This window comes from Bactrocera tryoni, chromosome 2 (genome assembly GCF_016617805.1).
Source record: "Bactrocera tryoni isolate S06 chromosome 2, CSIRO_BtryS06_freeze2, whole genome shotgun sequence".
NCBI classification, from domain to species: Eukaryota; Metazoa; Arthropoda; class Insecta; order Diptera; family Tephritidae; genus Bactrocera; species Bactrocera tryoni.
This window is the reverse complement of record NC_052500.1, coordinates 2547332-3121074: the sequence shown is the minus strand read 5'-3', so window position 1 is coordinate 3121074 and position 573743 is coordinate 2547332. Positions and strand designations below refer to the sequence as shown.

General features: G+C 40.1%; 21 protein-coding genes and 1 pseudogene across 27 annotated transcripts; 11 read left to right on the top strand and 11 right to left on the bottom strand.

Moving 5' to 3' along the window:
- Positions 1-23524: 23524 nt before the first annotated feature.
- LOC120768916 (protein drumstick) lies at positions 23525-43548 on the bottom strand. Of its 4 annotated transcripts, XM_040095691.1 has the most exons (4): positions 40619-40882; positions 28338-29639; positions 24325-24906; positions 23525-23928 (listed from the first exon to the last, which is right to left on the bottom strand). In XM_040095691.1, the coding sequence occupies exons 2-3, from the start codon at positions 28556-28558 to the stop codon at positions 24882-24884; spliced, it is 246 nt and encodes an 81-aa protein (XP_039951625.1). In that variant the 5' UTR covers positions 28559-29639; positions 40619-40882; the 3' UTR covers positions 23525-23928; positions 24325-24881. The 4 variants fall into 4 exon arrangements, with proteins under 4 accessions (XP_039951625.1, XP_039951623.1, XP_039951622.1 ...); XM_040095689.1 differs by lacking the exons at positions 24325-24906; positions 40619-40882 and adding an exon at positions 43112-43548; XM_040095688.1 differs by lacking the exon at positions 24325-24906 and having other exon boundaries at positions 40619-40889.
- An 18020-nt stretch (positions 43549-61568) lies between these two features.
- LOC120768521 (intraflagellar transport protein 57 homolog) lies at positions 61569-63197 on the bottom strand. The gene is made up of 5 exons (XM_040095251.1): positions 62855-63197; positions 62680-62784; positions 62214-62591; positions 61878-62157; positions 61569-61815 (listed from the first exon to the last, which is right to left on the bottom strand). Exons 1-5 carry the CDS (start codon positions 63158-63160, stop codon positions 61643-61645), a joined length of 1242 nt encoding a protein of 413 aa, XP_039951185.1. The 5' UTR covers positions 63161-63197; the 3' UTR covers positions 61569-61642.
- A 511-nt stretch (positions 63198-63708) lies between these two features.
- LOC120769633 lies at positions 63709-66137 on the bottom strand. Its single transcript, XM_040096738.1, has 2 exons — positions 63992-66137; positions 63709-63905 (listed from the first exon to the last, which is right to left on the bottom strand). The coding sequence occupies exon 1, from the start codon at positions 65967-65969 to the stop codon at positions 63996-63998; it is 1974 nt and encodes a 657-aa protein (XP_039952672.1). The 5' UTR covers positions 65970-66137; the 3' UTR covers positions 63709-63905; positions 63992-63995.
- Positions 66138-68639: 2502 nt separating this feature from the next.
- Positions 68640-71227, bottom strand: LOC120768027 (golgin subfamily A member 5). The gene is made up of 2 exons (XM_040094501.1): positions 70821-71227; positions 68640-70736 (listed from the first exon to the last, which is right to left on the bottom strand). The coding sequence occupies exon 2, from the start codon at positions 70705-70707 to the stop codon at positions 68956-68958; it is 1752 nt and encodes a 583-aa protein (XP_039950435.1). The 5' UTR covers positions 70708-70736; positions 70821-71227; the 3' UTR covers positions 68640-68955.
- Positions 71228-71530: 303 nt separating this feature from the next.
- LOC120768026 (involucrin) lies at positions 71531-73726 on the top strand. Its single transcript, XM_040094500.1, has 2 exons — positions 71531-72742; positions 72810-73726. Exons 1-2 carry the CDS (start codon positions 71640-71642, stop codon positions 73684-73686), a joined length of 1980 nt encoding a protein of 659 aa, XP_039950434.1. The 5' UTR covers positions 71531-71639; the 3' UTR covers positions 73687-73726.
- Positions 73727-73728: 2 nt separating this feature from the next.
- On the bottom strand, positions 73729-75644 carry LOC120768028 (coiled-coil domain-containing protein 47). The gene is made up of 5 exons (XM_040094502.1): positions 75226-75644; positions 74999-75156; positions 74647-74930; positions 74206-74553; positions 73729-74136 (listed from the first exon to the last, which is right to left on the bottom strand). Exons 1-5 carry the CDS (start codon positions 75642-75644, stop codon positions 73897-73899), a joined length of 1449 nt encoding a protein of 482 aa, XP_039950436.1. The 3' UTR covers positions 73729-73896.
- A 591-nt stretch (positions 75645-76235) lies between these two features.
- LOC120768087 (rRNA-processing protein FCF1 homolog) lies at positions 76236-77365 on the top strand. The gene is made up of 2 exons (XM_040094624.1): positions 76236-76319; positions 76379-77365. The coding sequence occupies exons 1-2, from the start codon at positions 76317-76319 to the stop codon at positions 76976-76978; spliced, it is 603 nt and encodes a 200-aa protein (XP_039950558.1). The 5' UTR covers positions 76236-76316; the 3' UTR covers positions 76979-77365.
- Positions 77366-87920: 10555 nt separating this feature from the next.
- LOC120767835 (histone acetyltransferase KAT7) lies at positions 87921-101723 on the bottom strand. Its single transcript, XM_040094125.1, has 7 exons — positions 101703-101723; positions 99974-101649; positions 99535-99907; positions 95285-95372; positions 89093-89250; positions 88699-88794; positions 87921-88541 (listed from the first exon to the last, which is right to left on the bottom strand). The coding sequence occupies exons 1-7, from the start codon at positions 101721-101723 to the stop codon at positions 88425-88427; spliced, it is 2529 nt and encodes an 842-aa protein (XP_039950059.1). The 3' UTR covers positions 87921-88424.
- Positions 101724-102168: 445 nt separating this feature from the next.
- On the top strand, positions 102169-104900 carry LOC120767836 (probable ATP-dependent RNA helicase DDX23). The gene is made up of 2 exons (XM_040094126.1): positions 102169-104040; positions 104113-104900. The coding sequence occupies exons 1-2, from the start codon at positions 102269-102271 to the stop codon at positions 104774-104776; spliced, it is 2436 nt and encodes an 811-aa protein (XP_039950060.1). The 5' UTR covers positions 102169-102268; the 3' UTR covers positions 104777-104900.
- On the bottom strand, positions 104886-108076 carry LOC120767837 (cysteine-rich protein 2-binding protein). The gene is made up of 10 exons (XM_040094127.1): positions 107570-108076; positions 107352-107503; positions 107133-107289; positions 106664-107062; positions 106171-106605; positions 105862-106108; positions 105631-105783; positions 105438-105573; positions 105194-105375; positions 104886-105127 (listed from the first exon to the last, which is right to left on the bottom strand). The coding sequence occupies exons 1-10, from the start codon at positions 107950-107952 to the stop codon at positions 104951-104953; spliced, it is 2421 nt and encodes an 806-aa protein (XP_039950061.1). The 5' UTR covers positions 107953-108076; the 3' UTR covers positions 104886-104950.
- A 158-nt stretch (positions 108077-108234) lies between these two features.
- On the top strand, positions 108235-108999 carry LOC120767842 (cytidine deaminase-like). The gene is made up of 2 exons (XM_040094135.1): positions 108235-108445; positions 108512-108999. The coding sequence occupies exons 1-2, from the start codon at positions 108382-108384 to the stop codon at positions 108922-108924; spliced, it is 477 nt and encodes a 158-aa protein (XP_039950069.1). The 5' UTR covers positions 108235-108381; the 3' UTR covers positions 108925-108999.
- A 653-nt stretch (positions 109000-109652) lies between these two features.
- On the top strand, positions 109653-110665 carry LOC120767841 (cytidine deaminase-like). Its single transcript, XM_040094134.1, has 2 exons — positions 109653-109876; positions 110020-110665. The coding sequence occupies exons 1-2, from the start codon at positions 109804-109806 to the stop codon at positions 110442-110444; spliced, it is 498 nt and encodes a 165-aa protein (XP_039950068.1). The 5' UTR covers positions 109653-109803; the 3' UTR covers positions 110445-110665.
- An 867-nt stretch (positions 110666-111532) lies between these two features.
- On the bottom strand, positions 111533-112912 carry LOC120767840. Its single transcript, XM_040094133.1, has 2 exons — positions 112337-112912; positions 111533-112275 (listed from the first exon to the last, which is right to left on the bottom strand). Exons 1-2 carry the CDS (start codon positions 112547-112549, stop codon positions 111622-111624), a joined length of 867 nt encoding a protein of 288 aa, XP_039950067.1. The 5' UTR covers positions 112550-112912; the 3' UTR covers positions 111533-111621.
- An 86-nt stretch (positions 112913-112998) lies between these two features.
- LOC120767839 (sorting nexin-6) lies at positions 112999-116387 on the bottom strand. Of its 3 annotated transcripts, none has more exons than XM_040094130.1 (8): positions 116212-116358; positions 115032-115442; positions 114855-114976; positions 114355-114799; positions 114094-114276; positions 113786-113803; positions 113401-113510; positions 112999-113339 (listed from the first exon to the last, which is right to left on the bottom strand). In XM_040094130.1, the coding sequence occupies exons 1-8, from the start codon at positions 116356-116358 to the stop codon at positions 113246-113248; spliced, it is 1530 nt and encodes a 509-aa protein (XP_039950064.1). In that variant the 3' UTR covers positions 112999-113245. The 3 variants fall into 3 exon arrangements, with proteins under 3 accessions (XP_039950064.1, XP_039950066.1, XP_039950065.1); XM_040094132.1 differs by lacking the exon at positions 116212-116358 and adding an exon at positions 115701-115845 and having other exon boundaries at positions 113246-113339; XM_040094131.1 differs by lacking the exon at positions 113786-113803 and having other exon boundaries at positions 113246-113339; positions 116212-116387.
- A 651-nt stretch (positions 116388-117038) lies between these two features.
- LOC120767838 (V-type proton ATPase catalytic subunit A) lies at positions 117039-120419 on the top strand. Its single transcript, XM_040094129.1, has 5 exons — positions 117039-117141; positions 117771-117858; positions 118040-118737; positions 118798-119775; positions 119850-120419. The coding sequence occupies exons 2-5, from the start codon at positions 117783-117785 to the stop codon at positions 119940-119942; spliced, it is 1845 nt and encodes a 614-aa protein (XP_039950063.1). The 5' UTR covers positions 117039-117141; positions 117771-117782; the 3' UTR covers positions 119943-120419.
- Positions 120420-121257: 838 nt separating this feature from the next.
- Positions 121258-128163, top strand: LOC120769440 (protein YIPF5). Its single transcript, XM_040096423.1, has 7 exons — positions 121258-121408; positions 121529-121632; positions 121698-121891; positions 121948-121982; positions 124977-125087; positions 125596-125780; positions 127783-128163. Exons 2-7 carry the CDS (start codon positions 121535-121537, stop codon positions 127943-127945), a joined length of 786 nt encoding a protein of 261 aa, XP_039952357.1. The 5' UTR covers positions 121258-121408; positions 121529-121534; the 3' UTR covers positions 127946-128163.
- A 1-nt stretch (position 128164) lies between these two features.
- LOC120769437 (V-type proton ATPase catalytic subunit A-like) lies at positions 128165-388683 on the top strand. 2 transcript variants are annotated; one of them, XM_040096419.1, is made up of 6 exons: positions 128165-128233; positions 151450-151808; positions 151872-152569; positions 152665-153642; positions 308881-309011; positions 388628-388683. In XM_040096419.1, exons 2-5 carry the CDS (start codon positions 151616-151618, stop codon positions 308890-308892), a joined length of 1881 nt encoding a protein of 626 aa, XP_039952353.1. In that variant the 5' UTR covers positions 128165-128233; positions 151450-151615; the 3' UTR covers positions 308893-309011; positions 388628-388683. The 2 variants fall into 2 exon arrangements, with proteins under 2 accessions (XP_039952353.1, XP_039952352.1); XM_040096418.1 differs by lacking the exons at positions 308881-309011; positions 388628-388683 and adding an exon at positions 153710-154078.
- Positions 131640-134290, top strand: LOC120769436 (probable peroxisomal acyl-coenzyme A oxidase 1). The gene is made up of 2 exons (XM_040096417.1): positions 131640-132934; positions 133003-134290. The coding sequence occupies exons 1-2, from the start codon at positions 131967-131969 to the stop codon at positions 134060-134062; spliced, it is 2028 nt and encodes a 675-aa protein (XP_039952351.1). The 5' UTR covers positions 131640-131966; the 3' UTR covers positions 134063-134290.
- On the bottom strand, positions 143893-150993 carry LOC120767597 (annotated as a pseudogene).
- LOC120769438 (V-type proton ATPase catalytic subunit A) lies at positions 155760-159792 on the bottom strand. Its single transcript, XM_040096421.1, has 5 exons — positions 159652-159792; positions 158495-158591; positions 157728-158425; positions 156676-157653; positions 155760-156606 (listed from the first exon to the last, which is right to left on the bottom strand). Exons 2-5 carry the CDS (start codon positions 158568-158570, stop codon positions 156514-156516), a joined length of 1845 nt encoding a protein of 614 aa, XP_039952355.1. The 5' UTR covers positions 158571-158591; positions 159652-159792; the 3' UTR covers positions 155760-156513.
- LOC120769439 (cylicin-2) lies at positions 162121-163041 on the top strand. Its single transcript, XM_040096422.1, has one exon. The coding sequence runs from the start codon at positions 162121-162123 to the stop codon at positions 163039-163041; it is 921 nt and encodes a 306-aa protein (XP_039952356.1).
- A 106474-nt stretch (positions 388684-495157) lies between the features above and the next one.
- Positions 495158-505169, top strand: LOC120767805. Its single transcript, XM_040094075.1, has 2 exons — positions 495158-495243; positions 496974-505169. The coding sequence occupies exon 2, from the start codon at positions 497306-497308 to the stop codon at positions 500342-500344; it is 3039 nt and encodes a 1012-aa protein (XP_039950009.1). The 5' UTR covers positions 495158-495243; positions 496974-497305; the 3' UTR covers positions 500345-505169.
- The last annotated feature ends 68574 nt before the right edge of the window (positions 505170-573743 follow it).

Sequence of the window (573743 nt, the reverse complement as noted above, 5' to 3'; positions counted from 1 at the left end):
TCGATGGCTGATCCAGTTGACGGTAGGGGACTGCTAGCTATTTGCACTCCTTTGTAAATTCATATAAAATGGAACTACTGTACTCAATCTTATAAGTCTGCAAAGCGCCAATACAAATTTGTTTAAGCATTTAATCTCTATTTTCACCAGCTGGATGGGATATCAGAAAGATGAGCTCCAAAGTGTTTAAGCAGTCTGCTCTCTTCCATATAACTTCCAGAGCATTCATCTGCTGCCTCCATATGACGTCCACATCGGGAATGGGGTAAGATTCACAAGCTTACAACGTGGATGCTGATAATACAGTGGGCTGTTAGAGTCTCTACAACTAGAGTCAGGCTAGCTTTACTGAGGACAAAGATATCACTGGATCTCCTACGATCGATGTTAGGTCAAAATGGTCCTGCAACAGCGCATGTACCAGATGATAGTAAAGCGCCGAGTAAGCTCCCGCGAAGCCTAACTATCCAGTAGTACACACGAGGAGAAGAGAGTGGAGCACCGGCCGGTTCCCATTCCATTGACATCTCGTCAGCTTCACAGTTACCTGTAATTCCACTATGGCCCAGCACCCATACCAGTCTTGTTACAAAGCTATTCGGTGAAATTGATAACGAGGTTAGGCATTCCTTAACCAGCTTTGAATGCACGATTAGTGAGCTCAAGACTTGTATTATCGGTGACTGCTTTTATTGCTCTCCAATTTACTGAAGGTCCTGTCGAACCAATTACTTTTGTTTGAAAGACAACACATATTTTCGACTAACATCTAAGTCTTACCGAAATCCTTCGCAGCAAAAGCTTCACTCTAAACACGAATAGGTAGTTGTGGGAGTAAAAGCAACTTGAAATACTCATAATTTTTAAACTAGAGAAATTTACAGTTATACCAAAAAAATTGGCCAGTGACCACCCACTACCGAACGCTGTGGCAGTGACTGAGAACACATGTTCCACAAATCGTCAACAACGTGCAACAAACGACAACTTTAATCGATAATAAATGTGAGCGCTCGGCCGCTGCGTTGCTGGCCATTTTGCGGCGCCGACGAGTGTGAACAAAACAAATTGCCAGCAACAGCAATGATGGCCTAATAGCGCTAGGCGCGATGCAGTTAAGGCAACAACACAAATACACACCACAGTGGTTGCTGCACATTCGCCGGTGTTGCAGTTGCAGTCGTTTGGCGGCGCTCATATATTAGTGGCAATTTGAGTGTGGCGGAAATTCAATAATTAATTCGCGACCGAGGAACGGGCAGCCGCGAGAACTGCTTATGCAAGTGTGTGTGTGTGTGCGTAACAAGTTGTTGCATGTGCCACAAACTGTCGCAACTAGGCAATATGTAACGAGTAATATGTGCCAGGCGACTTGTGGCAAGAAGTGTGATTCAGCGCGCTGTGTAGCGCAACATATTGTGGCAAGCAGCGAGCAGGCACGGCATTGAATATGTGGCAAAAGCTGCCACAGCAACAACATACAATATTTGTAAAAACTCGCCACTCAAGAAAATCTCTTCAATGCTTGGTGTTAAGTTGCTATTGAAGACCTCCGCGCGAGCGACTGTCTCAACTGCGGCAACTGTCAGGGAGAGAACAAAATTCGGCTTAATTTGCAACACTGTGTGGAGAGAGTGAGAAAAGGCTTGTGTGGCTCGGCTCGGTGGAGTGGATGGAGTGTGAATTTCATGGATGTGTGTGTGGCGTATGTGTCCAGAGGTGTCAGCCAACAAGTTGTCGGAATGCATCTAACAAGGAATTCGTATTTCACGCGGCTGCAATGCTAATGGCATGGGGCATGTTGGCATGTCGGCATGTTTTACCACGCTCGATGACATGAATGGGCGCGGGCAGTTTGCCTGACAATATACGCGTCTCTGGGCCGCTCAAATAGACGGACGAATGTGCATTTACTTACATATACATACGTATATGTTGTTGTAATGGCAATTTCTTGTGGAACTTTTGTTTTCTACACGCTTCTTTGTGTCTTGGCAGTTGGCTTTTTCTTAATCATTAGCCACATCGTCACCACTGCCCAATCGAACACACCACTGAGCGCATACACTATCATAACTCTTCCGTATGAGCGCTGCGCTCACTTCCCTCCAACTCATGGGAGGCGTTCAAGTGAATATATGGCCTTGTCGATGCTATCGCGGAGTGATTGAATCAAAATATTCAGAACAAGCTGAATTTTTCGCATTTTTCTGTAATTTTGCCGATGCGACAAATGTTCTTTCGCGCAGCAACAAGAAGGCACAACGCACATGCAACATAAAAAACTGCTTGGCAAATATGTGGAAGAAGCTCGTTCGAAATCCATTTAGATTAAAACCAACAACATGCCAAACAGGCAAGCACGAACAAGCTACACGCGCATACATACATACACTTGCATTTATTTGTGTATGTGTGTGGCAGTCGATGTGCGTGTGTGCTGACTTGCGTGCTGCCCAATTTGTTGTTGACGTTAACGCATTCGATCGCATTGGCAATTGATTTTTTGTTGAAATATTTGCTTTGGCTCAGTTCCCCAAAAACCCATCCCAAATGGTCAGCGCTGTCCATACCGGCGATTGTCCATCCGTCCGTCCGACCATCCATCTGTGTCTACATTGTTTCAAGTGTTTGTCTCTCCTGTCCGTCCACTCAGCTGAGCTGATCTTGTCCCCAATCGCACACAGACACACGTAATTGTATAGTGTAGTACGTGTGTTTGTGTATGTGCATTGTATACGCTTGCGAAACATCCGCTTACACACTATTCCCATTAGCAGAATGATGTTTTATTTTCCCATGTCTCCGACACGCGACCATCTCCTTCACTTTGGCCGCCTTTCGTGCGTCGCCTGTCACACTCAAGTGCGTGTTGCCATTGACTCTGTCGCCATAGTCGCTTAGCACTCTCAACACACGTGTGTGTGTGTGCCTGCAAAATTCACAAACACCCGCTCGCTCTCTCATTGTATATATTTTCATAAAAAGTGAATACTTTTTATTGTGTCCGAGCAAAATTAAAATGTTCAGCGCGCGCCGAAACAGAGAAGCCAAATAAATAATTGCGAAGGAGGAAATACATAGTACATATTTGCAGCGTCAAATAAAAAGGATTAACATAAACTTTGTGATTTGACTGTTACTTGTATGCGTAAGCAATGGCAACAACAACTCGTGAAATATGCCGAGTTTGGCAAGTGGAAGCCGATGTGCGTTGGAATTTCAAAAATTTCTGAAACAAAATTTTTTTGCGAGCTTTTATCGGTAGATAGTATAAATAGACCGAGAAATTTGTCTCATACCCATTAAAATTTCTCCCATTAGAGCTGCTTTTGCTGATAACCTCGGCTAGACTTTAGAGGACTCCAAAGAATGGTAGACCCACAGACGGATACCAGATATCATTCCGTCGATAGCTGACAACGTGAAACCTGGATTTCCATCTGATCCAAATACTTTGTTGACATGGGTGCTCTAGAAGCTTCTTCTTCTTTACTGGCGTAGAAAGCGCTTATGCGGTTATAGCCGAGTTAACAACAGCGCGCCAGTCGTTCTCCCTTTTCGCTGCTTGGGGCCAATTGGAGATTCCAAGAGAATCCAGGAACCAGGAATCCTTCTCTAACTCGTCTTTCCACCGGAATGGAGGTCTGCCCCTTCCTCTACTTTCCCCGGCGGGTACTCCGTCGCATACTTTCAGAGCTGGGGTGTTCTCGTCCATTCGTACGACATGACCTAGCCAGCCTAGCCGCTGTCTTTTAATTCGCTGAACTATGCCAATTTCGCCGTATATCTCATAGAGCTCATCGTTCCATCGAATGCGATATTCCCCGTGGCCAATGCACAAACGACCATAAATCTTCCGCAGAAGCCGACTCATCAAACGTTGTCATTGTCCATGCCTCTGCACTATATAGTGACTTGTAGAGTTTGGTCTTTGTTCGTCTAAAGAAGACTTTACTTCTCAATTGCCTACTCAGTCCGAAGTAGCACCTCTTGGTAAGAGTTATTCAGCGTTTGATTTCGAGGCTGACATTGTTGTTAATACTTCGAAGTTATGACTGCCTATAGTGACGCGGGAGCCTAGTCGCGAGTGCGACGGCTGTTTGTTTGATGGCAGGAGATTTTTCGTCTTGCACTCGTTCACTGCCAGACCCATCTCCTTCGCATCCTTATCCAGTCTGGAGAAAGCAGAACAAACAGCGCGGTTGTTGAGGCTAATGATATCAATATCATCTATTTAATTCTGCGCCTCTAATTATTTTCTCCAGCTGCAGATTGAAGGAGTCGCACGAAAGGAAGCTGTCTTTTCTGAAACCTAGTTTGATATCGAACGGCTCAGAGAAGTCCCTCCTGATCCTCACGGAGCTTTTGGTATTCCTCACCGTCAGTTTACACAGCCGTTTTAATATTGCGGGGATACCAAATTCTGACATAGTGGCATAAAGGAAACACCTTTTCGTGCAACTTTGAAATCGACGAAGAGATGGTGTGTGTCGATTTTCTTTTCACGGGTCTTTTCTAAAATTTGGCACACGGTGAATAACAACATCATTAGAGGCTTTTTTACAAGGTGGCTCCCAAAACCAGCGCACAACCCTGGGGAGAGATAGTTCGTCTTCGCACTTTAGCTCACCCTCAAACGGATGTTCCTTGGCTACCCAGAGGATACTTGGCCTAAGATGGAAAGACGTGAACTGCTTGAGCCATATGTAAAAAAATCGTTTCTGGCCACTCCCAAGTGAATGGCGCTCAGAAAAAATATCTTCAAAAAATTCGCGCTGGTTTTCGGTTGATCCCATTTATGCCAAATTTGGAAAAAGAGTGGGGATCTGAAAACAAAAACGTAAGCAATTGCTACTTCAACAAAATTTGTTTTGAGACATGTCATATTTTCTACCAGATTTCTCTCCTTAGAAGAGCCGCACCTACTGACGGTCGTTTTGGAAGAAGTAACACACTAACGGTCTACCTGTCTAAACTTAGATTTCCAAAAATGTTTTTATTCGCCACAAAATTAATTTATATCGATGTTATCCTACTTGTTTAGCAAATAACTAATAACGCAATAATTTTCGCTCGCAAACTGCCCGCCAACGTTCAGCGCGAGATTCGCTTCCACTCGTGCATATTTATGAATATTGCATTGCATTTCTCCAAATAATTTGTGCGAATTTCACAGCCATAAATTCACGCGCCCGAGAATAACAATTGCTATACCGAAAATAGATCGAGACCAAGTTTGGCGAATTCCGCGATTGACGTGCCAAAACCCACACACATTCATGCGAAAGCAGAAACACGTACACAGACACAAGTTGGTACACTTTTATATAGTGTTTAGTATAAATATATCTTTATATAAATGGGTATATATACGCAGCGTTATGTGCACAGACATTAGTGCAAGTTAAGCAAATACATAAGTGAAACACGAAGAAATGTTTGGCGAATTTTATTGCTGTTGCTTTTATTTTGCGAATCCCATAAAGATAAATTCGTACAACATGCCTCGTACATCATTAACACATTTTTGGCAATTTACACGCGAATGTCGCGATAGGCGATGGTGATTTATACGTATATATTTAGAGACCGCAAAAAACCCGCAGACATACTATATACATATATGTATATGTATGTATATATAACAGAATTGGAAGCGCGAAAATAGCAGCAAATAAGGCCGATATGCATACATGTGTACATACATATAAGAGTATGTATGCTTTTAAGCATAATTTCATAATTAAAATTTCCCTGCAGAAAACACCTGATTTTTTTTAAATAAACTATTCTGATTCTGCAAATTCAAACAAAATATTTCCCAGCTATTTTGTACTTAACTTTTTTTTAATTATAATGTTGGAAAGAGTGAAACATGCCGTTAATCTGTACTGCAATGGCACTATCCACTCTAAAAGTACAATACCTTGGCGCAGAAGATATTGATATTATTGACCTAACTACAGAGCCGTCAGCGCAGCCTTTTCCAACCTTGAAAAAGAAACGAAAGAGGTTCGCCTTGTGGCGAACGAGAGCAAGGCAAAGTACCTGGAAGCCACACTCCAAGATTGCTGTCGTCTTGAGAACTACATAATTTTTGTCACCTCTACATTTGAACAAGTTAAGGCCTTTGTTCAAGTATATCTCGGACCCCGCTTAAGTTCCCCCATTATCTAAGCGTGAAAATCAAGCGCAAAATAATGCTTGCCAAAATGTACTACTTTGGGATCGGTAGGCAATTGAGCAGCAGATCCCTCCCTCGACGAACAAAAATTACGTTCTGTAATTTCCTCATTATTCCCGTCCTATTATGCACGATAACGAACCAAGTTGAAAACGGACCTGAATCATTCGAGGGAACTGTTCTTCACAAGATCTTTGGAACGATGAATCTTGAAGAAAATGAAACCACGAACTGTGTAAACTCTATGGCTACATGGATATGGATAAGCTGATAAAAATCCAACAAAACGTTGATTAGGTCATATCGTTCGTATGGAATATGATGCTCCAGCGAAATCTCGACTCGAGATCTATGGTTGCAGGAAGCAGGACGCCCACGCATCCAAAGCTAGGAGCAAGTGCAATGCGACCTGTCTGCACTTGGCATGTTAACTGGCGTGATCTCGCAAAGGTTAGAGGTAAGTTTAGTATTCGATCAAACTAGACCGGCCGCGGTTTTAGTGTCAAGGAAGAATAATAATTTTAACCTAAATGTCTAATTAGTCCTTACTTGAAAAAAAGGGTTAGCATAGGTACTAAGTTTCGAAAGGTTTCATGGGCAAAAGGAGATGATATTTTTTTCAAAATATTAATAAATTTAGTTTCATGACTTTGTGAGTTATTTAAAGATTAGGCATACAGATTATCGAATTTTATCAAAATCCGATAGTCATACTTCTATCCAAGAAATGGTATACCTTCTCCTTGTAGTCATATGTTCTCGCACTGTCTAAAAGCTGCAAATAGCACAACATAATTGTATTAAATTATAATTATTGCAGAAAATGGAATACAGATGATAGTGCCAATAGTTCGCAGGCAGTCCCCATGCTGGCCATTGCAGTGTCTCATTGCTGTGCCGCTGATGCACACATTCATCATGTCCAATAAATAATAATCAGCGCTTTAAGTGCTACCCATGCATACAATATCGGTGTGCAGCGTAACCCTGACCTGGCTGCACCGCAACATTAACAACCGCCACAGCACACACACCACCACATATGTTTATGAGAATCCATGTATGTGTGCGAGTGTGCGCATCAATGCGATGCATGCCAGGACATATTGGTGACTGCATGCAGCGGCTGCCTATAAAAGCTTAATACAGAAAAGCCACAACTCTCTGCTTTAGTTAAGTTTTCGGTCATATTGGATTGACTGCAGCTGGTGGCAACTGGCAACTGGCAACTAGCAGCTAGCAACCACAACTGCCAACTAAATAGATATTGACGATTGCTGCCGCTGCTGACGTCTTTGCACGAGTGTGTATGGACGTTTGTGGGTCGCTAGTTATTGCGCGCCAGGCTGCCGTCATGCAGATTAGTCACATGTCACATTCAATTATCATCGCGGCATTGATGCGTGGCTTCGAAAGCCGCATGCGAGGACGGCGGCGGAAGAAAAATAATAACGAGAGAGATAATGCAAAATAATCGATAAGTTTGACAAACACAGGGTGTTCGCAATCGAACATTTGCATTGATTTGACTTTAAAACTGAGTTTGTGTTTCCAAATCTTCTATAATATCACCAGAAGACACAAGCGGATGCGAACAGAAACTCATCTTCCTACTAACATCACAAAGTTTTTCGTGATTTGGCAGGGTATGGTGAACCTTTGAGCTTATATCTGCCAAAAAACATCCTTTTTTGGAATATAATTCTGAATCAGGGTCATAATAGCCTGGCCTCCCAGGCCTGAAGCAATTTGAGCACCTATTGTATTCATCTACTTGAGTTGAACACAGTGTTTTCTTAATCTTGAATTTTGAAATTTTATTCTTTCTCGGTCTCTAGTGTACAGGGTTTGTCCGGAAAGTAATAGGACTGATTTTCTTCCGCCGCGACTATACTTCGGAGCGTGCGACTGGATTCGGTAGAGGCAGTCCGTAGCTAACGAACGAGCGGTTGATCAGTTGTATTCGAGCACACGAAGAGTCAGGACAGATATTCGCGCGACGTGTTTCTGTGAGTGGTGCAAGCCGAAAATTCAGCGTTCGTTAGAGCAGAGGTACGCGATTAATTCTGGGTGAAACTCGATAAATCTGCGACAGAGACGTAGAATATGCTCAAGCAGGCTTACCCAGACGTTGCTTTAGCAAGAAGTGGTATGTTTCGATGGCACCAGGCTTTTTGGAGGGTCGGAAAGAGGTCGCTGTTGAATGAGGAAATCCAAAGTGAAAACGATGCTCATTGTCTTTTTTGACATCAAAGGCATCGTCCACCATGAATTTGTTCCTTCTGGACAAACCGCCAACGCCAAGTTTTACGTGAAGTCCTCAAGGGACTCAAACGAAAGGTCAATCGGGTCCAACGAGACATCGCAGCCGATTGGAAGTTGCACTATGACAACGCCCCCGGCTCGCATTTCTTGTGAACAGCAACCTAACCAAGGCCGGCATCCCAACGCTTCCGCAACCGCCTTACAGTCCACATGTGGCACCCCGGAAGTTTTTTTGGTTCCTTACTTGAAAAAGCCAATGAGAGGCAAGCATTTTAAGACGACAGAGGTGATACAAGCAGCATGCACCTCGGCTCCCAAGGCTTTTCTGTAGAATATCTTCCGTGACGCCTTCAATGCTTGGAAATCGAGCTGACAGCGCTTCATCGTCGCCTATTTTGAAAGTTTTTAAAGAATTGTAATGATTTTTTTCAAGAATTTTTTTTAAACAGACTCAGTCCTATTGGTTTTTTGTTATTTAGTTCAATATATTAACTTTTTAATTCGAGCAACATAACCAAGATTTCCACAACTTTCGAATTTCCATATCTCCAAATTGTGCAAAAACGAAAAGGATATCAAAACATATCAAATAAAATCGGAATTACTTATTTACCTCCATTTGCGGTCGAATTGTAGGCGCATTTGGACATGTGCAACATTATTGATGTGGCATGCAACACGTATAAGCGGTATTTAAGCGGTCAAAATATGTACATGCGGAAGTGCGTTTTGTGGCAGACACTATTGTCACCTATGTCCGTGGCGTTGAAACGGCAAATTAATTGTGGCAGCTAATATGGACGTGTCGAGATCACGCAGACCTCCAGCCCTAGTGTGAATGTAACATATGGTCACAAGAGTCTGTGCGTCGTAGCAAGCGAGCAATAGCCGACCACAGCCAGCGGGCACATAAAAGCTCCATAAATCATGCGTGGGATCCGTGTGGGAAACACAGCGTCCGCGTCGCTCTCACCCAACACCACCACTTCGGCGCGTAGTTGACGCAATTGGACAGCCGATGTGACAGTGAGCAGCGACTTTGCGCAACCGCAATAGTATGCGACATGGCAGCGCTGACAGTGGCAACTGAAATTCAAAAAAAGTGTGACAATTCACGACACCACCAACACCGGCAACACCGCCATAAGTTGGAGGAGGCCTGGACTGCAGCGCGGCTTGTCGCACACAATGCCCGTGAGTAATTGCCCACAAAGCGTTGCATTTAAGATAAATGGAAAATTGTCATACGCCTGTGCTCGCCGCCTTAGATACACACACACATGCCTACAAATATAGCTCATATGTGCTTATATCTGTATGTATGTGTGTATAGTATGTGGTCTACTTATGCACAATGAACTAAATCACGGGCGGCTGTGTGAAAAATGAGTGTACATGCGTTGTCCTAAGCGTTGACAACAACAGCTATTTGTTTTTGTTGTGTTTTTTTGTTTTGTTTTGTTCGCACGTATGATTCTGTGGAATTGTCAGCAGCACTTCAACATCAACACACTGCACCACATTAAGCGCCTACGAGTTCTCGATATTTCAAAAGTGTTTTACGGGACTCGGAAAGAAACTCGCACAGTTTCCAATTCGGCTCATTTTAAATAATGAGTTGCGTGCCACCATGTGCCGGATATATTCACAAGTATTTAGGTGAATTTTCATTCATCAGTTTTTAAGGAAATCATATTTTTTACGATTTCTCGGCATTTATCACCCGAAATGCTCATTTATAAATTGCGGTTTGCTGGCATTGTTTGGCGGTCTGAAAGGTGTTAAGCCTCAATTTGGATTGATCTATATGTGGAGTATTTGCTTATTGAAATCGTACAAAGAAAACCACACGTTTCCGCTGCCACTGAAGGGCTAAAGTATGTCTTCTTCCTTTTAAGATTTTCATGACGATGATGTGGTTCCCTCAGTCTTTTGTCTACCATATACTATTTCAATCAATTTAGGACAACAGTGGTGGAGCTCCTATAAAAATTATAGGAAAAGGGGTTTAGTTCTTCATTTAAAGTCATAGGATAATGAGTCTTCTTGTCTAAGATCACAATTATTTAACAGCTTGGAGCGAAACGGACTGAGCTGAAGGATCTATTTAAATGGAACCGTATCTTCTTTACTGGCGTAAACATCGCTTAGGCGATTATAGCCGAGTTAACAACAGCGCACCACTTATTTCTTCTTCCCGCTACGTGGCGGCAATTGAATATTCCAAGCGTAGGCAGGTCCTTCTCCACCTGCTCTTTCCAACGGAATGGAGGTTTTCCTCTTCCTCTGCTTCCCCCGGCGGGAACTGCGTCGAATACTTTCAGAGCTGGAGTGTTTTCGTCCATTCGGACAACATGACCTAGCCAGCATAGCCGCTGTCTTTTAATTCGCTGAACTATGTCAATGTCGTCGTATATCTCATATAGGAATTCGGAACCGCATAGAAATAGAATTTTTCGAGCTGTAGAAAACGTTCCTAAAGTCACGAAATGGAATACGAAAACTCTCCTTTTCCTGAATACTGAGATCTGATCCATGGTCAATAGCGATAGATCAAGAGCCACATTTGGCCATCTTTTAGAGTGAAATTCAATATTTTGCACAATACTTTCGTTAAAACTAGCAGGGATAGAATGATCTATAGTAATTTTTAATCCTCTTAATGTAGACTTAAATTCCAACCGGTAATCGAACTTTCAAGAAATCATATTATTTGTAAATCTAGAGACTCTGTGTTATTGTTGTAACGGTTATCTAGTCCTCGTTAGGATAGTAAGGATTGGATAAGTTGTCATCGAGATCATCCAAAGGTAAGCCCAGGAAACGTACTGGACGGACCATAGGGAGGGGGTTTCAAATGTGTAGGGTTAGCAGGACATGCAAAGAGGTGCTGGATCTAACCTAGTTTGAATCGGTAAGTTTTAGATCTAGAGGCACTCTTTACCCCCTTATTTGATTAATCCAGCCGGTAGTCCTCGGTCATCGGAGGCTCTATTATTATTCAGTCCTTCTGTTAATACTCAAGCTTCCTATACTCGGCTAATGATGAAACAAACTTTTAGGTGTTTCAGTACTCATTTCCATCTCGCTGAGTTCTTGAATGATTCTTCCATAACCTGAGTAAGCTACAGACAGTAGAACAGTTAGTTCTGCTGAGATATTAAATAAAGAAAAATTAGATAAAATATTTTTAAAACTTGTTTTATTTCTACGTACCGCCTTACAGCTTTATATGCATATCAAATACAAAATCTTGGACAAATCATATAAACTCTGTCGATTTATATGCAAACAAGATTCCCACCACAGCTCACAGCGCCGAAAAAACGTCGGTGGTCGGTGCGTGTTGACAAGTGTCAGGCTTAAATGTACTTAAATTTCTGCACATAATCTTTTTGTCATTGTTCTGGTGTCAGTAGCGCGACAACCGACAGAAATCTCAGCGATGCCAACACAATTCTTTATGCCCACCACTCCTTGCACCATCGCAACAACGCAACGTTTACTCACATACGCACATCTTGCATTGTTGTTGTTCTTCGGCTAAATCCGCACAATAACTTTATTTATTTGTGGTGAGAAAATGCACATTGTATTACGGTATTATAATCCTTTAAAAAATGTCTTGCTTTGATCTGCTATGCGCGATAAGTCGGTCAACACTGTCGACTGCCGGGACGCGATGTGCGCGCCTTTCGTCCGCTAAAGGTACGTAACGCCGATGGCAGAGTCGCGATGTGGCCAACTTCCCTGCGCACTTCGTCCACTACACCTTTTGTGGTGCGAAACGTGCTGACCATTCAGCGATGCAATCGTTTTACACTCGTTGGCGACATTAAGTGCGAAATGACCTCTTTATCCCACTTGTCATCGTCACTTCATAAATTAATGCGGCTCAGGCCGTCTCGCAAAGCTGGCTAAAGTGTTCGCTTTGCTGCAAAAGACAAGTTGACAAAACCTTAAATCGCTACACCAAAAGAAAAGAGAGCGACTTGTCTGATATTTTCACAATGGCAAAATGAGTTTAAAATGCAAATTTTCGACAGAATGTCCTCCTGTTTTAAGTCGTCAGTTCCAACGCTTTGAATTTAGGTATTTTTTCAATATTAAAAATGGAGATAATTTATGGTTTTTGAAAGTGCTTATGGGCTCTACAATCTCGAAGATGAAAATCAAGGCTCACTCGGTTTCCTATACAGATTATAATGCTTTCTAAAAGGTTGACTTTGGAGGCTGGAGTTTAGAGATTCTCGACTCATCTTAAGGTAGTTCAATCCTATATAGATAATAATGCTTTCTAAAAGCTTGAGAACGAACACGAAAATCAAAGTTCACTCGGTTTCCTATACTGATTATAATGTTTTCTCATGACTTTAGTTGCAAAAAACGGCCGAAGACTGAAACGAGGACTGCCGTGAGCTACCTTAAGATGACGTCAAGATGAAGTTCAGCAGTGAGAGTCTTCAAACGCCAAACTCCAAAGTAAAACATTATATAGAAAAGATATTTCACGTCGAACCTTCGAATGCAGTTCCTAACCTTAAAACTTTTATTCAAAGCCTTTACAAGAATTTGCTAAAGAGTTAGCATCAGTATCGCTAATATAACCGAACTAACCGACATTTAAGTTAGGTTCATCTGGTAGGCCAATAAACCACGCATAGACCTCTTTGGTCCTTTGCTATGCCAGATGGAGTTCACTTGCTAAGTACAAGAGGAGTAGTCATCGTTTAGGATGCCTTGGTTTGACGAGAATTTTTACAGATTCTGCGGCCCAACTGTCGATACCTCCTCCAGTGTATCTTACTGTGGAAACCCCAGATGCTTACAGCGTAGTCTTGCCAATGCGGGACAAGTTCACAAGAGATGCTGCATTGTTTCTCTGGTGCCCTGATCTATGCAGTCTTCTCGATCTGTCAGCCCCATCTTGCAGGCGTGCGTCGCCACCGGACAGGGACCAGTTAGTATTCCCATCATGCGCCTACAGTCTCCAACATTTAAAAGTATTATCAGTTTACATTTACTCTTTTATAAGATGAGTCAAGTTATCATATTCTGATCCACCATCATTTCTTTTTAAAGGAGCTCTTAAGACTAGAGAAAATTACACATATTGTACTATGTTTTATGAAATACTTACTTCGAAACTAAAGGCTCTTGTTTCAACTTACCCAAACCGAAAACCTCTCAATGCCTGCATAAACCTCTCAATGAAACAATATTCAAGAGCCCATAATTTATTATTCCCAGTCAAGGCAGTAGGTACCCCGTTTTTTGTCAAGCAAAGTAGGCGATGAAATTCCTTACGGCTTCATCTAGCTCCGCAGAAGATGAATGGAATCATTGGCAGACGTTATCACCGCCAGAGATCGCTTTCAAATCATTTGCAGCAACAACAAATCGAACAACAAACAAAAACAAAATACAACTGTTATACAAACAATAAATAAACTACAACAACAACACGAGAAGTCACTGGGAATGGAGCGATAAGTCGCGGCAATTGAATTGGTTGCAAATGTTGGCGAAATTGCAATTGCCACAGCGATGCCTGCAACGCACACACACACAGGCGGCTTGGTATTGCTGTAGATGTTGATTTCGATTGTTGTTGCCTTACGTTTTTGTTGCTTTGCGCATATTTGTTTTCCTCTTTGTCTGCCTCCGTGGCATACACCGACAGCGACAATATCAATCGCGGCTAGTGCGCCTCGAAGTCTGTTGCTATTGCCATTTGCGTTGCAGCGACCGTTGCTTTGCCCTGAATAAAATGGCACTTACATACATTCGAGCGCAGATATCTCATCTTTATCAGCATTCCAGTCGCGCAGTCGAGAGCAGCGAGCATGTAGAAATTTGTGATAGCAGTGGCGCGGACAAATTGGTCCCTTAACCGCTGACCGAGGGACGGCTGAAGTGCGCGCCACCAGCTCACAGCTCACAGCCAACTGATCCTCTTGGTCCAAGTTAAGCTGCGCAGGATGGATATGCGCCGTCCACTTTTGCCTGCAACGCAACCAGAGTAACTACTGCGATCACCATCACCACCACTAGTACCACCAACCAACAACCACACCAGCATCCGCAACACCGCAACGCCACTTGTCGTTCATCATTCGTCGTCGTAGTCGCAGTCGTCGTGCGCCCGCGATTTCAGTGAATGTGGGGTTTGGTGTTTCGTGTATCTTTACCGTTCTATGTACAATTGGAGCCATTGCCGTGTGTATTCGGTTGACGAACGGGAACGCGAACCCGGCGTGCATTCTTATGTGTGTGCAGTCGAGCTGAGTGCTCCTTCTCGCGATTACGATCGCGTTTAGATCCAATATATCAGCGCTGCGTTGACGTCCGACATTGGGCAATTGATATAAGTTGTGGTGAAAAGTTTAGGCATTTTCAGATTGCCAGTCGCGATAAGCGCGGCACCAGCGCTCAGTTGTGCTTTGCATAGGTAGCGGGCAGTAGCGGCGGTGGTGGCAGTCTTGGCGAGCGTTTGGACAAATTTGCTCTTGTGCTAAAGGCTACAGTACCAAATGCACTCGCATATGCAAATTTAATCACCGATGCACACACATCTGCATAACACAAACACACACACAGCTAAAAAAAAGCGACGAAGTCGGCTTGTGGCATTCGGCATGCCGCCAGGAAGCCGCATTAACTTTAGCTGATTTAATTGTGGCTGCTGCCCGGCCAATACCGTCATAAATGCGATAAATATTAAAATTCCTAAATTCCACACCTTGTAAAGCTGTAAAAAATAAAAGTAAACAATAATAATGGCATCCGACTCCCAGTCATCTGCTCTACGTGACGAACTGGCATTGCAAGTAGTAGGGCCGGCGATTGAGTTGACATTGTCAGCGCCCACTCAAGGTGTGCGCGCAGGCGCACGTTGAAAGGCCGCTGGATCGTAAAACGCGTGATATACCGCGCCGTGGCGTAGATAAGCGGCCGGTATTGCTAAGAATTACCACTAAATTAAACAAAATTATCTCGACACAGCATCTAATGAGGAAGATGGAAACTGAAAACGTACGAAATGGGCGCAGGCACATTATCGCAGAAGCTGATGACGCTACGTGCGCTGATAGCACCATATTGTCAAATTCCGCAATCCGTTATTAGTGTTGTATTCATTGTTGTTTTTTCTTTTATTTCTTTCTTTTTTGCCTCTTTCCTTGTGGGCCACCGTCGAATGGCCGAAATTCCAACGCGCTGCGTAACGCGACGTTTTATTGTTTAGTGGCGGAGGCATTACGAGACGGGTTGAAAATGTAGAAACATCAGGCTTTCGGAGACACAGTGTTTTACTATTACAAGAATGCTTTTACACTTTTTATTGAAGCCACATAGTGTTGATAGTCAATTTTAATGGATACAATAGAGGCGTTTGTAGTTAAAAATTGTATATATTGGGTAGTCGAAAAAGTCTTTTCGTATTTCTAATCAAACTTTAACTTTTTTTATATTTATAATAATAAACGAATATGTGGCACTGGAGATATGTGACTGCAACGACATCTATTGCCAAAATACGAAAAGACTTTTTCGACTACACAATATATTTCCATTTTCCACTAACATCACCGTGGTTCCATCCAAATAATATGACAAAGTATATACTTTGCAAGAGTACTTCTGGATTTTGATCGAAGTATGCGTTCTATTTCGAGGTTCAAGTTATAAGAGATCAATTGAAAAGTCAAAAAATGATTTTTTTCGGCAAAATTCGTCTTTTTTATTTGACATAGTTCCCTTCAAGGCTGATACACTGATTATAGCGACCCTCCAACTTTTCAGTACCATTTTCGTAGTACGATTTGTCCTTTGCCCCCAAATACGTAAGCATCAGTTTTGGCGATCACCTCTTGATCGGACGAAAATTTTTCCCAATTCGCATTCTTTTGGGATCTGAGTACAGGAAATAGTCACTGGGGGCCAGATCTGAAGAATACGGCGAATAAGCAAGCAGTTCGAAGCCCAATTTATGGATTCTTACCATCGTTTTCACTGACTTCTGACACGTTGCATTGTCTTGATGAAACAGCACTTTCGTTTTCTCTAAATGCGGTCGTTCTTCAACGATTTCGTTCTTCCAGTGATTCAATATTGTAATAGTCGCTATTGATTTTCCTTCCATTTTCAAGAGAGCCTGTAAAAATTATTTCATACACATTCCAAAATACACAAGCTATAACCTTGCCAGCCGACTGTTGCGTTTTTCCACGCTTTGGAGCGGGTTCATCGTGAGCAGTCCAAGCGAGAGACTTTTGACGGGACTTAGGAGTGAAATTATGGAACCATGTTTCATTCCCAGCCACATATCGACGCAAAAAATCAGTTTACTACGCTTGAACATCTCAAAACACTGCTCCGAATCATCCACTTGCTGTTGTTTTTGGTCAAAATAGAGCTCGCGTGGCACCCACATTGCACAGAGCTTTCTCATACCCAACTATTCGTGAAGGAATTAATATACACGTTCAGTTGATATCCTTAGAGTGTCTGCTATCTCGAACAACTTTACTTCACGACATCCAAAACTATTTTGTGGACTTTTTAAGGTTTTCGTAGATAACAACCTTTTTTGAGCGTCCATTGCTTTTATCGCCCTCGGTACTAATTTCGCCTCGTTCAAGCTTAACAAACCAAACGGTTGATTTCTCTGGCGCAGAGTCTAGGTAACGTTGATCTATACAAATCTTGGCTTCAACGGTACTTTTTCCGCCAAAAGCAATGCTTTATTAGCACACGAAACTGATTTTGTTCCAACTTTTGTAAACTAACACAAGTTGCTTCTCCCAAAATACTATATCTGATGAACTAATAGTTCGACAGCTGTCAAATTTTTATACATATCTTTAATAGGTAGGGGCTGAGTAAAGACTAAAAACCTTCATCTTTTAATATCAAAATGCACTAAAAATTGGAATTCTTTAGTCAAAACTGTGGCAAAATACGCTCAGGACCTATGTCGGATTGCAGTTCCAATCAGCATCTGAAAAAGCTGGTTAGCTGTCGCCTCTCAAAAAAGTTTTATAACCTACCAACAGTATTTATTTCTTGAAAATATTATAAAAAATCCGAAAGCTTTCCGTCAATTCGAAAAGAATTTCTACCAAACACAGCTCACGCCAAAAGCTCGACATGGTTGAAGTTGCCAAATGACGCCTTATTAGACTTTAATTCTGAAAATCGTTTTCAGCTTAAGTTTTCCGGCGTCTGACACCACTGTGCACCTTCAGTTATTGAAAACAATATCATTTCTTGGTTTGTTGTAATATTTTTGCTTACGGTTTACGGCAGCATTGTGGCGATGGTGTAAAATTATTGCAGTTATTCGAAGCTTATCGCAACTGCCATCTGCCAATCCACTTAGGCAGCGCCGATGCTGATATTTTAAGCCGGCCATGATGAGGTTGATGATGATGTTATTAATGATGATTGCCGCTTTGATGGCGTTGAGGTGAATGTTTTACCTGCCAATATACATATGTACTACAGTTTGTTGCTGTTGGTGTCACACTTAAATGACAAGGTACTGGGCGCGTCTGGCTGCCGTAAAAAAGTAGCCTCCACCAGCGACCGGTCAGCTGATTCACACCGCTTTCCATGCAGATTGCGCAAAATTATGCAAAGCCGCAGCCACTTAACACTTTGCGCATGAATGTATATATATGTATTTATGAGTGTGTGTGTGTGTGTGTGGTTGAGTGCGCCAGAGTGTGAGCAAACATACGGACAAGTGTGTGAAGTACTTAATTGCAACTCGTTAAAATCACTTGCTTACCAACAAGCTGACGTTTATTTCGCCGACCAAATGAAGTTACAACGCTGCGCTTAATACCGTTAATCGTAAATTGAACTCGTAGTGCTAATGGTCGTTCGGCGTTGATGAGTGCGTAAATTAACCCAATTGGCTTTGAAATTCAAATGAATTGGCTGTGACAAATCGCCGCACAGCATCGCGAGTGATAACCACAAGATCCGATGCGCGGCATTCCAACGGTTGTTTGTCACTGATTGCGGCTACCGCGCGTTGAATCACACGCCCGCGTTAGTAGGGCACATTAATTTCAGCGAGTGCGCGCTGGCAATGAGACTGAAGAAGCAGCAGTTATGGTTAATGTATGAGCCACAAGGCGGCCACAAGTTTGGCTGCGAAGTCAATTGCACAACAACAGCATCCGCAACGGCATTGGCGCTGAAGACTTAGTCGCTGCTGTTACTGAGTCACAACACCACAGCGGGCGCAGCGGGAAGGCGAATTTGAATGCGAGCGACTGATTTGCAGCGACTAATGTGCACGCACAGCCGGCCAGGGCAGGTCAGGAGTCCGGCTTACTTACTCAACGTGCGTCGTAGTGGGCGCCACTGGATGCCGCTGGCTCAGCGGATGTGCGGCTGCCCACTGCAGGCCACGCTTGCGCATATATTTTGGACTGTCGATTGTGTGTTTGCAAACAATTGCTCAAAATGTGTGTGTGTGTACAGCTACAGGACTCACACTGTGCACCCACAGCCACCATATCCTTTTGACCACAGCAGTGGTGAGGCAGCGGCCACGGACACGGCGACGGCCAACACCAACTGCGCGCGAAAAGAGCATTTAGTTTAATTCCTTCGGACGGTTGCGTAGCGAGCTGTGTTGCCACTGACTCGCCACATGCCACAGTGGCAGCGTGCAGCACAAAGGCAACTGACACAAATCTCTGCCAGCCCCTTGCCAATACTCGGTCGAGCAATGTGCGCGACGCAATTCGTCTTCTCAGGGGGCGGCCCTACTGCCAGCATTACGTCCATGCTTCGGTTTCTATCTGCTTCAGCTCGGACTCTACGCCTTCACTTCACTGGAAAACCACACGTGCCAATTTAGCCCACATGCGGCAAGCGACCGAAAATAACAACAACAAATATTACAACAACACACGCATTTGTTTGTATGTAGTTAGGCACTGAGTTACACGCTAACAGTGATCGCCTTCCTACCTGACTCTGTGCATCTTGAAATTGTTTGGCGTATTAACCGCAGGAGGGAGGAAATCTGCCGCCGAGGCGTTGGCATGTGGAGCATGCGCGCACGTCGACAAAATACTGCGAACGCACGGGTGGCGCAGCAAGCACTTTCAACCAGGTATACACACCGGCTAGCACAGATAAATTGTCCAAGTGTGCGCTGGGTATTTGTGCGCATGCGCATCGCTTGTGGCGCAGCAATACGCAAACGGTAGCCAAATTCATTCGTTTCGCATTTGGAAACTGCTTCATTACGTAGCCGCTGGCCTGGCCCACGATCACGTTCATTTACACACTTACACATACTTACATACAGACATATTTTTTATATGCCTGTATACAGAAGTAAACTTTTCTGTTTAGGAAGATGTTTTCAAGTGCAAGTGACCATTGATACCAGCGATAGCCAACTCCTGAAAATTCGCTCAGAAAAAAGAAAAAACTCATACAATATGTGGGCAGTAAAATGTATCAAAGTCAAGACTTCGAGAATAGAAATGTGGAAATAAATTGTGAATAGATTTTCCCTAAGAGTTTTCAAGTCTCTAAATGCTCTGGAATGCCAATTGTAAAAAATATCGAAAAAATAAAGGTTGGATGCCACAGCTCGTTATATGAATGACTCCCGAGTTGACGCACAAACACCCCATATACTGTATTTCCATCTGAGAATCTGCTGGGTTAGGTTATGTTAGATTAGATTAGGTAAATAGGCTGTTTACTGGTAAGGTCGTGATAATCCCACTTGGACAGCTGTGTGACACCTGTCCATTGTCTGGTTCAGTACTCCGAAATATGTATCCAACAGACCGTCCATATCGCCAAAAAGACCTACACCCTGACAGAAACTGAGCTCGCGCGAAGTCCTTAGATCGCAATATATTAAAACAGGGAACCCTCTGCTCGTTCCCAACCCGATGAAATTTAGGTATAGGTAACTTTATAATTTACGACAACTTCGTTTTGGCTAAGCACCCAGACAAGTTCATTATACATCGAAGTAGCTTGATGCAATTGCTAAGCTAGCGAGCTCAAGGACCGTGTAACAGCTCTGTTATGAGAGCGGATGCATACCTCCCAAAAAGAAGCCACATTTCGGTGAAGTACATCTGCTGCTACCTTGTTGGCTGCCACTTCTGCTTGAAATGCATTACAGTGGTCTGACAGTCTGCAACAAGAGTTGATTGAGATCTCCTGCCAGAAGACTTCTCCTTCAACCTTCCCCTCGAGCTATAATGCAGCCATGAAAAATTTCAGTGCTCTTCTTCTTCAGAGCGACTTCGCTCCACCCACGTATCTCACGGAGGTATGTGGGCGGAGAAGATGCCGCTAGAGGTATATTCGGCGGCGCAGGGATCTAAGTTATCAGGGTTGCAGCCTAAGTGAGAAAGATCTTCGGAATGTTTCTCTCTGGGGCCCTTAATGTGTTTACTTGAATCGGTACTGATCCAAGTATTTACTAGAGCGTTCAGAGCTCCAATTCGTCACAGGTAGTGTGCAAAAAACTATGAACTATGGGATATAGATCAGTTCTTTAACACTTCCAATGCAGTAGTCGGTGACTTGTTGTCTTTTGACTTTCGCTTCTTCCCCCAATAGTACCTCCAGTGATCAAGTTCACCTTTGAGCTTCAAACGTCATACGACGTTGTCATTATCCAAAAGTATCAGTCAATAAGATTTTCAACTTGTTTCGTTTTCAAAGCGCATACTTTTTCTGGAGTAAATTCAATTGAAATCCATCCAATACTTCTCTAAAAAAGCGCATCTTTAAATCTTCGCCGATTGTATCCAACAGAGGAATATACATTGAGACCCTGTAGTATTCTTCGCAAGTTCTCACGCAGAAATTTTCGCGTTTTGCTCTTGGTTTTTCTTCGTCAACTTTCATTACTGCCGCCAGTTTTTTCGTGTCTGAATAAATGGGTCGAAAATGTTCCTCATCTTTTTATCTTCGATTTCGGAACGATACAAGCAGTGCATCTATCATATAGGATGCCTTTGCCAGATCGATTGATTCTTTCTGAAGAATCACGCTGAGTGATGAGCCATAGATAGAATATCACATAGGCGAAAAATCCCAATTATAAATTCAAATTATCACACGACTACGATGAGTATCGTTGCTTTTCTTGCTACTTTATAATTTTTCAAAGTAGTAAAATTATTAATAAGCCACTTAGCCCCCAATTCTCCCCTCTGAATCCCGCACTGAATATACCCATATCGAAACACTAAGTTTAATTTTCCAGACATGTTAGCGGACGTGTGGCCAAATATTGATTCAAATCAGGATTGCATCGATGATAATAGCTGTCTTCGATTCGCCAGGCGTTACTCTCCAGCGCATCGAACAAATTATACCAGATGCTCAAACAAATGGGCAGCACTTGTGATGCAACCCTGCGGTTACATGTCTTCAGGCACAATATGGTAAAAATTATTCCTTATTGGCGAAGAGGATGGAGCCATGTGTGGAGGTTCATGCAAGTGAGTAAAGTTCTCTAAGCGCCATTCACTTACAAGTGGCCTGAAGCGCTAAAGTAAGAAGGCGAAACATCCCCTCCACAAGGTTGTGCGCTGGGTTTGGGACCCGCCACTTAAAAAACACCCAAAATGAAAAGATACATACAAACAGATTTATTGTTGAGCATACATATAATTGCCCACCTGAAAGCACTATGAACAACTTCAATAAAAAAATCGATTATTTTTTTATATTTTATTTATTATTTATTATAAGTAATTTATTAATTAATTATATTTAATTAAGGAATTCATTCAACTGATAGTTTGCAATTTATTATCAATTAATTAAAAAATATATATATATATAATTAATTTTGTTTTTGTTTTTGTTTTTTATCATATGGAATTGGTAAGCCATCGTATTACGTAATACATTGTATAATAATATAGTATAAATAATGAAAATCAAATAAACATTTTAAAATTAAATGTACGCAAGACATGTACATACAATCTTATTGCAACATACCGAAAGCATTTGCGTTCACAATTCGTTCGTCTACAATTCTCACTGCGTTTAACACTTTTCCTTTCGCTTTTTTTCGCTTTTTTCGTTTTTCAAATAACTTAATTCTTGTATGTATGTGTTTATTGTGTGTGTGTGTGTGTATGTATTAGTAAATAATTATTTCATGTCTATAATACTCGTAATTGCCACGAGATAAGTCTTAAATGTGGAGACAATTCAAGAGAATCGCGGGGCACGGGGCGCAGGGTCAGCGGCAAGTAGGAGACTGCAGGCAAACGCTACAAAATGCTTACATATTTAATAGGCATCGCATTACCACTACATACATACATAAACGTTTCTTGAATAGTGCACATTTCCTTCTCATTTATATTAAAAGCTTAAGGCGATCGAAACCGACAAAATTCAATACTTTTTTAAATTAGTTTCATTAAACATTTTTTGTTTTTATGTTTTTTTTTTTTTTGAAAACTAGAAAAATAATAAACACGCGCTTAAATAATTAGAGGAAAGCTTAGGAGAGTACGCAGGGAAGAGAATTTGTTTAACAAGAAAATTAGAATTTTTATAACAAACAAAGGATACGCAATAAAGTAATAAAAAATATAAAAATACAATATAATAATAATAATTACTGTTGCCGAAATTGCATAAGCGCAGCGCAGGCACAGTGTACAACCTTAGCTGAAGGAGCGCGCCAGTGGATGTTGTGGCAACGCGTTGCGTTGCTGCGGACGCGTGGGCATGCGCGCCAAGCCGAAAGCACTGGATGGGTGTTTACGCGTGTGCGCGCTTGCATTGGTTGCGCCTTCGGGCGCTGAGCTGACTCCGCTGCGCGCGCGCTGCAGCTTGAAGACACAGCAGGCACTCCTGTTGAGGCGCTGGACAACGCTGATTTGCTGACATTGCACGTTCGAAACTATTTGCTGGTGTGTGTGAATAGATGTGTGTGTGTATGTGCTTGTATGTGAAGATGAAGTTGAAAAGTTGACTGCAAAGTTTGTTGCGCGCTTATGACTCATGCTTGGTGGCTTGTGACAAGCAAAGATTTCTACGCTTTGCTGCTGCTTCTTCGTTCGACGCTGGCTTTTGGACGCGCTGCGTGGCGCTGAAGTTAAAAAACGCAAAAAGTCGTCGCTTGATTGCGCTTTCGGGACAGCGTCGCAGTTGAAGTCGATGTCGAGGGTGATATTGTGGTTGTTGTTGTTATTAAGCGAAGTTAATTGCATCGAAAGCAGTTGTGGTACTATTGGCTTACGTCGAAGGCTCTTGGGTGGATCTATGTGGATCTTGATTGCTGTTGTTGTACATATGTACTTATTTATCTACTGTTATTCCAGTTGGGTAATTAGTTGAAGCATTGCTTTGTTACATACATATATATGTTGTTTGCTTGGATTTTTCGCGAGCTTTGTTGGCTTGTTTAGTACATGCGTCCGCAAGTATCCATGTGCATACTTCTATAGCAAAACAAAAACAGCTTTACACATATGTAAGTATATATATATATTTCTGTAATGCGGTGCACTTCATATATTGCGTGACTATTGTGGATGCTTGTATGTATGTGCGTATATTTTAGTGGAAACATTCGAAGCGTCCTTGCGTCTTGTGTGCCACACAGCGTGTACGCAATGAAGGAGCTCGAATGCTGATGAACTTAGTGCTTTTCATAGACATTACTATGTATATACACACGTTTATATGTAGATATGAAAGTGCTTTTTACATAATGTACATAATGTATGTGTATGTATGTGTGCAATATTTGCGTTTTTCCAAGTGCAGAATGCAGTGAGTGCTATGAGTTAGTGCTTATGATAGATATGTGTGAAAAAAGTTGTTCCCCCACTCACCAAACTGCCAGAAACTGTGGGAAATTGACTGACGCGCAGGCGGCCGCTTATATGTATGCATGTATGTATTTACAGGTTTACTTTCTTTGATGATCCGTAAAGGGAAGCTTCACTTAATCTGCCGCCGTCAATAACACCAAACACCACAAGTTCAATTCAAACATTTCCAAGCCACCAAAAACCCCATACACCACCGCGGAGGCCGAGGCCATGCGCCACCACATGGAGATCGGTTGCAGCGCCGCGCCAAGAGCGTTTGCCAGGTTTGCAGTCCGCTTTACTTTATTATTACTTATTTAAATATTTTGCCAAATTATTGTTGCTGTTGTTTCTGTTTGTTTGCGTGCAAAGTGCAAGTGGTGGTAAGAGCATATGTGCATGCGTGCGTGTGTGCAACATTTGTGCTTGCTTTATATAGCTGGGTTTTAGGTGATTTATATATGTATGTAGGTATGTCATATTTATATTTTGTTTGATGTTTTTGCTTTTTCGCTTTAGCGTTTTTAATTTAAGTGCATGAGAGAAGAAGTGCTTAAGTTTGCGCTGGCGTTTGCTGTTTATCGCCATACACATTGACTACATCTACAAATAGAGTAAATAGAAAACAGAAACAAATATTGAAAATCCATTACTTGGCAAATATTATTTTAGAATAAGTTTACATAGTATTCGCAACTAAAATAAGTATTGGCGAATAACAGACAATCGAAACCAAATAACCTTTAGCCGTAGAAAGTTTATATGTTCATATATATATATATATATATGTATGTATGTATGTATGTGTGTATGTATGTGTATGTGCAAGCAAATTAATTTATATTCATAAGCAAAGAATCTTTATCTGCTCAAGCCATAGATATAAGTTATATGGTCTCGATTGTAAAAAATACAAATAAACTTATATACAGACTAATTTTAATAAATATACATACATATGTTCGTGTACCTCATTAAATGAGTAAATAAAAATATATGTATATATACAATATATAGTGCCCGTAAGAAATTAGAAGCACTAATTGGTAAGCAGAATTAAATAACTAAACTAAATAACAAAACAAGAAAAAATCCAATAAGCAAACTTCTTCTATTTTCGTACCCTGAGCAGGATATATGTACATAATAATGGGTTGTCAAAAAAGTCTTGCGGTATTTTTATTGATTTTTTTTAATTGAAATTGAAATGAATTTTTGATGACTCATGCCCAGGTCTAGACTGATGCTACGGCTGCTACTATGCCGGTCTCTTTCGAGCAATTCAGCGATTTTATCGCAATTTTCGACGACAGGCCTTCCGGAGCGTGGCGCATCTTCGACCACTTCTACACCAGAACCAACGTTGAAACCAATGTTGTGCTGTGGAAATGGAAACTGTATCGGGTCCATAAACTGCACAAATGTTATTAGCGGCTGCAGATGAATTTTTGCCTTTATCGTGGTAGTACTGTAAAATATGCCGTATTTTCTCTTTATTTTGCTCCATGTTTGCGACGCTATAACTCACGAACGACTTAAAAGAAACGACAATCAATCAAACACGTGTTAGCGCGTGAAATGAGCTTTCCAAAAAGGTATAGCATGACCCGATGCGACGAATAAAACTAGAACTACGCGCTTTCAGCGCCAACTAGCGAAAATACCGCAAGACTTTTTTGACAACCTATTAAGTTGGCAAAGTAGTTTGTAACAGTTTGAAGGAAATGTCGGAGACCAAGGTATATATAATTGATCATAGTGACGAGTTCTGTTGCTCAGTTTTTGAGATATTGATCTGAAATCTTGCACACGTCCTTTTCTCCCCAAGGCACTGCTCTTTGTTGTAACAGCCGATATCAGCTCACTATAGCCTATAGCTGCTATACAAACTGAACGATCGCTGTCGAGAGCTTATAAGGAAAGCTTTTTCATTTGACGAGATATCTTCACGAAATTCTACATGAATTATTGGCCAAGACAATGGTGCATTCTGCGTAGAAATTATTTGGATCGAGTCACCATGGCATATAGCGGCCTTACAAAACCTCATTAAGGTACACAACTAGTGCAAAATTTTAATAAACTCAAGTTTTATCGAATAATAAATTTTAAAGCTATATCTAAAATAGTTTTTGTGTGCCAGTCTTTTAAAGTTTTAAGCGACTACACGCTTAATCAGTTTCTATTTAATCGTTTTTTTTTCAGAACTACTTTGGTCGAATTTGCTCCAAACAAATTATCCTAAAACTATCAGATATTCACATTCTTATCCATACAATGACCTACCACTTTTTTGATGCGGTTTTTAAAAAACGTTCAACATGGGGGAAGCGTGCTTTAGAAGCTTCAAAAAAAATATTTTTTTGGTTACAAAAATTATCTGAGAATATGTTCCCAAAGTTATAGATGGGAATTCGAAATATTGTGGCAGCTAGAGAGGAAATAGTGGCCGAGCGCTTGGGCAGAAAGCGAAAATTTTGACGCGCTTTCTCGATTTTTCATTTTTACGATTTTTCTTAATTGCCGGGCAGGATAGAAAAAAACTAAACGTTGTATGGAATTGGGACAAGTCTTATTATCTTCTATTAAAGCTAAAAAAACTAAGAAAATACAAGTTCGAACACACATATGTATTTTTAAACAATATAAAGTAAAAATTTTTGGTCAAAAACCACTTTCTTCAATTTAAAAAAAAATTAGAATTTCACATTATTTTTGAAATTTTTTTAGCTTAAGAAGAAGATAAGTTATTAAAAAGTAATAAAAACAATCTTAGAATTCTTTGTTTCAGATAGAAATTGCGACCTGCATACTGTCCGCCGTCCGGCAAATGCAAATGCGCGATGCATCGTTAATGCTTCCAAAGCTGAATATCAAAGATTTCGTAACCAAAAATTTTGCGGATAATGTTTTAATATATCTGTAACTATAAACTCTAGAAATTTCGCTTTCATCAATTATTTATTTTCCTCTCAAAAAAATCCTGAAAAAATCGATTTTTTGAAGCCTTTAAAGCAGGCTCCTCCCTGCGGACAATATCTTGTAGTAGAGAATTATTTTTTAGTGCCGTCGGAGTTCGGGTATAACTCGAAATTCATGTCGTCATGTATTTTAAGAAAAATTCATTCTTGTTAAAATAAATAAATTATTTTATGTTCCATACATTTATCATAGACTTTATATCATTCTTAAATTATTTTGTAGCAAAAAGTAGATGAAGTTAGTAAGAATAATAAAATAATTAGATTTTGCAACAGTAATGCTGTACAGATCAATTCATATAACCGTTATGCAACCTGTATTTTCAACATTTTTCTGCTAAATTTCTACTGAAGAAAATCTTTCTTTGTTACACTATGTATCCACGATATTATACTTAATTTTGTGTGTATTTGTGAATTCATGAAATTCACGCTTTCGTAAACCATTTAAGAATAGAGAATCGATTTTTTTCACTACACGCCATGCGTCACTTCTTGAGTTTAATAAGTTTCATGATAAGCAGAAAAGTTTGCACTGCACATTTTTAAGCGAAAATTTCACAATAATTTGCGACAATAATTTAGATATTCCCTGCGTAACTTTATTTCAACTTCCCCGAATTTCATTTTTTTTTTGTTTAAATGAAGCTTAAACTCTCAACTTTGTAATATTATATGGTATGACACAATGTGATTGGTGGCACTGGAGATATACGACTGCAACGACATCTACTAACAAAATACGAAAATACTTTTTCGACCATCCAATATTATACATACACTGAGGTCAAAAGAAAATGCTATTGGCAGCTAGACCTTACTGAACTTCCGCGCATTGCTGCTAAGCGTCGGCAAACTGAACTTATTTACACACACTTTTTCAATTCAGGACTGCAAGACATGAGCGCTTGCAACAGTTTTTTAACTAGAAAAACCACAATAATTGCGAAAATTGTTGTTTTTCTACACAGAACTTTTGCTTATTGACTTTTTTCTTTACAATTAAATTACTTTTCGACTATTTCTAAATTGAATATGTATGTTGTCACTCACCTGTGTTGACGCAGGTTGTCGCGTTGCTTGAAGTATTTGCCGCAGACCTCGCAGGAGTACGTTATCTCGGGTGATTTGTGGGTGCGCTCGTGAATCATCAGATTGTAGGGTTTGGTGAAACGCCGCTGGCAGTACTTGCAAATGAACTCACACTTTGGACGCATCTTGCGGCGGAAATCCGACCGGCAGTCATCGTTGTCGATTCTCATTACAGCGAACATTTTGTCGTTGCTTTTGGCTTTGCTGTTGCTATTGCTATTGCTGCTGCTGCTGCACTTGTGTGTGTGTGCCTATGTGTCGTTTTATTTCAGCTAAGCGCGTGCGCGTGTGTATGTGTGCACTCGACTTTCTAATTACGCTCGCGCTCCCCAATGGAACCGTTATGGCTACTTGAACGCTTAGACAAAGCGCAAGCTCACTCTGCGCTGGCAATAATTAAAACAAGTAGTGAATAACACCGTTATTAACCCCAAGGCGGGGGAGTCAATGTTGCACTCGCTATTTGCTGGAGAGACTACAAGACGAGTAGTCGACGTTGCGCGGCGTGCGACGTATGACGCGCGGTGCTTAAACGAACAAATCAACTGATAGCACGACGTGCGGCGCGCTGACTGCTGGCTGAGTGCGCGTTAATTACGAGCGTATTAGTTATCTAGGCGGGCAGCGGTGCAGTGTGTTGGTGTCACTCGCTGTAAAGGTGTCGGCTGCTTTTGGTGCACTCGTATTGGTGCTGCGCGCTGTCGCTGTGTGCGTGCAATTGCGGCCGATAACAGTACTAACGCTGGGCGTTTTCCTAGCGCGGAGGGTGGACTGTGTGCGAAACGCTTTTCAACGAAGGCGATGTCGCGCTGTTCGTTTGTGTGTTCGCTGTGGATATGTTGTTTGTGTGTGTTGGTGCGTTGGTGGCGGCGAAGTGATTTAAATCGCTTCGCTTTGACACTTTATTTCTCAGCGGCCAGACGTGTGTGTGTGCTGTGTGCGCACTTAATTTGTAGTTGTTTCGTTGGCTGTTTAAGTAGTTGTTTACACACTTTTGTTGCTACTTTTTATGATGAACGCTGTCGTTAATATTTGTTGGCGCGCTGTTATTAGTGTTTTTCAGCTGTTTGTCCAACACCTTCGCTTACGTTGTATAATAATGTTTAAACTTTGTTGTTGCTGTTGCTTTTCACGCACACTACTAAGCGTTTTAACCACTACTCGTGCATGCGACTGTTGCTGTTGCTGTTGGTGTAGTGTGTGTGTGGTTGTGTGTAGGCGTTTTCGTTGGCGTTGGTGGGCTGATTCTTTTATGACGGAAATCTACAAAGAAAACATACAACAACACAATAAAGTAAATATGAAAAAATAGTACATAATAAAATGGTAGATATTAAACGGTGCTATCAATAAAAATGGAACACAAAAGACATTAGCAACGCCTTCTCGTTGGCGGTGAAAGAGCAATAACAAAAACAACGCACGTGATAACCGTGTGCAAATCAAAATTAACAGCGAAATGGAGCTACAGCCGTGTTAGCCAACACATCAAGGCAAGTATGTACATATATGTATATGTATGTGTGTATTGTAAATTACGTATGCAAGCACAAATCCAGCGAAAGTTCAGAATAGCGAAATGCTCTTTGCTGTCGGATCGAAATATAATTATTAAAATTTAATTTAAATTAATGAAAACAATACAAAAATATTTTAATCTTGTTACGAAATATAATTATTTTTTCCACATATTTACACTTCAAACAAATGCCCAGCGAAGCAGCTTTTGTCACCATTTCTCAAGTCGCAAGCACTAAATTTTGACATATACATACATACATACACATATTTAGTATGCATGTGTGTAACTTTGTTAAAACTCGAAATAAATCCCCAAAAATACTGACAATCGAATCTTAAATTATGACACCTTCAAGTCAATAAAACCGCAATATTAGATTTGTGTCTCTGATATGAAAACTAGCATTGAGCAACTTCTGTTGCGCATTTCTCACCACACACATACATACATAATTAGATTTTATATACATATATGTATCTATTTATGAACATATGTAAATCATAAAACCTCAAATGATCAGCTATTTGGTGAGCTATAAGTCACTGCTGGTGGCTGGTTGCAATGAGTCAGCGTTGTATTTGCGTAAATATGTATGTATGTACATATATATCGTCACATATATGCATGAAAATACGCACATAAAATTTATTTTAGTGCTAATGCTATTTCGGCAGTTTGTTCGCCTAGTCACCGTGTCAAGTCTGCAGACCTTTGAAAAACCAACCACATGATGCGTCATTTCTGCACACTAATTATCTCTGAGTAACTACTCTTACTTTCAAATATGTATGTTGAATTGGATTTATGTCGCTACAATCCTTAATGGATATATGTACATACATACATATGTACATATGTACATACAATAATTTTCACGCGAAAAATAATAATTTTAACTACAATAACCTCCACAGGTGCATTTCTTATAATAAAAGTATAAAGAGATGTTTACATACATATATTGATGTTGATCGGTGGGTTTGTATGCCAGTTATATGCTATAATAGTCGGATCTGAACAATTTTTTGAAGATTGTAGTGTTGGTCCGGGGAAATGTCAGTGCCAAATATTATGAAGATATATCGTCAATTAAAAAAAAATTCCATACAAGGACTTAACTTGAATCGCTAGGTTTATATGGCAGCTATATGCTATAGTGATCCAATCTGAACAATTTCTTCAGAGATTAGACCGTTGTCTTAGGCAATAACATATTCAAAATTTTGTGAAGATATCTTGACTAATGAAAATATTTTCTAAACAAGCGCTTGATTGCAGTCGTTCAGTTTGTATGGCAGCTTTATGCTATAGTAAACCGATTTGAACAAAGTCTTCAGATATTTAGTAATTGTTTTTGGCAATAACATATAAGAAATTTCATGACGATATCTCGTTTAATGAAAAAATTTTCCATACAAGCACTTGATACCAATCGTTCAGTTTCTCTGGCAGCTATATGCTATAGTAGTCCGATCTACATAACTTTTTCGAAGATTACATTGTTGAATTGGAAAAATATCTCTGGCAGTTTTCGTGAATATATGTATGTATCTGTTCTAATAAAAACGTTTTCCATACAAACACTTGATTCCAATCGTTCAGTTTGTATGGCAGCTATATGCTGTAGTGGTCCGATTTTAGCGATTCCGCTAAATAAATAGCTGCTTAGGGAGAAAGTTATGTGTGCAAAACTTTAGATCGATATCTTAAAAAGTAAGGGACTAGTTAACGTATATAGAAACAAACAGATGAATAAACGGATTTGACTAAAGCACCTAAGCTGGTGGCACTGATCAGTTATATACCATATATGTGACCTGGTCTACGAAAAGGGAAAAGGGAGCTAACGTGCTAAAACTAGTTTTCTGGGAAACAGAAAAAGCATCTCATCTTCCATCCGAATCAACTAAAAAGTGAAAATTGATTTTTTGACACCTAAGCCCACTTTTCGTAGACCAGGTCACATATACTTAATAGACTCTCCGACGTTTCTCTCAAACTGTTATAGACTACGTTGCATACTTGATATGGTCTACACAGAGTACAAAAAAGCCATAAAAAATTAAGCAAATGTCGGTACTCCACGAATGCATATGCTTAACTGCAACAACAGCATTGTTCATAAGGCTCATAAAAACTTACTTCACAACAGTAAATGGTCGCGTTATTTTAGACAAAAGATAAATCAAAACACCCGCAAAAGTCTCAACATTGTCAAGCAGCCGAGCGCGAATTTGCATAAATATTTCATGTTAATGCTAAGTGTAGAGCTCCCATGCTGACCTCCCTCCTCAAAGTTAGGTCTTAAGTTCGCTGAGTTCACACCTGCTGCGCATGGAAAAAACGCTCAAAAGCGCGCAGATTCGCCAAGTTAATAACATTTTCTCAACGGTTTAATGGAACTGTAATTATTAATTGCTGGCATTGTGCATAAAAAGTTGCCAAGCATAAAATTCCAATGTAATTGTGAGCATGTGTGTGTGCATGCATGTTGCTGGCAACGTGAGGGCGTTAAATTTCAATTTAAATGTCCTTTAGCATATTACAAGTGTTGCTGTTGTTGCGGCCCCTTGGCCGCGCCAGCCACCAGTTCAGCATATGCATTATTGCATTTGTGAAATTGCTGCCCCGCGCTCCGCAAAGCATGCACATATGCGCAGTGGCAGCGTTAATGTAAATATTAACGGTAAGCATTGCGAACAGCAGCCATCAGCGGTCACCGCTATCGCCACCGCAACTACCACAAACACCACCGGCACCGCAGCGTTTCGCTCGTAAATTGCAATCGAGCCAGCAGTAGTCAGACATTCTTTGTCTTTACTTGATTTTATTTAGTCGCCACGCTGCTGGATATCGCCGAATCGCCGAATGCGGCATTCAATGCCATTGTTTTAAATGATATGATATGAAATGTAATACTACTCATATAGAAATATCCACTTATAAAGGTATAAGGCATGTCATATAATAAAATGATGCAAATAAAAGCGGCGCATGCGCATATACCATAGCGAAATGTGTGTGGATTAAGCTGATTTTGGCGCTTGAGCGCCACTCAGAAGCCTCCGAAGCAAATAAAATGATAAAGTGTAGAGGCAAAAACAACAAAAAACGCAGACCTTCGTGTATGTAGAATGCGCATGTGTGTGCGTGATTTGCAGGCGCACGTAAAACAATTCACACACCAAAGCTGCAAAGGTGCAACAACACAGTGACACTTGGTGCTGAGGGAGCGCGTCCAATGTGACTTCAACGAATTTATAAGCTGCGCACAGCTGGGTGTAAAGCGCGTTGACTGCCTTTAGCTGTTGGAGCCGCTAACTTTGCGCTAAATTGCCGCTGCTGTTTTGTTGCCTTCAATTTAACTTTTGTATTTTTGTTTTTGTTGTTGTTGTTGCTTTTGTCGCACTGAATGGTAAAAGTGACGTTGTTTTTAGACCACAGCGGGGAGTGCTTCCCGAAAATCAGCAGCAACAAAGCAACCAGTAAATGAAAAATGGCGCATGCAGACCCTTACGCAAGCAAGCAACAACAAAAAAGTAATAATAAAATATGGAAAAAACATTAAGAACAAAATTATGAATAAATAAAAGTATCTGAAGCACGAAAATCACAGCGCTCCCACATTGTACACAAAGGCACGTCACTAACGCCACTGCCGCCAACACCGCCACCGCCACAGCCGCGCATAGCGCCAGCACAGACGCCAGTGTCACCACAATAGCCATAGCAAAGCGTTGGCATTGGAGTTGGGCAACATGCGGCACATGCATGTGTTTGCGACAGCTTAAGCAGTTAACCGCGCTCTCTTCGCCGCACCACCAAGCCGCCGCGCGCATAATGGCCAACCTTTTCTCAAACGAAATTGACCTCTGGCGCTGTGTCGCTTATTGTTATTACAATATTAATGTCCACAAAATAAAAGCGACACTGACTTGGCTGCTGACCAAGGTCTCAACTGGAGCGTGTGCACACACACATGCACCCTTTGGCTGACACGCACCCGCGCTGGCGTAGAAAAGCTGCGCTATTTGATGTGTGTATAGGAAATAAGTGTGTGTTAGTGCAGTGGCCCCAAGTGGTAAGTGGTCCCAACTATGCCATTCATAATTTTGTGTACACAATGTGGCGTCACATTGGCATTTTGTCGCCGTTAATCATACAACTTATTACCAAGCGGGCGCCCCACTATTAAAGGCCACTTCACATTCATAGTCATAACCATACTTAAATGCAACCTTAAATACATATGTATGTATGTATGTAGTATGAGTGTGAGTGCTCGCATAACTTTATGCTGCTTTTCATTTCACATTTCCATTTTATTTGTTTGAGACCTTTATTGTTTATGGCTACTCCCTCTACTTTGGTTATTTGACTACTCTTTTATTATTATATACATATGTACATATGTATATGTATATATATTTTTTATTTTATGACGGTAATGCGGCACTTTAGTACAAAGTTTTCCTATTCTTGAGTAGCGCAGTGGTTCTTTTGTTGTTTCCAATTAATGTGTAGGTCGCAAGTGAAACGCTCATATTACAGGTGTAGGTAGGCTCATATGTAAATCTCAAAATTGGTCCGCACAAACCGGGTTAAAGAGCGAAATGAGAAAAAACGGGAGTGAACTCGTAAAGTAGTTATGAAAAACTATTAAAAAATTAGTTTAGATTATGTAAATTTGAGTATTCTCTTAATAGGGGTGGAGCCACGATCGTTAAACTAACTGCCACCGCAAGTAAATACCTTCGATTAGTGAGCTATTTGGAGATTCCTGTTGTCTTCCAAACCTACTACTTCATTAGTAAGCACTCAATCCTTTTAGTTTGGTGGTTTTCATCGCATATTTTAACCGTTTTAGTGCTACTATACCCTCTTTTCGCTTTTCATAAAAATTGAGGTTATGTTAAATACTTTTATCATCTAATCCAATGCCACAAAAACAAAAGAAATCGTTAAGTTCGGCTACATCGGAGCTAGAATACCCTTCACAGGTGCATTTCTTATAACATATTGGGTGGTCGAAAAAGTATTTTCGTATTTCTAATCAAACTTTAACATATTTTTTTCTATATTTATAAAGAACAATAGTGAACAAAAAATTTTGGTCCACCACTTTTTTCGGTTTTTTCTGCTAGAGACATTGTTTCATCAGTATAAAAATACGAAAAAACTTTTTCGACTATCCAATATAATAAAATATAAGGTATAAATCAGTTAGTTTTTATGGTAGCCACAGGCTGTAGTAGTTTGATCTGAACAATTTCTTCGTAGATTGTAGTGTTGCCCTGGAAAATTATGTATGCCAAATTTTGTGGAGATATTTGGTCCAATAAAAAATGTTCCATACAAGAACTAGATTTCGATATTTCAAAAACTGAGGGACTAGCTCGCGTATATAGTACACAGACGGACATGACTCAATTGACTCAGCTCGTCACTCTAATCATTTATATATGTATGTACATACTTTTTGGATCTACGACGTTTCCTTCTAGCTGTTACAAACTTGTTTTGAAAATCCTGAGCAAGGTAAAAAATATAATAAAAAAAGTAGGAAATTTTCGAAAAATACTAGTTTAAGTTAAAAGCAGGGTTTCTCTTCCGAGGCTTTTTGTTTCTTATTCATTGGAGGCGTTTTTTACGTGGAGGGGGCCCAAACCCAGCGCACAACCCTGTGGAGGGATTATTTCACCTTCTCACTTTAGCTCGCCTTCAAACGGATGTTCTTTAGCTACCTAGAGGATACTTGGTCTAGGACCGGAAGTCGAGAGCTGCTTGAGCCATATGTAAAAGAATCGAACATTCCTCACTTGGGTAAGCTTCTGCACATGACTCCATCCTGGCTAGGTCATGTCGTCCGAGTGGACGAAAGTACTCCGGCTCTGAAAGCATTCGACGCGGTACCCGCTGGGGGAAACAGAAGAAGAGGAAGACCTCCACTCCGTTGGAAGGACCAGGTGGAGAAGGACCTTGCTTCGCTTGGAATCTCCAATTGGCGCCACCTTGCGAAAAGATGAAACGACTGGCGCGCTGTTGTTAACACGGCTATAACCGCGTAAGCGGTTTCTACGTCAGTAAAGAAGAAGAAGATTAACATCAAGGTTTGGTATTTTCAAGCGGCCTTAACTATTCTTGTCATAAGCTGCTTCCTACTAAGACACAGCTAAAGCATTTAATCCTATCATGTATAAACAAGTCCTTTGAATTCCCATCATGACCATCTAGAACAAAGTTTAGCCCATAAATATTTACAAAACATGAAATGGATTTGCACTTTTGCGAAAATGGATTTTCCAAAGACCAAATTTAAATCCGCAAATAATACGATGTGAGCAATTCCAATCAAAAGACCAAAGTGTCTTAAGTCCACACTTGATTTTTAAAGCCTTCAACTGCAACGGCTTTTGTGGCAAAGAGTCAAAACCAAGACCGTGTGAATGTTCGAAACTGCACGTTGCTTGTCTTGCAGGCGCAGTGCCAATGCAAATGGGTTCAGTCTTTATGCACACTTTGCCCAAAATCCGATTAGTGATTGCGGTGAAGGCTGCTGCCGCCACCGCTGTCACTGCTGCATTTTATAATTACAGCAAACCGCACGTTGCATGCCACACACGCTGCCTACACAGCATTCGAACACATGTGGTAGCCCACTACTTGACATAAGGAGTACGACTGCCGGTCCAACAACACAACACAGCACAGCCAGTGTCCTTAAGCATGCAAACACACATATGCTAATATGGTGCGTTCGTATGTATGTGTGTGTTGTATAATAATGCAACGCTCAATGCTGTGTTAATCTCATTAATCCCAGTGCAAATAATTAGTGTTTTGTACACATTGCGCTGTTGGTGATTGCCAGCCCCGGAGAAATGGCCCTTCGCCGCACGGCGAGCGTGAGTGATGGACAGGCGTGTGTGTCTTCTTATGTTAGACACCGCTTCGTAGCGAAATGCATTATCTGCTGATATTTGTGCGCAAAAAATATTTTCATGTTTAGTTGTCATTGATTTTATTGCCTTTGGCCCTGCGTCCTACCTGGCTTACTGTGATAGCCATACGCGCGCGCTGGCCGCTCTACACCTTCTTGCCTTGCCTTCGCTCGCTGCTGGAAAATCCATTAAATATTGCACACACGCTGTGTCACACTTTACAGGATGAGCGAGTTAGTGATCGAGCAGCGTAACGTTGGACCAAAAATGCTGAATGCAAACATGCAAACATGCAACGGGCGAAATGCATAAAAAGTGATCTGCAACAAAAAGATGCAAGATCGGGCAGCGTTAATGCCGCGTGAAATTAGATTTACACTGAATTCACCGCAGATCGCGCGGAATCTTGGTCATCCTTTCAACGAACTTGGCGGCCGCTGCAGCGCTGCCATTCTTATCGCCATCCCGAGGTGTTGCAACAAGCGATAAAATGCGGTCAACGTCGCCGCGCCCCGCATAACCACGCTGCACTGCCAACGGGTCCACTGCTCCTACGGCTGACTCTTCAACACCTTCAGGATTTGTATTTGTCTTTTTCAGGATTTCTTTTTTCACTCCCTTGTACATTAACTATACTAATACGTTGAGGTTATGTTTACGTTTTCCAGGAATCAAAAAAAGTTACACTTTAACACCCTTCAGCCGATAAAAATTGAGGCGGTGCAAAGAGGATTGTGGAGTACAAAATGCTGACGGCTTGTTGTAGCTTGTTTGTGTCACTTTCGCTTGCAACACCAACCATAACCGCATAAACCTGGCTTAAGGCGGCCTGACGGTGGACGGACAATTGTGGCATTGAATGAAATGAGGGCGGACAGCGGTGGCGAGGTGGCATTAAACGTAAAAAATGCCAATAAGCGAGGCGAGAAAAAACAAAGAGCCGACACACGCACCTCGTCCAGTCTCGGCTGCTTCGTTACGATTTCCAACTGAATCGAATCTAATTGTACTAATGGCCCGAAATTCCAAGTAAACACCCATTTATGTACGTGTGTGTGTAGGTATTTATGCGACCAACAATTAGAATTGCGGGATTAAACAGAAAACAATGGCGTAGAAGAAATGATGTGTTACAAACAGAAATCTTCAGCGCACAAAGCGGCGTTTATAATTGGAAGAAAGTGCTCAACAAAGAGATTGAGCCGAAGTCGAGGAGATAATACGTTATTAGGGATGCACACACGTGTTTGTATGCATGTAAGTGTCAATGTGTACATTCCGAGTCATTACTAGATCATTATCAACGGTGATTTTCATGTGCCGCTTAAGTCTTGTGTGTGTGCCATCAATGCCATCAGTGTGATGTGACACATGTGAACAGCCGAAAACACTGCAAAGATCTGAATTTTGTTAAGAAAGCGGAGGATCAGCACCTGCAAAACGGTGCAGCGCAATTATTAAAGTGATGGATTAATATTTTTTGAATGAAGCAGCTCGACAAATCCCACAAATCGGAATTTGAATCAATCATTTGTTTAAAAGACGATTCAAAGTATATATGTATGTAAAATCGAAAAAAGTGAACTGAAGACGGTAATTTAGAATCTAAATTTTAGATAAACATTTCAGAATGCAAAATAACAAAAGAAATTTGAAATAACTTTTAATATTTTGTTACGATTTAAAGTGTTGCTCACTGGATATTGCATGAACTATTGATTTGTGACATATTTATATACCATATACACATACTTTATTATATTTGTGTTTCATGTGAGCCCAAAATGCTTTGGAATTGTCTTTCAAACTTTTAAATTTGAAATGACCGCTGTTTCTAAACTATGTTTATATATTGAATATTGTTATGTTAAATTTGCCACGATGTTTGTAACCCCCAGAGGGAAACATCAGAAGCCCTATGAAGTCAATACGTACATATACATATGCATAACTGATTAACGTGGCGAGCTCAGTTGATTTAGCCCTGACCGTCTACACATGCTCAAAATAATTCCCTGGTTTTTGAGATATAGATCCTACTTTCTTATTGTCTTTCCCTGGCCACCATTCCAGAGCTGTATGGAAGCGCAACTGGTAGTAACTTCGGCTGCTACGAGGTCTGACCGGAGACTTAATTCTGATACCAAGGGGAACAGCAGCTCCCATCTGCTCATGCGGACTGGCCCGCTGGAAAAATCGTGGTGGGTGCCGTTAAAGCCCAAATGCGGGAAGAACAGACACTTTGTCAGTTGGATGTGGAGATGCATTGCAACCGGGTGCCGGATTTTAGATAGGCCTCGAACCCTACCAACGTGGTTAGTGCGTCCAATCCACACTGCCAATTGATACTGAAAATGGCTTCAGGGTGCGGATCAACGCATTGATTTTATCCGCTGTGCTTTTAAACGTCGTGGGGTAAGTCTGTCGTCGGCAAGTACCCCTGTTAAACACACCGGACGTTGTCCTTTTATTTTCACCCCACGGGCAGGGGATTGAAATTGCCCGCGGTAAGGTAAGCCTGTCGTAAAATCCATATGCACTGTGTCTGCATTTTGGGCTTGACTAGAAATTTCAGCATAGTTTTTGTCAGAAATATTGCTATAATACTCAGCTTGATATGATAAAATGCTATTGAATGATATTATATGTATTTGTATACACATAAGGATTATTTTGCAGAACTAAAAAAAAATTCTAAAGCCTTTCTTATCTAAAATATTGTCTGTTCTAAAAATTTCCAGAAACGAAGTACTGTATTACCTTTGAATATTAATTAATCTACTTTATGTATGTATGTACTTTCAAATTTTTAATATTACTGTTTCTCTAACTTATAACTTTAAATTTCGAATATTAATTTTTTCCTTCAAATTTTATCCGTCTGATTTCATTAGGTCAGTGTTTGTTAAGTGTATACATACAAGCTCTATACACACGGATATGTCTAAATAATGTACGTTCTCCATACCATCCTTCATTACAAAACGCAGAATATGCACAACTTTCATCGACCAATTGTAGATTTCACAAACAAACCAACAACCACATATCCCTTTTTTCCACATTTGTAAACTCGTACATATCAACGCAGTTATATGAACATACAATGTGTATATAGAGAACCCCACCAAATATACACGCAAGAACGAGCCAGCGCTAGAAAACACTTTAGCCCCACAATGACCAAGAATTACACACACACGCAGTCTCACAAACAGCGAAAACAACACAAACTTGAGGGGATTCACCAATAAGAGTGCGTAAAACTGGTAGCGGCAACATAAGCGGCGAACGGCAAAACACATACCACACTTGTATGCGCAAGTGTATATGCAAGGGCTGTCGGAAGAGCGCTGGTGACGCACAGTTAGAACAACACGGACGACAACAACATGGCCACATGGCCAGCTACTGTTTACACAGAACGGAGCAGCACGAACAGAACGAAATCTAACCGCAACCAGCATAAATGGAGAATATGGAGAATGTTGAGGCGGCAACAAAAAAGCGCTACAACAAAAAACGCACGTACGTATGTATGCCTGTCGTATGTAAGCGATGGTGGCGTAACACAGAAGTCGTGCCATCGCGGTTGGGCGCACATACATTTGCCGAACCACCCGATTAAGCCGAATGTTGCGCTGACTCGGTGGCGTTTTATTGCCGCGCATGTGCAAAGAGAGGCGCTGTAATGGCTGCGGTGGCGCTTTGGTACAATAGAAAGCCGAGTGTGCCGCTACTGCTGCTGACTAGGTTGAAGCTTATTTCGTATCACTTACCCAGTGAAAAGTGTTGCTCAATCAAACGTGCAGTTCTCCAAAATCACAAGCACAATAACGATAAACGCGTTCAAATGTACAAAAATATACTTTGTAAAATAAGTACAAGGCGATTCAACTTAAAGTTGCAAACTAGTTAACACTTTGGTGGAGTATGCACAGATGAATTTATGAATTTATGTTGTATATGTATCTACGCGTATGCGTTTATTGTATGTACGCGTACGACGATGCAATTTGACTAACTGCGAGACGAAAATAAACGGTTGCTTACTGCTCTGCTACAGATTACGGTCTGTGGAGCCAGCACGTCGGTAAGGCACGAAGATGACTTCTTCAATGAGATACGCTACTACCTACTTACAATTTGGTGCGAAAGTGCCGACGTTGCAGGCCAACTGCTTCATTTGCTGCTGCTGCTGCTGCTGCCGCTGTGGCTGCTCGCTCGCTGCCAAGCGCTGCGCTGCGCTGTCATGCAATGCGGTACGAAGCCAAATTCAATGGGATGCGCTGCGCTGCGCCGTGCCAGTGCCAGTGCGTCGACAACTACCGAATTGAGTGAGAGTTCTTTGTGAGTGTGCATGTATATATGTATATATACGCACATGTACATATGTGCATGGCGGTGCGTTGTGAGCGTAACAAATTGAGCGATCTATTTGAGCGTAACGGCGAGTGCAGTCTAACATACCGAACAAGCCAATCAGCTCACCTTCCCATCCACAGAAGCTGCCCAAACGCAGAGTGTTCTGAAGAAATATTTTACATATACTAGACACTCCTTTCTTTTCTTTGCTACTGGTAGTATATATAATTTAGAGCCAAGTCGACTACTACAGAGCAACGCCGATGACTAACACTGTGCGCCAGAAAAATCCGAACAACCAACAGCCAACAGCCAATCAAGTAGCTAGTACACCAAGTCATCGATGACTAACTAAGCCCGAACTGCCAAGTCCAGTTGAAGTGCGTTTAAGGGGCCCACTTCGTGCGTGTACGATCGCTTGGGAAGGAGGTGCTTAAGACCGGTAGCCGAAGGTACGGCAGCTACTGGTTTACATGTGGCAGCAGCAATAGCGACAACTACAACTACATTAGCGTGCGCATAGGAACAGTGTTTAGATGACGATAAAAGTCGTTTGAAAAGTCAAAATCAGTGAACACATAAACGGTGGCAGACATTTTGTGATTTTGTGAATGAAGATATAATTTAGAATTAGAAATGCATTATGAGTGCTCTCAACACTGAACCCAGAAATCCCAATTTGTATGTAATTTATGGCCAATATTTTTTTTTACTGCTTCCTTCAACATAGTATTTTTTGAGAATTTGAATAACTTTAGAGAAAAATTCTAGCAAAACTGATTGAAATTTAGTAAATTTTTCTATAAAGGAAAGTTTGAAGGTCTCATATCAACCATTACTATAATGGTTTTGGATAACACTACGCAACAAATTTGAAAGAAAAATGTGCGATTTATGTGCCAAAATATCTGTGGGATATTTCAAGTATTATTTTTACGAATTTTAATTCAAAATTTTTGACTACAGCACAAAAAGTCCTACGTTTTAAGCATTTTTTATTATTATCTTCAGTTTTAGCAATCCAAAGGTAACAAGAAACAGCCTCTAATATCACAGTTCGAAAATGACTATAGACTAGTGCAATTCTGATAACTAATATTAGAAAGTGAAACCAAATTCACTCTAAATTCAATTGAAAATTAAATTTCTACTGGATATTGTATAGCTTTAATCAGTATACTAGTATACTATAGCAATTAATATCCTTTAAAAATATTTCTCATATCATAAAAGACAAAAAAAAAAATTATGTGAAATTTCGACTAAAGTCAAAGCGCCATTTCAGCAAATACATATACGAGTATACTAACTAAAACACTGCCTTAAAATATTGTTTTTAAAAGAATTTCTGCCGATACAAAAGTTTTTAAGCAAAATTGTCACACCGTGCGTCGCTATAATTTGATTTTTAGCAGTGCCGCTTTGACGTCGATTTGACCGTCGCTAACACAAACACAGCATCCGAAGCAACAGTTGTAAGCACTGTTATTGATTTTATTACGTCGCCACTGTCGAATGTGGTCACTAGCGTGGTGATTTGCTTTATGTGGTTTACGTGACGTATGCATAATTGTGGGCATGGACAGCCGCATTCGGCTGCCACACGATCGCATACAATATCAACTGCATGAAACAGCCGTACAACGAACGCAAACAGTAGCTGTGATCGGTATTGGTAGCGGCTACCATTGGCCAGCCATTACGCACACCGATGGGTGTGCCAATGGGAAGTGGGCGCACGTAAGCGCAGTGACTAATGCAGACAGCCAATAATAGCTACTGTAGTTGGCTTAGTTGAACGCACCAATGAGCAATTGTAAATTATAATTATTATAGTAAAATTATATATTATATATTTTGGTAATTACATTTATATCAACTTAAAGGTGCAAATTGTTAAAACTTACCGAAATTAGGCAGGAAAAGAAACGTAAGGTTGTAGTTGCAATTTTTCCGTCGGCTTAAAGTCCTTTACACGTCGCTTTGAACAACTTTGCGATATTGCAATATTTTCTAAAAAGTCTTAAGCGACCCACACACGATTCGATTTTTCGTTACGGCCAATTTTGAAATTTGTAATCATAAAAATACTTGCTGTCTTAGCTGCTAGTTAATCGCAGCCACGCAATGTAAAAACTTGCCCGATTTTATAACCGCAATCGGACAGAAGATGTACGGTCGCCTTGAGAAAAAACTGCGGTATGCTTTTGTCAGGTTATATTATTTTATGATGATGATATTGCGTGCGTGCTAAGCGGCGCGATCTCGGCTAGGCGTATTCTGGTATACAACTGCTTTAATATTATTTAATAAAATATATTTCACTTCCGAACGCTTCCGTGCGCGACAGTGAACTGCAAAGTTACGATCGAAACTTCAGCTTGATAGTTAACAGCTGCCTGTGTTGAACGCGGAGCGGCTTCTGCTTCTGCTTTCTGCTTCTGCCGTGATATCACCTTGCTTTTCTTATTACTCATTCCTCTTGCTTCTCCTCGCCTTGTGCCTCTTGCGGCCGCACACCCATGAGTCGGGCGATCGTGTTGCCCAGCCGTTCAAGCCGCTGTTCGTGCTGATGGTGCTGTTGCTGCTATTGCTGTTGCTGGTAGTGGTGCTGATGGTGGCAGTTGCTATTGCGGTTGTGGAGCTGCTGGCGATGCCTACTGGCTGTTGCTCCGACTGGTACGCCCGCCTTCCACTTCTTCGCCGCCGCAAGCGCATTACCATTATGTTTGTTGTTATTGTAATTGGTTCATTGGTTCATTGCTGGACTACTACAGTTCCAATAATTGTTGTTGCTTTTGCCTTTGCACGCTTTCAGTTTGTGACTCCGCTTTCGATGGAATTCTCGAAAAATGAAGACAGCACAGCCATACACATGTGTGTGTGTATACAAGATAAAAGCACAAAAACAAAAACACCAACATAAGGTAAAATGAAGTAGATACCTCCACATATACACACATATATATGTATGTTGGTAGATACACTTGTATAACAACAGCAGGGGCATAGAAAACATCATCACTTGCGCTCAAAAACGGAGCTCCAACAAGAAAAGACCAGCAGCAGAATCTTGCTCAGGCGGGCAAAAATAATTACAAAAATGTACTCTTGGCATTTGGCCAACTTGGTCTGTGCATGTGCGAATGAGATGCAGATGTTGTTGCTGGTTTCAAGAAGAGTGATATTCGGCCAGTGTACGGCAAACAGACATCAACACCAACACCAACAAGACAGGCATCAACCATCCACCACCAACCAACTTGTCGGCACTCCAGTGCAAACATATTAAATTTCAGGCTCGCTTCGCGTACTCAACCGCTCGGCATACTCAAACTGCGCTCACTCAAAGCGGACATCGAGCAGTGGAGTGCTTTCGACTATGCGCACGCGCGGCAGTTTATAAAGGTTTACACTCCATTGACTTCAGTTAAATACGTGTACATACATATTTCTGTTGGAGTGAGTCTGGGGCAGAGTAAAAAAGGCACTGCAACTTTAATTCGAATTGAGTACTTTTCAACGCACACAACTCAATACCAATGCAAGGCAACTTCTTCAAGTGCGTCTGTCTAGGTGTTGGGGGATTTTTGGTGCTTTGTCGATATGTGCGAGGGGCGTATCCCTTTTGCCTTATAGCCGTATTACGGTGGCTAAGCGCCGTCCGAGTTGTGGTAATTACGGCCAAATAACGTGCTACCGTGGCCGCAACGCCAAGCAGCGCTCAAAGCCAGTCAGAAGCCGAGCCAACGCTGCGGTCAGCAACAGCGCAGCCAGCAGCAAACGAGTGGCTTGAATTTGGGGATTATGGACTTATGTCCATATTAAAATGCAAAGCTTCAGATACATACATATATGCTTATGTCTATCCATATGCATACATATGTACATATGTGTATGTATGTAAGTAAATAAGGATGGACATTTTAATTATGCAGCAGTAAGTGGTAACAGCAGTGAAAGTTCAGCAAATTGTGTTGCCGTTGCCGCAAAGTTGGCAGCAGCAGTGAATGAATGGGCTGACGCTGATGAATGGTTTGAGGGCAAATCGAATTGCAGTTACAGTAGTATTGGTGAAGTAGGTGCATAGTTGGAGGAAACGGTTGTGTCGGAGTGCTTGACTGTTCCGACGCTGGTGGTGACCAGTAGCATTACTTTGCCGCAGCACTTTCGCCATCTCTTTCGTTTGTTGGTTGGTTAAACTGTGTTATCTACACTCACGAGGTTGGCAGTGCGTCGCTACTGCTTTTACACACTCGAAATATTTTTTCCTTCTTCGAAGGCAACGTTTTTATATATAATATACTTATATTTATACATACATATGTTTGCATGGTATAAGCAACTGGCTTTGTACGAATCTTTTTGTTCCCTTAACTATTTTTCGCACATTCATGCACATATGTACATACGTACATACATATCGACGCTTTTAAACCACCACCCTCTTTGAAGCTACTCACAATGCTGGCGCTTCCACACTTACACATTCAAAGCTATTTGTGCCGTCACCACTGCTGCGCTCCATTTTCGAGGGGGCGGTACTGTTCGCATCAACCAATCAGCGTTCGCCGTTGCTGTGCTTGTCCTAAATTTGGAGCGTACAGTAAATTTACTCGAAAATAAAAAACAGAAAATAAAACGATCGACTTAAAGCACATAGCACACACGGCTGCGACCTCCATACACAACAATAAGAACAATAAAAAAATGTGCTCCATTTATGTACATTCATGCACCGTTCGAGGAGTGTGAACGAATACGAGGGAGTTTTCGAGTTTCTGGTTGCTTCGGTTAGAGCGAGTTGACAAGTTAACTGGGCAAGTTTTGACATTACCAACAGCGGCATCGTGTCCGGAAGGCATTATGGTAAGCATTTTGTGCTTCTGCTGTACATTACGCCGTGGTCGTAATCACATAGCAATGTATAGATTTATATAGAGTGTAGTACGTTGGTCCAATACTTCTCTACCACGTCGAATAAAATTGCGTATCTGTACTCACTCGCACTTGAACATACAAATGTATTGTATGTATATAGTATATATAAATGCAAGTATTTGGACCTTCTACGTCAATATATATAAATAACTGCGTTAAAAATAACTATGGACGATTACATTTATAACGAAATGTATATAATATGTAAACATATACATATATATCTACATATATTATTATGTTTAAGGAAGTATATGTGTTGGTGCAGCAGTAAATATGGATAAAATTTACTATGGTTGGTTTTATGGCTTTTTGTCTGCGTAATTTTCTCACCCACACTCAGTTATACTTGTATATACTTACATACATATGTATGTATATGTATAGAAATGTAAATATGCCTACATTTGCACGTATAGACTTACATAGAAGCATGCTTACATGCACTCATACATACATATGTACATATTTATGTATATGTATGTACATATGTATATAAAATCATAGTTAGCTCTGTTGTCGGCAAACTTCAAGAACCAAAGCTTTATCTTTGTTAGTAGACATATATATTGCTTTGACAATTGCCGCGGAAAACAGCAAAGTCTTTACTGTAGTCCCTCAGTACTACCACAGTCACCTCCTTCTGCTTTTACTTAAAACTTTTAACGTCATCGAAATTAAAGAAGGATGATGCCACATTTTTATTTTCTTACTAACTTACATATGTACATACAACATTTAATAGTCATGAATTCAATATGATCAATTTCGATATTCCAAGTTAAGTATGTATATCTACTGTGGAGGCTAACTTCAAAATACAGAAAAATTAGTTTTTGCTTACAACTCAATTTCCTCAAAAAAATTATTCATACAGATCCAAAATAGTCTAGCAGACGGTTGCACTGTGGCCACAATACCCTTCACAAATACAAAAGATTCTTTGCAAGAGTTTAATTGGTATGTATTGTATCATTCGATCTGCTAATTTTTTTGGAGATTACACCGTTGCCTTGAGCAATAAACCATGCCAAAATTTTGTAAAGACATCTCGTAAAAAGAAAAATTTTCCATACAACTACTTGAACTGATCGTTCAGTTTGTATGGCAGCTATATGCAATAGTGATTCGATATCGGCGGTTTCAATAAACTAGCACCTCTTAGGGAAAGAAGGACGTTTGCAAACTTTCAGACCGACATCTCAAGAACTGTGGAGCTAGACAGACAGACATTGCTAAATCGAATAAGCTCATCATGCTGATCGTTTGTATTTACATATATGCATATATTTTATAGGATCTCCAACGTTTTCTTTTGGATTTCACAAACTTCCGACAAACTATTTAAATTTATAAAAGATGTAAGAATGTTTGAATATGGCTTATAGCTATATATTTTTGACCCTTCTTACATGGAAGCATCAATGTGCAAATCAGCTCTTTCAAAACATAACTAGTTTTGGGATTGGACTCGCAAAATAACCAAAAATATCTCAGGCCTCATAGAGAAATTGTATGAACCAGCTAGCCCGTTATTATTAGATCACAATATTATATGCATAGATAAGTGAAGGGCCATTTCTCCGCCATGTGACGTCTATAGTCCAATTTAGAACTACTGATTAATGAAAGAAGCCAAAAGCACCAACTTTATTTACGAATAGCAATTTCCGTAAATATTTTCGAATCATTTCGATCTTTCTTGAATGAACTTCATGGTGTTCCATTCAGCAACATTCGTTTCATTAATGAAAATGTGTCATCGGCAAATTAAATACAACGAATTAATTTAGAGCTTCATTTAATGGCCTCACACCTCACCCCCACACTCCCTCCAGCTGTACAACAAGAACAGCAACCGACAAAATGAATAAATATACACGATAACCACAAAGTACACCTTTCGCACCATAGCAAACCACACACGAACATTCGAAGCGTCGGAACGTCGGCAGAGCGACTAGCCGACCACAAAGTGCCGCCGCGGCCGCACACCGCTCCACAATACAGTTGGCGACGTAATTGACCGCCACTTTCAATGGCTTAAATGGCAGCAGCTAAAGCAACAACAACATCTAAATTATTCGTGACAACGGCAATGACAGGAGCTGCGACGTCAACAGCGACTGCGGCGCCAGCGACAGCGACGACTCTGAAAAAGCGCTCAAAATCAAGAGATTATTTTCTTTGTTTTTGCGTCGTGTCATAAATTACGTCCATTCATGGCAACGCAATGCAGACATTTATTTTCTACCAAATTGGATGAATCGGCGACAATTTATGAGCGCTGCGATCGACGGATCGCAACTTTATTATTTTTATGTTTTGTTGTTAACGCTTTAGTTGTTTGGCATTTTATGGACACAAATAAATATTTAAATAAACATCGTTTCGGAATGATATATGTACATATGTATGTAAGTGTGTGTGTGCGCGCGTGTACATGTGTCAAGCTAACTGGTCGGTTATATTTTATTTAAATTTTTTTAAGTATCGACAAAAAAAGACCATAAATAAATAGATGTATTCGTGAGATGACAACAATGAACTACTGAATACTAATTCCCCAACAGATCTTCAATAACAACGGTAACAACAGCAGCCATATCGGCAGCAGTCGCAACACTAAAAGCATTAGCAGTAACAGCAACCGCAAATAGCAGTAAAATCAAGCATTTATTTACTATTGAATACAATAAAACTGACGCTTTGAGGAAGCCAACTGGAGTGCGAACTCGAGGGAGGTGCTGCTCAACTGGGTTGGGTCGACGCAGTGATTTGCATACGCCGATCGATTCAAGCAGTTCAATTCAAAGGTTTCATTAATATTTATGAATGCTGGCAAGAAAAATTATACATACATAAGTGTGTACATATGTACAAGTTCAATCAAAACTTTTGTCTAAATGTGTGCTGTTAAAAATCGAGATTCACCACACCAACAACAAGGATTTCACACTTTAGCCAAATTTTATTCCATTCGCTTTGAAGTCATTTGTTAATCTAACAACAAACTAGCAACAAAAGCTTAAAGTTCATTAAGTCACAGTAGTATTTCATCACACATTTTATCTTTACACGTTTTTCTTTTGTAAAAAAGTATATTAATGGAAAAAAATATAGGTAAAAGTATAAGTCATTTTGGCGCTTTCATTTTTCAGTATTAACACTTGTTCGTAATTATGTATTTGTTAATATTTAAGTTGAATTAATATTATATGGAAGGGATCCTTCCCCACCAATATGACTTATCGTGGACAAAAAATTAAAGGTCACACCTAATGGGTCTACGCTGATATATGAGGGGTTATGCTTTTAAAACAAGCTTACTTTTATGCGTGTCTTACAAAAAAATCGAGCAATGACCGTTCCCACGCCCCATGCATAAGGAACATACAGATTATCTCACCGCTTCTGAGCGAAAGATGAATTTTGTTTGAAGCTAGAATAAAGCCCTGTACTTCTTGTAATGCTCCCAAAAAGAACAATATATTTAATAGAAAGTCTTTTATATTGGCGTAGACTCGCGGTTATAGCCGAGTTTACAACAGCGCGCCAATCATCCTTCCTTTAGTTTTGTTGTATGGCGTTTGGATATTTCAAGTGTAGCCAGGTCCTTCTCCACCTGGTTTTTCCAACGAAGTGGAAGTCTTCCTCTTCTTCCCCGGACGGGTACTGTATCGAATACTTTCAGAGCTGGAGTTCAGCTCATCGTTCCATCGACTGCGTTATTCTCTGTGACCAATGCGCTGAGGAGCATAAATCTACCGCAAAACCTTTCTCTCGACTTTTCAGACGTTGTCATCGCCCATGCCTCTGTACCATATAGCATGACTGGGGTGATGAGTGAATTGTAGCATTTGGTCTTTGTTCGCCGAGAGAAGACTTTACTTCTCAATTGTGTACTCAGTCCGAAGTAGCACCCGTTGGCAATAGTTATTCTGCGTTGAATTTCAATGTCCATTTGCTTCAATTCTTTGTCCAACCTGGAGAAAGCAAAACTAACGTCCTTACCGTACGATAGTTCTGCTTTCTCCAGGTTGGACAAAGAAGCGGTTTTTTAGCCAGTGATATCGATGTCATCGGCGTACGCCGGCAGTTGTAAACTCTTGTAGAAGATAGTGCCTTCGCTATTTAGCTCTGCAGCTCGAATTATTTCTCCAACACATTAAAGAAGTCGCACTATAGAGAGTCGCCTTTTCTGAAACCTCGTTTTGTATCGAACGGTTCGGAGAGGTCTTTCCCGATCCTGACGATTTCTCAACGTCAGTTTACACAGCCGTATTACTTTTGCGAGGATACCAAGTTAAGACATCGCGGCATAGAGGCAGCTCCTTTTCGTGCTGTCAAAAGCAGCTTTGAAATCGACGAAGAGGTGGTGTGAGTTGATCTTCTTTTCATAGGTCTTTTCCAAGATTTGGCGCATGGTGAATATCTGGTCGTTTGTTGATTTTCCGGGTCTAAAGCCACACTGATAAGGTCCAATCAGTTTGTTGATGGTCGTTTTAAACTTTCACACAATATGCTAGTTAGAACTTTATATGCGATGGCGAGCAGGCTTATCCTGCTGTCTTTTTGTGGATTTGGCAGAACAGACTTAAAATCCAATAGTCGGGCATGGTTTAAATCGACCATATTCTACAAAGAAGCAGATGCATTCTCCTCATCAGTTCTTCGTCGCGGTATTTGAATGCCTTGGCCGGCAATCCAACGGCTGTTAAACTTACTAACATCCCTGTCTTTTCATTTTTGGTATGCCAAATGTGAATAATAGTGAAAAGCAGTTCAAAATTAAATAAAAAAAATAAAATTAAAAATTAAAATAAATGGAACTTAATTTTCAATAAAAACATTTCATCAAACCGTGTATTACATAGCATAAAGCAACAACATCAATACGCTGCACCAGAAAAATTAAAACAAAATCTTCGCAATTCTCCCTGCCTGCCGCGACCCTCGCTGTCACACAGTTATGCCATATGTAAGTTTATAATTTAATCAGCCGTTAAGATGCTGGAAATCGATGAATGAACGAAACGAGTTGATCAAGTCGAAACGCGCAACGCTCTCAATTCGGGCACTAAGAAATATTGGCTTTTGATTGACATCAGCGCAAAGCATACATACGCATACAAATACGCAAATGCCATCAGCGACTGCTTCAGTTCGCCAAGTACGATCTCACACGTTTCAACAAGATATATAAGTATGTGAGTGGGAAAATCGCTTTGATTTCAGCTTCCAATTCATGTTTCAACGCCGCGCGGTGAACGCTTGAATGGCTGATGATGTTATGATGTATTTATTGTTATTTTAATTTTATTTTTTATTTTTATTTTTTTAGCGTTTTTATAGCTTGTATATATTTCATATGATGCTGATGCGGTGTGCGTTGTTGTTGTGCGCGTTTTTGGTAGGACATTAAAACACAACCCACACATGTGCATTTTAAGTTTTATATGGCAATTAATGAAATTTAATACTTTATATATGTAAACAAGGTGAATATATGGACACAACGCTGACGGGTAGCGCGTTTAATGAGCGCTTGCACTGTTGTTGTCATTGTTAGTTTCAATTTTTTATTACGAATATTTGCATTTGGCATCGCGATGTGGCTGCTGTGCGTGTGTACATGTGTGTGTGTGTGTGTGTTGATGTTGTCTGAAACAAATGTGGTTTATTGCTGCTACATTTATTTGCATTTAAATGGCTTTGATCCGTTGAGTTGCTTATACAGTTTGCTACCCTGCTGGTGGCACTTCTTATTAACATATACATATCTACATATACATACATATATACGAACAAATGTAGGTGTATATGACGTTCTCGTGGTTATTGTTTCGACGAAAGCGATGGTGGTGGCGCTGGCGCTGTTTCCCGCACATTGGGGGTCCCGAAAATCTTGTCTCTTTTACAGCTTCTGCTGCCGTTTTCAGCCAACCACATGCATAAATACATATGCATGCACCAGTATATATACAGCAGGTATCAGGCACGTCAATGCATGTGTCGGAGATGCTTAAAATCTACATTCCACCCACCAAACGGCGCGCATGCGCACACCAGCCAACCGAAATTCAACCAAAAACTTAACTCACCGTACAAATTAAACCATAAATTATATGAAGCCATTAGTTTTCGAGAATTTTATATGACAAAACAAATAATTTCTTTCACAATAACTTTTTTCTTGCCTGCTTTGGTTTCTTTTGTTTTGCGCAACTGTTTTTAAAAATCGGTTCTCACTTTTTGTTTCGACCGTTGCATGAATAGCGTGAATAGCAGCAGAACAAATGTATTGCAACTTATTTCGTTTTTAAATTGTGGTCATTCAATATATTTATTTGAGCGGGTAACCAAGCAGGGGCCCAAGCAACAAGCAACCAGCTAGTGGGTATAACGTATCAAACTGTGTGCTGAGTGAAACCGAGCCGCATGGAACGGAACTGAGAAGCTTGCGCGCTGCTTAGCAAAAGTCATCAGCGAGGCAGTAAACCACTAACACTGCGTCTTTACCACACGGAATTGACGCCCGGACGCCCGAACGTCGGAATGCCTGAGCACCCGCTGTGCACGCTACGCTAACCATTGTGAATCATTTAAATTTTGTATAAATTCAACTTCATTTATTATGATTTTTATGATTACTGACCACATAAATACATACCAACAAGCTTACATATACACACATGCGTGCGTGTGTGTGTGTGTGGAAAGGGTATAGTGGCAGATATGGACCCACCTATGAGCGCATTACTTTGTAGCTGTCATAAGGATATTGAATTATGACTATGCACGAGATTGGACGATCGTATGATAGCCCACATGCGAGCCGAGAATGATCCAGTAATTATCGCTGATACGTTGAAATGTGCTTTGCAATCATTTTGCTACTGTTGTCCTACATAAATTCGCTATTAATTATGTGAGCGCTTACCTCTGTGCCCAATAAGCTTGTGTGTACCTTGATATTTGCATATTAGTAGAAAAAAAGGTTAGGGTATTCATTAACATATTGATAGATGTTGTGACACATTTTCATTAAATTGCTGGGTGGTCTTTTAGGACCTCGGCGACAAGCTTTAGTGGTGCACTCTCGTTTGCTCAAAGATTATTTCTATTTTATGTGCAATTCTCAAACTCGCTCACATGATTTTTTTAATAGAAAATGCTGGCTTTGAGGCAAAATTTTGGAACTGTCTCTTGGATTTTTCTGATTGCAACTCAAAAAAATTAGGCCTGAGATTTTGTGAAACAATATTTTTATTAGGAGAAGGAAGTTGTGGACAAAGCTCTATCGAAAATAATGATTTTAAAGGTGTCATACCCTCGCTCTGATCAACCTATCGTTGAAAAAGTCGTTGGGTACCACATGAATTGTCTGTAAAAAATTTAATGGACCGAATTAACATCTGCGATTCTTTGCTGAAACGAAATGAAATCGCACCATTTCTGGAGCGAATGTTAACGGGAGACGACAAGTGGATCAAATACGACACAAATGTGCGAAAAATATCATGGTCCAAGCGTGGTGAAGCTCAACAAATGGTCGCAAAGCCAGACCCAATATATGGATTTTTAAGGGCGAAATGAGCTTACAGATTCCAAAACTAACATCTGCGAGACCTTTTGGAAACACACATAGAAAAAACAGAAACTAAGTTCGCACCAGTTTTTATCACCATGAATATAGTGGAACACTCTAACCTTATTTTACCAATACAGAGAAATGTATTTCTAGCCACATAATAAAATAATAGTTCTATAAATAAATACAGAAAGCGCACACACAAGCGTACGCACATAAAACGGCATGGCATGTCTGCATGTGAGCACTGTATTTACAAGCAGACCAATTAAAGGTGCGCACTACGCTGTTAGCTCAGCGCTACCAAGAAGAGCATTTGATAGAGTAGTGATGAGATGCGTTTAAATGTTGCAGCCTTGTATTACAGACTCCCATAGTGATAATGCAATTTGGCCAGCGGCGCAATATGGAGCATTCCAGCACCATTCACTTGTTCAACGTGTTCTCTTGCCGAGTGACACACACACACACACGCAGGCGAGCCACGATAGTAGGTTTGCAAATACTCTTACAAACATACATACTTACATACAAACATACTCTCCAAGCACACAAATGATTGGCGAATGCAGTGCATAGGCATGCAAGGCAGTTCACGCATGCGCGCAATAACAGCCGCCTATTGCAAATGTACTTGCGTATGTAGGTATGTGTGTATGTTTTACAGAACGATCATGAAAAGCTTTCGAGGGCCTGCAGGAAAACGCAAACTGCGGAGTGGAAAAATAGTCGCACGTTATCAATTCCATGAGAGTCATGGAAACATTTCGATATCGAATTTTCATTTCGAAATTAACTCCAATCTCCGCAAGCAATTTCATGCTGATATGTTTATGTCTCTCGCGATATAAAGCTAAATTTCATCAACATCTAAATTTCAACATTTGGCTTTTCTGCAGGGCTAACGCCAGTTGAACAATACATTCACTACACCAACAACAAAAAGTTGCAAGCTGAGGCCTCACAACACGGAGAATTGAACGCGCCGCATTCGTGTTGCGCATGAGCACTCCGCGATTCTTTTGCTCCTGTCCGCACAGACTGTGTACGCGAGGCGCACAAAACGTTTACAACAACAACATCAACAATAACAATAACAACTAAGGCATCAGCAGTACCATCAGAGCATTCCGGCACCGTGGGAAATGCACAGTAGTGGCAAATGAGTGGAGCAACGCATACACCGCTCCCAAACCTATGTATCTAAGTGTATGTGTGTGTATGTAAACACATTCATGTATCCAAAAATGCAACACATAGAGATATAACTATACAACTATACTTATACTTAAGCATATACATATGTGTATGTGCGTATGTATGTACACAAACAATAGCTGACTGGCTGGCCAAGTTGCTGAGTGGTTGAATAGCTGAGTGGCTGCCTTACCCACAGCTGTATGGCTGGATGGATGGATGAATGGGCGCTATGGTTAGCCTGTCGATGGCACCGCTGCTGCACAGCGACTTCAAGATTACTCTTTGACAATGCCTTCACTGCTTTATCATTTCCGAAAGTATTGAAAGGCGCTTTTAGTTACTATTTTATTTAGGCTTGCCACTCAGGACAAGTATTTGTCCATACGGGACTCCTCTCAACTAACCGCATGCGTTTTATGCACTTTGTGTCGCATTTTGGACTTGGTGAATGCAATCAGGTGTATTTCTAAAATGTATAAATGTTTTTACGACTAACAGATATCAACATAAAAATATTTTTACTTGATAATTGGATAATTTTTTCTGATATTTATTTTTTATCCTTCTGCCATTTTTACTATAAAAACCGTGCAAGGTGATTTTAGTACAAAATATATAAGTATAGTATATCCTCTTTGAAAAAATCTATAAAATATTGTATAATTTGGAATTATAGTATGAAAAGAATATTTCATCATCACATGTAATTATGCTACGCTACAAATAAAATACAAATAAAGACGTGAGAATTACTTAAAGCGGTACTTCGCTGTCCTCCTCCTCCTTAGCGTTAGATCTATGGATCTCTCGCGAGTTTGGCAAACGTTGGTCAACAACAGGACCTGCAGCAGCGAGATGCTGCTGACCTAGAGGGAAACGTAAGATGTCCTATAAGAACTTGTTTTTAGCAAGACTCTTCCGGCGCTATGGTAGATGTCGGGGAACACATTTTCCCACATTTTCGGGAATCTGGCGGTAGATTAAAAAAGCTTCGTCGATCTACAAATTTGTGTCTGGTGATTCACATTTTAAGGCTTTGGAACCACTAAGGATCTGCGCTCACAGCAATCTAAGTGTGATGCTGCGTTACCATTGCTGGGAGAATCAACACTATGACCTAGGGTAACCTAAGCTAAGTACTTGTTCGAATAATTATAACTGAACACGAGTTTTGGAAATAAATATTTACGCCTTTTAAAGATGGTTTCGGCTTGACATCGTATATTGAACATATATTTCAAGCATCCTTTTAATTAATTATCAGCCTCTAAAAACTATGACCGATACACACATAACGTGAGTCGAATATGTAATAATGTATGTTTTATATACTCTTGCAGCATGTTGCTACTTAGTGGCAAGGGGTATTATGGACAAATAGGGCAAATATTATAAGAATTCCCACCGACAGTGTGAAAATGGATGAAATCGGAAGGTGATCCTGTTAGGAGTTATCCTGCCAACGCGGACGCATCATTTTTCCGAGAAATGGCCTCGCAATGGCCTAGTTTAAAATATTTTTTTCCAAAAACTTCAGAATTTCTTTGTTAATAAGAAAGATAAATAAGAAGGGTTATAGAATGTAAACAAATATTCGCACCTTTTTCGCTCTTCGAACACTTATGGGCTTGCTAAAATATAAAGGGGAGTCTTAGAAAGTCAAAAACAAAATATTTATGTGAAAAAATAATCTCGAATTCTATATGAACTAAATCAGGTGGACAATTGAACCGCTTTAAATATGTTTTCTCAGTAAATGCTGAAATTTACCACATCCTACTTAGAAAATTCAGTCATATATAACTTACTATGTACATGTACATATCATATATGCATTCCAGTGTAATGAAAGCTCAGTAGAATCACGAGCATGACTGCCAATTACTGATAATAACACAATTGAATACAAACTCACCTGGCGATTTTTTGTATTGCACTTTGGACCAATCACAAATCAATTTTGCAACTGCAAGCTCGGGTCAGAGACAATGTAACGGATTTAAAATAAAGAAAATGGTGATTGCCGAAGTATGGATGGCATGTATGAACATGCGTGTGTAAGACCAAAATGTGAGTAATTTTTGAAATTTTAGATAAATATATAGGATGTACATATGTATATATGAACATACATATGTGCCATATACAAAAATAATTAAAATAAATGAGAGAAGAAATGGTATAATTAAATATAGACATAAAATAATTATAAAAATCGGTGATAGTAATAATTATAAGGATTATAAATTGTAATAATAGCATTAATAAGAAGAAATATAAATAATTTAAGATTTCAACTTAATCCTTTCCGACTATTTTCTGAAATTTACTGAAAAATACCATAGTAATGTATATACCATAGTTTGCTTTATATGTACTTACATCAGAAAGTAGTGATTTCAAGAAATATAAGGCCTTTAGACTTAAAAATAGATATTTCCTCCTATTGGAATAATATTATTAATATCCTTAATTTTTTAAATTAATTAAGGAACAGCTTTTTTGAGACATAGTAAGGTTAGGTTACACCAAATCTCGTGAAAGCAGCTTGTGTTTTGTACAAAATAAAAAGAAAAAACTAAACTTGGTTATTCAAAATTTTTGGATAAATTTTGATATTATGTGAATAAATTCAATGTTCAGAAATTATAGAGCCTTTCGTTATCTACAACTTTGTCATATAACTTGTTTCTGAAGTACTCGTAGTTTTGCCAGAGATCGCGTAAACAAACCTCAGACCGCACGTAAATTATTTTTCCTTTAATTTCGGGAATTTTATCTTACGTTTCATATAGATTTCAACCTTTTATGACTTTTTTCACTTTTTGCCATTTCCAAATTGTTCTGCACTGTTGTATACTTGTAGTGGGTTCCAATATTCGACCAGGATTATTTTCCAATCTTCGATGTTTTAAAATAAAAGGGTGGATCCCCGTCTAACTAACTAACTAAGGGTCTACTGAACCCCCAAAAAAATTCTTTTTTTAATTTTTTGTCGGAAATAGCACATTGTAGTATTCGAAGTATCAGTGAACACAGCGCTTGATCCACTCTATACCGAGTTTTATCGCATCAATATTACAAATTGCAAATACAACCTTCATAAAATGCGGTCATCATGAGCTGCATTCAAGATGAAAGGATGCGGCTCGATAATTTTCCAATATCCAGCTGTACTTGCAGCATACACCGCACAATGTTGTTCAATTTCAAGTAATATTTGTATGTGTTTGCTCGTTAATTCCGGTGTATTCTTGTACCTGTTGCCCAAATGCAGTCCTTTTAGCACATTTCACTTGTGTTTGGTTTTTCCCAAAACGCTTAAAGGATACCACATAAAGAACAACATCACTGGTTTACCAAAACAAACGCGCTGAAACGTGCTTACCTACCACCGCCGTAAGGCAAATAAACTAAATAAATTTACTTGGTATTTGCTTGCAAAATTCATTGGCTCGCGTGTCACGTAGCGGCGCGTGGCGGCAATGCAAGTTAAACACGAAAGGACGTCCGAGATCCTTTCGGCCGGGCTCCTAATTACACATGAACATGTGAAACCAGTAAACGCTGCTCCCCACCATCATTTAGCCAAATATGCATTAGGTGCGGTGTGCTTATGTGTGTGTGTATGAACAATTGCCGTGAACAATTCGTGGTGATAAGCATCAACGCCTCTGCGCTTATCGCACATCGAATCTCTGCGTAGGCACGCAGGCGCAAACGCCGTTTTCGCCGGCGAAGGCAGTTGCGATGGCCGCGTTGCGTTGCGGTTGCCGACAGTGGATTGCGTTAATTTGTTTACCCAGAGCAATGGCAAATAACAGCAACAAACAATCAACAAGCTAACATTAACATGATCACCAACAATCAACTACAATAACTGCAACTACAACAACAACAACAACAGCAGCAGCAGGAATAACAATATGTAATGTGTATGACAACGCCAACACACAGGCGGTCGACCGCATTGGCGACCACAGAAATCGGCGAGCGCTGCGAATAAACAAACGAACAGTGCATACAGACGGACGGACGGACGAATGGACGGACGGACGTTGAAACAAATAAACACCTTGTATCTGACGTCGGTGTGCCCGATGAGCACGAAGCGCACGCGGAGGACGTTGAGGACAGCGTTTGCGTTTGTGTGGAGGCCGAGGAGCGACCGCCGATGTGTGGGAGATAGATAACAAAGAGGTGATAATTGCACTTAAATGCAACATATTAATGTACATATATGCACATATTCACATACATATGTATATGCGGACATATTGGCACTCGGGCCAATGAACACATACACGCACATGCATGTGGTTGTGTCTGCTCGTACATAGGCGACCAGGCAGTTGCGTATTTGCGCAGGCGGACCAATTGCGACTTAATAGCCTCTGTCTTATCGCAATTACGCTGGTGGTCGCCAACGGTATCGCTATTTACTTAATTTGCTCGCCAGGGGCCATTGTGTGAAACATGGGAAAATCAAACCTCAATAATGCGAAATGCATACATGAGCTCATACATACATACGTACATATGTATGTATATGAGCGCAATGGCAAACAGTTTTATTGGCATCTTGCTCTGCAGGACATCATCATTGCTTATCAATGAATGCCACTAACAACAGTAAACAAGCAAATATCTGTTGGCCGTGTCTGCTGTGGCTTAGAACACCAGCGTTGGCAATGTATGGCAAGCGGTTAGAAGTAATTAAGGCGCAATGAGGCATAAAAGGAAAGCAGCAAAGACATATCTAAGAACTCAAGATTTCCGTTGCTACACATTTCCATTGAAAAACATATTAAGGTGGGCATCAATGCAGAGATAAATAATTTTCACTTTTCCCAGAAGCGAGAAATTTTTCTACTATCAATTAACTGTTTCACAGTGTGCACCGACCTAACTGTGGTTTTATGTTTATGGAGTAAATTTTTGAGGGTTTGATTTTGTCTTGACTCACTCATTTTAGTACCAAGTCTGGATTTTACTTTCTGATAAAGTCAGATCTGTGAGTGAAAAGTTAATAATGTTATGGCACATACTCTATTACGGCAACTACCTTCCTATCCTTCCTTAAAGCACTTCTAAGCTTGCGCAATGCTCAATTACACACTTAAAGTAGCCAATAGAGAACATCAATGATTCTCAAGAGCTCTTCCAGGTTCCCAAATAGCATAAGGCTAGTGACCAGCAATGTCCGAAGGTCCTATTAAATCACATATATATAAAGAATCAACACTGCAGAAACCGTATGAATCAGAACCGTCTGCCAGAAGCATTTAGAAATACCAGGGTAACCCTCGTAAAATCACGCTTTGAATATGCACTCCTAATTAGGCACGTTTCTTGGATATTGTGTTATGTGATATTGAAGAAAACTTCTGATTTCCAACCAATACAGGGTTTGTTCGGACAGTAATAGGACTGATTTTCTTCCGCCGCGACTGTACTTCGGAGCATGCGCGCACCGACTGGATTCGGTAGAGGGCGTTCTTAGCTAACGAACGAATGGATGGCCAGTAGTCTCCGAGCACCTGGAGAGTCAGGACAAACATTTTCGCCCGACGGGTTCCTGTGAGTGGTGTAAGCCGAAAATGCAGCGTTCGTTAGAGTGATGTACGCGATTAAATTCTGTATGAATCTGCGACAGAGACGTTAGATGTGATCAAGCAGACTTACCCAGATGTTGATTTAGCAAGAAGTAGTCGCTAATGAAAAGCGTAAAGAATGAGCAAATCCAAAGTGAAAACGATGGTCATTGTGTTTTTTGACATCAAAGGCATCGGCCACCATGAATTTTTTCCACCTGGACAAACCGTCAACGCCAAGTTTTACCTGGAAGTCCTCAAGAGACTCAAACGAAGGGTCAATCGGGTCCGAGAAGACTTCGCAGCCGTTTGGAATTTGCGCCACGACAACGCCCCGGCTCACACCGACTTTCTTGTGAACAGCTACCTAGCCAAGGCCGACGTCCCAATGCTTCCGCAGCCGCCCTACAGCCCAGATGTGGCCCCCCAGACTTTTTTGTTTCCTTGCGTGAAAACGTCGATGAAAAGCAAGCAGTTTGGGACGACAGAGGGGATCTCAGAAGTATGCACCTCGACTGTCAAGTTTATTCCGGAGGATGCCTTCCGTGACGCCTTCAATGCTTGGAAATCGCACTGGCAGCGCTGCATCGACGCAAAAGGAGAATATTTTGAAAGTTTTTAAAGAATTGTTACGATTCGTTCAATAAATTTTTTTAAATCGACACAGTCCTATTACTTTCCGGACAAACCCTGTAGACTGGGTTGTTGTTGTTGTTGTAGCGGCCGAAAACATTTCTGAATTAATTCCGAGGCATGGTACCAAGTTAACAGTTCTTGGCCGATTAAAAATTCGGGTCCGTTCCGGTTACTTAGACCCGACCGTCGTGGAAACGGGTGTACGTACATACGTACGTACATACGTACATACAACAACAACATACATATGTATGTATTCTAATGCCAATTTTGCTTGCAATGTAGCCCTAAAACAGGCTTTCTCCACGTAAAAATTTCATAATAATTAAAATAAATTCAAATATACATATATTAGATAAATAAAAATCGTATTTAAATAGTACTTACATATGTTTGTATGTACATATATAAAAAATGTTTTCCAATATATCCAAAATCCAAAATAATAAATAAGTAATATTAAAATTCTCGCTCTAAAAGGTCTTCACTGTTGTTGTCTCATAGCCGGAATCTGTTTCAGTGAAACTCCCTGCCTGACGCATAATGTCCTGATCGATGCCATGCACCAACAGCGCCACCTCCAAATGTAAGTGTGCCGTATCCTCTTTGAGCTTATTTATCGCCTTCTTGATATTAACCACAGAACCTGTGAGAAAGATTTTTTGTTCAATATAAACCTAAAAACAACAATCAAGAGTATATACTCACTGCCATCGGACATGGATTGACCGCGTCGCTCCATTTCACTCTTCTTAATGTCATTCTCTTGTATAACGGAATTCAATTGCGTCATAAGCGCCTCGGTGTCAGTCTGCACTTGCGTTTGTGCATGCTGAACATTGGACAGCTCAATGGAGATTTCCTTGAATTGCCGTATGAATGACTGCAGCTCATTATTCAAATGCTTCTCCCGACTTTCGATCTTCTCCAGACTGAAGGTGAATTCACTGTGCAGCTTTTTCAATTGCGATTGTGTGTCCTCAGAGCACTTGAAGGAAATGCTGACTTTAGCGCACTCACACCTTATGTGAATAAATATGTTACCTCATCTATGCTGGCCTTCAGTGTCTCAATTTGGCTGAAGTGTGTGCGCCAATCGCGTGCATCGGCTTTCACGTAAACCTTCAGTTGCGGCAGCACACGCTCGAACTCCTGCCGCCATTGCTGCTGATCAGTAAAGCGCTCCGTGGCCGCGTTATCGTCAGGCAAATCGATGTTGTGATTGCGATCCGCGCGCCTTGTACGATTTACCCAGTTGAGATTTTTGAAAGCGCCACCACCATTCACTTCCATATCGCTATCATCACTCAGGGCGGCATTTTGTTCATCTTCCAACTTTTCCAATATGATTTCCGCATTATCCTCCAAGTAATCTGTCGCAACCTCATCCTCCTGCGCTATGTGCGGTCGATTGTAGGCTATCTGTTTGTATTAATTAGCAATTGCTTTTAACACTTGCACATATATACAGACATATGTATGTACATATATGGACCCACTTAAAACTAACCTGTGCCACTTTGGTGGCTTGCGTGGCGAGTATATCCAAAACGTTCAAGCAAATGGGACCGGCGCCGCGTATGAGCTTGTTGGTAGCGAAATCCACTGGCACATCCTACACGCGTTCAGTGAGAGTTGAGAATGAAGTTAGAGTCAACACGCTCTTATTACAGCGTCAGCCTTACCATTTCCTCCAGCATTTGCACTATTTTGGCAATCACTGTGTTGGGGTCATCGAATTCCTGCGGCCGATCCATCTCTTTGCCCAGCTTTCGACACAGCCACCAGCAAATCAGCGTAAACATGAAAAACTGTTCGCCTGGATTAAAAGATTTGACAAAGTAGAAACGCGAGAGCGGCTTCATTTTGTATTCATTCAATAGTTGCTTCTCGTAATTCAGCATTTTTAGCTTTTCCAGCAGATCATCCGACTGAAATGTCGTCACTGGCAAGTTATTTGACTCCTGTGAATTAACTTTTTCGCCTTGCATTTTTTTATTTTATTTTACTTTCTTTGGCAATTGCAATATTTTTAATAACCGAAAGGAAACTGAGTTAATGGTAAAAGAAGAGGAAGAATGGTGTGCGTTGTCAAGGTAACGGCTATGCCATAACAAAAGCTTTAGGAACGCGACTCTTGAGTGGATTTAATCTTACATTGTTGTTTTTTTATGTAAAGTATTATAAACATTCAAAAAAAATATAAATTTGTAAGCCATTAGCTTAACAAATATTTTGCCACATTAAATATTACAAATATATTGTTTGTTTAAAAAGAGAAAACCAACACTAGATGGCGCACGTCATAGTTGTTTTGCTCTTAACATAGCAACCTGTTTGTCGTTATAAATAGTATGCCTAGTATGAATCATAGATGTCGCCGCTAACACTTGTAGTGAAAGTGCAAAATAATTATTCGACTTTATTTATTTTCCTATGTGACATATGTACATACATATGTATGTATTTCCACAAATTATTTTATTGGCATCATATATTTACACTTTTATTAAATAATTTTAGTTATACAAACTTATTTGAGTAAAAACTAAGTGTTAAAAAATTAAATAATACATCGACCATTAAGAACTATTATATACGAGTGTTAAATATACAATATACATATACATACATATGCATGTGTAGGTACAAATATTAGCTTCATACATACAAAAAGGGATCCATTTATGAATATTATGGGTGATCAGCTGTTGCACTGTATGTAATCTGAGTAATCTGAAACAAAAGTAAATAAATTCCATAAGCTTAGGTACAATATTCTCCAAATATACATATCTAAATATGTGCATTTACACATTTACCGTTTTATGTGGAATCAGTGACATCGCTTTTGGCCGGTTGCGTGTACGAAAGGTGATCGTAAAAAGGTTGCGCATACGTCTCGGTGTCTGTGCCGTCATCGCCAATTATCTCCTCGTAGATTTTATACGGTCGCTCCGTTGGTAATTCTTCGTAGGTGATGTGATGCGGTTTGTTGCATTTCTCATTGGCATATGTGGCCGCGCCAATATTGTTGCAGTTGCACACGGAGCCGATGCCATTCAAAGGCGTCTCGTAGTCTTCGTTATTGTTTGTGTTGTCATTCAAGGCATTCGCGGTGGGCGGCAGCTGGCGCACCACATCGAAACGCTCCGCGCTCGTAAAACGCCTGCCGATATTACGTTGTGGCCAACCGAAGGAACGATAGTACGACAAGTGGAACACCCTCTGACAATTGATCCACATATAGAGTAAGAGAAATAGTAGCGCCACGCCCACCGGCAGCATAAACACAATTATCAGTGCCTCGGCGCGTTGACTGCGCTTAGTATCCCACGGACCGCCGTAGATTAACTTGTAGGTGGAGGCGTTCACCACACCCGTATTTCGTCCATGAATTTGAATACCCCGCACCATCGTCGGGCCTTGTGTGGTGGTTGCTTCATTCACAGTTGGCGCACTTTCCGTGACATTGTCCGCTGTAGTAGGCACTTCCACCGGCACGCATTGCAAACCGTTCACATTAATTTGGGAAATATATTTGGCGTACTGGAAGACGCGGAACTTGTCGGGGTGTGTGTGCGCAAAGTCGAGCAACCACAGGCAATGCCATGGATTTCGATCGATCTGTATACGCACTTGCTCCCAACTCAAGGCGGCCACGGCCGCTGCATCGTGCAGTGACGTCAGCTCATTGTCGCGCAAATCCAATGACGTCAGCGCCGGTATGGCGGATATCAACGCCGGCATTGAGAGCATCTTCAGTCGATTTCCGCGTAACAGTAAATGGCGCAGCTTTCTCAGTTCACTCAGCCATAACAACGGCAATTGCGTCAACTGATTTTCGCTCAAATCCAGCGTTTCCACGGCCACAATCGACGTGTTGCTGCCGTCGCTGAGAAAATCCACACGAAATGCGTTCAACGCGTTGCCACTCAAGTTGATGTAACGCACGCTGCTTGTTTGTGCGGACTCGAGCAGCGTGAACGATTTCAAGGTGCAGTCGTTGATTGATATATTGCGCAGCAGCTGAGGGTTACTCACCACCACGGTGTCGTCATCGAAGGCGGTGCGTGTGACGACTATTTGACGAAGCGTCTCGGGCAGATGGCCAAATAGGTCGGACGTGATGTATTTCAAATGCATCAGCTGTAGATCTGCGACGCCGGTGCGTTCGAACAGATCGCCGTCCTTGAGCGCCAACAAGGGCTCGTGCGCGATGTAAATGCGCTCCACGACGCGCAACGTATCAAACGCCGAACGCGCTATGTGGCGCAACGTGTTGCGTACGAAGTACAGTTCCCGCAAACGCGGTAGATTCGCGAATGCGTCTGTGCCTATGGTGGCCAATTCATTATTGTGATAGCGCAGAATCTCCACCTCCAACACGCTGTTGTTCGCAGCTGGGCAGCTAAAAGGCTGTAGCGTGTCTGCATGGAAACGTTCCATATAGACTTGCGGCACGGTGCCGCAGTAAGGCAGGTACTCCATGCCGTAAGTGTCGACGTCCAGCGGCGTGTGACAGCCATCGAGCAGCAAACTTTCCAGTGGCCGCAATAGATAAGCGGGCGCGCGGCTGTTTTCACCAGCTGTTTTTGTTTGGCAATCGATTTGCACCACCAAACCAGTGGACTGAGGCGGCTCATCCACCCGGTGCAGCGTGGCTTGTATGAGACACGCGTCACTGTCATTCCAACAGCTCTCAGCATCCACTATGGCGTCGGCAGGTGAAATTCGCACCACACACACAAGCAGCAGTGCCACACTCCATCGGCTCACAGGTGCAACGACACGGCGCATTCGAAGTTTTAGTTTCTATACTGAATTCCGCAAACCCGTTCATCCGCTCCACGGCACGTCAAAAGCAAATTCCAATACCGCACTGACTAAGCAACATGCCGAGCAAACTCACAAAAAACGCTCGCACTAAATTGTGCTCCTTCAGCCGCCCGCTGCTGTGGCTCGCCACTTGCGACGGTGGCTGCTGATTTTAATTTGAATTTTGAAACAAAACATGCAGCCAAAATACAGCACCGCAGCACCCCGACGTCCCCGACGCCGTCAATGCCACAACCCACTACACACTTAATGAGCAATCGCTCCGTGCCGCCGCCGCCAGAGACCGCCTGACCAATACCGTGTACACTCAATCACACTCGTCCGTATATACCAGCGTCTAAGTGATTTTGTATACATTTATGCGACACACACACACACACACACACAGCTGCAGTGGCTGCGTGGAGCGGCGCTACATTTGCGGATTGTCTAATTTTAGCCGTTCCTCTGGCATATTCGTACTATTCGTACTATATTCAAGCAAGCGTGAGCATTTGCTCTACTCTGCGCGTTGACTTTGAGCATTCGCCTCGTTCGGAGCACTGAAATTGCGTCGATGGAAATCCGCAAGTCGAAACGCCGAGCGTCAAAGTCTATAAACACTCGGGCAGCATGGACACGTGCCGATTAATGGCCAATATTTAGTCGCATTTGCATTCTCAAATCAGTGTGGACGATTCCACAAGGCATGGGTACATATGTACGTACCTATGTATGTAGTGTGTACTTAATAATTATGTAGTAAAATTCCAAATGTAATTCGTGAATACCTTTTGAGTGCTCGATTGTTTCGCTTTTACGTTTTTCGAATATAAATTTCGTGCGGTACTTTTTTTAACATTTGCGCTCGCCTATGTGATGTGTAGAAATATTACGAAAAATTCTGAAAACATTACATATGTACATATGCATATGTGTGTGTATGTCAATAAAGAATTGTGTTGACAAACAATTTACGATTTTGTTTTGATTTCGCTCGTCAGTGTTTGCATCGCTCGGTACTGAAATGGAATAAGGTATGCGTTAGGCGATCGCGTTGATTTTGGATCTCATTTTGTGTCGATCAGGGCGCAATATTTTTTAGATGACTTAAATGTAACGCTGATGAATGGATGATACTTAGCGCAAAGAAAAGTAAAACTAAAGTAAAGTACGAGTCTAAACTGCCTTGGTTAGGGGACAGGGGTATTAAATGTAACTTCAGACAAGATAAATGCTTTCATATAACTTTTAGAGAATTTGACGCTTGTGCCACGTTAGTTGCTGCGAATATTTCTCAAAGATTGTAAAGCGAAGCCTCTTTTCTACTAGAAATATAACCGAAGTTTGTTCTTAGCAAATGGTTATCGAATCCCAGATTGCTTACGTTAGTCACTCTACTCTAAGTAACAGGGTTTTTAATAAGGGCGCTACAAAGTAGACACGATGCCATATTTTTTCCCGCTCTTTTGATATTTTTCTTCAGTAAGGTTTGCCGTTTCATCATGGAAACATATACGATCCAGCGCTTTAAGAGCGCTACGTCTAATTTATAGTCGTTGTTTAAAACTCAATGAAGATTTTATCAAACCTTACCGCTGGTGGGGGGAAATGAAAAGACCTTCATTGAGTGAGAAATATTTCATTTATATCAGTCGTCATAATCGTCCTGTCAGCGATTTGAGCGACAATTAAGCGTCTAGTGGAAAAATTTGAATCAACAGGCACAGTACAAAATGTTCCCATGCCAGTGAGACAAAGAAGTGCTCATAGTGTCGAGGAAACTCGTATAACTGCCGCTAGCACATCAATTGAGGAAGACCCAAACCAGTCTCTCACACGTCACGTCGTTCCCAAGCTTTGGGCAATCTGTGACGCCGTTGTGGTGAATCTTGCGAAAAGATCTTGGCCTACATCGTTACAAGATCAAATTGATGCAAGAACTGAAGGAGCTTGATCACCAGAATTGTCGTATGTTCATGAATTGGGCTGAGCAACAATTTGAAAATGTTTCGGATTTTCATCGAAAAATCATCTTCAGTGATGAGACTCATTTCTGGCTGAATGGCTTCGTCAATAAGCAAAATATGCGTTACTGGTCAGGCAGAAGACCCCACGTACTCCATGAGTCACCATTTCATTTATGGGCCGACGGCATCCTCGAGTCGTACTGGGACAGGAAATCGCTGCCGCTCAATTATAACCGAATATTTTTGGCCCGATTTGGATGATATGGACTTGGACAATGTGTGGTTCCAACAGGATGGCGCCAAAAGTCACACAGCGAATATATTGAAAACCAAGTTTAGTGAATGTGTTATCTCACGAAATGGCCTAGTCAATTGTTCGCCTCGGTCATGCGATTTGACGCTTTTAGGCTATTTCCTGTGGGCCTACGTCAAGTCTATGCCAACAAGCCATTGAAGATTGATGAACTTCGTATTCTCCAAACATCCTGAAATTAACATTCTCATAGGAAGGATCGAGTACTTTTTGGGCGAAAAACTCTTAACAATACATCACAGATGGTGCTAACCCCATTTACCTAGCCACCTTATAAATATCTAGCAAATTATAGCCGAGTATATAACAATTTTGCAAATTTTGAACATTTATTAATAATTTACATACAAAAAAGAAAATTTCCTTTGCTTTGTTCTGACTTTACTATAAATTTAAAACAGTATACCTAGGCTAACAAACGAAGCAATTGTTCGCGTTACCAAAACGGTCTCCGGTTCTCCGACGATCGCCAACAACAGGGTGAAGCACATAGTGAAAGACATCAGCGTAGCGCTGTCGATCACTAAATGTTCCAAAAAGCTTTGAACGATCGCCATCAAAAGCTGGACTGCGCTTGCACAAGGAACCCGTTGTAAGCCAAAGCAGCAAGATCGTTTAGAGTTTGGTTAACGGATTGACGCGAAATATTGGAAATGTTGCACTGCTCACCCAACCAGTTGACAACTCACATATTCTCATTCAACAAATTCGGACAACGCACATTGCCGCCGGACATGGAGTAGATGTGCCGCCGCAGCACGCGAATGTGTTTCTGCGACACTTCGAAGTTGTGCACCAGCGTGTTCAGCTGCGTTTGTAACTCGGCAATTAAACTGTCTCGCTCCTGAATTAAGCTGGTCGTTGAGTTTTGACTACGACTCAGCTTCAATTCAAGCTCGAAGACACGTTTCTGCAAGTCACGACGTTGCTTCTCCGTTTGCTCACGCTGGCGCGCCATGGTGCGCTTGCTGGCATTCTGCACACTATCCAATTGCTCCTTGAGCTTCTGCATCTCCTCAGCCAATTTGCGTTTCTCATGTTTCAGCGATGTGTTGTAATTTTTGAAGATTTTCAAGTCACGCTCGGCCGCTTTGAGCCGATTAATAGTCATCACCTTGCGACGTGCCAGCTCATCCATTTTCAATTTCAACTGATTCGCCTCGCCCTGCAGGTTGCGCACGCGCTCTGTGAGCATGTTGTTCTCTTTGTGCACCTTCTCGTACTTGGACTGCTCCTCGCGCACTATTTGCGGCAAGTGCGATACGTCGCGCAACTTGGAGTCGATCTTCTGGCGCAGCTGATCGATGCCAGTGCTGATTTCGGTCTCGAGTTGGTGGTTGTTCGAGTTGAGCTTCTCGATTTCGATTTGCTGGGTTTGCATTATATGCTGCGCCTTGATGCAACGTGTATGGTAGTCCTGTAAGCAGTTTTGCTGCTGTTGAATAATGTTACGAAATTGCGACTGCTCGCACTGAAGGTTCGATATAATCGACTGTAGCTCCTTTAGGTCTGCAGTTTTACTCAGACCGTGTGTCTTCTGATTGTTATCTAATACGTTCTTGAGCACTTTATAGATGTCTTTCAAACCGGCCGCATGTCCGCGTGTGTTGAATTTGTCCACATCGTGTGGCACCTCGTTCTCTTTGTTCTCGGACTTGCGTTTTATGTGGCGTTTCTGTGACATTTGGGCATTTTGTTGTCGCAAGTTTGAGTATTCGGATGTCGACGAGAGTTTGCGTTTCCTACGACCGACCGACACATCCTGTTCCGGCATATTATATTCCGTTTCCAAATTCTCATTTGAGCTGGTGCAACCGGGTGGCAGCATGGTCATGAAACTGCTACCGCGATGGAATATTTGTGTGTACTTGCGCTTCAAGGAAAACTCGGATCCGGTGCTGCTGCTGCTGTCCGAATAAGCGTCCGTGCCTTTGGAGCACTTGCGGTTGGCCACAAAACGGTCGTGCTTCTGCTGCATTTCATTCAATTCAAAATTTATCTTCATGTACTTCTCTTCCAAATCTTTGGTGGTATTGTTGTACTCCTTTAGTTCTTTCTTGTACTTGGATAGTTCAGCTTTCAATTTCGAACCGACCTCACAATGTTTGGATTTTCGCTTAACGGTGGCATGGTATGAGGGCCTCATATCTGTGGAATTGCTCAAATCGCTAGGTGTTGCCTTAATAGCTTGCGCATCGACATTTTGTATGGCATCTTCGAATTGTTCCTCCGACTGATCACTTTTGAAACTTAAATTTTGGTAACTTGAGTTCTTCGAATTGCAATGTAAGCCATCGGATGCGGTTACCATGTCGCCGCCGGAGGCGCACGTTTGCCGTGACAATGTGAAATATGGATGGGAACGTCGCTCCAGACATTCTTCTGATTTCGCACTCAACTTTTGTGTAAACTCCAAATTTTGACTTTTTCGGTCCATTTGCGTCCTTTCTGAAAGGGGTTGGCTTTCTACAAAGAGGCGCAGAAGATGGTTACTGTTACGCTTGTCTGTGCAAATTTCAATTTTTATTTTAAAATTGGGACTCTATTTACCAACAGAAAATTTTTCAAAACTCTTTTCATTCAAAATCCAAAAAATAATTTGATACGACAACAAAGTTTGAAGGATGCGATCAAAATAAAGCGATTGCTTATATTTTGCGTTCAAGTATTTTTACTCCAGGAGCAAATCTACAAATCTATGTACGAATGTGAGCTCATATTCAGCGTTTATCGCAGAGCCGCTTGAAGTACAAAGACCCACCCTAATATGCTGATTAAAATGGTCTGATAACCCGTTAGTTGTTCACTCGTTTTGAAAGTATTCCTCGAAGTGCAAAATAAAGCAAACTATAGAAATGGTATTCAGAGAGGTAGAACCTTTAAGGACCTGGAACTGTCTAAAATCGGTCCCGTTCAGCTCATCTTAAGATTTTAAAAAATATTATCTAGGGATAGTTATAATTGGATCCTGGCATTGTTTCCTGTATGTATTAGATAGCTTATTCACTGGTCCTTACTGAGTTAACAGTTACTGGTTCCAGCCCTATTGTTGTTGCTGTGACGGCAGAGTTCTACCGAGTTGACAGTCCTTGGCCGAATAAAAATCCGGGTCCGTTCCGGTTACGTAGACCCGACTGTCTTGGGAACGTGTGTCCAGCCCTGCTCGGCACCTGTCGAAGCACTTAGATGAGCAGCATTTTCGAAAAATGATATTTAGGTAAGCAAAGAGTGAAACTTCATTATTCGACATAAAGAAAAAAATTAGGAAAAATTAACTCAAAGAAAACACATATAATACAAATTAACATAATTCTTTCTAAATTCTAAGTATTTTCTATTGAAAAGCAGTTGTCAAATTCTAAATAAAAAATGACCAGTGAACAAGATCCCGAGAAAAATTTAGCTTCGGAAAATTTAGATGAAGGAGAGTACGAGTTTATTTATGGCACAGAAGATGGCATCTACTCGCAGAGCGAAACCACGCATATGGGTGAAGAGGCCGAGGAGGCGACCGAAGATATATTCTCTCATCTCGGTGAGTCATCGGATGATCCAGAGCAAAAACGTCGTTACATGGAATACTTGAGCCTAATCAAGGAAATCGAGTGCCAAAATCAAATGGTCGATGATATTAAAGCGCAAATTGTGGAACTTTGCGCCAAGCCTTGTAAGACCAAATGCGAAATGAAGGATATCAAAAGACTACGCGTATGCATGGAGCAGGAGATGATAAAGTTGCGTTGCTTGATGACCAAAGCCATGGAATTGCAAAACTACGGGTCTAGACGACGTTACCATGAGATACCAGTGGCCACAACCATCGATGAAGATAATATGACGCCATATGCGGCGTGTACACAACAGCCGCAAACGACTTGGAAGGGTGGCGAGAGCAGTGAAACGGATAGATGCGCCTCTGCTGAACCCAAGGAATGCAAAGACGAAAAGGCTTTGCGTTGTTTATGCAAAGCGTTGGGCAAGATGAAGATTTGCTGTCCAGAAGACAAGAAACTTATACAAGAAATCGCCGGTGTGTTGATGGGACACAAGAAGAAGAAAAGCGCACCACCCTGTCCTCAACCATGTCCACCTTCGTTACCACCTTGTCGAGGACCATGTCCACCGTTCGCGAAGCCTTCGAGGAAAAGCAAAAAATCCACGCTACCCTGTTCGTCTGATTCTATGCCTGGAGCGGATTCTTTGGAGAGACTCAAGCAGAAAATCACATGTATGCAATCATCGGTTTGCCAATTGAAACAGGAAATATATCGACGGGAGCGCGAGAAGCAGCAAGTGTGTGAGCCGGAGGAAGAAAAAGAAGACGTCTGTTCGGAGGAACCCGATCCCATTCAGTTTTGCTTAAGCAAACGAACTACAAAAGCCGATGAAATGGCCAAACTGAGAGAAAACTATTTGCACTTGTTGGCAGAATTTTCGAAAAAAGATTGCCAACTTAAAGAAATGGAGAAGCGGTAAGTTTCTTAAAAAAATAGTTGCTAATTATGTAATAGTGTCATCATTTAATAATGCCTGTTGCAGCCTCAAAGGATTTTGCGGCAGCTGCAACCACAATAATGGTCAAGGCGAAGGTCAAAACACCGACCAGTCCGAATTAATAGTGCTCAGGCAACGTGTTGCTGACTTGAAGGAAGAGCAAACAGAATTCAAGTGTCTAATGAAGGAACAATCACAGCAACTGGAGGATTATCGCAATAAATACTTAGTGGCGCAACAGAAAGTTGAAGAGCAAAGTGTGACTCTGGACAAATTAAATATGAACAATAAAAGAATAGAGAAGCAAATCAACACGGAAGTAAAAGAAATACGTGCCAAATTCCAGGAGAAACTCAACGAGCTATTACACTTCCCCAAACTGTTGGAAAACGAGCAATTGAAGTTGGCGCAGGCCTGCAAGGAAAAAGAAGATCTCCAGGGAAAGTTGATGCTTATTTGCAAAGAACTAAAGGCACTAAAAGCGCAGACAGAGTCTCCGAAGGACGAAACGGATTGTCGACCACAATTGATGAAATGTCAACTAGAACTGGAGCAATGCAAGGCGCGTCTGGAGGAAATGGAAAGACAACGCGACCTCTTCTGTGAAAAACTCAAGGCCACACAAGATGACCTCGACACATTACGTTCGGAATCGGCCAAAATCATCGCCCGCACTAAGGAACGTGCCGAGGCAATGAAGTGTCAAATGCAGGAGCAAATAGATCGGCTGGAAAAGGAACTGGCGCAGTGTCGTGCCACCGCCTGTCTATCTGTCAGTGATCGTGAAGCCGTTATACGCGAGATGCAAGGGCAACTTAATACACTTTCGTATAGCTTCGATGCGGCGCAGAAGCAAATCAAGACACTACGCAATCACATCGCTTATGTCTCCAATGAAAATTGTTTTCCTGTTAAATGCTGATCACTTAATTTAACATAATTATGCGTAAATGAAATCACGTTCTTGGTATAGCTATGGCTTTATAGACATGCTCAATTACATGTTTATTGCTATATCTTATAGATTTTGGGAGAACATCTCCAGGATACAACGAAAGCCGTAATCAAATTAACAACAAATACTGTTAGATGAAGCGGCCAACATCATTGGACTATTAGTAGCATATTAATCTTATAAAGATTTTACTGCCAAACGCTTCATTTTGGGAGCCTTTTTCTTTGCTTGACGCTTCTGCTCCTTGAGTTCCCAGCGGCGCTGCTTCTCGGGGTCGTCCTCGGCAAGCACGCGTTCTTTCTCTTGTTTGCGCTTGTCTTCACGACGCTGAGCAGCAGCCTCTGCGCGTGCTGCGTGTGTACTCTTCAAGAACTCTTCCTCCACACGCAAGCGATTCTTTTCCGCTTTGTTTTTGCCCTGCAATAGCATAAAGATATGCATTTCTCAATAGAGTATCTCATGATCAATGGTTGTAGTTCATGTTACCTCTTTAGACATGCGGTACACTTTTAAACGTTCCATTAAATAGAAAATAAGTATGAGCAACGGTTTGATCGACTCCATATCTACACCTTTGGGCATGTTAAATCCTGCCATAAGCATACACTTCGTTTCTGGTTGTTTCAAATTATTGGCATCTTCTTGTTGAATGGGACCACTAAATTGATCAGAAATGTGGATATAATCGATGTAGCGCTGATATTTGTTGAGTGCAGTAATGACGCGGGCCTCCAATATTGCTGACGTGGCTTCAGGTATTTCGGAGAGCACACTAAATCCTGCAGGTACTTTGTAGCGATCCTCTGGCTTACTGACTAGACTGCAATATTTGTTCTACATAGAAACGTGGAAAGTGCAATTATTACATATACTTTGTAAAATATATAAATATGCTTGTATATATTTATATTTAATAAAAATACTCACCAAATCAGCGAACTCTTTGAAAACTTTGGTTATGGTTTTCCTTAGACCCACGCAAAATACAAAAGAATCCATTACGCCTCGTGTCATTTCTACTTTTATGTGTACTTGGTCTTGTTGTGGGCGTATCAATCCGGATATTAATGCTACCAAATCTTGACGCTTAATCATTTTAAGCTCAACAAGCATGCCTTCGCAGCAAGTGCGACCGGAGCACCACAAAGTATATAAACTTTCACTTTCCTTCATTAACCCAGGATTTTCGTTTTCTTGCTTTCCATCATCACCTTAAATTAGAGAATATCGCAGTGTTATAAAAAAACATAAAAATTGGATTCTCGACTTGTAAACTTACCGACTAGCACAAAATTGTCATCCAATAGGCCCTTATGTGTGCTGTACCATAACTGTGCCAATCTCGCATTCTTCGTTTTACCAGCAAAGAAATTAGCGAAATAGGCTAACAAACCCGCCAACATAAGCATTTCCATCCAATATGAGTCCCAGTGAGTGCTACAAAACATTCGGAACATACATATAGATATATTTTTAAGTAAGGATACTCAATTAAAAAACTCTTACCGGAAGTGCATCGGAATCTTAGCTACCGTCAATTTGGGTTCAGCGGTTTTTGGATCTACTGGTATGTCTTTGCTTTCACCTGCATCAAAACCTTCAAACTCTTCTTCGTCTTGGAAATGTTCAAATTCGTTGTCATCATCTTCAACAATTCCGTCGTCGTCGTCTGTTTTAAAGTCATCTGACTTGCCAGATACTGTCTCTACAACTTTCGGTTTCTCGGGTATTTGTGCTTGCTGTGCAGATTTCTCATCTCCAATTGGTGGTACCGATGTAGACACGGTCTCCACAAACTCATCGTCCGTGTCGAAGTCATCGAAATCAGCAAAGTCACTATCATCGGCATGAGCAAATACCGAGGTCATACCAGTTAGCACCAGGCAGCCCAGTGCCAAAAGTGTCACCACCTGTCTTACCTGCATATCTCTTCTTTCACTACACTAATAAATAAATTTTACTAATTATTAAGCAACATAACCACTGGTTTTAATAAAAATATTGAGGTTAAATGCAAGTTAAATGGGTAAAGAAAACGACGATACACTCACTCAATTTAATACTCATTTCAGTGAAAAGGGATAGGGTTAAACTACCATTCACAATAGTGTGTGTAGTGATGATATTTTTATTGAGTCTGTTTTATTTTTTATTTTCATTTATTAAACAAGTTCTGTAAATGCGATTGAAATATTTATAATAGCAAATTTACATTAAAATAGAAATTTACTGATTAAATGTCAAATTTCTATGTTACTTTAACGTAATACACAGTACACAATTCATAACAATTCACCTAAAGAGATACTCAACACATAACCTTAGATTTATCTGTAAGATTTGAAAGCATTTAATACCGCAAAAGTTTGAAAAATATAAAAATATGTCTAAAAAGTGCTTATAATGTCGAATTAAGTATCAATAAAATATTTAATAACTACGGGAAAAGAGCGTCTACATTTTATGATAAATTAAAATCTTCTTCAAAAATACGGCAACTATAAAAATGTAAACAATAACAATTTTTACTGTCAGCGAAGTGTCAAGTATACATGTGGGATCCTTTTAACTAAGTTTAATCAATTTATTGAAATAAAATGGTAAATAAATACAATAAATTAAAAAAATGTACAATTACAATAGCTTATATTATTTTCAGGGCAAGCAAAAGAAAACACGTAAAATACAAAAACAACGTACATCAAAACTGAAACGTTTATTAAAGCCTACTGATCAACGGATTAAAGAAGGGATACGGAAGACACGTAAAAAGCCAATAGATCCACACGCTTTGAAAGTGCACAATGTTCAACAACAAAGTTCCGCACTGTTCTTCCAATATAATACACAACTGGGTCCACCATATCACATTATACTCGACACAAATTTCATCAACTTCAGCATTAAAAACAAACTGGATATCATTCAGGGCATGATGGACTGCTTATACGCCAAATGCATCCCCTATATCTCAGATTGTGTTCGTGCCGAGTTAGAAAAGCTAGGAAGTCGTTATAAATTAGCGCTGCGCATAATTTCTGATCCACGCTTTGAACGTTTACCCTGCCTACATAAGGGCACATATGCGGATGACTGTTTAGTAGAGCGAGTTCGCCAACATAAATGCTATATAGTAGCAACCAACGACAAAGATTTGAAAAATCGTATACGCAAAATTCCAGGTGTACCTATTATGTACGTAGCTGCGCACAAATATGCCATAGAACGTATGCCGGAAGCGTACGGTGTAAAAGCGTAATATTTATTAGTTTTTGAGTAGTAGTTAGTTAGGTTAAATTGCAGTGTTATAATTTATAAACTATATGCTGTATGTAATTATCACAATCTGAACATAACTGAATAAGAAAGAAACACACAAAAAACACACTCATGTGCATTTATATTTATGTTTATATGCAGGTATAGACATTTATAAACCATTGTTGAAACTATTTACATACATATATTCCAATATTAACCGGCAATTTTGTCTATTGTTTGAATTAAAGTTTATAAAGGTTTCGATTCACAAAATATTTTTCAGTAAAATCAGCTGTACAAAATCCAATATGGTATGTAGGAAATCCTTTGATAGAATCTATTGAATAAATAAACAAGATGCTTTGTTTTATATTTATATTTTTCATCAAGAATTATGGTTCTAAAATGCTACAAAAATTGATTTTTTTGCTTTTTGAAATATGTTTTTTCATGTCGAGTCTTTATAAAAAGTCGCAAAAAGATCTATTTCCGTAATTTTCGTCTCAATTAGTTTTCCTTAAACACATGAAAAGAAAAGTCTTGTGATACATTTTAATTTTTAATTATTGACAATCAGTAAAATCAAAATGAAATACAATCAATTCTTTTATTATCCATTTATTACAATATACACAAAACATATGTATGTATGCAAACTTATATAATAAATATATAAAATATAAAACATCCATTCAATAAGCTTTCAGGTGCACACATATGATTTTGCGCCTTTGTGTAAGCTACAAATAAAATTTTTCAACTGTCCCACTTCCGGAATATTAAGATTTGATGTTGATTGAAAGAACACCTCGTTTTTCAAACGATCTTCTTTGGTGACTTTTTACTGTTAAATAAAGTCCTTGTGTTCTTGGTCATCTGCCAATTAACCGCAAAAGATGCATACATTTCCTATGCATGTGGGTAAGATTTTTTCCGGGTGCTCACTTGTATCTGAAGATCAGGACTTCTCTCTTACGTAATTGATGAAAATCTGCTATAAATGATAACAGTTATAATTATGTAAGCAGTTGTGCAGTTTTTTATTTAGCATTTTTCAAAAACATTTTTTAGAGTTGTTTGTCCACATTATCCTTTTAAACCTACGATGTGTGAACGGAAGTCTTATCTTCAACGCTGGTGTACCACTTACCTTAATAGTTCTTTATTCAAATTAATATCGATAAGTATTACATATACAAACACAAATACAAATATTCAGTCACCATCAATTAGAAAAATGTATGTTTTATTAAAAGTTTATAAATTAAAGTATTGATTATCTCTCAACTTTCCAGATAAACGAAATTGCTATTATTGTATTTGACTAATACTATAAATAAGTGTTAACACCTTCTATTTTGAGGTGAAAGCTTCATCTATTGATGTAATACTTTGCTTTTTTGTTTATTTTTAAAAGTGATTAATAACCCACGCTTACCTCATATCATTTATGCTTTTCTAATGAAGTCATTACCTTACAAAGATTAAGTAAAATACGCCTATATATGTACATATGTATGTAAGTTGTCCAAATTTACCGCGTCCACGCTGCGCTTTTACATTTTCAGCTACAGAAGTTTCAGTTAATTACACCGTCGAACTTAGTCTCATATTGAATGTACTTCAACATGTGCCGGGTAACCCGAACACCAGAGCACCTGATGAAGTACAATAGACATGGGACATTCGTTGAATTATGAGGAATTAAATCACTTAGTCACTAAGATGTCGGCTGTGAATATGTGCAAATGATCGCCGCAACTTCACTGTTTAATATGTGACGAGACTCTGTTGACTTTGACAGGCACTTCGCGCGCTACTTCAGGTACCTGACTGCCTTAGATTGCAACCCAGCCCCGGTCACTGATTAGCGCGCAAAGTACTTGACTTCACAGTTGAAAGCGTTGATTGCCAAAATGTTAATTACCAAAAAAAAAAAAAATCGTAAATGGAATATGCATCAAAAATGCACCGAAGTCTGCATAGCATTAAACATGCGATCTCACTCACTTGAACTGCAGCTGCAATTGCAGTTGGCAACAGCAGTTGCACTTGGCTGCACGATTACTCAGCGTGACTCCGAATGACTGCATGCACATACATATATATTGGTCATATGTACGTGCTTCAGCTCGTTTATTCGTACCTACCCACTCATCTGCCCATCGCGTAACCGTGGCACAACCTGGTGTCGACCGCAGTTGATCATCCAAAGGAAACGACCTTGTGGTCTCTCCATGAGAAGCTTTAAGGTTAACGATCTGCTGTTCAACTTCGTTAGCGCCCTATGAATGGTCTCTGGATGACTTCATACACATATACACACCAATATGCCCAATTGTATGCATATATTCTCTTTTCACAGCACATTTAATGTATTTCGCCGAGACTTGCTCTCTTTGCTGTCTCACACCAGTTCGCGATTTGTGTGCGAAAACTCAGCAAACAACTACTCACCAGTCGACCAACCAATGCTCGTCACATCCGGCAAAACTACCAGCTGACAGACTGGCAAGCTAATTGGGTATCATTAACTCACATCCACCAGTCGCTCTTTAATAATTATCTTGCTCCCAGCTCTCACATTCAAAGAGCTTACCACAAAATATTTAACTTTTTCATTTGTGTGCGGGTCTCTTTGAGCACCAGTTGTCATCTTCTCACGCTTTGCCATTTTTATAAATGTGTGTGAGAGTTTTTGCAAATTTCGTTCACTAATTTCTGCACGTAATCTACGAAGCTTGGAGTTGGAATTTGCTTCGTTATCAAGATGACTTGCTTCGTGTTCAACCTGATCGACGGATTGAAAAGAATAACAAGAAAAAAATGTAGGTACCGAACTTCGTCTGGAATTTTAAATTAGTCATGCCATTATTTTCACCTATGAGCGCTCTGCACTCACACATAAACAAATGTTTGCGGTATCGGTGTGCGAAAGTACACAGTCACATTAGCACCTCCCCGGCAGCTGTTAGCTGTGGTAAGTTATACTGCTTGCCTCTCTTCAGCGATTCGTATTTGTAAAAGTCATATATGTGTATATGTTTTGCTTCCCTCAACACCTGACTGCCAAGTATTGGCTTGCGTTTGCTGCCCACTATTCCTCTGGCTCCGAGTGCAGAGCACGAAATTATGCAAATGGTCTTTCTTGACTAGCTGGCACCATAAATTACTTGTTGAACGGTCTAGTACACACACACACATATTTTACCATATATGTACATACATATATGTATATATCAAAAACGATGATGTTTGCACGCAGACTTCCCATTTTCAAACATACACACACTATATGTACATACATACCAAAGTACGAAGCTACTGGCAAACCGTTCACACGGGCACTGTCTCATGACATCATCTGGTCGGCATTTCCGTGAACCCGCTACTCGTTCGCTCACTTAACACAGAATTTAACTTCCGCCAATTAACTAACGAAGTTTATCCTGCAGAGTTACCGTGTGTATTTCCCATGCAGGCCGCTCGTCTCTAATACACTTGCAATGCCAGAAGACGTAGCGGCCCTGATATTCTAAATTTGTATTGCTCTCCTCTGTCGCAGATGCCGATCTCGCAGTTGCTGGCCACATAGTTTCCCATTTCTTCACCGACCAGCTGTTCGACCGTACGACCAACCGAAGGAGGAGGTATTGGCCGTCCGGGCTCAAAGCTGTTACTAAGCAATCGATGTCGTTGGTCGTGCTAGCGAACAAATTCGCATATTGCCGCTACGAATCGGTGTGAGTGACAAAAGAAAAAAAAAACCTGAAAAAGAACAAAATTAAAACAGTTTTGAATTTTACTCACAAACACATCGGCATAAAGGCGATCGCTGTCCGCTACGACGTTGCTTGCCGACTGTCGTTGGTGCTGCCTGTTCCGATGAGAGTAGCTTTTTGATTTCAAGCACTGTGTGCTGCAATTATTCATTTATAACCGAGCGCACACACATACATACATATGTCTATATACACGAGGTTGTGCTCTTTCTCCAGAGCGCACAAAGGCAGGAACAAATAAAAAATAAAATAACACGATTTAATGAGTATCTACGAACGACACGTGCCCCACTACACACGCATCTTCGGGATTCACACATATGTATGTGTATGTTTGTTGGTTAAATTTTTTCGTTGGTAATGATTCGGATATAGATACATACATAGGTAGTTGCCGACGCATACATTATAGTAGCGCTTGAGCTTCAATTTCAGCTTTCCGCTCACGTATCTATTTATGTTTGTATTACTTTGTTTAGTTTTTGACTTCTCCTTCTTCGTTCAGCAGAACTTTTTCGTCTTTGTCTTCGTCGTCGTATTCTTTTTCCTTCGGTAAATCGTGTATGTATGTGTTCGTGTTCAGCTGTTTCCGCCGCTACGAAGACGGCACACACCTCATCAACTGCTGGCAGACATTTTTGCACTGTGCCGACTTCAGCGGCTGCCATATTGCTTTTACTTGAAAATTTCGCAAAGTTTCAGATCACGCTTCGCGAGTTGTGTACTCACTACGATCCGCGTGCTTTGCGAATTCCGATTTGCAAATTTTCATTACCCCCCCTCTCGCTACATACGACTACAAGCACATATACTTGTACACTGGCATGCAAATATGTATGTATGTATATACATACATATGTACATATATTAAGTTTTTGTGTATTGTAAAAATTTCGCATTTTTCATTTTGCCAAAAAATTTGTTTTACGCTTGAAAGCGCTCGGCCGATCGGCGACAGCTGTTGGTTGGCTACACACTACCAACCGATCAGCAGTGCCACGATCCTCTAGTTGGAGCCCGAACGACACCAGTCGAAGCCTGGCCACCTCTCCATTTGGCAATCGTCTGTTGAGCAGCTGAAAGCAAGACGGAGAGGAGAGTACTGCGAGCGACCACTAATATGTGAACACGTTCGAAGCTTCAAGACATAAAGGCAAATATGTAAGAAGCAAATTTGTATGAATATGTTTGCTGTTTGAAGCCTTGAATTTCGGCAAATTCTTGGCGGAACGTGTGAGTATCTCAAAGTTTCAATGGCATTGTAAAGAAGTCGTGGTTGCAAATTGAATCGTTGCTTGGTTGTGGTGGCCGCGACACTTCGTGTTACCTCCACGACCAACCGTGAATACGTAAGCAACATTTAGTTAGACACAAAGCCAGGCGCGCAGTGCCGAAAATTGTTGGCTGGTAGGAAGCGAGATGGAACACATTGAATGGTGCTCGTATTTCATTTTCGATTTGATTTGCACTTTTTTCACAAAGTAGTTATTTTGCTGAAATTTGGCTTACGTATTTAGATATGCTTATATATGTGTGTGTGTATATGCATATGTATTGGCGCAGTCGGTGACCTAAGTGAAAACCGAGCCACTTGGTTTGCACATCGGCTGTATGGTTGGAATGACGACAGTTCGCAATTGCGCTGAGTACTATAATGAGTAATTGCCAATATTTTGAATGTCGCGCAAACGTATACCCACAAGTAGATACATACAGGCATATGTACATACATATATGTAGTTTACCCCACAATGCTGACTTCAATACATCCAAGGTTCTTTGGCTTAAGCCGAACGTGCATTGACAAAAAGTGAGGTTCGGAAATGTTTGGCAAACAACAGACGTTAGGTTATTTTATGCAAATGTGAATAGTAGATGTATGTATACATATGATCTCTAAAATATACGTACATAATTAAATTTATGTTCGTACTATCGAAAGGATGAATATGTATGTATGTGCGTTTCGTTTACTTGGGTGGGGCACAAGCGCAATAATCTTTTTAGCTGGAGTTTGCACGACTACCGGCAGGGCGTAGCAAGCACACATACACTTGTACATATGTCTTCAGCAACGAGTATGTGCAATTGTAAAAAGTCGTTGCATGCCGGCAACAATAACGAAGTCATTTATAATGGCGATGATGATGATGATGTTGCAGACGATGATGCATCGGGATGTTCATGGTCTGCATGCAATGGACCCACCGTATTTTACAACAAAAACATTACAAACTGCACACATACACACGCAATCAATGTGACACTCTCTGTCTCTCTTCTTTTCACCCTTTCTCTCTCATGCCAACAGTTTGTCGCTCGCATGAGCTTTTTAAACACGCTGGCTCTTACTCGTGTCCACTGTATATTGTATGCGAAATATATTTTAATGTACAAATAAATGTAAATATGTAAATCATACCAGTCCATATACACATTACAACAAATGAATGGAGTTAGTGTACAAAAAAATATTATAAGTCAAATTAAACGAACTTACCGGTAAAGTGACGAATCAGCAGTGAATGCCACGCATAAGCGCACAAGCTCAAACACATACATATGTACATAAACATATATACATATGTAAATATATCCAAATATATACATATATATGGTATATAAGTGAATTTTTTTGTATGTACATATGTGTGCGTGTGCTCCATGCACACTCCGACACAGCTACAGCTGTTTGCACTCAACTTCGCAAAACTTTCAGACCGGTCACTGTGCCGTTGTCTGCCTCCATTGTCTTCCATCTGGTTCGGTCTTCGGTCTTTGGGCTTGTATTTGCGTTTGCGTTCATATTATATTATGTGCGTGCAAGTATAGGTGGCACTTTGTGCCGCATGGTGAAAAATCAGAGGTAACAGCAAAAGAACAAAAGACTGTTTCTAACGTCAATTTTAAGTACACGGACAGACATGCGGATATACGAATATGCATACAAATAAACAATATATAGTTAAACATTTCAACCTACACTTGAGCGGATAAACTGTGTAATCTTTCTATGCGCTCGAATTTCTCTTCAATAAGTTAAATTTATAATGAGGAGATTTCTCAGTCCAATATGCGTTTTTTAAAACGAAAGCCGACATTCACTCCTTTACCACTTACTCATATACATAGTAAACGTTTATGTGGCACTAACCATTCTAACATTAAGCAAAATATTAAAGTTCTACTCCTTCGGCAGTATTTCGTACTTTAACTCACATATTCGCATGCTCCATTACTCAAGAATTTCGCATTTCGTTCTGTATTGTCGTCACTTATGCCATTCTCTATGGTTCGGTTTCTGCTTTTTTTTTTTTTTTTTTGATTTTGGTGCTGTCTTTCCCTCGAACGACCGCATTCCTAATTCGCATATGCCACCACTTTTCGTATGAAATCACGATCTGTGCACGACTTTTCAAACTTTTTACTGTCTCTTTTAGCAATCTACAATCTAAAATTAATTTTTCAGATACATGTCGTTCAAACATGTGAGTTGCGCTGTCCTCCTCCTGGCCATTTTCTACATAATACTCGCATGATGTCGTTCAGCCGGCACCTCGTCCATCCCTCTGCAATATTCTTCTTCTGGCAAAATATGAGCAATAATATGTCGCTGCACATATGTTCTACATTCCTCTGCATATCTCTATGTGGTCGCACACACGCACATACGTATGCATATAAATAAATGATTTATTGCTCGTATCACACGTACATGTATGTTTATTTACCGACTATTTAGCTGCTTAATCGGATGCGTGTTTATCACCAAAACTTTGCTATTTTACTTTTAAATATGCCGTGCTGCGGCGCTTGTCATTGTGGCACCAGTGTCCACATATTCACTGGTATTTTTTGTGTCAGCTGGGCGGGTGTGTGGATTTTTTAACGCCGGCAACTTATAAACTTGCGTCAGCGCCCATGTAGTCACCACTGAAACCAATACGTAGTACCGGAGCAAGGCTGATATCATATAGATCGACTAGTTATAATCAGTTATCAGGATTTTCTTGACCCATACGTTGTGGAGTGCTCGAAATTTGTATCACTGCTTGCTTACTGATCGGGAAATTTCCACCGTCTTAAGTAATAAAATTCGAAGTTTTCCACCGCTTTTGTTCCACAGCGTGCACTGTAAAGTGCATTACCACGGCCGAAGCTGGGGGCCATCCTCGTTGAATTTCACAATTCCTTTGCTTTTTCCGGTCGAAGTGCACTTCCGATTGAATTGTCTTCACTTTTATATCTTGTTGGCCGTTCCTTCATTGGCTCACGTATACGCGCACCAACACAAGTGTATTTAGCGAGAACACGGACACATTCAGACTGACGTCGCCGCCTATATACACATTAGTCCATACAAAATACATACTTCGCACTACAAACGTACATACATGCAGACAAATATATAATACATGTGCACAAGCACTGAACCGCAGTGCACAATGCCCATTTGTCGTTTGCCGCAATGCCGCCCGTCATATGACGATGACGATGACGATAATAACAGTGCAAACAAGTACACACGGCAACAATGGAAATATTTTCAATATTTAAATAATGCCAAAAAATATCCGATAAGTCTGCGTTTTTTTTTGTTCTTTTTTTAACTCATTTTCGAAACGTATAAACAACGCCCACAGCACTTCCAACTGATCCTTAGCAAATTGTGTGTAGTTTTTGCTATAATGTCACTCCCCTCCATGTCTACCATTTGGAAAATCAGCTGTCTGCCATCGGCGTTTGCACTCGTCGACGACCTTAAATAACTGCTTGGCCATCTGGTGTACTGTTGTGACTGACGACTAACTGAGTAACTGACTAACTCTTGATGTCTCTCCAGTTTGAATGCTTTGGTAAGTGAATTTCTTTCTATGTTTGTGAATACCACTGTGTGCTAATTGACGTCGAGCGACTATTTTTAAGACGAACCGTTCAGACCGGCTGTGTCTGATCAAATGAGTGTTATTCGGTGCCGCTGTTCAATCAAAAGCAACCAGAGCCAGCTATTTGCCATAAAATTTCTTTCGGTTCGCGTTTACAAGTAAGCTTCGTGGTGTCTCTACTTGCACACTGAATGTTAATATGTATAGTAAATATATATGTGTTCATATGTATGTTTCTGTCATTGCTTCGTCTGTGTTTGCGTCCAGAGAGCTAGCTACCCAGTTCTAAATCAAGTGTGTAGATACTGTCAGTGCCAGAGTGTCGGAGACCAAGCGAGTATTTCTCCCACCGTCGTTTGTCAATGCCGGTAATCGCGTACGAATGCGCCGTTTTTTCATATTATTTGCTATATACCTTTTGTATGTACCATTCACATACATACCTACATGGGCACACACATTTTTTCACTCATTTGGTTGCCGCTTGTAACGAGAATGTTGGCGAAACCCGTCGCACGTCTCCTGTCTGGCAGATACTTCTTGTTGGACAACAAATGCCATCGGCATTGCCACTGCCACTGTTAACGCCGCTGCTTCTGTCTACTTCTGCGACTGCGACTCCATTGCAGCCACTAAGTCATCGTCGTCGTCATCGTCATCGCCACCATAACCATAACCACCACGACCGTTGTTATGACCATATTCTTGGGGTATTTAAGTTTGCTCTTTCTGATTCTGTTGCTCTTGCTCCTGCTCTTGCGGCCGCTTTGTTTGTAAATGGTAGTGAGCAAGCGCCGAAACCCGATTATGCACGAATGTTTACATGCGTATGGCGAATGCGAGGTTTTCTCACTTGCAACGGTTGCACATGCACGTCTGTGTTTTAAGTGCAATTCTAGTGAGGGGGAGTCACAAAGTTTCGATAACTCAAGGAAGTTGACGTTGGTGCCGGCTCTATGGCATGAGAGGATCCCAACCAAAATCATCAGCTGATCTAAATAAGCAGAGCTTAAAGGTCTGTGTGGTGTAAAAAGATATTACAATTAATTATAATTACTAAATAATTAATTGTTAATTACGTATACATAGAAGCACAGCAAGTACTTAAAGAACCGAGCATAAGAACGTGAAAAGTACGTAAAATATTGGTATAGACAAAACGTAAAATTATTATTAATTCGACAGGCGAATTGGCGAACTGTTATCATTCCCCAACTGGCTAATCATTGCTTTCTCCATTCTCAATATTTCAAAAACCACTACCAAAATTTTGTATCTTACCTGTATAACTATACGTACATACATACATACACATATGTATATTTCGATATTGTATGTAAGTTTGAGATATGAAATATTATTTCAACTGCTTCTATAGAGTACTTTTAGGTCTACCATATACATTTGGTCAGTTTTAGAGATCATTAAGGTAATCTTAAGACAACTTGAGTCACAGAGTAATGAGATTATATAGACGTTGACAAATTCAAATATCACTTTATGAACTTCGCTATTTCATGAGATAGAAATTTGTATCTTAAAAAATATTCATGATACAGGGTTTATCCGGAGAGGACATAGGACTGAGTCGATTTAAAAAATATCAAATTTCGTTGATGCAGCGCTGCCAGCGCGATTTCCAAGCATTGGAGGCGTCACAGAAGGCATTCTCCGGAAAAGCCTTTAGTTTCGTCTTGCCTTTCATCGGTCATTTGGAAACAAAAAAGGCCGGGGGGTAACATCTGGGCTGTAAAGCGTTGCGGAAGCATTGGGATGCCGGCCTTAGTTAGGTAGCTGTTCACAAGAAAGGCGGTATGAGCCGAGGCGTTGTCGTGGTTCAACTTCCAATCGACTGCGATGTCTTGTCGAACCCGAGTGACCCCTCATTTGAGTCTCTTGAGGACTTCCACATAAAACTTGGCGTTGGCGGTTTGTCCAGGAAGAACAAATTTATGGTGGACGATGCCTTTGATGTCACTTCTGACTTTAATGTCTCACTTTTACTCGGAGACAACTAACCTGCCGTTCGTTCGTCAGCTAGGAACGCCCTCTACCGAATCCAGTTGGTGCGCGCAAGCTCCGAAGTACAGTTGCGGCGGAAGAAAATCGGTCCTATTACTTTTCAGATAAACCCTGTACATTCCTACCAATATGTATAAATATGTATATATTTAATATCTGATAAAATTATTTTATCAGGAAATCGCAATTTGAGTAAAATTAAAAATGCAATTAGTTTATTTACTTTGTAAAAATATTTATCATCATACTTTAAATTAACTATCAATTATATCTACAGATTTCAATATTTACACATTACATATTTTACAATTAATATTTTAAATTTAACAATATCAATTTTGTTTGTTAAAAGTTGTGAATGAATTGTTGAGTTGATACTCTCCCACTAAGAATTATCTAAATATTTGGTTTACTAATATACTATATACAATGTCTGTGCAACTGTTTTGAACGCCATACATATTCGATATAAGGATTTTTTTTAAATTTAAAGAGAGTTCAGAGCTTTTGAAAAAAGCAAAGACCAGTGATAGTGGAGATCACCATTTTCACTCGAGTGGCTTGCACTATGACTCTCTATGAGAGTGAGTTGACACGCTAAATATTGGTACAGTATTTAATGAGTTAAGCCGCAGCTTTATATATTCACTGTTGCCAAAGCACGCTTTAATCATAAAATTATATTTATTAACTGTATTAATCAGTGCACGTAGATGATGACTATCGCCTCCGTACGAGAAGTTAGGACCTACTATTATGGGGAGTTATTAGTTTGGGTTGGCACAAACGGGCTCCAGCGTAGACAACTGTCGTCAATTTTTGGAAAATTGCCCCTTTGCTTAACACGTTTTTCGTATTCGTCGAGTACATCCTTAAATTACAAGAAAAATTATATAAGAAAATTAGTTTCAATTATTTTAAAGCCTCAACAAACTAAATTAGACAATTATTTTTAAATATTTTAAAGCCTCAACAGACAAGTAGAGGAAGACAATTTTGAACTATACACTACTGAACTATATACTCACTTGCTTCTTAAGTACGATATGCTTGCCTTTCCAGTACTTCATCATGCCTAAGGCTTGCAAAGTGCTCACGATATCGTATGAATATATTGCCGTTTCCTGCACAGTATAAAAGAAAGAAAGAACGAAAAATAATTCGTGAGCAGAAGATAATTCTTGTGGACCGATTTTTCGAAAGGATGCACGATTTATAACAATATACATATGTGACCTGGTCTACGAAAAGGGGGCTTAGGTGTCAAAAAAAGGAGAACAATTAATGAGATAACGAGAAACTGATGATTACTTTTAACAGCTTTTCCCAGAAAACTAGTTTTCGCACGTTAGATCCCTTTTCGTAGACCAGGTCACATATATTAAATAAAAAATATTTTATTTTTCACGCTGCGCATATTACCTGCGACACATCTTTTATGCTCAAGGTATTTCCGGTTCGCGTGCACAGATAATCCAGCAACACATCTTTCCAATAAGACCGATAGGATATCAAACCCAAGTCCGACAGTGGCTTTTCCGGCGAGCCAATCTTGCCCTCCACTCTAGTCAGAAGGTAACCTATGTAAGTGTGAATAAATAAGAAATGATAAAAATTGTTAAAATAGAATTCCATACAACGCTTGTCATTTGTATTATAACTAGTGAGAGTACAGGGTCATCGTGTGAACGCCTTCAAGTTCTTTGGCATCACGTGTCTACCCTCAAACTCAATGAATAATGTTTTTTGCCTGTCTGCTGCACTCCTCAACCCCGCGTTTTGACCAACTTTGTCATTCCCCGTTAATAAAACGCCATCCACATGCGTCTAGACAGACCAAACTTAAGGATGAGTACTTCAAATGTCGATATACAAATACTTTTATTTATATACTACAACGCTTTAACGGGCAAAACCCTGGACGAGCGAACGAATGTTGCAGGAACAGCACAATTCTATTCCGTCATTCAACTTTTGCAAAAAGCTTTGCGACAGCGCCAGCAAGCGTCCATTCAACCCACGCACCTTGTATGGCCGTGCGTGTGTTTGTATATATGTTTGCGGCTCAGCTTATAATATTCCTTACTTTGTGCCATACACATACATACATACATACAAAGAGTTGTACATTGTCAGCGAATTACATTTGCCACCGCAGCGTATGAGGGAGTGCTTTGTAGGGTTTGTGTTGTAGCAATTTATGCTTTTGGCGGTTGGCGTCTGAAGTTCTGCGAAACCCCAACTCACCTTAACACGAAACTCGCTGTGCAAGTCTCAAACGGTAAAAGGGGTTGAATTCTTTCTGTGCGTTGCACCGCACAACAACACCAGTGAGCCATGTCTACTGCAGCACCACTGCTGCAGCGCTAGCTCTGCTCTGCCACACCCTGTCCTGCATTTCGCGGCAGACGAACGCTCACCCACATACCCCCAAAGGCCGGTTGCACGCCCGCATGGTACACCCCGTGTGCGAGTAATACTACTACGTAAGGCAACGAAAGCAAGGCTGCTTTGATTTTTCTTTCCAGCACAAGCACTGAAGTCTGCACACACACACACGAACATACGCGCATGCATACATACAAACAAAACAGCACTTGCACGCGTACCAGCGCGGCATGGGCATGGGCAATGACGAGACGACTTTATCGATCCGCGTGCAGGCGTAGCCAAAAGTGTTATTAAGCCGAAGTGCAGAACCGACTACTCAGTTCAAGCGACTGAGCGGTGACTGCAGAAGAAACAGCTAACATGTCCACAGGCTATTAAACGCCTAGCAGTATGCTTTAAAAACTCGTATTGGCAAATTGACGCCAAGAAATATGCCTAAAATGCCTTCCGAGGCAGAAGAGTGCCTGTAATCGTATTCGCTGCCGATTGTGCCGTCACAATTCCTGTGCTATTTTGCCAAATTATGCCAATTTAACGTTTGGCAAAAAGTCTGTTATGCAATTTGTGAGTATGAAATGCCCTTACGCAACTAAATTCACAAGTAACCGGTACTCGGCGAATCATTTGCTGCCTGTACCATAACAAGGACGACGCCCTTTCATTGTGACCTGTCCTGACCTTTGTTGTCTGCTCAACACTATGTACTTCGCCGTCATCAGCCAGCAACGTCGCCACCGCTGCCGCTTCCGCCGCCGTCGCCGCCACTGTCAACACAAACAAAATGACAATTACGCAAATCAATAAAATAAGAACGCAATAACGCATTGTAGATTTATTAATAAACGCGAGTTTTGCCAAATTTGCATTGCTCCGGCACAACAAAGAACTAACTTTTCGTCAATGAGGATAAACACTGAAACACAAACAATTTTGTACGCACTTAGTCACAAAGTCGAGCCGGTTGGTTCGCATGAATGTAAAATAAAACTGTATTTAAGTCGGAAGAAAAACATTCCTACGGGGGGTGGAGGATTCAAATCCTGGACATGATGACAATGTTTGCTTTGATTAACATTTAAGCTTTTTTAGAGTATTTCGTCTTTCACGGAATGATATCGAGCTCGATGGAGTATTTCCGACGGGCAAAGCAAGTAGCGCCCTCTGAACAACAAGAATAGCAGATGTCTAGACTCCAATATGAGCACATATAATATATTTACGTCCATCGAACCTTTGCTGTTCAAATGTAAATCTCAGCTAATACTGGAACTGCTTCTTTTTAAATTTTCACCTTCCACGAACAAAGATCTATATATATAAGTCACCCATGATTCCAGTCCTGCTGTATGGCCCAGAGGCTTGGTCGATGACAACATCTGATGAGTCGACGCTACGTGTTTTCGAGAGATTTATGGTTCTTTGCGCATTGGCAACGACGAATACCGCATTTGATGGAGCGATGAGCTGTGCAAGATATACAACGACATTGATATAGTTCAGCGAATTAAGAGACAGCGGCTGCGCTGGCTAGGTCATGTTGTCCGAATGGATGAAAACGCTTAAGCTTTCAAAGTATTCGACGCAATATCCGCCGGGGGAAGCAGAGGAAGAGGAAGACTCACTCCGTTCAGGATATCAGGTGGAGAAGAACCTGGAGGTGAAATCCTAGATCCTAGGGAAGAGGTGAAATCTTAGATCTAGGGTCCTAGGAGCTACTCGATTCATTTCAATCATATTTGGTGTGTGAGGTTACCCATCTTATTAGACACTAAAATTAGCGGATGACAATCCTACTTATATGCCATATGATTCTTTCACTTTACAGTATACAAATCAAACATCAATGAAGCTATGAGAATAAAACTTTCCACAAGTAGGCAAGTTATTTAATCTGATGTCTAAACATTATCGATAACGAATTACAACTTGTGCCAAAAATGGGTAAAATCGGGACAAGACTTTCCATAGCATCCATAGACTTAACATAAATATTTTCGAATTTCCGGTTCACTTTTTACCGCATCTATCGGTCGGTATGTAAGAAACCTTAATGAAATTCAGAAAGCATCTCTTTCTTACAACAGTGTTATCTTTTGCCTTAAATGGATGAAATCATGACGACAACTTATTTAGTTTAATATAAAGTTTGGTCTACAACTGAAGGTGTTTCCCAGGCTTGCTAGTTACGAGAGTATAAAATGTCACACCCTACATCACTTTTTATATTTTTTATGTATTATTAAGCCTAGTGTACCGGGAAACAAGCCTTCCAACATGAAAAAAAAAACAATTCTTCGGACCAACTCAAAAGTTCGATGAAATGTGTAGCGAAAATTTTAAATAATCGTAAGGCATGTGTTAAAAAATTCCTAAAAAGACTAAATAAAAGCATTTCGACACTTTCTCAATTGAAACATTTTTAATGTCATTTCAACAGCTAACCAACTGAATTGACTGGAAACGAAATTAGGCGACTCAGCGCTTCATCAAAACATCAGGGTCCGTCGATCCATACCTAGGAGCAGTTGGCATCGGAAATTCCGGAGTTTCAAGTGTTCAAGTGGTATTCACATGATCTTGGAAACAGTTCCGAAGCCTAGTACACTAACTGGGCTAAAGTAAATGGACATACCAATACTTATATCAATACGTAGCTAGCTACATTGGCTTTTTTCTATTTTTTTAGCGAATTTAAGATCAAATTTTCATGAAACTCGAGCATACAGCTTTTTACCGTTATGCAAATAAATATTTTAATAAAAACCAGCTAAAATTTTTAGTAAAATAAACGGCGCTTGGCAGACTAGTGGCAGATCACTTTGTAGCTAAGTGCGTATACGCACATAACAATCAGTGTATGTATGTGTGACTGTGTGTTTGTATGTATCAAATACTTTTGTGCAATTTATGAAGACTTTTTTTAAGGATTCTCCTTCCGCATTTGAGCATTGAAAAAGACCCTGCCTGGGCCCGGGCAACGATTGAATTTGTATGTATCGGCTGTCTGAGCTGGCGCATAACAACAATAACAAAAGGCCAGTAAGTGCAGACCACACGCCAGAGTGAATCTGAACGCCACACGAACGGCCAGAACTGATATATGACTTTTTCTGCATACACATTGTATGTGCCCGTGTGTGTGTGTGTAAATATATATTACTTTTGCATGGATATGTATATTCGTGCAGTGCATACATTAAATTAGTATCTCGCAGTGGCACATAAGCCCAAACATGAGTTTGGGTATAAACACGAGAATATCAGCAATGTGAAGTGGTGTAAGGTCAATGTCGCTTGAAACGAAACGAAACTCTGTACGTCTCTGCCGCAGACGTATGCCCAGTCTGTGTGTGGCGAAGCAACAACAAGCCCCAACAAACGACCGCCACCATACACATACATACATACATACATACATAAGTATGTACACGCAAGGCAAGCACGTTACACCCAGTCGACGGCTCACGGTAACAAGGAAAAGCGACGAGGCGACAAGTCCGCAAATTGGCAAGCCGGCAAGGTATGCCGATGCTTTCGCCTTTGTTCTTGTTGTTATGGCTGGTGATTGTCAGGCGTTGCATCGTCGCTGCACTGTGATTCACAAGCATTCAATGAGATGAGGGGATGGCCATCGGTTAAAGAACGACTATATATGCGGCGATACAGCAATATGTAAGATTATACACGTACGCGGGCATTGCTAAGCCCTGCTGGAAAAACAAGAACTCAGGCGTGGAGGATAGTATTATATTCTTTAAGAAATATTCGTGCCAGCCTAGAGCTCATAAACAGTTTCGGCAGCGTAGAGTCGATTGCCAAAGGATATGGGTATCGGTTTATGTAAGAATCAGTTAAAATATATGCGAAACTATTAATCGAACTGTAGTTTTCTAACATATAAATCCAATATTATTTCAATAAATTCCTTTTCGCTTTGATTATATTGCAGGAATTTGTCCAAAAGCTCTCCCCAATTTCCTTTTGGGTCGAAGGAGTTTATACGTACAGAGACTAGAATTTTACTCATAATATAATACATAATCACGTATGCATGGGTGTTTCGCATTATACTGCAATTCTGTCTTTGATGGTGTTCTTGCAGACACTTTGTATGAATAGTCGAACAACACATCTCCATCAAAGAGCCAAAAACCGAAGCAGTTGCAATGACAGCAGTAGGTGTGGCTTAGCAATGAATTTTCCAAGTAGAAAACAAAAATTGTATTAATAATTTTTATTAATGAATATGTATAAATAACAAGTTGCCTTTGGAAAAATATATATGTACTTATGTATGTTGGCGGCAATAATTTGCGAAAATGTTTGGAAACGAATAACTGAGCAGCTCGCGGTTTATTGAATTGCATTTCTGACTCATCAGCTCATTTATTGTTTTTTTCATATTTTAATGAATGAAGTGACTAATCACAGTACATAATACCGCATATTTAGCGGTATTTAGGGGAATGCGATTATTGGACTTTGTAAGGTCATATTCCTGCGACACAAAATTTGTATAGGATGCTTGAACCAACACCAGCAAGTGGTTGAAATTACAATGCTTCGGTTTCTACAAAAGTCGTGTTTACGAAACCGAACGGACCTGATTTTATATACAATAAAGTATTGTCAATAAGCCGGTATTACTCAATATTAATTACAACAAACAAGGGAATATAGTATGGGTCTTTAGAGAAGAAATTGTGACTGTTGCTTGAGCTTTAATGAAAAGTCGTCAACGCAAACTGTTAATCCTATATAAGAAGAGTTATCTCTTAATCCAAGTAGAAATACTTTTTTCAATGGCACTATTCGCAACCCCATCACCCATCTTGAGACCCAGCATTCATTATTGGATAATATTCCTCATACACGAAGACCGTGGAGACTATAACGAAATATAAGGGAACTGATAAAAATGCAAAACTAAAATAGGTTTCGAGAAAAAAATAATAAATAATGAAATATATAAAAAATTGGTGGTTTTAAATCCAAGAATATATGTATACCCTGAATTTATATTGAATCGAGAAGCGTGGACACATAAGTACTTCTTGAAATAAAGTGGAATTAAGCATTGTCTACGGCAAAACCATAGCAAAAACTATACATTATGCCACACATACACTTATGGCCTCTAGTTTTAATATATTTAAATTAAAAATGATACTCATAATTCATAATCAACATTTATGCAGATGTCTGTATGTATATTATACTCACTGAAGTCAATCAGTAGGCGCCCATAGCCCTTCCGCTGATATGGTGGGAGAGTTAAAATGCACGAAACGTTGTAAAACGAGTTCTTTTCCTGAAAAAACAAGCAATTTTTAAATAGAAAATTTGGAGCCATAAATTGCAAATTCAAATGAGTTTAAAAAAGTTTTAATTTTCTGCATTAAACGGCTTTTTAGTTAACAGATAAAGGAGTAGGTAGCTTCTGGTGTAAAAATTAAAAAAAAAAAATCGATTTTTTTTGTTCATAACTATATAGATATGTAGATATTCAAAAATATCTCCCTAAAAGCAATTTTCAAAATTCAAATTATTTATTTCCTGAGTTTTAGATGTTTTTTATGTCGTGGCAACTGGATCGGTTTAACGGACGACGAAGCTTTAAAGGCGTTTTTCACTAGACTGGTTTTTTGCTGTGATTGACATGATATCTCAAGTTCTACTTAACCGATTCCTGTGGAAGTTGATGCTAATCTTTGTTAATCTATATTGACTGCCTCGGATTTCGGGAAATTTTAATTTAAAAAAATTGGAAAATTTTATTTTTAAAAAAATTGGAAAATTTTAATTTAAAAAAATTTAAAAATTTTTATTAAAAAAAATCCAAAAACAGGAAGCAAATTTGTTTTCAAGCCGACGCGATTTTATGAGATTTTGTCTTTGTTAAGGTCAATCCGATAACGACATCTTTCCCAATGAATATACATATGTACATATGTATATTCATACATACATACATATGTATGTACATATGTATATTTTTCAATTTGTTCGATTTAGATCACTTCAAGGGAATCATATCAACCGGGAATAACGGTTTTTTCACAGTCACCACAACACGACGATTTTTTTACTTTTTTGTTTATTCTTTAAATGTCAATAAAAATCATATAAAAAAAAATTTTTAAGGAAAAAGTTTTTAAAACTTTTTTATCTTTGTGTGAAAAATTAATTTAAAAGACCAGAATAACCCCATAAAGGAACAAGTACATATTTACAGAAAGGAATTGAAAAATAACCATACTTTGGGAATATGTTCGTTTTGGACATGGAGTAAGAGCTCAAGTTGCCTATACTTCCGCTTGGTGTATAATTTCTTTTATTTAATAACTTTTACTTCATTACTGAAATTTAATTTAAAACTTTTGTAAGCTTTACTGTCTATAAGGGTTATTATTTAATAAAATTCTATATGAAGATACATACTTACATATGTGAAACAGCGAAAAATAGAATAGATTTTTTCACAACAAATTTAAACAAGAAACAGAATTTTGAACAGTCACACAAAAGTTTGCATTTTCGGGGTTCATTGACCACAACATATCGATAGTAGACACTTAAGTGGTGTGTAAAGTGAAGGGCGCCGCCGTTGCGGATAGAGCTCGCCATCTATGTGAGTATGTGCCGTGAACGTACCATGTACATAAATTTAGGTTGTGTCTGGGCGTATACGTACCCTGGCCCATACCAGCACTCGATCGCGGTTGCGAAAAAAAGCAACCACCACGTTGTTCAGACTGCCGGCGGAGACAATGTCAGCATCCTTTAAGTGGGGCGAATGTAGTCTCACACCAGTGGCTTGCCGGTATCCATGCCATTGCACTCGAAAACTCGAAAGCCAGACAGAAATATCCATACAACAACAAAACCAGCAAAAAATAGAAAAATACAAACGCTCCAAAAACAACCGAAAATTTGACGCCTGTGTAGTATGAACAGCACCAAAATGGAGTAAGTTGCAGCTGCTATATGCTGCTGCATCCTTTGTGATGCTGCCCAAACGTCCAGGGCAGCGCAACCGTTTTTCCCGGCCTCTAAACTCCAGCTTGCCAATAGATATGGCGATTTTCCATTGTTAGGTACGTATATGTATATGTACATACATATGTACATAGGTGCTCCCTGAAATGCACGAAAAGGTTCACGACCTCATTACGTTGCACCCAGTCGCAGAGAGCAACTGTGCGCGCACAACCCCTGCTCCCCACTCAGGTTGCATGCCGCTCGTCGTTCATTGGCTGCAATCCGAAGCTTCCGATTTCGCGTCTGCGCTGGCGATGACGACGTAAATTACTTACTTACAAATATACATACATATATATGTATGTGCATAGACATAGACTTGCATGCCGAACGGGCCATGGGAGAGGCAGTGGCTGAGACCGAATCCGAGACTGTTATTGTCGATACTGACTACGGCGCGCGTTCACTTGTCTGCTCTCTTCCCAATCGTCTGCGATTTGTCTGTCGTTTGTTGTTATTTCCATTGTTATTATTGTTGTCGTTGTCGTTACTGTTGGCATAGCAAACGAGTGCCGTCTGCCTTTAATGTCTGCCAGCCATGGCTTGATGGCGTGGAGCGGGTGCTTCTGGTTTGAGTGGGTCACTGGCTGAATGAGAATTTTGTTGTTTGTAACAGTGGAGTCTCATTCCTAGGGGAATACCCATTGAAAAACGTCCATATGTATGTGTGGGAATGTTGTCACTTATATATACATACATACATATTTATATAAATGCTAACAACTCCCACTTATATACGCGCATGTGGATGCTTCTCAACCTCTGGTTTCAAACGAATTTCGTCAACGATTCGGCAACCAATAGAATGCAAAGCTTTGAACCTACCACAAAAGCATAGGCGAAGCAGTAACACTCCGAAACCCTCTTTTTCATAGTGCACACGCAGCCACACAACAACTCCAAATCACACATTCATCACAGCTCACATCCCGACCTACTCTACTCGTCAACCTGCTCTTAGATCGTAGACCAATACAAACACAAAAAAAAACAAATCTAATGGATGTGAGTATCCATAAACGTTTGACAATATTGCATAGTAGAAAACTACGCTGTTTTCTTTTATTCGAAAGGAGGTAACCAGACATGCGTGTAGACTTGAACGTACTATGAGGCCTGATAGGCCCATATATCAAAAAAGGTTTTACGTTTTTAATTAGTAACTCGAAAGGAAGTGTATAGCTTTTAAATTGGATGGACTATACCAAGCATCGACCACCTGGTACCATATTCCCACGACAGTTCGGGTCCTGTGACCGACACGGACACGGTTATTTAACATTTCGAGTATTATCAACTCCACAGTGTTCCTCAAAATTATTTGGGAAACATTTTCGCTACAACAACAACACAGTGGTACCTCACCAGTCACTGGCAACCACAGTAAGACCGCGGCATGCGCAATTTGTAACACAAACCCAGTCTGCTGTTGTTCTCTCGAGTCGTTATATGCATTCCCGGCTACTACTGCACCACTGCAATATAAAAAAATCAATGATATTTTGTCGTGCCGGTCATCACCTCCTCCCGCCACATGCCGGTCGCTGTTCATGCAATTTGTTCTCACTCCAACGGCATGATCCAGACATGCGCGTACAGCAGAAGCTCCGGCAAACAGCCACGAATTGTAGTCGGGGCAGGTCGAGGAACTGAGGCGCAAATTGTGTGCATATTTTACGATTACAGTTACAACATTTTTGGGTATGGTCAAGAACAAAGTGCATACTACTATGGTTGTATAGTATTATGGGTGTGCAAAAATCCCTAACATACAGATACAGTTACTATTTTTGAAACCAAAATGAAAATTGATTGTATGTGTATATGTATATGTATGAATGTATGTATGTATGTAAGCATGCTAAGGATTTGAAACTTAAAAACCACTTTTTGAAGAAACAAAACCTGCTGTACTCAAAATAATTTTATCCAATTGGACTTCTTATTGGAATTTTGATTAACGGTAACAAGTATGAAGAAATCTCTATTGGACAGCACAAAAACTACAGTATTCCTTCACTTAAATAGAATTTATATCAAATATACATATGTTATACATGTATTTCAGGTACAATTATAAGAATAATAAATTATTTCCAATAAAAATATATTTTCCTATGAGAAAATCAATCTATAAGCAAGAAAAGATGCAGATCTGATCTGCATTCCTATTTGGTTTTAACAGAATAAAAGTTCGGTTTTTTCAGTTTTCAGTTTTTAATATTTATGTATATATGTACATATGTATGTATGTACATACATATATACAAATGCATATGTGAAACTTCGTTATATCAAGTAATATAAGAAAACAAAATTTAAAACGTTTAGTATTAACAAATTCGAAATCGGAAAGTAGACAGATCTTACATATGATGTACCTATGTATACCTAATTTCATGAAAATTCTATTTAGCTTGAATTTGACTTACCTTACTGAAGTATCCCACCGTGTGACAACCGTCGACATCAGCCAAGGTCATTATGTAAAAAAGGAATGGTTCCACATCATAGTACAGGGTTTTATGATCCAAAAAGAATTTCGCCAAGAGGCACAAATGTTGACAGTATTGTTTGTGTCGTTTACCGTCGACTTGCCACACTTGCAATTTGCCTTTTCGATATATTTCGTCACCTGGCGGATGTCGCCATACACATTTCTCGGCATGCCGCTTAATACCAGTTTCAGATTTTTGATATCTTAAACAGAACTCACAAATATACATTTGAGGTAGACGCGCAGCGTCGTCGGGATAGGGAGATTGATACCAAACTTTCATCTTGTATTTGCCCATTGTTATATATCTGAAAATGAATTTGCATAAATTTACCTTTTATATCATTATTTTTTTATTATATTTATTGACTTACTTAATGCCTTTTCCCACAGGTAGGTCTTTCAATTCATCTTCAACTTTTTCGGATGCGATTGCTTGGGCATCGCGAAACAGTTGTAGATCGTAATCGGGTACTAGCCCTATTAGACTAGGTTCTCGATCTTCATCAGTGCAGTCCTTTTCCAGTTTGACCTTCTCTGTATTTATCGCTGCAGCTATTGGACGAAATCTCGTTCGTGACTCGCGAATCTTCGTCAAAAACTCGGTTTGTTCAGAAGTGCGCTGTTTTTGATTACTTCCATCAGCATTAGTTGAATTGCAATCGTTAGTAAGCATGCGCCGTTCATTTCGTAATTGTCTCTCATTTGCACGTTCCTTACACTCGGAAGCCGACATATTATGGTAAATTGGACAGGCTTCTGGTAAAAAATGCCGGTCTAAATTACCACTCAAATGTCCCGAAGAATCACATCCTTCTATGGGACACTTCTTTTCTAGATGTTGGGGGGGTGACAGTGAGCGTGGTTTGGCCGGTGTTGTACCAAACACTCCAGTCTCTTTCTTTACCTTGCATTTACTACCGCCACTGGAGGAAACGCAACGTTTAGCGGGGCTCTTGGATAGAGAATGTTTCTCCATATCTAAGTCGGCATCAGATTCACTCTCTGTTCCGCCACCAACGCCAGCAGACGATTTCTGTTGTTGTCTGGAACGCCGAGTGCTAAGTGAACGGGTAAGTTTACGAGGAGCCTCATCATCTGAATCAGAATTCGTAATTTTGGCAGCAGTAGGTGCTCGCTTCCCTTTAACCGATTTCACGGGTTGAGTATCATAGGAGTTACTGCTCTCTGTTGCTTCCGACTCACTTGAAGTAGTGGATTTTCCACTTTCTGACTCAGAATCTTCTTCATCTTCGTCTTCATCTGAACTTTTATTCTTACTTTTCGCAACCACATTACGCTTAGGCTGTACTTTAGATTTCGATTGCTTTGATCTATTGTCTGAGTTATTATTAACTGCTGTAGTACCAGCCTGCGCTGAGAGTTTAACTTGGCCTTTACGTTCAGACTTATTCCGACTAGTTGGAAATACATTTTGATCTGAGTCATCTGATCTTTGCGGTGATTTAGCAGCCGAATTTTTCTTCCCATCTAAACCCGTATCGGCATTAGCAGTAACGTTTTGTGACTTCGAATTAGTACCGGAATTTTTGGTTGCCTGCGCATTTAATCTCCCAGAATTGTTTTGTGGTGCTTTACCACCCGTCGCACGTTGATTACCTTGACTTTGAGTTGCAGATACACTTGATGCCGAAAGTTTACGCTTTTGTGTGGTATTGGTTGTTGTTGATGGTCTTGTCGACTTTTTACTGAGTGGAAGTTCTTCATCACTTGATGGGTTGCTTACACGAGTTTGTCGCAAAGATGTTGTATTACTGTTATTTGGTCGTGTTTTAGAAGAAACTGGTTGATTAGAGGATGCTTTATCTGCATTATCTGTTTTTGCAGTAGTTTTGAATTCCGAACTTTTACGACGAGTATTTGCTTGACTTTTAGTTGTTGAAGGGACTTCTTCAACCCCACTTTTCTCATCAGCCGAACTACTTGATTCAGTATCGGAAGAACTACTGCCGGAATTAGTGCAGCTAGTACTGCCACTGGAAGAACTGCCGGATGAGGAACTCGAACTGCTTTCTGTTGTGCTGGTGCTCTAAATGAAATTCATTACTAATTCAGTTGTATTGAAGGAAATATTTTTAATACCTTTTTCCGGAAAGACGACATTTTGTTATGTTCTTTACGGTGCACAATTTTAAAAGGGCAAATTAAATAAGTTCCACTTTTAGTAAAAATTCACTTTGTTTATATGAACCATTGAATTGTGAAAATTGTAAACTAATGCCACTTCTTAAATAAATAACATTCACAATACAATTTGTACAGATGAAGCTAAATAAAAATTCGTACATAGACTTAGTAAAAGTACGCATTTCTAAAATTTTTTAATTTCTGTATGAATGCCTCCCTTTATAGAAAGATATTGTATACTATTGTATAAACTGAGAAGAGTAAAAGTTTTGTAAAAATTTTAACGCAATGTGGGAAAGTTTTGGACTTGTCAATGATTTTTGAAATATACATTTGGAAACCACCACGGGTGACAAAATATTTCGCTTTTGTGCTATTGTGATTTGCAGTGTGAAAAGAAGATGAATTGAAATGTCATAGATTTGTCAACGGAACAGCAGTGTAGTTTATAAACGTTTTTCATTCATTTTCTTATTATCAATTCCGTGTTTTCATAGAAAGTTAAATTTGGGCAGGAAAGTATGGTCAATGATAAAAGACGCCGCTCACATTCAAGGGAACGCCGGGATAGAGACCGAGAGAGAGAACGGGAGCGTGACCGTGATAGGGATTATGAACGGGAGCGTGACCGAGATCGTGGCCGCGACCGGGAACGGGAACGAGAAAAGGAACGCAGACCCCGCTCTAGGTCTCGAGGAAGAGATCGAGATAAGGTCCCAGACAAACGTCGTTTAGAAGAAAAAGTGAAAGATGAAAAAGAAGAGAAAAAACCGAACATCAAAGAAGATTTGGAACTGGAAGATGTCAAATTGCAAGACGACAAGAACAAATCGACTAAGAAGGAACCGCTGTCACTAGAAGAGCTACTTGAAAAGAAGAAAAAGGAAGAGGAAACAAGGAGCAAGCCTGTGTTCCTGACTAAAGAACAAAGAGCTGCCGAAGCCTTGAAACGACGTCAGGAGGAAGTAGCTGCTATGCGAATTGCTCAAAGTGCTGCAACTGCTGCTGCAATTGCTGGAACCGATACAGCCAATAATGGGATTTCACACACACAACTTAAAAATGAAAGAATGGATCGGAAGGACCGTGAACGAGATTATGATCGTCGTGACCGAGAAAAAGGAAGAGATCGGGACAGGGATCGAGATAGGGAACGAGAGAGAGACAGAGACAAGGATAGGGATAGAGATAGTAAACGCGCCGAAGACCTTTCACACAAGGATAAAGAAAAGGAGTTGGAAGCGATACGTGAACGCTATTTAGGTATTATAAAGAAAAAGCGACGTGTACGAAGACTTAATGATCGCAAATTTGTATTCGATTGGGATGCTGGGGAAGACACTTCTATTGATTATAACAACTTATATAAAGAACGACATCACGTACAATTTTTCGGTCGTGGTAATGTTGCTGGAATCGATATCAAAGAACAAAAGCGTACACAGAGTAAGTTTTATGGAGATCTATTAGAAAAACGACGTACAGAAGCCGAGAAGGAGCAAGAGAAGGTGCGTCTAAAGAAGGTAAAACGTAAAGAAGACAAGCAAAAATGGGATGATCGGCATTGGTCTGAAAAAGCTCATGAAGAGATGACCGAACGCGATTGGCGTATATTCAGAGAAGATTACAATATTACTATTAAAGGTGGTAAGATTCCGAATCCAATACGCAGTTGGGCGGAATCAGGTTTTCCAAAAGAAATAATAGAAATTATTGATAAAGTGGGATATAAAGAACCTACACCTATTCAACGCCAAGCAATACCAATTGGTTTGCAAAATCGCGACATCATTGGTGTTGCAGAAACTGGTTCTGGTAAAACTCTAGCATTTCTTATACCTCTGCTATCATGGATTCAATCACTACCAAAAATAGAACGACTTGAAGATGCAGACCAAGGACCATACGCTATCATAATGGCACCAACACGCGAATTGGCACAACAAATAGAAGAAGAAACAATCAAATTTGGTCAACCACTGGGTATTCGAACGGTGGTTGTGGTAGGTGGTTTATCACGTGAAGAGCAGGGCTTTCGCCTCCGTTTGGGTTGTGAAATTGTTATTGCAACACCTGGTCGACTAATCGATGTTTTGGAGAACCGATACCTAGTTTTGAGCCAATGTACATATATAGTATTGGATGAAGCAGATCGTATGATTGATATGGGTTTCGAACCCGATGTACAAAAGATTCTTGAATACATGCCGGTCACAAACTTAAAACCCGACAGTGAGGAAGCTGAAGATGCGAGTAAATTGATGGAAAACTTCTACTCTAAAAAGAAATATAGGTTAGTGTTTGTCATTATTTAATGTTATACTTAAATGTTATTGAAGTCACTTTTTTGTTTAATTCTTTTTAGACAAACTGTTATGTTTACAGCTACTATGCCCCCAGCTGTGGAACGTTTGGCAAGATCATATTTGCGGCGACCAGCGACTGTGTACATTGGTTCAGTAGGCAAGCCAACCGAACGTACCGAACAAATCGTGTTCATGATGGGAGAACACGATAAGCGTAAGAAATTGATGGAAATACTTTCCAAGGGAATCGAACCGCCAGTCATCATTTTCGTCAATCAAAAGAAGGGCGCCGATGTTTTGGCCAAAGGTTTGGAGAAATTGGGCTACAATTCCTGTACGCTTCACGGTGGAAAAGGACAAGAGCAACGTGAATATGCACTTGCAGCACTTAAGTCTGGTGCCAAAGATATGCTCGTCGCAACAGATGTCGCTGGTCGTGGTATTGATATCAAAGATGTTTCTCTAGTCATCAATTATGATATGGCGAAAACAATTGAAGATTACACACATCGTATTGGTCGTACAGGACGAGCGGGCAAGAATGGTGTAGCGATATCATTTGTTACCAAAGATGACAGCGCTCTATTCTATGACCTTAAACAATGTGTAATGGCTAGCCCGGTGTCGATTTGTCCACCAGAGCTCATGAATCATCCAGATGCACAGCATAAGCCGGGCACAGTGGTCACTAAGAAGAGACGAGAGGAGAAAATATTTGCTTAAGTTAATACAACACCTGTAAGCTGTAGTAAATTCTAAACATTTTGTCATCCGGTTTTAAATAACTTAAGGTTCATTTAACTATGTTTAATACAAGACATTTAACTCACCGTTTACAAAAATATAATATTTTTTTATTTTATTTGTATAAGTTATGATTCAAATACAGTAGCAATGCTATGACCTCAAAAGTCTTAAAAAGAAAGCAGTTCGACTCTGCTTAGAATTGATGGGTAAATATTTCTCATAAAAATCGAGTATTACTTCCTCTATTTTAAAGCCGAATTTTTGGTATAGCACAACGGCGGGATTAGAGGCGGATACATGCAGCGTTATGTCCTTTGACATACAAGTCTAAAGAAAATAAAAAAATATAGTGTTTGTTTCAAGACCCAGATGAAATTTCAAGAAATTGGTTACCTGTATAAGATGATACAGCATAAAAGTACCTATGCCGCAACGTTGCCAATTGGGTCGAACGGCCATAAAGGAAATGTATGCCTCGTTGAAACCGACATCAGGTACAAGAAAACCACAACCGACCACCAACTTTTTGTAGAGCGCTACCACACTGTAATCCGGATAGCTTAGGCATTCAGACACTATAAAATCATAAAACAATTACGTGTTAGATGTGTGAGAATTAAATTCACTTTTGTCTTACTGTCGATCCCAGGCCAAAAGGTTGTTTGCAGTAAAGCGTTGACTGCAGCAATGTGATTAGGACGCACATAACAAAAATCAATTGTTGAGCGAAACGGATACTGTTTATTAACAGTAAATTGGAGCTCGCACATTAGCTGAAAAGTAGAAATTTCATCTAAGAATATCCCAAACTTAATATGATAAAAGTATACCTTCAACCAAGGCGGAGCTATTTCCTTATCTCTGTAGATGAACGGATGTAAAATTCGGTGGGAATATGGCGATTCAAACATTTCGTAGTCAAAAGATCCCGCGATTCGTGCGTAGAACGATTTGCGTATGTTGTCCGAAGAAAGCGATATAAGCTGCAAGAGTTTTGAGGAAGCGAGCCTTAATCTTTTCTAACATCTCTTATATCCATTACTTATCAATCTTCAATATACCTGATATCTATCAATGATTTGTGCTTTGGCTTCGTTTGCTAGTAAATCACTGTTCTTGCCATTTATTTGATCGTCTAAGTTGAAAAGTGACTTGCCATGTTCACGTTTCCATTCACGCACACAAAGTTTTCTGTAGAAACGTCGTACATAGGCGGGAATATCAATTTTGCATTTTTCTTCCATATCGAATATTTTACGAAGCTTCAATAAAAGTTCGGTCTCTTCGTATTCACTCATCATTATTAAACTGTAATGGTCATTATAACATTTTAATAAAATGAAATTTTTATTTTTTGTTAAACTATGTACCTTTCATTTTCCTGAAATGGCTTCTTTTCAATGGTTTGGCTGTCTATATGATCCTCAGATACCTCATCTTCTTCTATCAACCATGGCCAGTTTCGCCGTGGTATTTTTGTGAAAAGACTAGGTTTGCAAACACTCATTACGGTCGTAGTTTCCTCCGTCTCATTATCCGACTCAGGATTCTCAACTGTTCGCTTAGCTTTGCCTGTGGCATCTTCGCTTTCTGATTGTTCTGCCTCAGATTTTATCTCTTTTTTGATTGTGTGATCTAACTGAGATAGCAAAGGTTGTTCACCTACTGAGCTGCTAAGCTCTTTTCTTGGAGACTGGTTGAGCTGTTGAAAATTGGTTACTTGTACTATGCGCGGTTGGTATTCATCATCGTCATCTGGATCATTACTGTACTCAGATGGCGTTTGCATAGAATCTTCTTGACACCTGCAAAGATATTAATATACTGTAGATAATGCAATTTTATAATAATTTACAAAATTACAATTGTTCGGAGGTTTCTAATGTGGACAATTTTTGTTCATGGTGATCGTCTGAATTGTAGAAGCTTTTGAATTTATCAGCTATAGGCTCCTTCGTATTTGCATTAGTCACATCAGGACTAATTTTGCTTTTCGCTTCCAATGGATTGAAAATATTTGTGTTATCATTGTGAGTTTCAAGTAGTGGAAGAAAATCAGTTTTTTCATCTCCACCACCGAGAGTGTCTGTGGAAATATTCGGCAATGAATTGAATAAATCGTAGTTCGCTAAATTTTCTGCCAAAAAGTCCATTAAGCTTGACTGAACGGTGTTAAGTGGTTGTTGTTGTTGTAAGTTTTTAATATCATCATCAACTATATTAAGCTGCTTAGCTATTTTAGGTGTGCGACCCATATATGGTCTGCAGAAGAAAATAAATAAATATTTTTAAGAAAAACTTTATAATATACATATAAATTTTAAAATAATACATAGTACGGCTGCATCCATCAGCTATGGGTATCAAGTCATCATCGGAATCATTACGGCGTCTGCGCTTGCTTTCCTGTTGGTCATCAGCGCTATCAATATCCTCATGGATTTTTTTGTCATTGCGCATTTGTGAACGCTTCTGACTAAATTCTTCATCTGCAACATCGTATAAACATGATTAGTTCTGTAGGTAATCTTGTTTTCTTCTGTGTACTTACATTTTTTGTGAATAGCTTTTGGAGTTAAATTAGACTGAGCAAGACGCCACCAACCTGATTTCTGGATAGTTTCTTGGCCGGATAAAAAAAACTCGGGGCTGTAATGTGATAAGTTACCGGAGATGGAACCGAACCAATTCTTGCGTCGTCGTCTACATGCGAGCCATTTAATCATATATTTAATATTAATTATAATAGAGGATGAAATGGTTACTTACGTTCCTGGCTCCATTAAAAAGTCCCAATTCTTATTGATAAAACTCACGATATGCGAGCGCCAATGGAAGAAGCCATGATGGCTAAGGCCTTTCGATTTCACAGATAAATTGTATAGTGTCAAAACCACAATCATGAACCAGGACAAACGCTGACGCACGAAATTTTCGCGTGGAGCTGCGGTTTTAGCCGACATTGAGGTAGAAGGCGCATCATTTTGCAAATTCATGCACGCCGCACAGGTGAAATCGAAGAAAACATCACCTAATAAATCACCAGGCCGACACGTGCGTAAGCACTTTGCATGTACCACAGAATCACATTCTACGCACTCAAGACAATCTTCGTCCTCAGCAAGAGTTCGATTACAATAAGCACAATTCATTAACGATAACAAAAATTGCAAAAAGAATTTGTAACTTTATTTAAACGAATATTCACTATTTTGTTTAGAAGATCAGAAAGGGAATAAACGAATAAAACATCGCGGAGCACGTTGAAAGCAAAGAAAACAAAAACACTTGCAGGGTTGCCGAGTGTATAATGTTTAGGAATAAAAACATGGAAACAATGAAATTATTAACAATATTTAGTACTTTGCATCTTAAGTAAACTTATCACACATTTTTGTAAACAATCGTTGAAAAACAGATCAATATTTTTTAAATTTTTTTAAACAGTCTATCAAAGTTCGACACTATTGTTTCAATATATTTTTTGTGAATGTTTGTAGCAATCTAAAATATACGTGAATTCAACAAAGAGGTTTCGGATATATTATTTACATATATACATATGTGTTATTGTTTAAATAATGCCACGCGTCATAGTATATAATACCAATGCAGATAAGCAAGTACGTGACTTCAAGGAATTAGGTACATATGTACATACGTTCAACTACAAATTCCAAGTGACTAATTTTTTTGTACTTGGTTTTCCAGCTCCGGACGCTCAAGAACTAATAAGAGCAGCTATAGAGGCGCGGCGAATGGCTTATTGCCCGTACAGCAAATTTCAAGTGGGCGCAGCTATACAAACGGGAGATGGATCAATTTATACAGGTTGCAACATAGAAAACGGTGCATATCCGGCGGGAATATGCGCCGAACGTACTGCTGCTTGCAAGGCGGTTAGCGATGGGAAGCGCGATTTCGTTGCCTGCGCAGTGGTGGCACAGCAAGAGAGCGGATTTACCACTCCATGTGGAGTTTGTCGGCAATTCCTAGCTGAATTTGCTATGCAAAGAGATTTCCCTCTATATTGTGCCAAACCAGCATGTCCACCGCTACATGTTCTAGTCACAAGTATTCGGGATCTGTTGCCTCGCAGCTTTTCTTTTCTGGGAAATAAATAAATTGATATAGTAATAATTGTAAACAACAATCAACAACATTGTTAAAAATCTACCTTTGGATGAACTATTATAATGCATTTACCATATTTTTTAATATATCAATGAATTTATTAAATTTAAAAAACTTTTTTTATATGTATTTTAATGGCATCAGCTTTCATTTCTTATTTAAATAATTTATTTGCTCTTATGATTGAATTCGAATTGGGATACTATGGAACGGAAACGTAGTAGATCTGCCTTTAAACCGGAAATTCCAACTGCGAATTCAATTTCCATGCATTGAATTAAATGTAAACAAAGCTAAATTATGGACAGGACATACTTACATACATACATATATAGTATGTACGAATAGTGCGGTTTTATGAATCGAAATGCTAAGATATAAGCGTATTTAGATTTTTAAAAGCTAAACAAAACTACAATGAAATTACTCATCATTCTTGCCACACAGCATATACTAACTTTTTGTATAAGAACACACACGTACATCTACCAATGCATAGTTGGCTGTTATCTTGATTTTCCACCGCTTTTGGTGGTGGCTCAATTGCACTCTCCGAACTTTCTCAGCAAATACACGGCACTATTGTATTTAATGTCTACCGTTTATTTGTATTTGTTTATAGAGAAAGCATTGATAAGGAGAGAAGAACGCTTGAAGAAGAAAGAAACTACAAATAGCTTTTTATACTAATTAGTTTTTTGGCCAGAAAGGTGACTGCGAAACAAAATACAAATCATTCAGTTGGTGATCATACTTTGAGGAGAATATACGCAACGCACACCAGCCTCGTTGATTTTCAAAGTTTGTGCGAAATTGTGCTCTTGAAATTTTAAAATAGATATTGAATAATATATCAACTTTTCCATAAAATGGACATATACCAGGTGACGGGTTTGAAGAAACCAGAATTTGTTGAGCACATCGAAAAATACGGTGATTTGGGTGAGTGAATGCCTTTCAACCGCCTAACTGTTGTTAATTGAATGCTTGCAGTTAAACATTTGGCTTTAGAACATTTTGTTATTTATGTACGTATATTTATATATGTATGTATGTAAAGTAAGTCCATATGTGTTAATTTGCAGATGAACCTACTAAAGAACTGATACAAGCAGCGATTGCAGTCCAGAAGCACGCCTATGTACAATACAGTAACTTCTACGTTGGTGCTGCTTTCCGCACGAAAGACAATCGCATCTTTGCAGGTTGTAATATTGAAAACGCCAGTTTCACGCCCACATCGTGTGCTGAACGCACCGCCATCAGCAAAGCCGTTTCTGAGGGATACCTCGAGTTTGTTGCAGGTGCAGTGGTCGCTTATCAAGAGGACGCCTTCACAACGCCGTGCGGCGTGTGTCGACAATTTATAATGGAGTTTGCGCCTAACGATATACCACTATTCATTACAAAATCGCAAGTCAATGTTACGAAGTCTGACGAAGATCTGGTGCTGTCGACATCCATCTATAATCTGCTGCCTCATGGATTTCGCACGTATAAAAAGAATTGATTAATTACATAATCGGAAGACAAATATTTTAATCAATAGTTACTCTTTAATCATATCAAACTATGGACCTCACTTATACCGTTATTGCAGGCAATAGTAATGGTTTAATGTATACATACATATGTATGTATGTATATTTAATTAGAAACTGGCAATAGCAAATAGTTTAGATGAAGTGTAATTTTGTACTAATCATAAATACACATAAATGTTTAATTTTATTTAAAATTGTGTGCATATTATATGTATATACAGATGTATATTGTGCCCTATATTAATTTTGACTCGTTTGTATTTTTTTTTATAGAAATAGTAGCAATATTTTCAGCTATCAAGAAAGCGGGTTAAAGAGCAAAATTCTGAAAAACCATGACTTTCACTCACTTGAATGCAATTCGTTTTATCTCTGATAAAAGGCGATAAGCCTTGCAAATTTAATAACTTGAAAACCTTGAACCCCAATGGGTTTTAGTGGTTTTTAATTTCGTAATCTTTATCTAAACTTCGAAAATAAGATTGGTGCCAAATTAAAAAACTTTTTGTACAATTAAAATTTTTTGCACAGTAGTGCATTATGCTTGCCTTCATGTATATTATATTGAGCAGGCTCTAAAATTTTCTTCAAACGATTTGGAGCATAAAATTATGCTAAAAACTATTATACGAAAAGACTTTTTCGCCTACCCAATATTTGTTCATAACAGAAAAATATCGAAATTATTATTTTACAATACTATTAAAAGAAATGATACTAAAAAACTATTTTCAGTTCAATTGAACATTCATAGGTTCATGTTATCGCCGGTTACCTGTAAATTATAAACAATGTTATCATTCAGAGTCATTAATTTACATACTTCAATGTGAAATAACTTGGATATCACAGCTATTGTGGTTTTTATGATTAACATACAAACAAGCCGCACGGATCTTAATAACATATTTTTACTAGCTTAAATTTGCAAACATAAAACTTCAACTTAGCATATTCAGATTATTATATAATTGCATGGACGTACGGCAAACATGCGAGTGCAAAAGCTCTTTTATAAGCAGCAATAAAATACTAAAAGTAACAACAAATAAACAATAAATTTGTATATAAGTGTATAACCATACGATTTATTCTGAAAATAACGGTACTTTAATATAAGCATTTGAATGAGAGTTAGATTTTTTAGACATATTTCAGTGTTCGCTCGCCGGAACCGTACACCTTGTATTCGGTTTCCTTCGATAACGGTGTTACTGGCTCGTATACCAAACGATTGTGTATGTGTGCAGTTTCAAAGTCGATTGTGCGTTTAATTGGCTCAATGTAATTGGCACGCACCTCCGTTGTCATGCCAGAGTTGGGCACATGTTGTACCAAGCTGGGGAACTCACAATGGCGTTTTGGGCATTCCCTTGCAGCTTTGTCATCGCATTGAGTGTCATCGCGTCCGGGGAAAACACGCTTGATTTGCGTATTATATTTAGGCCAATTCCAAAATGTTATATTGTCATGTCGCGCCACGCTACCCATCAACTCAGCGGGCGTGTAATGGACAAATGAGAGGCGTGACGTGGTTGCTGCGGGATCGAGTAATTTTGAGAAACTCGGTTTAGCACGATTAATGACGACTTTAGAAGCCGCCACAGGGGAGGGTAAAGCTATAGGCGTAGGTGGTACAGGTGCTGCTTGAGGATTCCAAAGAAAATCTTGGTGCATGGTGCTGCAGGCTGGTCGCATTGGACGACTGATGAAACGTAGACGTCGATCTTCGTAATTTTTCATTAGTTGCACTTTTGGACCAAGCGAGGGATTAATCACTTTATTTGGGTCATCATACTGTAAACCAAAACATAGTAAAATACACACTATTTGTAGAATTACAATACTATTTACTTACTTTCCATGTATAATTGGCTTTGTAGTCGCTGGTGCGCAGTTTCTCCAAGGTTGGGTCTATGCTATACGGTTTTGGTTCTTTGAACTTGGCATGCATATGGTTCCCCATCATCGTGTCTGTCATATAGACATGACTCCGATATGTGGAGGTACGCATATCGTCCTTACACTCATCACTTGGCTTTTTGTAATCGATGAATCCAAAGTCATTCATTTTCAAAAGTCAACTATGCTTACAATAAAAATGCAATACAGAATATTTTTACAATAAAATTAGAAAAAATAAACGAATTTTGCTTGTTTCTGACGTATAACGGGAATCAAATAATTCAATAGATATGAAATGTTGTTGTTATGGTTGCCAGGGTTCATTGTGCCTAATATTTAAGTGTGTATGTATGTACACATTGCCAATTAAATATGTGTGTATGAAAAGAGGTCAACCAACCTTTTTTTTGTGATTTGATGTTTCCAGGAACATTGATTAGATATCTACGACGTGATTTAATATTCTTACTACTAATAACCACTTGCCGACTTTTTTTGCTTTTGGAGGACTAATTTAAAAGCGTTTTAATTCACAATATACTGTAAATACTTTTATTTGAAATCAAGAAAAATCAAGCACTTTGGAATGACATTCGAATGCAGAACAGTATCAAATAATTTTAGAAAATCGTAATTTATCGTTATTTCGTCATACAAAAATCAATACGTAAATTTGGTTTAGAACAATAATACAATTTGAGAAATACTTCAGCTGTATACATAATATATTACATATCGTATATAAGCTAATATTCGTAATTATTATGTGGCTTTAATATATTTTGCGTGGCGTATATATGTTAATATGATGTATAAATGTATAAGGATGTTGCTAAGAATATAACAAGTACAAGTCAACAGTTCAGGCAATTTCTTTCAGCGCCAAAAGAGATTGGCGTAAATATTCATATTGAGTGCGTGCGTGCTTGATCTCCAGTTCAGCTAGTTCAACCAACCTGTAATTTAAAATAATTGCAATAACTGTATATACTTATATTACAATTCAAAATATTGTACCCTTTCTTGAAGGCAGCTACGCGGCGATTGCGAAATCCAACTAATTCTTCCTTTCCACAAGCGGACATCGATTCGAATTTCTCACAGGCCTCTGCTTGGGCTGCTTCAGCCTATTTTCACAAGCAATGAAAGAAATATAAATATTTGTATAATTTTATGAAGCAGATAAAATCGGTTGTTTTGAACTCTTTCAAGCATGCGTAGTGTTAATTAGTTGTATCTGAGTACTGGATAATTTTGTGTGGTCTTTGGTGCGTTTTAGTTTTTCAATAATGGGTGTTATAATTAATAGGGATTGGCAATGCAAAACAAAAATACATTAGAATATAGTATAATGTGTTTACAGTTACATATAATATGAGTAAAAAAATAATACACCAAGTACCTCTTGAACATCCAAAGGCTGCATATGAATTCGTTGAAAGCAGTTTGTTTGGTTTTTGTATAGTTTGCATTTAAAAAGTGTGAATAGAAAGTTTTCATTTAAATATTGAACTAGTACAAAAAGTTATAAATAATTAAAACCGTGAATAAATTAAATAAATTGCGCGAATAATACAATGACAAAATACACAATAGTAAACAGTGGAGGAGACTATAAAAATGCAGACTATGTAAAATCAATTAACGTTATAATAGCAAATAGGCGAGTGGAAAGAATTTTATGGAATTAATATTGGCGAGATTTCTTACAGCATGAACGTCCTTATTTTTGGCACGCGCTTTCTCTAAATTACGATTGGCCGCCTCATATGCGGCTAAACAACGTAAACGACGAATTAAGAGTGCTTTTGCTGCATCGCTGTCCCGCTGGTAGTAACGCAATGTATCCCCCAGCTTCAAGTCCTGATCGCTAGAGACTCGTGCTTCCAAGTTCTAAAAATGAGTTTGAAATTATATTTGGAATTTTACATTTGCTAATATTATTCCATTCAATTCAAACATAATTCCTACCTTAATTTTTTCAAAGATTTCGGCTGATTTAGCACAAAAGGTTTCCATGCTTCCTTTTTCTGCGGTTGATAGTTGCATTAACGCGTTTGAGATTTTTTGGTGGCATTCACTGACTTCTTTATGACGTTGCGTCATTTTCTCAGTTCGTACGGCAGCATCACGCAGATGCCCATGATATTCAATGAGAAATTGTAGCTCATTTTCAAAGAAATCATTTACGTCTCGAACTGTTGCACTCATTAATATTTCGTCTGTCGTCTTTCCTAATGACTTAACAAAGCCACCGAAAATAGCCATTTTCTTACGCGGCTTTGCACAGAGGTCCTGGTCATACTCTAGGAACACTTTTAAATGCTGATCTACACGAAATACCGGATGATTTGCGAGTCGGCGCAAGAAAACTTCATGCATGGCTACTGTTTTCTTGAAGGTGGCCAAGTATTCGCTTAAAAGTAAAAATGTAATCATTAAATAATATTATTCTTGATTTCAGTACTTACGCTTCGAGTTCGGACTTCATTTTCTTAAATTCTTCCTTTGTCATATTGCCTTCACCCTCTCCAAGCCGCTGTAATTTTTCTCGCGAGGCATCGAAGTCGGGGCGTGGCGGGCATGGTGGTATCTATTTAATTGAAATTATTTATATCGTTTCTGCTCGATAATTATTACAAACTTACAATATAACCGGCATATTCTTCATTTTCTTCGAAACGGTCGTGCAACCAAACAAATTCCTCGTGCTGACGTACCACATTATTGTCTTGCTTCACAAAACCGGGCAAGGTTGTTCGCGTGTGCACGGTAAACTTAACTTTATCCTTTTCACTCAAAGCATCGGAAATTTCCACATGCAAAGTATTTTCCGCGAGCGCAGCAGGTGTGATTGCTGATGAAGACGACTCGGAGGTGACAGTACCACTGCCGTTATTTGTATTAGTTGCTAAAGGATTTCCGCCTTCGGTTTCCCGTTGTGTATTAGGAGAAGAAACTTCCATTATTGTTGGATTGTTGGTTGAAATGCTATTTTCTACGCCGAGTGGCGTACTTTTAGCCAGATTTTCAACTGTTGCTAAGTCATCCGTTCCGTCCTGAAAAATCAGATTTTGAGGACAATTTTGTAAAAATACTTATACCAGTTGTAATTTCAGTCTTATCTGGTCTTGTGCTTAACAAAAAAAAAATTAACAAAAGATATTGATAAACGGCTGTATAGGCGTATGAAATTAAAAAAGGGAGGATGTCTTTGACTCATGCAAGTGGTCACTGATATGAGAAAATGTTTTATTTTTAATGAAAATACTGGAATCAGATTTACGACATATAAAATAAATGCACACTTAGCTTACCATCATTGTTCTGAATTTATTTCAATGTTTTTTCTATACTAAATTTCTCTAAAACACAACAAATAAATATATTTTATCTGAAAACTTTGAACGTTGCAACTTTCTGTATTCCACTTTCTTCTACCTTCGCCTATAATTATTTGATTACTTCTTAGTTTTTTTAATAAATAAAGCAGAGAACGTATAATGTACGTTCTCTGATATTTATTTGTTTGTGTCAGTTTTCCATCAGCTGTGCAATGGCTCAGAGATGTCATTAATATTTTCAACTTTAAATCCGGTTATTTGAAAAGAAGGTATCCAGCAAGTCATAAACCGAAATTTTAGTGCACTGAAAGAATTAGCTGAGAAACTAACCGATACACACCGTAAAAGACGGATGCCCTCTTGGTTAATGCCTTTTAAGTGCGACTTCACATATTAATGATTAATTTTATAAAATGTGATTAGATTAATTAATTTTTTATAACAAATATTTTACGCTTTCTAAAAATAATATGCACAAGCCTACCTGCATATGCACTAACACACTTTTTATATTTACACTTTCAAAAGAACCACTGTTTCTATACACTGAATATCTCTTGAATCGCGTATTTGATATTTTTGATTTGGGTTCTTGGGACTTTTGAAGGATATTGCTATAAAAATTCAACATAATTTCGATGTATTAACAAAAAACCAAAACGAAGATATAACAATGATTACAAAACAATAATGCAAAACAACGTGTTACGACTGAAACCAGCAAAAAAATGCATTAATCCGAAAGTCTTTGAAGCATTTCCAACAAATAACTGTAAATTGAGTAAGCAGCATAAGTTGAATATATACATACATATGTATAAGTATTTAAATGTACAAACAATAAAAAAAAATATGTTGGGTATTCACAAAGAACTGCCAGCGGATAGCTACTAGCTATGTCCAATTTTATAATTTTTATTTTTTTTTTTTATAATCAAATATAATAAAATTGTATTATTTTTATTGTTAATTCTGTACATCGACTCTATCATCTTCAGATTGACAATAAGTTATATGATTCCTTATGCAAGAATATTTCTAATATCAATGATATTGGCATATCTCCAGTTCAGCATTTGATTTTGTAGTTTAAAAATATAAATTATGAAGAATTTATTTGTTGTTTTTTAAAATAACATATTCTACTTAATAAAGTTATTTATTCATTAGGTCTTGAAAATTGACATAAAGTTTATTAAATATTCATATAAAAATAAATAAGGTCTAATTTCGACCCCGATTATTTGTACTAAAAATGCTGTTTTGGCACACTTCGGCATCGATTTTTCATCCTTCTTTTAGCTAAATTTTCACTATACTCGAAAATATCGCTGCCATTCATATTCAGTTTAGTTCAGTCCAGTCCATCGTGTATTTTAGTCAGCGGAAAACTTTACGTACACACCATACGAAAGTAAGTGGTTTTTGTGATCCACATTTTCCTTATTTCCCATTAGTTTTGTAACGAATAAAAGCCAAAAGAAGTTAATTTAATACTTCTTCTACAATTTTGTAATATTTTCGATGGAAATAGTGTACTTTTTGCTGGTGAAAAGTAGAATTTAAGTTTGGTAATTTCCAACAAGTGCAATGGGTGAAAAATTGCAAGTGCCAAATGGTGAAAAATCGAATTTTCTTTTATCCAATTGCGAAATTTAAGAGAGCAAAAGAGCGAACTGTAGCAGAGAAATAATTGAGGAAGAGAGTGCGTGAACGATGTAGAGTACGCTGCGTATATTATTGCTGAATACATTTGTATACATGTGAGGGGAGAGGAGATAATTAAAATGCTTTGGCCTAATAATAATGACATTTGAAAAATGTGAATATACAATTAAGTACAAGTACCTTTACTAATTTATGAATATGAATCTTCATTAGTACTTCAAGTGCTCTCCTAATAAAGTTCTCTAATTTCGGTACAAAACAAAAAAAGCAAGTGATGTAGTTGTGCAAGCGGAAAAATCGATAATCAAATATTACTCAATCCCTTAATTTTATCTAAAGTTTTTCATGCTAATATTTTGGAATACTGTTTTCCAGGAAATATAAAATATGTCGACTTTGAAGTGTTATCAAGACGAGGAGCGAGAGTCTCAATATGGTCGCGTCTTCGCCGTTTCCGGTCCCGGTGAGTAATAGATTATAAAATTATAACAGTACATGTGAATGCGAGTGGGATTGAAGTTGGATGACTTGTGTAGTGTTTAATAAATTTACAGTGCAAACATAAAATATAAAAGAGAAATAATGAAACTATGTGCCTTTGATCAAAAATCTTTATTCAAAATGTTTAATTTTATTTTGTTTAGTTGTTACTGCGGAGCGTATGTCAGGATCGGCTATGTACGAGTTGGTACGTGTGGGTTATTACGAACTGGTCGGTGAAATTATTCGACTGGAAGGCGATATGGCCACCATCCAAGTGTACGAAGAAACTTCGGGCGTAACTGTTGGCGACCCGGTTTTGAGGACCGGTAAACCCCTATCGGTTGAATTGGGGCCTGGCATTTTGGGTAGCATTTTTGATGGTATACAACGTCCACTTAAGGATATTGGCGAGAGCAGCGGTTCGATTTATATACCAAAAGGTGTGAATATTCCTTCGCTTTCGCGTACTGAAGCTTGGGATTTCAATCCGACAAATGTGCGTGTCGGTTCTCATATTACTGGCGGTGATCTTTACGGTATCGTTCATGAGAATACGCTTGTAAAGCATCGTTTGATTGTTGGACCTCGTTGCAAGGGTACTGTACGATATATTGCGCCAGCCGGTAATTACACAGTGGAAGATGTGATTCTGGAAACGGAATTCGATGGTGAAATCACCAAACATACCATGTTGCAAGTATGGCCAGTACGTCAGCCTCGTCCAGTTACCGAAAAGCTACCTGCAAACCACCCACTATTTACAGGACAACGTGTTTTGGATTCACTGTTTCCTTGCGTACAAGGTGGTACTACGGCTATACCAGGAGCTTTTGGTTGCGGTAAAACTGTAATTTCCCAGGTAAGATTTTCATTTGGGGATTTCTAGAATTGTATGATTTACACACTCGTTTATCTGCAGGCGCTCTCTAAATATTCGAATTCCGATGTCATTATTTACGTTGGTTGCGGTGAGCGTGGCAATGAAATGTCTGAAGTACTTCGTGATTTTCCCGAACTTACTTGTGAAATTGATGGAGTCGTTGAATCGATTATGAAGCGTACTGCGTTGGTTGCGAACACCTCCAACATGCCTGTCGCAGCTCGTGAGGCCTCCATTTACACCGGTATCACACTTTCCGAATATTTCCGAGATATGGGCTACAATGTTGCTATGATGGCTGACTCTACTTCACGTTGGGCCGAAGCGCTTCGTGAAATTTCAGGTCGTTTGGCTGAAATGCCTGCCGATTCTGGTTACCCCGCCTACTTGGGTGCTCGCCTCGCTTCCTTCTACGAGCGTGCTGGACGTGTCAAATGTTTAGGTAATCCAGAACGCGAAGGCTCCGTCTCCATTGTCGGTGCTGTATCGCCTCCTGGTGGTGATTTCTCAGATCCTGTCACATCCGCCACTTTGGGTATCGTACAAGTGTTCTGGGGTTTGGATAAGAAATTGGCTCAGCGTAAGCATTTCCCTTCGATCAATTGGTTGATTTCCTACTCGAAGTACATGCGCGCCCTGGATGAATATTACGATAAGAATTTCCCCGAATTTGTCCCCCTTCGTACAAAAGTTAAAGAAATTTTACAAGAGGAAGAGGATCTCTCTGAGATTGTACAACTGGTGGGCAAAGCATCTCTAGCTGAAACTGATAAAATTACATTGGAAGTGGCAAAATTAGTGAAAGATGACTTCCTACAACAAAACTCATACTCGCCATATGATCGTGTGTGTCCATTTTACAAGACAGTGGGTATGTTAAGAAATATGTTGGCCTTCTATGAGCTCGCTCGCCATGCTGTAGAATCCACTGCCCAATCAGACAACAAAATCACATGGAATGTAATACGTGATGCGATGGGAAATATCCTCTACCAGCTGTCTTCAATGAAATTTAAGGTAATTTTGGGATGATATTTATATTTAAGTCGGATATATAGACGATTGATTTTCTTACAATGAATTGATCACAGGATCCAGTCAAGGATGGCGAGGCGAAAATCAAAGCGGACTATGAACAACTTCACGAAGACTTGCAGCAAGCTTTTAGAAATCTAGAAGACTAAGTCTCTGAAAAGGAGGAGGGAAAGCTAAATACAAAAACTACATCCAAAGCCAAGTAATATAAAGTAAAGAATTTCGGTTTAAGCAAACCATCGAAATATTTCAGTTAATCCATTTAGCGTATAACTGACATATTTACATATTTACAGCTAGTCATTTCAACTAGTCATTACGTGTTATCGTAATATTTGTGGAAATAAACTTAGGATCAGTTTAAACATAAATATACAAAATAGTATTCACCCTTAATTTACCTCTTAATGTCCTTTAAGCAAGTGTTAATATATCTTAAACAGTATAATGGGAAGTATGGTGAGAACGGAAACGAATCACCTGTGAAAGACGAACAATAACTAGTGGCTAATAAATAACAAATGTATAAGCAAACGAACCAAAGAAACTTCAACTACAAAAAAAACAAAACTATTTACATATACATATATATGAACATTATGAGCAACTGTTACCGCAAATAATAACTAAATTAAACAAACGAATATTTAAAAGTAATTGTTACATTTCAAAGAATTTGGCAAATAATTTAATTTTCGTATAACTCTTATACATATGTATATGCGTCTAATGGATTTATGTATTTTTAAAATGTTAAGACCAGTTAAATACTATTGAAAATTTTATTTTCTTGTGTTGTTTGTTATATGTAAATATTAAGACCTAAAGGGCTTGAAAATCGTCTTTAGCGTTTCTAAAAGCAAACAATTTTATTTGCTTTCTGTTTGACTGTTCTAGGTTATTTATTTATTGTAAAATAAAACAGTTTACATAGAGATTAAAGCGAATGTTTATGCGTATGTATTATCCATGTTAATAAATAAAAAACAATAACGCTTACCGGGGTTTTTATTATTTTTAGGTGGCGGGTAAGGGAAAAATAAAGTACACCTCTTTTATTCCGACGTCCAATCAATGACGTTGAATAAAAGAAAGGTTTCCAGATATATGAATACTCGTACATATAAATATATATACATAGCTGACTTATAGTAAACAATACAAAAGCAATAGTATTTCTAGGTTATCGCTGAACATTTTTTGTTTTGAAACTTTTTCGTTTTGAATTCAATTCATAATACTCAGAGTATCCAAGAAAATTTATGATTTTTAAAAGTTTAGTTTTAACTTAGACTTTTACTTTTTTTGATTAATTAAATATTTCATCAATTTATAAATATCAATATCTCAGACATAGCTTTGAATAAAAATACACTAATGTGCTTATTGTATTACTGTGACTCTGTCTTATTTCTGATAATACACGACGCCCTGTGACTCAGCTGTTCGCTGGTCTATTGACGTGTCTGAACTGACAACTACAAATTGAAGTCCGGTTTTATATTTTAAAGATAATATTTATTGAATTATAAATATAGTTATTTGAATATATTAGAAAATATTGTTCAAATACACCTTCAACTAACTTTAATTTTATCCACTTGCAACTCATAAGGTAAGTAAGCAAATATTACAATAGATTCCGAATCACTGTTAAAGACATAAATGGGCACAGATTGTGGCTTTTATTCTTTCTTGCGATACAACTAATATTTACAAGTTTTTCCTAATTAAGCGAAAAATGTCATATAGCAGTGGCACGGGTGCTCCAAATGATTACTATGCCAGCGGCGGAGATCAGTCATATAACTTCGAAGTTCCAGAATTTGGCCAAGAATTGTATGTATATATGGAATATAATTTTCAAATAAACAATTTGTTTATAAATTCTCAATTGCTTTTAGAAATTTTCAAACTTTTGACAATACCGAAGCCTCCGTACCACCCAATTACGATGCTAGCTATGGAGGCGCTAGTCAAGGTCTTGGCGGTTTCTATGATCCTAATGCCTACGTAAATCAATCTTACGATCAAGATTCTGGTTTCAAGCCTGGTGGCACGGGAAATGATTTTGATGATGAGCCGCCTTTGTTGGAAGGTTGTATGAGAAATATTAAAAAAAATTAAATTATTGATTAAAATTTGTATTTCCAGAATTAGGAATAAATCCGCATCATATCTTTCTCAAGGTAAGTAATTTCATCACTAATACTGTTTACGAGTCTTTATTATTCAATCTCGTATGAGCTGATATTAAATTCGTTTTTATAAAAGTATTCTTATTTACAATAAATAGAAATATATTAAGTTACTTCCAATAAAAAAAAAGTTAAAATTATATCAGAATAAGTAAAATGGACCATTTACTAGTATAAAATTTTCCGCAACTCGAAATCGAGTTTTGAACCGAATCGAAAACCGAACTACATTTTACGTTCTCTTGGTACGGAAACTGTCAACTGGGCAACATTCCAGAAAATCTTTTGGATAATGTTTTCTGACAGTACAACCATAAAGAAATACTTGTGTTTTGAGCTTTTGTAGTAACTAATCGAATATTATTAATTTTTATGAATTTTCTACCTTAAAAACTATTATCTCGAACTATGCTAAGAAATATTGCATTCAATTGAAATTAAACATGTTAAAATTGAAGTTAAATATAGTTATATAGTAAGTGAAGTATTCGGACATGCCTTTTATTTGAAACATTGATCATACCTTACTCAGTATATTTAAATTTCCTTTCGCTGCATTCAACTACAATGGGCGTCAAACTAACAGTACTCTAATTTGTTTTTACAACTTTATGAACAATATTTTTTTAACCTCAAAAAGTATAACCATAATATTGGCAATTCTCAATTTTTAAACTTAATTTTAATACTATAGTAAAAATATTGTATGTATGTGTGGCTAATGAAAATTTTAAGGAACCTTAGTCAATAGTTTTCCATACATTCATATATTGGGCGCATGGTGTAAAATATTAAATTCGAATCAAAATTATATTGCATCTAAACATGCAAAGCAAACTGCCCCGAGGCTTAAAATCTACCCCGAGCATAGATTAAATGCATAAAAGTCCCAGGATTTCAAGCCAAATATTAATAACTTTTGTAAATAAAAAGCGCTGCAGCAAATAAAAACACTGGTGCGAACAAATGTGTATGTAAATGTGCTGCATAATTGAAAATTTACTTCGTTAGTTGTACATTCATATTTGCTTTTGTCTGATCACTGATAAACTACCAACTGAAGCTACAATAGGAAAAAGCTGGTAAAACAAACCGGCATGAATAAAAAATAAGTAATTTTATTGCTGTTGTGCCTTTAAGTTCTTTTTTCAACTGTACTTGTACATACATATGTATACATATGTATGTGCTATTGTTGCGGTGACTGTTTACAGCCCCGCGCTCTTTCACTTGCCGCCCGGCAAACTACAATTTCCAATACACGTTGTTGACAGCTGTTACCCGCACATAGCCGCCCGGCCAACATAGCCAGTGTCACAACTAATAATCCCAGTGTCATGTGTGAGCTGATTTCGGTGCATACTCTACTCACATACACACACAGCGTTGGCTTGTGGCCGTCAGCAACACCATTTATCATCAATTTCCATTTTTCAAAGTTTGACTAAAAATTTTACAAATAAATTCTCGCCACACATAGCACTGTAACAATGGCAACAGCAAAAAGAAGAGTGGACCACCAACTCCATCAGCATGGACGCGCGCTCTTTGTACTGCACGTTGTGTTGCGCTGGCCAGCCCTTTGTGGCTACGCTTGTACTGTGCGTAATACTTTTCCGACATCAAGCATCGCGTTCTGTTGCTAAAGTTTTCGTGCTGTTGCACATTGCTACCATTTTATTTCGTTTACAACTTTTGTAACTCTCATTTTTGGTCCACGAATGTAAAGTGTGGGCGACGCTGCACTGTATTGTAGCATAACGCCGGTGGGCCAGCGAGTTGGGCACCCATAGATGGACGTATGCAGCGACGCGTGTAAATTCTTTTCTAAAGCATGCAAGTGGAAAAATTCAAGCTATGGTAAATCGAATTGTCATTGTATTCCTATTAAATTTTTTTTACAAATTGAGGAGCTTTCGCGTGACGCGTGAATACATGTTAGAATTGTTTCACATTCAACTGTGAAATTTACTTTGTTATTGTTGTTGTAGTGGCAGTATTCTGCCGATTTAGTAGTTTTTGACCGGTTAAAAAAACTCCGAGTCCGTTCTGATAACGTAGTTCCGACTGTCGTGGGAACGGGTTTACGAATGTATATTTTGTAAAAATTACGTCGAATTCGGTACTGAAATGCAATGCAAGTTTAGGGGTTTCAAAAAATCTAAACTTGTAGTTGTCATGCAAGACACGATAAGCGGTTCCACTGATCACTCTGATGCTGACATAAGTTTCTAACATCAAGAGGTCATTCCTCACTTATGTACGTCGACGAAATCGGACAATACGCAGACTAGACTTCGGACGCAACAAACTTTCGACAAGCACTGACCGCCATTCACAGTAAAGCCATTAACACCTTCACCGACTCTCAGTCAAACCACCAGTGAATGGCTTACTCGGACTCAAACCACCAGCCATTGCGGGCGAAGAGCTCGAGTCGCCGCGAGAAACGAGAGTGACTCTTGCGCAACTTCGTTCTAGATATTGCAGCAGGTTAAACTCTTACCTACCCAGAATAGACTCCGACATATCCAATATACATATGTGCTGCGTGCAATGAGTCTCCGCATGACACTGGCCACCTCTTTGCACTCTTTGCATGTCCCACCAACCCACTCATCTGACACCCTTCTCCCTTTGGTCCGACCCCGTCGAAACAGCACGTTTCCTGTGCCTATTGTTGGATGACGTCGATGACAACTTAACTAAGCCTTACCATCCTAACGGGGACCAGACCAGTTTTGGTCCTTTGCGATACCAGATGGAGTTCAGTTACGAGGTCCATGAGGAGTATTCATTCATTAGGAAGCCTGCGCTTGACTCTGTACCCTCACTATCGTTTACAACAAACTTATACAATACCATATTTTCTATTAAGTCTACCACTCCATTCATGAAAATTTTAAATTGAAATGAAAATAATTGAAGTTTTACGGCCAGAAAATTGTTTCAAAATAACTGTAAATTGTTGCTTACTGCTTTTAGACACTTGCAGTCCTAAATCCATTGCGTGCCACCGATCAAACTATTCTGCAGGATACAGATATGGCTGGCCCACTGGTGTTCTGTTTGGCTTTGGGTGGTTTTCTCCTCTTGGTAAGTACTTTTTTCACATTTTCATAAATAGCATAATTACAAAAATATGCAATTTATTTATGGAATTGAAAATCATTTAAATAAAATATAAGACAACATACATATATACACATGTGTATACATAAATTCGAAAGTAATACAAACTTAACCATATTACAGTTGTAAACATTTAAATATTTGCATGAAATTTTTAATTGAAAAACTTTTCAATATTCTTATTTCCGGTGATAACGTTGTGCTCCTCTCTTCAACTATGCATGGACCACAACAACAAAACCTCAACAATAATGGTGATACTATCTCCACCATACCTGCAACAAACAACCGCATAACGAACTGTTCTCCATCACCGCGCTACCGCACCTCTGGCCACTCACCAATCGGTCACCATAACGCGAAATCGACCAACAACACCAATCTCCCTCCTACAAATCGAATGGACGCTGTCCATCATGGCATTGTGTACGCGATTCTGGCGCTGCTTATGTTGGTGATTCGACGCTTTCAGAGCGGCAAAGTAACATTCTCATACATTTATGGCATCGGTGTGATGGGCTGCATCGCCTTTTATTGTCTACTGTCGCTGATGGCAACACAGGCGCAAGTAACCTTCGGCGCTGTGGTCTCTGTGCTCGGCTATTGTTTGCTACCCATGGTGGTGTTGTCCGGCATTAACGTTTTAATCACCATACAGTGAGTATACACACATCCACACATATACTATGTAAATAAACGCACACATACATGCATAAAATGTGCTTCTGTGACCGTAGGAGTCATACTTCGCGTTTCTTCTGCACGCTTCTTTGCTTTAATACAATGCAATAGTTTTTATAGCTTTCATCGGTCCACCATCCCATTGTGCTGTAATTGTTATTATTGGCAGTTTTTGTATACATTTTCATTTGTTTTCCATTGATTGCTGATGGTCAGTGAAACAATGCAAAAAATATTATACAGTATACATAACAAATATTGTATAAAATGCGCGCGCAACGGAGCAAACAGAAAACGCAATACTTCTTCATCAACTTCCGTGGTTAATTGAAAAATTTCGGCGCATAAAATGCATACAAATGTATATATGTATATATGTACATATGTATGTAGTACATGTGGGTGTTGGCGGGCACCTCTGGCTACTGCTCAAAGGCCAACTGCCAATTTGTGTGTGTGTGCTGTGCTGTGCTGTTAATGTAATATAAACAGTTAAAGCGCTGGTCCGTGACTCATTTTTAACTTTTAGAGTTTCTGAGGATTTACTCAAAAGTGGAAAGTCTAAATCAGTCTAAAATAGTAAAATTTTCAACATACGCTTGCCTATAAAAAACGCTAGAAATTCTCTACTGTGAACGCCGCCAACAGTGAGTAAATAAAAACAGTTAGCTGCATATCTCTTTGTGTGCGTAAGCATGAATGTACTAGCTTATTGACTGCACTCAGTTAAAAATGCATTTTTGCATTTTTCCTTTAGCAATTTCTCCAATCAATTTCCATGTATGTAAATGTACGTTTGGGCGCCAGATGGTCTCTGTGCTTTTAAATTTCAACAGACGCGTTTAATTGATACAACACATGCGGCCAACTATGAGCAGTTCGCTCTATCCCCCTTTTCTATTTTTTGTCTCTTTTTTTTAATTTTTTTCTATTTGAACATTTTTCGTGGGCTTTTTGCCGCTTTTGGCTTCAAACGTACTTTTAGACATGCTGGCCAACTGCAAATATACTTACTTTGGTAGTAGTAGTTGTTGTTGTTGTTGCCGGCCAGAATGCGCCTCTGGTGTAAAGTCAATAAAATATTGTACACCCAGGAGATTGGCGGGCTATGCGCTGCGTAATTTAGCTGTACATGCGCCGGCTCACCCGCCGATCAGCACCCCCTCGTCCTTGTATAAACATTCAGTTCGTATCTATTGCCCTGCACACTAGTGCTCTTTTAGATTTCTGCACACATTGGCTTTATAGTTTTTATTGGCGCAGTTTTGTGTTGTTTTTTTGTTGCAATTTTTGCGCTTTTGCAATTTTATTAACTTCAGAAGCTGTTCAACGCAAAGCCAATCTCCAACACTGATTCGTGCAACCAATGGCAACATCAACACCATATCCATCGCTCCCACTGGCTTTGCAATGTGCTTTTCAACGTTTTTGACTGCTGCACTGGTGTGTGGTCTATACTAGCTAGGGTCAATACATTTGGCTATTTGTAGTTGTTGTTGTTAATCGTTGTTCTTCGCTTTAGCCGCTGTATTCAGCACTGAACGCTCATAATTTTGTTGTTCATGCGAATTAAAAAGTCTGCACACTTTTTTGCACTCGCACAATTTCACGGAGGGTCACTTGTTTCCTTTTCAATTACAGTTCACTCCGACTTTGTGCGTTAATTTAGTGTGAAACGCTTTCATTATTCACGAGCGTTCGACGTTTAGTCGGAGCATTGTTGAAAATATTAAAGCAGTCGGCAAAAAGTCCCAATATTAAGCGCGTGCAAATTAGTTTCTCGCCGGCCGATTAAAGTAAATAAATGCGGCATAACCTCTTATTATCAAATATTTCGACTATATAGTTCTCATATTGTTTTTTCAAAGGCGAACTATATTTTTTTAAATTTAAGTAAAGTTAAAAATGTTATTTAATTTAAATTTTATTCCTCTTCACAGATATTTTTTAAATGAAAATTTTTTTTGTCTTTTCTTAGGGGCACATTGGGACTGATTGTCGCTGGTGTGGCGATACTCTGGTGCGCTATGTCCGCTTCGAAACTATTCGTGACGGCCTACTCCATGGACCATCAACAAGTGCTGATCGCGTATCCGTGCGCCCTCCTGTATGGCGTCTTTGCTTTGATTACGATTTTTTAAAATACACAAAACTATCAAATCTAACATAATATAATAGTGGCCTCATAACCTCAATATAAGAACCTATATTAATAATATTAGTGGCTTTAGCGAAAATTGGCGAGATAATAAGTAGGATATGCCGAACGAAACAAGAATTTGGAATTTTAAGCGAGAAAAACTACATATATTATTACTAAATTCATATTTTCTAATAAAAGGAAACTGAAAAAATTCAATTACAGCAAATTAAATACATAGACACGTATGTACATATATCCAACAATGAAGTTGTCTAAAAATTAACAGGTATGTTTAATATTTGTTATTGTATTTTATTCAAGTTTATTAAATTATTATTATTCTTTTAATTTCCGGAGGGGGTGGGTATTCTAGTCTAGAAATAAAATCGATTATATTTTCAAAGTTTAACTATTCAAAAATATGTCCACAAGAGAATTTTTCAAATTATTTTCGGAAATATTGGGCAGTCGAAAAAGTATTTTCGTATTTCCAATCAAACTTCAACATATTTTTTTTTATATTTATACTAATAAACAAATATCTACCATTTTGGTCGACCACTTTTTGCCATTTTTCCGCTAGAGACATTATTCTAGCAGTGTAAATCCAAATTCAACAACGACATCTATTGACTAAATACGAAAATACTTTTTCGACTACCAATATATTGCTGACCCGACATCCAAACTGGTTCGGCCGGAACCGAAATTTTTTTTCAAAGCGACACCCACAATTTTCTAGGTTCTTCTGCACCGCTTTATTGAAATTTTTAAATAGTCTTCTTTATGAACTTGTCTATGTCTGAAACTAGCCATAACCTCAAATTTAAATTTTTACTATTCAAAAAAAATTCGAAACAGAAAAATTGGTAAAAAAATTGTTTTTTATTTGTTTTCAGACTGTTGCGATTTCGTGAACATTTTTTTCAAACTTTTCCGTAGTTCTAGACATTGCGACATTATTCTTCATTAATATTTTTTTGATTTTAGTTGCTAGGAGTTGAAAAAGTGGGTACGGCCTAGACATTTTTGATAAAATTTGTTTTTTTGGTTTCAGCTTGCTTGAAGTCCTGAAACCGTGGGTACGTCACGTGCTATTATTGTGAGACTCGCACTTGACCAACTGCTAATTTTGGAAATTTTTAACCTTTTTGTTATTTTTTGAAATTTTTTTTAAATTTTTTTCCTGTATGCTTGTAATGTTTTAAAATAACTAACATAAAAAGCTAGTAAAAAAATTGATTCCTTTATTAAGATACTTCAAAAATCACTAAAAATGTATGTCTCTAGACTAGAACACCCCATCGAAACGTGTTTTTAAGAACTTCCAGTTGGTTTACCGATCAATTCTGAACTCAACTGTGATTCGAGTTCTCATTAAGCAATTTGTTTTGCTAATATGCTCAGTATTACAAGCCAGTCGAATGATGAATGCTGTTTCTGATAACGAAATGCATTCATATTCTGTCATAATTCTCAGTACGCTCAATTATTTAGAAAACTTTTTGCTGCTCAAGTATAAATTCCCCCCCGATATCATTCAAATTCGATGTTTTGTCGTTTATTGAGGTGCAAAAAGTGTAACCAGTGAGCACGAAATCGTGAAAAGAAAGGATTTTATTTGAAGAAAAACAAAAAAAAAAGATCGCCCAACCAAACACAATAATTATTAGCACACACATTGTTATTATTGTTTTTTTATTTATTTTATTATTTATTATAACGAAATATAAGCAAAAAAGGAGCAAAGTGCGCTGGCTTAAAATTTTTTGTATGTTGACAGTTAGAACCCACATTATTTTAACCATTTCTGATTTTTAACCATTTTTGATATCACATGCAGCTTTCGATTTTATGACTAAACTAAAGTTTTATGTTTGTAAATGCTCAGATTTTGGCATCTTACACGGGAACGGTGATAATTTGTTGTCATTAATTCGTTTGCGTATTGGCTCAATATTAGGTCAATCCTACGAGTACCTTCTAGGCAGTAATTAACTTTTTGTGTGGTGTATTTGTGTGCGATCGTCTATGTATGTACATATATGCCGTTATGCTAACTTGGTTTGCTCACTTCAATTATTCGAAACGTTTATTTTTGTTTTCGTCCGTTGCTTTCGCTTTTTGCGACTCGTTCAATTGGAAATGTTGGTTAATTGAGTTTTTTGCTATCGAACTTTTTGTTTTACTTTTGCATTATACATTTTTTTTGGTAGAGCATAAAGGTAGCTAACTTTTTCTTTGTTTGCTTTTGACTGTCATTTGTTTGAATTTTTTACTTTTGTTGATTTTTATCGCTTCTCACTGCTCCTGCCGTTTTTGCTTTCTATATGGCCGTTAAGGTTTTTAAATTGTATTTTCTGTAATTTTTTTAGTGAAAATTCAGGACATATCCATACGCATTCGCAGTTGAAATTGAATTTATTAAATTTGATAGGCATTTCGAAAATGTTAGAGCTTTAAGAGCGTTGTTCTGAATTTACGCAGACAATTTTTATTATGTCGATGTGGTCATTAAATAATGCCTATAATTGATGCCTGAACTCTGTTGTGTGTTTGGTGACATTTCTCCTGCTGTCCGGTTGTTTTAAAGCTCACTTAAGGGTTGCATGGGTTTCGTCGAGCTAACAACGACCTATACATATGTATATAATAAGTGTTTTTTCAGACTTTTTTGTTGTTACAAGGAGGAAGATTTTAGAAAGATTTTGTAAAATTTCCAAAGTAAAATATTCAAAACTCGGTCATTATGACGTCATTTCCGGCAACACACCTGTTAGAATACCGCACTTCTGACTACGACAGGATGCCCCTTGATGCTCGCAGTTAAGTAGCCTAATGAAGACCTCTCCAAGCAGTTTCTGCTGCGGTGCTTTTGCAGAAATCATCCTTGCAGTCACCTGCTTGGAGTGGAACCGCCTCCTAGGAACATCAAGAGGCCATTCCTCAACTACCTTGACGCCATCAGACAATACGCAGACCAGACTTCCGACAAGCACTGACCGCTATTCGCAGTAAAGCCATCAAAACCTTCATCGACTCCCTTGCAGTAAATGCCGTACTTGGAGTCAAACCACCACCCAATGTAGACGAAGAGCTCGAGTTGGCACGAGGAACTAGAGTGACCCTTGCACAGCTTCGTTCTGGATACTGTAGCAGGTCGAACTCCTACCTATCGAGAATAGATCCCGACATATACAATATACATATGTCCTGTGTCTGATCGCTTGAGTAGTTCGCGGGAAATAACTCTGAAAGCACTGTTTCGAGAAAAATGCGCTTAAAGTTTTAAGTTTCGATATACTATATACTGACCTCGAACGCGTTACTTTTGAAGACTGTATTACAGATATTGTTACTTGGATCAAGTTGAGAATTTAAGACATTATTCTATATATGTTATACAATTAAAAAAGATAGTAAAAAATAATTTTTTTGAAGCCGTGAAAACCATGAAACTCCTTAAAGAATTCCGAAAAAGGTTCAGGAATCTAAAAAGTTTAATTTAACTCCGAACCACCTTGTTTTCAGTAAAACTGAAGCTTTCTTGCTGTACAGCTTTAATGCACACTTATTCGCTTGTATTTTCACTCCGCGAGTGTTCACTCAAACAAAAGGTGAATGAATGCGTACCTTTCCAACCGACGCTTTCCAAAGCGCTCCATCTCAGTCTTATGTCTCTCACTGGACAGAAAGCAAAAGTGATTAGCCATCTGGCTTTATATACATATGTTTAAGATAATGCTTTATTTATACTCGTGACGCAAATAAACAACACTCTTGCAGAAAGCATTTTTTAGTGGTAGAATGCAATACAAAGAACTCTTATCAACTTGCTTAAGCAAGCAGGCTGATAACAGTCTGCCAGTTTGCCTGCAACTGTAAGTGTAAACACATCGGTCGCAGTGCATTTCCATACAGTTTTGTAAAATATTATAAAAAAGTGCTACAAACCCATTTAAAAGTAGAACCAAACAGTTTTTAGCAAAGAAAGTGAAATTTTTTGCGTTGCAAATACAATGACGAATGCAGATCTCCAACGCGAACGTGCGGGTGCAGCCATTTCGAGTGAAGACTTTGCGGAGTGGTGGGCAGGCGGTCGCGCTGCACTGCACGAGCGCAGAGCTTTAGATAAGCTTTTCATAGAAGATGCCGATTTGACGGACCCCCAACACACGTCGCTGATGTCGCACAAAGAGCTTTATGAGTACACAATTGCGAAAGCTTGCAAATTTCTTGGCAAACTGCGCCGCTGGCACGCAGCCAATGCGCACAGCAAAGTCGATGCACAGCAGAGCGCGATAGCAACGCTGTACGATTTTCGAATTCTGCTGGCCGGCCCATTGGGTACGGCGTTGTTTCAGCAAAACTTTCCGTTGCGCTTGCATTTTTCGATGTTCTTGCCAACATTGTTGGGCCAGAGTACGGAGGAGCAGCAACGCGAATGGTTCGATCGCGCTTGGCGCATGGATGGCATTATCGGCACATATGCGCAAACGGAGCTGGGCCATGGCACTTTTATACGCGGCCTGGAGACACGCGCCGATTACGATGCACAAAGTGAAGAGTTCATTTTGAATACACCAACGCTAACGGCGTACAAATGGTGGCCCGGTGGAATGGGTCACAGCGCCAACATGGTGATTGTCATGGCGCAATTGTATATAAAAGGGAAACACCACGGGTTGCATCCATTTTTGGTGCGCATACGCAATGCTGAGACGCATCTGCCGGAACCGGGTGTAGATGTGGGCGAGATCGGACCGAAGTTGGGTGTGAATGGTGTGAATAATGGTTTTCTGGGGTTGAAGAACGTTCGCATACCACGTACCCAAATGTTAATGAAAAACGCACAGGTGCACCCTAATGGACGCTTTGTGAAAGGACCCGAACCATTGCTTACCTATGGTACCATGGTGTTTGTGCGTGTAATGATTGTACGCGATGTTTCCTTCTGTTTACTGCAAGCGGCTACGATAGCAACCAGGTAACAGAGTGGAATTGAGGCAAATTGGATATATTTTTAAGTCATTCTATCATTTATTTTACGTGCAGGTATTCGGCAGTACGACGTCAGAGTCCAATTGCACCCGACCAACCCGAACCACAAATTTTGGATCACACCACTCAACAGGCGAAGTTGTTTCCACAAATCGCAAAGGGTATATTCTTTCGTATTGCGGCCGACGTTGTCTGGGTCATGTATCAGAATGTTGTGAAGGAGTTGGATGCTGGTCAGCGTCGCAACCTGCCAGAGCTGCATGCCTTGTCCTGTTGCCTCAAAGCATACTGCTCATCGGAGTCCGAAGAAGGTGTTGAAGTATTACGTAAAGCCTGCGGCGGTCACGGTTATTTGAGTTCGTCAAATTTCCAACAAATCTATGGAACCGTCACGGCCGCATGTACTTACGAAGGCGAAAATACGGTTTTATTGCTGCAAACTGCGCGCTTCCTCCTCAAACAATATGTGGAGGGCCTGAAACGGAAAGTACTGCCACACAGCGTCAGATATCTGCGTAATGCAACGCGTCCCAAATGGGGTAAAAATATTGAGCTCACAATGCTGACGACACTCTTAGAGTTTGCGGCTGCAGAAAGCATTCGTGCGCTTTACGAGTACCAGAGACAGCAGCGTAAACTTTTGAAATCGGAACAGCTGGCAGCCAATAAAGCTGGCATACGTTTGACACAGGTGGCAACCTTGCATGCACGTGCATTCCTAGCACGCACCGCCTTGGAAGAGAGCGAAAAGTTTTGTAAACAGCTGAAACCCGTTTTGGCGGACGTTCTCACGCAGCTGGCTGAGTTGTTCGTTCTGGAATTGTGTTTGAGTAGTTTGGGTCACATTTTAATGTCTTTTCCGTTAAATGCGCGACAAGTCGATCAGCTGCAGGCTCGCTACGAACATTTGCTGGCGGACTTGCGTGTCAATGCCGTCGCTGTGGTTGATGGTTTCGATTTCAATGATCGTGTGTTGGGCTCCACTTTAGGTTGCTATGATGGGCGTGTCTACGAGCGTCTGATGGCGGAGGCGCGCAAAAGTCCCTTGAATCAGGAGTCGGTAAACAGCACATTTCGTACACACCTTAAACCGTTAATGCAGGGAAAGTTGTGAGCACTTTTCGTCAAAAAATATTTTTAAAGCTGAAGAAGTTAACGCGAAGTTTAGTTTAATTGTGAAAGTATGGATTTTGAGGACGTGGTATCCGGCTTTGGATACGACTTCCTTTTCCTATGCATATTGGCTTCAGTAAAGCCTTTTATATAGACATATTTTAATTATCTCAAGCTGTCAACAACACAATAAAAATTTTTTTCTAGGTTTCAATTAATTTTTTCTTAATTTCTGAGTCCTTTTTTAATTAATTGCAGACTCCTTGCTGTGTAAGTCTCTCAGTGTTCCATTTAAAACAATGCCACTCCTCCTGCGAAAATTCCTTTGACGGATTATTTTGAATTTTTGAAACTTCTAAAAATAGCAAAAATTAAATTTTTTGTTGTTGGTGTGAATGTTTGTGTGTATGTATACGCATTGCTTTGTGAATGCATGTAAAAGTATTAAATTTGTGAAATGTTTCGCTTCCTACGACGTATTTTTTTCGTGACTGTATTCGTTTGTGCGGAAAGTTTTTTGCTCCGTTATGCAAATAACCGTAATAATGAAATATAAATTTTCGCCTGCTAATTGCAGCGTGTAAAAAGCAACTTCAGTCAGCGCACATTGCCTCCCTCACTCCTCGCCATGAAGCCCCGCCCCCCTGCCAATTCGCCCGCTACCTTTACATCCCTTCCGCACGCTGCGACTACGTACATGGAGTTCCTGCGTCGCCTTGTCGTCGTTAACCGAAACAGTCGGACGGTCGGTCAGACGCCTTGTTTGCGTATTTGCGTAATTAATAAAGGACTCGTTAGTGCGTTGCCATATTTTGTATTTTTTCGGTTGTTCACACAGTTTAACTTTTGTTTTGTTTCCCCTTTCGTAATTTTTATGCAAAAACTGGTTATTGCTGCTGAGTAAATAATGAAAATTAACGCATGTTCGCTCGCCACTCGCGAAGCCGTCACTTCCGCTTAGCAAGGCGCACAAACACACACCCACTCACACACACACATACCTACCTGTGCATATACAACCCTACATTCCGTTATATGGAAAATAATAAATGTAACGAAAGCAATTTAAGCCGCAATCCTTTAATTGCCATCAGCGTTGTTGCTTTGTTGTTGGCCAAAGGACTCTTTCGTTAAAGCGAAATGAATTTTATGGCGTTCCTCTTTTCCTCTTGCTAATTAGCTGATTTTCGCATTTTTAATATGAAAACGCACTAATTATGTGGGTTGAGCTGCTGTTTAGGTGAGTTTAGGTGTGTGGGTTGTTGTTGCATGTTGCAATTTGTTCTCTGTTGGCGAGTTGTTGCAACACTTTGGATTATACATGGCGCGAATTAAAATACTCGCGGTTCGAAAAATGCTCAGCTCAATGGTTATTCGTTCATTTCTTTTCCCGTTTTTTGCAATTTCCGCCACAAAGCTCTTCATTAGTGGAAGAAAAGCTTACAAGCCACATCTTATATTTTGTATTTCCTTGAAGTTGCACTAAATTAAAAATAGAACATTGCTTCTTTACTGTTGCTTTGCAATTTACATTCTGTTTTTTCTTCATTATTTAAATGTGAACTTATATACACTTAATGTTTTAATTAATAGAAAGTAATAAAAAAAACTCAAGCTCGTTTAATGGAGCAACAATGCTCATTTCCAATAAAAAATGCTGACCTTAATTATAAAAATGTTCAAATGCTGGCATTTGCTAATGACATAATCCATTTTAGTTTTTATAAGAAAGCGAATGGGTCCAAAGAAGAACAGAGTCCAACGGAATATTTCTTATAGTTATAAAGAAGATATTAATAAGAACACCTCAAGTCTTGAAACACAAACACAAGTTACTTGGTAGTGGTGATGATGGTGGACTGAGCAAAACTTCCTACTTTTCGGCCAAAGGGGCCTTAGTAACATTGTAGTGGTCAGCATAGGGCACCCATCCTTAATATTTCAACTTGAGAAAGTGGGAAAGTGGAGCCTGCGGAATGCAGAGCATGCACGGATGATAAAAAGACGCTGGAACATTATCTATGCGTATACCCGGCCTTCAGCCGGATGAGGCGGCTTCCCATGCTCCAAATTAAGAAACATTGAACGGTTGAGGTGGATAAGAATCCGGTGCTTGCCGGATAAGGCTCAAATTAATTACCGCCTAGAGCACAATAGAGCTAATTTCGGCCTAACAGCAGTCGGCTGCGGTCTGATGCTCACGCGCCTTCCTTTTCAACTAACGGACCAGGTAACTCTTAAAGTCGAAAAGCGGCTTTTCCAGCAGCTAGACGGCAGTTTATTATTATTTGACACAGTGTAAAGCATATTTTGAGGGGAAGAGGCAGACAAAAAAAGAGAGAAGCCGAAATGAGTATGAAAAGCTTGACAAGCTGGCCGACAGGGGTAGTGGTCGAAAATTCTACGAAAAGATGCGACGACTAACAGAAGGTTTCAAGACCGGAGCATTTTCTTGTAGAACCCCCAGAGGTGATCTAGTGACTGATGCCCAGAGCATACTAAAATTATGGAGGGAATACTACTCCAGTCTGCTGAATGACAGTGAAAGCATAACGCCAGGAGATGGTGAACACGATTCCACAATCGATGATGATAGACAGACGTTCCATTACCCGAACATGAATAGTTCGTATAGCAATTACCCGCCTGAAGAACAACAAAGCGGCGGCCGCCGATGGATTGCATCAGCTAAATCTTCATAACTTCGAAGTCCTAGATAATTTCGTCTATCTTGCAACCAGTATTAACAGCAACAACAATGTCAGTCTCAAAATCCAACGGAAAATACTATAACTCTTGCCAGCAGGTGCTACTTCAGACTGAGTACGCAATTGAGAAGTAAAGTCTTCTCTCCACCATATGGTGCAGAGGCACGGACGATGACAACATATGATGAGGCTTCGTTACGATTTTTTGAGAGAAATGTTCTGACCTTCACTCCGTTGAAAAGACCAGGTAGAGAAGGACCTGGTTTCGCTTGGAATCTCTAATTGGCACCACCGTGCAAAAAGAAGAAACGACTGGCGCGCTGCGGTGTCTACGCCAGTAAAGAAGAATAAAGCATGTTTTGAGTTATGGCTGTCTTCAAGTGAAACTTTGATATTTACATTTTTATATATATTTATATGCGCATTGTAAATGTATCCACTTAGGGCAAATTGTTTGTGGTTCCGCCAAAGAAGACTTGAGAGAATTACAAAAATAGCTGCAATTACGACTTTGAAGTGCGGTTGATGAAAGTCGGCGACAGCCAAATTGAGAAGCTAATAAAAAAGGAATCAAATCTTTAACAAAACGATAAACTCACGTCGTTGAGACGCTCCGATTGCTGTTGTCTAATTGTTTAAGATTGTTACAGTTGTAATTGAATTGATAGCGCGACCCACAAGGCGAGCAAGACAAGGAGTGTAGCAAAAAAACACCAACGAATAGTAGCGAAAATAATCCAAATATACCACACACCCACACACACGAGAGCGCCGGAAAGCGTGTGTGTGCGCGCTTGAGTGCATTCCATGAAAGGCGAAGAGCAGAGCAGTGGCCACATGAAGCAAAAGTGGTTAACAGAGATTTCGTCGAGTTCACTCATCCAATAAAGCAATGAAAGCAGTGAATTATAAGGGAGTGGGGAGCGTACAGGAGAAGCAACAGAATTGTGCGTAAAAAAGAAACAAGTGATAATGATGTCCATAGCAGGGCGTACGAAACTTTTAAGTGAATTACGGAAACTCTGCCAACGCGTGAGTGGAGGAGCGGTACAAGCGGGGCGGGTAAATGGCAGTTTATGGACAAGAGTGATTTTGCCAATCGCCAATAACTGCATGACCGAGCATGTGCGGATGCGTGTGTGTGTATACACTAATTGGAAAACAAAAGCAACAACAATATGAACGCGGCATAAAGCATTGAAGGACCACGGCGTTGAGCGCGTCGCAAACGTGGGTGGCAACGCCTGTAAGTATGCCCAGCCTTGCGATCAAATGAATTTTGTATGTAACGTGGCAATTGTTGTATTTGTTGACTACTTGATCCTTTAATTCCGCAACTAATTGCCAATCGCATTCGACACTTAACATGACTTCTTCGCCTTTGATGGTCAACGGTCCAACGTGGTCATCTAGATATACATATGTACGAGTATAAGTGGCTGTGTGTGTGTATTTGCGTGCTGTGCGCTTGCACAATAGCCAGCGCGTTTCAAGAGCGCGGTGACGTCGGCGGGCTGGCCATTGAGTTCACGACGGCAGAAAATCTTCAAATTTCGTTTAAATAAGTTGCTGATGTTTAGGGCGTGTGAGTGGGCGGCCATCCGTTAAACCCGGTCGTATGGCCAAACTGCCGGTTGTGCAGTAAGTTGCCTAAGAGCTTTCCTGCAGCAGCTCGGCCTCCCAGCCATTGGGCTGTCAGCATTTGTTTTATTTATTTTAATTCTTTTTCCCTTTTCTTCATCCGCAGAAATTCAATTAAAAACCACCATAACTTTTCTGCGCCTGTGTGCGTGTGTATGTGCACACATTCTTGTGTTCGCAAGTATGTGCGCTGGTGTTGGTGTTGGCGTGTGCGCTTGGATTTAATCAGCATCAGGAATAAGGATTGTGCTAAACTACATTTAATACCCAGTAAAGTGCAAATATATGAATGTTTTCAACTGCACACGCACACACACTCACACCTATACATGCATACATACGTGCTTTGGCGCTGTTGTATGTACGTAAGGGCTGGCTGCCTGTAAGTGTGAGTGAGCTTGAATTAAATGGCTGTAAGTTCTTTGTCGACTACGATTGGGCGATAAGACAGCAGCTCTGCTATGCCGGAGGTCATTTTGCAATCATGTAACGGTAGCGGTAAGCCAAAAAGGGCAACGGCAGCGGGCGAAGTAAAGTTGCAACATGTGGCGCCGAAGGCCTGGAGTGTAAGTTGAATGCAGTAATTTGGTTGGCAGTACTTTACGGATTAAATTAAATTGAAAATAAAAATTGATTTCCAAAAGAATCTGTTGCCAACTTATCGGCGTCAAGTGGTTTTATAGCAACGATATCGACATGTGTGTTCATGTGTGTGTGTTTGTATGTATGGAAATTTAAAAGGATTTGCACATTGGCTCAAGCAGTAAGCTTATTATGTTATATAATCAAAATTGTATATAAGAAATCCTTTTTGGCAGCTCAATGCTTTGCTATTCAACCAATAAAATGGCGACACCACACGATCCCTCTCGAAGATTACGAATATTACGCGATTGTCCGACTGTTGTTGTTATTTTTCGTCATCATATGTAGCCATAGGGACACAGATAATGCTACGGAGCAGTCAAAGTATGAACACAGACAAATCGGTTCACATCGATTGGAAAGGGTGAAACGCTATCTCGTTCTCTGTGCGAAAAAATATTGAAGAAAATGCTTTTTCCTGAGATGCTTGAAGCAAGTGAATGTATAGAACAATTTAAAATGCATTTTCAACTTTTTTTCTAACAATTTTATTTATTTTACCGTTATATTCCTGATTCAATTGAACTCGTTGAATTTTTGCTAGGTGTAGGTGTTAGAATTGCATATATTGGGTAGTCGAAAAAGTCTTTTCGTATTTCTTATCGAACTTCAGGTTTTTTTTTTATATTTGCAATAATAAATAATAAACAAATGTGTATCATATTGGTCGACCACTTTTTGCCATTTTTCCACTAGCGACATTATTCCATCAGTGTAAAACTTTCATCAGTGTAAATCGAATTTTCGTAATTTCCAGAACGGAAACGAGCGAACTATTGTTTTGCTACACGAACTGATACAACATCGTCTCTGAAAGCTTCTCAATTTTCATTGGTGGCTTGCATGGCATTCTTCCCTTTTTTATACAAATATTTCAAAATCTAGCGAATTTTCACTCCTTTTTGAACTGCTGTAACTTTTTTCAACATCCCCGAATTAAATTTAATTTTTGGTTTAATGAAGCTCAAAGTCCCACCTTTCCAACACTAATTAGTATGACACAATGTGATTGGTTGCACCGGAGATATACGACTGCAGCGATATCTATTGACAAAATACGAAAAAACTTTTTCGACAATCCTTATTTTAACGTTATATTCCCCATTCAATTCAACTCGTTCAATTCTTGCTAAGTTTAGTTCGTGTTAGAACTGTATGTATTTTCAAATTTTTATTTTTGAAATGTTCAAAGCGCTCGCATGCTATTTTTGGGTTAATTAAATATTCGCATGACATTAATATGCGCATAAAATTTTCATTTGTATAATGCATTCAAAAATTATGCTTGCCGGTGACTACATATATACCTATGTACATATATGTATGTGCGTAACTGTCCCAGTGTAAAAGCACTGGCTTCCGTATGTGCTTTCATGTGAAAAATAGAAAAGAACCAAAAAATGCGGAGAAACTTTAATGTATTTTAACGCCAAACTTTGACACTTGAGACAAATATTAACAATGACGGTGCAAGTTGGAGCGCAAAAAAGATGTGTGTTGCCTCGTGCGTGGCGAGCTGAGAAACAGTAGAACAGCAGCCATAATGACTCTGGGGCTGGAACCACACCAGCGCAACGAAGGCAAGCATAATGCGAGCTGTAGCCTCGACCACACACACACACATACATGCATATGTGAGCACGCTATCTGCTAGCCCGGTCTAGTATATACTTGTATATGTAAATTAGTTGGGCAAAAAATTTGCATGCAAGAAAAATATTCGCTCCAAGTTCGGCGTAAAATAACAAGAAAGTGTAAATATAAACTTTAAAGATAACTTTCAGTCAGAATTTGAGTAAGCATATCAAAATAACACATAAAAATAATGTAAATAAAATGGAATTTATTTCGATTACACTTCCAACTAATTCGGCCATTTGGGCATCACTCATACGCAGCGTACTACGCACAGCGCACTGTCGCCCTGCAGCACCACAAAGCAGATTATCGGTGGCATGTGGCGCACTGTGTTTGATATTCGGCAATTTGTATGCATAATTATAGTTAAAATCAAATTATTGCAATTACGCTCATGCGTTCGGTCCGAAATTCGCTCGGCAATAAATGCATGGCAAGCTGTGCATAATCCCATGTTTGTATTATGGCATGGATTTGCAAATTAATTTATTTATGTTTTTCGTTGGTCACGGCACGGAATTCTTTGGAAAACAAATCGAACGGAAATAAAGCGGAAACAAAATAATTTGATATACAGTTATGCTGCTGGAAAATTTATTAGCATGTGGCTGACTAAAATACAATACAATCAATGATGGACTTGCACCATTTGTACAGAAAAAAATTTACGAATTCTCATTTAAATGGCTGTTTGGCGCATAAACACGTATGTATTTATTATACGTAATTGTAAATGTGAAAAAAAAAATTATTCTAAAACTGACAATCACGGAAAATAGGAAAATAATGATGATTTTATTCCTATGTAGAAGCAAGCAAGCAAATAATTGAAACCTTCCATATCGTCAATTCTATTTTTTTTGTTAAATTTTATAAATTGCGAAATTATTTGTATGGAAAAAGTAGGTAAAATTATAGATTTGCATCTAAATATAGCAGAATTTTGGCATTTCAAAAGCAACCAAAAACAAACAGCCAATTAGAAACGATTAAATATTTTTTTATGTAATTTCATATACTAATTAACTCACTACTTAATCATTCAATAATCTGTAGATTTTGTATGGCTAAATATGTGCTAAGCAAAAGTATCTTCTAAACCATCCGTTTTTGTTCAGTTTTATTATTTTCTATAGTTGGCACTTGGAGGTTCCCAAGTGAAGAATGTTCAAAAATATTTCTCTCTTATTGGAAAGAACTAAATTTAACAAAAAAAATTAAATTTAATAACATTGTCGACTAAAATGCCACACAGACTGACGAACAAGCATATACCACAATATAATAGAAATATAATTTATATAATGGTAGTCGAAAAAGTCTTTTCGTATTTTGTCAATAGATGTTGTTGCAGTCCTTTATCTCCAGTGCTGCCAATCACATTGTGTCATACCATATAGTGTTGGAAAGGTGAGACTTTAAGCTTCATTTAACCAAAAAAAATATTAAACAATTCTTAGTTCTTGCACCACGATAATGTGCCGTCGCATACCACATTGATCGTTCGTGAGTTTTTCGCCAAATTTTAAGCCAATATCGTGCCGCAAGCACCGTGTTCGCCTGATTAAGCTCCATGTGACTTCTGGCTATTCAGCAAACTCAAACGACCGCTCCGGGGTAGCCGCTTTGAGTCAATTGAAAAAATTAAACGTGAATTGAAGGCTATTCCGGAAATTTACTTTAACATCTGTTTCGAAGATTGGAAACAAATTTGGCACAAGTTCATTAGGGCCAAGGAGGATTTCTTTGAGGGGACGACATAGATTTTGAAGAATATATTAAGAATTTTAAAATTATAAACAAAGTATTATTATTTTGTGCTCATCGTTTTCCGTTATGTGCGCCAAATTTTCCACGATTTCGCTTAAGTAACTTGAAGAGCTTCAGAAGCTCATTAGTTAGTAACTTTGCTTAAGTTCTTCAGTTGTAAGGATTTTAAATCGATTAGATGTTATCGGAAACGTTGACATGACAGTGCTTCACAACAATAACAAGTCAATAATACACCTACGCAGTTATAATGACTTTATAAACATTCGCTACATACAAGCATTTGCTTAGTTACCTAGCTACATACCTACTTCACTTTGTCTTTGTCTTTTTTCAGTGCTGTTGAGTGGTTTTCCCTTTCTTTGTTGTTTTTTTTTAACCCAAAAGTTTTCAACAATTTCATTATCTGCCAACAAGCATGAAATGATACGCCCAAACAATTTTTATAGAAAAACTTTTTCGCATTTCATACTCACATGTTTTGCACTTGATTCATGAGTAACAATTTAAAATGATTGTGGCAGAAGTAGCAGCAACACAGCAACAACAACACAAGAGGAAGTGACGAATGTGACACAAGTGAACTCGATTGACTGCGAACTTTATACACAGGAACATACAATCAAGAGTATATGGCTGAGCACACATGGACTCAGACATAGCGGTCCGTTTGGACGCGCCGAGTGACATACATATGTCTCGATGTTGAGCGGGTGGATTGTCGAGCAGATAAGAATGACTGCGGGTGGCTGAGTATGAAGTAAGTGGTAGCATTTCAAGAAGCACTTGTATGTGTATGTACATATGTATATAAATATATTATTATGGTGGTTATATATTATGGTGTATATAAATATGCAGGCAGGTGAGTACTTATCGCTTGTTCCAACAAGTTGACAGGTGCCTTCGTGTCGGCTGCTGGAGTGGTGCACATTCACACACTCACACATACGCACTTGCACCCATACATATGTACGAAATTGCTAGGATTCTTTCTACTGTATGTGACGGACTCTTTGCGGGGCGAGTTTGTTGCTAATCACTTTTAATTGCTGGCTAAGATGGCAAACCTTTTATTGAACTTGTATTAATCATTAATATGCAATTATGTGCTTAAATGCTTTGCTAAGTTAACTACAATACCTGCATGTACATATTTACTAGCGGATTAGACAGCTGTTAAGTGGCTTATAGGCTTCGCTCTCTGCAAAAGTTATAACCGCTTTACTTTCATTAAGATTATAAGTGCTCTTGTTTGTGTATCAGAGTTCCGTTATTTCTCAAGTTAATTTAAAAATCAGAAAAAACGTTGACTTCGGCTGTACCGGATCTATAGTACCCACAGGTGCATTTTTATAGCATTTAAAAGATCTATCTTGATCCCTACTATATATGAGTCATAGTAGGCAGAAGACACAGTTTATGTTTTCTATGTTGGACTATTTCCCAAACAAAATCTCATGCTGATAAATTTCATGAATACACCATCCAATCCATACCCCCCGATTACCGCATAGATCAGCACAAATTGGAAGACATAGAAGAGATACTTAAAACCCGGATGAACCAGTTGCCTCTGTCGATAACTCACAGCCGCAGATTTGGGATTTTCCAATTGATCATCGTAAATAAAATACTAAATGCCCTGCATGTATTAAAACCATTTCCCATAGTCAAATAAACGCGTGTAACAGAGGAAAATCTTGTGGTCGATTGGATCCAAGCGGTCCCAAATGGATATAGGAAGCAACGGCGTTGAGAAACACATGTGTTTTGCGAACCCAAGGTAATATGCTGAAAATATAAAGCTGTACTGAACGTCCGGACTTACCGCTCTTTTTGTCTGAACATCTTTAGACCCAAGCCAAGACAGAAAGTCGTCACGATCTCAACTGGTACGAATGTAGAAGATACCATAGCGGACACCTTGAGACTCGGTGCGTTTGATGGGACCCCAATTACGGCTGATTCTATGACTTTTCTTCAAGTGCAATCGACGTATTGTTTAAAATTTTCTGTGCACCACATACTCTTGCAAGGGCCAAGGTTTAATATGGCGTTTGTCGTGAAATCAGCATAAATTATATCGATATGTTTATGTGTATAGACGGGTAGTAAATGCGACAGTCCTGCTGCTAAAGCGAATATCCAGCCAGTGATACTGTTGACATTATTCATCCAACTCGAGATTGGCTCAAAATTGGTGAGCTGGGCCGTGAAACGCAAGTGGGAAATTTTGCGCCGCTACGTCGTACTCCTTAGAGGATAATATAAAGTGAAAAATACGTGTTTTACCTAGGTAGTTAAAACCTTATCTTAGAACTTGGACGAAGGAAAAAAACTGAAAATTGGATTTTTGGCAGACATTTTTACAAACAAATGAAAATTTCTGCGAAAATTTCCAGACTTTTTTTTCAAATGGTTGTAATCGAGAAAAAGCTTCGTCAAAGTCTTTAAGAAGTGTATCTCAAAGGCCTGTGTAAAATATCATGAAGATCGAGAAATCTTGTCAACCGAATTCAAAAAGACATTATCGAGAAAAACGTGTTAAAAGGCGGCGCGCCTAGCTGGCCTCGAGCGCACAAGTTTTCAAGGTAATATCTCAGAAACTATTACTCGGAAACTCTGAATTGAGGACAATTTTCTAGAGGTGTTGTAAACTTTAATACGACAATAAAAATTGATTTTCTGAAATCCGTAAACCAATGTAAGCCCTAAAGTAGACCGCTTATAAACAAGCAAACTGGATATAGGAAAGGGATATATATGCATGAAGCATTTGATACTGAATCAATTCAAAAATTTACGAAACTGCAATTTGTTGTTGCTTTAGTGCTTTATTGCGTAAAGTAAATCCACACACATAATGCCAGATTTGGTATTCTAGGTGATGCATAACAATACCTGCGTGACAAAGACTTGAATAACAAAAATAACTCAATGCAAACCGATTAGATGCATTAAAAATATGATCAGAATATTCACAAAGCAATGTATATACTATATATCTAAATATATACTCAACCTTATAAAAAGATGTACACATATTTTAAATTATATTTTGTTATCGTCCATCAAAATTAAGGAATACAAGGACTCATATGAAATTTAAAGAAGACAAAAGTGACTTGGCAGTGTTTGACAGTAAAAATACTACTTTATGCCCTCGTAGCCGTCAAAGTGGAGCTTTCGCAATATCTACTAAACTACTAAGCTACTTCGTTATTATATGTATATGTATGTATGTGCATTGTTAATATTGCCTGCCTGAACGCTCGGTCGATATTCTCGCAACACTCGCACAATAACAGTTTTGCATAAATAGTTTGCTTTTAGTAAGAATAATATTAACAGCTCGAACCCAAAATATGCTAAATATAAGATTAAACGTTGATTAGGAGTTGAAAGCCAAAGCAAGGAGCAGATTTGCTCATACAGTGTGGGGGATAATAACAACAAGTATGTATGTAATGTAAATACATTATACGTGGAGCTACTTCATACACTCGTGCGGATGTGTGAATGTGAAAAATGGACTCAGCAGCGAACTAATGTGAATCACCACGCCAACCAGTCCATCGACCCTTTTTTCCAAGTGGTGTATTTCTCAAGCTGATGTACTAGGAGATGACTGCTGGCAGATTTCGTTCAGTAATACATCAGTCTCAGTCGAGATCAAAGCTGATAAAAAACTACCTTCTTCAATTTATATAATCCGAAACATTTTTAAACTCGAGAAGGTTTAGAAACGACTACATTGAACTTTTCATTGAATTTATATAATTTTTTTGGACTAGTTCGATTTTGTCGGTAGCGTCTTTATCTTCACTGGGTTGTTGTGTGGGACAACCGTCCGGTTTCGGGCAGAAAATAACGCAAAACTACACCCATACTCGTACACATTATGGATGTAGCTTTTATTTTCACTTTCTTATTTTTAAAAGAAAATATTTTTATATATATGTATGAATTGGTGTGCGATTACACACATAGCAGCCGACGGTATTTTGGGCGATGCCTGCATTTGAATTTTGAAAAATAAAGCATTTCGCATACACACGCACACAAATGGAAATGTGTGCGTGTATGGGTATGGACGTATAACTGTAAATGCTTTATTTTATGTGCTTATGTGTGTAAATATGCGATTTACGTTATTGTATAAACAAAGAAAAATACATAATACTTTCCGGATCCATGTTAACTTTTCCCCCGAAATCAACAAAACAAAGGCCGTACATTGAAAAGGATTTGCCGACCCTTCAGTAGCTTAAGGCTTACAAGCGAGTTTGTAACAAATAGTGCAAATATACTTCTGAAATCCAAAAAACAACAAAACAAAACTGATGCACATTCTCCGAACTTTGTTGGCCGTTAAATGTTTAAATCCGTAATTTTGGCTTAAATAAACTTCTCTATGGTTAACGGTAAAGTAGTGCGAAATTTAGTAAGCTTTTTGTAGTTAACTACAGGGTGTTCACTAAAACACTATTTCGGCTTTTATATTTTTGAAATATAGGACCTCTCCGAGCCAAATGGGTCTGGTAGCGAACGAGGACAAGACGACTTGGCTCGCACGACACTGTTGACAGTCATAACTTCGAAGTCGTAGATAATTTCGTCTATCTTGGGAACAGCATTAATACCAGCAACAACGTCAGACACGAAATCCAAAGCAGAATAACTCTTGCCAATAGGTGATACTTCGAATGGATGAAAACACTCCAGCTCTGAGAGTATTCGACGCATTCCCCGCCGGGGGAAGCAGATAAAGAGGAAGACCTCCACTCCGTTGGAAAGATCAGGTGGAGAAGGACCTGGCTACATCAGGAATCTCGAAAAGGAAGAACGACTATCGCGCTGTTGTAAACTCGAAACAAAACAGAAGAATAGGAGAAGCTGTTACCAGTAGATTTGAAATTATCGCCAAACTGGTGCTGCTTTCATTGAAGACTTTTCTACCGTCATTTTTGCATAATTATGTATTTCTACAAAGTTTGAATGCTTTTTTGGTTTTGTTGCAAGTTCAAGAGTTCAACGTCATGAGAAGTGTCACTACATTCTTATCGATAACTTGAAGGACTTCTTACTTACTTACTGAAGTGTATTTGTAGTTTAACTAACGAACTCTTCCGCCGGTTACCCGTCAGCCAACTTACAGCGCCGGCAGTAGTAGAACCTGGACGTTTGCGAAGCAATTGCCCACTTGGGAGTGGAATTGAGTATTTTGCTTGTAATTGAAATTCGCCACTCAGCAAGATGCAAGTAGTTCAAACGCATTTTAAGAGGTTCACATGGACCAAACAGTGAATACGAGTGTAAGCAGAATTTATTTTTTTTTTGGCAATTAAAAAACCAAAAAAACAAATATCAAAAACTATGAAGAAGGTACCTTCAAGCCAACTGATTTCTGTGAAAATGATTGGCACTCCCGCAGAAACTTACCAAAACCCAAAGTAGGGTACACATTGCTAACTTTGCTTTAGCAGACAAGAAAGGGTCGTTCCTTTCACTACGAAACTAATTGTTTTCTCGAAGCATTTCTTAAAAGAATGCGTTATTATGACTGCAGTCTTACTGCGTGAGGGTGGCACCAAAACTTTGCAAATTGACGACAACAGAAAGCAGGAAAATGCACAAATAATTCGAATAAAAATGAAAATAGCGTGATTATGCATTGCACAGACGCTGGGCCGGGCTTCTCCACCGCCAAATGTTATTCACGAGGGCGCTATAGAAACTTTCAACAATTGGAAAGCACCTTCGGAGATTCGCACGTCACGAATCAAATCTTTCCCAAGCAGTAGTCGCGCACTCAAGGCAATGGGGTTCTTTGGGCGCCAGAACTTCTGCGTATTTGAGGATACAACATTTATTTTGGAACAAAAAGAATTTGAGTCGAAAACGACTGGCAGTCAGCGATAGTGTGTGCAAACAAACGTAGCACACACCGGAAGTCAGGCAGTCAAAGAGGCGAGGCGTTGGGCCAGCTTGCTTAGAAATGAAAAGGGTGCGAATGTGGAGAAAAGGAAGTAAAATCAATTGAACTAACCAATTATCAAATGCTGTTGGCAGAAGTGGCATTAGAAGTGGAATAAGTTCGAAAATGTGTAAACGCATTTGGAACAGCGTTTTGACGAGGCGCGTGTGGTGCGGCGGGGCGTTAGCGACGGAAATGGTAGTTCGATGAGTGGCGGCGCTGCATTGGGAAAATATATGGTTTGGCAACTTTTTTATTGATGGTTTTCAGTTTGCAAAGTAATTTTGAAAGGCGAATGTTTACATAATATTAGATAAGTGCGTTTGGGTGCTGGAGTGCGGTGCTGCAGTGGCGAAACTTTATCTTAGCAGTTATGCAAACTCACTCAAATATCTCTAAAGCCAAGCACACAAACACATGTGCACACACACGCACATGCTCGTACATGTCTCGAAGAGTACGCAGGAAGTTATTCAATTTTCTAATTGCATCTATGCATGCAAGTGTATGTGTGTATGTGTGTAAGTGTGGGCGAGCATTCGAGTATTTGTCTACTTTATCTGTGGCGGCTTCAGTGGGTTTTTATTTAAACTTACTCCGCTTAAGCGTCTACCTAACTTTCGGACAAAGTTTTCATCAATGCATGAGAAGTCAAATTGGAGTGCTTTATTTTAAATAAATTCACTGCAAATTGCTGATAACGCAGCAGTAAACTTTTTCCCGCAGCAATATGTGTAATAGTAGCTGCTGTATGTATGTATATGTGTACATAATGCGAGAATTGATTAAATGAGCGGTCAATTTATATTCTTTTTTCATTTGTATGCAGGATACATTCATACATATGTATCTACATGCAGTACCGTTACGTAATTAAAAAATAACTGTTTAACTGTTTTTTCAGCTCAATGTGTTTTTTTTTTACTTGACGTTTCTCTCTGAATATCACGAGACAGCTAGGTGGCTTGATAATTTTTCTTATGCTGGAATCTAGTGCTACAGATAACCATCTTTCGGCCCATCTTTCGACTAGCCTCAACTGGCGTTAAAGTCTCCTAGCACGGTTTTGATATCGTGGCGGGGTCAGCTGTCCAAGCGCTCCAAGCGCTCATAGAAGGAATCTTTGGTTACATCGTCCTTCTCTTCCGTCGGGACGTGGGCCCAAATCAGCGATATGTTGAAGAACCTCGCATTAATGCGGTTTGTGGCTAGACATTCATCCACCGGGGTGAATGGCAGTACTCGGCAACGAAGTCCCTCCCCCACCACGAGTCTCACGCCAAATTTGCGCTGCTTTATATGGCCACTGTAGTAAATGCCACAAGGACCTTTCTTGGACAGGGGTGATGTCAGCCTTTACTCAAACAAGGACATCAACCAGCGGCACCTTCCCAATTAAAGGAATGTATATTCCAGGTTCATGTCCTTAAATCGTAATCCTTAACACATTTGCAGGGGTCGTCATCAAAAGGGCGGTCTCACATCCGAGGCTGTTTTCTTCTTTTCCTTTGGTAGTGTTTTTTTACGTGGCGGGTCATAAACCCAGCGCAGAACCCTGGGGACGGATGTTCTTTGGCTACCCAGAGGATACTTGGTGTAAGACCGGAAGCCGTGAGCTGCTTGAGCCATATTCAAAAGAATCGTTTCTGGCCATTCCCAAGTGAATGGCACTAAGAGAACTTTCCTCACTTCCGTGAAATTCTACACATGGCTCAATCTAAATACGACTCCAAGGATGTAAAAACCGCTCCTCGACAGAAAATGCCAAACCTCAGAAATTCCAATGGAGTGATTTTGAGAATTGACATCCCTCTTACTTGCCACATGCAGTCATAAAATTATATCAGATGCTGGTTAATGATTGTTAAGTTGAACCTGGTTTACATATATAAAAGCATCAGCGCCCTCTCTAAAGTCAAAATATTTCCGATCAATCAACAGTATGAGGCATCTTCCTGAAATTATCCACTTACCTTTAATAATATACATATTTGTTTATAAATAGCCTAAAGTTAAGGTAACAAAATTAAGTTAACAATCTTTCCACACTTCATTCACTTATCCATCAACAAGCCTGTGGCAATGCCACGTCCACGTCTCTCAGTCTTTCTCCCAGTCGTCAGCAACGTTTTCTTGCTCCGCATCCGCTGAACAGATGCAGAAGAGAAATTAAGTAATTCTCTTGCATGCTTGCTGATCGCGGGTCAGTAACAGTAATTTTCATTTCACTGTATACCATGCTGCCACAGTGCAAACAGTACATTGACGGCGCCATGGATGTCCTTCAAAAGTGCAGTGAGGCAGTCAACAGCATTGACCCTTCTTATGCTGGTCAGCCGACCAAGCAGAAAAGCAAACAAGCTGTGCGCACCACGTGAAAGCGAGGGCAGGGACTGATTTGCGACTCGTTGCTGGCTGGTTGTGGCAACTGTTGGCTCTGCCACTTTGTGGTTGTAATAAAGAGATGTTTATGCTTTTACCAGCTGGTTATATCCTTTCTCATTAAACTTCAGCGTTTCCTTAACCCACCCATTGCAGTTCCGAGTCCATATTAAGTGAGGGAAGGATTATATTAAAAAGAAATCATTAAGTTTAATACTCCACAGCGAAACCGTGTGGATAAAGAGAAATAAAGCCGGAAAATAATTCCCCCACGAACATTATATATGGCTGGCATCCTGGGTATATCCGATATGCCTGCACCATGCTTGCATACTGTAAATTTACGGCTGCCAAAGTAATAATTAAAAATCCGTAAATGTAAATTAAATGCCTTTTTAATCAACTCTGTTGTCAATACAAGTTTACTAGATGTTCCGGCGATGGATACGATTACATTAAGTTTGAGTGTAAAGTAAAACCTACAAAAGCTGTCCCGCCCGGGTTTGAGTAAAACTTTAAGTGGGTCCCGAAGAACGTTAGATTTATAGTGTCCGTAAGATATATTTTTAGTTATATCCACCTCTAGTCTGATGTCTGTAAACACTATATAATTTTCTCCCACAGCTTAATGGAATCAGGTATTCTTTGTAGTTGGCAAAGCTGGCACACAATTCAAATTGGAAAAGTGACAGATTGAAATTGAAATGTTATTTAAAATATAAAAGACGTTTGTGCGTAAAAATTTTCTTCAACAATTTATTGAAAACTACGTTACCGGAAATATTTGAAAATGTCGTCTGAATGGTGTACCTGCTATAACACGAAACCAGAAGAGAAATCATGTGGCTGTATAGATATCGACGAAAAGGAATGTGTTTGTCTTCCGCCCTCGAAAGAGAAACTCGCTTCCTTTGTGGAAGTTACGAAGCGCAAAGGAGTTGACGAAAGCAAGTACGGACGTGTTTTTGGTGTTTCTGGTCCAGGTGAACTATAATATATATTCTTCGAATATATCTGTTAATTTGAATTTGCTTTAAATGCCGTAGTGGTGACTGCTGAGAATATGTCGGGCTCCGCTATGTATGAGTTGGTGCGGGTGGGATATTTTGAGCTCGTTGGCGAAATTATACGTCTGGAAGGTGAAATGGCGACGGTTCAAGTTTATGAGGAAACTTCCGGTGTCACAGTCGGCGATCCTGTTTTAAAGACCGGTAAACCGCTCTCTGTAGAATTGGGTCCAGGTATAATGGGTGGTATTTTCGATGGAATTCAGCGCCCTCTACGCATTATAAACGAACTCACAAGTTCTATTTACATACCGAAGGGTGTGAATGTTACAAGTTTGTCACGCGATATAAGTTGGGAATTTCGCCCAGGCAAGGTATCAATCGGTTCACATTTGACTGGCGGTGACGTTTTCGGATACGTACAAGAAAACACATTGGTAAATCATAAGATTTTAATGAATCCACGTGCAAAAGGTACTGTAAAATATATAGCGCCACCGGGTCAATATGCTGTCGACGAAGTAGTACTTGAAACCGAGTTTGATAATGTTGTTACCAAACATACAATGTTGCAAGTATGGCCAGTGCGCCAGCCGCGCCCAGTTAATGAAAAATTGCCGGGCAATCATCCATTGTTAACGGGACAACGGATATTAGATTCACTTTTTCCATGTGTTTTGGGTGGCACAACTGCAATACCAGGTGCATTCGGTTGTGGCAAGACAGTAATATCTCAGGTAATACTTCATTATTTTATTAACAGAATTATAGTAATATTAGTAATAAAAAGCGAGTCCTATAAGTAAAGTTTCACAAATTTGTAAATTTCTAGTCTTTGTCGAAATATTCCAACTCTGATGTCATAATATATGTTGGCTGTGGGGAACGTGGTAATGAAATGTCCGAAGTATTGCGTGATTTTCCCGAACTATCTGTTGAAATAGAGGGAGTCACAGAATCTATAATGAAGCGTACCGCTCTGGTGGCTAACACCTCCAACATGCCTGTCGCGGCACGCGAAGCCTCTATTTACACTGGTATCACACTTTCCGAATACTTCCGTGATATGGGTTACAACGTATCAATGATGGCTGATTCCACCTCCCGTTGGGCTGAAGCTCTTCGTGAAATTTCTGGTCGTTTGGCTGAGATGCCGGCCGATTCCGGTTACCCCGCCTACTTGGGTGCACGTCTAGCCTCCTTCTACGAGCGTGCAGGACGCGTCAAATGTTTAGGTAATCCTGAACGTGAAGGTTCTGTCTCCATTGTCGGTGCTGTATCGCCACCTGGAGGTGATTTCTCAGACCCTGTTACCTCCGCCACACTCAGTATTGTGCAAGTATTTTGGGGATTAGATAAAAAGTTAGCGCAACGAAAGCATTTCCCATCAGTAAACTGGTTAATATCGTACTCAAAATATATGCGTGCGTTGGACGAATATTACGAAGAGCATTTTCCGGAATTTGTCCCTTTACGTTTAAAAGTTAAAGAAATTCTGCAAGAAGAAGAGGACTTATCCGAAATCGTACAGCTTGTGGGAAAAGCTTCATTGGCCGAGACCGATAAAGTAACTTTGGAGGTAGCCAAGTTGATTAAAGATGACTTTCTGCAGCAGAACTCATATTCGACATATGACCGCTATTGCCCATTCTACAAGACTGTTGGCATGCTGAATAACATAATTACGTTCTACGATCTATCACGTAATGCTATAGAAAGTACAATTTCGGATGAAAATCGAGTTACATGGAATGAGATACGTCAAGAAATGGGAAATATACTGTACGAATTATCATCCATGAAATTTAAGGTGAGTACGCTTGTTTGATATACATTTTGTAGATAAATTAAGACAATGCATTTAAATGGTATGTTAGGATGCACATAAAGATGGAGAACGAAGAATCATGCGTGACTACAAAAAACTTAATGACGATATGCAAGCGGCTTTTAGTCGAATGTTGGAATGAAGTAACTTGGTAAAACTGTTTCGCTTGATCTCAAATTCAACTTATTGCATAACACTAATGATACCGTTATTAATATTTTTATACTAATGCATAACACTAATTATACCGTTATTAATATTTTTATACTTGCATAACTCATACACTGAAATAGAAAACTTAAGAATCTCCATTTGTAACTGAAAACCGGAATTTTTTAAGTTTTTACTCACAGTTCTTGTTTGTACCACTCGCCTGAGATTTCATTTTTTATATCAGTAATAAACGGTTTAAATTATAGTTTTTAGTTTCAAATATTTTCAATTAATTTTCGTTTCCGAAATAGCATTCGCTAAGGATGAGGGTGAGAATGAAGCTATATATAAAAGAAGCAAGACTGGCATATGTCGAGTGTTTCAAAACCCTGACCTTTTCAAATTTCTATACATACATACATTACACATAATTGTGTATGCTAAACACATTTCACAGAACCGTTAAACTAAGTATAAAATTTGAATTCGAAATTTTGTTTTGCTCACCGAAAAGGTGTTTCTTATGCCACTGAAGAATTAAACTCTATTTTACGGTATTTTCTAACAAAGCAGTAAAATGAAGTACAAATTATTTCGCCTGGTGAAATGTGTTTACAAATTTTGCATGCGAGCAAAAATTGAAAAACAAAAAAAAATTGAAAAAAGAACGATTACCCGTAATAAACTGCTAGCAAGTTTTTAATAGCCACCTGTATACGTACATATATAAATGTCGTGTATGTACGTGAGCACACAACCCTTTGCTGAATTCTAGTATTGCTACAATGTTCCATTTAACTGCCCAGTGCAAACTATCTTGTCAAAAAATAAGCTTAGACTTTTCACTGTTATCCACTTATTATCCCATTAAGCGCCATGGTTACAATATGTCCTGCAGTTATTGCTTTAGTCCGCATTTCTGGCGCTGGTACTGGCGCTCAGCACCTCGTCAAGTCACTTTACGGTTTTATTTCACCCAACCGTGGCCAGAAGTGGAGCCTTCGCAAGTTTATTACGCTATCAAAATCAAGCACACAACTGGCCACATACTGTGCTTTTCGTCACACATGTGTGTGTGTAGATTTTCATGTTGAAATGAAATTTTCTTTGTTGACGCGCACATTTTATTTTTATTGTGGACATTTTATGCGGACGGTCGGTCGGTCGGCCGCCCTGCCGTCATGTTGAAATTTGAATGTGTGTGTCAAGCCATGTACACGTGTATATGTGTATGTATATGTCCTTCGTATACGAATAGCGTTGGCGACGTGTCATGTTTAGCAAAGTGGAACGCCACGAGCACTCACTTCACCTGCTGCGCTGCGTTTATGGCGGTGGCAGTTGAGGGTACTGAAATTTATTGGTGGCCCACAAAGTGGTGAGTTTAAATGTTTTTAATATTTTAGCACTTTCAAGTCATAAATTTTGAAGTTTCCGCACTCACGTTTCGAAAGTACATGTATTTTCGCTGGCTATTAACTTTAACCTTTCGCATGGTCTAATGAACGTTATGGAAGTATAGAAAGTATGTATGTATGGAGGAGTTTGGGAAAATGCAACAAATTTCAGCCAAATTAAGTGTTCTCTAACCTGCCAGCGGAAAAATAAAAAATAAGATTAAAGCACGCAAAATAACATTTCTTACACAATATGGCTTCATCTGTGATAAAGTTGAGTTTTCAATTTCTCTAGCTAATCTTCTGCTATCGCATTGTATATAGTTAATAGTATAGTTAATTATTTATAATTGTGTTTTGAACTCTTCTCACAAACAATGAGAAAATTATTGGAATATTGTGTGTAAGCAATTTGTTTAAAATGTTCACCAAATGCGCTACTTTCTGAGCTTCCCATTTATCGAGTGCCTTAAAGCAAGGCATCCGTTCGTTCTGCTGAATTTTCGATTAATATTTACTAAGAGACAATGAAACTAACGGCAGCAGGAGTTTGTATGTTTACAGTAAAATGTAGCTTGAGGCTGCACATTTTATTTCAGAATGCACTTTTCACAATACATTTTCAATAAGGTAATTATTTACATTACATTCAACAAATGAAGGTTAGCTGTAGCAGCGAAAACAATACATTTAGATTTTGACAAACAAGAATTTCAATTATACAATAATACTACTGGTATGCATTTTTAAATAAGTATATATGTATATGTAAGCTGACGTATAAACCGCACTTTTGACTTGTATTTTGTAGATTGAATGCGCACTTTGCGGATAGCAAATACCCGCTCTACAGTATGTATATATGTATATAGTGTGTGTGTGTGTAAACAGTAAATGCGCACGGTTTACATTCCAAAAGATACAAATGTTAACAATAATATTGGAAGTACATTTTGGGACGTTTGTGTTTTTTCACGTTGTTGCCTGCAATAAACATTTTATTTTCAATAGAAACACCGAAAGGCCGGAATGTTTTCGTTTTAACATTTTCACAGAAAAACAATGTAATTAATTATAGTAAATGATTTAAATACGTTTGTGTTGGAAACATTTAAGTGGAATGCATAATTTTGTCTTTTATAAAGGAATAGTTGTGTCCCTTTTGGTTCTGTTTCGTTACTGATTGGGATGACGCGTTTACACGATTCTCGTTTAATTAATCTACATAACAATATTATAGGCTCCTTGTCTTTTAGAACAATTTAAAATTAAAGCAAACTTGTGTAGAAATCGCTTATGAAGCTTAATCTTCCAAGTTTCTGAAAGCCTGTTGTAGATCCTCGTGCAGTTGCTCGAAATCACCCTTGATCTTGGCTTCACCATCCTTCACGGGATCCTATGGCGCAAAAAAATTAAAAATCAATTAAAATCAACTACTGTTATATTGGCAGTTCTTTTAGCTTACCTTGAATTTCATGGACGACAGCTGGTACATGATGTTGCCCATAGCTTCGCGGATAACGTTCCATGTGATCTTGTTCTCAGATTGCGCTGTCGACTCCACGGAGTGGCGGGCCAAGTCGTAGAAGGTAATTATGTTCCTCAACATACCCACGGTCTTGTAGAAGGGGCAGAAGCGATCGTACGATGAATAGGAGTTCTGTTGCAAGAAATCGTCCTTCAACAATTTCGCCACCTCAAGTGTGATCTTGTCTGTTTCGGCCAATGAAGCTTTACCGACCAACTGTACAATTTCAGACAGATCTTCTTCTTCTTGCAGAATTTCCTTAACCTTAGTACGCAATGGCACGAATTCAGCAAAGTTCTTTTCATAGAAATCATCCAGAGCGCGCATGTATTTCGAGTAGGAAATCAACCAATTGATCGAAGGGAAATGCTTACGTTGAGCCAATTTCTTATCCAAACCCCAGAACACTTGTACGATACCCAAAGTGGCGGATGTGACGGGATCTGAGAAATCACCACCAGGTGGCGATACAGCACCGACAATGGAGACAGAGCCTTCACGTTCAGGATTACCTAAACATTTGACGCGTCCAGCACGCTCGTAGAAGGAGGCTAGACGAGCACCCAAGTAGGCTGGGTAACCGGAATCGGCAGGCATTTCAGCCAAACGACCTGAAATTTCACGAAGAGCTTCGGCCCAACGGGAGGTGGAATCAGCCATCATAGATACGTTGTAACCCATATCACGGAAGTATTCGGAAAGGGTGATACCAGTGTAAATGGAAGCTTCACGAGCAGCGACAGGCATGTTAGAGGTGTTAGCTACCAGTGCGGTACGTTTCATGATAGACTCGGTGACACCGTCAATTTCAACGGACAATTCGGGGAAATCACGCAATACTTCAGACATCTCGTTACCACGTTCACCACAACCGACGTAGATAATGACATCAGAGTTGGAGTACTTGGACAAGGCCTGCGAAGCAAGAAACAGAAAACATTTTCTTAATTTTTTTGTTGTGATTAGATTTGTGGTTTTCTTGTAATTACCTGTGAGATGACAGTTTTGCCACAACCGAAAGCTCCGGGAATGGCGGTGGTACCACCTTGTACACAGGGGAACAGAGAGTCCAATACACGCTGACCAGTCAACAATGGGTGGTTGGCGGGCAATTTCTCAGTTACTGGACGAGGTTGACGTACAGGCCACACTTGCAACATAGTGTGTTTGGTGATTTCACCGTCGAACTCGGTTTCCAAAACGACATCATCGACTTTGTAGTTACCAGTAGGAGCAATGTAGCGAACGGTACCCTTGGTACGTGGATTTACAATCATCTTGTGTTTAACCAATGTGTTTTCGTGCACCAAACCGTAAAGATCACCTCCGGTGATGTGTGAACCAACTTTTACGTTGAGAGGATTGAATTCCCAAGCTTGGGTACGGGACAAACTGGGTACGTTCACACCCTTGGGAATGTAGATGGATTCGGTCAGTTCGTTAATGTCCTTCAGTGGACGCTGGATACCGTCAAAAATGCTACCCATAATACCGGGACCCAATTCGACGGACAGAGGTTTGCCTGTACGCAACACGGGATCACCAACAGTTACACCAGAGGTTTCCTCGTATACCTGAATGGTGGCCATGTCACCTTCCAGACGAATGATCTCACCCACCAATTCGTAGTAACCTACACGCACCAACTCGTACATAGCAGAGCCAGACATACGCTCGGCTGTGACGACTGTGAGATTTAAAGAATATATTCGTTAGTTCATAAGTCAAATAAATTGATATTGACCCTACTACTTACCAGGACCAGATACGGCGAAAACGCGGCCATATTTGCTCTCGTTATCCTCATCATCGAAGCGCTTCAAATTCGACATTTTGGCTTTTTAGATGTTCAACTGAAAAATTAACAAACAAAAAAAGGTGAATAATACTAAACTTACGACGAAGAAATATTTTAACGAGGTTTAGCAATGCAAATAGTGGTTAGTCAGCTGACGGCTTTTATTCAAATTAGACATTAGCAACTTTCTCTTATCAGTTCTGATTAGAATTCACATGGTCTGCCAATAATCCATCTAATTGGAATACCCTCTGACATTTCTAATATTTCAGATAAATCTTAATTTAAAAATAATTTCAAGGCGATTTCTGTACCACTTAAAAGACAGGATTTTTGTCGTGATGACTTAAAATATTCGCACTATTAAACAGATAAAAGCTTCGTGTTCACGTGACCTGCTGATCACCAGCGCTGTATTTAGGCAAGCTTGGCGATCGTGTTAAAGTGAAGATTTTATTTATTATTGCTCCTCAAGAAAATATTAAATATTCTATATTAAGTGGTTAACTTATTTATTGTAATACCTTCAGCGAACGAAATAACTTTTTAACCGAGAATAATTAATAAGTGAGTAGAATGAAGATACAAATTCACTTTCGAAGTTCGAAACTTTGACAGTTGCATTTGACGTTGATCACAAGACTATTGTCATCTGAATGTGTCAGCTGACGACTGATTAACCACGATCTGAAAAAACTACGCAGGCAACCATTTTGAATTCTTAACTTTTCAACACCTATAATTTTGGGTCTACTTGCAGTTTTAATACAGTTTCCATATTTATTAACTTCAGTAGCTAACTCAGTTAAAAGCCATGATACACCTATTCAAAATAGTTTATTAGTGCCGATCACAAGACAATCGAGGTCAGCTGACAACCTCAATTAATTGGGTCTTATGTTTTCGCCGTCTTTTAACCCAACAATTTTTGTTTTTGTTTGTTTCAATAAATCCAATGCACTTTTATAACACTATATATTCATATAATATATTGTTTCGAGTTCAATTTAGTAATGACAATTTTACTATTTAGCGCTAGAACTACCCTACGCCCAGTTATTTATTATCTAATCAGACAACTGTATTGACTTCTCTGCCATTATCGCAATAATTACCGTTCTGGTTAGAGTGTTCCACAAACAATTGCGCTAATTGGATTTTAATTCAAATAAAATTTTGTCACAGCACGGCGGTGCGGTTAACTCACTTTGTTATTTTTTTATAGAAATGAATACACGAACGTTGCGCTTCTCCAACAGAACAAGACCAACTGTGAAAATTAACGACGTCGCTAGTAAATCTGTTTCGAAGTTCGAATTTCGATATCGAAATGATCTTCACATTGAGCAATCGAAAAGCTTTCGCTGAGCGCACTTCGATATTGCGCTCGCTCTTTCGCACTCGTTTATATTGTAGTGTTACCAGCAGTGTGTGATTTTTGATAAACTAGTCACAGGGTTGCTTTTATGTGTTTAATGGGCTCCAAATATATAAGAATTTGGTTTCTTATGAAAGGAAATGTTTGTCTACTCCAAATTATTTTGCTTTAGTACTTTGATTTTTGTAAAAAATATATATTTTTTTCAAATATATGCAAATAGCTTAAGCTTAAAGCTAATTTTATACATTGTCATTCTACAGAGCAGAAGCTTAAGAACTTATTTTACTATATAATAAGATGTTTTTATTTACTTTACTTACAGCCAATGTCTTATTTATTATTCGAAAAACGAAGATTCTATAATTTAAAAATTGCTTAGAAATGTTAAAAAAGTCAGTATCAAAAGTATAATTATTATTTAGGGAAAGAATTATTACACCTACAAATTCATTATATTTCATTCTACATTTAAATATATTTATGTTTTTTTGTAAAACTCCCCATTACGTAATCCATAACCATGCAGCAATATCCAAATCTTCATTTCATTCGAAAGTAACTTTTTCTTAATATTCATAAAAGCTCGCAATGTTCGACATGCGTATGCTTTGATGTGAGAGCCGGTTATCTCGAAAATTAAAGCTCTCGCTTAACTCGCTAAACTCTCTTGCGAATTAAGTATTATAAAATAGCGTTACCATGTTATTGAATTAAGAGATTCTTCTCTATATTAATTTTAAAATAAAGTTTAAACTTGTTTAAGTTTTATTCAAGACATTTAGTATTCAGTTCGTTGATAAGATAGCAATTCTATCATAATAAGTACAGGGTGTTCCGAATTTGCTGCCATTTCATTTAATCTCTTCCCAGTTGACGAAGTTAAAACACTGCTCCGACCATATTTTGTATTAAGTTTCGGGCTGCGGCCGCCAAGCTTTCATTATTTTTGAAAGATTCTTCAATAACGAAGACAACGTGTCTCTATCGTGTAACGATCCAATTTTACTAAGCCTAAACTGTTAGCTGTCGACTTGTTTTTTAGGGTTGTCAAAACTTTACCACATAAATGGCGGCAAATTTAAATCTTCCGTTAATTTTGAGACTCCTTTCATGCATATACATACATACATATGACTTGTGGTCAAACCAAAGTTTGTTTGAAATGTTTAGAGCAGGGCATCAGGAAAACAGTGGAGCATCTCTTGTGCACTTGTCCCGCATCAGCAAGACTACGCTATAAGCAACTGGGGTCCTCACGGTATGATACACTGGAGGAGGTATCGATAGTGAGGCCGCAGGGTCTGTTAAAATTTACTACTTCTCTTGGACCTAGGCACTGAACTCCATCTGGTTTCGCAAAGGACCAAAACTGGTCTATGCATGGCTTATTGCCTACCAGTTTAACCTAACCTAACCTAAGTTTGTATGGAAGTTTTACGATTCTTTTACTTTTATTACATTTATTTACTAGTTCTCACATAGTATAGATATAGTATGTATGCACCGGAATCCGGCATCCGGAAGGAATGGAATTTCTCCATACCTTTAAATAGAACCCTACAACAATATTCATGGCTGGATATAAATCCGCGTCTCTTATTTTTACTTATTAGTCTGGATATGAGAATGTCCGAATGTTTTGGGGCCATTTCTTTTACACTGGTATAAGATTTCATAACTCTGTCGCTTAGTTCCAAATAAACTTTGAACCACACCAACAAATTTGATTGCAAGTAAAATTCAACATGTGTTCAATTGCCCCTCATCTCTGGTCGCTCATTCATTTATGTCGTAATTTCCTTGTGAAATTCAAAGAAAATAATCGCAAGAAATCATTGAAGTGCGTCACAATTTCGGTGTCTCAAAAGCAGTGCGACCACAGCCACCGCAGCCAGTAACTTCACGGCCAATTGGGCTTTTCAATTAGCAAAGTGGCAAGTAGTCGGTGCTTGGACTTCGTAATGGCACCAGCAGTTACGATTTTCGGTCACGCATTAGAGACAAGAGTGGTCGCTGCCAAATTACTGGGCGACAGAGATAAAAAGGCCCAACACTGTGCACCAGTGCGCACATTACAGTTTCAAAGCGTTACTGCAGTCGTTGGCGGAGACGGATTCACTTAAGATACTTATACGAAAAGGACCAACACAAGGCTAACAAACTGCAGGCAGCGGCCTGGTGTGAATGGAGAGTAGCAGCAATTATGGCCTTGCGAAGCAAAATGCATTCGCCATGGGTGTGGACTACTGTGAGAATCGGAAGCATATTTGTGGTATTCGGCTGCCTTTTGGTGCTTGTTGAGAGTGCTTACGCGCCGACCGCATTGGGGATACAGTCGGATGATGCCGTTGCAATTACTGCTAGTTTACAGCCGATCTATGATGATCTGTTGGTAGCTGGCTCTGAGAAGCATGAGCACGAAGATGAGAAAAAGGAAGAGGAAGAAGAAGCCGAAGAGGAAGAGGAGAAGGAGGAGTCGTGGGAGGAAAAATCCGAAGAGGAGAAGCACAGTGAAAACAAAAAGAAAAAAGGTGAAAAGGGTAAGAAGGGACATAAGGAGGAGGAACATCATGAGAAGGGTGAAAAGGGACATCACGACAAGGAAGGCAAAAAGGGTGAAAAAGAAGAAGAGCATGGGCATGAGAAGAAACACAAAAAGGATGAAGGCCATCACAAGAAACACAAGAAAGGCAAGAAAAGCGAGAAAGGGCACGAATTCGAAGATCATGGCTCGTATAAGAAGGGACACTCAATTAAGGGCAAGCATCATGTGCACAAGTTAAACGAAGACAAAAAGGAAAAGAAATACTATGACGAACACCACGATGAAGGTGAGGAGGAGAAGCACGGTGGTTTTGAGGAGGTGAAGAAGCATGAGAAGGGTGGCCATCATAAAAAAGGAGGTCACAAGAAGAGCGCACATGAAGATGAATACGGAAAGAAGGGTCACAGTAAGAAGGGTCACAAGAAAAAGGGCCACAAGGGACACAAGAAAAAGAAAGAAGAGAAAAAGAAGTGGGGCGAAGAGCAAGAGGGCGGCAAAAAGAAAGGCAACGAGGAGAAAAAGAAGTGGAAAAATTCGAAGAAGAAGGAGAGCAGCAGCAGTGACCACGGACACGATTAGTAAACCACGAGAAATGCTATTAGTACCAGCAAAGGTGGTATTGTCTCAGTTTCTACTGTGGTGTTGTGGTTGGTAATGGCGGCGGTACTGCATTAGTTTTCTATTTTATTTATAGTCTTTCGGTGTTGGTAAGTGAGAATATTGTATTTGGATAGCTTTCCCTATAAAAACCTAATATTGTAATAAATAATTGTACATATTATGTAAAATAATGAAAGATGATACAAGAAAATTTCGTTTCTAATGGGAACTTGTTTGGTGTGAATAACGGTCTTTGGCGAAGGGATTGACCGGATGTAAAAACCGAACTGCTGTTACATAGTTATTGTTTTTAACTGTCATCTATCGGAAAACAATGGTAAATCTCCGAGTGTCTTGATTATAACTCAATCTTTTCAACTGCAAAAGATCAAATTTGAGTCAACGCATTCCTCTTAATATCCTCTATATTAACCATTGTCTTATTGGAAGCAAAGTATTTTTATATCAAAAACTTATTCAGGAAATAAGCTGAACGTTATCTACCATAACGGTGTTTTTTTTGGCATCCGACCCGACCCGACCCGACCCATAACTCTGCTCTTCTCACAATTATTTTGAATGACTCACTAGAATCGCCGGCTCTTTGCTATTCAAACTGTAGAGGGCACTACACAAATCACTGTTGTTTGCAGAATTTACGCCTTCATGACACAAGGCAATTTGCAGCATGCCAGCATGCACATACATATGGAGACAATAGAGGCGCATGGTGAAGGCCACCACAAGGACAAGGTATAAGCCCCACCTTGCGGGCCCACACACATCAGCAGTCACCGCCAGTGGCTCAGCCAGTTGGCTCTTGTGTTAATTTGTTAAAAGTTCTCCTAAGTCATGGCAGTTGCGTCCTTTTGCTGGCCAGGTGTTGTTATTGTTGTTGTAATTATTGTTTGCTAAGCTGTTAAAACAAATGAAGAATTTCCGGTGCTATGTGATTTAGCCGCTTCTGCCGCTGCTGCGGTTGCCGGTCCGGTCCGGTCCGGTCAGTGCAGCAGTGCAGCATTGCGGCCCTTACATATTGGCTAAGCCATGGCCATGGTCACTACTGCTACGGCGTTCGACTTTGTAAAGGTGTAGAAATACCTAAATGAAATTTCCGTGTTCATTGTTCGCCCAACGGAAGTGCATAACTTATGCTTTATATACATGCCACAAGCAGTGCTGCACGTAAGCGTTTGTTATTGTTGTTATTATTTAAGTAGTAGTGGTAGCACTGACGTTGTCGTTGCTATTCTTGCAGAGCTCGGGCCGGCAACATCAACTCACTGCCACACACACAACACACACATTGTTCAACGAAATCTATTGTTGCTACATGCCACAGCTTCCAAAGTTGGTTCGTGCATCGGCTGCATGCATACCTGGCGCATTTGGGGGCTGTTATTATGGCTTCCCAGCAGGCGAAACAAGAGCCCACTAATTTGTGCGCACCCCCCTACCACAGCAGCCGCACCACACATCGGCTGCACGTACATTTAAATGCTTATGAGGAGGCACAATGGCGCTGGAGGAAAGGCACGAGATTGGGGTACGCGGCTTAATATGCTCTACAAGGGTATTTGTTTTCGCATATTTGGTATGCCAGTTAAGCTGCTGCTGCTTCTTCGGCATCGTTCACCGCAGGAACTATGCGATGATGTATCGCTGCTGTCCATTTCGGTCCATTGGGGGCATGTGTATGTGTGAGTGTGCATGTGCCCGGCTCGGCTGCTTTAATGGTGGTCATAATTCTGTTACTGTTGCATCATAAGCCATGATGCTTGCAAGTGCACGACTAGTTATCTGTGCTTATGTGTACTTCATCTCGTCGGAAGCGGCCAGTTGTTGTGGCATGTAATGCAATGTGAAGGCGTAATATCCACCTACCCGCTCACATGGCCAACAGTTGGCCAGTTTAAAGGATTTTCACTGCTTCTGCAAATGGACTTAATTCTTTTGTGTATTAGAGGCAGTTATGGCCGTTGTGTTTAGTGCAAACTGCAAGTGCTTTTACTTAGTTTCAATGTTGGCCAATTCGAGTGAATCTCTCTCCGCTGGTGTAGATTTACGAGGGCGGATTTGTGAGTTTGTGTTTAGGATTATCGTAGAAGAACTTCATAGGCCATAGTGGCGTTGTCAACTCTTGTCGTAAAACGTGAGAGCAAAGGGCGCTCAAGCGAAAGTATCAAAGTAGGACCTCTCGAGCATTAAGGCAAGACAAAAGCGTTTTTTGGGAGAACAAATTGTGAAATATTGTTCTGAGCTCTTAAAGACGACGCTAGAAGTATTTTGTTGGACTATCTATAACTTCTTAAGTCATAGTCACCGTAACACCATCTAAAAATCTGTACAAATTTTTTCCTGATTGACAGGTAATGTTGGACCGTCATGGCTAAGTTTTTGGAACTTGTAGGACCTTACTTTTAACAAAAAAAATCGAGACGAGACTTAACAGGTCAGTTAAAAAGTTCACGGCCTTCCATAGATAGTTAATAATGAGGTGTTGCACTGCGACCTAGAGTCTATTTGCCCTCTCCCATATGGTCACCAAGGTCCAGCAGCCTAAATAGTTTCACGGGCCTGCTGGGCGCTACTGAGCTGATGTGGCCCTGTCCTAGGGCCCTAAGCTTGCTTCTGCAAATTGCTGGACAATCTAGATTCAAGTGTACTGGGGTTTCCTGTTCCATGTCGCAGAACCGGCACTTCGTGCAAGAGCATATGCCCATGTTGGACAAGTGCTTCCTGAGCCTTCAGTGATCTGTGTAGAGCGCAACTCGGAGGTGGAATTTGTCACGAGGGAGGTGGATTATATCCTTAACTCTTTAGAGGTTGTACCCTCCGAGAAGCAGCTGGGCATGGCGCATTCCTACTGCCTGCTGCCAGTTCCCCATCGCTCTCTCCTCCGTGCGTAGCAGCGTTGCATGGTTTTGGTCCCGTCATCTTGGACGCTGCCGAAGAGCGGGCTAGTTCGGCCTATCATAGTAAATACATTTTATTCAACGGTAATACACTGGTTATAGTGATCCGCCAACTTTTCGATACCAATAGTGTAGTAGGATTTGTCTTTTGCTTCAAGGTAAGTCCCAGTTTCGGCGATCGCCTCTTCACTCGACTAAAATTTGTTCCCATCCTTTAAAAATATGGGTATCCCTTGAAATATGGGAACAGGACAAAGTCGCTTGGTGCCAGATCTAGAGAATACGGTGAATGTGGAAGCAATTCGATGCACAAGTCTAGTAGCGCCGTCTATATAAGAGGCCGAGGACTTTTCAATTGACCACAATTTTTTGACTAAAATCAATATCGCTCTGATAAAGAAGGTCACGCCAAGAAAATATATACCAGAAAGGAAATTTCAGCTGCATTTGAACCAAGCTTTCATTCGAAAAGTCACGGACTTTGCACGCCGTCCTCGTACACAAGTTCTGACGTACAATACTTATCTAATGATTATTGGATTGCTCCAGCAAAGGCAAACTTTAGCTGGGCTAGTGGGCGTATTGCACATAAATAATTTTCTTTTGAATTATATTCTCATTGAAAATACAGAAATGCCAGAAAATTTCTCTTTACAGCTTTTTGCGCTTTAAATTATTTATTAGTTGGAATATTATGTTTTATGTACGTGTAAGTTGGATTTGTTGTAGAATTCTCACTAACGACCATAGTTCGCCTTGGATTTTCCTGTTTATTGCCTTGGCTTCCTGGTAAAAATAAGCTTAACTTAAATATACTATTTGTTTGTGGAATCAATACTGAGTTGCAATGCGCAAATACTGGAGATAAAATTTGAAATCTCATTGAATTACACCGGCTTAGTTCTGTGTGTCAATTAAAATTGTGCAACTCACGCAGTCCATACTAAACTTAAGTAATCAGCAGTGGTATTGGGTTTCTGTAGACTTCCTGTAACTGCCGTTAATGCTTGGAGTAATGGTTTATTACTTTTCTAAGCTCTTAAAATCAAATATTCGCCCTTAATGCGGATAAACAATGAGATCTTCTCTGTTTTGCTAGTACTGCAATGTCGGTCCGAATTCAGGAAATTAAAGTGCTTATTGCGAAAAGAAAATAAATTTATTATTAATCATTTTTGTACCTGAAACTTCACCATACTTTCCGGGGAAGGAACTATGGAATTTTTGTAGTTTTTTACACATGGCTTTACTTGTATCATATATAGCGGAAATTTACTTTAATTATTAGTATTCTATATGCTGGGGTGGGCGCGTTGGGAACATGATACGTCTTAGCCAATTTTCATACTCATTAGTAATCAGCTACTTTACATATCTGTATATATCTGTGCCTAATAACAGTTTGGCATTGATTGCTTATGACCGAAATGTTCCGATATGTTTGTCAGTCACATAACCACAATCACGCATGCAAATTGGCCGGTTTACATGTATTCGTTGCCGAAGGCAGTGGGAGATCAACAGCCCCAGCGCATATCCTGATAAAAGCAAGCGCATAAATTTATTAAAGCTGCGTGTGGGTGTGTGTGTGTGACCTACTTGTATCCAACAATTAATCATGCAGGAAATGCCCACTAACTACAAGCAAATAGGCACACACACATACAGGCGCACACAAGGCTAAGACCGAGCCTAAGCAAGTGGCTGATCTGATCGTTTGCTTTTTGGCCGCATGTAACCAAAATTCGATTATTACACCCACAATTGAACGCCTGACCACACAATCAAGGCATATTATATTAGTTGGCTTAGTCACCTTAAGGACACTGCAAATGCTTATTAGTGTTTATTGCAGGCGAGTTATGGCAGGCGGGGAGTGCATGGGCAGTTTGTGTTTGCTTGCAGGCAATACCTCAAGACACGGCCGTCTAAGGCCAAAGCTGTTTGCATGAACAAATAAACAGATGCGTTTATGCTAAGCAGGTGAGTGGCTCAGCGGTGTTTAGTGGCACGCAATCAAGCACGAGGGCGGGTTACGAAGTATGCGAGCTGCTGCTAACAGTAAACTTCCGACTAGTAGAGTAACTGTGCTGGGAAATATGGATAGATAGTAACGCCATATGAGCTAAACTAACGGGGTTTTCAATGGGGACGCTACAAAAGTAGACCAATAGGGTCCCGCTCTTTTGAGTTTTCTCTTTAGTCACTTCATCATAAAAAGATATACGATCCAACAACGGAAACTCGGAGTCAGTGTCTTAGGTAGTATTAATTTTAAGAGCGCTACATCCAATTTAAGGTCGTCATGTCAGATCAACAATTGAGCGTCTAGTGGAAAAATTTGAATTCACAGGCTCAGTAGAAAATGCTCTCGTGTGACAGTGAGACAAAGAAGTGCCCGTCGTGTCGAGAATATTGCTGTCGCTAGCGCATCAATTGAGAAAAACCCTCAGTCTCTCACACGTCGTTCTCAAGTGTTGGGCATCTCTGTGACGTCGTTGTGGCGAATTTTGCGAAAAAATCTTTGTCTACATCCGTACAGGATTTAATTGACGCATGTTCGTGTATCGTGTGTTCGTGTATCGGGCTGAGCAGCAACTTGCAAGTTATCCGGATTTCCATCTAAGAATCATCTTCAGCGATGAGACTCATTTCTGACTGAATAGCTTCGTCAATAAGCAAAATATGCGTTATTGCTCAGGCAGCAATACACACGTACTGCATCCAGAAAAAATTACTGTTTAGTGTGGTTTATGGGCCGGCGGCGTCATTGGGCCGTACTTCTTCCGTGATGATAAAGACCGGCACGTTACTGTGAATGGGAATCGCTACCGCTCAATCATAACCGAATAGTTTGGTCCGAATTGGATGATATGGACTTAGGCAATATGTAATTCCAACAGGACGGCGTCACAAGCCACACAGCAAATGTCACAATCGATTTATTGAAAACCAAGTTTCGTGAACGTGTTATCTCACGAAATGGCTCAGCCAATTGGTCACCTCGGTCATGCGATTTGACGCCGTTAGACATTTTCCTCTAGGGCTTCGTTAAGTCTATTGTCTATGGCAACAAACCAGAGTATCTAAGTTCCTTATAGGCCACAGCGATATTACCACATTTATTCAAGGGCAATAATAGCTTGCAACATCGTCAAGGAGTTCCACAAACTTTTTTTAATCTTTATTATATGTTCTCTCCCTTAGTGCCTCCTATAATCATTATATTTGAATAATATTCATTTAATCCGCTTACGTTTTGATACACCTTCGAATACTCGTACCTAATATATGTATATCCAAGAAGCTTAGGTAAATGAGGGCACTAATAATACAAAATTTAGGAATATTTTACTCCATACTGTTGAACTTCAGCAATGCATAGCCGGTTAAACTTGTATAAAAGAGTACAGCGCTATTGCAAGGGAGAAATATAGAGTAACCTCCCTGTTTTTGGGGGGTCATTAAGACAACCATATAAAAAGAAACGAAAAATGTCTTTAACACTGACTGAGTAGATAACTTTTACACAACTTTTGTAATACAAAAATAAAAACTATTATTTATTATAAATTTTTCATTATTCTTGATATATGTTACCCCTAAATGTAGACAACTCATCACAATCGATTAGCTTAAAAAAATGTAAGTCGTTGCCTACATTTTGGCGAAATTGCACAGACTTAGCAAAGTCTCACACCTGTTGTAAAAAAATTAACGCATTCCAGACCTCTTTAAGATCTATCTAAGTCCAATCCAAATAGAATAGAGTTTAAGAACAGCAAGAATGCCCAATAATTAAGAATTTGTTCAAGAAGCGCTCGTTTTAAATGCGCGTGTATCGATCTAACGCTGTTGCATGCACGAACGTTGATAGTTGATTCGAAAATGCTGCTTTATGCTCGCTTGTCGCACCGAAAATGTAATATCGACAGAAGAAGTGCTCTCCATTTAAGTGGAAAATTGTGCAAATTTAGCAAATTAGCCTTAGGCGGCGCCACCGGGGTCGCATCCCATGTGAGAGCTCGCAATTTTTGCTCTATATGATTGAGTGCGAACCTCAACAAATTGTATGCAATTAGCCGAACGCCATGCTATGCCTACATGCAAGGATCATCACGCGAACGCCACTTGCACTCACGCACAATCCTATGTACATATATGCGTCTATATACACACATACCATATTTGTATGTAGGGAAATGTGCACCAATATGCATTGTCATTGCCACCAGCAGTCGGCTGCACTCACATCTATAAGTACTTCCAGCTCATTAGCGGACTACAGCCATAAGTGCGTCAGCAATTTAAGCTTTAGCATCCATGTTGCTGTTGTGATCGCATGCAGCTGCTGATGCCACAGCTAATTTGAATTATTCATACGCACTGACCGCCGTCCCCACCGCTGTTCTCTCCTATATATGGGTCGGTGGAGTTCGGTGCGTAAAACATTCAATATAACCTGTCGCAGGCTAATCTTATGCACAACAATAATTTTCAATTTATCCTTATGGCACATAAATTCGGTAGAATATCTGAAACTCTCTGCCTGGCCCCATTCAGCTATTGCGGCTGCTCGTATATGGAGCCCGGTGCACGGTGCCTCGTGCCTGGCTAATTGAATAAGCCCATGAATATGCCGGTGGGGGCGGTAGATGTGCGCAACGCGGGCTGGGGGATGTGAAACGTCGCACTACACAATAAGATAATACAATGCACTAATACCCAACAATGCCAACCACAACAACAGCAACACAACACCAATAAAAACAACCACAATAGTTCATTGTACAATGCAAAGCTGGCCTGTTAGTCAGGCACCAGGCCCCAATACAATGGCAATAATAATAACAAAGAGCGTGTGCAATAAAAGAAACAACAACAAAAGCTGCAGACAATGCGACGCCAATACCGCTTATGGTCGTTGCGTGTATAAGCCTGTGTGCAATCTTGCAACAGGCTCAACAGCGAGCAGCGGACAACGGACGGACAACGGACAGCGGTCAGGGGCAGCAATGGTCCAAATTGTTGCAATTAATTAGCAAAATGACTGCCGATGCTGCCGTTGCTAATAGTGGTGCCATAAATCTATGGCATTCAGCTCGTGCATATATACCTTCATACATACATATGTATGTATGTATGCGCTCATATGCGTGGACTACTTGGCTATGGTGCGTCGATTTGACGGTCCATCAAATTGATATGCATTATTGCGCTAGTTGTTGTTATTATTATCTAAATGTCATACGTATGACTGAAATAGCAAAATTCGCAGCACACGCACACGCACACGCACTCACGTGATCCAGCGCTTAAGTGTGCATTTCACTAGTAATCAGTTTTTGTGTGTAATTCTTTGTAATCGCTTCGCCAACTACATGGACAACATAATTTACCGATTCGACTAAAGCACGGCATATGAGCTCTCTCACTTAACCATGGTTTATTCATACCATGCACTCTCATCTAGACGCTTGCTCTTTCAGACGCACTCGCATGTTTCGCAATCAGTGGGGTCCACGCACCCACTTGTCGGTAAGTGCCCGTCCGCTTGTCGAATTTCATCATTTTAATTTGCAGCATTTTGTTGCTGTGTTGGGCAGCATAGTCTGAGCACTCATTTTGCGGTCGCTCGTGCTGAATTATGTCGGAAATCTCAAATAAATTTCAATGTGCGTCCGCTTACGTGCTGGTGTGTGTGTGTGATCTTTGTTGGACGATAAGCGACCGTAATTATGGTGGTATCTGAGATATTGCTAAATTTATGGTTGAATAACACTTGAGTAGTTGAGGAATTAGTATAAGTCATTTTAAAAGCATTGTTTTTCTAGAATTAAAGAAAATAAAAAAAAAGTGCAGAGACTCGAGGCAACCCAATTTTAAAATGCGTCAGGCATTAGGGAAAACTGATCATTATCATATTTCTAGAAAAGCTGCTCTTTTATTTGATATAAATCCTTACACAAGAGGACACAATGGTGAACAAAGCTTTGAAAGGTCGACAAATAGTTAGAAAAGAAAGGTTAAAGCAATTAAATTTTTAGCATAAATTTATTTATATATTCAAAATCTCATTAATCAAGTAATTACACATGCTTACATGTCGCAAAACTGTCTACTACATTAAAGCTTTAATGCTTTGAAGCTTTCATAGCACTGAGCCAAAGGCTGACGGTTGGCAATAACTCCGAGATTGCTAGAGCTACTTAAAAAGTAGATCCGCATCAAAGCAGTTGAAAACTATATTATGAAAGCTTCCAAATGTTATGTTGCCATAAAGCTTTCGCACTTAAAAAATTGTTTAAGCGATTTGAACTTAAAATCCTTTTAATGATACTAGCGTAGGAGTAGTTGAAAACTATAATATGGAAGCTTCCATATGTAATGTCCCTATAGAGCTTTCGCACTTAAAAAATTGCTTAAGCGCTTTGAACTTAAAATCCTTTTAATGACACCAGCGTAAGAGTAGTAGCACATATGTCAATAGGGTCGAGCTTTCACCGATAACTCAGCACTTTCACCCAACCTGGGGAGCTTTTATTGAGATAATAGCCGAAATGATGGAACACTTTAGTTGCTTTGCTGGCATATCAACGAATGCGCTTTGCTGGCAAACAATCTTATCCGAACTACATAAATATTTGCATAGTCAAAGGGGAAATCGTTGCTTACACCTGATGCAAAGGTTACCTTATTTACCAGCTGCTGCATATTATTACTCATTCGCTGCGCTGCAATAATTCAACGTCGCTCCCCCTGAAATGGCTTTTACGCCAGCGCTGGGCTCTCTATCTCGCCGCGCTAAGCCAATAAATCTTCAACAAAGTTTTTGTGAATGAGAAAAATAAATAGAAAAAAGTCAAAAAGAGAAATGAGTGTCGCAATTGAAATTAATTTCTCAAGGAGCGAAGGGCAGGCGAAGAAGCTGCTACCAAAAACTAACTAAGCTGCACAAACAAACACACTGCGCAGCGCACTTTACATAAGCACACGACGCCTTACCTGTGAAAAAGCTGCAGTCGAAGCGTTGGAGCGATGCCTAAAAGTTTTTACTGCTTATTCGCACTTTCGGCGCAAGATGCAGGGTGTCGCTTCCCCTTACTAACCAGCGCTAGCGCTGCCAAGTGTTCTCGGAACTTTTCGCTCACACGATGCAAGCATTTATGCATTTTACGAACTTTTACAGATTTCCCAACGATTTTTCTTCATTTTGTTTACATCTCACAAAAAGTGACGATTTATTTTACTTTTACCTGCATTGAGCGGCTGCGCTGGGTCCTCATTGCCCCCCTCACCACACGCCATTCGATTTTCATCTGGCTCAACTAGAATCGCATTTCGAATGCAAAATGACATTTTCACTATCAAAACGTACAAATCCAATCGATTTCACTAACACGTTGCAATGCGCCAGCATTATTGTTGTTGCTGGTTGTGTAAGCACAACTATGCCACAAAATTGAAAAGAAATTGATTTTGATTTCAGCTGCGAAGCTGCAACTGAAGACCAAGGCGTGGGAGGGCGGTGTGAGGTGGCGCAGCTTCGAGAAACGCTCATAAATTATCGCAATGCGTTGAGGTTAAGTATACGCGTGTCTTGCGCGGCAGCAGGCGGCAATTGTTGGTGGACGTTTGCAGTGCGGCAGTCAGCGAATGCAAGAGAGAGTGCTGAGATTTGCCTTTTTCCATTGTTTGTGGTGCTGAAATGACTTTTGATGGCGAAAATTGATATTTTCGTAGGCAATGGATATGCCGAAGGCGTTTACACACAAGCAACTGTAAAGTAAAGTTGCATTTGTTTTCATTCCATTTCCATTTTAATTTGCAGAACAGAATTCTCAACTCACAATAAAAGAAAATTTCTCACAACTTTTCCAATGGAAATTGCATTGAAATGTAGAGGTTTTAGTTGAATTATTTCACCTTTGTAGATTCTTGTAAGTTCTTTTGTGCAGAAATCTGGTCGTCTTCACCAACCAACCCTAAACTGGACCGATAAGGCTTGCTTGCTCAGGACCAGTCTGAGGGAACGTTTTCCGCCGGACTCTTTGTCTATGTGAAGCTTATAGTTAAGTAGATCATGTCGCTAACTATATTTTGCAATGCATATTACCGGACCACAGCTGTCATCTTGTGATCAATCAATAAAGAGCTGGGCTTCTTATAGCTCGCTCAGCACCACAGTAGAATGCAACAGGTCCATAACTATGTTTGCAGAGGTTCATATTGCCCAAATTGTAGGCGAGGCTTTCATGGGGAGATACGTTTTAAAGCGGAGATAAAAGAAATTTTGACTTACGGATATTCTTAAAGTCTGCGACTGTCCAGCTTTAATTAGACCGAGGTTGAAGTCTCTTTAATATTTTTCGGTAAACTGGCTGCAATCGATTTGAGAGTACAAGAAGCTAAGTCCCTTAAGAAAACGGTCTTTCAATGTTCCTTGTGGGACGTGTTGGAGTTACGTTTCTGACGCAAAAGCCTCAATAGCCGACATGACTGTGAATGTGGAGATCGGAGGGGTTCGTCGCTGCCCGCAGTGAACTATCTGCGGTCCATATATGTGTTTGGAAACTCATGATAGACTCTCTTCTTGGGCAGCTCGAGTCCCTCTGCAAATGTTGTGCGTATGTGGACGAACTTCTATTTGTGGTTGAAGGTCGATCGGATTGAAAGCTGCTTAAGGGCAGATTGTTGCCGGATAGTCGCCTCTTGACCTGACTATCATACAGCTTGCTGTTGCATTTAGGTTAAGAAAAGGTTTGAGTGTATCATTGCGGCGGAATGGTTGGATTTCCGATCGAGATGTGGAGAAGGAGGTATATTTATGGAGCAAGAGGCTTCCAGGTGGTAGAGTAAGCAGTAAGTGGCAACACCGTTGGAACAATAGCCCTAACAGTCGGATGACTTACGAGTACATCCGAGACGTTACCCTTATTGAGGGTAACCCAGACTTCTGTTTCTGTTTGAGTTTGGGTTTTCTGCATATCGTTCATGGGCCTCTGAATGCATTTTTGAATCACAAGTACCTTTCTGATAGGTCGTGGTGTTTGTGGGGCGTGGTTTGATAATTGGGTTCATGTTATCGATGTTTTCGGACATTAGGGATCTCGGGAGTATGGGGAGTAGATGGACTGAGGAAAGATTAGATGTTAGCGGCGGGATCTCCACTAGTCGGAATGCCGAATAAGTTGTTCAGGCGGCGAAGGTGCTTAACTGGGAATTAGGGTTGGCTTCTTGTGTGAATGGTCTGTAATTGTTATGTGAGCCTAAGGTTCTACTTATAATCACCTGTCCAGAGCAGTATAGAACCTCATCTGGCTGTAATTTCGGCTACGAGGTCAGACCGTAGTCTAAATTTTGGTACGACAGGGAGCAGGAACCCTTGGAGTTCGTTCCAACTTGCTCAAGCGGCATGGCCCTTCGGGGAGTATCGTGGTGGTTCGTAGTCTTTTAATCAGTTCAATGGTGAGTTGCATTGCAACCAGGTGCCGGACCCAAAGTGCGGCTGAAGTTTTAGATGGGCCTGACGTTTTTAGATCGCTCATAAACGCATTGATTTAATCCGCTGTGTTTTTGAGCGCCGTGGAGGAAGGTATGTCAGCAGCAGGAACCCACATTAAATCCACAGGACGTTGTCCATGTCCTCATAAATTCGGTGTTAGAGATTACTTAGTTTCGAGGTTCTAAAATTTTTTTTTGAATTAAGAAATTTTGATGATTTTTCAGATTACTGCTGGAAGCTTAAACATTTTAGTTGACAAAAATTTAAATAAAAGGAAATAAAATCAACTGTATGTATGTGGGTGTTTTCATTGCTTGGGAAATGCAGTGAACCGGTTAGCAATGGAACTAAGGGAAGTGGAGCGGTGTGGAGTAAGGTTATGGTCGTAAGCTGCCAAAGTAAAGCGACTTCTATGTTTTTGTCAGCAATTATAATTGAAAATACTTTATTAAATGCCACAAAATCCAGTTGTTCATGCGTGTTCACGGCCTTATTGTATGTATGTATGTATGTATACGTGTGTGTCTGGGTACACAGCAAGCACACAGGTCCTTTGTGTCTCAATCACACGCATTCGGCAAATGTTGCTGTTCAGTATTATGCCTTCATTCTCCAAAGTGTTGGTCTCTGCCGCAAAATCCATATTATGTTGCATGGCGTAGCTATGTGGACACAGTGTATAAGTATTAAAGGAGCATTTTGTGGCATATTCGATTGCCTGAGCAAATGTGTAATCGAAAATGGCACAAGAAATAAAATGAAATGTTTATACTTTTTCAATAATAATGGCTGATAAATAAATGGCAGAGGCCTGCGCTTGTTGCAACAGAAGAGTGCAGTGCAGGCAGCCACACACATACACTTGCACAGTGCTGTGCATTGCGCCAAAAAAGTTGTAGGCAAGTTATGCGCCAAATGCACGTTGCCTTTGTGGCATGTAACTTTAACAACAGGCGACATATTGTGGTGGTATTTTTGTGTTATTGCTGCCTCCGCCGCCGCCGCCGCCGTCGCCGCTGTCGCTGCACTCGTATCGATGTAGCTGCTAGTGGCTGTGTTGCTGCAGCTGTTGTTGTGGCTAAGCATGTTAAAATATGCCGCAACATTTTGTGGCATGAAAACACACACGAAACCATCTAATATTGCCGTTACTTGCAGTTGCATGTGTGCGGCGGTGTAAACTACAAAAGATAGGAAAATGTGCAAAAATATTGCGGTTCACACACACACACACAAGTCGATTGGGAACATGCATTCCCTGCATGCGGCACTGCATTGATACGCAGCGGTAAATGCGGTTTTGGTACAACTATTTGCACCGCAATAAAGCCAAGAAAGCGCTGCGAAGTATGCTATGGAAAATTCTTCCTCCATTGTTCTTCGCCTTCGATTTTGTGCAGCTCTGGTATTTTGGGCTCGAACTGCTTTTGACTCAACGAATGTTTGAGTGTGTGTGTGCGAGCTTGTGTGTTGCCTAAATTTCTATCTTTGGCCGTTTGCTATTTGTACAGTGCAACAGAGGCCAGAGCAATAAAAATGCCAAAGAGCAGCATAAAAATAGCGGAAAATGATAATAAGATTTCCTTGCCGCAAATATTTATTTCCATATTACTACATAAATATATATGGATGTAGGCATCTGCATATGCCCATAACTATAACTATTTCGCCGATTTTCCATGAGGCATGCAGCGCTGTGCAGCACGGGGTAAGTGGCAAGCGGCAAGCGCACATAAATAAGCGTCAGCCGATGCAATGAGGCAGACAAAATTCGATTACGCGGGTGTTCAAAGCGGCAAGTATGCCTTTGCCTTTGTGTCTACAGCTCCTCATCGCTGCGTTGAATTATTATGCAACGTAAATGTGCAACGGCATTACTATTCTCTATTTGCGCATGCATTATCGGCGGGCCACATGCCGCATGCCGCACATATGCTTTCATGTCACTGCGTCATGCATTTGCATTTGCTTGCGGTTGCCGCAGCACAAAATTCTTGAAATATTCGCTTTGCCTGCTGCGATTTGCGGTTCATGCCCCCCAACCCCCAACGCCTCTGCCACGCCGGCGCTGTGCTTAGCTTTAGCGGCACGGCTTTTTGCCTGTGATTTGTATTCGCGCATATTTCTCATTTTGTCCCCATTCGTTCCGCATTTGCCAAATATCAAAGGATTCCGAGGTTGAAAGCCGTGTGTGGCCGCTAACGCAATATGTTCCGCTTTTAATGCCGTCTGTGGCAGGCAGTACTTGAACTCCGCTGCACGTGAGCCCACCCAGTCGGTGTTGAGTCAGCGCGAGTGTGAGATGTGGCGCTGCACATAACCACAGGGACACATTGTCCGGTAGCAGCAGCAGCAGCATGTACTGTACCGTTAATTTTGGCAACTCATAAAAGTCTCGATGAAGTTGATGATGCCACGCCACTCACACGCACATATATGAAAGCCGGCAACTAAGGTGGATGTTATAGCATTTTATCGCTTTATGTCCTTGTCCATCACTCAAAGGGTAACTGCTGACTGGCGACTGCTGTGAATGCTTGTTAATTTTTATATCCGCTTCACGCCTGCACGCTGTGTGGCCACAACTACAACTCTAATGATTTCATTGACGCCGTGTTTCTGGCTTGTCTCTGTCAGCGTTGGCGAGCCTGGTTTTGCTGTCGGCTGCGGCAATGAAGTTGTTCTCTCTCAGTTTGGTGGAGTTGTGCCTGCGCTGACCGCATCATTAGTTAAACAAATGCGAATGAAGCTGGCACATGGAAGTGTTGTTGTAAAGTTGTTGTGGGCTTTGGTTGAAGCCTTGCAAAGTTGACATTGATTTAGTAAATAATGAAATGAAATGTTTGCCAGCGAATCTCTGGAAAGCTTTTTATTTGAGGAAGTAAAAGCTGGGCAATATAATATATTTTTAAAGTTTGAAAGGCCAACTTTATGAATATGTGATGGCTATTTTTGAGAAACGGAAATTAGTTGGAGAAATTTTAGTTTGAATGAAAAAACGAAAATTCCTTTGTTAAATGTATGGGAACCTAAAAAAAAATAGCGACCTCTTAGAGTTAAGCTACAGCGCCCGGCTTCAGGGAGGATTTTTTGTTTGTCAATCACTAACATTTGAGGGGGTAAGTGTTGAAAAAAAATACAAACATTTTTTTTAAGCAACCTAATATGTATATATATATATTTTATAGGGTTCCCCACGTTTCCTTTTGGAAGTTACAAAATTCATGGCAAATTAGCTATAAAGAGAGGCCACGTTTGTCGAGGCATTCTGTTTCTCAGATTCAGGCATCTCCAAAACATGCGCTCTGAACGCATCAATCGCCTCATAAGGTGTCGAAAAAGTTGACCTCTTAGTTTACTTTTTACTTTGGGTAACAAAAAGAAGTCATTCTTTGCCAAGTCAGAACTGTACGGTGGATTACTCATCAAACCGATGTTCTGAGTGCTCAAAAATACAGTTGTCTCAGTCGAAGTGTGTGGGAGCTCGCATTTTCGTGGCAAAAAGCAATTCGTCTTCGGTTGTTGGTTTTCATGATTTCTGGAAAGACAACTGGGAAACAAATGGTCATATACAACTCAGAATTTACTGTTCTGTGCTGTTCTAGTAATATGGTGACGACATGTTCACTTTTTCCCGAAAAAAAAACAAACAACCATTTGTTTGAAGCGCTTCGTGTGCGAACAACTTTTTGCTGGATATGAATCTTGAAGCACTCATCCAGTCGACTGCTGTTTACTTTCTGGCTCATACGTATAAATCCGCGATTCATCAGTTGTCCTGATTTCATACAAGTATACGTGTTTCGAAGCACTGCTATCGTGTTTATTTAACACATCTCTCGACCAATCGAGCGATTGACAAATTTAGTGGAATCCCACGAGAATGTCTTTTTTTTACAGTCAAATGTTTATGCAATATGGAATGAATATGGAATAAAGAAATGTATGCTTATGCCTTTAGATGTCTAAATTTTACCATAGGTCACGTGACGATCTTGCAATATCAGTTTGCGTCGCACAGCATCAATAGTTTTAGGAACAACAAATGATTTTAGGCGACCTTCACGAAATTCGTTTCGGAGTGATCAACGACCTCAATCAAATTCACCATAACTTCGATCTCCATTAGTCCTTGATGGAGCTTCTTGGACAGAAATTATATTAAGTTCAGCGATGCACTGACGCTTAGTTAATCCATGTCGAAGTTTGTAAAAAATAATCGCACAAAAATATTTGTGATTTAATTCCATTTATGAGTATTTGAAGTTACTGTAAACAGCACAACCAGCGCTCGTATGCCAAGTATGAATAATATCAAAAATGTGAAACTCTACAACAAAAGTTGGCCAAGATGCCAAACCAACCAAGGTAATGAACAACGTTTACAAATCGTACAACTTTGTTACGAAAATTCACGTTCTGTAAAGGATGTATTTCGAGAGCTTCGCTCAATTTATGGTCAACATAATCGGCCTACTGAGTGTACTATTCACAACACCGTCACCAATCATGAGACCCAGCATTCATTACTACGTAGATAATATTCGACTGAATATACCACGTCCAGCAGCAGTGAAGAAAATATAGCAGCCGTAGTTGAGAGTGCACACGAAGGCCGTGGAGAGTCGGTTCGGTGCCGTTCGCAGCAAGTTGGACTGACGGATGGAACTAATAGAAAGCATGCAAGATACAGCGTGTCCAAGAACTGAAGCCACTCGACCTTTTTAAGCGACATCGCTTCGCTTTATGCGCTCTTGAAAAGTTCCAAAAAGATCCGACGATTGAAAGCCAAATTTTATTCAGCGATGAGCCCCATTTCTGGCTCAATGGGTATGTAAACAAGCAAAAAGGCCGCATTTGGAACAAAGAGCAACCTGAAGAGATTCAAGAGTTGGTATTTAGTCCAGAAAAACCAATGGTTTGGTGTAGTTTGAAGGCCGGTGCCATCATCCGTCCATAGTTCTTCAAAAAATGATGCCAGTGAGAACGTTACCGCCAATGGCGCCCGTTATCGCGCCACGATAACCGACAATTTGATGCCTGAAATTGAAGCTCAAGATTTCGGCTACATTTGGTTTCAATAGTACGGTGCCACTTTCCACAAATTGCATTACAAAAAGGAAACATTAGAACTGGTTAGTTTTTGATATTGTGATATTCTGTACAATTTAAGAACTAATTTTCTGAAATAAATTTGGACCTGCTCCGAAATGTTAGTGCATGACAAACTTCTTGCTGTCGATTGGCTAGATTTTCAAGTTTCGCCGCTGAGATTTTCGCGCCCATTAAAAAAAGATGAATATTTTCCAATTTCTCAACGTCAAGCTTTTGCGCAAACTACAGCGATAAGCTCCCCAGCCAAGCTGCTTGTTGCAGCTTCCAAAGAGGCGTTCTCAAATGACGCTGTCGCACATTGAATTATGAAGTGTTTTGAGTTTCGCATTTTTTATTACGCTTTTTAAGCATCTCGTATTGGCTGGCAACCATCTGCAATCGTAAACAGTCAATATTATTAGCGAATTGCGGCTGAAATGCCGCAGCCAGCGCTAAGCTGTGCGCTCGCTGTTTGCGAAGCGGCAGCGCATAAATTTGGCTACTAAGCAGCTTATGAGCGCAAACTTGCCGCTCAAATATTCTATTAAAATGTGTTATTTATTTCACTTTATTATTAATACACAACTTTGGCTTTAATATCTTTATTTTTATTTTCGAGCGTTTATGCCAGCCATCGGCGCTTAACTAGCGTGTTTGTGCAAGAAAGGAAGAAAGTGGCGAAACCGAAGTTAAGGCGATTGGGGGTGGCGGGATCAAATAAGATATTGTGTTTTTAATATAATTTGTTTGCTAGGAAACTAAGGGAGAGTGTCAGAATGATGTGGAGGTGGTAAATGTTTTAGAAGTCGTATCATTATTGTTGATATTTGTGAGAAATAGAAGATAAATTGGGGAATCAATCTAGTCAATAGTTGCCGCTGTAAGTACTTTTATAGTTTGTCAAAACAAGAATAATTTTAGTACCTGGAAAAACGAGTCCACATGACTGTCAAGAACTAAGGGCAATTGGGTGATACTACACTTTGGTGAAAAGGGAAATGAAGGCAATAAAAAAAAGCCTCTTAAGCCCTTCTAGACTTTAAAAGAAAGCGGTGTTTTATTTTAGTTCATAAAAATTGAACTACAGGTTAAAAAGATTTTATCATTTTGTATAACGGACAATTTTATTCGACGCAGTCCTAAACTAGAAACATGAAAAAACATCTACTTCGGGACCTCAACTATGCCGCAAAAACATAGTGGCCTGGATGCAATGGAACGCAGGCGAGGAAGTTTCAGACCTGTCAGAATACCGCACTCCAGACTACGGTAGGATGCCTCTCGATGTCTCCTATTGAACACCTGCATAGTGAGCAGAAATCAGCAATCCAGTCACCTGCTTGGAGCGGAACCGCCTTCTAGGAACATGAAGAGATCCTTCCTAAATTACGTCGATGACATTAGACAATACGCCGAACAGACTTCAGACGCAACAAATTTCCGACAAGCACTGACCGCCATTCATAGTAAAGCCATTAACACCTTCACCGACTCCCTTCCAGTGAATGGCATAGTCGGTGTCAAATCACCAGCCATTGCGGGCGAAGAGCTCGAGTTGCCGCGAGAAACGAGAGTGACCCTTGCGCAGCTTTGATCTAGATACTGTAGTAGGTTAAACTCCTACCTATTTAGAATAAACCCCGACATATCCAATATATGTCCTGCGTGCAATGAGTCTCCTCATGATACCAGCCACCGCTTTGCATGCCCCACCAACCCCACTCATCTGAAACCCCTCTTCCTTTGGTCCGACCCCGTCGAAACAGCACTTTTCTTGGACCTTATGTTAGATGACGTCGTCGACAACTTGGCTAATCCTTACCATTCCAACGGAGACTAGGTACCCGCTAAATCAACAACAACAACAAAATCTAATTCGGCAGCACCGAGTGTTTGATTCCGATTGGTTAGTTTGTAAGGTAGCAGTTTCATTTACAGTCAGTTGTAAGAAGCATAAAATCGCGCCATGATTTTGTTCGCCCCCCTTTTAGCTAAGTTTTGTGTAAATTCCTCTTCTCACAGTGTATTCGGTTGATACACTTATGGTCGCAGAGAGCATACCATTCGTTTAGTGTCTCATCAAACTTGTCAATTTCGTCAGGCACCTCATCAAAAAGTATTATAACAACGTTTATTGCATACTTGAGGGCGCTTTTAAGCAAGAAATTTTAACTTTATTGAATTGTCAACCAACACTCCACCCTCCACACTTTCGAACTGCCACATTTCCACACAGACGCGCAATCAAAATGACACAAACAACTAATTTAAATATTTTGCCTTCTCCACTTTCGTAAATAAATATTATATTAAAGCGTCAGTATAATTTCCGTCAGCTCAAATTGATTGCGTTAGCGGGCGCAAATAGCAAAATAGCGAAAATGGCATGGAAATTGCTTTGTTAGTGCGTGGGCGCAGCTGATGGCTTCTATCAAGCCACCGACTTTGTTGCTGCGCAAACATAAATACCGCTATAATTACATTTAAGTGGACGGAAGTATGTGAAAGCGTTGCCTCCTTCTTAGTTAGCTGGTTTTGTGCTCTTAAATTCGATTCAATTTGCTGTTGGTTTCTCTTTGAGAAAATTTTACAGGTTTTTATTGAAAAATAATCTCACCTTTTAAACACTATATGGTACGACTGCAACAACATCTTTTGACAAAATACGAAAAGACTTTTTCGACTACCCAATATTTTCAAAAAAGTAAAAATTTTCAGAATCCATAAAAATTTTGTATTTCCACGTGTTATTAAAAAATATTTAAAATTTTTTAATTTTTATGTACTATTTCTTCCCATTCCACATTTTATCAATATTTTGTGTTTGCATTTTTTATGCTCCTAATTTTCGCAGCTGCACGCCTACGCTGACTTGGAAGATCCTACTCAACTTTAAATCCATCAATAATGCATGTTTTTGCATATTATTGTTGTTGTTGATTTTGTTGTATATTTTGTCTTAATACATACAGAAGCTACTATGTCCTTTTGCTGCTTTTCCATTACATTTGCGCCATTTTGTTGTTGTTATTTGTGTTTGTTGCTGTTATTGTTGTTGTTTGGTATTTCTAATGCTATAAAATAAATGCTCAGTCATGTTTGGTAATTAAATTTCAATTAAATATTCATTGCTGTCGTCGTTGTCTCAATTACAAAAGAAACTTGTTGTGTAGACAAGATTTGCTTGTCGTTGTTGTTGTACACACGCTTATCAATTACAGAGCCCGAGCACAGAGCGCCGGCATGTGGCAGGCATAGTGTGTAGCGTGTGGCAGATGTTGGAAGCGAACAAGCAATTTTGTTGCGACATAAATACATACACACATACACTCACGTATACATATAGACGAATACATACTTAGACATGCAATTAATTTTGTTTACAAGCATATTTTTCAATCAGAGAAAGCGATCTGGACTTTGCCTAAATTAAATTGTAATTGAAACAAACTTTATCACTGCTGCTTGTGGGCGTGTATGTGCTTCGGTAGTGTGCGTTATGCAACATGGGTGGACTTAGAAGGCCTTATTATATAATATTCATTGGATTTGCTGGTCTCTGAAAGCATCACAGGCCAAGTGCTATACTACGCGATCAGTACTTTCTGCTTGCTTGCCTTGTTCTTGGCTTTCGTTCAGATTTCAGCGGCCGACACTCTTTGAAGAAAGAAGCAACGGCAATTTTCATGTATAAGCTGTTATGTATGTTCTAAGTTTCAGCGCCAGTTTGTTGGATTTACTGCACGCCAGCGGTTGGCGATACGAAGGCAGTTTAAGAAGGCTTGGAGTAGGATGCTGTTTTTAGACGTTTGGCTTTGAATGAGTGAAAAGTTCTGTCGGATTTGTTTTTTTTTTTGGTAACTGTTATCTGATTTATACCCTTTGTTTGGCTAGCAATTTAAGGAGCTACATGGATTTCCTCGGATAAGAAATAGCGTTTTTTCAACAAATTTTTCTCATATAAAAATAAAATATTTTATTAGACTTTTTTATTGTTACAAGCATAAACTATTAACAAAGAAATTCTGAATTTTTTGGAAAAATATTTTAAACTTGGCCATTGGACGTCATTTCAGGTGACCCCTCGGAAAAAAGATGCGCCCGCGTTGGCAGGATAACTCCTTACAGGATCATCTAAAGTGAAAAATACGTGTTTTAGTTAAAACCTTAACTCAAAACTTGAACGAAGAAAAAAAATGAAAATTGAATTTTTGGCAGACATTTTTACAAAAAAATTAAAATTCCAAGATATTTTTTTTAAATAGTTGTAATGGAAAAAAACACCTTCTTCCATGTCTTTAAGCATTGTATCTCAAAGACCTGTGCAAAATTTCATGAAGATTGGTTGAATGGTTCCGAGAAATCTTGCCAACCGACTTCAAAAACATAGTTTCGAGAAAAACGCGTCTAAAGACGGTGCACTTAACCTAGCCAGCCACGAGCGCTTCTTCTAGGCTGTATCTACGAAACTATTGCCAAGACCACGTTGAAATTTGGGGGCAAAATTCTAGAGGTGTGGTAGAATTTAATAAGCAATAAAAAATATATGTTTTTTTAAAACCGTAAACCCGTAACCTCTTAATAATCAACGGACTTATTCCAAAGCAATGTTTGGTGAATGGCCCCAAAACGAGATCTTGACTTAAATAATAAAATTGTGTTCACCAATGAAGCTTAATTTTGGTTGAATGGGTCAACCATTTTCTTCACTGCAGTTCAGTATTGTTCATCAGTTCATCATGGAAAGACTAACGCCTGAACAACGTTTGCAAATTGTTTAACTTTATTACGAAAATTCACGTTTTGAACGTGAAGCTTTGCTTAACTTGTCAACATAGTCGGCCTACTGGTCAAACTATTCGTAACTCCATAACCCATCTTGAGACCCAGCACTCATTATCATTTATGGAATCATCGGTCCATATTTCTTCAGAAATAATGCCGGTGAGAACGTAAACACCAATGGCGATGGTTATCGTGCCATGATAACCACCTATTTGGCTTGGCTACCTTAGCTACATATTATTTCAACAAGATGGCACCACTTCGCACACATCGCATCTATCAATGGATTTATTGAGAGAAGACTTGAGTAAATAATTTCATGTTTTGGGCCGGTCGATTGGCCACCAAGATCGTGCGATATCAGCTCGTTTAACTTTTTCCTGTGGCGATATGTAAAGTTTAAAGTCTATCGGGACAATCTCGTTTCAATTCAAGGCTTGGAGCAAAACATCACGCGTGTCATTCGCCAGTTACCAGTCGAAATACTCGAATGAGTTATCGAAAATTGGACTCAACGGATGGACCATCTGAGACGTAGCCGCAGCCGACATTTTTTTACATATCGATGAAAAAGCACCCATTATTTTTGAAAAGCCGTGCCAGCTGTTATAATTTTGCCATTTGTGGGAAATCGAAATGAAATGAAATTCGATAATGCCTTCTGTAACACACATTTTAGTCGAAAATTCAAAAAAGTTCGCAGCAGTGTCTGATTCTGCTGGTATTAGCGTTAGTGCGGCATCATTGTGAAGTGATTTTAAAACCCGAACATTAAAAATTTCGCGCAATTTGTTCGCAGAGGAAGGGTAAAGCATTTCAATTCTCAAAACGCATTTAATGTTTAATGCACGCTTATATGTTTTTTGTTGTTGCCGAGGCAGTGGGACACATTTTCTTTGAATATTCATTACTACAGAGTATTTTATGCAAATGTGTGCAAACGCATGAAGCTTAAATATTTAATAAATTTCGCTGTGTTTGCCTTTCAAAAAGCCGCCAACGAAGCGTTCAAGAAAAAAGGCGGCTTCGTGCGTTTGTATGTATGTATGTATATGTGTATATTGAATGAAAGAGTTGTTGTTCACTGCCTGAATTAAATGGCATGGGAGTTTGATGATGCCCGTTAGTTGTTGTTGCGCTGAATAAATACTCAGCGAAATACATACACACATACATATATGTATATGAGCATCACTGTTTATATTTCGCCGCAGCAACAAAGTGAGCAATAAATTAATGAATAGATTGAGTGAGTGTTTGTGTGTGTGTGTGTGTGCGAATGCCTCGGGCTGTGCGTAAATGCCGAGCGTGTGATGGAATACATCATCAGAAATGCATTACACAAATAAACACAAGCGCTTACAAATCACATTTGTGCATGTATGTGTGTGTGTGTGTGTGCGATACATGTGCGCTTGCATAAATAAAAGCGAATTTAGACAATCACAACGCATTTGCACGCACATGCAACAGTAATGCGCTTGCCGATCTGTATGTGTATGTGTGGGTTTTCAACGTGCTCGCGCCTAAATGTATGCAATGCTTAATTTACGACGCTTTTAAAGTGTGTGGAGTTGTTGCCACTTTGCCACCGGCTGGTTTGTGTTGTCTGCGCTCAGCACTTTCCGCTCGACAATTGTTGCTTTCAGCGTTTGTTGTCTTTATTGTTGTTTGTTGTTTATTGTTGTGCGTTTGTTGTTTATACATATGGCAGATTTGAATTTTTAATTGCGCCCACTCAACGCAGCAGCTGAGTGAAATGATTACAGTTATGCCTTGTTTGCCGCTTTGTGGTTGCCTCGCATTTCATTTCTGCTTTTTTTTACCGTTTTTACCGTTGTCTTATTGTGCTAGATTTTACTGTTGCGCACTTTATTCTTGATATGCTGTTGCTGATGAGTTGTTGCTTTTGCTTTCTTTTTTTCCTTCTTTTTTGAACTTTCTCCTCTTCTGTGCCGTTATGATTGCTTGGGTTTTGCGCACTCGCATTAACTCCTTTGGGCACTCGGCGCTCAACTCCTTTTCCACATTTGTATTTATGTAAGCTTTCCTGCACGTTAAGCAAAAACCAGCGCAGAGCGTACGCAACGCTCCAATGCTGCCTCACTTTATTGTTGTTGGGACGTGCTGTAGTCTTATCTGTTGGTATCCCCACAAGGCCTGCCAGTGTGGCTGCGCACCAAGCGTTTGCTGCGCTGTCGCATGTGCGGGCGTTGTTGGTTTTCTTCCTTGTTGTTGTTGCTTTTCTTGTTTGTTGTTGTTGTTTTTCTGCTTCGCAGTTGTTGTTTTTCTCGTTTGTTGTTGTTGTTTTGCTCGTTTGTTGTTGTTGTTTTCTGGAATCGTTATCCTTCTTGTGCTTTATTTTTAAACACACATGCCGTTGGTTGTTTGTTGTTGGCAGCCGCTGGAGTACTTAAATTTGCCGAGTACTCTGCAGTTGACAAAGAATTTATTGTCTTAAAAATGCAATTAAATTCGGCTTGGTCCTTTTGCAGGCAGGCAGACAGGCAGGCAGGATTTTTTGGCCTTTGTTCTTGCGACCGCTTGGGATGGTGCCAGGCGGCACTTTAAGCATTTTGTTTGACAAATTCATCTGCGTTTGCTTCGCATTTGCGTGGCTACACCGCCGACTTCCCTACTCATAAACGAGTGTGTGTATGTGCGTATATATATATATGTGTGTGTGTGTGTGTGTGTGTGCGCGTATTTTACGTATGTATGTGTGTGTGCGTATAAATATACATGTGTGTGTTTGTACTTTGTTGCGCCAAATTAAGTCGCCTTATTTATTTCATTTTGCTCTCTATTTGCGTTATTGTTCGTGTTTTTGTTCGTCGCGTTCGCTTTACGCACTCTTTTGCTGCTCGGCCATTGTTCGCCTTTATTTATCCTCGTTATTTGTATTTGCGCAAACAGTCGTAAAATGAAGTGAAAAGTCAAACAAAGCGACATTTGCATGTGGAAGTTGTAAACATGGAAATTATTTAGCTAAAACGAATGCGAATTTTATTGCGCCGTCCGGCAGGGAGGGTGTGGGGAGGTAACAATGTTGTAATTATGTTTATGAAGAAAAGTAATTAACGTTAAGGAGATGTAAAAATTATCATATCTAAATAAAAAAGTTGATGGCGATGAATCAAAGTGGATTTAAGTGCCGAAGTTGCGTTGTTAAGTTCGTTAAGAGAATTTCTAATGGCTAAAATGACCGTGACGGAGATTTAATAGACTGACAGTGAGCCAGCAAGAAACCCAATAAATGTGGGTAGTATGAAGTGGATACAATGTTGCTACTCGTTTAGTGCAGTGTGATTCGTGAAAACTCATTTCCAAGTCAAAGGTAGAAATCGGTGAAACAAGCGCTTCGAATCTCTCATTCCAATTGTGAGCCCATAGCTTAAACTGCGGTTGCCTTAAAAAGTGATTAAATGGGCGTTGCAGCTCCTGAAGTCGCCACCGAGTGCATAGAAATCATAGAAAATCTTGAAAACTTTTTACTATATTTGTATGAGAATAATATATGAGTAGTTGGGATGGCCTGAGGTTGCAGCGTTTCCTGCATTTTTCTTAGACAAAGTCTTGAAAGTTCCTTTAAAGAAAGAGTCAGAAATTGAGATTATAATGTGGGTCCGTGGGTCGGACACACAAAACTTCGCCAGTTGCATCTACCCCTTGCGTGGTCACGACAGTTGCACATCCCAAGTGCAGACAGGTCGCTATGTCTGGGTCCGTCATTGGATGCGTGGGCGTTTTTGATTCCATTGTTCACTCGATCTCGAGTCGAAGAAGCATTTCGCTGGAGCATCATCCTCCATGCGAACGACATGGCCTAATCAGGGCATTCGCTGAATTGTTATGCGCTTAACTGTATCCGTGACGCTGTAGAGCTTATACAGTTCGTGATTCAGCTTGTATGCTCCAAATTCTTTCTCATTTCGGTTTGTCATCGTAGGATGTATTGGTAGAATTTATTTACAGAGTCCATAACGCTTTTAAATGTACAGTACAGTGACTTAGTTCCCAAGGCGGGTGGAATCTTTGTGTGCGGCTCGCGGATACTATGCCTTTCCCTCGTTCATCAGAAAACCAACCTCTTTCGATTTCCTTTTCTAGGCTTGAAAAGATTTCCCTGATGGCTCTGTTATTAGATCCTCCGCTAAAAACGTGATGGGTATGGATCTGTTTGTCAAAGCTCTTTTCCAGATTTCACGTGTTGTGAAAATCTGGTCTATAGTGGACTTGCTAGGTCTAAAGCCACATTGCTAAGGACCAATAAGTGAAGTTACAATGAGTTTTTAGTTTTTCATACAATTCCTGATATTGCGGGATCTCCTTTCTTGTGAATAGGACAGAGTTCACTTATTTTCCACTCATTGAGCATATATTCATCCGGAACAATCCTGTTTTGCAAATGAAACGCTTTAAATAATGTTAAATGGTAAGCCCTTTTTAAATACACGGATAGAAAAACAAAATCTTGTTGAATTGTGACAAATTTATTGTTCCCATGATTTGCGTTCGATTTGCTCCGCATCCTCCATATTTTAGGGATCTGCGCACCAGCGACTCCCAAGATCTTAAGAAAATGCTCGGTAAAAAGATATTTAACGACAATGAAGAGGTAATCACCGTGGTCTACTGTCGTATTACAAATGGTATAAGAAAGTTGTTGGACTTCTTCAGCAAGTGTGCTCAATTACGGTCCAAACTTTGCAGCCATTTTGAAGTTAAAAAAGTTCCTATAGCAATTATAAAATAGTCTTCGCGAGAACAGGTTCAACTAACACAGTATGAAGAGCCGAGAAGAGAGTTGCCTGGACTCCGTATTTTCATTGAGCTAGAAGCCACGTGAAAGCTGAGCTCTCAGTTGATGAAGGAAGCCATGTCATAATGGTGAAATTTAATGATGTGGGTTGTGAAGCTTTGGGAGCAGCTGCTCGCATGCTCCACCTGTGAGTACAAAATGCGGTTTGTGGCACGGCAAATGCATGTTCTATTTCCGCAATAATCAGGCGCTCAACATCGGTGAAGTCACGCATTTCATACACGAGTCCCCGCTTCACACAGGCATACAACAATCAATAAGCACACACCAGATATTACCACGCAAATCCAAGCATTTTGCATTTTGTTGCGCACTGATTTTGAATTTACCGTTGCAGACAGACTGCATAGGAGACTTGTAGCTAGCGACTTGCAACAATGACAGCAAAAACCGCAAAATCAACAGCAAGCGAAGCAAATTTCAGATTAGTTCTGCAAAGAGTTGAAGTGAAAATGGATTTTGTGGCACTCTTCGCATGTGGTTGTTTGTATGTTTTGTGCTGCGCACGACCTAAGCAGTTTAATACAACGGTTTGTTGCGGTTCTGTGTTGCACTCTTAGCTTTCTGTGATGTTTCGGGATCGGGCTTTGTAGCTTGATATACTCGTATATAAATATTTTCGCGGTATACCGTTAACTTTGACGCTTACGAGAAAGTGGTAACAACGGTGTTGAGAGCAAATATTGAATTGGCTGTTTAGTCTCTTCATTATAACTTGAGAAAGAAAATTTTTGTGTAAATATCGTTTTCAAAAACTAGCGGGCCGACACAATCCCAAATAACTCGGTCTCATGTCCAGTTAGGAAAGATTAGATTATTAGATTAAATTGAAGGGAGAGCATTTATGTAGGAACCGCAACTATAGAGTCGAATAATTGTTTTTGAGAATTTGTAAAACAAAACAATCAAGAAGCAAGAAAAAAATATTTCTGTCAAATTTTTGTCTTTTAATCATTTTAAAAATTTGTTACACGTATTTTGCAATTAAGTTTATTACATTGCTCGTCTTTACGTTTTAATCCTTTTAAGCGTTGCCACCCGTTCGTGCGGCGCTAACTTTGGCTGCTTGGCACAGCCATCATGGCATATGCTCTATGACAGCGACGATTACAAGTCCCAGCACAACTTTTGCCTATTTCAGGTAAATCGCTGAATTTTGTTGCTGCGTTCAGTAACGAACTTAAGCCTTTGACGCCGCCACTAACACGAACTTTATCGTTTGCCAGCGCGAAACTTAGAACTTAGACCTTTACAAGTTTAACGTCAAACCGAATAGCGGCAGACGTGTATTTGTTTAGGGAGTCTGTGTTTATGTGTATGTGTGTGCTTGTGCGTATGTGTGACAAATTGAAATTCAATAAAATCTTTTGTTTTAGTTGCGTCGGTGCCTTAGGGTACCAAAAATTGTTGTCACGGTGGCGGCAATTGCTGAGCATTTGCCACAACACTTCAGCAACCTTGGCAAAGTGCTGCACCCGAAGCCGGTTTTGCTTGTCAATTGCATACATACAAGGCCAAGTTGTTCCTGCGACGTGCTGTGTTTTGACTGTGTCCCCTTCAAAGTGTTTCTCAATCGAATTTGAAACTTCGCGGCAGGTTCAAGCGTGTTAACTTTCGCAAGTCCACGGGGACGTTATGAGTTGTGTGCACAAAGTTCAAATTCGCAACCTTTTTTTGTTCTATTGCTTTGAAGATGAATTAATGCTTTAAGTATCAAAAGCTCAGAAGGCATTCATTTCTGCATTTTAATATTTTAAAAAGCCTTTATGACCTCTGTACTCGTGTGCGTTCTAATAAAAGGAACCAAGTTCTCTAAGTTCCTTTTTGAAACTTCTACTCGGAAACAGTTCCTTAAGGAAGATGCAACTATCTTGTTGAAGTCGGAGGTCCTTGATAAATCAGTTATCTATCTTTTGACAATTTTATGGAAGTGTAAATACTTTTTCTATGTCTGAATTTCGTCGATTTCAAAGCTGCTTTTGACAGCACAAAAAAGAGCTGCCTTTATGCCGCGATGTCTGAATACGGCTGTTTAAACTGTCGTTGAGCAACAGCAAAACGTCTGTCAGGATCGGAAGGACCTGTCCTAGCCATTCGATACCAAACGTTGTGTCAGACAAGACGACTCCCTTTCGTGTGACTTCTTCAACCTACTTCTGTAGAAAATAATTCGAGATGCAGAACTTAATCGAGTAGATACAATCTTTTTTAAGAGTGTACAGCTGCTGGCGTATGCTCATGATATTGATATCATTGGCCTTAACAACCGCGCCGTTGGTTCTGCTTTCTCCAGAATGGATAAGCCATCGAAGAAAATGGGTCTGATGGTGAACGAGGGCAAGACGAAATATCTCCTGTCATCAAACAAACAGTCGTCGCACTCGCGACTAGGCTCCAACGTCACTGTTGACAGTCATAACAATGTCAGCCTCGAAATTCAATGCAGAATATCTCTTTTCAACAGGTGCTGCTTCGGACTAAGGGTCAATTGAGAAGTAAAGTGCTCTCTCGACAAATAAAAACAAAACTCTATAAGTCACTCATTCTCCCGTCCTGCTATATAGTGTAGAGGCATGGTTGATGGTAACATCTAATGAGTCAAAGTTACGAGTTTTCGAGAGAAAAGTCCTGCGAAAGACTTATGATCCTTTGAGTGTGGGCCACGGCGAATATCGCATTAGATGGAACGAAGAGTTGTATGAGTTATACGATGGCATAGTTCAGCGAATCAAGAGACAGTGGCTGCGCTGGCTAGGTCATGCCGTCCGAATGGACGAAAACACTCCAACTCTGAAAGTATTCGACGCAGTACCCGCTGGGGAAAGGAAAGAAAGAAGAGACTTCTACTCCGTTGGAAGAACCAGGTGGAGAAAGACCTGGCTTCGCTTGGAATCTCCAATTAGCGCCACATTGCGAAAAAAAGAAACGTCTGTCGCGCTGTTGTTAACTCGGCTATAACCTACTTCTACGCCAGTAAAGCAGAAGAAGAAGTCCGAATTTATCTTTGCCTTCAGTTTACTACTTTCAAATTATACAAGCTCACCTTATCATTAGGACATCGCCCCGAAATGTAGGCAACATTTTTATTTATCTCAGCTGATACTGGTTCGACCGGAATTATAGCATGCCTTGTGGCTGCCAACCACCGTAGTGGCAACTTCACTGGCAGATTCAAAACTAGTTTCAAATAACAAATCACTAAACAGTTTATCGGATATTGACTCGAAAATTCTACGGTTCATTAACCCATTCACATTGAACACTTTTGCAGCGAAGCTTTCAGAGGTAAAACCTTCAGCCGAAAAGGAGCCCCGCTAGCATGGTACTCAGGTCGAAAAATCGAGTTCTATAATATAGCTAACAACTGTACTCTGAACACACATCCATGGCCTTAATCCTTGACGCATATTCTTGCTTTCACATTTCTATCATTTACTCTACCAGCCAGAGTAACACTTTGGAGGTGGCGGAGAAGACAAACACCAGAGATTCGCCAAGCCAGCTTTCCTACCCTTAATGTCGGTGGGTGGCAAGGTTGCGTGTTGTTGTAGCTTAGTTAGACACACGCATGAATTGTAACGCTGTTGCATGCAATCTGTCTAACTTGTACAGGCAAACTGCCGCACTGACAGCAATAACAGCGTTGACAATGCCACACATTGTTGCATTTTTCGTTTGTTTGCCCGTGGCGAAGTGAGTGCAATGCGTGAACGTGTAGCACGTAACAACTCTAGCAGTGTGTTGCATGCATCAAGCTAAGGCGGAGGTACTTTTAAACTTGTACATATTCAAGGTGCAAAAAAAGTAATGCATTCGATAGCTAGCAAGGTGACTGAAGCTCAACGTAGTGAAGCATCTTGTTATGCTCTAATTTTACACTTAGCTGTTGTATGTGAGAGTTCTTGTTGGGATGGTAATAGTGGGAAAGAAGTACTGTTTAACCATGCGCCCTAAAATTGACCATCCATTTTCGGACACATCATAACCTTCGGCATTGAGATCAAAAAAGATTTAGCGAACATCAGCAAAAAAGCGAAGATGTTTGCAACAGTGTATCGTAACGGGGTTTTCAATAAAAGCGCTACAAATTTATTTTTAAATAAAACAAAATCGGTTAGGGATATTAATGAAATTCTTTATTCCTGTGAAAGTACATTCGATGCCATTATGTATGGAACTCGATTTCGTACGAACCACTTATTGACTAAGCCCATATCATCCACTTCGGGGCAAAAATATTCGGTTATCATTGAGCGGTAGCGACAGCCAAAAATGAGCCTCATCGCTGAAGATGATTTTTCGATTAAAATTCGGATATTTTTCAAGTTGTTGCTCAGTCTAATACGCGAACATACGACAATTATGGTGGTTATGGTTCTTACGTCAAATTAATCTTGTAAGGATGAAGGCCAAGATCTTTTCGCAAAATTCGCCACAACGACGTTACAGGGATGCCCAACGCTTGAGAACGACGTGTGAGAGACTGAGGGTTTTTCTCAATTGATGCGCTAGCGACAGCAATATTCTCGACACTACGGGCTTCTTTGTCTCACTGGCACGGGAACATTTTGTACTGAGCCTGTGGATTCAAATGTTTCCACTAGGTGCTCAACTGTTGATCTGACAGGACGATTATGACGACCAGAAATTGGACGTAGCGCTCTTAAAGTTGAGGCCAGGAATTTTAATAATTTCGACTCGTTGTTGGATCGTATGTCTCTCCATGATGGACCTTACTGAAGATAATTATCAAAAGAACGAGGCGAAATATGGCTTCGTTTGTTGTTCATATCGGTCTAATACGATATCGGCGATTCCGACAAATGAAAAGTTTTTTAGAGAAAAAAGAACGTGTTCAAAATTTCAGATCGACATCTCAAAAACTGAGGAACTAGTTCGCGTATATAATTGTACAGGCACTGGCAGACGGACGAACGTACAGACAGCTGGCCATGGCTAAATAGACTCAACTTGGCATTAAGATTATTGATAGCGTATATATATTGAATAGGGTCCTCGACGTTTCCTTCTGGGTGTTACAAATTTTGTAGTAAACTTAATATATATCCTTTTTAGGGTACAAAAAGTTCTTTAGGAAATTAGAGTTTGTCTGTCGTTTTTTTTCTTCTGTTGCCATCTGTCGCTAGTTTCTGTATTTTTCAAGAACAACTTTACTATTTTCGTCCCTTTCACCTTTGGCAGCCGAGCTCTACTGTCATAACAAAACTCTTAATGATGATTCCGAGAGTACTCTTTAAGGTTGGCAAGAGTTATTCTGCTCTACATTTCGATTCTGACATTGTTGTTGCTGTTAATGCTGGTTCCAAGTTAAACGAAATTATTTACTTATCTAGAATGGAGCCAAGTGTAGAAGTGCGGAAAGTTCTCAGAGCGTCATTTACTTGGGAGTGTCCAGAAACGATTGTTTTACAATGGCTCAAGCAGCTAACGCCTTCCGGTCTTAGACCAAGTATCCTCTGGTATCCGTTAGAAAGCGAGCTAAAGTGAGTAGGCGAAACATTCCCTATCTAGGGTTGTGCGTTGGGTTTGGAGCCCGCTTCGTCAAAAAACCCTGCCAATGAAATTTAAACAACAGCTTACGGAACTACATGAGACTATTTCAGAAACTGGAGGAACAGAATTGAGGGGTATCAAAGAGAGAGAGAGTCGTCATTTCCTTCGCTAAAGCTTCCCTTCGAATAGATTTTTATAGCGTTCTTCTTCAGTGCAGACTGTGGTGTGCAGACTTCAAAGATAATGGTGTTGGATGATGTTCGCACCGCCACCTAAGGCATAATGTGTGATTATCTCAGATTTTGCGAGGATTGACTCACTATCTTGGGCAGATGAAGCTCTGACCTGCCGGAGAATAGCATATTGTGAGGTATTTTAAATAATCAACCCGAATTAGCTAACTCTAAATAGCGGAACTCGTTGCTGCAAAGTCGATCTCTAAACCCCAGATTCTAAAGAGAGCGAACGCAATGGTTGCGGCTATATAACAATGAACATGCAACAATTCAGGCAACACGAAAACACTCCTTTGAATAATTTTCAAAGAAACCAGAAAAATAACGCCGAGAACTCGCTGCCTCACTTTGAATTGAAAACTCAAATTTAAGCACCGGATTTTATGCGAACATATACACGCACACGCACTAAGTGTTCTTACATATATTTGAAACGCATGCAATTGCGTGAATAAATATTCATGATGCTTCGCAATTTTAGTTGCGGCTGGCGCGCTTGCTGCATGCAACACAGTGCAATGAAAAACACTTAAAATTTCCCAAAGCACCTGAGGGATTTACTGCTGGTTCTTGCGCTGCCTTCCACCAACGATGCCATCACGACAGTGGCATGCTTGTTATTGTTGTTGTTGTGCGTCCTCATTTGTTTCGCTTCTTTTCGCATAAACTTAAAACAGCTGTTGTGGCATTCTGCGCGTGCGCACTGCCGCTTATTGGATTTGGGCCAAGTTTTGTGGCGTGCAACGCACATGCCACACTGCCATACATACATACATATGTGTATGGAATTCAACTGTTTATGCCGCGCAAGTAATCTATCAGGTTTGCGACATATTTTCCTAGACTCTCTCAGTTCTTTCGCTGTTTGCGGCGCATATGCACGTGTGGCACAAACCGTTCGCCAGCAAATGCGTTGTGAGAAATTTGAGACCGAGAATTTTTGCGGATTGCATAAAACTTTTTCCATTAAGCGACAACGAGAGCTAAAGCTCAAAGCAGATTGCTTACAATATCTCTTCTGCAGCGCCGGAACCAAGCAGCGACAACTTGATGCGCGCGTGTGTGTGTGCGACATGCCCGACATGTGTTTGCTGTGGCACCTGCATTTGCTTGTTTTTTTTGTTTTGTTGTTTATATGCATTTTGTATTCGCCATCCTTTCGGCAATCGCAATACGAATGTGAGACATGTTGAAAGTTCCAGGGTTAGCGCAGATATGCAACGCAAAACTTGCCGCTTGCCACTTGCCACTGCCGCTTGTGCCACCTCGAAGCTTCGAGCAGCCAGTAGCTAAAAGAAGAAGTCAAGAAACAATAGTGCCAACTTGGCGATTCTTCAACTTTCAATTCCCCACACTCCAGCGAAAAACACAACGTCTGTGCATGTGTGTGTGTTGTGTGGTACCGAGGTACATTGGATCCTATTACTTTAGCGATTCTGGGAAAAGTCGGCTGCAGCGCATTTATAACGGTTGGCTGACGCGCACGGCACCTGTCCTGGTGGTCCGCAATTGTGACGCTTGCTGCGGCATTTTGTATATCTTAAGGCGCAAATCATTTGAGACCAAAGACAAACAACCGGTGAAGACTTTGTGATTACAAAGGAAATTTGAACAGCGACAAACGGCGTACAACGGGATTGCATTGAGTGTGAATAAGTGTGATGTGAGCAGGGACAATGAGAGTTAGAAGTAGAAAGCAGCAGTGACTGGGATAAATACATATGCTTATTCATATATAGAACAAGTATGACATATGTATGTATGTAGTTTATTTCTGTTTGTTTGTTGTTGTGTAAGACATGTAAAAAAAGGAGTCAAGATATTAAGACTGTCACTCGTGAGGTTTTTATAAATATGGGAACCTTCGGATCATAATACGACATCTAAAAATCAAATAATATTGAGTAGTCGAAAAAGTCTTTTCGTATTTCTAATCAAACTTAAAATTATTACTATTTTTTTATTTCTAATGAACTTTAATGCACCAAATATGTACTATTTTGGTCAACCATTTTTTCCCATTTTTCCATCCATGTAAAAATTTTCTGGTTTCTCGGCGAAAATCTGCGACAAATAATTTTCACAGGCCTCCCTTGAAGTCAACTTTACTCCATTAAGGGAGTTTTGCATTGATCGAAAAAAATGTTAGTCTGATGGTGCAAGGTCAGGGCTCTATGGTGGATGCATCAAAACTCCCCCGCCAAGCTCTCCCAGTTTTTGCCGAGTCATCAAAGATTTGTGTGGTCTAGCGTTGTCCTGATGGAAGACGAAGCCCTTTCTGTTGATCAGTTCTGGTTGTGTTTTTTCGATTCTTGATTCAATCTTATCAGTTGTTGACAGCAAAATGTATAATAAATCGTTAAACCCGGCTGGAGCAGCTTATAGTGGATGATTCCTTTCCAATCCCACCAAACACTCAGTATAACCTTTCGAGGTGTTAATCCTGGCTTTGCGACCATTTGTTGAGCTTCATGGCCATGATCTTTTTCGCACATTATTGTCGTATTTGACCCACTTTTCGCTCCTGTTACCATTCGCTTCAGAAATGGTTCGACTTCATTTTGTTTCAGCAAAGAATCGCAGATGTTAATTCGTCCATTAAATTTTTCACAGACAATTCATGTCGTACCCAAACAACGAGCTTCTTTTTGTAGCCAGTCTTTTTTAAATGGTTCAAAACCGTTTGATGACGAATTTTAAGTTGCTTAGCGATGTCATGGCTGCTTATGTGACAGCCCTTGTCAATCTTTTCTATAGTTCCATCATGGTTTTCAACCATATGTCGACCAGAGCGAGGTGCATCTTTCAGAAATAGCAGTTGAATTTGACGGTAATCTATATTTTTATTTCTCAAGCGGTGAAAAAGCTAAAATATATTTCAAGCGATTATAAATCTGGCTGAATGCCAGGTCTATCATTAAAAACATACTACTTATTGCCGTTGAATCCCTGCTGAATAAAACTGATTGCCTCGGTGCTCCAAGTCGCGCTGTCATCGGCCCATTTCAACATTTGCAACATTTTAAAAATACAAAAATTCATTCAAAGAAATCTAAAAAGAAAAATGGTGAAACAACTTTGCTCACTTTTCTTGCTGACAAAATGGGAAAAGTTTAAATGACGTTGCAGCATGAGTGTTGCGCTGCGCTGCTGCAACTCATACGTTAACACCGTTTCATTGTATGACGCGCGAACTGCCGGCGAAAGTTGGAGAAAGAGCGTGCGGCGATTGGTTGGAGTCTCAGATCAAGACGTTGTGGATAAACACAGCCGGAAGTCGGCAAACCCAATCGTAAGGTAGCCGTGGAGTTGGTGAGGCGAGGTCAAAAGTGAGCATTACTTAAAAATTATAAAAAAGTGAGCATGTGTGTTTGTGTGTATGCACACGTGTTTATTTATTTAGAAAGTTTGACTTGGAGATGCTCAGTTGGAGCACTTGCCGTGTTGCATTAGCGGGCTTGACGGGGCCGTTTTCCAGTCGAGTTTCTTCTATTTTCTTCAAGAGGGATATGTGCATATGTACATCTTTGTTTAGCAGGTCAAAGTCTCAATACAAAAATATCAAAGTGCATTTTGGGGCTGAATGGCGCACGAGGGCGCATTAATAAGTCCTCGTCTGAGGAACAACAAAGTGGCGGGGACCGATGGATTGCCGGCCGACCTATTCAAACACGGCGGCGATAAGATAAGGAGCATGCATCAGCTTCTTTGTAGAATATGGTCGGATGAGGGTATGCCCGACTATTGCAACTGAACTGTGCTCTGTTCAATCCGCAAAAAAGAGGACCCCAGAATCTGCGCCAACTACCGTGGGATAAGCCTCCTCAACATCGCATATAAGGTTCTATCGAGCGTATTGTGCGAAAGATTAAATCTCAGCATCAACAAACTGATTTGAGCTTGTCAGTGTGGCTTTAGGCCTGGAAAATCAATCATATCTTCATGCGCAAAATCTTGGAAAATACATGTGAAAACAAGATTGACACACGCCATGTTTTCGTCGATTTTAAGGCTGCTTTTGACCCCACGAAGAGAAGCTGCATTTATGTCGCTAAGTCTGAATTTGTTATCCCATCAAACTATTTCGTCAATCTTGAAACCAGTATTAACACCAACAATCGAAATCCAACGCAGAATAACTCTTGCCAAACAGGTGCTACTTCGGACTGAATAGGCAATTGAGAATTGAGGATGAATGAAAACACTCCAACTCCGAGAGTATTCGACGCAGTACCCGCCGCAGAGGAATAGAAAGACCTCCACTTCGTTGGATAGACCAAGTATAGAAGGCCCTGGCTATATTTGGAATCTCCAATTGGCGCCAAACAGCGAAAAGGAAGAACTACAGGCATGATGGTTATAAACTCGGCTGTAACCGGGTGAGCGGTGTCTACGCCAATAAAACGAAGTATATTTTCGTATGCAATGGCCGAACAGTGGCATTTTTGGTGGTACGATCTCGAAGTCCCGAACAATTATGGACCAAGACTGCTGAAATGGCTGCTCTGGCATTCTACAATCTTCTCGATTTCGCGCCACACCTGCTTAAAGCGGCATCTCAAATATATTACGAATATTTGTTTTCGTTTCACCTTGATCGTAGCAGCCGAAGCCTGGAAAATATAATGAAATCCAATACTACGTTTAATACCGTTACTCTCTGAAAGTGGTCAATCTTTTGGAAAATATCTCTCAACTGTTTTTTGCATCACAGGAACATTATTTTTTCATAGACTCGCAGACTCTTTAAAGTGCCCCAAATGCGGACAAAAGTGCATGGCGAAACCTGCACACATATAAAAGTAATTTCCAAGCACTTGCAAGTGGCACAGTTGTTCCGTTAGTTGTGCATTGTTGGGTCTGTGTATGTTTTTGTCAGCAAAACTTTTCATATTTGCAGCTCGTTTCACGCGACGTTGCCACTTGTGCAATGTTGTACGTGTCAGAAAAAATACGAAAAACATAAAATTTGACTACAAAATTATATTGAAAAAATAGAGCGAGAAGCGAAAACAAATAAGCGAAAAAAGCTGTGTAAAAGTTTTGCTTGCATTACCTTGCCACTCGTAAGTGCAAATGTGACAGGAAAAATAAGCAGCCAAGAGAAGCTTGTCAATATTTAAGAACAAATATTTTGTTGTTGTAAATTAAATAGTTTTTTTTAGCTACTCAGAACAGTGTTTCTAATGAAAATGCAAGCAGACACTTAGATATATGTACATAGTATGTATATTCATTATTTCAGTGCAACGCATTTGAAAATCAAAATTATTTAAATTTAGGAAGGATCAAAAGCTTTTTAAATTAAGAAATTAGATAGAAATTGTTTCATTAATATTGAGGGACTGATATTTGAGCTAAAAATGGGTTCATTGAGACCTCCATATTCATATGTATGACTATTGTTTTGATAGTGCAGTAACCGGTAGCAAAAATTTGCATTGAGAGCTTGACAAGTAATTCGGGAAACGTCGGGTAGATGCTGCTGAAAAATTTACTTTTAAGACACTCCGAAAAAAGTCCCAATGGAATAAGATCTCTCTGATCTGTATCAAAATTTGGACCAATAAACGCTCCTTTTGACAAATGTCTCCTTACAGCGACCTTGGAGAATGCGAAGAACCATTTGAAATTGATTTGGTTTGGCTGAATATTTCAATTGTTAACCAAAGGATGCAGAATGAATTTCAACAGTATCCTAAGCATCGCTTTTGAGAAGTTGGTCGGATTTGTCATAAGCTCAAATTGTTACGCGATCTGCGTTCCTGGGAACACGACGCACCGAACACAGTCGCCTCTTGGTTGACTCATTGCTTGATCTGTAATTTCATAATCTTCTCCCTGCTTCCGATTTTGTTGTAGATTAGGTTAGGAATCTCACTTGGACAATTTAGAACGCCGGTCTGTTGAGGTACTTAGAAATCCTATATAATATATCGTGAAACCCTTACAAATCGACAAAGCGCTTTGAGTCTGACACAAATTTGTTGAGAGGGTTAATGTCAGTTTCGGCTATGACTGCTGGTTCATGGGAGGTAAGACTACAGAGATATTTTAGCTTCAGTCTTGCAAAGGCTGGATAATGAACGAAAAAGTGCTGGGATGTTTTCACCTCACTATCCTTCACACAACTTTGACAACCAGTGTCCGACAAGATTTTTAGGCTTACCGCAAGAACACATATTCGACAGTCTCCAGTAAGAACCCGTAAAATTACGGCAAGCTGAACTTTGCTGAAGGCAAGTAATTCAGTAGGGAAATTGTAATGTAAAACAGGTTCGCCTCTGCGCAATGCATCTTAGGTAACGCTAAGTGAAACGCGGCCTACACAACTTTTTAGACTTCTACGGTTATTGATGTAGGTAAATACAATATCCTTGGAAAGCGCAATCATTTTATACTTGTATCTTGTCAACACCGGCTACTCCATTGGTGTCATATTCTTTTAAATATTACAACAAACACGCACCGTTATACACACATATATAAATATATAAAACTGGACTTACTTGTCTGCGCTTTTGGGACAACGTTTGACCTTTCGCACTTCAGCTGTTCTGCATAATTTGATTCCAGTGCCGTGGCCACCGCAGCAGCTGTTACGGTTGGCTGCTAACTTAAGATTCGTCCATTTCAATATTGGTCAATTCTTCTTGTTCAGTTGCTCGTATATACAAAATCCCTTAGCCTCGAAGCTTTTGTCCTCTGGGGCCAAGTGCGTATTCTTTCCTGAGTTTGTGTTTTTGCGAAGGTGTGCGCGTTCGTGTAGGTATTTTCTGCTTGACCCGGCAGGGCATTGCTTGTTATTGAAGAAATATACTACAAAAGCAAATATGAAGACCGTTGTGGGTCATATATTTGGAAAAAGATGAAGTTGGTACGAAGAAGAAACCAATACGAGAAAGTTTTTTCGTTTGTTTTTCAAAATTAGGTTTAACAACCTCTCGCGAACTAAATAGCGACTTTTTGAGATCTTATTGTCTTCTAGTAAGGAAAAAAACTTTAAAGATCAATGCACAGCGCTATTATTGGCATCAAATTTTAACGAATTTCATCTTTAAAGAAATCTTAGTTGAGATGATAGCATATTAAAGTCTGCAATAAAATCATGCACTTAATTTAGCTTTCTGATAACTGAGGTTCTATCGCTTATATCTGACCTAACGATTAAGAACCTACTACTGTTGTTGTATTCGAACAGCTTTTGAACCTCAAACTTTCCGGCTTGCGCTCGGGATTCGTCATTTCGTCACAGTCTGAACAATAATTTTATGTCCTAGAGGGAGTGAGCGCTATATTCATTGTATACTGCGTCGCTATATTAGTGCGGAGAGAAATGTTCTAAGGATTATTCTGCAGAACTTTGTCTAAGAGACTAACTGAATAATCGGTTACCTAGCCGACCTAGTCGATTCCGACAAATGTTCAATAGAATGTGAAAATACACCAATTCTATGAATTAAAGTTTATTCGGATGCCACAAAGTCAGTTGAAAAAAGATAAACTTCACCTTAAAAATCACTGTCTCAAACCTGGTTTTAGACCGATATCCTCTAAGGGAAAATTACTCCGAACAAACCATAGAATATTTCTCGCATAAGCGATTTTCCGTTTCTATGTTTCCCTGTAAATCAACCCGCTCTAATATAAACGTGTTTATCTGCCTTCGCTCTGAGTGCATTGCGGCGCCGAAGAGCAGGCAGCACCCGGAGCAAGCGAAAACTTTTAGTGTTTCTTCACCAAAAAAAAAACGAAATAAATAAAAACAAAAACAACAAAAATGCGATCTTTTCAATACTTTCATTTCATTATTTGCACGAATTCGTAGATTTGGCACCGAGGTGATTGTTTAGTTGCCTCAAGTGTTTTGCTTTGCTCAAGTGTTTGAGTGGCCGTGTACGCCCCGCCGCCGACAGCGCGCGGCTGTACGCCTGAAGCTGCTCATTACAGCAAAGTTCGGCTGCCAGTTTGTTTGCATTGCTGGGCGTCGAGCGGCGCCTAAAACTTTACCGGCGCGCATAGATTTAACGGTCAATTGATGCTCTGCAGCATTTGCGGCGGTTGGGAATCCTTCGCCATGGCATTTATGTGTATGTTATTGCGCATTCATTTCGGCGCTTCTCTCACCACCCCTTCCGCTGGCATGCATGTGTACGCAATCGACAATTCGGCTGTGTGATTTCCTTGTGTGCTCCCTGGCTGCGAGGTAGCAAAAGTTTTTAATTTTATTTATTGAAAAGTTTGCGGCAAGGCAAATCAAGTAGAAGCGACTGCTCGCGCTGCAAAACTTCACGCTCCAATATCGGCTTCGCCTGCGCCACAGCGCCCTGACGACCCGCTGCCTCATTCAACCACACTCAACTACATTCAACTTTTGTGCCTTGTGCGTCGTGGCCGTGGCACAAGTGCACGTTTCATTCCGCTGGGTAATTTGGTGGCTGCTGCGCCTTCGCTGCCGCTTTGTTAACGCTATCGCCGATCGTCGCACTGCGTGTGCTCCATCAACAGCCTGTGCGGTGCGTGTTATTATTGTTGCTTGTGCACTTTTTCATTTCTTTGCTTAAATAAATATTGTAAATTAAGTTTTATTCTTTGCTTTCAAATGCGTCGCATACGAATTCTGAAAAGTTTTTATTTCATTTGGCAGCAATTGTTGCTGCCCCAAATTGCATTTATGTTTTATTTATTTTGATTTGTTATTCGCAATTTGCATTGAGTTTAGGCGACGCACGCGACGCACGGCGTGTGAGCGCCACTCGAGTGCGTGCTTATTAAATTATGTGTACATGTTTTTCTTTAATTAAAAGCAACACTGGCTGGCAGCAACCGCCAAGAGGAGAGGGGGCAGGAGAGGAAAGCGTGTGTGGCTGCATTGGCGCGCCTTGACTGGGTGTCCTTGAGGAAGAAACTTTGCTTTAAAGCGTAATTAAAATACCATTTGCCAACGTCCTGTTATGTTTCCCGTTGCTGCCACAACACTGCTTGCGGCGCCTCATGATACATGTCCAACCACTGCTACACTCACTGTACTCTACACTCCCTAATTGAATTATTACGTGGCGGTCTTCATATTCATTTTCACTATTTCATCTTCAAAGCTGTGCCGTTCACCGTTGGTTTCGTCACTTTGGTGGCTCTGTCAACATGCAGCTTGGTTGGCGTACTGTTTGAGCTACGTTTCGTGAGTACCTTACACCTTCCAGCAGCAGTGTTGGTAAGCACACTTACAAATGAACTACAGTAGGCACTCTTTTATAAGAGGCTTGGCAAGAATCTGGCAAATCATATATATTTACTAAAATATTCATGGTCAGCAGTCATCGTAGCTGTCAGTTTGTTTTTGGAAGGTGTGAGAGTTCTATCCAAAGAGGATTAGAACTGTTTTGATTTATCCTCCACTCAAAACTAAAAAATCTTCTATTCACTGAGTCAATTTTCATTTCTGAATTCCATTCCCTGAGCACACTTTTTACCGGTCTTCGGAGATCAATTTCTAAAAACCACGCCTACATACGGGCGTACCAGCCAGCGCACAGAAGCTGTATTATTTTAGCTTGTCCTCTCGTAGTAAAGGGGAAGGGAGAGTGAGTGGCTCAGAGAGAGAGAGGGAGAGTGGAAGAGAGTGGAAGAGAAAGAAGAAGAGAGAGACAGCGAAAGAGAGGCGATTAAGAAGCTTTATATTACTGCAGACACTACTTCGCGTGCCACAGAGAGAGAGCGAGAGAGAGTTTAGGAAGCTTTATGATACTGTAGACACACATCGCTTAGCTTTGTGTTTTGTTTACTCATCAACTGGTCCATGAAAGTTTCCAGAATGCCTGTAATGTACTATAATACAAGTGCCTCGGCAAAATAAAATAGTCAATTATTTTATCTTTCTTCAATTCATGGGAGTGTTTTATACTTTTATAGAATACTTCGAAACTCTCTCTTCAAAATCGAAAATTTAAAAATTTAATTAAAATAATTTTCCGAGTTGGTCTTTGTATCGAAGGCCTACTCCACCACCTAAACCATACTGTAGCGTTTCTCGCAAAACTCCGCCGGCAAAAACAATTTATCATTTTCCTGTCCACTAGCCAACAGTTGTTGCTGCTTGTGCATGTGTTTGTTTGTGTGCATTTATTTGCCGGTAATTACAATTAAATTAATCATGCGATAGCTGCGCACATAAATACTCGTATATAAATACTTAGACATAACTGTAAGTCTAAAGCAAATATTGCGCTGTTCACACTTACTAAACTTGTTTGCTTAGCTGTGTGTGTGTGTGGGTGTGCAGTGTATATCAAGTAACGGAATTATCTGTTAATGAACTTGACGCCGCTGCTGCGTTCTAATGTATTTTGGCTGCGTGTTAGAGACTGTCGCAAACAGCTGCTTCAAGCTCCACCGCAAATAGCAACGGAAGACTGTTGACAGAGTCTAGCAAAGCAGCGTGTCTAAAATTGCTTGTCTGTAAATATAATTGTGAAGAGCAGCTTTTGTTGAGATATTAATGCACAACGGAAATAAATACACGAGTTTAAAGTGTTTATTTTTGGTAAGACTTGAGAAAGTGCTTAAAGATTTCCTGAAAAAAAGCCCAAAGAGTCCGTTGTAAAGCTTAAATGAAATTCTATAAAAACCAAGACAGTTTCTATACGTAAGGCGATTGATATTATCCAAAAAATTAATAATGTCTGTTTAATGTCGGCTCTAACGTTTACTGAGAAAAGCTTTTAAAAAGCTTCGTGAGCTCAGAGCTTTTGCCTTTTTTTCTTATAGAACAGAGCTGAAGCTGTTAGCGGCTTAAATTTTTAGAACGGCTACTGAGAGAAGCTTTTAAAAAGCTTCCAGAGTTCATGAATATACAAGAGTCTTTACCTTCCTTGTGCAACAATGAGTAAAAAAGCTTTCTCAGATTTTTTCTTCAGAGTTAAAAATAGCTAGAAGCTTAAAGCCGGATTAAAACGGCTACTGAGGAAAGCTTTTAAAAAGCTTCGTGAGCATGTAGCTTTTATCTATTCTTCCTTACAGGACAGAGTTAGAACTGTTTCGTGGCTTACATTTTTTAAAACGACTGCTAGGAAAAGCTTTTAAAAATCTTCAGTAGCTCATGAACATACTCGGAGCTTTTACTTTTTTTGTACAGAAATGAGCTGAAAAAAGCTTTTTCATTTTTTTTCTAACAAGCCGTTGCTGAAATTTTCAACACTGCGGCGATTATATTATAATCTACGCTTACGAGATCGATTGTACAAAAGTTAAAGCAAGCTTTTACAGTAAGAAAAGCTTTGCCAGAATTAAGTTGGGGTAAAAATTAAATGTATAATTTTCTCTTGAGTAGTGACAAAGGAACTGACGTAATCTTATGAGCTTCGCAGAGCTTTTGCTTCGATCTTTTGTCGCAATTTCAATGTCCTTTGTATTTGATGATTCTGTATGCTCCAATTTACTACTCCAGGAAGCCGAATAAACTATTTTAAACTTCAAAAGTATATATAAAAAGCAAAAAATCTGCAACACGTTGCTGTATATGGAACCCCACAGGCCATCAATATTATTATGCTGAAAGTGCTTCACGGAAAAAAATACTCTTTTAATTGCAAAGAAGCTACAAAATGAAATTTTCTGCCGCTCACCCATATTTTACCCTTCTAAACTTACTGCAGCACTTTTTAATTTCCTTACTAAACTCAACTCAACTCAAGAAGGATGCCGCAGCCAACTTTACGCATTAAACTCCTGAGGGTATGCTATTATTTTCGCGCACCAAGCAACTTACGCCATCAAATACGCAATTTTCATCATTGTGACATGCTTAAATAGTTGCGGTGGCTAAACGACAACACACACATACAAACAAACGCCCGTTCACACACGCACTCATGTGTACACGCTCATAATTGAGTGTAGGTCTTAAGTTCATTGGCGTAGAGAGCGTAGCAGGCTTGGCAATGGCGCCAGCTGGTTGCTAGTTCCAGCTCGCTTTTTCTGCTTTGGCCGAACGGCAACTGACTAATCTAACTAAATTTTGCTCGGCTTCGGCTTCAGCTCCAGTCATTTGCCTTTGATGTCTTGTGACACTGCCACTGGAGCTGCCGCTGCGCAACTCGCTTTGTACTTGCCTCTGCTACATCGCCTTAATGGCCACTTTATGCAGCTTAGTAGCTGCAGAGTTGACGCTCCTTGCTTCAGCTTTACGGCTACAGCCTCCTCCCATAGCGGTGCGTTAATTTTTGCTGTTCGGTGCTCCTTTGTTCGCAGTCGCTTTGTCTTTGCGACCAGTCCATTTGCGGCATCGCATGCTCCAAACTACAGTTTTGGCATTGTTGCAATTGCTTCTTGGCGTCACTTTTTGCCTTTAAATGTGCTTGGCTCGTGCTGCTCCTGCGTTGCCTTTTGTGTTTTTGTGATGTGCCTGCAGTTGTTTCCTATCGGTTGCTTGCTTAATGTTTGCGACATGTTCTCCGGAGTGCCTTTGCTGTTTGTGCCACATACTCGCACAGACTGCTGCATGCCGCCATACCCGCAACGGAGACTGCGGCACTGCCAGGGCTCAAGTGTTATTTTGTTGGGGCTTCATGTATAATTTATTGCACTCAAGAGAATAATCAAACAACTTGCTGTTGTTAATGTTGTTTCGGCTAGTCGCAGCGCTGTTGTTGTTGCCTTGGCAATTTCTTTCCTAGATTCTTTCGCACTTTTCTTGGTTGCGGCTGCGCGAAGGTTTTCGTTTTTGCAAGCTCTCTAGCGGCGTGTTTTCTTTCAGCTTGCAGTGATGGATTAATGGATGGCTTTAATATAATGTAACGATACATATTTGTTGTTGTAAGAAAGTGCATAAGCAAGGGTATGTGTGTGTAGTCTGCGCGTACGTCTGCACCACAAACGCTTGCTAGCGAAGCTCAATCTGGCAATCTCGCAAAGTTATCGGCAGCTAATGCGCTGTGAAATGAAGATTGCGCTAAATGTGCGCTTGAAAGTTCGACTTCTCCGAAACCAAAATTAATCTAAATGGAAAAAGTAAGCGAAGCCACGCTCCTGCCTGAGTTTAACCACAAACTGTTCGCATTAGCGTAACTTTTAAGTACCTGCATGTACGTAAGTGCTTAGCAAGTTTATTGCTTATTGACTAGCGCCACGCGTACACTAGCGTACGCGCTGCTACTTTAACCCAAAAGTGAAACTATTCATTTTTTGCTGTCTTTGCTAAAAATTTTATGAGGAAAAGCATTGTATTTACTTCTTAAATTTGTTTCATCTAGTCTAGTTTGATTCATTAGTTCGTGTTTCATTTTACTTGGATCGAAAGATTGATTCCTCGGTTGAACTTTGGGAAACTAGAGGCTGCGCTTATTAGAAGATTAATTGTTTCCATTAAACAATTTCCGACTTGACCGATTCGTTTTTTCCTTTTCAATGGAATTTAAGTTTGAAATTCTTCGTGCGATTAGTTTTTTCTACTTACTTATACAGAAGAAGACTATTTTGAATAAAATAAATTGATTTTGACAAAAAAATCATTTGTTCTGTCTCTTTTTTTTAAGTCTTGTTTACTTTGGAACGCATCTTGTAGATCCCTTCAACAATGATTATAGCGACGCTCGATTTGTTTTTTGCTTCAAAGTACGCCTTCGTTTCGGCGTTCAACTCTTCATTCGACGAAATTTTTTTTCCAGCGAGTATTATTTTGAGATCTGAGAACAGCAGCTAGTCGCTGGGGGTGAATACGGTGGATCCAAAAGCAATTCGAAGCCCAATTCATGGATTTCTGCCATCGTTTCCACTTACTTCCAACACGTTGCATTCTCTTAGAGAAATATAACTTTCTTTTTCTTGAAATGCGGCCGTTTTTCGGCGATTATCTCCTTCACACGGTCCAATAACGCGATGTAATAGTCGCTGTTGATGGTTTGTCCTTTTTTAAGGTAGTCAATAAAAGTTATTTCGTGCGCATCCCAAACTACATATGCCTTAATTTTGCCAGCCGACTGCTGCGCTTTTCCATGCTTTGGAGCGGGTTCATCGTGTGAAGTCCAGTCGTATGACTGTCGATTCGACTTCGGAGTGCAACGATGGAGCCGTGCTTCATTCATTGTCAAATATCGCCCAAAAACTCGGGTTTATTTGGCTTGCACATTTCCAAACACTGCTTCGAATCATCAACTCGCCATTGTTTTTGGTCAAAAGTGAGCTCACATTGCACAAAGCTTTCTCATACCCAAATATTTGTGAATGATATGTAGTGCACGTTCAGTGGATATCTTTAGAGCGCTGCTTTCTCGAACAACTTCATTATACGGTGATATAAAACTATTTGGGGAACCTTTTTGATATTTTCGTCTGTGACAAACTCTTTTGGACGTCCACTGCGTTCACCGTCTCCGGCGTGGATTTAGTCAAGTTTGATCTTAGCATAAAAATACTTAATGGTTGATTTTTCTGCGGAAGTGTCCGGGAACGAGACATCAAGATAAGTTTTTCCTTCAACTTCTTCTTCAAAAGGCATTATCTTGCCAACATGCGAAATTCCTTTTTAACCATTTTTCACAATAACGAAAGTGGCTTCCCTCAAAATGATATAATTTTGCCTTTTGAAAATTAGGGCTAACCAAAAATCATATGAAATACTAATAACGCCATTTCTGAGTCAATTGACCAGTTATATACTCGAACATTAACTTCAAGAGGGTTTTCTTTTATGAATTTCCTGTAAAAAATACTATTTGTGGCAGAAATTGTCGCGATGGCACAGAGTGACACAGACATTCTGAAAATCAGTAAAAAATTATTTTTATAAAAAATGTGAGCTTGAACAATGTCTTGACCCCAGCGCCTCGTATTGGGTGATATTTCTGAAAGAACGATAGTGATGAAATTTGTCCGAAAATGCTTAAACTCGGGCAATAAATACATGATTTCGCATAATTCGACTTCAGCGCCATCTAGTGAGGTATACTAAAAACAATGTTGAGGATAAGTTCTAATGAAATGCATTGCTTATGTCCATTTACTGGTCGATTATGTAAATTTGTGTGCAAGCCAAGCTGAAAGTAAGAAGATGATTTCCTTGGAATTCCAGCAAACTTTTAATAAAAAACTCCAATTCCATACATACATGGCAAGTGGCGGTATGTGTGTGTGTGAGTGTGGGCGAGTGCACATTTGCGAGTTCTTCTAACTGCTTGCTCCTCTTTTAGCAGCAATTTGTCGCTCTTCAGATTGAGTTTAGCTGCTGCAATTTAGCAGCAATTAAAGTTAGTTAAATGTCGTAAAAACCCTGGCAATTAAGTAGAATTGCCGCAAGTGACGGAGAAGAAAGGCTCCAAGCGCTGCAATAAATGCACGCAGCGCCAGCGACAGCACGAGCCGGAGAACTTCTGAAACAACTGACAGGCGAAACATTTATAGTACATTTACATGACAGTTTGTATGTGTGTGTGTGCGCATTTAACGAAAATGACATAAAATAAAATAAGAAAGTGCTCGATAAGATGTTTGATGCGCAAAAAATGCCTGAAATGGCAAGAAGCAGCACTTGCGTAGTCTTAGAACGAATTGCCGCCAAAAGAGAAGAGAAGAGTAGCAGAAGAATGCTTTGTTGCATTTCTTAACGGCAAACGCACAGGCGTACATTCAGCTGAAGACCACAAAATTGCTCTCATTAAAAGTTGTGGGAAGACGTAAAAGCAAGCACTCAAACAAATATATGCTGCAACGTCAGTTGGCAACTCGTTACGCAATTCGAGTTTTTATTTCTTGTATAATTTCATTTTAGCTCGGAATATTAGCAAAAGCTGGGAGCTGGTGTGTACTAGTTGGCTACAAAGATATTATTTGGACTCTTTTGCATTATCATTTTTTTGTTTTTATTTAGAGAGGCGCTCTATGGCAATAGTATGTTTTTGAGTATTTATTTATTTTTTTGCTCTCCACAACACACCCTGTATCTTAATTGAGCACATTTGCTTCACTTAACGTTAGCTCTTCGTATTTCAAGGCCTGTCACACTCGCTCACGTGGATTGATTTGTCTTCGACGGTGATGTCGCTGAAGAATGATTACCAAATTACTAGTAATTATTCCAAATGCAACGCTAGGAGAGATAATTAGCCAATTCTGCATCACAAAAGAAAAGGAAAAGTTGCGGAGAAAGTGAAAGTGGCAAATAATCTCGCATAAACTATAATTTTGAAAAGAAAATGAAACAAGAACAAACGTTAACTTCGGCTGCAGCGAAGCATATACCCATCACAAGTACAAAAGATTCCTTACAAAAACTTAATTCTGATCGTTCAGCTTGTATGGCAGCTTCATGTTATAGTCATCCAAACTGAAGATCTTTCTTCGGAGGTTGAATTTTTATTAGAGGTCATATTCCGTGCAAAAGTTCGCGAAGATATCTCGTGAAATGAAACAGTCTTCCATGCTACAAGGTTTGTCCGGAAAGTAATAAAATTGATTTTCTTCCACCGCGACTGTACTTCGGAGCATGCGCACACCGACTGGATTCGGTAGAGAGCGTTTTTAGTTAACGAACGAGCGGCTGGTCAGTTGTCTCCGAGCACCTGGAAAGTCAGGACAAACATTTTCACGCTACGTGTTTCTGAGAGTGGTGCAAGCCGACGTCACTGACGACCAGAAATTGCAGCGAGTGGAAGTGTGCCAAGAAAATTTGGTCATGTGTGAATGTGATCCCAATGTTTGAATAACGTTATCACAGGTAACGAGTCATTGATCTTTGTGTATTATCCCGAAACAAAGAGGCAATCTTCCGAGTGGCACACGCCGGCGTCTCGTCCCCACGGACAAAGTGAAAATTTTTTTGTTTCCTTGCCTGCGAAGACCGATGAAAGGCAAGCATTTTGAGACGAAAGATGGGATCCCAACAGCATGCACCACGGCTCTCAAGGTTGTCTTGGAGAATGCCCTCCGTGACGCCTTCAATGCTTGGAAATTGCGCTGACAGCGCTATTTTGAAAGTTTTTAAAGAATTCTAACGATTGGTTCAATAAATTTTCTTAAATCGACTCAGTCCTATTACTTTCCGGACAAACCCTGTAGTATTTCATTTCGATTGTTCAGTTTGTATGGCAACTATATGCTATAGTGATCTGATCTGAACAATTTCTGCGGAGATTACACTATTGCCTTAGATAATAACTTATGCTATAATTCATGAAGATATCTCGCTGATTATTTAGGTTTATATTTTTTTAGAGTCTCTGACTTTTTCTTCAGCATGTTAAAATATCGTGGTAAATGGTGTTCAGGGTATAACTACGAAGAAAATGAAGAGGATAGCAAAATACTACTACAAAAAGAAAATAGTGAGAGAAAGGAAGTTAACTAGGCAAATAAACTAATATGTAGGGAGAGAAGGTGAACATTGCTATATTCTCCTTTTCCGCACCTGAAGTAACTGTGAGTTAAATTTGAGAATTTTACAACAACACCAAGGGAGTTATGTTGGCTGCTTTTACTTAACGCTGCGAAAAGTAGGGCAATCAATATCGCTGTGCTTGTGCATGTGTGCGTGGACTCGCTGTCTCGCATGATGCTGGGGTAGATAGTGTAATAATCAATATTAATTTGCGCAAATGTACATATATCTTGCAGAGATACATACGCAAGCGTGTGTGCAATCCATTAGCAGTTACTCAACTCTTCCTATTTCGAAATCAACAAGAGCGGATGCACTTTGGCAAGTGAATCGTGAAATAACTAATGAGAGGAAGCGCAAGTGTTGCTGCCACAGGTCGTGAAACTACACGCACACACACGCACATACATCACGTGTGGTACATATGCGTATAAACACAAATATCGCCGTTGCTCAGCAAGCGCTCATGCTTGGGTTTTGAATTCTAAAGGCTTCTGCTTGCATATTTGGTAAAGCGACAGGGCGTATGAGTAACATGCTGAGGTTGCTTAAGCGGAGTGAGTTCACTTGTGTTTGTACAAAGAACTTAATGCGCTAATTAAATGGTGCATTGTTGTAATTAATACGCGCTTTGTTCTATATGGAAGAGCAGGTACTGGTTCTTTAATTGAAATATTAATCGCTCTTTGAAGAAAAAATTTAAAATAATTCCGGATAAGAATGGTTTGTGGACTCAACCGAGTTGATTTATGTAAATGCAGATATTTTAAAATTTCAACTCAATATCAAATATTGACAACACATTAAGAAATGTTTGCTATTTCTTTATTTGTTATGTTAAATATTGATGAGAGACCGGGGCGTATGAGTAATATGTAAATTAGAAAAGGGTAAGTTTATACACCGAACGTAAGGGAGTTATATAGACCTACTAATCTGGTTATAAGCCTATTTTCCTAAGTACTTTTACTCTTACGTAAAAGTGATGCTGAGTTTTCAAATGAGCATCAGTTTTGTAATAACGGATTTTTAATCAACCTATTGCTGCTAGTAGAGCTGAGTATTACGCAATTTACAGAGCCTTCATACAAGCTTATTTCATCATTATACACTTACGTTCAATTTATATCAAATTGTGCTGTGGAGGTCCTTATAAAACTTACGGCCGCCACTAACAAAAGCCAACAGCTAACGGCACCTTATTATGTAACTGCCATAAGCTCAATCCAACCATCGTCAGCACCACCATCCACTTGGCAGAGCATAAAGTCCAAATCAACAGCAACACATTTAAGTAGTTTTAGCACACACACTCACATACACACACACACTAGCGAATGCCACATGATGGGATATAAAACTCACTAGTCATTATTTTTTCGTTAATAAAAATGTGTAAAAGGAGAATCGACATTGTCTGTGACCTTTAAAACGCTGTCAGCGAAAACTTACAACTGAGCGCGTATGTGTGTGTGTGCATTTGTGCTGGCTTACTACAAGGTTGTATGGGTGTTGGCTTACTGCATGTGTGTGTATGTGCGCATAAGCTGACTTAAGTTGTACCCTTTCATGGAGCTTTCTATTATTTGCTTTTTCCACATATCAAACCCATACTTTTTTGCTTTCGCTTCAGCGCGGTTCTCACTAAATTCCCACAACAACAGAAGCGCCATTAAAATGAAGTTATTTTTTTATGTAGCAATGTCACTTTTTATTATGCATACAAACACGCCGCTGATGTGATTGCCTTTTTTCTGCGCACTCGCCGGCCGCACCTTCGTGTTGCGGCGACTTATGCGGCTTCGCTGAACCTGGAAATTGCAAAAAGATTGACTTTGAAGAAAGGATAAAGCATAATGATTTTCCCATTTACGTCGGCTCAATAAGCGGCATTTTCCACAGCTACAAAGCATAATGTGAATTAAATGATAGCTGGCTATCCTTAAGCAGGTTGTTAGTTTTACTCAGAAAGAAGAGGCGGGCCCATAATCCTTTCATATAACAGGCAATGCATTAAACTTGTTCAAAATTATGTAATTTACATGACATATTTACGTTTCAGCGTTGCCAGAGTAATTTTTAACAATTTTAAATTTCAAGTCGGAGTTGATGTTTTAAAAGTCACAGCACAAAAATATTCAAGGCCTCTTTATTAAAATATAGTGTTGTCTATATCCTAAAGCCAATATCACGGCATTTGCTAAACCAGTCGACGGTCCCAAGAGGGTGTTATTGGCGAAAATTTCAAAGATATCTTTAGAATCATTTTGAAAGAGTGTGAAATGAAGTTTTTCGTTGATAGGTGACACTTTAAAGAAATAATGACGACATTTTGGGCTTATCCTTTAAGAAAATGTGGGCATGTAAAAGCGTTGTGCAAAGTCCGACTGGTAAGCTATCTCCATATGTAGTCCCAAGATAATATTTTCTGGATATTTAGCGACTAATCCCACTGGTCCATAGTAATGTCAGATGGAGATTCAGCTTAGTTTGAGCTGAAGTCTTCGTCATACAACATTTTTTGAGCTTTAAGAGCGATTCGATATCTAATGTTGATACTTTATCTAGTCCCTTGAACTGCGAGAGTCCTAGATATCGAAGCGGAGTGCTAGATAATGCTAGACAGAAGCATAGGAGGTGTTCCAGCGTCTCTCTCATGCCTACTCCTCAGCACTTTATGTATGTATCGTCGTCATTTAGGCTCGGCTCGCATGTAATGCCAGTAGGTTGCGACTTTTCATTGGATTAATGACCATCCTGCAGTCCTTTCGAGATAATGTGAGTAAAAATGACTCGTAATCTTCTTTGGCGCTCTTGCACGTTATTTTGGCGAATACGCATGTCCTTAAGTCATTCCATCCTGCCCCGATACGTCTGTCAACCCTTTCGAAAATTGTATTCTCTATCATTTTAAGTGACTTCCCTATTTTCTGAACTGGTTTGGTAGACAGACGGAAGGTACTTATACAAATGTCATCAGCATTTTTGCTTTCTCGGAATTTCTTTACGACCTTGAACCCATATATATAAGAGGCATTCGAAAGTAAACAGGCCAGGACTTAAAAAAAACAGAACAAATGGTTTTTTCGGAATAATCAATTTATTTTATTCAAAATAGTCTTCTTCTGCACGGTCCAAAAGCATATCGAAAGAGTGTTTTAGCTCGTTGGCCGGTATGGCCGCCGGTATGCCGGTGCAAGCCTTTTGAATTTGCCTCTACGTCTGCATAACGCTTTTCTTTCATAGGCAAATGCAGTTTTCCGAAAAGGAAGAAGTCGCACGGTGCCACATCAGGTGAATACGGGGAGTGGTTAATGGTTAAAATGTGATTTTTGGTCAAATAATCGGTCACAAGCGTCCTTCGAATGTTGGATTCTGAGCAATTTTTGGTCGTCAGTCAATTTGTGCGGAACAAACCGTGCCCTTTTCGTAAGCCCAAATGTTCGGTCAAAATGTAAATCGATGTTTTGGAGATGTTCAATTCCGTTTCTATGAATTTCAATGATGATTTCGGCTGATTTTTGATGAATTCACGTACAGTTTCGATGGAATTTCCGGTGATCACGGATTTTGATTGGCCCACTTGTTGATCGTTATTTGTGTCCCCACGACCACTTTGAAAATGTTGAAACCACTCGTGCACTCTGCTACGGGATAGCCAATCATCGCCATAAACTTGTTTCATCAATTGAAACGTTTCGGTAAAAGTTTTACAAATTTTAAAATAAAATTTAATGTTGGCTCTTTGTTCGAAGCTCATTTTCGCACCGATAACACAAACATACTGACACTTAAAACGCAATAACTTCTTTTCCAATCAATGAAACGTAATGAAATTCTCACTGGATAATCGATAAAGATAGCAGATTCTAACGCACCAGTCGACATATAGATGACGGCACCAGGGGCGCTATATTCAAAAAGTGTTTACTTTGGAACGCACCTTGTAGTATGCAGCTAGTTTCCGTTAGGCAGACAATCTGTCCTCTGGCCGAGAGCAGCGAGCTGCTGTAGCCTCTCCAACAGTTTCCTGTATGAGATTTTGCTAACAGTTATTCATCACACCAGTTAACTGCCGATATAATGCTAATATCGAAAACATAATAGTTCGTTGTATCGCGCTCAGAAGCGACTAAGTTGATTAGGTTTTTAATTGTGTTTTTTAAGGTCCAGACCAGAGTATACTCAAATTTTTTTAGAACTTGCTCACTGACTTCGAAAAAGGTCTTAGTGTCACAGAGCGTCTAGTCGTCTACTATATTTCCAGGCAACTTGAGTTCCATGAGGTAACAATATAGTAAATGAATATTTATATATTTCCTCGTTGCTGCACTCGTTACAACTCTATTACCTAATTAAATCTGCTTTCAATGAAAAGTTACAAAAAACTTTTACGACGGAATTATAAACATGTAAACACATACATACGCGTAAATGTTTATACCTTAGTATGTGTGTGTATAGAAGACTATTTACTGAAAAACTTAACGTGAAAAAGAACGAGATTGCATTGAATTGCTTTCCAAGAAGATGCAACATGGCAAAGCTCACGCAAACGCAGCGTTGCCAGAAGTGTTGAGAATTTACCGAACCAAAGTGGAAATGTGCGCGAGTGTGTGGATGCTACACAAAGCATCCTTCCTTTTGCGAGGACAAAGGCTGAACCTTGGCAAAAAGTTTAATGTGTTGTTGTTAAGCGAGAACTGCGTTTAATTATTCTGCGTCGCGTACATGACGATAGCGCGCCAGAGCGGCGACAACACAAAAATGAGACAGATTAAATTCTATGGAAAGCGGCGCCGCTGTGCAGGTTTATATATAGTCTGAAATTATGTGCTGATATATCAGCTGACGCATAAATAAAGCTCTTGATAAGCAGTGAGCGTTCCCCATGTACGTGGTAAGGACAAATGCATCAAGCTGAAACTTAAATAAATAATTTTTGTGTTTACAAATGTAAGTGCAGTTGCATGTCTTAGTATCTCATGCGGATGTTCACTCAACGATTATACTGAAACATGCTTCATTCCGTTTTGGTGATCGTGGTTATGGAATGTGGCGAGGTTGTTTATGTGAGATGCTGAGTAATATTCGGTTAAGAATGGGCGTAAAGGAAAAAATTTAGATGTCTGAATTACTTAACACGAAATATAGTATATAAAGGATTCCAGCCCTTAAATATTAAAGTAATATGATTCAGTCGATTTAAAAAAATCGGAAAAGCCTGGAGAGCTGAGGTGCATGCTGCTTGGATACCCTCTGTCGACTCAAAATGTTTGACTTTCATCGGCCTTTTCAGGAAAGGAAACAAAACAGAGTCCGGGGTCCACATCTGGGCTGTAGGGCGGCTGCGGAAACATCCCAGCCTTGATTAAATAGCTGTTCACAAGAAAGGCGGTGTGAGTAGGGGCGTTGTCGTGGTGCAACTTCCAATCGGTTGCGATGAGGATGATGCTTGAGGACATCCACGTAAAACCTGGCATTGACGGTTTGTCCAGGAGGAACAAATTCATGGACAATGAGCATCGTTTTCACTATGGATTTGTTCATTCATCAGCGAACTCTTCCCGGCCCTCTAAAAAGGTCTGGTGCCACCGAAACTCTCCACTTCTTGTTGAAGCAACATCTGGGGAAGCCTGCTTGATCATATCAAACGTCTCTGTCGCAGATTTTACCGAGTTTCACACAGAATTTAATCGTGTACCTCTGCTCTAATCAATGCTGCGTTTTCGGCTTGCACCACTCACAGAAACAAGTCGCGCGAAAATATTTGTCCTGACTCCCTAGGTGCTCGGAAACAATTGACCAGCCGCTCGTTCGGCGGAAGAAAATCAGTCCTATTACTTTCCGGACAAACCCTGTAAGATCAAATTAGTACAAGTAGGTTCCTCTTTCAAGATTAAATACGAACACGATATAAACCAATCGCTAGTGAAATCACTTATTCCAATCGTACGCAGTCCTAATATGCTTGCCAAATCTGACTAAGAAACTAGTATGTAAAAGTTGGAATTCTGCACACTCTGAGAACTCCTCTGACGTCAAGTAATGAAATAGCCTGACTGTTGTTGATTTGATGAAAGTTCATTCGAATCACATTACTTACTACAAATTATTGCGAACTTTAACGGGTTTTGAGCTAAACGGATTTCTTTAAAGATTGCTACTCATTTCCATTTACTTCACTTCAGTTCACTTCACTTTGCGCTACTTGCAACTTTATTAAAACATCTGCCCTATCAATTGGCCATTCATCAGCCGTCCAAACAATGTGCAAATTCATTCCTCGCCAGCGCGCTGAGTGAAGAGCTGAGAGAATATATAATAAAATATGAACACAACAAAACACCATTGAAAGTGCATTTAAAAGTTTCGCTAGAAAAACAACTTTGACAACTCATTCGAAACTGATTAAAGCGACGCGCTGTCTTAGAGTACACACAGTAGTTTTCCAACAGATAAAATTGGTTTCGAAAGCCAGTGATAGAACACTTTCCGCTTGTAAGCAAGTGTGCCTGCGCGCCTTCCCCCAGCCTTCGTGGAGGCTGAAGTGCCATTACCATCTGCATTTGATTTGGCCTACTCACGGGGGCACGTCGCCCCGGCCGCACCCCCTCTGCGCACACGCAGCCATGACAATTGTTTTCGCAAAGCCGCTGCTTAGCTGGACTTTCGATGAGTGAAGGGGTGGGAGATTGGTAGTGGGGTGGAGGGCGGCTGGGCGTTGTTTCGCTGAGCGTAAATTACGCGAAACTTTCCCACTTTCCGATCAAAGTTAGCGGGGAAACTTTGTCCGCGCTTCGCAATTTCAAAATGATGAATTTATTTATACGCGCCGAGCGCTGAATCGCCCAAACCAAACGAACCGAGTGGTATAATATCACAAGTGCCGCTATTTATTCCCATCCAGCTAATCTGTGCTATCTCCGCTCGGCGCTGCAATGCGATACACAAGTAGGTCGGCACGGCCTGGCAAAAAATGTCCTCCATAACAAATGGAGGCTGTGAAATATATGTGTCTATAAAATAAATAGATAAGCAAGCACTGAATGAACTCAGCAAGCAGTGACACCGACTTCGGCTGCGACTCCGACACCAACGCCCACATCCGTTGGCACTGCCAGCGCTGCAATAGTGTTGGTGGCAACGGTGTTTCCGTGACGGGACGCAGAGACCGGGCAAGGCGACAGACTTTAAGTTTAAATACGAAAATGTTGACGTAGCAGGCCGTCGAGGATATGTCTTGTGTATGTATGTGCGGTTATATTATATGGGAGTGGCGACTGAAAAGCGGAGTAAACGCAATTGGTGTTGGTTACTTGAGGAATTGGATTGGAAATGGTTAAAGTTAAAAATGTGCTGCGCAATGCGATGATGATAAAATGTAATCAAAGTATGAATGTAGGCACGTCGGCAAACAGACTCAAACGGCAGCTGGCAGCTGCTGGCAAAATGGGCGCTCGCGTTGCCCAGCAAGCCACAACAGCTGACGCCATAAAAACAATATTTCTTTGTGTACCTCTAGAGACTTACTGCTACGCTTCTTTTGAAATTTGAATTTTCGGACCCCCGGACTAGTGGAACTATTTATGAAGTGAATCAGAGAATTAAAAGAGCTTTTATTAGCAAAAGGTTCCCGGCCTACCGTAGTAAAACAGATTTTTTTTGGGAAAAATCTTTTTTATACAACATAGTTCCTTTCAAGGACGATATACTGATTATAGAGACCCTCCAACTTTTATACATGATTTGTTCTTTGCTTCAAAATATACCTCAGTTTCGGCGAGCACCTCATTTTTCATTGAAAATATCTTGCCAGTGAGCATTCTTTTGAAATGTGTGAAGAGGGTCTTGCGAGTTGATCGTGTGATGTCCATTCGGGTGACTATCGATTGGACTTCGGAGTGGAATGATGGACACTTTCATTCATTCTCAAATATCAATGCAATAATTCGGGTTTATTGTGCTCGAACATCTTCAAACGCTGGTCCGAATCATCAACTCGTCGTTGTTTTTCAATTGATATCTTTAGAGGGACTGCTATCTCGAATGACTATTTCCTCAGTAAAACGTTCTTATTTTTTTATTTAAAATTCGTATATTCCATATCCACTCATTGTTCCCGCCCTGCTATATGGTGCAGAGGCATGTACGTTTATAATATGGGATGAGTCGGCGTTACGAGTTTTCGAGAGAATGATTCTGCGATTCTGGCTAGGCCATGTCGTCCGAATGGAAGAAAACGCCCCAGCTCTAAAAGTATTCGACGCTTCCCGTCGGAAAAAGCAGAGGAAGACTTCCACTCCGTTAGATTGATCAGGTAGAAAAGCACCTCGTTGCACTTGGAATCTCCAAGAAACGACAGGCGCGCTATTGTTAACTCGGCTATAACCGGGTAAGTGGTTTCTACAGCAGAATAATATCTTGCCATAGTATTCTTGACATACGCGAAATTTCAAAGAGTTTCGCTCATTTGGTTGTTGGACTCGCTGCCTAATACGGGTATCAAATTTCTGATTATGCAAAGCCGACCGAGTGACTGGCGTTTTAGTTTGCCGCTGCGCTCTTTCGCTCGTTGGCTGTCTACAACGTCTGATATTTGCGCACTGTTTGTGGAGATACACACACACACACACACAAATACAACTTCCGAATGTGAAGTCAAAAAGTGGAAAAGTAACTGCGAGTTATGCTGTCGAGGGCTGGGAGAACAGCCAAAATAAAGCTTAATATAAGGACTCTCAAAGCGAAGTTCGTAGGTATGCTTGTGGGCGAGTGTGAGCGTGTGCACGCATACTTTAGCCAACAGGTTTATCTTATCCATCGAAACTGTCAAACCGAGCAACACTCTGTGACACCAAATAAAGCTGCGGCAGTAAGTCGCTTGAAATGGACTAGCACTTCAATGGATTGAGAATCTGTGTCAAGGAGATGCCAGCCAAGCCAACAACTGAATACAACAACAAAAACAAACAACGCCAACACATAGAAGAGAGAAACCCAAGAAACGGCGAGCAAGTGGGTGGCCTTTAGTTCAAAATAAATTTCAAAAATAAATGTCAAAAAAGCAACCTTGAGCGCATGCTAAATTTAGCGGTTTTGTTATGGATTTTTATGTGCAACTTTGGTTGCATCGTCGCTGTTGCCGAAGCAGTTTCGCAGCGCGCGAACCGAGAGGAAAGCGATAAAGCGTAAAAGCACAAGGGTTTGGCGAACGGAGCGCGGAGTCGGCGGTTAGCGAAAACGTCAAGGTCATACCGAGGGTCGCAATGGGTTTTCCGCAACGCGCTAGTGGGTGGTCCACAGACGAGTTGACTGACTATCAGCTGTTGACTTAATTTTTAGGTGTGACCGCTGGAGGGGGCGGACGGTAAGTGCAGTTGTGATGCAAATTGAGCATGCAAAATAATAGTAACGGTAGCAATGAAATACGTTAGAGCGCAAATTGTAGTAATGTATAATTCACAGTTATTTTAGTTAAATATTCATTTCAAAGTTATGTTAATTACTACTTTGTGCAAATATTAATATTTAATGAGTCGTAACGTTTCGTGTTTGTTCCGCAAACCGAACCGTAATGTGTGTGCACTCACACATACACACACATATGCACAGTCATAAATGTAGCGGTAAAGCGGGAGTAAGTTGACATTGTGTTTTGCCCACGAAAGCCGCAGAGCACATTATTGCATTAACTGCACTATTGTTGTTGTTGTTGGTTGTGTTTATTTTTGTACAGTGTTATGGCAACTAAATCATGTAAGGAACATTTAATATCCCTTTTATTATGCGCAGTCAAACAATATGCTTAACAAATGTTAGGATAAAATTTCAAGCTGAGCGAGGTTGAGGACAACTTCGCGGCTGACAGGCCACAAAGGTGTGAAAAATGAGTATTTAGTTCTCAGCTGTGTCCAGTTACAAGCGATTTGTTTGCTTATTGTTAAAACTCTTAATTGAGCTGTTAGAATATGGAGCATGTTACTTGGCAGAATGAGATTTCTACTCGTCGGTAGTTTGAGTTTCCTTAACAGTGGCCTGGAAAAAGAAGTCCGAATGGACGAAAACACTCCAGCTCTGAAAGTACTGACGCAGTAGCTGTCCTGAAAAAATAAGAAACGACTGGTGCGCTGTTGTAAATTTGGCTGTTTCTATGCCAGTAAAGAAGCAGAAAACCTGGAAGTAGATTGTTCTGACAGCAGTACTTCGACAACTTATGTCCAACGGCTCCAAATCATCTTCCAGACCTGTCGAGCCATAGAAAATAAGAACTCCTGTGTTCGGACTTCTGGATTTGAAAAACGCTTAGTAAACAATACAAATTTGATGCTTAATTTCAACTCCCTCCAGTTCGGTGGAATGTCGGAAGGTATGCGCTGCCAAGTGTTTAAGTCTGGACCTTCCAAACGGGCGACAGTCGAGAAGGAAGTGTTGAGTTGTTTTCACCTCATCTTCTTCCAAACAGCTTCTTCAAACGGCGTCTGGTAAGATTTTCAATCTTGCAGCATGGACGCCAATAGGGCAATGGCTTGTTAAAAGCCTCACAACTAGGGAGACATGCCTTACTGAGGACAAGGAGATAACTAGTTCTCCTGCGATCAATCTTGGGCTAAAAGGCTTGTACGAGGGCCAAGCTTCCGCGAAGCCCAGCTATCTAGTAGTAGAACACAAGAGGATATTGGAGCACCAAACCGCTCACATTCTACGGATAGCGGACTGCGATTCCGCTTAGGCCCGACACCCATACCAGTCTTATCACAAAGACACTTGATGCTATTGTTAGCGACATTAGGCTCTCCCCGACCAACCCTGAATGCACTGTTAATGAATTCAAGGCTAGTGTCGCCGTTTTGCTATCTGAGTGAATGTTCACTTCTCAAAAGGAGGCTGCAAGATACTGCAATATTCAGGAAGTCTGAAACTCGGATTGATAGAGAGCTCCTGGCAGCAAACCTTTCCACCAACCTTCCCTCCAAGCTTTGACCCACCGGTAAAGAAGAGCCGCCAGAGTTCAGTTTGGTGACTCCATGATCTAGATGAGCCAGTATGAACTCAAAGTGTATAAGGATATCCGAGTCTTCAGATACACCCTACTTAACCAATGTCAAGGGAAAATTTGCGACTTTGCTAAGTTTCAGTGATTTATTTCTTTTTATTAATTCAAGTTCCTTCAGAAGGATTGGTCCGCCTCAACACCAAACACGGATCATTGATGTGTAATTAAACTATTCCGACAACCTTTTTTCTCTGCCGCTGTGAGTGAGAATTATTGGGAACTTGAATTTAAAGTTATTTATTTCTCAAAGAGTAACTAAAGTGTGCTTCACTGGAAATAAGAGTTGAACTTGCTGCAAAGTTGCCTGCGCCCTCGCACACGTGGCACGTGGCAGAATAAACAAGAAACACGAAAAAAGTTACCAATGCATAAAAAGTCAGCGAAAAGCTAACGAGCAAGGGTTGAAGAAAAATCTCAAAAGGATAACAACAAGCGGCTTAAAGTTTTATACCGTCAATGTGGTCATCACCACCCCTCACACACACCCAACCATTGACTTCTGCAAGTGGCCAAGTCAAAAGTTACGCGCCACAAAAGCGCCAGCAGCAGAAAATCACATTTAAGAAGCTTAAGTGTGAGAAAGCGGATTTCCAGCGTCGCAAAAGCAACGTGAGCATTATTTAACATATGCAAACTGAGCGAACGACAAAGCCATTTACATAACATTTCATTGGCAATAGCTGCAGCTAGCTGGCCGTGCTACACGCGGCAACATGCAACGGAACGCACGCCGTTGACCGGCAACAGATTTGAAAGAGGCGCTTCCGCCGCGGCGCAGCGGTGTGAAATGCCGTTTCCGCCGCCAATGGCCGTGCAATAGCTGCGCGAAACATGGAAAGCAAACACAACAGCTCAGGTGTGAACTGCGCAAACGTGCCGCGTTGCATAATCCATAGAGCACTTGCCAATAATATTTAAATAAAATCGACGGCGTGCATGTTTGCTCGCACAAGCGTGAATGTAATTTAAAATAAACGCTTTTATGTTTTTTTTTAAATTATTTTGATTTATTCGCACACACACATGGGTATTTTCTTTCCCATAGCGCCGCAAATTGGCACGCATGCGCGCCTTTATTTCTGCAATTGCTCCCATGCCGCGGCCAGCTGCGTGCTGTTTGCTCGAGTTTTTAATTTCGCAAATTTGTTTGCTAATTACTTTCGCATAATAAACACGACAACACAACAACACGACTGTGTGTGTAATTTGCATTTATTATTTGCTTTGTTTCGCTGGCATTGTTGGCGTTGCAGCGCCGCTTTTGTTTGCAGACACACGCACACACACTCATACACATGCGTGTCATTATGGGTATTATATTGCATAATATGAAATAATTACAAATTAATAAAATATGCTGCTCATGTTTATGGCTAATTTGGTTTCTAGTGGCTTTTGAACCGCATTGTGATATCGAATTTGCTGCCCGAATACTTTTATTGGCATTGCGTTGATTTGAAATTGCCAACGAATTTTTGTTTTGATAACCTGTTCGAGCTGTGTGTGAGTTTTCAAAATGCTTATGTTGCAAATATCTAACTTAATTTAGAGAAAACTCCGCTGAGAATGTTGCGGACGGAATGTGCGACGGGCTCACAAAGGCTGCGAGCATATCAATTAAACGGAAAATTTAAAGTATTGGCTCTGCTCAGCAAAAATAAACCATTTTGGTTTTAAATAACTAATTAAAATTGATTTAGTTTCAGATTTCCACAGCTTTGTGTTGTGAGGGCCAAAGGAGAGAATGCTGGTAGGGTTGCTGTCGCACACAGTGGGTGGCGCTTAAGTATTTTGTAGCTTGATATTAGCGTTTACACTGAACAGTTATATAGTCTAAAGATATGTCGTGTTGGCATATGGAAGTGAACTATAGGTAAGTGAATTTTGAATTCTCTCTAGTGATCTCACAAGTACACTGGTAATTTTAAGGTTAGACTTTGGTAAGTAAATATATTGGATAGAATACCCAAAATTATGCGATAATGATTTACAGACAACAGTTTGTATCATATGAAAGTATTTTTAAGATTTTTAAACTATATGTATATAACGGATTGAAATCCGCGTGACTGTCTTGATGAGACTTGATACACATTTTCCCTTGCACCCAAGAAGGGTTTGTATTGCAGATGGACCAAATCGGACCATTGCCACGCCCACAAAACGCCATTAATCGAAAACCTATAAATCGCTTTAACTACTCCAAGCTCCACAATAAGATACAAGGTTGTTATTTATTACCCCGCCCTATAACAAGTTTAATGTACGTATCTCCTAAACCTTTCAAGCTACAATAACGAAATTCCCTGAGGGCATATCTTTTAAGCATCCCTACTCATTCTGAAAAAATGGACGAATTTGCACACTCTCCATATAACGGTTGTTGCCTATATGTAAAAAATGTGTTAAATCCGATCAATAATTCCTTTAGCCCTCATATACCTAATAGACAAGTTTTCGAACTTCCGCTTGACTGTGTACCTTATATATCGGCTAGTATTTGGGATATCTTAATAAAAATTAAATCGCTTGTTTTTCCAATAACTGTGCAGCTTTCCTATATAACTAACAACTATTTTGCTCATGGCTTTGATCGTGGCGACTTGCAAGAGTATGAAATGTTCGGTTACACACGAACTTAGCCCTTCTTTATCTGGTTTATCTTAAGGCTGTTTCTATGAATTACTTTCGAAAGAGAGATAAATTTATGTGGCAAATGCGTTCAATTCTACATAAAAGAAATGGAATCAGACTTTCAATGCACAGCTAATCCATTTTCTCTGTATACTCGCTTTATATACGTAGAACCGATTGGTTTTTTTCTTTATACCTCAGATAGCCTTTACCTAATTGGGTCAATAAAAACTCATTAGAACCCATAAAGAGTACATTCGAAAGAATGTCTGAACAATTACATGGTGCAATGTTTCTGAAAACTTTTTTCAAATGTCAGGACTATTGTTTTTGAAAATGCTGACAAAACCATTAATAAGCCCAAAAGTTTGTAGTTTTGGCTCTTCTGACATTTTTCCGAACCAAAGTGATATTTTTTCTATGCACTTTTCTCGAAAAAATCGATCAGCAAATTAATTTCAAGATCGAACGCGTAGAATAAATGATTACCTTTTCAGTAATTTACATCAAACTTGACGTTCTCTGTTATTTTTTCTACGAAAAAAAGTGGTGTCATTCAAAAAAATATATTTAAAATGCTTCAGATAACTATAGGGTGATCTTTTGCGAGGTTCCCTACTTTTTAAAGAAAAATCATAGAAACTTTAAATTTATTGGAGAACGTTTATCATCATTCAAAACAAAATTCTTGGGTATTTATTTTTTGAAAGTTATCTAAAATGTTGGCCGCGGCTACGCCTCAGATGGACCATCCATTGAGTGCAATTTTCGATTATTCATTCGAGCATTTTCCAAGGCTTGAATTGAAGCGGGATTTTTCGCATAGACTTTAGAATTTACATATTTCCACGGGAAAAAGTCTAATGGTGTGATATCGCACGATCTTCAAGGCCAATCGACGGTCCTATAACGTGAAATTATCTGCTCACTGAAGTGTTCTTTCAATTAACCTATTGATTAATGCGATGTGCCGCCGTATTGTTAAAATCAATTGTCATCGAGATGACGAGCTTAAATTTCAGGCATCAATTTGTCGATTTTCATGGCGCGATAATGGTTGCTATTGACGGTTACGTTCTCATCGGTATAAATTTGTTTGTTTACATATTCATTGAGCCAAAAATGAGACTCATCGGTGAACAAAATTTGGCTCGAAAACGTCGGATCTTCTTGGAACATTTCAAGAGTCCATAGATCGAAATGATGTCGATTGGGAAGATCGATCGGCCTTATTCCTTGCAAAAGCTGTATTTTGTTCGCTTTCAATTAAAGATCTCGATGTAAATGCGCCAAGTCGTTCTATACGTCACTCCGAGTTGCTGTGAAGGGCGCCGAATCGACTCTCCACGGCCTACGTGTACACTCTCAGCTACGGCTGTTATACTGCGTGCTGGACGTGGTATATTCGGTCGAATGTTGTGCAGTTAGTTGTAAAGTTGAGGGATTAGTAAACGCTGTTCAGACGTAAGTCTGTCCATGATGAAACGCCAAACAATACTAAATAACATGACAACTTGACACAATTTACGCGTGATCCGTCAAAAAAGTTATTGAAAAAGTACCTCTACTTGGATCATCCGTTATAAACTTTTATTTGCTTGTGTGAATATTTAAAAATTTTGAATAATAATTTGCACTTTTTACTTGCTGAATGAATGTAACTGTAATTAAGCGCTGAACGACAATGCAACTATTCCAATTGGTGAATAAGAAAAAACACCAAACAAATTAGTTATTTCATAGAATTTGTGGGGAAAATATTTAACTTTCCTAATTTTTTTCGAAAATTTTTTGCCGATAACCCAAAAATAGTGTAATCAGCGAGCGCAATCAGCTCTAAAATTTTATTATGTAATGTTTCCACTTCACATAATGGATTCATCACGACGCGGGCGCGCAAAAAAATTCGTATTGACATTTATTGCGCGAGCTGCGCTCATATTAAGAGTGCTCAACGCGCTAATTCGTGTTTAATAGACAACGCCGTAGTTAAACAACGAAAACCACTTCGCATCAATGCAAACACAAACACAAACACACTCGAGCGTGGGTGTGTGTGTGCAAGCGCGTGCATTAAGCAGGAAATCCCACTCATGCAGAGCGCGGCATACAGTGTGCGCAAAAAGTATGCACATCCATTTACACACATACACACTTGGCTTATTGATAAAAAAGAGGCGAATAAGTAGCTGCGTTTTTAGCATGTGGCAACCACAAAACCCACTAAATCAATATGTACACAGTGGTCAAGCATTTCAGCGCCGCCGCCAGCAATCGAAGTGAATTTGGCGCAACGCGAGTGGCAAGTCGATTTGGTTGCTGAATTTATTTTCATTTTGACTTTTGTATTTTGGCGCAAAAAATTGCAAATATAAGGAACGCAAAAATAATTGCATACTTTCGAGGGCGGCGGTGACAAGAGGGCAGGACTGTGGCTGCGGTTTGCAAGAGAAAAAAAAAACACACACACACAAAAAGCAACAACAACAAACCGAAGCATAAACAAGAATAAATGGCTGCAATAAGCCGGAAATGACCATATTTCGTGTTTGCTTATTGGGCAGCACTGTTTGCGCTGCGCTTAAAGTGCACACAGCTCTATGCAAATTGGCGGGTGGCGGCTAAGTACCCGTCAGCCCCCTCCCTGTGTTTGGAGTAGTTGTCCACATATCAAATGGCCTCGTAAATAATAGCGCAAACAACCAAAAGCAACAACAACAACAGCAATTGTGGAGCGGGCAGTAAAACCAATAAATATGAAATCATAAATAACATTGCGATTGTAATTGAAAACGGTCAAATGTTGTAAACAAATTTATGAATTTTAAACGCGCGCTTACACTCACACACACACACACACATGTATGTATGTATAGATAAACGTGGCGAAAACGCAACAAAGTCGTCAACGCTTCGGTTGGTTTGTTGTGCGCTAGTGTCACCCGCTCGCTAGTTAGCTGTTTGGTTTAAAGTAGACACCATAAAAAAAAAAAAAACAAAAATATGCCCTGCAGGAAAGTGTTGATTTCCTACTAGAGCTTCAAGTACCTCTAACAGCTTGGTTTCAGGCTATGGAGTTTTTAACATGCAATGCTCTAGGAAGCAATGACTTTTCCATCTTCCACTTACCTTCTCCATAGTTCCGAACTAGTTCAAAATGATCCAAAATGCGTCGGGTGGCAAAAATAAACGAATATTTAAATAACTGTAATCCTAGTCACCGCCGGGTAGTATCGAAATTTCGCTCCTCTGTAAACCATAAATAACTAATCACTTCGCTTAGCCCTTCAGGGCCTTACTGCCCCATTCAAATGCATACATAAGCCCATAACAACATCACCCCACCGACGCACACACCACCAAACATCTGTGTGAGCATTTTGAAGGACGTCCGCCTGGCGCTCTACTATTTCCATGGACTGCGGTCTGCGGTTGGCTTTGCGGAAATAACAATATAAAAGCAATGATTATGATTTGTTGTTGCTGTTGTGCCAATAAACATAGCGTTGAAGCGGTCTAATTGATTTTGACCATACAATCATACTCGCACACGCCCACTTACATGCACTCGTGTACGCGCCGCTTATTAGCACAAGTTGCCACACAGTTGCCGTTGAGTAGCTCAATCATCGAATATTTCGCTAAACACTTGAAACTGAGGTATTGCAAATAACGCGCATATAAATTGAATAAATTTTATTTAATTTGCAAATAATTTGATATTAATTGAAGTGATAATTTCCATTTTCGTTATATTTGCTACTAATTCACATACTTACAAAAATGTCTGTTAGAGTGCGTTTCCGGTGAGTGAACGCTGATTATAATCATTCTGAATAAAATATAATTATATTTTGGTGAATTTGGCACCACACGTTAGCTAGAATTTTTTAGAGACTGGCTGTAGTTATTTTTATGCGAAGTTGAACAGCTTCCAAAATATTCTATGTTCTATGTTTTATGTGCGGCATTCGATGTTCTTTGTACTTTGGTATATTTTCTACATTGTATTCTTTACATATACATTTATAGCCATATTCTACATATTCTACATATTTTATATTCTATGTTTTATACTCTGTATTATATGCATATTCCATATTCAATCTGTTTGAAAATAATCTATATTCAATATTCTACATCATTTCTGCTATAAACGACATTTGTTCTATGTATATTCTATGTTTTCTATGTTTAATATTTTATATTCAATGTTCTCTACTCTATTCTATATTTTATACTCTATGTTTTATAATATATATAATATTTTCTATAGTATTAATTCTTAATTTTTTATTTTTTATTTTTTATTTTGTGTTTTTTGTTCTATGTTTAATATTCTGTGTTCTATGTTCTATATTATATTTTCTATATTCTATGTTCTATGTATATTCTATATTCTATATGTATACCATATTTTTTACGTTTTTTCTTTTTAATTCCGCTACAAGTAAATATGATGGCAGCCATTTCACTGAATTTTGAATCTAATGCGCCATACAATATTTTTTAAATAGTTGCTCATACGCCATGCTTAACCACAACGTACTCATTATCGGGCCTGTTAGATAAATATACATATTTATGAGGCACATAAACTAAATCACAAGAAAGTTAAACATGTAGACAATTCTCGGCTTGCCGGCCGTTAGGGCCCCGCTTTTGGCTGTGTGTCAATGCAAATTCCGTTATCAGGCATACATACATATACATACATATGTACATAAGTGGGTATGTAAAGTGCAGCAAACGGACGTTGTTGTCGCAGCCCTTGCACTAAGAATTTAAAAAGTCAGTGAACTTTTGTGTGACCGTTTTTATGGACGCCGCTGTGAGCCATAAAATAAGCATAAACATGTACACGCACACACTCACACATACATACACGTCTGAATTCATTACGCTGCTTATATTTTGTTAAGCTGATTCGCCGCAAATTGCCACACTAAAACTTTGTTAGTATCTATCATTTATTTTTAAGTTGCACGTCGCGCCCCAGAGTCGCGTACAGCGGACACAAGACTGCCGTCCCATGTGTGTGTGTGAGTGTGGGCACTGTAGCTTGTCTGCTGATTTGGTGGCGCTTTTATCTATTTGCATTTGGCGCTGCGGCTTCGTGTACACGCCGGCGATTTGCTTGGCCCACTTGCAACGAGTTGCATGCACCAAAATGTCTGTCTCTGTGTAATGAGAAATTTCCAGAAATGCTTCTGTGGCTGCATGTGTTTGGCTGGGGTCACACACAGCCAGGGCATAAAGATAAGCGCGCGCGCAATGCCACAATAATAACAGTAAAAATCACTAACAACAGTGGCAACATAAACTAAAGCAACAAAGCAACACTATGTGCCACATGAAGTTTGAAATGGCGCAATTCCAAGTATTTTCGTTCTTATTGCCACTTCTGGAATTTGCCCCATTTCGCTTTCTTTGCGGCCAACTATCTCGCCAAGTTTGCGTGCCCCTCTGTGTATGTGTGTGTGCGTGGCATATACAATATATAGCTGTAACCAAAACGCAAAATAGTAATTTGTGTTGTTGTTAATGCTTAGATTTCACTATCTCCCTGTTCGCCGCTTCATTCCGCCGCCGCCCTCCGTAATGGCATGCGTCCGTGCCACATTGTGGCAGCTTTCATCTAATCGTCGAGGAAATTAACACATTCAACGCTGCAAACATCAGCGCCGCCAACGATAGCAACCCGTCCAGACAGCACACTGCATGCTCTGCCATTACAAACAACAACCGAAGTTCTAATTGTGCAGTGTGCAAACTGACACCCACACACTCACACACACAGACTCGCATTGCTTGTGGATATATTTGCGCTCGGTCGAGTGGCAGCGGCCGCGCGGCGGTGGCAAGTTTTCCATTTAGGATTTATGAGCTCCAGCGACTTGCCATCGAAAGTTTGCACTTTGCGAGCAGCGCAGTCGGCGCTGACCACATAACGGCCCATAAGACTGCTGCCGACTGCTGTTGGCTGTTTACAATTTGTAAATGTACCGTAATGAAACACCATGCTACAGCGAAGACTGCCTTGCAATGAACCCACGTTCTCGTTGGCGTGCAAACGGAGGAGCGCGTGGGGAAAAGTTGCGCTGATCGCTGAGTTTGCGTCGCTTGTCTAGGTTGCACGGCTGCATGTCTCTGCGCCACGGTACAATGTTGGTTAATTTGCGTTTGCATTTTCATTAGACAAACTTACGACACACACACACGTATGTGTGTTTGTGTGTGTGCGCTTGCGTATCGTCGGCCAGTCGCCGGCTGCTCTAATTCAATCGCGGCACGCAAATGATAGTGAAGCATAGTTTTTGGGGCCAACTTCAATTACTCACATTTGTCAGTCAACAATCTGGGTGTTTCGCTGTGAATGTTAAATTGTATGGTGGTTAGGAATGTAATTTGGAAATCAGCTTTCATATTTGTTTTGAATATTTAAGCATTTCTAGAGTAATGTTGTTCGCAAGCGCGAAGTTACAAAACCACAGAGAATTTGATGCACTGAAATTGTATAGGTGAATATGTGCTTATACTTATACTCGTATGTGGAAGGCTGACAAAAAGCCGTGGACTGAAGACTCAGAGTTCAGCGCTGAGCTCGTTAACTGTGCGCTCAAAGTTAGTTAAGAATTGACCTACCTCAATAGAAATAGCATCAAGCTACTTCATCATCAGATTCGTTTGGATGCATGGTACAGGATTGCTGTCAATTGTAAAGCCAATGAGCTAATCAGACCATGGTACCTTTGTCCGCTCTCATCGGGATGGGGCAGAGTTGGATTTTCATTGGCGTCTAGCATTCATTGAACCTCGTGTGTGTTTAGCAGATGCTGGTTGACGACGAGTTTCATTATCATTGTGAGGTCCTTCTGGTCTTTAGTAGAACTCAAGAGATCTACTGCACTACTTGCTCTGAGTAAAGTTCATCTTGCCGCAACTCGTAGTTCTGACCAATAGTTCTGTGCATTCAGCCGATAAGGCGAAAAATCTTTTCACATGCTAGTTGTCAAAGGTGTATGGAGCGTGGGGCAGCCATTCAGGCATTTTTCCTCCATTTTCCAGCCACTGCAAGACTAAGGCTGGAACATCTCGGTAATCTTACCATCGAACCAGAAACATAGCAGGAGCTGGCATTAGCCTTCAAGAAATGTATTAAAGTTTTATCCATTTGTGAGAGTCTTCTGATTCAGTATAAAAAATGATCCAGCATAAAAGACTGTTTAGGACCGGCGTTCCAAGTGAGAGTAAGATCGAACTCTTAACTTAACCCAACTATTCAATGGTTCGCCAACCCTCACTAGATATCGTTACCCCAAGACGCCAGCCTGGAGCCATCACCCAGTATAGGACTTTTTAGGTACCACAATGGACCAGCGTTCCAACTGAGATACTTGGTAAGATCGATCACTTAACTTAACCTAACTCTTCAATGGTTCTTCAACCCTCAACTAGATTTCGTCGCCCCAAAGAGGCTACCTGGAGCCATAATCCAGTATAAAAGAGTTTTTAGGTATCACAACGGACCCGGGTTTCAAGTGAGATACCCGGTAAGATTCAGTTCTTAACTTAACCAAACTCTTCATTGTTTCTCCAGTTCTCAACTAGATTTCGTCACTCCAAGAAGACTGTCTGGGACCATATCGTCAATAAATGGTTTTGGAATTATCCATTGAAATTTAAATATTGATTATTAGTTAACAAAGTTATCTGAGAAACAATTTGTTTAAAGTCATGTTCAAGGTCTGGTTATCAAGTTCTTGTGTTCTAGTACTAAGGCTCAGAAGAGTGGTTTAGCGAGAAACTTCGCACTGCAACTTCAATTTAAAAATAAGTTGTAAATCAGTATCAGAAACGATTGGAATGAAAATTCCAACAGTTACTAAGTAAATAAGTAATAAAAAAATGGAAAATTGTAATCAAAATCCGAACAGCAATTGCGAATGCGCTAATGTAGATCTGGAAACCGTTATAAATAGCCTTGCTGTTTGCATTTCATAAAAAGCACGTTCGGTGCGATGGCAATTTTCAGTTGCTGTGGCTGTTAGTAAATTCGCGTAAAATCAGTAATGGGGAATCTCGCACATTGCCATATTGCGCAAATAAATTCGAATGTGATTGTCCGATTGCAACGCTGCAGTTGCTTTCGCTCGCATTGTTGGCGCTATTGATGACTGTGTTGCTGATTACTGTTGCTGTTCCCATTACACAGTGCATGGCTATAGCGTTGATGTCAAAAATCACTACTACAGGCAGTGGCCAACAAACTAGAGCGCAGTGATTTTCGATTGAAACTCAACTCGGCTAAGCAAATGCTCAAACGGAGCAATTATTAGCTGCTGTCGAGTGAATGTAGTTGCATTGCTTTCTCATTAAGGCAATTTTTTACTTTTCGTTTCCAAATGTTCATGATTCTCTGGCCAATACTGTCGTTTATACATTCATGTTCGTACTTATCGTTTGCTGTTTACAATAGAACTAGTTCACATCCGATTTGGCAGTTTGCTTTGCTGTATCATTCCAGCGGCACCAGCAACAGTCTGCACATATACCTATATACAAATATGCACACACATACATACATACATACTTATGTGCGTATCTAGATGTTTGGTTAGTTGGTCACATGCGCCGTCGCCATTAATATCGCCGGCTGCCAAAGGGAACTGTTGCTTGCGCGCTTTAATGGCGTTTGCACTTAGTTGTGGTTGTTGTTGTTGTTGTGCCATGTATATAGTTTTATATATATTTTATGGCTTTTATTGTTGTGCTTATCATTATGGTTTCTTGTGCGAATGTCGTGTGCTTGATGGCGGGGGTGTGTGTGTACACGTAGATTATTACAATTACAAATGGCAATTGCCAATATCTTCGCACTTCGTAAACACTTCATTGCTTTTGTTGTTGTTTTTTATTATTCTTGTTAGTGTTGGCTTTGCTGTTGTTGCCAGCAATGTGCTCAACATTAGTTTTAAGGAGCAACTAGTTTGATTGTACTCCGTTTTTTCCGCTTATAGACGAGTGGGGAAGAGGGTTGGTGGTTAGGGCACCCTCCACTTCGGCCATAATCAAAGCGCGTCGATCGTATAAAATGCAATTGCGTGGTAAATAAGCGCGTCAATGCATTACAAAATCCAATTATTTGTTTACAAATGTAGCTTGGAGCCCAATTGGCGGAGGGAGAGTGCAAAAGGATTTAATATCAACTGCTAGGGTTTTAGCCGTCTGTAAACATAAACTTTTAAATAAAATAACGAAGCTACATATGTATAGCTACGAAGTGTTTCTATTTTTGGATGAATTTTGGAAGCTAGTCACGTAATCATGGGTCAAAACTCTAATTCCATAGAATTTTTGTGGTTTGGCGTATCTTTAAGATCTGCAATACGAAGTGCGTCTCTTCGAGAGAAGAAATAAATATTACCCAAGAAAAAACGTTAACTTAGGTTTCAACGAAGCATATACCCTTCGCAAATACAGACGATTCATGAACTTGATTTTGATCCTCCATGTTTCGTTAAGTTATCTTGTCAAATGAAAAACCTTTGGCATACAAGCCCTTTTACTGACCGTTCAGCTTGTATGATAGCTATATGCTATAGTGATCCGCTATCTGGTTCTGACAAATGAGCAGCTTATTGGAGAAAAAGCACGTGTTCAAAATTTCAGTTCGTTATCTCACTGTATTTTTTATTTATGAATTGTTGTGACTATCCTATCTTCTAAGTTGCATCAAACTGGACACAGTGTGCTAAATTTTGCCAAAGACGATTCAGTAGTTTAACTGTCCATGGCGGACAAACAACGTGACACGTACTTTTCATATATAATGATATTATAAGGTCTTCGACGTTACAAACTTCGTGGCAAACTTAATGTACACCCTTCAGGGTATAATAATTACATCGTGAAAGTTGCTGACATGAAATGCAAACCATTGTCTCTCCTTCCCCATATTACACAATAACTTTATAAGAAAATAGACCACATGTAAACTGAATTTCATAGTCTCATACTTACACCACACCATATTGACCAAACTACCGTTCACAAGCGCGTAAGCAAAAACCACTACGAGTTATGTGTTACGCTTAACCTTAATTTCAATTGTAAACTAATTCTAAGTATTTCGAGGTTTTTTTTATATTATGGAGAGGTCTCCCTGATGTTTGTTGTAAGTATTTCTTGCATGTAACTATTTGCATTAGAATTTAATTTCGAAGTTGGCAGTTACGCGGTTGAGAACGTGAAATTTAATGCGAGTGTTTTACCAGTAACTGGTACTACCTGGTAGTAGACAACCGTTACAAAGTTCATTCCATTTGCGGTGCATTTGACTACATATTTAATTACAATGCGCCTATGAGGTGGAAAATATGCGCAATCACAAACGTCTGATAAAAACGCTTCTAACGAATTCTATTTAAGGCTGAGCGCAGAGTGAAAGCTCAAAGAAGCGCTAAGAAAGTCCAAAATCAGAAGAACCTTTTTTCGCACTATCTTCACTCAGCTGTTTATTTGTTGGAAGGTAGTTTATGGTATTAACCAAATAAGTAGATGGTTGATCAAAACACTGATTACTTATGGGTTAATTATCCTTTACTTATCCGTTACTTATAGGTTACTTATAGGTTGCTTATTGATTATTATCGCAGTTTTTGCCACTCGGTGAAAGGCTTTAATTCTAATGATCTTATTGGGTGTTGTCTTATAAAATTAGATCCTTGAATCGATTCTAAAGTCTGAAAAAGAGAATAAGGGCATGTCAATGGATATCAGTACAGCATCAATGAACATCCTAAATACCTAAAACTATGCCTTAGAAGATACCTCAATGAAACTATCTGAATGCAAATGCTTGAAACCTTGAAATGGTTCTCAGAAACTCTCAGCGCTAGCTTTGAGCAAGTTCAACGAAGGGGCTCAGGATGGCTGTTAATGAATTATTATAATTTCTCTATACCTTAAATACTTTTATACTGGCTGGTACACGTCCGTGGAGAATTCTTTAGTTCATGCATTCTCCATGGCGCCTTTAAGCAGATCGTTGCGCAGTAATCAAAGCACCTCTACAACATTCTACTTGATTTTATTGAATACTGCAACAACCGCGCCGGCACCCTCTACATTTGCAAGGGTCGAAGGGAGTGCACAGCTTATTGAAATTCGTCTGAGAGAAAGTCAGGAAAGCAACAAACAAACGTGGCTGCATACGCATCGTTTCATTGTTGTAATCGGCGCTTTTGCTCTGCCGTTTGACTGCGGATTTTGTTTGCGAATTCCATTTACGAAATGATTGGAATTTATGCTTTCAGATTACGATTGAACGACGGCATTGGCGGAGGGTAACTAAGTAGCGGTAAATGCGCACGTTGAACGTAAAGCGCTGAATGTTGAGTGGTGGACGACGGTGTACTGCTGCGTTTGCATGTATGTGTGCCGAACGGATGTTGTGTGGTTAACGGTCGGGAGGGGCGGTGTAGTTAAACGGCGGAAATCGCTGCACATGAAGCGTACAAGCGCTTTGAAAGCGGTGCTGCGGCCACAGTTAAAGACGGAATGAATTGTGGCGAACTGGGATTTGTTGCTGTTGCTCGTATGTACCGTAATGCTTGGCAGTTTCCAAACGCAGCTGATGTGCGCGCATGTAGCTGCTTATTTACCGCGATTGGCGAGCGAACAGTTGAATAGTCTCGACAGAAGTTTGGTCGAGCAAGCCGCTTTCTGTGCGTGTGTGTGTGTGTGATGCAGCGGCTTAGTAGTGCGTTGCGTTGCCCAATCCGAATTGCTTCAATTTCACAAATGAATTACCGCCGTTTGACACAATCATACAGTTGGCGTAATGTGGCGGCGTTGCATTACAACAAGTTGGATTTTGGAAATGCAATTATTTTCCTCTTCACTGTGCGCGCATTGCATTCGTTGCTCGCTCGACATTACGGAATTGATTTCGTAGATAGTTCTCATAACTTTGCGTTTCAATCCGCGACCTAAGCAGCCCTGCAGCAATAAATTTCCTCGCTAACCTTTAACCATCGCAAGCGAAGCCTCTGAACTGTAACAGGCAAAATAGCAGCTAGGAAGTTGCACGAGAGTGAAATGGAATGGAATGGAATGTCAGTCAACCGCAAATGAATCATACTGCTTAAAATTACTTGTTCTGGTTCTCGCCAAAATCGCCGTTGCAAGCACTGCGTAGTTTCATTGCCATGTAGAGATGCAAGGCGGAAGATCTGTGCTATTCATGCTGAGTTCATGAAATTGTTTGTTATGACAAAGTGATGCTTCAATGTAGCCATGTTCAGTTTATCTTTAATGTACAATCATCCTTCCCGAGATGGATGCCCATTTCCGGGGTCAAAAATCTTAAGCGAGGTCAGTAATCCTTAGCTAGTTCAACAACCCTTCTCGACGTTCAGCTATTGCTTACTTTGTGTATGCCCATGTATTCATGTTCAGTTTATCCTTATTGTAATATCATCGCTCCCGAGAAGAATGTCCATTTCGGAGGATAACCGTTAACTAGGTCAATAATCCTTAGCTAGGTCAAAAACCCTTTTCGAGGTTCAGCTAGTGCTCACTTTATTAACCATATATCCATGTATCCATGTTCAGTTTATCCTTTCTGTAAATCATTCTTCCCGAGATGAGTGCCCATTTCTGAGATCAATAACCGTTAGTGAGGTCAATAATCCTTAGCTGGTAGGTCAACAACCCCTCTTGAGGTCCAACTAGTGCTAACCTCATATACGACTATTTATAGATGTCCAGCTTATCCTTATTGTACAATCATTCTTCCCGAGCTGAATGCCCATTTCCGAGGTCAATAACCTTTAGAAAGCTCAATAATCATGAGCGAAGTCAACAACCCTCCTCGAAACCAACATGTATGATCTGGATATATATTTTAATAAAGTACACCCAAACCGAATTTCAGACTATTTTTGAACCGTATTTCTACTATGAGCGTACGAATTTCACTACTTCAAGCCCTTGAACCTCTGATCATCATGATGAATCACATTTACAGAGCTTACTTCGAATTTCCGGTTACGTCTTTAGACGAAAGCTGACCTTCAGCAAGTGTATACTAACTATGGATCGAAGCTAACTCTTGAATTCGAAACTCAAGGGAGTTGTTCAGGTTGGACCCCTATAGCATATAACTGCCATACAAACTGACCGACCGAAATGAAGTTCTTGCAAGAAACTTTTATTTTTGATTCTTCATGGCGTTCCTGGAAGTTCAATGTGACCGAGGATTATCACGTACCCAACTATGATTATAGTCTGTCACTTGCTCATTAACTCCACAATTTCTCTATTTTGCGTGCAGTCGCTATAATTGCAAACCGGATGAGAACTACAGCGTCATTTTAGTGCCGGAATAAAATTTGAGAGAAACGATTGAGATGATATATGAAGAAGCCACAACTTTTTGGAACTACTTTAATAAATAGTTCTTCCCTGACTGTAGTTTTTGGGAATCCGATTAAGCACTTCTACAGCTTTACCATTTTCAGAGGCGAAAGATACATACATATGGCTAGGCGTATATGTAAATAACTCAACGAGCGCCATGGAAATGCCTGTGCACACATGAATTAACATTCAATTTAAGTAATTATCAACAAATACGCCTTTACGAATTCGCATTGCGGTTCACACGCCGCGCCGCACGAACGGAGCATAAGTTGCCTCTTAATTAAATATTTAAATGATTTTCTATGGAAAGTGTTGGGTAATGCCACATATCGTGCATATGTGGGTATGTTTGGGTCGGCGCTGGTGGCTTTCACCTGTTTATTCCCATAATAACTAAACACATGTAATTGTAACGGTGCACTTAAAACTGTACGAGCATATTATTAGTTAAGGGGCATCGCTGTGAAGTTATGCATATTTAGGTGTGTGTTTGTGTGTGTGTGCGTTTGTGTACAGCACGTTAAGTGATACCACGGCGCGCCAAGTTTCAATTAACTAGAACACGTGTAATGCCTTGTTGCCACAGCAGTCGCTTAGTTACTCTGCTTCAAACGCCAGCCAGAGTGGATACAAAAAATGGAAATGCGAAAAGAGACGATGAAAGTGCCAAAGATGTCACCGAAAGGAGCACTGCCGCAGGGAATTTAAGTGTCGTGTATTCGATTTGGGGCTATAGCATATCACTACTACATAACATATGCATGAGGTTTAGTGCTGTCTGTGCAACTTAATCCTTTGCACAGCGTTAGCGGCTCTCTTGGTGACGCCGCGTGGGTAGTGCTGATGCGCGTGGGTTTGTAGCAAATGCTTGTATTAATTTCGATTTAATTTGCACACCTGTGGCAAGACACTTTGCTGGCAATTAATAGCACGCACACACACCGGCACAGGCTCAAAGTGTTGCTCGCTGTTCCCTATTCCCTATTCCCTTTTCGCTATTTACTGTTTGCCGTTTGCCATTTCTTGTTTGTTAATCTTTAATTGCAACACTGTTTGCGGCGGCATTAATGGCATTCAAATGGCGTTAGCGCCGACTGTGGCTCATCAAAGCGCCTGTTGATGATCTAACGAAGCGATGGCTAATTTATGTTGCCAACTCGCTTGATGAGCAGCGAACTAGCATCGTTTGAGACGAGCGCAAGTGGCGCAACTGCGTGGCACTTGGAAATGACGAGATTACTTTGCAGTGCACAGTGGACTTTTACTGCTAAAAATACAGAGAAATGTAATGTCCCCGTTACAATGGCTTCCATAAAGGGACATAAAGGCAAACGATGATTGTCTTGGCGTAGATATATCAGAGAACCGGTTGCATTTGAATGATAGTTCGAAAATTTGCTGCAATTCTTTTCAAAGAAGTTTGAAACATCAAATTGCGGAGCGAGACCCAGAAACAACGGCAGTTTTGTTTCACACTGTGGATCAATAGTTCTGTCGTTGCTCCTAAGTAAGTCAAAATAGACCGTTAAATTAAGGCGAAAGTGTGCATACTAGTGATGAGTATATCCAAATTTTGGCTTTGGTTTCATCTCAAAACTCTGTTTTTTTAACTGCGGTAACTTTGCAGAGACTTTGAATCATCTCTTGCGAAAATCCATAAGTTCGAGTCGATATAGTAAGCTCAGTTATTTCCTCTTCGTAGAGGAATTGGTTGATCAATTAACCGTCCTTTGATTGAATAGATCGATTTAGCACACAAAATACAAATCTTATTTTACTGCATTAATTTTTAATCGAATATAAACAGTGTTGAAAGTGGAATGCAACCCTGCCGGTTGTTGTCCAAGCTTTAAATTTGGCTGTGCTTAACTCAGAGGGTTGTTGTCCAGGCTGCAAATTTGGTTGTGTGCATTGATAGAATAACTAATTAATACTTAATCTGTTGAATCTTATTTATTAGAAAAAAAAGGAAGAACATAAGCAAAGATGACAGTTGAGCGTTAATCAAGTCTGTCGTTAAACGGTTAGTCGGCTGTGGGAAAGCCAAAAATGGTTTCTCAATTATAATCGTAATGTACTAAACGAATTTGGCTGTGCGAAAAGTTATAGCTAGACCAGATTCGAGTCCAATTCGAAATACAGATGTCTGTCTTTGCGTCGAAATCGAAAAGAACATCATTTATCTGCGACTTCTGCCCACAGTGCTTGCGCCCTTTTGCCAGCTAATCAACTTGGCTTGTACCGTTAAGCGAAATTGAATCGTCAGCTGCACTCTCGCCTCATTTACGAGCCTACAAAAGATGCTAATGATTTTTAATGTTGCACTTAGTTTTACTATTTGTTTACTTGTTTGCGAGTAAATTTCCATTTTCACTTTGAATGCTATTCCGCGAATCAAATTAAGATGGCGTAATCTTCAAAGTGTTACACTGAGGTAATACGTTGAAAGGCCACAAGTGAAATGGTGAAGGTGATAAGGCGAAAATTCGTTGAAAATCTGTGCCCGGGCGGTTTATGCGCAGTTCAAAGCGAACGCTTCGATTTGCCTAACTTCGCAGTAATATTTAATCATGATGAGATGGTAGCTTTTGAAATTTCAAAACGTCAAGGCAGTCACTTTATATATTTAGTAATAGGAGGAGTGAGGAGTGTGCCTTCAATAAATCGTCGTTCATGCGCTGTTTATTGAAGTGTGCGCCTAAATGTAGGCAACGATTAACTTTAAACACCACCACTGTATATCTATGGGCGACTTTGTCGAATGCTGACGTTTAATACTAAAATTGAATTGCTGTAGTCACTTCCTTAAAGTTGTGTTGCTCTATTTTTGCATGAGCAAACATATTTACCTGCTCTTTTGAACCTGCAGTCGGCGCCGCAAACGGGGTTTCGTGTGAGTGGCGCAAACAGCTTGAGTGTGTCATTGAAGCTCATTAAATTACCGGCTCCTAATAACCCTACACTTGAGCCATCAAATATTTGCTGTCACACGACTGCGTGACGTGAGCCAGCACACAAAAACGCCAGGTGCGGATGGCAGAGCGGTCAGGACAGAAAAGCCAATATCCTTAATCTCGTTCAAATTTTACAAAATGACAGCATCAGCAGATTTTCCACACCGTTTCACCAAAATGCAACTCAGGCAATGCAGCTGCCACAGCAACAACAAAAACCCCACATATTTACAGACTGTGGCACAAAATAGAGATGGGCAACAACAAAACATGCAGCAGCAGCAGCAGCAGCAGCAATAACCCCTAAGCACAACAGATGACAACCTGTGTTAGGTATTTAGGTAGTTCACATAAAATTTCACACACAATTTTAGCCAAATGGCGCATTACCAGCTTGAATGCTGACATACGCCGCTCACACCGCTGCCGGCAAGCAGACCAAGGGTGCCATGTCGGTCTGTATGGGGTTGTTGCCGGGGCGAGGCGGCCAAGCGGTACTTGGTTTGAAAGCTGCCACTGCGAGAGCTAACCAGCCATTGAAGCTTCAATTTAAAATCAGATCAGTGCCTTCAATACGGAAAATCCAATACACAGTGCCGGCAAAGCAAGTACGAAAAGCGAAAGAAAACGAAAGCAGGCGGAAAGAGAACTGGGCCAAAAGAAAGAGTTGAGTTGAAAAGGCGAGGCGGCGGCAGCGGGCGACGTGGCAAACTCGTCACAACCGGTGAAGCGGCGTCAACGCCGTCACTTCGTTAAGTAGGAAGACACTCACGGCCGCGCTGAGGCGGATGTCGGCGAAAGTTTGGACGAGCTGTCAGCCGGCATCACAGCCAAACAAACTCGAGTGTTTTTCCCATTTGCGACAATTTTGTCGTCCGCAATGCGCGTGCATGTGTTTGTGTGTGTGCGAGTGTGCGCGACGCAAGGAAGCCAATACAATTCATGCTACATATTATGACCAGGGCGACTGACATTCCTTGCAGAGTTGTGACAGGTGCTTAACATCTTATTTGCTGTTGTTGTTGTTGTTGTCACTCATGTTGTTGTGTTGTTATTATTATTCTTGCTGGCGGTGGCAGCCAGCGCATTGGCGTCACAATAATATCAACAGAAAATCACATCAGCTACAACAACACCAACAACAGCAGCACAACAACAGCATTAGGTGGCCATAGTGGAAGTGTTAAAGAAGAAGCGTAAATTGATATGACAATGAAGCGAACGTTCTGGTCAATTTGATGGCAATAGATTCGCTGTGTGCTACGGTTTCTTCGATTTTGTGTGCGGCAGATGAGTGCGGAAGATTTGCGGTAAGTGCAGACTGTTAAGGCGGATATGGCGATAATGTGATTGCGGTGTTTGCGCAGAAAAGTGTTGAAATAAATCTATGTGCTAGATAAAGCATACAGGGTGATGCTATGTGGGTTTTAGTTAATGTTTTTCGAAAACGTTTTCGAATTAGTAGGTCTTGGAAGCCATGAGCGTTCATTGTTGCTGTGTTGAGTTGATTATAGGTGAAACGATATACGATAACTATTAGCCAGCATTCCGGAGTAATATTGGGTAGCCGAAAAAGTCTTTTCGAATTTTGACAATAGATGTCTTTGCAGTCGTATATCCCCAGTCCTATAATCACATTGTGTCGTACCATAATGTGCGAAATAGATCATGGTCCGAGCATGGTGCAGTTCAACAAATGATCGCAAAGCCAGGATTAACGCCTCGAAAGGTTATGCTGAATGTTTGGTGAGATTTGAAAGGAATCATTCATTCATTATGAGCTGGCCCAGCCTGGTCGAACGATTGATTCTACATTTTACTGTCAACAACAACATTTAAGCAAGCAATCGAAAAAAACGGCCATAACTGATCAACAGAAAGGGCTTTGTCTTCCATCAGGACAACGCTAGACTACAACATCTTTGATGACTCGACAAAAACTGGGGGAGCTTGGCTGGGAAGTTTTAATGCATCCACCATATAGCCCTGACCTTGCAGCATCGGAGTACCATTTGTTTTGGGCAACGCATAACTCCGTTAATGGAGTAAAATTGGCTTCAAGAGAAGCCTGTGCTTATTTCATAGAATCTAGTTTGTGAACTATTTTCCTTCTTTTATCAAATTAAGCACTAATACTAATGACAACGAGACTAGTTTTCATCACTCCAGCGAATAACGAAAAATATTCCTTCCACTGAATTAGGTTGCACGCTAAAAGTGCCACTAAAAATACGAAACAGCGCCACCTAACCACCCTTCTTGCCACTATAAGCCACATACGTATGATCACAGTTGCATGGATGGAGTTTCCACACATTGCATTAAATTAAAGCAACAATGTTGCAAAATATTTACGCTCATAATCGCAGTGACAAGGAAAATGTTGGAAATAAACAAATAAACAACGGCAAAACTAACTAGCGAAGCATTGCATGCAACAACAAATAGATAAATAACAGGTTCGTGGTGGTAACAGGCGGCAACGCCATGGCGATAGAGCAGCTGTGGCAGGTAACAACAGCAGTGTGGCAGTGACAAGCTATAAACAGCGCGGTAAAAACAGCAAATACAATGAGTGTAAAGAATTGCAATCGCGCACAACATATGGCAACTCACGACACACCATATTTACAGTTATTTACGCATTGTCACTGTAGTTTGTGTGATTGCTGGCGTTGCACGGAAAAAGGGAGCAAATCGAAAGGGAAACAAACAAAAATGTATACTTATGTGCATGGCAGCTAACTGTGAACTGTGCGAAATTAGATGTTAACGCGATTGAGGATTTTGTGCAACGCACGCTCCACTGCAGTTGCGTGCAGCAGATATAAATTGCAGGATTGCTGAGAACGCTCGGGAAATTATGTTTATTATGCAAATCTATGGACTAATGGCAGACCATGTGCAAAGGGGAAGTATTCAATCATCATAAAAAAGTATAATCGGTACGAAACTATTATCTCGTGCATCCACTGACACGCATGAATCGTGAACTATTAGTGCTCTCACTCTTAAGACTGTAACTAACTGGAAGGTGTTAGAATTCGCTTGATATTGCAAGTCAACATTTAGGTTAGGTTAGGTTAGGTTAGATAGCTAACCTCTTGTGTGGCGGTGAAATCACACTTACACTATTCGTTCAGTCCTTTCCAAAGAAGCGAAATGAAAAACTCCTGTGGCAAGATATTAACTATCGGCAAAGCGCCTTTGGATCTATTAAAAATCTTCTAAAGTGTTTCATGTCTTTTTTTGCCTTTTCGCCAAGATGTATAAGAGCCGAAGTGTTTTTGCTTTGACCTGGCAAAAGCAGGATATTCGAGGAGGACGTGTGGATATGATTCTATCTCATCTTGTTCCAAACAACTGATGCAGCTGGCAACTGGTAAGATGTTCAATCTTGCTGTATGAATGTCGATAGACATTGTCTAGTTAGAACTCGTATAACCATTGAAAAGTAAACATTTCTGAAGGCGATGAGCTTCCTAGGATTTTTCGGATTCACTCAGAGCCGGAAAGACCCTGCGATTGCACAGCTGCCTCTAATTGGAATTATGCAGTTATTGATGCTGAAGTACCAGCGCTAGCATGCTTATCAGTCTTATAGTTTCCTATAATATTGCTGTTGTCAGGTATCCAAACCATTTTAATAATAAAGTAACGCACATTGTTGGAGTGTCACCAGTCTGAAAGAAACTGCGCATTGAAGCAGTGGATATACTGTTACTTTTATGGCAGCTACCTCCGCTTGGAAGACGCAGAAGTGGTCTGGAAGCCTAAGATTGAATTTGGTGGAAAGTTGCCGACAATATACTCATTCGCCAGCTCTCACCGGATGCTTTGATCCATTCATAAAGAAGGTCACCGCTCCTCTTCTCCAGCGAGTCTTCCCCTCCTACGCCTCCCTGGAAGAAATGTGAACAGAAAAACGACAGCCGGGTTGTCGACCAATCCAAGTATTTTGGATTTCAGAGTGCCCAGGCTCACAGTCATCTAAGTATCCAAATTCTTTGTGGCCGAGGACAGTTTTAGCAGTCATACACCTTACGACTATGTTCCTCGGTGCTATACATATGCAGCAAAGCGTTTGGAGCCATAGTTGGTGTATATTTGGTGGCACCAAAAATGCTCATGAGAACAGCCCGAATTTTTCACGAGTGTAGTATCTTTTAGCGCCTCTCTCTACAAAAATTCCGTAAAACATTATGGACTTAACAATTGTTTAATAAAGCTAAAGAACTCGATTGAACATTTACAAAAAGAGGAAAGCCACATTAGTTGACACAAAAAGTTCTCAAGGACCAACTTTTTATCTGCCAATTGCTGTTGAATCGAAACAAAATCGTAACTTTTCTGAAGTGGATGGTTTGTGGAACGAATAGCGGCGTCATCGTCAAGTGAAAAAGGGCGTGGCGGGAAGACTTTGCTATGTGTTTGGTGAGATTGACAGGGCAGTATCTGCTGTAAATTCCTCTTCCACGATCAAGCCTCTAATTCGGACTTGCACTGTCAACAACTGGGACATCTAAAGAAAACAAACGCCAAGAATTTATAGCATTCGCTTTATAAAAAACCTTCTCTTAAAGCTAACGGTAATTTACTTCCGCTTTGCCTGTTGCTGTTGAAAATTTTTGCTCGTCAGCATTGCTACATAAAAACGCGCACTCAGTGATGCTTGGAGCACCGACGGCAACTCTTACAAGGCCACATACAACCACGCATGAGAATACAACATGCTTTAAAGATTGCGATATCTTTCGACAATTTCAAAAACCCTACCAACAACAAAGCTAGGGCCGACTTTTTGTATATTTAGTTTATATAAGTAAATGGTTGGGACTAATCGGCGCCATATTCTAATTACACTTGATAATTTTTCAAAGTCGTTGCTGTTGCTGTCATCTGCACACACGGCCACACAGCTCGAACATAGGCACGAACAGTCACCTCTGTGAGTTTCTTTGTGTGTGTGTTGCGAAAAGAGCGCTCTTTGTCGCCTAAAAGCAGGCAAAGAAATTTTCATTAGAAAAGTTTTTGCATTAAGCCGCAAACGAAAGGGCAAAAAACTGACGCAACAAACAAAATAGAAAACAAACAAAAAGGCAGGCAAAGAGAATGAAACAAAAGCCGGAAGGGACGCACTATGCGGGCAGGGGCGCAGCTTGTTTGAATATGCTGCTGCCGTTGCATAATACTCGAAATGAGCTGAAGCCAACGGTTACATTTCGGCCTAATTCGTTTGGAAGGGTGGCCTTGGCCGTGGTTGCTGGCAGGTGGGTTAGCGCGGCCGAACCGGTAATGCTGTCGCTAAGGTTCATGAAAACTTTGAGAATGTTAGTGCCGCAACCGACAAGAGCTGAAATCTAAGCACGTGTATGGGCTTGTAAATAACGGTAAGCGCGTGTAAGTGAAAGTAGTACGACAGTGCCGGCGTCTAAAATGAGGTGAACCTTGGCTACAAGCTTATATGTATGTGTGTGTGTGTTGGTAGCGGGATTAAATTTTTTTGCAACTGTTACTTTTCGTAACTCTCACTGTTGGCTCGTGCGGCTTGTTGTTGTCTGTGGCAGAATAGGCGTAAAAGGGATTTGTCACAAATACTTTGGCAAGTTTGCTCTTTAAACTTTTTCCTCAACGCGCAGAGCGAGCGGCAAGCCAGCAGCTTCAACAGATTGTATGTGTGTGTGTGCCAACTGTGCGTGTGTGTGTGTGTAACATGTTCGAGTGTGTTGTATGTGTGTGTTGTGCTTGCTTTGTTACTATTACACAAAGCAGTACGCGCCAGTGCTTCCCATTCGCTTTGTTCCGCTTTTGCCTTTGCCTTTTCCTTTGCTTTAGCCGCCAACGTTGCCTTTAACTGTTAAAGTTTTCTACTTTCAGTTTTAAATTAACTCAATTTGCAATTAAGTGTAATTTTTTGGTACCTCAGCTTATTTGCCATGCCACGTTTATAGTTGCAAGTTAACTAGAAATGTAGTTAAGATTTATTTAGCTCAAATTTACTTACTGAAATGGGGATTAGACGGCCTCTAAGCGCCCACGTTTTTTAAGCACAGTTATGGGCTGGTGAATGTGTGTGGCCTTGGGAGCTATTGCTTTGGTGTCTGCTTAGATAAATGCTTAAAGACTAGCATAATTAGCGTTGCATATCTTGACCATTGAAATATCTAAGAATATGAGGCCTGAAGAGACTCTATGAGGTATTTCGCTTGCTCAAGAGTTTTGTGAAATTAATCTGAGAGCTTAGCTATGCACTTTACATGATTCTAACTGATGAGTTGATGAATTCTTAAATGAAATAACAGCTCCAGAGTTGTATTTTTTACTACTTCGGATGTACCTAGGAACCTGTGAAAGGCATTCTAAAGAAAGACGTAGACAACCTTTGTATACAAGATTGAAACTGAAGGAGTTATTAGAGAATGGAGAAAAAGTAAAAAAAACAGTGGAGTTTTGTACGCATTATATTGGGTAGTCGAAAAAGTCTTTTCGTATTTTGTCAATAGATGTCGTTGCAGTCCTATATCTGCAGTGCTGCCAATCGCATTGTGTTATACGATATAGCGTTAGAAAGGTGAGATTTTAAGCTTTATTTCAACGAAAACAGATTAAATTGGGAAAAGTTGAAAAAAAGTTACAGCTGTTCAAAAATGAGTGAAAATAATGGAAAAATTCGCTATTTGAAATTTTTGTTTAAAAAAGGGAAGAATGCCACGCAAGCAACCCATGAAATTTGTGAAGTTTACGGAGACGATGCTGTATCAGCTCGTGTAGCACAAAAAAGCTTCGCTCGCTTCCGTTCTGGAAATTACGATGTGAAAGATGCACCTCACTCTGGTTGATCTATCGTTGAAAAAGAAGATCAGATTATGGAAAAAATTGACCAGGACCGTCACATAAGCAGCTAAGGAACTTAATATTCATCATCAAACGGTTTTGAAACATTTCAAAAAGGCTGGCCACAAAAAAACCGCGATGTTTGGGTATCACAGGAATTGTGTCTGTGAAAAATTTAATGTACCGAATCTGCGATTCTTTGTTGAAACAAAATGAAATCGAACCTTTTCTGAAGCAAATGGTAACTGGAGACGAAAAGTGGATCAAATACGACAATAATGTGCGAAAAAGATCATGGTCCAAGCGTGGAGAAGCGCAACAAACGGTTGCAAAGCCAGGATTGACGCCTCGAAAGGTTATGCTGAGTGTTTGGTGAGATTGGAAAAGAAACATCCACTATGAGTTGATCCTGCCTGGTCGAACGATTGATTCCACATTTTACTGTCATGTACTGATGAGATTGAAGCAAGCAATCGAGAAAAACGGTCAGAACTGATCAACAAAAAGGGTCTCGTTTTTCATCAGGACAACGCTAGACCACACAACTCCTTGATGACTCGGCAAAAACTGAGAGAGCTTGGCTGGGAAGTTTTGATGCATCCATCATAAAGCCCTGATCGTGCACCATCGGACTATCATTTCTTTCGGTAAATGCAGAACTTCCTTAATGGCCTGTGAAAATTATTTGTCGCAGTTTTTCGCCCAGAAACTAAAATAAATTTTACACCGATGGAAAAATGTCTCTAGCGAAAAAAATGGCAAAAAATGGACGAATAGACTTTTTCGACTATCCTATATTATTCTAAATGTATCATACAAGGTGCGCCAACTTTTATGGTGATATGTAAACAGTGAATAGTTTGAATAATTTTTAAGATTGTATTTAGAAATTATCAATAAGAGGATTGACTACTATTTTTAAGGCTAGTTTTTGCGGCAAATACTTTGGCCTCGGACTTCGACCTCGGAACTAGTGACATAAAACACGCTTAAAAACCGCTTTGTTATTAATAAATGTATAGAAATACAAAATATAGCTCTTTCTGCGCTTGAAGTGTCCTTAGTGAGGCTCACTGAGATTTTGTAGCCATAAAAGAAATAGCTCTTCATCCCTCCCAACTTCTTTCATAAACGCAAATTAAGTACCTTGCCTTTTGTAGCACAGTACACAGCACACTACACACTACACAAAGCCATCAAGTAGTAGTTGTGAGCCTCGGCGAAAGTTGCGTCACTCATACGCACCGTCAACCTTAAGGCCAATCAAATATATCTGCAAATAATGGTGAAGAGTCGCAGCCTGTGGTCACGTCAAAGCCGAGAAAATTTGCGGAAAATGGAAAAAGTGATTACACAAGCACGCTTTTGTGTCTGAAGTGCGTTTGAGCACCTGTATGCCTTTGACTTTGCCATACTGAGCTGCTTCGGTGCTTAGAAGTACATAAATAGTGTTGCCAGGCATAACAACTACTTAATAAACACCATAGTGTTGCCAAGATACAACCGACAATCGAGTGAAAAGAAAGCGTTTTTAAAACGCCATGGGAATGTGTCAATACGTGCGAGTGTGTGCGAGCGTGTGTGCCAAAGGCAATTTAATTACACTACTTATGCAATTAGTTTATTTCATACGCCTTTGCACACGGCCGGCGCTATTTGCTTTTTTAATTTGCCGACATAAATCGTGAATGCATAAAGCGTATAAAATTGTTGCTTACCTCTCGACAAGCTCTCAGCAGAGCCTTTCAACTTTTCAATATTTGCCCGCACAAGAAGGTCCATGCGAGTTTCGGTGTGTGTGTTGGTGAGTGCAACGGTGAGTGCGCTGCAGCTGTTGACGCGCGCCCGCTGCCAGTGAGATGAGGTTAAAGGTGAGCTGCGAAACAAGAAGAAAAAATACAAATGAAAATGATTGAAGGAAATGCTGAAAGTATAAACGAAGCTGCGGGCGCCGAGTTCTATGGTCATATTTTCTAAAGGAAAAATAAAATAAAATAAATACGAAAAAAATAATAATAATTGAAAGAAAAATTAAACTTGCCTGCATACATACTGCACTATTTGCTGTAACTATATTTTTCATTTCAACATTTTCAGTTACGAGCGCTTTCCGGCATAAATGCGTGCGTGTATTTCATTTTGTGCGCTCGCGTCGGACGTGAGGTAATTTCTGCCTTCGCTCGGGTCCTTTTTTTGTAGATATTTTCGTTTTTAAATTTTTCATCAATTTTACAGGTCAGTGCTTAACAAGGGCACTAATTGGCACCAGCGGCAGCAACAAGGGACCACCGTTGCACTGCTGCAATGCCGTGCTGCCGCAGCCGTAACGGCATGTAAGACAAGAGGCGCGCCGTCGGCCAAAATGACGGCAAACAAGTCTGAGCTTTCGAGCAATAGTGTGCATTTCACATGCAAATTCACTTACTGGCATGTATGTTGCTACACTCTCGTGCAAAGTGTAGACATGCGATGGATAATTTTATCGCAGAAAAGAGATAAATGAAGTATGGTGGCAAATTATGGTAGTTAGAGTCTTAGTTTACCGATTTACCCCGCAAAGGTTAGGCGAGTGGACTTGTATTAAGGGGTATTCTGGTCCAGACGACTAAATTTAGGCATTCTTCGTACAAAATCACTTTTGTAATCCATTTTTTATTTATACGTTTTTTATTGATAAAAAATATAAAAAGAAATGAAACAAAAAAGATCGTCGAAATATAGCCAAAAATCTGGGAAAGACGCGACACAAAGGTGCATAACAAATATTTTTATAAAATTTCAAAGAATCGGTTAAGTAAGGCTTGAGATATCATGTTGACCACCGAAAAAACATGCTCATTATGTGTTTCAACTCGGCTCGACTCGGCTCGACTCGGCTAAGGGGACCCGTCACAAAATCCGCTGTCTCTGCGACAATAATATTGATTTCTAAAAATCCTTTTAAGGGCACATTCTTGAAGGTCTAAGCTTTAAAAATATGCGAAAAATTGATTGTTCTAATTTAGAGATCAAAAGCCGTTCCTAAATACGGTTCGTAGGAGAAGGAAAGAAGTGAAATGACTTCAAAATTTATAATCCGTTAGTGAAAGCTCGAAGCCCCCTCAACCTGAGCACTTTCACCAACAGTTTGACCCAACAATTGAAGTGTCATTTATATACTTTTCACTTTCGTTTGTAAGCTGAAGCCTTTTATTGAAAGAGTATACATAATTTACCCAAAAAATAATTCTTGCCTTCAGCTAATGCCACTACGAGTACTCTCTACCAAAATTTGTGACAGAGCTATATCTCAGCCGCCGCAGCTATAACATTCGTGAGCGAGTAATTACAATGTGTGGCAAGGTGTCCCAATCGGCTGCCTTTCGGCGCACTTGCGCGTGTGTGTGTGTGGTGGGCATTATGCATGTGTGTGCGAATTTTTGATATGTTAAATAATATTTAGCTAGTTATGTGGCAGGTAAGCGAAAGCACACTGTCACCTATCTGTGTGTGAGGTGAGGGTTTTCAACTCTTGCATTTTTTGTTAGGCCTCAAAGAGAATGTCAATATTTGCATAACCTCTGCGGCTGCCGGTTTGCTTCGTACGGCGTCGCCACCAGTCCAATCCACCTGTCCTTCGCTGTGTGTGTGTGTGTGTGTGGCTTTTTACTGTTTTTTTACTGCTTTGTATGTGCACATTTACTTGCACAGTGTTTTTTCTCCAGAATGGGCTGTAAATTTGTAGGCGCTTATGTAGGCTTTATGTAAATTCATTAAATTTTGTGTGAAATTAAAGTGAAAAGGCGCGTAAAAATGTATTTTTAAATACTTTTTAAATAATTTGCATATCATCGTTGCTTTTTCTCAACGCATTTGCGGGTATTTCTCCTTCGGCGTACACGGCGTATACGTAATATTTGAATTCGTTGAGCGCGCCTGAAAGCATGCTAAATAAAATTTGCATTACATGTCGTTTGGGCGCTGAAAGTTTATTTATAAATGTACATCATGCTCAGCTCTATGTGTATGTGGTGGTGTGAGAGTCAGTGTTTTTGTTGGTGTGCGTATTACTGGGGTGTGTGTGTGTGTGTGGTCCATTAAAACGGCAACTTTTCGTATTGCTCGTGCATATACTTCGTGGCTTTTATGAGGTCATAATTAACACGTTTCTCAACGTGCGCGCTTGCATTGGTACACTTTTTGCTCGCTGCAACATGTTGCAACATTCCATTTGTGTATAAGTTGCATGCTAAGTAAAGGGGTAAAATCAAGTTTTCTACTTAAGTGCGGCAATATATGCATATGTTGGCATGTATTCCGGATGGTGGATAATTGCCATCGATTTTTAAAGCATGCTTTGTGTGAAAAATATTTTCTTTATTCCTTTTACTATTACTTTGCAGCAAAGAACGCGAGGACCAGCGACCAAAAGCGCCATTGAACTGCAAAAATGCTTTTCTTCAGGTCAGTATCGCCGGTTACGTTGTCTTAAAATTCAAATAAAATTTAGAGTACTGTCAAGTAGCAGTTAAAATCTCATAAGGTAGAATATATGGCAGCTGACGCTTCAGTTGCTTTGCTTGATATTGTTGGCATGCCACATTTCGTGCACTTAATTTCGTTGAATGCCAACACAAATGAGCTGTAATAAGGTGTGGTTTGTGCCAAGTATGCTAGTTAAGCCATTGCGTTACCGACCCAACAGCATTTGGTTGCATGCAACTTCAATGCGCAATTTCTAAATGCCAAGCGGCAATTGTTCAAATACTGTTATCAACGAAAATCCAGCATAAGTTTATTTGCGTTCAACATGGCGTCGCCCAAAATTTGTTATGGACTATAAAGCCTAGGCGTCGCGCTTAATTGGCAATGAAACAATAAATGCTGCGCTCATAAGCGCTGTGCTTTGTTTAATTGCCTGTGAAATTGGCTTTAAAGATTATTTAGCAGTTGCAGAATAATAATTAACAAGCGGCTTTAATGTAAAATAAGTAAATGTTCTCTGAAAAAAAATCTGAAAACGAATATAGAAAATATATTTTAAAAGTAAAGTAAAAATCTCCTTAATAAAATTAAAAAAAACACTTCCCCGACAGCCACACTTAATATGCACAACAAAGCGCTGTTTTTTAGCGCCACATATTTCGCATAGTTTCGACGAAAGTTGATTGTTTGCACATAAACATTCCCCTAAACTATGCCCGCGCGCCATGGCGTATACGTAACAATTATTTTCGCTCATTTTTTAGCGTGAGAAAAAACTCAAATTGACTGACACTTACACTGGCTGCACTAATAGCTGCAACAATGCAAGTAATGACAGCTACAACAACAACAAAAGAGCGCGCACAGTGTGGCGTAACTTTGCTATCAACAGCAGTGTTTTACACAGTAGTTGACAACCAACCAAAATTAATTACATACAACTAACTAAAATGTGCTTTAGTAACTCGCTGCAAGGCCACACAAAAAAATAAAATAACGTGGTAGCTAGAATGAATAATAGCAACTCTATGCAACAATAGCAACAGACACTTCAACACAGCCAGCGACATGACAGTTTGACATTTAGATTGACAAGCCGCATGATGTTGCCAGCCAGTAGCCACGCGCCTCACGGAGTGGGCGGGTGGCCAGTCAGGCTTCATTAACACAACAAAACACATGCATGTCTGTATATGCAGCTGTGTATGTGTGTGTTTACAAATATATACCACAAGTAAATCTAAATGTTTGCGGTATTTTTTGCGTTATATGTGTGCGTGCAACGCAGATATGATGATCTGTGTAAGCAACAAACTGTTAAAATGAGTTGCCAGCAGCGCGTCGTGTAGCTCAGTGTGTGACCTTTTTTTCGACCACGAAGGACTTAAACACTCGCCACAGTTGTTATGCTCAGTTGACGTTTTACTCGCTGTTTAGAGTTGGTGGCACCACGTGCGGTAGGCGCTGAATATGTCCACTTTACTGTGTATAAGAAAAACATTATTTGTGGAAATTGATTTCAGAAATGTTAACAAAAAATATTATTTTATAAAATTTCTACTCAAAAATGTTTAAAATGTATCTTTCCTGCCTTTTATTGGCTTCTAGTGACTTCAGACAGCTGCAATAAATTGGTTAAACAAATTTTATTTGGAAGAACGAACATTTGCTACGTAAGCTTGAGCTATAATGACTCGGAAATAGTGCCTTGCTTGCGTTCAGAAATCATATCTGAAAATATTCTTGTCCTGAATTAACAAAAAACTAAAAATTTAATAAAAATAAGTAAGAAAAGGCTATATTCGGATGCAACCGAACATTTTATATTCTTGCAACTTGCAGGAATAAAATCCAGGGAAATACCAAAAGGTGTAAAACATAAACGAGAGAATGGAATCCGCATTCGGAGTCAGTAGCCTGAGATTTAAGAGCGCTACGTCCAATTTATGGCGTATTTCATAATCGTCCTGTCAGTTTAATGAAAATCAAGTTTAGTGAACATCTCACGAAAAGACCCAGTTAATTGGCCGCCTCAATCGTTCGATTTGACGCCGTTACACTATTTCCTGTGGGGAGGACAAGTCTATGGTTCATACCAACAATGAAATTGCAGCAGTATCGGCCGATTTATGCTTGAAAACCGTCGAAAATTTTGTTCAGCGTCTGCTACTTTCACAGCATTAAAGAATTTCATTGAAAGCGCTCTTATTGAAAATCCCGTTACTTAAGCTTTAGAAATGGCTAGTTTGGGGTATTACCATCAAATGTGCAGTCCTATCTGGACAATTGCCGGCGAATATGTGTTTAAGAGGTACAAAGGATATAGACGAGCAACCTAAATGTTGTGGCTTAAGGAGACAACCTGATTTAGAAGCTCCAAACAATCGATTTTTTTTTTGCTGAAATCTCTTTAAAAATAGTCTAAGAATATGTCCGCAAAGTTATAGATGGGAAATCGAAATATTTTTGAAGCCAGAAGGGAAATAGTGACCGAGCGCCTAGCAGAATGTGTTTAGTTTAACTAGAAGATAAATTATTAGAAAATATGAATACCTTTGAATTTTTTGTTTCCGACATAAATTACGACAATTACGAATTAAACATATAACTATAAACCTTAGAAATTTCGCTTTGATCCATTATTTCTTTCCTTCCCAAAATACTCCTCAAAAAAATTGTATTTTTTAAGCCTTTAAAGCAGGCTTCCCCCTTAAGGCCAGAGGACGGACATGTGCGACTATTAATAGAAATAAGTAAAGCGGCACAATAAGCAGGAAAAAAGTGTTTTTACAATTACAATGTTCTTCATTTACTTTTACGAAACATACGCTCTGGTTTCGCCCATTATGCTGTACACTTACCAAAGTGTTCTCCACATTTTTCCAATAACTCATTCGAATCGCGCAAAGCAATAGCGAAATTCCAACGACTCAATTTGGCAGTGGTACCCGTTATAACTGTGCAAAAACAATGCACACATACAGAAACACAGCAAGAATTGCGGCAACAGTGCACACCAACACGGGCCTGAAAGTATGTAAATGAAAAACGCACTTCATAAATTCAAAAGCCGTTTCAAAGCAATTTATACAGAGCAACCAAGCCTCAAACAAATGATTTCCCACACATATATTTGCCATTTTCGCATAGAACAACGGCCGTCAAAAAGCCGTCAGGCGCTGGTGGCCATGCACAAATGGATATTTCATTATACAAAACATTTGCGAAAGCATATTTCAAGCATTAGGTAATTTTCAGCAAATTTTTCATTCATAACAATTGATTAGGAGGAAAGTGCCGCACACACTTACACCTACAACAATGACTTGAGCGCACCACTGACCGAAGACCGTTCGTTGAGTACTGGTCAACCATCAACAATGCCAAGCGGGTGCAGCGGAAGGAAGCGTGTTCCATTGGCACTTGCCGAACCCTCTTTAGCTGTCAGTCCGCAGTCACAAGGCTACAAGCAGTGCTGATCACAAACAACTATCGAGCAACGACATAAATCTCAAGGGTAAAATGGATTTCGATGCTTCGGTGTGGCTGAAGCAATGAACCGATGCCCTGCAAGGGCCAACCGAAGCGAGTCACTCGGCTAAGCAGTTGCTGATCCAGTCACTCAATCAGTTGGCCCCGCCAGCTGCTGGGACAGCATTTCAATATGATGGAATTTTTAAATAAAATTCGCAAACGAGACAGCACATATATTTCACTAGCACACACAAACACCCACACACTCAGTGCGCTTGGCGCGCCCCCTCGAACACTGCTGCTGTTGCAAATAATATTTTAGCGCATTCCCACACGGAGCCGCAAGACCCCATCAACGTTGGTTGGCCTGATTGTTCAACCGAAACGAATAGAATCCTTCAAAGCCAAACGCCACGAAAGCAACAAAAACACAAGTGCCAAAATAACCGAAAATGGATATAAAAACAACAATGGCCAACTAAACAAAGGGAGGCAGCAGATCATAGTGGAGCCAGCGTGGCGCTGCTGTCGTCTTAGACCCGGTGAGGGCAGCGAAGCGTCAAGCACCCGCTGTCAGTAAAAGAATTAACCCCAGCGCAGCGATAAAACGAAAATGTAAAACAAAGTACAAACAAAAATCACAAAAAGTATCGGCAGCATGAAATCACAAACGAAATAGCAACAACAATGCTAACGGCAGTGGCCAAAGCGGCAACTTTCACTCATGAATCACAGTTCATAGCATACTTTTAGGTGCAATTTATATTTTTCAATAAAATAAATGGGAAGCAACGGAGCACACCACACTTGTTGGTGCTGCTGAACGATGAGCTGAAGTGCGCGTGTGTGTGTGCGTGTCGGTTGCCGTTGGTGTGAGTGTGTTAGCACGCCTCACTGCGCGCCAAGCGCCAATGCTGGCAAATGCTGATGGTACCGTTATCAAACTTGCTACTAGGCAACCCGCACTTGCCGCAGCCCACCAAAACAGCCGCACAGCCGACGCGTCCCTTTGGGGTATTAGGCGAAATATTTCTTAATACCACCGAGTATTGAAAAGGCTGCCACATTTAGCCCCAGGCGGCAGGCGTGCAATGTAAGCGCGCGCACACCGCTTGTTGTTTTTATATGTGTTTGATTCTTTGGCATTTTTATTTACTCTTAGCGTCTGCCATTGCGGGCATTCGAAGCACATTCACGCGCATAAAATTTTTGATTTCGCACACCGATTGTGGAGTCCGGACCCATTTCAGCCACACACGGCAGCCGACGCCGCATCTTGCCACGCAGCTGGCGGAAAGTACACACTTCCTTACACCAAACTCAACTTCACTCCTTAGCAGCCACCATCGCTGATTTCAGTTAGCTTTTTACGGGTGTGAAAAATACAAAATTTACACTTTGTTAACTGATTGATGAATGCATAAATGAACTCGCAGCCACATACCCACACAACTGCAAACACACAAACATACAGCTGCCGCATACTCCTTTCTGTGTGTGTGTGTGGATAGAAGGGTCCCCACGTAGAAGCAGGTCCCGCGCTCACACGCATTGACAGCCATTTCGGCCATGACGAATGAAGTCACTCAACACAGCAATGAATTTGCCAGCAAATGAATGAATGAATGGGGCAGCAAGTGTGCACCGCCATTGTCCGCACCGTGCGTCGCGCGTTCGATTCGCTTTCGATGCACGCTCGGGACGCATGTGCCACGACCCCTGTCACGCCAGCTGATGATCATTTTCAATTTTATGCATTGCGTCCCCTTCGTTGTTCGTTGTTCCACCGTAAATTATTTACTTTATTTCTGTGTGTGTGTCTGTGTGTGCGTGTGTGTGCTAATACAACGTTGGCGCTCTGCTTTCGGCGTTTCTTGCTGTTCTTCGCTCTTTTCCATCAGCATTCGATTGGGCGTATTTGCTCGCTTCGTTGCTTTTGCCAACGTTCACGCCGCAGTCTCCACAAATATTTCCAGCGTGTCATATTATTCGATTTGACTTGATTACGACACAATTCATTGAGTTTATTGTTATATTTAAAATATGCAAATTAGGGTATTTTCCCAACTTTCGCGCTCCTTCAGCGTCGCCGCCGCCACCGCTCCCTGCACACTTCATTTTCGTTTCATTTTATGCGCTTTTAGTAACTTTCGCCATTTAAGACTCCACAGCCACAGTCTGATTTTTCACACACATGCCTGTGTGTGTGTTTACACATACATGTATTCGTATTTGTATGCGCTTGGCATACTTGTGGCGTCAGCAAATGGAATTAGCGCCATTTTTCACATAAATACGCGCAGCTCATCTAATTGGAATGATTTATCGCTGTCAGCTGCGTGAAAAATGCGCATTTAAAAGAATTGTAATTCCATTTTGATTCGTACAATTTACAAAGCACGCTTACAAGCAGAGAAATTTTTGCTTTTGGGTTCAGTGAATTCCTTTTTAATTTGCTCATAATTCGGTGAAAGCTCAGTTGGTGTTAAACGCCCTAATGTATGCACCGCAGGCAGAGGGCACTTTTTATCATTTGGGGATGCGCAAAGTTTCTAAAACTTCTGTTTGTCTGTGCAGCTGTAACTTGAGTAAAATTTGAAATATCGTAATGAAAATTTGTGCACGCATATGGGCGTAGTTGGTCACGCCCACAAAACGCCATTAATGGAAAACTAAAAAAGTACCACTAAACACTAAACTAAGATACAGAACTGTAATTTGGCATAGGGGATCAAGGAAGCAAGGGACATCTCTGGACTAAAAACTTAAAAAATGAAGTGTGGCCCCGCCCTAAGCGATTTAATATGCATGAGAGATCCCAAACCATTCAAGCGCAAATAACCAAATTCGCTCTAGATAAATCTCATAATAAACCCTACCAATAGTCGGCAAATAGATGAAATGGGATGATAACCCCGCTCATTCTCCATATAACGGTATTGTTAATAACTACTAAAAGCGTTATAAATCCATGACTGACCATGGAGTATTTTCTCCATAGTCATTAAATTTTATCTCCGAAATGGTAGAAACCGGGGTCAATATTGGATGATAGGCGTGGCACCGCCTACTTTTATGTATAATGACATATCTCGGGACCTGCTCGATCGACCACGTCTACTTCCCATATATCTCAATTTTAAATTCCATTTGATTTTTTTACCTTCCACTACATAAATGGAGAAGTAACTAATATAGCGGGATAGAACTTTGCACTAATAGTGTCTTTGAAGTATGCCACCATATGGCCAAAATGTTTCCAAGTCGAACCGAACTGTCCAGGCCCCTTGTTACCGAATATTTATGAGGGTTTTTGAGCATCACGCTCACTTTACTCATACGAAAAGACTTTTTCGACTACCCAATATGTTAGTGAAAATGAAACCCAGGGATCATGTTTTAGGCTGTTGCTTGTTAGTTGTATATTATATTGGCAAAAATAGATAAAATCAGGCCGATACTACCCCAAAATCGCATGTACTACATATTTATGTTTTTCAATAAGAGAGCTGGAAAGATTTTTCAATGAAAATTTATTCCTGTGAAAGTACATTCGATGCCATTATGTATGGAACTCGATTTCTTTTGCATGGCCAGCGTGTGCATGTTTGCAGAAGTCCAGACGCTGAACCCAATTTTCGATGGTTTTCAAGCATAAATCGGCCATTACTGCTGAAATTTCACGTTCGATATTCGGACGAAGGTCATCAATCGTCGCTGGCTTCTTGGCATAGACCACAAACTTGACGTAGCCCAGAGGAAATAGTCTAACGGAGTCAAATCGACCGATTGAGGCGGCCAATTGACTGGGCCATTTCATCAGATAACACGTTCACCAAACTTAGTTTTCAATCGTCTGTGACATTCGCTGTGTGGCTTGTGGCGCCGTCCTGATTAAACCACATATTGTTCAAGTCCATATAATCGAATTCGGGCCAAAAATGTTTGGTTATCATTGAGCGGTAGCGTAATCCATTTACAGTTGATGCCGGTCTTGATCATCACGAAAGAAGTACGGCTCAATGACGCCACCGGTCCATAAACCGCACCAAATCGTAACTTTTTTGGGATGCAATGGTGACTCATGGAGTACATGTGAATTGCTCTCTCCAATAACGCATATTTTGCTTAATGACGAAGCCGATCAGCCAGAAATGAGCGTCATCGCTGAAGATGATCCGGATCATTTTCAAGTTGTTGCTCAGCCCAGTTCACGAACATACGCTGATTATGGTGGTCAAGCGCCTTCAGTTCTTGCGTAAATTTGATTTTGTAGAGATGTAGGCCAAGATCTTCACACAGAGCTGACCAATGCTTGAGAACGATGTGTGAGAGATTAATTTGGGTCTTCCTCAATTGATGCGCTAGTGTGAGGAATATTCTCGTTACTACGGGCACTTCTCTGTCTCACTGGCTCAGCAACATTTTGTACTGTGCCTGTGGATCCGAATTTTTCCACCAGGAGCTCAATTGTTGATCTGACAGGACGATTATGACGACTATAAATTGAACGTAAGTTGAGGCCACTTGTTGCATCGTTATATCTTTCCATAATGAAATGGCAACGTAACTGAAGAGAAATGTCAAAAAAGCGGGAAAAAATATGGCGCTGTTTGCTGTCCCTATCGGTCTACTTTTCTAAACTCGTTGAAGAACCCGTTAGTGCTCTCCAGCAACAAAAGAAATCTCCCTCACATGCTTTGTATTTATTTCAATTAGAATTATATTTGTATAGCAGCATAGCCGGCAGATGGTTTGCTGTAAAGGTTGTTGTCCGCAAAACAGGAAGGGTCTCAGAGACGGACATTCTGAAATTTCCTCTCACTTCGACTGTATCCCTGATAACTTGGAGCAATGCGGCGCGGAACTTAAGCCTAGAAGAACTTTCCGCCCATATACCTTCGAGAGATATGCGGGTGGGGCGGCATTCTTGGAGAAGGGGTGCAGTAATCTTTTTCACGAATGGATTGAAGCTCAAGGGGAGTTCTGGGCATCACAATGGACAATCATCTATAGCTTTTCAAATGGGTTTATGCGTGATCTCACGAGTAATCAGACTATTTACATTTTATACGACGTCTCATGTTGCTTGCAGTCTCATTAACTCTAAAGTTAGTTGGCATTAAGTACAGCACCGTGAAGCACAGTTATTTTCCAAATTTACCCGTCCCAAAATACAATTTATTTTTAGCCATCGCCCACCTTCCGCAACATTAATAGCTTAATTTGGCTGAAAGTCATTGCACTCATAATCCACATTCCGCCCAAGTACAATAACAAATGACGCTTACACCATCACCAGGTGCAACCCAGCCGATTCATACAATTTAACGGTAGCAATGCGTTAATTTACCACAGTTGTGTGGCACTCAAAAAGTCACCAAAGCAGTGCGTGGGCGCTTAAGACCAAGGAGAGCGAACCAAAGACGAACTGAAGACCTCGGCATTTCGGCATAAATACATAATTTATGTGCGCTGCAGCCAATTAGTCTTAGTTACATTTTCGCACGCAAATCAACACCCGAGTAAACGGAATGGATTGCGCTGAATTAATGCGGAATTGAATGGAAGGGAAGGAACAATTGCGAGAATGAAGAAGTGCCGCAAAGTGAAGTGTAGTGAGCTGAAAGCCAGAGTCCGGGGCCACCACAGCCGCCCACACAGCAATCAACCGGCGCTACATGCGAAAGTGCTGCCAAATGAGGCGCAGAAAAGTGCGCAGAAAAAAGAGCGAGAAGCGAGGAGAGACCGTGAATAATAATTGAGGCTTTTATGCATATAAATTGCTAAAGAATTTGTGACATAAGTGCCTTCATGACGCGCAAAGTGCCTACTAACTTGCAGCCAAGGAATGTAGTAATAGAAAAGGGCGTGCCACAAAGGAAAAGAGGAAAAAATGTTCAAAAGAATGTGTGTGGGTGTGTGAGTGTGTGCGTTAAATAAAAGGAAGTCGACAAAGTAGAAGCCAAAAGAAAATAATGCAAAGCAACTGTCAATTTGTCATAATGTGGGTGCGTGTGCTTGTGCTGTGCCGAGGCAAGCGAGCCATATTTCATAAAGCCGCCGACGTCGCCGCCGAACTCCCACACACAAAGTTGAACATATGTATGCGCGCATTTGCGGCTTTTCATTTCTGTTGAGCGCTTCCCTTTGTTTTTAGTTTAGCATTATGCTTTCACCAAACTTTTTGTTCGCGAGTTTATGCTGTGCGGCTTGTTTGTCTGCGTGGCTGCGCTGATTGCTGAGCACACAAAGCTTGTCAAGCGCCCGAATGTAGCGGCGTCTGTCTGTAATTTAAGTAGACGACCGAAATTTATTTGTGCGCCTCAGCGCCAGATTTTATTTGGCTTATTAAGCATACACTGGAGAGCGGCGGCGAAGGCGTTCAAGTGCGCAAACGTTGGCAAGCACTTACTTATGACAGGGAGTGTGTGTGTAATCATATGCGCGCTTACTAAGTGCTCGCGCGGCACATACACCAGCGGGATCGTCTGTTTGGGTGTGCGCAAAAAGCTTTGAAATGCACAATCCGCGCCCCGTACCCCGCATGCCGCGCGCCGCACTAAGACATGCCACGGCGAAGAGCACTTCTGTCAAGGACATGTCGGCGACAAGCAAAATTATGAGTTGGCAATGCGAGATGAGCGCGAAAAAAGTAAACGCCATAAATGGATGCCAAACGACAAAAAGGAGGAGACCGAACGCCGCAGCGCGCGCACCAAATACAAGAGCGCGAACTTAAGAAATTTTGTAAGCAACAGAAAAATGAGATGCAGGCCAACTTAAAAAGAAAAATGGCAAAGCAAAAAGAGCAAAAAAATTAAATAAAACTAAAGAAATAAAGATTTGGAAAGGCGCGCACGAAATCAGCGCTGCAAGCGAACGCACTGCACAGCGGCGCCTTAAACGCGCGCAAAAAGTTTGTGCTCTCAACAACATACGCAGCGCGGTGTGTGCTGAACTCTTGTGAAGGACGCAAAAGAATTCCACAATCACACGCACACATATACATATCTACACATATGCATAAGCATTTATGAGACTCGACGCCGTTGAGCTCCGAAGTATGAACCAAAACGCGCCGTCGGTGTGAGGACGAAATGTCAACCAAAATTTACCGTTCACTCTGTACGCCCACCGCGCTGCATGCGGTTAATAATAATCCCCTGTTGAAAAATTATAAGTTTCCCCATTTGATGTGGCCGATAAGTGCCAAGGGCGAGGGCGTGGTTAGCTACACTTAACAGGCAAAACACACACACCCACACACACTCAGTAGCAGCTGTCACTGCTGGACTGCATATTTGTCCTTTGGCTCTGCCCACGCTTGAGCGACATGTTTGTTTTCCGTGGTTTTTGTTGCTGTTGTCCATACATTTGCGCGCTGCATACCTGCCTGCCGTATGGCTGTAAAAAGAAAACGCTGCGGTCTCAAGGTAGCGCTACATTTTTTGTTCTTGTTATGTTTTTGCTCGCGACTGAAATTCTTCAGCTGACAGCATTGTGGCTCTGAAGGTGGTGTTTATGCGTGTGTGTGTGAGTTTAAGCTCATTTGTTTATCTATTTCTTTGCCGGTTTCCGTTTATTCACTCACACACCCACATATGCAAATAAATATGCTGAATATACGTACTTCATTGCGCGCGAACTGAAATTCTACGCACATACACACTCATATACGTACTCATACATTTCGCTTTGTACACCTGTGCGGTGGTTTGTTTGCCTGGCACTCCTGCAAAATGAATGAATCCGTTTTGTAAACACTTGCGGTTTTTACTGTAAATATGTGTACGTCATCGTCAACGCCAAGGCTATGCGCGGCAGCCGTCGTCAATAAGCGAAATAGGCGTCTTGAGTCAACAACAAAATGTATGTACTTATACTCCTGCTTTCGGTGCCGAACAGGAAACGGATATTTTTGTCAATATTTCTGCTGTATAAGCGCGCTCATTATTAGCTGGCGATAAAGTTAAGGGCTAAAGATATCCGACAATGAGCCAATTTTTCCTTTTTTAAAAAAATGTACTTAAATTTGACTAAGTGAACTGGAAATGAAAAAAATAACTGCACTTTGGATATTGTAATGTAATTGCGAGGAAGTTTTTATGCATGAAAATATAGAGAGCTGTAATGTCACATGCTACAGTGTATCGAGAAAATTTGAGACGATAGAAAAGTAGCCCGGAAATCGTCAGCTTTGGCCTACAGGAGTGTAAAGGTGTTCCATCGAGACTGGGCAATGCCATACATATCGATGGTGGCTTGACGAAATCTTGGTTGGAAGTTTCCAAACACCCACCTTATAGTTCGGAACACCATGTAATTGCTACCTGCTAATCTCTATGGCGAACGATGTTGCTGTTGAACAATTAGCCTCAAAAGAAGTTTGTAAAAATCAACGGTGCTATTTTTTTCCATAGAAATTAGGGAATGAAGGTTTCATTGAGAGTACCATTATCAAATCCTTCAATGCCAATAAATTGTCAAACGATACGGTGCATTTTGACCTAAATCGGATTAGATCTGCTAACTATGCTGAATAAAACCTTAAATTTTATTAAAAAAAAGGGATTTGAGCTTAATGGAACTTACGCATTGTGACAAAAAAGCACCCGGAATTTGTAATAAAATTCCCCGGTATATGATATTTCAAGAAAATATATTTTGCTAAGTCGGTAGGCCTGTTCTTAATTACTATGCCAAATATGAGCGCGATCTGTCGACCGCAGCAGCTGCCTAAGTCGGTACACCTCAGAAGTGTGTTGCGATTTTTTCAATGAATGAAAATATCGAACGAAGAATTTGTCTCAAATCTTGTTTTTCTATCCAAATTTCGTGACCAAAATCTTTGCAAACGTTCGGTGATTCGGTTTTATTGAAAACATAAGCCTGTGTGGGGTACAAAGCCTTCAAAGACGGTAGAGCGAACAATGAAGACTTGTCTCGTTCTGGACAACCTTCGACCTCTTCAGCTAATGAAAATATTAATAAAGTGAAGGATATGGTGTTCTGGTCTCTCGCTAGTTCCTTCGAATGATTTTAGTGGCTGAATTTTTTTTAAAGAGTACCGTAAACAATTCTCTTTGGACATGCTTGATCGTACGAATCGATCCCACATTCATGGACAGCATTACAACTGCCGACGAGACATGGGTTTGTTAGTTTGACTTGCAAACAAATCAACAATCATCGGAATGGAAGGAAAAAACGAGCCAAATCACACAAACCACGTTGAAGTCACTCAAAAATCAAGGTGATGCCCATTTTTTTTTGATGTTCGTGATTTGGTGCGTCATAAATTTGTTCCGGATTGACAGACGCTCAATAAGGAGTTCTATTTGGCCGTATTGAGGCATCTGCATAAGAGCAGCCAACGAAAACGGTCGGAATTAATGAAAAACAATTCATGGATGGTAATCGCATCGAGCCCCGTTTGTGACCGAACTCAATAAAAAAACGCAATGAACGAAGTCACCAGATATGGCTCCGTGTGATTTTTTCTTGTTCTCCAAATTGAAAAGGCCGCTCCGTGGCTGCCGTTTTTGGTCGATAAAACAAAATTCCATCCCAAAAAGTGCTTATTGTTTCACAATGTATATGAGAACTCCGACGGCAGTAAAAAAATGCGGATGGAACCTAAAAATAAAAGATTCCGGTTAAACCAAAGGTAGTCTCCGCTCAATGTCAAAAAAAATTAATTAACAAAATGGCGCCGTTTTTTTTATTTTAAATTGAATGCCAAAACTTGTTTTTTTGATTAGATCAAAAATCGATAAGTCATTGTGTGTTATTTAACAGGCAAAATAGATTTCATGATGATTGGATAATTTGTATTCGAAAATATTGTTTGGAGTAAAAATCGGCGTTTAAAAATGAACTGGTGAGCCGGATTGAACTGAGCGGCTACCCTATTAATGATTAAAATCCAAAAACTAGTTGAAATATTGATTCTATGTTAGTATATATGTATATGTATTCGAAAAAAACCGCTTTTTTTCTTTTTAAAAGTGCGGCGCTCAAACATCCAACAGACTTAGCCGTCATTAATCATTATAGCTACGAGACTATCATCCTTTTCTTTCCAAGAAGGTGCTCTTTGTCAGCACCGGCGATATCGGCTCACTATATGATACTGCTGCTATATAAGCTGATCGATAAAAATCAAAGATATGCTATAAAAAATGCTCCTGGGACGTTAACGGTTCTTCTTTTTGTCATATGCACTTTTTTATGCCCGTAGACATGTAAAGATAATCTTAAATGTGCTTCACTCTCTGCGGCCACATTAAGAATATTTACTTTTTTACAACCATTTGATACTTTTTAAATGAGATGACTTCGGGTGCTTGACATTAATTTCATTCTTAATTTACCTCATTTTTACCAATTTACGACCACGAGCTGGCCACTCTCATATACATGCGCTCGCCGCCAAACTGATATATCATGCCATTTCATATCGCACAAATCAAATTAAGTGCTTTTAATGTCAAACACATTAAAAGGCTGCCGCTCGCCGAGTGTCAGATTGGCCTACCAATCGCCCTTCATTTACTTTTAATTTGCTGGCCAACGCCAAGACAATGCAGCGCTCATTTTAATTACCCACAGGATAAGGACACAATGAAAGTGGACACTTGAACGGTTTGTTACGGTTGTTTGTGGGCCACACGCCGACGTCATATTTAAATAACAGTAAAATGATAAAATGGCTCGTAATCGTAATGATTTTGTGGCCTAAGCATTCACATAAATTTAATTTATTGCCCGCACAGATTTCTAATAAGCGATGCGCGAGCGCCTCTCGTGTGCTGGAGAGATAATTCACTGCGAAACGAAAATTGAAAAAGAAAATCAAACATAAATAAGTAAAAAATGCAATGAAATGACAACTGAAAATAAATAATAGAAGAATAATATGAATAAAGACCTATCGTCGAAAAAGACGATGAAATTTGGGAAAAGACTGACCAGGTCCGTCACATAAGCAGCCATGATATCGCTAAGGAACTCAATATTCTTCATCAAACGGTTTTGAACCATTTAAAGAAAGCTCGATGTTTGGGTACCACATGAATTGTCTGTAAAAAAAAAGTGGATCAAGTACGACAATAATGTGTGAAAAAGATGATAGTCCAAGCGTGGTGAAGCTCAACAAATGGTCGCTAAACCACGATTGACGCCTTGAAAGGTTATGCTGAGGGTTTGGTGGGATTTGAAAGGAATCATCCACTATGAGCTGCTTCAGCCTGGTCAAACGATTGATTCTACATTTTACTGTTAACAACTGATGAGGTTGAAGTAAGCAATCGAAAAAAACGGACAGAACGGATCAACGAAAGGCCTTCATCTTCCATGACGACAACGCTGGACCATAAAGATCTTTGATGACTCGGCAATAACTGGGAGAACTTGGCTGGGAAGTTTTCGTGCATCCACCATATAGCCTTGACCTTGCACCATCGGACTACCATTTTTTCGGTCAATGCAGAACTCCTGGAGTAAAGTTGGCTTCAAGAGAAGCCTGTGAAAATTACATGTCGCAGTTTTTCGCCGAGAAACCAGAAAAGTTTTACACTGATGGAATAATGTGTCTCGCGGAAAAATGGCAAAAAGTGGTCGACCAAAATGGCAATATAAAAAAAATAAGTTGAAGTTTGATTAGGAATACGAAAATACTTTTTCGACTACCCTATATTTAAGTCGACTTAACCTTTCTATTTAAAAAAAAAACTTTTCAAGTTGTACTTAAATTTATTAGAAGACGCACAGATTCCAATTTTTATGTGACCAAATAAGGTTATTTCCGGAAAATTATTGGCGATGATTGCATTCTTACTAGAATTTTGGCCGTTTTGGTCTAAATTTTAACCTTTAACAGCGTGCGTTACGCTCTCATATGAATTATACTCCAAGTTTTGTAAACAAAATTTAAATATGGCCCATGAATGTGCCTTTATTCAGTCCATTACTGCCATGGTAAGGCGCTTTGGGTGAAAGTGCGGCCTTACCGCTTATTAACCGCGAGGAAAAAAATTGTTGCATGAGCATGCGAAGCCGCAACTACTGAAAACTTTCCAACCAACTGCCACACCTACACTCACCACACTCGCACGTTAGTCTATCGTGCCGCTGTAGCAAACACCACACTGTGCGCAATCACTGCCTGCGAAAGTTGGCAAAGCCAAGGGTGTCAGAAATTCCGTCGCTGGCAGGCGTGGGGCGGCGGGTGCGGCAGCATAATTTTGTAATTAATTTGCAAACACGAATGCTGAGCACGACATTTGAACATGTATAGCACCACCGACCTTCGCATTCTAGACTATGTGGGGGTTAAGTAAAAACTCGTACGCCAAAGCGCCTAAAAGTAGGCAACAACACTCTATCGGAAAGTAATAGAACACCCATACAATTTGGGGCGCATAGAACTCAACCATGCGCACACACATGCGCGGCGCTGCTAGCTTCTCGGTAGAGTATAGTATTTGCATTTAGGGATTTACATGCGCCCGTTCATATCTCCAATTTGCACTGTGGCACAAGCAAAATTCTGAGCCTGTTGTGTGTTCCTTGTGTTTGTTTGTGTTGTAGTTTGGTTTTTGGTTGAAAAAAAGTACGGGGCTTATCAGGCGGTCGCAGGAAAAAAGGCTGAAATATTAAAACAATCGACCAATTTATGCACTCTGTTTGCTTTAGGAGCCAAACAACGCTTGCAACACTCCGGCCGCCACGCTGTAAAAATGGCAAATTTGTGCTGTTCGCGCGGAACTCAGATACGTGTGTACCGAGGCACACATAAGCCACTAGGCGGCAAATGCGCCAAAATGGCTAAATGAATGAGTGGAACCAACAGTTCATTTCTGTTAGTTTGCTGCCGACTTTTAGGCGTGCTAATTGAGTTTTCATGAGTTTACGTAATTTCTGCATGGCCTTTGCCTAGTTTGGGGTAAGGGCTTGATTTTGGTAATTCTATGTTTACCTATTTAATGTGGCTGTGACTTTTTTGTCTTTTTATGGGAATTTTTTACGAAAGCCTACGTTTAGACAGCTGTAGTGGCTTCATGGGTCGAAGGTGAATCTGTGATAAGCAGAATTCTGATTTTAATCCACTTGCTATCTGTGGATATTCTAAGTAGCTTATCGCAGTGTTGGAGCTTGATCTTTTCTGTATAGTTGTTATGAATCTGATTTGTGGTAATGAATGTTTAGTGAAAGCTGGAGTGATTTTGAACTTTGTGAGATCTAGAGGCGAAATTCTATTTCACCCCACTTGCCACCTGTTGAAAGTGGGGAATAAATTTTTTGGATATACTTAATACTTTGACGCAATATTAGAGCTCGAGCTTTCATCTTTCGATAGCTTTTATAATACCGATTTTTGATAATGAGCTTTTAGTGAAAATATTTTTTTTTGTTTGAAATGGAGAAATCGTGGACTGACACTTCCATCAGAGAAATGTCTTCTATTTTAGGAATAACAGAAGTTTGTGGCTGAAATCTGACCGTTTAAAATAAAATTTGCAGAGTTTTAGACAAAATATCTACAGGGTGGTATCAAAATATTTTTTTTAACTCACTCACTTCGAGTAGCTTCGCATGTGTGGACATAACTCATGCTACTCCGTGTGACTTTCATTTCGCCTGCCTCTACAAACAACCGTTATGTGAACAAAAGTGTAAACCTATGTGGTGCAAATACTGCTTGGCTATAGAAAAATGAGTGAAGCGAAAAGCAAAAATCGCTCTAAGCTTCTATGCGTGCATGAAAACAGTTCTCGCTGCGAAAAAAGCAAGGCAAAAGGCGATTGTGTCAGCGGTGACCTGAGTAGTTGCAGCTGATGTTGCTTGTTTATGAAAGGATAAGTCCAGTGTCCTTCGGCGATTACAAATTTCTGCACTAGAGCTTACGTGGGCACTGCTGGTGAAAAGGTGGGCTGCACTTAGCCGCGGGGAAATAAAGTGTAAAGCGCAATGGGTGAAATATGAACGGAAGAGAAATTGCAGACGCAGCGACAATTGATTCTAGGAGCTTTCTGTAAACCAAAAAAAAATTCTAAAATTACGCGGGAAAAGGCTTGGCGCCGAGCGTGAGGCTCACGGCAATCTGTTTTTAAAGGAATTTCCATTAACGCGTTCTTTCGTTGGACTTTCGGCTTAACTACTCTATTTGCTAATTGCATAATTTGTTGTTGTAGGTGTCATTTGTGCTGCTGTTGTGTTGCATTGACATTCTGTCATATATTTACTAACTAGGCCCGTTGCTGAGTACCTGTTGCTGTTGCTTGTTATTTACTCATTCATTTCGTTTTTTTTACGGCTCACACATCAAAGCTGTCAGTCGCGCGTTGCTGCTGCGGTTATGCTTGCGGCTGTATATGCCGCGCTCAAACTCTGAGGGCGTGGGCGACAGCGAGGTTTTCGCTGAAGCGCAAGCTTTCGCAAGCGCGCTTTTGTATGGAAAAGGCGTTGGCTTTAAGCTAGTCTCTCGTAGATGGGGGCTGTAGGTGTGTCATTGTGCATTTCTGCTGCTAGCAACTAATCTGAATGTTTACCTACAATTTCTAATCAACAAAATGCCATCGCTAATCCCTTTTTAATTACGGTACTTTGTGCATAAAGCCAACAAAATGAAGCGAGAAAAGAAGTTAATTTGAATGCAAAATAATTATATTGAAATTTCCGCTGCGAGCGCAGCGATCGTCATCAAATATCAATTAGGCTTCGCCATAATCACGTTTCGATTTAATTTCCTTGAATGACATGTCGCTGTGCATAGCGCAGCCAGCGACGCCCACTCGGTGCTAATGACGGCGGCACAAAGTGCTTTTGCATTTGATTAGCAGCTTCCTGCCGGCTGGTTGGCGCTCTGCTGCAGGTTCGGGCTTTTGCTGGCGCGCGCGCAGTTAGCTGTAGATATCCGCCAGCTCGAGCGCCTGCATTTAACGTTTCATGCTGCTCTGCGTTCGATTGAGTCAATAGACACTCAATAAAAGTCATTAGAAGCTCTTCTGCATCGGGCCAGAGGTCGCAGGTGCAAAGAAGCCAAATGCACGTGTGCGTGTCTGTGTGTGCAGCATGCATGGACCTAAGTGCGCTAGGCGTGCTATAAATGTTTTTGTGTGCTTTTGCTACCAATTATCCATCCATAGAAAACCATTTCCTCCATTTCCCTTGACGATTTGCATTTTGCGCTGTGTCAACGCTTGCGAAATCGTGCAAATGTTCTTGGCAAAAAAAAAACGTCGCAGACATTGAGCATTCTGCCGTTGCTCCCACCAGATCTCTTGCACAATAAAGAGCGTTTCTGCGCCACGCTTTTCGAGTGTCGATAAATTTTTATCGGAAACTGATTTGAAAGTCAATTGTCCATTGTCAGAGTCGCCTTGGAGCCACCACACACACACATTTCTTCTGGTCGCACTGCAGTTTCCTTTCGTCTTTCGCCGCAGCTTTACCCCTTCAATGTTCGCTGCGCCTCTTTCGAATGTAAACGAGGCCATTTATTGCAGATTTCATACTCTGCGCTTTGTTCTTCTTATACTGGCCGATAGTTAGCCTTGCTGATGACTCGCTTATGCCAGGTAATCATTGGCACATAAAACGCCTCGACTTTCCACATTGTGTAGGTTTGAATAGAATTCTAGCTTGTAGTTGTGTAATTGGGCGCCTGCGTTTTTAGGGTTTATTGTATTCGGATAGTCATTTTAAAGTCTATAATAGTTAATAGTAGCACTCAGCTTATTCCTAATATTTAGATTTTCGCTTCCGAGATCGCTAGGGATTGCTAAAAGAACTAGTCAAGCAAATCTAACTTCAAAACCTGGGAAGTAAAGCAGGTTCGGCTACACGCGGGCGGGTAACGCCAAATGATCTGCGGCATTCACGGACTGGTAAAACTCCTATGGACTATCGATCACTAACCAACACGGACTAATCCTAAGATGGTGTTTTGGATTTGGTTGTAACCTAGGCCGGGGCTGTGGTATTCTACCGCCTTGGTTTGTGAGGGTCAAACTCTAAAAAATACGATCGAAAGCAGTCATTAGTGATTTGAATAAGTTTGACGTTGAAACGAACCTCAAGCATCTCATACATTGTCTTCTCTGCGGCAGAACTGTCGTGCGCTTGCTGTACGAAAGGTCAATAGAAGCATCTCACTGGGTGGAATTTTCTCTCATTTACTCCGAATCGCAAAGGTGAAAAACCTGTTGAAAGAACTTGAAGTGCGAGACTTTTGGGTGATAGCTTATGTAGATGTTGTTTTGTCTACGATTTTCGTCTATGATTTAAGGGTTCCTCAATGTGGTAGGTAGCTGTGCGGAAAGAGGCGGCTTAGCTATCAATCCAAATAATAGTGAACTGGTTTTATGTACGTTGAGGTATAAAGTCCCGGTGACACCCTTCTTCTCTCGGCTCTCAGCTTTACCATGTCGAAAAGATGCAGTACTTGGGCCTTATCCTTGATAGAAAGTTAACATAGAAGCTCAATGTTGAGGAGAGGAAGAGGAAGGCACCGATTGTTCTTTATTGCGGTAAAGGAGATATTGGGGAGCGATGGGGTCTCTCGTCAAACGTTGTGCATTGGCTTTTGGAAATCGTAGATAAGAAAATACTGCTCTATGGTGTATTTGTGCGGTGGAGGTCACACTCCCTGTTCGACTCTCATTGGCAACAGTGGTGCACTACACTAGCTAGTCAAAGAGTGCATGACCTCACCACAATAGCAACAAGCTACTTCCATATTAAACTTGTCTGGGTACCGGCTGCTGTGGCTAGGTCATGTCGGTCGGATGGAAGAGGACACTCCGGCTTTGAGGTTTTCGATTTAGGACTCGCCTGTGAAAGCAGAGAAAGACTTCCGCTCCATAAGGACGTAATGAGTGTGAAATGCCGTCCCACAGTTCCCTTATACCAAGTTGCTGAAGAGTGCTCTTAGAGAGCAAGACTTTAAGTCGAGTAGAAGACCGTTCGGCTGTCTGTTGTGATTGCAGTTTCTCGACGTCGAACCTTGTGTTGGTTGACGTGCATTTTTTGCTGCACAAAAGCGGGTGCGTATCTTGGCTGCAACATGATAGAGGTCCGAGTCGATGTTAGGACTGCGGAGCGTACGCAAGTCCAAAACTCTGGAGACATGGTTTTGGTCTATCAAACATAATACAGCTGCATGGTGGCATTTCGATCCGGGGATAGCCAGGTAGCTCGGTGAATTTTTCTAAGCTGGTATCTAGTAGAGTAGTCGAGCAGCCTCAACCCATTTGGAGATGCCTCCTCGTGAAGTCTGAATTTACCGACTATTGTGCCAAAGATACCTTCCTCGTCCGCTCTAGCGTTAAAGTCGCCAAGCACGATTTTGACATCGTGGCGGGGGCAGCTCTCACTCTCACCTTTTACAAGGACATCTACCGGCTGGGCAATGGCACCTTCCCAATTTGTCTCTTAATGGGGATTTGGACATTACAGGCTAGCTATCATTAGTGCGTTTGCCAATGTCGTCATCAAAACGGGGGTCTCGCATCCCAGGATGTTTGAACTTTTTATTGGGGGCGTTTTTAACGTGGTGGATCCCAAACTCACTTTAGCTGGCTTTCAAATGGATATTCTTTGGTTATCCAGAGGATACTTGGTTTAGGACCGGAAGTCGTGAGGTGCTTGAGCCATATATAAAAGAATCGTTTTTGGCCACTCCCAAGTGATAAATTTGTGGCATGTTGGAGAATGTTAGATGGTCTTCTTGATCCATATCCTACGCTTTCTGGGCATCGGACAAGTGGTATTATTCGTGCCCTCACAAGTCAGCCTATTTACCTAACCTAACCTCAAAAAAATTTTAAAATAATGTGGAATCGTGAGAAGTTTGTATGTTTTGTTTCTATATTTATAAGAAAAAATTAAATGAAAGAACTTTACCAATAGATTTGAAGACTTCTGTTGTTTCCGCTTAATTTCTCATCTATATATTTTACTGTTATTGTTGAATCAACTCACCAACCGCTACGGCTAATAAAACACGGGTATCTAAATTTTCCTTAATTATGATCGCAAATACAAACACAGATATTTGTATATATATGTGCCTGTGCGTGAACACAATAATAGTTGAGCATAGACAATAAACATTTAGAGACGCGGTAATTGCCCGCAACTGGCCAGGTAGACAACATTTGAATTGTGCTTTTCTGGGTCGATGGGCGTCCGCAGCGCGGAACCAACGACCAAACACATATACACCCATTATCATAACATTTGGTCTATTTGCGCTGAGCTGAGTTGGGTTCAGACACAAATCTCATGAAACATTTCTCACTTAAATTTAATTTGCTTTAATAACAAGTTTACTATGGCTGAAACGGCTGTCGGAAAGCGCCAAACGAAAGGAGCGCCAAACAACCTCCTCTAAAATATTGTTATTCAATTCAAATTCTTGTACCGCAAATGCTTAGGCAGCAAACCTAGGGGCTTGTCTCCACTCAGTGTTGCTGAGCAACTTTTCTGCTGACGTCGGCATTTCCTACTTCACTTTATTGTTGTTGTATTTCTGTGTCATAAATCTCGATTCTTTTTCTTCGCCGCTACTTATGTCCTCATTATATGCTGCTATGTGTATTTTGGCTTTGTGCAAGTGCAGGTTGTTGTCGTTGCCGTTGTTGTTGCTGTGATTGTCTGCATTGTGTTTTATTACGCGGTTGATTTATTGTAATGTCGCGTATAGTTTTAGGCGCACAATTGTGATTACGCTGACATTATTGCTGACATTCATCAAGTGGCGCAATTGTGCTGGCTGCGCTAGACGACCACGTGGGCAGGTAGACGACGGTGGGGTAGGCTGTCGGGCAGCACGACAAGTCGACGCACGCATCCACATTTCTACACATCCAAGCGAGCACGCAAACCAACACGCTTGTAGGCTTTTGTCCGCACTTGAGGGAGCGATAAAATTAAATTAAACTTGAGATGGTTTCATTAGGCAGGCGGCATGGACGCACAACAAGCGTCGGCCCAATGGCCCAGTAGTGCCTTCGGCTGACGAGACAACGCTGCTGTGGTGGTGTGCGGGAGTGCGCGCGTGTTGGCTGCCTGCAAGCGGTGGAGGTGGGCAGAGAGCGTGTAATGGCAGGTAAAATTGCCACAACTGCAATTCGACAGCGATTCGAATAGATAATAGCCGTCAGTTAACTGTAATTTATCGCTGTTTGTTGCGAATTAAAGAATGTGAGGCTTTAATGTGGAAATTTTCACAGCCGACCAACAACATAGCAAGCGAGTATTTCGGGGATCCGCTAGATGGCAGTCAATATGTACTGATGTACTTAGTACACCTGATATTATTATTATTTAAATTAGGTGTATATTGTAAAATAAGTCATGATATTCGGACAAAAAATATTTACGATTGATGCCTCGTTACGCCCTCATTGTTTCTTGTCATCTACAGAAATTTATGAATCCATATTTACTTTTTTAGTTTATAGAAATGTAAATTGAAATCCGTAGAAATATTCTAAAATGGAATACGGTCCTGCTATGATCTACCCCCTTTTTCATAAAAAGTTCAAATTATCAGAAATTTCATCAGTTCGCCTAGAGGTAGGCTTCTTTGAGAGATCCGTACCTCGATATTTGATTCACGGTGGACTTAATTAGAAGCAGTAATGGAATTTGAAGGCTATCGAAACTAAAAAGGAAGATCAAATCCAGATTGAAATCAACATAAAATCGAAAAAAAAATCTAGTATCCCATTAGGCTGATTTAGCAGCTTTAAATCCTTTCTTATAATAATTTAAAACTTCATCTTCTACAACTTTATGTTGTCCCATTTATTAATCTAACCATATTCGTTGGATTTTGATGCTCTTAACTATATATGTACTTGTTCTCGTAAAACTCATTTATTCGTGGTTCCATCTTTTTCCGTACAGCTTACTCACGCAGACGCTTCCAAAGATGTGGCGAAAAACAGTTCTCATGAATGCTCCAAGTGCTTTCTCATCGCGTGTCCTTATCGTCCATGTTTCTTTACCGTATAACAGGACAGCTATAGTGACTTATAAACCATAATTTTCGTTCGTCGGTTGCTTACTGTTGATATTTATTCACATTCTCTTCTTCTTCTCTTTAGTGTTCTCCTTAAGTGCATTAAGTTGCTAATACGCTCATAGTAATAGGTGTATTTTTAATCAGTGTGTGTGTTTATTTATATTGAAGGTAAAAACAAATAGTCAAGTATTTTTCTAAATGGCAGTGTAAATCGTTTTTAATTAAAACCAAAGACTTGTGCACCTGTGGCATCCAACACATGGAAATGGCAAAATTAAATTGTTACAAAAAGCTTACATGTCCCTGGCGTAAGCTCGAATAAACACACAATCTGGACATACAGAGGTATATATATAATATATATTAAACATATATAGAAATACTAAATAAGAATAAGAACACAAAAACGCCCTGTCGAAAATCGGGCTAGAAGTTGAGTATGATCGAACGTTATGGATAATAATATAATTTTATACAATAAATGCTTTTGAGTTTAGCAGTGGAAAGTGAAATGTGTTAGTCCCCGTAGGAAGGTAGGTAGGTAGAGCGGCTGCCTAACGGTGTATGGTACCTAGGACTTTAGGAGCCTATCGTGGAACCACTTGGACTAAAGTCTCATCACTCTATTGGCTTCCCTCTGAGCCTCTCCATAATTCTGATGAAGTTCATCAATAGGAAAAGTTGTATCTGTTGCTACCTCCGAGTGGTCGTCCAGAAATTCTCAACCGATAGCTGCTATTTATTCCTGTATAGAGCCTTACAATCGCATAGGAAATATTTAATTGCCTCCTTCTTTTCTACCTCCGGACAGCTTCTACAGTAGTCACTATATGACGTTCCCAGTTTACTGACATGTTTGCCTTTTTTCATTCTTTTAAAAATTAATAGTCGGCATATGTGGCCGATCTCCACTTGGAAGACCTGTAGTAGTCCGGTAGGCGTTTTTGGTATCTGGCTTTGTAGAAAACACTCCACCTTCCACTAGGTTATCTAGCTTGCAACGATCCGTTTAGATGCTTATCGCCGCGTGCTTGTCCACCTCACACCTTTTCCCATTCTTCTCTGTGCGGGAAGACAATATTGGGGACAGAATTTCGATTTAACTCTATAGGATTTCGAAAATCCATGGTAATTGGAAGAAACGGGATCTTTTTCAGTATTATAGAATCCGTGTATGCTTTCCATTCGTCAAACCGCTTATGTATTCAGCCTTTTAACTGCTAAGTAGAGCTAGTGAGTTACCCAAGGCCAATGTTAATATCCATTTGGATCCCACCATTCTTTTACAAGTGTAAAGCGCTGTAGCTGATTTCTGTTTTCCAAGTTTGCTTTCCATGAAAGCTTTCTGTCTAAAAATGGTTCCAAGTAGTTTGCTTTATATTCTATTACTAGCCTGGCACCCTGTTTAGTCCATGTGAAATATGTTGAAATTTTGGGAAGAAGTATTTCCGATAATTCCAACAAATTTCTGATTTTTCCTCTTCACCTTTAAGCCCACAGTTAGTTCTCAATTTATCTCTTCCTTTCCATTTTAAACACATCAAAGTTATGACATGAAAAATATTGGAGAATATATATTATTTGATTCGGTCATTTTAATTCAGCGCCATCTAGCGGCGTAGTTCTATTTCCAATGTCAATATTCAGTTCAACTATGATTTCGATCGTACAATAAAGATTGATTTTGGTAATAATTTGACTATAGCGACATCTAGCGTGGCTTTAATACGACTATAGCATACAAGTGCTTACAATCTGACAAAATTTCGGCACATAACAGGAAACAGACAAAGAATTGATGTTAAATGAAAAAAATCTACGCTTTTAAGCCAGCATTATCTGACCCTTTATGTCGAAACGACTGAAAAATGACGCCTTCGGCTTATCGATCTATTCACTGCAACACTTTCGCTCGACCTTATGGCAAGTTTTTGCCGCAGGGGTCTCACTATGAGGTTGTAACTGCAATATGAATGGGTATACGAGAATGTGGCGCATAAATGTGGTGAACTGATACAGAACACAATGGACTTGCACAACAACAATAAACAAGAATAACAAGCGTGGGAGTAAAATGGACACAGAGTTGCCGCGTTGCAAAAAAGAGAGCAGTTGAGCACACACACACACACGTGTATGATCAACGAATGCATGCATGTGTGTGGCTCTCTGTATTAATGTTACGATTGTAGCGGCTGTTAATATTGGAAATTGAATAGCCTACACGTAGGAAGTCCTACACGCTTAAACACACATACAGATGTACATGTGGCAGCAGTGGATATGGCGCTCCTAGCAGATGCTGCGCCCATAAAGCAAACTATAATGGGAAAAAGACTAATATTAACACTTACATACACACACACACATATGTGGGAGTGCGCAGAGCTGTTGCAATCAATAAGTTTTCCAGCAAATGAGCACACACAAAGGCACCAGTGCGGGCGGCGGCGCAGCAAGCAAGCGGAGCAGACAAAGAAGAAGCGTGCATGTACTTGGAAAATTGCAGAAGCAAGGGAGGAAGAAGAAGATGAAATAAATGAATGCGCGTGCCGATGTTGTTTGCTTTGAGAGAAACAACAAAGCAACTGTGAAACAATGAAGCAAATGGAATGCGAAGCGAAGCGGAAGGGCGCATAAGGGCTGCTGAATGGCCGAAGGTGTGCCTACCGCCCGCCCGATGTAACGTCAGCTGCAATGCCAAAGTGAGCAAGAAGTATGCTCCAATGGCGCAAATACACTTGTGTGCGTTTAGCCGAGCGCTGGCTCCTGCCGGCAGCCAAATACCTGCAGATGAGCAGCATCTTCACTTGAACCGCACACATACACACGCGCGCAAGTGCACGTTCATAAATTGCACCGCACAGATATTGTGCGGTCCATTGAAGGTTTAAGGCATCGGTGGCGCAAATGGCTGCCATAAAGGCAAAGGCGTTGTGGCAAGCAGCCGAGAGTTAGTGAAAGGGCATACTGCAAGTTATTTGGGCATCAGCTGCCTGCCTGTGCTGTGCGGTCTCGGCGGCGGTAACTGGAACATTTCACATTGCGTGCATGCCACAAACACTATGCCGACAACTTGTGCTTGAAATTGTTAAGCAGTACAACAACAATAATAACAGCGTGTAATACTGCATGCGGGAAGGCGTAACAGTGCAGTGCTGCGCTTGAGTGTGTGTGTGTGTGTTATATTTCTATGCCTCGCCTTGAAGCCGCACAACAACCACACATCGTCAATCTCTGCCTACTTAGGGATATATTGCAGGCGATTTCTTACCACTCTTCTTCCACACACACACACACACACACACAGGCAGATACGACTGCCAAGGCGCAAAATCTGAATTCACTCAATATAGTCTCAACTGTTTATGGTTTACTCGAGCAGTTGCTGCGGTCTACTGGCTGGTGGCCATATTTGCGAGCATTATTTCAATTTCCATTTAAACGTCTTGTGGCGTTAATTAAGTGTTGCTGCAGTGATTTACTGCTTTACTTTGTTGCATATGTTTGTGTTCTATTTTAGCATAAGCGTTAAAAACTTAGTCGCTTTTATGTATGTATGCATGTGCGTGAAGTTGCAAAGGCTATGTTTTATAAGAAAGTTTTTGAGACAGATTTTGTTTTTTGTGACTTGTATTGTTCTTGAAACTCGAACAGTCGCTCTGGAAAACCGCAAAGCGCCGATTGTGGCCGCAAAATGAGACCAAAGTTGGAAATAAAATTAAAAAGTATCCCTTCTGTGGCCCATAACAGGTGTATAGAAAAAGGACTAGCTTTTGGCGTTCATCATGTTTTTATTATCATTTGACATTACAACCGTCGGTCGGCTTAAGACGTCAACACAAAACTTCGCCAGTTGCGTCTATCCATTGTGAGGCCACTCCAGATGTATATCCCAAGTCTAGGCAGGCCTCTATGTACTTCGACGTTCCATTGGTTGCGTAAGCAAGCTTGCTTCCGTTGTCGATCCATTAGTCCCGGAGGTTCTTTTCGCTGGAACATCGTGTTCATGCGTATAATATTGAATGTCCAAACCAGAGTATTCGTTCGATTTCATACAGTTCGTGGTTCCATCTTCCTCGGTACTTAACTCTCACTCAGACCGCTCCAAAGTTCTTGCAGAGAGCAGTTTTCTCGAATGCTTCAAGAGCTTTTTTAGCTCGGTTCGCCATTGTCTATCTTTAATGAGACATAGAGAGAGGGCTCAAAAAGAATGCCGCTATTTTCAAATACAAAAATGACGAAATATTTTGGACAAAATCGAAATGAAGAGCGCTCACAAGATAATCTCAGCTAAACTGACATCTTATGTAAACTCTGAACGGACAGGATTCACTAAGCTTACAACTTGTTAAGTTCAGCATTTTTTTTAAGTTTCCCCCCTCTGGCAACATCAATCTTGCGGTTCTGATTATGCCGCAATGGTCCTAGAGAATGAAAAAACAAAATACCTTGATTCAAGATCGAGTGAAAAAGCATTAATATTTTGCTTACGTTATTTTGTGGTGATCAAATTATGGCACAAAAAAAATTTTTATAAGTGGTACAACGAGTTCAAGGCGAGCCGAGAACGCATTAAAGCCGAACTGCTTTCTAGGCAACCATCAACCTCTACCGTCGAGGTCCGCGTCCAAAAAACCACAGATTTGGTACTTGAAAGTCGTAGAGTGACAATTAGAGGCCTCGTTCAGGGTTTTGGAATACCTTTTGGCTTAGCGCAAACCATTTGGAAGAGTGTTTTGTATCCCGAACGTGTCAAGTCTCGATGTGTTCCTTCCTCAGGATGCAGTAACAAGTCATGCTGCATTGTTTCTTCGCGAAGTTTTTGCCCAAAAAGTCGAAAAAGTGCCTGATTTTGCTCCGCACGACATCTGGCTATTCAGCGAGTTCAAAAGGCCAATGCGGGGAGCCATTTTGACGCGACCAAGAAGATAAAAATCAACTCGAAGAAGGTCTTGAGGGCATGCAGGGTCAGGGTTACCAGTTTTCGAGGGATAGGCTCTGCGGAAGATTTATGGTTCTTTGCGTATTGGCAATACCGCAGTTGATATACAGGTACGACGCCATATCCGTAGTTCAGCGAATTTCCAATTGTCCAAATGGATGAAAACACTCCAGCTCTGAGAGTATTCAACGCGGTACCCGTCGGGGAAAGCAGAGAAAGACCTCCATTCTGTTGGAAAGGTCAGGTGGAGAAAGACTTGGCTACACTTTTAATCTCCAATTGGCGCCAAGCAGCGAAAAGGAAGAACGACTGGCGCGCTGTTGTTAACTCGGAAGAAGACTATTATTAATAAGTTTTTTTTATTAACTTTTGCTTGACGGTAACTAACTTAGAAGGACAGTTAGTTCTTTTGTGCTATATTAACATTTTAGTGCGCTATGTTGCAGCACAGAGTTTCAAATCACCAGCACCAATTAATCTTTAAACCTTTATACATCTCTTTGGCGCGCATAACTCGTGTATTATTGCAGTAATATATGCATTTAATTTCCTTTTTTGTTTTCGAAAGCTTTCTGATGACGCAGATAAGAAAAGAAATAAAAACTTGATTTGAAATTTCCAACAAATGAAAGTGATAATAAATTGGAAATTTATGAATTTACACAAATTGCAATCGGCGATATCCTAGGAAGCTACTTCGCTCAAGTGCCACATTAAATTATAGAAGAAATACGGCTACCCTATAAATTCTCATTTTATTATTTATCGCATGGCGTTTTTGCACAGCTTTTTGTCGAATATTTTCCACCTTTATGGCCGAGCGATTCCATGCATTTCATTTGACGGCAGCGGAACACGGTGGCGAACGCTCCGGGTCATGATGGAGTTTATGTGCACTCAAGTGCGAAAAATATTGCAATGCTCAAAAATTCTTAATAAAACACCGCTGCACACACACAAGCACACACACAGGAGAGGACGGGCACAGCGGAAAATGAGAAATATAAGGCCGACCACTACAAGTTAACAAACAATCGAATTTGTATACAATGTCAGCGGTGGAATTTCCATGAAAACACACAGTATAAATGGAAGATACGCACACAGTAAACCTTTATTTCAAGGTGGCAAGTTGCTGAATGCCTCAGGTGAAATGGCCGGCACATGCAGGAGTATGTATGCAAAATATTATGGCATGAAAGGAGTGAAATAAATAAAAATAACGGCGCAGAGTGATTTTTAATACAATATATCACTCATACGGTGCGGCGGCGAACATGCGCATAGCGCTCGTTATACTGTTGCAACTACATTGTGGCTGGCGCTTTGTGCAGGCGTGTGAATGCGCGTGTGTCCTTCATTGTCGCGGCCAAAAAATGTTTCACACCAAATATGTTAACACCTTTATACGCACATAAATTCGACGAGATTGCGTTCGCCGCTTTGCGTGTGTGTGTCTCTGTGTGAGCGCAAATATGTTGCGACTCATAAAAACGCGTGCGCCCCGCGGCTATGCGGCAGCAGCGCCAACAACGGCGCAAACAGCGAAAAAATGCGCGAAAGCAAAAGCAGCGCGCAGCAAAAAAAAAAAAAATAAATAAAAAATCGCAATCAATTGCAAGGTTGCACGCAGCGGCGTTTGTGTGTGCGCGCGCTGTGGAGCCAATACCGCATTGTCAACAAGCAATGTGTTGCACGCCGCAAGTGTAGCATGTTGGCACTGAGTTTGACTTGTGTATATTGGAAAGCGTTTTTTAGTTACTTGTTTTGTGTTTTTTTTTGTTTTTTTTGTTTTTTGAATTGTTTTTTTTGTTTTTTGAGTTCTTTTTTATTTTCTTTTTTGATTTCTTTTTTGGTTTCACGGGTCATAGGAATTCGTATGAGGCATATTTGCTGCTGCAGTTATGCTTACTCTCCACTTGTCGCTGCCCCCACCGCTGCGCTTGCCATACGCCATTTTCATGTCGCACACTTGTGCCACTATGTTGCCTCATGGGCGGCTTGTAGGCTGTCGAGATTTCGTATGCGCCCCATTCACCTCGCGCCAAAAGCTTTGATATGACTTTTATTCTAGTTGTACTTGTTGTTGTTGTCTTTTCAGCACCTTTTTGCACAAAATGTTATGCCGCATGGCTGTGGCAAGGCTGTGCGGGCAGCGCGCAGAAGTGAAATTCGTTCAAGTGAAATGAATGGCTGCAGTGCTTTCTCCGGCAGCCTCCATTACGGACCTGCCTCGTGGAGTGCATCAGCGCAAAAACGAGGAGGTGAGTGAATTTCTTGGAAATATGCGCGTTGAATAGGTGCCAAAACGTTGTTGCCATTTGAATAAGTGTTGACTGCAGCAGCGGCGAACGGCAGTTGCGCGCCACTTGTGCATATTTTCTTGTGCAACAGACAGCAGTAGGTTGTGCCACGGCAACCGTCTAAGCGTACAACTCGCCTTTATGTATGTGTGTATGTGTTGGTTGGCGCTTCAAACAACCTCCGAAACAACACTATAAAAATGTGTAATTTATGTGCCAAGTCTGTGGCGGACAATGAACATGCCAGCTGTGCATATTATCCCTGCTGTGGATATGCCTCAGCGCCACCTACCGCATTTGCAGCAGCCACTCGAGCGCACACGCTGCCGCAATTTTTGTATTTGCTTGCTTCTAGTCGTTTCTATTTCTGCTTATCCGCTTGATTCATGACATTTTAATAGGTTAAGTGTACAATTGGCGTCAAGACGAGTGCACAATTTATGCCAATGCGCGCTTCCCCACAGACAGCGAACTCGTCTTTCTGCTACACACACATACATGCACAGATATAGCGTTGAAAATAAGGCGTTAATAGCGTTAATATTTTGCTGTGCGAATTTCTTTTGTTTCCCCGTTCATTTGCCCGCCACACATTCGCTTCTTTGTGTTGGCACTATCAGCGCTGCACATCCAAGGATTCAATTAGTGGCCTTGGCGAGGGCTGCGCTGTGGCACTGGACGCAATGGCAGCGCAAATTCGGCGCAACGGCATCTAATGTGGTTTTATCTTTTTTGATGGCGCGTAGCTTTGGCATAAATTATGTTTATTTCTGCTAATATTATGAACGATTAAACTGTTACTGCTACGCTAAGAAGTGGCAGTGCTTGAGAGTGTGTGGCCATGTATGTGTGTAGCTGTATTGCGTGTGCGTTATATGCGCTGCCATTTATTACATTGAATGTATTCTGGGCAAACAGGGTGCTTGAGCACTGTCGATGGTGTTTACCGCTAGTGGAGATTATAGCATTTTTTTATATAGGTACTCTCTAGCGGTGAGCTTTCGCAAGGCTGGTTCAGCATCTACTTTGAAGATCTATATTTTGGTAGTAGTTTGGAGTGTCTCGTAGATCGTCTCCTCTGGCAGGATTTCTGGATTACAATCATCCCCCATACTATAAGCAAGACTATCCACTGAAACTCAATATTAAAATATCGCCACATCATCATGCGAGAAAGACCAATAGCTGCTCTCATTCACAATACTTTATAGTGCAGCCTTACGTTTTAAATAGTAGTAGCTGTTTTAAGGCAAAAGTTGGTTGGCTTAAAAGGGAGGAGCATGAGTCCCGGAAAGCAGGTGGCCGCACTTAGGCTATCATTTAGGCTCATTGTGCTCCCGACTGGTAACCAATTTATGTGTTATCAAGCAACTCAGTGCTTTTGGTAAAGAACTTTTGCACCTCATCCGGATGAGAAGGGACATATTTAGTCCACGGCTCCCTTCATTCAGCCAAAGTGTCTAATGTCTCATTGGGAGCCGTGCACTATGTCCCTTCTCATCTGGCTTTAGGCTTAGAATTCGCATAGATACTGATTCAGTAGCTCTTTATTCTCCGCATGCTCTGCATTAAGGAATCCACTTTTGCTATTTTTGAAGCTGGGATCTTAAGGGTAGTGGCCGTGTGATGACCCCTACAATGTCACTATGCTCTCCTTGGCCTAGCAGTGGAGGCTGTTTGCCCTGTCCTCCATTAACACAACCCCAAACTAACTTTGTGGTATGCCATGTGTTGGTTGTGTCCCAAGATCTAAAGTGTTCCTATAGAGTTGCATCAAATAACCCTTGAAGGAGCTGAATGACCTAGGGTAGCTCAGCGGAATTGTGTCTTCAGTTGTCTTTGAAAGAGTTAGCTAATTTGCCTTTTTGAGCAGAAGGCCACTGGGCACCTTCTGTTATGTCCACAAATTTGGCCTGAAAGTTTGAAACAGTAAGTTAGTGTAAGTATTACTAAAAAAGAAGCCAGCTCCCGTTCCTGTTTCATCCTTTAATCGAAAACTTAGTCTGTTGGTTCTGTCTAAGCTCCTATCTTGGCGTGGAATACGCTCCAGGGAAAGAAAAGTTTTTGAGAGCATATTTTGCCATCGATTTTGAAGTGAGTTTCCCGAGCATCCAAAATTTCGACGAAAATATATTAGAAAATCCATAATTATATTAGGTTCTGACTACTTCTAAAACAATTACAGACAACTAAAGGATCTTGACTCATTAGTAAAGAACTAGGCCATAGCAAGTGTGGTCTAAGGAAAGTACTAAGGGTTGGGGATTTTAATGCTACTAAAAGTATGATATTTTGAAAAAGATTGTGTTAAGCGATACAGTTCAGCCTTTCGAGGAACTATTAAACGAAAATCCTTGCCTTAATGATGTTACTGCTAAAAATTACAGAGTCCACATTTGTGCCGTTGTAGAGATTTTTTTTGGAATCAGGGTTCCAAGCATATAACTTTCCACCGTCACCCTGTATGAATATTTTTACTACACTGGCCATAATTGCGTATTTGCATAGCTGGTTTATTGTGCGCCATTTAGTCTTGCGTCTCGTATAACTCAGAGTACACAACGTGGCTCAAAGGCATATCTACTCTTTGGCGTACTGAAAGTAGTGAAAGAAAAAGCTTTTCTAGGAAGGAGATGGCTTAGATTAACACGTGGTTCTATGTATTTGAGTGTGTTAGTAATTAGTATGACTTTGCATATGTGTGTGTGTGTGCGTTGTCGTACAAACTCGTTTGGTTATACACACATACATTGAGCACATAACTTTCAGCAAATATTTTGACGGCGTGTGCTTGTTGTTGGTTCTAATATTAATTAAGCGATATGTGTGCAACGCGAGTGCTGCTTAGCGTTAATAGCCGCAGTGCGCTGCGCCAACTCAAATGAGAATCTACATATTTATTGTATTTTATTATGAGCGCAAATGAGGCTGAGCTTAAGCGCGTCGCACACTGAATATGCCAGTTTGTGAATTTGTGGCACATTTGGCCGCCACTAATTGGATAGATGCGCAGATCAAGATGGCGGCGTCTCACACACACACACACGCTCGCACATACCGACTTAATTGCAGTGATTAACTGCAGCGTAAATTGTGGGGCATGACCGCGTGGCGACGCCGGTGCGGGAGGTGAAATTATGAAATTCAAGACGGCACTCAACTGCTAAGCTATTAACCTACGCATAGACACTTGCAATTTATGTTTATTCGGCGCGTTGCTTACGTGTTGCAAGCACTTTTCATCATGAGTCTCCCTAGAGCCGCTGCGTGTCTATCAACTTGAAGACTAGTTGTCGGGTCTGTCAGGCCGCTGTAGTGGCTGCCTTATTACATCGTTCACTATCAGCAACTTAACGGTTTTATGTTCATACGTAAACACCAATGCCGTGGCTGCGTGAAACACGCGATCCAGTTGCAGACGCCGGTGGACTCTCACGCCCTTGTTTTGAGCGCCACAAATTAAAATTCGCTTTTTGTGCCTTTAAATAATTGCAGGCTTCTCGCTGAAGCAGCTGCCGTTTATACAAACTGCTATTGACGTGAGCGTTTGTGACAAGTTGACGCCTCAACAAGAAAGCGCTGTCGCCGTCGACTGCAGGAAGAGGCGCTGATAATTGATGTCAACCTGCTTGTCGTCACTCGCATAACGGTTCATAAAGTTTCAGGCGGATAAATAGACAGTGGCAGACAGCCTAACAGGGCGACGACTCAAAAAGGCGTGTGACTCATATGCGCCTGTGGGCGCCTACGTGCTCCGCGCAGCGCTAAATGCGCTCGGCAGTGTAGCGAAAGTTTTGCACAAGATAATTTTCACTCATTGCCCTCAAGTTGCATGTGACATTAACGAAATCCGTTTTTCGTCGAAATTACTTTGGCTGCTGCTGCTGTGAGCAGTGCAGCGGTGCTCATACATATGCCAAGCGTGTTGAAGTTCTACTAAACGCTCTGATGTGCCACGTAAGCAAATGTGGCAAGTACGTGCAAAGCAGCGCCAAAGCATTTGACACAAGCACGCTAGTGAAAGAAACAGACACAAGTTCATAGAGTTCGCAGCTGGGTTTATTTTCATTTGTAGTTCTTTGGCGAAACACGGCGTATGAGTGACGCCGCGGAGTAGACGCGTGCCACTTGCTTGCATTTGTGGATAGGAAAGTTTTAGAACAACCCTGATGTGCAGTGAACTAGCTGTGAGCTAGCATTCGACTGGTATGAGCGTTATAAAAATGCTTTTACGAAGAGTTTTTCTAAAAAGGTAGCAGCAAAATTTTATAGAGAGGGGCATAGGAGCTTTCAGGGATTGGATTTCGATCAGAAATCGTCAGGATTATAGCCAAGTTAACAGCAGCGCGCCAGTCGTTCTTCCTTTTCGCTGCTTGGTGCCGATTGGAGATTGAAAGCGAAGCCAGGTCCTTTTCCACCTGATATTTCCAAAGGAGTGGATGTCTTCTTTTGTTTCCCCGGCGGGTACTGCGTCGCATACTTTCAGAGATGGGATGCGCAGCCGCTGTCTCTTGATTCTCTGAACTATGTCAATGTCGTCTAATATCTCATACAGCTCATCGTTCCATTGAATGCGATATTTGCAGCGGCCAGTGTGCAAAAGACCATAAATCTTCTGCAGAACATTTCTCTAGAAAAGCTGTTTGTTTGATGACAGGAGATATTTCGTCTGACCCTCGTTCACTACCAAACCCATTTGTTTCGCTTCCTTATCCATTCTGGAGAAAGCGGAACTAACGGCGCGGTTGTTGGGGCTAATGATATCAATATCGTCGGCATACGCCAGCAGCTGTACACTCTTATATTTAGAAGATGGTACCTTCTATATTTAGTTCTGAAACTTAAGTTATTTTCTCCAAGAGTAGATTGAAGAAGTCGCACGAAATGGAATAGCCTTATTTGAAACCACGTTTGGTATCGAACGGCTTGGAGAGCTCCTTCCCGATCCAGACAGAGCTTTTGGTATTGCTTAACGTCAGTTTACCAAGCCGTCTTAGTTTTGCGGGGATACCAAATTCAGACATCGCGACATAGAGGCAGTCTCCTCTTCGTGCTGTCAAAAGCAGCTGTGTGTGTCGGTCCTCTTTTCGAGGGTCTTTTCCAAGAATAGGCGCATGTTGAATATTAGGTCAGTTGTTGATTTTCCAGGCCGAAGCGCACGACCCTGTGGAGGTGAAGATTTGCCTTCTCACTTTAGCTCGTCTTCAAACGGATGTACTTTGGTTACCCAGAGGATATTTTGTGTAAGTCTGGTAGTTTTGAGCTGCTTGAGCTAAATGTAAAAAATCGATGTCTGATCGAAAACGCAATAGCCACCATCACATGATTGCCAATTGTTGGGCAGGCCGACCAATTGGATTAAGCTATTTTTACTGCATTTTGCCAGAACAAAAGTGTTTCAATAAAATCTTCTATAATTGCACAAAATCACATCTACGCCTACTATTCTGCCGACAGCTTAAATGTGTGGCTTTATGAATTGCGAAGCTAAATTTTGGGAGCTAGTCAACCGCTATTATTCACAAATTCATGTTGCCTTGGGAATGGCGCGGCATATAAATATGTGTGCTCTTGTGTGTGTTGCATTAATTGCTGTTGCAGACACGATGGCATAAAACGAGGCAACGAATGTGCAACAGCGTCATTGTTTGTGGTGGACACATGTCGGCGCATACGCGAGGTCGCACCTATTTGGACGTTTCTATGCCTGTCTGGATTCAAGAGCAGCTGCGGGAAAAGCTTATTGTAATTTGTGTGAAGCCGTTGGCGACCGGTGCAAAGGTCATACGCCGGTGCGCAGGTCGAGCGGTAGCGCGGAAATGATAATATTTGCGCGGCGAATTTCGGCGTTTATTTTACAGTTGCTTCAGCATACATGCAGATGTGGTGGATGGCGTTGTAAAGACCGAATTATTTAATGGAACTCGGTTTATGCGTGCAGAATCATGCCTTGGCTGTGGCAAGTCTCTTTAATGGGCGGTTCAATAACGCCAGTTATAGGAACCAACTCGTTAGGGGCTTAGTTAGGGGCTTAAATGAATTTATATAAATGATTGGCCTTTAAGTGTTGTCGTCTTTTCCTTAGTTTGCGCTTGCAATTAACATAAGCACACCATTTTTCGCAGCGGTAGATAAATTTCACCAGAAAATGTCGACATGAAGGGTATTAGTCAGCAAATATCAAAACACGCTTCAAACATGCCAGCGCAAGTTCACACACACTCCATAGTCAAAAACGAAACAAACCCGTATAGCATAGAAATGGGAAAGGAGCAATAACATTGTGACCTTTCACTTCAGTGCGCATTGACCTTGCCGCTCCTCGACGCGCTTATCCGAAGCTCAGCTCAACCCTGCTCGGGCTTAGTCGCACGCTGCGGCTTTTTAGTTACACCACTCCGCACTTTGTAGTTGATCCTTTATTTGGTTGCTGTGCGATTCGTATGCGTCGCCAATGCCAAGGAAACCAAGAATGCCACCCTGTTTATGCAACACGCACACACATACTTTATTCAAATACGTAAGCGGGCTTGCTGAGCGCATGCAAAATGTAAAATATGTGCATACAAAAGCAGAAATATGAAAAAAAGAATAAATAAATATCACCGAACGCGGACCAAAAACATGCAAAAAGAAGAGCCATCGCACACAATCAAAAAACCGAAATAAGAGTAAAAAAAATAAAAAATAAAGAATAGCAGATCGTTATCCCTTGCCGCACTGTCGTTGCATAACAAATAGTTGGAACAAATGACGCCGGTCTGGCAAAAGCCAACCAGCCAGCTAGTTAGCCAACAAATGGGAGAGCAAGCCAGCGCCAAGGACTGTGTGGCGTTGGTAACGAGCACTCGAGCTGAATTGAGTTGAGCTGCAGCTCGAGTTTGACGCCACATTTCGATAAAATGCAAATCCGCCGGATTATTCATGCGCATTGTTATATAGCATATGGGATTTATATACACACACATGTGCGCTTCCATATGATCGTTACATGACGGCGGAGCATTGTGGCACAAGAAAGTGTTGCTAAATCCTTTGCGCAAATGGGATGTGTGGCAAGCAGCGGCGCTGGTGCGTGCAGACTGAAGTATTATGTAATTGCAAGTGGAATTCGACTGCTGGTCGGTAGATTCAGTTTCTTCACCAAGTATGTTTCTGCCCGCAATGCTTAAAGTGAGCAAAATATAGTAAAGCTATGTTTATAATTTATATTATAAAAGTCGTAATTTATTCTTCAAGATCAATGTCGTCCCCCTCAAAGTTATCTCACTTGGTCCAATACACTTATGCCAACGTTTTTCCAATTTTCGAAGCAGTTGTCAAATTCAATTTCTGGAATAGCCTTAGAGGTTCCCATATCGTTTGCCTATCCGCTAACGGATGCCCCGTATAAGTCTGTAGTTTCAGGGCCCTTTGGGGGAAGAATGTCGCCACTGCTGCTACATTTTGGTGCCCTTGTTCCTCTCCTCTGTCTTTGCCGATACTGTGTGAGGCGCTGATAGCTGATAAATCGCTCGAGTTCATCTTTCTGGGTGTCAATGGGTGGCATACTGGCTAGTACTTCAGCATCATCAGCAGGATTATAGCTTCTGTGCAAACGAAGTTGACATTTTTCTTTGTTTTGGTCTTACTCCATATAATCATATAAATTCCGTTGAGGCGCTCGTGTTAAAGGTTTTACGTTGCTGATGCTGCAAGTCCCATAGTTAACACACAAATTAAAGCTGTCATTTATTTTTTCCTTTCTCCTCTTGTTTTTTTCCTATGCTACGCTAACTTTTGAAAGTTCCGTTAAAATGCAGTGCAGTAGCTTCTTAGGAAAAAATGCGAAACTTGTCAAAGACTTCTCGCTACTCCTATTTTATTAATTAGTTAACTTAATGGAGTCACACGTAAAAAGCTTTTACAGCGCATTCTACGTTGAGAGCAGCAAATGGAAGTCTACCAAGTTTCCTGGCGCTTGGCGCATGTTAACTTTTAACTGGCAACTTGCAACGCAAGCAACAGCGTAATAATTTCCCTGTATACATTTAGGCGGACGCGCTTGCACGCACACTCCTTACTCCACTTTGCGCAGCACCTTGCTTTGTCAACAACATATGACAACTATTTTTGCAGACTGCTTTTTACGATCGTTCTTTTTTTTTGTATTTGTTTTTTATTTTGTTGCACTCCTATTTGTCGTTACTCCATTTCGCACATGAAATTTGCTGCAGCACGTTGGCGGCGCGCGCCACAAGCATGCGTTAGTGAAAAGTTGATCCTTTGCCGTTGCCGCCAAGCGCGCTGATTGTTATTTTTGTTGGTGTGCGTGCGTACACATGTGCCGCCGACGTAAACAGCCGTCGCTGCATGCACCTTTAAGTAATTCTGCGTGTTTTCAATTTCGCCGAAGTTGCATGCAACTTGCAGTTGAGTTGCTCGAGCTGATTTCGCATTATGTAAACACAGTGCAAGGGACAAACAAAAAACTGAAAAGCGAAACACAAAGAACAACAACAGCAACAGGAAAACCAACAACAACAGGAATAACAACAGGAACAACAACAACAAAAGGAATAACAACAGGAACAACAACAACAGAAGCAGTAACAGAAACTGTGGGAGCTGAAGTGAAGTGTCAAACTGGCCGTGTGACACACATGCCACATGCAGCAGAATGTGTGCTGTAGTGCATTAAAGTGTGCGAGTTGAAGGCATGTGCTTGTTGCCGCAACGTTCATATTATTACCACAGAAAGTATGCGATTAGTGAAGAACGTGCAACTTGTGCGCAGAGGAAACTAAAGTTATGTATATGTGTGTGAAATTGTGCGGGAATGTGGATGTGGGCCGCATACTTATCCTGCGGGCAAACTCGAGCTGCTCAGACAGTCCTTTAGTTCATGAACTACAGGCATCTCCTAAAACTTGTTCCAGGGTATTCGTGGAAATTGGCTTGAATTAAGTTAACGGTAAAGTCCGATATTATTTTGCCTCTCCCGCGAGTGCTCAATGAGTCCGTTAATATGAAACGTACGCTTTAACCTTTCAGTGGTTTCATTACTGGTGGGAACTAGATTTGATTGCGGACTGTAGCATATCTCACCACTATACATTAGTGAATAATCATGAAAAAAGCAATGCTGAGTATATTATCACCAGCTTGGGGAAAAGAGCATGATCTCGAACCATCAGCAGTTCTTGCCACATCAAAGGAGACCTTTCCCTACAGGGTCTCTCGTCAACTCGCCTGTTTGCATATGTGTGTGTGTGTGTTATGTGTCAATGACACTCAACCTTCCCAGCGCCTACCACCACTTGTCATCGCTCCTCGCTTCCGCTTTCTTCAACTCGCTTTGCCTCCACGAACATCTCACATTCGCACGTACATTTGAGCTGCTAAAACTTTGCCACAAAATCCCGCTACTTATGCGTTTCACTTCCATTTTACTCTGCTACTTACCATTTGCACATGAATGCGCATTGTTGCTATTGTTATTGCATGCCGTAATGTTGTTGTTTTGTTGACTGTAAAACACATTGAAATTTGTTGCACGTCACCAAATGTGCAAGTATGTGACAAAGGAGAAGAAATGTGAGTGAACTATGTAAATGGCAAATGTGTGTGCAGCAAAACTGGCAAAATGTACGTACAACGCGCACACACATGCATACACGTGCATACATACAAATATATCTTTGTTTGGGAAAGTGTGGAAATTATGATGTGACTAGGAAAAATTTCATTGCACCCGGTTTGTATGTTGTGTTGCAGGAGGACACACGCACACACACATAAAGAAAATCTGCGAAAACCTAATAAACATGAATGTTATATTTTCAAAATGGGTGGTAACACTGCGCACAAGAAGAAAGAAAATGGTACATAATAATTTGAAACTTGGGAAATTGCCTGAATTACTTACATGTAAAGGGTGATCCATTTCGAGGTTCCCTACTATTTTAAAGAAAAAACCCAGACACTTCAAATTTAATGGAGAATGTTAATTATCATTCGAAAGAACACTATTTGGCATTTATTTTTAAAAGATAATCTCTTTCAAATGTTGGCCGCAGCTACATCTCAGATGTCTATCCGCTGAGTACAATTTGCGATGAATCGTTCGAGGATTTTGACTGATAACTGGCGAATGACATGCGGAATATTTTGCTCCAAGGACTAAATCGAAGCGGGATTTTTCGTCCATAGAATTCAGACTTTACATATCCCCACAGGAAAAAGTGTAACAGTGTGATAGCACACCATTTTGTTGGCCAATCGAACAGCCCAAAATCTCAAATTATCTTTTCACCAAAGTGTTCTCTCAATAAGTCCATTAATTGATGTGATGTGTGAGAAGTGGCGCCGTCTAGTTGAAACCAAATGTCGCCGAGATCACGAGCTTCAATTTCAGGCATCATATAATCTGTTATTATATCGCGATAACGGTTGCGTGCTCACCAGCATTATTTTTGAAGAACTATAGACCGACGATTCTACCGGCCCACAAACCAAACCAAATCGTTGGGTTTTCTGGATAGAACTGCAACTCTTGAATCGGTTCCGGTTGCCTTACGTCCCAAATACGGCAATGTTGTTTTTTTACATACCCATTGAGTCAGAAATGGGGCTCAACGCGGAAAAAAATTTGGCTTGAAAACTTTGGATCTTCTTGGGACTCTTCAAGAGCTCATAGAGGAGCGAATCGATGTCACTTGGAAAGGTCGAGCGGCTTCGGTTATTGCACAAGTTGTATTTTGTACGTTTTTAATTTAAGATCTCGACATAAAATACGCCAAGTACTTCAATACGTCAGTCCAAGTGGCTGCAAACAGCTTGCCACGACTCACTCGTGATCAGTCAAAATAAGGCTATTGAAAAACTTATCTCTTCTTGGATCACTCTTTAGTTAACAACATTTCCAAAGGCGAAGGTCTCGCAATCAGTTTTGGGTTAATTCGCAACTAGTCTGAAACTAGTTGAACTCTCATGTTTAAAGATTTAATTAAACTTATAAAGGATTTGTACTAAAACAGCATAAATTTTTCCTGCTCAGTTCCACTTTCCTATTGAATATTGATGATTTTTGATAATGGTTGGAGCCTCATAACATACACGCTGAGCAGCACTTCTACATAATGGTTAAATGTTCACTACTAGTAGATGTCTACGCTTTGTGTTGACTTTTAAGTTTTCCCATCTATTTCTATAAATTATGTAATTTAAAGTGTACAACAACAAATGAAATTTACTCATAAATACACATAACACTATATAATTTTAATATGCGAACTTTTGCGTTTGTTTAAGTGAAATTTGTATGCCATTAACAGAGTGTGCTTATGCATTTACTTTAGCCACACGCACACATATTTATATGTATTTGCATATAACTGTGTATGCACTTATATCATATACAAACTAACTGTTGTTTTTCAATCCCTCCCGAGTATTTAAAGGCGCTTTTAATGGAAAATTAATGTCAGTCCATGTGCGCCTACTCTATATTGATTTGAGAAGGTTTAGAGAGGGTTCCACATGCTGCGGCACTTTCGATTTTTTATATTCAGGTTATATGAAGCATGTCACGTAGTTTATAACGGTCAAAAGGATACGTTGGGACCCTCTAAATTGGATTATATATAAATGACCAGCATGATGAGCTGAGTTGATTTAGTCATGTCCGTTCGTCCCTTTGTCTGTAAAATGCGAACTAGTCCCTTAGTTTTTGAGGAATCGATTTGAAATTGTGCGCATGTTCTTTTCTACCCTAAGAAACTAGGTATCTGTCGAAACCGCCGATATCAGGCCACTATAGCATATAACTGTCATACAAACTGAACGATCGCAAGAACGATAGAAAAACTTGATTTCTATAGAAAACTGTTTAATTTGGCGAGCTAGCTTCACGATATTTTGCAAATATTATTATTCTACAATCTCTGAACATATTGTTCTATAGCATACTATAGCTGACATATAAACTGACCGATCAAAGTCGAAATAAAGATTTTTTACTCTTTATGCTCTAGAAAATGCATCTGAGAAGGACGAATATGCGTTATCAATGCACATTTTTCTTTATTCTAAACTATTTTCCCATCATTCCCCTACAAAGCAAGTTGCCGCACACGCCACTGGCATGCTTAAAGCACCAATAAATAAATTTAAATTTGTCATTGCCATAATTGAACAATTAAAAATGTGTTATTTTAAAATTTGTATAATCACGGATAAGCTAGAGTTGTGCACATACACTCTCAACGGCAATGATTTCTTCCTCACATAAATTGCGCAAATACATTTGCAATTGCATGAGTAGCGTTGGAATATTGGTTGCTGGTAAAAAACCAATTACCAATTAGCTCGAAAATTATAAAGCTGCATTATTACTGAATTTATAAAGTCAATAAAGTATTGTGTTTACATAATTGCAATGATTATCACACTTCTACACCTACACATGCACTCACGCATACCATACATATAGATATATATTTATAAATATAGACGAAAATTAATGAAAGTTCTATTATGCCTTATTACATAGATATCAAATAGCCCGCGTATTGACACTTTTTCTAATTTTATTGCTATATAGTGGATATTAGCGGCGAATAAATATGTGATCATTGAGTTGTTTTAACAAGAAAAAATATTCAAAATATTTTTCACTTCTGACATGATTTTGATTTTAAGCGGCACATCTAGTGTGAAATAAATTAAATACAATTTTTTTTTGTCTCTATGATTAAAAATATCTTTAAAATTTTGAATATGTGTATGTGACTATGTATGTATGCGAATTAGTCCCTCGGTTTTTGAGGTATTGTTCTGAAATTTTGCACCTGTTCTTTTCTCGCCAAGAAGCTACTTATTTGTCAGAACCACCGATATCGGTTCTCTATAGCATATAGCTGTCATGCAAACTGTACGATCGGTGTCAAGTGCTTGTATGAAAAACTTTTTTGTTTGACGAGATAACTTCACGATATTTGGCGTGGGTTATTATCCAATACAATAGTGTCATCTCCGAAGAAATCATTTAGATCGAATTACTTTAGCATATAGCTGCCATACAAACCGAATGATCTGTATCAAGCGCTCGTATGGAAAACTTTCTTATTTGATGAAATATCTTCTCGAAATTTGACATTAGTTATTATCTCAGACAACAGTGTAATCTCCGTGGAAATTGTTTAGATCGAATTACTATAGCATATAGCTGTCATGTAAACTAAGCGGTTATAATCAAGTTCTTTGGGAAATTTTTTGTATTTGTGAAGAGTATTATAGCTTCAAAGGAACAGAAGCTAATTTTTTTGTTTTTGTTTTGTTTTTGCAGATAATGATTGCCTATACGATTAAAAAAATATATTAAATTTTTACGATTTTATGAAATTAAATATGAAAAATATCATTTTGGCGAGCCAAAAATCATTTAACTTTTGAGCCTAACTCGATATATATTATTTTCAAGGTTTGCCATTATACAAAATTTTTAATTTTTGCAATTGTAGACTTTGTTTTTTTGGAATTTTTATTTTTAAATTTTTTTGATATTTAAAAAAATACCCAAAAAGAATTTTTTTATCCAACTGCATTAGCATATAAAATTTCATAATTTCTCATTTGGAGTCATCGATTTATGAAAAGTGGGTGATTACACGAGTCAAGTCGCTTAATTGTTTTGCCGTCTCATTCATATCAAAGCGGCGGCAGCGAAATTAAAGTGATTTGAATTTGCAAAATTAAGTTGCGTATACGCCATGGGGGTTTATTAATTGAATGTATGCTCGTCGTATATGAATATCGACACAAAGAGAATACAACAAACAGAGTGAGTGTAAGCAAGGTGCTGCATGTTACATATGTTCTAAGTTAAGCGCTGCTAGTGTGGAAGCATAAAAGTGCCGAAGGTGAAGCGGCAAACTGCACGGGTTTGTATGAAGCGCTGCGAATTAGAAATTTAAAGTTTGAAATTTATAAAATATAAATTTTAAAGTGGAGTTGTCGGTGGGAAAATCTACTTTATTGATGTTAGAAAATAATTTTTTATTCAATATATGTTTCTTATTAATAAACTTTTGCTTATAAAAATAGTTTGTGATTGCAGTTCGTGCTTTAAAGCTTTATTGCGTTGCGTAACGGGTCAGAATTCTTGCTAAAACAAAAAAAAAATACTTTCTGGAACTTTCATGCTTTTGATATTAGACTTTATTAGCTTCACATTTTTTATTTTTTAAATTTATTTTGAACTTTACAGTATGATTTTAAAAATAGCTACGCAAATATTCCATTTTTCTCACCTCGAAATTGTGTGCGCCTGAAAGTATGCCTGCAAAACTCATCTAAGCCCTTCTTCCCTTGGCATTTTGCAATTTTAATGAGTGCAAAAGCCATACACACACACTCAAACACACGTGTATATTAAATTACATAAATATGATGCGAGCGCACAAAACAAAAATTAAAATAATGAAGTCATTGAAGATGAAAATGTAAATTTAATTGAATCTGAAATTAATTGGCTTGGCCTGCGGGCGCGCGCTGACCGATTTAACTCAATTTAACTTTGATTCTTGAGCAACACAGGCGACACAAGCAAGCGAACACATTGATTATGTGCGCGGCTTTGACGCCTTTTGTGTGCTTCGTGCGCATAATTAATAAGCGTAAACAATGCGAATGCAATTCATATACCACGCACACACACATACACCACCGCGCGCTTATATAAAGGACATAATCGGGCATAGAACACACACACACAGACACACACGCGCGAGATTTTTAAGTTTTTCTCAGGACAGTGGAGCTTTTGGCTTACATTTTAATATTCCCATGTGTTTTTAAAATTTGCTGTAATTTTATGAATTTCATACGCGCTGCAACAACAAGTCGCCTGCGCGCCGCACACACGGTAATGCTCAACGCATTAACTTAAGTCAACCAATCTGGCCGTAATGTGTGCATTGAATGAAATGATTATGCCGTTGGGATTGCTGTGCGCATGCCAGATCTTATGGGCGTACATATTTATACAGTTATGTTTATGTGTGTGTGTGTATAAAAACTTGCACGTGCCACAATTCGTCATACAATTTGTCCTTGCGCCGCGAAATCGTAGGTGTTTCTGTTTGCTTTAAATTTCGCAAACAACAAACAAACATATTTATATACTCACATACATGAGTAAATGCGCCTATATGTATGCTACACACAGCTGCATTGGTTTTAAACGGGATATGAGCGCTGAAAGTGAGACGTTAAGTGTTTAAGCTTCTAGGCTTTGCTTTAACAAGTTTGCATACACGCGACGCGCGCACACAGCCACGCACGGTTGCATGCGACCATATGTTTGTATGAATTGCGCGCACACACTATGTAGCTGTTAAATTAATATTTACTTTATATATATACACGCACCGATTTACAAATAAATACGCTGTTTGTGTGCGTGTGTGCAAACGCAGTATGGTTAAGGCACACACACACTCACATATGCAAGCGCAGGAAAACCCGCGCTGATGACTACTTAATGAACAGCGGCATGAGCGACTGAACAACAACAATAATAACAACAAGAGCAACAATAACAACAACATCAACAACAACAACAACATCAGCAGCAGTGCGTGTAAGTGCAGCGGTGCTTGAGCCAGCACAAGCGAAACGCTGCGTCATGCCAACGGCCTGCGACAACAAGAAGGGCGCGCAAGCAAAATTAAAATTAAATATTTTTCAAGTTTACACATCCCTTTTCTCCGTTCACACGCGCATTAAGGATTAAATGGTTATGCGGCATTTTTAATTGCTGCAGATTTCAATGCGCTGTAAACACACAACAACGGCAACAACAACAAATGAGTACACATGCACGCGCATATGGCGGCGCATAAGCGGTGTTCCATTTGGCTACACAGCTCCGAGCCCAGATCAGCTATTGCGGCAACACTGAGGCGTTCTTGTTTCTTTCTGCGGAATTTCAAAGAAAAATCAAGAAGAAGCAGATATTTATTCAGATTTGAGAAGAAAACATTATTAAAAATTATTAAAATACTGAGACCTTCTTATATATATACATATTTCTGCGGAGTTGGAAGCAAAAAACCAAGAAGATGAAAATACTTTCTCAGATTTGAGAAGAAAACACTACTAAAATACTGAAAGAGAATTTTCGTTACTGCAAATAAGATAACTTGCTACTCACTGTCAATAATTTTTCTAAAAATTTAGCTTTTCTTAAAAACAAATTTTGTATAAAAACCAAAAAAAGCTCATAGTTTGTTCGAAACATCTATCCAAATCAAAATATTTCTCTGTATCCCGATCAATGCGCCGCAGAAAACCACTGTAGCTCACACGTCTGTTCTCTGTGACTCTGCTCTCCAGCCAACTCGCATTTTTAATTAAATGCTTTCATGCCATTTAAGTAAGCACGTTTGGGGCGCTAAAGAAATAATCTATTAAATTAAAATAAAATCTTCTTCCGCCAAACAATTGCAAGTATTCAATATTATCAGCAATTTCACGGCAGAACGGCATACAGCTATTTCTACTTTGGCGTAATTGCATTGCTGGCATGAAATTGAAAACAGTTATTTGCAAATTTTTGGGTAAAAGAAGGAATTCGAGTACACTTATGTGGTTATAATAAATATTGGCTGCCTGTAACCAACTCTTCAGGGACTTGAAAATGAACAACGGATTGCAGTTTTGTATTCGGCGCTTATCAATACACGAATATTGTGTTGATATGCCAGAAATGAGGTGCAGTTTCACTAGCATCTTTGGTTAGCAAAGATAGACTGCAGCTTTTTATAAGTAAGCCATTGCTTCCTGTACACAATGATTTAAATGTGATGATATGATTTTAGTCTTTAAAGCGCTCTCGATATTCGCCCACAGTCTTGAAAAATTGTACAGAATCTTTGGTCTAAAAGTCTAAGGTTCTACTATTTCTGCCATGTTAACTTCAAGCTGCTGCGTCGGTCAAAAATTTTGGAGGTGATATTATTGCAATTGTTTCATGGAAGCAGTGTTGCTTAGTGTTTTATGTTACTCTGGGTATATCTCTTTAAACGGTATTGCAATACTTTAATGCCCTGCTGGAGCAAGATGTCAGATCACTTACAAGTAGAAGATGCTATAATAGTCGGACTGACGCCTATTCTGCTGTAAATAGATAGATAGATTTGATTAATATTGTCGTGATGGAAGTTGCCGCTTCGCGAACAGCTTTTGAGAGTACTGACACGTTCAGGTAAATGCAGTCAAATTTTCCACCGTTAAACTACCACCTGCACTATTCTAACTTTTCTTTTAAGTTTAGAAACCGAGGACAATGGAAAAACACGGGTTCAGAGTCTTCTATGGGTGCGTCGTAGATCCGCCTTCTATTTTGAAAATAACTCATAATGATATATATGAGGTACTCAGGGGCGACAACTTCTTTCGGTGCATCGATAGTGGACCTATGTTTTCTGAAGCCGCATTGTCTTTCTGATAGTCCACTGGTTTGAATTGCAAACTCCAAGTGGTTTCTTATTTTGCTTTCATACACTTTGCCCATTTTGTCGAGCTGCACATAGGTAGATACGATGAAGGTTCAACTAGTGGCTGTTTAGTTTTGGGATTAAAACCAGGCGCTAGACTTTCCAGAGATCAGGGAACACTCTTTTTTTATATATGCGTTGTACATTTTAGCGAAAAGAGTTGGCTTTGAAATTATGACAATCTTTAGTGCTCAGTTTGGTATGCCATCGACTCCAGGCGCTTGTTGTTTTTGATTTTTTTAGCTATGGCCAATGGTTCCTCTTCTGTAACCAGCGGGGGTGATCCATAAGCTTCTTTTCGTCATTCAGCGCCAGAATAGGGGCGTGCGGCGTAATGCTCGACGACTTTCTTCATGAACGAATGGATTGCTTAGTTGATGTCTAAGAGCTCGTATTGTCGCAGTGAAAAGTGATCCGACTAAGTAAAAATTTTTTGGGATCAAAGGTGAAAAAAAATTTCCACAATAAAATTTTTATACAATATTAAATGTATGCTCTTCCCACTAATGCGTGTAGTTCTCTTAAGCTCAGGATAGATAGCATGACGATTGTGCGACACAGTTTGCGCACAGCATCAAATTGAAAGGGTAATCTTGTCCATTTCATTTCCTTCAAAGTAATCCCTTCCCGCTGCAAAATACTTATGCCAACGAATTTTCCAGTCATCATAGCACTTGGAAAAATCCGCCGTCGTGATGGCCATCAAAGTGGTCTTGTGAATTTGCTGAATAGCCAGAAGTGACGCGAAGGTAAATCAGAAAAAAATTTACCAATTCGAATAACACGCAAAATATAAATTAAAAATTCACCTTTCAATTTGCTCACAGTAGTATAAAATGCTAGCTATGCAAGTTATATTCTCTCTTATATCCGTTCGGTTGAAGTGCTCCAGAGATACCTTCCTTGGTTAGTGATCTAATTTAATCCATTTTTATTCAGTTTTGAGTTATCTCTTTCCGCAAACGCTTTAAAATTGCTCTCAGCCACTAATATACCATCATAAACTGCTTTGAATGTTTAAGAATTTAAATTAATGAAATTTATTCTTATGTTTGAATAAATCACAGCTGCCACGCACACACATAAAACCCGCCACGTAAATGTAAAGCGATAGCACTTTGCTTCCCTTAACACATTAAGTAGATAAACATATTATAGCATGTATGACGTGACATCCAACGCACACACACATATTCACGGGAAGTGCGTGCGTTTCTCCCAGAGTCCAACGAAATTGCCAAAAAAGTTATTGCTTGTTTCCAGCGCCAATGTTTGTATGTGTGTGTGTGCCAGAATGCTCGTTTAAACGCGTCGCCATTTCAACACTCGCATTCACTTTTGCAATTTATTTCTTGGCTGTGTCTCTGGCTCTTCTGCGAGTGTTTTATATGCGCGGGTGTTGTCTTGTCTTCAATTTTATCACACTTCGCTGGTGGTGAGACGAGACGCAGTGCGGCGCGGAGTGTTCGCCGCTCAGTTGCTAAGTGTTGCGCTGCCGGGGGGCAGAGGGGTGACTTTGTCGCCGAAATTGAAAAATAAAAGCGTCAGCTGTACTGGCACTTCGCCGATTTTATTGCACTTGATTCTAGTTGTTATTCCATCTACGTATTGCCCTGCTTTTATGATGCTGCATGAATGTGTGTGTGTGTGTGTGCGTTTGTGTTGTCCTTGGCGAATGCCATAAATCAAGCAACTAAACGGAAACGACCCGATGAGCAGCGCGTAACGGTGCATCGATACGCTCGCCACTAAGCGACACACTGGCTGACATCCTCAACTGACACATGTCAAACCATAAAACGCCAGAATATGGCCGACAATTTCGTTATCTCATTTTGCTTTTGCCAACGCGATAAACGGACGAACGAATAAACTTCGACAATACTTAGAATACACAATGTGGATGTACATATAAGTGGCGGCGTTCGGCGGTGTGTGCGTCAAACGGATGGCATTTGTGCACACATGTTATACATTCACATATGAGTGTGTGTGTGGGTTTGTTGTCTTCCGAATTGTGTCATAGAGCTGTCAGAGGAGCTGCAGTTTGGGTAATATGTTTTAGGAAAATGTATTTTATTGCATTTTGATTCTACACGGAATGACTGTAACGGGAAACAACTAAATAAGGCCTGCGCTATGTAGATATACTTATGTGAATGTGTGTTTGTGTGAGCGTTGATGCTTTAAAGTATTTGTTTCTTGTATTACGCACGGCAATAATTTGAAAGCAGCGCGGATTTGAAAATGGCGTAATTGATTAATTCGAGGTTAGGAAGAAAAATATATAACAAGCAGTAAAAAATCTATAGAAGTATACAGAAAAGAGCCCCTCCGCACTTCTAACCATGCACTGCACTGAATATATATAAAATATATGAACATACAAGGATATTGAAATGTTTTTTCTCTAAGACACTTCATGAAAGGTGGCGTCGAATCTTGACTTTAAAGCTCTAAAAGACCAGGATAGGAAGTCAAATAGTGAAAAAATGACTTTTAGCTGTGTTTGAAAATGTTTGTTTCAATTCGGTTTTTTCCGTCATGTTTTATCGCTATTACAGAAAAATAATTAAAATCAGAGCTAAAAACCGCTGGCAGTAGTTAAGTGCACAATACCCTGAACGAATTTTAGTCTCATAGGCCACAAGTCTGCTCCAAAGTGTGTAATTGACAAGTGTAAATCAAATGATTATCTCATTTGCAAGCAATTATATTAAACTCCCAAAGAGCCCCACATACACTAGCGGCTATTAATATCATGCCAGGTGTACAGTTAACTTTGGAATTAATTGTTTATGCAGCAACAACGCCATACACTTCTAAACTCTCGAGTACATTCTTGACATGCAACAGAGTGAACGTCGTGAGTCACAACAAACACTCACATGTCAATATTTGTCGAATTGAATTATCACACCGCAAATGCCAGTGACTATTTAATCATGCACATAACACTCATCTCCCTTATGAAATTATCGCACTTATGTTATTCTAATGAGAACATGCATTCAGTTACGCATATTGTAGCATGTAAGGGAAAATTTTGTTGACTTATTTAATAAATAACAAGATGTGGATGAATCTGGTCGCAAGTCATAATACTGAAATGCAGCAAGAGCAACGAGACTGAGCCAGGGCATGCGATAATGAAAACACCAAATCCAAAAGTGATTTTGTAGAATATGTCCAATTTAGAACAGTCCCTCTGTTCGGCTGGTTGATATTCTTGCTGAATAAACGTGGGCTCTTTAGTAGTATTGTAAGTATAACATACGCTTGAGCACTTAAATTTTAATAAACTCTAGTTGTGGTTCTAGACCGAATCTGAGCTTCCATGTACTTTATCATTATCACTTTGCGAAATACGTTGTGAGAGTAAATTAATTTATATAAAAGCTTTTTGCTGCTTAAAATGTGTTTATAATGCAAATCACAGCGCAGATAATTCCCTTTCCCAAAGTCCCTCAGCCATATACATATGCAACTGTTGTGACATCTCCGTTGTTATCGTACCTACAAAATATGCGGTATAATGATTTTAAATAGCTTTGCTGGATGAATGGTCACTTACTTTAATCCGCAAAAGTTTTCGACTCATGGCTCATTAATTTATTGGAAAATAATGTCGCTCATACGCCACGTGCACTAAGCCAGCTAATTGACGTTGGTTCGGCAGTAAGTTTTGCCACTCAGCTAAAAGTGTGTGTGTGTGTGCGTGTGTGTGTGCTGAACAATCACTATCAATGTGATGCCCCATTACAGTTAAAACTCATCGACATGCCCAAGTATAATTATCAATTTCATTACTTCCGGTCAACACTGACAGATCCTATTAAATTTATAAGCAATCGATTGGGCAGAAAAACAAACTCAATGGCACAGCAGTCAAGCGGCGAGAATATAGAGCACAACAACAAGAACAATAACGAGTGTGTGAGTTTTTCACGTGTCAGAAACGAGTCTCGAGCACAGTAACGGCCGGCCAGTAAAGACAGTGTCGTTAATTTTTAAACCGAACGGGTAATCGGGGTCATTTATACCTGAACGCTTGAAAATATTTTTTTCCACATTTTCGTTTCGCTACAGAAACTCATTGCTAAATATGCGCTAGTTGCCGTTTGAAAGTAGCTTACACTGTTTAATTGGCAAACCTAAAAGTTTACCTATCCGATTGTTGCCATTGTGCTCGTAATAGTTGTTGTTGCCGTTGTCATTTTTTAATCTGCAGCTGACAGAGGCAATTACGCGCACCGCTCTCAATATGAAATTCCTTTTGAAAAAAGGTCAAATGTGCAAAGAGCTACAAAAATGCTGGGGAAACGTTTCAAGTGTGTTTCTGTTGCCTCCGCCGTTGCACGTGCCAGCACACATATTGCCAGTGCTTATTGGCGAATTTTTGTGTGTGTGTGTTGTGGCGTAATATGGAAGTATCAGTTACGTTGTGGTGAAAAAAAATTTGATAAGTTGCATGCCACGGCAGTCTGGCGGCAAGAAAGTCGTCGGGTGCTCGCATTTTTGCCAGTTGAGCAGCAGCGTAGTGGCCGGTCAGCGCCGCCTCTGCTGTGTTTATGTATGTATGTAGCGAGCGTTCCATTGTTGTGAGTGCGTCTGTGGCAGCTTTGCGATGTCAAAATTTGTGATACTAAATTATTGGCGTGGTTGTGGGCACTATGAGCCTCATAGGTTGTGTGCTTTTGTACTATAGTAGGTAATGTACAAGAATACAGTGTATAGTTCTTACTGACTTTTAAGAATTCGAAAATTGGCTAGTAATTTGAAAAAAATTTATTTAGGCCTTGACGTTGTACTTTAGGCGCTAGCTAACTGTATTTGCGCGAAGGTAACTTTCTCCTAATAGCTTGGTATCATACACATTTTTCCGTAGGAACATTTCGGGTATTAGTATTCCCTTTTCATATCGTCTTTTTCCTTGCAAATGTGGATCGATACAATTAAGTTCCGAACATATCCTCATTTAAATGCTTTCAATGACTTCTTTTGCAGGAATGAATTCGATGCACTCAATTTTCGAGTATTTTTCCACTAAATCAAGTCGTATGTCACGGATAGCGCGTTCAATATTGACTTCTGTGTCTTGAAGAGAGCCTGGTTTATTCCCAAAGACCAATGACTTTAAATAACCCAACAAAAGTAGTTTCTTCCTAGAGACTACTGCCACTATTTCTTGAAATAATCGAATTTCCAAACTTTTCTCGCCATAATTCGGTGGTTGCACGTGCTATGTGGCACGCAGCCCCTTTTTGTTGGAACAAGAAATTGTCAAGATCAATTTCTTCCAATTGCGGCCATAAAAAGTTGGTTATCATCGATCCATAACGCTTCATTTCGAAAGTAGTACGGACCGATTATTCCAATGATAGACCAAAAGCGACACCCAACTGAATATTTGGCTGAATGTAATGGTTGTTCGTAAATAATTTGTGGACTTTCTTCGCATCAGAATCGACAGTTTTGTTCATAAAAACGAAAAGTTGCAAGTGATTCCCTGAAAAGTGGGCGGTGCTGTGCCCATCGCCCAGTTTTTGCCCTGTCTCCTATTGAACCCTCTCATACCATCTTAAAAAATTGTATGTGTCAGTCGTATTTAGGTATCTTCCGATTTATTTTCATTTTACAGTGTTGGTAGGGGTACTTAAGGCAGTTGTCTTAAGCGCATTTGGTTTTTGTAGCTTGAGTGGTTTAAGATACAAACTATTCCACTCTCTAGCAACATGTTGGTTAATTTCTTTGATTTTAATTTTTATAAAAGAATCTCTATAATATTTTTGAATAAAAAATTTTATTTTAAATTCTTCTAATTACAACAAAACTGGTTTTTTTGACCACTGTGCACTTATGTATAATATATAGCTTCAAAATGTTTTTTTTTTTTCTTCTTTATTTAGGGACACCAGTGAGGCGCCAACAGTTTTCTGCTATGAGACAACAACTATTGAGGAGTGAGAAGAGAGTAGCGACCGCACATCAACGCAACCCGTCAGCAGCAATTATTTCGTGCACACGGAGCAATCAACATGTAAGTCTCAACTACTCATATCTAAGCACACACATGGCTAACTAAAGACCTACATGTTAGATTTTGTAGTATTTGGCACTGCAACTGGCAGCACTTGAGCATTGTGCGCATTTAAGTTTCAGCACAGGTCCACGCAGCTGCTGCGAAGGGTAGCATACACATCTAAACACATACGAGCGTCTATACATTTAAGGTTTATCCAACTACATTTGCTACTTGTAAGCCCCATAGCCAACTAAACCGACACACACACACGCGACCAAGTGCTGCAATTCGATATTTTTGCTTCATTTGCGCTCTTAACGTTTCACCACACCGCTGTAATTGTTGTTGTTAATGTTGTATGTATGCTATTTCGCATTTTTTGTCTGCTGCATAATAATAACGGTGTTGACGTGTTGGCTACAGCGGACCTCGGTGTGCTCGTACGATTGCGCTGCTATTCAGCCTTTTCAATGTCTGCGCGTTTTTGCTGCCTACAGTTGGAGTGTGGCGGCGGGGCAAGCCGTTGTGGCTGCCACAAATTCTATCGACACAACAATGGCGCATTTGTTGGCGCCGCTGCTTCATTTTCAGCATTGCCACAATATTTTCTGGCTGCTTATTGTCATGGGTGACCGCAGCTGGTGTGTGTGTGTGTCTACGTGCGCTCCAAATTGCCTTCCGCCCTATTTCATCGATACGCTGCTTAAGGCTCATTCAACATCCTTTCCACTGCATGCGCGCATCATTTGCCCCGCCATTATGTTGCTATTTTGTAATTTTACTGGCAGTTTAATTTTCGTTTCTCCTTTTTTTTGACTGCTGCCAGTTATTTTAATTGTTCCCAGCGGTTCGTAATGAAACATTTTGACAGCTCCCGTTGGGCGCATTTGAGCCATTGTGTCGGCAATCTGTTGGCCGATTGTGCGAGCAGTGCTGTTGGCATCGAAATTAGTGGATTTCATTCTTAAAGCTTCGTACTTACCGCTTCCCGGTGCCCAAGAAAATGTACTGGAGCCAAGGTGCACCGTGGCGTATGAGCAACGTCACTATACTTTGCCATTCCTTATGCGCTCAGCAGCACATTGTAGTGCAGCAAAGTGTTCGAGTTAAGAGTTAAACTTAGCCATAAATTATTTACGCCCGCTTAGTCAATATGCAGCATTTATCAAAATTACCCCTTCAGGCTAGTCAAACATTTATCAGCAGGTCGGGCGGTGTTTCGTTGCGTCCGGCGCAGCAGCTGCTGCCTGTCAAAAATGCTTCTGTGTCCAAGCAGGCGTTCAGGTGCGCAATTTTGTACCTGAACAATGACAATAACAATAGAAAATACCTGCATGCTCATTTGTATATCCATGCAGGTGAGCAGGAGTATAAGTATGTACATATGTGTGCGTGTGTGTCCTGTGCTAAACCTGTCATATGTTGTAATCGCTTGCGTGTCCTCCATTGTGAAATGCAAATTCTGTTTTATTTCGCCATTTGAAGCATGCAAGCATCCCTCAAGCCACCAGTGTGCGGGTGTGTGTGTGAACAATATTCTATATTTCAGTTGGTTAACTTTCCCTTTGCTGTTCTATCCTTCTTCTTGTCTTTCTGTGTTGGGGGAGCAGTTTGTCACTTCATAAATTTATTGTTTACATTGTTATTGCTCATACTTTCGTTTACTCACGTGTACGAGTACATGTGTTGTTGTGTTTAGCAATAGTTGCAACATTTCTATTTATGCTTGCTGGCATATCTTACACCTGTTTGCTTGTAGAACTATGTAAATGTTGAATTCCTACGTGTTCTTATTTTATTTATTGATTTTTGCATAGTTCGATAATATTTTCTGTGCTTTGGTGTTATTTATGGTATGGACAATTTTGCTTAACCCTGTCATGTGATCAAAAGAATTGAGGTGCTATGTGACATTGTTGTAAATATTTCGTAAATTATTGGTGCTGAGTTATCAAAGCTTCATTGAATAAGTGAATTTTCTTAAATAGGTTTAATATCTTGCAGATAAAAGTTCTGAAAATAACAGTAACAGTTTTGAATGAGATGATGGAGTGTCAATTTCTTGTAAAACAATGAATTTTCTCATTTTTTACTGAGTTGTAATATTCCTAAGAGGAAAAAAATGTTGCCTTAAGTAATCAAACTTTAACCGCTAATACATTTTAAATTATTAGGTTTACAAAAAAGTCATGTGAGACCTTTTTCTAGAGCATTCAATTGCCTGCAAAATCAATGGAACGAGATATTTTTTTCAAGTAGCGAGAAGCGTCTTTGGAATTATCTAACTTATAATAAGAAAAAAAATAGAAAACTGAATGGTGGAGCAGCTCCGCTTTACGATAAAGAACTAAGACTTGGAAAAACTTCTTAGAGGTGCACATATTTTTCAGAGTTCCAAATGAAAAAATATATTTATTTCTTATGGACCAATGAGTATAAAATTTGAAAATGAAAAACTCCTACTTAAAGGGTTAGGTGCGTTTGAAAATTTCAAACAAAAATGAAATGAAAATGAAATTTTTTGTTCAAAGTCTGAGAAAAAACTATAATTTTATTTTTTTCCCTGCGTTCAAACACGACATTTACATATGTACTAACGGAATATTTTTGGTGTTTTAATTTTAAATGAACCAATAATAACTTACGCTGTCCACGGCGAGAGCATTATTTTGTGAGACACACAGGGTGATGAGGTCTCAACGGCTGAATCTCTGTAACCCATTTAACCCCTTAAGACTTTTTCGAATCTCATGATGATTCGTGTCATATAATAGGTAAATAGTTCATCAAATAAGGATTCGAAAAAATATTAAGTACCCGGAATTTTAACATAGTTATCTCTGTAGGATTTGGTAAAATTGGTATTTTGCGGTTCCTCGCTCCTGACATATCCCGAGTGAAATGATCTTCGTCTTACGAGTTGGTTGATTTTATAGAATGTTTTTTTGGCAAACTAAGTGATATCATGTTTAAATTATACTAATGTTTGGCTCAGCATATCATGAGTTGGCACCATTTATAGGCATGATCAATCCATAATTTCCCCCAACGATTATATATGTTAATTTTAAAGGTCTCTCCGATTGATATATTTCTTAAAAATCGTTAAATTTGTAAAATATATTTATAAAATTATATAAAAATCGTTCGTCGTAAATATACTCACTCTCTCTAACAAAAAGGCCAAAAATCGGTTCTTACATCGTTTTCATCATAAGAGAATTCACCTTTAAAGGGTTATATACAGTTAAACTGCCAAGAAAATCGAATTTTTCAGTCTTTGTTTTTCTAAGAAAACTTTTAAATTTATTGGTCCAAAAATGTGTGCACGTATTATACTGCCTTCAGCTGTATTTTAGGAGTTAAGGTTTAAATATTTATTTGGAAAGGAACTACAGTTCATCTCCAGTAGTTTCCCTCAAAAAAGGTGTTTTGCGGTGACCAATACCAAACAGATTTCGTTAAAGTACTATGATGTTAAATCTAGTAAACTCAATCAAAAGAATAAGCAAAATAATTTTTTTTGACAAAATGGCGGGTTCTCAAACAAAAGAAAAATCGATTTTTAGCCAAAAATTTCGACCTTAAATTGTATGGCAAGAAAAGTCTTCGCTTAAATACTAACAAATACATTTAAGAAGCTCGTTTTAGAATTTGAAACAAATCGGTGAAGCCGCTTTCGAGTAATGTTGGTCAGCGGCCTTGATAACATCATTTTGAGAAATTCGCGTATAAGGTATGCAATGCACTTCCAAGTTCTCTGAAACGCCTTTTTAAACTTTTTAATTTAACAAAATTCTTACTCAAATATCAGATATCAAATTTTCCAGCAATATTCCATTTATTTGTGTCGTTCAGCCGCAGGCAATTAATTTTATTTGAGGCGACACTTCATTCACTATTATCACATAAATTGCTGTAACTACAAAAACAAATAAAACGTAAATGATTTTTCCTCAAAACAACTAAATTTTTATATTGATTATGCAAACTAATATAATTACCAATATTTGTTTTTCCAATTGCCATGACATAACAGTTAGCAGTTAGCAGTTAGAAATTACACAAGCTAGAAAAAGGCCAAAAAGTATTTTGTATTTACTATTTGAAGTTCCATTTATTCCTCGAATATTTCCATTTCGTTTCGCTTTCATTCAGCGGCTATTTCGCAAACTGCATTAAATATAATTCGAATGTGCAGTTGAGTTGTGCGTTTTGTGGCGTTTTGTTGTTGTAATTAGCGCTGACGTGACGCTGAACTCTTATTTTCATAAATACTGCGCGAACACACATATTTATATATATATTTATTTATTTATGTATCATACACACACATACATATCTCTGTATATGTAATATGGAGAGAAACATTCAATTTTCAACGTGAAATTCTGCAACAGCGTTCAACAAAGTTCATGTGTGGCATGCAACTGACGTAAAAACTATGCAAATGCTATAGAATATATCTAAATACCATATATAGTCTGGTGTGTGCAGCATTTTTTGTGTGAGTTGCTTACGGTTATTCATTCGTTTCGTTATTTCGTTATTTGGTTCGTTCATTCGTTAGTCCGCTCATTCGCTGGTGGCGCAAATTCAATCAGTTTACATTTTACTTTGTTAGTCTTCATTTCAACTCACTGACTTCGTTAGAACTAAATTTCACGAATGATTGGCCCAGTTTTGAGCAGAAATTCGAAAATATACATAGATTGTATCACATGACATGCACTTTACTTTCCGTTCGCCACGTGTATTTGATGGCAGGTGTGTACCCAATGTCATATATACTTATATGTGACCTGGTCTACGGAAAAGGGCTTAGGTGTCAAAAAATCAATTTTCACTTTTTAGTTGCTTCGGATGGAAGATGAGATGCTTTTTCACGTGATGTGATAACTAGTTTTCGCACGTTAGCTCCCTTTTCGTAGACCAGGTCACACATAATATATTATACAAGTATATACCGAGAGCTTATTTTCTTCTTATATAGCGAGAGAATGTAAAAATTGATTTTTTTGGAATTTCACTGCAGCTTCTAGATTCTTCTATTTTAAAAGTAGTTGTGTGTGCCCCTCATTGCTTCAACTTCTTAAATCTGTCTAAGTAATTCGTATTCTGGTAGTCTATAAAGCATAGTAGGCTTCCGTGACAGCATTAAGCTCCACACTCAACTCAAATTTCTACCAAGCGAGTGCCTTTAAAAGTTTCGAAATCAATGTAGAGTCGCATAGGGTCAAATCTTGGGAATACGACGAAAGATGCAGAAGTTTATAGTCTTTTTCTTCTTCTTTACCGCCGTAGACACAGCTTACGCGAATATAGCCGAGTTATCCTTTTCGTTGGGGACGTTTTTCACGTAAAGCCAGCACACAATCCTGGAGAGGGGATGTTTCGCCTTCTCACTTTAGCTCGATTGCAAACCTTGTTCTTTGGCTACCTAGAGGATGCTTGGTCTAAGACCAGAAGTCGTAAGCTGCTTGAGCCATATGTAAAGGAATCGTTTCTGGCCACTCCCAAGCGAATGACGCTCAGAGAACTTTCCTCAATTGCGTGAACTTCTACACATGACCTCATCCTCCGTATATAGTCTAGTTCATCTAAATTGCTAAATATTCGGTAACAAGGGGCCTGAACTCCAAATTAAACATATGTATGTATATTACACCTTGAGTATCATGAAAAGGCCGGACCATTACTTTCCCGACGTATAGGACAGTCCTCGCCAACTCCAAATGAAACTTAGATCACACCTTGAGAATCATGAAAAAGCGTTAACTATCACTTTTCCGACGTATAGGACAGTTCTCGTCTGCTTCAGAGCAAGTTCGCTGGATCGGCAGTTCCTTGGCTTCTAGTATATATACAAGGGAACCAAGTTTCATTGAAGGCCACGAAACAAATCAGAAACTACTTTGGACTGGCTTCAAACTTCAACAAACACTACTGAGAGCTGGTCTCAGGTTGACTTTGGCGGATTTAAAGGATTGAATGCACATTTTTTAATCCAAATTCAGTGTCAGTTTAGTAAATATTTAATATTGAGCACTCGAAACGACAGCTAAGGTCCTGTTGAACTGAAATTAAAGCAAATAAACTGTCACAACAACAGAAAAGTTTTACAAAAACAAATAATTAGCTGCAAACTTTGCTCGTTATTGCGATTGGCAAGTGATTTTGTTTTGGTGCACGCTCAACTTATTGTTTAGATAAACAAAAATAATATTAGTTGACGTTGCAAACTGCAATGAACTTTTTTAATCACAGCGCGGCGATTGTTTATGTGGTAAATTGCATGCTGAAAGCAACATTTTCCACATCGAAGGTCACGAGCTGATTGCTGGCCAAAATTGGATTTGTATTGTGGCTTGGCCGGCTGCCTGGCATGCTCAGATAAACTCTGCTAAACACAAGCGCACATTTGCGTGTGAGCCATTAGGTGTCTGTATGTGTGTGCGTGTGCGTTTGGTGTGACAGGTGTGTCGCGTGAGGTTCGCCGCACGGAAGCAAACCGCGTTCACATTCGGTCAGTCGGTTTGTACTAATTTGCAGCAATGTTGTTTCTAATCAGCTTTTGTGCTTCCTAATCGAACTGGAAAAAGATATGAATTCAAATGCGCCAGTGCTCGTTAGCGATTGCCACTCAAATTAGCGAGTATTCGGAGTGGCTTCAGAGAGTATGTTCAAGGATTTTTTTTAATATTTTCCTTAATGACTGCGGCTGAATGAAAAGCCTTCGTTGTGTTTGTTTTAGTTAAAGCTTTTTTTTGGATAAAACTATTTTCCAGTTGCCGCCACAACTGATGTGCCAACATGTGGCAATTTAAGTCGGTGTTTTGTCCCTCTTTGATGTCCGTGCCGTCAAATGATTGATCCATTTTGCTAGGTGTTGCGAATAGGTCGCATGAGCTCCATACAAAGCACCCTTAAATTTTAACGGATGCCTCTGTTAGACATTTTTGTTAGGTATTCTGTACCAAAAACTAATTTATGCTAAGCTTGCTGATGTCGCAAACTTGTAATGTAATTTTTGTTTTGTGGGTTTGCCTATCAATCTCAGCTACTTCGCTAGGTTCTTCAAAAGTAGACCTACCGAGCTGCTTCAATCTCAATGTGGCAAAAGCCGTCGAAAGAGGAGGAAGAAGTCTGATTTCCCTTCGCTTTCCTCCACACAGCTTTGGCAAACAGCGCTCGACAGAATATATAGTATATATTGGACAGTGTGTTCAGTCAGAACACTTAAACACTGCGGCAGATTGGCTTTGTTAAGAGCCAGTATTTCGAAGGACCTCTTATCGTTCACCATGAGCCAGAAGCATCTGACACAATCGTAAATTATAGTTGTTGATCTGTGCTTTCTGCGCTCACTACAGATCCAAAAGGCCGATGACAGAACTCAAAAAGACATCGAAACCCCGATTCTGGATGCTACCGGAAAAAGGGTGCTCTTCCTAGCAAGCTCAGTGGCTTTACAGTTTCTGGCGATTCTGGAGATCCAAAGGGCCAATGACAGAACTCAAGAAGAACCGCTGTGACCGGGCACTTATACAAATCTAATATGGGAGAAGCTTAAAGCTATTGATAATGAGATTTTCCACTCGCTAGACGCTGTAGTGATCCGGCATTCTGAAAATAGAGCTGATGGAGAACCAGCACCTTTTCTCTCTCTTAACCTTGATCCATCCGAGAAAAATTCCGCTGCAAACCTTCCCCAACGGTATCGAACCGCATACAAATCTCTCGGGGCTTGAGCTTACTCGCATATAAGTCCGGGTTTATTCCTTTTACGTAAAACCGTCAATTGTCAATTGTCAATGTAAAGATCGAAATATTGTTGCTATGGACTCCACCCTTACAGTATTATACCCTGAATATGGTTTATTAAGTTCGCCACGAAGCTTGTATCACGCAGTCGGAGATCTTTCGGAGCTGTGTTATTTTAGCCATTTTCGTGTCTGTTTGTTCATCTGTACACATGACGACTAATCCTTTAGTTGTCTGTAAGAAATTCAAGACACGTCCCTTTCTCTTCATAAAGCTGTTCATTTGTCGGAGCCGTCACTTTTTTATCTGACAAGATGTTTGCATGAAAATTGCCTTGGATTATATACATAGATTGGCAACGCTACAATCTCTGAACATATTGTTCACGTAAGACCACTATAGCATAAACTTGCCATAGAAGCTAACCGCTCAATATCAAGACGAAGATACTCTGCTCAGCTGAAGTTAACATTTAAACGGCTCTCCCTTTCTTTAACTATCCTACTTTTGAATAATTGAGCTTTTCGTGCATCGGTTTGACTGAGAAACAAAAAAATAAGTCGCAAAAATTGCCAAAAATCTTTTTATTTTTGTTTTAACCTATTTTTTAAGTATACCGTTACCAGGACTCGCGTTTGTCACTAGCTGGATATGCTTCATGGTTGGAACAAATGGTTCTGTCACAATTACCCAAATATTCATCAATGCGCTTATTGCTTTTCCCCGCCGCCCACACACCGATAGCGCAACATTAATTTTCGTATTTGCTCCCCAATTGTCTCTTAGCATTTCTTGCTATGTAAAACATTTGTTTTCCCCCCACATATGTGCACACATACACACGGGTGTTTACTTCATTTTTTATTTAATATGTTTCTTTGTTTTTGTAACTTATCCTTATCCTGCTAAACTGTCATTGCTACCGAAAGAGAATCTGTCAAAGTGAAATGCAAATAAAGACAAAAACATAGTGACTGCAAGAGCAACGGAATGCTGCCTCACCGTAGCGCCGGCAGGTTGCTGGTGTCGCCGCTGCTGGTGGGGCAGCCGAGGGCCAGCGCTTGCCATTTGGCAGCGTTGCTAAGCTGCTGCTACATGTATACATGCTAAGAATGTTGCATGCAAAGACGTACAACACAGAAATGGAAATTCCAAATTGAGTCGGGTGATCGGTTGCTGGGGCCAACGCCAGCGACGTGTGTTTAGGTGTGTGTGTGCCGCATTGGGCGCATGAAATGTTGGAATGCAAAGCAGTCCGAATAAGACGAACTAAGCAAAAACAACAAAAGTGGCAAGAAAACGAAAACAGAAATGTTAAATCCTTAAGAAAAAAATTCAATTTGCAAAACGATATCCTCAGGATTTACATAAAGCAGTCATTTGAAGTTATCCGCTCGGCTTAGTGCGCTCGCATCCCTTTGCCGCGCACACACAACGCCAGCTGCCATATGAGGGATGCCTGTACGCACACATACAAAAGCGCACAGAGCTGACGGGGGAGGGGGAGAGGAATGGGAATGGAATGCCAGAAATGTGGGGGCGTGCTGGCGCTGCCGGAGCGCGCCTCACTGAAGGGTTGCCTTTATTTAAAATGTTTCTTCTAAATTGCAAAATCAGGCGGAAGGGAGAGGTGGGGGCAGCGTGTGGCATGCTATAGCGACTATAAAATCAAATCGGCAACAAGCTGACATAGTTTGCCAGCCACACACACACACACACATACACACTCATGCAAGTATATGAGTATGAGCGTGAGTATGTGCGAGAGCGCAAACAAACTGGAATCCTTTTTCGCATTTTCATTCAGCTTTTTTTCGCAACTTGTGCCATTTTGCCGAAAATGTGCGCGCTTAAAAGGGAAAATGGAAAACCATTAAATTTATTGAAATCACTTTTTTAGCATAAAATTCGAAGAAAAGCTCCGTTGTCATGACATTTAATCTGGCGCAATTCAGCGACCCCGCCCATCACCCTTGCCGTCTGCTTTTGAGTGTTTGACTCCGTTCCGCTGCAAAAATGCCGTTAGTTGCGCAATATTTCCTAGCTTTCTTTATCTTTCGGGTAATTCTTGTGATGCGAAATATTTAAGTAGACAAATATGCGACAAACTAAACTAACAAACGCTTGTAAACGCGTAATGTGCCACAAATAGCTGCAGGGCGCTCATCGTCCGCAGAGCTTGCCTCGTGTCTGTGTATTGGCAGTGAAGACTGTGCGACGGAGTTTAAAAGCCAAGCATGAAAGCAGTGGCAGCAAGTGTGGTGACTAACGGTGAAAGTTCATTCACCGTTATGTGCATGTGTGAGAGTATGTTTATGTGGACCGCTGACAAGAGAAAAGGGCTTATTATATAGACAATGCGGCAATAAACCATTTTTATGTGAGTATGAATATGTGAAGCACCTGCAAACATTTTAATTATGCGGCCACAAAAGCTTACTGTTATATGATGCTTTGTTGCATTTTCAACAAATTTCAATTTTTGGCACCGAATCAGGCGTGTTCTTTTCATAAAATAGTTGCTATGATCCGATTTTGGTCAAATAGGCATCATTTCGTTCGATAGCTTGTTACGATCTTTCGGGTTGTTTTATAGTATCACTCTCTTAGAAACCAATCAATTCTGTTCCACGGAATACAAGTTACCTGGCCAGCATTAAGGAAACACTGAAATATCAGTAAACTTACGGGAATACAAAGAGTAACCTGTGCAGGGGTTACCGAGGCTATTAAATCATGTCCGACTGATGTGCTCACTACACTCTTGCATTAATTGTCCATAGATGAGTTTACACGAAAAGTAGCAGCAAGTTATGCTATAAGAATAAAGGAAGTGGAAGGTAGCAACAGAAAATATTATGGTCATAGCGCCATCCTGAGTCGGCTTAACTTAAGTAAATCATACTATCTTCTTCCAATATTACATTTCAAAAGTCACTTCCGCGTGAGGATACCCTCTAGACGTGAATGGAAAAGAGGTTTAGTGCGGAAGGATAACAAAGCCTCTATCTATACCGGTGGGTCCAAAATTGGACTGTCTCTCCTCTCTCTATCCGACTACCAAACTCAGCCAGCTTCTTCAAAGTGAAACTACCAGGGATAGAGAAGTACTAAGTATAGTGGTGATCTATTGAATTACTATGGAAGGATATAGAAAGCATATGCACGGCTAGCCTGGTAGCATTGCTAGCCTTGTCGACGCTACTAATTAATTCCAGCGTTGTTAACTATTGCAGAAAGGTTTTAAGTTTACTGTCTAATCTATTATACATAATTTGAGTTCCTCGTCAACGTAAAACAGAACCAAGCTAAGAGCCTGTTTAGATGAATCCGCGGAGGAGTTATTATCATGCCCGCTGGGAATGATCAAAAGAGAGCTTTACATATAGGCACTTTAAATAAATATCTCAGTGCAGATGGAAGTCAACAACTAATTGCAAGATAATGAAGCCCCAAGTATGGAAGGACTAGAACTTAGAACTTCTTACATATTTCCAGGAATATTATTTTCACACCTACAGCTACTTTAATGAGGCACTGATCTTTTGATTTGAAAACTAGTCTGCCCTGTAACAATATTTGCCGCAGCTCGAAGCTAGAAGGCTATAAGGAAAGCGTTTTGCACTTTCTCTGTGAATGCCTAACACAAATCAGACACAGAATATTTGAAAAACATCAGACACCAAACTTTGAATGGCTGTCCTTAAAAAGCATAGCGGATATAAGCAGTTTTATTGAGAGAAACAAATAGTGTGAGCGCAAAGATGAAATGAGTTAGCAAGATTATGGATTTTCAATGATAGTGAATAAAAATGGCACCTCCAGCGCTAATTGAGCCGGAAGTATCAGCACTCCTCCCTAACCACAAGCCGTAAAACCCTCGTCCATATTGAACAAAAAACAGGATCACTCAATTCTTGCAAGTTTCTCTTGAAACTAAGCTTTCAAATTATTCCATTGAGCTACTTACTTCATTCTGCCTTGTTTGTTATCAAGCCTTTATGAGAATTGTTCAAATATTGATCGCTATATTCGATGTTAAGATCAATAACGTCATCAGCATTTTCAGTATTGGATAAAACTAACCAGTGAATCGGTTATCACCATTTACAGTTAGGCTAATTTACAGATCTGAGTGAGCAGTGAAACTCGTCAAGGAAAAATTCCAATTTAAATCTTTTGTCTTCATTCAAATAATGTTGCAGAAACTTAAAAGTAGAAGTTACCACATAAATGCTAAAATTAAACGATTTTCCAGTTCAGAAAATGTGCAGAAAATTAATTTGTATGCATTTGAAATTCTAAGTCCCAATGGATTGTTGCAAATGTTTATATAAAATGTTTATGTGCGCCGAAACTTGTTGTAGCACTAACGCAAATAATATCATATGACCATGCTTTTTTGTGAATGCATAATGTTTGCTTTGGGCAGCACAACTACTTCGCAGACTATATACATTCTAACTAGTATTGGTCTAACGTCAATCTAGATAGTCGATCGACTATTCTATATTCCATGCAAACAGCTGGTCAGTGTTTACTTGGATTTCTTCTACGAGCGATGCGTTACTAGATTTCAGATATTTGAAATATATTAGCCTCATACTAGTTAAAAACTAACTAGCAAACTATTGCAGTCAATTGAAATTACTCACCAAAATAGCATTACGTAATTGCTACACTTGTGGTCTTTTTCGGACTAGTTGTTGTTCTATGCCATACTGTAGCAGCAAAGTTGTTTAACTACTTCGATATCAGTCAGAATCACTTAATATCAAACTATCTGGATATTACTACTAGGCAGCAGAGTCTGATATTGCACTGCGGACTATCATCCATTCGATTGAAATGTTGTTTTTACTTTTGCTTTGCAGACGCCAAATACTCGTTCGCAAACAAATTTAATGTTAGCTACATTTTATTTCACCGGAAGTGCGGTCGGATTGGTTGGTGTACACACACATACACACACAGATGCAGATAAAAATTACGTCTGTCAAATCGCTGCGGGAGTAGTTTGTTGATATACGTCGGCATGTCCGTCCGTTCGGCCAGCCGTCCCTCGCGCACTTAATTCTCGTCTGTCCAGCCGACCGGCGGCCTCGCTCAGCCCTTAAACTATTTGAATTTACTGCTGCGCTCAATGGCGAACGCAGCGATGTATTTTATATATGTGTATATGTCCTTCTGTGTGTCTATATATATTCATATGTATGTGTGTTTGCTACAGCTACATATGTATTTATGCAATATTCTGTGTGTGTGCGTGGCTTATGTGGCTGGAATTTCCGATCGCCTTGTAGTATGCTGCTGCTGTTGCTTTTATTTTTGTTGTTGTTGTTGTGGTTGCTACTTCACTTTGCTTTGGTTTGCTGCTGGAATGGAGTGTAAAAAAGTCATTTGGGATAATGTCAGTGCAATCAAATTTAATGTGTGTGCCAGTTTTGCCAATTGAAATGTAGAGCTGCAAAGGGAATGAACCTCGAGTGTGGCGTGCGTGTGCGTGTGCAAAGTGCATATGTATGCATGCAAATATGTGTGCACTACGCATAGAGCTTGCTAACTGTGAGCATAACGGTAGTGTATGAATGTTTATTCGGCTTTCGAAGTTCGTTGTAGACTTCTTCGCAGATTTTGGTAAAATTTCAGTTGCATTAAAGTCGGTTTCAAGACCGTTCAAGAGTTGGTAGAAAAGTTTAAATGCATCGTTCTCATGGCGATTAAGCAAAACAAAGTAGACATGCAAATCCTGTAAGTATTTTACAGTTTCTTACTTTCAACAAAACAACAAAAACACTTAGGATGTATATGTGTATGTGTGCTCTTCACCAATGTGTGACTTAAATTTTAGATTTACTTTTCTGTATATATATATATACATATATATGTATATAAATATGTACGTACTTGGAAATATATATGCGCGTAGCGTTTTCAAATCAAATCCGTCTGGACTATGAAGACAAGATTTTGTGAGAAATAAATATTGCCTGCACTACAAAAAAATATTTTAATAGCCAGTCATTTTGCTAGACAACTTTCAGCATTACTCAAGAACAGAAAACTTTTATATTCAGAATACATTTTGAATACATTTCGAAATAGATATTGGTAGGAATTGCTGTTTCAAAACCTTATTTCAAAGATTTTTCCATTCCTGAAACATTACCACCCACAGAATATAATAGTTTCGTTCACCCAACGGTTGTTTGTATCACCTAAAACCTAATGAGATAGAGAGATAACGAGATGAGTTGAAATCCTGGTTACAGCTTTTCCGTCCGTTTATTCGTCGGTCCCTGCAAGCTGTAATTTGGGTAAAACTTAAGATATCTTCAACAACTTGGTATACATTTTCATTATTTTTGATCGGTCGGTTTGTATGAAAGTTATATGCTATAGTAGCTCGATCTGAAAAGTTTAAAAGAGGGTTATTGACGTTATAAATTGTAAACAAAAGTCCCATTCATCTAATCAAATATTAACAGAAGGGTCATTGATCTCAATCAAAGTCGAACGTTGTTGACTTGGCTAAATGTAAACAAAAGGGTCATTAAACTCATAAAATGTTAACAAAGGGTTAATTTATCTAAAAAATGAAAATAAAAGGTCAATTGGCCCCAAATGTAAACAAAGGTTGTGGACTTGGCTAAAATCAAGCAGGACATCCATTGAACCCATAAAATCTAAATAAAGACACTTTACGCCCTAAAGTGTAAACAAAGCTGCAAACGTTATTTTTTTTAAGAAACTGCTCATTACCGGCGGTAAAGCTCCACTTTAAGATATAGCTGTCATACAAAGCGTTGAGTCAAAATAAAGTTCATCTTCGGTTATTTGACAAGAACGAAATTTAGCGTGATTTATTGTCCAAGACAACAATGTGCAAATATATTGTACAGGATGGTCCACTATATATAGCTGCCATTTAAACATTCGACAAACATATATCAAGTTGCTCCTGTGAAAGGTGTTAGAGCTTCGCTGCAGCTGAAGTTAATATTTTTCAACTTTAGTATATAGTTTTGCTCCACCTGCTTTGATTCTTCCAAGTTACATCGGTTTATGGTTACGCTCGAGCTCAGCGCCTTCTTAATTGTTATTCGTTAAATTTTCCCCAAAAAGTCAGGTCTTAATTTAGTCTGAAATCCCGGCAAAGTACACGTTGAATTTTTGTATGTTCTTTCTACATAAGAGACTATGTTAATTATATTGACATCTCTTGTTCACTTGAGCTTTATCTTGACCTTGATTGACCCCTCGTTTGATCATGTGCGACCACAATTTAGTTAGTATTTACTTGCATTTTAAAATTGTCGAAATCAGACTATTACTATTCAAGCCTCAGGTTTTGGATATGAGGAATTCCCAAAGCCAATGCCTTATAGAGATGCTGCTACCAAAAATGAAAAAAATGGCTTGAGTAGTTCACCCTATTCCCTGTATGTAATATTAATATATAATTCTTTGGTTGACTGCATACCATATAGACCTCTCGGTGTGAAAGACATCTTAAAAGATGTATTCTAAGTTAGTGTCCATGAATTACCCAAGCCCTAACCCTAACTAAAAATAGAGATTACATTTTTCTAAATTTCTGCATATCGGTCAAAGCGTCCTAATAATATTGGATGCCAATAATTCCGTACCATATTTTTGCATAAAAAAGATGGAATCAAACCACACCCTTTTCCCAATTTTCTAAATATTTTATGAGCTTCCGCTTGCCATTGTGCCGAATGTAACCTTGGATTGACCCCTAACTTGATCTTCTAGCTATATATTTTGTTGACTTAGGTGATCATGTTATTTTAGAGATAATCTCCTTTAGCATCATAAATTATTTAATTTAGCCCATATATTCCCTTAACTCTCCTACAAACCGATTATAACGGTTTCCATACTTCTTTCACATTTACAAATTTTTTCATGAAGTTTTGCTGTCGGCAAGAAACCTTTCCATCTCTTTGATTCTAGCAAATCGCGTGAAAAAAATTTTCGGCAACGCACTTCTTCATTTGTCTTGTCTTCTTCACTTGTCTCCTCTAGCTTCTAACAAATGCGAATACTTATAAAAAAAAAAAAAACAGGTAAAATATTTAAATGAATACATCGTCACTAATTTGAAATACTCAACGCACACGATGCAACCGATTATAACTTCCGACAATATGTCACGTGAGTGATGTAAAGCGCTCGTAAAATCAACATGCGGGCGCATAAGTATACCTTTGCCAACACATGCACCTATACATAGACAACTTTAAGACCAAGGACGGCACATCTACAGTTGACGCATAACACATACAGTCTCTGAGTGCGTGTGTGTGTGCATGGATAGAAGCTTGCTTGTAAAACGAGCGCTAACATAACTAATCTATATAAATGTCAAGCCATTTTTGCTATGCTTAGCGCTTTTCTAGCGTCGCTCCACAGAGCAACCATCGCAGCACTTGCTTTTCGGTAGACAAGTTCGTCGTAGCTGAAGGTCTATATGTGAGCTACACGCCACTGCCGCTTGTTAAAAATCCGCAGAAGCATATTTTAGGGCGCGTCAGCACCTCGTGAGTGCCATCAGGTTATGCTGGCAAAAAACGCGAACGTTAAAGTAGCCTAAATAAAGCCGGTAATATGTCACGTGGCACGCATCTCATTTTGGCAGGGATTCATCAAGCGCTGCCGTTGTGGCGGCGGAGTGAAGACGCACTGCTTTCAGTTATTGGCAAGGCGGCCGTGTGGCGGCGGCAGGTGTACGCGCTGACAGCTAGCTGAAAGTGCCAAGGCTGCTGAAGGAATCAAACATCGTCGGGCGACCGTGTGTGCACGACGAGTAGGCAGTGGAGCGTCGCTTTTGCGGCACGACAGACTTCACCACAATTGGATATCAGTGTAGCCCTCTGATGTTTTCGTTGCTGCCAGCGGTTGGGCGGTGCACTCAAGCGGTACAAATCTCATTCATAAGCGAACACTGTGAGTTATTTGAATCTCAAATGTGGCCACTGACTTTCTTTGAAGCGGAAGAGTTGGCTAATTTTTATGTTGAAAATATTTCTTATTTCTTTTTGCCTGCGTCTCTTGCAAAATTGAATTATTTGTGTTGAAATTAAGAACTCCATGCGTGTAAAATTTTCTTGTTCAGCGTTGTGAATAGCTTAGCCTTGTTTGACGAGTTCAAGTAGCGCCACAGTTGCCTCTTCAAGAGCAAGAATGAAAACAAAATGCGGACTGAAGCCAGATACCTATTTTCTTATGCTATTGGAATCTAGTACTACATTTAACCATATTTCGGGCCCCGCCGAAGCGAAGACTGATTTTACTGAACTCTTAGAGGATGGAGTCATGTATAGAAGTTCACGCAAGTGAGGAAAGTTCTCCGATTGCCATTCACTTGGGAGTGGCCTGAAACGATTTTTTCACATATGGCTCGAGCAGCTCACGACTTCCCTAAGACCGGAGGTATCCTCTGGGCAGCCAAAGAACAACGTTTGAAGCGAGCTAAAGTGAGAAGGAGCAATATCCCCTCCACAGGGTTGTGCGCTGGGTTTGGGATTCGCTACGTAAAAAACGCTCCCAATGAAGAGTAAAAACAGCCTCGGAGTCAGTAACTAACAGTACAATAAGCTGAAATATGTCAGCAAAACACAAACCTAGAACTAGCTTACTATTTCACCTTTCAAGAAAAACTTGCTCATCTCTTTAGAGCGGCATTTTTATTGCAATCTTTTCTGTCAGTGTAAAGGAAGTGTTTGCCAAGGATGGGAGCTTAACTACTTTACCTCCTGGCAGCTACTTTCGCACGTCATTTCAATGCAGGCATAATCAGCAGAAATTTCACTGACATAATGCCCACATAAATTCTCTTAAAACGTCAAAAAAATGTCAGTATATGCCATTGGCCTTCAGTTTGACAAAGTGGCGACAGTTTAGCAGATGAGCAGATGAGCAGATGAGCAGCTGAACGGAAGTGGCAAGTAAAAGTGTGGAGCGAAAAAATTCTTGCGCGGTGGGAGAAACAATTTAAGACAGCGAAAATTGTAAAACATGTGGGAAAAAACCACGCTGGAGCCAAGCAGCAAATGGGCGCAAGAACCGCAGGCGAGCGCAGCAAATAGCCGGAAGTTAAGCGCTGACAAACGCGGCTGTCTCTTGGCAGCGCTTACGGCAATAAAGGTCATATGAAGTCTTGTGTTGACGCTGCTTCTGCGAATTTTCTTGGGTGGACAGGTGGCGTATGCAAAGTATGACTGAAGATAAAGCTTGCGCAAACGCGGCGACCACGAAATGAATTATAATCAAAGCGAATGCAAGAAATTGCGGCGGCCTTCAGTGCAGATAACTGCTGGTGACACTTGACGCCTGACAGCTGACAGCTGGCGCCGCATATTGATGCCTTGCCTGTCATACACACACACACACACTCATGCGCAGGCAGGTTAATAATAGAGCATCACCCTTGAGCATTAATCAAGCGATTGAAATGGCGCTGCAGAACTCTTTCTTAATCTTAAGCTGCCCTCAAATTGTGTATTTAATTTATGACGCAATTTCAATGCCACCAACTGCCCCATCCACAAAGGAGGTGTTTGTTTAAATCGTCGGGTGAAGCACACAAATTTGATCGAATGCAAATTTACATAAAATTCCCATTCACTTTGACCTTAAGCCAGGCGAAAGTACAAATTCATTTACAACAACAACGTCGACGAAGTCACTCCCGCACAGTCATGCTCGACAACATCTCGCACTGGATAAATACATTAATTTGATTTATGCCACCGTTATTATGGCAGCACGAAATCATTTCAACTGCCGCTTTTAGCAAATATCCTTAAACGTTTAATGGCCTACTTAATAGACTGGCAGACGAAATAAACTCTGCGCCCAAGACCAGCGCCGAAATGTCGCTTCTCCACAATCACAATTTTTAAATAAAGTCATAATCGTTAACAATACAATAACAACAATCGCTCGGCCGCAAAGGCAATTATGGCGCTGCTGGTGGCTGTGAGGCTGCGTGGGCTGACCAGCGCTTGTTTAGATTGCCGTCGTCGCCGCCGCAGAAATGACTAAAGCGTACGCCCACAGGATAACGCAGAGATTTTCTTTGGTCTTATGAAATTTATGCCTACGGTCAGAATTTATGATCGCATATAATAAAAATGAAATACGGAAACTGCTTTGAAACTGAAGGCAATGCGCTGTGAGTGGTGGAATGTGTTGTTGGTGGCAGCTGCGATGCGGCAAGAAAGCACAGAGGAGTGTTTGTTTAAGGGTTTTGAATACAATAACAAGCTTTTGGAGCTGTGAAAATTGAACAATTCGCTTTCTACAGAACTTATTCCGTACTTTCAGTTAAACAAATCAATAAAGGATAACTGCGAGCGGAATCGGAAAGAAGTGACTCCCGAAAATTGTAGTAGTGATGAAAACAAGCATCATCTCGAGAGCACTACTTAAGTTTGTAGAGACATAACTGTAAACAATTTCATCGGAAATGCCATTATTGTCTTAGATAAAAATACATGCCAAATTTTGTGAAGATATCTCGTCAAAAGAAAGAGTTTCCAGGCAAACACTGGATTTCGATCTTTCATTTTATATGGTAGCTATATGCTTTAGTGGTTTGATATCGGCGGATGCGACAAATCATCAGCTTTTTTGAGAGAAAAAGACGTGTGCCAAATTTCAGATGGATATCTCGAAACTGTTAGACTTGTTTGGGTCTGTATAACTACAGACGAACATGGCTAAATCGAATCAGCCCGTCACACTGATCATGTGCTTTATGTACCCAGTTCAGGGTATAAGGAGGTTTTCCCACCAAATTTATGTGGACTTAATAAGTGGCTTCTCGGATATGGCTCACTCTTTCAATACTCATCATTCACCGTAAACTCTTTTTCACTTTCTTTGTTTTTTCGAAGATAAAGTTAGAGAAGTTCTAAAAGCTCTTTTAATGCCACAGTCAGAAGGATGTAGTTCAAAAACTCTCTAACTCAAATAACCGTTCTGCAGCTAGCAGCATGCTCACGGGGTCCACGAAGCAGCGCCGCTCAGTGTACACGCCCATCGGCCGACCACTCGATCATAGGAATAATTACATTGTCTTTTTACGATGACATGTTATATCAAATAAACCAAAATTTATTTATAAAAACGGTGTGCCTCCGGCGGGAGCATTCGCTCTGTGGCATTTATGTTTGCCACTGATTTCGTTTCGAGCATAAACGCATTCGCCTGCCACTTGCTTAGCCGTAAATGTGCGTTGTGGGTGTGGGCTGCGTGTGCGTATTGGCTATCCAAAAGTAATCTCTATATGCGGTAAAATTTATTGTACACGATTTTTATATGCGCTTTCATGCTCATGCGAACTCGCTTTGCAATTCCATGCGAACCGCCGCCTGTCTTAATGCGTCTGCCTGACTTCCGCCTCGGGGCGCGAGCACACAGGCAACATTTTTATTTATAAATACTTAAAGCGTTACCCAGCGAACGCAGTTACTGAGATTAGAAATAAGAAACAGAGATAATATGGCTGCCAACGACGGATAAGCGATTTGGTGCGTCCTGGTCATTGCTTTGAGGTGGTTTCGAGCGTTTTTTCTGGACAGAAAATAAATAGGCAACTCAGCTTTGCAAAAAGCAAGAGTTTCAAAGTGTTTCCTTAAATTATTTCTGTTTTATCACTTTTCTTGCTTGAAGACTCTGAAAATATAAATCAAAATTAGAAAAACCTGAAATTTTTGGCTCACTGGCCGCAACTGCACAAATGGCCTGCGGCTTTTCATGGTCATGGTCATTTGCAATAAAAAGTGGCATCACATTTAGGTTTTAATACATTTTTTATATGTGCCGTAAACCTCCGTCCGTGTCCGTGCGCGAACAATCAAAGGATGCTCACTAAAGCGCTCACTTTGGTTCGAAGGCATCTACCATATTCACATTCAGAAACATAAATTTGTATGTATTTTTTCAGAAAATATACGCCAATCCATAAATGCGTGCCGCTTCAGCATTTTCTCCTCGCGTCATGCATGTGCGACCGCGCCAACAAGGATGAGCAACAGGTGTGCCTTTAATCGCATGTGTGCTTAGTATTCACGCATTTGTATTGGCCGACTTTTATGTCTTTCGAATGACTTATTGAATCGCTGCTGCCGACGAATTGATATATTTCTCGCGAGAATTTTAGTGCTTAACATAAATAAAGCAGTCTTTGGGGTATTTGTTATTATCGCCTATGGGGGTCATGGCGCTGGCGAGCTTTTGTAGATTTGTTTGGCTATGAGGTTATCCACTCTCTAGATTAATGTTATTTCTCTTTGCAAAATCTGGTGATTGGTCAAAGAAATATTAGAAAATAAACTAAATATTATTAGTTATGAGTTCATTGCGTGCTAAACGGTTCTAGAACTATGCCTGGGTCTATTAACTCGGAAAAAGCTAACCTCAAAATTGCTCTTGATAAACTCTCGCCAAAACCCTACAAGGGTTGGCATATTCTTCATATTCATTCATAGAAAAATTAAACTTTGGGTTAGGGTCCAGTCTCAAAGAGGATCTGGTCTCCGATAGTGTTAAAAGTGCCGTGGTATAATAACGTGTTTATTCTGAAAGGATCTAACTCAAAACAGAAATAGCCAAGTTCATAGCCCAGTCTGCCACCAGCTATTCGTCCCATTCTAAGTGAGATCGAAATAGCAATCTTCCACCTGCCTTAGATATCGTTAGAAGCACTTCACTTCCTGCTTTGCTCAAGAGGACAAGTTGATTTAGTGTATCTAATATTGAGGACCTGGTGGAGGTATATAAGATCTCAAACGACCCTGCATAGTGGGGAATTTCCATAGATTCTTCAAAAGGGAACCTTGAAACAGTTCCGTTTCACAATGACAGTTCCCGTACTTCCACTCCTGTCGGTCATGTACATCTTAAGGAAACCAAGAAAAATTTCGAAATAGTTATTTGCGAATTAAAATAACGGGACCATGGTTGGCAAGTGTGTTGCCAGAACAACAATTTAGATTTATTCTCTTTTTGTGTCTAGGAGATAGCTAAGACCGAGCAAATCACGGGAACACTGGTTGAAGCAGATATTTGACAGCGTACAACTGATCCACAGTTCATCACAATAATAACGATGACGGATCCTCAAAGAGACGGGTAGATTGCCTCATGAATATATATACGATAGTCGAAAGAGTCTTTTCGTATTTCTAATCTAACTCCAACCATCCAAGCTTTCCCAGTTTTTGCAGATTCATCAAAGATGTAAGTGGTCTAACGTTGCCTTGATGGAAGAGGCAGCTCTTTCTGTTGATCAGTTCTGGCCGTTTTCTCAGCTGTTGACTGTAAAATGTAGAATCAATCGTTCGACCAGGCTAGTGCAACTCATAGTGGATGATTCATTTGCAGTCCCACCAAACACTCAGTTTAACCTTTCGAGGTGTCAATCCTGGCTTTGCGACCATTTGTTGAGCTTCACCACGCTTGGACCATGATCATTTTCGCACATTATTGTCGTATTTGATCCACTTTTCGTCACTTGTTACCATTCCCTTCGGAAATGGTTCGATTTCATTTCGTTTCAGTAAAGAATCGCAGATATTAATTCGGTCCACTAAATTTTTCACAGACAATTCATGTGGTTCCCAAACATCGAGCTTCTTTTTGCAGCCAGCCTAAAGTAAATTTTTTTAATTCTCCATTGTCAGAAAACGTGCAGTTCTATGACAAAATGAAAGTCACTTTCGGATTCAGCACAATGATTCAAATATTAATATTTCTGGTTATTGAATACTTCTGTTATTCCACAATATGGGCAGATAATGGAAATTTATTATTAATATTTTTAAGTGTGCCATTTGCAGAAATGTATTTCTGACCAAAAATTGAACCCAAAATAGTTTTTCTTGTCATATTGTCTTTAATACTGGACATTTCAGTGTAATATATGATATACCTTACGTACCTGACGTCCACCAGCACACATTTGTCCAAAGCTATCAGGCGCCCAAGAAAGGTGTAAAATTAGAAAAATTTCTCCAACAGCTGCCAGCCGTGAGAATATACAACCGAATAAGAATAGAAACGGCTACTTTGCGAATGAATACATCACAGCTGACAAGTAAGTGACACAAAGAAATGTATTAACATTGTAAGGCAGAAGTTCGTGTGTACAAATATGCGCAACTTTGTCCTTCAGAAAGTGACAGCCAGCAACTTACTTACTTACTCAGTGTGCAATCGCGTTACAGCACCAACAGATGAGCTGGGACAAACTTTCACCTCAGCATCTGTTTAGCAGCTTGGCATTTTTTATAATATTTTGTTTTTTATTTATTTCTATTTGTCTTTTTTTGTTTTTTTTTTCGCTATGACAGTTTGTTGTTGTCAGCAGGGACATGCAGCATACAACATTGTTTTTTTTTTTCTCCAGCATGAGTAAGCATATATAGAACCCTGTCGGAAAGTCTCTAGCAGCTGATCGGTTCGGTTCGAATGTAGCAAGAGCAATATTGCTGGTTCGAAATCGTTTACTCGTAGTTCGTGCTCCACCAGGTAGTTTGATATTTTTTTGCTCTAGGAAGTAGTAGTAACGAGGAACGTTACTTTGCAAAAAGCGTAAGCGAAGACATAGCGATGACCGCGAGCGTCGTAGCGTTTAACTTAGACAACCCACGACAGTCGGATCTAAGTTTATATGGCCGAGCACTGCCAACTTGGCACCAGCCCCCGGAATTACTACAGGAATGTTTTCGGCCGCGTTCATTCCAAAGTTACTGCCGCAACTGTGGAAAATCTATATCTCTATCTATATCCAAGCGGACTCCGACTTACATCTGTAGAATGACTCTGAAATCGGCAGCATTTCACAAAATTATTCGGAGAATATCTTCGATTTACACGAGCAACTATTGAACGAAGTTTCTATAGCTATTGGCTCGTTGGCCTCTCCCTGCTGGGCGGTTGGTTGTTTTTCACCAGACCGCATGCAATTTTTCCAACTCCTTTAATGTTGAGGCTGCGCTGTCGCTGTCGCTGCCGCTGTCGCCGTCGCCTAGCGACAAATTCTCTAATATGTAACGTCAGTGAGGTGACAGCTACGATAACATTTATGACACTCTACATGCATACTTAGTTGGCGATAATGATGTTGCTGTTGTTGTTAATGTAAATGCTTGTGAAAAAGCATCGACGGACACTGCGGATGGGAAAAGTGTGGGAAAAAGGTGAAAGGAGTGTGACTAGTGCGGACTAAGTTGAGAGTGCTTATGCAGAGCGCGGTGCTGGTTCAGCAGAAATAAGCATCAAGCGCTCGGTCATCTTTCTGCGGCTAATTTTGGTGTCCATTTCGATTTAGACATCTCGAAGGTCTTTTATGTATAGGTTTGTGTGACAAGTGGCATATGACATGTAGCCCCTTTCGCCAACTTTTGGTACAACGATGAGGTGGTTGCGAAACTTATTTGACGGCGCTAACTTGCGCTTCTCGGTCGGCGCATGAGTTTTGCCTTTATTTTTTCCCTTTCTCTGCTTTCTCTTATCATTCCAACTGTTGTTCATATTTGTTTTATCGGCGCTGTTGCTGCAAGTGCTACGAGAATGTATCATGACGTAAGCTGGTGTTGATATTGAGCACTTGTGGTCAGATAACTATTGGTGATAACGACACATACCCCCGCATGTGGCATGGCTGTGTACCTCGAGCAGTCGCAATTTGCCGTGCGGACTATTTATCCAACCCAGGCGATTTGCGGCGCCTCATCAGCTATAATAAGCCTGCGAAGACACACATTTGTGTGCAACTGGAGTAACGGCGGCAGCAGCGAAGTGGGTGCGGTTGGTGGGCAACACGAGCGACTAATGATGCGCACGTGTGGCATGCATATATGCATACAAAACAGTTCGCAAGATCCAGCCTCAACCACTGGTGTTTGTGTGCGTGTTTGCGGCGCCTGAACTGATTGTGGTGTCAGTACATTGACTTTTCTCAATGACTCGCCGCCAGCCGGCGCTCCACCCCCAAGTGGCAAGAACATTTGTTTGTGTTGCCATTCCTGAAACTTGCAAATCCCGGCAAATTCGAATTGGGATTAGGTGTTGGTTGTTGGTTGCCGCTTGCTGAGCGAGGCCTTAATGAGCTTTTAATAAAAGTTGCTCATACCACGTGTAGCACTCAGGCACCACTACAAATGGCGTACACGCATCGCTTTCTTTTGCGTTTAAAAACGAAGAGTTTTCAGAACTCGCAGCTGAAGTGGCCAAAGAAACGTGTCCAGCCAGCTAAGGGTACTTTGTTGTTGTACTTTTGAAGCATATTTGGTATTTTTCCGATCATCGACATTTGGACGCTTTCGCCTGAGCCTCAAACAGCTGGGCACTAATCCGGCGTGCACAGACACTTCAGTTTATATGACCGTTATGCGATTGCATAGTTTGTTGGGCATCTGTCGAAGTTTTCACGTTATCGAGCATCGGTTGTGTCAACGCAGTAACGAACGAAAATTTAGTTTACTCGCTTCAGCGCCAATAATTGTCGAAGTTTTATTGGAAACGCTTCGACAGTGCGTGACACATTGTGTGTGTCCTCCCACGTGTGCGTATGTGTGTGCGTTGGCGCAGTAAGCGACGCATAAACTACGTGTTTAAAGAACTTCCAACTGTCGTTCGTACGTTAAATGCGTCGCTGGTGCAAATAATGATGATGCCATTTGTTTGGCGCAAATCTATGCCATTGGCGTTGTTGCATAAGCTCGTTGCTGTCGCTGCGGCCGCATGTTGTATTAGTGACGATTATTCAGTTTTAATCCGCCACTTTGAAAAGTACGTGCTTGCAATTTAGAAAATATGGCAATTACGGCAAAAGCATGTGGAATTTAGCGCGCGTATTAATTGACATGGCGAAACGCTGTTGGCGCCTGTGTGTGTGTGTGCAATAGAAGTGATGAAAGGTGAAAAGGTATAGTAAGGGGATATATCTAGGTACATATATATATATGCTATAGAAACATATATGTGTTTATAAATTGTCTTTAAAAATTATTCTACTTACTCTTTTGTTATTGTTGCGGCTTCTCTGTCCTCGTATATTGCGTCTTTCAGTAAGTAATTTCGTTTCCCTTTTGTGTGCACTTTAAATACATTTTAGGAAACTATTTATTTTCCATTTTGAGCCAATACATTTTGACATCTTTCGTGCAACAGATTGATTCCGCGCTCAAAAAATCCTTGCAGCCAAAAAACTGGTGGAAGTGATTTTTGACGGCCTGACAGGACCTCGCCATCCCAAAATTTTGTCGAGAACGAGCAATAGTCCGAAGTTACCAAATTAGAAGAATATGATGGGTGTGGTAGCACAACTTAATCATGCTGAAAATGATTTCGGCGGTTTTTGAGGTCTCGCATTATCCTGGTAGTGCACTATACCTTTCCTTTTGATCAATTCCGGTCTCTTTTATTTCTATGCGCCACTCAATTTGTCCAACTGATCACAGTATACTTCAGCTATATTGTTGGTATTTTCGAACAAAAGCTCAAAATAAACGCGATCTTCTTGAAATCCCACCAAACAGGCAACATATCCTTATTTTGGTGACCATTGGCTTTTAAAGTGGTTTGCGCTGTTTCACCCTCTTTAGACTCTTTTGCGTCTTACGTTCTTGTAAACCAACCACTTTTCGTCGCCGGTGACAATGCGCTTAAAAAATGCATCACTACTTTGACGTTTGCAAAGCAAATCACAGTCGTTAATGTTGCAAAGCAAAGTTTGTTCTGTAAGAACATGAGGATCCCATAAGTCAAGCTTCGAAATTAATCCTCTGACGTTGCATGTGCTTATGAATAGTAGCTTTAGACACATTTAATCTTATAGCAATCTCTCGAGGCGTTATTCAACCGGTCGAGCTACTTGTATTTAAACACGGCGGCGAAGAACTGATAAGGAGCATACAACAGCTTCTTTGTAGAATATGGTCGGACGAAAGCAGGCCCAACGATTGGAATTTAAGTTTGCTCTGCCCAATCCACAAAAAGGGAGACCACACAATCTGCGCCAACTACCATGGGATAAGGCTCTTCAACATCGCACATAAGGTTCTATCGAGCGTATTGTGTGAAAGAGTGAAGCTCACCGTCAACAAACTGATTTGACCCTATCTGTGTGGCTTTATACCTGGAAAATCAATAACTGACCGGATATTCATCATGCGCCAAGTCTTGGAAAAGACTCGTTGACAGCACGAAAAGGAACTGCCTTTATGCCGCAATTTCTGAATTTGGTATCCCCGTAAAACTTAAATGCCAAATACCAAAATTTATTCGAAAAAACGCATCTCATTCACCCAGCCATTTCTCCGACGGATGTCATTAAAAAATTCCGAAAAAAATTGTTTATACACTCCTCGATATACCTCATGATATGTGAAAACAATTCTATTGTAGAATAAAAATTTCTATGAAAATAATGTCAAAAAAATAGGCCAGATTACACTTCTGACCCCTTAAAACATCAATTTTTTCGGTTAGCTTTTCAGTGATGCTCTCGTAACACACTTTCGAGGTGGGTAGTTCATGCAAACCAATATATTTTTTCTTTGTTGTTTACTTGCTTATTTCCGTATTTCTTAATACCTCTTTCTGTATAAGAAAGCTTACTGTTACTCAACAGTGCCTTAAAAATTTAATTTCGCTGCAGAATTGATGTACGCACATTGCTTGCAAGGCCGTTCGCGTGTCGCGGCTCCCGTTCACATTGTTTGTGTGCGTTATTCGCAGGCTCAAGTGCAGCGACACCAAAGCAGGTGAATATACAGCGCTGTGCATTTACGCGCACAGCGTGTCTCTCTCCATTCATAAGAAGTCCCTCAAAGCGCAACGGCAAAGCAGCGCGCACAGCACGTGCGCTCCGCGGCATGCAGCGGCGTCCTTCAACCATTTATTAAATAACTGCTTGCGCGCATCCTTCGTTGCTCTAATTTGTGCAAGTGCACTTGGGCGCTGCCTATTGCCGCGACGCGGGCGCGGGCGCTGAGGCTGGTTGGAAAGGTGCCCGGCTCTCACACCGTCAGGCAGGCAAAGAATTTATGCAATTTTAATGAGCGTCGCGTGGCGTTGCGTCAGAATTTTTAAGTGTTCGTGCCGGGAGGTGCGCAATAACAGGAAAGCGCTGCGTGCAAACAGTACGAGCACTTACGAAGAAAAGCGGAGCAAACGCGTGAGAACGCACTTAAGCGCAGTGGACAGCGAAATGGCGGAAGGACAACAGGAATACAAACGAGCTACCTGGCGCTGGCGCTTGTTGACACTCAGGCAGGTGGTCGCCTGGCTAGCCGCGCCTTGGTACACTCCGTATTTTGGCAAGCGAACGCGCCAAGCTAACGTGACACTACTTAGTATGTTGCACAACATACTTACTTTCTTCAGCGCTTGGCTGGAGTCGGCGGGAGCGCAACGGCGAAGGGGGCACGAAGTGGTTGAGTGTGAATTTAAAATTTATGCGCGAAATGAAAGGAAATTCATTGCAAAGAGCAATCGCTGGAATTCATATAAATGCGTATTTATCTTTTTGAGCACGCATGCCACACGCACACAAACACACTCGTGCAACTGGCCGCCACCGGGAGGCGGTGTGGAGTGAAGTGTGGTAATGTTGCCGCAACAACAATCTGAAAAGGATAATAATGTGGCAACGCGTCGTCAAGCATTATATTTTACGTTTCGCTGAAACCGCGCTCATTGCTGTTGTTGTTGTGTGTGCCTGCCTGACTGTAGTTGTAATTTATTTGCAGCGCCAAAGTAAGTTTGAAATGTAAAAATAATGAGCGATAAAATGTAAACAGCGACAGCAACAACTTCATTACGTGTGATTTAGGGACATTGTCAACAGCAACAACAACATTATCAGTTGTGCTAAAGCGATACATTCACCGACACGGCCGACTCTAGCGCAGACATTAAAGTAGGTGAAATCAGCGCGTCCGTCGCCATCAGCGCCAACGCCATTAGTGTCAGCGCGTGTGCTTTGGTATTCCACAAACAGCGTTTGTGGTCCAAATATTCACCCCCCACCGCCCGCGCGTGTTATCTAGGCATTCCCGCCTCTCACATTTCACTTTGTGCGAACGCATTTGCCGCTTTCGCCTGCGCCTCGGCTCGGCGCGGAATATTTATTTAATCGCATTTAAGTAAATTATCATAGTAAATTGCTTCATTGCGCGACGGCGTTGCGCTCGCACTGCTCTCGGACGGCGCTGTGAAAAATCGCCAAATGAATGGCACTGCGATAGAAAATGTCTATGCAATTTTTCGATGCTACGAGTATATAGCCGAAAAGGCAACGGCCGAAAGAGCGTGCGAGGCACAGTGCACTGGTTTTGTTTATAGCGCGAAGCAAATTCAAATACTTTGTTCTAATTCTAAAAAAATTTATCTTAGACTTGATTTGTTTTGAGCATAAATGTAGGCTAACTTTATTTTTTATATACAACAGCGTGAGTTTTGCAAAACTGGAAGCGCCCATTTAGACGCAAAGTTAATTTTGAGGTCATTTTTTAGTTAGGTTAGGTAATATTGGCAGGCGGTCAGGCCATACATGAACTTAGTGGTACTTAATAATGCGAAATGCAGGTGCATTTTAATTTGAGCTGAAGTCTTCATCATGTAGATTTTCAACACTTTTTGCGTACCTTAAGAGCGACTTGATATCTAAATTTGGTACCTCATCTAGTCTCTTGAACTGTGGAGCTGTTAGATGGTTAAGCCGAGTTCAAGATAATGTTGTATAGAAGCAGAAGAGGTTCTCGAGCGTCACTTTCATGGCTACTTTTGTGCACTTTGTATATGTGTAATCATTAAAAATGCTCATACGGATCGCATGTGATGCCAGTAATTTGTGACCTGTGACAATATCAACAACTGTTCTGTAGTCTTTTCGAGACCGTGTTAATAAAAAGCACGCGGTTTTCCTTCGGGATTCTTGCACGTGATCTTGGCAATACTGTATTTTTTAAGGCGTTCCATCTCGCCCTGATTCGCCAGTGAGCCATTTTGGAATATTCATTGTTTATAATTGTAAGTGACTTACATATATCCTGTGATGGTTCGGTAACTAGACGGATGTCAGTTTTTTCGGAGAATCTTTGTGAACTGGAACCCTTACTGATAGTCACCACTTTCTCTGACGTAATGCGATGTGACATTGTTGCCTTATTTGCCGCCTGTCCATGGATATAAGTATTGGTATTTTTTATATTGTTTCCTGCGTGTCTAGTTATCATTGCGGCCCTCCTGACCTCTAAGGCTTCCGCCTGAAAGATACAGTTGTACTCAAGAAACTTTAGGGGTTGCCTGAGAACCAGCTCTGAGCAGCATTCCACTCCATTATGGCTTAAAATCTTCCCTCCAAAATAAAGCGTAAGCGTATGTGGTCTGTTTAATCCACAAATCCGCTGCTTATTGTGGTCCTTGCGGAGAACTCACGTGGCGCCGCTAATCTTGCGGCTGGTTTTGCTGCAGCGCTTTCCACTACAACGGCGATTGGTGGTGGCTTGAGAATTTTTTTTTTTAGCAGTGCAAGGGTTCTTGGCGCTGCCGTTATGCAGAGCACAGAGAGACGTTGCATCCGCTTCATCGATTTTCTATATGAGATTTTTCTGACAGCGGTTCATCACACCTAAGCACGGTTAACGTAAAATTGGCTTGATTAGCGCTGCGTTCTGCCAATACTTGAGGCCAGGTAATATGCCTTCTTTCTTTCGTCAATATTGTCAGCACTGACTCTCGCGTTCGCTGTGCGCAAATGATTGATCCTTACACGTGAAAAGATCCTAAGTCTTTCCTGAGTTCAGAGTTGGGAAAAACTAGCTTAGTCTATCTCTACACAAGATGAGATTTCCAGATCTTTTTTTTATGGAAATTTTAGAGCTGGAGCTTCACTGTGTCTACCACTGTGTGACATTGTCTAATTTGCAGATGGCACGGCTCTCGGTGCTGTACCTCCAGCGTTGACTCATTGAAGTGCAGCCACAGACAGTTGGACTGGCGCCTGTGGTTGGCACTTGGCTGGAAATTCGCTTCGGCTATTAATTGGTGGGTAGGTGTGTGCAGCAACATTAATTTAACGGCGCGGCTGTCAACCGAATTGATGTAATGTGAAAAGCTTTGCTAAAGCAGAAAAATTACCGTCACCGAAATAATTACGTAAGAAAAATAAGCACAGAAACAGAAACACACGTAAATATAGAAGAAATAAACAGAAAGTGACCTCTTAAGTGAAACATAAATTACAGTTGCTAAATGTGGCAATCCACTGGTGGCGCAAAGCAACTTAAATTAGAATAATATTGATTTTATGGAGCGGCGTCCAAGAATTTTCGGCACTGCTGTGAGTGTGTGTGCCTGTGTATGTGTGTATCGATTACATCACTTTTGGCATTCTACATTTCAAATCGGTCAGCTAGACTGCTCAACAACGCATATATGTGTACGTGCGTGTGTGTACTTTATGCTCTGTGGAGCTCATTAAGCGTCTCACATTTCCTAAACGGAATTCCAAGCAATTCAAATATTTCTGTAGCGCATTGACGTACACACATGTGGCAACCCTGCGGTAAAATGAAGAAGTTTTAAACTGGAAAGTTATTGTTGTTTGACTGGTTCTGAAATATATTAGTTAAAAATGTGAAAAAAATTGAAAAAGTATAACAAAATAAATTTTCGATGAAGTACTTAAAGATTAAAAACATAAAAGATCAGTAATTTTTTATTATAGCTGCCACAAGCGTGGTCCATTTTGGACCACTTCTTTTCCCGAACGCATATTCCCTACTTTACTTGGCAACAGTTAGTTCAAGTCACACATATACACATGCACACCTGTCAAGTCCATGTGTTGTTGACTGTGGCCGTTTCAATTTCGTCGGCAAGTAATGGTGGTTAAGGATATTTTATGTGTCTGGAACTATGTCCTTGCGGCACGAAAAGTACATGTTTACACTTCAGACAGAGCACCAGCGCGCAAGCAGCGCGGAATAATGGTGAGAGAATAAAAGGAAAATCACGATAATCGAAAAAAGCAAGATACGCCAAATAAATGAGCTGTTGACACGGGCTTGCGCAGGTGAGGCGCAGGCGGCTGAGTGCGAAAGGAAAATAAATAAATAACAAATGTAGGCAAATAAACAAAAAATTGTGGGGTGTGTGTGTGTATGTGTAAGTAAATTTGGAAGTATGTATGTATATGCGGCTTCATATTCCATAAAATAAGCGAAAAGCTATTTGCTGCAAGTTCGTGCGCTTATGACTGAAAGGATATGTGTGTGGCATGGCAAACACAAGTCGTAAACAAGGAAATGTCAATTTGTAGAATGTTGACGAATTTGTTCGTAATGTCGACAGCTCTATTCACATTTCCTACTTACGTAATTCTCGCTTTGTGCACTATTTTTACGCGGCCTCAGCTTTCTCCTCAAATCGATAAGGAGAGTTCTACTAAAGGTGACGTTTAAATGAAATTCGAATGCATTTGCTTGGCTCTGAAAACTGAAATCATAGCATGCTCATTAGCAATACTGTCAAGTTTATTAAAGCGAAATTAATTTTTCTTTTTGACAGCTGTCTGATCTAACAATAGTTTTGTGATTCCTTGGATTCCTTGATAAAAGATTGAGAGTTCAACAATTTGTAAATAAGTTATGTAGTTAACTTTCCACCGAATTTCGTGAAGAAAAAAAATGTTTATACGAAATAAAAATAAAACCAAAATCTTGGTTATTTGAATTTTTACATAATTTTCAAGGTTATGTGAACAAAATCTTTGTACGTAAGTTATAGATATATTCATTAACTACAACATTACTAAGTAACTTTTTTCTGTACAAGCCGTAATTTTGCTGGAAATCGACATAAACCATTCTTAATAATCAAAACTATAACGATGCTTCTCCCATTCCTTTTCCTGACCAGAGATCGCCCTAATATTATTATTATTTTTCCCTTAATGTTTATTATTTTGTCTTTTATTTCCAATGGGTTTAATTCTACTATTTTTTTTTATCAAAAATTATCTAGTCTGTCTCGTACGCCTCAGTTAATTTGCTATAGCCTGTCTGGTAAGCCTCAGTTAATTTGCCATAGGGAACATAGGGAACAGGCTAGCCTTGCTCAGGTCAAAGAGCTCACGGTTCGCTTTCGGCCGATCTTCGGCCAAAATGATCTCACCATAGTGCAAGAATCGATAGTAGCTCAAGTTCTCGCGAAGCTCAGCTATCTATCTAAGCTATCCAGAAATGAAACACACGAGAAGAGGGGAGCACCGACCACCGACCCGTTACCATTCTACTAATAGCGGATCAGTTTTATAGTTTCCTGCGATTCTGCTGCGCCCTAGCCCCTATACTTTCCCTTCAATGGCGTCAAACCACTCACGGCTCCCTCACAAGTATGTGGGCCGCGAAAAAGCTACTAGAGTTTGGTTTAGCAGCTCTATGTTCTAAAAGATGCGGTATAAAGTCAAAGCGTTTGAGAATTTCCGAATGTTCAGATATACATATGTTCATTTCGAAACCCCAAATCTCTGAGTCTGATAGCAATATTCGCGGTCATAAACTTTCCGGCGATATCTGTGGGTGCTATATGTGCGCTATATGCAAAATTACATTAAGCGCGATGGTTGGAGTGGACATTGGGGCGCCTCACATGTTGAGCGTCGCACTTTCAACGATCCCGAGCTTGCAAGTGTGGTCTTTCCTAGGGCCCTCCACCACACAGAGACTCTATAGAACATAATGGGTTTGACTATGGTGTTGTAGAGCCAGAGAATTACTTTCGGTAAGAGACCCCACCTTTTCCCAATAGCTCCTCTGCAGCAGTACAAGGTAATCAATGCCTTCTTCGATATTAGGCTTCCATGAAAGCTTCCTAAATTCACTGTATCCGCGGTTTGCAGTCGGCTGCTTCTCATTCACGTCAGGGGCGCCTTCGGGATCTTGTAAATAAAACCACCGGGTTCTAGTAAATAACCAAATCAGTTTTATTAGGATTAATGGCGAGTAAAGAATGGCACACCCTGTATTACTTCCATCTGGTTCATGTTAAAAATAATGTGTTAATACAATTTCACACATGGCATTTCATCCGCCGTGCAAAGTAGCATTAAAGTGGCTAACAAAAATAGAGACTTCATAGCATCTCTCCGCAACCGCACTTCTGTTGGACGCCATGGCGCAGAGCTTCAAACAGCTGCAACTTAAAAAAATGGAAATGTAAATTTCTTTTTGCCACATTTTTCGTGTTATTTTACACATAAACGAGCGAAATGTTTATGGCAATTAAATTTCACGCTTATTGCGGCAACTGCAGAAATATGAATATAATGGAAAATGGCAGCAAAAACAACAAAACGAACAAGAGATAAAGCGGGAGAAAACATGAATGCTCTTTTACATTTGAACAAAGTTACCGCAATGATGAATGCTGCTGGAATGAAAATATTTTTGCGTGAACGTAACGGAAAATTAAGCTGCCACGCTGTGGCGAGCACGTAAATACTTCAATTCATGGCGAAGAAATTGCGAATGAAAAAAGCACGTGAACGCGTCGAAATGCACGCTGGAGTTGAAACGAAAAGCGCAACAGTTACCGATAAAAGTGCACATAATTATAGAAATGATTTTGGCCGTAAAATTGCGGCAACCGCCAGTAAAGAGGAAATTTGAGTTGAAGGAAGAAGCAGCAGTAACAGCGTTAGCGGTGAGCGTGTGGGTGTGAGCACCACTGGCCGTAATGGCAGGCGTCCCCGCACGCAGTTCTATCGTTGCGCCGACAGCGAGAATTTTTGAAGAATTTAATGTTGACACCGCTTACCGTGGGTTTTGAGCTTGTTTGCTGCACTTGCCAACAGTTTCCGCAATCACTTGCACTTAGACTGGGGAGTCTGGGGAGTTCGGCATATTAGGAGGCCGCTGAGACTGAACATTGCTTGCTGGTTTTGCTCAACGTGTTCGCGCTGGGTCGCAGCTAGCGTGGAAATAAGTTTCATACTTGCTCGCAAAAACAGTTGTTCAGCGTGGAAACACGCACGCACACACACTCATACTCGTGCACATGTGGAACGCATCAATACTGCGGTAACAACGTCAACAACGCAAATTGACATGCAGAGGCAAAAGAGAAAAATGAAGCAAAAAATGCTGTGCACAGCAAAGAAAAATAAAACTGCAAGAAAGATAAATGAGTAAAGAGGAAAAACGCAGTTATTCAGTGCGAAATGCAAATGAAAACGGAAAACGTCGAGAGAACGGTGCATAAATTAAATTCGTATGAGGTTCATAAACCCGCAATGCGTCAGGGGGTTGCGCGTCTCACCCTTCCGCCAGCAAAACGCACTTTAAGCTCGTCTCGCCACACAAGCATTCGTGCATATGCGACGCAATATTAAGTTTTTACCCGAAATAGACCGGTTACATACCAGTTAAAATACACAAATGATTCATACTACTAGTTTGTGTAGGATGAAGGAGTTGGAAATAAGCTCTGATGATATGAATATACGTACATCTCAAAATACTCCTGAAGTATACTCGAATAAAAACAATAATCTTTGGCGTATTCAGTTGACTTACATCGCTCAGCTTGTTTCAGACTGGTGCTAGCTGTAAGCTTACCTTCCTTCTGACTAGTTTGCTTTTTCACAGCATGTTGGTGCCACAAATGGGTATACATATGCGCTAGCATGCGTTAGTTGGTCCATCCTTCACCTTAATCAACAGCCATGGAAGCGAACAGCATTTTGTTGCTATTTTCGTTGAAGCGTAGCGCTTTTCGCAGAAAGCGCATACTATAATCTCAGAGGTTTTTAGAGTACTTATGTAGGATATTCCTAAGTAAGTCTTTAATTATAGTGAGCGATTTTTTCGAGTGGAATGTTGAGGGGTTTATAATCATAATTTTGATTAACGATTGCTATATATTCGTTCTTCGTGGGATCGAAGAGAAATATGTTTGCGCTTTTCAAATAACTGAGGACTCAATAATCATCCTTTCTATACTAATAGTTCCTTCTTAAACTTGATTGCTTGCAATCCAAATTTTTAAATAATACTTTATAAGGCCTTACAAACTTTCCTTTTATTTTTTCTCATTTTCTTATGATTTTTGTGACTACTGCAACCACCATTATACAAATTGTCTTCAGTTTAGCGGAAAACGTTGTCTTCTAAAGCCTTTGTTCGTTGCTCTATTCGTAGTCTGTCAATAACAACTGCTAAGCTTCTATGGACAATACCTTCTAAAGCTTAAAGGTCTATTTGAAAATTGTTATCGATTTAAAGCTTATTGGAAACTTCAATTTCAACTGATCCATTTCGAGCCTATCACTTTTTTGCAGAAAAAACACAGAAACTGCAATTTAATGAGGATATTTGTTTTCATTTGAAGGAACATTCATTGGATTTACTTTTTTATGATTATCTCTTTCATATATTGGCCGCGGCTACGTCTCAGATGATCCATCCGTTGAGTCCAATTTTCGATGACTCGTTCGAGCTGTTCGACTGGTAACTGGCGAATGACACCTCTTTTGCTCCAAGGCCTGAATCGAAGCGGGATTGCCCGCATAGACCTTAAACTTTGCATATTTCCGCAGGAGAGAGTCTAACGGTGTGATATCACACGAGCTTGGTGGCCGATTGAACGGCCCAAAACTTGAAATTGTCTGCTCACCGAAGGTGATTGATCCGATGTGTGAGAAGTGGTGCCGATTTTTTGAAACCAAATGTGTATTTGCAACACAAGTATATTTGTCATTGAGGTCAATACAACGATTATAGAGTTTTTCGTGCTCATCCATACAATATTAGTAATACGATTTGTCTTCTGCTTCAAAGCAGGTCTTAATTTCGGCATTTTGTTATTGGTTTGATGCTAAATGTGTTTTCCGCGAGCAAAGTCTTGACCTCTGAAAGGGAGAAAGAGTCATTGGGGATCAGATCCGTCTCTTCGATAATCCGCTTTTGACAAGATATCACTTGGAGAATCTGTCGCTATCAAAAAGTTTATTATTGCAGGGTAAAAATGTATGCCTTCTAGTTGTATGGATTCTACCATTTCAAATGTTGCTCAGCGTCGATGAGGAATACTTTTTGAAATTACAACAATATTTTCATAGAAATGAGAAAGAAGTAAGAAAAGTATACAGATTAAGAGTTACGTTGGAAACACGCTTCGAAGTAAAAGCAAAGAACTCCGCACTTCCACAAATGATTTCCACGACTAACTAAATCGAAACTGCTTTATTGCAATAAAATTGTAATATAATTGAGTTGAATTCTTCTTAGAATCACATTCTGAAGAGCAGCTCATATAAATACACAAGTATGCTTTAAATTTTTTCATAGTAAAGTGTTTAACGGTAATATAACAGCGAGTATAAAAAAGGGCGCTTTGTTCACTTTCGCTTTCAACGTTTCCGCAGGAGACTAAGGCGGGCAGTCTGTCAGTGAAACTTCTCAGCCAACGCTCCTGAATACACAAATACGCTGGGGACTTTCACACCACCGCACCTGCAATGGCAATGGCAGCAGCAGTTAGACGCGCAACTACCCGTCCGTCCGACAGCAGGTGGCAGCTGCCGCATCATACGCCTCCAATTACACTATACGCCACACTACAATGCCCCAGAGACTACAAATGAGAAGGCAGCGGCAGCGAAAAACATGAAAAGGGGCGAAATCTTGCTTCAGCTTCTCACACCGCACCCACAACGACGGTTATGCGCTTTGCACACCCTCAGCCCGCTGTCGGCTACTGATAGGCGGCGTTCGTTGTTCGGCGTACGCTCGGCCTTGGTTGTACCGTAATTTTATTACTGTGTCATTTCGCCCCTTCCGCATAACTTCCATCGTTTCATCCATCTAGAAGTGTACGGCTTGTCGTCTCTCGGCTTTCGGCTTCCCGTCTGCGCAACATCCCCGTCTGTTCGTTGTTTTTTCCACTTCACTTTGCTTGACGGCATTTAAAAAATTGTAAGAACTTGCTCCTTCCAGTTGTCCGAGACGACGCTTTCTCTGAAACGCTTTACACGCTGATAGTTGAACACCGCGCTGAGGGTGTCATGCTGAGACACATCTTCTGAATACATTCGCCGAACAATAACAGTGCCATGACTGCCATGTCGGCTTTGTTGCCTATGATGTGGACAGACGTGGCCGTGATGGCTGAGATGACTCTGAAGATACGAACTGCCACCGCTGGCAGTTACATACATATCTACTTATTCCTTTGTGTATTTTTATGAGTGGCTTGTTTACTCGCAGTTGGCATTGATGTTCTTGAGTGCACATTGCTGGTGTTGTTGTTGCCAACAATTTGCTGTTACAAGTTGTTAGTTGTTGTTTGATTTTAATGGTGGTTGGTTTCGCTTACGTTCCTCGTCTTATTTTCTCGGAGTTTGCTTTTTCTATTATAATTATCGTATATTTGTTGCTTTTGATTGAGCGCTGAGAGCATATTACCCAGATTGGAGGGAGGAAAAAAATACAGAAATTGCATTACATTATTTCTAATTATTTTCTATTTATTTACTGTGATTGCTACTTTGCGTTGCTTGCTTTTTATACTCTTGCAAAATGTACTCTAATGTAATCTATTTATTGTTTCGGGAATCGATGAGAAAAGAATATGCATTTCTTGATTTAGCACTAAAAGTAGTATTTCGAGATATTTATATAACCTATTTAATATTGAATCACTATCAAAACCTGATTCAGTCACGCTTAACGCTGGTAAAACATAGAACAATAGAGTCAGAGAACGATAAGGATAGTAAAGTGTTCCGAATTTTTTCGGAGAGTTGAACGTTAGAGAAAAAACTCCAAAGTAAAGTGTTTGCTACTTTCAACCAGCTTTTGGAGTAATTTTTATACTCTTGTAAGTAATTGTATATGGAATCAGTCATAAATATTTAATACATGATTTTTTTCCATTTTTTTGGAAGGGAAAACTCGGAAAAAGATTAGATACCTTAAAATTTGTTACCTGTGTTCTTTTTTTCTAAAACAATTTGTACTGAAAGTGGACGAATTTGTGTCAAAGACACACCTTGTCGGTCAAAATTCGTGGCCAATGTTCCTATAGTATAGTATTAGATTGAATTCCGATTGCCTTTCTGCCTCTCCATCCTTCCATCGGTGCAAAGAATTATTTAAATAAAAAGTCAGCTATTTTGATGAAACTTGGACACGTTTTTCTTTTGCCCAAAGAAAGTTGGTATTGCATATAGACGGAATCGGGTCATTGCCAAGCCCACAAATCCCCTCTAATCGTAAATATATTAAGCGCTGGTAGCCTTATCCTGACGTTCCCAAAAACCACACCTACTTTCTATATAACACAATTAATATTGCCTTGAGGTGTGTCATCTTCTGTAAAAAAAGCTATTCTTGCCCCTAGATACCGAGTACGTGCACGCTAGTTCCCATTGCGAACTTTTTACCCGAAATATAGATCAATCAGTCATTTCTGTATATTCAGACAAAAGAGTACCCGAAATTGCAATTAAATTCCCCGAGTAAAGTTGGTAGAACTGTCCTTAATTGCCGTGCCAAATATGAGCGCGATCTGTCAACCAGTTTGTTTACAGCAGCTGCTTAGGTTGGTACACCTTTCCTTTTTTCCAATTTTGTATTTCTAACCAAATTTTGCGTGCGGAATGGTTGCGAATGTTGGAAAAGACTTGCGGTGAGCCAAATCTACAAGCCTACGAGTGGTACGTAGCCTTCAAATACGGTCGGGAGGTCGTTGAAGATGTGATTCGTTCTGTACGAGCTTCGACCTCTTCAACTGATGAAATTATTAAAATAGTTAAGGTGGTGATGCTTGAAAATCGTCAGGAAGGTGTTAGAGAGATGGCAAGAGAGCTCAACATATCTCGCGAGTCCATTCCTATGATTTTGGTAGATATTTTGGGTACGAAACGCTTCTTGCTCGACGTGTCCTGATAAAGCTGAATTTTTTTCTAAAATATAGTAACAAGTGCCGTTGGACACGCTTGATCTTGCGAATTTCGATCCCACATTCATGGGGAGCATTATAACTGGCGATGAGACAGGTTTACGAGTTTGACATGCAAACAAGTCAACAATCTGGAATGGAGGAAAAAACGAGCCGAAATCAAAAGAACCACACAAAAGCCGCTCAAAAATTAAGATGATCATTGTCGTTTTCTATATTCATGGTTTGATGCATCACGAAGTTGTTTCGGAGGTCAGACGGCCAATAAAGAGTTCTATTTGGCCAAATTGAGGCGTCTGCGTGAGAGCATTCGTCGAAAATGGCCGGAATTGTGGAAGAACAAATGAAGGATTTTACACGTTGTCAATGCACCATCGCATCGAGCCGAGATTGTGACCGAATTTAAAGCCAAAAACGCAATGAATACTATTGATCAACCGCTGTTTTCATCAGTCTTGGTTTCGTGTGATTTTTTCTTGTTCCCCAAACTGAAATTGCCGCTCTGTGGAACTGGTTTTCAGTCGAACGAAGAGATAAAACGAAATTAGCTGAATGAACTAAAGGCCATACCAAAAAGTGCAGATGAAAAGTGTTTTGAGGACTGGAAAATTCATCTGTTGCCGATTAATTTGAAGGCGAAATAATAAATGTTGATGAATAATTCAATATTTTGCGTTTTATTTACAATTTCCGGGTACTTTTTGTCACAATATATATTACTGATAAGAATTTTTCCCGGATTGTTTCCTTTCAAGTTGTGAGAATATAAAATTATCTGTTGAACCTAAACGCAGCCCTTCTTCACTTGTTTATCGTATGATTTCCCTGATAGGAAAACAGTGCCCAACCGCAATTTGAAATTGAAAAATTTTCGAAGCTATAATAATCCTTCAATATAGCCACTCGGCTCTGAAATTTAATTAAATTTTTCTATACGTTCCTTTAGAGCGCTATGCAGACTTGTTTGTTCGCTCTCAGGATAGTCGGTTTCATGTAGAGATATTCATGTGTCTAGCCGGTATGAGTCTTCAATTGCAAAAGGCAACTACTTTTTTGTATTCTGTCTAAATCTCCTTCTCTACTTAACTTATTATTTTATTCATAAGTTACGTAACAAAAACATCGGCATGTTACAGCAATATTATGAAAATACTTCTGTAATATATAGAAAAAAAGTGCAGCTATTAAATCTTCGCTTGATTTTAATTAAAATTGTAAATTCCATAATAATTTGTCTACATTGAATTTCATTCGATTTCAGCACCTTGCGCATTATGGTAATTCCCATTAGTCAAGTAATATTTATTCTCATGCAAACACACGTCGACCCATATAAGCGCTTCATTCTTTGGACCTCGCAAATGCCCAGCCTGTGCCGTGAAGCACTAACCGATATAAATATGTCGCATCAAAGAGTTATTTGCGGTGTAACCTTCGGCAATTATATCGCCAATTAAACGTTCTTTTTCATGCTAAATTTACTGTTGATCTGTTGTTTTTGTTTTTGCGCGCACACAGTGAGATTCATTAAAAATGCACTCAACTGCAATTTAATCCTTTATTGCGACAATTAATTTTAATTTTAATTAAAAATGAATCACAAAAAATAAATAACAAAGAAAGAGCATTGCATTCAACAATACCAATACCATTACCAAAAACAAAAACAAAAACGCGCCAAAGTTGTGGAATAAAAACAAAGCGTTATTATAGGCGCAATCGTATAAATAAAGGGGCCTGTGAATTCCCCACAGCCACATCGAGCTGTGCACGAGGCTGGCGAGCGCACCGTTGTCGCGCCGATTGTGTTGAAGCGCAGCCACTGTGGCTTTGAGTGTGTGTGTGTGTGCCTAGGTGGTTGGGTTCATGCCACAGTCAGAGTTCAGCTGTCTGCGCTTGTGTTTGTTGTATCAATACTTGCAACACGCGGCGGCGCCTTTTGCTGTCTGCCTGTCTGCCTGTCGCGCTGTCTATCCGTCCGTCTGTCACACATCCGCTCGGCTGCCGCTGATTGTCAGCTTGACGGCGGCAATGGCGGCGGTGGCGGCGACGGTGCCAACGGCAACATGCGCGCTGAAAGGCTTTGCAAGTGTTGCGCGGAAGCCTTCGTGTTTTAAATCATTAAATCCTCAATGTTCGATATTCATCAATTGTAGGCACGCACACACACCTTAGTGTGCACTCACACACGCATGCCTGCTATGTGTTGCACGTGCATGCGTTGTGTCGGGTCTTTGCGTAGCGCTGCGAGCGCTCCTTTCTTCACACAAACGCACTGCAATTTTAATATTGCAGTGGACATGCCTCCACTCGGCCGTGATTACCATAGGCAGTTTGGCCATTTTATTGCTGGATATTTATTGCAGTCACTTGCCAATATATGACGCTGCACTGCACTGCCGGCTTAAGCACAAGCAAAAAGCGGGACAGTAGTTTGAATTTATTTATTTGCTTTTGCGATTTTGGTTTCAATATCGTTGACAGTAAATTTTAAAATAGCTTAAGTCGACATAAGCCAAAGCACTTATTGTGCATGCTACTAAAAAGAATTTTGGCGAAAGTTTGATTTCTATTAAGCGCGCTTTGAAGCTGCCGCTGTCATCATAACTGGCATACTAAAATGCATTATCGATCTGCGAGAAAGTTGGCCAGCACGATTGGAATTGTATCCAAAATTTAAAATCGACTTATGCTGTTTTGATGTATTGATAAATCGGTAGAAGTAGTTTGGTGCCGAGCATTTTTTCAACTGCAGCGAGAGCTGAAAAGTCAAATGTGCTTGCGGATGAGCTTTCAAAAAATAAAAATAAATTTGCTTTTGCCAGCTACCAACCTACAAACACGGTCGTGGGTGCAAGTCATTTAAATGTTTAATATATTTAAATTTTGGATACTCTTCGGAATGAAAATAAATGAAAATAAAATAAATTGATTTCTCTTGCGGTTTGGCTTAGAGTTGTTGATTTGTTTTTGTTTTTTAAATATATTTTTCGTGCTCGCAAAAATGGCAGGAAATATATTTATAACGTCCATCGAGGTGTGTTTAAAATACTCTCAGCGAATGTGACGGATTTATTTCCTAGTCTTTACTACGTTTATTTATAGAATCACAAAATTTAAAACAGCATTTTCAATTATACTAAAATATAGAGTCGCTAGGTTAAGTTAGGTTAATAGGCTGATTTCTCGTCCAGCCACGGACTGCTAGAAACGTTTTTCCGTTGTGGTGCTCAGAACTCTGATGTGTGCCGCCCCACATTGACAAAACGTCGAGAGCCCGCCACAAATTTATTTAGGCGGCTAATATCAATTAGAGGTATTAATCAGGGATGCATTCGAAGTGACAGCGAATTGTCCCACTCCGTCACGACAGTTTTGTCGCAGCAAATACAATATACATACTATATAAGATGCTTGAGGTTCGTTCCAACACCAAACCTATCCAAAGCACTAATGACCGCTTCCGCCTCCACGTTGTTGAATGTGCTCTCAATATCGAAAAATGTTTTCACCGCATATTTTTTAAGCTCCCCCCAGCCAAGACACAATGGTGTGCAGAGCAGTGTCTACTGAACTGCCTTTGCTGTAGGTATGCTTAGTCGCCATTGCATGCCACTCGGTATGCTGTTCCTAACTTAGAGGTTCATAAGCCTATCTGGCATCTTCAAAAAAACAAGAAGACTCAAATATACTAGAAATCTTTGGCATTCAAATGAAAGCTCTTACCGGTGTTCGGGATGAACGCAATCCTTACTTTACTGCTTTAATGTAACATAATTCACGTAGACGGGGGCCAACCAGCTGCATGACACTTTTACCGTCTGCTGCAGTTGCACAGGGTCTAATAACCGAACGTTCTTTTAAAAACGCGTTCCATATGAACCATATGAATCTATACTACTTTATTCAAGCATTTCTATGGAATGCCATCACGGGTTCCAATGAAGGTAAGCTGTTCAACTGCACTAATAGATCTCGGCAAATATTTCTACACTAATATAAAGAGATGACATCGATATCATTGGCCTCAGTTAGTTAGTTCTGCTTTTTCCGGATTGGATAAGGAAGAGAAGCAAATGGGTCTGGTAGTGAAGCAGGGCAAGACGAAATATATCCTGTCATCAAACAAAGTGTCGTCGCTTTCGCGTCTAGGCTTCCTCGGCAATGTCAGTCTCGAAATCCAACGCAGAATAACTCTCGCCAACAGATGCTACTTTGGGATGAGTAGGCAATTGAGAAGTAAAGTCCTCTCTCGACGAACAAAAACTAAACCCTTAGAGTCCCTCATCATTCCCGTTTTGCTATGTGGTGCGGAGGAGTGGACAATGACAATATCTGATGAGTCGACGCTACGAGTTTTCCAGAGAACGGTTCTGCGGCAGATTTATGGTCATTGGCGCATTGACCATGGCGAATATCGCATTCGATGGAACGATGAGCTGTATGAGATATACGACGACATTGACATAGTTTAGAGCATTAAAAGACAGCGGCTACGCTGGCTAGGTCATGTCGTCCGTATGGATGAAAACACTCCAGCTGTGGAAGTATTCGACGCAGAACCCGCCGGGGGAGACAGAGGAAGAGTTTCCTTCACTTCGTTGGAAAGACCAGGTGGAAAAGGACCTCGCTACACTTGGAATCTCCAAATGACGCCACATAGAAAAAAGGAGAAAGAATCTGACCGTTATATTTTGGATTTGATATACCAAGTTATCAAAGGAATACAACAATAAAGGAATGAATAATGATATTACAGGCAACTATCTACCCAAATATATGTGCAAAACCATCAACATTTGACTAAGGATATTGTAGCCCCAGCTCTTCTACCCTGAACACACCCTTGTGCTTCGTATTACTAGATATGGATTTGTGTATTTATAGTATGTATGCAATTATAGAAAACTAAGTTATCTGTTCCAAATTCGACAACGTTTACTGACAAAAGGAAAGAAAGACATCTAGTTGTGAGGGGGTGGATAGCGTTGCTATTGGGGTGTTAGTTCCACCACCCATTCTGCTGCGCTCTGATGAAAATTTAGTACTTTGGTGGTGCGCTGTTGGCTTCTTCATTCGAAGTGTGACGAACTAAATTTGAAATGGTGCAAATGCTGCAAACCGACCGCAGTTTGTTAAGAAAAATTATTTATTGTTTGCATTGGCAATTTATGCGCCTGAATAACGGTGGTGAAAAGCATAGTGGCGGTAAAACTAAAGCACCCTGTAAGGTGGTGGTGGTTGTGGAGTTGTTAGGGAAGGGATGGGTGTAAAGCATAAGCTGCAGCAACTACATAAAGCAGATACCCGCATAGATAAAGCCAAAGACAAAACCATAAACAAACAATGTTTTATTTTAAGCCAAAGCCATCACTAATGAACGGAGGACGAGAACAGCTGATGTGAGTTAAACAAATGATGCGAATTGTAAGAAAGCGAAATATAAAGAAAATAAAATTGTTATGTCGTATATATGTGTTATTTATGTACATATATACATGCACTAGAGCGGGTCGATTTACAATGAAACAAAAAACGAAAAAAACGGTTTGCGGAAATATTCTATGAATCATTCTAAAAAACTTTATCGAAGATAGTATGGGTCTAAAACCGGTTAAGGCGAAGTTTTTTTTAGAAATCATAACAGTTTGCTTGACAGTTTTTCAAATATCTCTATGGAATTTAATCCATAGGTGCATTTTGATATTCTTTTGAACATTGGTCCAAATCGGCAAGATCCAGATATAACTCCCTTACAGCCGATTATTCAACTTCACTTCCATTCAACTTCAAATTCGCTGGCTCGAAACGGGTTAAGACCCATAGTCTTTTAGGCGAGTTGCTCAGAATGATCTGTAAAACATTTTCCTCAAACGCGTGTTTATAGTAAAATACCGACATAACTGAGAAAATAAATATATGTAATAACGAAGTGAGCACTGCAACATCCAGAATCGGTCGGCATAAAAATACTAAATAAGGTCATAATAGATTGCGAGTGGAATAAGGTGCAAAAACGAGTACCGTTAAACACAAAACATGTGAAGGCATAAGTTGCACGTGCCACGGAATGGGCGGCGTTGCCGTCAAGCTGGCCTTTGTTTGGTGGCGAAGAGTGATGGTTCGTCACAAGTGGAGCAGGTTGGCGGCTGGCGGTTGGCGGTTGGCGCTGCTGATAAAGGCAGTGAACGATTTCCAAGCACCGGAATTAATTACAAAAGTCTTTTATCGACACGTGTCGGCGCATTAAGGTTAATTTCTTGTGTGCACAATACGCCAACGCATGTTCATGCGAGTAACGGGGGTTTCTTTGAATTGCCGAGCGCAAGAAATTTTAAGCGCCTTGGCCGCATACAAATCAAGCAAAATCCCTTAATTTGCCAAGTTGCCACATATTTGGCTGGTGAGCGGCGAAGGAAATAGGCTGGGGGCTTTAAAAGTGGCCGCCGCACACACTTTATTTCATTTCAAATATTTTTTGCTTAAAATTTTTAGATTTAATTTTTTTTTTTCAAAAGTACCGCTACAATTATTCTCACCACGCATTCTTGAGCAATTTTTTGTTTGTTTACTGCAAATGGGGCTGACGCGCATTTGAACTCGCTCACACTTTGTTAGAGCGCCCGAGAGCTGCGCAAATCCCCCTGCTTAACGGCGGGTGCCGTTGCGCCTTCATACTTCCGTACAATCAAACATAATCCCCTGCAGTAAATGTATTTCGTATAAGGGTTGCGGCATCGTTTACGTTCGCATTGCCTAATCACGTCTTAGCTCAAGTGCAGCTGTTATCCTTTAAAGCGGAAAATACCGCCGAGATTTCTTTAAACACTTTGGCTAAGCGCGCCTTTTCTGGGGGTTGCTGACAGCTATGCACTCTCAAATGTATGAGAGTGTGCTCATATATAATGCTTTCATGTGTGTGGTGGTGAAATATTTATTGCTGACAGATGCGAAACACATTTGCTGGGGACTTATCAGGTGGCTGCTGCAGCTAAATAAAATAGTGGAGGGAAATTTTTTACTAACTCACACATTCAATATTGCAGGTTTTCAAGCTAAAAGCGGCAATATGTTTAAAATTCTATTTATTTGATTGAAGTTATTTGAAATTTATATTTTTGTTGCAATTCCTGGAATTCCAGTTTTTAAGCTAACTCTTTAAACGAAATCTGTGTCAAATTTAGCCTGAAAAATATCCAAGTAGTGATGGAAAAAACTGTGTTTTGGTTGTTGGCTTAAAATATTTGGGTAGAAGAGGTCACTTGCAGTTGAATGCATGTATTTATGTGGATTTGTCTGTATGTATGTGCTTTAACAAATACTGATTACTCAAGTTGGTGTTTTTGTGTGTGCGAGTTCAACAACTCATAATCTCTCAAGTGCTCCGAGTTTTTAGGTCAAGTATTGAATATGCTTAAATGCTCTTATGCGAAAACAAAACAATTGACTTCTTGCGCTATAAATAATTCATATGCTTAGCTTTTCTATGCATAATAGTGCGTATTTTAAATGAGGGCATTGCTATCTAGTTCATGTCCAAGTCCAAAAGTTTCTGACCCTTGGTCCTGATTAATTTTCATTCGTTTGTCTGTCGCTTATTGATAATGTGGTCAAGAGGATTTCGGTTGGAAGCTCTCAATAAACTTTGGTTTCAGATTGCTAGACTACTGTAGTGTCTTTCGTTCCGAAGTGCCAGCAATCAAGGTAGCTGCACCACTCTGATAGCAGAGCTGCTATGGTAAACAGGCCTTGAGCTCGATGACAGTGAGCTCAAAGCTAGTAGCATCAAGTAAGTTGCTCATTAAACTGTCATGTGGGACTTGCCGCAACGGAATCGTCGGAAATTGTAAATAAGCTTGGAAGAAAAAGTACCCATACCAAAATTCCATCACGATGGGAACCACCAGAAGTTGTCTTTCTTCGTGCATTCGAGCGCTGGATTTATGGGCTTTGCGCCAACTCAGCAAGCGCTGGTTGGTAACCATTACTTGTGCGGTTGCGAAAGCCTTCTGGTTCGGAGTGCAACATAAAAAGTGCACTAAACTGCTAGTCTTAGTAAAATTCAAATCGCCGCGATTATAGGCGTCCTAACTGGATACTGTCCCTTTGACACTTACAAGGAGCGTTCCAAAGTCAACAGGAATTTTTGACTCTAGCAACCTCTGGTGGCGCCATTTATATACGTATGTCGACTGATGCGTTAGAATCTGCTATCTTTTCGATTGACCAGTGAGATTTTCATGACATTTCATTGATTAGAAGTGAAGTTATTGCGTTTTAAATGTTAGTATGTTTGTGTTATCGGTGCGAAAATGAGCTTCGAACAAAGAGCCAACATTAAATTTTGTTTTAAAGTTGGTACAACTTTTCATTTGATGAAACAAGTTTATGGCGATGATTGTCTATCCCGTAGCAGAGTGCTCGAGTGGTTTCAACGTTTTCAAAGCGGTCGTGAGGACATAAATGACGATCAACATGTGGCCCATTCAAAATCCGTGCGTGAATTCATCAAAAATCAGCCAAAATCATCATTTAAGTTCATGGAAATGGAATTGAACGTCTTCAAGACATTGATTTATCGCATTTTGACCGAACATTTGGGCTTACGAAAGGTGTGTGCACGGTTTGTTCCGCACAAATTAACTGACGATCAAAAATTGCTCAGAATCAGAATCATCGATCGACGCTTGTGACCGATTATTTGACGAAAAATCACATTTTAACCATTAACCACGCCCCATATTCACCTGATATGGCAGCGTGCGACTTCTTTCTTTTCGGAAAAATGCATTTGCCCATGAAAGGAAAGCGTTATGCAGACATAGAGGCCATTCAAAAGGCTTGCACCAACATACTGGCGGCCATATCGGCCAACGAGCTAAAACACTCGTTCGACATGCTTTTGGACCGTGCAAAAAGCTGTATTGAAGCAGAAGAATACTATTTTGAATAAAATAATTTGATTTTGCCGAAAAAACCATTTGCTCTGTGTTTTTTTTTTAAAGTCCTGTCTACTTTGGAAGGCACGTTGTAGTATCTCTTTTGAGAACCACACTTAAATTCTACTGAAAAGCGGGCCAATTTCTAGAGCTATCTGTCGTTCCATTATTTCTTGAATTGCTCTGTAGCGATAAGGACGAGGCGAGTTATCTCTTCATTTTTTATGCTATAGTTAACTAACTTTTCTATTTCATGAGAATGAGATCGAGACTAAGTATCTTTCGAATAAATTCCTGAGTTAGATACAAGTCTGTTTCTCAAACATACAAAAAAAAGTCATATTTGTTGACACATGTTAATAATTGCTTCCTCGAATCGTAAAATCCGATTTTTTAATACCTGAATCTTTAAACCGCGTACATTTTGGTTCGTTGCAACGCGCCATATTCGTGTCCGCTTTGTCAATTACTTTTGTTATTATTGTTCACCGCCAATTGAAGCATATTTTTATTATTGCTTATCTCCATATATGCACTCGTAGGTGTTTGCAACTGCGCCCGCGTTGTGGCATGCAAAAATAGTCGCGTGTCGCGTGTAGCGTGTGGCGGCTATCTGCGGCACAAATCCAATTTGCCAGCGAGTTAGTTGGTTATGAAAATGATTGCGACGCGACGGCAGCAACCTGCGGAACTTGTTGTCCAAAAAATGCCAAGTATCTCGCCACTGTCCGCACGCCGCGACGCGCGCGCAAATAAGGTTGCTGCAACTTGGAGGTGTTGGCAGCTCCCCCTCCCCAGCAATGTCGGCGACTTCTATTTAGTTTTCTATGTTGTGCAATTTTGTTGCTGCTTTTGCAGCAGGTACTCACTTATTGCACGGCAGACCTTTTTGCTCGTGCGCACCGTGTTGCCGGTGACGGCACTGCTTCCGCTTCCCGAAAAATGCAAAGCTTTTTACACTTTTTAGCTTAATTTTTATTTGCGAAAAAAAGCAAAAGAAAAAACGCCAATTGCGAAGTTTCGCCGTAAACGGTTTGTTTTTGTTGTAGCGCTGGTAGTGGTGCCGGCAATAACACCAACTGCTCCCACACCCCGCGCCAACACGACAGTAGTGACGTTGTTGTTCTTGGTGTTGTGGAAAAATGCTCACATTTCCGTTAAATGTCGGTGTTTGTTGTTCCCCTCGTCGCTCCCGTCCGCTCTTGCAGCATGAAGTTGTGGTCACGTTGCCACAATTTTTACTTCAAAGAGTTTTTGGTCTTCACACATTTGTTGTTGCTTTTTATTGCATTCCATTTTAATTTCTGCAGCTTTGCATTTGGCACTCGTTCGATATTGAGTTAAACTTTAGTTGCATTGCAAAATAAATAAGTAAATGTTGGTGAAGTAATTGGCAACGCTGCCGGTGTGCGGGTGTGTGTGCGTTGGGCGTGGTGTTGCCATGTCGCTGGCGTTGTGCGAGTGCGAAACTAAATAGTCGCTGCTGACATGTGCTGTTTTTGTTGTTGTTGTTGATGACGTTGTTGTTGTTGCAGTAGCTGCTGTTGGTGACAGGAAGTTGTAATTTTGTCGGCAATTTCCGAATTTGTTTGGCCGTGCCAGCGCGTGAGCAGCGCGTTGATTTCGAAATTTGTTTCTCGTTGAAAAGTGCAGTTGAGTGGAATGAATGGAATGCAGCAGCACAAAGCTTTGCGATTTATTCGCTATTCATTGCAGACATTTGTTTCAATGTTGTTATCACTTTTATTTATTTATTTTTTGTTTATGTTTTGGCATAATTTTTTGTTTGTTTTTCGGCGTTTCCAAAACAGCGTTGACTTGTTGATGCCACTTTTGATTTTAAAGGGCTCGTGCTGTCATGTCAGCTGTGCTTATTTGCAAAGGGCTTTCAAAAGCTTTAACCAGTGAATAAGTTGGAATAATTAAACTTGAAGCGTATTAAAAAATAATAATGCTTTAAGGGGGTATTTTCGTAAATAAGGCCGAATTTCGTGCGTTTTTTTGGCAATTGAAAAAAGCAATTGATATTTTTACTATCCTTTTTTGATTATTTGTTTATTTAAATTTGAAGAATACGAAAAATTGATAAAAAGAATAAAGAAATATTTTTTAATTTTTTTGCTTCTGGTGATTGAGAGATATTTAGGAATTTTTACGCCATATTTCAAGTAAATCGCTTGATTCGAACTTGAGATGGAGTGCCAACTGCATCGACAAAAAGCGTTTCGAGAAAAACCCTGTCCAGTTGCCTTGACCCTAAAACGGCTATAACTTCGGAAATAATTTGAATTTTGGACGATCTTTTTAGGAGATATTTTTGAATATTTAAACTAACGAATTATGAGAAAATAAGTTAGAATACCTCCTTTAATGTATAATGCACTGTACTTTATTATTTCCCAGGGAGCTTCAGTTGCAAATATCCGCTTATGCCCACTAAGGGAATAACTATTTACATATACAAGAATTTATGAGATTTCGGATGAATGGGTTGCGGCTTAGCTTAGCGCAGGCAAAAACCAATATATGTTAGTCGGAATAAATGATGACAATAGTTTGCTCATTACTTTTTTGGCCTAACTAAGGGTACAGTGCTAATGGATGTTGAATATGCATACAAATTTTACGAATATTTTATAAACAAAACAAGCAACTCCCCGCGTTTGGAGTCAACAATCGTCCAACTGCGGTATGGTATTTTCCTTTTTTCTTCGAGTAACTCATAAACCTAATAACGAGAAACATAAGGCTGATTTTTGATAAGAACGAAGGCACCAACAACTCTATAGCTACTACTATAGCTACCCTATCACGAGTGGAGTACCCCAAGGTTCAGTGTTAGGCTCACAATTATGGAACCTCATGTATGGCGGGGTGCTAAGAAGACAACATCCCGCAGACGTGGAACTAGTAGCGTATGCGAATGATCTCATGGTGGTAGCAGTGGCCAAACAATTAGTCGTCCTAAGAATTAAATTCAAAGAGTATTTAAAAGGTCTACATCAATGGTTCTCTTTTGCGAGTCTGAAACTGGCGGAGGACAAAACAGAAGTTTTACTCATAAGCACCAGGAAGATAGAAGAACGAATAGAGCTTACTATAGTGGAGTGCGAGATTACTTCACAGCCGCAGCTGAAGTAGCTGGGAGTAACATTGGTTTCCAAACTAAAATTTAAGGAACACCTGGAGTATTTTTCCGGTGAAGCAAACAAAATTTATAATGCTCTATTGAGAATGATGACCAATAGAGGCTGTGTGCGTATTCAATGAGTTCCGCAATAGTGTATGCGGCACCAGTATGAATACAGGCAATGGACATAAAAGCGTATCCTAAAAAAAATAATTGCAGTGCATAGGCTTTCAGAAATTCGGGTAATAAGTGCTTTACGGGCTATATCAACCGATGCTGCTGAAGTATTGGCCAGTTTGCCACCCATTGACATCCAGGGAGATGAACTGGAATGTTTATATCAGCTATCAGTGCCTAAAACAGTATCAGCAAAGACAGAGGAGAGGAAAAATAGTACTAAAATGTGGCAGGTGCGGTGGAATTCCTCATCCAAAGTGTGCTGGACCCTTTGGCTTATACTGGACATTCACTCGTGGCTAGACAGATTGACGCAAATACTTATATACTCATGTCTACGGTGCTTTAAAAGCTACGTTTTCAGATTCCACAAGAACATTAGTCCGAACTGTCCGACGTATACAGAGTATATAGAAGACTCTGAACATGTATTATTTTATTGCCCTCGATTTTCAAATACAATTGAAAAATTAAAAACCACACTCGGTTGTAGTTTTACGGTCGTTAATTTAACGACACTCATGTGTCAGTTGACTGATAAATTAAAAGCTGTTAGCGAAGCGTCTGCTTTCATAATGACTAAACTGAGTCCTTTTCAACAGATTAGGCGACCGTCAGTCCGCGCAATAGAGGAGACTTAAATGTCTTGTCCCTACCACAAGGTAATACTGAGCCGGTGGTTCCGCGGGAGAGTCTTGAGTTGGGAGTAGGTTAGATTTAGCGGATTAAAGTTCCACACTCCAGCTTTCGATGCTCCCCGCTACTATAAAAAAGGGTCTTCGAAAACAACCAAAGAGCTTCAAGATTAATACCGGGGAATGTCATTCTAAGCAAACCTTTCCAAAACTAATTTAAATTTTATATGAACAACAACACGCCGTTATTTTGAGATACACCACAGCGTCTGCAATATGTTAACGGTACATGCTATTTACCTGCAATAAATTTCAATTAAAAACTGTGAAGTTTTCTTAACAATTATGTGTGCGTGTGCTTATGTATGTACATGTATGTGTGCGTATTAAACAGTTATTTTGCTTTACATGACGTTTTGCGTAATGAAAACTCGAGTTGCCTTTTGCAATATTTCAAATGGGCATTTTAGAATGAAATGAATATTTAAGCATTCCAACTAAGTAAGGTGGCTGCGGTGTTTGTTGTTGTTGGTTATGCCTTTACTGGTATACAGCTACACACATGCACATGTGTGGCATGAAATTTTCAAAATGCACACTTTTCATAAATTTCAAATCAGTTTTCTTGGCAAAGGCGAACGTCTTCGGACGGACAAACATGTGCGTATGTGTGTATGTGAGCATGTTGTATATGCAGCTGCAGAAAATCACGTCTTCCTCAATCGTGCGTCTGTTTATATGCATGAGCATGCAACTCTGTGTTCTGAAGTGCCAAGTCGTCGCAATTTCCGTTACTAAATGTTTTATATGTACAAATACACTCGCACAAACATATTTACATACACTACACATACATGTATACATTGTCCTGTGTAGCTTTTAGTGTGGCACATACGTTTCCATTTATGTTGATTTGTTTCTGCTTTTGTGTTTGTGTGCCTATATACCGTTATAATATGCGCATGTGTGTGGGCAAATCTCTGCCTTTTGTGGCAGCTCTGTAAAGTGCGAATATTTTGAACTGTCATGCGTGTTGTTAGCAGTCGCTCCTAACAACGGACATTTGCATCATGCAGCAGCGGCAACAACAACTGGCATCAGCAACAGCACATAGCAGGTGCAAACACTTCTGATTGCTTTCTACTGTGGCATAAAACTAGCAAAAGCTGTGATTTTTCACATTTTTTTTATTTCTAATTAAATTTTTTTTTATTAGAAAAGAAAAACTAAGAAATTGGAAAAAAAAATTTATTGAAAAAATTAAAAAAATTTAAAAATATTTTTCAATAAATTTTTTTTTTTAATTAAATTTTTTTAAATGTCTTTTATTTAAAAATTTATTAAATTTTATAAAAATTTCATTGAAAAATTAATTTTTTTATTTTAATTTTTTTTTTGATTAGAAAAGAAAAACTAAGAATTTAAAAAAAAAATTTATTGAAAAATTTTTTAAAAATTTTAAAAATATTTTTTCAATAAATTTTTTTTTAAAAATTAAATTTTTTTTTTAATTTCTTAGTTTTTCTTTTATATATAAAAATCTATTCGATGACAACTTTTGATATTGAGCAAATGAGGAAAATGATTAAGAAAATCGGACTTCATTATATCAAGGTATGAAGTTTGGACCAAGGGCAAAATCGGTCAACTATTTTATTGTTGTCATTGACTGCGAAATCGGGCGATTTTTCATAGGTAAGAATTAGTTTGATTGAAATTTGTTGTCTTTTATACCAGCCGCAACGTGAGCATCCAGTCGAAATGAAGATAAAAGTAGTAAGTTGTTTTAAAGTACTGAGAAGCTCCGATTTCGAGACCCACTCGATAAGTGTTATCCGGTTTTAAGGCTTTTCTCATTTTTTTACTCTTCGCTTCACTATGTGGTTTAGCCTTAGGCCTCCTCTGAAAGTACCAAAGCTCAGTGCGGGACCTGCTATCTTCGATCCTCTCCTTTATCATACAGTGTCCATAGTGCGCGTGTATGCGTGTATAGTATATGTACATTTCTATATTTATATAGATCTCTCTTCATATGCGTGTGCTTTCGTACGTGGTGTTGCGCGACACCAGCAAATGGCATAATTGTAAGCTGTCATGTCACACACACACACACACACGCGCAAATGTATTATGGTGAAACTGAAATTTATGTGCATTTTTGATTTTCGACGTACCGCTATAACGCTTGGCAGTCATGCATTCGTCGGCACACACATGTACGAATGCGCCTACACTTATATTTAACCGTTATAATGTCCAGAATTGTGATTTTTATTGCATGTAATTGCATGTACTTCACTTGTTTTGTGCATATTGAATGAGGCCTCCGTGGGGAATAGCTGTCAACAAGTCCCTGGCGAGCTGAGCGAAATAGCGTTGAAAACTCATTAAAACAAATTGAAAAATTATTAAACAGTTATATGAAATTTCGTTGGAAAACATGCCTGCAGCTTGTTCTCACATCAACGGGACGGTGTACTTTAATGTGTGTTGAAACAAAGGAAAATTTATTTACCGTTTATTTTGCAGTGCATCATCGTTGTAGATTCGATTCTGGAGTGTGGGCAGCGAATGAGGTTTCCACACTGTTCTGATGCTTTCATGATGATTTTAATGAATTTCTAAAAATGTAGTAGAATTTGTCCTTGCAATGGTTGGCATCGTTGCGCACCGAAGCGACAACATTTTAGGTGTTCTTCCGAAGTTCATGGTGTAAATCTTGTTGGCTTTTTATAGGAGAATAGTTTTTTTGAAAAATCTTTGGTTCGGTGGAAAGTAAGGTGTTGAATATAGAAGAATATGTTAAGGGAGACATTCTAGTCTAAAAACCTGAATTTCACGAAATTTTTGAAGTATCTCCAAAGGCAATTAATATTTTTACTCTTAATTTTTCTATTAGTTATTTATTAACATTATAAGAATACGGGAAAAACAAAAAAAAAAAAATAAAAATAGAAATTTCAAAAACCAGTGTTTGATGAAGTGATCTCAAAAAATGACCCAGACCCACCTTTTTAACTTCAATTTGAAAAATATAAAAACGGTATTAATCTAGAATAATGTCGTAATGTCTGGAACTACTGCAAAGTTTGTAAAACATATGCTTCACAAAATGACGACTGTCTGGAAACAAAAAAAATTTTTCTACCACTGTAAATGACGTTAACAATTCCATAAAGAAGACACTCAAAATGTCGATAAATCGGTCCAGTAGAACTTGAAAAACCGTCTTGTAGGCATACAGGGTTTGTCCTGAAAGTAATAGGACTGATTTTCTTGCGCCGCGACTGTACTTCGGAGCATGTGCGCACCGACTGGATTCGGTAGAGGGCGTTCCTAGCTAACGAACGAGCGGCTGGTCAGTTGTCTCCGAGCACCTGGAGAGTCAGGACAAATATTTCCGCGCGACGTGTTTCTGTGTGCAAGCCGAAAATGCAGCGTTCGTTAGAGCAGAGGTACGCGATTAAATGCTGAGTGAAACTTGGTAAATCTGCGACTGAGACTTTTGATATGATCAAGCAGGGAGCAGGGGTGTTTCGGTGGCACCAGGCTTTTTTGAAGGGCTGCGAAGAGGTCTGAAGAATGCCTTCCGTGACACCTTTGATGCCTATTTTGAAAGTTTTCAAAGAATTCAATACATTTTTTTAAATCAATTCAGTCCTATTACTTTTCGGACAAACCGCAAAACTTAGCACAAATAAATGGGAAAAATCACTTCACATTCCTTCCATTGCTTGGCGTGGTCATGCACTATGTTCTCAGCTACATCTTTATGCATAAAGCGGCATTGTCGAAGCTGGGATTGCAACAACTAAAAACTGCTTTCTAAAATGTGAATCTAGCACACTTTCCTATTGGGTATTGCAACTTTCCCTCTCAAGCATACTTTCTGCATAGAGAAGTACAAGGAACCCACACACTCAACAAATGCGGGGGGAGGGGGTCCCTAGACCTTAGTGCATGCGCATTTGCTTCGTGCTTCAATTTAGTGCTCTGCTTATACTTAAGTGCTCCCGTTTTGTATCAGAAAGGCAATTTGCGCAGTTATTAGAGCGTTGACATGTGTGTGCGTGTGCGTGCATGTTAATGTGTGTGTGCGTGTGGCAGCAACGCATACGGAATTTATAATTTATTGCAGTGGATTTTGAATTTCATACAAAGTAAGGCATGTAATATTATTTTATATGACAGTGTATTGTGGCTTTAAGTTGAGTAAAATGTGTTGGATTTTATGCAATTAATGCGAAATATTGCTGATGCATTTCTGGGAATTCGAAAATTTATGCCACCAGCCATTTAAGCGATTCTATGCAGTTTGTATACAAAAATATCAATTTTAGCCTTTTTCCAATTAAAATGGAATTAAAAACTATTTATTTAGCATAATATTCAAATTGATGCAGAAACACAGTCACGCAAACATATGTGAACGTTGGAATTGAAATTAAATTATATACATATGTATATATGCTTGTGGTTGCTTTCGAATGAGGATATGCGCAGAAAATATATTTTTAGGAAACCCTAATAATCGTTCAATTTAATAAAATGCATAAAGAGTTGTTTTAGTAGCATTCCCGGCAGCTGTTGCTCTCAGGAAGCCACTTATGATGAGTGCTGGGTTTTACTGCCAAAAATCATCGTATTTGATTTTCATATTACTTGTTTCTAAACATAAATTATACTCGATGACCGAACGTTCCAAAGCATTTGTTAATTCAAAGCTTAAATCCAAAGCTTATAACTGTTTGCTAAGTGAAATTGTATCCCTTTATTTTACAGAGATGTCTCGTATTTAGATTGACATGGAAGACCTGCTAATCATATCTGGTATATTCACCGATTTATGCCGTGAAAAGTCAACAAACAGAAAATCATTATATTAAATATACTTTATGTCCAAGGGAACGTATGAATCTCTTTTATAGATTTTTAGCCTCAAATCTCGCTGTTATGTTAACACTCATGTTTGATTTCTTAAAAATATGTGCTCGAGGAAAATGGAGAAACAAAAATTACACAAAATATAAGATTAACTAATATGAAGATTTGAGAAAGAGACTGATTAGAGAGCAATATAGTTTTGATCTAATTTCGTTGAGTTTTGTGTTGATATACATAGGTATGTTTATTTAGTTAACGTCAAGCTGTGAATGGCAATTCGTGGATACAAAGTCCGTATTTCTATTCAAACTTCAACTTATTTTTTTTTTATTTATAATGAACTTTAATGTACCAAATATGTATCATTTTGGTGCACCACTTTTTTCCATTTTTCTCTAGAGACATTATTCCATCAGTGTAAAAGTTTTCTGGTTTCTCGACGAAAAACTGCGACAAGAAATTTTCACTTCTCTTGAAGTCAACTTTACTCCATTAAGGGAGTTCTCCATTGGCCGAAACAAATGGTAGTCCGAAGAGGCAAGATCGGGGATATATGATGGATGCATCAAAACTTCACAGCCACGCTCTCCCAGTTTTTGCCGAGTCATCAAAGATGTGTGTGGTCTAGCGTTGTTCTGTTGATCAGTTCTGGTCGTTTTTCTTCGATTGCTTGCTTCAATTTCATCAGTTGTTAACAGTAAAATGTAGAATCAATCATTCGACCATGCGGGAGCAGTTCATAGTGGATGATTCCTTTCCAATCCCACCAAACGCACAGCATAATCTTTCCAAACGTCAATCCTGGCTTTGCGACCATTTGTTGCGCCTCACAATGTTGGACCATGATCTTTTTCGCACATTATTGTCGTATTTGATCCACTTTTCGTCTCCTGTTATCATTCGCTTCGGAAATGGTTCGATTTCATTTCGTTTCAGCAAAAAATCGCTGATGTTAATTCGGTCCATTAAATTTTTCGTAGACATTTCATGTGATACCCAAACATCGAGCTTCTTTTTGTAGCCAGCCTTTTTTAAATGGTTCAAAACCGTTTGATGCTGAATGTTAAGTTCCTTATCGGAGCCATGACTGCGTATGTGATGGTTCTGGTCAATTTTTTCCATAATTTCATCGACTTTTTCAGCGATAGGTCGACCAGAGCGAGGTGAAAAATTTCCACAACGGGCGAGTTTCTTCATAATTTTCACTAATTTTTTTCAACTTTCCCAAATTTAGTATTTTTGTTTGGTTAAATGAAGTTTAAAATCTCACTTTTCCAACACTATATTGTATGACACAATGTCATTGTGAGCACTGGAGATATACGACTGCTACGACATCTGTTGACAAAATACGAAAGGACTTTTTCGACTACCCAATACTTTAAACAATTAAGCTACCACAATAAGATTAAGTACAGTCACTGAAATTTCGTTCTTAGCCAGCTTTGCAAACAATCTATGCAAGAGTCCATATATTGCATAAAAGCATATATTAATGCATAAGAAAATAGATATAAGCTTACACTAATTATAACTAGAAAATGTGACATAAGCTAAACGCTCCCCAAAGCAAACATATTTAACATACTTACTTATTATATATGTACATACGTACATGTACATAAATATGTATATTGGTTTCAGTGCAGTTGTTAGCGGCTAAATCCGTCCAGGTCAAGCACCTGCGTATTTGTATTACACCAAAAGACACTGAGCAGGTAAGCGATGTAGCTCGGCCAAGCCAGGTTGCTAGCGCATAAATACAAATTAATTAATACCTTTCCGATGTGTTAAACAAATATTTCACCCTATACTTACGGCATAAATAAGTAATTTTTCCGACTAATTAACATCCCAATAGCCAAGAAAATCCCTGCCAAACATTAAGCTTTTCTTGTCTATTTTTATTACTATTGATAGCTGTGAAAGCTTACAAACATACACACATATGTACATACAAGTGTAGGTGTATGTTTGCATAAACTTTTGCATGGAACTGGGGATTGTAGACCACATACAAGACTGTGTGTTTATGTGTGTGCGTTCAACTGTGTGCGCATTTTGCCTTTCTTTATGCCTAAAGCGGCTTTGACAGCACAAATGAATCACCACAGGAAGTCACAAGAATTCTTCCTTTGAACCAGCAGCCAAGCACGCCTAAATACACCTAGAATTACAGCTAAGTCGATTGTGAGGAATTGAGCATATTGGCGCACATATGTGTGTGTGTGTGTGGGTATACACATGTGTCCGTAGATTGACACAGTGACGAATGAAAGCACCGCGCCACATTTCCGCGCGTATTTATTTATTTATTTGAGATCGCAAGTTGTTTATTCATATGAACATACATACATATAAAGATACATAATTATGTGCGGCGCATTAAAGCAGCCAAAGCACAAATATAAATTAAACATCAAAGCGAGTGAGTGCCAACGAAAAACAGGTGAGCAAATAAAACCGAAACGGTGAGCTCACAACAAAACAGGCAGAGCGCTAGGCAGCAAGGAGCTAGCCTTAAGCAAGCAGGATCCAAATATTCGACAGTTCGGCACAAACAGCGTGGCATCACGTCACAAGCGCCAGCATTAGCCGCTACTGAGGTGACATTGTCTGCCCGCCACCCCCGACTTAGTGTCGTCGGGCAGCTGAGGTGGAAATGTCCTTCCGAGGAATGTCAATATTTAACACAATGCTTGGACACCTGAAAATTTGCTGAATATTTACGAATGTGCGTTGCGTGTGTGTATGCCTTTGCCTGAATGTGAAAGTTTATTTCACTTGGTGCACCCTGTGTCTCTGTGCAAATTGTGCATATACCATACAAACACATGCGCCGCGTACAAGAGGCCACTCACTTTGCAAAACCGGAGAGCGTTTCGTTAAGTTTTTTCAAGCGCATGTGTTTAACGCGAGCGTGTAGCGAGAGCGCGAGTCGCAGAGCGCTCGTGAGTTGTGTTGAAGCAAGATTTGGTGGTGAGCGCGGAGACTAGACTTCAGCTGGAAGTCGTTGAGCACCAAGTGGAAGCAAACTTCGATTGGCTGCAACACATGTTGTTGGTTACAACATACATATTATTATATTATGCAACAATGTTGTGGTACACATGTTTCTCAACATTTTTATATGCGTTGAATACTCACAGGAATAATTTGTAGCTTGGCATGTATTGTTCTTTTGGGCACTCTTGCCACATGTTGCACGGCACGTATAACAATATGCTACACCTCGACTACTTTTAGAGAAAGTTTCAAGGTCCATAGACTACTTCAAGCTGATATTAAAGATATACTTTATTTTCGATATTCGCTTCAAATCTTTACATACAAGTCGTTTACATTTAGTAATGTCTAAGTGAATGAAATGCGCGTCCGGGCCGTTTTAAGTACTCCCTACTCAATTTTTGTCACATTTTTTCTGCTTGCACGCTTTGCTCAATTGGCTGTTATGCGACAGTTAGAGTGTTTACCTACACATATTTGCTTTGTCATGATAAATGGTTTTCTCGCTAATGTGTATCGATTTTTCATAATACATACATACATATGTGTATATTCGCGCTGTATGCACCATTAGCATTTTTGCTTACCGGAAGTGATAATGAAGACACTCGCTTCATAATTAGTATATCACGGAAGCAGAAGTGTGTTGATCATAAAAAAATAAGTGTAAGAGGAAATCGAAAACAAAAGGTACATATGAAAACGTATGTTTTCGAGAAATAAACTTCGACTAATACCCTAGAATTCTTGCTATAGAAAAAAGTTTTTGTTTTTTTATTTTATGTCATAAATTCTACTACTTTTTACAGTAGTAGAGTTTGCGATATCAGCCTTAATGTAGGCAACACCAAAAATGGTTGTAGTATAAAAATTAATATAGGTATAAGTTATATTGGAAAATTGAATTTTTGGGGAAAAGAATTTGCAACACATTGCTGCAGAGTACTGAGTCCCCTGAAAATTGTGGACTCGGGAGGAGTTATTTCGGATCTCACCGCTGCTCTTCTTCACTGGATATAACCAGAGGCAATTTTTTCGAACGAATTGAAAAGTCTTTACTTTCTAGCCGATTCTTTAATGTTTAACCTTTGATTTGCTCCTATGATATGCAAAACGGTTTTTTTCGACTTCATAGTACAGTCAACAGGTCGAAGAAATATTGCTCTAATGTCAGCTAATAAACAATGGCTGACTTGAATTATAGTTTCTGGCAGCCTTGTTACAATCTCGAAATCTAATCGGCATGATGCGAATACGAAAATACTAGAAACTCCCTTTTAGGGACGCAATTTTACTCTCTATGAAGTAAAAAACCACGTCTACACAATTTTTGATGCCTGAGCCACGTTTAGTCAAGGGCTTATAGGGTTTCACGCCTTCAAGAAAAAAGTATTGTCTTACATGATTCAAACTTATTTCTAGAATATGGTGCTAAGTTCTCAAATTGATCCAAATATTGGGTATTCGAAAAAGTCTTTTCGTTGCAGTCGTATATCTACAGTGCTACCATGTAGTGTTCGAAAGGTGAGAATTTAAGTTTCATTTAGCCAAAAAAAATTGAGTTCGGGGAAGTTGAAAAAAGATACAGCTGTCCAAAAAGGACTTTAAAGGCGTTTTTCTAGGAACTCGGTGTTCGAGAATTCTAGCGAAAAATATAATTTTCTCTTTTTTGGTTTTTACTTCGTCGAATAGCTAGTTAATGGTCTTAATTAAAGCACATACTTTTTTCTTTGAAAATATAAAGCCTCTCACCCCCACCTGAATTTTAAATTTACATCGTAAATCCAAGAAGCTTACATAATTTTACTAGTTAGCAGCATGTGAAACATAATTCTTAGAAATGAAGAAAAAACATGGGGAGGGACATTTCCTTGAAGACAGAAACTATAAAAAAATTTACGGTGCTTCGAAGCAAATAAAGGGTTGAAAATAGAATGCATTAAAGGAAATTACATAATGCACAGGCGTAAAAAGCGAATAATTTAATACTTTTATGTGTGTTATGTTCGGTTAAAAGCATTTGCGTCATGTGGGCAAAAGCTTTTATATAAATAGTAAATGCTCAGATTTGTAGATATGTGGGGCTCCACATTAACACATGTTCCTATTTATATACTTATATGCATATTTTTTTATATATGTGTGTGTATTTTGAATTAACGTCACTATCAACTGGCGCATTTACAAGTCATGAAAACATTTCCTAACTAGTTTAGTAGAGAAGCCGCTTCTAACTCCTTTGCAGGCACACCTATGGCAGATTAAAGTTGGTTGCTGTCGAGAGAAGTTCACCTTGAGTGACAAGGCTTGCTAAGAAGTCACAGCTCTGCATTCCTGTGAAATCGATATACACCTTCTAATAACTGTCAATTATCCAAAAGAGTTGGAACGCACGACAGAAACATATGTATTCGCTCAAGGAGTGCGTATTTGACGGAAAACATGTGACATGTGAAAGGTAGATATGTATATGCCGTCGCATGGTTTGTATATAATTCAATCTCAGCTCCAAGGTCATGTGTGCGTTTTATTTGATTTCAGCTGCAGTTTCGTATCACTGTGTATATGTATCAAGAAATATAAATACGAATAAAAACGCTATATGGGCTTGTGGGTCGTTTAAGCTGCTTGCTTCGCTGGCGTTGCAATAAATACTAGTCTCTTAGTGTTGCTGCCAGCATTCGGCTTGTAAGAACAATAAAATCATCTAAATTGATTTGATCACGTTCGCAAGCTTTGTTCCACTTATGGCTCATTTCGGACAACTTGCGCTGCGGCAGGGCTAACTCCCCGAAGTGCGCGTGTGTGCCGGCCCAGGAACCGCGTCGTAAAATCAGGCGGCCGAGAAGAACGGCTGCCAGACAACAAAAATGAAATAAGATATAAGCAAAAGCAACAACAGATTGTGTGGCGCAATCTCGGCTGTGCACTGCCGATGATGTAATATCGCGCCATAAAATAATAGCATACATGCAGGCGCGGACGAGTGGGCGCGAATACAAAGCACCGTTCCGCTTACGTGTTTGTGGCATGTGTGTGTGTGTGTGAAGACGACGTGTTTACATGGTCGATATGCTTGCATAGTTGCTTCAGTAGCGCCGTTAAGTTGCGCAACCGCTGGCTGAAGCGCCTTGAAGTATGCTTTAAACAAATGCCTTGCAGTGTACAACTGGCGTGTGGTTGCTAACGGCGATTGGCTGTGATTTCGCTCGAAAACGTGCGAATGTGCCAGTGTTCTTTATTAATGCACACGCTTGGATTCGCAGGCAAGACAATGCCATGGTTTATACTTAAACGGAGTACACCTTTATCTCCACGTAACTTATTAATGGCTTTGTATGGAAAGCATGAAGAGAAAAATTAACCGAAATTATTAGATTTATAGTACAATATGAGGAGCATATGTATTCCGAAGAAGCTTTGCTTAATCATCACAGCCCACGAAGTATTCATACGGCCGCATGTAAATACCCGAATGATTAAGGTGAACGTAATCCCTTAGATAAACGTCGCAGCTGCACATTGTGATTAACTATATTCGAGAAAATAACTCACCGAAAGCAAAAGCGAGAAAAACTTGCTGCATCCACCTCCCCTTAGCGCTCACAGGCGTATTTTGTAGGCGTTTATGTGACCTCATTTGGGCTCATTAATTATGACTGAAAGCAAAAACGTACGCACTAAACCTATTTCTCACGCTTAAAAGCAAATATATTTACATAACGACAGTGATGAACTCTTACGTAACTGTATATTGCGACAACAAGTGCGAGTGTGTGCGAATATTAGTTGAGAACTGATTTGTAAGGAAGCAAAATATTTACGAAAATTCAGCGACAGTTTTCGGTGCCACTGTGGACACCTTCCCTCTTACTTTCTGCCACGATGTTGGGTTATAATGGTCAGTGAGGCATTGAACCGCCCTAATGTATAAAGATAGTTCTTAGCTTTAGCACAATATCTATGCCAAGATGTTCTTAAATCGTGTGCAGAAGTAATTTCCATTAACACCGAAGAAAACTTTTGATTCACGTTCGTAGATATCCTTAAAGCCGGCCGCTGGAGGAAAGGGCATGAAGCCAAATGCAAATACGCACAGTGGCATAAGTCAGTCGTCTATGAGATGACAGTGTGAAGATAGGTTCACATATAAATAAGGAATTCAACTAGAAGAGAGAGAGAGAGAATGTGTTTGCGAAACGAGAGCCAAAAAGGTTAAGTTGGGCTAACGAAGGATATTCATCAGCTCGATGTGTGTGTGCCCATTGGAAAAAAATTTCAAGCTGACAGCGACATGAATATGTGCTGTTGACAGCTTTCAACAGCTTCTAAATTTAAGGACAGTATTTCAGCTTTTGCCTATTATATAAATAATTGTATGAGTGAACTTAACTGAAAATCATGGATAATTAAATTAAAACTGCTGGCTTCCTCATTTTGCTTAATTATTTACATTCCTCTCTTACCGAGTGTTAGAATGCAGAATATACATAAACTACAAAGTTGTGTAGATAGAAATTACCTTATCCTTGTCAGTATAGTGAAATTAATTATACTTGTTGACAAACATAAATTGTTAAGTTGCATTCTATTAAGTTGACTAAGTTGAATATAAATATAATAGAATAATAGACAGCGATTTTGCTTATTCTTTAAGAGTTCTTGAAGAGCTAAAGCCTTTTTCCAACTACATTTCTAATGAATATGAAATGTCTTTGGTTTCGTTGTTGAACGCGAGGTCTCATTTGGACAATTTTATACTTAATTATGCTGTATTACATACCAATCTCCCACTAAAGCGTCCAAAAATCAGCTAATATAAAGTTTTTTTTTTAGAAAATTAGAAAAAAAACATTTAATTATATTTCCAGGACTTTATTTTCTGTGAGGTTTATGTATGTTGAAACGTTTTTGCTCCAATTTTTAATCTGAAACATGACCTAAGACTATTAAAATTTTATGTAGTATAAGCAGATCACTCCATTTGCCAATCCACTTGGAGGAAGAGGACTTCATACAGACAATGAGATGTGAATATCTTTTAATTTTATATATATTCTTATTTCATGTAAAGAATTTTTTAGTTAATATTTTACACCTTTGCTTACTTTATTAGCGTTTTAATAAAGTTAGCTTATGTTCTCCGGAGAGAGTGTAGTTTCTCAACGGTGAAACAGTTTTTCAAATGCGTCAGATTGTTTCGGAACCTATTCATTTGAACAATAAAATCTCTTGTCTGTATAATATTATTATAAATTAGCTTGAGAAAGCTAATCTACCACAAACGATAAAATTTTACAGAAAATATACACAATTTTCCTAAAACTTAAATAAATCGATATAGAATATCCAACGGAGTGGTGGTCTTCTCCTGCTTCCTCTGGCGAGTACTGTGTCGAATATTTTCAGAGCTGGAGTGATGTCTGCCGACTCAACAGATGATGTCAATGTCCATGCCTCTTCATCATGTAACAGGAAAGTAGTGATGAGTGACTTGTAGAGTTTGGCCTTTACTCGTCGGAAGAGGACTTTACTTTTTGATTGCCTACCCAATTCAGAGTAGTGCCTGTTGTCAAGAGTGATTTTGCGAGGGATTTCAAGGCTGATATTGTTGTTGGTGTTGATGCTGATTCTAAGATAAACGAAATTATCTACGATTTTAATGTTATAACTGTCAACAGTTGTTTGATGACAGGAGATATTTTGTCTCGCACTTGTCCACTACCAGACCCATTCGTTTTGCTTTCTTATCCTTATCTATTCAGATCTTCAGCTCGAGTTATTTTCTCCAAGAGTAGATTGAGGTAGTCGTACGATAAGGAGTCACCATGTTTGCAAACTCGTTTGGTATCAAACGGCTCTGAGAGGTCCTTCCCGATGGCGCACTGTGAAGATCTGGTCGATTGTAGATTTTTCAGGTCTAAAGCCACACTGATAAGGTCAAATCAGTTTATTGCCAGTAAGCTTCAGTCTTTCACACAATACGCTCCATAAGGCTTTATTTGCGTTATTAAGGAGCCTTATCCCACGGTAGTTTGCGCAGATTGTGAGATATTGGCCCCCTTTTTGTGGATTGGGCAGAGTACACTTAGGTTCCAATCGTCGGTTACGCTGCCCTGTCGCTGTGTTGTTCTTCAGGCTAGTAATTGCTATTCGAACCTCATCATAGTCGGGCAATGGGACATCTATTCCATCGTCATCTATTGGGGAATCAGTTTCGCTATCTCCAGATGTTACACTTTCACTGCCATTCAGCAGGATGGAGAAGTATTCCCTCCATAACTTCAGTACGCTTTCAATATCAGTCATCGATAACCGCTTTGGGTCCTTTAAGAGTGCGGTCTTGAAAGCTTTCATTAGTCGCTTCATCTTCTCGTAGAACTTTCGAATGGTACTCCTATAGGCCAGTTTCTCAAGCTGAGGGAATTACCTTATCCACTGTAAATAAGAAAGTAGTAAAAACAAGGTTAAACTTTCTTAATGGGAATTGAAATATAAAATTTATATATTGTTTCATCATTTAAATAATAAAGTTGATCCATTAATAGGGAAAAATTGTTAATTTTTTTTTTTTAAATTTCAATAAGGTGGTGATTTCGTAATTCTAGTCTATCCATAGTTTAATGACACAAGTGGCGATTCAAACCAAAGAATAAAACTTCTGAAGCTAAGTTATTAATATCACAATCACATGTGAACAAACTGTGAATAAACCCTACATCTTGCGTGAAGAAAGTGGCCAGTGGTCCCTCTGTGCCTCACTTTTCACACCTTATTTAGTTCAAGACGATTTATAGCTTAGATATGAGCTGTGATTCTTTAGTAGATTAGTCGTTAACTTCAATTGAGGTTTGACTGGGTTACAAAATCTTTCTTGCCACGACCTTGCTCTTCGGAGAACATTTATGTGGTATTGAGTAAAAACTTGACATTTTAAGAGTCAAATTTATGTTTATACTAAATCAATTCGCCGTCTATCGCAAAGGTACATAGGTCGAAGATACATCCATAGTGTCGTATTTCGTTTATCGATTGTGTAAGCTCTGTTTAGTCGAAAGAAGCAAGTATTTGCTTTATTGGCACAATACGAACATTTCTACGAAGCTATACATACTAATTTTCAAAATACCGAATCTGGAGCTCAAAGTCAGCCAATCGATTTTTGGGCCTCATTTTCAGCAACTAAGGTGTGAGGACTTAATTCGCATGTATGTGTGGTGGCATGTACATAAACACTTCATAGTCGTGGTCGGGTCTAAGTGCGCTGCGCTGTAGGCCTAACTCATACCTTCGGCCATGCTGTGCATCAAATTGCACTGACATGTGAAGAAATAAATCTTCTGGGCAAATTTCCTGTGCTCAACACCGTCAATTATTTGAAGCAACATTATGCCGCTGCCAAATAGCAAAAACAAGTGCCCGTTGTTGTTGTAGGCCTGTTGTGCCAAAAGTCGTCAGTTGTTGGTTTTGCTTTTACCTGTATTTATTTATTTATTTATTTGTGGTGTTTTTGCTGTTTTTGTTGTTTTTGGACGAATTTAAAAGCATCATCGGCCATAAATTATCGCCCAAACGAAGTGAAAATGAGGCACTGCCATGGAATTAAATGTCTGCGTGAGTATGTATAAACATGCTACTTGCCACACACGTACATACATACATGCACATACAGACATATATGTGGTATGTGTTACATATTTACTTGTAGTCGTATAAGCGCGAAGGCAGGTAGCAATAACTCACACGAGCAAAGCTGGCAGAAATCGAAGTGCAAAATGTTGTTGCAACAGTGAGTCAGCAGGCAAGTGCGCCTATACATACACACATGCCTGTGTGTGCAATCAATAGCTGGAGAACAACAACAACAACAACAGTGGGGCATAAAATGGAAACAACAGCGAAAGAGTATCAATTCCCCGATGAAAGCGAGTGTGTGTCGCTGGCGGTGGCACAGATTGCCGGTTCGCGTGCGCCGCGCTGTGGCAGCATGGCTGGAGGGAATGGCGGGTCTATCCGCAGGTACCCCTGCCAAGTCAGCTCACAGCAACAGCAACAAATACACACACAGCAAAGCTATGGGCAACAAAGCAGCCACAACAAACAAATCAGTAGCAGCAACAATCGTACAACAAAACATAAAAAAAAAACAATGCTATGTGTCTTGCTTTCATCCATGCTGCGCGGGGTCTGCAGGGTGTGTGAGTGTGTTTATGCGCGGATTCGCTGATTGCGTCGGAGATAAACATTTCATATGAAATTGGTAGCTGGCGAAATGAGATATTTTGGCGCGCTTAATTGCGGAATTTAAATTGCCACCACCGACAGCCGCGGCAACAACAACAGCAACGGTTAGAGCACCAGTGTTGTGAATGGCAACGGCCACCGGTGCATTGGCTGGCTTGCCATACGCCGCGGCGATTATCTGTCGTTCTCTGCGAAGCAATTCAATCGTTAGTCTCTTGATGCCACCATTAATATTTGCAAAATTTGCAGAACGTCTGTACCGATCTGCCACATACGAGCATATGTGTGGCATGATTGTGCGTCTTTGCCGCCGTTTGTAATTGGCGTAATATAAAGCCCAGATAATTGTCTCAGTTTTGACAAAGTTTGCGTTGCCAAACCAATCTCCTTTGACTTTTCACCGAAATAATGATTTTTTTTTGTACAGTTATAATTGAAACTGGCGGCGCATCACCTGAGTTCCCTTTTGCTTTCGGTGACTGAAATTAGATTTTGCTACATCAGACCGGGCTCCCAAAGTCGGTTTATTCTGTTGCCCAGATTTCTGATCAGTCTACCTGACACTGTAGCGCTCTGTCTTCAACTTCTTAACCGTCCGTTAGCCGTCACATGTTTTCTATGAAGTTCTCTAGTGTTGAGTGGGGTTCTCTGAACTCCCCATATAGTTATCGAGGTTCCCTTTTCCGAGCTGACAATTCGGCCTCATATTGCAACACTTTCTACCACACTAGGTCGGCAGACTCCTGCCCACCTATTCTAACTCTAGGTTCTTTGCGTGGAGTAGTCCGGATTCCATGAAAATTTCTGCAAATCTCTATGCGGATTACAGTTTTGTTGCTTTAGCTTATGACACCTCTTTCGATACACTGTTCGATCCCTTCTCTCTCGTCCGTTTATTTATTTTTATTTGTCTTAATAGCCATGTCTTAAGGAGCTCAAATCAGAACCATCATCATTATCTGGGAGACGTAGTTAGCTGCTAGAGCTTTAAAGGTACAGAAATTGTCTTGGCGTTAGAACACCGTCCTTCTCTGCTGGTTATTACCTCCCCCAAGTTTAGTAACGGAATAGTTTTTTCCAGAGTTTGATCAAATCCTACTAAAGTTCTAAACAAAGTCCGTATCATTCAATAGTCAATGTTTCATAGAAGTCTTGTATATCAAGTCGGTGTATTTGGGGTTTAAGCTTAATCTGCGACTTTTACCATGACAGTAAAGTCTAAGTAACCGGAACGGACCTGTATTTTTATCCGGCCAAGGACTGTCAACTCGGCACCATTCTTCCAAATTACTTCGCGAATGTTTTCTGCGGGTACAGCCACAAAAACCGTCACAACATCACAACACCAACGGATGACTCTGGGCGAGAAAGTAGAAAAAAACATTTAAGTTTGATCAGAGCATTGAAGAAACAGGTCACAAAGACTACAAACAAAAAATTTCCTTGCATAACTACCCACTTATGACCGACATCAACAGGGGATAAATGGCAAAATTCCTGCATAGATAAAAGCCGAAGTGAGTGAAACGAGAGGGAAAAACAAAATTTATGCAAGAAAGCCGGGTTATCTCGGCGCTGGTCAGTCATGATTAAGAATTCGAAGATATGTTTTGCGGAAACTGTGGAAGCCACTTTGGACACAACAGACACACAGATCAATAGCAATTGGCAACATCAGTTGGATGAGCGATCAAATATGCATTTATACATTTATACGATACCTACGAGCAGACGTTTTTTCTGTGCTTGAAAAAGTTGATTTCTGTTTCTTTAAAAGCAAAAGGCAACAGCTGCATTAAAAGCCAGCAACGCCACAGGCAACTTATTGACAGTTGGGGATCGCGGACAATGGAGCGAAACGATCACACCAAGTCCACGCCAAGGGATATCCAGACAAAACCGCATTACGATTGTCGGCCCGAGGCGACGGTGGATGTGGTCTGCAGCACTGAGACCAAGCAGCGGCGGCAAGACGACAAAAGGAAGTGCAAATAACGAAAGGCACTAAGAAAGACACTTTGTCGATTGGCAGTTGGCAGTGTCGGCGACATAATGTTGGCAATTTTCAAGGCAACAATGATGCAAAATGCAAGTTGCCGTGCGGCAGGGGCAACAACGAACAACAGACAACAATCAAACGACTAAAAGTAAACAAGAAACGGCACTAAATTGCCCGTGTTTGTGGGGCAGCGCGCTGCGGCTGGACGCATGACTTTGTTTTACGCTTGTGTACCTGTGCGCTTGCGCACGCATGTGGACATGGATCGCAGGCATGACTCCGCGCTGCGCCAATGATGCATGGCTAAAGCAAAGGCAAACAGCGTCGAACTCGTAAAAAATGTGCGGAGCCGGGCAGCGTCGAATGGCGATTAAATTGGCTTCACTTTCATGTTTTTGTTTTCGGTTTTATTTATTCTTTGTTATTGTGGTTTTTATGTATGTGCGCTGGTAGCTTTCGGTCGCTGTTTGTTGTTTCATTATTGCATTCGTCGTCTCTCTTGTCAATCGTTTACAAGATGAATGCGTTTGCAGCCGTGTTGGCATTAAAATCGCATATCATTGGGCCATCAGCGATATTTCATGGCACTCAACGCACACCGAAGGGCTTTTTAAGGCATTTTATTGTCTTTGTTTTTGCTTTGTTTATACAGTGACTCTGCTACCAGCTACTGCGCATCAATTGTATGCTGATGCCCCTCGTATGGAGTGATGCATTGAGAGATGCTGAAGACTACATATAGAGAGATAATATTCTGAAGAATCTTGTTTTATAGTTTAGGTTCTGATAGAAAAAAATTGCGATTCTTACTCAGATAAGTGCGTAATATAATATAAACCAGAAATAGTGATAAGCGTATTAGTTTTTCTTCTTATTAAGCAAAGTAATCAATATTTCGATAAGTGTTCTCATCTGGGACCTGTGCTGATCTTTCTGCAACTATATTTTCAAGATTTGGCGATCTTGTATTTGTTTGATTTGTTAAAACGGTGCGATCCACAAATACAGTTTTGACTATGTTGAGCATTTTGTTTCCATGGTGTGCGATGGATACTGAATCTGCTTCTGATTGGAAGAATACCCAGGCCACGCGTGTAAGATCTAAGATTTTCAGGGCGATTAACCATTCTCGCTGAGCGATTAATGCTTGTTATAGCAGAATGAGTTTGCCGTGTTCACTGTTCTAAGAACATGCCACGTTGAGATTTGCTTATTCTAACCGAGCGAATTTAAGTCTTTAAACTAGATCGCAGAGATCAATCTTAACGGCATTTTCTTCGAGCACATACCTTCGAGGTATTTTTGGTTGGGGCGGAATCGCTGGAGAAAAGGCACAGTAAGCTTTTTCCCGGACGGATCGATGCTCAAAGGTATGAGTGGAGAGGGAGTCTTCTGTCTGGAGCTCTCAATCAATACTTCCTTTCAAACCACTAGAGTGTCGGTCAGGCAGAAGTAACAGCTTTTAAGATAGCAAAAAATGTTCTCCTTCCGATAAGCTTGCAAGAAAAAACACCCACACCCAAATCCCCTTAGGATGGGAACGAGCTGATGTTCGCTTGTCATGTGCAATCGGGCGCTGGATCTATGAGCCTCGCATGAGCTCAGGAATCGTTGGCAAAAACCTTCAGACCCAGAGTGGAAGGTCCATGGAACTACTAGTTCTTAGTAAGGTGAATATGGCCGCAATGATTGGCGTCTATCTAGCTGGACCTGCTGTGAGGCAAAATTTTTTGGAGGATTTAACTTTTCAAAGTTGACATACCAGCAGGGTTGAGACTTGTAGACTTATTACTGTTAGATTACCAAGAAGTTCTATGTTCCATACTCAGAATAAACCTATTTTATATATCTAGCGATTGATTAATTTTAGTTTTCCGTTCACCTTTTACGCACCTAATCGGAAGACATATTTTTTTAGTTACACATACACACACACATGCACATTTCCCTTGCAAGCATGTAGACGTTGCAATTGAATTTAATCATCTGCTAATTGGATTTGCTTGCAGCATATTTGCATTGTTCCGGAAATAATTTAAAACTTGAAATTGGATTTGTGGCTGTGCTTCTAATTTATCGCTTTATTGCACTGCCAGCGTCATGGCAACGAAATGGCGCCATGGCGAAATGGAGAAACGGCGCTGACAATTGCAACTGTTATTGACGACAAATTCGAAAATGTAACGAGCACGTGCAACACACATATGCGCATAAGCAATAATAGCAGGGCAGAGCGGCGAGCGGCAAGCGAGTGTAATAATTCCAGCGGTGTGGCAACACTACTTATCGCTTAACGCGAGCCAATTTCAGTTCAATAATTTCCTGATTGTTTCTCGTCGCTCATCAAATGCTGCCATTGAGTTCTGTGCCCTCGAGCGCTGCAAGCGTTGCACGTCGCTGCCATAATTTCCATCACATCCGCTTTTTTATTTCTACTTTTCATTTCGAGCGCAAACAAATTTCCACTTGCTTAGATATGTACATGTAGAGTACCTGTGTCTGCTGCCGCACTCGTTCATTGACCAGCGCGCACTGCTGTGATAGTGTTGCTATTGTTGTAAGCTCTGTTTTGCTTTCATTTTTTAATTTACCCAGTTATTTTTCATGCTATGCTTATTGGAAAATGTGATTTTATTACTTTGACTGCTTCGGTGGCGCTGCTGCTGCGTCTCTATTCCCCGGCGAGTGGACGTGTTGATTGTATTGTCTGCTCATTGCCCTGGCTACGGCCATCTCGTACTCGCATTTGCATGTTTATTCGGCTATGTGAATGGCACTCGAACGAATTTGTGCAGCGCTCCGCTGTGAGTATTTCATTTTGACGATTTTCTAATTTGATTTTCATATTTTCATATTTTCACATTTCATCAACATCAGCATCGGCAGCGTTGCCACACAATTTTACATCTCCATATGAACATATATTACTTGTATGTCGGTAAATATGTATTTCTACTTATTATTATTTCGGCCGCGGGGCGAGAGAATTGTGCATTGACACAGCGCAGCGAGCTGTGTGTACGTTGCCCTCCGGTGTTGGGAACTCCCCAGGCAAATCAGGTTTTGATCTTTCAATTCAACTACAACTCGAGACTATTTCAATTATTTTATACATACCTACATATTTGTATGTATAAAAGTTATAGTTCGCTTTGATTGATTTGGGGTTTGATTGGATCTCCTCCTTAATTTAAGGAAAATGGAAAATTTTCGTAAACGTACCCCGGTACAGGTTAGTGAGAGCAATACTTATAACTCTTGCATTTGCATGAGTTCTTGTGCAGCCACTATGACCTGGCTCAGCTTATATTTTTTTGATATTCGAAACCATTTATTCCTTCCTACAAGGTTTAATGTTGACGAGACTTATTCTGTCTAAAGAGTCGAATAAAGAGTCTACAATTTGCCTTTCTCCCTTTACTTCTTTATTTTAATCTCTCAGCAGTAACCATCCGATTGGTGATGAGAGGATCTGTTAAGATTGAGGTATATAATGAAGCCTTTTAAGGTGCTGGCCCACTGCAAGTAGATTTCAAGCAGAGGTCTTCGGAAACTCCAAAGCAAACATGTACGTAGACAACAAAACAGCAATCAAGGTAGCAACCTCGTGTCGCATATTGGCCAAAAGTGTCTTAAGAAGCAGGGCAGAAGTGGAGACTGTTGCCAGAAACCAGTCCACAAAGGCAGACATGCCAATGATATAGTTAACGAGATAGCAAGAATGGTGTATGGCTGTCATCCGATAACATGAACGAAATTGGTAGATACATGCATTGTCTTTCCGATGAACTGAATAAGAACAAGGTAAGGCGGTTCAAAAGTCGATGAAATGATCTATCGATATGCACAAAGTTCCTGCTCACTCTTGATAGAAGAAACTGTAGGAACATGATTGGAGACTCATTGTTCATAGACTGGTGGCGGCATACGCCTGCATAATAGGACTGACAGATCGAGATGACTGCAGGAAATGCCAAGAATAAAATACGCGTGAAACAATGGAGCGTCTCTTGTGCACTTGTCCTGTACTAGCAAGGCAACGCTTCAAACACTTGGGAACCCCACAGTATAAAAACGTCGAAGAGGTGTCAATAGTGAAGCCACAAAATCTATCTAATCTGCGAATTTCAACAAACTCTGGTATTCTGTATGAAGACCACTTCTTATGAACAATATAATGACACTCCATATGGCGTCGTGGCTCACGAGTCTACCAGACTAACCTCATCATACGGAAAATAGCAGGACTAAACTAGTTAAAAATTCTTTCAACAATTTTACTGGCATCCTTTACTGCCATCCTAACAATAGTTGTCGTAAACTCGAGTATCTTATTTGCATAAGTGCCATCCCCGTACTTGCATGCTCAACAAACTCTTACAAAAATATGCACACCCATACTCATCAGATTATATATTTGTGTAAGCGATATTTCCCCATGCCATCCTCCTTCTCTTTGTAAATTTTAATTTATTTAAAATTTGCTAATCTGTTATGAACCCCACATAATGCTTCCTGAAAATGCAAAACAAAAATGGACGAAAGTACGAGGATGTGCTGGTACACAAGCAGACTTAACCGCACATACGGTTGTCGAAGGGCAGTGAAGTTGAGCCGAAGGCTCCTGGCGTTGGCACGATATAATTGAATTTATCAACTTCGGTACACAGATAACGAGTGTTTCTGGCCACAGAGCCATATGTAGATTAATATTTTTATGATTTTGAATATACAAATGTCCTTTAAGGGAAGTACGCGTAGCTGCTGGATCGTCCATGAAGGTTGAGTTTCTATAAGAGTAAGCTTGAAATGCGGTAAAATGAGTATCTTCAGCTTCAACTAACTCAACTACTCTTTCGTTTTAGATATATTTCCTAAACTCGATCTAGAGTAGAATTGAGAGTTATTAGCCATGTCTCACCACGGGATTGAGAAATTCTGCTGTTTCGACGGAATCAGAACAAATAGAAAGGAGATGAGATATATGAAAATAATAAAGCTTTTAAGATTTAAGAGGCGACATTTTGAATTCCTTGCTATAGATTTGCTGATAAAATATGCAACGACTGTACCGTTAATCTTATGTTTGTTCGTAAGTCTGTCCGTATGTAACCAAGTGTCACAGCGTAAGTGCGGACTAAACCCGTTTGCTCATTTAAGCACAGAAGATCTATCAGTTCGATGGCTCGCAGGCGTGTGAGGGCATCAATGATTCGGAAATCTGATTTAATTTAATAAAATGGCGAATCGGGTTTTAGCGTCTTGTGTGCTTTGCGTTCATTTTAATGCTTTTCATGCCCACAAATGTGCGAATAACAACGGGTTGTGGAGTTTTCACAACAGCAACAACTGGAAATGTATCAATCGTGTATTTTTTATTACTACTTTTTCTATTTTTGGCTTTGTTTTTATTCAAGTGACCATCAGTTGTGTTTTTTTATTCATAAATTTTGGGCTTTTGCAAATGTCTGAAGTGGATTTGGCTGCAAAATAACGACCTATCACCCGCACGTTTCATGTGCCTTGCCCGTTCCCACGTTCCAGCGAGCTCAGTGCGCTTGGCTGACACAGTTCGAACCCTCTGGCCGGTCGGGTTGCCTGTCAAGCGCTGACATGCTCGTCGTCGTCATGGTCTCCATGGATTTCGGCTGGAAATTCATAAAAGGATGGCATGCATAATCTACATAGAAAAGGCAGAAATGGTACACAATAAAGGGATGTTATGACATCTCTTATTACGAATTTTCGAATTTCCACTCCGCTCTTCGGGGAGGTTGATGATTCTTGTGCAAATGAGGCAAGCTACATTTTTACTCCTTTAAACTGGCTGGCATTTATCCACATGCCCACACATACCGACACACACACACACACAGTCGAAATGCGGCATTTGCATGGGAAATGTGGGCCCTCAACTCGGTTGGGTTGGGCTGTGAGTCGGTTGTGAATAATGTGCAAAGATAACCGAATGATTTGATTTTGCCAAAGTGGAATCGAAATGAACAGTTGCAGAAAATTGTTAATGGCAACACAAACATGCAGAAAAGGGGTTTCTCCACTGTAGATTGTTAATTTGAGTGAAACGAACTTGGGGTTCATAAATAAGCATGGAAATGGGCTAAATGAAAAAAGATATACACGAGCATGTGCGGCAAATATATTTACATAAATACAAAGTCCCAAATAGGCATTGATTTTGGATTTCTAACAGAGTTATTGTAAAATAAGTTAAGCGATGTTCTGGACTTGATTCAAAAATTTTAATCCAATATACAAGTTCTACCAACAAGAATGACATTGCCAAATTTATATAAAACACTAAAAATTTAACAAAATGTTTGCTAATGGCCATCACGGCTCAGCCTTGATATCTCCACCCGTTCACGTCTATTTGCGATGATCAAGTGCAGCATTTCGGCTGGCAGTTTGGCTACAGTCCGCTTAATGTTGTTTTCGAACTTCTCAAGCGTTGCTAGTTGATTGACGTAAACCTTTGATTTAACGTACATGTAAAAAGAAAAATCAAGAGGCGTTAAATCAAAGGATTTTGGCGGCCACTTGATTGGGCCATTTCTTAAAATTAACGAGTCGCTAAAATGTGTCCATGTTTAGACATGAAACATGAAGTGGCACACCGTCTTGTTGGAAATAGAGATGGCTTCGATTTCATTAAATTCCATGGAAATACATGTCGGTAAACATCGTCTTACAAATGCGTTTTCTGAACCGGACGAAAATTTGTCGCCCCCCGATAATGACAATTCTGTTTGTCAGCGAAGCCATTAAGCCAAAAACAGGCCTCATCTGAGAAGACCGTGCTTTACGTGAGGAGCTCTTACAGTAACCGCTGGAGGACATAAATATGTCTAATAATTGGGTACTTTAAAAGCAATATACCAAAGTGAAACGCGATATGATGGCAAACCTGCTGAACGTACTCACAAAATTTGACACAAATCCGTAAGCAAATATGGGCGCCACCAGCTGTCAAAGTCACGTCATGGCTATTGGCAGTCGTTCTTTCTTTGCACTATTCGTCGCCAATTCGAGATACCAAGTGTAGTCAAATCCTTCACCACTTGATCTTTCCAACGAAGTGGAGGTCTTCCTCTTCCTCTGCGTCCTCCGGTGGGTCGGCTACCCCGTCGAATACTCTCCGGAATGGAATGTTGTCATCCATTCAGACGGCAGGACCAAGCCAACTTAGCCGCTGTCTTTTAATTCGCTGAACTGTGTCAATGCGGTATTAGCCGTAGCCAATGTGCAAAGGACCATAAATCCTCCGCAGAACTTTTCTCTCGAAAACTTTTAACACCGACTCATCAGATGTTGTCATCGTCCATACTTCTGCAGTTGTAGCAGGACACGGATGATGAGTGACGTGTAGAATTTGGTCTTGGCTCATGCGGCAGCTTCCGTAGAGATGATTACGCTTCAATTTCCATGTCATATCAAAGAACCCATGATTCCTCACCAGTTGGGATCTTCCGAAACAGATCTGGGTCGTTGCGAACTGAGTCCAACATCTCTTGAGCAATGTTGATGCGGCGCTGTTTCTGGTCGCAAGTGAGCAGTTACAGTTGTATACATAAGGACCGATTTAGAAATACAAAATTGTAGACACTCCAACAAGCACAAACAGAAAATCGTGCATGCTGCCATTGGCATCGGGCATATCTTGTAAAGTTGGAGTTTAACAAACCGACAGCAGCGCATGCGTGCTTCCACATATGCATAACGTGGACGTGTTGCATTGCAAGGCTTCGGCAAAATATTCCAAAAGCTGTCAGTGAGCTTACTATGTGTGTTGGAATTTGTAACTGTTTGTGTATGTGTGCGTGTGTGTTGCTGGCGACTGTGATGCGGCGCTCGTACGAAATTTGAATTTTAATCTGCACACACTGCAATTTTATTTATTTATCACAAAAATAAATCGGACCTAACCAAGTGCTTACTGTTGTTGTTGCTACTGCAGCAATAGCAAGGAGAAAAAAATGCCCATACTCGAGGAAAATCAAAACAAAACATCAAAATAAAGTTATTTACAACTGTGCATGCATGTAAGCAAGTGTGCATGTGTGTGTGTGTGTGTCATAGTGATAGCGAACAGCAGCGGGTGGCGCTGCAGAGTGCTGCAGGCGGACGGACGCATGCATAGGCTTCCTGCTTCATCCTTCCTACACGCTTTCCGGCAGCAATCTCGACTGCGCTCTGCCAGCGCCGCTGCAGCACGACAAGAATACGAAATCTGAATTCTTCTGTACGAAACACACTGTCAGCTGCACGAGCGACGGAGCGCCTGGATGAGGGCTGCAGCAGCGCCAAATATGCTTGCAACAAACTGTGCATTCATACATATTCATGCATGCATATTGTTAAATCATACATAAATGCTGGCTGCGCGCACATGTGTGCGTGTCTGTGTGTGTATTGCTGTGTTCACAAATTTGTCTGCAGTTTATCGAAAATTCCGTTTTGCTTAGAGTGCTTTGGCCATACTTTTATTGAAATTTTATAATTTCCTGTGAGTGCACAGATCCTTTAAGGCACGAAATACCCGCTCCACACACACATACCTACGATGGTGTATATGTATTTATGCTGCAATCGAAATTCATTCCAATTCTTGCAGCAAATCAGTTAAGTATATTGCCAGAAAATTGGAAGTTTGCTGCACAAGTTCACTCAAAAACACAAACAAAAATGTATTGACTGGCATAGCGCTCAAATACACATATAAATATACATATGTCAATATATGCACACATATACATATATCTTTAATTAAAGTAAATACAAAACATTTCACAATCTTGAAAATAATTAATATTTTATTCAATTTTCAGCCGTGTTATTTGTTAATATTTGTGCAAATACTCGCTCACACAGGGTGCTTTGGCAGGTAAGTGCCATTAAACTCTCAATTTAAACCAAAATATTATTATTACGACAATGTGTTTGTTTTTTTGTTTGTTGTAAGCATAACAAAAGTTTAGTAGAGCTTGTTTAGCCCGAAAGATTTCCTGCAGGGCACAGCACTTATTTCGTAATTAAATTCGTGTTATTATGCCAAATCTTCTCGGAAACTTAAAACACAACATTTTCCTTTGTAGAGGATTTGCATTCATTTCAAAGCACCCTCCGCTTATGTAATTTTCGTAGGCAAAATATTTGTTTAAGTCGCACGCACGCTTTCCGTTATGTATTAGCAGATTTATTACGCACTGTCAGTTCATTAATATTCCTCTGTAGGGATAGAACATAGAATATCTGGCGTGCCTGCATGCCTATGCTTGTGTAGTGGCAGCAACACTTAAATGGAAATTCTCATTTTGTTGCACATCCTGTTTGGATAAAATTTTAATCTCCTGTTGCATGCACAAATGCAGATATTTTCAGAAATTGCAACATTTACCATATGTAAATAGACATCATTTTGCTTACCAATGCACCCAGTAGGAAATTCGCAATGAATGCAAATTCATCACTTGTAGCTAACGTAGACACCGCTTACGCGTGTATAGCTGAGTTAACAACAGCGCGTCAGTCGTTTCTCCTTTTCGCTGTTAGGCGCCAAAAAGGAAATTCCATTTTTTTTTCATTCATTCGGACAACATAACCTCGCCAGAATAGCCGCTGTCTTTTAATTCGCTGAGCTTCGTCAATGCCCTCGTATATCTCATACAGCTCAGGTTAATGATATCGATGCCAACGGCGTACGGCAGCAGTTGTACAGCTCGAATTATTTTCTATAAGACCAGATTGAAGAAGTCGTAGGAAAGGGAGTCGCCCTGTCTGAAACCCGATCCTGACGGATTTTTTGGTGTTACTCAACGTCAGCTTAGACGGCCGTATTAGTTTTGCGGGGATACCAAATTCAGACATCGTGGCATAAAGACAGCTCATTTTCGTGCTATCAAAAGCAACAGTAAAATCAACGAAGAGGTGGTGCGTGTCGATCTTCTTTCACGGGTCTTTTCCAAGATTTGGCGCATGGTGAATATCTGGTCGGTTATTGATTTTCCAGGCATAAAGCCACACTGATAAGGTCCAATCAGTCCGCTGACGTTGGTCTTTAGACTTTCACACAATACGCTTAATAGAACCTTATATGCGATGTTGAGGGCGCTTATCCCACGGTAGTTGACGCAGATTATGTGGTCTCCCTTTTTGTGGATTGGGCAGAGCACACCTAAATTCCAATCGTTGAGCATGCTTTCGTCTGACCATATTTTACAAAGAAGCTGATGCATGCTCCTTATCAGTTCTTCGCCACCGTGTTTGAATAGTTCGGCTGGCAATCCATCGGCTCCCGCGACTTTGTTGTCTTTCAGACAAGTAATTCCTATTCGAACTTCTTCATGGTCTGCCAATGAAACCTCTACTCCATCATCATCGATTGGGGAATCGACTTCACCATCTCCTGGTGTTATGCTTTCACTGTCATTTAACAGGTTGGAGAAGTATTTCCTTCATAATTTTAGTATGCTCTGGGCATTAGTCACCAGATCACCTCTGGGGGTTATACTAGAGTATGCTCCAGTCTTGAAAACTTCGGTTAGTCGCTGCATCTCTTCGAAGAATTTTCGAGTATTTCGGCCTCTCTCTTTTTTGTCTGCAAATACGTCTCGCTTCCCTCTTCAACTCTAGCGCCTATTAGGTTACTTTAATCTGGTAGCCCCATAAGCCACGCATAGACCAGTTTTGGTCCGATACCAGATGGATTTCAGTTGCTAGGTCCAAGAGTTTTCTTGCAGGGTGTGCGCAAATATATTTTCAATTTCTTTGGTTTCAATCACCGTGCTCTCGGAAGCACACATTTGTTAATATATTTATAGAAACGAGCATGCAATCGAAAGTCTGCACCCACACAAGTGCTTAGTGTATTTTGGGATTTGTATTTGTCTTTGCTGTTTTTCAATTACCCTTGTCCCCTGCGCATTTGCCATGCCATTTGTCTCCACCATGTTGCCTTTGATAATTGCTGGAAATCTTTTCCATAAAAAACTATAAGCATAGCTTGAGCATGTGACAATATATTGCTTGCATTTAAATACTTTAAAATTTCTCAAATCTTCACATAAGCACATTGCGGCATTATGCAACACTGGCTTGCATTGGTGCGCGTACAAAGGGCAGCAGAAGGAAAGCAGCAAGCTCGAAATCGTGCAACCTCCCAAAGGATACTTGAGTGCTTTTGAGATAATGGCTTGGAAATGTGCCCACATATTTATTTAATTATTTCGGATATTTTTGCACGAGAGAATACGCACATAGTATTCACAAGTAAATTAATTGCTTTCCGTTCAGTAAAAGTGATTTCGATTTATACATACAGTAGGCGACAAAACTATGGATACCACATCACATTGTTTACTACTCTTTGAATATTCCAGTTTCGAACTTTGAACCGTATTTAAATCATTTCCTTAAGTACATGCATATCGGGGTTATTTGTGTCTGAGCGAACGCATGAGGGCTCGTCTAACTTCTCTACCATTTGCTCGTGATATCAGAGAGTTATGGATATTGGTATTATGGAGTTATTTTATACAAGGAATTTAATAGTGGGAGACAGAGTGAGCTAAAGAGAGAGAGAGAAAGGGAGAGAGGAAGAAACCCAACCATGTTTTGATAATAAAGAATTCAATAAAAATTATTTGCAAAAAGAAACATACTTACTCCAGCGACTTATCCGAAATTATATGTATGTATAAGACAAGTTGTTATTGATCTCGAAGCCAATATCGAAAGATTGATAGAAACTAATGGGAACTAAACACAATACAAATTTACTATAGAATACACTCTAACTCACTAATTTTGATTCGCTTTAAGTCACCTGGAAACTTTTGCCACACACTGCTTGTTTAGAAATCGATGAAGTTATGTAGGTATGTAAATATTTTGCAATAGTGTTATGTACTTTACGATCGCATTCGAATTTGGCCCCTTCTTACCAGCAAACACAAAAGTTCACCTTGTTCTTTCATTCTTCTTGGCAAATTCTTGGAATTTGCACCCTTCGCTTCACCACTTCTTACTAACCTCCTCGAGTGCAGAGAACTTGCAACACAAAAGTAAAAGCTGTCAATGCAAAAGTGTTCGTATGTAAATTCACCGGAACTAATGTATGTATGTGTGTGTGAATGAATAATTTACAATTAGTGTAAAGTGCTTTTTGGTGTCCTTCTAAGTTAACTGCGTTTAATTGACTTTGAAAATGAAAAATTATTTGCAAGCGAGAAATGAAATATTTACGGTGATTTGAAAATGCGGATTGTGCTGCAATATACATATGTATGTTTATATAAATTTAATACAATTTTATTATTATTTATATTAATGAAGAGATCATATGAAATTAGAGAATTTGAATAAGTTAGTTTGTTCAATTTCCTTTTGATTCCTCATGCGGCTAGGCACATTGTGAAGCGAACTGCAATATTTGGTTTAAAATGAAGGGCGACCTATTTTGAGGTGCCCTACTTTTTTAAAGAAAAAATACCGAAACTTCAAATTTAATGGGAAATGTTTATTATGATTCTACAGAACAATCTTTGACAGTTATTTTTTGAAGATTATACGTCTCAGACGCTCCATCCCATGACTTGTTCGGGCATTTCGACCGGTAACTGGCGAATGACCAAGTGTGATGTTGTGCTCCAAACACACCAAATCGTTTTTTTTTTCTGGATGGGATGATGGCTCTTGAATCTCACTAGCAAATGCGGCAATCTTGCTTTTTTAACTAGCCATTGAGTCAGAAATGAATCTCATCGCTGAACAAAATTTTTATCTAAAAAGTCGGATCTTCTTGGAACTTTTTAAGGGCCCATAAAGCGAAACGATGTCGCCTAGGAAGATCAAACGTGTTCAGTTCTTGCAGAAGCTGCATTTTGTACGCTTTCAATTTAAAATCTCGACGTAAAATGCGTCAAGTCGTTCTATACGTCCGAGTTGCTGCGCCGAATCGACTCTCCACAGTCTTCGTGAATACTCTCAGTTATGGCTGCTATATTTTCTTCACTGCGCGTTGGCCTAGCCTATTCCAATAATGAATGGTGTGTCTCAAGTCGGGTGATGGTGTTGCGAATAGTGCGCTCAGTAGGCTGATTATGTTGACCATAAGTTGAGTGAAGCGCGAAACACATTCTTTACAAAACGTCATTGTACAGGCGTAGGTCTTTCCATGATGAAATGCCAAACAATGCCGAACAAAACTACCATGACAGCTTGACACGTCTCATACGTCATCTGTCAAAAACAAGCTATTCAAAAAAAGTATCTCCACTTAGATCACCCGTTATATCGAAATTTCGAAAAATGTGTGGTGATATTGGACATATACATAGTACAAATATGCTCATGGTGTGATTATATGAGACTTTCTGTGTGTTCGTTTCTTCACGCGGCTCGGTTATCTCTTCTAACACGTGCGTGGAATTGATTGTGCTGTTCATTTTAGTAGTAAGAGCGACTTCAGCATTTCGAGGGCTTAAATATAAAATGCTTTGTCTGATCTGCTTTGGAATCTGTTTTGTATAGGTTGAGTAAAGTGTAACCTCTGAATAGTTGATTGGAGATCAGCTAAGTTCTACGTTTATTGGAACACATTAAAGTGTGTAAGTGCGTAAAGATGGGTATGCGCTCCAATGTCGAGGTACGCAATAACAACACATCTACATTTAAATTATTTTATATTATACCATATATGGTGCACCACCATTACAATGAAGGAACTTCAACCCAATCACTGGTCTTTGACGTCAATCATCCCTCTTGAGGAACACGCCAATGCAAATATTTAATTCCAAATTGGTTGAGTTCCGCTTAATTAGCTGCACGCGCCGATGACGTATTCTGCCGCTTACCTTTGTTTGCTGCAAAATCGAAATAAACGAATTTTCAATTAAGAATTACTGGTGAATCGCATACATAGCAAAGGAGATTGCAGTGCAAAGCAGTCTTCATTAAGAATCGAATGCGTCCAAAAATTTGTAGTTGTGGTTAAGCAATTTCAGTTGAATTTCGACATGCATATTGCTGTCGCCGCGCACGCCTAGGAATGCGCGTGTGTGCCTCCACGCTGCATACAGCCATGCTAAGGCGATCGCTGGCTGACTGGGTGGCGGTGGACCACCCAAACACAACCGCAGAGCAGGCCGCAACAGTGCGGCACAGGCGTGTACGGCTTTACTCCCCAGAGATTTGGTGTGCGCGCAGCAGATTTCGCATTCGAACGCAATCGAATCGGCATATTTTCCAAACCAACCAAGTTTTTGCACTTTGTGCTGCAAATCAAACTAATTAATGCGACCACACAAGCATCATGCAGCAACGCGCAGCAACCTCACCAATGCCGCTCACCGTGTACGCGCTGTTGACTGCGTTGCCTGAGTTGCAAGTGAGCTGACAATTTTCAGGCCGTAAATGTGTACAGTTTTACATAATCTTGTTGTTGGTTGAGAGTGTATGGATATTTTTCGATATATTTAATGGAAATGCCATGGATGACAAGTGATGCTAGGAGCCTTGTTTGAAGAGTTGCTAAGCAGTTGACATTTAATATGTTGTTTTACTAATAAAAGGTGAAAAACAGTAAAAATTATATTCAACAGATAATAAAGTGACTAATGGGGAAAATAGATGATAATGGAAACAAAAAAAAGTTGGAAATACTACGATGAATATATCTCTGTGCAACTTAAGCTGTCTCTGGTAGGTATTGCTTGGAGGAGCTTCTGAAATTGACAGAAAATTAGGCCCTCCAATGAGGAAGGATCGAGAAGTTCCTTACTACTTCGGCAGGTTATAGTAAAAGTTGGCCGAAAACGACTTCGAAAAATGAAATTTTGAGCTGCAAGTAATTTGTTTTTTTTTTTTTTAATAAAATCACTTGCATCAAATAAAAAATTTTCTCGCGATTTAAAAGAGCGGGTGTAGTGGTGTGAGTGCGCGAATCAATGTGAGACTGATTCCTTTCGCGGAATGCGATTGAAGTTGTGTGTTGGTATGGAGTGGCTGGGGCAGAGAATGGGCATGCGCCGCGCTTGTGGCAAGAGCATTCTTTCCCTATTAATTTTGCCGTAATTCAATTTACAAACTACTCGTATGTGCCACCACAGCGACTACTATTTGCACGCTTCCTATGATATATGCGTCTGTCAGCACTCGCCATAAGCCACATGCCACATTAATACGCATTTTAAGCGATATCCACGGCAATTTACGCCAGAGCAAATACGAAGATTCAGCAGCGGTTGATGTGCGTGTGGCTGCTGCTGCTGATGATGATGACGACGATGCCTTCCTTACTAGCGCATTGGCAATTGGTGAATACGGCGCGTCGGTAGCAACAAGCAAGGAGTCAATACAGTCGTCGATATGAGCAGCGCGCGGCAAGAGCGGCAGTGGCAGCGGCAACATCATCAATATTGATAATTGCTGGCGAAGTGCGCACTACTACTGAGCGGTGTTGATGGCATTAATGTCAACGCCAATGCTTGCCATTAACCTCGACATAAATCGCAACAAGCCGTCGCCGAGTCAGTCAGGCGCGCGTCAGCTATTCAGCGCGTCGACAAGCCAAACAACAAACCAACCTGCCAAAGGAGCAAGCGGCAGGCTGCAGGCTGGAGGCGGCGCGCGGCAGCAGCGCACCGAAGGCCAGCATTCAATCACTCATTCACTTATGCACCGTGTCACTACGTCAGTTCGATAGTCAATCAATGCGCGCCGAACTTCGTTAATTTGTGACGCGCTGACAGCGAACATAGCAAATGAAAGTAAATCACATATGTGTGTATGTGTGTGTGTGTGTTGCATTCATGCCATATGTGTTTCCAATGTGCATGTGTATGTGTTTGTTACGTGTATGATGCACATGCAAGTGCGCAAGTATGCACGCGTGAGTGTGCGTGTGTGCTGCGCTCTGCGGTTTTTAATTGAATAAACATCGACAGGCCACAAAGGAATTGAACGCTCACTCACACATGCACACATGCAGCCAAAGATTGCATGCACGTATGTGTGAGTGTGTGTGAATGCCAGGATGCCAATTAAATGAGATTTTTAATTAGGCACAATGCAAAGGTGCCGCCATTGGTTGCGTTGCTGGTGAGCTGGAGCGCAGGATGCGGCGCGCAGGCAGTCTTCAAAGCTTTTGCGATTGGCTGCGGTGTTGTGCCGAGGTAAGGCGGCCTCAACTGCTCGAGCGTTTTAAAAGCGGAAAAGCGAAAATTAATTTCTGTTTTATTTTATCTCTTCGCTGGGCTTTACAAATTCAAGCGAAAACAAAAGCATTCGATTCTAGGAGAACACTTTAAGGTTTGCTGGCGTAAATGGGCTGCTGGTCACGCGGATTGCCGCTGATTGCAGAAATGTTTAATTATCGGTGTAAAGGTGGATGACACCTTTATCGGCTATTGAGAGTCATTTGAGCGAGGAATCGATCTCCATTGGTTTCTTTAAGAGAAATTTCTGCGAAAAAAAACATTTTGTGTGGTAATTATACATTATTTCTTATTTCTGACATGGAAATGGTTTGAGACTTCGATAAGTTATTTGAAAACCGGCTCGGGCCACTTTCTCAGGGGCATTTACCGATAATTTTACATTCATCAATGGCCGATTTATACAAGACTATCGAAGCTGCAACGACTTGCATGCATCTAAGTTTCGAGTGCAATGCGCACTTGTCCGACGGCAACACTAGAAGTTGCGCTTGAGCTCACACCACTTCAACTGCTAATCGGTCAGGTAGTCAAACACACACTGCTACAAACGACAGCAGAAGGATGTGACAATGTTAAAGTAATCTCTTCCCAGCGGATTAAAGAGTTAAGTGGTGTAATATCATCGGCTCTTCTCCCAAGGAACAACATTACCGAAAGGGTGAACTTAGTAAAGAAGTTCAAGGTCACCCTTACCAGCAAAGCTAAATGGAATGAAGGGAAGTTTTTCCAGCAGATTTCCGGCATAGAGATAAATCTCCAACGCCAGTTTTTCGAGCAGATTTCCGGCATAGAGATAAATCTCCAACGCCAGTTTTTCAACGAGCGTTAAACCATACATAGCGATAGTCAAGCTGCACTTAAAGCAATCTCTACCTATGGGATCAAAACGCTACTGGTGCAGAAGTGTAGAGAACGGCTGAACAGCCTGGCGGAACGTAACAAAGTGCACCTCATTTGTTTGCTCGGTCACGAAGGTGAAGCCGAAAATGAACTGGCTGATGAGGTTCGCTCCGCTCCGCACTATCAACGAACATGTTGAACCTTTTATCGCGGTAGGACCCAATACTATAAAGGAGCTGCTCCGCAAAGAAGAAGACTAGATAGAAAGAGATATTGGCAACAACTCCAAGGCATGCGACATGCCAAGTTGCTAATGGTGGCTACAACCTCAGCAGGTTAAAGTCGTAATCAACATCCCTAGGAACAAATTCAGACTACTTGTTGCATTCTGCACTGGCCACAGTAAGCTGAAAAAGCACCTACATACGAGTATAACATGGGCCTAGCTACTTGCTTCAATTGTCGGTTCTGCGATAGGGAGCCTGAAACATGAGAACACCTGCTAAGAGACTGCATAGTGGTCTGCAAAAGCAGGTTGAAGGCCCTTGGATCCATGTTTCCAAAAAAGGATCACATCACTTCGCTTGCACCCAGCAGTATATTGGACTTTATCATATACGCTTTGAAATTACCTACTATATTCATAGAAAAGTTCGCTGTCAGGTGAGTGCACTTGGCTCTCTGACTTATATTTTATTACTCGGATGGGGCAGTTATGCTAGAGCTGCCAGATGTCTCAATATTTATTCGTGGTTGCAAAGTTATGTGAAATCCTTTCAGAGTACTTTTTTCAGCGTATACGGAAACTCGGTGGTCTGGTACCTTGCTTTGCAACGACAATAACACTTAAGTTCAAAGAACTAGCTTGAGGAGGAAGCTATAAAGAACTATTTTTAACCAACCGTTGGGTGGGCAGGGAACAAAAGCACAATCAGCAGTATTGCATGCACGAGCGCGCATCTTGCGGATCTGCAAATTGAGAAATGAGTTTCTTACAACGTTTGTATGATTTGTCAATCGATACGTGCGCCACTGCCCCCGCTCCTCTGCCTGCTATTAATATGATTAGGTCTTGTACTTACACGACCAACACCACACAGCCACAGCCAGCCTTTACCTTGTCACATGACTGCTTGCTCGTTTAAACTTAAGCACTTAACCCAACCGTGGGATTTGCGTTCCGTTGCTGCGAGACACGCACCGACGGACGGGAAGGTCAGTCACACTTCGGCGCCTGGTGCGTGTTGCGCCGGAGCTGACATCTTCCTGGCAAACGACGTGTGTGTACACCCAGGGGAGCGATTGTCATAAAAGGCTCCGCTTAGCCGACAACAGAGCAACTTAAATTTCACTGCCCACAAAAATACCAAATAATTTCGGGAATTTATATAAACTGCTTGTTGACGCTGTTTGTTGTTGTACAAGTGGATGTTTTTCGCTTTGCTGTTGACATTTACAAGCGTTTATCACAAACCTTTTCCCCGCTTGCTGCACGTACTTATCCGCTGCCTTCGACTCCACTCGGGCAGACAATCATTTATTTGTGCGATGATGTGATTGTTCTGGCTGACTGTGCCTTTGCCCTGCCGTGCGCCCAAATTGTCACTTAACCGAAAAAGGATAATGGACTTGAAGCGCCGTCGCCGTCGCTGCGAATGGAGCAACAATGTAAATTTACTGCCAAGACATTTCGGACGGTATATTTCGTTGTAAACGAGAGGCAAATGTAAAATGAGGATGATAAAAAATAGGATGCGCCTTGACCACCGGCCACTCGTAGTCACTGAGGACAGTTTGAAAAATGACATCGAGCACCATAAAAGGATTGAGTCGTGTGTTTCGTGCGGGCATGGTTGCATATGCAGACGACCGATCGGACGTTGGTTTGTAATGAGTTGGCTGTGGACACTGAGGAGATATTTTTAATAAATCACTTGTCGGTAGTGGATAATTCGCTGAAGATTTAGAACAATGTGAGGCGTATAAAAATAAAGTATTTTGCTTGAATATAAATGCTTCCAGGCAGCATGTTAGTTGAGCACTGTGCCACTACCGTTGGTATTGTGCAACTCGCCGAGGCGTAGGTGGCAAGCACTGTCAAATGAGACTGCATATGTCGCAAGTGTGTGCGCCTAAGCGCCATGATTACCAACTTTGGCAATTTTGTGTGCAATGAACAGCCAACACATGCGAAAACCCACATGCACAAGCACACACACATGCATATATTTATGTAAACGAATGAGCAATAATTCACAATTTCACATTCGAATGAATGCTTTCGTTTTACCGCAATTTTGTTATCGTTGTTGTGCTTTTCTTGTGGCACTTTCACATTCACCTCGAAGCCTACGACTGACTCTATGCGCACTTATGATTTTTCGGCAAACAGGATTAGGACCTTATGAAACTGCTGGGCAAACGAGGAATTTATGCAACAAAGAAATGATGAACTTTCCAACTTGCCACGACACCAAAAACCACACGATAAGTCACAGGCACTGGGGAAAATAAGGTTTTTGCTGGCCCACTGGTCGATCGCGACGGGCGACGGGCGAAGATGGGAGTTGTGGCATTGTGCGGTGCGCAAATCTGGGCGAAAACGAATAGGAGAGACACATGGATAACGAACAATGGCCGTGAATGTGGATTTAAATTCGGCATAATGAACGTATGCTGCCATAAAGCATACATATTTATATGCATACACTGGCATCACTGTGTGTAGATTGGGACCCTGCTTACGGAGCATTGTGAGGCGGAGTTGTGGTTCGAAGAGTCATGCGCCTAAATCAACGTTTTGAGATTTTATAGAAGTTTGTAACTCAAAGCACTGCCAACTCTCGTATGTTTCCCGCAAATTTCGCATTGAAGTCTTCGGGTCTTCAGCAGTATAAAAGAAGCACTTAATGTGTGAAAGACGGTAATATCTTATAAAGAGTCCATTCTTATTGGACAGCAGGTCCGGAGCGGCAAATTCAGGAAGCAAAAATATCCGAGCAAAGAGAGTTCACTATCAACCTTCCAGTACTTGGAAAGTTTGCTGTCTTTATTTGCTATATTTTCTGTACCTTGAATATAACTATTTGATACTGAGTTCATATCTGGTTGACGGCGAATCCCACTGTCTGAAATCCAAAATTGAACGCAGCAATCTTCGCACCACCCATACAAGAGCTGACCACCCACCCAGCAAAGAGAAAGTGCATGGACCAGCCGAAATCAGCATAAAAGCAAATCTGAGAAAAAAAGTGCACAAAACGCCCACATACCCGTACCAAATCTTGGCCAGTAGAATTGGGAAATATGTTAAAACTCTTTCGACCTTAGCCGGCAATTTCTGATTAGTGTCGGCAAAAGAAGGCACAGAGGTATTTTCGCCCCCAAGTTGTTCATGAAAATACAAATGAAACAGTGCAACGCATGACATATGTAACAGAGGAGCAGCATGCCGTTGTACACGCAGCAAGGACAACTGCAGCAACAGGAATTAAATCAACAGCACACAAAGCACTTTTAGCCGTATTTCAGGACACCACAGCAAGGCAACTCCATGCGTGCATGTGTGGTAAGTATCGATGTGTGGCCACACTGCGGCTGCATGAACTGGTTGCAACCACCGTGTAACTAGTATGAATCTCAAGCTAAACCAGTCAAGCGGCTGTGCTATTCCCTCCCGTGGAAACTGGTTTTCTTTGCACGCCGACCTTCTATAAGAGCCCAGCAGGCAAAATTATTGCAGTTCTATAACCGTTCAATTAAAAGTAGTTTTCTGACTGGTAGAGAACTAGTCTTTTTTAGACTAGTTCCTTTATAGTTTGGGGTTTGTACTTATGTTCTAGCATTTTTACCTAGTACTTTGAAGTTTCTTTGCTATGTATTTGTAGTTGCACGCACACGTGCTTCATACAACAGCAATCCAAAGGGAGAGTGTGGCAGAGACAGGACCAGAAAAGCAACAAGGGCCGCTAGGCAATTAAACTCAACCAAACAGCACTAGCAACAACAACAACAAAATTCATCTACATTCGTGCGTAATATTTAGTGTTTTGTTGTTGCACTTCGTCCTTTTATGAAATCGAATATATCCTGCTGCATCCGTTTGCATATGTCTACGGGTGTATATATGTTGAGTATGTCTAAGGTGGTAATTTGCTGTTGCAATTCTGATTGAGATGTGTAAATGGCTATGTAAAAATTGTTGAGTGGCTATGATTTGACAGACAATTTGATTGTTATGTGTGCAACATGAATGCGGAGCATTGTATTGGTCCCTGCCAAACTGGGTTGCTTAATGCAAACTAAATTAGGGATTTATTGAAAAATCTTTAACTGCCAAATCCAAGTGGAACTACGCATAGAGTCCATAGTTGTACAATAGCTCAAGCAGTTCCAAAAGCAACTTGACTTTTATTTTCCGTGGTGGTTTCCACAAAACATTCTTGGTATGTGTCTTTACAACTCAAAGTTCTTTTCTAAAGTCTGTCTGCATCCATGCAAACGGTCTGTATATACAAGTATAAAGTATTTAATCTTTAAGGCTAAATAGTTCGGAGCTCTTGAAACGATTCCAGATAATTATTTGGTTTCATTTTACGATTTTTTACGGACATACATACCCTGAGACTGGAAAATGAAGCGAAGCGTATGGTCTGGTTGGGAACGAAGACAAACCGAAATAGCTACTGTCATCAAACAGTCGTCGTCGCTGTCGCGACTTGACTCCCACGTCACTGTTGACAGTCATAACTTCGAAGTCCTATATAATTTCAACTATCTTGGAACCAGTATTAACCAGTTGCTACTTCGGACTGAGTAGGCAATAGAGAAGTAAAGTCCTCTCTCGACGAACAAAAATCAAACTCTACAAGTCCCTCATTATTCCCGAAGTGCTATGTGGCACGGAGAAATGGACAATGACAACATCTGATGTCGACTCAGCGAGTTTTCGAGAGAAAGCTTCTGCGGAAGATTTATACAACGGCGGATATCGTTCGTTCGATGGAACGATGAGCTGTATGAGATACACAGCGATATTAAAATAGACAGCGGCTGTCCAGACATATGAGAACACTCCAGCTATGAAAGTATTTGATTCAGTATCCACCAGTGGAAAAAGAGGAAGAGAGATACCTCCACTTTGATGAAGAGATCAGGTGGGAAGGACCTGGCTGCACTTGGTGTCTCGAATTGGCGCCAAATAGCGAAGATAAGAGACGACCAATGTCGGACGAAAACACTCCAGTTCTGAAAGTATTCGACGCAGTAGCTACCGGGGGAACCAGAGGAAGCAGAAGACCTCCAATCCGATGAAACCACCAGGTGTAGCAAGACAGCAAGACCTGACTTCGCTTGTAATCTCCAATTGCCGACACCTTGCGAAAAGAAGAAACGACTGGCTCGCTGTTGTTAACTCGACTATAACCGCGTATGCGTTGTCTACTTCAATAATGCAGAAGAAGCATTTTGTGGTTTTTATTAGGCAGGTAAGTAAGAGAGCAGCTTATGGGCCAATTCGTGTCAATGGAATGAAATATGTGAAAGCAGGTGTTTAAATTAAAGTGAATTTAATTCTTATGAAAACATATTTGCCTTGCTTACCGTTGAAGATTTTGATATTTCGAAGATTTAATCTGTCTTCCAACGAAACTTTCAGAGTGACATGGGTGTATGTAAGACAGTGTGTGTTGTGAAGAGTTGTGAAGATACAAATATGTTTCTGTGCCTTTGTTAAATATAAAATAGGCGCCATTGTGTGCATGTGTATGTATGTGTATGTGCGTGTGTACCAACACAAAGAGGACCGTATGTTGATGTAATTAATTCTAAAAGGTATTTAGTTGAACAGAATGCACCCGATAGCGCATACGACTAAAAGGTCCTGCTATACACGCTCCCATTGAGAGCTTCACATATACATACTTACAAACATTTGTGCTCGGCACACAAACAGACACATCCACAGTAGACGGCATTTGTGTCTCTGCTTCAAATGAATTTCATTTCGTAAAATCCCTAAGCGTCTTGTCAATTCTTTTGACGTACGCCATTTCGGCAGCCCGCCGCCCGCCACCCTCCACTCACATTGCCGGCGTCAAGCATTGCAAGTGCAATTAAATTGTTGGCAACTTTTGTAGAAATAAATTTAATAAAAGCTCTGTGGCACTCCGGGGATGCAGCAACCCGCCACTGTCGTGCGACTCCTGCCGAATACATATGTACATACGACTACATGAGTGTGTGTGTGCATTTGTGTAATAAAAATGCCAAGTAAAGTAGAAATCTTGTTTACTTTGAAGTCGTAGATTTTCGTTTTATCGCAGACGCTGGGCTGATTGCTTGTTGATTGTTGCTGCTGTTCAAGTCACTTCGGTCTCTGCAATATTTTTGCTTCTTGTAATGACATATGGCTGACTGTAAGGGGCGCCACCCGTCGTATCCAGCAAACATCAAGTAAAACGGTTTTGATTGTTGGCACACGACTTTGGCGAACACTTAAGGGTTGCAGTCAGGTCGCTGACATTTGCAAATTTCAAGTGCAAACTTTATTAGGAAAAATGCCGAAAAACTTGAGGGATCTCAAAAACGTCGAAAATATTATGAAAGAGCACGTCACAACAATTTGACGGATTGATGGATTGTCTGTGTTAATCTGCTACATTAGCAGTGAATAACGTATCTGTTCTAAGCTCAATTGAGTTTGCTGCTACTAGAATGATTCCTTGTACTTTTTGGGGGTTGCAAGCAAACGCAGAACATTTTTTTTTTGGTTTTTCGAAATGTTACTGGCACAACAACAGCTCAAAACTCAGCTAAAAAATTGCCTAACATAGTTAATAGCAAGCGAATCGGTTTTAATATGATTGAAGAAGCAAACTTACCATCTTTCTTGAACACACCACCTCCTCCGAACTCGCCACAATATCAAAATAAGTGTAATTGGAAATACTATCCGCCTTCGATTGCCTAAACCCATCCCTAGATAATCGCACATCTGCGTCGTCTGAAGTAGAATCGTTTTAACACTCACCGTCTGACCAGTGCAACCCTTCGCCAGACACGCACGACACCCACTCCGTCGTGTTTACGTGTGCTGGTGTCAGCAGAAAACCATTTTGCACAAGTCAATGTTGATTGTGTTAATAGCAGCTGTTTCGAACATTAATGGTATTAATTTTAAGTTTAGTGTCGAAAGCGTCCAGCTGATGCTGCAATTCATTTACCGTTTTTCTATGTTATTCTATTTCTAATATTGCCTCGTCGTGCTTGTCGTGCGTTTGCTGTTATTGTTTTGAACTCACTTACTTGTTAATGCGCTGCTAAGCCGTTAGCTGAACTATAACTAAATTACTTTCTGTCTTTTGTGTACTATTTGGATTTGAACTTAGTGCTAATGCCCAGAAGCAATTGAAAAGTGTACGTAAGCCAACGCACTTGTTTCGTAGGAGTTTCGAAAATAAATAACTGTTGTGTTTTGCAGCAGATATAAGTTGTAAACAGCAATTGCTTTTCTCTTATGTTTGTATGTAAGATATGAGTTCAAATGAGCGGTTAAAGTAGTATTTTGTTGGTAATTTTTTAAAAAGGAACAATTCATTTCCTGCACTTTTCATGAAGGGTTTATCCTGAATTAAATTTGATTCAAACATTGTCAAGTACTTCGTGTCATCTTTTGTTCAGAAAAAAATAATCATGACAGCTGTGCTCTTATTTTAGTTATAGGAATTCAATTCGTTAAGATTTGATTTGATATTTTTTTTTATAAATTTATTTAGTAGATTTGGTAGTATGGGATTGCTGAAACCAATGTTGTCCGAAGCTCAACTTAATCTCTCCATTGATCTCAAATAATAAAACTGTTGAAAGGTATTTATTATAAATATTTTAATTTCTGTTCTTTTTTTATGTATTTCTTTGATAAGCATTGATGTTTGATGATGAATATCTCGCAAACGTTTAACTTAATCGTAAAATTATACATACCATTTTTGTAGTGTGGAAATTTCTTACGATTCTATGAACTTTGCAATTTGAAGTAATTTTTTTTTTTCATTGAGTTATAAAATTTAGAAGAAAAAAAAAACAAGTTTGCCTTAATAAAGTCAAACTTCAACCGTTAATGTCTTTTAAACAGTTAGCCTTATGTAAAAATAAATCTTTACTTTAGAAGGGTATTCAATTTCCAACAAAACCCATAAAGCAAAATAAGTTTTTAAGTAGCTGGAAACGAGATATGAGTTTTTCGATCTGATCATAAAAAAAATATAGGAAACTCTTTAGCAGAAAACCTTTTCGTTGCAACTAGGAACTCATACTTCGAGAGCTTTTCTTATATGTGTGTATCTAATGGGGTTTTCAATAAAAGTGCCACAAAAACGTTGAAATTCTTTATTCCTGTGAAAGTACATTCGATGCCATTATGTTTGGATTTCGATTTCTCGATGGCCACCACGGGCACGCTTGCAGAAGTCAAAACGCTGAATCCATTTTTCGACGGTTTTCAAGCATAAATCGGCCGGTACTGCTGCAATTTTACGTTCGATATTCGCACGAAGTTCATTAATCACTGCTGGCTTGTTGGCATAGACCATAGACTTGACGTAGCCCCTAACGGCGTCAAATCGCATGACCAAAGCGGTTAATTGATTGGGCCATTTCGTGAGATAACACGTTCATCAAACTCCAATAAATCGATTGTGAGATTCGCTACATGGCTTGTGATGACGTGCTGTTCGAATCGCATATTGTCCAAGTCCATATCATCCAATTCGGGTTACCATTGAGCGGTGGTGATTCCCCTTCTCAGTAACGTGTCGGTCTTGATCATCACGGAAGTTCTACGTCGCAATGACGCCGCCGGCCCGTAAGCCGCACCAAACCGTAATTTTTTCGGGATGCAATGGTGACGCATGGAGTACGTTGGATTGCTGCCTGACCAATAACGCAATTTTTGCTTGTTGACGAAACCTTTCAGTCAGAAATGCTGCTCATCGCTTTGGTTGATTTTTCGATGAAATTTCGGATTATTTTCAAGTTGTTGCTCAGCCCAGTTCACAAACATGCAACGATTCTGTTGAACAAGCGGCTTCAGTTCTTGCCTCAATTTGATCTTGTAAGGATTTAAGCCAAGATCTTTTCACAAAATTCGCCACAAAGGTGTCACGGAGATATCCAACGCCTGTGTTGTGTGAAAGACTGATTGGGTTTTGCGGCAGCAATATTCTCGACACTACGGGCACTTCTTTGTCTCAATACTGCGTCTGTGGATTAAAATTTTCAACTAAACGCTTAGTTGTTGGTCTGACAGGATTAGGACGACCATAAATTTGACGTAGGGCTCTTAAAGTTAAGGCCACTCACTCAGAATTTCGAGAGTAAATTTTAATAATTGCGATTCGTCGATGTTCCAAGGATTGCAGCTTCTTAACATTCCACATTTCTTCACACAAAAAAAAAAAAAAATAGTTCGAGTCGATAACAGGAATCTATAAGGTCCGTCATATTTCTTCTACTACCTACTACCTTTGCTGAAATCAATAACCACTAAGATCCTTAGCATAATTTGCGGCCATGTAATGAACCAACAGTCATCGATATCGAATTTCATCGCTTATTTCGTTTGGTAAACTTCAGTGCCAGACCTTTTCTCTAAACGTTTACTAAATGTTAAAATCGTTTCAGTTATACAAACCGACATAAAAGATGGTCCGAGCTAAATATAAAAAAATATGTGTGATAAAAATTTCCCTTATACTTCCTCTTTTACTTTAACACAATTGAGTTAAGCCTGCAAGTATATGGACGAGTGGCTGAGTCCTCATTTGCCTCTAATTAGTTAAATTTAAGTAGCAGAGAGAATGCATTTTCACCTTTCATTGCAGTATTAAGCCGCTTCAAATTATTGTGTGCGGTAAATTGCCTTTGATGGGCAACTAACATGTAATAAAACCAGAAATAAAAACCAAAAATCAAAATAAAAAATAAAATTTTCCGTGCTTAAGGATAAGCCACTCGCTCCATATAAATTTATGTGCAGCATAACCGTAATTTATTCATAATGTAATCAAATAAAGGCAACCACAGCAAGCGCCTAACAAAAGTGAAAATCATAAGCTTTGTTTTCTTCACGCTGCGTGCGTGTCTGTCTGTCTGTTGGAATTTACAAGTAACCTCAGAAAACTCAAAATTAATTTGCTGGAAAAAATGAGAACAAAGCATTTCGCACTGAGGCGGCTCGCAATAATTGTTGAACCAAATAAAATGTTGAAAGTCAATTTTTTGTGTTTTTTTTTGGCTTTTTTCCCCTCATTTGAGTCAATGATGCAATACAACATCTGTTGGCAGATTTGCCCGAGAGCGTTGCTCTGAAAGCAGTAAGCAGGCAGGGGCGGCGAGAGCGCTGCTTTGTGGGTACTATGAGGATGCTGCTTGTGCTTCAATAAGTGAGGAATGGTTAATAATGATAGTTCGTGTAACTGTCGATCTTAGGTAGCAAGAACAGGGAGGCAGTTTTTAGTCATGGAGTCCAAAATTTATCTGAAAGATTATTGTTAGAGTAGCATTTAGTCCAACGAATTTAATTTGTGTGGAAGGAACGTTTTTTGTAAAATATTTGGAAAAAAAGTATTTAGAAAAAGGCAATCCGAACTGAGCATATTTAATTTTTCTACCCTGAACAGGGTTAGTTAGGTTTGCCACGATGTTTGTCACACTCAGTAGGAAACGCCAGAGACAATATATAACTCAATGATCAACGTGTCGAGCTGAGTCGATTTAGTCATGTCCGTCTCGTCCCAGTCCTTCGGTTTTTGAGTTATCGTTGGTCACTCACCGGAGCCGCAGATATCGGACAATTAAAACATCTAGCTGCCATACAAACTGAAGATCGGAATCAAGTGCTCACATTGAAAATTTTTCGAGATTTTCTGCAATTAAACTTCAGTGACCCTTTTTCAAAGTGTTTTCCTGTACCGCCACTGCTTAACTGTTAATGATGCAAAAAAATTGAAAATGCTTCTAAAATTAAAAGTTCTCTGAGTAGAGCATTAATACTGCGGCACAATAAAAATGAAAGCCAGTTTAAAAAAAAAGAATGTGCAAAGTATGGCAGATTATGAATTTCTAGTGGGAACAATAAATTTAAGCACCGAAAACAGGCACACACACAGGCACGCCCACACGCACACCAAGTATTTAGGAAGTTTTGCTGGCGCACACGCCGGAAAGTAGGCAAACATTTGTGTGTAGCCAAGCGCGTGCTGCAAAAACAGGTGCTAAGCTAAAAATAATGTTGCAAGCTCAACAAAGGCATACAACAGCTAACATGCATTTAAAAATATACAACTGTGCAGGTATATGCACACACATACGTATGTAGCAACGTAAAAAACCAGGCATTTTTTCCACAACAGCGAGGGAGGGGCGTGCAAAGTTTTCAGCGCGTGCGAAAGTCCAAATTCAATATTAAACATAATTGCCTTGGCGAACGGAGCCAGAGCGCTTTTATTAAAAGCAAATTAGCGACACCACCCCAACACTGCCCGCCGCAAGTTTGAGCTTTTGGTGAAATTTCAGGATGCAGCATTTAAGTTAAATTAATTGAAAATATTTCAATAGATCCTCGCCTCAATTGTAGCCTCACTGCTAGTGTTAACTAAAATACCGACACTCGCTGCAGTGCAGTCTGACAGCGGCAAGGACATCGCATGTTGCAAGCACACACAGAAATGTGCGTAATCTTAGCGCCTAAGCACCTACTCAAATATCTCTCGGCTTGAGCAAATGTGATTGCTTTTGTGGTGCAGGGATTAGTTTCCACGCCTAGATGTATGCTTGCAGCATCGCACACACGATGTTTCTATCAGGCTGTTTCGAGCATAAATGTCTCCTTAAATGCGTTGCACTGTGGATGCCACATTAGTTTTTGAGCAGCCGACCATGCGCATAGCGTTGTGTGTGCCGTTGTAATCACTATAATTACACTGGCGCTTCAGTTGCATGATTTGTTATTGCTTTCATTATATTCTGACACACTACAAGCATGCGTTGGTGTGTGTTTGAGTGTGTGTGTGGGCTTAATAATTCCGTCTGTAATTACAATGTATTTACTTAATGCGAATATTTTGTTGCAGCCTGTGGTGAGAGTTGCAACACCGGCCCAGTCATCGGCGCAGCCACTCAGCGTGGGCTTGTGGATTGTCTGTTGCATTGCCAGGCACGGATATGCGTGTTGTTGTCGTTAGCTGTGTTGCGTTTACATCTTAGATAAATTCCGTACATAGCTCAATGCCATAGATGGGTATTTTGCCGGCAAAAATGTCCACCCACAAGGGCTACAGAGGCAGGAGTCCAAAGCAGCATAAGCCGCTGCAAGGACATTGAGGATCATGTGGCATGTAGCATGTGGCATGTGGCATGTGTGGGTGTGTGCTGCTTGTTAACCGTTGGAATTGCCTGCTGCCATTGTTATTATTGCTAACACTGCAACGTGTTTGTTGTTGTTGTTTTTGCTTTAGTTAAACTTGAATTGTTTGATTGGCTTAGCAACACTACACAAACAACAAAAGTAACACTTGCGACAACAGCGACAGTTTATTTTATTTACTCTTGTCGCCCTTGCCCCTCGCCCCCACAAGAGCCTGCTTCCGAGCTGTGAGGCCGAGGTGTTGTTGCCGGCAGCCTTGCACACCAACACTTGTCAGCAATGGGAGGTATTTCCAAGTGACAGCGTCAATTGCGTCTGTGGTAATGTGACAGGTTGCAGCAACAACAAATACACAGGCACAGCTGTTGGCAGTGGCACCACATAGCCTGGCATAGCCGAGCACAGTGCCAATGCCAAAGCGAGCCAGGTGTGCTGGCTTAACGGGCACGTGTTTTGCTACAATGCTTGTTCTCCGTCTTGTTGTTGTTGCTGTTTGCCTAACACGCCCGCTATGTGCAAAATGCAAGTGTCCACAATGGACCAGTAAACCATGTAGTTGTGGTTGTTGTCGTCCTCATTTATTTATAATACATATGTAAATGTTGTTGTTGTTGTGCATAGTGGCTGGTTGTTGTGCTTGCGTCGACGGCTGTTTGCTTTGGTGTGTGGGTGTGGGGGTGCGAGCGGTGAATTTGTGTGCATTGTTTTGTCTGTCACTTGCGTTGTCAACGGTCAGCTGTCACGGGCAGTTTAGCATTGTTGCTGTGTGAAATGTGAATTTTGAAACTCTCATATATTTTGACATTGACATCCAATTGTGAATGCACGCATTTGAAGTTGAATAACGGTCATTCGTTTGACGCCGACATGTCAAAATGCTGTTATGCATTGCCGTTGCTTTGAAATGCTTTTAGGTGTCAATGTGTGCGACGTTAAGTGACGTTGACCGCTTTCTCCAAATTGCAATCACATTGTATTTGCAACAATTGGAAATGTAATTTTTGTTGTTAGTGCCGAGTGCCGAGTTCAAAATCGATTAGTTTGAAATTCAAATTTATTTCAATTGCACTTTTGCTATAGATTGTAAATGAGTGCAACTTGTTGTTATGATTTGGTTGCAATATGTTGAAATGTAAATATTTGTACAGTTATATTTAGGAAAATTACAATTGTCTTTAGTTCTAAAGTCTATCTACATTTTTCAAAAGTTCGTTGTTGTTGTTGTTGTCCTAACGGGTACCTAGTCCCGTGCTGTTGCGACGGGGTCGGACCAAAAGAAGAGGGGTGTTAGGTGAGTGGGGTTGGTTGGGCACACAAAGAGGTGGCCAGTTTCATGCGGAGACTCATGGCATGCAGAACATATAGTGGATATGTCGGAGTCTATTGTGGATAACCTGCTACAGTATCCAGGGTGGTGGTTTTGACTCCGAGTACCCAATTCACAAGAAGGGTGTCGGTGAAGGTGTTGATGGCTCTAATGTGAGCGAATGACGGCCAGTGCTTGTCGGAAGTTTGTTGCGTCCGAAGTCTGGTCGGCGCACTGTCTAATGTCGTCAACGTAATTGAGGAATGACCTCTTGATATTCCTAGGAGGCGGTTTCGCTCCAAGCAGGTGACTGCAGAGGTGATTTCTGCAAAAGCATCGCAGCAACAACTGCCTGCAGAGGAGTTCATTACGCTGGGAACTAATAGTTCGCAAACTCTTTCAGTCAGTTAAGCCTTCAGAAATGTCAAATTTATTATGTACTTAATGGAAAATTAAACCTTGGGCTTAATGCTGCCCAAATTTAGATGAAATTACAAACGCCTTAACCGATTTTAACCCAGTTTAACTTAGTATATAACATAGAACGTTCTAGTAATAAGAAATATTTCAGATCAATATAATACCAGGTTTGTGTTTATTTATTCATGAATTTTGTTCCCTTCGAAGTAATCACCCCCAGATATATTGTACCAACGTTTCCAATCCTCAAAGCACTTTAAAATTCACTTTTATAGAACTTGTTTAGCTCCTCCTTCGAACTAGTTGCTATCTCCTCAATCTTGGTGTAGCGTCGTCCTTTCATGGGCCTCTCCAGTTTTATGAACAAAAAAGTCATAGAGGATCAGATTTGGGGAATATGGGTTTGTCGTGTCGTTTTTTGACCAAATATTCGCTCACAACGATGCGTGAGCAGGGAAGTTATCAAAATGGTGCAAAAGCCAATTTTTGTTATTCCATAAATCAAAGCGCTTCTGGCAGATTGCCTCGCGCTAACTTCTCATAATTTGCAGGTAATATGCTTTATTGACTGTACGACTCATTGACAGGAACTCATGTTGCAGGACGCTCCTGCTTTCGGGAAAAACTATTAGCAAAATCTTCAGACTCGACATAACTTGATACGTTCTTTCCCGTATAGGCTCTTACGGCATCTTCCGTATGCAACAAAACAACCGAAAATCGAATACTTGTAGCCCATGAAAATCCAAAATTTGGAAATGCGATACTTTTCCTACAAGCTTAGTTCTGATTTGAGGCAACACTCTTCCAAAAATTTAGGAAGACGTGATTTAGTACGGTTTATTGTTGTTGTTGCGGCAGAAAACATTCCTGAAGCACTTTAGTGGAAAACTGCCAGTTTGAGACAGTCCGTGGCTGGGTAAAAATCTGGGTCCGTTCGGGTTACATAGATCCGACTGTCACGGCAACTGTATATTCCGCTTTATTGCTTATATCGGCCAGCTTATGCGATATCAAAAAAATTATATGGGAATTCGACTTTGAATCAAATATTGTCGAACCTACCGAATGTCTTTAATAGATAACTTGTGGGAGCATTTATTATTGAGATGAATTGAAACTCTTCCTTCCCTTCCGTGCCATATTTATTCAGCAAATCGAAAATTCTATACAAATATTTGAAGAGATGGTATATAGAGTTTTTAGCGGTGGAACTTCACCCGAAATTTCTTAGATATCTGATCCCTAACTGTAACCAAATCATGTAATTTAGTGTAATTCATGTTAATTGCAATTCATTTTAATTACCAAATTAAATCCCAACAAACCAGACCCGAGAAACATTTGTATACACTTTACAGTTATTCGTAAGAAACTCGCCGCTTGCCGACCACAAAACAAAAGTAAACCAAAATGTAGATACCAGTTAACAAACGAGACAATCTCCAATCTCCTCAAGACCGCCCAACCCACCACAGAGCCGCAACCGGAAATCTTAGAAATTGAACATCGCAAATGCTGAAGAAATGCCAACTAACGAAGAGTGCGAGCGAGCGAATGGCTGAATAAAAATCGAGAAACACAGCAGAAAGGTAAATGACGGACGTGCACAAAGATGGCATCCAGCAAATTTTCTAACATTAAATACTAGATTGAGCATTTGACAGTTCGGCTGCTTAGTGCTGGAACAGTTGGGGGGTCGAGGCTGCACGATTGGTTGTGGGGTTCGTTGTCAGGCGCTTGGGTTGCAGCAAGTCAACATATTTAAGACGAAATAAATTGGATTAGAAACCGCACAAATCCAATTGTCTTCTGTGGTCGAAACAAATATGCAAGGATAACAAGGTGCACGCACACCACTGTATGTATATACCGCCGCATGCATGAGCGCCAACAAAGCAGAAAAGTCACAACAATCAAGCTTTGAATTGTGCCAGCAGGTAGTTGGAGAGATTGAGGCTATTTGTGGCGCAAAGGTAAAGTCAATCCAGCACAGCAGGTGACATTTATTGCATTTGGATATGTGGGAAGTGAGCGGCTGTGCTGCTAGAAACTACGCGTGTGTGTGTGGAGAGAAACATTTAAAAGTCATATTACACAAAACAAAGCGAAAGCAAGTGCAACTGTGTCTGCAAGCAAATATTAAGTAAGTTCATGAGTGGGATACAGGGTGCTGGAAAAATGCTGGAGGTTATCTTGAACAGTTTTAACAGGACCAGGTTAGCAGTGGGAGGCCCAAAATTCCAAAAAAATTTTGTATCAATTCGTGCGATTCATATGAGAAAAGATGCAAACTTCGCAATCCTGGAAATATGGTGCGTATGTTTGTGTGTACATATGCACAAAGATGAAAACTTCGATGGTTTTGGAGCATTGGGTCGTTGAGTCATTGTCTATTAGTGACGAATGATATGACAATATTCACGCTCTTAGAAACGATTGCCCAGGCAGCATGTTAGATAATTATCAAAAAATTGGCAAATCGAAAACTATAGGGTGATCCATATGTGGAGAAATATGAAAAAATTCAAGTTTGGGACCAACCTAACAATTTGCTGTCAAAAAGTTCAAAAACAAAAAGAAAAATAGAGAATATAATTTTCACTATTGACATATTTTGTAGGAGGGTTGCCACCTGTCAAGAGAAAAATGTTAAAAATTATAAATGTATGTACCAATATGATCACAATTCATTTAGGAAAACCTTGCAGAAGCGATGCATGAGGACTTTTATAGCAGAGTTGCCACCTAAACACAAATATAAATTATTAAGTGACTATGTACATTTGCTGCAGTGATTTTTCGACCTTGCTCTTCTCCACTAAAATCCAATTGCGGTTGCATGGAAGGTGTAGTCGTCTAATTTGATTCATATGAATCACGTTCTGGCTCATCACTCACCTTAACTAATGCGAATTAAAGCTGAAGCACAAGCCGTTTTTCGCAGCCATGAAATATACACAAATGCGAGTAAATACGTGCCAATATGCATATATCTAATAATATATATGTATAAATGAACAAAGCTTTATCTATATGCTCGCACTTTTGCCACTGACATAACGGCAAAATAACAGCCTTGGTAGCTGCTAACTCGGACGCCATCTCCTGCCGTCATTTGCCGGCTTTTTTTCTTCTTCTGCCATTCCACTCTATCACTCGCACACTCCGCTGTGCTTTTGCAATCGCAATCTTCTATCCGATTTTTTCGCTTTGAAGCAAGAAGTCGATTTTCATTTCAATGACAAAGTCAGGTATGCGCCGGTGTGTGTGTGTGTACGTCGCCTTTAAGCGCGTTCAGATGTCAACACGTAGCACACTGACGTGCGTCGGTGTTGTGCCGGTTGAGGGGCGACACATACACACACACTCCCATCCAAGTGTTTGTACGACATTCCGTGCATGTTGCTGTTGTTGTACTCCACATGCGTACGCAGATGGATCACGTAGCAGAATGTCGTGTCTAAGTGAGTGAGCTTTGTTGGGCGCCTGGCTTTTGTTCGAGCGTTTGCTGGCTCTTACTCCCACACGCATACACATGCACGAATCCAACTATGTGTGCCTCTATGCAAATAAAAAGAAAGCAGGAAACGTGTAAAGTGCATGTGTGTGTGTCGTTTAATGTATTCGCTAGTGACTTTGTGCTTGATGCCGCCTGTGATCCCGTGCCTCAGTCACATACTTGCTGGGCAAACACTTAAATTGCAATTTGCAAATAGTACAGGACAGCCGTAGCACAAATTTTGCTCCACACACACTCACACACATGCACGCACACGCCTACACGTAACTTTTTGCGCGGTCGCCTTGTGTAGATCAACGGCTCACTAAGAGGCAGACGCCACCGCTATAATCCAGCGTTGACTTTGTCGGCGCCGTCATCTTTCGTTGTGTGCAACACACCCGCCTGCATCGCCACAGATTCAGCCACAATTACCGCAACTATCCAACTTGTTATTTCGTACCCAGCTCTTTGTGCTCGGCTGCTGTCTTTCGTATTTTGCTTTGCCGCTTGCGCGCTCTTTGTTGTGGTTTGCCATGGCTTAGGCGGCTCGTCGACCCATGAAAGGGAAATTTTTGATGAACATCTGTACGAATGTGCCACTTTTGTTAGCTGCCTTTCCGCCTGCTTGATGTGGTTGCGCAGCTCGGCGGTTGGAGGTGTGGGCTACTTTTTGAATCGTTACTTGAAAATGTTACGTATACGCCTTGCCATCGCTGACATAGTAATTCTTTGTATGGTTGTGTTTTCTAGTTGCAAATTAGCACGTCCATCCAAATATGGGGGCGTGTTGAGGCTGAAATCATTAGGTGGTAGTGGGAAAAATTGGAGCAGCTCGTTAATTATTCAAGGATATTTAATAACAAAAAGTAGTTGCGCTCAACAGGAACTGTTGCGTTGTTTAGGGGAGAACTTAAAGTACATTTTCAAAATATTTTTAAAATATTTTATACATCATCATTGAAATTAATATGAAAATGTATGCTTCTTGAATGCACTTCAACTATAACTGCTTATTCACTGCGATTATTTAGACAAACTGTTAGTTTTTTGAACGCAATTTTGGTGACTGAAACACAAAATCAATATGTCTATATTGGAAGTTACACGATAAATTAAAGCTAAGGACTGGCACCTCTAATGCTTACTGAAGAACTATCTCGCCTTGGCTAAGTGCCCGTTCAATTTTGTATAAAAAAAGTTGCAGTTTTCTCCATTTTACTGGAGACATTTTTTAATATTTTCCATCAGTATATGCTGCAGTTTCAAGGAAACAGATACCAAAGTTCTGAGCTCACATCTAGTTTGTTTAATGCCACAATGTAAATTTTTTCACTCATTATACTTTATACACTAACTATACTATATTTGTTTTTGTTTTATCTTTCTATTCTTGCTCACTGTTCTACTTTACGCTACTTTATTTTATGCTCATATAGTTGCAGCTATTTCAGCAAAGTGAACCATTTTCTTTTTACTGTTATTTTGGTCTCACGCTTGTTCATCAAAGATGTCCCTCCGTCTGACTGCAGACACTTCTGCAAGCACTACACGGCGTATACGTGACTTTTCCAGTGTTTTTTGCATTTATTTAAATGAGTAATGCCCTCGCGCATGTTTATATAACCAAAGACTGCTTACACAAAAATGCTATTTTCAGCTATTGCCACGAATATATGTTGTTGTAAACATTGCTTTAAACACTCTGTTTCGCTTAACACCGTTTGGAAGAAATCTTTGCTTTGGTTGTGGTAATGTTCCAGCTGCTTGTGGGCGATCTGGCAAAATTTGGTATAAGTATTTATTCTGGCCTCCCTTTTGAAGCGAGATAGATATGAAGAGGAGGCTCTGTTAAGATTTTTTTCTTGACCGGCTGTTCACCTACCAATTCAGGCAGTTCACCTGAAAGTGCAGCACTTTGGGTATATAAATATTTTCACTCAAATATAACTTCTGGTCGAATATGTTCAAACAGGAGGCCGCAATTATCGTCCCATGCTATACATACATATATAATTTTTCTAGAATACCATTCAGTTTTGCAGGCCGAAATATCGGGCATAATAGAAAGTGTCAAGTGGACCTCTGCTCTAACCAGCAATTCCTTAAACCTTGTAGTAGATGACCAGCGGCAATTAAGGCTATCCTTAGCGCCAATACCAAATCTCACTGTGTGAGCTTTTGCAATCAGACGAAAACTATACTTTCTGTAGGTAACTCGGTTAACATAATCTGCGTACTCGATCATATAGGAAAAGAAGGAAATGAAAGGGCAGACGAAGTGGTCCGCTGGTGACACAAATCCTCCAAGCTACGTCAACCTATTGAGCTCTTTCAAGGTTTCTTTGATGCGAAGGACCTTAGAGGAACAGCTTATGTCTTGAAATGTTGATGGTAGATAGTCCAAAACTCTGACATGTGAGAAGCGTAGTAACGAGGAATCGTCGGTATGCAGAGAGAGAGAGAGAGAGAGAGAGAGACATATTCCACATATAAGACGTGACATATTTTGCGGCTCCAATGCTCCACCTTACTAGAACTTGGACGACTGGGGTCAAACAAATCAGGTTTCTTACCAAATCTACTGCGTTGCTGGATAAGGCTTAATTTGATTACCACCCGGGAGCGCAATGAGCCTTATAATGGTCTAAGTGCAACCGCCTGCAACCTGGCTCTCATGCGCTTCACCTTTCAACTAAGTAACCAACCAGCCATTTATTTAGCGCTGCTCTAAGCATTCAAAAGAGAAAAGTCTGCAGTGCAATACGTATGAAAACAGATACCTTCATCACTTCTGCTTATAGCCAAATTTATTTAGTCCATACAAACCTGAAAGAGTAGACTCCAGATCACACTGCTTATAAGAAGTCCCTACCTATCAGTCAGCCTTCGCTGTAAGATAATTTATTTTAGGAGTGTGTAAAGACCATTTGATTTGAAAAAATCACAGCTGCCTGCATTTTGAAGATTCTTAAAGTGCTTTACTAAAATGGCTGGCATGCATCAAACTCAAGCTGGGCTTTAAAAATAGCTGAAAATACACTGAACTGCTGACAGCTGTTAGATTGTGGCTAAACTGCGGCTGAAGCGCTGCGGCCACTGGCGCTGCAATGTCTGTCAGCAGTGCGCACGCGCTCGGTAAAACGCAAAATTAAACAAATCAATTAAAAAGGCACAAAGGCGGCTTGATTGAAACGCTGTAATTAGAGAAAATGACCAAATATTAATAACTGCACTTTGTTGTTATTTTTTCGAACTGAACTCTATTGTTGCAATTAATTAATATTTCGTTAAAAATAACTTGCAACTCGAAAATATAACGGTTCTGCGAAGTGTATGGCACATATTTTTTATCAAGCGCCACATTTTGCACGTGCAACAACAAGAGCAAAGCGTGTGTGGGTTGGCTTTTTTGGCAGCCTTTTTGCGCCTTTTGTGTTCGTTTTTTGTGCGGCGCTCAGTGGTCAGTGGTTTAGAAAAATTTAATTTTTTGCTGAAACTCAATATCGGCTGGCAGTCAATAAATTCGTGTGGCGCACGGCTGTAATTGACAGCTGCCTTTTAGCGCACGCGTGTGTGCGTGCGAACCTTTTTTACGCTCGCCGCCACTTTCACTTTGTAAGTTGCTGCGCACATTGCGGTACATATGCTGACACATGCGTGGCGTGCAAGTGATGCTTTTCACATTCAACATTTTAGTTATTATTTGCTTTTTTATCCTTTTCGCTCGCTTTTATTTCCACTATGCATGACTTTGCTTTCGCTTTCTAGTTGCGGTGCGGTGTGGGGGGGGCGGGGTGCTGAGCACATTTTACGCACTTTTGCTTTTAAACAAACGTGCCGGAGGGGGGCGGTTTGGCGGCATGAACACTTTTCAGTCACAAAAGCTGCCACATCCATCCACTCTCGCTATTAGAGCCGCTGCACGGGTGGCGGTGTGGCGCGTCGGCATTTTCCTTTGACAGCGACAAATTTTCCATTTGATATTTGTATGATTTTCCAAGCTTTTGCCCCGTTTTATAAAGCGCTTGCCTTTCAATTTCGCATCGAAAGTACTCAGCAAACAGTGCGCGTTGTGTTGGTGAATTAAGTTACCGAGCTTGCGAATTGGCCTTGACATATGCGTGCGTGGGGGGGCACCAAGCAATAAATGAGTGTAGTTTGCAAAATGTGCTTTGCTGTGTTGCATACAGTGGCTCACAAGAATATGTCGCTTTCGAGGATTGTTCGGAAATAGAAATTTGGCAGAGCAATCACAACTGTTTGGATGAAATGGCATTGTTATAAGTTGGCAAATGAGTTCAATGTCCTGTTTGATAAGCAGCAAGTATTCAATTCAACATAAAAAATACCCTTCACAAACACAAGAACTTGATTTTGATTTCTCAGTTTGTATGGCAACAGTACGCTTTAGTGATTCAATATAAACCATTTCCTTTGAGATTGCAGAGTTGCTTCAAACAAGAAGTTTCGCTGAAGAAATATCTCGTCAAGTTGTGCGCTCAAACACTTGATTCCGATCGTTCGGTTTGTAAGGCAGCTATATGAATGCTCATCCCATCATGATTATTATTCACGATTACACTGATGCCTTGGAAAATCATCTATACGATCGTTCAAATCGTTCCGAAAAATGAGGAGCTTCCTTATGGAGACAATATCGTGAATATTTCAATTCGATATCTCAAAGAAAGAGTGGTTAGTATATAGTAGTATATATAGGCGATATATAGTCACACATGGCTAAATCGACAAAGCTATATGTAAAATATATTTTATAAGGTCTCCTAGGCTTCTTTTTGAGTGTTGGAAATTTGCTGGAAAACTTAATACACCCAGTTCAGGGCATAATGATCAACTATTGCTGCATGTGTTGCAATATATTTTAGCTCAGCTGCTCTTAATTGCCTCTCAGGATAACAGAGTTACAGTTATTAAAAAACTCAATTGTATTCATTACACTACTCAACAAATCTGAAGGAAAAATTTGCGATCTGCAGATTATTTAAGCATATATCAATGTGCTAACCGGTATATAGGTTATTTAAGGTATCCTGACTACGAATTTGAGTTCCAAAGTTTTCTATCACGCGCAACTATTTTGACCCCTAGTACAACACATAAAGTCCCAGGTATTAGGACATTTTTACTACAATTTTCGCAAAAACCGAAAAAAATCGAAATTATTTAAACTCGTCAGCATATTTCTTTCCCCTACTGCAAGTAAAAATATAAAATGTTATAAAATTAGATAAAAAATAAAAATGTTACAAAAATATGTTGTTAGCTGGACATTAGCAAAATAAAGTTCGCTTAAAAATTCCATTTTCCCTGCGCAAATAACAGTTGTGACATCGACTTCCGGGTCAAACGTCCGAATTAGCCAAATAGAAAACAAATTCGACATGTCACACAATTAATTTCGGCCATTACCGCGTTACAGAGGCAGGAGCACATCGAAATACGGCCACCATACGCACATACCTTCTCACCAATGCCTGTGAGCATGTCCCTTTTGTGTTTCCTACTAATGTGTATGTGTGTCTTTAGTAGCAAAATACGTGAAAAATTTAATTAAGCAAAAAGTAAAAGCTGTGCATGTGTGCGAGGCTGTGAGGCTGTGACCGCTGTTGTTGGTGTTGTTGCGTTTCTATTATGGCAACTGCTCAGTGCTTTGGACAGCTCTGCTCCGAGTTTAAACCGTAGCAACCGACAAAAACGGCAAAGTGTACCCAAAAACTTCAAAAAAGAAAAAAAAAATAAAAATCAAGTCTTTGTAAAACGTGTTCACATAGAAATGTATACTATATATCTTCTTTGTAGTGTTTCTTTTTTTTTTTGTCGATATGTCCAATTCTAAGTGGAGTAAATGAAATTTAAAAATTTAATATTATGCTAAATTTTAGAATCTTTTTTTAACGAATGATAGATTTGTAGTATGGCTTCATCACATTAGATACAGAAGTAAAACCGATCATCTGCACCAAAATTCTGTTATAGACTCGAAGTATGAGGAGTACATTTGTAGTGAAGTCCTACAACATAAGGTTACGTTCTGGAGTTGATCCAAAATCGATAGATCTCATTTGGATATAAATTCGTCCTTTGTGTTGCCCATAAACACCTCAAAGGTTGATCAGCAGATCCTCATCGTTCGACGAAACGTTTTGTCCTACCAAAAGTTTCTTAAGGCGATTAATATTCAACCCAGAAACATCGTTGGATTCGCCTAGGATGTGCCTACCGAGATATTTCAATCTTAGTCTGGGAAAAGCTAGGCAATATTGAAGCAATTGGCAAGTTGATCTCACCCAGTCTTCCTCCATACTTTGGCAAAGAGCATCCGATAGAATATTTAGCTGCATCGTATGAAAACCTTTTCGATGCGTCCAGTCAGAAAATTTTTAGTTGCGGCGAAATTGCCAAGAGCCAGCAGTTTGATTGACCTTTTATTGTTCACTCTGACCAGAAGAATCTTGCAGTCGCACAAGTTCTGGTTGTTGAGCAGCACTTGCTGAGCTCACAGAAGGTCCAACACCAGAGCGAGCAGAAATTAAAAAACCGATTCGACTCTAATCGGATGCAATTGAGGAAAGGTTGCTCGCCTTAGCCAGCCAGCTTTGCAACTTTCGGCGATTCCGCTATGACAGGGCACTCATACGAGTTTAATATGGAAGAAGTTTGAAGCTATTGCCATGGAGGTCATGCACTCCTTGACTAGTTTTGAGCGCACAAACAATGAAATCAAGACAAGTATAGCCGTTCGGCTGTTGAAGTGAATGCAAAACTCTGTAGAAAGCTCATCTAATGCTGCCTGGATGACAGCCATTTTCTTTTGAAAGCCTCTACAGTGGCCTGGTAGTCTGAAACTAGAGTTGATGGAGAGCTCCTTAGCTTCGTTCCATTCATGAAAAAAAGCTCACTGCACATCTTTTCCAACGGCGTAGCCCCGCCCACGAATCCCGCGCAGGTGAAGAGACAGGTCTGAGCCGAGAAGAAGGTTCTGTGATGCAGTGATCTAGGTTAGAAGAAATGAAATTGGAGTGGTGGAGAATTTCAGTGCGTCCTCTTATATATCCCTCTTACCTAAGTCAAATAGCAGCTTTTACTGTATCCCTTTATACCATATTTTATATATATATATATATATATATTTTTCCGATCTTAAGGTTTTTTTAATCTTAGTTGTAAGACTTAATTATATATTTGCAAAGTTCCGAGAAGAAAGCCTGTGAGCTTTTAGGTTGGAGCTAGAGTGTTATACGGATAAGTAAATAACTCTGAGAGCACAACGCTTAATAGACACCCTACTTATTTCTTTTCCATAAAAATTATTTAGAAATAATCACTCACTTAAATCCTTTAACTCTCATTCTCTCTCAAAATATTACCAACTCATGCAGAGGCACCACCTAGCAGGTCTAAATGAGGACCTTGAAATTTTCTACTTTACATAGTAACTGCATTTAAATCATTATTTTAGGAGTGTCACTCCATCTACTGTATCACACATACACAGTTGCATGCGCGTGTACCTATGTACATACATATATGTGTGGCCATAATCGACTCTGCACTTTTAATGCTTTTCTGTGAACTCGCCTCAATCGAAGTAATAAAATGTCAGTAAAATGAAATAGATGATATAATAGAAAAAAGAGCGAGTGCCCTAAGTGCAGAAGAAATTCCAAAAAAGCGAGTTAATGTCGTTTCACAGTAAGCGCCGTGGCAGAAAGTGCCCAGGTCAAACGAACGACTCCCTCCACACTCCGCGCTGCATACGTTTGCCTGCGATAAAAAATGAACAACTTGTAACATAATCCTTTTCGCAACAAATTTTTATGCGATTTTTTATTTGAAGACACACGCGCATGCATAGATCCATGCCAGAGTGTACACAGCGTATTCCCACAGCGCCAGCGACATCCTTAGATACCATCAGCCATGTGTCCTGGCGCACTTGTAAGGTTGTCACACGAAGAATGTGGCGCCGGCGAGCAGCAGCTGACGGCGAAGCGAACAGCAAGTGGTGTGCGGCAGTTCGAAGAATGTGCGAGCCATTGGATTGGGAGTTAGGAAAAAAGAAGTTAATTTTTTAACAGTTGAATTGAAAAAATGTGCAAGAAAAACAGCGAGCAAGTCGATGGCAGCAATGACATGTTGTTGGCGCGTCCCAACGCACTCGTCCAGCGCCCGTTGCTTTAGTGTCCAAATGAGAATACAATGTGCGCCCGGCTTGTGCCTCAATGGGCAATTATGGCGCTGAAGGCGCACATTTTTTATGGAGCTTTGCTAACACACACGCCTTCCTTTGAAGTGAGCGTTAGGAAAAAATCGAAAAATATTGACAGCAAATTTGCGAGAAATGATGTTGTAAAACCCGACGACGGACATCAACTGGCGCACACATGCGTCGAGTGGCGGGTGCAGTGTGGGGATTAGCAGGGCATACAGTTAATAACGTTAGACATATTGCTGGTAATGGCAGTGGGCAGCTCTGGGAACCCATGCGGCTCGTTGGTGATGATAATGACATGGAAAAGTACGTGGAGGTAGGGTAGAGTCTTCAATAGGCACTTGGGCGGCGGTACGACATACGACGCCTACATTCTGAAGTGTTGACAGGTTGAGAAGTCAAACGGAGCAGTCTGAAAATTAAGACGTGCCCTCATCAAAGCGTGTATACTGGAATGTACGAAGGTGTAGTGAAGTGCTTTCATTTTAAGCAGAGAGCAGTAAGGCGCACATTGATTGAGACTATTTTTGGTCGCCAAATAAAAAATTAAATTTTTTTATATATTTAAATTATATAATATGTAATCTATTTCAGCAATTAAAAAATTAAATTTTCATGTTTGATTATCTTTGAGTGCTCCAAGAGATGAGCCGTTGGATCTACAAAAATTTCAATGAATTTTTAGGTTCACCTAAGATGGGTCATCATGTGAGCGACTATAAATTATAGTCTGAGGACAGTCCCACATGTAGACAAAGATGCAACTCAAGGTGCTAACGTCTACGTCAATTTTTCTCACACCCACAAAAGCATATTATTCGGGTGATTTTTTAAGAGCTTGATAACTTTTTTTAAAAAAAAAACGCATAAAATTTGCAAAATCTCATCGGTTCTTTATTTGAAACGTTAGATTGGTTCATGACATGTGGTTTCAACAAGATGGCGCTACATGCCACACAGCTCGCGATTCTTTGGCCATTTTGAGGGAAAACTTCGGAGAACAATTCATCTCAAGAAATGGACCCGTAAGTTGGCCACCAAGATCATGCGATTTAACGCCTTTAGACTATTTTTTGTGGGGCTACGTCAAGTCTAAAGTCTACAGAAATAAGCCAGCAACTATTCCAGCTTTGGAAGACAACATTTCCGAAGAAATTCGGGCTATTCCGGCCGAAATGCTCGAAAAAGTTGCCCAAAATTGGATTTTCCGAATGGACCACCTAAGACGCAGCCGCGGTCAACATTTAAATGAAATTATCTTCAAAAAGTAAATGTCATGAACCAATCTAACGTTTCAAATAAAGAACCGATGAGATTTTGCAAATTTTATGCGTTTTTTTTTTTAAAAAAGTTATCAAGCTCTTAAAAAATCACCCGATATAATAAAAAATATTGCCCCAGAAGCAGGAACTAGTAAACTTTACGCAGCTTATTTAAGGACCTGAAAATCTGTAAAGTAATGCCGGCACGTGAGTAGCAATATATCGTATATATAATAAGTATGTAGTATGTAATATGTATGTACTTCAGCGGATTGAAACGCGCAAGTGCTAATATTTGCCAACTGGCCAGTGAGGAGAAGCATTTGCAACAAAAAAAAGAACAACAAATAACCCGCTAACTAGTAAGTTGGCGCTTATATAAGTAGTTGAAGAAGACTACAACAAAAAAGGAATATATATGTGTGTAAGTGACCGGGTGCCCGGCCATTTCGCATGCGATGCGAGTGCACGAAATTGTTCAACGAAATTTTGATCACGTAACTGGGCGCCATTTGTTGTTGCGATATATGAGCAAAACGTACGAACCAAGCGAGAAAATGCCAAAAAATGAAAGCAATCAAAATGAGATGAAAAAACGCTTTAGTTGCCGGCAGTGGCGAAAAGAAGGCAGTGGCACATCGAAATATATTTAAAATTGGAATACATACGCACACTCACACACATAGAAAGTTGTTTTTATGTATAACTGTTACTTTAAATTGTTTTAAGCGACACTTGATGAGAATTTTGACTGCAAACGGTTTTATCGTTTTGCTCAAGCACGAACACGAAACAAGTCAGTTCTCTCACCTACAGCTGTTAACCTTTCTGAAAAGAGGCGAAGTAAAGCCAAGTGGATTGTTTCTAATGCAGACAATCATATTATAGGGATTAACTGTCACTTTTGCCGATAATAAATTTAGTAGAGGTTTGTTGAAGTTTGTCGTAGAGGAAAAAAGAGCTCAACCGAACATAGCAATCTTAGATAAATATAGTTATAGGACTTACTAATATTTCTGTTAATAGTGAAGCAGATGATCAGATGGATTTGTGGTGGGAGAGAGACTCCATCGGCGAGTGCTGTCATTCACTCCTGTGGATAAACATCTAGCCAAAATCTGCATCAAATCGCGGTTTTTCAAGATATCGCTGATTTGCGCCCACGCCCCGATGGAAGAGAAGGACGATGTGACCAAAGATGCCTACTATGAGCGCTTGGAGCGCACCTATGAGAGCTGCCCCGCCACGAAGTCAAAATCGAGCTTGGCGAGTTTAACGCCAGGGTGAGCAAAGAAGGTATCTTTGGCACTACGGTTGGTAAATTCAGCATCCATGAGGAAACATCCCCAAATGGAATGAGGCTGATTTGACTTCGCCGAGGCTCGAAATATGGTTATCTGTAGTACTATATTCCAGTATAGAAAAATTCACTAAGCTACCTGACTGTCTCCGGATCGAAAAGCCACCAAGCAGATCGGTCATGTTGGAATAGACGGAAGACACGTTTCCAGTGTTTTAGAAGTACGTACGCTCCGAGGTCCTAACTTCGACTCGGACCAATATCTTTTTGCAGCCAAAATATGTACCCGCCTCTGTGCAGCAACAACGCACGTCAACAAACACAAGGAAGGTTCGACTTTAAGAAGTTGAAATCTCAACAGACAGCCGAACGATTTTCGGCTCGACTTGCCTCCTGCTCTCTGAGAACACTCGTCAACAACTCGGTATAAGGAAACCTCGCAACGTTACGATTGACTACCGATCGATGGATACCGATAGTTGAAGAGGGAAGCGAGACGCATTTGCAGACAGTAAAAGAAAGAAGCCGGAATGCGTGAGTGCGACAAGCTTGACAAGCTGTTCGACAAGTGTAATGCTCGAAAATTCTACGAAAAGCTGCAGAGACTAATAGAAATTTTCAAGACCGGATCATACTCATGTAGAACCCCCAGAGCATACTAAAATTATCGAGGGAACACTCCCCCAACCAGCTGAGTGGCAGTGAAAGTATAACGCCAGGAGAAGTCCAATCGATGACGATGGAACAGTGGTTCCATTGCCGACCATGAATAAGTTCAAATAGAATTACCCATCTGAAGAACAACAAGCCGGCGGGACAGCTGTACAGCAAATCAAAATCAAGTTGCCAAAGGAGCAAAATCATGCCATCCGAATGGACCCGCACGATGGCACTTAAGGTTTTCGCTGCATTGCTTGCTGATTAGAACAAATGTTGAAGACGAGAGTCTGTTCTGCTCTCAAATAACAAATAGGTTTATGTTTAGACGAACCTGCTATTTTATGGTGGCCACAACTTAAGTATTATGAAAGCTGTCACTCATTAGATCGCTGTCAATCAATCATATTCACTACTCAGCCGCTTTAGTTGTTTTTCCATTACATTTTATTTTAAATTAAAGGCTGGAAATTTACAAAAAAAAAATGTAAAATTTGTGGCAGGGATCGGAGTCAATTCGTTGGTTTTTTTAACAACAATAAAAGTGCTAACTTTTGTACCAAAATGTTTTCAGCTCTGCGACAGCTGTGGTTGAAAGAAATACTGAAAGCGGCGCATTAAGAATTAGTCAGATGCCTGGGCTTGTGGCTGTCACATGTTCATCGTTAGTGCCACTGCAGCGGCCAAATGTGAGCTGGCACATGCCTTTTATACATTTTTTCACACTAAAACGGAAGTTTACGGTTACAACAATACACCAACACACACACATGCGTACTTGCAGCAGGAAGCATATGTTGCCGCTGAGGGCCAGTGTGCCACCAGTAATTGTGATGTTTGTTTATGTGTTCGCTTGAAAATAATGACGAGCAATTTCTTTAGCCGCCGCAGTGGGGCACTCGCAGCGCTGCCTACCACGTCACAACGAAGATTGAGGCAAAGGAGATGAAAACAATTTTAAGTAACACAAATTTAATTTCTGCGACGGAAAAACTTCGGGCTGCCGGAGCATGGAAATAACAACATTTTTAACAACGAGATTTGCCAACATTAATAACTACACACAGCAACAACAACATCATACAAGTTAAAAGCAACAAAGCCAAGCTCGTCTTCCGGAAGCTGTTGGTTCCGCAAGGATATGCGCGTGTGTGTGTGTGTCAGTCATGTCGACGGGGACGGGCATACGCATTCGTGGTGCCATAGAAATCTAAGCATGTTGCTTGTCGCTCCGGTTTGGCTGCCATTAGAGGCAGGTTGTCAAGTGGCTTCTTAGCCAGTGTGCGGAATTTATGATGTCAGAAGGAATTATGACGGCGTAATGAGTTCGAGCGGCAGCAGCGCGCGGCACACTTAAATGACGAACGCTCACACACACAAACCTGCTAACTCATATGCATACACATATACATACTATGTAGGCACATATGCTGTGAATGTCGACAAAAAGTTTAAAAATGAGAAATATAAAATAATTACGCTCGAGCATGCTACCTGCCCATGTGTATGCCTGTATGTGTGTGTGTATGTTTATGTTTGTGCATGTCCTTTGTGGCATTCGAGCCGCAAGGTACGTGCGTGTCACATTAGCCAACTGACTGAGTTGTTGTCGTCATCTTACCAAATGTTTCCTGCCAACATTAGGCGCTCGCAAAGCAACGATTGTGTGGCTGTGTGTGTAATGTATGGATACACGTATGAAGTTTAAATAGTTTAAAAAGTCTCCAAGCAGCACATGCTTCCTGTACACCAGCGGCACATTGCCTGCAGCCATAAATTTATTCTTGAATTTAAATCTGCCAGTAAATCGCAGGTAAAATTCATAATGGAATTCTTCCTAAGAAGTCTAAATGTCAGTTTTCACTTTAAAGACCCCCAGTAATTGATGCTGAGTTCATTCGAATTTGATGGAGCTTGGAAACATTTCATCTAGTTGAAGGGCAATCAACTTGAAATCTGACTGATAAGACTTTACTTCACTGACTGGGCATTCCACCTATGCGAAAGAAACGAGAGTGCTGATCTATTCCCTTCCATGGTGTGCAAAGGTGAGCTTGCGATGCGATTTATTCCCTTTCATTGATCTCTTCTCATATAAAAACTAAAGGTGGCACGGTGCCAAATCCAGTTAATAGTTTGACTGATGATTTTTTTACATCAAGTCGAGAATATGTTATCATTTTAATGGCCGCCGTCATAGTTGATTGTCATTTAAGCTCTTTTTATGGCATTTTCCATCACTTTGGCCAGAACTTCCGGCAATAGGTCTTCACATTCTTGATGGATATTGTCTTTAAGAGCTGTAAGAGTCTGAGGCTTGTTGACATAAACCCCCGACTTCAAAAAGCCCCACAAAAAGAAGTCTGGAGCGGTCAAATCAGGCGATCTTGCTGGCCAGTGCAAATCGCCAAAACGGGAGATTAAGCGCCCGGGAAATGCATCCTTCAGCATATTGGTTGTGGCACGCGCAGTATGTGCTGTTTCCTGTTGGAAACACATGTTTTCCAATACCAATTAATCAAGTTGCAGTAAAAAGAACTCGTTGATCATTGCTCTGTAGCGCTCACCACTCACAGTAACCGTTTGGCCCGCGATGTCTTCGAAGAAAAAAGGTCCGATGACTCCTCCAGCGAAAACAGCACACCCACCATACAGTGACTTTGAGCGGGTGTAATGGCTCTTCGTGGGTTACACGCGGATTTTCAGTGCCCCAGAAGCGTAAATTTTGGTTATTAACGTACCCGCTAAGTTGGAATTGGGCCTCATCCCTCATGATTATTTTTGATGAAAAAGCATCTGCCTCTTGGTGGTTATTAAGGATGGCTTGAGCGTATGTTAGACACGATTGGCGGTCAGCAGCTGATGCACCGTTTGGACTTTGTACGGAAACATCTTCAAATCTTGTACCAAAATTCGCTGTAAACACCGTCGACTGATACCCATTTGCGTGGCACGTCCATGACATCCTCGGCAACAGCAGCAATATTCTCTGCAGAACGTCTACTCCGGGGCCTGCCACAGCTGGCAGCATCTCGTGTTGTGCCAGTCTCTTCGAGGCGAGCGGCTAAACGTCGCAGTGTTTCACCAGTAGACGTCGGACGGCCAGGAAATCCGCGACGAAATTCACGTTGTGCCACTGTTTTAAATCACGTCGAAGGTCAATAGCTACTAAAGAAAAAATATTTATTGTGGGATTTCGGTTATTATAACCGAACAGTAGGGTTTTTTGAGTTGTAGTCGAGGGATGTAGGGGCGAAACCACCACCACTTAATACCATGTTGTTCAATGAGTTTTGTCGTTTGATAAGAAAAATACAATTTTATGATTCATAATACACTTTATTTTTCAGTATAATCTCCCTGAACAATAATACATTTGCTCCAACGATTCTCCAATCTGTGAATTCCATCCCTGAAGTGATAATCTCGAAGGTCTGTAAAATACGCTTCAGCAGTTATGACCTCTTTATTACGCTTCAACGTTTGCCACGCATTAATTTTTTGAGTTCTGGAAGCAAATGGAAGTCGCTCCGGGCCAAATCTGGTGAATACGATGGATGCTTCCACAATTCGAACTTTAATTCATGGATTTTAGCCATTGTCAAAATGCTCTTGTGACACGGTACATTGTCCTGATTGAAAAGGATTTTTTCCTTCTGCAAACTGGGTCTTTTTTCACGAATTTTTCCCTTCAACTGGTGCAGAAGGTTGCAATAATATTCAGAACTAAATGTTTTACCAGTTTGCAAGTAATCTGCAAACAAAATTCCTTTCGCATTCCAAAAAACTGATGCCATAACCTTCTTTGCCGATTTGCGGACACGAACTCGTTTCGAAACCGAACAACCAGGTTCTCACCATTCTTTAGCCTCTTGTTTTGATTCAAGATCATGGTTATCGAACCAAGTCTCATCAATAGGGAATCGACGCACAAAATCCACCTTATTCCTTTTTAAAATGCTCCAAATGTTGCTGAGAAAGTCGCATTCGAATTTGTTTTTTTTGTTCCATTGTTAGCCAATGCGGCACCCATGTGGCCATAGCTTTCTAAACCCAAAATTTCACTTAAAATATGGGTCACACTGCCTAATGAGATGCGTAAAGCATCTACCAAATCTCTCTCAGTCAATCAACGATATTCCAAAACCATATCCTGTATTTTGGCTATGACTTCTGGTGTTGATGCGTTTTTTAGATGTCCTTAACGTGCATCGTCTTCAAGGCTTGTACGACCACATTTTAATTCAGCAACCCATCAGTTGCAAATTTTTACTTTAAGTATGAAGATTTCTTCCATCGAAGTTCGCATGATGATTTCTTCCATCGATGTTAAATTTTAAAAGAAACTTTGCTGAAAGGCATCACTTCCAAAACTTGTAAAAGGTTCTCTCTAATGTCTTTTCGCCGGTTTCCAAACACGTTTTTCTTATCTTCTTAAATCTCAATCGAGGTTTGTCACTCTTTTCTCTCGACCTTTTTGGAATATCACAGCCATCATTCCGAAATGAGTGAATGTCTTCAAGTAATAGAGTTGATTATATATATTTCCAAGCAAATAATTACATACATATATACCCGCATACACATTGAAAAGCATAAATTGTATGCAGTGAAAGCCAAAATTTAAAATGAATTGTTTAATGTTTGCAAATTTCGGTCTGCATAGTCGCCCACCGCGCGCCTCAAACGGCGCTCCTTTCCTGAACTCCACTTTAAGGATAATGATTTATGCGTTTAATTTAAGTTGAAATTGCTTTGGCAATTTTCTGCTTGCCGCAGCACTTGTGCGGTTGCAAAATTCTAAAAGCATTTTAAACTGTAATTTTCATGCCACGCTCTTAGAGACATGCACATACAACTGTACGAGTGTGCGTATGTTTGAGCGTTGATGCAGCATGAAATCGAAAACAAGAATATATAAATGAAAGAGAAAAAAAAATGATTTATGCAGCTCGTGCGCCGCCTGCTGGCCGAACGCACACTGGCCAGCGTCTTGAGAGCCTGGTCATGTTGCTCTTGTTGTAGGCGCTGCTGCCGCTGCACTTTTTCGCTGCAGCGCTCGTTCTTGGTATGCAATAATTTCGTTTTTGCCGGCTGCGGCCCACATTCATTTAGGTCGCACGCACACACACACTTGTTTGCTGGTGCTTTCTCACCTGCTTGGATGGGTGCGTTTGCGAGTGTCCGTGCTCGAGTTGTAATTCTGCTCGCGGCACTTTGCGAGCCATCACTAAAAACATTTATTATTAGTGTTAAATTTTTTGTTTGAAATGGAAATCGATTTTTGAATTATTGCGCTCAACGCTCCCTCCACCGTAGCCCACGCTGCCACGCGCACTTATCTTTTGCATATTCCTTCCACCAGCTCAGCTCTTCCTGCCGCATGGCCTTTGCTTTTGGCTGCTGTGCGGCGTGGCATGTTGCCGCTTTTGATTTGCAGCATTTTGCGTTTGCTTGCCCGCGGGCCTTTCGGAGTTCGCTGCATAAGACCCTTTCTTGCTGGCTTTTGCTGCTGGAGCCGGGATTTAATAATCAACGTGCATAGCTCGTTCGAGTTTAATTTACTTTGCTTTGCCTAAGGCAATTTGTTCAAGTCGGTGCGGTGTGGCAATTAAAATTGTTGAAATTTTTCAGAAACCTTTGCAATAAATGACGATAGTTTTCGAGTTATTCGCAACTTTAATTAATAAAGTGATTTTCGAGCATATTTTAAAGTTTATTCAAATTAAAAATATTAAGCCTCTTTGCGTATATGTGCCACAAGCCGCTCGCCTTTAGATAATTACTTGCTTGCCGATTGAAATTCGCACGCATTTGTCGCTGCGCACCGCCTGCGGTTTCCTGCGCCACTCGGCGACGAGCAAACGCATGCACCGGTGACACTTCACCACTTCCTTTGGTCAGCTTCTGCTTGCCACAGCACACTTGACTGCCTGCCTGCGCCTTTCGCGTTTCGTTAAAGCGATTTGACAGGAAATTAAGTTCGACGCATACAAACATATCACATTTCCCGTTGCCGCTGCCGCTGCCGCTGCCGTTTTGCATACACCATGCCGCTGGTTTTTTTTGTTGTCTCTGTGGCAGGTAAGCGTTTCGATTATTGTATACACCCTTCATTTTATTGCTCCATCCACTTGCGACATTAATTTGCTGTGCTTTCTTTTGTCACAACTTCATGTTGCCTCGAAAAATAAATTGCGGCAAGTTGTTGTTGTTTTATGGTGGATTGGTTTGGCTTCGTTTGTAAATTAAACCGGAGATGATTCTGTGGTTTCATGTTGCAAATAATAATAAAGACAACGGACAGACAGGCATGCCGGTTTGCTGGGCAAAACCACTTGGTCTGCGGCAAAAGTAAGCGCTAAGTCACTGCTAAAATGATGGCATATGCTCTCGACTCGGCTACAACAACAACAATTGTACAATTTAAAACTAAGCTTGACTAACGAGCGCGGACCAGCGCCGCAAGCGCCACCGCAAAGGACGGTGTGCAGGGATGCGCTCGTTGGCGCTTTCTGGCTTTTGGCGAGGAAGGCTGGCGAAGTAGACCACATCCTGAGCACACTCAAAAAGAATAACAAAACAAAAAAGAAAAGAAAAAAAAATGACAATGTAACAATGTTATTCGTATTTTTGACAAGTAGTACACGGCGCATAATGGCGATTGAGTCATAATTGATCGTTTATCGAACCCGAAAGTTTGTTTCTAGGTATGAAAATTTATAAAATACTCCAAAAATAAGAAATGATTTCTAATAACAATAGGAATATGAAGACGAAGACCTTGTTTCGAAGACTACACACTTCCTTAACCTGGTAATCTAACAAAATTTCAATGTTGAATAATGAATGAGTGTTCTATGAACATGGTCTAATTTTCTATTGTTCTAATGTATATTTAGTCCAGATTCTGCTGAGTAATCGTCAGTATATACTTGTTTAAGTCCCTCCTGGAATATATATAAAAGTGAAACTTCGAAGTATTTTAAGCCAAAGATCCCTACTGATCTATATATCGCTCTCAGTTAGCCAGAAATAGCTGTTGTATACGATTTAAGGATCTTTGTGCGGTACCATGCTCATTCAGTTTTTAAGCTGGGTTCAGCGACCCCTAATGCACATACAATTGATAAGGGCGGCTTCACTTTAAGTAATAAGCGAATCCTAGTACTTTAATAAAGGTGATCAAAAAAATAAATATATTGCGTAGTCGAAAAAGTCTTTTCGTATTTCTAATCAAACTTCAACTTATTTTTTTATATTTATAATGAACATTAATGAACCAAATATGTACCATTTTGGTCGATCATTTTTTGCTATTTGTCCGCTAGAGACATTATTCTATCAGTGCAAAACTTTTCTGGTTTCTCGTCGAAAAACTGCGACAAATAATTTTTACAGGCTTCTCTTGAAGCTAACTTTACTCCATGAAGAGAGTTCTGCATTGACCGAAACAAATGGTAGTCCAATGGTGCTAGACCAGGGGTATCTAGTGGATGCATCAAAACTTTCAGGCAAAGCTCGCTTAGACCCAGATCTTTTTCGCACATCATTGTAGTATTTGATTCACTATCTAGAGTGAGGATTACAACTTACAGTATACTTCGGAGACTCTTTAACAAGTACATATAAATGATCAGCATGAAGAGCTGTGTCGATTTAGCCACCTTCCCTCCATAGCTCTGTATATACACGAAGTAGCTCCTTCGTTTTCGCGATATCTATCTGAAATTTTGCACACAAGCTTTTCTCTGCAAGAAGCTACTCACTTGTTGAAACCGGCCTTATTGGGCCACTTGAGCTGCCTTACAAGCTGGCCAATCAAACTCAAGAGCTTGTACGGAAAACTTTTTTCATTTGACGAGATATCTTTATGATTTATGGCATGGCTTATTCCCAAGGCAGCGGTGTATTCCCCGAAGAAATTGTTCAGATCGAACAACTATAGCCTATAGCTACCTTACAAGCTGACCAATCAGAATCAAGTTCTTGCAAGCAACTTTTTGTATTTGTGAAGGATATTATAGCATGAATGCAAGCGAAGTTAACGTTTTTTTCTTGTTTGTATTCCGTCTAACAATCAGCTAATGTCGGATAATTATCCCCTACGTCGTTGGGTGTAAGAAAGCTCACTTTAAAAATTTCTCTGATTTCCTTCGACGCGGACTTTAAAAGTTGGAAATTAATTTCCATTAAAACTGAAATTTAATCTTCCCTTTTGCAGCGCTAAACTAACTAAGTACTTAACTTAGTTAACGAAACTTTTCACAATGTAACTGCAACATTCTTGATGTGTTTTTGTTTCGCAGTTTTTTCCTTTTCCAAACTCTTGCTGTTGTTGTATTGATTCATTCACTAGCCAAATGAACGTTTTAATGAGTTTTCGCCCGCTCGCCGGTTCGATTCATTACGTTTTTGCCGCTACGAAAATTGCAACTTTTGCCATTGTGTGGCCATTGCCATGCCCGAGCGCCTTGCGAGCATTTTGTTTACATTTGTCTTGCTCCTCTTCAATTTCCACTTCTGCGCTGCCTACGTGCGCTTGTGCCCTGCCGAATTGTGGCAGCGTCTCCCCGGCTTTTGGTGCCTTGCTTTCTTGGTTGCTGCGGTTTTGCCCATAGTTGCTGGGTCCACGGCGATGGCGACGGCGACGGCAATGGTTCAATACTTTTTCCATTGCTGCCACTCATTGTTCATTTCCTTGCCGGCTGGCCGTATCCAACAATTTGTGTGATCTAATTCGCCAGCATGTGCAGTGGCTTATACACAACCCATATACGGTCGTGAGTGTGTGTGTGAGGGCATGTGGAATATGCGAGTGTGTTTGTGTTGTTGGTCTGTTGTCTTTGCCTCTCCGGCCTTCGCTCGCCGCAGCGTTTTTGTGTTTTAGAATTTGCGGTTTGTGCCAGCGGCAAGAAACCACTTAATGAGATTTTTTAATTAAAAATTTTCGGTAAGAGTCCAACTTACATGCAGCAGAGTGAAGGCGCACCGTGGTGCCACATCCATTTATATGATAAAACCGCAACGCAACGGCAGCAGGAGGTGCACATGCAAAGCTCCACACTCCACTAAAGGATGCGCAAATGGGCAAATGGGCAAATAGAAAGGGTGAAGAATTTGTGTAAATACATGTTGCAAGTATGCGAAGCGTTCCTGGCATGCCGCATGCCAAGGCTGAAGGACTCGCGGGGTTAAGTTGCGCACGGGCAGCCTGTGACATGAAAGAAATCCGCCTAAGGCGTTTCAAATTTTTTGCTAATTTCCTCAAATGATGTGGCAGTTTTGCATTTTCAGCCACCCTATTTCGTCCAAGCCTGAATTTTGGTGAGGTTGCAAGTAATGTCTAGTTTCTTTTGCAAAGGCACGTGCCAAGAAGGGACTTCAAGCCGTTTGACCGTAGCAGAGGAGGTAGGAAAGAGGTGCCCACTTTTTGGGTAAGCATCTTCTAGCATTAATTTAACCTTTAAATCTGTTAATTTTAACGAAAACCGTTAAGAATATCCGCTGGTCTCGCTGTGACTGCTTGATCTTCTCCACAAAACGCTTTTATATAAAAAGAGTTATGGAAAGCAAAGCTTCTAAACAAAAGTTCCCTGTAAACTGAAAGCCTGCAGTTAATCGAATTGTTGTTTTTGTTGGCTAGATAACCATGTGTACAACTGTTATGATACTTTGTCTAAAATTCCTATGAAAAGCAGGTTTGCACACCCTAAGACACAACCACTCCTAAGAATGCCAACGCACACACTTCCTCCAAAAATGTCCAAAAGGAAAGAAGATAAGCATCTTTTTCAAACGCAAGGCTATGCATGCCTCACAAGCCCACGCAGAAGCCCACACCGCCACGTCATTTAGTGTCTTGTGACTCTTGTTGCAAGTGCCTACGGCAATTGTTGCACTGGCACATTCCGGAGTGTGCTGCCGCCCAAGTGTTTGTGTCTCAAAGTCAGCAGCGACTGTCAATTGCGAAATGTGGCAAGAGTGTCAATAAGCCTACACAAGTGTTGCAAGTTTGCGACATAAGTTGCCGCATCAACATTCACGCAGCCTTAACTGCGGGCCGTCAGCGCCGTTGCAAGTGCGTGTCGCGTTCCAATTTCTCGTTGTTTGTTTTTGTTTACGCGCGCTTACCTGTGTGCCTCGCTAAGCGCATTCTCGCGCTTACTTTGTTGCGCTTGCGCAGCCGGTTGAACGCCATTTATTAAATTAATTTCACGGCAGTGTCTGCCGCAGTCAGCAGCCGCGGTCAGCGTCGCTCCAAATCTAGAAGTTAAGTCATTGCCATTCCTCGACGCCACCGTCGGCTAGATTGTTGGCCATAAGCTGAGCTGTGCATATGTCTTTCGCAATCTTTCGAGACCTTTCAGTTCGCATGTCTGTCTGTATGATTGTGGCAGCTGTTTGGCTATTGCCCCGCAGGCGTTTACCTTGTTGCTGATTTTCTTGCGGCTTTAACTGCGGCTGTTGCTGCGGTTGTGTCTACTTCCTGGCATTGTCGTTTCGTGGCCGTCTCCTCAATTTCAACTTTTTGCCACAACTTTCAGCAAACTGCTGCTGCTCGCTACCTACATTTTGTATATATTTACCAGTGCATCCAGTGCTGCAACTTGCTTCGCCTTGACAATGAATTATTGTCCTCGTCGCTGTGCTCTGCATACGTCGCAAACGGCAAAAGATTTCGTGGCGACGCAGCTTCATAATCCGACCAGTCCACAGTGATCGAAATGGCAAAAATTGCGGTAGAAATTTAATTTATTGCAAAGTATTATGCGAGCCAACTTAATCAGAACTCTTTTGGAAGAAAACTAACGTTTTGGATTTTGGTACTTATTTCCTTTCGCTGGTTTTGATTATACATTTCTTCATAACAAAATCTTAGACTGGAGCTCCATAAAAAACTTGGCAGGAATTTTAGTATTCAGCGCTTATTCAGCTATCATAATATAAAGCTGAATATGTGCTGAAATATGCGCTGAATAAGTATTGAAAGCGTTATTCATATTCATTTTTTTACCATTAACCTTGCCATGATTAACTTAAGCTTATCCCACTGTCCAGCCTCGGCAAGAGCAACAACGTCTGTGGGACGAGCTTTCCTTGCAACGTCTGCTATATGCGGCTTCATCAACAGCTTGCGTTGCCGCAATTTTTTGGCTTCATTGTTTTTGCTTGTCATTTGTTTGTTTTATTGTTGTGCTGACTGATGAACAGCACCTTGCCATGTCAGTCGCTGATTGTGATTCATGCTACGCTGCGGTTGCGTCTGTGTGCCGCTGTCTTCGCTCAGGTACGATATGAATGCTTATATATAAACTTTTGTTTTTGCATTGCACATTGTCTACTTATCACGTTGAATGGCTCATTATTATCCTTTAAGCTGGAAAAAAATCATTTTGATTTCATTTGACTTGATTGAAATACGAATTCCGCTGATGTATTGCAGGTGGACGTGTGATGGATGGGTCTATTGTTTACTGCTCATTCCTGATCCTCACTGTAGTTTGCATTTAAAAACCTTTAAGTAGTTGAAACAGTGTAAAAATATAGAGGAGGAAAATTAATAAAAAAATAATTCAGACCGTTTTTCAGTTGCAGACATTCCATGAAGATCAGTAGACCGATACTTTGTTTTGAAGCCTTTGTTCTTCGCGATTAAAATCAAGGAGACATTTTTAAAGCTTCATCCTCTTTTCCTTGACTTTTGTTCTTATTGTATAATAGAAGAACGAAACGAGTTCATTGGTTGAAAGAAAATAGGAACTGTGTGGAAAGATTCACCAGTTCGACAGTTTTCAACCTCAAAAACCACCAATCGCCTTGCGGTGGAAAGCGATGCAGCAAAACTAACCGCAAGATTGGCGGCGCCACGCGAATTCTCCACAAGGACCTCTATAAGCAGGGGGTTGGTTGATATAATAGACCACAAACCGTCATGCTTTATTTCGGGGAGAAGGTTTCAAGTCATATTAAGAGAGGGTGGATGGCGAAGGAGCATGCGACTTGCCAGCGGAACTTATAACATTTATACAGATGGATCAAAAATGGTTAATGGAGTTCCTAAATACTGCAGTGTCTTCCGAACGGAAGTAATTACGGCAAAGAAAGCAGCTGATACGCAAGAAGTAACATAAAGAATCTCAATTTCAATAATCTCACATCGCATTAAGTCAGAGAATGTGGTGACTGACAATAAACAGAAACATATATACTGGGTTCCAGGCCACAAAGGAATTCCGGGAAACGAAATAGCGATCCCTTCTCATTGCCCAGTTTATGAGATTGCCAAAAGTACCATACATCGATACCAGAATCATACTGAACCAGTGCAGGAAACACTGTAGTCACTAAACACGACATACAATGAAGTTTCCGAAAAGGACTAACTGGAGTGTCAGAGCGGGATGAAATTCCTTAAGGACATACAGGATTTTCACTCATCCAGTCTCAAAAAGACTGCAGGACGGTTATTAATCTAATGACCTATCACAAACTGCTGGCAGCACCTGCGACCCGGATGGGCATCACAGTCCAGGGAATAGCCTGAAGTGTCGAAATTAGATATCACGGCTCTTAAAGTTAACAAAAACGTTGACGTCTTGTATGACGAATATTTAACCTCAAATTAAACTGAACCTTCATTGGGCATTACTAAGGACCAGTAGGTCTATGTATGGCATGACAGCCAACGTATAACTTAACCTTCCCCTAGCAAATAAACCGTTCCAATCCACTCAGAGTTTTCTGGAACTTGTTGAAATCGTAGTCAAGAATGTTGAGAAGTAGTCTTCGTATATTTAAAGTCGATCACGCCGAACTCTTTTACAATTGCGTTATTTATCTGACATTTAGAGTCTCCGAAAGACTGAAAAAGTTAAGGAATTGTTCAAAATATAAAAATCGATAACAATTTCGATTGCGTGCGAATAAAACGATGTACCGTTAATACAATATAACAGATGCACGCGCATGAGACAATTGGCATGCGGAACTCAAGCGGCACTCAATTGGATGGGGTCGGAGCCAACCCACTTAATCATATGAGCACAAGCGCTGAAGTGCTTTTCATATTCACCGCAATATGCGCCCTCAAATGAAATGTCAAAGTATCAGTGAATTTGACACATATTAATTCCATTTCCAATATGTACATACACACAGACGCCCACAACATACAGGCGCTCGTGTCAGAATTCCACTCATGCCACCCACATATGTACATATGTGTGTGTGTGTCTGTGAACTGAATGAAACAAAGCATGGGACACTTGAAATGTGGAAATGTTAAAGTAAAATGCGAGATCTCATAAACAATAATTTCGAGTGACAGCAAATGAAGGATAAGCAACCCTAATCAGTGCTTGCTGTGTGAAATGTTGTTGACAATTGTCAGAGAGCGAGTGTGCCGCTAATGCGAGAGCACTCATATGACATGTATTGGGAATTGGCAGAGTGCACTTACAGCTAGCTTAAGGGTCTGTTGTCTGCTTCAACGGGGATATGTCAAGTTTTTGACTATAAATATTTTCATTTTGATTTCGTTTTATGAGAAAATTGAATAAATGCGGACATAATGCCGTCGAAACTTGAATGAAACTGAATGACATCAAAGGCAAAGAAGACAGATTTTTAAATGAAATGGCACGTATTGATATCAGAACTATGCATGCAGATGTACATATATATACATATGAGTCTCTAAGCATTTCCTGATTTTTATTTGCAGTGGCGGAGTACGGCTTTCCTGGAAAACCCATTCGATTTCGGCGGCAGCAGAAAATTTGTGCTATAACTAAATAAGATAAAAAGATATTAAATGTTTATATATATACCATATATTCATAGACATATAAACAAATATAGATTCGAATCTACTTAATTCAGTATTGTCCGAATCTTCTGAAATCCATTCGAGATTTGGAAATTTGCCGAAGCCACTCGGATTTTCCCTGTAGGGTACGTTCCTATTAATTAATCCATGCTTCGAGCGGTGATGCTCACCGTGTCCTACAAACAACCATCTACAGCACTATATTAGTCGGACTAGAGGAGCAGAAGGGTGAGATAGGCAAGTGGCACATACACACAGGCTGCTGAGTGCATGTGGGTGGCGTGTGTGTGCGTTTGTTTGATTTGGTGGTGGTGCGTGGTTTTAAGTCAATGAATGCCAAATGCAGCGCCTTGTATGTGAAAACATCTGATTCCTTATTGGGATCGATATAAAATGCCTACAGTTACGCTGCTACTTGAAAATATAGATAAATATGTGAGTTGATGTGTGTGTGCATGCACCACAAACACAACCAACAACATGCATGCATTTAACAACACATATACAAGCGGTTTTTCGGCATCGGTGTGTGCGTATGTTTGTGTATGTGTGCGCGGTTGTACGCACTTCATTGCCGGATGGCACTTCATGCGTGACAACTACATCGACAGCATCATTGACATCGTCATCGGCTTCGAGAGTGCGTGCCTGCTGTATTTGCGCTGAATGAATATGCACACATGCACATACGTGCGTGCGTGTGTGTGTTGTGCTTAAGTATTTGTTGTGACCTTTCAAGCGTGTACGTTGAGAAAACAATTGAAATGCCAACAGCAGCAATTGTTGACAATTAGGTTGTGTGCTGACTGTTGCACTCGAACCGAAATTCGCACACAGCGCACACTCTTGAAGCTCTAAGCACTCTGCATATAGCGCTATATGTACTCCGATCTGTTGGCAGCCATACATATAGACAAACACATGCATGCAGGTTCATAAGTTAACGGATTTTAGTGCTGGCGGCTGGTTGTTTCCCAGCATGAGTAATAAACTAATAATATTGAGAGCGGGATTATTTGCAAATTCAATGACTATAGAGTTGTGAATCGTTAGTTGCAGGACTAAGATAGAGGTTTAGTTTCACAGGCTTTCAAAATTCAGCTTTGGGAAGAGAGGTATGATCCCAAAGAGAATTGAATGAAATGGAAATGAGCACTGAATGAATGGAAATCGTTTGCAGCTCTTTTGGTTCAATGTGATATGGACTGGATTCTTACCAAACTTGAGCCGACAATATGAGGGAATTCGTTGAAAGAAATGATGAGAAATTTCACAATTTTAAAATGGTTAAAATTTAGCAAAAACTAGTCACTCTCTTTTCTCCCAAACCGATTCAGAAAAGTAATTTCAAGCTGGCTCAGTCTGGATGGCTGCAAATCCAGGCCCCTTCAGGCAACATATTTGTATACTAGATTTCTCTCCCTTCACTCAGTTTTTAAGCATAAAAAATTATTTTTTTTGATATTATTATTTTTATTCCACCTTTCTATCCTAAAAGCTTTAAGTCGCACTTTTAGAACTGCATACTAAATTTAATGCTGGGTTTATGCCACACACTACATTTTATGGAAATTTATCTAGGCGAACGCTCTTCAAAGTCACTTCAAGCAAACATACAAACAATGGGTATTTGAGCGCCTGTTGCATGCACCATTTGCATGAATTGGATCTGATTTGGAAAGCTTAATTTATGCTGGAATTAAATATTTTTCTTGATCCGCTAGGCAAAATTCTCCTCGCTATTAATAATAAACAAACATTATGGGCCCTAATTAAATACTAAATCAAGCAGAGAGATAATCCAGCCATATTTTATTATATTGGGTAGTCGAAAAAGTCTTATCGTGTTTCTAATTAAACTTCAACTTATTATTTTTTTATTAATAGTGAACTTTATCGAACCAAATATGTACCATTTTGGCCGTCCACTTTTTGCCACTTTTCCGCTAGAGACATTATTCTATCAGTGTAAAACTTTTCTGGTTTCTCGGCGAAAAGTAATTTTCACAAGCTTCTCTTGAAGCCAACTTTACGCCATTAAGGGAGTTCTGCATTGACCGAAACAAATGGTACCCCAATGGTGCAAGGTCAAGGCTACATGGTGGATGCATCAACACTTCCCAGCAAAGCTCTCCCAGTTTTTGCCGGGTCATCAAAATTGTGTGTTGTCTGGTGTTGTCCTGATGGAAGACGAATCTCTTTCTGCTGATCAGTTCTGGCCGTTATTTCGATTGCTTGCCTCTTCAGTTGGTGATAGTTAAATGTAGAATCAAGCGTTCGACCAGACTATAGCAGCTCAAAGTGAATGATTCCTTTCCAATCCCACCGAACACTCAGCATAACCTTTCAAGGCGTCAATCCTGGCTTTGTACCCATTTTTTGCGGCTCACCACGCTTGCACCATGATCTTTTTCGCACATTATTATTGTATTTGGCCCACTTTTCGTCTCCTGTTACCATTTGCTTCAGAAACGGTTCGATTTCCTTTCCTTTCAGCAAAAAATCGCTGATGTTAATTCGGTTCATTAAATTTTTCACAGACAATTCATGTGGCACCCAAACACCGAGTTTCTTTTTGTAGCCAACCTTTTTAAATGGTTCAAAACCGTTTGATGATGAATGTTAAGTTCTTTCGCAATGTCATGGTTGCTTATGTGACGGCCCCGGTCAATCTTCTCCATAATTTCATCGACTTTTTCAACGTTAGGTCGCAAACAAAGTGTCCACTTTATATACTATGAAATTTGAGAATAGATCAAATTAAGAAATTTCATAGTAAAGAGAAACAATAAAGATGTATTCTATTTTAAAAATATATTCTTTGTGCATTGTTGTGGCCAGCTTCTGACCCATCCTTCAGTCTATTCAAATGCCATAAGTATTCATTGGTCCACACATTTGATTAAAATTTATATTCTAATGTGAATATATACTTCTGCTACATATTCTCTTCATACTCGCCAATCTTACTACGTTGGACTGTGGGGGAAATAGCAAACAATGAATATAATTTTTACAAAAACTATTTTCGCTCTTTTATTTTCTACTCCTATCGCCAAAAGCAACTATTAAACTCCCTTTTTGATGATAGGTTTCTGTCTGACTTTTATTGTGTCTAAATAAGCTTTTCGCTTAAAGTATGACTTACATGAAAATACCGAATATATCAGCCGTCGGCAAAGCAAACAAAGTAACCACTCGAGTAAGTATTCGAGTGTCCTTCAAAGGATGCGCTGCACTTGTAGTAAACGGAATTTGCGATAAACCCTTGTGTTTGCCGAAAAGCACAAAGCCACAATCGTCCTACAAAGCTTTGTAGTTTTCAAGAGGGCGAAATCATGTCATACTCAACTGCCATGTGTTTATATGCGCGTATGTATGAGCTGAACTCAAAACAGTTCAACCAATTCAAGTCAGTTCAAAGAACACGAAGGTAGCGCTATTTAATCATACACACATGTACGACTATGTATGTGTGATTGCTTTTTTTATTCAACAATCCGCTTGAGGTTGGTTAAAACATATGTCAAACCGGTTTATATTGTATTCTTTCTACATTCAGTTTCGTCTTTGTGACATTTTGCTGCTGCTATTTCCGAGCTAAACTCAATTTGGTCCAACAAACGGAAATAAACAGCGAAAACTTTGCAATGCCAGAGAAAATATAAAATAAAAACGGAAATTTTAAACAATAGTCGTTACTTTTAAAGTAAAAATATATAAGACGAGCAAGTTTAAATTATGTAAATAAATGACAAGATTTTGGGAATTCTCTCAAAAAGTACACAACATATTTTCCAAATACACACCACCGATTAAGTTCTGAAGGAAGAATTTATGTTCATGGAATATCGTAGTCTCAGAGGCAGACTAACCGAATTTCGGAGGACTATACTTGTGGTATGAGCTATTTATCGACAAGTTTAACAGTCTCAAGAACAGAGACTGGAAAGAGGCAATCTTCCGACTGGCACCCGCCGGCGGCTCCTCGTCCATAAAAGGGAAGAAGGGAAGTAAAAACGATGCTCTTTGTCTTTTTTGACATCAAAGCTATCGTCCACCATGAATTTGTTCCTTCTGGACAAACCACCAACGCCAAGTTTTACGTAGAAGTCCTCCAGAGCTTCAAACGAAGGATCAATTGGGTCCGACAAGACATCGCAGCGGATTGGAAATTGCACCCAGACAACGCCGCGGCTCACACCTCCTTTCTTGTGAACAGCAACCTAACCCAGGCCGGCATCCAAACTGCTCCGCAGCTGCCTTACAGCCAAGATGTGGCCCCCACGGACATTTCCTTGCTTGAAAAAGCCGATGAAAGGCAAGCATTTTGCGACGACAGAGTGGATCCAAGTAGCATGCATCTCGGATCTCAAGGCTATTCCGGAGAATAGCTTCCGTGACGCCTTCAATGTTTAGAAATCACGGTGGCAGCGCTGCAGAAGGAGCCTATTTTGAAATTTTTTAAAGTATTGTAACGATTGGTTAAATAAATTTTTTTAAATCGACTTAGACCTATTGCTTCCCGGGCAAACCCTGAAACAGAACGATCGGAATCAAGTCCTTCTAAGGAATATTTTGTGTTTGGTAAGGGTTTTATAGCTTTGGTTCATTCGAAGTTATTTTTTTTTTTGTTGTGTGTAAATTCGATATAAATTTCAAATATAATTTTTCTTCTGACACATTCCTCTTCATTTAAATTCGTTTTGATTTCATTTCGATTTGTTAAGCTTCTTGCGATCGCATTCTGTTTCACGTCACCACGTTTCGTTTGAAGCCTTTATCGCTTAATTTAAATAAAAATTCTTTGTCGTTGGATTTTATTTCGGGACGCTTCTTCCATTTTGTTTTATCTCTGTCGTTGTAATTTTCTGCGAAAGCGTCTCTTTTTATTTGAGCTCATTGGATATTGTTTAATTCCATTCCATTTCATTGCAGCGCATTTTGTGTGTTTTATTTGCCAGCATTTCATCTTATTTCCTCTATTCCTAGACCCCCATAATGGCCAATGTCCACTTTAACGCTGTCATTACAGCATTTTTAGTATCAACTATCGAATAATTTTCGAAAACAGCTTAATCCGTGTTCTTTCGCTGCTCTCCATGTATTTTTCAGCGTTTGAAGTGCGATTGTTGTAGCGCGCGCCGCTGCCCTGCGCCGGTCTCACGTACGACAACTGCCAGGGCGCAGCAAAAAACTTCGAGAGCAAACAAAACTCAGTAAAAAATTACGACACATAACGACATTTAATTTAATCGCAGCACATTGTACTCACTACACGCCGGTCGCCGGTTGCATGTGTGTGCGTAAGTGTCGGTGCTGGTGTCTTTGCTGCTGCCTCAGTGTTGGCTGCAAACTAACTGGGAACAAAGCGAAAACTATTAAATTCAAGTTGAAGAGGCGTAACGATGGCAGCTACAACGAGTGGCAAGGCACTGAGTTGCTACAACAACAACAACAACAGCAACTACCCCTGTAACTAGTGCAACAGCAATAATATTACCTACAGCTTGAGTACGTACAACATGTGCAATTGCATCAGCAGTGCTAACAACCGGAGCAAAAGGCAACAACAGCGCCAGTAAAAATGGCAAATAGTGAGCGTTGTGGCAGCAGGGAATGTGGCATATAAGTGTGTGTAGGTAATGTCAGCAAACAGGAGCTTTGTATGTGGCACGAGTGTGTGGCAGTTGAAATGTCACGTTTGGCCTTTGCTTTGCGACTGTCGAGCGCCGAGCGCCGAGTGCTGGAAGGGGGCTGGCGAGTGGCCAGTGACGACTAAAGACCATTGTAAACTGCTTCGCCTGCCAAGTGTGCGACGGGCCGTAAGCGAACGTGTGTGCGCGCGTGTGTGTGTGTGAGCGAGTCGCACTCGTAGCGGCAATTCAATTTAAATTTATCTAGCGCTTTTGCGATAACGCGTACAGAAGTGAGGCCAGACTGGCAACGGTAGTTACAACACCAAAATTGATGGTTGCAACAGCAGCGGCGGCAGCGGCAGCGGCTCCTTCGTGTCCGTGCTTTCAGCGCGGCTTCATGTGAGTGCAGTGCTGTAGCACCTGTCGTGCGGTTGCTATGCTCTTTAAGTGGCAGTGATGTACAGTAAAATACTCACCAACACACACACACACTCACAAAATCCATGGACAGGCACCAACACGCAATTGTCGGTGAAGCAACGGATGCTGCGACTGCTGCCGACAGCTGCTACTCAACCCTTTGCGCGACACACCAACCCACTTCACCGGCGTTGGACCGACTTCACTTCACCACCTCGCCATCTCGCCCACCCCTTCCGCATCAACTCCTTGTCTATCCGTTTCAATCCACTTGCACTGCGCTCCACTTCTCCACACTTAGTTTCACTGCATTCTTCAAGTGGCATTTACGTGCAAGCGGCGGTGGGGTGGTGCAGGGGCGGCTGAATTGCCAGCAAATGTTCACAGTTCGTAGTTACGCAGACTGGAATGCAAGCAGCACACAGCCCAGTTACTCGGTCGGTCCAATCGGTGGCCAGAGTGCGGCAGTGGCAGCGCAGGGGCTTACTGCAACGCAAAGGACCAACGAACCGGTTCTGAGTGGTCGTCCATTCCGGTGTGCTGGTAGTGAAGTTATAAAATCATTTCGATTTAATTAAGATTAAATGCTGAGAAACTTAACAGGTGAAATTTCAATTCAATTTCAAGTTTATCTGCCAGCTGAAATTTCGCACACGTACACGCACATACAAATGTTGGCAATAATGGTTATATCTGTGTCGCCGGTACTTTTATGCAAAGCGCTTTTGTGCGCTGTGGAGACAGGCAGGGGATTGCGAAGGAACTGTTGAGGCGTCAAAGAAGTCGAGATTATTTGTGGAATGAATGTGGCACTTTTTGGCAATGTCTATTGTCTATGTATTGTATTGGGCTTGTAATTGGAAAATATTCGAAAGAGTTTAAAAATATAATTAGTTCAAATATTCTAATATTAGGTTTATTTGAGAATTTTGGCTCTATTGCCATTACTATAGGTCGCTCTGATTGAAGTTGGCGAAGATTGTGGGGTCTCCCTTTTTGTGGATTGGATCGTCCGACCATTGTTTGACCGCTTTGTTGCTCTTCAGGTAATTGCTATTCGAACTTCTTCATGGTCGGGCAATGGGATGTCTGCTCCATCGTCATCAATTTGGGAGCCGGGTTCACCTTCTCCTGGCGTTATATTTTCACTGCCACTCAGCAGGCTGGAAAAGTGTTCTCGCCATAGTTTTAGTATGCTCTGCTGAGTATCAATCACCAGATCACCTTTGTGGGTTCTAAAAATGTATGCTCCGGTCTTGAAACCTTTTGTTAGTCGCCACATTTTTTCATAGAATCTCCGAGCATTACCCCTGTCGGCCAACTTGACAAGCTTTTCCTACTTACGCATTTCGGCCTCTCTCTTTTTCTGTCTGCAAATGCGTCTCGTTTCCCTCTTCAACTCTCAGTATCTAACCCATCCCGCACATGTTGTGGTCGATCGTGACGTTGCGAGGTAGGCAGTCTTTTTTCTCTCCGCTGCGACACGGCACTCCTCGTCGTACCAGCTGTTCTTTTGCATTTTCCAAAAACCAATGGTTTCGGTTGCAGCTGTACGTAAGGAGCTTAAATGCTGTCTCATAGTTCCCTTATACCGAGTGGTTGACTCTCAGAGAGCAGGAGTGCAAGTCGAGTCGGAAATCGTTCTGCTGTCTGTTGTGATTGCAGCTTCTCGACGTCGAATCTTCCTTGTGTTTGTTGACGTGCGTTTTATATTGCACAGAGTCGGGTGTGTATCTTGGCTGCAACAAGATAATGATCCGAGTCGATGTAAGGACCTCGGAGCGTACGCACGTCTAAAACACTGGAGACGTGTCTTCCGTCTATCACAACATGATCGATCTGGTTGGTGGTTTTTGGATCCGGAGACAACCAGGTAGCTTTGTGTATTTTCTTATGTAGGAATCTAGTACTACAGGTAACCATACTTCGGAATGCGACGAAGTAGGTGGCGGGTCGCAAACCTAGCGCACAATCCTGTGTGAAGGGATGTTGATACTTGGTGTAAGATAGGAAGTCGTGAGCTGCTTGAGCCACACATAAAAAAGAATCATAACCTAAGAAATTTTGAAGTGTTGAAAGACATTGCTTGTTACTGTTCCTTTTCCTTTAGTTTTGACTTCATTTTACGGAGTCAGATATGAAAATTCGTGATCTTTGTGTCACAAACTCAAATATTCAAATATTTTAAACGCCTTTCAGATTTTTTTGAATACACAACTTTGTTTGCAGCAAAACTTGGCCACACTGTTAATTTGTTTTATAGTTTCCTAACAGACCAGCAGCGCTACTAAAGAGATCATAAGCTCTGAGCATTGCTGTCATTCTAGGCACCCATGAACTAGTTGTAATGACGGACACGTACAAGCACAGCATGCAACTAACTAACGAGTTGTCGGGCAGATGAAACCTTGAGAATCTTCTGCAATGATTCAGCCGCTATGATTTCACGAAGTACGATTGTGTCTGCTCTTTTATATTTGCAAATAAACATGCGGGCAATTATAGACGCAGACGCACCTACCACCGGACAGACCGGAGAGATGAATGCTGGCAGCTACAACAACAACACGAAGTGCCAACTTGCATGCCAACACGACACATGTTGCATATCCGTGAGATGCAAATCAGGTTGCGTTTCCACTGTCGTCTGCCTGCGTGGACACAGCTCTTTTCTATGTGTTCCACAAGTTCATATGCAAATATATACACACATGACGCAAATGCAGTTTGACTAACCGTATTGGACCAACGTCGCTCGCATGTGGCTGCGTCCGCTGTGTTGGCAATAAATTAAAGCGCCACAAGAGTTGAATTCAGAGAATTTTGTACTTGCAACATGGCTTGCATTCAGCAATAGCAGCGCCGCATGCACGTTCGGCATGCCGAACCCCGCTTGAAAGCGATTCATTAAGTCAGTTAGCCAGTCGGTCAGTCAGTTGCTGCGCCTTTATTATTTTTTACAAGTTGGCAGCGTTGTAATTGCAATCCGTCTATATGTTGTATGTTTAGAGGATCCTTGTAGTGACTTTAGGTCTGACAAGACCGCAGCAAATGCAGATTAGATGTGTTTAGTTTTATTTGTTGTGTGGTAGGTAGTGAAAATGATCGTTGAGTGGGGTCTTTGGTTCCCTGCTGAGCTTGTTGCACATCTCTGTTGTGCTGCCCACGTCTTGTGTTCGTCAAAAGAAGACTGGCTTGTAAAAAAATGTTGTGTGTGTATTTGTGGGTTTGTGATGTCCATTTTTATACCTTAAACGAGGTATACTCAGTTTGACCCGTTTCAAAGTCAGAAGAAACGTAGGAGACCCTACAAAATATTGATCATCTGTCTGCATAAATGCGAAAAAATCCCTTGGGTTTGAGCCGACGTTCTGAAATTGTACCATAACAGCATATTGCTACCATTCTGAGTAGATTTTTAATGAGCTCAAGCCGCTTTGTTGAAACTTCAATTATTTAAAACTTAATTACTGAAGTCTTTATTCTGGTTTTACAAAAAACTGCTCATATTTCATATGCGATCCTTTCGTGGAATCAGCATATAAACTCACCTAACCTAACCCCAACTTTTTTTATTTTTTTAATAATTTAAATAACTATGAGTAATCGATGGGGCTTTCGACTTATTAAACAAAGCTACCTCAAATCAGGCTCCAAAATGGCTCGAATGTCATCATTTCAGAGCGGGTTCTGCTCTAATTTTTTCGACTAATTTAGTTTCGATTTATCACTCAGTTATGCTGGTTTGGTATGGCGTAGACACACCTTATGCTGATATACTCTCATCCGAACCTGTTCTTTTCATTGGCGGCGCACAACCCTGGGGAGGGATGGCTCGCCGTCTCACTTTAGCTTGCCTTCATATTGATGCTTTTCGGCTACCCAGAGGATACTCGGTCTAAGACCGGAAGTCAAGAGCTGCAAACTTTTTTCTTTACAAAAAATAAGTTTTACAACATATTCTCTCACGGCAGGTCGAAATCTCGCTTTCAGTCTTACTAAGCCATAAATTCACAAAAAAAGAAACATACTCAATCACAGCCCTTTCTGTCAGTAATTTGCATGAATTTTATTTTAAAAAATGCAATTCAATTAAGGGAATCAAGCAATTTAATCTGCAAATGTGAGCATAACCTATTGACTGTCAAGGAGATGATTCCACTCTAAACAGCCTGAAATTAGTTGCAGAGCATACATATATGTATGTATGTGCAAAATGAAAATGCTTAGCAACCTCGTATGTGTGTGTGTGCCGAGTCAAACAAACAAATCATTCATCAAATGTGATATACGGCAAAGAACACATAATATTGCAGAAGTGCCTTCTTGAAAAATCGAAATTACACATTTAAGCCTCTACACTCGCCTATAACTACGCACATGATGTGTATGTATTTGTGTGAGCCTTTCATAAGCACACAAGTATATGTGTGTATGCGCGGAAAGCTGCAAAAATTTAATATTTCCAGTTTGAACACACTTATCTGGGATTTACATCAAATTGTGCAGGCACGAAAAGGCAAACCCTGCAGGGAGTCGCTTGAAATCTTTCAGTTTTTTTCTTAATACTAAGGCAAAGCGCGCGAGCAACTGTCCTGCGTACTTCTAAGCAAAGCAAGTATGCGCAAAGAAAGCTAATTACTTTTATGGTTTACTTGGTCAATTTCTTGCTGGCAACTTTTGTCGCCGCACATACAAATCGATTCATAATTCAGCTCTCTGTCGAAGGCTTTGTTTTTATTGCTGTCTATTAACTGCACTACCTTCATCCTCGAGCAAATTCTAGGGACATTATTTCGCTCTTTATGTGCGCACATGTTTTACGTGCCGATATGTATGAGGGTGTGTGTGCCTGTGTGCGTGTGCTTTGCCAATATTTGCAGAGAATCATAATGGAAACAAGTTTTCGCACTTTTGTGTGTGCACAACCTGATTGTGTGGCCAGGAACAAATCAACGCATGTGTACATTTGGGCTGATTGAATTTTTATGTTTATGTTTTTATAGGAAATCACAAATTCTGTAGGCGATAGCCGGGCATGAAATGCCTAATGATAGCAACTTTTGCTGCAAATAACTAACACACATACATATATGCAGCTGCACATGTAAACGTGTTTTGGATTTATGTTTATTTTCTAAATTTCCTGGTATTTTTGCACTAAATCGCATAATATTTTATAAAAACCGTATTTGTGTAGACAATAGAAAATACCAATGATTTTGTTAAATGTAAAGTTTCGAAAACTTTCTTCTTAATTTTGTAAATTTTTTGAAGTTTAAGAGGAATTGTTCCCTTCAATTTTAAACCACAACAACAATATACAAAAAGAATTAAAGCTCAAGAAGCTTCGAAACTAAAACAGTATTAAATTTTTTCACAAAATGAGTATTTTTGAGTAGCCAAAAATAAGAATAGATTTTTCAATAATTTTTTAAATTAGATGCTTCAAATCTTTAGATTAGCAAGTGAATTTCTTCCATTTGCAGCTCTGAAATTTCACTACTCGTATTTGTACTTATTCGAAAAGCGGTCTGTGAGTTTCTCATGATCAAGTACCCATTTTTTACATGAAATCTCAGATAACAGGTCTGTATATTCCTGAGAAAGTACATTCGATGCCATTATTCATAGATCATAGCCTTGACGTAGCCCCACAAACAGTCTAACGGCGTCAAACCGAACGACTTCGGCGGCCAATTGAGCGGACCGTTTCGTGAGAAAACACGTTCTTGGTTTTCAATAAATAGATTGTGACATTCGCTGAGTGGTTTGTGGCGCCGTCTTGTTGCAACCACATATTGTCCAAGTCCATATCATCCAATTCGGACCAAAAATATTCGGTTATCATTGATAGCGATTGCCATTCACAGTAATATGCCGGTCTTGATCATCACGTAGGAAGTACGGCCTTATCACGCCGTCGGCCCATAAATCGCACCAAACCGTAATTTTTTCGGGATCCAATGTTGACTCATTGTGGATTGCTGCCTGATCAACAACGAATATTTTGCTTATTGACGAAGCCGTTCAGCCAGAAAAGAAGCACATCGCTGAAGCTGATTTCTCAATGAAAAGCCGGATAATTTTCAAGTTGTTGCTCAGCCCGATTCGCAAACACACGACGATTCTGATGGTCAAGGTAGATCAGTTCTTGCGTCAATTTGATCTTGTAAGGGTGTAGGCCAAGATCTTTTCGCTAAAAACTCGTCACCACGATGTCACAGAAATGACCAGCGCTTGAGAACGACGTGTAAAGGACTGATTTGGGTCTTCCTGATGTTTTTGTTTGATGATGATTGTTGATTTGACAAAACGATTATGACAACCATAAGTTGAACGTAGCGCTCTTAAAGTTGAGGCCACTGACACCGAATTTCGGTAATAAAATTTAGAATTCTAAATAAAATTATCGACTCGTTGTTAGATAGTATATGTTTTCATGATGGAATGGCAAATTTTACTGAAGAGAAATGTCAAAAGAGCGGGAAAAGTATGGCGTCCCTGGTTTTTTTTTTTTTTGTTTTAAGTAGGAGGAAGCATCGAAAGCCGAAGTGCGGGACTTTAATCCGCTAAACCTAACCTACTCCCAACTCAAGACTCTCCCACGGAACCACCAGATAAGGTATTACTTCATGGGAGTGACAAGACATTTTACGTCTCCTCTATAGCACAGACGGACTGACGCCTACTCTGCTGTGTCTGTCTTAATATTGTCATGATGGAAGTTGCCGCTTCGCGAACAGCTTTCCACTTCTCAGAGGCAATCAAACTTTCCACCGTTAAACTACCACCTAGTGCTGTTTCTAACGTTTCCCTTATGTTTAGAAACCGAGGGCAATGGATGAACACGTGCGCAGAGTCTTCTATTGACTCCGTACACATCGGACAATACGGACTGACGTCGTTTTGAAATTTATATAGATAGCTGTCCCTGTCGGTCTACTTTTGTAACGTCCCTAACTTAGCCTTAACTTAGCTTCCTTATGAGCACAGAAATATTCTGCTTTGATTTCTACTTGAATTGATAATATATGCAACCAGTAGTAGAGCTTAAACATTAAATATTTGTGCGTCACAATTTTTCGGTTCACCCGCACAGTGCAATATGTCCTCATAGAGCTCGGTGAGATATGCTAATGGAGCACTGCCACAAGTGTCATCCAGTTTCACATATTTCTACAGAAGCACACACTCAGGAAATTATTTGGCATAAGTATGTGTGGCTGTGGGCATGTAGTTGTGTTTGTTTGCATATAGTGCGTGTGTGGGTGTGTACGCAACTGTTTTTGGATATTATAATACACACTTGTGCACTGGGCTATTATCGTAACTGATCCTTTTCGATTTGTATATTAATGTGTGTGCAAGGCATATTTAGGCTTTTATGATATGTAAGCACAGCAGCATCGAGAACTGTCAATATTTGAACTGACACTGCACACCCACACACCAACATGCGCATGCACATGTGAAAAGGCCTTCACAGAACCATAGTGTAGTAGCTACGAGAGAGAAAAGTTGGCCGCCTTTCATTGCCATGACGTAATTAATGCTGTGATATTTACGAGCACAGTGAAGAAGCTGTGCTTTGTATTTGAAAAGTTTTGCCTTTGTTTACAATTGGCTTTGTTTTTGTGCGTGTAACTAAGTTCCACTGTTCGGCTGCCGCGCGCCCGCACAGTTATTGTCGCAGCGGAAAACTTTGTCTTCACCAGCGCCCTGCTGCTCCTGCTGCTGGGGACGCAATCGCTTTTCTATGGAAAACTTTTGTTTCAATGCCACTCCATTTCATTCGGGCACTCAGCGCGCTTCAAAAGCAGGCCACTCTCCAACACCTCCCCCTGGCGCAACCGTGTAGAGTGGCGCGGTGTGCTAATGATAAACAGGCTGTAGCCGGCGCTTGAAAGGCTTGTAATTAAAGTTAATAATTAATGCTTAAATGTACTTGGCGTCGTTTGTTTGCGATTTTTATGCGCGAATTTCATTCACTGACAGATCTATTTATTTGAAAAGCGAACTTCATGTCTTAATTTCCGCATTAAAATTGATGTTTATGGCGAACTGATAAGTGGCGCGAGTTTTAAGGACTTTTGTGCCACACCATCGATGGTTCATATCGGCCAGCGGATCGCGCCCGCGTACAAAGCCACGCCAACGCACTCGATCACTTTTGTATTTTGTGGCATTTAGTGTAGCTGAGCTTGAACCACCTTAAAGCACATATAAACCTTAAAGCCAATACACATCTCTGTGTGTGTTTGTGCAGCAGACGCAGCGCAATTGCGACATATTGCACCCATGCGCATAAACGCAATCACAAAATGCAGCAGATCTGATTTATATACAGCTTGCATACATTTTATTTACTGAAATTTCATATTACTTCCCCAACGCAAATTTTGTTGCCACGAATTGCCGCTTGCCTGCCCTGCTTACCTGTGTGTGAGCGGAATGTCAAACTAAAAACTCGCGAAAAGCAATAAAAATCATGCCACGACTTTTGCGTTTTCGCGTAGAGAACGCCCATAGCTGTGTTGTTGCGTGGGTTGTTGCCACATCACGGTCGCAAAGTGAATTGTATGTGTATGTGTGTGTGTGGCAAGAGTCAGCCCACACAGGAATGCTGCAATGTTGCAATTGCAGCGGAGCGACATTATTCATCCAGTCATATAAATTCATTGCGTGGGATTACCGCTTTGAGACTTCGACACATGCTCCATCCGCTCAGGCAGCGAGTTGCTCTGTGCACCGGTGACTCTTTGCCTGCTTCTCGAATGCAAGCAAGTTTATGCTTATTTACTTATACTTATATATACTCACATATACTAGTGCTGACGTGAAGCGTCTTATTATAGATTGCTGGCTGAGTTAAGCAAGCATCTCAGGAAAGCAACAGATTTTTGAAACTGATTCGGATAAGCGAGTTATGGTAGGCACTATGTCTTGAAGATTGCTAAAGAATTGGAGTCTTGCATTTTGTTGCAACATGAATACATTGTGCTTTTTTTCATTCAAAAGTCTTGTTGAAGCCTTGTAAAAAGCTGGCTGAAGAGTTACTTTCGTTTTAACGGGTAACTAATACTTGAGTTATCTCAATCTACACACTTTCCGTTCCCATACAGTTCACATACTCCGAAACTATCCGTTTATAGTCGCTTAATTTCTTTCTAGCGAACAGTTTCTGCAGCTCAGCGAACCGAAAGACGCGATTGGAAGGCACTGGAGTTTATAGTGCAGACAATTCGATACCCGATTCATTAAAATGTGTGGAACGTTTGATTGTAAGCACTTGCAGCTCTCTTTGCGAAGAGTGTTCATACACCCAAATTTTCTTGAACGACAATTCTAACAATTTTTTTTTGATATTTTTAAGTAGTCAATCTTTATTTAGGTCAATTTCCAAGTACATCTAAAATTATTTCTGGATTGCTGGCAGTTTCGGTCGTATCAAAATCTCCTGTTCCAATAAATATTGTTCGTTATATGTTCGGAACATATTAAGTACCGGTCTTGATGACACATTTGAACACACTACCAGTGTACACATCTAGATCTCCACGTTGCGAGGTTAGAAAACCCTGAAAACTAGTATTTTGGAATGCAGCAATAGAAACCGAGGCTTTGCTTTCACAAAAGTAGCTATCATCTCTGCATCTCGCTTGCTCCTACAGTTACAAAACCTGTGGTGGGGAACGGGTGACCAATATTTTCTCGATGACTTCACCAGCGGCCCTGCGTACGTATGTATGTATGTATAAAATAAAAATGTTGTTTGTTCATGAGAATCGAATACTCTCTAATAGCATGTGTTTGTAACGCACATTTTCCCGAGCACTCATTATCGTGAGCTGAACGCCATTGAAGCGTAAATGTTGTTGCTGACTGCTGGTGCGGCTATTTTGTTGTGTTACTGTTGTCACTGCCGACCACTTCATCGCATTAAATTGTGAATTAAATGAGGCACTTCTTCAACAGCAGTAACGCTAATGTCTTTCTTGTTGTTATTGCATATTTTTTATATTTTGTTTACTGTGCCTTGTCCGTCCACTGGGTGCAGCGTATCGAATGTCAATTTTTTAAAGTCGTTCACGGCTTCCGCTCTGCTGACGTGCCTTTTATCTGCTTTTCTCTTCATTTTGTTGCCATTCTCATTTTTCGTTCTAACTTTCGTGTTTTTTCTTGGTTTCTTTATGTCGCTTTATTTTCTTTTGATATGAACTTTGTCTGCTTATGCTTCGTCATGCATTAGTAGTTTTGATAAGTAATTTGTTGGTATATTTCAGTCTAAACAGCCAAGAGTTCACCGCCAGTCTTTACATTTGAGTGTGTGAGTGTGTATCATTATTCCAAGCTGGAGAGCTTTATAAGTTTGCTGTTGATATGCTTTGCTTTGTGCTGAACGCTTTCATAAATTCCGTTACGGTTAGTTTACGAAGATGCCGTGCATTTGATGAAGATACTGTTTGATTTAAACAACACGCTCTGTACTTTAAACACTCGTTTGTGGCACTGCATTTGTTGAATGAACAGCGAAGATACTTGGAATCGTGGCATGGCCTAACAAGCAAAACATATTTTAAACTGAAACTTTTTGCTTCTAATATTTTAACTATAATATTTGACTTTGTGTGATTTTCATGCTTCACAAATTCAGACCCGAGTAATTTGAGCTTTCTCCGAGTAATTTGAGCTTTCTTGACGTAAACTAGACCTATCTCTTCTTTATTGCAGCTCTCTGCGCTTCTCTTTAGCACTTTTTTCACAAAAATTGTTGCTTACATTTAGGATTTAATTGAAAACAAATTCAAGTAACTTTAATTTCCATAAATATCAAAAACAGTTTGCCTGAAAGATAGATTTCTGGCAATGCTATGGCCATAGACAATTACTACCATTTCCCAATGGTTTTAAAGCATGTATACTCAAAAAACTCCGAGACTTCCTCAACTCTTACGGTTTGCCCTCAAACCGCCATATACCAGCCTTTTTCGTTCTGTATTTCCACAAATTTCCTGCAGGGCATCTAAATTCTCATATACCTGTAAGTGAATTTTGGCAAATTTCAATGATTGCTAGGGGCATGGGTACCACCGTATTGTTGCAACTTACACTTGGCTTGCCCTCGAACTTATTTATTTTCGTCCATTTGTCCTCCACTTGTTTCTTGTTTAATCTAAAACGTTTAACGATCCACTTCGCTTATGTATGTATCCACTGCACTGATATTTATGGACGTGGAAGTTGCCGTGTTTACCGTAAAGTAGATAAGTTATTATCGATACAAAGTGGATCCATGTGACTCTGTGCTCTTTGCATGCCTGAGATAGTGGAGGATGAAATTATTCTAAACAAATGCTAGCAGAACAGGAGTTTAGTTTATGGTTATTGATAGGGATAAATAAGAACTTTTTATACCTAATATAGCTTAAATACAGAGCAATTTCCTGGTTAACCTATGTCTAGGTTAATACTGGATATGCTTGATTTCGAATAAATCCATAATATTATGTTGAAAATTCATGTTTGTCACTACTTATTCGTCAGTTTTGGAAAGAACGGACTGTGAGGCTGTATTGAGGAAATTTTTTTCTATCAAACTTATTGAGCTTTATACGGTCTACGAATACCTTTTAGCTTTACATTGCTGAACTAAGCTTTCGAGTTGATTGTGGTTGCCAAAAAATGGCTAAGTGGATTCCAGAAATACGTCTTTCTCAGAAATGCCGATCTAATTAAACTATTTCATAGAGTTGGAGTGCAATTCAAGCCTCTTCACCGCTGAGTGTTCAGCCTTCTAGCATTTGTTTAGACAAACAAATTTTTTCGCGAGGCGCAGACACAAAAAGTCTGGATTACTTAAGTAGCAGCGATGTCAATGTAAAACATCGACCACCAAACATACAAACAACAACAATGAGTGCAAAGCCAAAGCGACTGTGTAGCCAGTAGTGAAGGCCGCGAAGACAGTTTTTTAAGCTGCTCGGCGCTTTGCAACAAAGTGCAGGCGACAACTGTGAAATTCCCGCTAAAGATGCTTAAAATTCACGAATTCTGGTGTTGACTGTCTGCCACTGCATGCGAGTGGTTACGCGAGTGGGTCACGCGCTGGGCCTGAACGGCGCTTAGTCACCAAGTACTAGGACCAGTAAGCAAAAACAAAAATGTATGAAACAATGAGAGCAAAAAATGGCGAAAGCGAAGCATTTTGTGGCTTTCAGAAAGCAACAAAGATTACAAACATCGTGAAGAGAGGTGTGTCTAATGCTGTCTATGAGTGTATTTAAATATATGTATGCATGGATGTGCGAGTCTTTTTCAGATGTATGCACCAGGGCTCAGAACTAGATATACACTGTTTTTATGCTTCCTTAGACCTAAAAGTATTTTCCAAACTTTCATTAGTCCTAGACGAGGCCCATATACTCTCCTCGGCTAAGGTAGTCTGAATAGAAACTCTTAAGGCAAAATGTTGTCACTTCTTCTGGCACTAATCATGCTACCTTCGTATGTAACGCGTTCACTCAGTGGTGGCTTGATTCAGCCAGGACACTCTGGAAAAGTAAACACCCACGGTGAAATAAAAATCGCACCGAGCAAATATACCTGCACCTTTGGAAATGAGAGCAAAAATCCAGTGACCACAGAAATAAACTAAAAATTCGAGCTTTTTGCTCTTCACAATTTTTTAGCGCCAACAGCAGCCGTCTGCGGCGCAACAATGTGCGCAGGTGCGTGTGTGTGTGCCGACTAGATTTCTGCTGTAGCGCCTTTTGATTTTGTTGCCTTAAATGCCGCTGCTGTGGCAACAACTAACTACTTTGCTGCAGGAAATGTCGAGTGCGCCACACTTTTCCGGCTTACTAGCTGGCCACTGAGAGGCGACTGGCGGCGCAGTGCAAACACAGCGTGAGTGGGGCAATGCAATGGCAAACTTTTTCGACACCCTCCAGACCTTGTGGGCTGTGCGGGCGGCGCTATGCCAAACTGCGTGTAATAAAGTCAAGTTGCAGCTGTGGCAGCGGCGTTTCAAGTCATTCAATGTGGCAGCTTGCTTTTAGAGACTCTTCCCATGTGGGGCGTATGTGTGTGTGTGTGAGTGGGTGGTTTAGTGTCGAAGTGGTTTTGCATTTGTGGCTGCCCACAACCACTTGTAATGGCCGTCAAGTATATGCTTGTTAGCCAGGCGAATAAAGCCGCTAACTTGATTTGCTCAGGCCTTGCAAGTGGCGGCAGGGTAACTGCAACTCGTCTCGCTGTCGCTTTTGTTTTCGAATTGTGCGAACATGGTGCTTTTTATGTCTCCACAATTGGCGTGAATGTGAGCATTTAGCGCGAGCGTTTTGCATTTTTCATTGCCACGTTTGCCTTGTCTTGTTTGGCTATCACTTACTAAACGGTGAATGTGGGCGGCTGCTATTCGAACATAAATTATTTTTGTTGTGAATGAGTACTTTATAGAACAGTTATACGATAGACTGGGTTATCTATGTTTTTGAAGACACTCTTTATGACAGAAATGTACTTTTAACTTGCAACACTTGTTCAGATTCTAGGTTCAAATCCTTACTATGGTAATGGTTTTGGTTTATAGATCCAATCACTTAACTTCAGCGCTATCGGAACCGCAACACTATTCCGCATAAACGAAGTTTAGCAGATGTAGATATTGATCCCAAAAACAGTCTATCTATATCCCGTCGATCGGATTTCTTGGACGGCGGTGATGTCAGCCTTTACTCTAACGAAGGCATCAACCACTGGGCAGCGCCATCTTCCCAATTAAGGGATCGGACATTCCAGGTGCATGCCCTCAAATTATAATCCTTACACCGTTTGCAGGGATCCGAGGCTGTTGTTTCCTTTTCATTGGTGGGATTTTTTTAGATTGCGGGTCCCAAACCCAGTTCACAACCCTGGGGAGCGGATCTTTCGCTTACAAACTTTAGCTCGCCTTTAAACGAATGTTTTTTGGCTACCAAGAGGATACTTGGTTTAAGACAGGAAGTCGTGAGCAGCTTGAGCCATATGTAAAAGAATCGTTTCTGGCCACTACAAAGTGAATGGGGCTCTGAGAACTTTCCTCACTTGCGTGAACTTTTACAAAGACTACGTCCACCACAATTAGCTATCAAAAACCTAAATAAGGGTCAATAAAATTGCTCTTGAGAAAATTCGTTGCACGAGGAGGGGGGGAGGATCAGAATGAGGTTCAATGTCGCACATCCCAAACCGACACTCATAGAGCCCACACACAATTCTTTCGGAAGTTATATCATCTAATTTGATAAGATTTCCTATTTCCAGCGAATTGCAGTGACACAGCAACCAGGCAAGTTAGGAAATAGCCGCATAAATACCTGTGTGGGCGTGAGTGTTTTGCTTTGAAATGAGCAATGCAAATGCCTATTTTTAGTAATGCAATAACAATTTCAATTAAAATAAACATCTGTGGCATGCAGCAAGGCGTAAAATTGCACAACCATCAACCGGTGGGTACAAAACAGCTTTGGCAAAGCAAGTGCGGCCGTGGGGCCGTCGGAGGTGCACAGCAGCTGAGTAAATAAGCCATTGAATTACGATATGAGAGGCAGCTTTGGAAACGACAGTGAAATCAACTAGTGCTTGCAACAGAAATAATCAAATTATAGCAACTAATTAGTGAGTGCAATGAGCGACGGACGAACGGACTGCCGAACGCACCGATAGCCAAGCGGAATCACCGAGAGCCCACTGTTGCTTTGACTGGCGTTCAACTCGTTGCCTCGGCGTCTCTGTGCGACTGCGAAATCGGCAGATTGCTTTCTTGGCTGACTGCTGCAAGCGACTGCATGACGCAAGTCAATGGCGGAACGCGTCGAAAGTTGCCATCGTCCGTCGGCGCTGTGCACATTCGCAAGCAATGAGGAAAATTGTTGCGCACCGCAATTGCAGGTACAATAAACGTCGGTTGCAAAACATTTGTTTGTGGCCAATTAGGGGTATTCACAAATCTACATATACACACGCACACACAAATACATATATGTATGTGGAAAGACGTGGGTGTGTATGTGCGCATGTAAATTGCTGCAATTGCAGGTAGCGCAATTCGTGGCTTGTCTCGCCGTGAAGCGTGACTTTTGAACAAAATCTCGGCAAGCCGCAGCCTGTGTATGTGCGTGCGTGCGTGTGTGTGCAGTTTATTATACAACTTCATTCACTAATAAGATGCCCGTATGCGTAGATTTGGCACAGCAGCGTTACGGAGAGATGCGCTCGCGCATAACGTCTCGCAATTGCGGCGTTGCAAGCATGGCAACAGCAATTTGCGGTGACAGCGCCACGCGTGGCGTACTTCAACTTTCTTGATGTTTCTAATTGCGCGCATATGTATAGTATGCATGTGTGGGAGTGTGTGCGGGTGTGCGCGCAGATCTATTTATTAAAATGCACATAACCGCAAACGGAGCGGGTTGTTTGCCGTAATGCGTTAATTTACCATGAAATCTGGCGGAGCAGATGAAATTTTGACATTTTTGTGCTGCGAAATATAGTTGAACCTTGCATGTGAATGTGTGCTGAAATGAGTCTATCTCACTATATGCATACATATGGATAAATATTTGACTTCTGTTAAAATTATTAAGGCTGACTGTGATGTCTCTTCCAATATACATACAGGACTTGTCCGGAAAGTAATAGGACTAAGTCGATTTAAAAAATTTATTTAACCAATCGTTACAATTCTTTAAAAACTTTCAAAATAGGTTCCTTTTGCAGCGCTGCCAGCGCGATGGAAGGTATTCCCTGGAATAGCTTTGAGAACCGAGGTGCGTGCTGCTTGGATCCCCTCTGTCGTCTCAAACTACTTGCCTTTCACCGGCGTTTTCAGGCAAGGAAACAAAAAAAATGCGTTAGGGCCACATCTGGGCTGCAGGACGGCTGCGTAAGCGTTGGGACGTCGGCCTTGGTTAGGTAGCAGTTCACAAGAAAGGCGGTATGAGTCGGGGCGTTGTCGTAATGCGTCTTCCAATCGGCTGTCTTGTCGGACCCGATTGAACCTTTGTTTGAGTCTATGGAAGACTTCCACGTAAAACTTGGCGTTAAAGGTTTATCCAGCAGGATCAAATTCATGGTGGACGATGCGTTAGATGTCAAAAAAGTTAATGAGCATCGCTTTCAATTTGAATTTGCTCATTCATCGGCGACCTCTTTCAGGTCCTCAAAAAAGACCTGGTGCCAACGAACGATGCATTTTCGGCTTGTACCACTCACAGAAACACGTCGCGCGAAAATGTATGTCCTGACTCCCCAGATGCTCTACCGAATCCAGTCTGTGTGCGCACGCTCCGAAGTACCGTCGCGGCGGAAGAAAATCAGTCCTATTATTTCCGGACAAACCTTGTATATCAGCATAAAATTTTTAACGAATGGGCTTATAAAGTGTGTCACCTTATGACCAAACATTTTCAAAATCAGGCTATAAATGTTCTAACCTCCTAATAACGAAAACGTTGACATCAGTTATGATTCCGATGTTTTTACTGAAAATATCGGTTAACCTGTCGGTTACATTATGAAATTTAGAAATTTTTTCCTGGTCTTTGATCCGAGCAAGTTCCGGGAACATTAAGTGTTTGGTTATACCTGAATTTGGACCTTCTTTCCTTGTAATAAGTAATTTTTGTTGCTTACTTGAGCTAACAGTTCTAATTCCGAAAACTTCGAAGGCTGTTCTAGCTCCCAGCTGCTTTATTGAAAGTTTTCCGAACAGATTTCCATAATGACAACAACTTTCTCAAATCTGCTTTTAAGCTCCGCCTTGGTCAGACTAATATTCCATTAAGATATTCAGCAAGTTCTCTGGAAATGTATGATGAATCGACTAAGTACAACAAATTTTACGATTCGCTGAAGTTATACATGGATTTGTGGGAAAATATATGACCATTCCGTGACTTGATTGATTGAGTGATAGACGAGGAATGCACTGCAACCTTAGGTCTATTGTGCCCTCTCCTAAATCACAAAAATTCACCTAGCCCCAGCAAATTAATAAAGTGCAATATACTGCAGGGTGCTAGCAAAGCGATGTGATCCCTATTTGGAAACAAGGATCCAAAAGTCATTAACCTGTGCCTTCAGCCTACTTTGATTCCGAGACTTATAGATGATATTATTGATCACTGATAGTGTGTGGTTTCAGTTTTAGTGAATGATACATAATTATTGTCAATATTAATTTTCATTAGTGCCAAAATATGCAAGCTTCATTTAACTGTTAAAGTTTTGTGGCATTACAAATTCATCAGCGTCAAAGTTTGTGGGTCATCGGTCGTTACTTTTCTCATTAAGCTTCTCTAAGGTTTTATTCGCTTCATTTCCTGTTTGTACATTTTACGTCCACTCGAAGCTGCTAGCATTAGCTAAAAATATCTAAGTCTACACACACTCCCATACATAGTATTTCAAATTTATTGCCTTAGAATGTGCGTGAGTTGTGTGCAGCAGTGCTCAGAAGACAGACAATTAAGTTCATTTGTACATTTAGTCGCATCTCCGGTATGTGGCAGCCAAGTAAGGCAGCATATAAACGCAACATTTTGGCAATTATTTATCTGCTTTCAACGCCATAATGAGTTAATACGACGGAAGTGTGACGCTTAAAATGCATTTACGCTGCGAAAACACGAAAACACTGCTGAGAAAAAGATTTCAATTTGTGGCAGATTTCGCCAGAAAGAAATGGATACAAATTTTCTCTTTGCATTCACACACGCACACATACACTTTTGTCTCCGGCATAGCAAATTTTACGGTTACTTGAAACTTGTATCTTTTAAATTTTATCTTCTTCCTTTATTTTTTACTTTTTCTAGCTTTCCAACCATTTATTGGCGTTGTTTTAATGCTCCAATTAGCAGACCAGCAACTATGACGGATGAGGAAAAACAAGAAGAATTCAACCACAGCCGTTGGGAGAAAAGTAAAATTGCGGAGTTTAAAGCGTAATTCAGCTGATATGTAGATATGTTTTTAGACTGAAGGCAGGAAGCCGAGCCTCATAGTTGGAAAGCCGCCTCTACACAGATATGGCAGCGTGTGCCACTAAGACCGACGATGCGTTAAGTAAGTTTTGAACAGATTTTCCAATATTGAAGACAAATAAATTATAGCTAAGCGCGAGGAGTGGCTGAAATTTTATTGCTGATTGAAGACTGAAGCCAAGCGAAATTTATTAAGCGAGCTGGCAAAGCGATTTTTTATAATTATAGATAGTTGAGACGGAGCTTTGTGAGTGATTTAAGTCTAGGATTGTTCAGCTAGTTGACAGAGACTTTTCAACTGGATACTGTCTCCTAATATTTTTCGAACCTCCGAGATACCTTCAAGGCACTTATTTTTTCAAGGCGTTTTTTTCGACAGCTTAGAGCTAATTGCCCTTTCGCATATTAATAAGAAAAGCAATAAATGCTGCTCTAACAGAGAAGATACAGATTATTAGCACGTCACGCATACCCGCACACACAATTAATTAGGACTGAGAATTTATGAACGCACAAGTACAGATAAATTGTGGCATGCTAATAAAGGATAATGCAATCAATGGCGGACCACCACCAGAGCGCTTACACGCAAATGTGGCAACTCAGATATGAGTGGATGGAGGACTAGACAACACACAGATGTGGGTGTGTTGCTAAGCCGCAGCTAAATCCCTGCTGGATACTCATTACGTTCACCGAACAGGTGCGCCACTCCCGGTTGCGTGCAGCTCCTTAAAGCTGGCAGCCGTAACTGTGCTCGAACAGCTAGCTCAATAAATGGCGAATACTTCGAATAAAATATATGCGCCAAGCAAAGCGATAAATTGGGCTCATAATCGTGTAGGGGAGGGAGAAGGTAAATACAGCAGAAGCATAAAAGCAAAGCTGGCTGGCAAGCGAAGCCAACCGCCGGATGTGGAGCGCGCGCGTCGCTGTAGCGGAAGAAACCAAATATCCTTCATTTTTATGTTAAATTATATTTGCACATTAAATCTTCGGTATTTACCGTTATCATTTAGTGAACGCTGCTGCCACTGCCGTACGCAAAAGACTTATGCAGTGCCCTTGCCGTCGCCAACTTGTAATACCAAAGGAAACACACTCTTAATCCTGTCTAAGCACGGCTACGTGTCTCACATCAACACAGCGCCGCCGCCATTACCAAATATATTGACCGGGTCTCTTCGCTTTGCGTGTGGCAGTAGAACTCTTTAGCCACTATGCCGCCAAATTGCAACGGCAGTTGAGAGTCAAAACGCACAGCAGGTGATTCTGCGCCAAGACATTTCTCTTGTCTTATCCCTTTGCTTTGGCCCGAGCGCGTAGTCCTTGGCGCTACTTTCACTCCCGTTAATATTCAACACATTTGTGCTGTTGTTGTTGCCTTTATTATGATTTTCTCTTTGTTCGTTGTCTTTTTGGCGAAATGTACCGAAATTCAAGGAGCGCTCGAACGATGAAGATTCTTATTTTTTTCGTTATGAAGCGGTGATTCTTTTGCACAAATGTCTTGGTCCTTTTTGCCGCTCTTTTTCGAGTTCTTTAAGCTTACAAAAATATATACGAGTGAAAGTGATCTGCGCCCGTATATTCCTTAGTCAGTTCAAATATCTGTGTATGACTGTGTATGTACTATATGCAGTTATGTTTATGCAAGTGTATGCGCTGACTCATCTTTCAGCAAGCCAATTAAATGATGAGTTGAATAGCTTCGACGGAGAGCGTTTTAATTAAACAAAAGCATTTATTTCAAAGAATTATTCGGTGGAGTCATCGACAGTGTGTAAGGCACGAGATTCAATATGTATATTGTGAAATTGGTGGTTATGGAATTGAGGCATTTCTTTTGGAGTAAGGTGCAAAAGCGAAAGACCTCCGATATTACGACGCTTAACCTAATTTTTCACTTACTGCCTAAAGACTTGTTCCGTAAGCAAATGGCAGCGAGGTCAGCTCTACGACAGAGGAAATCCTGCCCATTAGACGCCAGTAGTAAGGGGTATTCTATGATACTTTAAATTTTCCGTTTCTTCCCATTACCACAGATTTTCTCTATTCTACAGAGTTGAACCGATATTGCCTTTCCTTACAGAGAAAATTGGGAAAGGGTTGAGATAAGAGCGCAGTGATGAGCATCTATACGGATGGTTCCAAACTAGATAATCGAGCGGAAGGTGGTGTGTTCTCTGTAAAACTAGACCCGACCACTACACTGTCTTCCAATCGGAGATCAAAGCAGTTAAAGGAAACTTTCTTTTTCTGACAAGAAATGTGCTCACAATAAGGAATATGTTTATATAGAATTTGAGATAACTAAAGTCTCTTAAAGTTGGATCTAAGTTAGTAGAAGAGTGCCTTGCTTGCCAGGACATAATGATATCCCAGGGAACTGTGAACCAGATGAACTAGCCAGAACAAGCAACACCCTAAAATTAGACTCCGGAAAACGATAACTTTTATGACTTTCGCTGCTTTCAGATATCTTTTCGACAAATATGTTAATAAATATAGCTGAGCTTCGGTGGAATCAGTCTCTGACTTGCTCAACAAACAGGAAAATATGGCATGAACGGAATATGGACCGCACATACAAGCTATTAAAATTTAAAAGGAATGATATAAGAACTCTAATAAGAGTATCAACAGGTCATTGTCTAATAGGTAGCCGTGCCAGTGGACTAGGGATGCCGTATAATTACTATTGTAGAAGCTGTCAGGAGGTAGAAGAGGAGGAGACTATCAAACAACTTATAAACGATTAAAAAGCTCTGCAAGTATATTGGAAAATAATCGCCACAATTCTTGACAACGACTCGGAAGTCACTGAAGTTGATCAGAAATACGGGCTAGTGCAGAGAGGAGCCAATAAAGTAAGGAGACTGTAGTCCTGGTATCGCAATTGGCCTCCTAAAGGCCTTCGTGCGTCGTGAGACAGCTACCTTCCATAACCTACCTTCCTAGAATAACAACTGACTTGTAGGCTTTGCAATCTACACACCCACGTGATAATCAGCAAAAATGACTAAAATTTATTTTGTAAACTTTTCCAAAGTATATTCCATTTAATTTCGATATAATTAACGTGCTTTTGTATTAGCAAGGTACCGTTTGTGTCTCTGCGTCTGCCGAAAGACGCACACTGTAGGGCACAACTTAGCGACCGTTCTTTGCAGCAAACGCATAATGAAGAGAACGGTACGTCGATTTAATTAACCGAAATTACTCAATTAAACGTTGCAGCTTTTCGCCAAAGCACCTTTAAGCCACGCATGCTGCGCTCACCACGTAATACTGCGCCCCCCGGCCGCCGCCGCCCGCACATCGGCACTTCATGCCTTTCCTGCCACCAAATAAACGCAGCCAGCTCGATGAGTTGGTCCGTCGGTCGGATACCAATCGGGCAAATGTAATTTTCCTACCTTTCGCATCCGTGCCCCCACACGTACCCCCGCACAGCGAGATACGGAAATGCTCGGCAGCTTCAGTGAGTGGGAGGGTGTGTGTGGGTAGGTAGCACAAGTGATATTGCCTCTGCCCGTTTCAATATTGTTGTTGTTTCTGTCGTGTGTACTTTTGATGATGCGTTTTCGTTGTTGTTGTTGGGTGCTATTTGTACTTATATTTGTTGTTATGGTTAAATTTGGTTTTGCGGTTCTTGTCATTTGCCCTAAGCCACAAAGACAATTAGCTGAAATGGCAATCGACGGGTCGCTTTGTGCTACAAAAAAACGCAAAAAACAACAACAATAATCAGCAAACGCCAATAAAAAGACCACAGAAATAAATGCGACAGTGCCAAACAGAAAATACGAATAAAATCACGGCGCGTACTCTTTGGGATGCTCCCCCTTACCAGCCCCTATGCATGCTGTTATGTGTGTGCATGAGTATGTGAGTGATTGTGTGGTGTATTAACGTGTATGTAAGCGCCATCGTATAGGCGCAAGAATCGCAGGCAATTAATATTGGAAATGAGCCAACATTAATTGCAGTTACGAATTTCCCAACCTCACACAAGAGCTCCTGATTACACATTCAGCCGTCTTCCGACACCGAGACCGCATCAATCAGTAGACTCACATACATTCCCGTATGTCCATTTATGTTGCAGATAAAGCTTGGCTGCGTCAACTTGAGTCTTTTGCAATGTGACCCAAGCCTAAAGATTACTTTCGAAATATTCCAATGTCTCCTTTTGTTGCTGAGGCTTAACGCCTTGATTCTTGCTTGCTGAAATGACGTGACTAGGAAACAGGTTGTCAAAAAGTCGGATACAGATTCAGTAGAGCTAATTTGACTCGGTTTTCTGAATCGATTTTCTATGGTATCAATGGCAGCAGAGGCTCATTCATCACTTTTCTAGCCAACTCTTGATTTAGTGAAAAAGAAATAAATGTCTGTTTAACCATAATCTTAGAATAAAATGGACATAAATGGTGAAATGCGACCTTAGGTATTTGTCTTTCCTTAATCAAATGATATTGCCCTAGTGTCTCGGCCTCAAGATCGCAGAACCGAAAGTTTTCCGTCGACCGAATACCAATTTTATGCTTGGACCTCGGTCTGCGCTGATTGGTGTGCATTGCTGCAAGTACTCCCTGCTTATTTCTGAGAGGCTGACAATACTTCAAATAATGTTCAAAGAAAGAAGTCTAGACACTAGGAACCAGTACCGATCTCTTTCATGTTTCATCAGATTAGTGGCTGTCGCTTTCTAAGATATTCAGCCATCTTGTTTTCCTCCATGAACTCTTAAATATTAGAAATTTGTATAGTTCCCTTTTTATCTTCCCTCATTATTCTGCTCTAACAGTAAAACTCTATAGAGTTGCTTAGGCTGACACTAAGGCAAACTTTGCCTCTCAGCCGACCACACAAGTGTCTACTGGGTGAAAAATTACTTGAGTGTGAGAGAGTCCAGCTTTTTGAGTTCGAGTTCACTTGTCAAATATTTGGTCAAAAGTTGTCGTCAACTACTCGAAACACCCGACTCAAAGCTCATACGGGTACATATGTATGCTTTTGTTACAAGAGTCCTAGGACTTACAAAATATGTAGACACACGTATTAAAGTTTTTTCCGCAGCAGGAGGCCCTGCGTCGAGGGAGTTTAATGAATGCGTACATAATTGCTCACATGTTTTGATTGCAAATGTGTCCGTAAAACTTTTCCTTTTCGTCGACGCGCTCACAGCCTGGCAGCCGCCGCACCCGCAGTGGAAATTTGGCCAGCTATCTTAATGTTGCGGTAGTTTGACCTATTGCCGCCACCAATGTCATAGCAGGCGTCAAAGCGACAGGCGTTCAGTTATATGTAAAAGACATGCGGATGTCTGTTGGTTGGTTATTTGTTGGTGTACTTTGAGTTTCCCCAGCTGCTACATATATGAAGCATAATTGGAATTTAAGTGTAAAAACAGTCGTTTGCGAATTCCATGAAATATCGCATTGTTACTGTGGTTGTTGTTCGACCCGAAGTTGTCATTTCAGCCCAATGTTGTTGAAAAAGTTTCCTTACACAACGTAATGTGCGTCTGTGTGTGTGTGTGCGTGCAAAAGTTCGTTAGTTCGTTTGAATGAAGTTGATAAGCCGGATATAACGTCCATAGAGATCCACAGATCGTTAGGTCTAATTATGTTGCATGATGAAACCGACAAGAATAGCGCAACTAAGAAATTGTTCTACTTTCATGATACAAGCGTCTATTGGGGCTAGGTTGGGCGTTAACTGGGGAAGCGCTCAGCCAGTTGGGTAGACAAAGGTTTTATTTGTTGTCGGTAAAATGGATGTGTGAATGCTCCCAGATCAAATGTTTGAAACTTGAGTTCCAACCATCGCCTACACCCTTTTCTTTTGACAGCTTGTTGATGATGCTTAAATCTTGTAGTACAGTTGGTTGTATCCCAGCGCTGGTCAAGTTTCCGCGAAGCCCAGCTATGATCAAGCAGGCTTAGCCAGATGTTGTTTTAGCAAGAAGTAGTGTGTTTCGGTGGCATCAACTTTTTGGAGTGCCAAGAAGAGGTCGCTCATGAAGACCGGAAGAATGAGAAAATCATTTTGACATTAAAGGCATCATCCACCAAGAATTTGTTTCTCCTGGACAAACCGTCAACGCCAAGTTTTACGTGGAAGTTCTCAAGAAACTCAAAAGAAGGGTCAATCGGGTCCGACAAACCATCGCAGTTGATCGGAAGTTGCACCAAGACAACGCCCCGGCTCACATCGCCTTTCTTTTGATCAGGTACCTAACTATGGCCGGCATCCCAAAGCCTTCGCAGCCGCCCTCCAGCCCAAATGTGGCCCCCCGGACTTTTTTTGTTTCCTTGCCTGGAAAGGCCGATGAATAGCAAACATTTTGAGATGACAAAGGGATCGAAGCAGCATGCACCTCGGTTCTCAAAGCTATTCCAGAGAATACCTTCCATGACGCCTTCAATGCTTGGAAATTGCGCTGGTAACGCTGCATCGACGCATAAGGAGCCTATTTTGAAAGTTCCTAAATAATTGTAATGATTGATCCAATTAATTTTTTTAAATCGACTCAGTCCTATTACTTTCCGGTCAAACACTGTACCATCGTTAATTTTCTCACCCATTTTATAATTATAGTTGACCCGGTTTCCAATTGGTCTGTGATAGGTTTATCAGGACTATTTACGAACACAGAAAAAAACATAACGGAGTCCTTCATGCCGTACGTCATTAATTGACAAACCTAGTTTGTGACATGATCCGTTCAGCTACAGATCTAAAAAAGTGTGTGCTAACAGTGGCTCCGACTTCCAAACAAAGCCGGAATTTTTATGAATTGAAGATTGTTCGCATCCCATGTTTTGGGTAATCATATCTTATTACCGTTATCTTAATGTAATTATCGCTTTTGAACTTTTAACGCTGTGTCGAGGGCATCACAATTCACAACAAGCATTTCAAGGTGTTAATATGGCATTCAAATAAAATGTGCATGCACATATATACAAATATATTTATATGTATGCCGACGTACATGCAATCACAGAAACTTTCCGGTGTTTACACACGTTTAGCTGCCGACCAAATGTTTATGGAGCCCATATTGGCTTATATGTGACACAAATACCTGCCTGCTTTGTTTGTGTGCACACGTGATTGAGTGATAACACATATTAGCCATAAATTGTGTTTATAAAGTGACTTGCAATTAACAGTAAAATGCATAATTTGTAGTCGATCGCGTGGACTTGAAGTGGGAGTTCTCCATATGGTTCGAAATCAGTTGACAGATAAACATGAGTGGCACCAAAGGCGGCGCCCGGTGTTTGACAATTTTTCACCTGCACACCGACACACTCATATATAGACAACACGTGTACACTGGCTGTCCGCTCATACATATGTGCTGATTACGGCCGCAGTAGCCGGGTTGACAAATGTTAATGACACCTTTATCTTGTTCGTCATCTTGAATGATTGTTGACAAGCTTTGTTGCCATACACGCCGTTCTCATGCCCCACATTCGAACAAAAACCAATAGTGAATACGATAAAAAGTGTGCACAACAAATCAGCGGTTATATGGATATGTATGTATGTGAATGGAAAAACTTTTCCAAGTGTCTCATTTGTGACAAAAATGTTGTTGCTGCCTTGACGTTGAGTTCTGGGTACTTATATTTGTCGCCTTAAAGCAAAGAATGCAATGGTTGGAAGGGAACACTGCGACTCACAGCACACCAATAAAAGGGGAGCCAAGACTGCGGTCGCGCTAGAGACTCTAACTATGTTGACGCTGCAAGGCGATGCGGTGGTCACTTGCTTGGGGAGTTTAAGTCAACAGAGGCATATAAACTTGTAAGTGCTAGAAATACCAAAATAAAAGATAAATTGCTGCTGAATTGCTCGGTGCTGGCATAATCCGCTGCGCGGTGCCCAACCCTAATTTTGTCAATTCAAGAGCCGCAATGAAGGCTTGAGCATAACTTTGCGTTTACACGACGTGCATTTATGTACATATTTGTATATACATATATATATGTATATACTTATCATCTATATACACATAATACTTACATAATAACGTGCACCCGTTGCTATCGGCGTTCTGGTCAGCAGCGCTGCAAGCAGCAAGTAAATAATTTAGATTGCATCGATTTCCGGTCGTTTGGCGGTGGCCTGGCGCTGCACTCACAGACATAATCAGACGTGCATACATACATACAAACATCAATAGTTTCCGTATAAATGTGTGCACTTCTACGGAAAATAACTTTGCTTTACGTTTGTAGGCAACATGCAACTTTGCATTTCAAGCAATCACGGCAAGTTTTGCTGCCAGGGTTGCCAGTTAGTTTTAATTGAAAACAAGTTTTGTGCAACTTATTCTTTGAGAAATTTAAAACTGAAACTGCTAGGTTCGAGAGAAACCGGTTAGCAAAAAGTCTGCTAAAATATATAGTGACGACTGAGCCATCTCAAAGCTGCGTTTGTATTCGCTTTAGAGTCGAAGCCTAGAACGATTTAACTGTTTTAAAACCTCATCTGTGAAACTTGAGTTCAAATTTATTAGTTAGTTTAACCAGAAATGCATTCCAAAAGTGACGTCACTATAACGCTGAAGACTTGTCTAAGCCAAACCAGAATTATTGTTCTCAAATCCTACGATTTTAGTTTAGAGAATTGCTACATCGGAGCTAGACATAGCTTTTTCGTCCATAGGTTGAATACCCTTGTAGTAATCGTTGAAAAGTCGATGAAAATATGGGAAATATTGACCACAACCGCCACATAATCAGCCATGTCATCATTAAGGAACTTATTATTCATTGTCAAACGGTTTTGAACCACTTAAAAAAGGCTGCCTACAGAAAGAAGCTCGATGTTCGGGTACCACATGAATTATCTCTGAAAAATTTAATGGGCCGAATTAACATCTGCGATTCTTTGCTGAAACGAAAGGAAATCGAACCATTTCTAAAGCGAATGGTAACCGGAGACGAGACGTTTTACACTGATGGAATAATATCTAACTGTAAAAAAATAAGTTGAAGTTCGATTAGAAATACGAAAAGACTTTTCGACTACCCAATTTTTTAATATCCAAAATATTCCAAACTCAGCAAAATTCAATTAAGAGCTTTTACCAAAGAAGAAAAAATTAAAGCTGTCATATCAAATTCCAATGTCGTTGGCAACTCCACTGCAACTGCTGCTAATATACATATCGAAAGCACAATGCGCCAAGCCACAAACTTTTCGCCTGCGTACATTCATTCACGCAGTCACTCACCCATTCAGCGATTCAGGCATTCAAGCACACAATCAAACAACCGAACAAGCTGTCGTCCGTTGCTCCGTGCCAGACAAGCAACAACAGTTAGTTGGTTTGTTCAGCGACTTATTCACAGAGTTCGCTCGTGAATCATAATAAATGAAAAGTAAATAAATAAATAAATAAATTCTTGCGCCAACATTGTTGCAACGTACGAGCCGAGCGATGCGGGCGGAATTAACGTACGACTATGCCACACAAGCACACACACACACGCGCGCAAAGAAGTTCCATAAAAATTGTGAGCACATCCAATCACACAGTACAAATAAATAAATAAGTTTAATGAACAGCGACTGTGTGTTATGTGTGTGTGTGTGGCCGATGTGTGTTGAATGAATGAATCAGTGAGCACGCAACGTAGTGTTGACGGATGATCGAACGGGACGCAGTGGTGACACGAAAATTTGAATGATGAACTGCGCGCGGATCGCTGGACGAAGTGCCTATGAGTATTTATGTGTGTGTGGTCATGTGAGTGCATGCCACTGGCTTGATAGTCGCGAACGTGTCATCAACTAATCAACCAAACAACGGCGCGCTTCGTTCAACCAGTTGTTGGCATTGCTGAGTCAGTGTTTTGAGCTCGCTGAGCGCTTGCTTTGCATTAGCTTCATGGCTGTGGTGAAATCGGAAATCTTATTGCGCGACAATGACTTCATTCACAGTCGCAGCATGTTCGAGCTTGTCCATGAGGTGTTTACTTCTTTGGGACTCTTATCTGTTGTTAGCACAGTGTCTGCTGTGAATTCCAGAGTTCTTATTTCACATGCAGATAAGTAAGTCGATGAATTCTTTAAAGTATTAATTGGAATTAAGCGCTTTTTCATTATGATTATATACCATACGCTCGAGGCTTAGTTTAAAAAAGACCTCATGCATTCCGCAGAGCATCTCTAAAATTATTCATTGAGCCAGGTTATAGGATTATATGGCTAGCTGTTGTAGTAAGAAAAAACAAGCGTTGTATATAAAGTATTTAAAGTGAACTCTGTTACACCTTGGGGTACCTGTTTTCAACAAGAGCGCTCCTAAAACAAAAACGGTTTGATATATCAATGAAACTTTTACTGTGAAAGTACATTCGATGCCATTATGTATAGAACGCTAGCAGAAGTCCAGACACTGAATCCAATTTTCGACGGTTTTCAAGCAAAAATCGGCCGCTACTGCTACAATTCACGTTTGATATTCGTACGAGGTACATTAATCGTTTCTAGATTGTTGTCGTAGACCTTAGATTTGACGCAGCCTCACAAGAAATAGTCTAACGACGTCAATTCACACAACCGAGGCGGCCAATAGACTGGGCCATTTCGTAAGGTAACACGTTAACCAAACTTGATTTTCAATAAATCGATTGCGACATTCACTATGTGGCTTGTGGCGCCGTCCTGTTGGAACCACATATTGTCCAAGTCCATATCATCCAATACGGGCCAAAAATATTCGGTTATCATTGAGCGATTCCAGAAGATCACGGAAGAAGTTCATCCCAATGAGGCCGCCGGCCCATAAACCGCACCAAACCGTTATTATTGTCGGGATGCAATGGTGACTCATGGAATACGTGTGTATTGTTGCATGACCAGTAACACAAACTTTGCATATTGACGAAGCCATTCAGCCAGAAATGAGTATCATTTCTCTAGATGATGATTTTTCGATAAAAATCTGGATCATTTTCAAGTTGTTGCTAAGCCCAATTTACGAACTTGCGACGATTCTGGTGGTCAAGCGGCTTCTGTTCATGTGTGTGATCTTTTAGGGATGTAGGGCAAGATCTTTTCAAAAAACCATGCCACAATGACGTCACAGAGATGTCCAACGCTTGAGAACGACGTGTGAGAGACTGATTTGCAGCAGCAATATTCTCGACACTACGGGCACTTCTTTATCCCACTGGCATGGGAACATTTTGTACTGTGCTTGTGGTTCCAAATTTTTCTACTAGGCGCTCAATTGTTGATCAGACAGGACGATTATTATGACCATAAATTGAAAGCCACTGACGGAATAATTTCGACTTGTTGTTTGCTGTCCATATCAGTCTACTCTTATAGTGCCCTATTGAAAGACATTTTATAACCAGACCATTAGAACATTTATTGTGTATATATGTTCGCTAAATCACAAATAATATTAATAAGCATTTAGTATTTTTCAACAGCAAAACCCGAAACAAAAAATTTCATTCGTAGTGACATGTATTTTACCGTTAAGATGCAATGATAGTTACCGGAAGCGCCTACATTCAACGATCACTCGATGCGAAGCACAGAAATATATACATACATATGTATGTACAAACCTGAAAAACTGAAAGCAGTCAGTTGCAGCTGCGAGTATCCGATTGCGATCAGCTGAGCATTCGCCGCCATGGCAGCCAGTCTGCTGGCTGTGGCAACAGTTTTTGCAACGCCTGCAACAGCAGCAGCCATTAGCAAGTTGGTGAGCAAGCAAACCACGAGCGGTGGAGATAAAATGCTGAAAGCGTAACGAGGCCGCGAAGTCTTTCTTCTGTCTTGACTGCAACCGGCTTTCACGCCAAAGCATTCTCCGTTACATGTTCGCAGACGCACGCAGATAGCGGGAAAAGCGCTCCGCCATGAGTCTATTTATTTACAACATTGCAGCACTTTGATGGCATAATATTTATTTATTTATGTACGCACACACACACCCACACACTAAAAGTGGAGTGTTTCGCTTTCTGCTGCCTTGTTGCTGTTGTTTTTGCTGTTGGCCAGCTAATTGATGTTTTAGATTGTTAACAGCAGCGCATTAAATGAATAAAGTTTGATGTGCGCGCAATTAATGGAAAGTCGACACAAGTAAATTAAATTAAAATCGCATTAAGTGAAAAAGGCGTTCGCCACTTCGCCGTTGCGCCACTGATGCTTCGCTGCCGTTGGGATGGCACATTCACGCCAAGTTTCTTGGAAACGAAAATGGCAATGAAAGGCAATAAGCAGCAGCAACTAGACACGCAAAATGGATCGATGTCTTATTTGCTTTTGTGTAATTGCAATTCGAAAATATGTATAATTAATAGATTATTAGTTTCAGCGAGTGAAATTGGTTGAATTGTGACACTTGTCGATGGCCAAATAATACAAGTATATTTATTAATATAAATTAGGAGAAAAAACTGAGAAAATTGGTGAATAAAGTGGCTTAAAAGGAAGAGTGTTTTCATCAGCGTAAAAAAATTAGAAAAGTTTGGTGAAAGCTCAACTCCTAAAGCTTTCACTCAAAAGCTTCTAATAAGTGCCAATGACATTGTGGATTAAAATTTTTAAAATCTGTTACTAGTAAGCTTTCATTCACAAGTTATCGGTTTTCAAGCGTAAGAAAAAAGGTCTTTAATAGCAAACGAGTATAATGAACTCCTCTCTCTGCTTTCGCAGAAATCACACCTATAGTCACCAGCTTGGAGCGGAACCGCCGCCTAGGAACATCAAAAGATCATTCCTCAATTACATCGACGACATTAGCCAGTACGCCGACTAGACTTCGGACGCAACTAACTTCCGACAAGCACTGACCGCCATTCAAAGTGGTGCCATCAACACCTTCACCGACTCCCTTCTAGTGAATGGCGTACTCGGAGTCAAATAACCAACCATTGCAGACGAAGAGCTCGAGTTGCCGCGAGAAACGACAGTGACTCTTGCGTAGCTTCGTTCTGGATACTGTATCAGGTTAAACTCCTACTTATTCAGAGTAGACCTTGGCATATCTAATGTACAGTGGACCAATAAAGTTTACATACACCTAGTTCTATTAAATTTCGACACGTTTATTTGTTTCAAAATGGATAAATTTTGTGGTTTTTTTCTATCCATTTCATGATATGTATATTTAGCATTAAATATAGCATATCAAAATATTTTTTTTTTTTTACACAAATAAAAAAAATTAAAGTTAAAGCTTAAAATGAGCATAATTTATATCAAAAAAGTTTACGTACACTTATGAATGTTTACATAAAACAAAAGTAATTACAATACTTTTAACGGTTTTTGGCCTACATTTTGTTGCTATTACTGTCCCTAGACATCGTTGTATGCTCCCCACTCAATTTCTAGTATTATTTCCGGATATTTTGACCCATTAAGTCCATGATCCAGCTTTTTGGCCTTATTTTGATGAAATTCGATGTTTTCGAATACGGTTTTCCAAAAAATTCCAGATATTTTGAATAGGATTAATGTCTAGCGATTGCGTGACCTATGGAGTTATTTTTATTTCCATAACAACCATTCATGTACAAGATAAGACATGTATTTTGGGTCGGTATCCTGTTGGAAATTGGTTTTGCTGCTATGAACAGCCGATTTAAGCACACTTAAAATTTAAATTTTTGTCCTAAAATGTTCAGATACATATGCTTATCCATGTTTTCACTAATAAAGTCCAAATGTCCAACTCTAGATGCATCCATACACCCGCAAACCATAACATTACCCCCACAGTGCTCTACCATTGGCAATACATTTTGTCCTTGCGACTCTTCATTGATCTTTCTCCACACTTTTCGTGATCTTTTCGAACCAAATTTATTAAATTTTGAATCGTCGGTGAACACAATGTTTTCCCCAACCAATACGGTTTGTTTAAATATTGTTTAGCAAACGCCGACATTTTCTTTTTATTAACCTTATGTATGTATGGCTTACGACGCGCGACTCGGCTATGATAACCAGCACTCTTCAACAAATTCCTTACTGTTTGGGGATTTATTTTTTTGTGTACATTTCAAAAATGTATAAGCATATGTATCTGAGCATTTTAAGAAAAAGATTTAAATTTTAAGTGTGCTTAAATCGGCTGTTAATAGCAGCCATTTCTATTTACCACAGGATAACGACCCAAAACACACAACTTATCTTGTACGTGAATGGTTGTTATGGAAATAAAAATAACTCCATAGGTCCCGCAATCGCTAGACATTAATCCTATTCAAAATATCTGGAACTTTTTGGAAAACCGTATTCGAAAACATCGAATTTCATCAAAATAAGGCCAAAAAGCTGGATCGTGGACTTAGTGGGTCAAAATATCCGGAAATAATTCTAGAAATTGAGTGAGGAGCATACAACGATGTCTAGGGACAGTAATAGCAACAAAATGTAGGCCAAAAACCGTTAAAAGTATTGTAATTACTTTTGTTTTATGTAAACATTCATAAGTGTACGTAAACTTTTTTGATATAAATTATGCTCATTTTAAGCTTTAACTTTAATTTTTTTTTATTTGTGTAAAAAAAAAATATTTTGATATGCTATATTTAATGCTAAATATACATATCATGAAGTGGATAGAAAAAAACCACAAAATTTATCCATTTTGAAACAAATAAACGTGTCGAAATTTAATAGAACTAGGTGTATGTAAACTTTATTGGTCCACTGTACATATGTCCTGCGTGCAATGAGTCTCCGCATGACACTGGCCACCCCTTTGTATGCCTCCGCAACCTCACTCATTTGACACCCCTCTCCCTTTGGTCCGTTTCTTGGGCCTCCCGTTAGATGATGTCCACGACAACTTAAATCAGCAACAACAACAATCACTTTCTGTTTCATACATTTCATTGTTGTAGAGTTAGCTTCAGTTACGTTGCAATTACGCCACCCTAAAAAGTCATAATAATTATATTTATAATATTAATTGCAGTACATCACCACTTTCACTGCTCAATTGCCGAAGTGAAATAATGGCGATTCGCTCTTCTTTCAACCTGTCTTCTTCTTCAACTTACAATATAACAGTAAACTTAGCAGCACATCAGGGCTTTTCAACTGTGAAAATTCAAATTATACACTATTTTCAACTTGCTGTTGTTGTCTTATTCAAATGTGTGTTTCCGTTTCCGTTCGATGCTCTTTGCAGTGCATGGTTTTAGCAAATTTGCGCGAAACTTTCACTTTTCTTTCAAATACAACACTGATGGTATATTATTACAATTTTATAAGCACTTTGGTTTCTTCATTATTACTTTATTGTACATACATATAAGCTTCTCTTGTTGCTAACTTTTTTTTATTCCGCTGGATGGTTGCCTACATACTTAGATGCGCCAAGTCAAGTACTTGTAGGCTCATTATGTTGCTTGTGTATCTCACTATTTATTCATTTGCCGCGGGCGTTAACCGATTTGGCGAAACCGTCATGTCTTGGCTTGGTCACGGTCTGTATACTCGGATAACTGACCTCAGCGAACAGAATGTGAAATGTGCGAAGTGTGGAAATCTTTTCAATTTTTAGGCGAAAATTTATGATTTCTTCGATTAAAAAAAAAATTGGTTATAGAGTTTCTCGAGGTGCCATTCTGTACTATATAATTATTACTCTTTGCATCATAAATATTTCTGATTTCTTAAATTTTAATACCAAAATCGCTTTACGAGACCTTTAAGTAATTATAGCACCGTTAATGCCGCTTTGAGTATTTGGAAAGCGCTGACGAAGATTTTCCTGTGTCATTAGTTATCTTTCTTGCATTTTTTGCTTTATATTCGCCAATCCCCATTACTTCCTGTCTTAGATCTAATGAGCAGATTCAACATTAATCTGTTTTATCTTAATTATTTAAGCCACTTAAGCGGCCGACATTTGCGACCCGGCGCTGTTGCACAGACAGCCGGAGACAATTGTTGCATTGTTGCTGTGGCGGTTGATTTCATCGTAATTTGCACTCAGCTGCCGGCGACCCGGTGGGCGCGTCGCGAAAAGGTCCGCTCGAATTTCGCTTCCTGTGTTTCGTTTACACCGGCAAACCGTCGCCTTCTTAACCTTCGTGGCCCTTGACAAGACAATTCCGTCGGCTCTACTACTCTACTGTGTCGCTATGTGTGTCCGCCCAACCACTCAGCGGTGCCGACACCATCCGGCCGCTGACGATTTTCTAATTATTCAAGGCATCTAAATTGCTTAATTGCGCTTTGTGATGTGCGATTTCGCCGTGAATATTACGGAGTTCGGAGTAAGTGCTCTGCCCGGCGTCGTGGCAAATGCGTTAAGGGTTGGCGTGGGTGTTCATTTGCCGGTCATTTGTGGTCTTGATTAATTGTCCTCTTGCAATGGGGCGCCATCGCTAAAGGGGCGGGTCAAGTTCGCCCATTCGCTCGTGCCTGAGGTGCGGGTCGGCTACTGCACTTTTGTTGTGATCACTTAACGTGTCAGTTCGTCTGTCTTACAGTGTTCTATACTTATACATTTATTATGCTAAAGACATTGACTGACCGTTAACTCCAGTTGTGTAAATTGTAGGCTCTGTAGAAAGTAGTCAAGGGCAGGTTGAAAAATGAATGCAAAATTATTGTTTCGAAATAAAGTGCAGGGGTTGCTCTTGCTAAAATGTAATTAGTCATTTCAAATGACGTGGTTTTATTCGTGTAAAACTTCCGGGAAAAAGTGTAGCAAGGCTGTTCATTCTGATGTCGAGATGAAATACTGGACATAGTAACATGAAGTCGCTACTAAATGAGAGTAAAGCGACATATCAGATCGTCTGTGATGAAGAAAATGTCAAAACGAAGACTCTCATAAAATCGAGTATTCAGACAAGGCGACTTCCTTTCCAGCGACTTTTTCAATCCACTCTAGAAAAAATGAATTCGAGCTGAAGAACTATTTGGAGAAGGTACCATCTTCTATAACAGTTTACAACTGCTGGCGTACGCCGATGACATCGATATCATTGGCCTCAACAACCGCGCCGTTAGTTCCGGTTTCCTCAAACTGGATAAGGAAGCGAAGCAAATATGTCTGGTAGTAAACGATAGCAAGACAAAATATCTCCTATCATCAAGCAAACAGTCATCGCACTTGCCTCCATGTCACTGTTGACAGTCATAATTTTGAAGTTGAAGATAATTTTGTCCATCTTGGAACCAGTATTAGGAGCAGCAACAATGTCAGCCTCGATATCTAACGTGGAATAACCCTTTAATAGGTAATTGAGAAGTAAAAATCTCTCCCAACGAACAAAGACCAAACTCTAAAAGTCACTCATTATTCCCGTCCTGCACAAGCATGGACGATGACAACATCTGATGACTCGGCGTTACGAGTTTTGAGAGAAAGATTCTGCGAAAGATGTATGGTTCTTTGCGCATTGGCCACGGCGAATATTGCATTCGATATACGACGACATTGACATAGTTCAGCGACGATGAAGAAATCAGTTTCGCTTCCCCCATATGGTATTTCATACTGTATGGTATATGACGTGGTTCTACCAAACACATTCCTCTATGAGTTGTGCTCGAACTTTCTTGTTTCTTACTTTTTCTTTTTCATCAGATCGTTTTCATTTTATCCAAAGCTCTGATTAAAACTGATTTCTTGCAATTGTTGTTTTTCCTTTATCCGTAAACAAAGCCATCGCAGAACATCGACGGATTAAATACAAATTAACATTAATTTACACACATACATACTGCAAACATATCAAACTACCAGCACTACATTGATCTGATGTAGTCTTTATACAATATTACTTGAACTTTAAGCCCAACTAGTTCGTAGACTCGTTTCTTTCTTTCCACTCAAGAAGCTGGTGTATTTTACATGACTCAACAGTCTATCAGATCGTAATCAGCCGCACATTATCTAGGTTCCTTGTCACAAAGTTATAGCCGGGAATGAATTGGCTGATGAGTTCGCCCGTTCCGCAGCATCCACCAACATGGTAGAACCCGAACCGTTCATTGCGATTGTTCCCCATACCATAATGGAGCTGCTCCGCAAGGATGAAGGTTTCTTCTGCACTGGTCATTGCAAACTCAAGAAGAACTTACATAACATGGGCTTAGCTTCTTGTGCGAATTGGAGCCTGAAACTCCAGAACACCTGTTAACTGAGTGGCCAGCAGTCTGTAGGCTCAGCATAAAGGCCCTTGGAGCCCTGTTTCCAAATTGGGATCACATCGCCTCGTCGTTTCGACTTAGAAGAGGGCACAATAGACCTTAGGTCGGGGTGAAAACCTCATTTATTTATCTAATCTGCTCTATATGATGATACAGTACGAGATGTCAATGGTCAGATTTCGGTCGGAAAAACTCTTGAATAAATTTTAATTTAGTTAAAAAAAATGACAAGTTCTCAATTGGCAGCCGCTGAATTTCAAGAGATTGGTTTTGCATTAAAAATAAGATCACAGATATATCTAGCGATGCCTACGCCCTTTGTCCTTTGAATCTAAGGAAACAACTTTCTTCAAAAATAACTAGTAACTGGTCCGAATTCGATGCTTTTCCAACTAGACCATATCCGGTTAGGGTTATATAACATTACCATGAACTGGAGTGTTAGAACTCTTACTGCGGGGCAATTAGGTGCTAGGCTAGGCTGTGTGTTGAACCAGAAGTCCATTGACATTTGATAGCCAAAGCATTGATTATTTCCGATGTTCCCGCCAATGACAGACCGCAGTAGACGCTTATAGACTACAAATAAATAAGTATTACAAAACGAAGGAAAATAATGAGACTAAGCTGTAAGCCGGTGAATGCAATTGGCGGCCGCAAAGCGGTAAAGCGAGTGACTGACGCTCATATAACAGATTTATTTTACCTTATTTCTTAATACATCGCTTTCAGCTTTCCCTTCGCCTTATCCGATTGCGTTCGTTGATACGGATGGCTACCCAAAACACCAGCAGCAACAGTGGCAAGCAGCAGTGCGGGCAACGGTGCGGGGCAGTGCGATGTATTGTAATTTAAGACGCACGCAAACAATGTGGCGAGCTCTCGTCTAAATATTGCATGAATGAAAAGCCGTCGAACAGGTAGTTGAGGTGCCGGCCTGCTCGATGAAGCCAACGCAGGCCGCACAATGAATGCTGTAGTGCGGTGCAGTCGATGGCAGAGGCGACGTCGGCGGCGGCTGCGAGTGGCAGGTACGCATATGAGTCAACAAAGAAACCGTGTAAACAAACAAACGTGGATTTTTGTGTTCGTTTGTTGCTGTTGTTGCATGCTACACATTCATAAAATGTTAGATTTATGAGCGCAAATAAAAGGTGGAAGGCAAATAGCAGCAAATACAATCGAATATAAAATACAAGCTGACCAAATACACGCTGATGCTATTTATTGTTTTGTGTGTGCGTTTGTGTGTGTGGCACACAGCCTGGGCCATAGCAGACTTAGCGTAAAAACTGGGAATACTTAAGCTATTTGCTTGTATCTACGGATTTAAAGTGTGAATGTGAATGGGAATTGGAACCCAAAGAGAACTGTTGTAATAGCAACAACAACAACAATAGCAATAGTAAAGGAAGTGACCAGCAATTCTGATAGGATTATGGCGTTAACATAAATTTGTATTTAAGTTGGTGCTTAAAGATCAGGTGGGTCGCAGCTCACTTGAAATGGATTTGCGCTTTTGTAGTTGTCTCTTTGTCTCCGTGAAAGCGGACACATTTCGAAGTCTTTCAGTGAGCATTATTGATTGCATTCATGCCAATGAAACTAATAAATTTTATTTTTGACAAAAATGGAAAGTGGTAACGATAATCCCTGATGTGGAGTTAGAAGCTTGGTTCCAGCTTTAGAACACTGAAAGTTATGAATGATGAAAATCGCCAACTGAGCAACTGAAATCAAAGCTTTTTAGCTGCGTGGGCGAAGGGCGCAAACATAATTGCCACTGAGGCCGGTTTTTCTGAGTGTCTCGCAGGTACCTGTGGTTTAGACCATATCTGGACCTTGCTGTGTTCAGCAGCAACTGACAAAAACTTCCCACCTTTTATACACAATAGTTATATAGTTATATAAGATATAGAAACAAATTTCTATTAAAATGCTTAGTAACTAGTTTCGAACTAGTCCAAAACGGTTAGAGGTACCAGCTGACATTTGGTTAGCCTCGAAATTCCTAGCTTATTCTGTTTCTGACTGCGCTTCATGTCCAAAAAAGTGAGAAATTAAAACAACTGTAATAATAACTGTGCCAAAAATGAAAATGTAAGCAAATGCTTTTAGAATGCCATAAAATAATTTCAGCTGTGCGAAAAGAACGCCGCGTTAACGAGTTGCGTTGCATGCAAATGGGCAGAAATGTGTCCAAAATTAAGTGCTGCTGCCATGCAAACTTCATTCGCTTCATGAATATGTAGACGAGCTTGCGCGGAGAGCGCGTAGAACAATAGCGGCTGTCACAGGCCGCGGACAGCTTGTCGGTTGCGCGGTTCGCTCGCTGGCTCGCTGTCTGCTGGCGCGCTACTTCATGCGACTCGCTGATTTATTCATTCATTAAATGAAAATGAAAATTAAAAACAAACAATAAAACAAAAACAATAATGCCAGAAGCAGCAAGCTAAATAAGAAGCGCGATAGAGAAAAGCATTGCGAGCCAAAGCAGTCTGCATTAAAACATTTGTCCAGGTTAACTACAGAAATTCACAACTCTTGAACACATTGTCAAGGCTGCTGCCCCTGTTTCTTCCACACTGCTGCTGTCCGCTGACGCTGCCTCATTCCCACACTTCTCTAGCCTTCGCCGCGCAATTACTTATGTGTCTTACTGCTGCCGAATAGACGAGCGTCCATATCGTTGAACTTGAGAAGCTGTCTTGACTGTCGACCACCAGCACTGTCGCTATCATTTCGGCCGCTCGCTTGTCACGGTGAGGCGCCGACTTGGACTTCATATCGCGGTCAGGTTGACCCGCTCCTCATCGTCTCCACGCCGCTTCGGTGACACTGCGCGGCGTTGCTACCAAAAGTACTTAAAGAAAAAATATAACACTGTAAAATGAATGGGTCCACAAACCTCACACACGCACACATGGTAGAGGCAACAACAGCGTCGGCATAAGTGTGGGCAAAAAAAGAACTGGCATTGGCTTCGTGGCATCACATCACTTGCACAAACCTAAGTACGTAGCAGAACTAATGATGCAAAGGCGCGAACGAAAGCCAAACAGCAAAAGTAATCAAAAAACACAACAAATACAACTTCCCGTTTCAGCGCGCAGACAGAAAAAATTGAAAACCATAAACATGAATTTTTATACGATTTGTGTTTTAGCGAAATTATTGTTATTGTTGTTGCTGTTAATGACAAGGTCTTACTTGGTTTTCGTGCTGTCGCAGGTTTTCTTCTTAATTGCTTATTTTCCTTGTTATTCTATCGGACCGTGAGAGAGTTTCAACTCAATTTCTGCTTCACGTTGACGAAGCCACCCATCCGGTAGAACAACATTCGCTGATTATGATCGGCTCTGTTCGCTTATAGCTCGTACATTCAAAGATTGCCAAGTGTAACACAAATGAATATTCGGGTTTCGTAAAGGCAGATATTAAAGATGTACATTTCTGCCATATTTAGACCAATTGCTGTCTTCGGTATACAACGTTCGAAGTGCCTTTTTAGACCAAAATACCTTTGACAACATTTTTAAGAGTTCTATAAACATTTTTTTTATAATTTTTCAATAGCCCGTTATAGGGTTTGTCCCGAAAGTAATAGGGTGATTTTATTCCGCCGCAGCTGTACGTCGGAGCATGCGCGCCGACTGGATTCGGTAGAGGGCTTTCATAGTTAACGAACGATTGGCTGGTCAGTTGTCTCCGAGCACCTGGAAAGTCATGACAAACATTTTCGCGCGACTTGTTTCTGTGAGTGGTGCAAGCCGAATATGCAGCGTTCGTTTGAGCAGAGGTACACGGTTAAATTCTGTGTGAAACTCGGTAACAGAGACCTTTGATATGATAAATCAGGCTTACCCAGATGTTGCTTTAGCAAGAACGGTTGAATTTCGGTGGCACAGGCCTTTTTGGAGGTCCAGGAGGAGGTCGCTGATGAAGACCATGCTGGGAGAGAAATCCAAAGTGAAAACGGTGCTCATTATCTTTTTTGACATCAAAGGCATCATCCATCCTGAATTTGTTTCTCCTAGACAAACCGTCAACACCAAGTTTTACGTGGAAGTCCTTAAGAGACTCAAACGAAGGGTCAATAGGCTCCGACAAGACATCGCAGCCGATTGGAAGTTGCACCACAAAAACGCCCCTGCTCAAACTTTCTTGTGAACAGATACCTAACCAAAGCCGGCATCCCAACGCTTCCACAGCAGCCCTGATGTGGCCTCCACGGACGTGTTTTTGCTTCCTAGCCTGCAAAAGCGATGAAAGGCAAGCGTTTTGAGACGACGAAGGGGATCCAAACAGCACGGACCTCGGCTCTCAAGGCTGTTCCGGAGAATGCCTTCAATGTTTGGAAATCGCGCTGTATCGACGCAGAAGGAGCATATTTTGAAAGTTTTTAAAGAATTGTAAGGATTGGTTCAATAATTTTTTTAAAATCGACTCAGTCCAATTACTTTCCCGACAAACCCCGTATATCATAATATCGCTATTCAGTGCAATATGAAAGAAGAACAATCGATTCCTTATCTTAACCAGACCCTCGATGGGTTGGGTTACTCCAAATTGATCGAAAAGTGAATCTCCATGAATAGAGCAACATACACACATTCCATTGAAGAGGCTTAACCATAGCGCGGACATACTATAGGTAACGTTCCGCTTGATATTCCGCTGTCATTCATGCAACACTGAACTCAAACAAAAAAAGAAATTTATATAATACGGCCGGATAGAGATTTAGTAAAATGTAGTGAATGAATGCATAAGCAGAAGTCTGTGTTCGCCATATGAAACTTTGATGCAACACAGAAACTTGTTTGAGTAAATTAACCAGCGGATGCCACTCGAAAGATATGCTCCATTAAGCCTGGCTACTATGCGGTGTGTGAAAGGAATGCCAGGAATTTGCAAAGCGACGGAAGGCAAGCTGAACGCAGCACATGGCAACATACACTCACTATCAGCATTCATAAGTGCACGCCAACGTGTGGCAGAGAAGCTCGGAATAGCTGGCGCTGAATGCAAGTTGTAGATGCCACCTGGCGCGGTGATTCACACACTCAAGTAGAACATTTTCCGACCACCAAGAAGGGGCAATAGGCTAGGGCAGAGGTACTCAAATGTAGCAACAAGCGGCCTTTCCAACACTCTGCTGCAGTTTGACCATAATGGCAGCACTGGAGACAGTTATAATTATAAGGAGCTGCACACACATATACCAACTAAGTTCAAGGGAGTAGGGGCACTGGATGAAAGTCCGTATAAATACCTGCAGATTTCATAAGCCAAGCTAATACACACCCAGAGTTGTGAAGTGAAGACGAACAACTTTTGATGCAATTAGAAATGTAATGCTGCCACAGAGTGAGGCGAGTGAGAGACGCGGCAGCAAGCAATTTTTTGCGCAAAAGTCCAAACAACAAAGTTGAGTAGGAAAAAAAAACCAAAAAAGAACAGCGCAAAGCAAACAAGATAAATGAACGAATTAGAGTAAGACGTGAGAAGCAACCATGGCGCGTTGCAACAATGAGTGGATATTTTCATATATGGGAAAGCAGCAACTGTGAAAATTACATTTTGCTATGGAAAACAAGTAACTTGCAACGCGTGTAGCCGGCTTTGTATGGCTGTTGCGAGAAACTAGTTCAAAACTTGCTTCATATGATGCTGCAACTTTAGTTACACACGTCAACATATCTACGCGAGTTTGCCTTTTTACAGATGTAAACGTATATATGTTAGCTGGCAGTGGCGTAGAAATCTTTTGTGATATTTTAAAGGAGGGGGAACCTCTTAAATATCTGATGATATATGTAGCAAGCTGAAACTTGTTAAAGGTGCTTAAGAGTGGTGTTTGCAAAAGGGCTGATAAAAAATAAAGAGAGCTGTGGGCTATTTTGTGTGGCAAGGTGTCCTTCGGTTAGCTAAACGAGAGTTCACGAGTTTTCGGCCACGAAGACGAGGGTTCGCTCGACACAATGTGTGATTATATGTCTTTATGTAAGATTTTTCAGCTTAATGGTCTTTATTCTCATGCGATGGGATAGGTTGGATAGAGATAGGGCTTGTCTATATATGATTCCGGTTTGTTGCGTGGCCTACGCTTAGAGTAAAGCGTGTTGTTAATCAGCCTCTCTCTCTCTTTCTCTCTCTCTTTCTCTCTCTCGATCTCTTACTGTCTATCTCTTTCTTTTTCTCTCCTAAATCTCAATTTCAATTCGAGAAAAAAATCTTATGAACTTGGAGATCTTACTACAAAGTATTGTACGACAATTCACTACGCCTCTGTACCGAACACCTGCTCGTGTGGGCTTACCTAGCTATCTCAACTATGTATATGGTTGCGTTTTCGTAACTCCATTTATTTGGTGAATATACAATAGAAGAGCAAAAACCGGTCACTTTGGTTACTTCGCACAACTGCACACATTCTAATCCCAACTAAGTAAGCTGCGCGCTCGACACAGTGCGAGCTTCAAGCTATCTGCAACCTACACCGGCAAGTGTAAGATATCCGAGATGGAGTAAATGGTGTGGGCAAAGTTACGATGTTATGCCGACTTGCATAAAATGCTGCAGGCTTCGTTGCAACACACACATACATAAATGTGGTTGTGGCAATAAAGCAGGCAATCGCTGCAACGCGGCAGTTGGCAGTTGGCCGTGTAATCAGAGCTGGCAAAGCAATAAGATGCTCTAAATTACCACACACACCTCTGCGCACGCTCACACGTTGCCGCGTCTCGCACTTCCTGACCCGCTGGGTCAGTCATCACTGCCAGCGGATGTTTGCTTGGCCGTTCTTGTTGCGCGCCGCCGTGTGGGCTCTAAGGTAAGCTGCTGCACAGCGTTTGGCCTCTGTGTTTATTTTTCGGTTTCAATTCATAAGCAGTTCTACGAACCGATACCTTCTCTTTCTCGCCAACAGCAGAAAGGAGCATATGTATGTAAACGCGCACGTTCAATGAAGTCGGCTATTAGACTAGAGTTGGATACAGTAGCGCAGCCAGCTAGCCATCAGCCGACAATGATATTGCCACACAAAAGCAACAAAATCTCATCCGCTTTCATGTCTCCGTATCAGCACCGATCGGTTTAGCTCACTCCAGCCAGATTTCTTTCCATCGGCTTAGCTGCGACTGCGACTCGGCGTTCTTATACTTCGTTTTCGGGTATTTCGTCTCTGTGGCACAACCTGAAATATTCTTCCATAAATTGACTGTGTCTTCATAATCACCTGTATGCTCTGGCGTTTGCCACTCAGGCCATTGGCAGGGAAAATATAGACACTCGTTCGCTCATACAAACCTCTGTGAGTTAATAAGCGTCTTAGCGTACATGCACAGTTGTATGTGTTGGTGTGGCTCAGTGTCTGGGAATAGATTTAGTCTTGCAGTTGTTGTTTGCTCTTCGCTGCTGGTTCTGAGGCAACTCTGTAGAAGTTGCTTCCTTCGGCTGTTAATGCATTACACCATTCTTCCTGTTGCAACACACCCCTGTAGGCGAATGACTGGCAGCGAAAATAAATGAACCCATTTGAATTTATGTTTAATTGTTTGTTAATGGTTTTGTTGCGTATATATGTATGTACATTTGTTTTTGTTCATTGAGTTCGTCGTCATAGATTTATAGAACAACTCAGGTCGGCGTTCCATTGGACCTTTCCTTAGCTCAATTTTAGACTGCACATATATATCGAGTATAAAAATAGTTTATAAAATTTAAGCTTTTAAGCAGGTTAGATTGGATTAGGGTGCAGGTTTGATCCAAAATCGATGAATCTCGCTTAAACACATATTCGTCCCTATAACACGGTTAAAGTCCTAATCGTGGATCACCAGATTTGCATAAACCGACGAAGCATTTTGAGTTTACCATTTATTAAGGCAGATATTATCAGCGATTCCGCCTTAACGGGATACCTATACAAGACTATTGAGATCAAGCACTCCTCTACTAGTTTTGAAAGAACAGTCTGCGAACTCTAAGCCTGTATAGTACCGCAGTGAGCGCACACAACTCTGAAAGAAGCCGCATTTGGGAGCAGTACATCTACTGCCATCTTGTTAACAGCTACCTTCACTTAAAAGGCGCTGCAGTTCCCTCATATACAAACTTCCTTTAGTGTAATGCAAGACTTCACCGCCATGGGCGGACCAGCTATGTTTACTGGTGCAACGTTCAGTTTCTTAGCTAGTATGGTTTTTCTCGAGCACCCTCCGCTACATAACAACGCCATACCCGACATATTTGTACAATATTCTCCCAGCCAAGCCCCCGAAGCTTCTGAAAACTCACTATCAGTTTGCGGCCTGACATTGTCCTTATGGAGCACCATTCCTCTTTCTTGGCCAAAGCTGCCCGCTTCTAGACGTTTGCTTCCTTTCAATATCAATGCTTAATAGTAGGGTTCTGAGCTAAGAGTCTGGCCGTAGGAAAGCAACTTATACTGGACGATTCTCTGCCAATCGCTATAAACTCACAGAAACCATCCGCTCCGAAAATGTATCAATTTTGTTGCGGTTTATCCATGTAGCACCCATACATCGCGCTGCTCTTTCTAGCTACCCTTAATTGTGTGGTACCATGCGGTTATTGTGCTATCTTCAACTCCTGTGTAATCGAAAAAGGGCTCCCATGTCCATCGGCCTCGACAATTTCCATTATCATTATCAATACTTTTGGCGGTGTGCAAAATGTTACTAGATCAAGCAATCGCAAAACTATCTGAGTACGAAATCTTATCTTTCTAACGCTCGTTTGCACTTCTCTAACGCGAAATACCGTTTACTAAAGTCAGCTATTAGAAAAGTAATGGATTTATTTTGACTACAACTGAATTAAGTAACCACAATATCTAATTGCTATTATCTTCAAAAAGTTTAGTTTAAAGCAACGTTATATTTCTAAAGTTCTGGAAACAAATTACTTTAATTCAACGAAACTTTCGCAAATCATTATTCGCCTCATTTGGATAATCACTGTCAAAATGTAATAAATCGGCTCAAATCATTCCTTTCTAAGCATTTCGCAAATGATTCCGTTCACTTTCTTCAAGCCGTTGTTCACTGCAGAACCGTTAGTGCAATCAGTAATTTATCTTAATTAATTAATGGGAAGCGAATTCCACGCCTGCAGTCGGTGCCTTGCGAGACATTCGCCATTTGGTGTGCTACACTTCTGCCAGTAATTTATGTAATCACGCTTACACATACACACGTATGTAGGTGTGTTTGTATGTAGATTTGTACCGGGTAACCTTTCATTTCGCTTTTTGCTGCCGAGTTCAATGCACGAATCCACCTTCACACTCACTGCAGCTGCAGTCTGGCTAACCTCGATACCTTTATCTGTGTCTGTCTGTGTGGCATGTGCAGTTGTAGCAAGTCAGTGACCGCTGAAGCGACTCGCGGCTTAAATCAATCAAAGATCTACAGTCTGTTGGGAAAAATCTCCAGCGGTGTGGTGCGGCGCGCCGCATTGAACTCGACCGCCTACCCAGTAATCAGCCAAATATAAATACCCAAACACACACAAGCACACATTCAATCATATGTGCACTTACGGATTAATGCTTGTGGCGTTGCGCTGCGTGAAAGGTGAGTGTGTGCTAAAGTCATGATAAACCTTTGTATATGAAGACTAAAGTCTGCGCAGTCCAAAGTAAGCCATTGAGCGAATCGCTGGGGAAATGATACCTGTGAATGGGCGACTGACAGCGTTGACCTGCATTAACGGAGCATTAACTTACGAAAATTGTATGCATTTGAGCTGAGTTTGTGAATCACAGTGCGGTGCTGTGCGCGGATGACAAAATTCTAATTGAACTGTGGAGAGAAAGGCCAATTTGCAGCTAGTCATCAGGAATGGAATTATATATTAAAATACTCAAGCATTATTGCCTTTATTTTTAAAAATAAAGTGTTTTTTAGTTTAAGTAATTACTCGTAGAGAACTGCATAACAATCAAAAATAAATCTTATCGAGGTATAATATCGGATGCAAATTGATACTCATAGGCATATGAAAGGCTGATGATAGGGATATACTGACTTTGTCACAGTTTGAGGAGAAGAATTCACCCACAACACCATCCAAAGGAGCTGCTACATTCATAGAGTTTTCTGCAAGACTCGATCCATCTAATTAAGAGCCGAAAGCAATTGATTTTGAAAAACAGTATAAGCGAAGACTTTACCTTTTCTCCTCACGCACTGCAAATGCTAGGCGATATAATTCTTTCTGTTTAATTGTTGTTAAATCTTCACCTATTCGCCTCGTTACTCTATTCGCTAGCTTTCCACTCGAAACTGAATGCTGTTGTTGTTGTTATTGCTGCTATTGTTGTCCACAATGTTGACACAGATTTACAATTAAGTGATTTTAACCTGTTCTACGTGCTTTCCGAGCGTTTCTTTGCGTGCGAAATGTTGTTGTTTGCCTTATTGTTGCATTGGTTTAGCAAGACAGTCTGCATATTGTTGTTGCAGCTGGCATTTCCGCTGCAGCCACTACAAACAATCGCATTCTAGTTCTTGACCTTTTTCTTTTGCCTCACCAAATTGCAAGCAACCGGAGCAAAGGCGTAATGAAAAAATAAGTAAATCAGCAGCAAAAGTAATCGAACTCGCTGGCGATCGGGTGAGTCGCTGCGGAGGAGGAGGCGAGAAGAAATTGTGCTACGACAGGTCTGAATAGAGATGGACTGGTTGTGGAATGTAATTGAAAAACGGCGAATAGGCGTTGCAGCAACAACGAATGCTGCCAAGGTGTTCAATACACCATTGCTGGCGTGAGCAGACAACAACAGCGACAAGTGTGCCAACGACAAAACTTCATTTCGTCAAACAACCAAAGCGAAGCACGAAAAAACGAAGGTAGAATGAAAATCGAGGCTCAAGAATGGCAAGCAGAAAACAGAAGAAAGGCAGAGAACAACGTCTGACACTGTTATCTTGCGGCATTGTGCCTCTGCACTGCCCGCACACCTGCGCATTGCTGTCATTGTGAATGCGGCCACAAAAGCGTTGATCCCTACACTAAATCGATTAGCCCAGTTGCCTAGAAAATGTGAAAACAACAAATTGTTTTGCTTTTGCTGTCGTGTTTGTCTTTTTTGTTGTTGCTGTTGTTGCCTCCCTCACCTCAACTCAACTGAACTCAGCTCAACCCGACACAGCTCAAGAAGGGCATAAACAAACTAACTTAACTAGAAATCTCGCCGAGAGTGAAGCACAACAACACAATGCTGCCGAACAACAGTAACAAATGAAATTGCAGGAAATATTGACAGCAGCGATGTCTGATAGAGCAACAACAACCACAACAACATCAGCGACTAAAGTAGTAAAGTAATAAAAGCAGCACGGTGTGTTGTAGTTGTAGCGACAGCCGCTGTGGGAGTAAGTTAAGTGGCTGTGTGGCAGCTGCAACAAGCAACGGCAGTACGCAAATTCTTGCCACGTTTTGGCCTAGCTGCAGGACCCAACGCAGACATACACATATACATAGTATGTATGGGTGAGTGTGCATGTTGCAAGCAATAGCTGCAGCGCTTCAGCTTCCAAGAAAAAAACATTTTTCTGCCTTTCAAGCCGTTCCTCTCCGCGGAACCGGCTCCCTTACTCTTTTGTGTTACACATATGTACATACATATAAACACACACCCACATATATGCATTGGTTTACAGTTTTAGTGGGTGTCGAATTCGGTTGCGATTTATGAAGTGATGCATGAAATTGCTCTCAATTTCACTCTCTCGCTCGCCAGTTGCCTTTGAGGCCCGAGTAAGTTCGTTACAATTTGGTTGTGTAATTCCAGCTAGTTAGTAATGCAGGGAGCATAAAAGCAGTGAAAACAATTAATTTCGCACACTGAAGCTCAATTTTGTAATGAAGGTGAATTTTGAAAAATTATCAGCTATCAAATTTGGAATTAGATATTTGGTTACATAAATTATTTTTGGTTATTTTAATGGATTCCTTTTATTTTTTCATTAATAAGAATTTGCTAGTTAGCTTAACTCAAAATCGCATGCACTTCTTTGCCGATTAGTCAATCGTGACAATGTTAGAAAGTGGGCTAAGCAACATGTTGATAACGGATCCTGCATATGTGTAACTGTAAATATAGGTGATTATAAGTAATGCCTTGGCACTATATTTTTATTCACTCAATTCTGATAAAATTTGCAAGCCTTTTAAATCTCTGGACCCTGCTTTACCACCCACCCACCTCTCTGGATCCACTTTACGTCGGCATGCGATCCACCCACAGAAGTTACTTGCAGCCGAAGCTCAGTTTAGAAAAATGAAGAGTTAAGAAAGTTGTGGCGTTGTTGCTGATGCTTACAATATATGTTAAGGGTTTAATAAGAGGTACCATACCATAGCGCCATAACCATAACCAAAAAATTAAATAGATATGCTAGCTATGGCTTCATGATAGGGACCACTAATTGGAAACAGTGTTGCCCGTAAAGTTGGTTCAAGCAGCTGTTTTACATGGTTATAGTTATGACACCTATCATTGAACCTTAACACATTATTCGTTCTCCAAACATAACGTTGCATGAATTCTTACATAAATGTTTCAGCAACATGTTGCGCCATATATATGTCTTTTTGTTGAAATCTACAGCGCGCTAGTGAAATACTATCTACGCCACAGCCACCACTGGTTATTCATGACTTCCAGTGAGCGCGCTCTCTTTTCCAAATTCACTTTCCGCTTCGTACAGAAGACTGATTGCAGAGAGAAGTCTCCAGTGCTTGTGCTCACAGCCGCACATACCCATTCAACACAGGCAATGCTTAGCTGTGAACGCAGCAGCTGCTGGCACTGAGCGTGGGCAAATCCTGCTTGCACTGAGCGGCTTTTCTTTCGAGTAGCACACTCATTCTAACTAGTGTGTGTGTGTGTGTGTGTGTGAGGCGCGCGCTCTACACGTTTCGTTAAGTCATGCTCCAGCCTTCGTGACTTCCAACTGGCATTGGCGGTGTGTCGTCGCCGCAGTCGTCGTGCTCCAGCACGGTGCATTTTGAGTTTGCGTTTAATTCATTTTTCTTCAGTCCACGACGATTAACCATGCCGAGCGGTTGGGTGTATTCGTGAATGCGGCGTTATTAAGTTTTATTGCCAATTGTAATGAAATCATTTCACTAAAGTGAGCCAATTATTAATTGCAGAAAATTGTGAAATTAAGTGTTATTTAGCGCTGGCAAACGCCTGAAGTGCCACTGTGAAAAGTTACTGGTGCTTGTGTGTGTATATGCGTTGATCGGATTTTCCATACATGTAAACGCCAAGGAAGCTTAGTACAAATTTTCGTGAATATTCGTGTAATTTACTGAATGAAATGAACGACAGCGTGTCGAAGTAAAAAATCGTTAAAGGCGAAATTGTGCCAAACGAAGCAAACAGCCGAAGTTGAAAAGCAAATAGGCTGGCAGGCTGTTAGGCAGTCCGTTAGCCAGTCAACAAGCCAGTAAAGTAACGCGCATAGTTTTCGGAGGACAAGTTTTGCAACACGCTCACGTCCTAGCCCATGTTGCGGCGTTGAAAGGGGGTGTGACAATTTCACATCCTTCACCAAAGCGTGTTGCAAGTGTGTTTGTGTCTTGAACTCCTAGCCACTAGCATGCTAGGAATATCATATGCAAATAACAACAAAAAATTAAGTGAAATACAAAATCGCGTGCTATTGACCAGCGCATGTTACAGAAAAAAATTGAGATTCGCACGCGCTACAACAACAATCGTTAAATGAAGTGCGTTCCCAAAGGTTCGATATTTGTACTTGAACTGCCGCAAATAGCCAAGTGCTGTTGGCAGGAGTGTTAAATTTAGTCGGTTCATGCAAATTTATACCGTGGCGCGAAATCTGAACGCCCAAATGTTTGTGCTACTAGGAACCGTTAATTGCGGCGAAACATGAAATTCGCGAGTTAATACATTGACGGACTGTACGCCGCACACTTATGCGGACCAGTGGCCGAAATTGTGTTGTACACGTGCAAGGCACGTCACTCACGAATCCTGCGAGACTAATCAATTTCACAAAACATTTGCCCCAAACAAAAATATAGCAAAAAATGCTATGAAGAAAAATCGTGAAAATAAAAATGAAAATGAAAAATGAAATGTGTGAAAATCATGTTGAACGCCTATAAAATCAGACGGATTATGGCCATTGTGCAAAGCGACGAGCGCCAGACACTCCACTCATGAAAACTACACACACCCACATACTCACACACGTATTATCACACACATCATTGTAGGCCCAAAATTGGCTAAAATCTAAACAAAAGTAAAACCGCAAAGCAAAGCAATAAAAATTAAGCCAAAAGGTGGTGCGAAGGACACGCGCGAAACGCAAGAACGCGTGCTTTGTGTTAATTAAAAAAGTTGACAGGCCAAAGTCTGTGTGTGCAAGAAAAATACAAGCGACACACGAGGGCTTAACTCAAGCAATAACAACAGCTACGCGCCGCAGACACAGCAATCCTTTCGCGTGAGCAGCGGAATTTAAAGCGAAGCGTCAAAACATAAAAGGACTGCAAATGACGCATAGCTCAGCGTCAGCAGCTTCGATTTTGTTTGCTCGCTGGATCAAAGTTTTGTTTTGGTTTGAAACCTTGTGGCATATACAGGACACACCGCGGTCGCGTTAAGATCAACAACTGGAACCGCGATAAAGTGTTTGCGAAAGACAAGCGAAGCAAAGTTCTCAAATTCTTTACTTTTTCGAAATCGAAATATTTTCTAAATTATTTTCTGGCTTCTCAACGCCACTTTTCTAGCCTCCATACACGCAAAGCTCGCGTAAAACCAATCGCGTGACGAATATTGTGAATGAAAAATATGAATAATTAATTAATCTCCAACTTCTAGTAGACAGACCTCGCGACTTACCGCTTCTTGGGCACGCAAGCAAGTCAGTGAAAAAAAATAAATACATAAAATAAACAATTAGGGAGAAAAAAACATCTCCTTTGGCGGTTAGAAATTAAAATAAACACATATCCTGCAAACTCAAATGTGCGCGGCGAACACAATTGCAAGAAGGACTCATGCCACGCGAGAGCAAGCAAGTGAAATTCGCTACATATTATCATTTTCATTCCAAAGAGAGACAAGTCATGCATTCATGTGCATAAAAAATATCTAAACTTACATATCTAACACAAGTAATAGCTAAGGCAGCTACTAAAACAACAGAAATCATGCAAAATCGACAGCGACAACAGCGTACCACCTGCCACTGCAGTCACCGGCAGCAGCGCACAACGCTTCAACAACACCACCACCAACATCAATACACACGACAGCCGCAAGGTCGGCTCAAATTTCGCACAACAACACGCCTGCTGCCACCACTGTGGCCGTTACTCCTCTCCTCACTGCTTCTGACCGGCCAGCCACCGAGCTCGCTAGCCACACGCTTCAACCGCCAAAGTCAGGGCCACATATCGTATGGCGCAGCAAGCGGCGCCAACAGCCTGCCCTCGCCACACTTTCCTCTCGATGCCAACAGTGCGTACGTGAGCAGCGGTGCCGCAGCCGGCAAGCATCACGCCAACATGAACAATGATGTTTACTCGGTGGCCGACAGTCAGGCCATGACCGATGATTATATGGCTCAATTTGGCAAGCCACCTGCGTCACCACCACCACCGATAATACCACCATATCTGACGCACACGCATTCGACGTCCGCCGACAACACGCTAATCGTGCACCATCAACCGCATCTGAGCAGCTGTCAGACGGTGTGCGCGTGCAAGTGGAAGGGCGGCAAGCAGACGGTAGAGTGTATCGATCGGCAGCTCATACAGATACCCGAGAACATCGATCCGTCAACACAGGTGCTGGACATGTCGGGCAATAAGTTGCAGACGCTGTCGAATGAGAAGTTCATACGCGCCAATTTGCTGAATTTGCAGAAGCTGTATTTGCGCAGCTGTAAAATTGGTGAAATCGAACCGGAAACGTTTAAAGGACTTACCAATCTCGTCGAACTGGACTTGTCGCATAATCTGCTGGTTGTCGTGCCATCGTTGGCGCTTAGCTATATCTCATCGCTGCGTGAACTGACGTTGGCTTCCAATCATATACACAAGATCGAGTCGAACTCGTTCGCCAGCACGCCGTCATTGCACAAGCTTGATCTGTCGCACTGTGACATTCAGTCCATAGCACCGCTTGCTTTCGATGGTTTGGAGGGCTTAACTTTACTGCGTCTAAACGGCAACAAGCTGGGTGTGTTGCAGCCGCGCACGATCGAAACACTGAGCAAATTGCATGGCATTGAACTCCATGACAATCCGTGGCTGTGTGACTGTCGCATGAGAGATGCAAAGCTCTGGCTGACCCAAAAGAACATACCATATCCCGTGGCGCCGTTATGTGCAGGTGGGCCCGAGCGTGTCGTCGATCGAACCTTCTCCGAGCTGCAGGTGGAGGACTTTGCTTGCCGACCGGAAATGTTGCCTATCAGCCATTATGTGGAGGCGACGATGGGCGAGAACGCTTCGGTAGTGTGTCGTGCTAAAGCCATACCTCCGGCTGTTATAAATTGGTATTGGAATGGCAGACTATTGTCAAACAACAGCGCGTTCAGTTCTTATCAACGTGTACACATCTATGAGAACGGGCACTTTGAGAAACATTCGCGGTTGGTGCTCACCAATGCGCAGGAAACAGACTCCAGTGAATTTTACTGCGTGGCGGAGAATCGTGCGGGCACAGCCGAGGCCAACTTCACGTTGCATGTAAGTATGCGCGCCGCAGGCATGGCATCACTGGGAAGTGGTCAAATTGTGGGCCTTAGCGCCGCTTTGGTAGTTTTAATTGTATGCATTTTGCTGGCAGTAATGTTTCTGCTGATGCGTGTCAAGCGGCAGCCGTACACCGAGAGCAAAACACCCAACCACATGGAAGTGGTAACTAGCGTCAACCATCAAAACTCCATAACGAACAAAACTCAACCCATTACCGGAAATGGCAGCATAGGCGGCGTCGTCATAGCCAACGGCGCCATACCGAACTGTATAGACACATCAGGCACGCTGGAGCGGAAGGGCAGCGCAGCGATGTCCGCGAATGAGGGCGGCTTCACCAATCCTGTGCAGAAACCGCCACGCCTCACGGACTTGCCATACTCAGCCACTGGCTACGACAACAACGGCAGTGCGTTGTCAACGGCGCCTTGCTACCTTTCGCCCACAGCATCGGCTGGCAACAACCCAGATCTCATTAATGACACAAAACGTTTCGGTAGCGATGAGTTTGCCGATCTGAAAATACCAGCGATACTAACTGCAAATTTGGGCACCGAACTGGGCAACTCCAGTGGCGAATACAGTCGCGCTGGTGGTTGCGACTCACTCTATCCCTCTGGGCTGTGGGAGAATACGCCAGCGGGCACCTCTTCCGCGGACGATCTCTTCATGAAGCGCTACACCGACAAAACGCCTATCATTGAGTCGAACCAACTTTACGATCTGCATGAGCGAACCGTCGACTATTTCAGCAAAACATTTCCACGTACGCACTACAACAACTTGCAGCTGGCCGGAGGTTGTGCGTCTGCCAATGGAAGTAATGGTGGAGGGGTCGGCGGCATGTTGCACAATCCGTCCACGTCATCGGCCGCGCTGCTGCACAACTCGAACGGTGGCATGGGCGGCACCCACTCAACCGCTTCAACAACCACCACCAATCTCTCAGGCTCATCCAGCGCGTACGTGGGCGGTGGCTACCCCAATGACTACGGCCTACCACTGGTGCCTGGCGCCGAACACCAACACAACCATCACCTGCAAATGCATCCTCTACAACAACTGCAACAACACATGACGGCGGCAGTGGCGAGCCAACACGGCCTCGGTGGCAGCGCCAGCGGCAGCGGCAACAGCAGCAACCACAGCAGTCCACACTTCAGCAGCAGAACACTGCCACGCCTGCACGAGCACAGCGGCAGTGGCAGCAGCAGCAGCGGCGCTGGACTCAGCAGCTCCCGATCCTCACCCACACCGGCGTCGACCGCAGTGGCGGTGACGGTGACGCAAAACGGCACAGGCCAAGCACACACTTCAATACTGCCGAACGGACAGCCGGTGAATGCCAAGACAATACGCGTGTGGCAAAAGGGTGGCGTGCCAGTGCTGCCACCGGTGACGGCGCTGAAGCGCGCGCTGACGAGCAGCAGCCGCAACTCACCGGACGAGGGCTACCAGGAGGGCTGCGGCACTGACGTGTAAAACGAGCCAGCGACTAGCAACAGCGACACGTTCCTTACATTATAGGCGCAAAGGTACTTGGTGGAGTGCGACGGCGACACAAACTTTTTGATTTTCGATATAAGTTTTGTATATTTTTGTAAATTTAGCATTTAGTTTATGCTTAAGTTGTTGACTTTAAGTGAGTTTTTGCACAGCTGTACGCAGAGCGCGTCAAATCAAATAGTTTGTAATTCAATTTTTTTTACTAATTTACTTTCTATATGAAAGAGGAACCATTTCGCACATCCATACTAATACGAATACTAATACAATTGACTGCAAATGAGGAGAGAATGACGACGATTAGATTTTTGTACTGAGCAGCTGCGCTCCGCACTCGGCCGTTTGTGAGGCTGACGGAGCGCGGACCTGCATAACTACTACTACTGCAGTTCGCCAGTGGTAATAAACGTGAATGTGATAGTGTTTGAGTAATTCATAACTAAAGATAATAATTGAAAATTGTGTAGAAGGATGTAACTTTCATTTAATATTAATATATATATATATATATAATATAATATATGCATAAGTCACATGATAAATGAATTTCGAATGCATAACTACAAGTATACTTTTAGGGTTAATGTAAATAATTAATATCAGCTAAAATCGTAAGAGCAGCACGTAGTTAAGTACTAAATAAAAAGTAAAAATCAGTGACATTCTAAGCAGACGCAGTGTTTCAAAGTTGTGAGAAAATATAAAAAATACGAAAATGAAAAAAAAAAATATTTGTGGAAATGAAAATTCAATAGAAAATACTGTAGGAAAAAAAGTCGCCGCAAACTGACTGAAAGTGGTGCATAATATATTGAAAAAACTAAACATTTGGCGCGCAGTTGGAAATATTCATGCGGCAACTGAAATTTGGGAGTCCATTGAGCGCGCCTAAAATGCGGCCAGTAAACTTTCGGCAATGTTTGCGCTAAATGTTCGTGTGGTGTTGCAAGCAACCAAAGTCCGCAGCGCACTGTAAGTTGGAAAACAATTAATTTTGCAATCAAAGTACTTTTGTTGCTTCAATGTTTGCATTTTATTTGCATACTTTCCCAACAAAGTTTTACAGATTTCTGCATTTTTTATATTCTTTTTCTTTTACATTACATAATGAGCACGGGGCCAGTCATTTGAATTGCAGACTACAGACCAATGATAAGTGAATTTGTTTAGCGCTACTTTAGGTAACGGAAATAATTCATGTTTACAAAGCGGTGGACATAATGTTATTCATATTCGGAAATTCAAGTTGAAAACATCAAGTTTTTGTTTACGGCATAATTGATAATATTTGGAAGCATTTGTGGACAGTTTAAAGTTTTTGAAATATTCGAAAAATTAAAGCTCCACGAAACGTTATATAAAACTATAAAATACAAAAAAATTTTTGTTCTTGAAATCTCTTAAATTTCGTAGCGATAATGTTCAAGCACATATTTGCTCAAATACTTAAGCATTTAGTGGAAATATGGTCCCTGACAGCGTGAGAAGATACAAAATCTCAACTCTTTTGGAACCAATTTTAAGCCTAAGGCAAACCTAACTTAAATTTTAACGGGTTTATAGCAGTTATGTCACATATTGAGCGAGTGGTTCTTAATTAAGGGCAGTTACGGCATAAACAGACGCTTTGAAGACAAAATTGACAAATTCATCATTAAAAATATCAATAAAGGCCAACAATATTTTTGTTATACAATTCTTTATAACCCAAGGAATAACCTTGCTTTTATATTAAATAACAGTTAAAACTTCGCCAAAAAAATTTCATAAAATATTTACCTTAGTGTCACTAATGACCTTTTATTTCCTCGAAAAAAGACTTTAGTGGTACAATTTCACTAATTCGTCGCCTAAAATGCGAAACAACGTATCATCAAAAAAAATTTAAAATCGTTGTCAGTTATAATAACCAACATATAACCATTTGATAACCATAATATGAGTGTATGGTAACCAATATATAACCCTTTTATAACCAAAACTCAAATGTAGTTTCAATATGAATGGTTTCTATTATATCGTTTTTCCTTCGCCTGTAGACTTATGAAAAAGATTTTACGTTATTTTGCATGTTTGGTGACGATTGGTACTTCAAACTGTCCCTTTTGAGACACTTAAAAAGAAAATAACTCCGTGAAACAATTTATGTGAAACTTTCATTGGCCTTCATTATAAAGAAATATGTTTCACGAAAATTATAAAAATATTACAACTGTTTTTTAGCTCGTAATGCTCACTGGTTTTCTACCCTTTGTGTTACAGTAAACTTTTACAAATTTTCTAATCGAATTAGCTTTCGAATAAAAATATGAATAGCTTTCATGTTTTATGTCATGAAAGTTCTAAAAGCTTTCACTTATCATTGGCAATCGGCGTTGTTGAACTTTTCTTTCACTTACATTTCTAATACTGCCGAATTGGATTCATGTTACAACTAAGCAACTAAGCATACTAAGCATTAGTAGACATGTGTAAGATGTAATTTACAGTTACACAAACCGAATGACAGTTTCTACTTGTACCCGTTATGAACAGTAGACGCAGTACTCGTAAGCTAGGCGGACTGTTGAAAAGCAAACAAACTAAAACTAAAAGTCTACTCTTTTTATATTTTTTATACACGCTTTCGAGAGCAAGCACAGCGCTGTAATTTAATTAAAGCGAAGTTAGTTTATTTCATTTTTCATTGAATACATAGTTTCAAAGTTGACGAACAAACAGGAAAGGAATGAAAAGTGCGAGCAGCGCAGTTTAGGGACGAATGCACATACACACAGACAAATTCATGGAAAAATCCACTTTAAACACAACTACAGACATACATTTCAGCAGGTGAATGTACGAAATTTACACTCGGAACTCTAAGCAAGCTAGGATGAGAAGTTGAGCAAAGTAAGAACACAAAAGCGAAGATAAAATGTATAAAATAAAATATTTTTATAGCATACTTAGTACTTGAAAGCAGCTAGTGTAATAATAATAGCACAGAACGGCATAAGTGCGTACTGTGGCAAACACATGTGAGGCATTTGCATGTGAAAAAAAGCAGCAGGAATTTGAAAGCAGGAAACCTGAGTATGCCGCAGCGCTGAGGAGTAAGGCAGAGTAAGCGTGGCTTGTGTCTTAAGCACAGCAAATGTTAGTTTAGCTTTGTGTGGATTGCGTTAAAAGCCAGAGTAAAAAGCGAGACTGACGCACACAAACACACACTTGCCGACAGACAAAGCAATAGGCAGGTTAGCGTGTGTGTGCTCACGTGGAACATATGAAATGGAAACCGCAAGAATTTATGGCTCAGTGCAAGAAATCGAGCAGAGTTTAGGCAATAACCGTAAATAAAAATACGACAAACCAACAACAGACCGCACAGACACAGACCAACAGCTACATAGACAGACCTAAACGAAATTTTGCATACAAAAATATAAATAAGTTAAAATATCATGAATCAAATTCACTCACACAACGACACACAAATGCCCGCAGTTCAATAAAAAGGCAGAAACAAAGAAAAATGCAAACAAATATGCCCGCAAATCCAAACGGACTTAGCACTAACATTTCAAGCCGATGCTGCCGAACTTCCTCGAAAGCTAACGGTTATTATTGTAAAGTTGGCCGCAGATGTATGTGTCATGCGTGTAAATTGAAAGCGAAACCATAAAACTGAAATCAATTCATAGACTTATGTGCTTGGGAGAAACCCGAAAAGCACCACAAATGAAATAAGTAATTATTGTGTCACGATAAATACCCCCCTCAGTGTATAAACTCCGAGCAAATGTGTGTATAAAAGTAAAACTGGAAAAAAAATAAGAAATCACATTCTTTGCGCTCAAAAAATGGTTACAAAAGTAAAACAATAATTTAAAAAGTTACGTAATCAAATAAAATCAATACACCTGTAAGCAGTTGATAGTCAATATGCTTTTGTAAATACTCTTGAATGTAAAGTAATTGCTGTGCTATCGCTAAAGCGCTCATTTGTACATACAAACACATACATAAACCCCGAAATATATTTTCCCAACCGTTTGAAGCATGTAAATTTGTAATAATATGTTTTCGTGTGCTATCGACGTCGTCAGTTGAAAGTGACCAAAGCGTGGCGCAACGTCACTGTAAATTGTATCATAACCAAGCGTGTTTGGCGAAGCATCAAAGCAACTACTCAATATAAACGAACGACAACAAAAATGCAAGTTTCATGCCAATGTGGCGCCACAGCACAAAACAAACAACATTCCAACTCGTGACGGAATGGCGCCTGAATGCAGGCTAGCCAGGAGCTTACAACTCTGCAGCTTCGCACGAGCATGCAAACCCACACACACACATATCCACACTCGCATATCCACACACATATCAACACTAGTGTAGCCGTTTAGGTAGGAGCAGCGAAAGACTAGCTCATACACACATAAAAACACTCATACATACACCGCAACTTATATCATTCATGCATATGTAAGTAAGAAACCATTAAGGACTAATAATCTAGTTTATAGTAGCTGTTTAAGTCTATATTATATACGTATATGTATATGTAAAAAGTAAATGCGAAAATTAAACATTATGTGTATGTATTTATGCATCTGTATTTGTAACTGTATGGTAAACCAAAGACTTTTTTCTTTGAAATAAAAACCTAAAACAATAAGTAAACGAAACAAAAATATGTATAATGAAAGAAATTACACAAACCACACGAGGGAAATGCGAATTAAAATAAAGACAGAAAGCATTAACGTATATATATGAGCTGTAAATCCCATATATATAGGAGAATATAAAAAAATAATCAACATGTGTTTTATTACTCATAAAACGGTGCATCCATCAGGTGATACGAACAGCGGCTTGCCGCACGATTCCGGCGCAGAAGGTGTCATAAAGTAAGTACGCGTCGTATAACTGTTTTTGCTGAAGAATGCCAGGGCGCGAGACAATGTGGTGGCAGGTCAGTGAGTAAACAGCCATGGGTGCATACTTCGCGGCAATAAAACCGGGAATTATGCGGACCAGTGAATACCTAAATGTTATGCGCTTTTAAAGCATATGTGTAGGCGAAAATAAATGTTCGGATATAATATTTGATTGCATATAAAAAAAGTTTAGTGATAAGTGAATACTTGTGTGTAACCAGATTTTTTTCCGGATTTGAAAGTGTGGGCTCTACAAATGCTGTTGGCTGTTAAGTCGTCTGATTTTATACCTATTCAGCACTATATCGTCAACTAAAATGCAAAAAAAAGCTCGAAAATCGCTGTTAGATATAATAACCAATTTATAACCAAAACTCAAGTTTTGTTTGAGGGTATGATAACCAATTTATAAACACTTTATAACCAAAACTTAAATTTTGTTTCAATATGAGTGGTTTTAATTATAACGTTTTTCCTTCGCTGATAAACTTATGAAAAGTGATGTTGCGTTATTTTGCATTTTAGGTGACGATATATACCTTTTCAGCACAAAAATCATTTTATAATTTCAGTAAAATTTGAAATCGTCAACAGCATGCAATATCCTTTTTTTTCAAATTTATACTTTTTTTCAAATCTATACTTTGTTTTATTACAAGTTGACTTCTCTTCAAACAGCAAGTTTTTCGATCGAAAGAGTTTCAACGCTTAAACCCATTGCGTCGCTGGAAAGTCTAACTTCTTCGCTATTGCTACAGCTAGTACCCGATTTCCATTAAGTGCGTCGTATGATTACCATTACCATTACAATATTTATACTCCGCATTCACTTTGATAAAATCTACAGACACATTAACATGTATTTTAAATCGATTTTGGCAAAGCACACACAAAACATGATTTTGTTAGTGTATACTTATGTTCGGTTAACCGCGACCTACAGCCGAACAATGAGATATGTAATCAGCAAATTGCTGTTAATTTTTTTCCGAAAGTACTTATTAAGTTAAACCTCAATCAAAACGTAATTGCGTGCCGTGAAATTTTCCCCGGTAGAGCGGGAAATTAGAATTTGATCAAATCGCAAGCAGAAATGGTGGCAAACACACGGGCAGGCATTTGTATACTCCAAAATAAATAGACAATGTGCTGGGAGTTAAAATTTAGTCTGTATATACATAGTTACTTGAGAAAAGTTGCTGAAATTCAAAACGTAAAAAACAAAAATTAAAAAATAAAATATTTTCTGATTTAAAAGTTTTTTATAGCCTGGTGCAGAAGCCTTTGAAAATGATAAAAAAGAAAGAAGTAGAAAGTAGGTGGAAACCCTTCGGAAACGAAAGATAAAATGTTAAATATTAAAGGAAAAATAATGTCCGAGCGATCTGAGAACAGAAAAATGAAGGAGAGACATGTTTGAATTTTTAAGGCTTAAAAATTATTTATCAAGATTTCGGGCAAACTACGAGTCAAAAAGAAAAAGATACTATGGCAATATAATATATAATAATATGTTGTAGACAATGAAAATATCTATAACTTTTCTTTATAGACTTTCTTCATATAACCTCAAAACTTACATACAGTTAATCACAAAAATGAGTATACACAGGAGTTTGTAAAATAAATACACAACTTATGGACATTTCAGTGGAAATATTCGAATTTTTTTAATGAATATTTTAAGTCTGAACTCTTAATGGCTATATTTGAATAATAGGTTGTCAAAAAAGTCTTGCGTTATTTTCGCTAGTTGGCGCTGAAAGCTCGTAGTTCTAGTTTTATTCGTCGCATCGGGTCATGCTATACCTTTTTGGAAAGCTCATTTCACGCGCTAACACGTGTTTGATTGATTGTCGTTTCTTTCAAGCCGCCAATAAAATCGTCGAAAATTGCGATAAAATCGCTGAATTGGTCGAAAGAGACCGACATAGTAGCAGCCGTAGCATCGGTCAAGAGCTGGGCATCGAAAATTCATTTCAATTTCAATAAAAAAAGAAAAATAATCAATAAAAATACCGCAAGACTTTTTTGACAACCAATATAAATTAATTCATTTATTTAACATTGACCAAAAACCTAAAGAAAAAATTAAAACTATTGATAAATTGAAGTCTCAAAATTGAGTATACAGACCAAAGGAAAATAACAATTGTATTCAATCAAAGTTTTATTTTTTACTTTAATTTAATTTTTTTTTTTTGTAATATATGATATTTTGCTCTTATCCCAATAATCTCCTTTTTTAGTTCTTCCTTGCTATGGGGATGAATTTTTCCAGCTTAGATTTCAGTTATCCCTATAAGCGTTATTTAGGGTTAATATCGGGAAATTGAGGGGTAGTCTTAAACTGTTTTGAAGCATTATAAAGCAACCATTCTTTGACTATCATCGCTGTGTGGTTTGGATCCTTGTCTTATTGGAACCAAAACACCGACGAAAGTTTTATTTTCTCCTTGCTTACACGTAAATTACACTTCAAAATATTAGAATTAAGCTCGTTAGTCATTTTGCATTCAACAGATTGAATGGTGCTTACTCCAATAGTTCCCATAGACCTGCATAGCATAAGCGAAGCTCCGCCATATTTCACTAGCCCCATTAAATTTTTACTTCACATACCATTTGGCGTCCATCAGATCTCCACGTGTTAATCTTTCTTTCGTCAGTGAACATTACACTTTCTCAGAAACTTAAGGAATTTAACGAATTTGGTGTATTATAAACTAACCTTCTTATGTCCCGCTTTTCAAATTAAAATATTTATTTTCCACCATGTCTTAACTTAATATAAAAACTCCAAATTTTCGATCGGAACTTCTCAAGTAAAAGTATCAAACTTGTTTAAAAAGTCAATAGGCTTTCTATACGTCGAAATCTCTTGTTTCTGATGGCATTTAAAATATATACATTACTGTGGAGAACTTGAACGGAAACCCAAAAAGACCAGGTTTCTAATTAAAAACTCCTTTTTTTATTAAATTGAGTCCACAGCTGTTGCTTTGTGCCACGTAGAAACAAAATACAATTTTTAACCCGATTGCGTGAGAATTGTGTCTGCTGCTTAACAGCTGTCAAGCGAACGAAACGACACCTGGCCATGTGATCTAGCATACTTGGGCTTAAAATATACAGAAACAACGATACTTGTCTGAGCATTGAAGTGAATTACACATACGAAATGGAGGCTGACAGATCGGAAACGAATTAGACGCAAATTACACACACACACACTCAGATACACATACACAGATACAAATACGGCAGCAGCAGTCTACACACTCAAATTCAAATAAGGCAATGTTTGCTCTCTAATACGAGCGATTACAAACACACACACCCATGCAAACGAATGCACACAGACGCATGGCACTTGCCGCAATTGCATTTCGCAATCGATCGAAGGACAAAGGTCCACACCAAACCAAGCATACATGCTAGCAGCAGCGGCGGAGCGGTTCAATTGGAAGTTAAATTGCCTAATCTGTAATTTGGCATCTGTAATTTATGCGACGCGCGAGCGCTAAACTCAATATTGCCACACACACATGTCCACATGCATGTGTGTGTTTGTCAGGCACGACTGACATGTAGCGGGCCATATTACAGTGCGTGTATGTGTGCGAATGTGCCAGACATTTGTGAATGCGTGTACATAATGGCACCACATCAATTCCAATTTAATTTTCGTCCTGATATCGGCTGACTTCGGTCTTCACTGCGCTCGCCGTCTCTTCGCCAAACTGACCTATACTCTTCTGCATGTGTGCGTGTAAAGGCTGCGGGGCATTTGGAAAAATTAAAAAATCGATAGCAGTAAATGCGTTTGCCTACATGTGTATGTGTGTGTGTGTGCGTTTTATTGGCATTTGCTTTACGGCTCCCTCCGCAGCTGGCCAATGAAGGTAGAAATCTGCCGCGGTCTGCATCTACAACATTGTTCATTGGACTTAATGTCTGCCGTTGCATTGTTGCACGCTTTATGCATACATTTTACAGCTGTAATGGCGCTCGCTTGTACAAGTGCCTGCTCGCTCATGCTCCGGTGCGATACTTTGCGTAAAAATGCTGATTAGCTCAGCGGCGCTTACTCATGGCTAGCCTTTGATGGACGATTGGACGATTTTACGGCTTGGCTCAATTAGTGCGGAGTCAAAGCGCATTTTTTCGACATTTCATGCGCTTAAATATTTCATTACCCCGTCATTTGTACGTTTCATTTTCCGAGCTTTTATGGGATTAATTACTGCAATTACGGCGCTCAGCCCCTCGTCTTGCATGTGAATGGCAGCTTTTACTGCAATCAGAATTCGGTTCACTGTCCGGGTCCAGATAATGCGCAATAAATTGGCTTGCCTTTGCCCTAAAATTTCTAATGGTGTGGAGATATGGTCACAAGTATTACTGTGTGGCTTTACATATTTCTGCTAACTCGAAAAGTATAATTCAAAATTTTAAAATTGTGAAAAACTTGCGACTCTGCAAACCTGTGGAGGGGGGTTAATTTCAATGCATGGAGAGAATTTTTATGGTATTAAAAAAGTGACACTCTATGCTCAAGTCAAACACACAAGTTAAGGACATGCTTTCATGCTTCGAACGATTTAGTTTAATATTTGCTCCAGGCATATATTCTTTCAATAGCGTTGGAGAAATATCACTCAACCTTAAACGTACTTAAAATAGCTCCTAAATATTTATTATATTGAAAGAATGGATTTATTGATTAATGTGATGTTTTCGCTATGTCAAATCGAATGACTCTCATTTTCCATATATAGATAAGTTCATATAAATTCATTTGACTTTTCTAGAGCAAGGCACTAGGGAGACCATGGCGCAGATCTTGTCCACTTGTCCTGCATTGGCAAGATTTCACTGTAAGCATCTGGTTCCCACAATGTGATACACTTGATGAGGAGGTATCAATAGTGAGTCGGTTAAAATTCGCCTTAAGCGCAGGCATCCTAAAGGATGACTACTTCTCATGGACATAATAACTAAACTCTATCTGAAATCACAAAGGACAAAAACTGGTATATGCGTGGCTTATTGTCTGCCAGATTAACCTGACCCTTAAGATAGTATATAAAACTATTCGTCACTGTCAGAAGACACAGAAGCACTGAGTCTGAGTACTTCCAATGGAGAAATGATGAAAATTCAAGGAGTTCATTAAATACTTTCTGACGGTTAACTCGATAAATCTTTGTATATGTGGATCATCATTGAAAGGTCAAAAATTGAAGATATTAATATGTCTAAGCTTTAAAATTATTATTCAGATATAGACAATTGACTAAACGTGCTTAAGATTTTTCAAATTTTTCCTATTGAAAGTAAAAAAAGGCTGCCTTTAATTCTATGCCAATATTAGGGCGATCTGTCCACCGGGTTATTTACAGCAGCTGCTTAAATCGGTACAACTCAGTAGTGCCTTGCGACTTCAACAAGGGATAAAAAATCCAACAAAGAATTTGTTTCATATGTCGGAAAAGGCTCATTTCAAAAACACAAGCCTACGTGTGGTACAAAAGCTTCGAAGAAGGTCGGGAGATCGTTGAAGCCAAAAACGCAATGAAAACCATTGATTAACCACCATACTCACCAGATTTGACTCCGTGTGGTTTTTTCTTGTTCCCCAAACTGAAATTGCCACTCTGTGGAACCCATTTTCAGTTTGTCGAAGAGACAAAAAAAAATATTCTCTGAAAGAGATGAAGGCCATCCTAAAATGTGCTTATGAAAAGTATTTCGAGGCCTGCAAAAATCGTTGACATAAGTGTATTTCATCTGTTGGGTATTGCTTTGAAGATGACAAAATAAATATTGATGAATTATTAAATATGTTTCGTTTTATTTACAATTAGCGCGTCCTTTTTTGTCACATTTTATATAGTAGGAGACCCTATCCAGAAAGAAAAAAACAAAAATTCATGGGACCTGCTGGCATCATACATATACGGGAATGGTATGCAATTTGCAATGGTTTCAAAGCTTAAGGACCGAATAAGAGCCTGTTAGATGGAAATCTAACCCGATGTGATTAGAAAACTAGTAAAGAATTTAGTATTTTCAAGCTCATAACATACAGAGGAAGTGTAATTATTTATTAAACTACGGACATTTTACCAGAAAAATCGATTTCCATTCTTATTCTTTACAAAAAGTTTTTTGCGTTTGATCATATGTCTAAGTATTTTCAGGTTATTTTATTTTAGATTATACCTTAGTAAATTTAGAGGAAATATTTTAGGCGAATTAATTAAAAAAATGTAAAATTGCTTCTTGTTTAGTGCTGTGTGCTACCGGAAAATAGATTAATGAAATAATAAAAATTGTAAGAACAATATCAAAAATGCAAGTGTGTTTAATAGAGTGTCAATGACTGTACTTGACATGAATTTATTCTGTTTTGTTTTGATAAAATACTTGTTGTCTTGTTTTCTTCTTCTTTCTTGGCGTAGACACCTATTGGAGGTTCCAAGTGTTGTCAGGTCATTCTCAACCTGGTCTTTCCAACGGAGTAGATGTCTTCCTCTCCTTCCCACGACGGATATTGCGTCGAATATTCTCTGAGCTGGAGTGTTTTCATCCATTCGGACGACATATCCTAGTCGGCGTAGCCGCTGTCGTCTGGTTTTAGAGTTAAAAATATTGCATATGATTGAAAATGTTGCCTGTTTGAAAACTCACTTCAGTCGAACGTTTCTGTGGCGCTGTACTCTAAGATATGATGAAAATTTAATACTGAAATTTTTCGAAAAAAGTACATGTAATAATTAGTGTTGTAAATTAAAGTAACTTACATACATGCGTGTGTGCTTGTTGCGCCGCCATTTACCAATTTTCCAATCATTGCGCACAAAAAGTGCAAAAAAGCGTAAATAAAACCGCAACGGCAGTGGCATTGCTAACTAAATTAGTTGCCTCAATGTTGAAGTGGCGAATTTCGAGTTCACTAATCGCTTCGCGCCAGTGTGTGTGTCCATTAATTAATGCAAATATGTGCGTGTCTGTGTGTGCATTGTGGACTCGCCGCATAATAACGCATTGGCTGACAAACTTCGCGGCAAGTTCACTTCCACGTGAAAAATATGAAATTATACAACGCCGACATACAACAAAATTAATAACCTTCAGATGCATGTTTTAATTTGTATGCGTGTGTGTGTTTGTGTGAGCCACTTGTAATTTAAAGCCCCGTTTAAAGTCTGGAAGCATGGCATATGACTACAGAATTTTTTAGCAAAATCCACTGTGTTGCCTAATCAAATTATGCTCCGCATAAATTTGCGCCTCCTGCCTCCCTGCGCCTAAAAGTGCGCTGCGGAGTGCTCGGTGTGCGCGTGTTGGCGCTGTGAAAAAGCCGCGCGGCGTTGTTGCAACTAAATTGCTTTGCATAATTTGTTAGTAATTAAAATTAATTCCTATTTAAATTGCATTATGCAGTTGTGTAAGGTGGACTTTATATACATTTTATGAGCAACCCGCGCACATGCATGCGCTTTTTTGCTTCAACTACGCGCGCCACACCAGCGCATATAAGCATGTTTTCTTCATGTGCGTGTGCGTGTGGCACCTCTAGCTCGTTGTTGGGCTGCACATTTTGCAATTATTCAGAAATTTCATTCGAAAATGCTAAATACGCAGCCAATGTAATTATATTATGATTTCGCATTTTATTTCATATTTTTTTTTAAGTTTTTGTTGATACTTGCTTGATTTTTTGTGGCGCTTGAGTGTGTAAACAAAACAATTTAATTATGAAATGCATTATTTTTAAGCTGCGCGTTTTATAATTCATTTAATTATTTTGTCTTTTTTTGTCGCGTTCTGGCAATTTGCGCAACATTACAAAAAATTATGTTTTACGTCAGTTTTGTCAGCTTCTAACTAATATTTATTTAATTAAAAGATAGCACCAAAGTAGGCCCTAAAAAATGCGTTGTTTTTGTGGACTCAGAGATCCTTTACTTCTATACTAGTGGCTTGTTGTTACCTAATATGAACGGCATGCAACAAAAATGCAGATAAGATTAATTTGTCGTATTTCGATTGTAATTGTATGCCTTTTAATTACTTGATTAATTTTATTTTAATTTATGGCTCTTGTGCAATTTATTATGGAGAAAAGAACTCAAGAATGCTTAAATTGTATAATTTATTTTTCTTATATTTTTTTTACTATTTTTTCTAATTTAAAATTTTTTTTTTATTTTTTTAGTTTTTTTTAATTTTTTTTATTTTCATTTTTTAACAAAATATGGGTTATTGGTACTTTCATCAAAAAAAGACCACTGGAATCGATAAATTTAGTTTTCCGGTGGTTAAAGTACCAGTTTCAATTCAAATCAGTTCTTCTTCCTTATTTTCGAAGAACATTAGAATACCGTGTCTACATAATTATTGAATCCAATTCGATCGAAAAAATTACGTTGCAATCATTGGAATCGTAACGAGAAAAAAACTTCTATGAAATTGAACTCACTCGACTCGATAAAATGCATTCCTTGCCGAATATGGAGTAGTCGAAAAAGTCTTTTCGTATTTCTAATCAAACTTCAACTTATTTTTTTATATTTGGAACTTTTATGAACCAAATATGTACTATTTTGGTCGACCATTTTTCAGCTAGAGACATTAGGGGTACTTACAACCCGTCTTAAAGCATCGTAAAATCGTAAAATTATAAATTAAAAAAAAAATTGTTGTTGCATTTCATACAAAAATGAGTTTACACATTTATAATTCTCCATGCTATGTTTTCGAATCGTTAAAACTTATAACCTTATGAGACTTGTGAAAACCCTAATTAGTTCATCAGTATAAAATTTTTCTGGTTTCTCGGCGAAAAACTACGATAAGTAATTTTCACAGGCTTCTCTTGAAGCCAACGTTGCTCCATTAAGGGAGTTCTGCATTGACCGAAATAAATGGTAGCCGATGATGCAAGGTCAGGACTATATAGTGGATGTATAAAACTTCCCAGCCAAGCTCTCCCAGTTTTTGTGGAGTTATCAAAGATGTGTGTGGTCTAGCGTTGTCCTGATGGAAGACGAAACCCTTTCTGTTGATTTGTTCTGGCCGTTTTTTCAGTTGTTGACTGTAAAATATAGAATCAATCATTCGACCAGGCTGTAGCAGCTCATAGCGGGTGATTTGATTTCAGAAATGGTTCGATTTCATTTCTTTTCAGCAAATAATCGCAGATGTTAATTTGGTCCATTAAATTTTTCACAGACAATTCATGTGGTACCCGAACATCGAGCTTCTTTTGGTGGTCAGCCTTTGTTAAATGGTTCAAAACCGTTTGACGATAAATGCCAAGTTCCTTAGTGATATCATTTCAATTTCCCCGAATTTAACTTTTTTTTGGTTAAATTAAGCCTAAAATCTAAAGAAACTATGTGACATAATGTGATTGGTAGCACTGGAGATATACGACTACAACGACATCTATGGACAAAATACGAAAAAACTTTTTCGACTACCCAATATTTAAAGGATTTTCATAAGGTTGGAAAAATGTACTAAAATTTATCACTCATTTATGTAATTGGTCCATTACAAGTTTTAATTTTGCAATTCAAATTAAATTACTTGGACAGCGGTGAGTCCCTCAGCCTAGTAAATCCACTCGTAATTAGGTAAGCGATATATACTATACACATCGGTTGAAGAATCAAAAGGCATTTAAAATTTCGATAGATTTTTTCCGGATCGAAATCGATTTCGAAGCGGAGTGAATAATTTGACCCATTGTTAGACTATAACTTCGGCATAAAAATGTTTCTCATAAAATCGAAAAAGTTTAGCCAAAAGTATGAAAATGGAAAAACGCTCGATAAAATCAAAACCAGTGGTAACAAACTACCATCAGACTCCTAGAAACAATAGACAAAAAACTCAGCAAAAAAAATTTCAATGAATCCCAGTGCCCAGTAAAACAACATACGGTAACTATTCTGTTGAACAGCACTGTATTGCTAAATACGCCGTCTTCTTTATAAATCATTCTGTCTACAGTGAGGTGATGAGCCGAGAAGGCATACCGATGAAGAAATTAATGTGAACTGAGCAAATGCATATATTTTCTGAACGTCTGTATTAATATGCTGTTATGTGTGCAATTATTGCCTGTGACATTTCATGTTGCTAATATTGAATCATACATAAGAATGAAAATTAAGCATTTGGGTATACTGCGCTGTGTGGGATAAGTGATTAAAACAGAATAGTAAGATAGTATGTTGTTGTATAAATACATACATACAAGCATTTAAATACACCCGTGAAAGCACAGCACACTATATTTGGTAGATGGCGGCACGAAGCCTGAAGGTATTGCGATCGAGAAATGTGGACACCTTTATTGTGCCAGTGCACTCAGGCACACACACACAGACAACCGGTGTTGGCCACTCATACGCCCCGGTGCTTGCCATTGCAGTGATGAATTGCGCTGTGCGTAATTGCTTTGGCATGAAGCAACCGTGTGTGGCAATGCTGGCAGAGAGGCTTATAATATTCGCATACTGCAGGCCACCTTAAAACTAGGCCGCATGCATACATACGCACTTTACAGCAGACCTAAGCGTTTCCTTTGCCTGTGCCACAGAGAAGTCAGCATCATTACACTGCAGCGCCTATTCGGCATGACTGGGCCTTTTAGTGCCGAATTACGCACGAATGCCACAAATGTTTGCAGCTATTAATTTATTATTTTGTGTTGGGGACTTTTAAAGTTTATGCTGTTTATGCTTCAATTAATACCGAGCATATTTTTCTTTTGGCGCTGTAGAATCGCACAAGCATACTTGTAGGCGCACAACCCTCCGCCTCTTTTCACATTAATAATAGCTCACACCTAAAATGGGTAAACACATGACTTCCATTAATCACCTTCATGTGTGTGCATAAGCACTTAAGTCACTCAGTGTTAAGTTAAGTTAGGCCTGTCGATTTTGCCTGCTCGCGTGTCAATCTGTTGGCGACGGAAAGTGCAGTTGAGCGTTAGCCGCGCCATTCATGAAATATTCATTCAGTTTCATAATCAGAAGTCGCCATTGCCGGCAGCCTAATGTGTGAGCTGTATACGTTGTGCCAGCGCCAACCGAACCCTTTCGAAATTTCTCTGGTGTCGACCGTTGCCATGAAAATTGCCACAATTAAAGCAATTATCGGAGGCAATTACTTGCTGGGAGGATAAATGTAGCCGTTCAGCTGTCAATAGTTCTTGCTAAGGTCTTAGTTCTTCCTTTTATAGAGAAATGTAACCTTGAAGTGTAGGTTTGAAATAAATATTTTCTAGTCTTTGGCGCTGCGTGCATTATGAATATTAGTTGAGTCGAATTTCAACCGTGCTTTCAAATAGCAAGCCTTGTTGTCTTTTGCTTTCTTGCCATTTCTACATTTTTCTATATTTCTGGTCGCAGTCTGTAAGCGCCACCCACTCGCTTAAAGGCCTTGCTTGACTAGCAATCATTAAGTATCCATACAAAGTACCCCCAACCTCTGGGGTATCATTTATTCCGCCCGCATGGTCATTTGGTTTGGTTGGCAAATAAATAACCACAAGTATGCACACAATCAAAACTATCTATGATTGTAAGGCAAACACTTTTTTGTGGCTGCGGAAATCGTATGCGATAATCAATGGCGTATTTATTGCATTTCATTATCACAAAAGGCGCATGACAAAAACGACGACGAAATACCCAAATAAATTGAGGCATAAATTTGCTTAAATTTCGTGCTTCACGACCTGCACATACACACACTTACAAATGTGTAAATATATGGAAAGCCATGCTCACTGATTAACTAGCAACTACAGGCGCATTTACAAATGATGTTGCGTAACCTTAACGAGCGCTGTCGGTCGCTTAACGGCGAGTGTTCATTGTGTCGACGACGGTGTTGATGATGTTGCTGACAACAACTGAACAGCTGGTCAACCGACAATAATGCTGGCACACGCTGAACGCTAGGCAAATGAATGCGTTAATAAATCAATGGAAATAAATCAATGATTTTCACAGTTGTTGTACTTATGAGTGTCGATACATATGTCATTTTGTTGATTTTTTGTTGTTGCCGTTTATTCATTGTGTTGTTTGCAACTACTCAATTGTGTGCATTTACTTATATATTATAAATAACATGCATATGTATGTGTGTGTGTGCTCATGAATGTAGTTGCGTATGCCAACTTGTTTACACCTAAAGTGTGACATGTCAATGACAGATAAGTGTGCAGCCTTTTGACTCTAATGAAAGGAAATGTTGTGCTGTTTGAATATATTTCCGGTCATTAAGGCTTTGAATAATAACTACTAGTGTACAATCCAGCCCACTGCCACTACACCCGCGCGCACGTAGCTGTCGCATTTGCTGCATTTCATAAGTAAGTTATCGATCTGAGCGCACAAATAAATGCGGAATGATCGGCTCGTGGTATAAATCTTAATTTCCATCGATATGAAGGCGTTCACTTCAAATACTCGCATGCATGTGTGTCTGTAATGTTCATTAACCTTTGGCGAATCTGGTGCTTAAGCGCTCACAGGCCTTGCATACTCACAGGCGTAAAATATAGAGTGAATTGTTTGGAAATATTTCACTGCACAACTACAGTTAAGTTTGGGATCTGCGACCGGATATTTCGTAATCTAAAAACAACAGAGTTGCATCAAAATCGAAATCGTATGCAACATTTTATAACACTTCTATATATTAACGAGTATAAGTTGTGAATTTTTAATAACTCGTGAAAATTCAAAGAAATACTTGTTAAGGGACTATACCACTGTGACTCTTTCAAAAAATCGATTTTTTCTGTTTTTTCGATAGCTGATATTTTCAAAAATATCCCATGAAATCTGTAAAGTCGTATCTTAAATAGTTTCTGAATGGCAGCGTTCTGAAGAGCAGCCGCTCGCAGGTATTCCGCAGTTAATTGATCTACGATCTTTCTGATTCGTCGAAAATTGTCAATTTGGCATTGAAAAAACAAAAATTGTTTACCTAAAACACTAGTGTGTTTTTTACAGCACTATGCCATCCTCTTAATTTATGATATTTTTCAAAAATCGTTTGTCATTGTATGGGAAATATCTGCAGTTTAATTAATCTTTTTAAATTTTTTAGTTTCAGCTACTCATTCGGCCGAAATCATGTCAGCAGTTGGGGAACTTTTGTTTGGCATCTCCGAAGGCAGCACTATGCTTAATTATGACCAAAGAATGGAGTACTTTCTTTCAGAAAATTCACGAAAATCGTCTAATTTTTCATGGGTTACACTGGTACAGCCCCTTAATAAAGTGAGTAAGATGCATAGAGATTTCATTACAGGTTTGCAAAATAAGCAGTAAAGATCTTTTACAAAGATGAATATAATGTTGTACCACGGCGTAGTCACTTAAGGGAGTATTCTAGTCGAGCTTGAGATATATGTTGATCGCATCAAAATTTGAATGTTCTAGACTAGACCAGACTTTAAAGATTTTAAGTTTCGTCTACATCTCAAGCCGTTCCAGCTGCCGCGACATTAAAAGTTTATAACTTTGGAAAATAAATTTAAAAAATCCTTCCGGTAGATATTTTTAAAATCTAAAGTATCGAATTATATTTTTTTTTAGTTTCTAGACTAGCATACCCGACTAAAGAAAAGCTCAAAAAATAAATATGTTCGTGATTTTCATAATAAAAAATATCCAAATATTTTGAAAATTCCATAATGTATAAACCAAAAGACAAAATACATGCAAAGGAACCAAATGAAAACATCTACTAATTTTCATTAGTATAAAGAGATATTAGCGGTGAGAAGTAATAAAAATTCGTTTATGCGGAAAAAATTTCATTTCAAACTGATCAAAATAATTTCGCATATTGTCAACGCTAATTCCATTTTAAATATATATTTGACTAATGTCTATCGAAGTCAATATCGCGATTTGAACATAATCATACATAATCGCTAGCTTAAAAATTACATTCGCATGAGAGACGCCACGAAACAATTGACTACAGCGTACGATTTGCAGCATTCAAGCAATTCCAACGCCTGAACATGCTCTAATTGTCAAAGCGGCACTACAAATATATTAAATAACGACATACTGACTCCGTCCATATATATAACTCACACGTTTCCACTGAGGCGCAATATGTTAGGACTCAAAATCTACGCTGTGTGCAGCTAAGCACATATGTGGCACGAAGTAGTGGCGGTGCAATCAATAAATACGCCTAAGACAGAATAAACGGAATTTGTTTAGCATACTTGAAGGCGCATAATGAGCATAAAGCCACACACAAACCAGCAAAACAACAGCAAAGACTGCGCACGAAAGTGAGAGTATGTGCGCTTGCATGTGTGTATGTTTGTCTGACATGTCCTCTGTAAATAGAACAGGTAGCACAGGTGCAGCAAAAAGAAGGCAAAGAGAACTGCTGATAAAACGCGAACGAGCGAAATAGCAAACTGAATGAGAATGAGTGGAACAAACACGCCGCAAAATGTCAGATCTAAAAGAGAAAATCTCAGCATATTCAAGGCAAATAAATTACCAAACACAGGCGGGGCACCCATTGGCAAGGGAAACGGAGTCAAGAGGGCCAGCTGCCGGGGGAAAGGCAGAAAAGTGAATGACATCAGACCTACGGCAAGCAGCTGGCGAAAAATGAGAACAGCGACGTGAGCAGAGGCAAGTGCGGAGGCAGCATACACACACAGTAACAAACTCGGCAAATCTCTGTGTATCAACATCGGCTCTCATGTACTAAGCTGAAAGGTGGGCAGGCAGGCGGTTGACGTTGGGCGGACAGGCACACATATCGGTGCGTCTTGCTCGGTTGTTGCAAAGCTACAAGCATGCTGCATAGTGTGACCGCAAATACATGCATACGCGTACATCATGCCAAAGCTGCGAGTGTGTATGAAGCGGCGTACGTGCCGCCTTTGGGTGTAGCAAGTGTGCACCGTTATGGTAGCTGAAACAATCTCATATTCATATTACTGGCGCAGAGGCTATCATTAACACGCTCGATACGTTGAGCCGCACGGCGCTGAAGGCACACATCGGTGAGTGCGTTGCACTGTGTGGCGCCTGCGGAGTGCCGGCGCTTGTGTGCGCCTCCGATTGCGGGTGCGCTACTTTGTGTGTGTGTGTGTGTGCGCCTGAACGCGTATCGATTTTTCGCTTATGTAACTTTATTTTTAGACACATTATGTTTTTGTTATTAGGCATTTGTGTATCGCCCCACAACGGCTGCTGGATGTCAATGACGCGAGACGGCAACTAGCGCGTTCATTCACACGCTCGCCGCCAGTGCTGTGCTTTAAATTCGAGCGCCGCAGGGAAATTGATTGCAGAATTTGCCGTTTGCGGAGCCACCAATTGAGGAACGTTATTTTTAAACTCCCAACTTATTTTCAGCTTCAGCGCAATATGATATGCATGTCTCAGGTACATATAGATTTTTCACCAAAAAGCTAATTTTAATTTGCTCACACTTCCTCCTACTGCATGCGAAAGATAAGCGCGTGCAAGTGTCTGCTAGCAATGAGCTACAATTCTATTGCCATGCGGACTCATTAAGCTAATTGACAAATCAATATCCATTAGCTGAAATTGAATTTGAAAGTAATTTTCAATAGCCGAATTGCGCGCATAGAATTTGCTTTGAGCAAAAGCCACATTTGAAACTGAAAAGCTGCGACAACGTGCACCTCATAGGCTATGCTTCGAATTCTCCTTTACCTCATAACCGTTTTGGCTTTTTCTCGATAACCTGTTTTGCATCGAAATGCTTGCTTGCCGTTCGTTGAGCCGCTCGCGAGTGTGCTACAGCTGTCTAGAACCAAGTTGCCTCACCACAGCACACAGAAGCCGCATCACTTAAGCTAACCCTCAACATTCAGTGTGCTTGGCCCTGCTTCCACAAACACCGCAGCGGTTACTTTAAGCTACACAAAATGATGATTCTTGCAGTCACAACTGTACAGCTAATCGCTGAATTCGAACCTGAGTTTCTGCACCACGTGTTGGCTGCGCACTCGTAGCATCCGTCGGCGCGATTTCGCTCTTACAGCCTTATCTTATCTCTGCTTTGCTGATGTTGCTAATATTTGCTGCTGCCATATTGAATTTTTAATGAATTTTTATTTGCGGCAAATAAATTGACTTCCTCTCGGCAAAATTTGTTGCTTCATGTTTATCTCCAAAGCATATGACTTTGCAAGAGGCCGACATATGAACATGCATGCATACATAAGTAATAAAATATGTAAGGCATTTGCCTTCGAATGGTAGGTAGCGGTGTTATGTCATTTGGATTATGAGCCATACTGTTGAATAATTTAGAAACCAGCAACACAGAATTTGCTCAGATATGTACTGGTGAACTCTGATTTCCAGTCGCATGTATGTTCGTATGCTTGTGCCCCACTTAAGTAAATGTTGCGATTTCGGTTAATATATTTGAAAACCTGCGCACATTAGTTACGAAGAAGTTAAAATTGAAATTTAAAGCCATTTTATTGAAATCCAAAAATTTTTAAATTAATTTGTGCTGAAAAATCCAAGAAGTAGTAAGTGAAAATAACGGATAATGAAATATGAAATAAACAGCTTTTTATGCTTTCTGGCATAGGAAAGTATTGCTGGTATAAAACGGTTAAAGAACTAAACGACTAATGAAATAAAAAGTCTGGAAATCTGGTGAATTTTCATACACATCTTTATTATTTAGTAATTAATCAGAGAGCTTTGCTATCGGTTACCACAAATTCTAAGCTACACAGCCTTATTTTACGAAGAAAGTTTACGTTATGGGGTTACATGGGTTTACTGGTTTCAAAAAATTTATTTTTTTTTAAGTTAATCCGAGTAATAATTTCAAAGATGTATCTTTGAAAATTCGATTATAACTAATTGAAAAATGTCGGGAAATTTTCACTGAAATTTTAATTTTTTTCTAAAAATGTCTGCCAAAAATCCAATTTTCAGTTGTTTTTCCTTGATCTATATTTTAAATTAAGATTTTATCTAAAACCCGTATTTTTTCATTGTTGATGATACTGTAAGAATTTATCCTGCCAACGCGGGCGCATCTTTAAGCAGACAACCAGGCAATGGAAATTCATCGACGGATCGTCTTTTAGTATTTTTTGTAACTTCGAATAACAAACAACACAATTTTTTCGATTATTACATCGTTCGTTATAGAAATGCACCGGTTTGGTTGAAGAGAGAAGGGGTACACAAGCAGCACTGACAATGGTATACAATGAATCGGTCAAACTACCTGAATTGTCCATCGTAATAATGTAATAATGCCTTAAATATTCTGATTAATTTATGAATGAATAATAAAGCGAAAAAATAAATCTTTAGTTTCAATGAGTTCTATTCCGGCACTTTTTTAGAGGAATGGCTAATTTCGTCCTCTAAAAGCATTGATTAATTGGTTCATAGCAACGATGTACTTCTTCTTACCAAAACAGCTGGCTGAATATAGTATATCATAACCAGCAACTTGAAATCAAGAAAGGTGAGAATTGGAGTAGCTTAAGTTCATTTCGACGCCTTACAAGATACTCTAATTTTACATCTTGAGGGAAACTTTGCGTGAAACTCTTGGATTGGTTTCTCGCCCTTTTACCCAATTCCGACAGACGATCTGCACGTCACAACTGTACCGACCCTCTATCAAGGTTTGCTGATTTCAACCGGTTGAAGTACAGTTATGCTAATCATTTTGGGACAATTTAAATAAAAGTTTCCACTTCAAGTTGCAGCAGTGTCAATATATTGAAATCTTGCATACGATATTCAGAATTCAGTATTATAAAATTTCTTATGTCATTTCATTATATAGAAAAATTCTTTGTTTTGCTATCACCATTCACAGAAGTGAATTCAAACGGATGCAACGAACAAAGCGAAAGTTAGCAGCAGAATCACGTACACATGTTTGTATGTATGTGGATGTCAGAGAGCACCTTGAAATGAGCGGTAGATGACTGTGAGAAGACATGGTTGAACAGTGGTGCGTCGTACTTGGAGAGAAGGCGGCCTTGTAGCATGCAAATGGCAAACACGCGCGTGTCAGTGTCACACACATACACGCACATGCACATTAACAAATCAAAATCCTATTTCCGGTCTGGAGAAATTCGCTTTTGCTTTGACTTTCGCCACAGCAGGCACTTAACTGCAGCTGGGATTTGTGATGTGGCAATGAAAAGAAGGCGGAAATGACAAAAACTACAGATCGGCAAGCATGCCTACTACTTAAAAGAAGATTGTGTGCATAGCATGCGCGCCTATGAACATGACGCTTCCGACCGACAGCGCGCGGCGCCGCAAAAACTGTCAGAAAAAGCGCAGCAAAGTTAAAAAGCCAAGTTACAGCAGCCTCTTGAATGGCAGGCAACTACACGCACACCGACGCGCCAACACACACATTTATGCGCACACATACATGCGCACGCATAAAAGATATTGCTTTTGCCTGCCAACATTGTGCAAGGAAATATTAGGGAAGCAACGGCGAAATAAAAGTAAAACCATTTCTATAGCCGTCGTCAACGACAGCGACAACGACAACGAAAATCGTTTTCCTTCCTATCACAAAGCATTCAAAAATAGATAAGCGCTTGTACGTGTGTGTGTGTGCATGTGAGTGGAAGAAATGTGCCGCGAATGACACGCGTATCTGAATTTAAATATTGAACAGCCAGGCTGCTGTTCAATAAAATGCTAGCAAGGCACAGGCAAGAACGCAAGCCATTACAGCATATGCGAGGTACATATGGCAGCGGTATTTATGCAACCCTTAAATCCCAGTTTGCGAATCGTCTAATGCCGTGGCATTGACTGCCGCTCTGACAGCGCGTTGTTTAGCGCCTCCGCGCCCTGCTTGCTTCAGCAGCGTACACCGCGGCGTATGAGCAACTTGAGCGCGTGTGTTATGCGTCTATCAGCCACCAGATTTGCTTACACGTACATATATATAGGTATATTAGGCTCTATAGATACTTGCATTTGCATTGACATCTGTGCAAATGTTTACGATCGCTGCTACATATGTTTGATTGCCTCACGCGCGGAGTTCACAGTTCGCTTCGAATGCTTTTCGGCGTGAATTTAGTATGCGAGTCTGCAAATCACATTATCGTAAGAGTTTTAGTGTACTTTTAGCGTTATTTGCCTGTGAAATAACAGTGAAATTTGTGTGTCAACAAAAAGATACAAAATAAAATGAAATAACTGAAGTTTTCCTTTATAGTTTTTCAGCAGAATGCGACTTTTGTTGCTTTCATTTGCGCGCGCAGCGAAAAAAAGAATTTTGGAATCGAATTTGTAGCTAAAATTCCATAAACACTTTGGGCGCAAGTTTTAAAAATTTATTATATTTAAAAATAGATTGCTATCCATGCTTTGAATTCTTTCTAAATTAAACTCATTCGCATGCGAAGTCAGTGTCGAAGCGTTTTTGTTCCACCAACAAAATTATTTGCAAAAACAAAATTTAAATTTTGTTAAAGCGCTGTTTATGGGGTGTGAATGCGCCATTAAGCGCGTAAAATGAGCGCATATTAAAGATATGTTAATGAATTGCGCATTTAAGCTGCGAAATCGAATGAAAAATGCGAAACTCTGCGCAAACTGCAATAACAATAACAAAAGCTTAAGCATAAGGGAAATGGCCAAAGAGTTTGTCGAGCGAAATAAAGTGAAGTGTGCAAGCAAAGCGCTGACTTGTGCCGAACAGGCAAAATATTGCGAAAAGTTCAGTTAAACACACGCACACGGACGCAGCGCGGCAGAGCGTACGCAGGGCGCATGCGCTGCACACTAACGGCGAGTCATTAATTATTTATAGAAACAAATTATGAGCAATAATAAAACAATCATGACGAAACAGTTTGAAGACTCGCTTGCCAACTCACTCCTCAAGCGGTTTTTTGTGTGTGTGTGTGTGTATGCTGAAGTGAGTTTGTGCTTTTGCTGCATGGCGCGCTGACTTCTTAATGGCATTTGCCTTATTTGTGGCAACTTGTTTACGCGCTGAGTTTTTATGAAATTGGCACACTTTGCTAAGACAAGCGCGCGTTTGCCATGAAAGACTTACATAATTGCCATTTCATTGAGCGCTATGCGCATTGAAGGGTCTGGCGCAATTACTTTTAATTTGCGCGCAAAAGTATGCAATAAAAGTATGTGAAGTATGTGCTTGGGCTGGTGGCTGGTGGCTGGTAAACAGCGTTAATCGCATATTTATATTTTTATTTCTAAAAATTTTCGCTATAAGTGATTTGGTTGCCGTTAGAATTAAAGGTGCAACAGTTAACGGTTGCATATGCCTAAGATAAAGAGAAGGACATAAGAAACGCAGAGAAAAAGTCACGGCTGAAAGCAAAACAACTCCGTAGAAACAGTTGTTGTGGCCACAAATGGCTGTCTCAGCAGCGAAGCGCCGTGCTTTCGCTGAATAGTAAATAAACTGCTACAAACCAGCAGTAACGGTGCCGAAGTTCCGCTTGCCAAACTCCACAGAGCAGCCCTGCGCCGTGTCGTGCCGACCTGGTGGCCACTCGGGCGTATAAGTAACGCGTATGTTGCACTTAGCTGTGCCGCGCTGAGCACTACAAAAACAAATAAAACTGCCACTTTCGATGCACGCTTACACGTTTATTGATATGCCTGTGTGCGAGTGTGTGTGTCGCTTCGAAAATAAATTTAGTTGCGGCCACGGCTGAATGTTTCTGCCAGCGTTTTTCGTTCGCTGCCGCTATTATTATGGAAGCCTTTTTGTTGTTGTGTTAGTTTTTGCACTCTTTTTCTGGCTGTTGCTGCCACAGAGAAACGCGCCATGCGGAAACTCAAATGAAATGTGCGGTTAGTGAACTGGGCGCAAAGGAAGCCGGAGCAAGGCAGGCGAACGCAAGCAAAAAACGCGCTGCAAATGTGGTTGCGGCAAAGTGAGTGTTTCCAGGAACGAGTCAGTAGTGAGTAGCGCTGGTGGAAATTGGTTGCGGGATGGCAGTAGCATAATGCCCACATAACGGTTCACGCCACCCGAGTTACAATGTTGTTATTTTCCAATTTGTACACTAAAATTTTCCTCATAAATGTGTTTGTATGTGTGTGCGTGTGGTGCGCTGCTTGCTTTGCTTCACAGTGTAGTCTTCACTTCTTGCTGGACTTTCTTGCGTTTTTCTTGTATTTTAATTTTACACTTTGTGCGCATTTTTATGTGGTCGCGCTGCCGTTAGCTGAAAGCGAAGAGAAATTGCTTAAATGGCCGCGTGCACAAAAAGAAAAGAATGCGTTCGTTTTTCTGTGCATGTGCGTCTGTGTGTGGCGTGATTTCACTAAGGAGCTGGCCGCGACGTTGTTGGGTAACAAGGGTAATGGGAAATGCTTATGCAAAGGGTTATGGACAGCTGGGCGTAACAGCAACTGGGCAACTGGCGAAAGGGATTTATAATCCCTTTTAAGTCTTATGTCGCAATAAGGAAACACAATATTTTTCGTCTGCTCATTCAATATGGAAATTGTGTATGCGAAGGTGGAAATCTTTCGCTTCATAAGGCAAAAGGTTGAATATCAAAAGCGGCGTGAAGTGAGCAACGACTTAAAAGAAATATTTGCTGAGGTGATTGGTGAGGAAGAGTTATAATTTGGCGAATTGGAAAGGGTGTTGCTGATCATTTTGAAAGCTGATATGGTTGCTGTTTTGTGTGGCAAAATTTGAAATTATGCGAATTTTTTTTAAATTTCGAAAAATGTTTAAAGAGAAATACAAGTTTGTAGAATCAAAGTATAAATGTCGGAATCCTATCTATCGAATTTACAACTAAACTTTTGCTATTGTAATGACAAAAAATGTTCGCAAAAGATTTTTTAAAATACTAGCCAGTATATAGCCTTTGATCAAAATCCAGGTTTGTTCCGCTTGCTCAGAACCTATATCCTTAAAATTAAGTTTCAGTAAACAAATAAAAATATTTCCACTTCTAACTCCCTGATGACATAGTGTTCATGGTTTCGGGGATGTTTCCTTCCACAATCAATGAGACTATGGAAAGTGTCCCATAAAGGTTACAGCTATGGTCGTGTACAACGAATTGGGTGTAAACTCTTTTAAAGCGGAACTGATGCTTCCATAAACAAACAAAATAATTGGTAATACTGGTGCTAGTACTAGTGGGCCACCACAAACTCATTAAAGAAACAATTTGATATCAGGAAACAAAGTGGAGTATAGAGAGCAGCATGTGTCGAGATGCCGAGACTATTTAGGCTGCTTAATAGGCTCCGGCATTAACTGCCCATACGTGAGTTGACTCGGAAAGTAGCAGCAAGTCATGCCATCAAAATAGGAATTAGAAAGTTGGAACCGGATAAAATAAGAACATATCGCCATCTTGAAACTGCTGTACTTAAGTAAATCAGACTATATTCTCTAGACGTGAATGGAGAAGTGAAAAACTAAGCCAACATCTGCCAAGCGGAAGTAATAGATATAGAGAAAGGCTGGCGAGTTATATTGAATCCGTAGATATTCAATAGGATACGAAAAACAAACATATAAACGGATAGGCTGGCGGTATTTCTGGCATCGCCGGCGACAAGGACTGATTCCAGTGTAGTACATAATTAGAGACAGGCTTTAAGCTCAGTGGCAAGTAAAACTGACTTGTGCATAATTTGAGTTGGTCATGGGAACATTTTTACGGCAACTGAAAGACAAACGACTTGGCAAAGCTAGGAGCGTCTATGGACGAATTCCAAGTGGAGTTAATGCTCTGATCGCTGGGAATGATCTTAATAGAGCTTTATATATATTTTGAAAAAATTGCTCAGAGCACATGAAAATCACTAACAAACTGTAAAATAACAAAGAAGATATGGCTCAAGTATCACTAAAATAGAATCAGGGACTTATTAAATCTGTCCAGAAATAGTACAAACAGACTTACAGCCACCTGAACGCGGTAGTGGCCTTTAGGAGAGCATGTGCTATATGTGGGTCCGCCTTATAACAACAATTTCCGCAGCTGCAGGCTGGAAGGGAGTACGGAAACTGTCTTCCATCTTCTCTGTGAATTCCCAGCTCGAACACAAACCCGATACAAACTACTTGGAACCCCTCAAGAGCCAAACTTTGAATGGCTATTCACAAAGACATAATGGGCATGAATATATCCATTGAGACCCCCAAATGGTTTGAGCACTCCGAAGAGATGGTATAGCAAGATTACGAAGTCCCACAATAGTGCTTCAAAACAGCGCATTCAGCGCCACTTGAGCCAATGAGAGTAGCACTCCAATCTAACTCCTTGGTAATATAATTCATATGGCTTGCGTTATATCCTAACAGCACGTAAATTCAATTAAAGCTTCAATAATCTCCATTACATAAACAATTTTTAATCTTTAAAATATGCAAATATATTTATTTTTCCAAGAAAATTCAAATTAAAATCCCAATCAGTCTGGGTGATTTATTTCGCATCACTTACAACACATGCTGACTCTGCCGAAATCAAGAACATATTTTATTAGCTTCATTAGAAGAATGCTTAAATAGGTTTATAAGTTAAATTTAATGACAATCTCAGCAGAATACTGTGGTCAGCATTTTTCGCTTGCTTTCATCAATATGAGTGTATGTATGCATTTAAGTGTGTGTGTATGTGGTGATAAAGAAAGAATGCATAAATTCATTCGTCTGCACCTGCAACTAAACCGATTTCTGCTTGCTTATGTAATGATATTTTCTGAAGTGTTGGCCAACACATGCGCACATACACACATACATACATGCATGTTGCTTAGAAAAGGCGATTTATTTTGCTCGCTTGCTTCGAAATGCCAAAAGTAAACGAAATTTTCACAAAATTTGATTTTAAGGGCAACACAATGGCAATTGCTAACGCTGGCAGCCGACTGCCGACTGCCGAAAATTGTGTGTAGTCGTGCTATTATGATGATCGTTTGGAAGCATATCATGCGGACATTGTCTGCATCATCGCCATAGTTGCTGCTAATAATCAATGGCTGGCAAACAAACGTAATCGGCATGTGTGTGTTTGTATTTGTGTGTATGTGTATAGCAGCCAGAAACAATACGCCTTTGTTTCGTACTTTTATCGCATCTCTGGCCTTAGCCAACAGTTCCTGTTGCATGCGCTTGAGCGCCTGAAAGTGTGCTTGTATTTTGTGTTTGCCATTGTTTGCCTGCATTGCTTTTGCGTTTAAGTGGTTTCTCACAAACATCGGCATCGATATCACCAGTTAGCTATTTGCAAGAGAATTCATTGCAATAATCATTCTGAAAGATATCTGCAGTAATTCGGGCGATGGAGGCAATTACTCGATTCGCTACTTAAGGCTGTTTGTGTCAATGTGCTCTCTTCTGTACGTGCGTTTGTGTGGCCAAAGCTTAAAAACTGCCTTAGAAGAGTAAATTGTGTTCAATAATAATTTTGCATACGCAAGTTGTTGTTAACAGAACCAACAGCAATACTCGCTTCAGAATACAAAGCTTTTGCATAATTCTTGGCGTTGATGTTTGAGTTTCTGATTTTTGTGATTTTGTGTATATACAAGTATCGCTATAGCTATAGTTGTATGTAAATATATACATGGCTCTAAATCAGAACATTTATTGTCAGTTATTTAACCTGTTATTAGAAATACTGGCTTAAATGATATAAACGTTTGTTGAAGTGTTTGTGTGCGCCGTTGCATTCACAACTTTTTAATAAAATTGGCAGTTAGTGGGAGATATTAAATTTTATAAGTGGTCTACTTGATTTTAAAGCTCGGCTTATTGCCTTTTAAAAATTATACACAAAAAGCGCACAGGCAATATTACATAACTTATTGGTTCAGAATGACTTCTGACAAAAGTAAAATTCTGATTTTATACAAATAAGAATTAAACTGCTGCTGCCGAAACGAATTGCTATTATAACAGTTTTATTCTGCTAACAAATATTGAAATATATATCCAAGGACATTCATGAACTGCGAATAGTTTTTGAATAAAAACTCGTATCAGTCGATATCGGACGTAAAAAAGTGTCCAAATAATTGTTAATTTGATTACAACCTAAACAGTTATGAAAAGTTTCATCCGAATATATTCAATGGTGCTTGATTTTTATACTAAAAATTGTAAGAATTATACGGACTTTAAAACCGAGATTCATTTCTATTCTATTCATTTGGAGATATAAGATCCCAGTGGCATCACTACCGTGTTTGGGAGGCATCCGCCTGCAACCGGCAGATATACTGAAATATCTACGGCTCATTCTGAGTAGGAAGCTTTCATAGTAGAATAATATCAAATAGAGTACAAAAGAGCCATCGATTTCCTTGTACTTCTGTAGAGGAGACATTAGCAAAAGGAGGGTTCTCCGACTCTACAACACCATAAGCCCATAATGTTCTATGGAGGCATTATGTTGTGGAGGGCTCTAGAACAGACCACACTTGCAAAGAAACTCGAGAGCGTGGATCTTAGTATATAAGATTCACTCCAACCATGACACTTAACGTCATCCTACACATATTGCCCGTAAACACCGCCGGAAGGTCTACAGCTTCGAAAGTTGCCTTAAGGAGCTATACATGTGTGACGTATGAAAAATTAGGTGATTTTCGTGAATTTTTTTAAGAGAAAGTAGGCGATTAAATATTTCAAACTTATTTGAACGTAATAAGGTATATTTTCAGCTATATTTTAAGTTTTTTTTTTAACAAAAATGTTGAAAAATAACGGAGTTATGGGCTGTCTTCGGAGGTGCCAAAAAAAAAACTGCTGGCATGATTCTTGCCGAATGAGTAGCTAAAACAAAAAAATTTAAAAAGATTAATTAAGCTGAAGATATTTCATATACAATGATTTATAATATGGCCTCTTAAGATTCAGAGAGTCTGGGTTCCTGAAAGAACACGTGTCTGAACACTCGGAAATTCTCACTCACTTTGACACAATACCGCTCCACTTGGATTACGGAGTCATTAAACCAAACTCTGGCGGCTCCTTCTCTACCTACATACCCGCGAGGAAGGTGTGGGTAGGAAGAAGCCACTGAAGGAGAGGGTGAGTGAGCCAAGCTTGGGGGGAAGATTGGCAGAGGGGTCCACTGTCAGGAGCTCTCAATCAACTCCAGTTTTACCTTCCCGACTATTGCAGGGCCTTCCAGGCCGAGGTTGTAGCCATTAAGGTAGCAGTAAATTTACTGCTGCGAAATGCGGCCTCCTTCAGAGAAATTGCCATCCACTCAGATAGCAGAGCGACGATACTAGCTTTGAACTCATTAAAAGTGTCTTCAAGTGTTTTTGTGATAAGACTAGTAAGAGTGCTAAGCCATAGCGGAATCGCAGGAAACTATAAAACTGCTGAGCTAGCAAGGAAAGGCACCCTAAGACCACTATCGGTAGGAACTGATACTACCAAATAGCTGAGCTTCGCGGAAACTTGATCAACAACAATATCGGTACATGCGCTGTCGTAAAAACCTTTTGGCCTCAGTAAGACTAGCCTCTCCCTGGTTTTGGGGCTTTGCCCTGTTGGCGTCCATGCAGAAAGGCTGAGAATACTACCGGACGAAATCTGCAGTAGCTGTATGGAAGAAGATGAGGTGAAAACAGCTCAACAAATGAGTTTTAAATCTTTTCCATATTATGAATAGTTTGTTATATTTTTTTTAAAGAAAATTTTGGACTGGTACTCTTTTACGGTTCTTTCCTCGTTTGGGTGTCGTTATTTGGGCTAGACAATTATTTTGGGAGACTGCAGGGTCTCTAGACATCTCCTGTAGTACGTGGCAACATATTTTGGTTGATGTTTTGTGTTGCGAAGCGACTTAAGATTTGCAGCAAGATATCTGATCACCAAAGAAAATCAATCATGGAAGAGCGTTTACCCACAATATAAACCCAGGAATATTTGAAGTCACCTAGCGTTTGGCAATCGCTTGGTATACGGTGGACGAAATAAAAAAGCTCAAGATTTTGGAATCTATTGACAACTTGAACTTAGTTATTTTGGCACTGGGGGGCCTTCATATAAGCACTACCGGCCTTCAGGTTTGTTAATTAAACCATTAATGCAACAGCTGCTTCTACTTAGTATATTGAAGCAATATACTTAATTGTGCTCGCAAATATTTTCACAGAAATCGAGGAAAGCAGCAAGTAAGTATTTAACTTTTTTTAATTAATGACCTAAAAATTGAAGAATAACAATCACTTTTTCACTTAAAATTTTTACGCTCCAAAACAAAGAAACAAAGCGAATTGATTGCGAGCAGCGGCAAGGACCTACACCAAGGAGTGTAAAATAATTTTATTGCTTTTGTCATTATTACATTTTCGAAGCGGAGCGGCGCGGCAGCGAAATGGCGCTTCGGGTAAATGCCAAGAATCTCTCAATTGCCATGCCATCTTGTTGTTTATTTGCGCGCTTCAGTTTCTTGTTTTAGATTTTTACCATTTGCCTCGCTATTGTTGTTGTTGGTGTTGCTGTTGCTGTTGCTGCTTTCTTAAGTGTTTTTATTGTTCGCCCTGGAGCGGCGAAAATTTGATTGCACATCAAGCGTTGGGGAGGAAACTGTCAAAAGGAGCAGTGCGCAAGCGGCGCAGGACCACACCGCAGCGCCAACACAACGAAAAGGACCCAAGTCAAATTCAAATTAATGGCGGAAAAAACAAAAAGCAAAAAGAAAAAGAACAAGGACATGAAAAAAACTTAACTAAGAAGAAACTAACAGCAAATTGCAGTACAAGCAAAGAAAAATGTAAACAAAACAAAACGCACAAATAAGCGAAAATATGAAAAGCGGCAGCTAAAAGCACAATTTCATGAAAAAATAACGAAAATCAACGAAATTGGTATTATTACATTAAAGGGATAATATTTTAAATATTTTCACATTTTCATTGCTCCTTCACCTTGTCTTCGCTGGCTCCTTTTTGCTGGCCACTTGTGAGGGATAATGCGCATTTATGCTCTTGTTGTTGCTGTTGCTATTATCTTGTTTTGTGTCGCTTTCGTTCTGCTGTAATTCACGCTTTGGCAAAATGGTTTATGAAGGCGAATTTAGTGAAGCCGTTGAAGATGCTCAATCTGACGTTCGCATATTGAAATATTTTCTGCTTAAACTTTGTTATGGCACACGACGTACAAACAACAACAACACTTGAGGAACATCATAAAAAAGCAGCAACAACAATTGCGCAGAAAGAGCTTATAATCGCTTTGAATGATGAAAGCGGACACCGGCGAACAACAACAAGTCAACAACAGCCACAACAAAAGGCGCTAGTTGGAGCGGCAGCAGCAGCGACGACAATTGCCGCAAAAGGGTATTTCGCTTATCACTGACACACCATCAACGTGCGCCGCTGCCGAGAATTGAAATATAAGAAACTCGGCAATTCGCGTGATAAAGGTGGAAGGAAAATTTAATTTCTCAAGATGGAAAAGAATGTGCCTGACAGCGGTTATCGCTTGGGATCGCAATGGAGCGGTGCGTCGCCTCAGCGCCGTAAGCGCTTGTCAAGTAGGCGCGCCCCGAGGCATCAACGGCATCAACAGCAGCGACAAGAAGCAACAGGGCGCAAGTACGCTGACTTCTCAGGGGAAATGCTGCTTCACATGACAAGTGAAGTGACATGCAGTTCGGCGTTGGCAACTCTGGATTACTTTTTGCTTGAGCGCGTGGTTGAGGTGGCGGTACCTCACAAACAGACTTTGTGGATTTCAACTTATTCTACTTAAGATTTAAATAATTCGTGCGCTGTCTGGTTGAATCGAACTCTTTAAACATACAGGATACAATAATGCTTGATGACTTCCTGTCCCGTGAGAATGAGAAACGTGCAAGCTTCCGAGTGTTTGTTTAATACGGAACTACCTCGAAAGCCCTCAACCTCTTTGTCTGAAATTTGTAATAGTTTAAAAAGCATTAACCCAGCCACTTTCTGTGCTTTTCTGGAGTAAATTCCAGCAATTTATGACTCCATACAGTGTGTGCCAAATTTAGACCAGCATTCCATTGCAAGACTGATAGCCCAAGAGCTTTAAGCGAAAATCGCACGCTTTACAACATTTTTCATCCATAAATGCTATTCCTCAACGAGATATTATGCCTCAAAGCTATTCTTCTCATTTCCTCAACGTCAGCCCCACTTAAGGGTCATAATCGCTTCCACAAATACAATTTGGCAGAATCTACAATTTTCAAATTGAATTTATTAGTGACCAGCTAAGTGCGATGGAACGGCGCCCACATGAACTAACGGTATATTTGTGTGAATTATGCTCCTGAGCTGCTGCGCCATAAACCGGAAGTTGGCACTGACGAAACCATTTGCCGTCTTAGAATTCCTCTTAGCGCCACATTGTGGCTCTATTCATATCTTCCACCTTTCTCAGCACCTTCTTACCATTTATTGACATTTGACTGCTGCCATTTCAACAATATAACAACAACAACTGTGGCGAATGCAGGTAAATCATCGCTACTTGTTGGTTATTGGCCTCGCTGCCAAACGACGGCTGCATTGCATTGCTGACGCAACTAAATGTTTGTGTGAGTGTGTGTGTGTGTGCGTTTATAAAAGTATGTGCCTACTTGCAACAGCCACGTAAATTTCCTGCCACAAAACAAACAGTCACGCTGGCGCACACAAATGCCACCACTTCCGCCATCAATCGCCATTTGCAATTCAATACGCTAGTCGTAGGGGCTTCGTGTGCGCGCACAGTGCACGTGTGTAGCGGTAATAATGTTTGGAGTGGTTTGACGCAAGCTTTTGCCGCAGACGGAAATCACTTTTCCAACGCGCCCCGGTTGCCGCGCCAGCACGGAAATGGCATTCAAGTGGCTGTTAGCGGCAACAATGACGGTGGCCGCAGTGAGTAGTGTAGTTTGCCGCGCCAGCGTTTTCTTCGCGCACTCACTCCTGGCTCGGTGGCAATTCCTACGTCTTCTGCTGCAAGTTTTATTTGTTTATCTGCGGTAAATATTGAGATTTATATGCGCTGGCGATGATGAATTGCATTGGCAAACGGACAAACTGTATCTGAATCGCAGCGCAGAAGGCGCGCAGAATAGAAGACGTCGGCGGGTGGTCAGCTGGAAGACAAACGCGCGCTGCCGCTGGCTCTGGTAACAGTTGTGGCGCGCAGGTCGTTATTCATCGTCGCGACCAGTTCAATTTCCAATATAAACAATGGTTGTTTGCGGCGCTGCAAAGCGGAATGAAAATCAATTCTGTGCGGACACAAAAACGTTCAGTAAATTTTGGTTTTGTGTTCTACTCGAGTAGCATTCAACTGCGGCGGGAAAAAACACAATAAAAGTGGCAGCAATAAATTTCGACTGCACGCTCAGGTGTGAATTTAGGAGCAATTTGAAGTAGCCTGTAAAATTATCCCAAAACAATGAGACGATTTTCTGGATGTACAAAAAGTAAGAAATATTTGTATAAGTGATGGTGACCGATATCTGATTTGCTAACAAAATTTGGAAGATTTAATTGATGAAGGAAAATAAATAAAATGAACGAACGTTATCTCCGTGTTTCTGTGAGTGGTGCAAGACGAAAATGTAGTGTTCGTTAGAGCAGAAATATGCGGTTAAATTCTATGTGAAACTCGTTAAATCTGCGACAAAGACGTTTGAAATGATCAGGCAGTCTTACCCAGATATTGCTTTAGCAAGAAGTGGTGTATTTCGATGGCACCAGGCCTTTTTGGAGAACCGGTCGCTAATGAAGGCGGTCGTAGGAAGGCGCAAATTCAATGTGAAAGTGATGCTCATTGCTTTTTTTGAAATCAAAGGCATCGTCCACCATGAATTTGTTTCTCTGGACAAACCGTCGACGGCAAATTTTACGTGGAAGTCCTCAAGAGACTCAAACGAAGAGTTAATCGGGTCCGAAAAGACATCGCAGCCAAGGCCGGCATCCCAAATCCTCCGCAGCCACCCTACAGCAAATATTTGCCCCACCCCTCTTTGTTTCTTTCCTTGCCAGAAAAAGCCGATGAAAAGCAAACATTTTGAGACGACAGAGGGGATCCAAGCATCGCGTACTTCGGCTCTCAAGTCTATTTCGGAGCATGCCTTCAGTGACGCCTTCAATGCTTAGAAATCGCGCTGGCAGCGCTGCATCGGCGCAGAAGGAGCCTAATTTGAAAGTTTTAAAAAAATTGTAAAGGTTGGTTCAATACATTTTTTAAATCGACTCAGTCCTATTATATTATTTTCCGGACAAACCATCTATCATTCACGAATATGTGGGTATGAGAAAGGTTTGATTATTCGGAGCACTGTTTGGAAATGCTCAAGCGTAATAAACCCAAGTTTTTGCATCCATATTCAGCAATGAATGAAACAAGGCTCTTTTATTTCACTCTGAAGTCCACTGGACAATCATTCGAGTAAACCTCACACGTTTGCCAGTGGAAAAACGAAACAGTCGGGTGGCCAGGTTATTTTTCGCATGGAATAGTTTATGTTGACTACCTTGAGAAAGGAAGGACAAACAGTAGCGACTATTACTTACCGTTACTCGTATTATACGATTTGAAGGACGTAATCGCTGAAAAATGGTCGCACTTGAAGAAAAAGGAAGGAGAAAAAAATCCGTAAATTGGGCTTCAAAATGCTTCCGATACACCGTTTTTTCCAGTTCTGGCATCAAGCGACTATTTTCTGGAGACACAGATCTCAAAAGAATATTCGCTGTGAAGAAATTTTCGTCAAATGAAGAGGTGATCAACAAGACTGAAGTCTATTTTGAAGCAAAAGACAAATTGTGCTACAAAAATGGTATCGAAAAGTTAGAGAGCCGCAACAGTCATTGTATCACCCTTAAAAGGAACCATGTTTAATAAAAAAGCGAATTTCGTCAAAAAATGTCTTTTACTATGAAGGCTTTTTCAGTTGACATATTTCTTGTAGAGCTTAACCATAAATGGCAAACAAGTGGCCCGAAAGAACAAATTTTGGATTCTTTTACTCAACCCTCATCTAATCTCGTCTATATTTAAACATTTTATTTGAGTGAAATATTAGGTACTTTGGGATATTCTGACAAGAAAAAAATCGAGAAGTAGAAATATCAGCACAGTCATAATTAAAATTTTATTTCAATATTGATGTTTCAGCAATCAACATACTGAGATCCTTTTGCCATTCAGGCGTATATCACATGAGTAGCCATTTCTTGCAAAAAGAGTTTTAACAGATATTTCTTAACGTTATTTTTATATTATACCCAGGGATGTATTGCGAAATGTTAAAATGTTCGTCTAAATCTGCGGCATACATTTCCAAGCAATAAATAAAATCTGCTGCTGCACCAGAACACTATAAAAGGATATATATTTCACAATTGGGCCACCATCTGCCGCACTTTGCACATGGCGAAGTCTTAAAGCTGCTTTTTAAGCACACACACACACATACACAAACAGAGACCACTCTAGCAGAGGTCGCTGGCTGGATGCCTTCAAAGAGCATCGAGTTCATAGAAAATGTGCGAGCATAAGAGCTTTCAACCCTCGCCAGCGCGAGCATCACGTCTCGTACAATACAAACTTAAGCTCGAGCGAGCAAAATAAAAATCACGAAATATGGCAAACAATCAATTTTTGTTTACCCCGCAGGCGGTCAATAATACTAGCACGCTGGGCAGCCCGTTTATGGACCGCCGGCCGCAGCAGCAGTGTGATGACCATCGATTTGCTCGCAGCGCTGACACTGATGAAAGGAGTAAACAACGCCGAGCAACGCCAACATCAAATTGGGGCCAATGGAGCAGCAGCGATAACTTAGCACGGCGCCACAAAGAGGCGAGTGGACGCTGTGCTGGGCGGTGGGGTGTGCAGGGGGTGATATTGCTTCGCACGCGCGTTGATTTTACGCCATAAGCTCAAGTCAAATATACAAACAGTAACGAGTGAATGATTATTTTGTGCAAGTGGTTTCTTCTCTAGAATATTTACCGTACATGGTTGTAATCCGGCACTGATCCAGCCTGCGAGCTGCAAACCGGGCACGCGCTGTATTTAAACGGAGGTTCATGGGTGGGGCAAGCGAGCAGTGGTACGCTTATGGCAGTACGTGCACCAGCGGCGGTACCAGAGTATTACGCAAGCTGTACAAATGGCAGCAGCCGTTGATGAGAGAGACGTTGTTGTTGCAGCATCAGCATGTACAATAAGGTGAGTGCGCTTATATACACACACACGAGTGCCTCCACTCATTGCATGTATTAAATGCGGTTGAGGAAACTGTTGTTGTTGGATGTCGATTTGTGATTTTATTGTAATCGCAATATCATTTGTGAGGAGTCAATCGACGCATACTAACAAAGCAAAGGCAATCATTTCGCAAAAAGCTTATTTGGCCTGAAATGAGCTAATGCATACAAAAATACCCTTGCGCCACTTTGTCTGTGACATCATTCTTTTATGATTTTAAACTTGATTTCTTTCCGTGCCAATCGAGTTGTGCGTGCGAGCAGTGAAGCCTCTGCCGGCGATGTGGACCCTCGAGGAAAGAGTACCTGTCAAGTTTGCTAATTTGTTTGAATTCGCTTTCATTTCGGTGAAGGTGTTGAGGGAGCTGGAGAGAAAAAACGCTTTGAGAAGAAGGAAAGCTTGAAAAGGTCAACAGTAAGCTTGAAGCGTGTGCTTCAGCATCTTTTGAAATGAGTTTAAAATCTTCTAAAGCTTTTGTAAAAGCTTTACGCCATAACTTAGAATAAGACTATATGGAAATAGAGTTTTACTAGAATCAGGTAAACATAAGGATGATAATATGTCATTAAGTTGCGAGATCATAAAGCGATTTAGGACTCTGGCAGTATTGAACCGTATATTCATATAAAGTAAAGCGCTAAACAAAGTTCATCAGGAAACATAAATTATTTACTAGCTTCAAGTGAACTCTCAATCTAGAAGAGTGGTAGTCGTAGGCTTCTAAAAAGCATCTAATTCCTTTTCACGCCATTCAAACATACCAGTGCCGTTTTGGCTTCGATATTTTCCTGCTCGCTCACATAATTCCATTCCACATAGGTTCTCATTTCTTTCTCAGAATTATTAGTTGAGTATGTCAGCTTTCTCGCCAGGCTTTTAACGCATATTTACACACTCAGCAGCTGCATAGAGCTGAGCATGCAATATGTTGTCGATGCAGTTCATTATTTCTGCATTCCAAGCACCACCTTGGACGTTGTGCATTCGATGCATTCGACACTTGAACTCAATTCACGCAAAAAGCACAATCGAATGTGTTCGCTCTATATGAGCAGCAGGATTATTGCCATCGGTGCCTGCCATCCTTTGTTATTGCGCTCCTTCGTGCACTTGCTCACGTAAGTATATGGAACGCTGTGGCCTTTGTGCAACTGTTTGGATTAAAGTATGGCCATGCGATGGATTACAGCTACGACATTGCTATTGTTCGATGAAGAGTATGCTAAGCTAAAAGCAATCTGGTATTTATATGTGTGTGTGTGTGTGGCCTTCAAATGTTGACTCATAGTGACATTTCACCGGCAGAAATCAGCAGGGAGTGAAGCAAAGAAAAAGTGAAAAGTCAAACTCTTAGATCTTCGTATAAAGTTAGATGCTGGCATCTACTTTGAGCAATGCAGCAAATTTTAACGAAAAATCATTCAGCCAAATATTTGCTTTTAAATCCATCCAATGATGTGAGAGTGTTTGACTCCACATTTCGTGCACAGCCAGCTCCCAGCACACAATTGATTTTTATTGTTTATGCCAAGGCTTATGCGCTTTCTAAGGACATCACTTTGGTCGGCTCATTTGGTGCTCATAATCAGGAAAAAATAATGTCTTTATATACACCAGTTAACTTTCACGCTGAGCCTAGCCGTATGGATTCGGTAACAGTCTTTTTAAGAGCAAAATTTCTTTGAGCTTTCATGCTGATACGCACGAAAATTATTGCTGCTGTGAAAGCTGGAAAACTTATTCAATTCTTCAATGCGTGTACTGGATTCGTTCTGCCGAAGTCATCGCCTGCCATTTGCGCTCAATGATCCAGAAAGCGCCTAAATTTAAAGTTTGATAAATTTAAAAAATTTTGTTAAGAAAATTCGAGCAATATTTCTATACAAAAGTTATATGCACATATAGCGGAAATAAAGAATATTAGCGTAGTCATGCATCTAAAGTGAAAAAAGTCATAATAATTCCTTACTGCCGTTTTTGTCCCACCGTGCAACGCCAAGGGCCGATTAGTTGGCAGGCCTTCCTTAAAGCCGTTCCTCTATCAACAACGGCATTATTAAATTTGACAGCTTATCCTGCCTTCGCTTTACATTTGCGCTGCGCATTTGCTTACTTATCATTTTTCTTTTCATTATGCTCGGCTTAGTAACTTTTGCGGCTGCCACAGTGTGAGCGTTCGCTGACGCCTCGGCGCGTAGTTTGTTTTTGCCGTCATCGCTTGTAAGTTCACTCAATACTTTTATGCTTGCTCCATTGTTGTTGTTGCCGAAATTTATAATTACGCTTAAATATTTTAGTATACACCAGAGCAGTGGCCTGCGCTCAGCCACGCTGGACCGTACTGCGGCACATTTTTATCCCAAAGCATTTTCCCATTTTCCCGTTAGTTCGTTTGTTTGCTTGTGCGCGGCGTGGCCTAGTTTCGTTCAACTGATGGTCCAACAAGCGACTGGCGTGTTGTTTGTTGTCATGTTGTTGTTGCTGTTTTCGCTACTTTTTCACAAACACTTCAGACGGTGGAGCACTGGCGTGGGTGTGGTTGTGCTCACCGTTCGAATGCCTGTTCGCCATGGTTACTTGGTTGCGAGCTCCGTGGTGTTGTTGTTGTTGAGTCAGTTCTTCGAAATTGGAGCTGCTGCTGCTGCCGTCGTTGCCAAGGCATCACTCTCGTCTACGCCGCCGTGAGATCAGTCACTGCCGCCAACCACTGCTTTGTGCTGCTCCCCGCGCGCTGGTTTGCCTTTGAATAATTGTTTGGCATTTTGAATAATTTAATTTTGTGACTGTTCTTAAGTGCAGCGAAATGAAATTGTAAATGGGATTTGCTACAGCTAGATCTAGAGCGCACATGCACACACAAAAGCCAGGCGCCCAGTCTCACAGTCGCCAAGCAGCTCGGTCGATCAATTACACGACGCATACAAATGGAGACATATATATATATACATATATTTATTTAACGTAATATACGTGGTATATATACATTATTGCAAGCATTTCCTAAGGTTAAGCAACACACACCCACTTACGCACACCGTAGAGCACAAAAACGGGCTTGGCAATTTCACTGCGTCGTGGCCATCCGCTGGGGGTGTTTAAAGCTCCGCGTGGAACGCTTAAAGTTGAGCTGCTAAGATGAAAAGATTTACGAAATTAAATATTACGGATATTCGCTCATTGCTTTTAGGCGTCTAGCTGTCACTTTCGCTTTACGTCACAGCACTTTGCATGGTTAGAGACGCGGCCACTGCTGGTTGCCGTTGTTGTTGCTGCTGCTTTTGGTCAAAACGAATTTTCTAAATTGAAATCGAGTCCGGAAGTTTTGAAATTTTTCACTTTCTCCCGCCTCACACGCGGCCACATGCTTCTCTGATTCGCTGCCACTGTCTGCCGTCTTATCTCGCGCATTCATGGTTTATTGTGCTTAGCATGTCATTGCATCTTTAGGTGAATATATCGCCGAAGTTTTGCGGAATTGTTACGGAAGTTTCAAATTTTCTTAATTTAAGTAAGCGAATTTCTGAGAAGCGGTATTTAAGCGTAAGTGCAACGTGAGTAACGTAGTTTTGCTTTCAGTTCGCTGTTGATTCCTCCAAAATTAGTAACTAAACTTATTAAAGGGGAACTGTTTTTTCATTGAGTTAATTTATTGTTGTATAATTACAATATAATTAAGAAATATTTAGTAATAAATTTTGTGAAAGTTATTTGTGTTCTTACTCACCACTAAGACCGAAAAAAAACGTGGAAGAGCTCTCAGAAGTTAAGGAGTCGAAAGTCGGCTATCTTTCAACTTGGCATTACTTTAAGACACCTTCTGTTCTAGAAGTCAACATATGATTGATTTGCGTTTGTTTCAAAATAAGCCTCGGTCTCAGCGACTATCTCTTCGTTTTAGCCCGGCATGCGCCATGCCAAGTTGCTAATGGTGGATTACAACCTCGGCAGGTATAAATATGTAATCAACCTCCCTAGGGAGAAACTCACACCACTTGTCGCATTCTCCACTGGCCACTGCAAGCTGAAGAATTATTTATATAAAACGGATTAAGCTTCTAGTGCAAATTGCCGGTTCTGCGGCAGCGAAGCAATAAAGGCCCTTGGATCCATTTTTCCATAAGGGGATCACATCGTCGCACTAGCACCTAGCAGTATATTGCAATTTTTTAATATGTTGAAACTAGATGGATCGTTGTGGCTCAGGAAAAAGCACAGTAGACCTAAAGTGACGGTGCAATTCACATCTATTTATCTAAGCCAAATTTATTTCAGCAAATAATCCGTTCAGGCTTGGTAATAGAAAAAAGACGATGGTGGTCAGATACAGAGGATATGTTTGAAATGTGTCCAAACATCAAAAGAGCGCATTATTTATTTAATGATTTTATTTAAAAGAAATAAATTGATCAAATAGAGTGAAAAGAAGAATGCCACGCAAGCCATCAATGAAATTTGTGAAGTTTGCGGAGACGATGCTGTATCACTTCGTGTAGCACAACAATAGTTCGCTCGCTCTTGTTCTGGAATTTTCGATGTGAAAAATGCACCTCGCTCTGGACGACCTATCAACGAAAAAGTCCATGAAATTATGGAAAAGATTGACTAGGACCGTCACATTAGCAGCCATGACATCGTAACTAAGGAACTTGACATTCATTATCAAACGGTTTTGAATCATTTAAAAAAGGCTAACTACAAAAAGAAGCTCGATTTTGGGGAACCACATGAATTGTCTTTCAAAGATTTAATGAACCGATCAAGTTCTTGTAAGGAATATTATGCATTTGTGAAGGGTATTATCGCTTCGGTGGAACCAAAGTAAACGTTTTTCTTGTTTTTATTATCAGCTCTTACATAATAAATTATTAAATTTGATAATCACTAAACTATCACAAACGCCGTGCCGCTGAAGTGTAAATAAATGAACGCGCTGCACGCCTCGTTTTTTTCTGCGCTAAACAGTGTTCACTTCCTTGTAGGCTCTTCTAATGGCATTGCGTGTGTGCGTTCGCGTTTATGTGTCTTAGCAAATTGCCGTCCATCGTCGTCTACTGGCGCAACAAAGGCATATTAAGCAGCAAATAAATTAATTGCCATCAATCAGTTAATCCCAAAAGATTTGCGCTCACTTTGTTTTATCGCCAAATGGTCCGAGCCAAGGACGCGCTTTTGTTGCACGTACCGCAAAGGGCTGTGGAGGGCGGTGCATTTGAAGTGGATTCAGTGGCGCAAAATTGAGATAAGAAGAGCGCTGATTACCTCATGAAATACTATTTAGTAAGCTGATGTTTGGCGTAGCGCTTCAATTTGTGTATAGATATGCTTATTAAATTTTAGTTTATTTTGCTTGCAACAGCTGTCATCAACTGGTTGTTTGATGGAATATTTTTTTATTTTTTTATATTTTTCAATTTTTAAATTTCTTTTAATTGTCTACAAGTAGCTCACTAACTTTTATATTAACTGTGTGATGAACAAACCTCCGCAAAGGACGCTCGCTTGCTTGTTTCCTGCTTTCATTCATTTATTATATTTAATTTGACAATGTTTAATATTTGCTCAGTAGCTCCAGGCAGTTAAGGCGCTGTGAAAGAATAAATTTGAAGTTGTTGCCAGTTGGGTTGACAGCAGCGTGCTGTGCGGCCCACGCATACATATGCAAAAGTGCATAAACTGTATGGTAATTACTTTGCTCTGAGCAGTGCTTGTCCTTTTTGCTAAAGATAAGCATTTCTCAAATTATGTAGAGCTTTTAGTTGTAACTGCCAAATTTTAATTATCTTCATAGTGCTGACGCTCTGCTCTGCGGCGCGCGGCGCTGTGTTGTGCTGTGTTGGCGCGCATGTTGACCATTGCCAGTATAAATTTACATTTCGTATGTTCGCTCATAATTGCGAAATTTCGGTTTGTTTTCCTGCGGCATGAGCAACAACGCCAGCATGAGTGCTTAATTGCAGCCAATGTTAGAAGCGTTTTGTGCCCTAATTGATATGTAGTGCGTTTGTATATACATGTGAATGATGACGTGGCTATAAGCGTGTTTTTGTACCGAGAGTTTATGAGAACAACTATTAGTGCAAGCACTGAAACTTGTAAATAATATTCATGCAACATAATAGAAATTATTTTATTTATTTAATAATTGCTAATAATGAAGGATTTTGCTTCACATTTCCCATATCTTCTTCTTCTTTACTTGCGTAAGCAACGCATACGTGTTTATTCTTTCCTTTTTGCTGTTTAAATCATAGTCCTTATTACGTTTGCTGTGGCCGTCATCAAAGGTGGAGTCTTTCATCTAAGGCTGCTGTTTCCTTTTTATTGGGAGTGATTTCTAGGTGGCGGCTCGCAGCCGGACCTCTGGTGCACATACGCTGCAATTAGACTTCAACGAACCTTTAAACCGAATATGTCGGAGTCCATTGAAGCTTCCTGTCTTTTAGCCGTGACCTCAGGCTCCTCATGGGTTGGCTACCCGAATATAATCCTACGACTGTCCACACCACATAATCTCACTTATACAAAATTAAACTTTTCCAGCACCTAAACGTACCTATTCCGTTAGACAATCTCCCGGGGCGTATGAGTAATATTTTGTTCATTCACTTCTGTATAAAAGAAATGTTACTCATACGCACAGTTTAACTGGTAAAGATCTAAGCTGCTTTCGAATATTTCGTTTATAAAGGCTCCTCTCTTCAATAACACAGAAGTTCGTCTTTTGAATCACGCATGTGACTAAGCTTCAGATAAGACCTAATGAGCATTCTTTTTACGGGAAACACCCAATGTGATAGCCTAAAAAAATTCTTTTTTTTTGGAAATTAAAAAAATAATCTCCTGTATCGATTGTTTTGAAATTTGTAGGGTGTATTTACACATGTTTTAAGTAGACAAAAAACATTTAAAAAAAAATAAGTTTTTGGGATTATACGAGTACTCTAACGGTGCTAAAACAATGCCTTTACGGCTACCATTAAATGGCTGTAACTCATAACTATTTGAGATATCGATTTGAGTTTGAATAGTATGTTATTTTTAAAGATATAAACTAACGAAATATAAAAAAAACGATTTTCTCAAAATCTCACACTAGGTGGGCCTCCTAAGGAAGGCGGTTTTAAATTTTGGCAGTCTTTGCGAACAAACTTAAAAATTATGGATATTAATTAATCAATAACAGCTTTTGCATCTTATAGCTCCAAATCTTGTCAGATACCTTACTAAAACTGCTAATATTTTAAATAAATTTGTAAGAATGAATAGATTGACTACCCTAACCCAAAATCATTCCTGGACACAATGCCAACAAATGCTCCAGCAAAAATATCAGACTTCTGGTTAAAATAATGAGGGTGCAAAATTACATATAGCTTCGAGCAATAAAATAGCAAAGCAAATTCGCACTCAAAATGAAGAGCTGAAGGCAGACACACTATGAAGAGCACTTGAGGATACCATATTCTTGAGTGCAGCTGTGTAAATTTGCGTTAATAGCTAATGGGGTAAATTAACAGTTAGCTGTATATGTACATATGTATGTGCTTATTTGGTATATTTTCTAAACGCTGTTATTAGAAATAGTGATAAGTTCACATATGTATACAAGTATGTGTACAACAACATGTAAGCACGACTATGTAAGCTGCCATGTAGTACATGGTAGAAGAAAGGAATGTGGGCCTGATAACAAACGAGTAATGATTGTTCCAACACTGCCGCCGTCACTGCTGTTGCCAACCATCACTTGAATGACCGACATTTTTCCTCATTGTCGGCTTTTATTATTATTTGCGTTTAACTGGCATTATTTGAATAGACCCACACACGCACACATACATACATACACATATCTATGAGTGGAAATAGTCCAAGCGGTTTGCATAATTGCGTTTATTTTGACACAACAGCTGACTACATACACACTTATGTATTTTTGTACACTCGTGGCCACGCAAACCTTACCACTCAAAATTTTCATTTTGTGCATATTTGACTACATTTTATAGCGGTACTTTTTGCGGTATAGAAATTTTTTATTTAGAAATAAGTTAATGACATGTTATTGATCAAAAATATTAAGAATTAAAAACAAAACACATTCAGGTATAAATAAATCAATTGAAAGATGGTGAGCTTTACAAAATTAGCTCGAAATGTAAGAGACTGACATGCAATAAAAGAATGATATTTTATATTTTTTTTATTTAATTTCATATACACTATATTTGAAGTTTATATTTAATTCTATTTTTTTTAATTGAAACACGAACCACTTTAAAACAATAAAATCAGCCGCTTTGGTATAACCACAGGAAAGCTATTTTGTGGTTTACTCATTAAACGTAATAAATGAGAAACTATAATTTTAATAAAATAATATAGTTTAGTTTACTTATGCTTACTAAACACATAAAAAAAACTTTTGAAGAAAATCCCGAACGAACGAAAAAGTCCGAAAGAAAATTTAAGAAAGTGTAGTGGTAAGGTTTGCGTGGCCACGAGTGTATGTGTGTATGTATATGTGTCTATCCGAATATGAGTTTAAGTTGGCGCGCATGCTTTCCTTTTAAATATCCTTTTCCTTTTTCATATGTCAGCAACGGAGTTGTACAGTTCGTGTTGTCTTTCCAAGCGTCCGCTTAATAAAGAAGAAATGATTTTGTCAATGAGTTGGGAATTCTGACAGCTGACTTTTGAGAGCAGCGCCCAAATAGGGGTAAACTGTCACTCAACTGCAAAACATTTCAACCAGACAACAACTAGTCGCCTTAGGCAGAAGCAAGGGCAGCAATCGTCACTTACACACACGCATATTTGCACAAAGTGCTAAACAATAATCTTATGCAATATTTTGCTTATGAAGTTTGCACAAATATGTTTACATATGGAAGGAAGGGATATACGAGTAAAGTTGTTTGTCTGAGCTGAAGGGAGTGCGCGTTTAAGGAATGACAACGAAATGAAAAATTTCCCTGCGGGAACCCTGTTTTAGTGCTGACCTAACAATAATGTCCTGAAAATCTTAGTTTCATAAGAAATTTTGACAATGTTTGTAAACTCCAATACACCACCACAACAGTGTGTCATTTGTTTAGTGGCATCAAGCATTGCCAGCAACAAAAAATTTAATTGATTCTAAAAAATTTCTTTGTACCAAAAAGTAATGGGAAATATCCTTTTATAAGGAAAAATAATAACAATAAATTTAAGTTTCACATGGAGCAATAAGTTCAAGCATTTCTCTCAACTAGCGCAAATTTGCAAAAGTCGGTTTTCTCCACACCACAGTAAAGACCTCTGATTACACTAGTTCCTGCCGGCATAATCACATTCTGCATAACATTTTCGTTACTTGACTATTTTGGCTTGAGATTGTGTATTTAACCTTCGAATGGATGTGTGTTTTCCATCGTTGTCCATTAGCTTTCCTCCAGCCACTTTCGTTTGTTCGCATCATTTTGTGTAGAACTCTTCATTTACCACAAAATACGCACAACGTGTATATCGCTCTGTACCGTTAAATAACGCAAACAAACAGCTTCATATGCTCACTTTAAGGCTTTGCGTGTACCGTTCGTTTGCACATGTGTGCGTGCGATTGCATTGGAAGACATTTCTGCATGATTCTACTACACACACCGCTAAAGGGGAAAGAGCGTATGCCAGCTGCCAAGTCGTGCTCGTCTTATAACGGTCAAGGCAACTCAAATTGTTGTCGTTTTCGTCACTTGCTGCATGCTTCCGCTGAAGAAGGCAAGGACAGCATTTTTAATAAGCCTTCCGTGTACCCTGCAGAGAAATCTACGCAAGCCCTGACGAGAATACTTGAGTCAACAGAAGCGGTTATTGACGCAAAAACAGCTTTTCAATGAAGCTGTCAAGCTACTTTGTTGCTGTAATCGCAAATGTTCACAGCTGTCTTCTTTTTTCATGCAGGGTAGCTATGCCCTTTTAAACGCTTATATATGTAGTTAAACGTACATATATACTTGGTCATAATTATAGACATGCTTGTATCTTCCTTGTGGGCACTCACATAGTATTTATGGCCACTTTCGTGCTGCGGGCTAAGAACTTGCTTTTGCATGCATGCTTCATCATCATAATGCCAACTAATGTTTTGTTGATGTAGCATTTATGAGAACATTTTTGCCGCAGCAATAACAACAATGGCAAATCCAATGACAAGGACTCGTGCAGCAGCCACCACAATATATCTTCGCTGTGACAATAATGATAACTGCTTTTCATTGGTATGAAATGAATTTGAGCCGCAACTTTAAGTCAAGCTTACTGTCAGCTATTTTAGGCCATTGTAGGTGGCATATGTATATTTGTTAACTCTTATTTTCAGATAACTCATCGGTGAGGATAAAATCAATATCCTCTGCGGGTTTCCGTGGATTGAGAGCAGCACTGCCGCTCCCTTTGGCTTCAAAAAAAAAACACAAATTAAACCATAGTTTTATAAAAAATATACTATCCAAGCACACGACTACCCCTAGGCTGTTACGCATAAAATATGGAACGTTGACTGGTTGCAGTAAGGAATTACTGGTAGACCTGGTCAACACCCATTTTTCAGGGTGTACCAAAGCTATAAATCTCCAACCTGTAGGAGGTAGGGTAGAGTACGTCCCCACCCATGCATGGAGAACAAAATACTTTGAGGAATCAAGAGTTTCGAAGCGTTTAAATCCCCTTGTACGGTCGGTATTGATGCGGAATGTGTCAACAGCGCTGGTAGTACCTTACCTGATTACGATGTACGAAAGATATTTAAGGCTTAATTATGTACTAATCATTGAGGAATGGCGAGGGTCGTATTCATACCGAAAGCTTGCAAAGGAGGACTCCCTTTGCTCGAAAGAGCATAGAGGATTAAGTCTAAAATCATACTTTCTGAAGCCATTTGACAAAAAATGTATCCGCACATATTAGTGACAAGCTTCTATGGGCTAAAATATCAAAATTAAAGCACGCATATATGAAGGGTAGCCAGTGGAGACTGCACTCCACTCACTAAATTCAAAAATATAGAAGCACCTCTAGAACATAAGGAATAATGAAAGAAAAACACGCTAACTGATAGCCTATGCAGACGACATAGCTACACCAGTGTCAGAAAAGTTCCATGACACAAACCGTAACGTGATGGATAACTCTCTAAGATCATACATAAATGAACGATATCGGCCAACATAGAGGTAAATGCCGACAAAACGAATATGGTACTCCTCTCAAAGAGGTACAAAATCTCAGAGGCTCAACGGGTTTAAGTTAACAACTAAGGATGAAACTTAGTACTAGGGAGTAATTTTAGAAACGAAACTGATATGGAAACTCAATGTTGAGGAGAGAGTAAAAAGGGGTAGGAAACTCTTAGAGCGAACACGAAACTCGCTTTTCTCTGCATAACGGAAACGCTAAGGATAACTCCAACGGTTGTAGATATTAGGTTGATTCAACCTATCGCTAATCTACTTTTCAGTGGCAGTTATGCAGCGAAGTCAAGAGCAAGATTGTCATTGTCGACGGGTTCTTCACAAGCACCTTGGGACATAGCTCAATAAGCAAGAGATTGATGGCGAAATTAGACCCTATTCCCGCACGTTTTATTTGGGAGAGAAAGTTTCATTTCAGACTTAAAGGGGATGGATGACTTAGTAGCAAGCGACTCACCAGCGGAACTTTCAGCATTTATATAGACGGGATCTCTGGCCACCTTCAAACTTCCGGAGTAAAGTGGAATGAGAAAGATGCTGGAACACCTCATATACTAGAGGTATAGACATCTGGGTTCAGCATTTCTAGAACTCGTCTTAAATATCTAGGAGTTTCGCAGCTCGAGAGAATAGACGAAGTATGAAAATTAGATATAAACTCGGTCTTAAGGTTCACAAAAAGCTTTGTTGTCGTGTATGATGAATATTTCATCTCCAATTAAACTAAACATCCATTACTAAAGACAGTAGGTCTATGTTTGGCGTAAGAGCCGGCCAGTATAACCTAAACTAACGACACCTTTTATGTAGAAATTGTTGCTAAAAATCAGTTTTTTTTTTAATTATATTTTTGAGGAATATATAGCAATGGCTGAAGTTATGAGTTTTATTCAAAAAAATTTATGTTTTCGGAAATGGTTCTTACGTAAGCCTTAAATCTTTTTATTTGCTCCAGCAATCCTTAGAAAACATTTTGTTTAAAGGAAATATATTCGGAGGAATTTACACTGGGTACTTAATCTTGTATATAGGAGTTTCGTAATGCTATCTATAATGTTATACTAATTTCGTATCTACTTACCAACGAATGTTTTAAAATTCGATTGCGTGTAAATAACGGAATACGGTCTTCAGATAGATTACTCTTAATGTCAGATGTGACATAAAATCCTCATTCTTTTCAAGCTCTAATAACCAGTGTTTAGGACTCTAGATCACTCTTGATACTATGTGTCGTTTGAGAACTATATTCCTTCTGCGTCTAATGTTGAATAAGAGAATAGTGTTTTTTTTTCTAAAACGAAGACCGCTTATAAAAATTGCGTATTTCAACACTTCTCTAAAATTTCTCAAAAACCTTGAGGTTTAACTGAGAAATTGTAGCGTTTTTTCGTAAACTGCACTTGATTTAAACTGAAAGTAAGCAAAAATTGTGCTATTCTATTATCATCACCATAAAATAAAACGCCAAAATTGTCAGAATGGTCTACTACAATAAATTTTTTCGTTCAAACAAGGTTAAGTAACAAGATTTCCAAAAAAGCAGAAAGAGCCAAGAGGTGTTGCGAGTTAACCGAACAGTTTTTCTCCTATTTTGTTGGCAAAATCCAGAAAATAACAATAACAGCAGCAACAAGTTACAAATATAAATGTATTATTAGAAAAATACCCGCGGCAAGGTTTACTTATATAACAGAAGTTGTAATAGCAATAATGGCAAGCGAAAAGCGCCACATTGAGGCTGAGCATTTCTATGGATGCGTTGATCTCCGACACAAAGGTTTTGGCTTGAAGCCCAAAGGATTTAGACGCGCTTTAAATGTGATATTGCAAACATTTTTATGTTTTCCACGAACTCAGACGAGTGTGTGCTAATCCCAAAGTTGGCCTTATGACCTATAATTGTGTAAGAAGCCTCAAGCTTTGACGGCGCGACACACACATAAGCAAGCGGAGGGCAGCGCTGAGGCGCAGGATAACAGCCTCGACACATATTTGCATATGAGTACATAAATTCAAAATATCCCTGCCATTCTGTACAATTATATGTCTCCTATTGCGTGTGTGTGTCTTCCAACGATTCTCATTTCACTAATGCGTAACGGCAGTGTTACAAGTCAGGCATAATACATGGGTGTAACAAGAAACAACTGACATTAGCACCTGCCTAGCAGAAAAAACTCAAAAGAAAGACACGAAGTACACAAAAAACTCCGAAGGAATGCGGGAATAAAAACGAGCCATTAAGCAAAAGAGAAAAGCGTTTAAATCGTTGTAAAGATATGTGCTAAGCATGTGTGTGCGCGCGTGTTCGTGTGTTGCGCAACTGAGCAAACACAAATCATCGAGGTAGGTAAACAAAAACCAGCGAAACACAAGAAACAACGGAACAACGGATAAAGTAAAGCAAGTAAACACGAGCACAGCAAACGGCGAGGTGAAAGACAAAGAAATGCAGTAAATGAATACTCACATTGGTTGCGTGCAACACAATGCGAGTCATGTGTGTGTGTGTGAGTGAGCTAAAATAAGGCAAGTGAGGAAGGAATACCTCAACACTGCTATATTAAAGCGCGCTAAAGCTGAGCTCTTGAAAATGCAGCGAACAGTCTGTCGAAATAAAAATCCCACTAACACGGGCATAACATTGGAAAATGGAGTAAGCAGTTAGCAAATAAATAAAGCTGAAAACGACAAAAACGTCGAAGCGGAAGATGAAAGGCAGACAGAATACTTTCGACTCCGAAATACCTGAGTAGGTGCTGCCCAAAAACGCGCGCTGCAATACAACAGTTAATAAGGCAGTTAGGAAGCAGCAACAAGAGTTGAGCATTCATAAGCAAGTAGTTTGCAGTCCCTTCACTCCGCCTCCGCAAGCACAAATATGTTCGGGTTTTGTAAAAATTTCTTACAGGGCAGCTATATGCAAGGCTCACCTGAGGCACAGAGGACCTTAACTCGCACAGACACACTTGAGACAGTTCAACTTGCGCATTCACATGCTGGAATGGTGTCTCAGAGACATTTAGTTAAACTTGTCTGTTTATTTATACACACCTCCATACACACTTGGCTATGCTAACTGTCTTGAGCAGCTATTAGCATGCAAATAGTCCCAGTTACATGAACACTTGCACTTATTTGCACACACGCAAATCGATATTACTGCGGTGCGTAGTTTCTCGAGTAGGAGACGAAGAAACTTTGACTTCAAAATATACAGTGCTTAGCATATAGAGTTTTTTTTATTTTTACTTTTGCAACGGATATCTGCATAACCTGAAACTATTCGAGTTATATATAGGGTTATATATTGAGTAGTCGAAAAAGTCTTTTCGTATTTCTAATCAGACTTTAATTTATCAACTTATCAATGTTGTGTGTGGTCTAGCGTTGTCCTGATGGAAGAGGAAGCCCTCTTAGTTCAGTTCTGACAGTTTCTTTCGATTGCTTGCTTCAATCTCATCAGTTGTTGACAGTAAAATGTAGAATCAATCGTTCGACCAGGCTGGAGCAGCTCATAGTGGATGATTCCTTTTCAATCCCACCAAATGCTCAGCATAACTTTCAAGGCGTCAGTGCTGGCTTTGCGACCATTTTTTAAGCTTTAAGACAATTCATGTATCACCCTAACATCGAGCTTCTTTCTGCAGCCTGTCGAAAAGACTTTTTCGACTATTTATATAAATGATATAATATATAAATGATCAGGATGATGAAACGAGTTGGAATTTGAATTACTGTCAGATGACAGACGGCAGTTCGTTCGTCAAAGCTGTAATTTAATAAAAATTGAGTTATCGTAATAAAATTGTTAGAAAAACTCGATTATTCTGTATTATTTAATTTTCCTATGTATTAATTTATCAAAAAATGGTCTTCTTTCAAAAAGGTCATATCCGCGCAATGCACAGCAAGCCAACAAATATGCTGCTCATGTGAACTAAAGTAACTGTTTATTTTTATCGCAATCCATAGTAAAATTCAATAAATCCTCATTTATCTCCTGCAGAGTGCCAGCAGAAGTAAAGCAGTTAATGAAATTTTAGTAGCAAGAGTGAGATATTAAAAATTATTATGGATACGAATTTTAGTGGATATTGGCAATAATAGTTAAATTTTTACTGAAAGCGAGTTTTTTCCGTTCCGCGTGATTTCGCCTTCGCGTACGACTTTCCGTATGGCAGCATTAAGTTTTAATGAAAATTTCACACATTTACATGAGCGGCAATAAATGCTGACAATTATTCCAGCGCACAATCGGTGCCGAGGCGTGTGCATGAAACCCTCCACGCTCGACGGCGAAACACTTTAATATCCGTGTAAGCAACACAATCAGGCGACCCACAACAGACCCTTTGATTGACCCCGCGCTCAAGAGCACCGGTTTGCCTGTGAAAATGCGCTCAAGTGCCAGTGTGGGTGCGGTAGTGGCGGTGTAGGTGGGTGGGCGAGTGCGCGTAGGTGAAACCGCGTGGGTGGGAGTATGACCCCGAAATGCGATGATTTCAGTTCAACTGAATGCCAGCGCCGTGGAAGTAGCAAATTTAATTTTCACAAATTGTATGTGAAGCGCAAAGGATTTAAAGCAGCGTCAATTAGCGAAAGCGCTACAAAGTGCTGCTGGCACACCATAGTCCAATTATTCGCCACTTCATAGCGAGACTGTCGAGAAGCCCAGCAGCGCGAGTGTGGGTGTCGCACTGTAACCGAATACAGGTGTGCCGCATGGAAGTGCTTGCCGACCAACAATCACACGCACACATATACATGCATACACACACCCACATACATACGACTATACAAATATCGCTATAAATACAATTCATGAGGAAAATACACGGTTGTACGCTCGCTGGAGGTCGGCGGCAGAGAGTGTCTTTACATGGAGGTCAAACGTTACCCAGTTCACATGTTGCCACATGAGCGGCAAAATCGGATTTTGAGAATACCGTTATATTATAGAAAAATACGCTTTTACTGTCTCTGTTTGCATAAAGAGAGAATATTTTTCTGCTTAATTCCTTACTGCTATGGCATATATAAGAGAGCGATGGGGAGAATTGAGAGAACTTTCTTTGTTGGAATATCGGTTTTGAAGAATTTGTATGAAATTTTTTACTAATCGTTAAACGATCTGGCAAACTCTCTTGAGCAATCCAAAGCTCCTGGATATTTCTCAAGAGACTTGATATAGCCGAAGTGCTTTGAGCTTTTCACGATGCGTTGAGGTAGCGCTCGTTTCACAGCAGGTACGTCATCCGAAATGGATGTTGAGAAAGTGTGTGATGTTGTGATGTCCCTTCTTCCAGTTATTTTGACAATTGCTGTCCATAAAATAGTTAGCCTCACCGGATGGTATCGCTGACAGCAGTGACAAAATCTTAGCCAAAAGGTTATCACAGCATTTCAGTGCTACTTATTGGCCAGCGTTCATCAATTTTACGAGAGATACAATCATCTAATACTAAACTCCAAGCTAAGAAGGAGCTAAGATTCGCTGCCAGTCTATTGATATTGGACTTTCTTGTAAAACCGTCGACTGTATAGTCTCGAGCAGTTCAGCTAAAGATAGGCAACCGCATAAGTGTTATGAAGAAGTAGCTTGTTGCTATACTATTTACGCATTCTGACCACCGACAGTCTCCGCCATATAAGTTATGGCTTACTGGGTGCAAATTACGGTATTCAATTGAATTCCTCTTTTGCCATTCTTGCTGTTGGCATTGCAATTTTAATACACAATATTGTTGTTGTTGCTGCTGTATTTATATAACTGTGTTGCGGCTGCTTTAAATATTATTGCCTTCAGTACATTTTCGCATTTTCGCACTGTTGTTGTTGCTGTTGCCCAGTTGTGGTAATTGTAGTCGCCGTAAATGAGTAGTAATTTTCGCCGCGGCTGCAAGGCGTTAACACCGCACGGCGCCACATAGCACTGCTCGGAGCAGCGCTGACATTCGCCGCCTCCGATAATTATCTTGGCGAGTGTCCCGGTGACCAGATGAGAGTTTATGAAGATTGCGCTGTGGTGGCAAACAAGACTCGCGCCAGCATAAATGGCGTTGTCAGCAAATATGTCCTGTATTTACTGTGCTTTCGCATGTAAGTATGCGCGTGTGTTTGTGTGTAAATAGGTGAACTTGTAAGTGAGTGGCGTTTGGTAAGTAGACGCATCCTCTTCGACGCGCCGCCAATTCTTATGCAAATGCCAGCGAAAGTGCCGCGGAAAGTGTGTTAGTTGGGCGTTCGCGCCGCGAAGGATATGTGTAATTAAGGCATTGAAGTGCGCGGCGGGAGTTGAGGGCGTCGGACTGGCAAGTGTTTAAGCGCACGTGGCGCAGGTGTCGCGACAGTGAGTGCCTTGTTTTTATTTGCATTCGTATTCACTTCAAATATAACCGTAAGTGTGTTTGTGTGTGTGTGTGCTTTGCTGACAGTATTTAGGAAAAACCTCACAAATTGCGTTATCTATGTCATTTGGTGGCTAACACTGGCTAACTGAAGTGGCGTGGCGGCGTGGGTGGACCGTTAAAGCGCACGTTTATGCTTCACTGCGAAACTGTGGCAGTTAAATCGGCGATTTTTTATGCAATTCCGCTCTATTGAAGCAACTTTAAAATTAATGATGGCATATCTCAACAATTTATAAAATAATTGAATAACTATGGAAAGCAAATATTAACACTGGCGCCGATAAATAAATATTTAAATAAATAAATGCGAAGGCTTAACGGTAATTTTGAAATAAATGTATGCATATTTATTAATAGTTGTCAGTTGCCATATTTGACGGTATTCAAAAACAAAAAAAAAGTCAATAGCGATTACGGTAGTTTGCAGTTTGAATACATTTACATTTTATTGCGGCTAAGCTACAGTTGCAAATGTATGCAGGTATATACATACATACATAAAATGTATGCAAAAAGTGAGTCAGAACCAAATTCAGCTCGATTACTCGGTGTTGCTTAACTGCAGTATAAATAAAACCATTTATTGCAGTTATTCATTGTTACAAATTATTTAAATACTTGGGCTCTTGTGACATTTGCAGTAATGATTACCATACATTACGTGTTTATCGGGATCCTAGTGAAATTACAAAGTTTAATTGATTGCTGGGGTCTTTATCAAGTTAAAGTAATTGCAGCAATCATTACCACAGATTATATAATTGCAGTAATCATTACTCTAGATTACATAATTACCAAGATCCTGGTGAAATTGTTTTAATTGCATGATTACTTCAGAATAAATGTTTATTCGGGTACTTGTAGCACTAAACTAGCTCCAGGAATGACAATTACCATAGATTTTACAATTACCAGGGTATTAGTGAAAATAAAGTAGCTGCTGTAATCTTTATTATAGAATACGCGATTATTACGGGGCTTGTGAAATTAATAAAATGGCAGTAATCATTATCTTAGATTAAATGATTATCAGGGCCTTGTGAAGTTGAAATAATTACAGTAATCATTACCACATATAACATAATTACCAGGATCTTTGTCAAATTATTTTAATGATTACCACAGACTAAATGATTACCAGGGTCCTTATGAAATCGTTTTAATTGCAGTGATGATGAAATGTGATGGTGTAGGTGTGAAAATCAAATAGTTTCAGTAGTGATTACCGTACATTTACAATTACTGGGGTATTAGTGAAATTGAAATAATTACAATAATGATTACCACAGTTTACTCGATTACTAAGGTCTTTGTGAAATTGATATAATCATTACTTTAGATTACATGACTATCAGGCCTTTGTGAAATTGACATAATGGCAGTAATGATTACCTTAGTTCATATGATTGCCAACGGCTTTTTGAAATAGATTTAATTGCAGTGATGAATAATAGCTCTATCAAAATGGAATAGTTTCAGTAATGATTACCATAGATTATACAATTACTACGGTATTTGCGAAAAAGAAATAATTACAACAACAATTACCACAGTTTACTCGAATACTGATGTCTTTTTGAAATTGATATAATCATTGCATTAGATTACACGGTTACAAGGGCCTTTAATTGACATAATTGCAGTAATCATTACCATAGTTTAGTGAAGTTTAAATATACGCTGTAATCATTAGTAATTATACATAAAATTTTATACATTACACCAATCTAATTTTTTAGCGCAAACTATTGAAATCGCTTCATGTGTGTTAGTGCGGATAAATGTGGAATGCTATTTGCGGCACTTGGCTTTTATTGTTGTTGTAAACATACATATTTAATGCACGAAAAAGCAATTAAATTTAAATTGCCGTTATTTTTTACTCCATGTCAACACTTTGTGTGTGTAGAAAGAATTATATTTGTTTGACTGTGGTTTAAACAATGGAATTAAATGTATTTTTGCTAATGACTGCGCAGATGAATTGCCGGCAACAGGTTGAAAAAGGTTAGAAAGTCAATTTAGTTTTTTTGTTGCGTTTTTGGAATTATGCACTATTCAATAGCAAAAGGAAACAATTGTTGGTTTTTATTGACATGCATGTAATTGTAATGTTTATAAATAAGTGATAGTAATAATTAACTTGCATAAAACTTTAGCTGACATGCCACACATTCTATGAAAACTGAAAGAATTCAAACCAGTGCCTACCGTAATGTAATACAAAGAAGATATGTCAAGAGCAAACTGGAATTTAAAGTAAATAAATAATTAATTCAAGTAATAAATTCCATACAAATATTTGCTTAAAAATAAAATAATGATTTTAAATCATCACGAAAAAGCAATCATTATTGAAAAAAGTAAAACTGAAAGTTGAAAACAGGAAAGTTAGAAAATATTCGGTAGTCGAAAAAGAATTTTCGTATTTCCAATCAAATTTCAACTTACTTTTTTTTATATTTATAATGAACTTTATTGCACCAAATGTATACCATTTTGATAGACCACTTTTTGCAATTTTCCGCTAGAAACAATATTCCATCAATGTAAAACTGTTCTAGTTTATAGGCGAAAAACTGCGACAAGTAATTTTCACAGGCTTCTCTTGAAGCCAACTTTACTCCATTAAGAGAGTTCTGCATTGCGCGAAACAAATGGTAGTCCAGGTATGATGCAAGGTCAGGGCAATATGATAGATGCCAACAGCCAAGCTTTCCCAGTTTTTACCGCGTTATCGAAGATGTGTGTGGTCTAGCGTTGCTTCGATGGAAGACGAAGTCCTTTCTGTTGATCAGTTCAGGCTGTTTTTTCGATTGCTTGCTTCAATATCATCAATTGTTGACAGTAAAATGTAGAATCAACCGTTTGATCAGGCTGGAGCAGCTCGTAGTGGATGATTCTTTTCCAACCCCACCAAAGACTCAGCATAACCTTTCGAGGTGTCAGTCGTGGCTTTGCGACCATTTGTTAAGCTTCACCATGCTTGGACTATGATCTTTTTTCCACATTATTTTCGTATTTAATCCACTTTTCGACTCCTGTTACCATTCGCTTCAGAAATGGTTCTGTGGCTATTTGGTCCATTAAATTTTTCACAGATAATTCATGTGGTATCCAAACATCGAGCTTCTTTTTGTAGCCAGCCTTTTTTAAATGGTTCAAAACCATCCGATGGTAGATGTTAAGTTCCTTAGCGATGTCATGGTTGCTTATGTGAACGTTCTGATCAATATTTTCCATAATTTCATCGACTTTTTCAACGATAGGTCGACCAGAGCGAGGTGCATCTTTCACATCGAAATTTCGAGAATGGAAACGAGCGAACCATTGTTGTGCTACACGAACTGATACAGCATCGTCTCTCTAAACTTCACAATCTTCATTGGTGGCTTGCGTGGCATTCTTCCCTTTTTTATACAAAAATTTCAAAATATAGCGATTTTTTTCATTATTTTCACTAATTTTGAATAGCTTTAACATTTTTCAACCTCTCCGAATTTAGTGTTTTTTCTGATTAAATGAAGCTTAAAATCTCACCTTTTCAACGCTATTTGGTATGTGGTAACAATGTGATTGGTCATCTGTTTACAAAATACGAAATGACTTTTTCGACTACCCAATATACACTTTATAGAGTCTTTGATGTTTCCTGAAAGCCAGGAAGCAGGAAATGGTCGTAAACAGTGAAGGAGGGATTTCCCAAAACCAAAGCAGCGCAGAATCTAATCTATTATATATTGCTTTTCCTCATTATTTAGTCTTACCACAGCTTTTGTTGGTCGCTCTATTATGTGCTTGTGTTAAAAAACGGCAACCTCTAATTAACTGACTTCAAGCACACACACAGACACATGTTGTGTGTTAATAATTGATTTAGTTTAATGAAGGTTTATTGAATTTTAATGACTTTAATAGAGACATTGTGTCCACCCACAAACTGCAAGAAGCTATTAGCCTATACAAGCACACCTATAAGCATGAATGTGAATGTATGTTTATTTATGTATAAGTGTGTGTATGTAATAACTGTAATATGCTGCAGAGCGACTAACCGAATTTAATTAAGGGCTAACCACGTAAATGATAAATAAATCATAAAATTAGTGCCGACAAACAGGCTCAGCTTAAGGATGAAGACAACGCACCGGAAAACACACACATACATACGCATTTCTATTAATAAGTAGCATAATGGCACATGCAAAGCGATTAGACAACGAGAAAATGGCAAGCAATTAGCAGCTGATCTCGTCGAGTTGCCCACCGCTGTAACTATTTCGCCTTCAGTTTTGATATAAATCAATAGTGCTTTTTAAATACTCACTTTTATATGTAGATATGTATGTATCTGTCATACATTACATTGAAAGTGCGTAAATTTAAAGGTGATTTTTAAACGCGCGACTTTAATTCAATTCACTCGCTTTGTAATTAAAATATTTTTGTACTTAACTCATGTGGTTCCGTTCGCAGAAACACTCACACGTCGTATGTGTTTCAATGTTTTGTGTGTGTGAGTGTGAGTGTGAGTGCATGCCTTGATGGTTATTATGCCTTAATTATTGCCAATTAAAAGCATACACGAGCGTCTGTGGTAGACATTTGTTTGCGGGCACAAAGCACACAAACGCACACACGGCCGCCCTCCATTTTTCAATGGCGTTCTTAGCCAATCACAAGCGCGCCTAGTCACTGCGGCGAGCGCACAGTCGCTTGCACAGAAATGCGTCGCAGTTAATTGAGCGTGGCTTATCTTAATTTGCAGATCAAAGCCTTAAAAGCTTTCGGCGGCGCTTTGCCAGCGTCTGTGTGTGCCTTCATCAATCGAGTGCGCTGCCATTACACAAGCATCCGCGTCTTGTCATTCAGCTCGACTCAAAGAGTTAGTCTTGCGTTGGTGTTTTATATTCATGTGGCATTGTGTCGAGACGGTGGCGGTTTGAGGATCATTGCCGTTGACATTGTCGTTGACATTGATGACACTCGCGTGCCCCTCAGCGACGTAATGTGGTTCCGATTCGCTTTAATTGTTAAATGGTTACTGTTACGTAAGTAATCGCTAACACAATCATACATGTGAGAGTGTATGTGTGTTCGTGTCGCTACTTAAGACCGTCGGCTGCGCTAAAGAGTTCAGGGCTTTTGTCCTTTGGCTCGTAGGCAACTTATCGGCCTAACTGCGCCTCTGTCTATGAAATGGATTTTGATTATGCATAACGGCCTGATAAGCTGCATATGCGAATTTGGCGTGGTGAAAGGGACGATAAAGTAGTAGCAAACAGACACCACATTAAGCACTCATTATTCATTAATTTGTGCACAAGTGTCGGTGCAGATCTTCTTATGAAGCTTGTCGCAAGCTGAGTATGGCAGCTGCTCGGGCTTAATATGAAAACATTCAAATTGGAATTGTTATGTGAAAATTGGTTTAAACGGGCGTTATCTGATAGTAATTCAAACCTAAGAATATAAATCAATGATAACTGTTGAAAGAGTCCAAAATCTCATTTGAATAATCGAAAATCAAATATGAGGTGGAAAATGTGTAAATATTATTATATCTTCTTTTTTTTACTGACGTATGCACCGCTTACACGACTATAACCGAGTTAACAGCAGTGCGCCAGTCGTTTCTTTTTTTCGCAACGTCGCGCCAATTGGAAATTCTCAGCGAGGTCAGGTCCTTCTCCACCTGGTCTTTCCAACTTCCTCTTTCTCTGCTTTTCCCAGCGGGCACTGCGTCAAATACTTTCAGAGCTGGAGTGGTTTCGTCAATGTCGCCGTATATTTCTTACAGCTCATCGTTATGTCGAGTACGATATTCGCCGTGGATAACGCGCAAAGGACAATAAATCTTCCGCATAAACTTTCTCCCAAAAAACGTCGTAACGTCGGCTCATCCGATGCTTTCATCGTCCATGCCTCTGAACCATATAGCAGGAAAGCAATAATGAGTGACTTATAGAGTTTGGTTTTTGTTCGTAAACAGAAGACTTTACTTCTCAATTGCGTACTCAGTCCGAATAGCACTTGCTGGCAAGAGTTATTCTGCGTTGGATTTCGCGGCTGACCTTATTGTTGCTGTTTTTTCATTCAAGGCTCTTTATGTTTTTTCATTGGTAATGTTTTTTTACGTGGCGGGTCAGAAACCCAGCACACAACCCTGTGAAGAGGAGGTTTCGCCTTCTCACTTTAGTTCGCTTTCAAACGGATGTTTTTTGGCTAACAAGGGAATACATGGCCAAAGTCTCGAAGTCGTGAGCTGCTTGAACCATATGTGAAAGAATCGTTTCTGACCACTCCCAAGTGAATGCCTTTGAGAGAACTTTCCTCACTTGCGTGAACTTCTACGCACGACCCCATAAGTTCCTATATATGAAAGGAAAACATGCTGCGGAAGGAAGAACAAACACATATTCATAACAATAGGGCTATGCAGACATTACAGAGCTTTTAAGATTTCCTTAGAGAGCTAAAATTTTCAGCCTCGACTTCTCGGAAAATAGTTTTACTGCATTTAAGGCTACTTTAAGTTAAATTCTAAGTTAGTTTTTGTATTTCACGCAAAGCATGTTAAAAAAGTCTAAAAGAACTTCAATCAAAATGCTTCTCTGTATCGAAATGTGTACTCATTTATGTAAGTTGAGCACCGCTTTTCCCATTAAGGCTCAACATTACGTTTGTGCTCTCCTTCCCCTCTGCATATATGTATGTCCTCTTCCGCCAAGCGTTGACCTCGCATTCAGCGCTGCAATGAGCTGAATAATTCGGAAGCGGCAATCATCGACAGCAACCAGCAACAACAACATACGCAAGGCAACAAGCAGCACGAGCGACGCCAGCGACGATGGCAATCCATCATAATTTGCAAAGCAAGAAATTAAGTTGTAGTAGTTAAGAAGCTGACACAAATCTGCTTCCCAAATTACACATATGCGCACACATATACATACATACTTACATGTACGTGCGCTTGGGTAAATAGTCTCGTACCTATGATACTCCGTTGCTAATAACTACAAATATATGTAGCAGCACACACACTCTTTCACTCACCCACTAACAGGTACGCATGTTGTATGAATGTGTATGCATGTGTGCTCCTTTTTGTATGTATGTGTGTGCGCATATCAAGATTAAGTATTCGCATATTCATCAGTTGCCGCTTCTAAGATGTAGAGAAGCGACTATAATGTAGTTACAACTACAAATACAAACTGTACACACGCATACGCATTCGCTTTGCGTACGTATGTGTGTAAGAGCCACTACATATGCGTGAGCGTGTGCGTAGTATTTGCACATTAATAACAGCTGAGTGACATAAATCCTTTTCACAACTAATTAATGTTAATTTTCAGCTTCATTTCAATCTGCTGCTTCAAAGCTGTTAGCAACACTCAATCACACACACGCACATCACGAATACGCATTGTTGAATAATCGCATTCATATGCTTATTTAATGGGTGCTTACGAGCTTCGACTGTAATTTATGAAAATATGCTATTAGCTTTGAAGGTAAACATGTCGAAGGGTAAGTAATTCGGCGCTAATCCCTCCACTAAAACCCTATGCGGTGTATTCAATGACGACTTTTGGCAGCATGCAAATTGTAAATATGTTTCTGAAAGCATGCAGCCGGGTGAAAAGCGAAATCGGTTTAGAATTTTCATCCCTTAGAGCGTGAATTTGTGTTGCATGATGATGTAATGAAATGTGCCGATTGAACAGATTGTGAATTTTATTTTCTTTAAAAGCAAATGATTGAAAATACAACTGAAGAGTGAGTTTTGAGTTTAGCTATTTTTTTATATAAAAATTTTGAATTCTTCAACTTAAAAAAATTGAACAAGTGACAAGTGCGCGAACGTTGTTTCTTTTTGTCTTTAGTTTGAGCCAATTGACAGCCTCAAATAATGTGTCGTACCAGCAGGGCCACTTTGAAAATATTTCTGTCTGTTTATTTGCAGGCAAAAATATGAAGTTTTTTTTTAATTCCTCAGCAAACTTTTTCAGTTTGCTTCTTTATACCATCTAGAGATTGCTTAGAACAATTTGTTAAAGAACTTCAGATGGGAAGTTGGTCTTCGATTTTACTCTCAATGGTACATATGACGAATGGAATTATGAAACTTCAGACTTTTTGCAGATTAAGATGTCTTGTGCGTTCGCCAGAAAAAAAGTCAAAGACAGTGGGTGGTTTTTTGAAAGCTGTTCTTAAAGCCAACATTGCAAGCCCTCAACATTAACATCTTTTGTCTTTAGTCAGCTGTGCTAATGACTTCTACTGAAGCTCGCTGAGTTTCATTCTGCGCATTATCCTCAAATGTTGCTCTCCTTAGTCGAGGCAACGAAGCAAATAAATCAACTTTACTTTCATCCAATAAACAAATAACATTGTTTATATATTAGCTACTAACTATTACTTTAAATTTGAGTACGTTTGCTGTTCCTAGTGCTGTAAAAAGTGTCAGAAAAGTATCGGTCATTGTGGAATTCAGCCGAGAGACAGGTTTTTTTGCCAGGGACAAAAAGTCTGGAAGAGTCCGAAAAACGACAGTCACCCAAGACAGACTCATCCTACAGTGTTGTTTACTGAACCGCCTTAAACTTTCGCCAGATATTAAAAAAGATCTTAGGGATGATACCGTACGCATTCTTGATTCGTCGGAGACTCGAAATGGCAGGATTCAAAAGCCGACGTTGTGTAAAAAAACCTTTTTTACCGAACGAATAAGGAATGGGCATGCCAATTAGTTGCTGGATAAGTAGCAGATTGTAATTTTCTCAGATGAATCCACGTTTAATATTTTTGGATCAGATTATATCCACCATGTAAGGAATAGGTTAGACGAACGGTTCAGCGAGGAATGCCTGCAAATAACAGTAAGTCAGTTAGTAAATAGGACGGTCTTTGGCTGTTTTTCTTATAATGAGCTAAATGGAATTCAATTAATTGGAAGAATAGTCAACGGTGAGGCGTATATTGAAATTTGATACCTTACATCAACGAACTGTATCAACACGAACACGACGTCATCTTTTAGGGTAAATCTGCGCCATGTCACAAGGCCAACATCGTCAGTATTTATTTATTTATTTATTTAAAAGAGAACTAATTATAAATAATTAATCCACTTGTAAGAATCAGCACTGGCTACCAGGGCCTTCGGCTCTTAATACTAAGATTATGATAAAAAGAAAATATTTAGTAAGGTTATCGTCAGTAAATTGTATATTATTTTATTCCTACTACTTGTTATCAATCTCATTCATAACTAATGGTGATCATTCACTTTGTTTTTAGGTTTTTTGCAGGTTCGCAATTTTATGGCTGAGAAAACAGTTAAGCGGTTGGCGTGGCCTGGGAATAACCCTGATTTAAGCCAGATCCCAGAAGAAAAAAGAACTGCGTTTTGTCCTTTCGAAGACGTGTTATGATGAATTTCCTGTCGCATTACTGCAAAAGCTTATATCGTCAATGCCAACAAGGATTAAGGCGGTGATGAAGGAAAAAGCAGGCGCAACAAAGTTATCATTGAGATATTTTCCAATAAATAGAATAAAATTATGAAAAAACAAACAATTCTTGTGGTATTGCTTTTTTATTGAACTTTGTAATCAATATTGTAGAATATTCCTATATCACTGACCGGTTTTTAATGTTCGATTATATTAAACAGTAACTATCAGAGAGAAGAAGAAAAAGAAGAATAAGAGAGCTATAAATTCTGTAACGAAGATACAATTCCACTTTTCGGATGATGCCCCAAGAGGTAATATTAAAGTTGAATGAGGCAGTCACCACCATTAATATTGCATATCTCCGCCTCATTGCTGTCTTTCAGTGCATTTTTTTATTGTTCTTTTTTCCCCACTTTCCAGATCTCGAGAATAATTTCACCAAACACTGTTAGATACTCACTTAAGCTAACAAACTAACTCGAAATTGAATGCATGCTCCGTCACTTCTCGTTAAAACACATTTAATTCCAGTATTATTTCAATACCGTAAATGGCTTACATTTTTTAAGCCGAGGAAGACAAACCAATTGCCTTAAAGCTCAGAACACCTTTCTCATGGTATTAAGGATATTTTCTTCCAAAAAAAAGTGTATTTCTTTCCAAATCCTTTTACACACCTCACCGAATCGAGTGCCAATAAACTCTACTCACTGCCGCTGCTGCAAAAAAAAACCTAAAAGAAATAAGCGCCGAACACTACAAAGGAATGTAAACTTTAATCTCTTAATTTGAGCAAATACCTGTAATTTTTATCACCACCAACACTTTAGCCGTCCGCCCGAGCCGCGCCTGCACACAGCGCTGTGTACCAGTCGTCATCTAGGTGAGCACTTACAAGCGTCGTCGGCACCCGCGTCGCCCGCAAGGAACAAACGATAATGCACAGCGCAAATACAAACATTATCGACGACAACGCTTAATTCCCATACAATTGCAATCCAATCAATGTCGCTTCAGTACACGATATCGAAACGTCAGGCGTGGCGCGCGCGCGCACTGGGAAGTGGGGGAACACGTCGAATTAAGCCAAAATGAAAGAAACGGAAGCAGCAAAGGCAATGGTAATGGCAGGCAGCTCATAGCGAAACAGCGCGCGAAAAGCAAACTGTAAAGGGGAAAACAAGCGCGCGCTGAATGGTGCCAGCGCGGGAGGGAATGGACGCGCGGGTGTAGCAGCGCGCGAATTTGTAGTAGTGAAATTGTATACGACAGTAATTCCACAACGACATTGCCGAGCAAGAAATTATCGCAAGTAAATCACGGTGACGGTATTGGCGCAGGAGAGCAGGCGAGCGGAGACAGGTGACTGGCACACACACGTACATAAATAACACTTGCTCAACGACGCACTTTGTCTAAGAGTGTAAGAGTGTGTGTGTGTGCATGGGATTTTCTGAACCGTAATGTTGATATAATGTATTTGCCGTAAGATCTGAGGAGACAACAGTAAGTACGCAGAAAAGAAACAGCGCGCATTTCACTTTAATATACTAACGGAATGCGACTCAAGGAAAGTAAGAACAATCTAGGCTTATCGCTGTACATTTCGTCCATTTTGGTGGTGCTGTAAGCGCAGGAGTGCAAACGCCAGTCAGCCGAAAGTAAATAAAGCAAAACAGCAGCGATGAAGATTGTAATTGCGAAATTGAATTGAACAGGGCGCGGAAGGCGCGGCGCAACAGCCAATGTCGGCGCAAATGGAACACCAATTCACCGAGAGCGCGTAAGAAGCTCGAGTAAGGAAAAGAGGTGTCGTTGAAGGTGACATATGCAACTTGCTATCGCAGTGACAAAGACGGTCAGGTGCTGAGATGGCGACCGGTTGCAGGCGAGAACGGTGGCAGTATAGGTGTTTAACATCCGTTGTTGTAAAAATCAATCGCAGCGAGCTGATTCCTGTGTCGCTCTGCTATTTTCTGCGAGGTATTGTCAAAAGTATTAAAGACGTTGCCAGAATAATATGGAAAACGAATTTATCCTCACTTCTATGGTGTACATTGTTGCTTAAAGCGCTGAGAATATTTTTATTTAAGCGTTATCTGATTACTACTCTTGAAATGCTCGACGATTAATGCTTAATTAATTATGATTGACATTTTGTATAAATGCTTGTTGGAGCAAGCGTTTTACTAAATTAATTGAGTACTCTGACTATAAATAGAAATATATTAAATAAACCAAAAATAAGTACTAAACAGAAATGCGCTCACTTTTCATAACAAAGCTAAATTAAGCAATAATGGCATTCAACGAAACAAACTGGAGCTTGCCTTTTGGTTCCTCCACTTAAAGCTCGAAGCCAAAACACGAAACAATGCCGCAGTTGAAAGCGTTCCGGCTCGGCGAAACCTTTTCAGTGCCAAAAGCGATTACATGAAAGCGATAGTGCGTGCTCGCATGGCCTTTCGTGTAAGCCAACAAACTAATTTCATGTATTTCATGTTGAAATTCAACATTTCGATTTTTTAACTCCAGTTTTTGCTGCTGAAAATCAAATTGACTTCGGAAAAGTAGCGCTTATTCTATGGTTTGACCGCTAAGAGTTGTATAACGGTAATTTCAGGTCATAGTAAATGCCGACACAGGACACACGAGCAAATGGTTAGATGGCGGTAGATATGTTGTAACATATGCGCTTGTTTGTGCTGATGTGCGCGAGAGCGTGTGTGTATAGGAGCGTATATAGGCGCTGTAATAGACTGTCACGAAGCTGGAGTGTGTGCAAGTTTCAATGCATAGGTAATGAGCAAATCAGAAGCGATAAAAAGTAGCAAGAAGTAGAGCTCTATACTCACGTAACGTTGGTGGCGTAGGAATTGTATGTACGGCAAAGCTACAGGACAGCCCGAAAGCATGTGGCTTATTTAGAGAAAAATGTGGGAAAAGATATTGTTTTATAGGCTGGTCTGATGAAATCAGTGACATATATATTATTTAATACAATTTAGTAGGTTGCTCCATAAAGCGCAGGAAATATTGAAAATTATTGGGGAGTCGAAAAAGTGTTTTCGTATTTTGTCAATAGATATCGTTGCAGTCATATATCTCCAGTGGTACCAATCATATTTTGACATACCATTAAGTATGGAAAAGGTGAGACTTTAAGCTTCATTTAACCAAAAACAGCTAATTTAGGGGAAGTTGAAAAAAAGTTACAGCTGTTCAAAAATGAGTGAAAATAATGAAAAAATTCGCTATATTTTGAAACTTTTGTATAAAAAGAAGAAGGAAAAAATGCCACGCAAACCACCAGTGGAATTTATGAAGTTTACAGAGACGATCCTGTATCAGATCGTGTAGCAAAACGATTGTTTGCTCGCTTCCGTTCTGGAAATTTCGAAATTTCGATTTATACTGATGAAAGTTTTACACTGACGAAATAATGTCTCTAGCGGAAAAATGGCAAAAAGTGGATGAACAAACTGGTACATATTTGTTCTTTTATTTATTAGTATAAATATAAAAAATAAGTTAAGGATTGATTAGAAATGCGAAAAGACTTTTTCGACTACCCTATTTAACGCTTCCAATAAATACTCCTCTAGCAAGTTTAGTGTAAGGCAAAAAGTTATTTATTAAAATCAGCTTCATGGCAACTACTTGTGTGGCATTAATTGCTTTCCTGCTTAAGCAAGCCAATTACTATACACTTTTACTACGCGCTTTCAGTACGTCACTGCGTATGAGCAACCAAATTTTGTAGGAAAGTGTTGCGCCGTTTTTGCCAAAATATTGACAGCGACAAAATTATGAAATCAGTATAAATAGGTAGGCAGAATGGCTGTCTAACCTAGGCCTTTAGGAGGCTTATTGTGATTGAAATCGCTATAAAAATACCACAAACTCCTCAGTCATTGCTTTTTCCGTTATATTTTGAAAAAGCGAAAGGTTAGGCAAAAAGTTGTATAAATTTTGTATTCCTTTTTGAGTACGTAGGCTGTTGATATATTCCTCAATGAAATCGCTTTGAGGTCAGCATTACTTTTATACAACTTTTCGATACTTGTATACCCAAGTATAAGTATATATTCATAGGCTCCTTAGGCGCCTATATGAACAATTTCTGTGCGCTGCTCAATAAACTCAAACAAAAGTGCAAGTAATGCTCAAAGCGCACACAAATTTCGACATACTACGCTACTATATATGATTTTATACATCTCCAGTCATCCATGCAAATAATCAAAGCGCTGCGTTGTGAATGTCGGGGGCTTATGCACTCAAGTGGCGCAAATTCAAACGAATCTGTGTGTATGTATGTGTGTGGTAGTGAATGCAAAGCAAAAGAATCATAAATCATTTTTCGATAGACAATGGCGCAGCGCACAAAAGTGAGTGTGAAGATGGACTTGACAAAGTCGAACAATAATGAAAAGAAGACTATGGGCTTGCACACACACACATACAAATTAAAGACAAGCCTAGTCAAATAAGTTGCTATATACTGAAGGACACGCAGGAGTAACGCTCAATCACACAACGTCGCCGCAATGTCCTTGAAGATATTGAATAAACTTGAATGAGACAACACATTGACATATACAGCGTGATATACTGTTATGCCGATGCCCTTGCAAGGTGTAGCAGCGTATGCTGCTTTGGAAATGGAGGCTTTTATATGAAATCATCTTCTGTGGGGGCTGCTGTCATATTACGCAACACGGCAATGTGAGTAGAGCATAATTGTATATACCTTAAAGCATGTACAGGCATATTTATGTATATAAACGTATGTGTTGCTAACCTGTAGGAAAATAAAAAATATTTTTTGATAGAATATTATATATAAATGCCAGTAACCGGTAAGGTAACCGTTAAAATATTTAAAAATTGTATTTACGACCAAACATACAAAATTTTTATATAATTCATTATTTCCTACTGGGTGTCCATTCACGTATATTTAGCTATATGCTGTTGCGCAAATATGACGGCTTGTAATGCAGATTTGTCGCTTTCAATGCCCAATGTTATTTCCACCTTCTCTTATGTGTCCACCTATACATTCGCTGATGGCTTCGGTTACACAAAAGCCAATAAATAATACACAAATACAAGGCAGCAGCCGTTGGCGTCATTAGCCAGTTGCTTTGAATATTGGAAATTCAGTATTTTCCGCTTCGTTGCTGTTATTGTGCAAAATTAGACACAAATAGCTCGGAGTCTACGCATTATGTTGGAGTTGCATGTTTAGTGAGGCTGTTCAATTAAACTGGAATAATGAAAGTTTGATGAATATTCGAGCTAGCAGCCATTCAATAAATATTTTTAGCTGCATTTAATGGGTATGAATGGTTTGCAATCAACCAGCTGTAGCCCACCTGGAGTCCCTTTTTGCTCTGAAACATATGTTTACTGCCACAAATAAAGGACAATCCGAAATAAGGGCCAAAAGCGGCAAAGGAGAAAATTAAATGCGCTCCAAAAATAGAACAATTTATATCTTGTGCCCAGCGGAGCGGAAATTCCATTTTGCAAGCGCGATAATATATATAATCTATATGCAATTAATTATATTTCGTCAAAACTCCTAAGGGTTAGAGAAATTAAAGTGTGGCAACACCTGAAATCACCAAATATCAATCAAATATTTTAAATCAATTTATTGTGTGTTTAAAAATAAAATCAAACCACAAGCACAACTGCGCTAAAAATTGAGGTGCAGAAGAAAATGTAAACATTGTTTTTGCACAAAATTTAATTTAAAGTAAACAACAATGATTTCATTGCATTAAACGCAGCTGCCAGTTAATATTTATGCATGTGCCTGCGTGCCAAAGCGACAGTTTGGCAAAAAGTGCTGATAAAACGCATTATCATATACATAAAAATGCAAATAAATTAGGGTTGGCCGCTATTGTTAAAATTTTTGCTTAAATTTTGACAATTTAATTTAAAAAATTAATTTAAAAATATTTCAATAATTTATATCTTCATTACGCTCTCCTTGCCAAAAGCCTTGCTTAGTGAAATATGCACGAAATCGCTTCTCTTTACACGCTGCATAACTGTCTAGAAGCAATTTGCGCCGTCTAAAAGTACTAAAAGTACAACCCTAAGGAAGTTTAAGCTTGCATGTTCATATACTCAGCGTTTTTGCAAATTTAGTTAGCATACAAGGGACTAAATTAAAAAATGCAAAAAAGGACAAGGTGTGAGCACGTTTACACCTCACTTCTCCATTTTTATTTCTGCATAACTCATGCATACACTGACAAAGGCACAAGCTTTATCTTTTCCAATATTTGTTAATAATTTTGCGCGCAATTGCATCGCTCATACGCTATTGGTCGCGGTTGCTCATACGCCATGTGGCGCTAATGCAAAAAATATCTGATGAGGTGAATGTGCGGGACACACGGAAAATAAATATATATTCATGAGCAGGTGTTGGTGCGTGCCGTTATGTATATGTTTATATATGTATGTGTGTGTGTAAGTATGTATGGGTGCGTCAATGCTTGTTGAAGAACCATTCCTCGCACTGCATTTTTACATTTGAATACATTAGCAAGTATTAAGGTATCCAAATGCTTAGCAAATTCATACAAGTTTACTTATTATTATATACATACATATATCTACATACTTTTTACTTTTTCTAACTATTTTATGCTGTTTTTGAAATAATATCCAGTTGTCAAATGTTTAACTATTATTTAGATAAAATACAGCCATAAGCTCACGTAATACTGTCAGATTATGTCATAATTAAGTAATCAAATGATTGGGTGCATTTTTAGTGCAAATTTTTTTATCCTGAACAGGGCATATTAAGCTTGCTACGATGTTTGTAACACCTAAAAGAAAACCTTTGAAAAGTATAACAAAATAAACAGCATGATGTGCGAAGTCGAATTAATCATGTCCGTTTGTCTGTCTGTGTGTACCATATCAATCTGAACTTTTGCACATGTTCTTTTCTTCTCAAGAAGCTTTTCATTTGTCTGATTCGCCGATATCGGATCACTATAACATATGGCTGTCATACAAACTGAACGAACGAAATCAAGTGTTTGTATCGAAAACTTTTTGGTTTGAAGACATATCTGCACGAAATTTGGTGTCTATTATTTTCCAAGTCAACGGTGCAATCTCCGAAGATATTGTTCGGATTGAACCACTATAGCATATAGCTGCCATACAAACTAACCGAACAAAATGAAGGAACATTTTTTATTGTGAAGGGTATTCTAGCTTCGCTAAAACCGAAGTTAACGGTTTTCCTAGAGAATTTTTTTATCTAACAAAAATTGTGACTTTTGTCTTGGGTTATGTCTTTTTTCACAATTTTCATCGACCTTGCACGAGTATTTAAATCACATGAAAATTTGCAACGAATGGAAATTGGACTACAAATACATGCTTTTTCTATAAATAGATTGTATGTATATATTGTTTTTATTAATTTTTTTTTTCAAATATAAGCCGTTATTACTTTTTTGCCGATGATGACCTTTAATAACCTTTTTTTATACAATACTGTTACACAACCGGATACATTTCATTCAGTGGAAATCAACACCTCGAAATTTGCACCATTGCATCGATTGGCGAATGAATTGATGAATGGCTGACTGAGTAAATGCGTTGCCGATGTGATGATGAAAATTGCGATATATGCATTTTTTATACACAAGCAAACCGCGAAGAGCTAAAAGGCAATGACAAAAGAGCAACAAATGTGACAGAACAAAGGCAACTGGGGAAGAGGTTTCTGGTGGACAGTGATGCACTGAGGTATGCTGATCAACTGAAGTATGCTGATTAATCGTGGAATTTAAGAAATCATTTGGTGTAGTTGTTTTATTACACGACTCTATACTATACAACAAATTATTGGTTAGCCGAACCATAGGCAATTTACTTTCAGATCGATTGAGAAAAAAATGTACATCAGAGATTTTCTTAAAAAGAGATTCTATGTGCGTAATAATAACAGAGGCGAATAAGCCAAAATT

Bases quoted from the DNA above. Each gene is read 5' to 3' on its own strand.
- LOC120767842 (XM_040094135.1), top strand. From the start codon at position 108,382: ATGCCACGCGTCATAGTATATAATACCAATGCAGATAAGCAAGTACGT. The intron at 108,446-108,511 runs GTACATATGTAC...TTGGTTTTCCAG, and splicing joins ACGTGACTTCAAGGAATTAG to CTCCGGACGCTCAAGAACTA.
- LOC120768028 (XM_040094502.1), bottom strand. From the start codon at position 75,644: ATGCAGGTAAGACAGGTGGTGACACTTTTGGCACTGGGCTGCCTGGTG. The intron at 74,554-74,646 runs GTGAGTATTTTT...GTTTCTATGTAG, and splicing joins TCAAAGAGTTCGCTGATTTG to AACAAATATTGCAGTCTAGT. The intron at 74,137-74,205 runs GTAACATGAACT...ATGCTATTGCAG, and splicing joins TGTACCGCATGTCTAAAGAG to GGCAAAAACAAAGCGGAAAA.
- LOC120767841 (XM_040094134.1), top strand. From the start codon at position 109,804: ATGGACATATACCAGGTGACGGGTTTGAAGAAACCAGAATTTGTTGAG. The intron at 109,877-110,019 runs GTGAGTGAATGC...GTTAATTTGCAG, and splicing joins CGAAAAATACGGTGATTTGG to ATGAACCTACTAAAGAACTG.
- LOC120768027 (XM_040094501.1), bottom strand. From the start codon at position 70,707: ATGGACCGAAAAAGTCAAAATTTGGAGTTTACACAAAAGTTGAGTGCG.
- LOC120767805 (XM_040094075.1), top strand. From the start codon at position 497,306: ATGCAAAATCGACAGCGACAACAGCGTACCACCTGCCACTGCAGTCAC.
- LOC120767839 (XM_040094130.1), bottom strand. From the start codon at position 116,358: ATGTTGAATTTTTATAGCAATATCCTTCAAAAGTCCCAAGAACCCAAA. The intron at 114,800-114,854 runs GTAAGTACTGAA...TTTACTTTTAAG, and splicing joins ATGAAGTCCGAACTCGAAGC to CGAATACTTGGCCACCTTCA. The intron at 114,277-114,354 runs GTAGGAATTATG...ACTCATTTTTAG, and splicing joins AAATCTTTGAAAAAATTAAG to AACTTGGAAGCACGAGTCTC.
- LOC120767838 (XM_040094129.1), top strand. From the start codon at position 117,783: ATGTCGACTTTGAAGTGTTATCAAGACGAGGAGCGAGAGTCTCAATAT. The intron at 118,738-118,797 runs GTAAGATTTTCA...GTTTATCTGCAG, and splicing joins GTAAAACTGTAATTTCCCAG to GCGCTCTCTAAATATTCGAA. The intron at 119,776-119,849 runs GTAATTTTGGGA...AATTGATCACAG, and splicing joins TGTCTTCAATGAAATTTAAG to GATCCAGTCAAGGATGGCGA.
- LOC120769440 (XM_040096423.1), top strand. From the start codon at position 121,535: ATGTCATATAGCAGTGGCACGGGTGCTCCAAATGATTACTATGCCAGC. The intron at 121,983-124,976 runs GTAAGTAATTTC...TACTGCTTTTAG, and splicing joins CGCATCATATCTTTCTCAAG to ACACTTGCAGTCCTAAATCC. The intron at 125,088-125,595 runs GTAAGTACTTTT...CGACGCTTTCAG, and splicing joins TGGGTGGTTTTCTCCTCTTG to AGCGGCAAAGTAACATTCTC.
- LOC120768026 (XM_040094500.1), top strand. From the start codon at position 71,640: ATGACCAGTGAACAAGATCCCGAGAAAAATTTAGCTTCGGAAAATTTA. The intron at 72,743-72,809 runs GTAAGTTTCTTA...TGCCTGTTGCAG, and splicing joins CTTAAAGAAATGGAGAAGCG to CCTCAAAGGATTTTGCGGCA.
- LOC120769439 (XM_040096422.1), top strand. From the start codon at position 162,121: ATGGCCTTGCGAAGCAAAATGCATTCGCCATGGGTGTGGACTACTGTG.
- LOC120767840 (XM_040094133.1), bottom strand. From the start codon at position 112,549: ATGAATGACTTTGGATTCATCGATTACAAAAAGCCAAGTGATGAGTGT. The intron at 112,276-112,336 runs GTAAGTAAATAG...TTTGGTTTACAG, and splicing joins AAGCCAATTATACATGGAAA to TATGATGACCCAAATAAAGT.
- LOC120767837 (XM_040094127.1), bottom strand. From the start codon at position 107,952: ATGAATTGTGCTTATTGTAATCGAACTCTTGCTGAGGACGAAGATTGT. The intron at 107,063-107,132 runs GTATTATTTTAA...TTTCTTCTGCAG, and splicing joins GATGGATGCAGCCGTACTAT to ACCATATATGGGTCGCACAC. The intron at 105,574-105,630 runs GTATACTTTTAT...TCTACTTTTCAG, and splicing joins TAGCTCCGCCTTGGTTGAAG to CTAATGTGCGAGCTCCAATT.
- LOC120769437 (XM_040096418.1), top strand. From the start codon at position 151,616: ATGTCGTCTGAATGGTGTACCTGCTATAACACGAAACCAGAAGAGAAA. The intron at 152,570-152,664 runs GTAATACTTCAT...GTAAATTTCTAG, and splicing joins GCAAGACAGTAATATCTCAG to TCTTTGTCGAAATATTCCAA. The intron at 153,643-153,709 runs GTGAGTACGCTT...ATGGTATGTTAG, and splicing joins TATCATCCATGAAATTTAAG to GATGCACATAAAGATGGAGA.
- LOC120769633 (XM_040096738.1), bottom strand. From the start codon at position 65,969: ATGCGCCGTGTCGTTGCACCTGTGAGCCGATGGAGTGTGGCACTGCTG.
- LOC120768521 (XM_040095251.1), bottom strand. From the start codon at position 63,160: ATGCAAGGCGAAAAAGTTAATTCACAGGAGTCAAATAACTTGCCAGTG. The intron at 62,785-62,854 runs GTAAGGCTGACG...GAACGCGTGTAG, and splicing joins TGCAAATGCTGGAGGAAATG to GATGTGCCAGTGGATTTCGC. The intron at 62,158-62,213 runs GTAACATATTTA...ATTTCCTTCAAG, and splicing joins TGAAGGCCAGCATAGATGAG to TGCTCTGAGGACACACAATC.
- LOC120767835 (XM_040094125.1), bottom strand. From the start codon at position 101,723: ATGTCGTCTTTCCGGAAAAAG. The intron at 95,373-99,534 runs GTAAGTCAAATT...TTGTTTTTTCAG, and splicing joins CGGTGGGATACTTCAGTAAG to GAAAAGAACTCGTTTTACAA. The intron at 89,251-95,284 runs GTGAGTATAATA...ACACTTACATAG, and splicing joins GCGCCTACTGATTGACTTCA to GTTACCTTCTGACTAGAGTG.
- LOC120767836 (XM_040094126.1), top strand. From the start codon at position 102,269: ATGGTCAATGATAAAAGACGCCGCTCACATTCAAGGGAACGCCGGGAT. The intron at 104,041-104,112 runs GTTAGTGTTTGT...AATTCTTTTTAG, and splicing joins TACTCTAAAAAGAAATATAG to ACAAACTGTTATGTTTACAG.
- LOC120768916 (XM_040095689.1), bottom strand. From the start codon at position 28,558: ATGTTCGCTGTAATGAGAATCGACAACGATGACTGCCGGTCGGATTTC. The intron at 23,929-28,337 runs GTGAGTGACAAC...GTTTTGCTATAG, and splicing joins GACAACCTGCGTCAACACAG to AAGTATGCACATGGATACTT.
- LOC120769438 (XM_040096421.1), bottom strand. From the start codon at position 158,570: ATGTCGAATTTGAAGCGCTTCGATGATGAGGATAACGAGAGCAAATAT. The intron at 157,654-157,727 runs GTAATTACAAGA...CTTGCTTCGCAG, and splicing joins GCAAAACTGTCATCTCACAG to GCCTTGTCCAAGTACTCCAA. The intron at 156,607-156,675 runs GTAAGCTAAAAG...TTTGCGCCATAG, and splicing joins TGTCGTCCATGAAATTCAAG to GATCCCGTGAAGGATGGTGA.
- LOC120769436 (XM_040096417.1), top strand. From the start codon at position 131,967: ATGACGAATGCAGATCTCCAACGCGAACGTGCGGGTGCAGCCATTTCG. The intron at 132,935-133,002 runs GTAACAGAGTGG...TTTTACGTGCAG, and splicing joins GCGGCTACGATAGCAACCAG to GTATTCGGCAGTACGACGTC.